The sequence below is a fragment of the Sarcophilus harrisii genome, chromosome 1 (assembly GCF_902635505.1).
Source record: "Sarcophilus harrisii chromosome 1, mSarHar1.11, whole genome shotgun sequence".
Taxonomy (NCBI): Eukaryota; Metazoa; Chordata; class Mammalia; order Dasyuromorphia; family Dasyuridae; genus Sarcophilus; species Sarcophilus harrisii.
In genome coordinates, this window is record NC_045426.1 from 33501985 (window position 1) to 34078700 (window position 576716).

General features: G+C 35.6%; 3 protein-coding genes and 1 pseudogene across 6 annotated transcripts in view; 1 reads left to right on the top strand and 3 right to left on the bottom strand.

The window, feature by feature from the left end:
- FOXP1 (forkhead box P1) overlaps positions 1-51674 on the bottom strand; it is a 375727-nt gene extending 324053 nt beyond the window's left edge. Inside the window, exons 1-2 of one of the 4 annotated variants that reach the window (XM_031945560.1) lie at positions 50363-51674; positions 44132-44192 (exon numbers count right to left, since the gene is read on the bottom strand). The gene's annotated coding sequence lies outside the window, so the exon portion shown is untranslated. The remainder of the gene's footprint in view (positions 1-44131; positions 44193-50362) is intronic. The other 3 variants (XM_031945495.1, XM_031945376.1, XM_031945618.1) reach the window with 3 other exon arrangements.
- Positions 51675-83139: 31465 nt separating this feature from the next.
- Positions 83140-340862, bottom strand: LOC105749583 (annotated as a pseudogene).
- A 125989-nt stretch (positions 340863-466851) lies between these two features.
- EIF4E3 (eukaryotic translation initiation factor 4E family member 3) lies at positions 466852-513936 on the bottom strand. Its single transcript, XM_031953933.1, has 7 exons — positions 513611-513936; positions 491807-491879; positions 482622-482716; positions 480773-480833; positions 475986-476052; positions 471557-471712; positions 466852-466966 (listed from the first exon to the last, which is right to left on the bottom strand). Exons 1-7 carry the CDS (start codon positions 513769-513771, stop codon positions 466920-466922), a joined length of 660 nt encoding a protein of 219 aa, XP_031809793.1. The 5' UTR covers positions 513772-513936; the 3' UTR covers positions 466852-466919.
- Positions 513937-564639: 50703 nt separating this feature from the next.
- GPR27 (G protein-coupled receptor 27) lies at positions 564640-569551 on the top strand. The gene has a single exon (XM_003762369.2). It carries the CDS (start codon positions 564749-564751, stop codon positions 565946-565948), a length of 1200 nt encoding a protein of 399 aa, XP_003762417.2. The 5' UTR covers positions 564640-564748; the 3' UTR covers positions 565949-569551.
- Positions 569552-576716: the final 7165 nt, after the last annotated feature.

A 576716-nucleotide genomic window follows, 5' to 3' on the forward strand; every position in this document is an offset into this window, starting at 1 on the left:
TGAGATTACATATGTATAACATTTTGAAAACAGAAATTCCTTCTATGTTTAGATTTCTTGGATTCTTTTATTTTTTTTTACCCATCATCCCATATGACTTCTTGACTTCTTTACTCAAGCAGCACCTTCTGCAAAAAACCTTTCCTCAGCTGTTAATACTATCTCCTCTAAGGTAACTTTTGTCTACTCTGGAGATATCTATTTATCAATATGTTATGTCTCCCAATGAAGGCTTCTTGAAGTCAAGAGTTTCCTTAAAAGTTTATCAAAGAAATGACTGATTGGTTTCTACTGTATGTATAAGGTACACAGTAAACAGGTAATAAATGGTTATTCTGCTTAATTTCCACTGTATGGTACTATATTTCTCATTCCCTCTCCCCCTTTTCCTGAAGTATCCAGAAGAAAAACTTCATATAGATAGCTGATTATAACTGATCAGGATACGTCCTAGCTCCAATATATTGCATGCACCACAGAGAGTTAATAATGTTTGTAGAGTTAAACTAATTAATATACAAGATTGGAAAAAGGTAGGCCATAGTTCCCCTGCAGATCCCATCAATTCTCCCTTTTCCTTCTCTCCAAGCTATTATCTGTTTGGAAAAGAGATCTAAAAACAAGAGTCATCACAAGATAACAGCTAAGAAGCCTGAGGTTGTTCACAAACCCCACCCTCAATATGGTTGTCCAGTGATATACATTCTTTTATCACTTTATTAGGATAGTAAAGATAAGCACTGGGGAAAAAAAAAAAAAAACCAGGCCTCCTAACTCAGTTCCAAGATGCCACAGCGCCTGCTAAAGTTCACAAATTGAGAGTAAATTTTGCTTTGGCTGCTGAACAATGATGACAGTCAAAAACTTAGCAATGCAATGGAAGACATCATCTAAAGCCATGTCACAGACTGAATTCAGAATGGATTTGGTGGGCAGTGGGGAGTCAGGGAAGACTTTGGAAAAGAAGAACGGAATAAGGAAGATTATGTTATCAATAATGAAGAAAATGGATGAAAAGAGGATGGGCCAATTAAGAGCCCATTAAGCTAGTTTAGTTAAGAAGTTATGGATACAGAACTAGTGTTTCCAAAAAAATAAAGAGGAGGGGTCATGAGTTTAAAAAAAGTAATAAAAGTAGAAAGAGCAGGACTTGGGAGGAGTTTGTGACTGTACATAATTTAGCTGACTAGTTAAACAGAGCTCTTATGTAGTATCTGGCATATATATCAGCTGCTTTGAACTGAGTTCAAATCCAACTTCAAACGCTCATTATGTGACTCTGGTCAAGTCAGTTTATAAAATCTATAAAATGGGAGCAGTAGTAGCACCTACTGCTGAATTGATGTGAAGAGCAAATAATATTTGTAAAAATACTTATCAAAGTGACTTAGGAATAAGCACTGTATAAATGTTAGCTATTATAATCCACATTACAAAGAGTTTTATATAATCTATAGTGAGATTATATATGATATTATAATGTTATAATTATTATAATAATATTACTGTTGACTGACAGGATTGTCCAATTTAGTTAGAGCTTAGAACACTGAAGCAGAGTAACAGAAGGCTGGAGAGATAGACTGGATTCACTTTCCTGAATGCCAGGAACAGGTTTTTAAATGTTACTTAGTGAGCAAGAGGGAGCTATTGAAGGTTTGTTTTTGATTTTTTTTTAACTGCAATGTAACAGAATGCAAGGAAGAAGGGAGATATCTGAGGTAAGAAGCCCATTTAGGAAGTTACTGAAATGTAGGAGGAGAAGATCTGAATCAGTGTAATTGCAATGAAGAATACAGATTGGATAGGAGACAGGCCTGTGAAGCATCAGAAAAGACTTGGCAATTGTCATGATCTGCAAGGAAGGGAAAAGTCAAAACTGATTCCAAGGTAATGGTTCTGGGGGCCTGGGGAGATGCTACAGCCACTAAAAGAACTGAGAAGTTAAGAAGATGCTCAGGGAACTCAAGAGTCCTTTTTGCTGGTAGACTGTAAGAGGCCCGGGTTATAGAAAGGTGAATAATTATTGTGGCTTGAGTGGGTGATGAGGAAGTAAAGGCAAAAAGCATGTATTACCTTTTATAGGAGTTCATCAGAGAAGAAGGGGAAGCGTGACAGCTGGAGTGGGTGGCAGGGTGGGTCAAGGGAGGGTTTTCTTTCCGAATGGTTTGAGACCTTTGTGGGTTTGTAAAACAGAGGAGGAAAGCTCAGAGGAGAATGACACCTTGAAAATCATCCAAAAGAGAGAGTGACTGATAGCGATGACAAGATCAGGTCAGAGGGAGAGAGACTGGCCTGGGCAAGGCTTAAGGAAGTCTCGATAGCTGCATTTCCACATCTCTTATGTGACTTTTTCTCAGAGAAGCGGGGCCAGGTGGAAAAATGAAAGCAGCTTATATCTCACCATTCTCATCAGTAAGAAGAATGCCTTATAATTATATAGAGCTTTAGGAGTTTCCATTTTTTCTCCCCACTTATAATCTAATTGATCAACAAAACTCAGTGGCTAAGGCAGGGCAAATCTCATTTTACAAGTGAGGAAACTGAGGCTCAGAGGTAGTAGGGTAGAAGTTAGAATGCCAGACTCGAGGTTTGTATCTTTTTTTTTGAGAAGAGTTGGGGTTAAATGACTTTTTCAGGGTCACATAGCTAGTAAGTGTTAAATGTCTAAGGCCACATTGGAACTCAGGTCCTCCTGACTCCAGGGCTGGTACTCTATCCATTGAGCCATCTAGCTGCACTGCCCCCCTCTCCAACTGGCGTCATTTACTTACTAGTTTTGTGACCCTGAAAAAAAAAATCACTTAACTTGTCGAAGCCTTGATTCCTTATACTGGTCTCCTGACTCCCGGTCAAATCCTCCTCCCATTATATGGTGACCAAAAAGTCTCAGAGAAGTTCTACTCTACTTTGGAGGGGCACCTTATATTTGATGTGACCTATTAAGGAGGCTAAAAGAAATCAGAAACATAAATATTTCAAATTTAAATACACACACACACACACACACACACACACACACACACACATACACACACACATAATACAATCAAGAACCCCCAGATACGGAGTCAGAGAAATTCAGGCTGGACAGCATTTGGCGGGTTACATCCTTCTCTGCATTTCTGTTTTCTCATCTATAAAATGATGGACTGGGAGTTACTAATTACAGCAGAGCAAAGGAAGATAATAGTGTCAGTTCTGAAGCGGAGTTGGGAAGACCTAAGTTCAGATATTATTCTGATACTTTCTAACTGTGGGAAATTTCACCTCTCTGCAACTCAGTTTCCTCATCTGTCAAATAGGAATATCAATAACTGCAGGGCAGGGGTTCCAAACTTGTTTAGTGTCATGAACGCCTTTGGCAGTCTAGTGAAGTTAATGGACCTTTCTTCATGATAATGTCTATTAATGTAAGGGGTTACAAAAGAAACTAATTATATTAAAAATATTTTTTCTCCTCTAGATTGACAGACTGCTGGAAATCTAACCATAGACCCCTTAGTGTCTACATAACAACTGCTACTGTCATATGTACCTAACGGGGTTGGTGCAGAACTCAAGTGAGATTAAGAGCTCTGGATATTTAAAAAACCTGACATCGATGTTCATGACTATTATCTAAGATTCCTGGTAGCCTTAGATTCTGTTTCTAGGGAACTGAATCTTATTTGAATACTATTTTCAGAGGTCTGACTATCATATTAGGGTGAAAGAAAACAGAGCAAAATGAAGAAAAAGTCAACTGTGGATCACAATGTGCTGGGTTCAAGTCTGACATATCTTGATTCTCTGGCCTGGGCAATTTGTATAGTCTTCCAGTCCTCTCCAGGCAACTAACACAAAAGCTCTTGATTTGTGTGTATGTCAAGGATGCCCTGAGCAATCAGTATGGGAGAATCTATGAATCACTTCTTAATATCATTCCCCCCCCCCTTTAATCATTCCTTTTTTGTTGTTTTTAACTTTTATTTTATTTTGTTTTAAATTCTACTGCTCTTTCCCCCATTCATTAGGAAATGCAATATTCATTATACCATGAAGTCATGAAAAACATATTTTAATGCATAAAAAGTATATGCAAGATTACAAAGAATTTTTTTTCCCCTGATGCAATTGGGGTTACGTGACTTGGCCAGGATCACACAGCTGGAAAGTGTTAAGTGTCAATCCAGATTTGAATTCGGATCTTCCTGACTTCAGGGCTGGTGCTCTATCCACTGTGCCACCTAGCTGCCCTGAAAACATTCTTTGGATATACATTGATCAATAAATTTTTAAAAAGTTCTTAGATTCTGTATCAAGAACACTTAGTTCAAATGGGATAAGCTATAAAACAGTAAACAATTTGAAATACAAGAGAGAATTTTACTGGAATTCTGAATCACAAGTAAATCACAAGTACTAAGGCTCTCTTTCCCACTACCCCAAAAAACAACAATAAAGAGTAGTGCCCTTTGAACCTCTTCTTGAGTCACTATCATGTTGCAATAGCATTGTCACTAAGTAGAGTTGTTGTTTTCCTTTGCTCCAGCAAAACTTGGATTATGATATGAGGATCTGAAAACCAGTCCATGATAGGAGCTGAATTCTTTTATCATTTCAAGAAGAAAATTGGTATTTGTCCCAATAGAGACATAGCACGGAAAACACAAAATCTTTCCAAATTTAACTGGCTTTCATATAATCTTAATATAATGAATTTCTAGTTCCTACTCTCTCCTAAACTGAATAACTATGTCTGGAGTACTCATAATAACAGTTGGTAATATTTGTTATTTATATAGCATATTATGTTCTTCAAAGTGCTTTACATATTCTCGCATTTGATCCTTGTAATACTGCTATTGCTAAATAGCTATTATTATTACATTAACATGAGGAAACTGAGGCAGGCAGAGGTTAAGTGACTTGCCCAAATTTCTACAAGGCCTATTTTTTCAAAAACCCAATGAATAATCTGCCATTTGCAGAGGAGAGGGGAAATTACCTTCCCTCTCCTCCTCCAGATCTACTTCATACATCAGAGGAATTTCACCAACCTTACCACAGTGCTATTCAATAAGACATGATTTGGTTAGAGAATCAAGAGCAGAAGCAGAGGGGTTAGGGAGCATGTGGAAGGAAGGTCTGACCAAGAAGGGAAGAAATGATGTTGAAGCCCAACATTTTCTTTGATATGTTCATAAAGAATAATCTTTCTTCTTAAAGGAAAAAAAAATTAAGACAAATGTTTATGATAATGTAATCTTTCATTTGGCTAGTTAGAAAGTTCTTTAAGTCAAATGTAGAGCCAGACCTACATTAAATCCTTGATTTTGTTGCAATTTTCTTTCTTTCTTCTTCTTCTTCTTCTTCTTCTTCCTCCTCCTCTTTCTTTCTTTCTTTCTTTCTTTCTTTCTTTCTTTCTTTCTTTCTTTCTTTCTTTCTTTCTTTCTTTCTTTCTTTCTTTCTTCTTCTTCTTCTTCTTCTTTTCCTTCTTCTTCTTCTTCTCTGAAGCAATTGGGGATAAGTGACTTGCCCAGGGTGACACAGCCAGGACGTGTTAAGTTTCTGAGGTCACATTTGAACTCCTGACTTCAGGGCTGAGGCTCTATCCATTACACCACCTACCTGCCCCTTTGTTGCAATCTTCAATCAAAACTGAAGAAGATAAACATTTAGCTACCAACTAACTTGACTAACCAAAGCCACAATATTGGTAGTCTGGCTTTCATTCTCTATTTCATTCTAACAGAATGCCAAAGGTTTCTCTTTTCTGGATCTTCCTTAGCACATCTTATCTCTGGAGTAAAAGGGGCATTAAAGCGAATATTCATCTTGCAAAGGGCAGATTTCTTTCTTTCTTGAACAGTAAAGAAAGCTTTTCTCAGTTATTAAGTACATAAATACACTATACACTACCAGACCAACCCAAAAGAAGTGTCAATAGAAAGGAAGTGGAGGTCACACCAAGTAGAAATAAGTTTAGAAGCAGATTTTGTAGGCAAATAAACACAGAAGCCCAATATTATCACTTTTTTAAAAAATGTGGAGTTTCATATTTTTCTCCATTGAAGGGATTTAAACAAAAGAAGTAGTGGACTTCCTAGCAATGAGTCAGTGCTCACATAACACCAGTTTCCCTTTCTTCTTTCCCCCCAAACTCCCCATGCAGCCAAAAGAAAAATGACATCCTTGTTTATATTTATATAAACATTTGTCATGGCTTCACAGACAAAGTGTTGGAGTGGATAATAGACATAGCTTAGGGTCAAGACCAAGTTAAGGTATTGATAAAAACAGACTTGCTTTAAGTGGCCCAGTGATTTCATTGAATAGTAAAATACATGATGGTTTTGAGAAATGAAAGTGTGGGAGAGAGATAGAGACATAGCCATTCTTGTAGTCTGGGAAGTCCAAGACTTGCTTTTAATATCTATTTCTTACATTATCTTGGGCTGAGGGCAAAAGTCACTTCATCTCTCAGAAATCCCAGAAAATTTTTTTCTACCTTTATAGTAAATTTATTTATTTTTAATACATATTGTTTTATGTATCATGCTGGGAGAGAAAAATCAAAATAAAAAGGGAAACCATGGGATAGATTAAAAAAAAACAGAAAAAAAGAAGTGAACATAGCATGTGTTGATTTACATTCAGTGTCCTTAGTTCTTTTTCTGGATGCAGATGGTATTTTCTGTGCAAAGTCTTTGGATATGGATCACTGAACCACTGAGAAGAATGATATCTTTCACAGATGATCATCAAACATTCTTGCTGATACTGTCTATAATGTATTCCTGGTTCTGCTTGTTTCACTCAGCATCAGTTCATATAAATCTTTCCAAGACTTTCTATAATCAGTTTGCTCATCATTTTTTATAAAACAATAATATTTCATCACCTTCATGTACTACAACTTGTTCAGCCATTCCTTAAATGCTCATTTTCCAATTCTTTGCTACCATAAAAAGAGCTTCTAAAACATTTTTGTATATGTGGGTGCTTTTCCCGCCTTTATAATTTCCCTGGGAAACAGACCCAGTAACGGCACTAGTGGTCAAAGCTATGCACAGTTTTATAGTCCTTTGGATATAGTTCCAGATTACTCTCCAGAATAGGTGGATCATTTCACCATCCCACCAACAATACATTAGTGTCCCAGTTTTTTCACATTCCCTCCAATATTTATCATTATTTCTTCCAATCTGAGAGGTGTGAGGTGGCCAGAGAATTCTTTAAGATTAAATTACAAAATAATAATGAAGGGAGGAGGGTCAGTTTCTCCACTAAATGGCTGCACAAACTCTCAATGCAATCTTAGGCTATAGCAGCAGATGTGCAGCATTCCCCATTTCATGTCTAAACACTCATGTGAAAAATGGGGAGGGGGGACAACAACTAAAACAAAAATTTCCAAGCAGAGAGCAAGTAATTCCTAACTGACAGATCAAACAGCTTTTCTAAGTCTGAATCCTCTTGGATCACCAGCAGAATTGGATACTGGCAAGCAGTGTGTGTGTGTGTGTATGTGTGTTTTCTTTAATGTCCTAACTCCTCTTCCTAACCCCTAAAATGTATGTGTGTGTGTGTGTGGGGGGGGGGGATTCTGCATCACTCAGATACTTTTGCTCTCTTCACTTTCTCCCTTGGAGATCTCATTTGCTACACAGATGGCTTGTTTCTAAAACTCTTATCTCAAGCAAAGACATCTTCAGTGAAGGCAGCATTGGCTTTGTAGTCAAGAGGACCTGTGTTCAAAAAGCCAGTTCAATGTGACATTGGGCAGGTGACTTAATCTTTCTGGACCTGTCTCTTCATCTGTAAAATGAGAATTTTGGACCAAAAACTTTAAAGGTTCTTTCCACTAAATCTATGATCCTTATTATTAAATGTAATAATTCTTGATATCAATTCTTTATATATTTAATATATCTTTATATATAAAGCACTAGAGATAGAAACAGTGTGAAGAGAAAGCATGTGGTTTATTATTTTTCTTTTGCTCTTTACAAAATTTTTAATAATAGCTTTCAATTTTCAAAATACATGCAAACACAGTTTTCAGTTGGAATACAAAATCTTGTATTCCAAATTGTTATCCCTTCCTTTCCCCCATTCCCCTAGACAGCAAACAGTCCACTGTAGGTTAAACATGTGCAATTCTTCCAAAAATATTTTGTGGTTTATTATTTACCTGCTATATTATATTAGATGATGGATTCAAACTTTGAAATAAAGGGATGGTCAAAAAGAACATATGACAAGTACCATTTTTAAATGGGCATATGATAAGGGAATTCTGCTGTTGATGGCCCCCAAAGGGCAGACTTAGGAGCAATATATGGAAGGCACAAAGGGGCAAATGTTGCCTCAGCTGCCTCTGGATATAGTGAGTTTCTCTTGATTAAAGACCTTTGGGTAAATATTGGATAACCAAGTCATCCATATTATCTTGGGAATTTCTGCTTAAGTATGGATTGGACTAACTGGCTTTTGACATTATATGATGATGTCAAGAGGCTTTAAAATATAGAAGAATAATGAACTTTTTCTTTCAGTAAAGTGTGAAGGGAGGTCTTCTGAGAAGAAGATGGGGGGATGATGTAGGAATATTGAGAAGAGGAGAGAAAAGACATCTGAGATGAGTAGCTCAGGGGAATAAAAGTCAATGAGAAAAGAGCAAAGGAATTTTCTCATGGGCTTTGGTTCCCAGTTGAGATTTAGAGAACATCAATGTAAAGCTGACCAGTCACTATGAGTTCTTCTAGTACCATTAATTTCACTTTAGTAAGAGCAGAGGAGGCACATGGTAGGCCTAATAAGGAATGAGGGCAAGGGATTCAAGAATAGAAAGAACTTCCACAGGTATTGTCATTTAGCAAAGAAAAAAAAATGAAAGCAAATGAAAACTATCTGAAATGCTCCTGCTGGAAAGATAAAGAAAGATTGCTTTTGAACCCATAAATCTGAAACTGAATTATTTGGTTTAGGGATCAATTAATCAATCAGTCAGTCATCTTTATGAGGATATGAATCTTCCTCTTAGAGTGCTACATTGTGCCTAAACCAGGGAAAGGGGAAACATGGCAAAAAAAATAAATAAATAAAGCTAAGAAGATACTAGGATCTCGCCCCAATTCCACAGCCATTCAGTTAAACACAGAGGGGGCTCACAGCTCTTTACCATAAGGCCACTGGCTAATCCTCCTAAATAAATCTCAGAATGTGTTAAACCATTAACTTCTAAAAGTTTCTTCTTTGGGGCATCATTTTAAACTAAGAACAAATTCTGTGAGCTCACTTCAGTGAAACAGAAAGAGCCCAGAATAATAATTTAAAATAAAATTGTATGAGACTACGCAACCTATCATTTAGACCTTTTAAAGTCATAGAGGCAACCACCTAAAGCTACCATATATTCAAAGTAATTATTTTAAAGCACATTAAGTTTTAGGCATTAATTTTAAATGTAATAAATCTGTATAAATAATGAAATTTGGTAAATTATTCCTAAGTTTTCAATACAATGTAACATCTATTATGAAGAATCATGGAATTTTTATTTAGCTGCTGATTAAAAATCAGAATTGGGATAAATGATATTAGCTTGTGTTTTTCCAGTAGCTTAGCAAGAAAATGTGGCTTTAGAGACCGCTGGCATAAAGGATAGATAAAAGCTAATCTTGGATTTGAAAAATCTGGGGTTCCAGTCATACCTTTGAAGTTGTATGAAAAAAGAGAAGTCACAAACTCTCATCACTTCCATACAACTTTCTACAATTATTAATTATTAAATAAGTTATCATTTTATGAAAAATTGAGGTACTATCAAACCAGTGAACCCACCAAAGAAGGAATAACAAAATTCTCACATACTACTTAATATGGATCAAAGAGCTTTAGTTGCTTTGTTAATACAATGGAGAGGACCCTGGATTTGAAGTCAGGGGCCCAGAATTAAAATTGCAATTCTGCTACTTAACATCTGTATAATCTTGGACAGGACTCTACTTCCCTAGGCCTCAAGTTTCAGTACTTGTAAAAAGAAATTGAACTAGTTAGCCTCAAAGATTCCTTTTAGCTCTAGATCAGGGAGCTTATAGCCTTGTGTAGGAACTAATATATTCTCCGTTTGCCAAAGTCAAAGTAGATGCAAAGGTTAAATCAATATTCTCTTTTTAGACACCTATGCCTGTATTAACTAAAAGAATGATAGAAATGGTTAGGATGATTTCACATGACAAATACTTCAATCTGCTTTGGAGGTTTATAATCTCAGGGATTCTGAATTACTTGTGAATCCACTCTGTTTTATTTGTCTGACCAACACTGACAAGGTATGAGCTTACTTTAATAATAAAAGGTGAGTCTGAAAATGACTTAAAGTTGTGAACAGCTCAATTGCTTGGCTGGGTTCAGCTCCAAAAGAGAAGCTAGGATTTCTTAATCTAAGGATTTGTTAATCATTTTTGTGAAAGGCTTGTTCCATCCTTAAATCATTTTGAAATGCCCCTGCAAAGTTCTCTTACCTTTACTTAAAGGAAGGCTATAAAGTTAACAGATGAGTCAAGATTTGTAAATATTAAGGAATGTGCTATTTAGTACAGATTTAGCTTTAATTACAGGTCCTAATACAATACCACAATATTATTTACATCACATATTAATAACACAAAAGTATTATATATAGAGATATTAAGAGATAATTACTTAAATGTTGAATAATACTAAAATTGTTATTTGGGAAAGTATAAAAGAAGAAAAAAAGAAAGATAAAAAGGGGAGAAAAAAAGAGAAGGAAAGGAACAAAATAGAAAAAAGTATATAATTTTGTCCTTGTCATCAAGAAGATTACAAAATTTCACTGTGTATTGTGCCTTTGAACAGTGCAGTTACTTCAAGCATAAAATTTACCTATGATTTTTTAAAGGTTTCTTTTTGTTTGTCTTTAGGCAAAAATCAGTGGCTCCAAAGCATCATTAATCACTGTCCCTTTTAAATTAAATGTTTTTTTTTTCTTTCCAGAAAGCAGACACAGAACTAAAGTCAGAGAAACAAAGTCACTGAATGTAGTGAGCAGAGTCTGAAGGGGATAGTCATCAGTAATTTGGAAAAGTGATTTGTTATTAAATTTACATATATGGTGAAAATCTATGTAAGCCGGAAGGATCATAAGTAGCCAATTAGCTCAACACGTTTGTTTTCTAGAAAAAGAAACTGAGTGACTGATTGCTCAAGATAGATAATAAAAAAAAATATAACAACTGAGGCAGAATTCAAACCCAAGTGCACACTGTGGGTGTTTAATGAATGTTTATTAACCAACTTTTAAATACCAATTTTTCTGTTGTAGCACAATGTAGGCAGGGCCTATTAATAATTTAAGGTTTGCAAATAGTTGCTTTTATAAATATTATTTCATTTTATCCTCACAAAAATCCTAGGAAGTAAGTGCTATAATTATTCCTATTTTTAAGATGAGGAAACTGAGGAAAACAGAAATTATCTGCCCAAAGTCAGTTACACCACTGTAAGGGTCTGAAATTAAATTTAAACTTACATCTTCCTGATCTGAAGTTCAGTATTTTATCTACTATGTCAATTGTTAACTTAGAGTTTAGGCTCCTTTTGCTGTCTATTTCATCTGTTGTTCTGACCAAAATTGCCTAATAATGGTCAACCTTCCCATGATGTAATTTACATTTCTCATGCTTTGATATTTTAATTTTTTTTCTACTAAAATAAAAGGTGGTTAAATTGATGTTAAGACTGCCAAAATAAACAAAAAACTCTTTCATGATTCAAGTCAACAGTCCATAAGTCACTATAAGTACTATTTTAGAAAACAAAACATGAGATGAATGAAAAAGGAAAGGGTCCTATAGTTATGAAAATATGAATAGTAGTGAGGTTTTTTAAATAGCAGCAAAAAAAAAAAAAAAAACTAGAAATCAATTGGAAGACATTTATTTAGCATGTGCTATGTACCAGGTAATGTGCTAAGCAGTGGAGATTCAAACAAAGGCAAAAGAGAGAACCAGCCCCAGAGAGCTCATAATATAATTGGATTGAGGAAAGAAAGACAACATGCAAAAAAACTACATAATAACAAGACATCTGCCAAATAAATTGGAGATAACCTCAGAGTGGAGATACCAATATTAAGGAGGATCAGGAAAGTGGGATTCTAGCTGGGAGCTGAAGGGAAGTCATGAGTCAGAGATAAAGGAGGGGGAGCATTCCAGGCAGGGAGGAGCTAGCCAGTGAAAATACACAGTTAGGAGATAATTTGTGTTTCTTGAGGAACAGTAAAGATTCCAAAGTCACCAGATATAAGAGTATGAGTACTGGATTAAAGTAGAAGAGGTCTGGAAAGGCAGAAAGAAGCCATGTTCTGAAGGACATGAAAAAAGTCAAGCAAAAGATCTTATTTTTGATTCTGGAAGCAATAGGGAGTTTACTGAATAAGGAGGTGACAAGTCAGTCACTTTAATTTATTGTTAATTTCATTTTTAAACTTTTATTAATAATTTAATAGTAAAAACTAAACTTTTATTTTTATTGCTTTCATTTCATTTGCACTGATGACTGATGGACTAGAGTGGAGCACAACAGTCCAGAATGAGATGATGAGGGCCTATGCTAGTATAGTATACTAGCAGTGACAAGGGCATAAACTAGAGATGTTACAAAGGTGAAAATGGCAGGACTTAGTGACAGACTGGGTCTGAAGGAGAAGAAGGAGCCGTAAGAAAGAATGAGGAGTCCAGGATAATACCCAAGTTGTGAGGCTGTGTGACTAAGAGGATGGTAGTGTCTTCAATAGGAAGAGAAAAGTTGGACAGTAGATGATTTTATGGAAAGATTGTAGTCCAGTTGTAGAAATGTTTAGTGTAAGATATCTACAGGACATCTTCTTTGAAGAACTGTCTAGTAAGCAGCTGAAGATGAGAGACTGAAGATCAGGACAGTGGTTAGGGCTGGGTAACTACATCCCAGAAACATCAGCACAGTGATGATCATTGAATTGATAACAGCTGATGAAATAATCATGGGATATAATATACAGGGAAAATTGGAGAGAACCCTGGACAGGGGACTTCTCGGTTACTAGGTTGGTGGTATTGCCAGGGGAGAACAGGAAGCATTACAAGATGCTGCAAATAAAAGGAGTGCTCCTCAATTGGGGAAGGAGTGAAAAAAAAAATTGGCCCATAAACTGAAGGAATACTATTATACTAAAAGAAATGATGAAAGAGATGTTGTCATAGTAAGCCGGGAAGGCTTATATGAACTGATTCAGAGTAAAGTGAGCAGAGCTGGAGGGGGGGAAAGATTAATTTAAAAGACTTAAGAATTCTAACCAATTCAATGATCAACCAGGATTCTAGAGAAACGAGGAAGAATACTACAGAAAGCCCATGGACTAAATATACAGATTGGATGTAGTGATGCAGTCAGTATGGGAATCTATTTAGCTTGATTATATAAGTGTGTTGCAAGGATTTTATTTTCCTTTTTTTTTTTCCTCCAGTGTATTTGTGGGATAGGGATGGGATTGAAAAAAATATATACATTTTAAAAACAAACTACATGCTTCCTTATCTTTGCCTAAATTATCATGGTTTTAAATAAAGACACTCAGGAAATCTTTTAGGCATCTAATTACCCCCAATTTAATTAGATGTGGGACTTAAAGCTTTATTTCATCTACTAAATATAAAAATAGGAACTTGGGGGGGGGGCAGGGATAGTAGAGCACATTTGTCAGACTCAATAGCCTGAAAGAGTTAATGTAGCATCCAGAGGTGACTAATTTACAGCTCAGGAGTAGTTTAGACAAGGAGAAAATAATCAAGAGGCCTGAGGTTATTTCCCCAAAAAACCTCTCCCATTCTAAGAGCAGTACTACATCTCCACACCCCACTGAGTAAAATAAAAGGGGAATGAGGTCAGGGTGCAGGAAGATAAATCCAGAAATCAACTTTGTTTCTATGGGAGCTCATGGGAGTAGAGAGCAGTCTTGAAGAGAATCAAACTTCCCTTGCAGTAAAGTGTTTACCCAGTGGGAATACTTCTCAAAACCAAACCAAAACAGACCAAAACAAAAACAGAACTAAGGCTCTAGGCAGAGTACTTTCAACCAACAACTTCAATAGAAGCTGGGAGGGTGTAACCTTTGTTGGGGGTTTTAGCTGGGAGGTTGGAGTTCAGTCCCCATTGTTCTATTCTTCTGGTTTATCTAGACTGGGACTCTCTAATCAGCCTGTGGCATTTCCCTGAAAGGTTACCTCACTCTCTGGTTATGCCTTGGGGTACCCCCCAAGCCCCAAGGCCCCAAAGTAAAACTCCCATCCCCCTTTCTCTCACTACTCCTTAGTCTCTTTCTCCCCTCATCTAAATGTAACTGAGCTCAAAGGGGAGGAGGGAAAATGACACATTAATGTATGAACATCCCAGATGTAAACATATGTATTCCACATTCATTATAATCTATGATAAAACCTGAAGAGTATACACCATCAAAAAGGAACTTTCTAAAACAGATTAATGACAATGGAAAAATCTCACTGTGAGACCCATGGACAGTCACTTTCATTCCAAGTCTAACCCATATACTGGGTGCCCCCACAGTTATCCAGTGTTAAGCTTTAAGAATTGGAGGTGGGGGGGGGGAATCTGCATGTTTATGCTACATATATAATACATAATATGTATATGTATGCGGATATATATATATATATATATGTACAGGTAACCCATTTGCAAACATAGGGGTTATTTATTCTAAGTTTCTATTCCTCAGAACAAAGTTAAGTAATAGCAACTATAACCAACACTCAGAAATGTTCTTCTAGCAATTACCATATGTTTGGGAATCTTAGAATATCATTGCTCAGAGGAGGCCAAGTAATCAGGGCCCTAAAGGACAAGGTGAAGATATACTGAGAATACAAAAAAAGGCTCCAGCATATGTCCAGTTGTGACAAAGACACAATAAAGGGTAGAAAAGATATCATCAAGAAAAGTTATGCTTGGGGGAAAACATGTGGGGAAATAGTGAGAATAAAGGGATAGCCTCAGAGCTCTTCAGATATCCAGAAAACATGAAATGAGAAGTCTGTTCATTTGTTGGTTGAATCTCCCTCTAAGGTATTCTAAGGGAGATTTTATGAACAAACTGACCTAGCAGAAGGTATGGGTTAGTGTGATCTGCACAGATAACGAGACCACAAATCCATGGAAGAATTATAATTTACAAAAACAACACCAGCACCACAGCAAATCATAATCTCTCAATGAATCAGTTACTTCCTGATAGAGAATAAGAAACTTATGAAACCATTATTAGGATGTTACCTATTGCTTCAGAACACAAAAAGAGATTCCCTGCAACCCAAAAGAATGTCTGCAAGGATAAATCAGGCTCCCTGTGTGATCTCAACTTGCTGAACAGAGCAACAAGTACAGCAAGGACTGAGGACAGAATATGGCCTATCCATCCTTATCCCACTGTAACTCTTAGTGCTTAATTTAATTTCATCTTTGGCCCTTACGGTTCATCTGTACTGATCAATGGTACCCATGTCTCTGAATATTATCCGAAAATGTCTTCTGGAAAAAATCACTCTTGTGCTCAATCCGAAAAGCTAAACAAACCAAATGCCTTTCAGACAAATCAATCCAAGAGACACATGCAGTATTTATTGTGAATTGCCAACAAACATAAAATCCATAATTTCAGAATGCAGTCAAATGAAAATAAGAATGCAAGACCTATAAAATCTTGACATCTGGAAGAGAGATCAACAAACCAGCTTTTAAAGAAATTAGTTCAATTTTGAAAGTCTTAACAACTTTAAAAACATTAATGCTTTACCCTGATCTGATTGGATTCTATAATTGCTTTGGCTCCTGTCCCTCATTCCTCTTCAGTAGGTTTGCTTAAATACTGTATTAGAGTAAACTAGTTTCAGTGTATCTTTTTGGTATTAACTATTTCCTCTGTATTCTCAAATATAAAACTGTTAATTAAGAGCTCTCACATGAAATTAGGTCAAGTTATGGAATTCTTACTTGGTATCCTCAAGTTGTCAATGATATACACTTACAGGGATGCTCACTAGAGATATTGACTCTCTAGGATGGTCTCTTTCTCCAAGTAAAGCAGGACAATGTTTTGTAAAGAATACTGCATCTAAAGTCAGAAGACCCAGCTTCAAAGACTGTTTCTATTCATATGATCTTTAGGAAGTCTTCTCCAGGCCTCTAATTTCTTCATCTGTAAAATGTACTGATTAGACGACTTCTAGGCACTTTAAATCTGAAATCCTAAAGTCAAATTTATTATGCAAATACCATCAAGCTTCAAATTCAAGAACTTGTTAAGAAAAAGGAAGATGGAAATGTTTGTCCCTTAGCCCTGGAGGCAGACTCAAAAATACATATTTATGATCTCCAGATGGCATGCAGTCCATAAGAAAGAGAGGATATAATAATATCTTGTTTTTCTGATAGAAGGAGGAAAAGGAGGAAGAAGAGGAGGAGGAGGAGGAGGAGAAAGACAGAAGAAGCTGCCCACTCCCTTTACTGACTAGTGACATAAAGCATCAAACATCAAACATGATGCCTAAAACACATTAGAATTTGACTTGAAGAAAGTTAAAAATGTATACGGGAAATATTAAACAAAATGAATTAAAAATACATAGATATATTAACATGACAAGAGAACATAGGTGATGTTAATATGTGGTTGTCTCTGTCAAAATGCAGCTCAAAGGGATCTTTATGTATACTTTAGTGACCTATTTCTATCTCAATTTGACACCACTATTAGGTAGTACCTGAATTCTTAAAAAACCTCTCAGTAGAAAGTAAAAAGAATATAAAAATCTACTGCCATCAATAAAGAGCCACAATTTGAAATAATGATAATGTTGATGAAGAAGATGATCATGTGAGCTACAAAAACAAAAAGAAATGAAGGACAGATAGATGAAAATAAACCTCACCAACATAAACCAAAAAGGAGGTGTGGAAGAACAGAGATTCAAATAGCAACAGATACAAAACATAATCCAAGGTTCACATCAAAAGTGATTTCAGAAATTTCTCATCTTCCAAAAGAATGAGAATTATGGATATTCTGGAGTAAATTTCTTGCAATACCTTTGAGCTAGAATTCCAGACTTCGTGTTCAGAAACTAGCAAAACAGACTATACTTTGTTAAATTCCCAAATTATACACAGGACAGTTTTTGGTTCAGAAGTTAAAGTCCCCTCTTGATTCTGTTTTTACAAACAGCAGTTAGTTATATATTTAAATCAGAAGGAGAGTTTGGGAAAGAAAATGAAGGAAAATAGATTGTTAATAAACTTGTGCCACTGCTTGAAAAGACCAAATAGAGAAAAAATTTAATTGGCTAAAGTTTGTGGCAGTTCTGATATTGTCTAAAAAAACATAGTTCTGTGAGGTTTTTGATATTGGTTCATGTGATATTCTCATCAAATGGCTATAAAATCGGGATCATCCTCTAAAGTCCAGAAATGGTTCATTCAAGTACCATACATACCCAAAACATGATTATCAATGAATGTTACCCTTGGACACTATGAAATAAGTATTCTTATAATACTTAATAAGTATACTTATATAATACTTGATAAGTATATTTATTCCATAAGTATCAGAGCAAAGGTCACTTTTAATGTGTTTAGTCAAAACCAGTTGTTAGCAACTCTCTGCAATAATGTCTCTGTTTCTCTAAACTGATAACCAATATTATCAATTTCTAACCCATTACTCAACTGGGTAAATAGTGAGAATCACTATGGAAAGATCAGACTGAATGCAGAGAAGGAAATCAATGAGTTGCGATTTTTTTTTTTTTTTACAGATATTCTATTTTCTTACCTGTTTAAAGGATAGTAATTGTTGCATTTAATAGAATATAACAATAAGGAAAACACTCCAGAGTTATGATACCTAAAATGCCCAAAGAATTTTTAAAATAGAATTTGCAGAATAGCTAAAAAGTTCAAACCAAAATCAGAATACAGAATTTCAAGTGCAAAGAGCATCATCCAAGTGCTGTCTTCTACAGGTCAAGTCATGAATAGTCTTGTAGGCTTTAATTACCAAGGAAGAAACTGAGCCAGTATTCAAAATTCCCAAGAAACAAATAAACTATCCCCCCTTGACTCTTGGCAAAGCAATGATAAGTCTACTTAATTAGGTAGGGGAAAAAAGATACTGTTAAAAACAAAAATTGAAAGTGCAATAATCTACATCTAAAGGAAAAATCAAATGCTACTAAAAAGTATTTTTTTTTAAAATAAATGTTAGGACTATGAATGCTATAATATCATTTCATTTCCAGTAATCTAGTCTATTTGGTTTTATTATTAGCTCTCTTTCTTCTACAATCGCCAACCCTTCAGAAGCACCTTACTCTATCACATTTACAAATCTCATCTGGGCATCAGTACTAAACAATATTCATTAAGAATATCACCAAAGTACAACATGTAAGTAAATCAAACTGTGGATGCTCTATTTTGCAAATTTCATGGGCCACTAGGGATAATTAAAAGGGCAATTATATAAAGTTGGTGCAGTTTTGAGAAACAAATGACATTTTCTGCTTTAAAGCACTTGATAATTTGATATTTTTCTATTAGGGCCATCATTGGTACTTTTATGGACAGGCTGCACAAATAAACAATAAATGCTCTTTAACGGGGCTCTAATGATTGTTTTTGCCCATTGATATCCTTCAACACTCAGTCTATAAATCACAGGCTAAGAGAGGAAGGTAAGCACAATGAAAAATTATTAAATGTCATTAAGCAATAGATACCCACACAGCCCGTGAACTGCCTTCTCCGGTGCTTATATGAGGCCCACAGACCCATGCAATGCCTCGATGCTTCCAGCACTGTGGAGCTGTCCAGTTTGTCACTGTTTAACCACTGTTGGGAAGCTAGCAAAGTACATTGCAGCAGCTAGAACAGCTCATGAAAAATACAGCGAAGAAACTGCTAGTGGCAGAAGCATTTAACTTTCTTGTTAGCAGCCTCCCCCATGTGGCACTTTAGCACCAGCAAGTTGTTTATTATGTTCTGTGCCAGGCAAAACTGATTAAATGGGGCTCTTAAGAATCAGAGCGTTATAAATTCATGGAAATACAGCAAGCAATAAATTCCACGGAATTAAAAGCTTACTACTGCTATTAGCATTTCAGGGAGTTTGAATTGTTAATACTGATGTACAAAAATGATGTTCCTAGAAGACAAGTGAACCAATATAATACTCACATTAGACAAATTTCAGAGCTCAAGTATCGATGCTACCTGATGATCGTTATTTGGTGTATTGGGGCAAATCAGGAAGAAGGGTTTGAAAAAAAGAATAGGAAAGGATTGACTTCAAAGTAACTATTTGATTGGGAAAATGAATTTTATAACAAGAGAAATAAAGGCACAAAATAAAGTTAGATGTATAATAACATCTAAAATGCTATGGAGGATTCAGAGTCCAAGGATGTGGGTTCAAATCGTTGCTATATCACTTTTAGTCCCTATGGGATCTTAGGCAAGTCACCTCTCAGGACTTCAGATTTCTAGACTATAAAATAAAGAGCTGGGAGCAGGTGATTTCCAAGGTCCAAGGTCTCTATATCTCTGACCCTTGCCTAAGTTAAGTAAGGCATTGAATTGAACTAAAGTTCAAAAGAAGGCCAATAGTTTGGATCATATACTTATCTTTGCAGAGACTGGCAGAAGACTTTGTTGTGGCTAGGTCTCTCCTTTGTTTAACAACCCAACTGATAATCTTTTCCCCAAGCACAATACAACAATTCTACTAATCTGATACCCAAGAAGTGGGTAGGGAGCAGAACAGATTTCTTGAAGTAGCCAGATTTCAAATATTTGAATCTGGTATACATACTCTAGGTGACCTGAGTGGAAGAAAACTAATTTCTATTTTATTATGAAAGTGAGGACTTAGTTTTTAGACTGTACCTATCTCTTTGCAGTTTAATCATCATTTTAAAAGTTTCCCTTAAGTATAAATACAACCAGGAATTTTCACTAGGCTTTAGTCAGATGAAAGAAAGAAGAAAATAAAATAGTCTTCCAATACTTAGGTTCTCAGCAGTCTGATCTAGTGACAAATAGGAAAAAGGTAGAGGATGTTTTCTACTTTTAAAAACAGAAAAGAACCTATCTCAAGATGCAGGATCATTTAAGAAAACATGCAATTGGGAGAGAAAAAAAATAGCCAGAATGAGGAATTGTCCTATATAGTGTATTTTTAAAAGAATTAAGTTTTTTTAATAGCCTAAAGAGGAACTCTATTTGTTCAAAAATCATAGGAATAGTAAATCATTATTTTTTTAAAAAAGGCAATTCCTTTGATCTCTCTAAACATAACTTATCCATCAATAAAAAAAAAGCCTTTCTTAATTATATGCTATGTGCCAGCACTTTACAAGATGATGGGGAATAAAAACACAAAAATGAGACTATTCCAGGCTGCCAATAGCTTATATTCTACCTGGAGGGAATGGAAAATTAATATATTCACCAAAAGTATATATTCGATACAGTACAAAATGAATAATGTAATGAAGAGTCATTGATAACTGAGTGAATCAGGAAAGGCATATGAATCTAGTCTTGAAGAGAGGAGACATTTCCAGAAGAGATGCTAATGAGAAAGAGCCTTCCAGACATGGGGGACAGTCAAAGAAAAGGAAGTGAGGGGGCAACCTTAATATCATGCATTGGGTACAGTTGGTATACCAGCTTCTCTGAGCACAGTATGTATGAGCAGGAGTAATATATAATTAACCAGGAAAGGCAGAACTCGTCTGGATTGTGAAAGGCTCTAAATAATCAACAGGACTTTTTCCCCCTAAACGTAAAAGCAAGCTATTGAGGCTTATTGAGCAGGCCATGCTTTAGGAATCTCAATTTGGCAGTTTTATTCAATGGAATAGGGCAGGAAGAGAAAAGGGAAATCAATTATTGTAATAGTCAGGTCAAGAGATGATAAAGACCTGCATTATATTGGATGAAACATGAGTAAAGTGAAGAGAACAAATTCATGAGAAATTGAAGAGAGAAGGAACTGACAGGATAGCAAATGACTGGATTTCAAAATGGTGACAATGGAGAGTAAAGATTGTTCTACATGTCAACCTAGGGCACTGGAAGAATGGTGAAGCTCCAGAGACAAAGAGGTACATCAGTGGCAGGTTGTGAAGAGGTGGTAAAGGAGAAAAACAATGAGATTTGTTTTAGAATGAGTTCTGTTTGAAATGCCAGTAGAACATCCTGGTGGAGATTACCAATGACATATGGGATGTAGACCCAGGAGAGAAATGTGGCTACATATAGGGATTTGTGAAGAGATGATGGTTCTAGTCCTGGGAGTTGTTCAATAACTAAGACCAAGAGTACAGGGAGAAGAACTGAGGGCACTGATGGAGAAACAGGACCCCCAGTACCTGGGAGAGTGGGGGAGAGGGAAAAGGAGAGAGAAGGATGTTAGACAGAAAGTAAGAGAATCCCTCAGGACAGGATTGTGAAAAGTCAGGGAGGATTGAAAATTCAGGAGGAGATGATCAACTGTGTAAAGTGAAAGGCAGAGATAAGAGCATTGGATTGAACAATAACAGTATTATTAGTGGCCTATAAAAGAATCCATATGATTATCTCTGGGGTGGTGGGGTACTTAAGTTCTTACTGCTTTCTTATAGACAAACCAAATTAACAGGCACATTTCGGTATGTGTAGACACATACACACAAACACATACACATACACACACACACATATACACACACACACACAGAAATAAATGCAACTAAGGGGAGGGGTAATTTGTGAAGACAAAATAATAAGTGCACTCATATTTTAAGTCCAAAATTGTGCTTTTTAATGTGATCATCATATTCAGCATGACAAAGGGCTGGGAAATTAGAGTTAATGGGGACGTTAGAAATCTTCTAATCTAAACCCTTTATTCTGCAGATCATTTACCAATCTCTACACAAGTTCTAATACATTCAAAGCACTACTCTGGGCAATATGAGGATAGGATAAAACTTAAGTTCTCTGCTTTGTGAGCATCTACTTTTATCAATTAACCTATAGATTATCAAATATAGTCTTTATTAAATATATCTGTCTTGCATTGTTTCACATCTAGCACTGTGGGTTATATGAAGTCTGAGAGCTTTTTTTTTTATACAAGGAAGCTACAATATGTTTGAGGAAATGAACAGATTTCAATTACATGCTGTTTAAAAGTTTTCTTTTATAAACATATCATATATATATGTGTATATATATAATATAAAATATGTCTATATATAATTTCATATGAATGAATGGATTTTAAAGAATTTATTAAGCTGTTAGCCTATGGTTATTACAATAGCAAAGCTACACTCTGCACTTATAGAGCTTGCATTCTCATAAGGAAAGCAACACAGGCAGGCAGAAGTAGATAAGAGCCAGATCAAATTAATTCACAAATTAGGGACATTTATTATTTTGTTGATTGCCTAGAGAAGTAAAAGTGATATGGAAAATGTTAATAAAAGTATATTCAACTTTAAAGTGTGTTATAAATGCTGGAGGAGATATCAAAAAATAAGGACTAATGAACTTCTGGTGGAGTTGTGAACTGATCCAACCATTCTGGAGAACAATTTGAACTATAGTTGAAAGGTTATAAAACTATGCATATCCTTTGATCCAGCAATATTATTCCAAGGTCTGTATCCTATAGAGACTGAAGAAAAAGGAAACAGACCTATCTGTACAAAATAATATTTATTAACACCTCTTTTTATGGTGACACAGAATTGGGCATTGAGAAAATGCTCATCAATTGGGAAATGGCAGGGCAAGTTCTGGTATATGATTGTACTGGAATACCACTGTGCTATAGGAAATGATAAGAAGGATGGTTTATAAAAAAAAAAAAAAAACCAGGAAGAGTTATATGAACCGATGCAAAATGACATGAATAGACCCAAAAGAACATTTTACATAGCAACAGAAATATTACAATGGTGATAAATTGTGAAAGATTTAGCAACTCTGATCAAAACAACAATCTAAGACTATCCCAAAGGACCCATGAGGAAAAATACTATTGATCTCCAGAGAGAGAGGACTGATGAATTTGAATACAGACTGAATCACATTTTTTTCATGTTCCTTATTTGGGGGAAAGGGAGTGGTGGTTTGTTTTATTTTTCAACATGGTTAATATGGAAATATATTTTGCATGATATATTTTGTATGACTTCACATATATAACTAATATCATATTGCTTGGGTGGGAGAGGAACAGTAGAGAGGAAGAAAACTTGGAACTTAATTTCTGAAATGAATTTTTAAAAAATTAATTCAATTGGGAAATATTTAATGAAATAAATGCTATATATGCATATATATTTTATATATGCATGTATATATATTTCACACATATTTTTGAAGAGCCAGTTATTAAACATTTACAAGCATATCCCTATACATATATATATATATATAGATAGATATATATATATATATAAAAGTGGTGGTCAGGGTTATTTTGATGTCGAAAGAAACTCCCCAAAATCCTAGGGGAGTAGATTATATGTGACATATTTAAAGTTGATTTAAATTGAAAAGCTAGAAGAAGATCTAGGATATTTAATTAGTAGCTGCGAGTGAGGAATTATAGCCAGGAAGGGCAATATGGCTGGAACTTGGCCTTGATATAGTGAAAGATGGAAACAATCACCAACATGGGGTGGGGAGCAGGAGAAGGAAGAAAGAGGACACACCCTCTCCAGAGCAGGAGCACAAGGGGTTAATTCTTCTGGACTATTGATTTCTACTCATAATCATCTGAAACTTTCCAAAACCCAGTTACTAAGATTATTTCTTTTTCACAAAGGTCATAACAAAGCCTAGATAGGTTAAATAACCTATCCACAATCATCCAACTATCAAGCAAGTGAATCTGGTCTGTACCTGGGGGCTTTCTGCCTCCAAGTCTGCTACTATTCACTTTCCCAGTTGTGGATGGGCAGCTGTCCATGGAATTAGTGGATCAGAAATGAAGAATTGGAGCCCTGTCCCAGTCCAACTGCTACCTGGGTTCCATGTGGAACACACTACTTAACTCTTCTTGATCTTACTTTCTAAGTCCATAGAATGAGAAGTTTGGACTAAATTATCACCCTCTTCTTAAAAATTAAAAAAAAAAAAACATTATAAGTCATATGGACTAAAACTTCACTCAGATATTTTAGGGGAAGAGGGAAGGATAAGGGATAACCCAGGCCTCTGACTTCACTGAGATGCAGAACCTCAATGAGGAAACTAGTCCCTGCTCTTCAATTACTCTTAAGTATTATCTACAGATATGGCCACGCTCTAAATTACATACTAGAAAATATAGTGACATATAAATCAATGACTCTTTAGGGAAGAAGCTCTTTTTAAAATATATCCTGGGGGACAAGGCTGTTTTGATTTTTTTCTTTAAATCTATAATGCCTAGTCTAGGACAGGTACTGGAATACAGTATGTATGTGATAAGTGATTGTTAAATGCAAGAGCTGGCTGGGTTTAAAAAAATGTTGAAATGATGCAAACATGTAAAGGAAAAAAAAAGTCTTATTTGCAATTTTATGTATAAAGAGGGGCCATGCTCAGAAGAACCTTTCTGTTTTTGAATGGCCACATGTGCTGGCTCAGTATTTAGGAGCTTGGGAATAATCCAACCTACATGTGAGTCAGCAATGACAGGTATAGGCATTTGGAAATCACAAAGTGATCCCTTTATTGGCTGCTGAGCTGGCAGAATGGATGACCCTGGGAACTGAGAGAGAGAGATACAGTCAGACAGACAGACGGAGAGACAAAGAAACAGAGACAGAGAGAGAGAGGGAAGGAGGGAGAGAGACAGGGACAGAGACATAGAAAGACAGACACAGAGAGAGAAAGAAAGAAAGAGAGAGAGAGGACTTTTGACTTTGTCTCTTCTTTTAACTGTCCTGGCATAGTTGGGGGACAGAGTGGGAGGATAAGCAGTACTCTTTCCTCTCCTGCTCTACATTCCCTAATATCGCATGATGTGTTCATTAGGTAAGCTTGCACATGGCAACACCAATCTCCAGCACACATTTTGAAATGCGCAGGCCTGAAGCTAACTTTATGAGTTTAAGAGGCCCAAAAATCCTGGGTTCTTTTGGTTGGAGTTCACTTATCAAGATGGCCAATAAAAAGAGAAATCATTTTTTCAAGACAAAGACCAGCAGTTTATCTTAAGACCATTTTATACAAAAAAAATTATTGGTGACCTCCCATATAGGTTAAATTTATTGAGGGTTTTTATATTGTAAATTTCTAATTTACAATATGGTATTTGGTATTAATGAAAATTGCCTTGAAGTTGTGGATCCTCTGAAAGTGAATCAGGTAACACTCCCTCAGTAGTAGCCAGATCCCACTTTGAAAACTGCTAATTTGGAGAGATTAGAACCAAGGTTAAACATGGGCTGCCTCTAGAAATACCACATATTGCTTGTTTTTTTGAGGAGATTTAAGTATCAGCCTCCTGAGAGAGTATAAAAGGTCATGTTAATTATTGAACCTATTATACGTTGTTCTTTTGATGTCTGTTTTGTAGATCTTTAACATTTCTTCTGAGTTTAGAAAATAAATAACAATCCATTACCTGCTTTACACTGCACACTGGGATGTCTTTTTTACTCTACCCTTAGTCAGAAAACCTTAGATATAAGGTGAAACGTAAACTATAGATAAACAGTTACCAGTATCCTGGGTTTTCGTGAACCAAAGAGTATGAAAAAAAAAAAAAAAAAAAAAAAAAAAAGAAGTACAGACATCCTCTTATTAGAAGGCAGGCTACCTCAGGACTCAATTTAGCCTCTTCCATGTGATTAGAATCACAGGAGACAGATTCATGCTTTATTGGATGGTCCTCATATAGACATACAAAAATATTTTCCCTTATATCTCATTGTGCATTTCAGTACATGTGATTAATGCTGGCTTTTTTAGCTAGCGGGTATTTAATAAATGCTTCCTAATTAAGATTTTTAACAAAAAACAAGGTTAAAAAAATATTGCTATCCAGTTTCATCAGCCAAGTTCCTGCTTAATTTCTTACATGTACAGGACAAATTGTCCTCCCCTTGCAACTTCTGTTTATCTGAGCATGGCTGAAAGTAAATTGAGTAGACTCTGAGCACTGTCCCTGAACTTTATCATTCCCAGTTCCCTTCCCACCTGCCCCATACACAACCTTCCTGTTTCTCTATTACCACCACTGATCTTTTTTCTATTCCATGAGGTGTCTTCTAAACTAACATCCTCAAGACAGGAAATCAGTGGACAGCACCTATTTATACTTCATGATGACTGAGGTCCTTAAGTGACAAAGTAAATAGAAGGCTGGGCCCAGACTCAGGAAGAACTGAATTCAAATCCAGTTTCAGACTGTAACTGAGGTACCTGCTACTTGAACAAATCCTTTAGCCTCTGGTTAACCAGTTTCCTCTATGTAAAATAGGAATGATTACAACACTTATTTCATAGGATGGTATGAGGATCAAATGAGATATTTGTATTTACACAGTGCCTAGTAGTACACAGTAGACCCTACATAAATGCTTATTCCTTTCCTTTCCTCCCATTGTGTACCCCTACACATTACTGAATAAACTTTAAACATCTGACATCTCAGCCATGCATTTTCATTTTAAAACATCTTTAAAACAGAATAAAAGGTTGATCTCAAAGGAATTTCAGGAATTAATTGGGATCTATGGGAGTTATTCTGAGAAAATCAGGGGCCTCCAAAATCATACCATATCTATGTAAAGAAAAAATGAAGCCCCCCCCCAAAGTATTTTATTTTGTTGTTGCCATTGTTGGTGTGTGTGTATGTGTGAAAGAGAGAGATTTCAGATGGGAGACTTCTATAGACAGAGATGATCTAATAGTCAAAAGTCTCTGTCTATCTCAAAGGGTTGCTTAACTTCTACTAATTCACTGGAACAGCTGCAGTACAAGGTCAGGTTTTGTCTTATCTAATTCAATTCAGTTTAACAACCACTTATATAATGCTTGTACAAAACACTATGCTAGGAGAGATGATGATAGAGAGAAAAAAACAAAACAAAAACAAATGAAAACAACTCTCATTCCCAAGGACCTTCCATTCTGTCAGGTAGATAAAACATATACACATTTAGCTACTGAAGGATCTACTGAGTCACTGCTTCTCTTTTCACCATCAGTGACAGCGATCCTCTGGACTTAGATCTGGACCTCTGGACATCATGTTCATCCTTCCCACCTACAAGCTAATCAAGTTTAAGATTAAGCTATCCTAATTAGTGAGCAGTACCATCATTTCACATTTCTATGATACAAAGTCTTTTCCCAAAATAAGTCCTTATGAATAAAAACTAGCATTTATGAAGAGCTTTAAGTTTTGCAAAATGCTTTATCTATGTTATCTCATTGATCCCTAGGAGGTAGATATTATTATCCCCATTTTGCAGATAAGAAAATTCAGACTCAGATGTTCAGTGACTTTTCCATCCCAATAATGAGTGTACAAGGCTAAATTGTAACTCAGGTTTTCCTGACCAAAGAACAATTCTCTAGCCACAGCACTATTTATCTGCCCAATAGGAAAACTGAGGCTAGGCCAGATTAGGTTTATTTTATTTTGATCACATGCTCTCTAAGCATCTAAACCTGGATTCAACCTCAGTTTGCTGGATCCAAATTCTGTATTCTTCCGCATAAGCCAACCTTCCTGTAAAATCACCCATCAGCTTATATTTTATTTTGCTTAAGTGGCAAATGAGTCCCATAAAATATAAAAGCTACTATACATAAAGATCTCCAAATATAAATATCACTATGTGCCTGAGAGAATCCAAAAGTGATTTTGGGTAAATTCAGAACGGGGCAGGTCCTTGAATTTTGATTAAGCAGGATAATGATTAATACCTTCCAAGTTTTGTCTCAGTGTTTGAAGTGAAGAGAAATAGGAAATGAAAATGGAATGCTGAGTTGAGCCCAGTCCACAGAAGGTTCCATGCAGTGTTTATAATTTCTCTGGCAGACAATAAGGGAGCCCTAAAAGACTCTCAATGTGATCAAGGTGATCGTTAGAACAATGAGAACAGAAACACGCAGAATGTATTGAGGAAAGAAATGGCAAGAAGATAGGTGAGTTTAAGGACTATCAAAATGGCCCAGCAAGAGATTAGCACTTTGCAAACATCAGTACTTCAGATCTATAGCAAGGACAGTGTCTTAAATCTTAGAGAAGGAAGTAACCAAAGGAGGGAAGAAATAAGATCTATTTTATTCCCATGAATAATAAAAATTTCTACCATCCTATCAATCCTTTCTAGATGATGGTCAAAAAGTTAACTGATGATTGAACCACACATTAGAGTCTAACAACATTTATTAAAAACAAGGATTAACACAAGCAGATAATGTTATAAGCAAAAATGTAATAATTTTTACTTAAATAATTTTAATAGTGAGCTAAAATCAATGTTGAATTAATGAACCTATAATGTCTTCTTGTCACTACTGCATATAACCTTATTGTATAACCTATAGTTCTTGCTTGAATCTGATTTTTCTCTTCCTTACAGTTATTTGCTTTTTCACTTATTATAGTAAGGTAAATTATTGTTGCTTGTACTTTGTTTTTGAAGAGAACAACAAAATCATGGGTGATGTCCTGACTTGTGGAAGAATTGGCTTAAAGTGAGGCAGGGCTGCACAAAGTCAGCAAACCTGTGTGTGATGGGTGGGATGAAAGGTGGATCCAGCCTGTTGATCACATCTGCTGTTTTAGGGGGGAAAAAAAAACCATAGCTTTAAAGTGACTACTGAAGGGGGAACTGGAGATTTTTTTTTTAGCCAGTTGCTATTTGCAGATTGGGACAATAAAGATTTCTGAAATAATGATGACAAAGGTAACGAACATTTATATGACACTTACTATGTGCCAGGAACTGTGCTAAGTATATTATAATTATCTCACTTGATTTTTACAACAATTTTATAAATGAAGAAAATGTCTTGCCCAGGGTCATACAGCTAGTAATCACCTGATTCTGGGTTCTTTGCCCAAAATTCTCATTATTTTCAAATAAGATCAAAACCTTTTATTTTAAAGTAGACAATGCTACCCAAATTATGGAAGTGTTTCTTAATATGGAATTATGTATGACAAAGTAAGGAACAAGGAAATTAATTTTTAAGAATGTATTCGGTAATAAGAATCATTCGCATCTTGATCCATATAGCCAGACATGGAGATCTGGCAAACTTCCTGGTGATGGCATGGGGATAGAGAATTTATGGAGCCATTTCAAATAGATGTATGATGAAAATCCCTTACCACTCCATTTCACAGAATCGTTTTATACTAAAAATCACCCTAGGTCTAAACTAAGTCACTCCCTTCCTGTGTATCATCCTGATGCTTTGTCCCAATAATTTTAAAAATGTTAGGTGTCTTTTTTGGGAGGGGATATTTTGGGTATATGTGTTAGAGGGAGATAAACTGAGAAAAAAGGATCATGTTCTTTTACACAATTCCTTTCTTTAGTCTAATATGTCCAGTAGTGTTATGGGCACTTGTTTATGAGAACAAAGCTACCGTTTTCTAAGATAGATAGGCAATTTGTTTTTTGCTTTACTTATTGACCCCAGGTGTCAATCTTCAATCTTTTATTTCCTAGCAACCTGGTAACTAGTTAAAAGGTGATTTGTATCATAAAACAGTAGGGAAATGAATATTTCCTATTTCAATAATTCCTGAATTATGGGTAGATTATTTTTTCCTTCCATTTCACCTGTCCTTTCCATCTTGGGCAGCCCCTCAAGTATCACTGCAGATGAGTTTCTTTTCATCTAATTATTCATTAATTTTAAATAATTTAATAACTTTTGACATTTTCCGTTTACAATTAAAACTACTTAATTTGTAGAGAGGATGAGCAGACGGATTGCAAATGAACAAATCTGAAAATTACCAAGTGTAAGAAACTAAAGGACAAACTGGGAATGTATTTCAGGTTATTAAACATACTTTGGTCAACTAAGACCAAAGCAGCTCAGCAGAGCAAAAGATGCTATGTGCATAGGTAATGACTCAGTTTACCAGTTTCCTATAGAGAGTGCTTTCTTAGGTTTGGGATTACAGAGAGATTATATCTGAAGAACTCATAGAAGCCATGAAGTCTAAACTCATCATTTTAAATAAGGAAATAGGCCCTGAGAGTTTTATTTGCCAATAAGAGTGTCATGTTGTAGGTCCATCAGAGAACTCTCTGCTTGATACAATCTCTTTCACTGTGCCATCCACTCACATTTTTCCTCTTCTATAATGTTCTCCTGTGTTTCAAGGCACAGAGGTTTGCAGTTACATAGCCTAACAATGAAGTATAATAATTTCACCCAAAATGCAATTCTTGAAAGTAAAGGAGGTTTCTTTAATAAGCCCCAAGTTCGGTCTAACTCAGAATTCTACTTTGGGATTCTGGTCCTCAGTTGCTTCATCTGTAAAGTTACAGAATGAACCAAAAGGCAAACCCTAAAGCCATTAGTGTAGCAATATAGAAGAGGCCTGGCCTGAAGGAAAATTTTGAGCCTGATTTTCATATGTGAAAGAATTTCTTAGGAACATTAGGAACATCAAATAATCTTTGACCTAATTGTGAAGGAATCTCAGAGGCCCTTTAGACTAATATCACCATTCAACAGAAGGAGAAACTGAGGCTTAAGGAAATAAAATGATTTTTCCATGGTTACACTGGTAGTAAATTCAGTCATGTGATTTTACTGGTACAAAGCAGAGGTGTGCTAGTTCTGCACAGCCCATAACTCTCTCAAATGCAGCCAAACCAAATGAAAATGAAGTTGCTATTTGATTTGAATGTATTGATGTATTAATAAAAAGTGAACACAAAAACACGTGCTTTTCTAAGTCACTTATGAGGTCCATCAGGATGCCTACTTCATGGTGTTGTGATCACCATTTCTACCGGAGTTTGACAACACTTCTATAGAGAACTCAAGACGAGAAGATCCCCATTACCCATGCAGTTGAGTAACTATTATGCACCTTAAATTTGGAGCAAAGGAGCTTAAGCAGATATCTCAAGAACTTCTTGGAAAAAATATTTTGATAGATGTATTTACCATAATTAGCTTCCTTAATAATCCTATATATTTTTATTGTAGCTTTTTCAAGCATTATAAGAAAAGGTGCAGAGGCTTCCTTCACTAAACTGACAAAGGGGTCTATGATGAGACTAAAAGAAGGGGAAAAAAGACCACTAAGGTTTCAGAAACTTAGGTTAGGTTTTAGGTTAGAAACTTAGAAACTAAAGGTTTCTTGGGGAAGGGGGGATTGAGAGGTTACGTGATCCTCTGAGAGTGACACAACCAGTATTCCCAGAAGTCAGACCTGACTGTTCAGTTTTTCTGACTCCAAGTCTTTCTTAGTATGATGTTAAACTACTTTGGGGACTCAAGGGGACTCTGGAATTAAATCATTCCTTCAAGGAATACCACAGTGCTGGCTAGTCTCTTTCTGCCTTCAAATTAGATCTGTGTTATGGGAAATGATATTTCTCTCTGCATCTCCTATTTTTCATATATATATATATATATGTGTGTGTGTGTATACATACATATATATGCACATACATTTAATATATGCATGCACATATATACAAATGCACATATATGCATATGGATGGTATATGCAGATATGTTTGTGTATGCATATGTGTACAATGTGGGGCATATGTGTACATATATCCTAAGTATATATGCATTGTGCATGCGTGTGTGTGTGTGTATACGCATGTAACTTATGGAAGAAGGGAAGACCTTGCCCCATTCATTCACTGAGTATAGGGAATCTATGGCTGTATTTGTCACCACTCGAAGAGGAAAAAAAAGAAAAAGAAAACCATCTTTTCTCTTGACTTGATGGCTTGGGTCACAATCCTAATGCTCTGTTAATGTGGTTTCTATGTATGAGTTCTATAATAAGATAACAATAAAGCCAATGAATCTCATGAACAGCCTAGAAAAGCCTTCCTGACACTATTTCTGTCACATGCTTTAGATTCTAAAAAGCTTATGAGCTCCCAGACCTTTCAATCTCAACTCACAAGTGCCTGAATTCTTCCTGCATGGCCTTTAATAATTGGAGCACTAAAATCTATGTTGGAGTATAGTTAAGGATCTGATTTTAACCTTCAACCACACTAAAAAAAATCCATCCCAGAGGTCAAGAGTTTGAGGAGATACCACTCCTTATCTATAGGCTTCTTTTGTAAGGTGGCTGGGGAGAAGAAGATAATTTAAAGATTAAGTTTCTATCCTCCTCCAGTTTCAGCATCCATGTAGTCACTCCAGAGGGCTCAGTTCAGAATCTTATAACTAAGGAATATCTTAAGACCTAGGAACAGGTGTCCAGATTTGTTCTCAGTTCCATAAGGATTTCACTGTTAGACCTTGGAAAAGTCACTATGTTATTTTTTCTTTTCCTCATTAATAACGTTCAATTAGTAATATTATGTCACAGATCGATACAAGATATTTTAGATTTAAAATTTCATGTTTTGAAATCCATCGAGATAGAAATTTTGTGATGAAATGCGAGATTATCTCATTTTCCAAGAGAATTTTGAGTGTGGGCAGAAGTCAAGTAGACAATACAATCAGTTGGGAGGGCTAAGTAAGGCTGTCCTCCATTCTGGTGAACTCACACTTTTCCAATAGAGCAAACAGTTGGAATTCAATAATTGAAAGAGTTTTAAAAAAAGAGAGAGAGAGCAAATATAGTTTCATTTTTTCAAACTCCTCCTTTCTGTGATTGATTAGAAGAAACTAAGCAAGCTTACAACAGAGCAAACCTCTCCAGTATTCACATAGATCCAGAGATGTTCAATATGTCATTTTCCTTTCTTTCCTCTAACCTATGCATGTGCATGAGCAAAAGTAGTTCCTGACATATTACTTGTCTGATCCCCAAGGATCCAGAGGTGTGAACCCTCCTTCAGCCTTCTGTTCTAGTTCATCAGATAGACAAGAAAGGAGGGGGCAAAGGAAAGCTGGTCATTCTTGCTCACATCCAGATGCCAAACCCATCTCTCTAAAGTCCAAGTCTAACCCTGTCACTTCTAACTCATGAAAATTCAGTACTTCCTTCTAAATACAAATATCTCCATATGACTTCTAAAGCCTTTCCAAAATACATCTTCAGCTTAGCTTTCTAGGCAAATTACTCATTATTCTCCCTTGTCCCATCTTATGTTCCAGCCAAACCAAACTGCTTACTCTTGCCGGTATACAATATCTTCCATCTTTATGACTTATATACTCTCTGTCCTTCACTCCTAGGTCATCTTTCCTTAGTTCTGCTACTTGGAACCAATAAATTGCCTCAAGGCTCAACTTAAGTGATACTTCCTACAAAAAGTCTTTCCTGATCCCACCTAGCCCCCCCCTACACCCACAACCAAATTATTTTGTATTGATGCAGTACATATCTGAGAGTTTCTCATTTTGTTGTTGTTTGTTTTATCATGTTGATTCACCAGTAGAACCTAATTTCCATAAGTTTACAGGAACTTGAAGTGTCTTACACAATGTCAGGCAGAGAGAAGGGGCTTAATAAATGGTAACTGGATTAAATTAGATTGAACTGAGTAAGATCAAACCACTGATGGTTTTTTGTTGTTCAGTCATGTCCAACTCTTCATGACCAGAAAAGGACATAAAGAGTACCCTATTCCCTTTTGATGAAAGGGATCAACAGGTGGTAAACCTATACGTAAGGGCTTCCTCATCTTTTCCCTTCCTAAACACATTTGTAAATTTTAGAGTTTTGCACAATTAACATTCGTGAAGCAGAATCATCTGGTCCCACTGAGGAAACGCTACCTGAACAGGAGTTTAATGTATGTATAATTTAGTCTGATTTAATTTTCAACTTTTTTTATATCTAATTTTTAACAATAGCAATATCATTAGTTTTCATGTTGCACTTTAATTTTGCTAACTGACCATAAAATTAGAAGACAAATAGGAAGAAAAGAAAGGAAGTGAATAATCTGATTCTTTTTCAAGTGGGTCTTAATGTAGCTGGGATAAGTTCTATATCAGCCCTAAAGAAAATAGCTGCATTTCCAACTAAATAACTAAACTGCATGGTCTTTATGGGCAAGGGCCATATTTTAAGTTTTGATTGTTTGGTTGTTTTCCAATCTTCCAAAGAGCACATAGGAATGTGATAAACAGATATTGATTGTGATTCCAAGTTCTAGAACACAATCTCTTAAAATATCCATCATTGAAAATCCCTGAAATAGGAAACTACTTGCAGAATATCATTATTATCATTTTTATAACCTCGAAGTGCTAAATATATCCAAATTAAAACACATACACATACATCTGTGCAAATACACCCCTGATCAAAACCCAATCAAAGTAAATTCTGATGACTAAATTGTGTATAAATGAAATCAATAGCTTGCAATGGGAATAATGATGGATTTATGTTTGTGTATTAAAATAAAAAGATGCAAATATAAAATCAGAAATAACCCTCCATTAAAAGGGCACAGAATTCTTATCACAGATATTGAAAACTAAGTCGGAGAAGTGGGGAAATCCCAAGTGAAAATTCAGATGAGAAAGGAGCAATACTTTGCAATTTAATGCCTTTTAGATGGCACATCTGAAATTTTGTTATTAATGTTAATGTAATATGTTATATCATGTTGCAGTGGGAAATGCGGGCCCTAAGTGTCAAAGGATTATTTTAAAAGTATCAACTTAATTTTAATACTACTGAATGAGTGGAAATGGTGGCATGTATGTGATATGCTAAAATCACAAAATAGTCTTAAAAGAAATCTGAGAGACTGCTTCCTTATCTAAAGCCACCTTATCTGTGCTCCATAGGTAGGTAAAGATGTATTCTCTTGGTTTAGCTACAATTCTCTAAGCACTGATATATTTGGGACAAGCCTAGTAATCTTGAAAAGGATCAATTGTCTTTCAGAATTTTTGATAAAGTGAAGAGTCTTTGATCTTTTTAGTTAACCTGGGAAGATAGAGAACCCTTCAAAGACTACATATATTAGTGTAGTCTAAGAGCTGAAAAGAGCAATGTGGCAAAGGATCAAACTAATACTTTTTTCAGTCTAGAGTCATAGACTAACCACCAAGCCACATTCTTATTGCATGATTAAGAACAAAATACCATAGTTATATAGGAACATCTATAAATCACTTTTTGACATTCATTAAAGATGTTTTACAAAGCCACCTGAGCAGAGCATGATGCTAATGGTTCCAAAGTCACAAGTATATTTCCTATATGATCCAGTTAGCCTTGCTCAGTTCTAGCACACTTAAGCCTAACCAAAAGGTTCAATATTTTACCACTAATATAACTTTGCAATTGGTCAAGGTATGTAGACACGGCAGCAAGACAGTGTAAATGTAACCAAGTATATCCAACTCCATCCTTGGAAAAGAAAACAACTACTACTAATATTAATACGTCCTAATGTATAATATTGTGAAGGTATATAGATATGTAAAGATCTATACATATGTATGCATTGTGTGTATACACACACACACACACACACACACACACACATATATATGGAAAAGAGATTTTAAAAATTAATATCAACTAGAACCTAAATAGGGTTCAAAATTATAAAAAAGGCAATCCCCAAAAAACTGTCTTGGGTAATATTTGCTAATAATTAGAATAAGAAAAATAAGAGTAGACATTCTAATGCCATTGTACTCTGGGCCCAAGTGAGACCACATTTGGATTATTTCCAGCACTATATGCCACATTATAGGAAGGAAGGTCAAGAGTCACATAAAAACAAGGTGTTAATGATAGTAGTGATAGTGAGAGGATGTGAACCCAGGGTTTCTGAACATAGAAAAGGCTTAGAAGACATGATCATTTGTCTTCAAATATATGAGAAGTCATTAAGGAAACAAGGGCTGTCAAGTATTTGAAATTATTACGGACACTCTTTCTGCTTGGTCTCTTAGGACAAAATTCAGAGCAATGGGAGGAAATTATAGAAAAGTTAAGGAAGAACTTCCTAATAACCAGAACTGACAAAAATGGAGTGGGCTTAGTTCACATGAGAGCAAGTTACCCATCTTCAGAAGTAAGACCAACTGGAGATTCCATAGGAATTTTTAAGTAAGGGTTGTTTAATGAAAGATGTAGTCTATAACATCTTCCAATCTTACACATAAGAAAGGGATTCAACTCTTTTGGAGTAGTCAGAACCCAACCATGTCTATAAAATTGCTGACAAATGGTTTTTTAGGATCTGCTTAACTAGAGTACAATATGAGCTCTGTCTAGAGCAGAATACAAAAAGATCACGATACTACCTTTTTCTCTATTTTAGGAAATATGTTAAAATAGGCTAAAATTAGATAGATAGATATAAATATAGATGATTTGACTTCCATGTTATATTGATGACAGTAATCCATGAAAAGCCACTGAGTTCTTTTGTATGCATTATTCCAGCCCCATATCTCTACTGTCTTGTACTTGTTTGAACCTTGTACTTGAATTTTTGAACCTAAATATGGGGTTTTACATTTATTTCTATTAAATACCATCTTATTTTACTCAGTTCTTCATTTCCATCTGTCAGGGAGCTGAAATCCTAATTCTATTATCCAGAATATATCAGATATTCTTCCTAGATCTGTGTAATTCTGAATTGATAGATACCCACCTGTTTTTTTTTTTTTATCTAAGTCATTGCTAAAAACAGCAGACAGAATGGGACCATATGCTTTTACCTGTTTTCAATGACCATAAGTATTTTGACAAGTTGAAGAATAAACATTGAACCTCTAAGTCAGTGGTTCTCAAACTTTTGTTCTCAGTATCTTCATGTTAAAAAAAAAAAAAAAAACTATCGAGGATCTGTTCAAAGAGTTTTTGTTCACATGGATTATATTTATACTATTTACTATATTAGAAATAAAAAATAATTTTGAATTTGCAGACCCTCTGAAAGAGTTTCAGAGACCCCAACAATTCTTTGGACTACACTTTGAGGACCACTGCAGTCTAAGTCATTATACTTCATGAGAAATTAGTACCATTATCAATTGTGCCCCTGATCTTTTGTACAATAATGGAAATTAAAAAAAATACCCATTCTGTTTTTTCTCAATGATATGTTTTTCCATCACTGGATGGAAGCTTTGCACATGTCCAGTTTTCCACTGCCAGTTAAGTGATGGTTCACTGCTAAGTGACATGTATGCAGAAAGAACCCAGGTTCTGGTCACTGGAGTTCCTTTGGAACTATGCCAAGCTTAGTTTCCCAGCACTACTGCCCAGGTGAGCTTTCTGTGTTTGTTCTGCGAAGCTCAGCATGAGTGAAAGAGGGCCTGGCCCTAGTTCACAGTCCCATTAACTAAGCTCAGAGGGTGGCCAGGGAAGGGAGGGCAGATGTAGGGAGCAAAGGGCTTCGAAGACTGAATGTTTTGGATCATAGGTGCTCTCTGAACAGTCAGCTTAGTGAGTTAGGGCATGGCACTAATGAAAGCATGAATGAGTCTGTGTGTCCTATCCCCAGATGGCCACAGACTGAGCTTTCACCCTCCAGTTGTCTCACCACTGCAAGAAGTTGATCACAGGGAAGAGACCCAAGTAAGAAAAATCTAAGTGGACTGATACAAACCCAACCCTACTATTCAGAGAAACTACTTAGTATGCACTACTAAAGAAGGATGAGAAGTATGGTGGTTCAGTTGGGAAACATGGCAGGAAAAGCTAAGTTGATAGGGAAAAGAACTTCAGGTGTTAGGATATTATATGGAATTCTTCCAAACATCTGCAAATTATTTGAAATTAACAGAAAACAATTTTTAAAAATAATTTTACATGTAGATAAAATATTGGAACTACACCAAATGAAATGAGATCATATTCTATGATATATTCATATGAAATGAGATAGGTAGCATCATTGATAAAAGCCAGATTTAAATTGATCCTCCTATAGTATAGTTCCCTGTTCCAAAGCCTTCAGTTTAGTCATTTCCACCACAGAATATGCTTCCTCATATTCTGCTCAGACTAGGCAAAAAATCTTGTGCAATCATCTAATCTTTCTCATTGAGTACTGAGCACTGAAAATTTCATGTAATAAGCCTAGGTTGTGGGCAATAGGACAGGATAACCTAACAATCACTCCCAAGCAATGACAATGGATGCTGAAAATGAAGACTGGGTCAGCAAGCAAACAAAGGTCCTTCCTTTGACTCCACTAATATAGAGGAATATAGACTGCACTAAATATAGAATCAAGACAGTATTAATACAAAAAGCATCAAAGGACAGAAATAAAAACACTATTGCTAACACCAAGTTAAAATTGATTTAAGATTTTTCTTAGAAAAAAATTCTTTGATAATTTTAGCTCAACGTTCACTGTTAATATAACTACAAGTTCTAAATTGAGAAATCAGAAATCCTTCCTTATTCTTATTTTAACATTTTTCCTATATATCTTTCTATATCCAATGCCTCAAATGCAAAAGGAAAACAGATTTTCTTTTAAATTTCATTTGAACAAAGAGGGGAAATTAATTAAAACTATTTCTTATTATTCAGTAGACTAAAATAAGTTAAAAGGCTATTCTTATCCACAGTGCAGGAAGAACAGTTAGCAAATTCAAATAATCCTTCTGTTTGCATATCAGTTCTAAAAGCTAAATGAATTCTTGTTTACCTATGAGTTTCTTCCTTGATTACATATTCAATTCTATTCAATATATATGGAAGTTAGATTTTACAAGTAGCAAGTCAAACTTAGGCAATACTTTTAATATGTGAAAATGTTTTTTGCTAAAAACCTAAGATTACTTTTAGAACTGAAGTGTAAAAAGATGAATAATTTGCAATTACATTAATTATTCTTCCTCCTAGGAGAAATCATCCCTTAAACTTATTTTTTGGGGGCAAAAATAAGTATTGTACAAGCATACTATGTTTGCTTTAGCACAAATAGATTCATTTTCAATTTGCCTGTGAGGATAAGCATATCCAATTGTTCACAGAGGAAAATACTGACTTTTTGGTAAAAGAAAATGCATTTCCCATATATTTTTTGTTATCAGGGATCCCATAAGTGCCAGATCTCAGATCTAGTATCTTTCCCTAGTGCATACAGAAAGGGCAATCTTACAGATGGGACTTTGACTGATGGGAGGAGAGTAAAGATATCCAGCATTTTTCCTTTTACCATGAAAACCCTTTTTGTCATATGGTTTGGTATTGCTGATTGTTCACTGTGTAAAATATGGCTACTTTATAATTGCTGCAAATATTTATCTTTACTACCAAATATGCCTTCATGTACATTTCAACAAATGACTTCTGCTTGAAAACACTATTGAGCATATTTCTCTGAAAACCAATATTTTAATTCATTTTTTTTTTTGCAACTAACATTCAAGAGAGACAGCTCTTGTTTACAGAGTAACTGAGTTTAGCATTATGGTTAACAATGTTTAACAACAGCTAACTTAAAATGCAAACATTTAAATACTGAAGTTTAACTGTTAGGGTGCCAAGCACAGACACATCTAAAGCACATACACACACAAAATGCTACAACTATCTTTCTTATGGCTTGCCTTGCCTATACCTTCAACCACCACTGAAATACTGGCGTCCTTCCATGGGGCCCAAGAATCAGTCCCCCTGAGGTTATGAAAACCAAAATTTAATAAAATGTCTTATGTGATTACACACACACCTGATGGAAAAACAAAAAAACAAATAACCAAATGAGTTCTGTGTAAGGAAGTACGCTATGACAAAATAACAAACTGATTAGGTTGATTCAGTCAAGTAACCAATCATTTCAGCAGGAAAAAACAAATCACTCAAATAAGCTGTTTCACTGAATTGATTGACCCATTAATCATTTCTCAAAATGGAAAACAGTAGTAACACATTTTAGACATCATCAAAAATGAACAACCTCTGTGTCTTGACTCCTTATAAGAAACTCTACATTCAAAGATAAATCAGTTTATTATTATTATTATTGTAGGATAAGAATGATTCCAACTGTTGCATTGTTAACAGTCCGAATAGATTGGATTTGGGCTTGTTCTTTTAAAGTGTTTAATTTCCATAAATACTTTTGTTTCAAAAGAACTACATATTTTTAATGGCCAAAAAGCTTTTTCTTTTTTTTTTTTTTAACACAAAGCCAAATATTTACCTTGCCCAAAAATGTAGGCACAGAGTGGACGGGTAAACTAATAAAGTTCCTCTAAGTTTATTGACAAAAACGCTAAAGGAGAAGGAGAGAGAATGAGAGATACAGAGACAGAGAAAGAAAAGGCATCATTTAGCAGAATCAGCATAGGCTGATTTCATTTTTTAAAATTGAACTAACAAGTAAGTACAAATCAAAAAAAATTATCAAAAACAAAACATGACTTTTGAGAAGAACACAAATAATTTTTGTTACTCTAATTATATTCTTTCAAGGTCTTTACAGAATATCATTAACTTCTACCATTATTATGAATACGCTAAAAATTGATGAATTTTGTCAGGTGGTGATAATAATGCAAGTTGCTAAGGAAAAAAAGAACCACAAAAAAAAGTAAAGAAAAGAAAAGACAAAACCTAATAAAATTTTATTGACATGTTGCCTTAAATCACAAAACAAAGGTTTCTGTTACACAATGGCAGAGATATATTTGTAGACAGAGCCAGGGAGACTCCTCCTGATACTCTGATTGACCTTCGGAAGTTACTTAATGTCTGTCTGTATGCTTACTTTCCCATTCTGTAAAGTGGGGATAATGATACATGCCAACCACCTCACAGAAATGCTGTCAAGGAGACACATTTTATAAAGTGCTCTGATCTCCTTGGACGAAAATTGTTATATCACTAGCAAGTATGATCACTGTTATTTATGACTATTCAAGTCTTTAAGTCTAAATTTGAAAAATGGCCTCATCTGGTTTTCTGAATTTGCCTGGCAACTTTTGTGAACACAACTGGTGGTTCCCATACCTTTCATAAGCACATTTAGTTGCATCTATACTTAGTGCTAATGATTCCCAGATTTCAAATCTAGATCAATGTATTTTCTGAGAAGTTTCTTCAATCTGAAATCTACTTCTTCTTAAGGTCTGACAGTTCCAGTTGCTTAACCTCTGAGGGATGGCAAAAGCCCTTTTTTTTCTCAGGGCTTATTCAATCCTAGAGTAAGTTTTCATGTTTTCTTTTCCTATTTATACATTTTTTTTTAAAAATGCCTCCCATTCGAGTTCTATTATGAAAATATACAGGAATATCAAGTATGAATAAAGGAATATTTAGTAATAAAGGACTCTGGGATTGTCCTGCATACAGAAGGCATGAGATCCCAGGGAACATGGATTGACTGGGCTGAATATTACATATCCTTTTGGACTATATTACACAATCAGGTTCTAAACTTAAATAACAAACACTAATGCAATTAGTCAATATGTGCTTTATGAAGTGATTAGAGAACTGTATGCATTTCCTGACTCCATAATTCTTAAAGCCTACTCAAATTTTATTTACAAATGTGTGTGAACATGCTATTATGCCATAAGGAAAACAAGTTCCCTGCATACAAGGCTGGTTTTCCCAGGATCTTGGCCTTCCTGGGTTAACATGAGTGTCTCGTGCAGAGGAAAAACCTAATAAATGCTTGTTGAATCAAAATGCCAAAGTTCTTTTCCTCACCCAAGAATATGCCTGGAATATTGGCATTATAGCCTCAACAGTTCTCAGTTTTGCCCGATTATAACTGGTTCACTTTCTCACAAAAATATGTGAAGAATCATCACTTGTTACACATATTTAATTTTTCTGGAATATTTCCATAAGCTATGTAGGAACAGCACTCAATAATTTCTTGTTGTTGTTATCTATTATTTATGTATGAAGAAAATCCCTCCCCTCCAATAAAGATTAGTAACTCTTGGGCAACTTGCAGCCTTAATATGGGAGTTCTTAAACCTGGGGTCAGTGGACCTGTTTTTTCTTTTTAATTTTTGATTTTTGTGTTTCAATATAATTAGCATTCTTTTCAAATCCTATATATTCGGTTCTGTTTTTTTTTTTTAAATCTAAGTCTATAATCTCCACTTAACTACCAAAGAGTTCCATGAGACAAAATAATGATAACAACAAAGTTAAAAATTCCCAGGATATTGGGAGGCTGTGATTTGCCCAGGGTTCCATGGGCAGTATGGGTCAGGGGTGTGTCCTAATTCTTTATCCACTGTGGCAAACTAACTTTCTACTTTCATTTGATAGAATCAAAGTAGGATTAATGAACTGAAGGGTGATAGATGAAGGTAATGTATGAATACATCAAGTCCTATACACAAAAGTCTGTGGCTGTGATTGTGTCTATTTAACATGATAAAAGGCCAGCTAGTCAAGTTCTTAAAAAGAGAAAAAAAATCACTCAAAACAATTATTTGGTGGTATATTGATATGACAGTGGGCTGACCTATGTTTTTCATTTGTGATCCACTATATTATCTGCATATTTATCCCAACTTTTATCTGAAATACAGACTAACAACACTGAGTGAATTTAAAAATCCAATAAACATTCAATGTGATCAACAAAGCCACTGAAATTAAAAGCAGGAAATCCATGTCTTTAGGTCCAAATCAAATATGCTGGAATGAAAATACACATTAAGTTACACTGCTAGTGCTGATACATAATTTTGTGAACTAGAGAGAGACAGACAGACATACACACACACACAGAGAGACATATTGAAAACAAGAATAGCAGCAAAAACAGAAACAGCACCCCCTCTGAGGCCTAGAAACAGGTCACAAGACAATTAAAATTTAAAAAAAAAAAAGCCCAGACAAGAACCTTCTCATTAGATTAGCAACATTCTTTCTGCTTATTTCATAAGCACACAAACACTATGAAGCCTACCTTATATTATGTGGGCTTTAATTTAACATTTACACAAAAAACATTATTAAATGACAATATGGACTGATAGACTAGAAAACAAACTCTTCCAGTCATTAAGCAAAAATCTATTTATTACTCTCAAAAGAGAATATTAAAAGGGTAGCCCCCAATCCAAGTGAGTACAACAATAATGCTGGAGTGATAAAGTGTAGACATTGAAGTGGACTAGAGAATTAATCAGAATAAGAAGAATCCTGCCTTTCCTAGACAGATATTTTTGGCACCAACTAGCTAAAAACACATTGTCCATAGTTGTATTTTAATGAGAATGCATTTTTCCACTAAAAGTAGATTCAAGAAAATTAAATTTAGCTCTAATTCATCAAGCTATATTAGTCGCTCTGAAAATTTCTAAATTTAAAATCAAATAATCATTTTACTTTCCAGCAAGGTCAAAAGAACAACACTAATGAGCACTGACATCACAGTGATCTATCTGGCAGTCTCTGTTCAGCGGTTACATCAGTGTTGCTTGTTGCTATGGTGCTTAACTGACTATTAATTTCTGAAAGAAGGTGATTATAAAGCAGCCAGATGAACATCAATTGGATGACACCACTTCAGTACAGACATTGACATGTGTTACTCTGGTTTGCAGCAAGTTAGTTTTATGAATCACCACCTTTTGTGATGTTAATATTCCCTTCTAACTTTAAACCTACCAGAGTCAACAACAACAACAAAAAGTTGGCATTTAACTCAGATGATAAAAGTGTTCTACTGCTTAAAGAGGAAAAATGATTCTGTGAGCCATCACTTATGACCTATTCTCCCTCTTGAGGGCTCCAAAATATATGCTATGATTTAAAAAAGATTATGTGAAAAAAATCCAATTAAAATGCTTCCAATATATATTCTTGCAAGGTGCAGTCTTATACACTCACACATATGTATATTTGTGTATTTACAGATTTAAATATATTTTGACTAAATGTATTTACCTTTTTAGGTTACTGTAAAGCAATCTTCAGTTACAGCCACCCCAGAAGGTCACTTCTTACCCTGAAGTCAAAAGAGAACATCACAATGTGAATGTCAGTAATATTAGCAACAAATTCTGATGCTTTTTTTTTTTTGCTGGACAGGGCTTGGGAAGAATAAGCCTAGGCAAATCAACAAAGAATTCTAATATACTTAATGGTGAATGACATAGAGGCTCAACCGAAAAAAACTAATGAAGCTACAAGAAAGTAACTGATCAGTCTCTGTCACTGTTGGGTTCTTCAAGTTCACAAGAAAAACTTTGTTGGAAAAAGCAAAGATGAAACATTCTTATTCTCTCTTAAATGTCCTTAGTCTTGACATGTATTAATTTATTTTCATGTCAAATTACATATGACTCATAACCCTTTGTTTTTGGAAACCAGACTGCTCCTTGAATGTGTCTAGTTAATGTTTTACAGTCACCCTAATTTCATTAAAGGCCTCTCTCTCTTTTTTCTCCTAAAGGGAATCAGTTATTATAGACAAGTTGCTTTATGCTATTCTAGCCCTTTCGGAATGAATCAAAATACCAGTTTTCAATTTGGGGGTGGGGGTGGATAGAGGAAGGGATTTCCTTTTGAAGTTATTCAGAGACCATTTTTTAAACTTCACCTAGCTAGTAAGATAAATAAAAATGGTTAGCAGCAAATGAAATAAATCCTTGGGAAACACAAAGAATAGAACATGTTTTCTTCCCACATATATGACTGCATCTTGTGTACTCTCTTATGCAAAACAGTATGTAATCCTTTAAGAAACATGACAATCTGCCACTTTCTGTCCATGTAATTGGGATCAACATATGGTACAAGGGAAAAGAAAAACATTTGTTTATTAATTTAGATCAAGTTACTAACTCAGATAACTAGCAGGGTTCAAGATTAATACCACACCAATTGACCAAATGCTCAAGTATTTTATTATAAAATGGTGAAATTATAACATCATTTTCCTAAAATGTTAATATCCTGTTACACACAGTTCAGATCAATATTAATAAAGTATCTTTAATTTTATGAAGAATACTCCAGATTTAGTTTGTCTCTGCTATCTTTTCTGAATGTAGAAAGGAAATCCAAATGAGAAACACTTTTCTTTATGAGGATCAAAAAGGAAAAAAAAAGAGGTTCTTTGGTGTGTACTATTTTTGAGAAATTGATCTAAGGCCAATTTTTGACATTTTCACAAGCAAGTACAGATTCTTGCCATTAAAACTGGAAGGGAAAAAAATACCCTCTGAGTGAAATCATAATTTTCATGTTTACTGTAGGAGGAAACTAGAGGGTTTTGCCCCAACAGTTCATCATTTAGGTGGGGGAAAACCCCAGCTTTGTGTCATATATTATTATTTTGCAACTTGTGAAAAAGGCTTTTTGCTTTTATACACAAAAGATTCAAAGCAAAAATGAAAATTGTGGTTCTTTTTTGCTGAACTATGTCACTATGATTGCTTCATCCAGTGGTAAAAACTCCCTCATACGGGACTAATGATGATTAGGAATGAAAACATTAAGGAATGACTACATTCTGCAGTTTTTCTTTTCTTTTCTTTTCTTTTCTTTCCTTTCTTTTTTTTTTTTTTTTCATAGTACAGAATGGAACCACAAAATCGTTATTGCCAATAACTAAGAGCTCAGTGGTGATATTCACAAACAACTTATAATAAATATCATATAAACACAAGCAATTTCACTTATACCTTTCATCGACTCTTAAAATAATTGAACTTTTAGCATGTTCTATTAAATACAAAGCAATAAAGGCTTCCCCCTTGCTACTTGAGATTCTATCCTATATATGTACGTTAAACTAATTTTCCTGTTTATCTCTTGAGCTCTATTTTTTTGCATGTTTGGCAGTCAAACCTGTGGTATTGTGTTTTGCAATGCAGATAAGGTTTGCTATCACATAGAACTGGGAAACAAGTGGACAATATTAAAATTTAATTTTTTAAAAACTGCTGAAAATGCCTCCTTCGAATAAGGTTATCTCTAGTATTGCTTGCAAACCTGCAGCACCAATTTCTGTCAGCTACTAGGCCCATTTCCCTTTTTGCCTTTACAGCAAGTAAGTAAAAGCAATATGGGCAAGAAAATGACTTAAACAAAAATACATTAGTCCACCCTTAATTATTTTCATAGTATGATAGTCATTTGAACAATAATCATAAAAGAGAGATTATATGATAAGTAAACACCCTTTATTTTAAACTGATCCTCAAACAAGATAAGCTATATTATTCTCTAAATTCCCCTCGTGAAATCTGACTATCCTGTGTAAATCATGGTGATTTTTTTAGTTTATGGTTTCATTATTTTTACAAGCACATGCATTTGCTGAGTATGTGTCCAAATGAAGCCTGCATGCTAAAATATATCACAAAACTATCCCCACAGTCCCTCTCTCTATCGTGCATTCTCAAGGAATTAAGTTGTGTGGGCATACTGGCAAATTAACTTGAAGGATATTTTGTTAGCATCACATAGACGAGATTAATAGTTCATTTTGTTTGCTATCACGCTAAACTAATCAGTGTGTCAGGAAAGACAAGAAAATAAAAAATCGGAGATGGCCCCAAAAGCTTGCCACTGACAACAAGATACTTGCCAACAGAATCTGAAATCTCAAACTGGGAAGAAATAATTCCATTCCATCAATTTTGAAGCATAAAACATTAGTTTCAGAATCTTAGTTACAATTTTATTTTTATAAACTTTCTTTTCTCTCAATAAAGCACACTAAACATTTCCTATTTCAAATACTGACTAGGTTGCTTTACTGACAGCTCTAAAATATCAGACCTGAATTAAAATGATCATTAAGAGCTTTAAGTAAAAGAGAAACAATAAAAGAAATAATAAAGATTTTTTTTTTCCAAATCACCTGTCTTGTCAGTGATCTCGGAAAAAGCAGCTGTGTGAAACTAAAGTTATTTTCATATGGAAAGAGAAGAAGTTTTACTCTGTTTTTATTATTATTTTAAAACAAGGGGAAGAGACATGATGACATCAACTTTTAAGATTTTATTTTATCCTAGGCAATAGTCCAGAGGTCTTTTCAGCATCTTGCAATATTCTTCACCTAAGGTAATACTATGGACAATGATGCTGACAGACAATACTTCTTTCTTCAAACACTAGACTATCAGCTGGAGGCAAGAGGGCACCAGCCTGGACATGTATGTCAATGAATGCATGGGAACGGAGCTCCCATCACCTCAAGGAAATTCACAACACAGATAGCCACTTTACCACAACTACCATGTGAATAATTATTTTTTTTCCCCCAAATCATCCTTTTGAAATCATTTTAATCTGTGTGCTACTCAAAAGGCTTTGCCAGCTATCTGGAATGAGGCCCAGGTAAATATGGAAGGCAATGATCTCCATTATACAAGGAGAAATGGACATCCTCTACACTCTCACTCTAATTAAAATAACACCCATTTTCACCTGTATCGTGTGGACAAATCTAACAATAGAACCAGGGTTGCTCGACTGGGTTTATACAGTTGTAAGTCTACATCTCAACAAGTGATCTGAATGAAGATAAATAGATTTCGGTCTTTTGCCAACTTCATGTTTAATTCAGGATTAAAACCCTGGTTATGAATCTTAAAATTTTCAGGGATGAGCTGCTTATTCCTTGAAAAGACCTATGTGACTCCTCCAGATGGCCTATAGCATGGAATGATATCCCCTTAAGAAGGCCCAAAAGGGAGAGCCAGAATCAGCTATCTTTCTAGGCCTGGGGTCTCTTTAAATAGCACCAGTGCTTTGGTTAACATCAATCTTAAACTGTTTTGTGGATTTCACTTTTCTTGTTTTTCAAAGATTTTTTAAAAAGATAAGCCCTTCTAACAATTTACTCTGCTTACTGAGAGGTCCTAACCCAAGGTTAGAACACAGCTCCCCAGCACTCAGACAAGAAACTCTCCTTCATCCACCCCCCTCCCCAAGAAAAAATGCAGACAAGCCTCAAGGGGTCCTAAGCATAATGCCTCCATGCCCCCCCAGTAATTCACTAAGAGGAGCTTTCCATTTAAAGGCGTCTAGGTCCTCTCAGCCAGTTCCAGGGCTCACATTTGTGCAAGGTGGCAAGCTGACAGGCTTTAGACCAGACGCAGGCTTGGTGGGTGACAAATTCCCCATTTTGCCCCAAATGTTTATCTCAGTCATCAGAGAGGCACCTTCTTTTATGGATCCCTCTGCTCCCATTTCTTCTCACTTCACTCAGGTCAGCTTCCATTCAGATTCCCTTTCCTGGCCCTTGGGACCTCCCCCAAATCAGACGCTGCCCCAGGAGGCAAGCAAGAAGAGCACCAAATCCTGGCTCCCCTAAATAAAATCAGTTTCGTGTGATGCAGCCGCCCGCAACAGCCTAACCATTTTCACATGAAAAGCCTCCAATCTGGCATGGAACCAGCCACTCGGAGTGTGCCCATCTTGTTTGGAAAACCGACTTTCTCTTACCTTACAAAGAAGTAAACCCCCTGGTCATGGTCATGTGGAAATATTTTATAGGTATCCTTTAACAGTCTTTAAATGTTGAAACCTAAAAACAATATTTGCTGTTTTACCTTTGAAGCTTTAACAAAAGCTTTGTTTTAGCTTTTACCTCAGTGTGCAATAAGAGTTAATAATCAAATCCGTCCCAACCCCCACAGATGTTAAACAAAAAGATAAAAGAAATGCAAATAGCTATTGTCATGGAAAGTTAAAGTACCTGTCTGTATTTTTAAGTGAAAACTATTATCTCTATCAATCAAAATTTAAGAATACAATAGCGCTAATCACAGAAGGTGCTTTGACTGAGTTACTTTTCCCCATAAAAAGTATTTTTCCCCCTTAAAAAATCAGGAATAAAAGCAATATACTTACAATTAGCTATGGTATTTGTAATTTTGTTATTAAGAACCTTCAGCAAGCTCATTGTTAATCAGTGCTTCTAAGTCTGGAGGCTGATTCGCACCCAAGAAGACCCAAAGTCCCTACATATTTTCAGAAGGTTGATGAAATTTTATTTAAATTCTCACACTTTCCAACATGTGGTGGAACAGCACACTCTTCTGTTGAGATGAGTTAGTCAAAAGGAGGAAAGAGTTAATTGGGAACTAAAACTCTTTCTGGTGTGCCCTGGGTCCCCTAGCCAAAGCACTAATCATAATCTGTTCATTACACATTTTGCTGGGAAGTTGTGCCCTTTCTATTTGGGGGTGTTCAAAAATATTTTGATCCTACTTCCCTAGAAAAGGGAAGAGTCTTTTACAACTCTCTCAATTTTAACAGTGCACAGGCTAAAGGTACACTGCAAGGATTTCCAAGAAACTGGAAGTGGGGGGGGGGCAGGAGAAAGGTTAGGAGATCCTCGATTTTTAAAGCTCATTAGTAACTAAAGATCGAGGTTTCTGGGCATTGCAAAAGAACAAGACTGAGCAATAACCTACATCATAATGCAAATAAGTCCAGATTAAAATTCCTACAGTACATACTTAACCTAGGATGCCATTATGCACACACACACACACACACACACACACACAAAACTCTTCTCCTGGATGGATGTCTCCCACACAGAGGCAGTAGGACTATCTTTTTTTTTTTTTTTTTTTTTTTTTCCCCTGAAAGATCAGGTTTCCCACTCTATAGTCCTGGTACTCTGTGCATCATGGCTAACATCTCTAGTGTGCTATTAATATCAATGAAGAGACGATTCAATTTCCACATCAGAAAAACCTTCCTATTACAGCACAGCCGTTCTGGTGAGGACCCTGGCGAGGGAGACAATAAAGACCAGAGTTTCTTGCTGCTGCTTTTACAATTCTGTCTTGCATACTGTTTGAAAGCTTTTAGCAAACAATGGAAGCATTATCTGCAGGATAGTTACAAAACAGGATTTGTTAGTACGAAGAATAATAAAGCTGCTCTCCTATTTTTAAAGAGGCTACCGTCTGCGATCCCGAATTTCGCTTTCTCTTCTAAGGCAGCACCCTGCAGAAGCACCTGTACTGGAATCGGCGCTCTAAAGTCCGCACGAGCACCCCTTCCCCTCCCCCCCCCCAAATTGACCAGGAGGGCCGGAGGGAGGGAGGGAGGGAGCTAAGCCAGGCAGGAAGATCTTTTGTCTTAAAACTGGTGCACTGATAAAACGAAATGAAAGTAGCCGACTCTGCTCTAGCACCAACTTACCCATTAATGGTGAGAGGCGAAGCGAGTTGTAGGCTAATTTGCACCCAACTGTAGAAAGTTAAGAGTTGGAAAGCCACTGAGGCTCTCCCCGCTCGCAGGACTCCCACCACTGGCGGCGGGGTGAGGAAGGACTGAAGGTATGTGGTCTAAACACAACAAAAGCCACTGCCTTACTCGAGATTAAATATGCAGGAAGAGGCCCCCTTTGCATAAACACAAACACTCAGCAAATGAGTAACTGGCTGTGCTGGGACGCCCGCTGAGCACTCTACCTGTCCGAGGCTCCCCCAAGTCAGGGAGCCTCCTCCGAAGGACAGGAACTAAAGGGTGAGACGCTGAAATGTTGCCTTGCTACAATAACAATGAACAAATGAACTGGCTTCATCAGCAATTAAGACTTCCACTAAGAGAAATGGAGGGACTTCTCCAGTTACTCTCAGATCCAAGAAGAAGAAGAAATTAAGACACTAAGCATTATTGGGGTTTACTGGAGATAAGAGTTAGGTCTCGGGGAAGCTTTCCTTAAAAACAACCACCATCAAACCCCCCACTATCCGAAGCCAACGGTCTCGGTTCAGTTACCAAGCCCGGCCAGGGAAACCTCTTCGTTTTCTCAAAAGTATCCATTATAAACCACTACCAGTTTTTCTCATCTCTCTATTTTTCACTTAACATGGGAAAGCATAAACAAAAAGCTACTTTAAAAAAAAAATCCTCAAATTCGCTAATCATTTAGAGAAATGGCCTTAGAAGTTTTTCTAAAACATATCCCAAAAGGTTTCTTCCCAAATGTCAGGAAATATCAACCAACCGGAACCATCCATTTCAACAGGCTTTTGGAGATGATATTTTCCCCCCTCAATAGTCTTAACGACTTATCATTTCTATTTCATAATGTAACTATAATCAACAACTATGCCTGGTTCTGGATAGGATCTGTCGGTGGGATTTAAAGAAACAAAAACAAAAATAAAATAAAAATAAAAATAAAAAAAGAAGCAAAAACAACCTGAGGGTAACTGGAATCCGGATGTCTTCTTGGTTTCAGCTCATGGGACATTAAAACACATTATTGCCTTTCTGCACCTACAAGTTAAATCTTTCTAGCAATTATTATTTTGCAACTAAACCGAATAAAGTAATTGCTACTGAAATATAAATAATACTCAACTTCTTTATGGTTTTGTAAAGCACGGGATATTAACCTTTTTCTATGTCACGGTCCCCACTGGCAGTGACTGAGGAAGATTATGTACCCCTTCTTAGAATATTTCTAAGAATGAAATCAAATATGTAGAATTACAAAGAAAACCAATTATATTGAAATATAATTATCAAAATATTTTAAAAAACAAGTTCACAGATGGCTGAGGGAGAACTCTTGCTGGACAGTATATAGTTGGTAAAAAGTGATAGTGCTGCCTTAGAGGGTCTACTTTAATCTTTGGGCTTAAAAGCTCAATCATAGATTCAATATACTTAGAAACAATTCTTTGCAGGTGGCCCGGTCCAGGTGTTTCAAACACTGTGTCACTATTTCAACATATTATTAATATTATTAGGCTAACCCATTTAATTACCCTGCTTTGAATTCCTGCAGAGTAGAGTAGATTACATTTTTTTTTCTTCACTAAAAAGAAAAAAAAAATCATAGAAAATGATAAACTGGGAGTGGGGAAGGCAAGGGAAGGGAAGCAAACTGAGTCTGAAAGGCCCAGATGGATACAAATAAATTATCTGCAAGAATTTAGAATTTTAGAGTGCTCGCTATTTTTGCCTTGAAATGACCTTCTAAATAAGGTGTTAGATAAGACAAGTTCCTAGATTATGGTGATCTAACCTTGATGCAAATAAACCATAGAACAAAATTTAATCAGTATATCACTGTGAAAAAAGCCTTTGTCCATCCCAATGGAGCTTCTAATGACTGTTTTGGCAGTTCTGGCTGGTAGTTATGCCTCCCAGCTCATATATATCTCATACTGGTTGAGCAAGCTAATGGAACTGCTGTTAGTGGAATCCAATATTAATGCCCTGTATCGTGCAAAACTGGATGCAACAGAATATATTATACAATTATAGGTAGTATCTAATTCCATAGGTATTAGATACTGTACTCTAAATTAATATTTTAATAAGGAAAGTGAAAGAAATACTACATTACAGGTAAGATATCTATGCGTTTGCATTGTGTATCTGCCAGGCTTCTTGCTGAAAGAGCACGGGGGATGGAGCTCACCGAACAGACACAGGACTCTTGACAAAAATCTGTAGGCAAGATTTAGATGCTGAATGACACATACGGATGCACAGAGTCAAAGATGTCATCTTCACGAGAGCTCCACTTGCTGTGAGTTTGAGAGCAAAATGAGGCAAGAAAAAAAAAAAAAGAAAGAAAGGAGGGGGAGAGTGGAATGAGACCTCCAGAAAATAAACAGGGTGTACAGTTTCAAAGGCTACAGACACAGACATTTCATTGTTCAAGCCAATTATCAGTGGAAAATAATAACAACAGATGGATTCAGAGTCACTGACTTTTCATATGCACTGCATCGCTACAGAACAGATGATGAAATACGAGAGCTAGCTCCAAAAGGCAAAACATCTTTCAGTAAAAGAACTCTCTACTCCAGATGGGGACCTTCGAAGGCAGCTGATTATCTTCTTATAATGTTGTAAGATAGACTTACTCAAACATTGCAAGAACTGATCAGATAGGATGAGCACAATGGGAGCATTATTGGGAAGACTTGCTTTAGACCGGTGGCAAAACCAGCCAGGGATTTCAATAAGGTTAGGACTGTGAGTTTCCTGTTTTCTCATTAAGTACTGCTGGTTCCAAATAAAACTTGAAACTCATGCCCAAAAAGAGCACAAATGCCTCCCAAGGAAGATGCATGTGTGCCCATCACTGGTCTGTGTGGATTAAAAAGAAGAAGAAGAAGTCTGGACTGTAAAAAGGACATTTGCAATTATTCTGACGCATTCCAGTATAATTGAAAAAAAAAATACATAGAGCTTTAAAGCAACTTCCTATAAAAAGCTCTCATGAATATACAGCTCTTTCAGCTAAGTCAGAGAAACCTTTTTAAAAATACCTCTCCCCTTTGATGAAAAACAAAGAATAATTTACTGGCAGTGGGAAATAAGTGTAAATTTTAGTGGCATGGGTGATAAGCACTTCCAACAAATGTCAAAGAAACATCCAGTTAAAAACCATCTACCTATCATGGCTGTCTACCACTCAGCCGAAATACCACAAAGTATGTATTTTTGATAACATGCAACAGGTAAACCACAATAATAAGTAATGGAAAAAGTTAGCTCATTATTAACTGGATAAGATTTTTTTTATCCTGGAATAATAATGCCAACCGCCTCCTAACTCCACAGACCATTTCTGAAAGTTCAAAGTGTTACTTCAAAATATGGTTTTAATCTCTGTATTAAAAAAAGATCTGATCCTGCTACTATTTACTAACATATTTAACATTTAAAAACATTTTTATGAACACACTGTTGACTTCACAAGTTTACAAAAACGTAAGGAATTTTTTTTTTTTTTTTTTTAAAGCAAGGCTTTTCTTTTAATGTCCTTTGTCAAAAGTAAATCCATAGCAGAACACCCAAGCACAGAGAAAAATGTTGCCAAGGGCAAAATTCTGCAACTGCTTTAAGAAGCAAACAATAACACCAAAGATGTGTAATGCAACCATCTGGCTCTACTCATGCTATCTCAATCCCCAAACTTTATCCCCCACCCCCTTAACCAACCCACACCAATGCCACAAAACCAAATGGCACCACTTATGTTTCCTGCCCAATACATTTACACCATGTATTTAGAATGCAAACGTATAAGAAGATTTTTACATATTCATTTTTTAAATTTTCCTTTTAGTTGGTATTTTTGATTTTTTTTGGGGGGGGGGAGTTGTTATTTTTTTGGTGGGAGGACAATGTTGATTCACAACTAGGAATTCCTTGGAAAATCAATCCGATGCTTACTGTGATGAAACTATTTTAATACTATTATCTTGTGACAGGCTAATCCCCCCCTCCCCAAATTCTTCTTTTGTTTGGGGCTGCCCCGTGACCAGTGCCAGTCACTCAGTCAGTAAGTGTTTGTTTAGCAGTGGCTTCCTGTGGTGCCAGTCACTGTACTAAACTTGAGGTATATAAAGAAAGGTGAAAACATGGAGCCCTGCCCTCAGGGAGCTCCCATTCTGATGGCAGAGATAACAGGCAAACAGCTCTGCACATCTAAGACAGAATTTCAGGGGAGATCTGGGGTGGAGGAAGATCATAAAATTATCCCCATGAAACGAATATATTTTGTTATTCAGTTTTTGTCATTTCATTTGAAATTTTACAACTCTGATTTTTCAAGGACCATAATTTGGCTAGATGGCTGCAATATTTACACAATGTTCTCCTGCATGGGTAGCAAAGGCTGAAAAAAGTTTATCCAGGAACTCCCCACTAAAATTCCTTCATAGTTCATTGTTTCAAATAGAAGTTCATTCTTTTTCTCTTATTGCTAGCAAACAGGGTGCCTGTCTGAACGTAACACTGAACAAGGGCATATATGGATTTAAGTCGGGGAAAAGCCTCCTCAGTAGACCTATACTTTCACCGCGTGGCTCCCCCCTGGATCAAAGTTCTAAGCTAGAGCATTAACCAGCATGTCCTTCCAAAGATACAACTGTACTAAAAACGAGTAGGAAAAGTGGACCTTCAAGGGGAAGCTCTCCTTGGTTTTAGGCCTTTTTGGAATAGTTGAAAACCAGTTTTCAGTGGACCCCCAGGCAAAAAGAGATTTGCACCATGAGCATCATCTAATGGGCTTCTCTGTTATCTCGGTAGCATTACTTCTCCATTTCCTATCGAGCACTTTCCATGTTCTGGGATGAAGTCGGCCTTGCCAGCTTCACTGGGATCAGCCAGAGGGAGGCTGCCTTTTGGCTCCCTTACTGGATGTACTGCCCAGGGACCACAGAAGTCCCTGGTTTGAGACTGCAGTGGTAATCTGTAGGACACACACAGTGAATCCAGCCACCGGATGGGGGACTCCGCTAATTGCTTAAGTCTGCTCGAGTGTCTGGCCACCAGTTGGCAGACACAACACATGGCCGCTTACCAGGCATAGGTTAGCACAGCTGGAGCCAGATGACAAGCTATTAAAGATATTCTTCCAGTGGCCACATCTGGCTCCTTGGCATGCTGCAAATTGCAGCTGAACTGGAGTTCTTTCAGTGCTGTCTCTCTGAGTGGGGTGAAGCAGCAGACAGGACATTCAAGTTAACTCCGGCTCTTCAATTTGGGACAATTCGCTCTGTGGTCACATACACCACACCATCTGAGCTGGACTGCACCACACAAGAACCCTTTGTTGCTGCACATCTCTGTCACTGAGTGGCTTCCCTTCCCGGAGTCCCATCTGGCTCCTCACAGGGATCTCCCTGAGCTGCGACCGTAGGGCCAACTCTGACCGGAGGCAAATTGGCTCGGGGACCATTAAATGGAAGGATGAGTGAACTCAGTTTAACACTGTCAGTGTACCTGAAAAGAATTCAGATGATGCCATACCTGGAAATTAATGTCACCTAGTACCTACTCGCTGTGTCTCCAGTTTAAAAGGAATTAGACTTTGAAAACTTGGCAATGCCCAGAATTTGTGAGTACCCTTACCCCCACCTCTCAGACAGAAAATTGCTATCTAGGCACTAGGAAAAATGCTGAGGCTTCTTCCCTTCCATCCTTTCCTAACTATTTCCGTTCTCTTATTTTATTTTTTCAAATTTAGCCTCTGTCTTGAAAACAGTTCCATTATATACCATTCGGCAAGCACTCTGCTTTATATCATTTTTTTGCTGTTGTCAAGACTCTGAAATTTGTTTTTAGCTGGAAACACCCTTGTGTCCAACCATTTAGAATTGGAAGGTATCTTATACACTATCTAGAACATGATGAGGAAGCCAAGCCTTTCTTCTTTAATCCCAGTGCCTTCCTTCTGAGATGACCACTTCAGCCCCTCACTAGCTTTTTGGCATCTAATTGTTAGTGCCTGCTGTCTCCCCCAACAGAGAGAGCTCTTTGAGACCAGGGGCTACTTCTGGTTTTCTTTGGAACTCTGAGCTTAGCACCCAGCTTGGCGCATCAGAGGAATTTCATAATTATTTGTTGACTCTAAGGTAATTTTGGGAAAGTAGATAAAATAACTTGAGGGGGAAAGGCACAATAACTTGCAGGTGCCTTTGACCTGCTTAATATATGTATTTAAGCAAAGGAACAACACTCCAAAGTAGACTAAAGGAAGTTGAGGTTGTAGCAGGAACTGGCCCTTTTCTTTTTTTTTCTTTGGCAAAAATCAAGTTTATTTAGGGGAAGAGGTTACAGAAAAATGAAGGGATACAATAGACAGCAAGAATAGTAAATATGAAATTGAGTCGAAAGAGCACATAGTAAGACTACCAGTTAACCAGAATGAGGAGAAAGACACCATTAGAAGGAAGGCACTATGAGGAAGGAGAGAGTAACCTCATAGTGGACTTAGCCCTGAAAAGAACTTAGCCAAACTAGTCCTTTTCTCTGTTATTTATAACAGGAAGAGTGTATTGTACCTCAAAAATAAGGAATGTTCTAGAAAGAACTGGAGGCCTTCATTAACACTTCTATCTCCAAAATGTGTTTCCCTCTGTTCCCGCTACCCAAGATTCTTTAACAGAAAATGAAGGCAAAGGACTTCTCATTACTGAGTATCTCCAATACATCCAATATATATCTTTTTTTTTCCTTAAATAATTCTTTTTTTGACATTCCTAAATACTTTATTTTTTATTTTTTTTATTATAACAACTTTTTATTGACAGAATCCAATATATATCTTGCTTGCACGTGGTGGTGTCTTTCCCATTGGGGCTGGGAGATCCTTGAGAGCAGGAATGCGTTTTTGCTTATTTTCCTTTCTTTGTATCTCTGGCACTTAACACAGTGCCTGGAATTAAATAGGTGCTTAATAAATGCTCCTTGGCTTTTTATGATCAATCAGACATGAGATCTAAGATATTCCTAAAGGTCATTACAGTGGCTCACATTCAGAACAAGGAGTAAAGGACTAATAACAAATCATCCAGGTAACAGTAGATAGGGCATTATGATTTGAATACATTGAATACATGAACATCAGGTTCAAATTCCAGGTATGACACTTCCTAGATCCTGAGCAAATCATTTTTACTTCTCATGTTCTCATCTGTACATTAAGGAGGATAAGAACAAAAAAAGTATTTGCTTATTTCATTATCAAATGAGATAAGATATTTATTGCACTTAGTAAATCTCAAAGTACTTTTTAAAATGTTAGTTATAAAATAACTGTATGGACACGTATACATATGTTGTATTTAACTTATACTTTAACATATTTAACATGTATTGGTCAACCTGCCATCTAGGGGAAGGAGTGGGGGGAAGGAGGAGGAAAGTTGGAACAAAAGGTTTTGCAATCGTCAATGCTGAAAAATTACCCATGCATATATCTTATGAATAAAAAGCTATAATAAAAAATTAAAAAATTAAATGTTAGCTATTATTATTAGTGAATAAATATCATTATTTTATTATTAATAATAAATATTTTATAATAAATTAATATTATTATTGTGGCTTGCATTAAGTCATGAAAACTGATTATAATACTCCAATGCAGTCACAGAAGAATAAGTAAATAACATGTATTGTATTTTAAGCTTTTTTTGGGGGGGGGTAAATCTAAGCTTCTTGGAGAGAATGCTTCAAAAATATACATTTCTTTTCCATTTTGTTTTGTTTTTTTTTAAGCTACAGAAACCTAGAATCAGGGTTTTGGTTTCTCCTACCATAGCTGGTGGCAAATCCCTATATCCACAGGAGCTGCTGGTGTTACTGTTCACTGGAAGGGCCCTTGAAAACATCTTTGAAGAAGATGGAGGAAGATGGAGGATCTAACCCATTGGTATGGAAATGTTCTTGTGATGTTCAAGTCTGTGCATATATGCTGTTACTGATTTGGGATCTTATACACTTTGTTTACCTTTTAAATGCCTCTCAATTCACCTCTAATACCACATTTCTTTGCCTTGGCTGAACTATGGCCTCAGAAGAATTACAAAGAGGAATAGGACTGGGTGAAAGGTTCAGGGAACTAATCCATACCTGGTCCATATAACAACAACAAAATAAAAAGAAGAAAAAAAGAAAGAAAGAGAGGGGAGGGGGGAAGAGAGATAGGGGAGGAGAGAGGCAGAGAGACAGAGAGACAGAGAGAGAGAAAGAGAAAGAGAAAGAAGGAGAGAAAAGAGAGAAAGAAATAAAGAAAAAGAGAGAAAGAAAAAAGAAAGAGAGAGACAGAGAAAGGAGAAAAAGAGGGAGAAAGAAAGAAAGAGAAAGGAAGAAAGGAAAAAAGAAAAGAAAGAAAGAAGCCTCATATTTTCCATACAGAAATAAGCCCCTTTATAAGAATCATCTTTGGTTTTAATTGTTAACTACTTCTCATGGTTGCAATCTTTCCCAAGCTTCCTCTAACTTTGAGGCTTGGGATGGGATTGATAGGGTGAGTCAGATAATGGAGGGACTTTCTTAGAGAGAGAAAATACAAAACAAAAGAAAGGAGCTTATACTTCGGTTTCTTTCTTGAGGACAATTAACATTCTCACAATTAAAAGGGCTGGGTCATTTCTAAGATTATAGATTGAGAAGAGGAAGGAAATAGACATTTATCAAATTCCTATTATGTGTGACTTTATAAATATTATGTCACTTGGTCCTTGCAAGGGTCCTGGGAGGAAAGTGTTATTAACTCCAATTTATAGTTGAGGAAGCTGAAGCAGACAAGGAAAGGGGCACACAGCTAGTGAGGCAGACTGAATTAGACCTTCAAGCCCCTTGTTACGTACACCATACACAGATGCACACATTTTCAGATTCTATGTACTGCTCACTTGTGCTGATGTTTTCCTCTTTTTTTTTTCATATATTTTTTGTCTTCAAAAATACTTTGGGTTATATGGAATTTTTTTTGGAGGGGAAAGAAAAGAGATATTGGTAAAAATCATGGTGATATAATTTTTTTTAAATCAATATTTTTTTTAAGAGTAAAAATTAAAAAGTGTGATTTGACAGTCAATGGTTTCAATACCACCTCTGTTATTTGTTCTCTGTGTGACTTTGCAGAAGTCATCCTACCTCTTGGGGTTTCAGATTCCTCATTTGTAATATGAGGATGGGCTCAAAGTCCCTCCTCACTGAAATCCATGAACTTCACTTACAGTAAGATGAGTTAAGTTTAGGTCATCAAACTGTATTTATGAAATATATTTTCCCTATGCTTTCATTATGCATTTATAATCTGTTTTGTTTTCTCTGCTTGGAAGAATTTGTTTTTCAAGGTTTAGCTTTGCTAAGTGGGAAAAAATGATTTTTTAAACTTAACTTGGTTGTTAACACTCTGAGGATGGATAGGTGTGAACAGGTGCAGTGGTAGTAACAGAATCAAGGAACTAAGGCAGATAACTTAATGATCAGAGTATTCATAGATCCCAGATCTAGAGTTGAGGGAACCCTTAGAAATCATTCAGCCCAACCCTCTCACTGTACAGATGAAGAAACTTAGAAACTGAGAAGTTAAGTAGCAGATTGCCAGAAGGAAGGTGGGACAGTTCTGGGGCCAAATTTAGATCCAGGGTCCTCCTGGACCATTCCTTTACAGGTGTGGGCAACAATGGGTACTGGTCAAGTCAAGGTATTGCTTTCTAAATCTTCCAAAAGCTAAAACCAAATACTTTTTTGGAAAAATAATTTTATAAGGTAAGTTAGTAGGTTTGGGGGAAATTACCAAAATATATAATCAAATAACTTTAAGGATTCAATTTGGAGTAACAGCTGATATCTCCTTCAAGTTGTTTTGACCACCTTCAAGGAAAAGTACTTTTCTGCATTCCATTCTAAATTTTCACATGCTAAAAAATTTATTTAGGGGGCATATAAATTCTAAAAAAATTATTCATTAAAAGTGCACAAAAGAAGCTACTTCTTACTGTTATATTCTTCAGGCCCTGTATGACATGAATTCAAGAATCCCTCCCACTACCAAAAAACCCTCTTTCTAACATATTCATGTAAATTTACCAGACCAAATATGAGGAATTACAAGGTAGAGAGAAATATTTATTCATCACAGCATTTTAAGTAAATGGGAATTCTCAGGCTGGCATCCAGGCATAAAGTTTCTATGTAGAAATACCAAAAATTTAAGTAAATAGTCCCTCTTGAAAAATCCTAAAGTAACAAAATACTGTATTACCAACAGTAACAAGAATTATATTTCTTTTGGAAAGGAGTCACTGCCTTTTATATTACTCAGAAAAATATGCTTGATTATTTCATCTCATAAGTCAGTTTCCATGTACAATAATTCCACATCGTGTGTTAAAACATATCCTGTATATGTTCAATACTCAAATACATAAAGTATTCAAATACAATACTCCAGCTACTACTTTGGTATTCTCCCTACAATTAGTTATTTTCTAAAATGCTTGAGTGTAACACGTACCAAAGAACATATGTTCTAAAGAAAGAAAAAAGGGCTCTAGAATTAATACACAATGAAAAATAAATTTAAAGCAGCCTTCTGGTCTGACATAAGAATATAAAAAAAATAATATGAGCAAGAACAGCTTAGTTTACATACTTTTCAATCACAGCTGCTACTCAGAAACCACAATACCTTTAAAATGACATTTAAAGGAAACATATCCAGTGTGGCTTTGGCCATTGCTAAGCAGAGTTAACATGGAATTATAAGGATGATATTATTATTATTGTTATGCTTCCTACAATGCTATATCCTGGTACAATTAAAAGAAAAAGAATTATAAAAATTTTGTTTAAAAATAATCTACCAGTACACAAAATATACTGCAAATTATTCTGCATGGTAGTTTTTAATCACCAGGATTAGATGTCAAAACAGAATTTCAGGGACAGAAAAAACAAGTCCCACCTTCTTAGTTAATGTTTAATTGGGTGCTAAAGATTCCTTATAGAGGACCTGCGAGCCATCACTGACAACCACACAAGAGGCTCCTATCTCTCCCAGGGACACAAGTCCTTTTTTGAATAAACTAAAATAACATAAAATTAAATCAGGCCATTCAATTAATAAATTACTTTAGTAGACCTTCAGCCCAAGTCCTATTTAATTACATAATTTAAAAAATATTTGCACACTGCAACCACTGAGATTGGCTTTGGGGTTTCATAACACACACCTAACACTTGAGTTGGAGAACAAATTTATTTAATAAATGCAGAGTTAAGTGCAATAAGACCATTCCACTCAAACTGCAAAATCACTTAGCACATCTTCAGAAAAAAAAATAGCAAACAAACTTTTTTCATCATTTAAATGTATGTTACTATGGCAGGTGAGAAGTGCTGCATAACTTTTTGCTTTCTCTCTCCCTCTGAGATATTCCTAATAAACCTGAGTATTTTGATAGCAAATTGGCCTAAAGCTAATTGATATGATTCCAGATGAAGATGTATTATGGATATACCAAGAGGAAGACATCAAAGATTCAACTGTCTTCAAGTTGGCAATAAAACAAAGAGAAAATCTACTTCTCACCAATATTGATGAAATCACAGGTACAGTTCTTATCAGTCTTCCTCTCTATTTCTTAGAAATCTTCCCTATATGTGTATCATATGAATGTAGTTATTATGTCAAATAAAACTCCATTTTTAAGCACGTACAAATTAGGAGAGTAATGGGAAGATAGGCAGGAAAATGAAAAGTGGAAAAAGAGAGTACTAGGGGAAACTGAGATTTATATGATATTCAAAAGTAGTGAGAGGTCATATCTAGAAAACTTCTCTAGTTTCAAAGTTTCTAGACATCCCCCTTACTCAAGCCTTAACACCTTCCTCACATTGGTAGAACCTTCCATGGTAGAACATCTGAGTCTAAAAATTTCCATACTGGGTCCTTCTATGCTGGGGACCATATACTCCAAGTCTTTGCTTGTGATATCAAAAGTGATAAACTAAACAGGTAGTATTGAAGCAAATGCAGGGTTAGTCACTTACTCTGGATCATATAGGTTAGTAAGTCTATGAAGATTGATTGGAACTAGTCTTCCCAACTCCAGGCTCAGCCCTCTATATACTGCACCACCTAGCTGTGACTTGGGAGATAGCAAGCCCCAAGGCACAGTTAGGTGATGGTACCAAGCACTGTGCAAAACAATGAGTATGGAAAACAAGGCTGAAGAGCAGGCCCATCCTTTGGGAAGCTCATATTGTAATGAGGAGACAATACATAAATAACTTGGAGTAGGATAAGTTCCAATTAGTACAAAAACAAATCCCCCCAAAAGGTCATATGCACTTTGATTTTGAATAACTGAAGTTACAATTCTACCAAATGTGATACCTGTTCCTGTTTCGCAGAAATATGCAGGTCCAATTTAAATAATGGATTCATTATTTGAATATATGAACAGAGGAATGACATGGTCAAAGTCATGGCTTAGGAAAACTCCCTTTCAATTATATTATCAACCAAGATCGGTGGAAGAGACCCACAATACAGTCAGGTAAGTAATGGCTACAGCTTTAAAATGACATAAAAACCTAGAAGTGGAAAATAAAAACTTTGTCATTAATAATAATATTTTATAAAGCATATGTTGGATTAGTGGATAGAAAAATAAATAGATAAGATAGATGAATAGATGGATGTATGGATGGATAGAAGAACTTTTATTAAGTACCTAGAATGTGCCAGGCTTTGTGCCAAGCTTTGAGGTTATGAACAAAAACATGCTGCTAGTTCATCCCTGCTTTGAAGGAGCTGACATTCTCATGGAGAAAGGTAATGATTAAAGGAAAATTGGGGGGGGGGGTTGATATGGATATACATATGGTAATATGGCTAGAAGTATTCAGTAAGTCATCAACCATACTGGTGTTTTAGTATGCTGATACGCTGCAAAGAATGCAGGGAAGGACAGCTGAAATAGGGAAGAGCATCAAGTTCATACCAAATGAAGATGAGTTGAAGAAAATAGGGAATTTTAGCTTGCAAAAGAAAAAGGTATGGAAGAAGAAGATGATAGTATCCCAAAGAGAAAGAATTAGCCTTCTTCTGCATGGCCCCAGAACATACAGATTTAGGAGCAATGGGAGAGAGACAGAGACAGAGAGAAATCCAGAGAGAGACAAAGACAGAAAGAAATAGAAAGACACACACAGAGAAACAGAGAAATAGACACAGAAAGAGACAGCAATACAGAAAGAGAGAGAATGAGAAAAGTAGACAGACAGAGAGAGCCTGAGAAAGCTTTTAAGATTTTAGCAATTGGAGCTGTTCAAAAGTGGTAAAGGCTATCTCAGGAGCTTCTACACTCCCTAGAACCCTTCAAACAAAAGCATGATGGTTATTCAGAAAGTTGTTGAAGATTTTCTTCTTTAGATATGGGGAGGGATTAGGTGGCCTTGAGATCTGTCCAGTTCTCAGTTCTCTAATGATTCTCATTCTTTTTGACCTTTCTGTAACATCTGACACTGCTGACCAGCTCTTCCTTTTCAATCCCTTCTTTATTCTTTTTGCTTACATAGGTCACTACTCTCTTATCATTTCCTTTCTACAACTGTCTCCATTACTTCTCATTCACCATTACTTTCTCTTCTACCTCCAATCTCCTAATGGGAAATGCTTTCCATATCACTTTTCTCATTTCTCTCTTTCTTCTCTCCCTTCACAGTTACATCAATTTATACAACCTAAATGTTTATATCTATGCAGGTGATTCCCAGATTGGTGTCTTATTCATGATCCCCTGTCCTGACAGAGTTTCCAATTTCCAACTCTATTATAGACATCCCCATCTCTGGAGAGCTTGCCAAAAGTCATGTACAACATTCAGCATGTCCCGATTCATCCCATCTTCACTCCCAAATCTCTCCCCTTCTTAAATCATCCATTCCTTTTCATTTACACTGCTCCCTTCTAATCTCATCAATGCTTTTTTTTTTTTTGTAACTTAGCTAGGCTGCTTAATGCCATCATCCCTATTGTGTACTTTTCTCCCCTTAGATGTGTTTTAGATATCTTCAGAGGTAGCTCAGGAAGATGTCAGTCGCTTATAAGTTGAATGACCATAGGCAAGTCATCTGCCCCAACTTATCTGTGAAATGAAGATAATAATATTCCCTAGAATAATTGTGAAGATAAAATAAGTTCCATAAAATTTCACAAACTTTAAAGAGCTATCTATATAAATGCTATTATTGTTGTGCTTATTATTATTATTAATGATATTACTTTAATGTTCAAAAATGGTCAGTGGATTCCTCTTGCTCACTGAGTAGAATCTAAGATCCTTATCCTAGTATCCAAAGGCTTTCTCAATCTAGTCTCTGTGATCTATCTTTTTTGTAGTGGCTAGAAACTGGAAAATGAATGGATGCCCATCAATTGGAGAATGGCTAAGTAAATTATGGTATACGAATGTTATGGAATATTATTGTTCTGTAAAAAATGACCAGCAAGATGAATACAGGGAGGCTTGGAGAGACTTACATGAACTGATGCTAAGTGAAATGAGTAGAGCCAAGAGATCATTATACACTTCAACAACAATACTAATGGAAGTGGCTCTCTTCGTCAATGAGAGGATCCAAATCAGTTCCAATTGACCAGTGAGGAACACAACCGGCTACACCCAGTGAAAGAACATTGGGAAATGAGTATGAGCTGCTTATATTTTTATTTTCTTCCCAGGTTATTTTTACTTTTCTAAATCCGATTTTTCTTGTGCAACAAGAGAACTATATAAATATGTACATATTTTGTATTTAAGATATACTTTCACATGTTTAACATGTATGAGACTGCCATCTAGGGAAGGGGGTGGAGGGAGGGAAGGGAAAAGTTGGAACAGAAGTATTTGCAAGGGTCAATGTTGAAAAATTACCCATGTATATGTTCTGTCAATAAAAAGCTATTAAAAAAGAAAAAACAAATAGTACTTCCTCAGAGTTACTTCTCATTAGAAATGTTTACTTTTCCTTAAAAAAGGAAACTGATATCTTTTATATATTTGATTATATTCTAATTCTAACTTGAATTACAGTCAGTCATTTCTAGAATGGAAACCATTGGGGGACAGAAGTTATACAATCATTCATGTGTGTGTGTAACTCTGGGAAAGTCACCATATTTCTGATAATTAGTTTATTCATGAAAATGAAGGAAGTAAGGAAGCATTCTATGATATTCTCTAGTAAGTAAATAGAGGATTTGTTGCTGGTTTTTTTGGCTTTAATTATAGTTCAGATTATCCTTTCAACTAGTTTAATCCAGATTATCAAATTAGTCAGATTTGGTTTTAAGCGGGTACCTCCTAGAATATGCCATCTAATGGTCAAGTTAAAACATTAAATTATGACAGGCAAAATTCAAGGATTTCCTTTGAAGTTCCTAAATCACCTTAATTTTTGATCCCAGCTTTGACTTAAGCAGAGTTGACCAGGAGCACTAACACTCAACTGGTAACTACCTTTAAACTAAGCGCATATAAAGAATCTACTAAAAAGAACATTAATTTTTATGGAACATCTGCAGTGCGGGGATGAAGGAAAGAACACCAGATAAATGGAGTCTTTGTATACCAAATATCAGTCAGACTTTAACACTTACCTAAGAAAATGTGGTGATTTATATTCTGTTGATAGGAAGCCATATTTTTTCCCCATAGATTTCAAAATGAAAAAAAAAAAAACCACCTCTTCATAGCCAGCATTATGCCTTTCCTTATTTTAAAAAATAAACCCCCTTTTCATTTTGCTCCCCCTCCCCATTTGAACTGCCAAACAATCTGGCAAACATTAGCAGAAGAGGCAAAGGCTACACAGAATATGCCATTACCTTACCCCTTCAAAGAAAAAGTGAAATGTGATCCTTTGCCACCTGATCAACTGGAGCTCCATATTAGAGTACAAAAGAGATTTACTGCTAATAAAAAAGCATTTCTATTTAGGGGACTTATCCTTTAGTCACCCTCTGAATTCAAATTCAAATAGTGTTGCGCCAATGTCATGAACATAATACTGAGTTTTAATTCAGAAACGTAATATAAATTTCATAGCATAATGCCAAGGTCATATTTTGGACTTTTGTTACACTTCCTAGGTTGACTGCAAACCACAGGTGTGTGGGCAAAGTGTGTAATGTGCACTTAGACATATCCAAATGTCTCAAAAGAATAGGCACTTTGTATCTCATTTTTAAAATGTATATTTTTAAGTAGATCCTATTGTCCAACTTAAGAGAAAAAGTATCATTGAACTTTTCCTTCTTTAGTTTGTTGAATGAATAAGATAATGTTCTTTAGGATATATAATATCCTTTTATAATAGACAGAGGCCTGAAGATAGGAACATTTGAGTTCAAATTTGACCTGAAACTTTTCTTAGCTGTGTGACCCTAAAAAAGTCACTTGCTTCAGCTTCCTCAAATGAAAAATGGGGATTATTAATAATAGCACCGATGTTCCAGGGTTATTGTGAGGACCAAATAAAATAATAAGTATAAAGGGCTTAGCACAGTCTGAACACATGATATAGATGCTTAGCCCTTCCCATTCACCTTCTTTTATAGCTGAATATTCAATAATTATCCAGCCTCAAATGAATAAAAAGATGAGAGTGTAACCCTAATAAAATATTCTTTACATGTCAATGCTACATGCTAATAGATAATTAGCTTCCACTAAAAAAATGGAACAAAATTCTTTTTATAGGCCTAGTTATATCTCTTTAAAGAACAGAGAGATAGAAGAAGGAAGTGAGACCTAAAATTCTGGAATATAATTTTAGTCAAAACACTTATATGGCAGTTTTTTAAATGGACAAGGGCTGAAAAGGGGGCATTTGATTCAAGTAAATTTTCCAGTTCCCATATAGAGATAGCCCACTTTTCTCTATAGATCAATTCCAATATTGCATAACTATGTCCATCATGAACTTTTGCATGTTATGATTTAATCAATCACTGCAATCGAAGATCAACTATGCTACAGAGTCTACCATGATGTAGGAAAAGGTTCAATTGTCTAAGAAGAAATCAACTTGGTTCAGATTCTCAGAGCACTATTTGCATGACCTTGAAAGTAATTTGTTCTACCAGATATCTCTGGAAGCTTTAAAGAAAAAGTAGCATTTATATTTTAAAAATAAAGCAACAGAAACCATATCTATAGGATACCATCAAATCAACTAAATGGCGTTTGCCCATCTTCAAACTGTTTATTCATATGTATAAACTATAATAGTGAATAGACAAAACTTCTTTTCTTCATATCTTAACATTGATCATAGGTTTTAAGGATTATTAATATTCTACCAAACAGAAAATTAAAGGCTTGGTTCATTCATTTAATAACAATTGATTAAGCACGCACTAACAACAAAGCACTTACTGAACTAGATATTGGGCTCTGGGAAAGATAGAAAGATGATTAGGATATTGTCCCCACCCTCATGGAACTCCCAATCTAGCACAGATGATATAGCACATATAAAAACTTCCATTCAAGGAAGGGCCTCTATCCCCCAGTTTCTTCATTTCCTGCCCCCACTGCACTCTTTTGTAGTTCTCTTTCATGCTCCCTTCTCTCAATCAATTTCCTAACTTTTCAGCTTATTTTAGTGTATTTTCTTCCTCTGGAAGACTGTAAGCTGCTTGAAGGCAGGAGTTGTCTCTATTTTCTCATATTTGTATCTTTAGAACTTATTATTGATATCTTTTATTGATTTATTAATTTATCAATAATCAGTAATCTTTTAAAATTCAATAAATGTGTAGTGACTGACTGGCAAACCTGAAAAGGTGTTTAAAAATAACAAAACTATCAGTTGAGTTTTTTCACCAAACGTGTAACTACATTGGTTAAAAAGTAATAGAATATAAATTTAAAAAAAATAAAAGAATTTGGGGGCCATGACAGCCCAAAGCAAATTATAAAAGAGCCCTTAGTGGTATCTGATCTTATTCTGCTTCAAGAATGACAGAGTGAAAGAAAACAAGGAAGAAAGTACAAAAACTCCCATAGTTTTTAAACAATCTGTAAACATTCATTTAATTATTGATATTCTAAAAATAAGATTCTTGTCTAATAACTAACGGAGCAACATATTTGTGTAGCAACTGAATCAACACTGACACCTTTGAAATAATGAAATAATAATAATGATTGTTAGTGTTAATATTATAAGAGTTAATACTAATAGTATTAGTTGATTTGAATATACAGCATTAAAGTTTCAAAATGTCCTATACACATTATCTCAGTTAATATAAATCTCAGAAGGTATAAGATGCAGCAAAATGAAAGGACAAAACTGAGTCTTCTTGGAGAAGAAAAGTAAGACGTGGGTGGAAGCTCATCTGGTACCAACAGATAATAAGGAATATGATTTCATGGGACACTTGATCACTTCATATTTAGCAATCCTTGCAAATATAAACAAAAGGCCACCAAGAAGACTAGAGAACCTATGATTTGGTGTTAGAAGGAAATTTGAAGCCCACAAAGCTGCCGTCTCTGTTGCAAAGAAAGGAGATTTAAAAGGCAAAAAAGAGAGAATACCTGCTCTCCAGAAACTTACAGTTTAATTCCTATGATTCTGCTTTACCTCCTAGAAAAGTAGCTCCAAAATTGTGGAATAGCTCAAAGGACCAAAATGTATCAAATAACACAATATATTTATATACAATAAAGATAGTAGGATGAAAAATTTTAAAGTAAATTAAAAAATTAAAGTAATTTTAAAGTAAATCATTTCTGCTCAAAATGATTTGTATTTAAAATACACTTGTACATATATTAGAACTTGTGGTAAAATTTTAGAAAAAACTATTATAACAATTAATATACTTCATCCTTTATTAAAGTAGTTTTTCAGACAATCCTACTTGCAAATTATTAAATTTTCCCTATCCCTGTAATAGGCAGCTGTATGCTCAATGAAGTGTAAAATCCCCCAAGTAAAATGATTCCATTAATACTTGAACTCAATTGATATTAACTTTGAAATAATAAGAACAGAAATTTGTTTATATCATAGGGTCATAATCTGAGATAATGGTATTCAAATCACCTTCCAAAGGATCTAAACTTTTGCCAAGCACTTTGCTCAAAACAATTCTTTGAGACAAGTAGCACAGATATGATTATTCCCATTTTACAGACCAAGGAGGTAAAGTTGGGAGAGTAAATTGCTCTAGTCCTAGACATGGTAGGCTTGAACTATAGTTCTTCAGTGCTGTAAACCTTAGCCCCAGCAAGCTATCTTTCCACTAGGCTACACTGTCTCCCAATAGGAAAAAAACCACATACAGGAGAGGTATAAATTGTCATATAAGGCTAGAGGAAGAAAAAACATTTTCAAATTTGGTGGGGGCAAGGGGCAGTGAATATCTGCAGTACAAAATCAAAAGGCAAAGATGAGGCAAGGGTGACTAAGTAGAATAAAATATAGTCTAGGTACTGAAAACTGCATTTCCATCATTAGTCCTCAGAGCTCTTTCTGGTTTCTATTTTAATATGTTACCCCCACAATCATTCAAAGAGCCAATCTCAATTGATATGTGTTTTGTTTTCCTTGGGGGTATGTAATAATGTTTCTTTTGATGTGTAAGAGAAAAAAAATAAACTGATCACAGCTAAAAGTGACAGTATAAGTTTCTTAAAAGCTTGAATGAACAAATGGGCTTCATCATTCCTCCCTCCCCATAATACAAAGTTAACTATATTTTAAGTGTTCAGAAAGTGAATATGTTTACCAGAGAAAATGATAAATAAATATAAAAACTGATGAATAAAAACTATTGATTTTACATACGAACAACCCGAATGCCAGAGGAGTTGGTAATGCGGGGACGGAGACTTACATAGTAGTTTCACATTTGAAAAGTTCCAGCAGTTTCTCACTGGGGATTGATTACTCATCATTCCAACTATTATTAGACATTTATCTAACCTTTAAAAGACACCAGGCTCTTTTTATTCAGATAACTTCATGCTGTTCAATACTTGGAAAATGTACAATCGGAGTGTCTATACAGGTCCCAGTTTCCCCCATTGATAAGTGGTTTCTATGAAAAATGAATGTACTCCTTCTTTTCTAAAGAGATGGGAGACTATGGCAATAAAGCATTACTCTCAAATTTGGTTGACATATTAGTTAGTTTTGCTAAATTGCTTCTTCCTCCCTTTTATTTATTCTTTGTTATATGGGATGACTATTATTGTAAGAGAGAAAGGATGACTGGATTGAGAAGAAATGTTAAAAGCAATATTAAAGAAAAGATACAAACAAATGAAAATATGAAAAATTTAAGCCCAAAATGTGATGTTATTTTCTAATGTCTATGTGTATATTTGTGGACACACACACACACACAAACAGTATTCCAAAAGTCTTAGTGAAGTTCTAAACTAATAACTTTTGTAGTATTGCTATTGTTCATTCTTCATTCTCAAAAAAAAAAAATGACATCAAGAGGACAAAGTTTTGACTTGCAAGTGGACTAGATTTAAATGAGGTAAGGATATATGTGGGTACTATGTATGTGTTTTTCTTTCAAAGACATTGAATTTGGAGTATGGCCTATGGTATTTTTATATAATCTATACTTTGCTATAAATATGTAAAATAAAAACAAGAAAGAGTTTTTTCCCTCTTGAACCTGGCCATTCTAACAGCATACAAGTTGATGTCTTACTATGATATGGTCTGAAAATTAGTGACAATGCATGGGCTTCCAGGAGGCAAATTTAGAACAGGGTGATGAAAGTACCTCCATTAAAAAAAATAAAAAAAAAAACAAAACAATTCTGCCCTCTCATGTTGACACAGAGGTGACTAAGTTTGTGAAGAATATTACTGGGAAGTGAGTAGAAACTAGAAAGACTTCAAATATTAACTGGCAATAGATTTTATGAGTGTTTTCTTAGTTCCAAGTTTGGGTAAATGTAGAGATACAATAACTCATGTAATTCAGCTTTGGCAATCATCTTCAAAGTGGGGTCTGTGGTGCTCTGGGGGACTTAAGGAATGAAAAGGACAAGTGGGATCCCATCACAGAGTGGGAGTATGAACCCCTTTTCCAGGGAGTTTCTCTCCAACACTATCTTCATTCAATTTAGAACAACATCCCCTTCTACTCCTGGCAATGATTCTTTGAGATAGCTGTAAACTTACTGAGATCCAGGCACCCACAAACACTATATCCCAGCTCCCTGATCTGGCAATGTATTAATGGATATGTGCTTTAAAAATATATAATTTCTCTCTTTTTTTTCTTTTTTAAATGGAAACAAGAGCAGACAAAGCAAGATAGCAACAACCTATAAGGATAATATTCCTTAATAAAAGAAAAAGTTGTTAAAGTATAAGCCCCCACAGACAAACCTAAATTTGCTGGGGTAACTAAAACAACTCTGGTGGGTTAGTATCACAGGAAAAGACAATTGTAAAAGATGATAGACTCATGAATTTGAAGCTAGAAAGGACCTTAAAAGAGTTCATCTAGTCCCAAACCTTCATTTTATGTGTAAGGAAATTGAGGTCCCAAGATGATAAATGGCTTGCCTAAGGTCACTCGGGATTAATTTTTAGCAGAATTAAGGAGCATGAAAGGAAATTAAAATTTTTCCTAACTGTTAAATTCCCTTTAAGTAACTTTTTAATTATCCATGTATAATATTAACATAGTCTATTATTTTTAAAAGTGCTTAAAACATGAGAGGAAGCTCTAAACTTTATGGTGTAAAGACATGCTTACAGTTAAAGGGGGCCAAAAGGCATTAAGTTCAATAACATGCTATCACACAAAATGAGGGTCTAGCCTGAAGTCACAATAAAATATTCTCAAGGGAACAAAAACTTTAATAATTAACAGAAGGAAGAACAGCATTCAAATTAATTAAGCATTCTTTAATTTTTTTTTTAACCTATGAGGTCTCTTGTAGTTCTGACTATGATACTACAAAATTTAATAAGACCACCATCAAAGCTCAGCCAAACAACACTCCCAGGACTCAATCTGTCTCTGCTCCCCATACTCCCCTGAAGTCCAGGGATTAATTTCCACATGAGCCTCTGAAATTCTGTTCTGTGTTTACTTATGTTTGGATCTGATCCAAATATTCCATGCAGCTCTCTTTGACATTTCATTCTATCGAGAAAGCTTTGGCAACTGAAATCTATTATGATGTCAAAAGGTAGCTGAGAACATAAAGTGTATCCCGCTGAGTTGATGCCGCACACTGCTAAATTTACAACAACATAAGTATCATAAAAATTATAAGAACTGCAAATTAACCACTGATTTTTAGTTCACTGACATAAATAATAGTAAGGCTCTGGATAACTTCCAAACATCTTTACCAATGTTTAATTTGTCAAAATCCATCCAGTGGATTTCAACCACAAACCTGTCCTCTCTAGCACATTATCTTTCCCACACTTACATTAGTGTAAATTAGAACTAAAATAAGGTGGCTCATTTCACTTGGCCTTGCCTCTGCTAGAGAGGCTTTTATTCTGCTATTCTTCCTGCCATTTTTGAGAGGAACTTGCCTTTTAAAGACATCTTTGAACATTTAAATTAAAATTGGCCCCAACTTCCCAATCAATCCCTTATTATACTGTAATATTCCCAAAGCAAGACTTTTCCTTCACTTGTTTATTTGAGTACAGTTTTACCAGTATCAGCCAGCACCAGACTGGCCAATAGCCGTTTTGGACAAAGCAGGTACAGAGACTGCACATCACAACAATGCAAAGTCGAGAATTTTTGCCTCCCACGGCATAAAGATGCTGGATCACATTAGATTCTGATCATTACCTGACCTGTTCCCACACAGACCTGAAGGAGAAAAGATAGAAAACCTTAAGTTGTATCATTCTGTCTTCACTTTGGATAAGGCGTACTATATAGAGGACACTTACATTCCAGATTTTTTCCAACAGAATTTTTTTTTTCAAATTTTCTAATTCTTAGAGATTATTAAACTATAGATAAAGAGAATCAAGTGGCCAGAAGAACATTAGAAGTCAAGCACAAGCATTAATCTTTCAATAAGTATGTCATCACCTTGACCATCTTCCCCCTCTTCATTGATTTATAAGTGGAGACTGAATTTACAATCCTATGGACCACATCAGCACAACTTAGTTAACCTACTGTTAACACAAATAGCCAGTTGGGATCGATCGTAAGAATCTAAGTACAGTCCCCACAAGCATTTGTGCAGAAACTATGCATGGCTAACTCTCTGATTAGTTTTAATACAATAAGCATGACTGAAAATCAGTCCTGAGTAGGGAAATATTTCAAAGGCACTAACTAATTCTAGCATATACTATACTTCTGCCCAAATTAGTTTATTTCACAGTTCTATATTTTGGGGGAAAAGCAATTTCTCTATGACAGATGCACCTGGAGTACACCCATGTGGGCTACACACAGTAAAGACTAAAGCTTTCAGATCAAAAAAAAAAAGAAATTGCATTTTATTCTGATTTACAAAAATAAAAAAGTATATTTCCCCCATGGAATTGGTTTTTGTTGACTTGGGCTATGTCTACACAGGCCAAGGGAATAGAAGAGGTGAACCAATTATCTTGATAATTCAGGCTCCTTAGACAGTGCTCCTGCTAGAAAAGCAGGCCTGGCCTAAATTGTTGCAGATTGGCTGTCTTCAGTAATCAAATCCACTAGAAAAGTAAGTTGCCAATTCATCATTTCCCTTGGCCTCAATAATACAACCTGTGTGCTCAAAACTCTATAGAGGACCCCCCTTTTAAAATAACTGTACTTTTTCATTAAGATGTCATTTTATCAAGTACCCCTAAAGGAACTAAATTATCAGTGTCTGACCATCCCATGACATGAAGTCTGGTAAGCTGCCCTTTCCCACCTCCTCAGGTAGACTCTAACTGATCAGCCCAATAAAACAAAAAGTTGTCTCTGAGCCTGTGTCCTATATAACACCAAAACAAGGGTAAATTCAGTTTGCAAACCAGCCGAACACATCTATCTCCAAAGCTAATAATTTGTTTCTGCCTTCATTACACTCAGTAAATTAAAGTATGTTTGCATTTCCACAAGTATATTTGGATTTCACAGGTCCTACATTTCCCACCTGAGCCAAGTTCAGAAAAATGCTTTCTTGTATTCAGATCACCCTTAACCAGGCTAAGTGGGGGGGGGGGACTTTCATATGTTCAAAGCTCTAATCAAGGCAGAAAACCTTACTTACAGAAATAACTAAACTTGATAATATAAGCAAAGGTATATTTGCTCTTCTGCTGCTTTGGACATTGGTTACAGACTGGCCTTCAACTACAATATACAACTTACTCTCCGATAACCTTTACTGTTTTTATTCCACTATTTGCAAGTTTGGGTGAATTTATCTACATTCATGGTATCTTTATGGGATTATAAACTTGAGATCAAGTTGTTGTTTTTTAGAGCTGGTTTCTTTGGATCTATTATTAAGCTCTTATCATCATGCCATGGAAATTATAGATCTTTAGAGTTGCAACTACATACATCACGAAATTTAATTCTTGATATAAATAAAGAAAGAAACATTGGGAGAATTGAAATGCTTTCCCCAAGATCACACAGTTACCTAATAGCAGAAAGGGAAGTAGTGCATGCATTTCCTGAATGTACTGCAATGAGCAACCTTTCCGTTGTGTCTTAGGACAGAGACAAGTACATACACTTAAAATCCATGTATTCCTATTTGCTATTTAACAGATGAGAAGATTCATCCATCACCACTTAATCAGTTATAATTGATTATTACAAACATTAGAGTCACTATCACCATAAAAATAAGAAGTGTAAGAAATGGAGTGTGACATGGAGGGGTATACAAATTTCCTGGGAGACTTGGAAACAAACTGTTGATCATTTGTAGCTGATTCTTCTTGATCCCACTTGGGGTTGGATTGTTTTGCCATTTCCTTCTTTAGATCACTTTACAGATGGGGACACTGAGGCACAGGTTAAGGCACTTGTGCAGGATCACACAGCTAGTCTGAGACCAGATTTGAACTCATGAAGATGTTTTCTTGGCTTCAGACACAACACGTCATTCACTAAGCAAACTCCTTACTCTTAGGAATAAAGAAGAAATTTTTAAAAATATTGTCATAAAAACTGCAGGAACTCAATTCAAAGGAATGTTGGTTTCCCACTTTTGCTTTGACCTTTTCTATTTCCCTCATAGATGGTTCCTATCTGCTGTCAGCTAACACTTGCTTGGTGCCAAAGGGCAAACATATTTTATCTGTAGAATACTCAAACAATGGAGTTCAGCTTTGCCTCAGTACTAAAAGAAGGAAACCTGAGTCAGGATTCTGAATTGATCACATTTTCTAAGGTTGTACTGAGATGAATAAGTGTGTTGTGTTGTATTTTTTTTATCTCTAGCTTCAATTGTCTCCACTGAGGAACAGCATAACTTTTTTTTTTTTTTTTTGGTTTTGTTTTAGCTAATGCTGGTGATGCATGAACAAGCATTGGAAATAAAAAGCACAGCATTAAGGGGGTCACTGAAACTGAAAAAAAACCCAAATAGAATAGAATTGTTAATTCTTTAAAGTTAATGTTTTTAGAATTAAAAGTAAACTAATTAAGATAACTGAAATACAAGAGTTACAAAGAATAATCTTATACTTTAAAGGGCTTGACTTCCTGGATACATGTAGTACATGTGTGTTTTTCACTGAGTTTTAAAATCTTAATTGAATTTGTTTGAATCAAATAGATTGAATTCAGGCCTGAATACATTCTGTCACCCTTTCCAAACATACATGTGTCAACACTCAAGAAAAGCAAAGTTCTTTGTGACCTTAGCTGTTAATAAGTGTCTAATGGACTCACTTTGATATATCTTTTATAAATGCAAAAAAGAACGATATGTGCAAATATCAATCAACTTTTAGAAATATTTAAGTTCAGAAACTCTCCTAAGATTGCTCACTCATTTTGACCTTTCAACTGTGTTTGTGTGAACATCAAATTAGAGAGGTTCAGGAAAACTCAAGATCTTTTTGGTTTTGTCATTTCACAGACATGTTGGTACACAGAATGATTCTCAAGCCATAGCTTATCAGAACTTATTAAATCGGAAAAATAATATGGGTTTTTTCCTACTTATAAAATATAAAGCTCAGAAATCCTTAATGTTATTTTTAGTTATTACTTGAACTTAGACTAAAAAACAAAAAGATTTTCTATATGAGGTGAGGAGCAATATGGTCCAGTGAAAAGAATGCTACTCTTTTGTAGGTTGAAATCTGATGCTGCCACTCATTACCCAGGTAAATCATCTTACCTCTCTAGGTCTCAGTTTCTTTATCTGTAAAATAAAGGGGTTAAATTTTATGCCTTGTAAGGTCCCTACAGGTCCTGAAGTTATGATTCTACATCCTTGATGAAGGAGAAAAATTGATCTAGTATGACAACCCCATAGGCTCGATGCACTGGGTTGAAGTCGCCAAATGGCAGATTTAAGCTTGACATAGGAAAGAAGTTCTTAATAATGGCTTGGAGGTAGAAATGATTTCCAAGGATAGTAGACATCTTTAATAAGCAAAGATTGAATGACCATTTGTTGATGTTGCAGAGGGGCTTCCACATCACAAATAGATCTCTCCTCCAAAGCCTTTTCCACTCTGAAATTGAGATTCTTTAACAGTATCAGCCCTTTTTCTCTAACAACAGACCTAAACTTATTGAAATTTAAAACTAAGAATCAACTAATATAACCACTAGTTTAATAACAAATAAAATTGCTATTCTATGAAAAATTGCAATCTTTGCTTTAAAAACACTTCTGATTTTCTAAATTCAAAAAGTAAAAACTTTTAATTTGAAAGGTTTTTGAGTTTCATTTTTTTAAGAAGGTAGAAAGAAATTCAATCTGTTTTAAACAGGCAATAGTACAGTAGCCCATAGTACAGTAACCCCTGAGTAAAGAAGGGGGTTTGACAAAGACACACATTGATAATGCATTCAATATTATATCCAAAACAATTAACTAATCTATAATATTTCATTACCTAATGGCATTTTTTAATTGGAAGACATATTTGGGCAAATAAAATTGTATATTAATGACCTATGATTTCTTATGATCTATCACAGGTCATGATATGAAAACACATGTTTTCCTACCTTTATTAAAAGTGAGTATCTTTGACTTGCACTCTCACCTTTGCTGTTCTGCTTCCAGTTTTCTTCACATGAACTAGTAAAATGTTTTCCTTAACATTACTTCTTTTTTTTTTTTTTCATGCTCTAATGTTATGCAAGGCCATTGCTTATTTTGGAGATAAAAACAAAATGTAGGAGCCACCCAAACCTCTCCATTCCAAAGGGAGGAGGTTCCCAAGAAAAGTCAAGTTCACTGTTCTATTTCCCTTCAATATTGCTAAAATGCAAACAGTATGCTTTAATCCAAAAGTACAGTAGCAAAGGGAATTAATGCCTTCAATACCTACTGAAACCAGGGACTGGAGGCATGGCAAGAGACTACCTATAGGTCTAAGGTAATGAAATGTAAAAATGTGTAACTGGAAAACAGAATGATAAGGGGGAGGAGTGGTAACCAAGGGTACATATTCAGTAATCCTAAAGTACTTTGCAGTCAGCTCTGAGTCATATCTTCCTACCAGACAATAAGTTTCATGAAAGTAATAACCCAGTTCCATATAAACTCAATATTTCCCACAATCATTAAAAAAGCATCTTGTATATAGTAGACACTTACTAGATATTGCTTGAATTGAAATAAATCTTCACATTTTAAATAAAAAAAAACCAAGTCTATTCCATGAGAAGGGTAAAAAGAACCAATCTTGAGTCCAATAATGTAATATGAGAGTTCAACTCCGAGAAGTTCTTTTGAAACATGTCTTTTTAAAATGGACAAGTCTCTTAACCTCAATTTTTCTTAATTTCCTCAAATGTAAACTGAGAAAAATAATAACATTTACTTCCTAGGGTTATTGTGAAAATCAAATGATATAATATTAATAAACTGCTTATCACCATAGTGGCTGGTACACTGTAGAAATGGCATTTTTCCGTTCCTCTTTGTGTCCCTTATAATATGTGCAGTGCTAGGTACATAAGTGTTTATTAAATAGCTTCTAACTGAAAAAAAAAATGTATGTAGCCTTAGACACTTACCACCTGTGTTACTTAATCTCTCTGCCTTACTTTTCTCATCTGAAAAATGAGGATGATCATACTATCTATCAGGATTGTTGGAAGGATAAAACAAGATCATAAGGGAAACATTTTAAAAACCTCAAAGTGCTATGTAAATGCTAGATATTATTACTGTTAGCTTATGGGAGAGCATGAGCAGGAGTTGCGGTAATGGATTCTGAGTGTATCATGACAGGGAATATTCAAATCCATGAAATTATAGATCTATTTTAGCAATTTGGGTGTGATATTTGAATTAATAATGTCTAAACTCCATCCCATTTTAAAAATAGAAATTGATGTTGTCGATTGAAAGTTTATCTCAGCATCTACAAACAGAAAGTTATAAATGACAAAAGGTAAATGCAATACTTGTCTTTCCAAAAGTATTTCTAGGAATTAGGATGATGGTTTTAAGTGCCGATGTTGCTTATCTGGATGTTCCTTTTCCTCTGAGGGAAAGGTCTGAGGAAAGCTGTTATCAAGCACTTTTAAAAACTAAATTGCTGAAATTAGGTAAATACAAAGATTTGTATTTTTTTTTTTGTATTTTGTATTTGTATTTTTCAATACTTCCTCTACTAACTCTAAGAAGAAGTAGCCATAAGCATCTCTAAAATGGAACATATACATAATAATAAGAAGGAGAATAACAATAATTCCTACTTTTATAGTACTTGGACCAGCAAAGCCCTTTATGTACACATGTATATATTTAGATATAGAGATATGTATGTATGTCTCTTTAGAATAAAATGGCTGAAGCTAAAATTTTCATTCCAAATAGGACATACCATTTTTAAAAGTTTCAAAGAGTCCTAATGGATTTAGAATCCTTTGTATGAGTGTGGTTATCTAGAATTAAGTAGCAGATAACAGAACCAGACTTCTAGAGTCTAAAGTAAAGTTTTCAAAAGATGAAAAAATTAGATCAGCCTTTCCTTAAAAATGGATATTTGATTCTTTTCCCTCCTTGCTTTTTCTCCAGCATCTATCAAGGAATATTCCTACCAGAAAGCATATGACATTGTGGATTAGACAAATCAACATCCCAATAACTAATTGAATTTTACACATCTCACTCAGCTATTTTGAACTTGGATAGAGTCCACAATACTTCTAAAACTCAATGAATTTTGAAATTTAACCGTTGGATGCCTTCCTCAGCATGAGTTGTTAGCACATCAAAAATGTTTTCTGAGTCTGACCAAATGATAAATCAGGCTTATTAAGTTTTGTATTTTTTCTCCTTAAGCCTAAATGTGGTTTTTAAAAACTCTCTTTTGGTAGTCTAAGTGCACTTATACCGGAGTTCCTAACCTGCCTTGTGTCATGGGCCCCTTTGGCAATCTGGCAAAGTCTACTAACCCTTTCTCGGGATAATGTTTTTAAATTCATAAAACACAATGTATAAGATTACAAAGGAAGACAATTATATTGAGACAATTTCAAAATATTTTTTTAAACAAGCTGATAGGCCTCAGGCAAAGAACCCATGACTTAGATATAAATGAACTATGATATCTGAAAAATGAGTAAGTGAACAGGCATACAATCTATGGATTTTCAGATTTTTAATACCTAGCAGTTGAGGCACAAACACAACAAAACCAATTGAATTTTACTCAAGAAACATTTACTAAGAGTCCATTATAAAAAGACAAAAAGAAAAGGAAAGGAAATTCTCCTTACCCTCAAGGAGCTTACAACCAAGTCATTAATTCTTAGACAATGAGTTCCAATGCATTCTTTCAAATATAGGAAAGAAAGGACAGTACTGTTCTGCTTACAGGACAGGATATGACTACAATCACCCACTTCTGCATACTATATTCTGCTAAACTAAAAATGGAAGCATCCTATTTATATGATAAAAGGTTTAAGATAACTATAAAAAAACAGGCTTTTAAATAAACTCAGAATAAAAAAATAAAGTAATAAGTGATACAATAAAATTAATCTAAAGGAAATAATTATTTATCCATTTAAAAAATTTTACTTGTGAAATAGATCATTTTTAGCCAGGCACATTTAAATGCACTTAACCATAAATGTACATTTGTTTTGATAAAGTGAAGGGCTTTTGAATCCAAATTGCACATCGATGCTTCCACACTGATCTGTTATAACTTAGTAATCAGAGTTAACAGACTGCCTAATTAACCAAGTCTTTATTTGCCAAGATCCAAATATGGGATGAATTGTGGGCCAAGGAGAAAATGTGATGGACATGAAATTTATTAATTCAGGAAAGCATTAAAAGCATGTGGAGTTAACTTCTTTTGCTAAACCATACTGTCTTTAATGTCTTTAATTTTAAAAATATAAATAATACATGAAAATGGGAAATATTCAACCAAGTTTTCTGAGTAAAAGGTAGAAAAATGAACAAAGTCTAATCAAGGTCAGCTGTGCTCTCAAATGGCTATTTTTAGCTTTATCAAAAATACTGTTGTTGTTGTTTTTAAAAACAGGCTTAAAGTGGCATACAAATTTTTTTTCATGATCACAAGGACAGGTTTTTGCTTTTGTTTGATTTTGGTTTTTTGGGAAGTTGAGGATGGGATGAATTAAATAGATAGGAAATGATGTCTTTTTAAATTGTTAGTTCAGTGTGGGGGGGGGGATTGTGTTTGAAATCAAAACAGTTCTTTAAAATAGTGTGAGTCTCGGGTTATAGAAAGCAATGGGGATCATTCTTGAAACATTACTACCCCCAATTTTCTCTATCTTTCCAAATCCTACCAAATCTATTTTTTTAAAAAAAATTGATTCTTTTTCTTCTAACATAAGAGTTGCTTCACAACAAATGCACAAATAAATCCTCTTACAAAGTATATCTCTGAAAAACAGTTTATCAATTGTTAACAGAAAAGAGGGATTTTCCTTTGCCTCTGACACTATGGTAATACCATCAACCACTGAATTTGATCAGAATTTTTTTCCATCTCCATGTTTACATTATTTACCTTACTATAACTACTAGGCATGTAATCTTAGAAAATCTGGAGGGTCTATCTCAAGTTCTAACAGGAAACCATCCCTAAAGAATGTGGAAGGATTTAGAAAAGGAAAGAAGAGAAGGTTATGAATCGCATAAGCACAGTCTGGATTATTTGCAATAGCAGAAAGGACCCACATTATTTTAAAGACATGTGTTTACTCGTGCCCCTCCAACCAACAGTTTTAAAGGAATAAACATCATTATCACTGTCTCTGTGATGCAACCTCTCAATCTATCCCCACTGCCAATTCCTAATTGTCCCAGCCAACAACAGTCACTCTTTTTCCTGACCACATATAGGAAAGGCAGAGCTGGTTTAAACCAAACTTAAATTACTTGATTATATTCCAATTAACACTGTATCATAGCCTGTCTTACACATTTTCTAATTAATTCAGGCTTTTTGTTTACTGTGTCGAATTCATGTGTCTCCTCCAAAAGCACGAGCTGAGGAAAGACAAACTACATCTGTAGTCGTGTGTTCAGTTGTGGAATTATTTTTTATGAAAGATGTCCATGAATTGGAAAGTGCCCAGACGAGGACAATCAGGATGGCCACAAAGCCTCAAGTTCATGTCACAAGAAGATCTGTTATGAGAAGGGACCTAGAACCTAAGGAGCTTGGTGAGGAGAGGAGGTACTTAATAATTGGCTTTAAATATTTGAGGGACTCTACATGGAAGAGGAATTAGATTTCTACTGGAATCAAAGGCAGAACTAGATGCAGTAGGTACTGTGATAGTCAGGTGGTACCACAGAGTGCTAGACCCAGCTTGTGTTCAAATCCAGTCCCTGAAATGTTGTAGCTATGTGACCATGGAAAAGTCACTAAGCCCCTGCTTTCTCTTTCCTCAAATGCAAAATGGAGGTGATAATAATAGCAAGTAACTCACAAGGTGTTGTGAAGATCAAACGAGATACTATTTATAAAAGTACTTAGCACAGTTCTTGGTACATACTGCTTATTCCTTCTCTCCCTCCCAATATGTGGAAGTTACAATGAGACAAATTTAACCTCCACGTAAGGAAAAACTCAGAAGTAACCCAAAGCATTGCCTTTGGAGGGAGTGCCTTTGCCCATACTGGAAGAATTCAAGCAAGAGCTAGCTACACATTTGGCAGGTGTGCTATGGAATATCCTCTGTTTTCAGCGATGTTGGATTTTGTTACCGGTGTTCTCTTGTATTCTCCATATATCACAAAGCTAGGCACATAGTAGGCAAATAAAAAAAATAGTTCTTAAATTAATTTTTTTTCAGGCATTTTCATTTAGTCTGTTAGGTATTGAGTCTTCTAAGTTAACAGCGATACAAATATAATAAATAAAACATATGTACTCAACAGGACTTTATATTCAAACAATTTTTAAACATAATAACAACAACAATTAATATAAGCATTTATATAGTACTTTTTACATTATCTCATCTGATTAAATGCTAGATTCTCTTATTTTTATTTAATATGTTATTTCAATCTCAAAGCAGAATTCCCACATGGGACTTGTAAACATAAAGGCTTTGTGAATTAAATACTTTTTTTAAAAAAATTTAAAAATTAAGAAGGAAGAGATCTTTCTCTTTACATGTACTTTCGGGGGGGGGCATTGTACAAAATCTCTAGCCCAACAGGTTTCCTACTTGGCAAATCATCTTAGTGAAGAACCCTGCCACTGAAAGGCAAAGGCATGCCCACTCACTATGAAAACACTTCATTTAGCTCCTTGGGAAAGGGGAAGGAAGCTCTTGTGTTTGCAGCACTTTTCGCACAGGTGATTGAGCAGAATGAATCAATTGTTAACTGGTCAGAGGCTAATACGAAGGACCATGAGAGTTACAGAGTTGAGGTTAATTAGAATAATGTACCAGAAAAAAAAAATGAATCAGAAATACAGAGAGAAAGTATCTTAACAGGCACATCTTCCTCCAGACAGAAGTAAGCCAATTAAGAGGATGTCCCAATTATCTGGGCCTCCCTGTAGAAAGTCATGGCAGAGTTTTATTTCACAGAGCACTTGTTCTACAGGAGCAAAGTACTAGAATATTTGAAAAACTCTAGGAAAATCAAATCAGCCCATTTAGATCGCATCCAAGTATAAAGACACAGCATGAAGCATACAAATGATCCTAAACTGAAAACATTTCTGCCAAGAGAAAACAATACACTTAAGTCAGTTTGTGCAGATATGTTTGCAATACAGTTCAATGGACTTTTCCAAAACAGTAGACTGTGTCTTTTTCAAAGCACTCCTAAATGCACTGAGTGAGGACCACCCACCGGTAATCCACAGAACAGGAGACAAGTTGTCTCCATTTACCTAAAGCAGAGGAAGATTTCCTTAAATTTCTCATGATGCTTGGAAATGATTTTTTCAGCCTGCCTTTATTATTTTCACTTCAATTCAATAATCATGTGTTTGAAGGTTTCCTGCAGAGAAAGCATTGAGCAAGAAGAGGGGAGAAGAATTATAGTTTCAAAAACTAACAAAGCTGAATACCCTCAAGGAGGATCTACTCTCTCTTTTTATGTTGGTCTCTTTTTGCATGGAAAATGCACTTGTGAGTGTAAAGTAGTGTCAGTGACTGGAGAAATAGTTCTATTGGTCTGATGGTTATGATACACCTTAGAAGGCTTAAACGTGATCATATCATATATGGGGAATTCTAAAGAGATTGACTGTCACATATGAATGAGAACTGATCCACAGATCAGCCTATACTACTTTTCCTGACTCAGGAGAAAAAAAAAAACCCAGTTATGCTTCCTCTATATTGGACTCATTATGAATTGTAGGGACATTACTACATCAAAAAATGTGACAGCAAATACCTCAATGAAGAGAAAATTGGTTGCAGTTGGATATGGTGATGGGGGAGCTCTCCTGTGACTTGGAGTTGGCCCCTAAATGCAAAGATAACTCACAAATGTGTGTAACCTTTAAAGACAAAAGCACTTAGCACACATTTTCCAATAAATAGATAAGACCTTCAGATAACCATCTCTACCTATCCCAGGAACTCAAAGAATGTATGAACATCTAGCACAAGAAGACAGTTTAGGGGAAGCTTGTCAACTTAATTTCCTGGGTTTGAAGATTTCAGCTGGACCCTACACATTCTGGAGTTACGGGCTTTTCAGGTTTATCATTGGTATCATCATCCATGGTGCACAAACCCTGAACAGTAGGCTTGTCATAACAAAAGAAAACATCATCCTGATGATAGTTCTTTCATTGTTACCTAACTCAAAACACTCAATTTGTAGAACATGAAAACATTTAATAAAATACCAAGTGTTATGATGATTTCCACATTTAAAAGAAGGCTCACTATGACAATAAATGCAATATTTTGTTGATGACCCATCATCTGCTCATGGTACAAAAACCAAGTCTCCTAATCTGCCTCAATATTGTCGCCAATCCAGACTCAACCAAAGTCATTTACTTTAAGCGTAGAGCTGTTCTATTTCATTTCTCCACTCAATAACCTCTAATAGTTCACTATTGCATTTACAATAAAATATATAATGATCCTAGATTCTACTTTCCACGTCTTTCCTAATGGACCACAGCCTATCTTTGCAATCTCACTGGACATTATTTCTTATCTCCCTATCCTGTGATCCAGAGAGTCACCTCTCTGTTTCTCATAGATTATAAACCATCTCCCATCTCATTGACTCTGCATTGGCTCTCCCACTGGTTAGGAATGTATTCTCTTCTCATCTTCAGATCCCTCTTTGCCTTCAAGACCAGCTCAAGTATGATCTTCTAAAACCTTTCCAAATCTCTTCCCAAATGCTAGTGTTCTCCTTTTCTAACAAATTTGCAATTTAACTACTTTCCATTTATTTGGTTTTTTTTCTCTGTATTATCCCCATGAAGCAATAAGGAACTGGCCACAAAACCTGATATTTTGGGTTCAAATCTAATCTCTGATTCATACTGAGTGCTTCCCTCATTTTTTTAAACTGTCATTTACTTTTGTTTTTAATAAATATGATTAAAGCTATTACTGTAACACACTGAATATATAAATTATGAGGTGACTTGGGGAAAGTAGGGTATATCACAAGTTATAAATCCACAATGAGAACACTTTTTGGTTATAGGGAAATATATCAAGACTACTTACTCCAATGCATTTGTGACCTCAGGAAATCACAGGGCAAACCCAATATGACCAGCCTCTTATAGCAACAAGAAAGTTTGGCATCCTGTGTTCCTAAGGCTGTTATTCTAGGAAGCTAAAGTTAAGCAAGCCAAAACAAATGGGATTTTATCAAACCTCATCCTTCTCTCCAGGTATAGAATCAATCTTATTTATTCCATTTTACATAATATTGCTTAAAAATTCAGGAAGGAATGGGGAATTTAACATTATATTTTCCTATCTCTAAAAATACTTTCAATTCGATTTGTATAAGCATTTAATTTAATTGAACTCATGAAGCATTTACTTCCTCACCATGTATAAGAATATACTGAATCCTAAGGATACATACATATATACCTTCAAGCATCTTATAATCAGGTAAGGAGATAGGCTACACACATACACTTTGTTTCAAGCCAAAATATAGAAAAAGCAAAGGAGAAAGTCAGACAAGAGTTGGGAAGAATTTAAGATGAGAGAGATCACTCTCTCAGCCTGGGAGATCAGGAAAAGTTCCATCAAAGAGGAGATCCTAAGCTGGACCTTGAGGCAAAGGAAGGTGTCATCAGAATCTGAAAGGAACAGCAAACTTTTTTTTTTTAAAGGCTATAATTCTAGAGAGTCTGAAAGCCAGAATAAGTATTTTACATTTTATTTGATAGGCAATGGGGAGCTATCTAAGATTTTGGAACAAAGGAGCAACATGATCAATGCAATCAATGTCTTAGTAAAATTACTTGGGCACTCACATAAAGGATGGATTGACAATGAAGAGAGAAGAGGAAGATCTTTTAAGAGGTAATAATACAAATCAAAGTGAAGTTGATGAAGATCTGTACTACAACATTACCAAAAGTCTTTGGCATAATACTTCAGGAACTGTCCCATTCTGATGACAGTGTTCTTGAGGGCATTATTAAGATGACAGGCAGGAGATTAAGGAAAGCTTTGTGGAATCAGCAGTTAAGAACTAGTGATAAGCACACAGAAGGACAGAGATCACATATCAGCCTGCTTCCTCTTCTCTCTTCATTGTCAATCCATCCTTTTTTTTACAAACGGTCTCAGATTATCACCAGGAATATAAATATGAAATCAATCAGTGAATAATGCTAGGCAAGTAGGCATTTTTTATTTTTATTTTTTTGGAATAAGCTTATCATAGGAATCAGGCAAGTCCCATACTTCAGATAAAAATAACAAAAGGTCACAGAAACAAAAAACAGACTTGTTCAACTGTCTAATGAGACCAAAATGGGCAGTCAGATGCTATGGTAGAAAGCATTAGATTTGAAGCCAGGAAGACCTAAGTTCCATTTCAGCCTTAGATACCTATTAGCTATGTGATCCTTATCATGTCACTTGATTTCTATCTCTATCTGCCTCAATTTCCTCATTGGTAAAATGGTAATAATAATAGGTAATGATAATTTAACAAAATAGGATAAATAATAAGACCTACTTCATGGCATGGATGAAAATCAAATATAGTATATATAAAATATTCTGCTAAATGTAAAGTTCTATAGAAATCTTAGTTATTGTTATATCATATTATTACTATTATACTATAATGTGATTTATATCTGCCACAGAAATTTCTTGATACTCTTGATTATTTCACAGTAACCCCTATGAGGACAGTGTTAGTTACATGACCAAAAGGACTTTGCATTTACTTGGTATCTATTTTGTATTGTCTTACTTTTAAACATATTATTCATCCTCCACATACTAACTTCTAAATCGAGAATGTAAAATTCTTGAAGGTAAAGGACATTTAAAAAAAATCTTTGGATCCAGGTTCAAGTCTACTTTCAGATACTTTTCAGCTCTGGGTTATTTATTTATTTGTTCAGTCCTGGAGTAACTAACACTGCCCTCACAGGGGGTACTGTGAAGATCACATAAATCAAGACTGTGAATCAGTTTGATTTCAGTTATTACATAGTTAACAATGCTTAGTTGAGGATCAGACAATATATTATGAAAATCTGCAAAGGAAGACATTGTATTCAGCTGGATGGGGCAGAGACGGTCTCATGGACAAGATCATATGGGGAAGAAAATGAAGGTGGATAGGTCACTATATTTAATAAAGGGTGAAGTTGGAATTTTAAGTCAAATCTCATAGACATCTACCCAGAATGCAAGCTAGGAAGCCTTGTGAATAGTTATACTTGGAGTTAGCAAGACTTGAATTCAAATTCTACTTGAGACTTGGAGTAGCTGTGTGACACAAAGCAAATCATTTAATCTCTCTCAGACTCAATTTACTTATCTGTAAAAAGGGGGATAATAATGGCACCTATTGCATAGGCTTGTTAAAATCACATAAGATAATATCAGTTAAGTATTTTGCAAAATTTAAAGCTTGTATAAATGCTAGCTATTATTATTGCTACCGTGCTATGTTATTACTAAAGACTAAAGAGATTGTTCTTTGCACAGCAGGGAAGAACCTTTGCCAGATTTATGAAATTGGGGGTGATTTATAGTACTACTGTATATGATAATCATTGGTTTGGTTAGATTTCAGATAATACCTTACATATGTCTTATATTTTGCTTAATTAAAATTGTTATTACTGTGCTAAAATGTTGACTACATTTGGAGCCCTACTAGGGAAAAGAAATATGAAATTCAAACAAATTATCATTTATTGATAGGCACTAATGATTTTAATGAAATTAGGGAAATTGGGTTCAAAGAAACAAATGAACATAGCTGATGATATTAATGCAAGTAAAATCTTAATTACTCTGTTAAATGGTTACCATTCAGTCCTTAGCCCTGACCTCCAACCCTATTCTACTACCACAACACATATGTAAATGTCTATTGACCATAAAAAAGCTAATGTTTTTCAACGAAGAAGAACAATTGGAAAATTCATTTATTGTGGTTTTATCTAATTTTACCTCAGAGTTAATTATTGCTTCTTAAATTATAGGTTTCTGATTTAATCAGTGTTGCAACCCACCCCCTGCAAAACCATATTTGCTAAAACTCAATCCCTGTTGTGAAATTTATAAATGTTTGTATCAGTCCAATTTAATGATACTGATTTAATGACTTTAACCAAGTAGAAGAAACAGAAGAAAAGAACATTCAATAGAAAAGTAATTTATAATCTGAGTTGTTCTTCCTTTATTGGTCTTTGATCTTTAGTCTATAATATATCACACATTCTCATCCACCTACACATGATATGTAAATTGTATCATTTCTAATGTCTCTCCATAATCCAGGACTATAAAACCTGACAGACCAATCACATCTCTTGGAGGGTAGGTTAGCCTTTCTCAACATTCATTCAGCTAATGATAGTCATTGTAACTGAAAGTGAATGAAGTGGAGATTACCTGATGAGCTCAACTGGTTGCATAAAACTCTCATAGAGTGATTTAAGTTTTCAAAGCACACTTACAGATATTCTTTTAACTGGATGTTCACAATAACTTTGCAAAATAAGCTGAACATTTCATTTAATGAAGAAATATATTAAGGCAGATTCAATGATATGCTCATTCAATTCAACAATCACTTTTTAGAGGCCTGCTATGTGGAAAACCCCATATTTGGTATTAGGAGAGAAACAAAGTTTAGATAAGGCTAGGGCCTAGTAGACTGTTATGGTGTAATAAAAGAAGAGGTCACATACACAGATCACTATAATACAGCACAACAAAATACAATATAGGAAATCATTATAAAATGCAAAATATAAATTATAAGTTAAGAGGTACAAATTGTCAAATCAGAGGATCAAAGAGGGCTTCATGAAGGAAATAACATTGGAATTGCTCTTTGAAGATGGGTAGTATTTCAATAGAAAGAGAGAGTATTTGAGGTAAATCTAACAGAACTAATGATGGCTAAAAGATTGGAAAGTTAAGGGGACATGGAAAAGATATCTAATAACTAATCTGGCTAGTGAAATTGGTGGAAAGGAATAAGACTATATATAAGTTTAAAAAGGTAAGTAGATTGATACTACACAAAAGATTCTATTTAAAGTCAGGCAAAGAAACCAGGGCATCATTTGGTAGGAAACATGGTCACTGAATTTTGTGGAATGGAAGGGAATTTAGTAATCATTTATTATGCCTAGCTGCTCCATTTTGTAGGTAGACATCATTACAATGGTTGTCCGTTGGGGCAAACAGGGGCACACAACTAGTAAGTGTCTGAGGTCAGATTTGAAGTCAGAAAGATGAGTTTTACTGATTCTAAGCCCAGTTTTCTATCCGTTGCACCACCTAACTCATTCACTTGGGAGATACTGACATTTATTTAGATAGGAAAGTGACTCAGATGGTCAGAATTGTGCTTAAGGAAAATTATTTTGATAGCTGTGTGAAAGACAAATTTAAGTGAGGAGGGACCAACCAGAAGACTATTGCAATAGTCTAGTGATGAGAATCTCAATGAACTATTGAAGTGGCTGTGGGAGCAGTGAGGAAGGAAAGAAGGAAAGACCAAAGCAGGAGATTTTAGGGAGGTGAAACTAGCAAAACTCAGTGGATAATTAGGTATGTTAAGTGAGGGAGAGCAATGAGGAAAATATAAGAGCCACGCTGTGGATGTAGGAGGTTAGAAGGATGTTGGCGATGACCTCAGTGGAAATTGGAAAGTCTGAAAGATGAATAGGCCAAAGGAGACAATCAATGAATTATTTGAATCATGAGGAGATCCCTATAAGACAGCCCATTTGAAGTATCAAAGAGGTAGTTGTTGATACAGAAATGGAGTTCAGGAGGAGAGAACAAGATTAAAGTGGACAGTGAAAAAGGTGAGTTCTTAGACATCTTTTTCCCGAGACCTTTTTGTGTAGCACTGGGCTAAGAAGCCTACTTCCTGAGGCTCGTTACAAAAGGAGACTGCAGTGAATGGTTATCAAGGACAGGGGAAGAGGGATTTGCTTCAGAAAGGTAAAGGACATTTCTTTCCCTGAAACAGAAGGAAATGAGGAAAGGATAAAAAGTTTTTAAGAGTATAGAATCCTAGGCCATTTATGGTGTTTTGGGGAAGAAGAACTACAGATTATAGCAGAGAGAAAAAAGGTTTGGAACAATCACCATGGGGGATAAGATAAGCAATCAATCAATGCAGAATAATAACAAGACTGCCAAGTGGCAGTCTGGTGCTAGCTGAGGTTTTGTGGTCTACTTGTGTACTGGGTAAAATCAGTATGATTTTGTGACTTCCTTCATCAATGTTCAGCAACTCAGAAGCAAAGAAATAAGATGTATAGGGGCAGTCAGAATTCAGAATCAGCAATTAGGGGACTAAAATGTTTAAAAGACAGGAATCTACATATTGGCGAGTGAATTCATGTACTCTTTCTGGGCCACAGTTTCTGACCTGTAAAATCAAAGGTCCATTCTAGCTTGAAATCCATGGTTGTATGAATCTATAAAGTAGTTGAGAATAGAGCCAACACTGGGCTTGGTGGCAAGCTAAATCAGAATAAGAACAAGAAAGTAAACTGGATTGGTTGGTTGGATAAGATCATGAACACCAGGATTTGATAAAAACAAAGAAATGACGAGCTAGAAGGATAGAAAAGTATGGTCAAATTTCAAATTTTCAAGTTCAATATCTTGGATAAAGGAGGTATAGCTCCATGAAATGTTGAGATTTGAGGTTTAAGTAGGTTGAAGACAGAGATGAAGTCAGTTGAAGTTGACAAAGTTGAGGAACTGTGTAGTGAACAATTCATAAATACTGAAGAACTGAAGAATAGAGGCATGTAGACTCAAACTCTCCTTAAGTTACAGAGGAAGTTGGGAGCTGTCAGGACAGCAGCAAAGGAAGAAAGGTGTAATGTTGAAATTGTGGTACTCTGATGGAAGAAATATAAATGAGGGAGGGTAACAGTAAGGAAAAATAAGGAATATATCAATCCCTCTTCCTCAATGAAACTGAGCCAATAGAGTAATATGGCAACTCAGGAGACGGCTCAGTTTCATTGAGAAAGAGGGATTGATATATTTCTTATTTTTCCTTACTGTTACCCTCCCTTCTCAATTTCAGTGAAAATGGGGACATGAAAGAAATGTTTGAGAAATTTTTTGAGGACATAGGATAGGTAAGAATGGGGAAGAGCTTAGTAAAATTAGAAAAGACCTAGAGTAGATCCATAGAGTAAAATGGAAACTCAGTAGAGGTTAAAAAAAAAAACAGAAGGTATGGTATAGTTTTATTGTTTGTGTCTGGGAAAAGGGGAATGCTAGATAACAGGGATCAGAAAAACTGGAGGGAGGGCCAAATGTCAGACTACAGTGGTGTGGTGACAATAACAGGCATGTGAGCAGTAGAGATTTGTCAAGACAGGAATTTGTAAAATTAACAAGACTCTAAGTTCCATGACATGGAAAGGTCACAATCCAATTCAGTCTCCTATTTACTAATTTAATGTTCTTTCTATCCTTTCCTCCACAGGCACGGGATTGGCATAAAATTATGGACTTTTAACCATAAAAACATGAGACTGTTTCAAGGCAGGAGACAAGAAACTCATCTGTACCACTGCCACCTTGTAATTAGCAAAAAGAGGTTAACTCCTTGTATAGAACCATTCCAACACGTTCTTTTCTCATTTGGCCCATTTGTTATCTGGAAGCAGAACCTATATTATAGTACTTAGAACATGTCAAATGGGAATGAGACTCACCACTTACCCTGAACTTTTAAAGTGGCTCACAGCCATAAAAAGGTCGGGGATCACTGTTGTGTGGCATGCATAGTATGGAAGGACAGCAACACACAGCTAGACACTGCAAATGAGAAAGAAAGAAGCAAAATCAATAAGGCTTTTGATGAGTAACTTCTTACATTCAAGCAACATTAACTTATGTCTTTTAATGTTTCCTCATCATCTATCATCTCCCATCTATCATCTATCATTAGACCTATCATTAGGTCTAGAATATGTTTACTTTCTATTTAAACTTGGTAATTTGGTGTAAAAGAAGCCTTTGAAGACAAAGAATTTATCTTGGAAGTATTGGTAGTATAAAATGGAATGAAATTTCCCACAATCAAAATAGGTATACCCACCTATCACCAGAAAAATAGATTTGTCCAAATTGCATTTTTTCTTATTAAGTATTTTCACCAGTAGAATAAAGGCTGATGTTATTTTGCTAATTCAGCATAAGTATAAGCTTACATTATTTTTCTCTTTTTAATTTCCTTTTATTAAATAAAAAAACATTTATTTTTCCCCTGTGTCTCCTCTATCCCACTCATTTAAAAGAAAAAGAAAAAAATCAGATCCTTGTAACAAATTGTATAACCAAAGGTAAATTCCCACAATATTCATGTCCAAAAATGTCTATTTATCTGCATTTTGAATTCATCAGCTCTTCATTAGGAATGAATAGCAGACTCCCTTGTCAGTCTCTGGGAATCCTAGTGGATTACTGCATGGATCAGAGTTCTTTAATCTTTTGTAGTTGCCTTGTTATTTTTCCTTAGCCAGTTAGTTCTGAGAATGTCTAGTAGGACATATTCATGCAGGAATATTCAAAACAAAGAACACCCCCACCCCAGCATTTCTTCCACTTGTTAGACTCTTACTTGCTCCAGTAAGTAACTATCACCCAAGTGTCCCAAACAAAAAGGCAAGAAGACATCACGGTGCTTTCCCTTTGAGTTACTGGCAAGTACACACGTGCATATGTGCTGAGGTGCTGTGGCTAACCTAGTTTAGTTACATTATTAGTAGAGTATTTACCAAATCCATTTCCAAGTAAGTTAAAGTTGCTGACGGGTCCACTAATTCTCAAGCACTTTCTGAAAGTTTTTGTGAATCAGTTTCTATCACATGCTTTTCTGCATGCTAGGCTATTCTACATTGATGCTGTAGTTGATAATACTACTTAACCCTCAAGATTACCCAAGAGACTCTCTAGTATATGGGAAAATATGATGATAAAATGAATAGAAAGCATTGACTATAGGGTTCTTATTGTATATGTGGTTGAGGAAGAGGAGGTGCAGTTCTAGTCTTTCAGCAGGAAAAACAGAAGCAAACCCCTGAATGCAAATGTGAATTTTCAAACCTAATTAGACAAAAAAGTTAACACCAAAAGGAGATGTGTGTGAAGAATTGAGTTTTATGATTTGAAGAGCCAGTAATATCCAGAAACCAAGTACTGCGGTAGCTACCATGGCTACTCAGAATCCAGAATCTCAGCAATAGTTAGGACTATATTTTAGCATCCTTTACTGATGAGACATGCGTTTGGACAAAAGATTGCTTTAGACATTTTTTAGCTTTGGGTTTTGTCTGGGTATAAACAATTTGCATGTTTTGCTATGGTTTAAGAATCTTTATACTTTAATAGGATTTAACATTCATAAGAGGAGTCTCATTCCTCTTTTACAAAGAGGCTTATAGCCTGGTATGTATAGTAAAAAATAAAATAAAATAAATGCTTTTTATAGATAAGTCCCATTGGCAAAGGCTGTAATCTTTCCAACTTAATTGGTGAACTCATTAATGAACAACTGCTACTACAGAAGAAGGACTATTGTCAAGGACTTATCAGAGCAATGAGATAACAATGTTAATTATTTTGTTTTCAATGGATTTACATTTGCTTCCTTTGTGGTTCTACATTTTCTAAACACTTGTTCTGACATTTTATGCACTTTTACTCTAAAACAAAAAAAAAAAATCAATTGTACACTGCTAAGGAAAGACACAATAATCACAGGGATGAAATAAGTATAATGTAATGGGGAAACTTTCTTCTTTATTATCTACTTGTAAAACGTTATAAGCCTGTACACTAGTTAATTTATGAGCCATGTTAATAATTTGCTCACACTTGATCAGAGGTTTAAGCAAACATGGTTTCTAAGGATGTAGGAGGATAATTTGTAGGTCCAACTTCCCTCCTAAGGGGACACTAACTAATTTGATACAATAACATGACATTGATTGTAGGCACACTAATGACCACACTCCAAGATGCTTCTGTCAACCTGTCGTTTCAGTGAAAAGCAAGTTTTCTTTGTTGCTGAGAGTATATGGGGGAATCTACTAATTATTTCAACAAAGACATTAATAAGAACCCTAGTGCTTATTTTCAAAATACTAACCATCATTTGTCTGATATGGTAAATGATTAAAATGTGTTTCTTAAATAGTAAATTTGCAGCTTTAATATAACAAGCCACTGTAAAAAAAAAAAGTAAAGAACTTGAAAAAATCAACTTGGTCAAATCAAAGTTACCTAAAACCATCAAATATAGTCAATAAATGCAACTCTGGTGTCTTCAGAATGAAGGATACTAAGATTCAGGTAGGATGCTATTTTAGAATATCATGAAGACATAAATTATTTTATTTGTAGTCTATTCAATTCAGCAACTTAGTTGCAGAACTAAAAGGTATCTAGGATCTATTCTTTGAATGACCAGGCTCACCGAAAGGATCACTGAACTTTTCCATGTTACATTTTGGTTGAATCTTGGAAGATGAAAAAATTGCTCTACGGTAATGTTCCTGTAGAAGAGGCTAATAAAAACTGGTTTGTTTCCCAAAATCTTTGACAAAATAATACTAAGGTTTAAAAAAAATAAAATATAAAGTAGCATCACATTCTTGCCTAGATCTTATTTCTAGTTTACTAAATGCTATAACCAATTCTACTTTAAATTAAATCTCTATTCTAGTAAGATAAATTTTATCCTTCTTTTTATGGTGATTATAATCCTAAAATACTCATAAAATCATAATTCCAAATGAATAACTTCAAAAAGGCAAGCTCTATTAGAGATGTCGAAGAATGAAATGTACTGTAGTGGTACAGAGTGATGTATATCCTTTCAATTATATAAGATTGAAGACATTCAACATATAAGTCTGCTGCCATTGGAGAAAAAGCTTTCTACTATTTACCATCCAAATCACACCTGATCTATTAAAACATTAGGATACACACACACACACACACACACTCACATACACAACACACACACAAACACACACACACACACAGAGAGATACATATAGACAGACAGACAGAGAGACGGAGACACAGAGACACAAAGAGATGAGGGGGAGGAAGGGAGAGAAGGAGGGAATGAAGGAGAGAAAGCTTGCCTTCATCTCTCTCCTGAGTTTTAGAAACATTACCAACTGCCTGCTGTGGACATCTCTATCTAGATGGTCCCAAATAGAATCTATTATCTCCTAACATCTTCTCAACTACTTCCCCCTACTTTCCCTACCGAAATCCATCTCTCTTATTAATTTCCCTATTTCAGCAATTTTGTATGATAGTAAGATCACTGAATTTGGAGTCACAGGATAGTCAAGACTGTCACTGACTCTGAATGACAACTTAAGAAAGTTTAGAGACATTCTAGATTTTTCAGTTTATATGTGAAATGATAGGACTGGCTTCCCTATGGTTACTTCCACTTCTAAATCTAAATCTAAATATTAGGATGCTTCCAGTCATTTGTGTTCACAATCCCAGAAATATCTTTGGCTTATTCACTTGACCACATCCCTCATATCCATTCAGTTGAGTCTATCTCCATGGCATTACTCAAAAGTCACCTCCCTAATTCAGGATCTCATCACCTCTCACTTGAACTCCATCAACATTATTTTCATTAACCTCCCTGCATCCACTATTCCTCTTTTTTCAACCTGTATTTTACATAAATGCAATTTGATATTCCTAGAGTGTAAGTATGATATATCTCTCCCTTACTCAGGAAGGTACATGGTTCCCTAATGACTCCATGATAAAATATGAATGTGTGAGATTCAAAGTCCTTTGTACTCTGAATCCAACCAAACTTTTCACACATATTTTATTTTACTGTCATATGGTCATACACCCATATTCTACCCAAGAACTAACTTACTATTCCTTGTGCACAACATTTTCTCTTCTGTTTTATGCCTTTGTACAAGTTGTTCCCACTACAGAATATATCATCTATATCATCTTCACCTGCTTGAATTCTTAGAATCCTTCTGAGCTCACTTCAAAACTTATCTCCCTCCATCATTCCCTCCCTCCCTCTCTCCCTCCTTCCCCCTTCTCTGTGTGTGTGTGTCTCTCTTTCCCTCTCCCTCTCCTACATACAAACACACATATAAATATTGAACTTAATTCTTCCTTTTGTGATCTTATTCATATGATTTAGTACTCTCCCCTTTCCCCCAAACTAAAATGCATATAATTTATTTTACCCATCTCTGTACATCTTCCTATATGTTGTCCTTCCCCCCTACACTGAATATAATCCTTGGAGGCTAGCACAGTTTCTTTTTTGGTTTTGTATGCCAAGAATTTACCATAGGCACATACTAACCTCTTAATTAATAATATATGAATTAAATAAATAAAAACTTGGGACAGACAAAGAATTTCATTTCAGGAATACACATTTTAATTTCATTATATGTAAAATTAGCTTAGGATATATTTCTACATTTATTCATTCTGAGATACATTTTTAATTTTAGAATGATAAAATGTCTAAATGACATGCAAAATATGTTAAAGTAGATTTATATGCCAAAACAATTTTTATTTACTTAACCAAGTTCCTTTAAAAATTATTTCGTTAGAAATTGTTACAAATTTTCATTATGCTGAAATATTCACTGAAGTCTGGGAGTAAGGTTATCAGGTCCTCTTTCTAATGACTCCACCTAGCCAAAAGTACCATGTCTCTTCCAACAGCAATTCATAAATGTAGAAAAAAGTGACCTTTCTAGTGTCTTTATAACCCAAAAGCAAGTGCTTTTGGAACTTGTGGAACTTGTGTACAAAAATTAAATTTAAAAAAATAACAGAAGTGTAAATTTTCCAAAAACCTCTTACATCTGAATTCCATCAAATTGATGAAATGAATCAATAATAAGGAAGAAAAGGATAATCACATTTATGTATAATGTTTTATGGCTTACAAAACTCTTTTTAAGGACACTTTTAAAATTCAGCTTATAACATTTAAATATAAACAATTTAATCTAGTTACTTCTTTCACGAAGGGCAAGGAGCCTATGAAAATATCATAGAGGCAGTGAATATCATTGAAATATCATAGCTGTTTTGAACAAATAAGCTTACTACCATTTTAACAAGAATATATTTGAAGGTTTTATTTTTTAATATATAATATTTTATTTTCCCCCAATTACATATTAAAAGAAGACTTTCTTACGTAGAAGAAATGTACCCACTATCAAAGCTATGGAGAGGAGAAGTATTTTGTACCCTTGAAATTGTGGTGATCACCAAAAGGAATTTTGAAAAGCATTATAAATGAACTTTGGGCTAAAAATATCCCTTTGCTGAGAGGCTGGGAAAAATCATGAGGGAAATTCTTTTTAAATTCATAACCCAATGATAGTGAATTCTTTAATTTTTCTCCAAATACCTTTAAAACTACTGTCTATAAGAATTCCATTAGGGCAGACACTAAGGCAGCTTCCTGTTTATGAGCTTTTTTTGAGTATACCAAAAAAAAAACTCACTTAAGGATTTTTCCCCACAAGAATGATTATTTTAACGAAAGGCAGTATGGCATAAAACTTCTACCTGTCTCCATGATCCTATGCTCCTTTATTTTCCAGTTCTAGGATGAAGGTTTTTTTAAAATTCATTTTGCTTTTGAGGGGTTGTGTTGAAATTTAAACTTTTGACAAGACAAATGCCCTTAATCACTACTACCACCAGTTTCCACCACCTGCCACATTAAAATAAAGGGTTTTCAAACACATTCTTTCATCTAAGCCAAGTCCTTTATCAATTGTAGTACAATAATTCAATGAACCCACAAGATAATCTAAGACATAAGTGAATGAAGCTGGGAATTTTTTTGAATTTTTATAATACTTTTAACAGGACTTTTACTGTTACTTAAAAGGCCATTTAACTTAATTGAATAAGTATTTTTTAATGACGTTCCCCCCCATAAATTGGATTTTAAAAGTTCAAGTCTTCAAAGAAATAACACAATTTTGTGTAGGAGTCTGATCACTTTTGGATTACAACTGTGGTGTAGTTTTCAATGGACTAGAGAAATATCTTTTCACAATGATACTTTATCACTTCATCTTCTCTCTTTCAATCTTCAGCGTCTCATTGTCCCTCTCCTTTAATTACTATAAAAGTAACAGAGACATTCACTCTTTGAAAATAAAATAAACTCATGCTGCCTGGTATCTTACAAACAAAACACACTATCCCACGGGATATTAGGTAAATATTTGGCTACTCACCTGGTGTCCAGGGGGAGGGGAGTGCTCTCACCTCCAGGGCCAAGGAGTAAGGGCATGGAAGTTTCCTCTCACTAACTCCCACTGCCGGCAACTGAGACTATTTACCTCAACTAGGTCATCCTTATAGAGCAAGACTATAAAGCAATCAAGTTATCAACAAAAATTAATTAAATGTTTGCTATAGTTTTTGTTTGATGCTCAAGATATAAAAAGAGTGAGACAGTTTCTTCCCTGAAGGAGCTTATATTCTATTGCAAAGACAACACATTTCCAGATAAATAAATACAGGATATAAATAAATACCAAGGGATGGGCCGGGAGTGGGTAGATGGAGCGTGTTAACAATGGAAGTAATCAGTAAAAGCTTTTCAAAAAAGAAAACCCTTATTCAGAGCCTAGAAAGAAACTAGCAGTGAAGAGGCCTAGCATTCCAGGAATGGGACATACCTTGTGAAAAGTAAGGAGATGAGAGATGGAATGTTTTATAGGGGGAACAGATTATTTAATATGTCAGTTTGATTGGAAGGTAGATATATGTGGGTGGGTTGGCAGATTAGCTTTAAGTTGAAACTGATTTAGAAACATAGGTTGGATCCAGATTGTGATGTGTTTCAAATATCAGTGAAATTTTATTTGATCCTAGAGGGAAAGGGGAGCCATTCGAGATTCTTGAGAAAGAGTTTAACATGGAGAGAACTAATCTTTAGAATTTCTGATTTGGCAGCTTTGTGAAAGGAAGTAAGAAAACCTGAATCCACTTCAGACTTGGTAAAACAGTGCCCCCAGAATTAGAAAATCTCATCACAATAGGTTTTTTTTAGATTAATGGACTTTTGGAGCCTATCTAGTCATCCTTCTGGCTTCTCAAGTTCCCATTTGCACAAGTCCCTAAAGTCGAGATTTATCAGAGACAGGGGTCTCTCTAAGTATCCATAAAGAGAAAAAGAATACAGAGAGTAAGAGAGAATAGATAGGTTAAGAAAAAATGCTGGTTTAAAGGAAATTTGTTTTTTTTTTTCAAAAATGAAAGTAGATCTCAAGATTCCTTTTAGTCAGGAGCAACAATTTTGTCATTCCCCTCTCCCTAACTCTCAGGAACTGTGGTAGGTATTATAATGCTTGATTCCTTCTTTTCCAGCTACTAATATTGACCATAAGTTTTATATTGTACTCTTTCCCCAAATTAACTTTCCTCTCCAGCAAAGCTACTTTCCTCACTATCTTTCAGACATACTGCATTCAATCCCACCTTTGTACTTTTGTTTATGCTGTATCCCTGAGTCTGCCAAGCTCTCTCCTCAAAAATCCTAAAGCACATTTCAAGTTCCAACTCTTCCATGAAATCTTGTGAAACAATTCTAGTCCATACTGAAAGCTCTTTTTTTCTACGAACTTCAAGAGCTATTTCCTATTGTTTCTACATGTCTCACTTAATATAACTCTATTATTGAAAACATTCAGAAAAACTGGTGGTGTTTCATTTCCAAATAGAATATATACTCCTTGAGGATAGGCATTCATAATCATACTCTTTTTTGTGTAATGCAATGCCTGATCAAGAGGCTTAATCAATACTTGTGGAGTGAAAATAAATCAAGATGTTAAAAGGCTAATGCCATGATAGCCAAAATGAGGATTATGAATTGTTCTCCTAGATGATGTTACACATACTAGGAACTTAAGATAATGACTATCTGAAAGAGATCGTGAACATTGTGAAAGAGTTGGACTTAGGAATGGATGCTCTAGTCCTAAACCATAACCTGAATACTGACCGAAAAATCCAAATTTTATTCTCTAGATGAAGGATTTGTAATATATTTTTGTCATCATAGGCGCCCCTTAGGATGTCTAATGAAGCCTTTGGATATCTTCTCAGAAAAATGTTTTCAAATCTAGACTATAAAATTCATAGAATTATAAGGAAAAACAATTAAGTTGGTATAGTTATTAAACATGCTTTAAAAACAATGTCCGTGACTCCAGGACATTGGACTGCCCTAGACAAAACTGAATAGGTCTATATGACTTAGAGAAAAGACATATCAATTCATTTCTAAGTAAAAAAATAAGATTTTAAAGTGTGCTAATTTGTATCAAATTAAAATAAAATTTTATTTTATGTGTATAATTCTATGAGGGGAAATATATAACTTTCATCTTCTTAAATCTAGAATCTTTTGTCTTTCCTCAAACAGAACTCACCATCTTTTGACATAGGCATCTTTCATCAATGCAAGCAACATAATGAAAAAAAAATCTCATCAGCACTGAAGGACATAATCTCCCTGCACAGTTGGAACTATGACCTACCACCTGTCATCATCTCGAGGTGAAAGAGAGCTGCCAAAAGAACACAAAGAATCCGCCACCTTCCCACTCCAACCACTGCCATCCAAACGGCCAAAGAATGATCATTCACACAACCAGCATTTTGGGGCTGCTCTTTGGCCTACAGTCAAACTATAGAAAAGGAATGCCAGAAATTACAATGGCACTCAAAAAGCTGTACTGTGCTCTTACAACAAAGCTATTGGTTTGGGTTCAAATGCAAGAAACTGGTTTTTAAAAATGTTTTTAAATGCATTTGAGGCAAATCACTCCATTTCTTCAACTTGAAGAGTAAATTGCCATGCTTTTAGGTTAAAAAATTTCCTTTCCTTATTTCAATAACCGTGACTCAAGCCAAAATGAAATAATGTTCAATAAATATCACATGACTACTATGATAAGTTCATATCAACTCCTCCTTGAAGTCTTCCCAGATTCCACAAACCAAATTGAAAGAAAACCCTCTTGTTTCAATAGAGAAAGAAGCAGTTTCTTCTCATTAAAGATGTTTGCCCAAATTCACAGAGAAAAGAGCATGAATAAAAAAGGAGGCAGCATCGTCTCCAAGACCAGAGAAAGTTATTGTTTTTATTATCTTTCATCTCCTTGGCAATAAAGGACATGATTGTTGTAAAGACAGTCAAGTTACTTTAAATATCAGCAAACAGCAGAGAAGATGGAAAATATGTTACAAAACATTTGTATCCCATCCCCTGTAGTTAGAATTGTGGATGTCTTTAAACCAATGCCTATCTTAAGCAAAACTGTGGATCAATCAATCAATAAACCTTTATTAGGTGCTTACTGTATTCAGCACTATGTGAAACATCACTTTGTTAGTAAGAGCTAACATTTATATTGGGCAGCTATGTGGCACTGTGGACAGAGTGATGGGCCTGAAATCAGGAAGAGTCACCTTCCTGAGTTCAAAACCAGCCTTAGATACTGCCTAGCTGCATGATTCTGAGCAAGTCATTTAACCTTCCTCATCTGTAAAATGAACTCAAAAAAGGAAATGGTAAACTGCTCCAGTATCTTTGCCAAAACTCCAAATGATATTTTAAAAAGTCTGATATAATTGACCAATAACAAAACATTTATATGGCACTTTAAGATTGGCAAAGCATTTGCCTATTATATCATTTGATCATATCGACAACCTTATGAAATAGTGTCCCCATTTTACAGATGAGAAAATTGAAGTTGAAAAATATTAAATGACTAAAGGGGCTAGAAAGTGTCTGAATTATGATGACAAAAATTCCCATCTTTCTGACTCCAAGTCAAACACTATCCAAAGGATTTCTTAAGTCCTTTCCACTTGTGATCTCTTTTCAATCAAGAAATTTTTACATGACTTTTCACATGGTTACAATGGAAACATTCCCTTGGAACTGTGACATAACTATCACATGGGTTGACATTGGCTTACACAAGAAAAAGGTAAATAACCTAATGAGAGTATGGGATTCTTTATCTCCACCAAAAATTTGAAACAAATGTAGCATCCCAGGGAGCTGGAGAAATGAGTTGTTTGGGATGAGTCAGAGTGTGATTAACAATAATAATACTGAGTTACGTTACTGTATCATTTCATGGTTTGCAAATCACTTTATATACATTATTGTTGGATCTCACATATAGTATATATGGTATATAGATATATAAAACAAATATACAAATCAAACATTTCTTATTAATAAATTACAATTCTATGACCCCTACATTTGGTTATGTGACCCCAGATGGGTTTACAACCACAGTTTAGAAGCTGGGTATTCTCTCACCTAGCTATCACTTAGACAAAATTCATGTTCAGCCATTTTATTTCTCATCCTTGCCCCGCTTCCCTATATCACTAAGATCTTCACTCCCATAGGTTTTTTTGTTTTGTTTTGTTTTACATTTAGCTAAATGCTTTACTGATGATCTTTAAATGTTTTCTTGGGGAGGCAGTGGATTGTTATTTCTCACTGATTCTTTCCTCCCAAATAATTCTCCCTCTTAACATAATCAAACACAAGAAATCAACACATTGATTATATCTTAAAATTATATGCCTCATTCTGTACCTCTAACCTATCAAGTCTCCAAAAATATGGAATGCTTCACAGAGTGCACAGAATTCTGTGAATTTGATTGGGCACTGGTTTGCCAATCTATACAGACCCATCATGCCATGTGGCCCTATAGATCAGTTACCTGGAGAGGGAAGGAAATTCAGAGACTACTAAATCATCCTTGTTCAGAAGATTAACCTAATTTTGTATCATTCCAATTTCCATCCAGTTGTTACCCAAATATGTGCTGCCCAGAACCTTTATACTTATCCTTTCCCAAAATCTGGAATTCACTCCCTAAAAAGGACAAAAGTTTGACACTGAGAAGAAATCAAAGTTATGTCTCCTGGAAGGGCTTTCAACTGAATAAATACTGACTCCTTAGACTAATAGAAGGAAATCCTTCTGGTGGAACTGTAGATATCAGGTGGATTGTGGGGAGCTCTAATTGAAGTGGGTGCTGTTCTAATCCCCCTGAAATAACATTAATTCACAGTGACACACATATTCATAGTGATTTATTCAACCTCCCCAAAGGGCTCACCCTGATGGTTAGCATGCAGTGAAGTGTCTGTCAGTTTTTACTCTCAAACTTTTTATACCACTTCATTCATGCCATTGGGTGAAAAGAACAAAGTTGACACTAAAGCGTTTTTTAAAGTCAAGATCTCCTAAGTGGACTCATCTGATCACCACCTGTAAGGACATCCCACTAACTACATTGTATCACAGGTGTTTCACTAAAAAGGGGACAGGTCTTTTTGAGATCATACACCCGCATTATGTCATTGTGTATATTCTGCACCACACCTTAAAGATCACATATCCTTTATTTCTATGCCATAGCAACGAAAAAGGAGAAATATTTGCCTTATCCTGCCATAGAAATTCTAGACTCTCAAAGCACTCACATGGTTACAATGGAAACATTCCCTTGGAATTGTAACATAATTATCACATGGGTTGACATTGGCTTACACAAGAAAAAGGTAAATAACCTAATGAGAGCATGGGATTCTGTATCCCCACCAAAAATTTGAGACTAACATAGCATCCCAGGGAGCTGGAGAAATGAATTGATTGGGATGAGTGAGAGTGTGATTGACAATAATAATTCTGAGTTACATTTCTATATCATTTCATGGTTTGCAAATCACTTTACATACATTATTGCTGGATCTCACAATAACCACAGGAGATAGGTATTAAATAGAGAATCAACAAAGCTAAGAGCAAATAATTAATAACAGGATTCAAATCCTGGTCTTATCGGTTTTGAGTCCAACATTCTAAGATGACTCCGATGAATATGGGCAAAGAATTTCCCTACACAAAATTACATAGCCCATGAGCAAAAAATATTAAATAACTTTTACATACATGTGATATGTAATATGCATATATCTTGCAAATTTTACTGAAAGTTCCCTCTCCAAAGGATGAGGTAATTTCCCTGGCTTTCTGCCTGATGTTGAGACAGGCAGGGGAAAGGTGAGCTCAGGGTTGGCTGCCTAGCTCCCCATGGAGCAAATGGAATGAGGATAATCTCTGCTAGAAAGACAAATATGTGGTAGGATTGTACTTTGGTTTACAGTATCCTTTAAAAATAAGTTATGTTTCCATGTAGCATATGAGGGTGATTTGATGTGGTAATTACCTGTTACTCTTGACAAGTAAGGTAATTAATGTAGCAAAATACCACTGTAATGTGTGTAAATTTAGACCACCATAATTAAAACACCCGTCTGTTCAACAAACTGTTCAATTTTTTCCCCCAAATATCAGTGGTGTACATTTTTCACATCAGAAAACTTATGGAATGAGTCTGCCTTCATTGAAGACCATTTCTAGGTACGGCAACTTTCTGAGCAGACTTTTTCACTAAGGTAGCATAGTCAATGAAAACACAAAGGAGTTTGGGACATATGTAAAGGAAAGATTCTCTTGTAACTGTGTGATGTTGTTTCCTAATTTTCTAAAGCCTCAAAGCAGCTTGGAATTGATAAATTAAGGTTATCTCTGAGAGATAGACAAAGGAGTGACAGCAGCTCCAGGGAGTCTGGAAAGCAGTATTATGTTTGTTCCACACTTTTAAGGGGATGAGTTCTTTACTTATTATGACAATGACAACATCATTTGTTAGCATTTTTAAATTCAGGGGAGTTGAGGGTCAAGTGAGACACACAGATCTAAGGAATTGTAGAATTTTCATGTTCCAGAAAAGCATGTTAATAAGAACTGCTTTTATTTTTCATCAGAGATTTAAAAGTGAGAGAGACCTCAGCAGTCACTTAGTGGAAGCTCTTCATTTTTATAGCTGAGAAAACAGGATTAGGGGAGGTTGAATGTTCTGCCCCAGGGTACCAGTTCTGAGATTCTGCCTAAATATACCCAAGTATTATATCCATAATATTTGCAAACATTCTGGCCACTTTCTTGTAGACTCTGTAACTTAGCATCCTTGCTCCCCACCCTTTAAAAAGATACTTATGTGATTCAGACAAGAAAAAAACTTCAGCATGTAAAGAAATAAAGCTAAACATACGACAGGATTGAGAACAAAGGATTTTACAACTGAAGAGGTCAGGGAAAATATCATCTCTTATGGGATCTCCTAAAAAGAGTTTATAGATATCCATGGGATACAATATGGAATACAATGGACAGAATAACCTTATCTTATGCTCATTTATCATGCAATTACACATGGGGAATAGAATCTCTTTTCCAGGTCTCTTAAGTACAAAATATCTATAGCAATTCTTAACTGAGATGTCACAGAGCTAGAAACCAAGTGGCTGCTCATCAACAGGAAAGGAATAAATAAATTATGTTATATGAACAAAAAGGAATATTATTGTGCTATTTTAAATAACTGAAGGGATAGTTTCAGAGAAACATGGGAAGACTCACTTGAACTGAATGAAAATCAAATAAGCAGAACCAGAAGAACAATTAATTATAATTAATGATTTTGTAAAGACAGATTATTTGGAAAGACTTAAGAATTCCAACCAACACAGTGACCAAACATAATTATGAAGGATGTTTGATGTTGTATGCTACTATCCACCTCCTGATAGATTCACAATGAACTAAGACTGCATATTGAGACTTTGGGGGGGAAGGAGGCGTGGGATAGGGACAGATATGGCCAATATGGGCATTTGTTTTCTTTGACTATACATGTTTGTAACAGAAGTTTTTGCTTTTCTTATTTTCTCACCTGGGGATGGGGGTGAGAAAGAGAAATGAGGATCTGAAAATAAAATAATATATTTTTTTAAATGCTACCCACATCCTGACAGAGAGGTAATGGACTTGAGGTGCATATTTTTTGATATGCCCAAAGAGTAAGTTGGTTTTTTTTTTTTGGCTTGATTATGCCCATTTATTACATTTTTTTTCTTATTATTGTTCTTCCAACAAGTGAATGTTTAAGGAAGAGAAAATGGAATTTTGTTAATTGAAAAAATTAAATTAAATTTTAAAAATTAAAGAACTTTTCCTTGAATAAAAAAAGAAAAGAAGACAAAAAAGCAGCTGTCAGATCAGAAAAATAATAAGACAAGTATGATAGATCTACATGTTTTTTAAATAAATAAAATACTTTAAAAATTTGTCTACACACATTTGACTTAGCTCAGGACAAATCAGAATTTAGAGTGAGAAATAAATAGGAACATCCTTCCAATAAATTCTAGGTTCACTCTACGAAAAATGAGTTTTTAAGGTTATTATACCTGAGAACTTGGAAGGTTCCCCAAATAAAGAATGAAAAGTACAAAGAGGAACATTTGAGATAGGTGCATCTTGAAGAAATAAAATAATTTTCCCAAGTAAAATACTCCAGTTTCACACTTGGAGATAATATTAATGTCAAAAAAGGAGAAAGATCAAGCAAGAACTTATTCTATATACAACTGATGATGTAGAATAAGATGAAGAAATAGTTTTAAGTGTTGTTGATTTTCTCCCCAATATTGCTTAAAGACATTAAGTTAACCTAAATATCCAAAACTGTAGGGCATAACTATTAAATTAAACAAATTAGCAAATAAACAGGTAAGGCAGAGAAGATCGTTCTGGGATCTTTTAAAATCTGCTCTATACAAATGAAAATTCCCGATTCTCAATAATCCCTTACCCAAGAAAACATAACTGTTGACAAGTATCCCAGATAAACCACTTAATTCTTGTAATTTCTATTAATATATTAGTTTTGGCAAGTTGAAAGCAAGAAAAAAAAAACATAATGGATTCATTTGCCTTGGTCCTTTTGAAAATTTACCAGACCTGAAGAATCTATTCAGAGGGTGTGTAACAAGAGTTCAAAGTATAAAGGACCAGAACAGACAAGTCTAGGTTTTCCTGGTTCAGTGCCTCTGCATTCTTGAGCTTCTACACTGCCACTTTGATAGACCTTATGGCAGCTAATCAGGGTCTACCATTACTTAAACTACATGTATATAATAATTTGAAATAAGTGGCAAATGCAGGTAATGCAAGGATGAGGAGGAAGGGGAATTAAATTAAACCTTTTTGAACACTTTTGATGACACATGGAGTTATCTATTGAAAATATTTATCTTCCACTTTACTATTTAAAAATGTGAGAGTTATTTCAAGAAGCTAAGAATACATTTTTTTTTTGATCTAAAAGTACAAAGAATACTTATTTTGTTGAATTTTTGAATAATCTTTTTTAAAATACCATATAATATTAAGAAACACATTTTTCTAACATTTGCTTTTTTCCCTCATAATGCTTATTGAATGATATTTATATGTGAAATGCAGAGGTTGTTCTATATAATTATTTCTTAAATTTTATACCCTTTATCTCTGTCCAGAATTCTTTAATGATGATGTCACAAAGTTCACTTATAGTATAGTTAAAAAAGAACACTGGACTTGGAATGAGGGAACTGAGGTCTGAATCTCAATTTTGCTAATGAATTAAAAATTTTACCATCTTTGTTACATGTCTTCACTTTGGCTTTCTAATATGAACAAAATGGGGTTAGGAAAAAATGACGCTTTCTACCTTTTCCTTAATCACAGCATCCTCCCTCTGTAGATTTTTTCCAATTTATTTTGTCTGGAGTTTGTACACAGTTTTTTCAATATCCTCTTCCCCATTAAATTGGGAGCTCTTCAAGGGCATGGGCAATTTGGCCTTTTTCTGTACTCCAGTGCTTACAGTGTCTGGTATATAACAGGTGGTTAATAAATGTTTACTGATTGAGAGGATCTCCAAAGTCCTTTCCAGCTCTAAATCCCAAGCTCTTATCAACATGGATTTCATGAGCCAAAACCCAATTAATTCCAATTTACAACACTTTAAAATTATATCCTCCAAAGGAAACTGAGTTTAGTATGATGTACAATATGTAAAGAATTTTTCCCTTCACACTTTCAGGCTCGATGTTTAAAAAATACATTTCTTTAGGTTTTTTCCAGCATGATAGAAATTATATACATATATATGTACAAATATATTTTTGTATTTATGTAAGAATAAATATGCATATATATAGGTGTGCATGCACACACTCATGCTGTTATATGCATACATGAATAGAGAAAGATATTTGTTTATTTGTTTTGCACACTGAATCTTCATTTATATCCCAGGCTGGAATTGCAACAGCCATTCCTGGGCCCAGTGTTACAAATAACTGGCATAGAGCTTTGATCCATTTCTTTTCTAATATCATTTTATTCCTTTTCAGGCAGCCCAGTAGTCCCTATTCCTCTATTGGTATAGGTATATAGTAAGTGTATTGGTACACTTTTTTGGCTTCATCTCAAATACAGTTCAGAACTCCCAAGCTCAAGCCATCCAATTGACTTCAGCTCCCAAGTGTTAGTGAATCATAGGTACATAGTATCATGAAGAGGTATGTGTATATGTGTGTTTATATGTGTGTGAATAAAATATTATATATTGATATACACACAGATTATATATATACACACAAACATATTTTTATATTTGAATAATGTGTTCATATTACACATTTGAGTATACAAATGTATATATTAACATTTCAACTTTTCAGAAATTAATAGAAATTACAAATGTGTGTGTGTGTGTGTACAGAAAAAGAGAGAGAAAGACCCTGCTAAACAAAACATCCCTTGACGTCATGTTTACACATTTATGATGTTGAGGGATGTTCTTTGCTTTAGTAGGCATAATCTTTCTACTAGACAAATTCTTTTCCTCTATTAATATATATAAAATATTAATGTATGATAACAGTAACTTTATTTTATTTATTTTTTCAAATGTACTTCAAACTACAGTTCAATTATTTTCTTGACAGCAATTCCTCTTTTAAGACAATTTCATGATGAATTCATCAGTAAGCATTTATTAGACACCTATATTATGGTAGGTACTATGCTGTCAGTGGGGATATGATGACAAACATTAAATGGTCCTGGACTTCAGGAAATTTACATTCAGTGTGGAAGAGAAAAGAGGGGAACCACCAAAGTCATGTTGCTCTGTGTTTTTCATTTACAGGAAAAGGTTTTGTTTTCCAGAATTTTATTGAGGGATGTATTATTAATCATCTGCTTTCTGAAAAAGCATAAAATGGGCAAACAACTTCCTTTTAAATTTAATCTGTATTAATATTTTCTCTATCACTTAAGTCTAGAAAAAAGGAAAAAAAAAAAAACCCTCACAATTAGTCAAACCCTGATACATAATGCTTGCTGATTGCCAGATCTCCAAGGCACAAATGCTCACACTGAAAATCTGATAATTTTCCCCAGGTGAAGTTGGCTCCAGCACAGCAGTCCCTTCATCTCAACCTACTTCTCCAACCATCCCCAAATCGAGTTAGTTTTGACTGGTTCCAGTAACAATAATTACTGTTGTTGAGTCATATAGACATGATCACAATGGTGTTAAAATTCATCATTTTTTCTTTCCATATGATTAATAGTCAAAAAATTCTAGTAGAATTTAAAATTTACCATATTTCTAAATAAGCACTTGAAAATGCTGAATGATAACTTTTAGATATATGGTAAGAAAACTAAGTATTTTTTCCCTCTCATTACTGTATTTTATCTGAGCAAGTAATCATTTCTTGGGGTTTGTGCAACTAGTATCGCCTACAGTTGCCTCAGGGGATTCTGGTGATAAATAGAATTCATTGCACAATTGAATCTGAAAGTGAAAAAAGTACTACTCATGTGAATTTTAAGTTTTCCAGAATTTGTTCAAGGTTTATTTGACCTTATATCAGATCCATCAAACCTAGACACCTTTTGTCATCATATAATAGCCATACTGGTGAAAACCATTCTTATAAAGAGGCAAGAGCAGGCAGCAAAAATCAGCATGGCATAGTAACACAATTGCTTCTAGCTAAGTGAGTGTTGGTATGATGCAGTGAATAGAAGGTTGATTTTGGAGTGAAGAACACTTAGGTTTAAATGCTCTCCTATATTTAACTGTATTTACTGTAGGCAAGTGATTAAACTCTTTGGGCCTCAGTTTCTTCATCTGTAAAACGGAAATTATACCAATATCTCTTTCTTCTCAGAGTTGTCATAAAGCTCAAAGAAGATGAAGCAGGATAAGTACTTTACAAACTTGAAAACACCACATCACTAAGTATTAACGCTACATTCCCAAACCCTTCTATTTTTACTATTTGAGTCCTACTTTTAAGAATAATAACATTTTTAAAACAAATGAGCTATGCAAAAACCTAACTGGACTAGAGTTATCATGGTATAAACAATAGACTTTTTGTTAGGAATCCCCATTAAGTTCAGCTTAATAGTGGGGACTTGGAGGGACATCATATTAAAAAAAAAGGGATGAGTCACTAAAATATTGTCCATATGGCTTTCTCAAGAAAGCCATATGATCAAGAAGGACTCTAGATTGTCTTTCATTGAGAACTTCTTTGGTTGATTTTTAGATCAGTTGAAAAACATTTATTAAGTGACTATTGTATGTCGGATACTGTGCTAAGTGCAATGGATATAAAGAAAGGTAAAAAACAAAAACAACTAACAAAAAAAAATCATCTCTGCCCTCAAAGAGTATACATCCTAACAAAGGTGATACCATGTAAATAATTAAGTTCAAACAAGATAAATACAGGTCTGATGAAAGGCAATCTCAGAGAGAAAAGCACTAGCAAATAAGGGCATTTAGAAAGGTCTTTTGTAGAATTAGGGATTTATGCTGAGACTTCAAGGAAGCCCAGAAAACTAAGGAGAGTGGAAGTGAAAAGCAATAATATTCTAGGGTTAGGAAAATATAATCAGAATAAAGAAATGAAGAGGAAAGACTAGGGAAACAAATATCAAACCTACTTAGGGGGTATTTGAAAAAGTTATTTCCAAGTGACTTTTTAAAATTATGAATGCCAATGATGGACAGGAACAGGATATATACTCTTTTATGGAAGTGTGTCAAAGACCTATTTGCCACTAGTGGGAAGAAATGAATAATGTCACTCTATTATTTTTATTTGACACTCAGCTCTCTTCAAGGGCATTTATTTCACATTGGTGGAAGCCTGAGCAATAGGTGGCACTGAAGGGTCACAAATGCATTTCAGGGCCCTTCATATAAAAAAAGATGTGGAAGGTGGTCTCCTGAAATGATGAGGACCCCCACATATAGACTTCTTAATAGGAGAATTGGGCAGAGGTCCCTTTGTGAAGGGTGAGGTTACGTACTATTCATGGAGGAAGTCACTTGACAATAGCTTGAAAAATAGTCCTGATCACAGTGGCTCAATAAGGAGACTTTAGAGTTAGAACAGAAACACCGTTTTATTCTGCCTAAGTTAAAACAAAGCAAATATTTGTTTCTTAACATTAGATCCCTCTCAACTAGCATTTGGGAAAATTAGGAAAGGAAGAATTTTTACACCAAACTCAAATTTTTAAATCCCAAACCCCCCAAACTGAAACCTTCCTATAAAAATAACAAAGGAAATATATCATCTTCCAGAAACATTATGCCATTAAGAACTTGTTAACAAGAGAAGAAACAGCATTTTATTCAAAATAATTTTTGCTGTTTATTGATCATACTTGTTTTGCATCTTTAGGAAGTGTGTGTGTGTATATATATATTTTGCTGAGGCAATTGGGGTTAAGTGACTTGCCCAGGATCACACAGCTAGGAAGTGTTAAGTGTCTGAGACCAGATTTGAACTCAGATCCTCCTGACTTCAAGGCTGGGGCTTGCTCTCTCTCTCAATTTTTTTTAAAACAAGATAATGCTTGCTATTGCTTAGTTGTTTTGGTAATGTTCAACTCTTGGAGATCTCATTTGGAGTTTTCTTAGCAAAGATACTAGAGTGGTTTATTATTTCCTTTTCCAAATCATTTTAAAGATGAGGAAACTGAGACAAATAGGGTTAAGTGACCTGCCTAGAATCACAGTTAGGAAGTGTCTGAAGACAAATTGGAACTCAGGTGACTTTAGCTCTGTAAACCAGTGGAAATCCCAAATTTGGACCCCAAAACCTCAATATGTGTCATCATAGAGATACTTCATTTAGAGCCGAAACAGCTGGAATAAAATTGGATGTGGCTACTTACCTGCCTGTGTAATCATGGCAGGTGATTTCACCACTTTGCAACTGTAAAAAAATGAAGGCTCCAAAAGACCCTCTCTAGCTTATTTGTCAGGTACAACAGTTGCTACTATGGTCTCCCAAGCCCTCCTCCCACATAACAATGTAATATCCCTTGCATCCCTCATTGTGATAAAGTTGATAATTCAGGCATTAATTTTATGATTACCACAATGATAATATGAATTGACTATAGTACTAGTTAAACATTTTGTTTTTGTTTAGTACCAGATGTGATTCCATCACTACAGTAAATACTTTGTATGAATTCTCCACACTAAGGCTTTTTATTTCAAACTGCTAGAAACCTAAGCAAAAGGGAACATATAGATCTATGAGGAAGCTAAGTATGGAGTCAGGAAAACTTATCTACATGAGTTTAAATTCTTTAAAGTTTAAAGTCTTGTACACTTAGTAGTTGCGTGACCCCTGAGCAAGTCACTTAATGCTGACTGCCTTAATTTCCTCATCTGTAAAGTGAGATAAAAGGAATGGCAAACACTCCAGGATCCTTACCACAAAAACTCCAAATGATGTCACAGAGAGTTGGACACAACTGAAAAATGGTTAAACAACAACAGGTCTATCTGACTCTGGTAAGTCAGAGCTCCAGACAAGCCTCTAAAATAGTTTGCTGAATTAAATGGATTGTTTTCAATATAACGAAGAATTAATAGTTTCAATCCTAAAACCACTAGTCAGTACTCATGATTTTTTAAAATCAAAACTTAAGAGATACTAGCATAAGAAATAGTGATCAGAGATTAGCAGTAAGCCAACTTCAACCCTAAGTGTTTCAAAATCGCTTGTAAAATAGTCAGTTTCATTCAATTGATGGAATTTGTTTAACAAAAGCATTTAACCTTTTATAATTGAAATCCAAACTGTATATCAGATCTTTAAATGATATATGTGTCAGGATTATTACATATGATACCATTTATTTTATATTTTATATTACCTATGTGCATACTGCATGATTTTTAAAAATATTTAATTTGGTTCCAATTTATTTTGGTACGATTAATGTTCTCTAGAAAAATGTGCTGAGAAATTGGTAACATAAATAGATCGATAGAATGAATTTGGTTAGATTCAGTACTCAAATCCTAATCAATGACATGGTAATAATAATAATAACAATGGCAATGATGGTGATGATAATGATAACTCAATTTATGTAAGATTTTAGGGTTTACATAGGATAATTTTATCCTTACAACTCTGTGGGAAGAATACTGGGTACTAATATCCCCATTTTGCAGATGAAGAAACTGAGGCTGGGTAAGAATAAGTGGCTTGCCCATGTTTCCAAAGTTAATAAATACCTGAGGCAGGATTTGAATTTTGATTTCCCTGGAGTCTAAGTGTAATTTTTTTTTCATATTGTATCCCCAAAGGAGATTTAGATATCTTTGATATACCACTGATGAATAAACCTATACAAAGGAATGTCAAAATGGCTATCTGATAACATGGGCAGAATCAAGCATTCAACCAGTTGATCCCTTCTTTATGTAACTGCTTTTATGTCAAGTGGATCAGTCCTGAATCCTCTGTGCTCTACATGATTTCTCCAACTTCCTGATTTTAAATGCCCACTCTGGTTAAAGAACCAGTTTTAAATTGAGTGAATATCATAATGAAAACACTTCTCTCTACCATATTTAAGGGGAAGTTCTCATGTAAAATAGCATGAATTCACTAACAATTTAAACTATGAAAATGCGGAGAGACTCCAAGGCAAATTCATTATCATTATCTCACCACTGTCTTAGTATTGAGTATAAACTATCATAGTTTTTGGATAGATGTTGGGCAGGAAAAAATGTACAGTTATATTCTTACATACATGTACAGAAATAGATTAGATTTATATGCTAAAGCCTAATTGTATTCATTGGAGCCAAAGCTAAGAGCTAACACTTGCTTTCAAGGGTCCTTATGACAACAAAAAATGGGATGGCAGTTAAGACAAATTAACAACATATAATAAAAATGCCATAAACATGCAGCATACTTAATAAATCCAATCAAGTCTACAAGTCCAGGAGATAAAAGTGATTAATGGCTACTGTCTTTGAAAAGAAAAGAAATATTTTGGACTCAGCTGTTCATCATCACTAATTCCCCTCTTTTACTCAATTCGCTAAATCTAACATATAGATTGAGTGTTCATTATATCAACACGGAGTAACAACTAGAATGACACTTTCATGTCCTAGTTTGTTTTCCAATGACATTGGGAACTGGGGAAATTATTGTAGTGAAATCCATTTCAGGAAGATGTACTTTTTTCTATACCTTGATAACTGTTTTCTCAGAATTTGAACAATAGTCATTTTAGCAGAGCTTAATGAAACAAGTCATGAAGACCTATACAGTTAAGGACAAAAAAATAATCTAAAACTTAATGGTGAATTGAACTAATCTAAAACTTAATGGTGAATTTAACTGACTGCATAACTGTATAATAGAGTTCCTTATTCTAGAAGGTTCTAATTCTAACAGAATGAGATCTAAGGTTTCTGGCTAATTGTGATCCATGCTAAAAATTCATTGAGAAATAGAAATTTCACTAAAAAGAAAAAGGAAAGAAAAGCTATACCAAAGAGGGAAAGAAAAGCTATATCAAAGAGGAATATATGGATCGACTAACTGCCTGGATATCTTCACTGGGAAATCTACAAACTTCTGTTGATAAAAAATATCATCTTGACAGTCTTCAGGTCTGAAACAACTTAGCTCATGCCTAGTTAAGACTTTCCACAAGGAATTGCTATAGGCAAGAAGGGAAACCTAAAGTGTGGTTTTAACAAGTTAAAATACAGGGGGGGGGGAGATTTTTCTTGCATAAACCCCTCCAAAAATCAACAGTCATTTAAGTGCATAAATTCTTCCATGTTATTCCCAGGGAAAAAAAAAATAAGAAGAGAAAAGAAAAGAAAAAAAAAACAAAGAGCTTTCAGAAACATCTCCTATGATAGACGGAATAGAATATGAGTAAATTATAACAATTAAAAACCATTAAAGATAGAATAATTGAGAATAACTGTTTAGGTAACAATGACTTTCTTGAATCTCTCATAACAGAAGATCTATTTTTAATCACTCTTTTTTGCAATAACCTGCATAATTTAAAAATAATTGCAGATTTTTAATTTTTATACATCCGAAAGAGCATAAAGTAAGAACCATAAATTATATACTAACTCCAGCTGTTAAATGTTGGCATTTTGTCTTTAAAAAAAAGTTCAAAAATCTGTTTCCTTAAACCAAGGAAATGTGGAAAAAGGCCATCCTGCCAGTGGAAACATTCAACAGCAGAAAGCTCATGCTGTGGTTTCTTGCCGAGGCAGCAAACTCCTCTGAAAGGGAAGTTCCTGCCAACTCAAATACTGTTTGCTTTCACACCCAAGAACAAACTGTGTGCATGGGGACGGTTTCCTGAGGGCTCAATGCAGCTGGAGCACACTGAATAAAGGTAACTGTAATGTCAGAGCTACTGTAAACTGGGTCTCATTTTTCTATCAGCAACTTAGCATCAATGAAAACAATATGATTTTTTTCACCTCCCACCCAAAGCCATCCTTATCGACTGTAATTTCCACCTCATTTTTCCAAGTCAATAAACCAAGGGACTTTTCAGGAGAAGGAAAAAATGCAATAAGCTCATTGCGTCCGGGCCAGTCAAGCTCAAGTTCACAACTGTGCTAACGAAGAATTTCCATATCTCCAAACAACACTCAACGCAATTTCTCCATAAGCAGGAAATGCAAAGGGAGGGTTCATTGCAACCTTGTAAACCCCAGCCAGAAAGCACTGCCAAAGCAAACAGCATCACTGGTAAGGATTTGCTTTAAAAGAACCTGGTATTTAGCTTTGTGTCTCATTTCCACTATTGGGCGGACAAAAGTAAGAGTATGCAGCAAAAGAATTATATAGGAAAAGGAAAAAAAAAAACAATTTTCTAACTAGTTTACAGGAAAGTTTATTCAGCGCTAGCTATTAGTTCATCTTTCATTAAAAAAAAAATTAAAATAAAGAGTAGCATTCTTTTCCATTTAGCACATAGCTCTTGCCTCAAGTTAAAACAGCAAAAATATGAAGGATTTGTAGTTTCATTTCCCCATCCTGCTTTGAAATCAAGAGTTAAATTATTGTGCAATACCATGCAGGCAGGAATTCAAGATCCCTCCATCTGAGAAAAACTACATGTTATCAAACCCTGCCTTGCCTTTCCTAGCCAGCTGGCACACCCAGAATCAAACACAGTTAATCATTTTAGGGGAAGGATCCTTTTCAAAGTAGAAAATCGTATTGCTTATTCAAAAACTCCTACTCAATATAATTTTTTTTTCTGCGCACTAGTGCCTAATACAACACACTAAAATGGCATGAGCACAAAAAAATGTATATGAAAGAAATTGTGAATCTGCAAGTGACATCTCTAAATATTATCCAAGTATTATAATGTAGTTTACCTAAAGCGAGAATTCACATATTTACAATTCCAGAATGAACCCAGTTGGGTTGAAATAGTAAGAGCCAAGTAACTGACTTCCTGTAACTTAAAATTAGAAACCTCCTTTCCCCCCTCCTGCCCTTCCCCCCCCTCCGCACCAAAAAGTTTTATGGTTTACACCCAAGTTTAAAACCTGTCAAACTAAACAAAGATCACCTTTCTTCCTAAATAAAAGAGAGCGCAAATTTGGCCAACTACTCCCCAAAGACAAAATCCTCGAGTCAAGCAAAGGGACTTTCTCCATGGCTCCGTGATGATTGATGGTGTGTCCTTTCCTTTCTTTCATCACTCCCTACCTTGTCTGGTCGCTGGTGAAAACCAGGAAGCCACAGACACACACACTCCAGTCTTTCACTTTTTTCAGGGCACAATTCTCTAATGCCAGGTTGTTGCCAATGTCCTTGCAACCAATGGTAAACAGGCCACAAGGTTCAAGTTAACTGCAGAGTGTTACTCCACTGAACATCTGGTCATGAATGAACGGATTGCCCACTAACTCTCCGCATTGGGCAGCTGATGAAAAATTCAACATTTTCCTTGTTGGCACAGTTGTTTAGGAGAATTCTCTAGAGCTTTCTGAATTATATTAAGAAAATTTCACTGCAGCAATCTATATCTGTGAGAACAGCTGGTGTTGAAAGGGATCTGCTGCTCTCTCTGTGCTGGGGGACCTCATGTTGGATCACGCTACTTTTACTACATTTGTCCTTGAAAACTTAGCCCTCCGCTCTAAGGTACCGGGGAAAATGAACGGTAGTAATGTCGGCTCACAAATTCTAGATTCCACAAAGCAAAGACAAAAAAAAAAATGTGTTATCTAGTTATTGCTTAATTAACTAACACTAGTTCACTATTAAGACCCTCTCTCCCCACAAAAAAAAAAAAAAATGAGACGAATGTTTGAATGCTAATCAAAAACATTCTTGGGCTCTAAAACAGATTGGTCCTATCACCACTGCACATTTTGCTAAGATTTTCTTTACAAAATAATAGTACTTTTCACGTAATTAAGATGCAAAGTGTCCAAACATCATTTTACACCACATAATTGACTTAAACTTAGCGAAGTCTTTTGTGAAACCTAAGAGAAGCACAATCAGAACAAAGCAAATGTAATATGTTGTATTATTCTAAACACAATGAAAGGTCATATTGACAAAACTGCTCATTGAGACTAAAAAAGAAATTCTCTAGATGTGTATCATTAGAATTTTAAAAAATTAACTTCTTAATAGGTATATGTTACATATATACACACACATTTTTTTTTTAAAGGAAGTGGTAAACTTAAGTCAAGCTAAATTTAGGCTATTATCTATGCAGCATAAATTTCACTTCTGTGTATAAATGCTAACTTGCATATTTCTCCATGGTAACTAAACTATGATTAAAACAACAGCGAAACCAGCCTTTAAAGCCACCTGTTTAACTAGGAGCAACCTAATTTACAAAAATACTTAAACTTTGAAAATTTCATGAGAATCCATATCACGCTTTTCCCAGTAGAAACCTCACTTTTCCATGAACATATAATTGTAACACACTTGGCCTTGGTTGGTAATCATTCTTTTTTAACTAGTGTAATTTTTTCATGTATTGTTCGGGCTAACACAAGTGGTATTTAAGATTATAAAGAATAAGGCTCTAATAACCCTTTCTATAAAGGAAGTTATTTTGCTTCTTTGAAGGGATTAATTTACGTAGAAAGCATCTTCGTGTTTTACAAAAGGAACAAATGGAAGAAATGAGAAAATCCCTAACTAAAATTCCAATTAGAGATGGGAAGCTACTCTCAAACTATTTTTTTGGTTGAGATATTCTTATAATTTACTAATGAAGAAATAGAAATAGAAAAAAGAAATTTTATGGGGGAAATTAAGGAAGTAATTATAATATGCCCAAGAATAGTAAAAATGTAGGTATAAGCAATATTTTCTTATTTAATTATAAAACATAAAAGGAGATCTGAGTATGAATCATTTCAAACCAAAGAACTGCTTTAGGACTTCTATATGAAAACCTCTTGATACAGAACCATAGTCATAATAGGTCAGGTTTGGTATGAAATACATGACTCATATTCATGACACATTTACAGAAATGCCTCATATTAAAACTTCATTATAATCAAAAATTGATCCTCATTTCTGTCTCCTGGTTTTTACATGATGTAATGTCTGAGTCCACATTTCAAGTTGTTAAGTAATGGTGACTGCCTAAGACTCATGATAAAAAACTCATAAAATGTCACAATTTGTAATTTCATGTACTCTTGCCCCATCTAATCTCACATACATTTATACAATGGATGCTAATTAGATAACAATGGTATTACTTTGATGTCTATAAAAACTGGTGTTAAAACCAAATTGTGCTTTAAAAAAATCTTTCCAAGATGACAAAGTCAATCTCCAAGGTCAGAGTTAAAATAATGATGGCCATTGGAAACAAGTTTTCTAGTAAAATTCAACAACTATTTCTAAGCAGCATGCTAAATTTCCCCAAAGTTGGCAGTAAAGTCTTAGTTACCCAAGAAAATGCTACTAAGGTATCTTTACATATTGGCAAGTTAGAACCATACCTCTACTTCAAAGAGTCATAAGTTTGATTGATCATCCACCTGTAGCCTTCTGTGTCCATCTCAGCCAACTTCAGGGGACTAAAACAATTTACTTTAATGTCAAGAGGGAATATGATCCATCTGAATAAACCTGGCTTAGAAAGTGTTGAAAAATTTACCTCTTTCTTGATTACCTCTCTTTTGGAGTAAAACTCTTTGACCTTAAAAAGTGACTTGCCTTATATTGGTCAAATATTATCAATTGTTGCTTACATATTTGTTCCTGTGACTAATTTTTTCTTTACCTTCATTATAGATTTGTTCTTTAAAGGCTCAAGATAATTTTCAAAGAACATCTTTAAAATAATAAAAATAATTCACATTTCTAAGGGAATTAAAAGGTTTACAAATCACTTTTCTACCAAAACACATTAGGCTGGCACATTTTTCTCATGTCTGGCACACTTACTGGATAACTACTTTTTCTTTCTTTCTTTCTTTCTTTCTTTCTTTCTTTCTTTCTTTCTTTCTCTTTCTTTTACCCCCACCTCCATTGCCCCCATTGAAGATCAGTACCTATTCCATAATTTAGAATCTTAGACATTGTCAAGCCATTGGGAGGAAAAACTGATTGCCCCAACAACCCAGAGTCAATACAGTCCAGACAGGAGTTTTGAATTCAGATCCTCCTAATTATAAAATGGACTCTTTCCAATCTACCTTGCTGCTCTTGACCCCCTTTTACACACCTTCTGCCTCTTACCATTATACTGCAGCTACCAGTTCTTTAAAAAAAATTCCTTACTTTTTGTTCCTAAATGGACCACCACATTGTTCATACTTATGACTCTCTCTAAAATGCAAGATACTAATAATAAAATACCACACATGGAACACTAGGCAGTGACTGCATATCCTAGTCAATATACAATGATTTTCTTAAAAAATGATCGTCTTTAATCCATCTAGCTCTCCTGAATAGTTTCTTTCCTCATACCAGCTGACCACCATGTCTAGGATCTCTCTCCCACCAAGGTTAGAATTATTCTAAACCTTTATTTTAAATGACTTCCTCAAATTTTGGAAGACTAATCAGAAAAGTAAATAAAATGCTCAATTTAAAAAACAAGTTTTGATAGTATAAATGATTTAAATATGAAAAAACAATTAAACAAGGATCAACTTTTTCTTTTAATCTGATAAACAAGAAAAACTATTTTAAGGTCATTGTTGTTTCTGAGGATAAAAGATGATCGATTCTTTATGGTAAAAGTGTTCCAATCTAGTATGATATTTACCTAAAACAGTGTTGGATCTACTTTTTTCTGTTATAAAAAGAGTTTCTGAGTAGCTCACTAAGGTAAATGCAATGGGCTACTGGCCTGGATCTTATTCTTGTCTGTGCTTGCCTCAGAAATAGCAAAATCAAAGACAAGTCTTGACTGAGAGTCAGCAGCCCAGCAAAGGGGCAAAGGTCTTGCTGAGGAAGCAAAATATGGCATCATTTTCATACACCAACCGACACTCTGATGCAAAGAAGTCTCAAATACTAATAGCAGCTATTGATTCAATGATAAGAGTTCAAAAAATAAAAGCAGCAAGTATGATTCAATTAAAGAATATATGTTATATCTGTATAAGAGAGACATTTTTAAAACCTAAACAATTACTTTGGAAGGCCTTCTCTAAAAACTATTCTGAGAGGAGGTAGGAGACCAGAGATTTCTTTGACTAGTATTTGTTCTAATATCCCAAATGTGACAGAAGTGTTATTGGTTCAGGTATAACAATCAACCATCAGAGATTCTTTGGAGTAATAAGATAAACACAATCTCTGTTTTTTTTTCTTTTGTTCAAGTAATAACTTATAACATTTGATAAAGTAAAATTAAGACCTGTAGAATATCATAATTTGCTTTTAAACATACTAATTAACTTGCTATTTTAATTTAATTCATATATAAGATTCATCAAATTGAAAAATCTAAGCAGTTAGGTGAATGATGTTGTGGATTTCATTGCTTGTCTCCCTAAAGATGTTCTATGCAGGTATGAATTAATTTATAAGTCTTTTATATTTCCCTCTCTTTTGATTTAGAGGATTAATATAAAATACACTCCAAAATTCCCTAAGATTTAAAGCTAACTAATGTACAGCACTGTAGATAAAAGGTCTCTATTACATGACTTTCTTTATTCAAAGCAACTAACTCTTTTTTCTTACCTCAAGAGAGGACTGTTCTCCTATTTCCTGCTTAGCTATTGACCAAGTTTGCTGAGAGTTCCCACAAATGACTACCTATATATTTGTTGTTGTGTCATTACAATCATATGCAATTCTTTGTAATTCCATTTGGGGATTTCATGACAAAGGTACTGGAATGGTTTGCCATTTCCTTCTCCAGCTTATTTTCCAAATGAGAAACTGAGACAAAAGGGTGACACAACTAATAAGTATCTGAGACTGGATTTGGGTTTAATAAGAATCTTTCTAACTTCAAGCCCAGTGTTTTATACACTCTGCCATCCAGCATCTCATTGTGTCTGTCTCTGTGTCTGTCTCTCCTTCTATGTATCTCTTCTCTTTTTCTTTCTCTCTTTCTTCTCTCTGTCTCTGTCTCTCTGTCTCTCTGTGTCTCTGTGTCTCTGTCTCTCTCTCTCTATACAACACATACATCATTTGGCTTTGCTTTGTATTATAATTGATCTGCTCCTCCTTTCTCTCAGAACCCACCATAGCTGTCCTTAGTTTCAAATCGGGTAACTGTTTAACCTCCCACCCAATGCTGCTTATACAAAATATAGCTATAGGCCTATTTATCAGTAATACTCTGTGCCATCAGCATCTTCCTCCATCTACTCAGGTGTCTAAGACTAGTCAGTCTTTGACTTGGGTGACAGATATTCATAACCAATAGATCCTAGAAAATCCAACTCATTCTAGAAAAATTGCAGCAAAAATACATTTTAATATAATACTAGAAAATTTGGGCAAACACATTTCTAATTTGTACCATGCAGATCATTGTCTAATATCATTAATTCACTTAGTATAGATCTAGTTATACTTTTACAGGGAAAAAAAACTTTCAAGATCTTCCCCTCAAATCATATTAGTTACCAATAGTTATGCCTCTTTCAATATTGATTGTAAGGAGATAAAAATATCATGAATAATTCTCAAGGAATATTTTCTGTTAAGAACTTGTTCTAATCTATTTGATATTTTTCTTGAATGTGAATTAGGAAAAATGTTTTAACTTTTTAGAAAACACCCACAAGAAGTACCTAAAAACTGCTGAGCAAAGATTATGACATGCAAAGTTTACATAAATTCTTTCAATTTTAAGTAACTATTGATCAAAAGAAGTACAAATGAAGAAGGATATCTCAAAGCTGCAGTACTGTCGCTATCAAATGAACAAAGAATTCCAGTTTAGCTTTAGCCCAATAGCTAAAATTCCTGGTTGCTTTTAATTGACTGAAACACAAGTTATTTATTTATTTATTTATTTATTTTTTTTTTTTTTTAATGAAAATAGAGGGCCAAAATTCAAAGCTATGCCTATCGTGGGCACTGAAAAGTAGCCCAACACTTTAATGGAACAAGAAAAAACAGGATATATACATGAGGCAACAATGCATAATACTTATGCACACCAAATTCTAATTAAAATAGTTTGTAGCAAGTCAGCTATGGACAGGCCAAAATCAAAATAATTGGAAATTTGTTTAAATAAGGTAAACCAATATTAATTATTGATGAATTAAAAATGATTACAGAGATAAAAATAAAACACTATATTTAGTCTTTAATTTTCTTGAAATATTGCACCTTGTGTTATTTCCCTGCTGTTAATAGATTAGATATCTCTATCTGATCCATAGTTTTATAGAGTTTAATTTTATAAAAAGGATATTCCATTAGGAAGGCACATCTTTTTAAGCTTTGATTCTCATTGTGAATACACCTGATGTAACTTTTTCAATCTATGTTATCTAGTTATAGCTAATGGAATTATGAGAATAACTAGGAAACAACTCATTTAAAAGAAATGCTATCATTGCTCACATTCTAACTTTAGACTACATTTTGAGCTCCAGAAAATTTGTGAATAAACACAATGTGGGAAGATTTATACAATTGAATCAGTTAAAGTTATTCAGAGGCAATATCTTAAACACAAATATCCTGGCTTTGAAAAAGTAGTTTCACCACACGAATACTGAAATGTTAAGTATCAACTATCAACCCAGAGAAGTCAATATCCAACAAAACTTAAGAGTAAAAATGAAAAATCTATGTCTTCTAATTCTTTTTTAAGCATGCTTAAGATATGATACAAGTCAATTTGCCACCTCATCAGCCTTTTCTCTCAAACCCTCCTATGTGTAGATAGATAGATAGAGTGATAGAGTGATAGAGAGATAGAGGCAAACAGACAGTAATCTCACCTTTTAGAAAGTAAGCTCTTTTGAGAGCAGGAATAGTTCCTATTTTCTATTTTTATCTTAGTATGTCCTCTACCCATAGCAAGAACTTAAAATGTTTTCTTATTCATAACACATTTGTTCATTCACTCATTCATTCATTTGCCTAGGTTTCCCCTTGCAGTAAAATTCTGTTTAAAAGTGCAGACTTAAATGTAGCTCTCCTCAGTCAAAACCCAACATTTTCTAGTCAGAGAAAGTCACCCAAAAAGATAAATATTATTTTTTTTCTTTCCCCTCCAAGAACTTGATAACCAAACTCTTAGCTTCTATCACTTCAGGGTCTTAATATTATTTTAACAGAGCTTTGTGTGTGCAAATAATACTAAAACCAGAAATTGTGCTCCTTTCCTCGGAAGCAGCTATCTAATCTAATTGTATATATGTCAAGTCTATGTGTGCAATATGTATGTCAACAGTGCTTAAGTAATATCTTGTCTCCACTTGCTTTTGATTTCTTTGAATTCTCATATTAACCTCTCTTTTTATAGCACTGGGATTTTCCCTCCTCAAAACTCGAAATGCTCATGAGTTATTTTAGTTTTCTGCTAAAATGCAGTGAGTGAATTGAATATATCCATCATGCTCCCTCCTATCATTTTTCTTTAAACATTTATTTTATGGTATAGGCTAACGATCTTCCCCTGCTTAAATTCAAAGGGAAAAAGTGTACACAATAAAACATGTAGATGATTTGTCATGCCCCTATGAGCAACTATGTCACTCAACCCAAGAACCACTGACTGTGGTGTACAGAACTCCTCATTCCTATTTCACATCGCTCAATTGAGCCTTCTGGAGAAAAGCTTTTAACCACCACATCTGGTCTTTAATAAATCACGGCACTTTGTCTTCCTGCCAAAACTCCTCCTTTATCTAACTTACATCTTCATGATGAGATAGGAAATCACGCATTATGGTGGTGACAAACAATTGTAATTATGTCATTAGTAGCCATTTAGTCTACAAAGGTTCTCTAAAAGGAAATATAATGCACAATGAGAAATATAGGATAATACATTGATCACAGCTCTAATCCGCTTTTACTTCATGAGTGTAAAAAGCTGGCATAATTCGTGGGCACAGCAGGCAGTAATAGTACACCACTTTGTGAGCTGTGCAGCTATTTTATTCCCCTATCTACTTAAAAAATAAAAAAGCATTTAATAGCTTGATTTAGACATAAAAGTTATTTATGATGCTTCACTGATTATAATATTTATTTTTCAACTTTTTTGTAGAAGTGACTCTTTTTTGTGCTCAAAAAGAAAATGCCAGATGTGTGAATTTGGTTATTATATGAATGATGCCTGTAGAGCAAAAAAGACTGCAGTGCGCTATATTCTTTCTCTAGTTCTCCCATCATGAAGAAGAAACTATGGAATAGGTAGGGAATTTAAGAAAATGTGTCATTTATCATGAGCCCTCTGCCCCCTGCAGTTTGAAAATAAGGAAACACAGTATGATTCACATCAAAGTGAATAGTTGTGTGTTTATGAACTCCCTAAAAACCATGGATTTTTCTAAGATGAATAAAAATCAAATGACCTAAACCAGAATTTAGGAAGTCTATATCAACACAGGCTTGCAACACCACTGGATAACCAATCTCAAAACTAGAGGAGGAAAAGACACCCCCTCCCCCCCAAAATAATAATGTTATGGACAAGTAGACTAAGGATATAGGACACAATATAAATTTCCTCTCTCACCATATTTGACATGTTTTAGACTAAAAAGTGTAAATGAAATTATTCAGAAGGAAATATGGGTTTTTTTGATATGAAATTATTTTACAGGTAAATTCAGTCAACCACTTTACCTCATATAGAATTCAAAATTTTGAATTCTATTCTAAAATCTCAACATGGGAAGCTTTCAAAGGTAGCAATTGTGTTTTACCACCACCACAATTCATTAGTAACAATTCAATTATAGCAGTGAATAGATAGGTCAGAGATATCAAATGTATTACCAGTAACACAACAATTTCAAGTTATAGTACTTAGAAAAAAGGAATTTTGCTAATAGCATGTTCTTACCCTAAATAATTTGGGAAGAATTATCTAGCGACTGATTATTTTGTCATTCTGGTAATTTTGTTATTTGGAAAAAAATGAAAAGAGAATGAAGACACAAATGAAAGGAAACATTAGGCTAAGAACATTTTGAATTATGTATTCATTATATCAATCTTACTATGTAGCTATAAAACATCTGATTTGTATGAATATAGTGTCATAGTATATTTAAACATGTTAATGAAATACAACAAAAATTAAACAATCAACATATTTTGACTATGAATTGGACAAGGCAATTATAAAATTCTATGTACTGTTAAGTTAATTTATGCATTTACCTACTTTCAAATTTGATCTTAACTAAACTTAGTAACCAAGATTTCTTTATAATAAAGAATAAGATAAATTACTGTATGAAATAATTGGTTAAAAAATTCTCTACGATCCTAACACACCTGAAATTATTAGTCTGAAATTTTAACATTTAAAATAGGAATATTCAGCAAATTTGGAAACACCCCCATTTCTAACGTTTTCATGGGGGAAAAAAACCTTATTATTATAAAAGGATTGTTGCAAATAGAAAAAAAAATCAGAACTCAGTGGAACACATACAGAAATAAAAAAAGTACAAAGTCATTGGGGAGAAAATGCAATATCAGGAGAAAATAGGTTTCATCTTCTGATAATATGTCATTTGCAGACCAATTACTCCCAGTGTCAACATCTGCAATGAAAACTTGAGAAAATCAACCAGAACTTAGGCTCTAGCTGTCTAACTGTTTAACTAAGAAAATCTGACTTACCATAAACATTGTCCATGTTTATAAACTTCCTGGTTTTTAAAAATAGACTGTTGAAATACACAACTACCAATGCTCTTTGCAATACATATTCTCCTCCCATCTAACATTCTCCAGATGACAGATCAAGAAGAATGATACAATGAAGAGGGCTAGATAGCTGCCAGGGAATGGCTATCAGTGGAGTTTACCTTCTTCATTTCAATTAAGAAATGTTTATTCTCCAAAAAGCTATCAGGTCAAGCATCAAAAATATCTTCAAATCATAAAACACAATGAAAAGCATTAAAAATCACAAAATTTTATTATGAAAAGTGGCTTTAGAAATCTAGACCAAGCTTCTCTTCAAAGAAGAATCTCAGGGCATGTGGCTTGCCCAAGTAACTGCTATTAATTACCCTAAGCAGGAGAGGAACAAATAACATCAGCATAAATAACTAGTAACATAATTCAGAAATTGTTCAATGATTTCCCCTACTTCAGACACTAATTATGTTTAGAAGGTTTTTTTTAATTGTTCTCCCCCAGAATTCATGTTATGATTAGAGATGCCTTTTAAATGTCTAATTGACTAATCATATAGATAATATTGCATGTCAAACAATATTTGTAATGGTTTTCTATCACTGATTCTACTTTTCTTGCTTACATATTATGGTGTCTTCCATTTTCACCAATTGTTAAAATTTCATTAGAAAACATGTTATTATTAAGATACACTTCTTTTTTCTCACCTTCTGATGTCTAGAAAAACCTTTGCTCTGGGGCTCTCCTCTGAGATTGAGATCACCAATGATGATTGGTGATGTCTTTTAGAACGGGCCCCAGCCATGTTTTGCCTTAAGTGGATTATCTCCACAATTCTATTCCTTCTCTTCACCTACCATAATCACACAGATACTCTTCCTTTTCCTGCATTTTATTTCTTTTTAAAAATAATTTTACTATTCCTTTTGAACCCCAACATTTAGATCTGTAATTGGTAAATAGTAAGTATTTAATAAATCCTCTTTCCCTCTATCATCTATCAATTAATTGATTGATCATCTATCTTTCTCTATATATATAAAAGAGTAGAACCCTGGTTGTGATGCCAACGTAACTGAGTTATTTAAAAATTGAAAAGGTTGGAGAGTGGAGTCAAAATGTTGGTAGACAGGCAGTAACCCAGCTGAACTCTCTAAACATTTTCCTCCAAACAACTTTAAAATAACTCCTCAAATCAAATTTTGGAGAGGCAGAGTCAGCATAAGGTCAGACTGAGACATTTTCCCAGACTAAGATAACTTAAAAAGTTGGCAGGCGAGGTCTGAGACACTAGGGTTGGAGCCAGTCCGGAGTCCAGAAACAGCACCAGCAGTGGGTCTTGGAGATTGCTACAAAAGCAACAGCAGCAGCTTCAGGAGGTCTTAAACCAAAAATGGTAAGGAGGTCAAAAATGGTAAAATGGTCAGAAAGAAATTATAGGGGGTCTCTTCGTGAGCCATAGGTATAGCTGGTACTAATTGGAAACTCAGTTGCCCATAAGCAAAATAAAGGGCCCCTGGTAAAATTAAAGGAGCACTAATTGTAACTGCAGGAGAGCAATGGTCTTTCCTTGGTAAAAAAAAATAGATATAAGACATCACACCTTTCCCCGGATCACACTATTTGAAGCCTGTCTGAACTAGCTCTGAAAACAGCAGCAAAACAAGCCAGGTGGTTGAAATGGTATGCAAATAAACAAAGGAACAAAACAAAACAAAACTTAACCATAAAAAGCTAACATAGTATCAGAGAAAACCTTGGTCATAAACTCAGAAGAAGACAACAATATGAAAAAGCCACAAACAAAGTCTCAAACACAAATGCTAATTTAACTGAAGCCTGACAAGAATTCTGAGAAACTTTGTGTTTATTTTTTAAAGTTAAGAATAATGGAGGAAAAATTAGGAAAACAAACAAAAATAATGAAAGAAAATTATGAAAACAGAATTAACAGCTTAATAAATGAGGGATAAAAATACTGAAGACTTTCACACCTTAAAAACAATTGGCCAAGAATAAAAGACTCTCCCCCCCCCCCAAAATTATGAAAGGCAAGAATTCCTTAAAAACCATACTAGGTCAAATGGAAAAGGAGGTACAAAAATTTAGGGAGGAAAAGAACTCCTTAAAAAGCAGAATTGGCCAAAAGGGGAAAATGGGTGAGGAATTAAAGCTTAATGAAAAAAAATTCCTTAAAAATTAAAAGAAACTATGAAATATTTCATCTGAAGAACTAAACCAAAAACAGGTTGAGGGGAGATAATTTAAGAATTATTAAACTCCTTGAAAGCCATAATCAAAAGAGTCTTGACATCATATTTCAAGAAATTATCAAGGAAATCTGCTGCAATGTCTTAGATAAATTAAAGAGGACAAGATAGAAATTGAAAGAATCTAACAATCTTGTTAAAGAAATCCCCAGATTAAAACATCTAAGAATACTTCAGACAGATGTTAGAGCTCCCAAATCAATATAAAAATACTTCAAGCAGACAGAAACAAATTTCAATATCATCAAGCCAAAGCTAGAATCACACAAGACTTAGAAGCTTCCACATTAAAGGAGTGGAGGGTTTGGGCTACAAATATGATATGCCATAAAGCAAAGGAGGTAGAATTATAACCAGGAAATGCCAATCTGCAAAATTGAGTATATATGCTTTAGGTAAAAATAATAGACATTTAATGAAAAAAAAAGAATGTTAAGCATTCCTGATGAAAAAAAAATATCAGAACTGAATAGAAAATCTGACATCCAACACTACATTCAAAAGGTAAATATGGAAGAAAAATCATAAGGGACCCAATAAAACTAAACTATTATTTACATTCTTATATGGAAGATGATACATGTAAATCCTAAGAACTTTATCATCACTAGGAAAGTTGAGTCTATATAGATAAAGGACATCAAAATAAGTTAATTGTGTTGGGGTGATTTCTCCTAAAAATTAAGGAGTGAGAAAGAGAAACGCACTGGGAGAAGGGGTAAGGAAGAGGTAGAATAGTGTTCTGAATGGGTTCCTATGGTACTGAAGAAAAAAATCATTTTTAATGAAAAAATAGGGGTATGACAGACAATAATTTTATTTCATTCTCATTGCAGTTGGTTCAAAAAAAGGAAGAAAACACACACACACACTTAGTTGGGTATATAAATCTTTTTTACTCAATAGGGAAATAGAAGAGGAAGAAAATAAAAGATCTGACAGGGGAGGAGTATGACAAAAGGATGGACAGATTTGGGAGGCAGTGGTCAGGAGCAAAACAGGCTGGTGAGGAGAGAGAATAAAAAGAGAGAGAGATAAACAAAAGAAAATAGGAAGGAGAGAAATGCATAGTTAGTAATCATAACTTATGAATGTGAATGGAATGAGCTCATCCATAAAATGGAAATGAATAGCAGAATGTATTAGAAACCAAAAGTCAACAATATTTTGTTTACAAGAGACACACCTGAAACAGAAAGATACAAAGAGAGCTAAGATAAAGAGCTGGAGCAGAACCTATTATGCTTCAACCGAAGTTAAAAGAAAAAATACACAGGGGTAGCAATCATGAGCAAAAATAGACTTAATTGAAAGACATAACCATTGAAACTACATCTTGCTAAAAAGGTACCATGAAAAATGAAGCAATATAAAGAAAAAGTTGAGGGCAAATTTCTTTGACAAAGGTTTATTTCTCAAGTATACAGGGAGCTGAGTCAAATTTAGAAACAATAAGGGTCATTCCTTAATTGATAAATGGCTAAATGATAGTTTTCAGAAGAAATCAAACATTTCTAATCATATGAAAAATGATCTAAATTACTCTCCATTAGAGAAAGGCACATGAAAATAATTCTGAGGTATCACCTTACACCCCAAAGAATGGACAAATGCTAGAGGGGATGAGAGAAAATAAATACACTTGCTGTTGGTGAAGCTGTGAACTGCTCCAATCATTTCAAAGAACATTCTGGGACTATATTCAAAGTGCTATAAAACTGCAAATTCTCTGATCCAGGAACAGTGCTACAAAGTCTATTTCCCAAAGAGATCAAAGAAAAGTAAAAGGACCCATACATAAAAAAGTATTTATAAAGTTGTTTTTGTTGTGGAAAAATATTAGAAATTAATTAAATATTAACCATCAATAGGGAAAGGGCTAATCAATTATGGTGTGTGATTGTGATTGTTGTTGTTTTATAAGAAATGAGGAAGGAATGGTTTCAGAGGGGAAAAAAATGACAATACAAAATACAATGATCCAAGACAATGCCAAAGGAGTCAAGATGAAAAAAATGCTATCCACCTCAAGAGAGAGAGAGAACTGATGAAGTCTGTGTGTAACAATAGGAGTTCAAAGGGCTGCAGACATTTGCTAGTTATATGACCCTGGGTAAGTTGAGAGGGAGAGAGAAAATTAGTTGAGTATGAATCTTGCATATACCCTTATTCACACCTTCCTAGAATGCTTTTCTTCATTACCTCTGCCTCTAAGAATGCCCATTTTCCTTCAAAACTTAGCTCAAATCAACTCCTGCTGGAAGCTTTACCCCAATTTTTCTACCTGCTCGAAAGTTACCTTCCATTTTCTCTGTATGAATCTTGCATAGATCCATTTGCAATGATTGGTTTTGATCTTTATGAATGCCAGTGTTTAGCACAACATCTGGTACGTGATGGAATCTAATGCATTCTTGTTGATTCATTAATTGCAGTTCTGATCGGAAAAGCTTGCTTGTTTAGTAACCCCAAAGTAGTTTTCCTGTTTCAGATCATCTGCATGGTAAGAGCAGCATAATATCAACTGTGATAGACTTGGCTCTTCTCAGCAATAAGGTGATTCAAGATAAATTCCAATAGACTTGAGATGGAAAGTGCCATTCACATTTAGAGAGAGAACTATGGAGACTGAATGTGGATCAAAGCATTGTATCTACTCCTTTCTCTGCTTGCTTTTTCTTTCTTGTGTTTTTTTTTTCCTTTTGGCATGATTTTTCTTATACAACATGACAAATATGGAAATATGTTTAAAAGAACTGTACATGTTTGACCCAAATCAGATTGCTTGCTGTCTTGGGGAGGGAGGGAGTTAAAGGAGGGAGCAAGAAAAATTTGGAAAAGAGAATCTTACAAAAATGAATTATGAAAACTATTTTTACATATATTTGGAAAAATAAAACACTATTGAGTATAAGAAAGGAGTAATATCATAAAAGGAAGGAAGAGATTATTTAGTGTAATTTTCTTTTATAGATCAGGAAACTGAGGCCCCGGAGAGGTAAGGTAAGATGTGTAAGGTCACATGAGCAATAAAAAAAAAAACAGAATTAGAATTTGGTCTTAGGCCCTTTGACTCAAAATTAAATGTTTTTTTTTCACTATGGTACACTGTTACTGTAAACAGACTCCTGTCTATCCCATTTTTCTTCTCCATTCAGGGTTCAGAATAAATTAACTAATTGATTTGGTTCCAATTTTAGCAAATACAGTTCATTCAATTTGGGTTTTTATTTTCATTTTGTAAACTCTACTCAAGTGTTTCTGCAGTAAGCCAATTGGTCTGTTTCAAGTCAGATTATATCTGATAATCCAATCATGAAGAGTGGATGAACAGCAGTAGTGATGTTGTGACTCAATTCTCTTACATTTATTCTGCCTTTCATATGGAAGCTTCCTTGGGGTAAGTCCTCATTTTTTTCTGGTAGGCAACTTTCTAAAGGTATATGTTTGGAAGAAAAAAAAAACTTTCATAAAACATGGTGGAAGAACTTAGAATTTAAAAATTTGTAAATTAGGGTTAAAAATGAAATAGAAAATCTTAAACTGTTGAATATGAAACTGGAAAATGATGATCCATAAGGAAACAAGTGGACTTATTCTACAACTTAACAGGCGGTACTATGAAAGATGATTGATAGTTGATTATTTTTTTCAACCACAATAAGTCAAGTCGTACTATTATTTTTAAGCCAACTTTAATTCCTGAAGGTGACCTAAAGACAACTACTTGAACAAAAAAAGTACACATAAGGTACTCAAGTGCCTGAGGGCTACTAGGAAGACCTGAAAAAAATTACATCATTTGGTTGACCCTGAGATAACTTTTCTTCAGTTTCATAGGGACATATGTACATTATGACTTTAGAAAGACTAGACCAGATTTCTAAAAAACATTTACAAAAGCCATTAAGTGCAAAAAAAAAAAAAAACCCACCATACCCTGAAACATAATTGTTGACTTAAAATATGCAGGCAAAAGTCATGGTAAATAACAATAATTTGCGTGTGATATTGTTCCATGCAGCATTTCACAGAAATCCAGCATACAATTTTCAAGAAAGTGCAGGCAAATTAATTGTATACTTTCACCTTTTATTCTCAAGTCACACATGAGAAGAAGAATAACACTTTACCCCACACAGAGTAGCTCTTTTGCAGCCAGTAATTTTGAAAGAACCCTAATCAATAATATCACCTGAACCCAAGATTAGATTAAATGGGAGACAGAGGAGGGATAAAAGAAGCCTATGGTTTTAAGAGTCATCATCCCAGGTACTATTGTTTTCTCTTCTTGAGGGCTGTCAATAAGGTTGTTCGGGGAGGGCAACCCAGAATCCCTCAATCAGGTGGATGTGTCAAGAGCACCCTTTATGAATATAGCATTTGTTTCCCCCCTCATCAGGAAATCCTTTATTTTTCAGATGCCACTTTTGTAGCCCAAACCTGGAACACACAAAAAAATCACTTATCACCCCTTAAGTCTAGGAGGTCAAGAGCTTCTCTTTGAAGTCTCAGAAATCCCAAGCATATTTCATCTCCCTCCATCATCTTCTGGAAGCAGGATTTCTGAAGGGAGTCCAACCCCTGATGGATCCCATGTTGATATCAGTGTCAAGTCTTGTTTTCTCATCCTATTCTTGATTCTTCAAAAACCAGAACATGATTCTCCCCAACCCTGGTCCCCATTTTTCCCTACTATGGATGTTTATATCCAAATTGTTCTTAGGACGAATATAGGAAAAGAAAAAATAGGAGGGGAGGAAAGAAGAATGAGCATTTATTAAGTGCTTACCAAATGCCAAGCTTTACAAATCAAATATAATATGTACTGCAATACCCTAGTATATAAAGGGTTTTAAGTTAAATCTAAAAGCGTAGTCTCCTCATTTTGCATTTTAGTTCATGAAATTACATACCTCCCCTACTGCATGACACACATCAACATGGATCTAATTTTAAAGGGCTAAAAAGTAATGTCCTTTAACTTGCTGCTTCTTTCCTAGTGGTCACCAAAATGACAACTTGTTTTCTGTAGGATGCCTGGGGTTTAGTGTTGTTTTTTATGGGGGGGGGAATTTATATAAAAATCATGTTTCTAATACTTAAAAAGACTAAAATAGTTTCATCCTTTCATAACCTGTCATCATGTATGTTACTCTAAAATTAAACACATATGGTCCAAACCAGAGCTCCGTTATGTACCATATTATGCAATTATCTTTTCAATTTATTACTCCTCAAAATAGAAAAAGATTAGCCTGTGTTTCTTAAGACTGGGTAAACATATGGCCCAAGGATCCAGAGATGACATACTATCTTTAAAAGGAGTTCCAAGACTAAACAACATACAATACTCTTTTTTGTATGGCCATATGTGGTATCAGGGCTCTGATATACAGTCAATCCGTATATATCTTTTTTGCTTCCTGGCCATATCTTTGATACAGTGAAATGCTCCTGCTGTCAGACCATAAACGGCCCAGAAATTGCTACAAAAATCTACATTTCGGCATTTCCCATTAGCTTTACTGCTCTCCAGCACTGTTTAATCCATAAGGAAAAGGTTCACAGTTATCTGGATGCTCCAACAAAAATTATCTGTGTCACTACAATTCAAGTGCTTTGTTCCAGGCTTCCCACAGTAGCCTGGGCACATCCCATTCTTCATATTACCCAGCGATTTCGGGGCCTCCTTTGAGAACCTCAGCTTGATCACCGTCCTCTTCTTCCTTGTCAGGAAGCAGAAGCAGGGAAGCACCGAGTTCCTTCCCTACAACTACATTAAACATTATTATAGTGGCTCCCAGCAGCGCACAGGGTAGTGAAGGGTCTGACAACAATCCCATTATAAAACCTTTCTTCAGGGGGGTGAGCAACTTGGTTATTTTAATTTGTAACTGACAAATGTTTTAGATTACTTTATTTTGCTAGCCCTAAAGGAAATGTTTCAGAAACAATGGAATTTGTTGAATTGTTTGTTTCTCATTAAAGATCATCATCAATAAAATTCTTTAAGTCCTGATGTTTTTATTCTTATACTAGACAGAAAAACATATTCTAAGAAAGGATGGTATAAGTTAAAACCTAGTAACCTGGTACATACAAGAGAGTTAGCATTCACAAGTATCATTAAAACATTCTCACTGAAATAAATGTCTAAGGTCAGATCTGTATGGAGGTTTGGGGAAGCCCAATAACAATATATAACTGTTAATACTGTGGTTGCTTATATTCATAATGGCAGAAAATGCTCAATTTCAATTGTAGGTTAATGAAAATAAAGATGTAATTTCCACCCCACACCCCATCCAAGTTCATGGATCTCCTGACACTGATCTGAGATTAAAAACAAATATCATATATTGAACCATGGATTTCAAAGGACTATGTTTTGGAGAATTTACTTCCTAATGGATATTCTACCACTAATGACCTGTCACCATTTTCTAGAATTTTGCCAGATAAAAATATTCCTTTCAATGCTATTACAGGACTAAGGAGGAACAAGACAAGGTACCAAGATAACTTTAACAGGTTTTAAATTGTCATGTTACAATTCTTACTCATTTCTCTTCATAAAGACAATTAATTCCACTTGGTTTACTACAAATAGAATAACCAGTTATAAAAAGAGAAGAGAGGGGACTACACCAAATAATTGGAATATACAATTCCATAGAAGAACTGAGAATGGTTATATAGGTCCTAATCTAATCTCCAATGGAGTTATATAGGAGGAGAGTTTGGTCCTTGAAAAACAAATCACTTGACTGTCTAAAAAAGGATGCTTTGTAGAGACAGAGTCAATGAGTCAATGAGTCAACAGTTATGGCTGCATTCCATCCCGCACTAAATCTTTAAATATAATGATTATCAAGGGCATGGATTGGTTACTTAATTTTTCATCATCAGATAAATATCAACATATAGCAAAGAATAGAAAAGATGACACAAGTATTAAAGACCTCCTAGCAATAACTGAAAATTATTCACTTGTCTCATATTATCATATTATCTAGTGGCAAAACAATTTAGAGGCAGTTTGATGAGAAAGTGGATAGAATCCTGGAACTAGAGTCAAGAAAACTTGAATTCAAGTAATGCCTTAGAACTGAGATGTGTGACCTTAGACAAATCATGACCTCTGCCTCAATTTCCACATCTGTAAAGTGGGAATAGTAATAGCACCCAGAGTTGTAAAGATAAAATAAAATGAGATAATATTTGTAAAGTTCTTTGGAAACCATAAAGCCCTATGCAAATGCTAGTTATCAATTAACATATTGAACAATGAATTAATATAATTCAACTAGAGGTTTATACATTTGTAATTTGTTACTTGTTGATGTTATTTCTAATTGAACTGACAAGGAATTTATTATTTATGACTAAAGAGATCTAGAAAGAGTTCTCAAAGATTACAGCAGGGTAGTTGGCTAGAATACAGAATTCTGGATAGTTAGTAGCTGTGTTCTCCAGAAAAAAATGGCTTTACTTGTATTGGTTCAGGTATTTTCATGGGTCAATCTGTGCTAAAAATTCCTTTAGTATTTCCCTAAATGAATTACTATGATCTTGAAATGAGGTACTCTTTACAATATGCTTTTCAAACACTAAAGTGTTGTGCAAATGTAAGTTTTTGTTGATGCTATTATTATGCTAAAGCAATGTGAAAGTCCATCAATTCACAAGAATAAATAAAAAAAGATTTAATAAATACTTCTTATATAAAAGGAACACATAAATACTAAGGATACTAAAGTTAGAAAAGGACAACAGTTCTTGCCCTCTATGAGCATACATTCTAATAAGGAAAACAATCCATTGAGAAGGTTTCATCTGCAAGTTAGATGTTTTCCCTAATAAGGCTGTCCTTTTGAAAACTAATTTGTAAGCAAAAGAGCAGGAAGAGGTACAATTACCCGATCATTTCACTCATTTCTTCTCTTAAATAGATTTTCTTTTTTTATTGTTGCTTTCACGCATCTAATATATCCCATTGCATCCTTCCCTTATAGCCACATGACAAATTTAAAAAAGAGAAAAACAAAAACAGTTCAAGAAAACTGAACACCACAATAAAATAAGTCTAGTATCATGTTTGCATCCTCATAGCTTACCACTTCTTCAACGAAAGGATGGAGATGCCTTCTCATATCATTTCGTCTAAAGAATAAACTAATTTCTGGACAGTTTAAGTCTCGAAAAGGCTTGACAATAAGAAAATGCTAAAGGAAAACAATTTTTTTTACACTCTGGGGTAACTAAGGTCACAGAAAGTCAGACATGACTGAAACAATTAAACAACAAAGTTTTATTTATTTGCTCTATGTTGCTGCTGTTGTTTTACTTTCGATTTTATTAATCTCTCTTTAAATTTTGAAAATTTGTACTTTAGTGTTTACTTGGAGATTTTAAATTCTTTATGTTTTAGTTACATGCATAATCCATTGTTCTATTATTTTCCTCTTTTATATATGCATTTAGAGATAGAAATTATTCTCTAAATATTGTTTTGGCTGCACCCCACAAATTTTTACATGTTGTCTCATCGTTGTCATTCTCTTTAATGAAATAATTGACTATTTCTAAGATTTGTTCCTTGATCCAGTCATTCTTTGGTATTAAATTTACTTTTTAAGCTTTTAATCTGTTTCTAAGGTCATTTATTAAATGCATTTTTATGGCATTATTGTCTGAAAAGGGTGAGTTTAATATCTCTATTTTTCTGCATTTGTTTGTGAGATGTTACTGCCTTAATGACTGATCAATTTTGTGTGCCATATACAGCTGAGAAAAAAAAATCATAGTTCTTTCCATTCTCATTAGATTTTTTCCAAAGGTCTAGAATAGCTAAATTTTCTGAGATTCTATTCATCTTCTTGACTTCTTTCTTAGTTGCTCAATGGTTAGATAGCATTGAAAGGAATATTTTTATCTGGCAAAATTATAGAAAATGGTGACAGGGTATTAGTGGTAGAATATCTATTAGGAATAGATTGAAGTCACCAACTAATATAGTTTTACTATTTATTTCCTTTTGTATTTCATTCAAATTTTCCTTTATTATTTGGATGCTATGCCATTTGATGCATATATGGTTAGCATTCATATTACTTCATTGTATAGGATTCCTTTTAGCAAGATAGTTTTCTGCTTATCCCTTTTAATTTGATTGATTTTTGCTTTTGCTTTCTCTGAGATCATAATTGCTATCCCAGCTTTTTTCATTTCATCTGAATCAAAATAGTGTTCCAGTCTTTTATTTTAACTCTATATATGTTTCTGTTTCAAGTGCATTTCTTGTAAACAATATATTGTAAGATTCTAATTTCTAATTCATTTTTGTTTAATCTGTTTTCATTTTATAGGTAAATTTATCCCATTCACATTCATAGTTATGACTACAAACTGTGCATTTCACTTCAACCTATTTTCTTCTGTTTATCCATTTCTCATTCTTTTTAACTTGTTCCTTTTCTAAAATGTGTTTTGCTCTGATCATTGCCTTCTTTTATCTGCTCTGTTTTATTCCCTTCTTTTCCCCTTATCCCTTCCCTTCCTAATTCCCTATTAAGTAGGATAGATTTCGGTTACCACTTGATTATGTTTTTGTTTCCCCCTTTTAAACCAATATAGATGTAAGTGAGGTTCAAGTATTGTCCACCCACCCACCAGTTCATTCTCATGAAGAGTGATATTTCTTCAATTTTTTTTCATTCTTTTAACCTTGTTATATTGTTTCTTTTTGTTGTTGTTAGAGCTTTTTATTTTTCAAATCATATAAATGGACAGTTCTTTAACACTAACCTTTGCAAAACCTTGTGTTCCAATTTTCCCTCCCTTCCTCCATGCTCTCCCCTAGATGGCAAGTAGTCCAATATATGTTAAACATGGTAAAATATATGTGAAATGCAATGTATGTATACATATTTATACAATTATTGTGCTGCACAAGAAAAATCAAATCAAACCAGTTAAAAATGTCATATTGTTTGTTGATATCTTATTGAGTCACTAGTTTCCACTTGCCCTGTTTTAATTTTAAGGAATTATTTTTTTCAGTGAGCTTTTCTATCTCTTTTTCTATTTGGTTTGATTTTTGTTGTGAAAAGTAATTTTCATCAGTAAATTTTTGCACCTCTTTTATCCTTTTGACCAATTCTGTTATTTTCTCTTTTTTGTACCTCTTTTTGTTGCTGTTGGGTCTGACTCTTTGTGACCCCATGGTCCACTGGTTTTTCTTGGCAAAAATCTTAAAGTGGTTTGCCATTTTCTTCTCCAGCAAGTTAAAGCAAAAAGAGGTTGTGATTTGCCCTGGATCACACAGCTAATAAGTGTCTGAGGTCAAATTTGAATTCAGGTCTTCCTGACTGCAGGTACAGTCCTCTGAGCACTGATCCACTAGCTAGCTGGCACTTTTACCAAGCTGTTGTCTATTCCTATTTTTTTCCCTTTGCTTTCATTTTTTATCTAATTTTTATACTTACTTAATTTTTCTTCTACCACTCTGATTTTGAAAATCATTTTTTTTTATTTTCTAGGAATTATTGTTGGACTTTACCCAATTCATATTTTTATTTGAGGTTCTAACTTCACTGGCTTCTTTTGAATTCATGTCTTGCTCTTCCTTGTCACCAAAGGAGATTTTAACAGTGAGGTTTTTTTTTATTGTTGTTTGCTCATCTTTCTACCCTATTTTTCAGTTTGGTAGTTTATGTTAATATTGAGCTCTGTTTCCAACATGGGAGGGGAAACTCTGTCTCAAGCTTTAGTATTTTTTGCACTCTTGTTTCCAGTGCCACTTCTGAAGAATTGGAAATTTTCAGGGCTTCCAAAGCAGTGTGAACTGGGAAATAATGTGGTCACTGCTCTCTTGGTCTGCACTCTTGTTTCTTAAGAAGGAAGGGCCCCAATCCATTAAAAATGAAATCAGTATTTCTTCTCAGGGTTCCTCTTCCCTGTTTCTCTGAGCCTCTGATCCCTTAAGAGTTAGAAGTGATATTGCGCCTCAGGGCCCCTACTCCCGATTAACTAAAAATGTTCCTCTTATCCTTGAACCATCACCCATGAGTGAATGCAGGTTATGGACCTGCATTTGGTCTTGTACACAGTTATAAAACAGGACTCTTTTTGACTATTTGCCAGATGACCTTATTGACTCTGATTTGAGACCTCCCAAAGCTGCTGCTGCTTTTTCCACCACTGCTTAATCCTACCAATGGTGTTTCATCCATGTGGGCACCAGACCAGCCTGTTCCTCTATGTCACAGATCTCTTTCCAACCTTCCATGTTTTCTTGAGCTGGAAGAATGTCTCACTCTGATTTTTGGTTGGCTCTGCCACTTCAGAATCTGATTTAAGGCATTATTTTAAAATTGTTTGAAGGGGAATGTTAGGGGGGTTCAGCTTTCTCTACTCTGCCATCTTGACTCTTTCTCCAGAACTCTCGTCCCTCCTATTTCAAAAACTCAGACTTATCCATGAATATCTGTGAAGTATAATCTACTATTAAAAGGCATACTCTAAAAAGATTTAAGAAATTTTTTTTACTATGAAATTATGGCAAACCTAAAATTAGAGTCTAGATTAAAGTTTTTTTATAAATTACTTACATTGCATTCCCATTCATCAAAAATCTATTCCTTATGCCTCTTTAATAAAAAAGTATAACATATGTATCTGATCAGCATTTGCATGTACCGATGAACTAATGACAAAACAAATGTCAAGTGCTGTTGAAGCATATTTCTAAATAAAATATCTAAATGAGCATTTGATGTTATTACATGTCACTTTCTATGTTTTGCAGGAATGTACCATGGAAGAATCATAGCTTCAACTGGAATATTCTTTTGTGTCATGACAGCTTACCTTTTCAAAGTTCTACTACTCATCATTTCTTTTTACCCCTTGCATAAAAAAAACAAAAAATGTCTTTTCTCCTGAAAGGGTATTATGTATGCAGCTCTTTTTAAGAATCACTGATATTTGTCTGTTTCCTCAACAACTTCTCAGGTAGCACCACTACAAGAAATACCCTGATCCTTATCACTTTTCACATGTGACTTCACATGGAGTAGAGAAGAAAAACAGATGAGCTGCTGGCTCTGACACATAGCACTTTTGACATTTGCTTTGGAATCAACAGTACTGAAGGAATTTAAGAAGCTATAAGCCTTGGTTGGTATTGACAAGACGTACTTCATAAGGTATTACAAGATTTCTGATTCATTGCCCAATTTATTTGTTTATTTGTTTACTTATTTTAAATCTAACAGCCTCCTATGAAAAGTCTGAAATATTCTTTATGGGAACTTTTCCTGGATTTATTTACAATTTAATTTATTACCAATAGAGAAGATTATCATATGGAATCATATTTTAAATGGCCCTCACAAAAGCAGGGATGCTTTTCCAGGCACTACTTTATGTTCTCTGCATACTTGACTCTGTTAATAATAAAAATATCTGTTATTTCTGAGGTGTTTTAAGATTTGTTGAGTATTATATGAATATGATCTGATTTAATCCATGTGACATCCCAGGGAGCCAGGTGCTGTTATTAACACCACTTTACAAATGAGGTAGCTGAAGTAAAGGGAGATTAAATGACTAACTTGGAGTCAAATACCTAATAGGTGTTTAAGGCTGGATTCAAAGTTAGTCTTCCTGATTGTAAGTCCAATGCTTTGTGTACTACATAGAACGCTTCCAACTAGGAGCACCTACCTACTCACCTTTCTTATAATCTTATTGGCCTCAGGACAAATAATACCCTTCCTCATTTGGTGTCCTAGTTTAACTCTTCAGCAGCAAAAGAGAACATACCCATTAAAGTAAAGCTCTACAATAATTCTCCATTATATTCATGTACTGTTATTGGTTCAGTTATTGCCTAAATCAGTGGTTCTCAAAGTATGGTCTAGAGAATCCTGGGGAGCTCTGAAATCCTTTTAGAGGGTCTACAAATTCAAAAATAGTTTTTATTTCCAATATGGTAAATGTCTATAAATATAATCCAGATAAACAAAAACGCTTTGGAGAGATCCTCAATAATTTTTAATGGGATAAAGATACTGAAAAAAAAAAAGTTTGAGAAACACTGGCCTAAACGTCAGTCATTCCTTACAGTTTTATCCTTACAAAAACTGGTGCTATAAAAAGTCTTCTACATAAGGTTTATTGTTTTTTCTCACTTCACTCTCTTTGGTATAGCCTAGCATGAGTAGGTCAAAGAGTATTTATAGTTACTGACTTGTTGCGGAGGTAGGGCATACTTCCAATACTGCTTTCTGGAATGGCCTAGACCACTTGAGAGATCCACCAACAGTGACAGCAATATTGTTGTGTATTTTTTTAAAACATCAAAACAAGTGTTTTGTTTTTAATAAATTTCTATGCATAAGCACTGTTGGTTGAGCTAAATATTCTAAAATACAATCAGGAGCTCAACTAGAAATGTCAACTGAAAATTTCTTTGAAACGGCAATCAGGCTAAAGAGAATCTTACCTGACAAAGGAGGCTAAAGACAATGTCACAGGTCACGTGTATGTATACAAACACATACACTTATTTATAGTTGCACTTATCATAGAAAAAAAAACTAGATGCAAAATAGTGTCCATCAAATGGGAAATTTTTAATTTTTATTTTTAATTATGTTTAATGCTTTAAGTTTTGCAAAATGCTTTAAAATATGTTTTGTCATTTGGTCTTCCCAACAACCCTGTGAGATGGGTGCTATTACTGTTCCCATTTCAAAGATGAAGTAACTGACAACCAGAAAGTTTAAGTGATTTATCTAGTATTTAAAGTATGGTTTGAACTCAAATCTTCTCAACTCCAATTAATAATGTATTCTATATAATAAACAACAGATATGAAAAATTCAAAAAATACAGGAAGAGTTGTATGAACTTACACAGAACAAAGGAAAACCAGGAAGGCATTAGATTGTGAGGTCCTCAGAAATAGGAATTGTCTCTTCCCTTTCTTTGTATCTTTGGTTCTTAGCACAATGCCTAGCATAGTAGGAGTCTAATACATAGCACTGAAGGACATCAGATCCTTAATACAATGACCAATAATATTAGCCTTAAAATAATGATGGCCATGGCCTACTCTTTTTTCTTATCAGAAGCCCGTTAAAGAACTGTTGAGAAATGAAGCAGATAATTGTTGGACATAGCTAACCTGTTGGCTGGTTTTATTAAGCTGTACTTCCTTGTTACAAGGGAAAGATCAATTTGAAAGGGATGGGGGAGTGACAGTGGGGAGGGTGTTGGGAAGTTAATGTTAAATGACATGATATAAAAAAGGAAAAAAAAATTCAATAAAGCATTGGCTATTTTTCCAAGTAAGACTCCCAGAAATATGCAGTCCCATTTGATTCTTGTATTCTCTTTACTGTAGCAATAAGCAAATGAAGCATCCATTCCATAGCAATGTATGCTAAGGGATATGGGCACAATTACATTCAACCCATCAAATGGATAAGGGGAAAGGACCGGGTAGGGTGATGGGAGGAGATGGGAGGGAAATAAACATATTTTGGACTAAATATGCCTATCTCATTTAAAAATGTCATCCTGCTTAATATAGGGAAAGCCTGTTACAGAATTAATGTACCACCTGTCCACAGGTTTAGTAATAGAAGAGGAAAAAATAGAAATAGAAAGTATTAGAACAATAGTCTACAGAAATGACTGTCCATGATTATACCTAGAACATTTATTAAAGTGACAACATTTGTTCACTTCCAAGTATAAGTAGGAAGAATGAGAGCAAATTCCAGCCAAGGATCCATCCCACTTTAAAAAAAGGAATCCAGGATTCAAAACCCACAATGCATCAGAATGCTGGTAAAAACAGGACCACTATGTCTAATTGTGGAAAAGGAAGAAAATAAAGAAGTAGAACAGTGTGGTGTTTTTCACCCCTAAATTGGAAAACCAGCTCTAAATTCTTAATGCTGTAGTCTTAGGAAGAGCTCTTATTGAACGGATCATAGAGTAAATGATGCCCAGTTTCATAAGTAAGAGGTGTGCCACTCATGAGGAATTCCTGTAACCGGGCCAAGTATTTTCCCAACATAAGCAAAAACTGAGATGTTGTGTAGTTCATCACTTGTACCTCCAGTTCACTCATTTATCTCCTCATTATCAAAAAGCAATACCTTCATACCTATGTAGTACATCTTTTTTAGTAGCCCAGGAATGCCAGACAACAAATTAATAACCCACTATACCTTAGTATAGAGGTATATACAGTTTAGAGAGCCTCACAAACTTAACCTATGAATTAACTGATTCAAGGAACCACAGGGAAAGGAAGAGATTTTATTCTCAATTAATGAGAAAAGAGATGGATGGGGGAATTCCCCTTTGTAATGAAGAAATCTGCACCCTCCCTAAAGACCTCCAGACCTGTTTTAACTTGCTTCTAAGTAGTGCCTGTGGAAACAGGTATACTCTGATTAAACATATGTGCATATGTTTGTGAATTGGGGGAGATCAATGGGAAAAGGGGTCTCCATCCTGGATCTCTACCAAATTCATATGGATTTGGCTTCCTCTGATAAATAAGATGGAAAGAATAATAAGCTGGAAAGGTAGGAAACTGCATTTTTCAAATGATTGGTTTATAGGATTTTGAGCTGTAAGGAATTACTGAAATCCTGTAGACCAGTACATTTTATTTTGCAAATAAAGAAACACCATCACAAGAGATCACACAGATATGAACACCGTGTAGGTCTGAACCCTGAATCTCTGAATTCAGGAGTTTGTTCATTCCTCCATACCACCTCACATTTTCTAGAAAAGATGTGAGTTGTAGTTGTTATATGTTGGTTTCTGTATGGTTAGTGACTGATCAGCAGAATCCAACAGCTTTAATGTCTTATTTTTATATCTGGAGCTGATTTCGCCTTGCTAATTGATGTTCCACTTCTACTGTCTCATGGAGAATAGACAGTATCTTTTCTCTTACTTTCACCTTTTTTTTCTTCTCTGATAGCATATGAAGAATCTAAAGAGTTCTGGGATAGTAACTGAGAATCATAACCAAGATATTTTTAAGTATTCTAGTTTTTGTTTTAATTCATACATTTAAGCATCTTTTATAAAATTACATAAACACTAAAAAATTGTCAACATCTACAGATGCGAAAAACAATTAGTAAGTCTCTAAATGTGTCTACTATCTATGTATGTGTCATCTATCTTTTATGATCTTTTTCACATTGCTCTTCTAGTTTAAATAAATATTTATACTTGGTTTAGCAGTGCCATTACTAAGACTGGCTTTTGGGGTGACAAAATTTGTGAAATTCAAATACACCCCATGAAAATTCCAACACATTCTCACAAAAGCATATAATGTTAAAGGCCTGCCCTGGAGGTTATATATAACAGCTCTTCATTTTAAAAAAGCTTTTATGTAACAGCCATTTTATAAACATAGTTACCCTTATAACATAGAATATCACAACAGCAATTGATCTAGGGATTACCTATTGACAGTAAAGGTAACTTTCTATCCTAGCTGTCCCCTACTTCTCAGATGGGGGAAGTATATTTCAATATGTTTTAATCTCTACCAATTTTTTAAATTTAATTTTTTTCTTCAAATCCATTTCCAGATTAAACTCTGCCCTACCCCTAGAATCAATCCCGTGTTTTTCTAGATGAAATAGCTGAGGCTCCAAAGGTTGTATTTTGCCTTTTCTTAATCACAGAGAAGAGGGATTAGTCTTGGCCCCCGAAGACAGAACCAGAAGCTATGGAGAGAAGTTGCAGAGTGGACTATTGAGATTTCATGTCAACATAAAACTTCCTAAGCATTAGAACTCTTTAAAAGTGGTTTGGACTATCCTGGGTTGTCACTGGAGAGTTTCAGGCAAAGCCTTGATGGGCAAGTTGAAGAAGTGGGTCTTATTGAGGTACACATTGGACTTGATAGCCTCTGGGAACATTGATGACTGAAATTCTATGACGCCTTGACTTCACTGCAGCATTTGACACTAGTGACTTCCCCTGCTCTTGAATATCTTTTCTTCCTTTGGCTTCCAGCCCAGGCCTTCTTTTTCTGCTTCTGTACCCTTTCCCTTGATTTCATTTACACACCCATGGGCCCAATTATCACTTCCACATTGATAACATATATGAGTGTATTCAGAGAGAGATACAGAGAAAGAGAGTGGAGAAAGAGAGGCAGAGGAGAGTAGAGGAACAAGCTATTGGAAATAGATGATCCCCAAACTCCAATTCTGCATCTCCAATTGCCTTCTATATATCTCTACCTAAGTGTTATATTGAAATTTTTGAAATTTACTAAGTCAAAAAGCAAACATATTACCTATCTCCAAAATATGATCCTCATCCTAACTAATCTCTTCTTATTGATGTGATAACAAAAATCCAATTTTACTGTTTTCATTATATTTGCTAAAGGATCATGAAATCATAGATCTGGAGTCATAAGATCTAGTTCTAGATTAGGAAAATTGGACCCAGTGAATCACTCAAAGCCACAAGGTAATTGGTGGCAGAACCATAATTCAAACACAGTACCTCTTACTCTAAACCCAAGATAATATTGATTATTCCATTTTTCAAAAATTGTTTTTTAAAGAAATATTATGGAAAGAAAAGGCTAAAGTGAATAATAACTAATACTTACACCACATTTTAAAGAGAACTGTGAATATATAACACAAGCCTCTCTCAAAACTAATATTGGATAGGGATTAAACTTTCTATCTCCCTTAGTCAGGAGCACAAAGCTGTGCAGACAGAAAGAGCTTCCAAAATGAAATACTAAGGGAACTGAATGGAATGGAAGTGAATTAAATGGTGTGCTGGTGCTATAGCTGGTAAAAGCAATGAGGAGAAGGAAGAAGAGGAGGAGGAGGAAGAGAAGGAGCATTAGAAGGAGGAAGAGGAAGAGGAAGAAAAAAAGAGGATAATACATTATGATTCTCACTACTCGATATACCCCCAACAGTTTCCTAGAACTTCCAGTATCAAATTTATAGTCCTATGTTTAATGCTGAAGCACAACCTTCCTAGTGTCCTTAAACTCCAATACCCTCCACACATTCCAAGCTTCAGTCATTGAGGTCTATTTGCTATTCCCTTCAGAATACTCTCCATTTCTTGTCTGTACTTTTGTACTGGTTGCTATCCCTAGAATGTTCTCATTCCTTCAAGACTTAACTTAAACACCATCTTCTTCAGGAGGCATTTCATGGTCCCATACTATTACTTTCCTTTTTAAGGTTATTTTACATATACTCTGAAGGTATCTTGTATACACTTATTTATGCCCATGTTATCTGCCATATTAGAACTCCTTGAGGAGTTCTGCTCCTTGAGGGCAGATACTGTTTCTGTTATTTTTTTATGTGCCTCCCAATCCCCTAGTGCCTGGTACTAGTGCCCTAGTAAATAATAAATGCTCAGATAACAGATTTATTGATGCTCCTGGAGTTCATAGTCTAGAAAACTATTTTAAAAACCAGCTCATTATTTCAATTGCCTGACATTTAAGATTCTAACTAAGTGAAAGGCTACATACAGTTCAATATCCAAAGCATGAACAATTTCAAATCATCTCACTAAAAATGAACATGATGTTTCTGAAGTTGGGGGGGTGGTATTTTTTTTTCTTCTTTTACTTGGATTTTTAGGATAGGGTCTGGGGAAGGAGATTAGAAAATAGCCACCAATGACAGAGAGACTCATAGCTTCATTCTTTCTATTTCTAAAGACCTTGGGATCACTTTAAATGTTTTCTATCTGATATAAACTCCCAAGTATCAAATGTGTAGCTTTTCAAATAAAATTTAACATTTAAATTTGTTCCCATCCAAGTGATTCATACATCATTTCAACTTTTCTTTTCAAACATACAAATAAGTACACAGCTCTCAGCAGGACCCTTGATGGTAATAACAGTATAATCCTTGGAGTACAATGAGATTGTTGGGTTTTTTGTGGCCAAATAAAGGACTCTAAATGGAATGAGCATTTGGTATGATTAGCCGATTCACTCTCATATTACAGATGAAGGACACTGGCGATACTGTTTAGAAAAACTGGCAATGCTGTTTAGACAAACACCCCAAAGAAGACAGACTGTGGATAGGAAATGTGGTCTGTTGCACTGTTCGCTGAGGGTTTTTTTCTTTCCTCTCTTCCCTCCATAAGTGCTTTTCATGTAATTTTACTTATAAAGTTGCCAGTGCTAATTTCTACCGGCCAAATTTGGCTCACAGTTATTTGCTGCCAATTCTCTAGTCAAAATCTGCATTTGGATGTAGTCACACTGAACTGTACCTAAAGCCAAAGGGATTTCTATGTCCAGGGTGAAAAACGTAGGAAGCAACGCACTTGGCGATCTCTAATGACAAAAATCTGTCTCTATTAGCAAAAACAATCAAATCTTCAATGCTGGCACAATACAAAACCCAGCAAGATGCATGGATCCCCACAGAATCTTTACAATAATGTTACACGGCATCCGCGTAAAAGTGATTTGCATATTCACATGTCCCATAAAATGAAAAACAGCAAAGCAAAGGTTAAGTGGTGCTTTCTTGAATTTTGCCTCCTGGGATCTATAACTTAAATACACCATTCATCAGTGGGAACTGGGTTCAAATGGCATGAACAGAAAACCGACAGATTGTTTCCTTCTTCTGTTTTATATAATATACTAATATGAAGCTGGTTTTTTGAAATGATAAAAGGGATCTTTCCCCTAAAAACATCAAAACTGATGCTAGCCCGTAATAGGATCACAGTATTTGGCCATGCCTTCCTCTACCCCAAATGCTACTTGGTCAATTATGAAAAAAAAAAAAAAAAACTGGTGTAAAGTCCAACCTTAAAAAATTAAATTTAAGGGAGCCATAAGCCTAACATTTTATTCTAGTTATTCATCAGAGGTCAATATTATTGTTAAGAAAACAAGCACATGCTCAGTTAATTATCAGGAAAAATGGGCTTTCCCCCCCAATTAAGGTGGGGAACTTGAGAATATGTTGTATTACAGGAAAGGATATATAACAGAAGAAGCAAAGAACAATTCTCCACAGCCCATCCTCTGCACAACAGAATTTTTAATAAACATGTTAAAGTCAGGTATTCTCAGAGGTTTCAGGCCCTACGTTAATCTAGGCTGATACATTATGTCTAGATTGCATCTAAAACTAGTCTTCTATGGTTTGGAAGAAACAGGATAGACTTGAATATATTCTGCCTTTGACCAATATGTGATGTGCAATTGCAATAACACTTGGGACCAATGAACTTTGGGAAGGTCTCTGTTTGCCATATCACTTGCAAAAAGATTTATCATCTTGCTAAAAATGGTACTTGATATATTCTAGGATAACCCCTGAGATGTATTGGGAATCTTTATACCATAAAGAATTATTTGAGCAAATGAGAATGAAGACAAGTAACATTTACATATTTCCCAAAGAATTCAAAGAAATCTATACATCTTAATGGATTATATGAATATTAGCTTGAATAAGGTTCTCTGCAAAAATATTAAATTTTTTAAAAAGATACTGAAAAATTAAATAGGATATAACACAAGATGAAAGAATAGATTTATTTCCAGTATTGACATCAGGTAACAAATTACAGGGAAGTGAATTTAACAAAAAAACATCAATCTTCACCCTGTACTACATTTATTTCCTATTCCTCCTTTGGAAGGAAAGGTCAAAGTTATACATATCCAACTTTCCTCTGCTTATCTAGGTTATCATCCCATTCAATATTTTGCCAAAATTGTTGACATTCCCTAAAAATTGTTGAATTTAAATTATGCAGCATTTTCATCTAAAATGTTAGTTTTCTTATCTCAATACTAAAGGACTACTTTAGTACTCCTACCTCCTAAAGGACCTAACTTTAAGATACTATTATGTACTGAAGAGACACAGAAATGGATATTGAATGGAGAACTATCTTTGGAGCCAGGAAGAACTGAGCTCAAGTCCTAAATCAGAGACATATATTGATTGTGGGCAAACAACAACTTCCTAGTGCTATAGGCAACTTTCTAAAACTATAAACTGCAGAGATGATACTGACTTTCACTGATAGAAAGCATATCCTCACATAGAAGTTCCTACTATAAATGAAATCACAGGTTCAATATCTATCTATTATATATGTGTATGCCACTATAAACACTTGAATTCTAAAGAATTTAATAAAAATAGAAAGAATCTCATGTGACAATATCATCCAAAGGATTCTTGTCTCAGAACCCAAGACAGGCTCAAGATATCAAATAAAAGTTGACTTGGCTCTCCAAGCAGTATGATCTCACCAATTCAATTCAACATTTAGTAAATGCCATCTGTGGGCAAGACATTTGTGCCAGGTGCAAAAAATGACACAATCCCTGCTCATTCAGAGCTCACAAACTAATAATGAAGTTTATAATTCACAAAATGACTTTTGAAAATTATGATTTATTTAATTTTCCTGTCCTATGTGGATATTTGTTTCCCCCATTGATATAGATAACACCAGAAAATATAGCCTCCTCAATGGCAGGGACCGGTTTCATTCTTATCTATAGAGTTCACACACCTAACATAGTTTCCTTCATATAGTAAACATTTAATTAATTTTTACTGAATTGAAATGAATAGAATTCAGTTCATTTGAATTGAACTCAATAGATGGTCGAGCTGGCCCAGCCTCCATATAACCTCTCTAAACTTAGCTCTTCTCAAACAAAAGACATACTTGCTATTCATCATCAAGCCCGTAGGCAGATATGTTCCTAAAACTATCATCATTTGCTATATTTGCCTTAAACTAGGGCAGGACTAAATTAAGTATAGAACTTCCCAATGATTAAGTCTCCTGACTGTCTCATAAATACTGATGGAGCACATCAGTCAGAACTTCCCAGGGCCACATGTTGTAATTGGGTCATTCAATGGCATGCTCATACCTAGATTTCCTATTTGAGGGTTTCATATTCATTATTGTACTGACTGGTTTCTTTTGATCTTTTAAGTAACCTGGACCAAATTTTCAAACCAGTCTTCAGTCAAGGAATAATTTAAGCATTGAATAGTTTCTATCTTTAGACACTGAGCCATTTTAATGGTTTGATGTGGTACAGGAAATATTAACTCACTCTCTAGTTTCAGTCACACTTCACAGCTTTCTAACATAAGGACAACACATAAAGGAAGTCGGAAATCATTGGGACTGATAATACAGACTGCTTCATAAGAAAAGTAGAAAGTAGCATCAGCTTAGAGGAGCAGTTCTCAGCATCTCTGCCCACCTCCAGTTAGGGATGGTATCGGCCATTTGGAACTCTTCCTGCTCATGTGATTTCACTTTTCTCATGGCTTAAGCAATGTCATGAGTGCTAAAAAATGAAGAGATTTCAAGCTCAAAAAGACTGAGAATGCATATTTCAGATGTAGCTAAAGTTGTCAAAAATAAATGAAAAGAAAGCCAAATAAATTTCTGGGTTCTAACAAATTGCTCCAAGGCAAGTTGGAAAGACTAATTGATTTAACAGTTGAACTGTCTTAGATTCTACAAAAGGTCTGGATGGACAGTGATAAAGACATAAAGGTCTTTTTCAGGCCCAAGAGATTTAGTAATTTTCTAATCCATCTTCAAAAAACTTTAGCTATAAATTAAGAGTTGATTTAATTGAACATATACATACTGCTTCCTCCAATAAGAAGTCTGCATTCAATAATAAAGGAGAAGACTCACAACTTCCTCAGAGGAAATTAAACTTTGTTTGGCCAGTAGAAAGCCACATGAAGCTCTCCTTGCCGCCCACTTCATAACACAAAATCTGTGTGCTCACCAAAGCTTCTGATTGCCACTGGCAAGCTGGAGAATGTCTTAAGATGTTAGGAACACCCGACTGAGCTTGTCCCAGGCAACATATACCATTTATGTAGAGCTTTACATCTTCAAAGAATTTTACAAACATTAATTTATTAATCCACATAACACACTGGGAGGTGGTGTTATAGCCCCAGGTATTATTAGACCCATTTTATGGATGAGGAAATAAACACAGTTTAAGTCAGCTTAACCAACATAGTTGAACAAGTCGATCCGAGAATCAGATGTAGAACTGAGAATGAATGTTCCTGGCTCTTATTCCCATGATTAGACTACTAGGCAACATTCTATTGAGGGAATCCCTGAAGTGGGATTACTTTTAGCAAATGCAGAAGACTATTTTTTGATGTCAGCCTCAACTTGTGCTCTTTGTCTACTTTCACACATTCTCCACCGCTTGGATTTTTACAAGAAATACTGGACTATGCCCTATCTCTCTCCGCTGTCACAAGCTACATGCTTATTAGGATTATACCATATCAATTATTGTAAAAGAAGAACAAAGAAAAAATGCAGAGCCATCACAAAAAACATACAATCAATTCAGGTATATGAATGCAATGTTGGGTGTAGGGTATTTTTGTATATCTATATTTGTCACATATACATGTATGCTCATGTATATGTGGCAGTATGTCATTTGAATAATAAAATTGTAAGCTCCATCCAGTGGCAGAACACCTTTCCGAGCATCTCAAACATGATTGTGATGGATCCTGATGAGATAAGGCGAATAAACAAGACCCAAGACAAGTAGAAATGGCTTTCACTTACCTTTTCTATCTTTCAAAAACATGAAAGCCAAATTCTCCAAATATCTTTTTAAAATAACTTGTAACTACCTCCTAAGAACCTTTGGAAAATTGTCACTATTTATTTAATTCACTTATCACTAGTCCCAGATAACCTGACATTTCCATTACTAACAGTTCACTATTAAAGTTGACACGTTCATCAGGTTTAAATGATTTCAAGTGTTGTCATCATAAAGCCACATCTAACCACTTGCAGATAGGCACACTCATCTATAAAGAGGAATAGTAAATAATATGCACAAGCACATAGAGAAAATACACAGATATATGAAAAAAAGCAGAATCAGCTTTTACACACAGAGATTATCTGGTTACTTTATGACCATAATCTTTGAAGATCATATATTTCCTTTTAGAAACCAAGATGATGGAAGCTTTTCCTCTTCCATACCAAAGCAGAGATGATAATGGACTCCCACTTTGAAGTGTCAGATTGATTCCAAATTATTGCAATGGAAGCCCTTTGCTATAGGGGGATACCTACTGGAACTCATAGTTGCTGCTGATTCCCATTCCTGATGTAGTGAGAATCTAAAATAGGAAGCACACAAATAATCTATAAACCAATGTTCAATCTTTTGAATTCTTGAAAGAGAAGTCAACTCTTCTACTCCAATGCATCTTCACCAACTATGTACTTCTCAACTCCTTGCAGTGTGGTTTAAATTAATCTCCCAATTCACAAATGACCTCTAAATGATCAGTTCAATGTCTTTTCACTCTTCCCATCCTTTTTAATTTCTGAAATGACATTTGCCTCTTCTCAAAATCCTTTCTTCCTCTTACTTCAATGACCACACCGCTCACATTGTTCTGCTCTTATTTTGCATGAATATTCTGCGGTATTCTTTGATGGACCACCAATCATGCCCTCCCTTCTCTATCTGAGTGGTCCCCAAAGCTCTGCCTTCTACTCTCTATTAAGAATAACCCCTGCTGATTCCTCTGCTCTAGTGGTATGTGTGCATGTATCTATACATGGATCTACACGTGTTCTCTAGGACTACAACTTATTGATTTGTGTTAATATTTTGATACTGGGAGTTCTCTATACTAGTGGTTTTCAAAATGTGACTCCAAGGGATATTCATTCAATTAAACAATTAAAGGGTAAGAAAATAAATTTTATCCCCCTTCCTCATGGTAATCATGGGGCACATTTCCAAAAGTGCCATATACATCCTTATCCCTCAACACTGCTCTCCTCCACTATCTCTACCCTTCACTATGAAGATCCCAAGCCCTGGTACTCTGGGCCCACATTCAGCCCTTTTTATTATTCAGCCAATAATACCAGAATCACTTCCTTAACATCATCAGTAAGTAGGTTGCCAGGGGCAAATTCTTCATCCCCATTCCCTTTCCCTGCCTCTGAGATCATACGGTGACTCCAGCAGGTGCCCCTCAGAGAGCACTATATTCTAGAGAGAGTGACTATTGAGCAAGAGATCACCTCACAGCAGAATCCACACACTTTGCATTTGGGGGGTCCATATTGTCCAACTCTGAGACTGAATAGGATATGGGATAAGTAGGCTCGGAAGAAGTGTGATCAACATCTCAAATCTCATTATATCATCTTTCCCCCAAACCACCGTTCTTCCAAACTTCCCTAATCTTAACAAAAGTATCACTATTGTTCCAGTCACCAAAATTCATAATCACAATGTTATTTTCAACTCATTTTCTCTGATTCCACATATCCAGTTAGTTTTTTTTTTCATTTCTATGAAATTACCTCATTCAAATATCTCCTTTTCTTTACTTATATATAACTACTACCCCATTTCAGATCCTCATCATACCTTGCATGGCCCTCCTAAGTGGTCTCTTTGCTTCATTTCACCTTTCTCAAATGCATATATCATATGTCTGTAAAAGTGATTTTACTTATGTTCAGGTCTATGTTATTGCCCTAATTGATAGACTCACTCTAGTGATTCACTATTGACTCCAGGATTAAGTATTATTTCATCTTTATCTAATCGTTTTAAAGTTATTACTTTTGTAAACATTTTATAATGAAAATAATTATTCATGCTGTAGTACCTACATGTAACTTACGGGTCAATATCAACATATTGGAGTACATGCTCAAAATGTCTTACTGAGAGGTATGAGTAGTTTGAAAAGAATGGTGATCTATTTCCAATCCAAATAAAATCAGATACATACATGTACATACACATGTACATATGTGTGTATGTATCCATATATAAAATCTACTTTCTGGGAGAGGTAAGGTGTTCCATGGAAAAGGCTTATTGCTTTATGCATTACTAGACTTTCTGATTTGGGAGGCAGGAGGGGAGAACAGCTTCTAAGTCCAAAACTGTCTAAATGGGCTAGGAAAATGCCAGGTCACCCCAATAGAACATAAGTTTATCAAGGGCAGTTCTTTGTCTTCTTCCCCAGAATCTAGCACAGTGTCTTGCTTATGGCAGGTGCTTCACAAATGTTTTAAATCCAATTAAACTGGATGACTCTGTGTTAGAGACTGTGGGTGATATCAAATAAGAAAACATTATTTGAACTAAAAAAGATCCCAGATTTCAGAATCTCAGTGTTGAAGAGAGCTTAAGAGTTCATTCATTGCATCCTATAGCTGAAAAAGAATCCCTTCTACATCATGTCCAACAAGTGGTTATCTAGACTTTGCCTGAAACCTCTAAAGAGGGCAGGAGAAGGAGGGGGAGGAACCTACTACCTTTTCCTAGAGTAACTCGTGTATTCTGACATATCTCTAAATGTTAGCACATTCTTTTCTTAAATCATAAATCTGATTTAATTTGATGCATCTCTAACTTTCACCGGGTGATTAATTGGAATCCTTCCACAATGGTAGTCTTTCACATGCTTGAAGACGGGAACTATAACCATTGTTACCATCAACTCTATATCCTCTTCTTCTCCAGGTCAAATATACCATGTTCCTTGAATTTATTCTGATATGGCATGGATTCAAAGTCCTTCACCATCTTTTAGACACCCTCCAACTTGCTGGTGAACTTCCTAAACATGCTTTCCAAATTAAACACAAAATGTGATCTGTAAATGTAGTCTCATCTGGAAAAGGTACAGCAGGTATACTGATTCCCATCCTAGACAGCCTCAGATTATATAGCTTATGGTGACTACTATAAACTACAGTTGATTTGGACTGATCCTGAAAACCAAAAACCCAATACTCTGGGACTAGCCAAGCCTTTGCACTTTGTACTTTAGTAGCTGTTTGTCTGTTTGTTTGTTGCTATTGTTTTTAAGCCGGGTATAAGATTTTACATTTAACTTCCATCTTCTGAAGTTTATTTTATTAGATTAAAGGGAAGAATGGTCATAGCATTTTTATGATTTTTATAGCTACTAAAACATTTAGTGGATTTCTTCTAGGGTCCATCAAGTTTCCTTCATTACCAGAATCTGTTCCTTTATCACTATAGACGCAGGGGTCCTCAAATTTTTTAAATAGGGAGCCAGTTCACTGTCCCTCAGACTGTTGGAGGGCCGGACTATAGTAAAAATAAAACTTTGTTTTGTGGGTCTTTAAATAAAGAAACTTCATAGCCCTAGGTGAGGGGGACAAACGTCCTCAGCTGCTGCATCTGGCCGCGGGCCGTAGTTTAAGGACCCCTGCTATAGAGTCATAGCTTTGACATCTGGAGGGGAATTAATATAAACACAAAGTAGTTGGAGTTACCAGGACATCAATAAGAACAGATCCTTCCAAATGGATATCAACTAAACTTAGTAAGGGGAATAGTTAATTAAGGTTGATCTTATCAAAAATTTTGATAAAGTATCATATATTCTTTTGCAGAAAATAGATATGAAAGCCGCCACAATTTTAGATGGATTCTGATCAGGTTCAGTGGTTGTCAAGGGTTCATTGTTTTCATGGGCAGTTTTGCTGGCGGTGCCTGTGGGATCTGGGCACAGGCCTGTGTTGCTGAGTATTTGCTACAAGCATAGATAGCATACTCATCAGGTTTGCACACAATATAAAGCTTAAAGGGAGGTCAACACAGGTAATGATAGTCAGGTGCCCAAAGCATCTTACTACACTGTAGCTAAATAGCATGGCTCTGTGAAGATGAAAATCAGTAGGGGTAAATGTAAGGTCTTAAATCTGTGTGGAAAAAAAAAGTCAACTTCACAAGTACTATATGAGGGACATATGGTTAGACAGCAATTGTTCTGAAAAAGATCTTGGGGTGGGGAAGGAGCAGTTAGTGGTCTGTAAATTCAATATGTGTAAGTGGAATGTGGCATCTAAAATATAACTATGCCATCTTGGGCTGCATTAAAAGGAGGCTGGGTTTCCAAGAACAGGGAGGTGAGAGTCCCTCTGTCTTCTGCCTCTGGATTTTTATCAAAAAGATGGTGTTCAGTTCTAGACAGTCCGATTTTGAATTGAGTGTCCAGATGAGGGGTTTCATGAAGAGGCTTCAAACGTTAACAAATGAAAAAGAGCTGAAGGAACTTGGAATGTTCAATCTATGTCAGAGAAAACTTGGGGTGGAGGGCTGTGCAGAGGTGGGGTTAGGTCTTCTAGTGTTTGAAGGACTCAAATCAAGTGGTGGCTAGGCTTGTCCTCCGTGGTCACAGAAACAGGAAAAATGAGAGAAACTACAATGGATGAAATGTATTCTTCATGCCAGAAAAAAAAAGCTTCCTAATAAGCTGTCTCAGCTTTTTGAATTTTTTGAAATCTTTTGAAAAAGCTGTCTAGCTTTTTGAATTTTTTGGAAAAGGGTCTGGTCACAAGTTTCACCAAACTGCAAAAGGGGTATATTTCTCTCTCTGTGTCTCTCTCTGTTTCTGTGTCGGTCTGTCTTTCTCTCTGTCTCCGTCTCTCTCTCTCTCTCTCTCTCTCTCTCTCTCTCTCTCTCTCTCTCTCTCTCTCGCTTTCCCTCCCTCATACACACACAGCTATTTAAGAGGAAGAGACTAAAAATTGCTATTATACTTTATACACATTGAAATTAATTTAAATATAGTTTAGTTCTTTGTTTAAAGGCTGAAGAAATAGGTCCCAATATAGATGAATGGGTAAATTGGAGGGAGGAAAGGTAATTATTACTGGAAATCTGGGTTTTCCTAGATTTGGGAAAGATATCAATAGACATACTGTCTATATCAAAATGGAAAGCATCAGGCTTTTGCACCCAGAAACATCCCTGGGTCACCTTAGTTCCATCTTTATCTCATCATTACTATCTCTTTTTATATTCATATAAGATAAAAGTGGAATATGCTATCTAGAAGATGGTGAATTCCCACTCCATGGAGAGTTTCAAGCAGAGACTGGAGAACCTCTAGGGATTCCTTTGGGTTATGGGTTGGAGTAGGTGGCAGCTAAGGCCTCTTTCAAATTTTCAAACTCTGTGACAATTATTTAGAGCTGGGAAGGACTTTATAGGTTAACTGCTCATATTCATTTGTTTTAAAGATGAGTAAACTGAGGTCCAGAAAGGTAAATGATTTGCCCACTGTTCCATGGGTAATCATGAAATAATAACTCACACTTCTGTGGCAATTTAAAGTTTACAAAAGTCCATTTCTCTCCAAATCCTTGTGACATGGGCTCCATTATTTACGGAGAAGGTAGCAGATGCTCCACCCACTCTAGGGTGGCCTACACTAGCCTTATTCATAGATCCTGAAAGTTATCCCATATCTGTGCTTTGGCCCATTCCTGGAATCTTCTGCCCCCAACCTGTGCCTCTACACTTTCCTGTTTATTGTCCCACTCCACATTTAAATAGTTGCTAGAAAGTAGTGGAAGGGGAGAAGGAGAAAGAGCACAATTGGTAGAGAGCATGATATCTGACCACAAGTCTCTTCTAATATAATTGGAGAGACAGAACACTCCCATGGTTAACTGAGGACACAGAATAGATAGATTATTACCATCACTCAGAGTGAGTAACTGCAAACTCTCAAAAGGATGTGAGTTTGGGACTACGTTTAAGAGGTAAGAGAATAATAAAAAAGAACAAGACAGGGCTCTCTAAGCAGAAGGAGGTAACTTCTATCTTCCAAAGAGTTTTCTATGAGATATAATAATGTTATTTTGAATTTTAATCCTAACATTATTATCAAAAATTATGCTATATGTCCAGTTATTAACTGTAGCTTAGTCTCATTTTACTGATGTTACTGAAAACTTAAGAATCAAGTCACTTGATAGCAAGTCACAAGAATAATGCTGAAAGTTATGGAGTATTTCTACATGGTGCTCCTTGCCCCATCAGAACCTTCACTCATAATGAAGAGCTTTTAAATTGGGTGTTTGCTAATTCTGCACCAATTTACCACCACCTAAGTCATACTCCCCCAGTCACATGTGGCTTAGCCACTGCCAATGATTAGAGTCCATTCCTATCTGCTGCTGGCACTTCTCTGGGACACTGGGAGATGAGGAACAAGTAGAAGGGGTCACACTCTCCTAGCTCCTATCTGAGGAGCCTGCAGTCTTACTCCATACCTCCCTGCCTTCTGCGATAAGTATATGGGTAGAACAGGGAAATAAGATATATAACCCAAGTTCTTTCAAGAGCTTTAGAAGTCTTAGGTGGTGGCTATAAGCTGATGCCATAAGACCTTGAACAGAGTAGATATTAAGCAAAATCATTCAAATGAAAAAGGTTAAACCAGAAGAAAAGAATATACATGAATTACAATTATTTAAAAAGAAAGGTGAATGAGTGATCAAATAAGGAATCTTGATAAGGACCTAGAATATAGGGGGTCTTAATTTGGAGACCAGAGAAACTTAAAGAATATATGATTTTGATTTTAAAATATTTTGACAACTGTATCTCAGTATGATTGGCTTTATTTTGTGTGTGTGTTGTTTTATGAATTGAAAAAGAATTTTTTGAAAAAGAATCTGGTAACAGGTTTCACCAAACTGCAAAAGGAGTCTCTAAAATCTCTCTCTCTCTCTCTCTCTCTCTCTCTCTCTCTCTCATACACACACAGATATTTAAGGAGAAGAGATTAAAAATTTGCTATTATACTTTATACATACTGAAATTAATTTAAATATAGATACTAAGCAAAGATAGTTAGTCATTGATGTCCAGAGTTAAATTTTAAATAAAATCCTTCAAAAATAATATTAGCTGAAATTAGTTCTCTGTTTAAAAGCTAAAGAAATAAGTCCCAGCATAGATGAATGGGTAAATCAGAGAGAAGAAAGGTAATTGTTACTGGAAGACTGAGTTTTCCTAGATGTAGGAAGATATCAGTAGACATACTTATGTCAAAAATGGAAAGTGTCAGGCTTTCTCATCCAGAAACAACCCTGTGTCACCTTAGTTGCATTCTTATTTCATCATTACTATCTCTTCTTACTACTCATATAAGATAAATACTTCTATATAATTTGCCAACCACATTTTTTAGCGTCCAAGAAGACAATAACAGTGTCTGACAAAAGAACAAGTTCTTTCTTTTTTCTTTTTTTTTTATTACTGCTTTTTATTTACAAGATATATGCATGGGTAATTTTTCAGCAATGACATTTGCAAAACCTTTTGTTCCAATTTTTCCCCACCTTCCCCTCCCCCCAGATGGCAGGTAGATCAATACATGTTAAATATGTTAAAGTATATGTTAAATACAATATATGTATACATGAAGGATAAGTTCTTTCTTCCTGGACACAAGTGAATTAATCCTTTATCTGAATTCTAAATATGCACTCTAAAATCTGGTAGACTCAAAAAGATAGAAACAGCCAAAAAAACAAAAACAAAATCCAAAACCCAAACCTAAAATCCCAAGTTCCCTCTTAGTAGGATGATCTGGTGAAGCAATTCTGGAAAATGGTGTGTTTCTGCAGACAATATTGACCTTTCACTGAAAAGTCAGACACTTTCTGTCCAGGCCAACCAGTTTCTTTTACAATTTTTAAGCGCCCCTTCTAATTGTTCTGTTCTCCAACCAAATTAAAGGAGCGGAATCCAGAAAGAATGCCAATGAAAAACATGGCACAGTAAGTTTACAAATATGATTTTCAATTGTTTTGGAACAACAGTTTTGTCCACTCCTTCAGTATTGGAAAGAAATCAGCTTATTAGCAAAGAGTGGGCTTCTGTATCCCGATGGCTGCATTGTTTTACAGGCACTGTTATTTTCATTAGAAGTTCCAGTTCTTGTTACAAGAGATGTTTCAATGAAAAGAAAAGTTGTTCCAAAAGAGGTCACATGAAAACTAAGAAACATCCTTCCAAAGGAAAGAAATATAAAGAATAAGAAGTCCCATCAGGAGATCACAACCAAATTAACTAGTATTTAAATTCTACTTTATGGGATATAGCTAGAATCCCTCTCGGTGAAACCTTAAAGAAAGGGTTAAGGAAATAGTTCCTTGTTCAGGTTTAAACTGCAGGGTGAGTACTCCCCCCTACCCAAATTATAGCCGAGTGTACATCCACCAGATGCCATTTAGACAGGGGTTTTCCTAGCCCTGAGGTACAGTTCAGCTTGTCCATTCTACTGTGCAATTACAGAATCAATAAAACATCCCTTTGAAACTCCCTGGACTAGTGCCGACATGCAGACAGTAGTCAAGCTGACATTTCTTGCTGTTTCCGTTATTACTGCCGTCAAACCTTCTGAGAAGCAAGACATCAAAACTAAGGTGCGGGCTGAAAGCAGAAGGCAGAATTGAAGTATTGTTTATAATATGCCAAATTGTTCTCTGTGCAATTCACATACCATACAACCAACCTGCAAACAACCTAGAACACAAAGCTAGTCAAAAACATTTTGATGAAGGCATTGGAAAAGGCTGTTAGGGACTTTTGAGTTAGTTTTCCTTCCTTAAAAAAGAAAGGGGGAAAAAACATTTTCTAGTAGATTCACCTGAGAGCCCAATTTTTCTGATGCAGTCTGAGCATTTCAGGAATCAGGGGGTGATGCCAAGAAAGAAGTAGCATAGCAAAACTCCCAGCACTTGTGTATGTGTGTGTGTGTGTGTGTGTGTGTGTGTGTGTGCGCGCACTCGCTACTCGTGAGAACTTGTGTGGGGGGAAGAGGGGTACTGAAATGTATCCGTCCATCTGTTTGTGTCTGAGTTGCATAAAATATTGAAATAGAAATGGAAAGTTAGAAAATGCTAGGAGTGAGTGAAACCTGAAAGAACATTGTATTTGAAAAGAAAATGTTAGACTGATTGTATAAAAAGGAAAAACAGAATTAACATGTTCCATAATGATTCTTCTGTGTTAACTAAATATTGAGATGAAATTTTGCTGAAACCCTCAAAATAAAACTTTCCAAGGAAAGTACTTGTCTTCATGGAACAATTTTGATCAAAAGATAAATCACCCTACATGCCCTTTTTGAGAGATCTTGGCTTCATGTGGAGCTTTCCATTCAGTCTCCCAACCTTATTTAATGCTTAATTTCAGAAGCTCAAGCCCATGCATATTATCTTCTTTCCTCAATATAAATGTGTGTGTGTAACATATCCAATTTTTTAATCTAACAACCATATAATATCAAATAACTTCTGCTCTCCTTGGGAACACTAAAAAACTGGCAAATCTGGAAAACGATGTCCCCTATTTATTTGGCTTCCAGGTCCTGCGGAGGAAGTGACACTGTAGACTTTCTCAAACTGTTGAGCCACAGTAACCACAATCTTGACCTGGAAGGCACACTCTGGGAATAAGAGGCAATTCACATTTCTGACAGGCTCATTCCCAACCCTCTCTTAAATAGCTATTATGGACCCAGAAAACCTGACTTGATGATCCTGAAGTGGGAGCTGTTCCTGAATCACTAACTCATTCCCGGCAGTCTTTACTTAGAAAATAAAGACTACAACCATTCGTATGTAGTAAAATGAGCAGGCTGAAATCTTCTTCAATATTTCAACCCGAGTGAATAATAGTAAAAACCAGAAAGGTTATGAAATTTTATAACAGATGACTGAAATTGGTAGCATTTCCCCGCTTTTCTGGAAGAGATTCAGGAACAGATTTGAATCCTGGGCTTTGATGCCAGTCTGTGATACACAGGGATCCCAAGTTCAAAAAAAAAAAAAAAAAAAAAAAAAAAGGCAGCTTGTAAATGAAGTGGTAGCTAGTTTCCTGCGGAGCAGTTAAGCATCAAACTACCTCATTTGATAGTTTATCTATATGTTATTTTGCTCCCTATTTGATCATATAAATGTTTATTAAAAAGGAAATGAATATTTTAATTTTCTAATTGCATGTTTTTTCTGTACTCCAAGTTTTCCCTTTCCACCAAGAATCTATCTGTTCTGTCATTTATAAAAGGGATTAAGTCAAGAATAGGTTACTTAATGATCTTCAGTCATAAAACACAGAAGCCTTGGGAACCTGCCCTATGGTTTTCCTCCTCGATGCATTGTCATCCCAGTCAGCAAAAAAGGGAAGATCCAGAGGTCTACCATACGTCAATCACCTTTGAGGAAATACTAAGAGATGATGACTTAAGAACTCACTGTTAGTTATCAACTCCTTTTAGCTACTCAACGTGGATGCATAGATCAAGCTAGTTGAAAGAGCTCCAATCTAATGCTCACATCTTACAAATGAATTAAGAGGCATGAAAGGACTAGCATATGTTCACAGAACTAATAAATGGTAGAGCTGAAACTCTGGAGGTCTACCAGAGAGGGAAGATCGACTGTCCCCATTCCACACTGTGCCACCATCTTACACAGCCATATAGCCCCTTCCTTGACTTTTGCCATCTTTGCCTTTGATTTGCACTTCTAATTCACTCTGTAAACTGATATATTTCTTTGCTGGCTTACACTTATATGTTTCCAATAGCCTCTTGGACATCTCAAACAATGCCATGAATACCTCAAACTCAACATGTCAAAACAGAATGATCATTTTCCCCAAACCTTCTCTTCCTTTCCAAATTTTTCCAGGCCAGATCACTACCTAGACCTGCAACCTCATAATCATCACCGGCTGCTCATTCTCATCGCCCGTTCCAAACCTGTCCCCAATCTTATAATTTCTACCTTCATGGTATATATATATATATATATATATATATATATATATATATATATATATCTCCTTCTGTCTGCTGATACAGTCACAACCCTAAGTTTGGGGCCCCGGAACTACTTACATTGCTGCAATAGTTTTGAAATTATTCTCCTGGCCCTCAAGTCTCTCTCCCCACTCTAATTCTTCCTCTCCTCAGCTGACAAGGCAATTTTCCTAAAGTGTAGATCTGAGAAGTCACTTACTTAAGATTCAGTGCCTCTCCACTGCCTCCAGGAACAAACAAAATCCTATGTTTGGCATTTAGAGCTCTTCATAACCTGCCTCCTTCCCACCTCTCCACTTTTCTTATCTCCTTTTCCATAAGTCTATGATCCTAATATACTGGTCCTCTGGCAGTCCCTCAAATGGGGGCTATCTCTTATCTCTGGGGTTTTCACTCAGTCCATTTCCACTCCTAGTTTGCTATGATTGGGCAGGCTTTGTACTCACTTCCACCTCTGATTTTCCCTAATTACTTCAGGGCTTGGCTCAAAGCACATCTTCTATAGAAGTCCCTGCATGATTCCCATGCTACAGTCCAAAATGCTAATTTCTACTCCTTCTAGTGTCTGTCTTCTCTGTCTCTTTCTCTGATAGAGAGATAGATAGATAGACAGACAGACATATAGGTAGATAGATAGATAGATACACATGTATAGATATATTAAATATAGACATTTATAAAATGCCTGTTCCCTACTAATCATAGCCTGATATTCTAGCATGCAGTCCATGCTCAATTCAAATATGATGAAAAAGATATTCAAAGTAGTTAAATGTTATGGATATTTTTCTGGGGCTCCTGGAAACATGGTTCTCACTTAGCTTTATTGAGTATAAGAAGGAATGAACAGGTACTTTTGGAAAACTCATCATGTGCTTGCCTATATGCTCATTGTTCAGCATATATCATTAAGGCACAGCCATGGTTGAGTCTTAAAGAACGTACAACTCACTTGCCAATCTGCACTTTGGGGGAGTTATCTTGGTTTTCACAGATTTCTCTCCTACATTCCTAAAAGGCACATTTAAGAGGAGCACCCAGAACAGCAGGCTGAAGTCTTTTTTTCATCCTTTTCCTTTGTCCCAGCATTCCCTACTACTATACCCACACCCTCTATTTTTTCTATCTTCTCACCAAAGATTTGTTTTTTTCCCCTTCATTCCCTTTCCCTGTCTCACAAACCATGAACCAGGTTTTGACCTTGTTCCCCTCCCTTCATTCAAGTACAATCAAATGACTGTTCCCTCTGGCCTTGGCCCAATGACCCCCATTCTTTTCTCCTCTAGGAAGCTTCCTTTTCCTGCCCCTCCCAGTCTAATAATCTGGTATAACTCCACTGGGCCCTCATTTGCTGACACTCAACCAAAAATAAGCAAGGCTTTTACTTGGTCAGTCAGTCTCAAACTGTGGCCCTGAATGGGATATTCAAGTCTTCTCCTGGGATTCAAGCGACAGAAACTCAGGGTGGGTGATAAATAAAGAACTGGTGATCCAAATGGCACCAAAACATCAGTAGCCAACAAAGAGCACATTAGCCTAGCTATATTTGTAAGTTCAAATTTAGAGTTGTATGATCTGTCCACATTTGCTACTGCTTTCCAAAAGGCAATTTCAGAGGATGATGAGAATACAGGGAAGTAGCAGCACTAGTAGGCTGAGAGCAGGTCTCCAAGGCAAGAAGGCTTGAGTTCAATTCCCATTCCTGAAATATATTGGCTCTTTGTGATCTTAAGAAAGTCACCTTAGACAAACTCTTCAAGAATTAGTTGCCTAGAAAATGCTAATATACATCGGCAGAGGGGTTTCATCATCCCTGAGGTCTTCATGCCAGTGACAGTATATTGGCTGTACCATCCTGGCCAACTCATTTGTTCTTTCAGGTGTTCTAGGCAACAACACATTGGTAGGGGGGATTTTCTCCCTCAAGATTTCAAAAACCAATGAAATCCACACTCGTTCTCTCTTCCTAGGGACAAATATCTACAAATAACTTTAAGCAAAAGCAAAGCTAGCATCCCAGATTCAAGTCAGAGAAGCCAGCACAATGAAAACGATGTCCTACCAACATGTAAGCAGAGTCCTTTGCATGCACTGGATAAGTGTTTAATTGAATGCCCCCCATGACGTGACTCATCTCCCACCTTCACTAGCATCTCTTTATCAAAAGATGGCCAGTATTTTTCTAAAATCTAAATCAGCATAAGCTCTGTTTTATTGAAAGACAATAATGAAAAGTTCCACCCTTGTCTTCAAGACAAATTAATGACAGAAGTAAGATCAGACATACTCTACTCCAGAGCTCCACGGCCCAACAGTGCTCCCTCAAGTGTTGTCATAAACTTGTGAAATACAAGGATCTGAAAGGAAGCAGCAAATCAGATTTAACTACCTAAGCCACCTTGGGCATTATTTTGATAACTGTAAAAACAAATAGTAGGTGCCAAGCTCTTGATATATCTCTTTTTCTCTGAACATGCAATATTCTATATATGTCAATCAAAACCAAACTACTTCTTATGTTTCTTTCAGTAATGCACACATGGCCAATCAGAGAAACAACTTTTATGGGTTCAACCACTAGAAATAAAAATGTTCAAAGGCTTCTCGATGTGCTCTGTATCTGACATCAACATCAGATAGAGGGCAGACAGGGGAGGCTTTGAAAAATCACCATTGGTACAGAGGAGAAAGACCTGTAAACTAAAATAAAAATACACATTAAAAAGTACATGCCCCACAAATAGAATATAAAACAGGTTAACATGTGCTCACTCACTGGCGAGATAAGCTTTCTAGATCTCATTAGTACATCCTGGAACACTGGTATGCTACTGTTTTACTGTAGGGAGGTAGAGTGAATATCCTGCATAGCCAAAACTTCATTTTTGTCTTTTACAATCTTCTGTCAGTGTATTGAATTCTTCTGGTCAATATGTATTTATTTTTCACATAAATGTCTTTAGCCTCTCAAGGAGACCAAAACACTGATTTTGGCCTCATCAGGGCACTGAAAACACCTGAGAGAAGTCATTAATGAATGTCTGGAGGAATTCAACCCTCTTCTGGAAACAAAATCACTGGAAGCTACCCCCTTACTCCAGTCAAACTACTGGAAATCACTTGGATCTTTATGATTAATTTATGCCGGTTTATAAAAGCATTTATTGAGCATCACTCATGTATCACAGGGTTAAAAGGTAAGGATAAAGAAAAAATTAACAAGATGATTATGCTATTGAGAGTTTGGCAGAGTAACATAAATATAGATACATAAATCTAAAAATTATCTGCCTTTTTTACCCTGTTGCCACCCTTACAGTTAAGGAGTCTCTAGCTTTTTTAATCCCTGCCACATGTAAAACAATCATTACTAAAGCACACCTCTTTTTTTCTCCTATCTCTCTCCATATTTTCATCTTGATCTGTACCGACACTGCCCAGTCCCTATCCTGCTCTGTATTTGGAATCTCCATTCTATTGTTGATAAACTCCGCTAATCTTCAATCTCTTCCTCTGCTAGCAACCAGTCTCTTTCCTTGATTAGAACACGTTTTAAATTCTTTCAATTTCTTCATTACCCTGCTATCATTTTCTTTAGTCTCTTCAGTAAAATTTTTAACACCAGTGCCTCTCTATTCTGTGCCCTCTTCAATGTTTTTGACCTCCATCTCCACTTTCTTTCAGCCACCCACCAAGGGTAGACATACCTTATATCTCATTATCATTCAAAACTCTTCAGTTTCCAAGATTTTAAAGACAGATAAAACACTTATTATGTGCCAGACTTTACTCTAAATACTGGAAATGCAAATACAAGAAGAAATAAAGACAGTTCCTGTCCCCTCTCTTGATGAATTTATATTCTAATGGGAGGAGGAGAACACATAAAAGGAAATTAATAAGCAGTGGAGGTGAGGGTGGAGATGGGAGTGGGAAGAAGGTGCCTAGGGAAAGGCATGCAGAAATCTGCAGAGTCAGGAGTACAATGAGGACAAGAGTGAAAGAGTGAGTATTTCTGGACAATCAAAATGATTGTCCCAAGAGAGGGCAGAAGGAACCTTCTCTTTCTAGAAGATGGCTCTATATCTTTGGCCTTCTCACCCTGAAAGACCTTGAACTTTTCAATTTCTTTTTCTGATCACAACCTCTGGTCCTTCTTCCTCTCCTAGACTCTATTCTTTTGATCCATGCCTTCTATTCTGAAAATTTTCATTCTACCCCCCCCAAATTTGAGCCTACAGTCATTTCACCTATGCACCCTCTTCTTGCAGTCCCTTGTAAGTGCCACCTTCTGTTGTTTCTAACATAATTTTTTCCCCATGGGGGGAAAGCATCACTGAATTTTTTTAATAGTTTGCCAAATATGCAGTTATTAGGATTATCTAAATATCACTTAAATTATAAAATTTATATAGATGATTCTATAAAATAATGAACACAAGTTACTTATCATCAACCCTGTAATACAGTTATGGCTAAAGTACAGTTTTGCCCAAAAGCATGAATTACAGTCCAATACGTTTTTAAGGAGTCATAATTTAGTCATTTAAATCAAAGAAACCAAGACAGGGCTAAATACATTCATTTCAGTAAGATAATAAATTTACCTTTTCAGTTTTATAATCATCAGTTAGTAGCAAAACTTTAGTTGTAATTTCACATGTTCTCATATACTTTCCAGTCCAATTAGCATAGTAATAAAGTGTCTGACATTATTCCTACTCTTAGTAACACCCACTACATAGTATTCTAAGAGAGAAGGCATAGAATGGACATTTGCATGTCTCCAACCTCTCTATGTCTTAGTTTCTTCCTCTTTCAAATGAGGCAATTAGCTGAGATGACCTTTGTGGTCACTAAATGGCTAAATCTTTTCATCTCTCTACTTCTAGGTACTGAAAAACTGCTGGAAAAGTCACCAAACCACATAGACTGGTTACACTGAAAACCTATGAAGTCTAAATTGGCCCTGCCCAGTTACAAAGTAATTGTTTTTATTCACTTCTTGAATTCTTATATTTCCCACAGTAGATATTCTAAACCTTCTTTCTCTTTATGTCTCTTCATGTCAATAAATTAACATAACGTTCCCAATCCCTTCTCAACAAATGATCTTGTCAGGCTTTACTAAAGAATACTGAAGACACTGCAATATAGTAGGGAGAGGACTATACCCAGAATCAGAGAAATCGACCTTGAACCCTAACTTTGACTTTGGGCAACTTAACAAACTTAATATATATGGATTAAGAGTCTACTGCACACCAAGTCATTGTTATGGGTGCCTGAGAATGTAAAAGTGAAAACTAAAAAAACGATGGTATATTAACATGATTGTCCCTTTGAGACCTATTTTTAAAGTTTTAAATTTCCAGATTACCCCCATCCCCTGGCTCCATAAGAGGTCTCTGGTAACAAAGTAAAGTAATAAAGCAAAACTAAGGATGCTATGATCCCATATGAAAGGGCATACAACATTCCCCATCTGCCGTATCTTTTGCTGACTTTTTTAAAATTGATTTTTAAAACACAAATCATTTTTCCTTTTTCTTCCCATCTCTCATCCCTTTGAAGAAAAGAAAACCAATTCTTTGTAAAAGAAATATACATGGACAAACAAAATCTTGTTGACTGTACATATACATACATACACACGAGTGTCACTATGCACCTTATCATTCTGTCAGGAGAAAAGTATGGGTCATCATCATGGGTCCTCTGGAATCATCAATGGTCACTGTAATAATCATAGCATTTACCTCTTTCAAAGTTGTTTTTCTTTACACAATGTCATTGTTTTACTTGTTCCTCAGTCTTCAAAATTAATTTTTTATGTTATTGATGCTAAGACATACATTGTTTTTCTTATTCTGCTCACTTTACTCTGCAACCATGTATGTCTTTCCATATCTTATTGCAATCAATTACTTCCTCACTACTCACAGCAACACAATATTCTATCATGCTCAGAGAACACAATTCACTCAGACGGTCCTCCATTGATAAGCATCCCTTCAGTTTCCTTTTCTCCCCATGATCTAATTTGTTCTTCTTCACCTCCTGTCTTCCTATCTGTGTCACACAATCATGCCATGCTCCCTTCTCACTTAATAAAAAAAAAATCCATTTATTAAGCCTCTATCATCAGACACTGTGATAAACACTGGGAACACATATATGAAAGAATGATTCATGCCATCAAGAAGCTTATGTTCTACTCTTCTCCTTCTTAGGTACAAAGTATATACTGGATATTCTCTTTTTCTGGATCACTCCCTTTTCTTCCCCTTGTGCCCATTCATCTTTTCCTCATCTGTCCCAGGATTGCTCTGACATTCTCTCACTTATCACTCCTTCTTTACAAATGCCTTACTTTCCACCTATAAATATGCTCAGTTTTCTCTAACTTTAAAAGAAAACCTTCCTTTTATTCTCTCCTCCCTCAAGTCACAACCTATCCCCCTATTTGCCCATTTGTAGCCAAACTTCCAGAAAAAGGAGACTACACTGACAATATCTACTCCCTCAGCAATCTAAAATCTAGCTTCCGCACCTTCAGCTCTACTGAAAGTGAGGTCATCACTTGCAGTGTTCAATGGTTTCTTCTATTCTTTATCCTTTTTGATCTTTCCACAATATTTGATGCTGTTAACCACCCCCAGCCCTCCCTCGCCCCCTTCCCCACACACCTTCTTCTTGACTCTATCTTGGAACTGTGGAAAGAAAGCCAGCTTGAATTAGAAGAAATGGGTTCAAATCCTTCTACTTTGAGGAAGTCACTGGGTGCCCCCACAATCTCAGGATCCTCACAAGTAGTAAAAGCTTAATAAATGCCTTTTGGTTTGACTGGTAAAATGAGGGGGTGGGATCAAATGCCCTCTACTACCTGTGATCCAGTGATCCTCCACTGGCTTGTATGACGATGTTCTTTCCACCTCCTTTCTCACTGGCTATACTTCATTGTTTCCTCTTCCTCCTCCCACACCCTCATTGTGGGTTTCCCCAAGGCTTCTATGCTCTCCCCATATTCTTTCCCATATCAATCTTCTCTATTTCTGTGCCTTCAAAACAGCATCCCTAGTCAGATGATCTCCAAGTCGATTTTGGTAGACCTAAAATGGCCTCTGTCAGACTCTGTAAGTAAAATTATATCCCTTCAAGTCCCAGCTCAGGTGCTCATGAGATAGTGGTGAGGATCATTGCTAAAATGACTCTTCAAATAAGGCATTATTACTTGTTCTATCCTTTAAAATTCAACAGTTGTTTCTGGAAGATAACAAGGACAATAACAGAAGATGAATTCTGGTATGTCGGTTTAAGAAAGATTTCCGTTTTCTTCATGATCTCAAAGTTAGGCAGGACCTCCCCAGATACTCTTACCTTTATTTCACAAAATCAGTTTCTCATGTATATTATAATAATATAATATATTATATAACATTTATATTATATTATGTTGTATAATATATACTATATTGTTATAATATAATATATGTGTAATTAATTTTTATTCGGTATGTTATATCATTGTTATATTATATTATATCACAATATAATCGATTATTATAATAGAAATGTTATTTCATTCCTCTACTTGACTGAAAACTTCTTGAGAGCCAGAATGCTGTCACATCCTGATTTCATACAATCAGTATGATAGGGACACATATAAATATTGACTGAACTCAATTGGATACATATGGGCTGGAGGATAAAATATCAAAATCCTCCATTGGCTTTTAAAACCCTTCATAACCCAAACTCTTTCTAGGTTCCATGTCAGTCTCTTTTCCCTTTGTTTTTCCCTACCATACACTCTGCCCTAGAGTCACTGGCCTTTCTGCCCTACCTCATGAAAGACACTCTACCTCCAGACTGTAGACATTTTCTCTGGCTATCCCTCACACCTGCCTGGCTCTTTTCCCTTGTCTATACCTCCCGGTCTTCCTACAAGTCACTAGTGCCTTTCTTCTGTTGCCTACCTCCAATTTCTAGAACTCATATCCTCTTTGCATGTTGTCCCCCTCACTAAACTGCATTTCTTAAGAGCAGGGACTGGTTTTTGCTTCATTGTGGCCACAGTCCTTAAATGTCTGACATAGAAAAAGCATTTAATAAATGCTTAATTACTATCTGACTGAGGATGGATGACAGACATCCCTTTGGGGTGATTTATCTTTAAAGTCAAACCATAGCTCGAAAGGGAATGAATAAAGCTTCATGTATAAGGTACGTGGCTGCCTCAGCCAGAAATACATACCCAAGTCTAGAATTATCTTTTATCTTTTCAACATTTATAGTAACTCTCAGATAATATATTTGGTAATGATTGTTATAACACCGTCTGATATCTCTTCTGTAGTTGTTTCAAATGTCACACTACATTTAGTATATTAATTATAATGATGATAACAATAACAATAATCATATTGTAAGATTATATTCAAATGTCAGCTCCTTGAAGGCAGGGATTGTCTCAATTTTCCCCAGTGCTGAGCACAATGTTTGGCATAAAATAACCAGTTTTGCATAAAGCTTTTTCATTCATTGCAAATTAATTTTCCAGTAGATTCTTAGCTCTTTGTGGACAGGAACTGTGTCTACTTACTCCATATCATACTCTGGAGCATCTGACAAAAATATTCAAATTGTTGAATTGATTTAATATATTTCAGACAGAGACAGCTTTAAAGACACTCTAAGGTGGATGAATTGGACAGTTTTTCCCTGGAATGATGTCTTTTAAATAGTAAATAATAAGTTATATATCAAAGGGAGTGTTTTTATTCCACATAATATTTTTAGTCATGAGTTTTTTTCCTCTTCAGTGCTCAAAATAAATGTCTCTTTAAAAAACCATAAAATCAATATTTCTTTATTAGGCAACTCAGAGTGAGTTTCACCCACCTTGTGGGGTGAGGGAAGAATTGTTTAGTAAACTTCTTGTCATATAGTAATGAAAACTTCTCATTCCTTACAGGTAAATGCCAGGTTCTCATAATCCCTTTTTTTCACCTGATGGGCTTTGCTTTAGTTCTGCTAGTGACAAAGAGGGGATGACATATCAAGGAGTTCCTTTTTGTCTTTCTAATAAAAAATGGGGTTTGATCCAGGTGATCTCCAAGGACCCTTATGATTCTAACACTCAATTCAGCAAAGTAGGCAGCATACTAAGTACTGGCCAAACCTAGGAAGCAAAGGGCGGCTTTAACATTTCCTCCTAGATTGAAGAAAAACTCCACTTCAAAAGAAAAATGCTAAAAGGGCTCAAAACCAAAACTCTTTCTTGGAGGTTCACCCCTGGCCAAAATAATGATCCAGTCATAGTGATGGTGGAATTGAAACAGAGACCAATCACAGACACGCCTCTTCAGCTCACATTTCTAAGTATTCAGAAAAAACCTCAAACTTTATGTATATTAAGGTTATAATATGTCCAGAGCACAAGTACGTAACAACTAACAGTAAGAGACATGTGAACAGGTGCTTGGGCCTCTTAGGATTGGAGCACCCTAGATGTTAGAATAAGAACTCTTCATTTTAAAGAATAAATTTAAGTATTTTGACTTAATTTAAGAATTTAATTAAAGAAAGAACTTAAATTTTTAAATTTAATTTAAGAATTTTAAATTTGATTTCAGAATTTGTCTAAGATTTTACAATTCATACATTTCAGAACTAGGATCAATTCCTATAATTCCAATACCAAAGATCTATTAGTGACTTTGTGTGTTTGCAATGTTTGACATGATCTTGTTAGTAGGAAGGAACTAATTGAAGGGATTCTGCTTCTGCCTATCACCTGTCATTAGTCTAGGGTTCCAAAGGGTCCCATAGACGGTGTCAGAAACAGTCAGTTCTTTACTGCACCACATTTACAGAGCCAGAGAAATGATGCAGTGGATAGAATCCTAGACTTCAGGATCAAGAAAAGATGAATTTGAAACTTTACTACCTTTGTAAGCTGAGCCAAATCATTTTACCTTCCCGCATCTTCAGTTTCCACATCTGTAAAATGGGGATAAAAAGAGACTACCTCATGGAATTGTGAAGATCAACTAAAATAATATATATAAGTGTACTACAAACCTTAAAGTCCAGTAATTTTGGAAGACTCCAGTCTCAGTCAATCAGGGAGTGTGAGCCAGGTATGCACAAGCCCTAGATTTCTAGAATGAAGCAATCCATCAAAGGCATAAGCTTACACAATCGCTCAAAGGAAGGTGAAGTGCTTTTGAGCAATTGGGTGAAAACAAGGGGCCAAAGAAGAAATAAATTATTCTGGCTGATCACACAGTGTAGAGCTTGGGTAAAACAAGTCAGTTCAGAATCAGGTATTACAGTAAGAGACCATTCTCCCAGGGAAGATGTCTAGCAAAAACCCTGGAGAGGGAATCCCTGGGGCAGTTGGGAGGATGGGGTAAAAAGTCTATCCCCTCCCTCCCAATCTTTGACCAGAAAATAACATTATGAGCTTTAGAACTGTATGCGTGGCCCAGCAGATAACTATACCTAAGGGAAACTTCAGGGAAAGCTGTCAGAATGAGAAAAGGACTTCTAGTAGTCAAGAGTTCTGAGTCTTCCCCTAGCCATTTGTGCTTTCAAATGGAACCCACTTATCCCCAGTTTCTGTACCTCCTTGAATGGAGCCTATCTCAGGTATGTTCTAAAACAACATTATTCCATTTTAGTGAATATCTATTTCTCATATGGTTCTCATGAGGACCAAATGAAATGATTTATTTGTAAAATTAAAGAAAAAACAGCATGGTCAGTGTCTGGCACATGGTAGGTACTATTTATTCCCTTCCCTTGGCTTTTCTTCCCCCCTTTTTAAAATCTGTCAAGCTTGATCGGCTGGCTGGTAATCAATAGGATGTGCAGCAGTGAGGGCTTGTGAACAATAGTATTAGAGCACACCCACCACCACCCCAATCCTTCATGAGTATTGTTAGAAGCCTTATGAAATGCAGCATATTGGTCTGAGGAAGAGTTGGGGAAAGCACTCCAAGCTGAATTGGTTGCTGTTGTTGCTGCTATTATTATTATTGGTGGCGGTGGTGGTGGCAATTATTTTACATGGATACAAGACAGAGATGAAGATACGAACTGAACCTCTGATTTCCTTGGCATAGAGAATTCCCAGGTGAGGAAACTCTCTTTACTAGAGTTGATAAATCCTCTTCTGAAACTTAAAAGTCCTACCTGCCCAAAGTACAGTGGCAAAGTGGTCTGATTCAGGATATCTCTGAGTCTGAGGCTGTGTGCTTATGGAGAGACCAGAGAGAGAGAATTTGCTTGTCTCTCTTCTTGGAATTGAAGGATCTGGAGAATTTATATTTTATTGTTGTCTCTCAAACCCTTCCTCCGGTGGATAATTTAACTTTCAATGTCTAACCTAGATTTCTAGTTCTCGTTGTTATTAATGGGTATGACACAGTGTGGTAGCAAACTGATTGAATTTGCAAAGCACAGAGTAACTCATGTAATGTTTTGGTTTTATAGGATTTTTTTTAAAGAAAGTTTGCTATCAATTTTCTAGGAAAAAATCTTCTAGTGATCAAAAGTTAAAAGTAGTTCCACAAAGAGGGGAAAGAGTCACTATTCTGTGCTACATCTATGACTTTGTGTTGTCTATCTCTGTTTCTGCCTCCATTTCTCTGTTTCTGTCTCTCTGTTTCTCTTTGTGTGTGCCTCTGTTTTTCTCTCTGTCTCTCCTTCTTCCTCTTCCCCTTTCCCCTTCTCCCAACCCCTCCTTCCTTTTCTCTTCCTTCCCTCTCTTTTCTTCTCCCTCTTCCTCTCCCCCTCCCCCTCCCTTTCTTTCTCCTTCCCCTCTCTCTGCCTCTCTCTGTGTGTCTCTTTCTGTCTTTCTGTTTCTGTCTATCTCTGTCTCTATATGTCAGTCCCTGTCTCTCTCTGTGTGTCTCTTTTTGTTGCTGTCTCTCCCCCTCTCTCTGCCCCTCTAGCTCTCTGTGTCTCTGGCTCTCTATGTGTGTCCCTCTCCGTCTCCCTGTCTCATTCTGACTCTCTCTGTCTCTGTCCCTCTCTGTCTCTCCCTCTCTCTGTTTATCTCTCTGTCTCTGTTTCTCTCTGTCTCCTCCCTCCCTCTCTCTCTTTTCTTTCTTCTTCCCTCCCTTTTTCCCTCCCCCCCCCCTTTGCCCACAGCACCAATGGCAGCTGAATCTTTTTTTTAGCTGTGGCCTGCACCCCCTTTCTTGTACTTTGTCCCCCCCTCTCCCTCCCCACTACCCCCGTGAGCTCTTCTGCCTTGCCCTCTTTCCATGGAGAATTCTCCCAATTTCGAGGCCATGGAATAGTGTGAGACTGAATTCAGGAGCAGAGAAGCACAGCCCCTGCCCAGTCAGCCTCTGAGAGCGGCCAGCCGACTGAAGAGGACTCGCGTCAGGTGGGCAGGGGGGAGGCGGCTGGGGAAAGGAAGTGGAACGTCCCCGTGCAGCACCGCTCTGAAATTAAGCTCCACAATCCATTCGGAACATTTTACAGCTGAGGAAAGTGAGGCACAGATACATTCAATAACTTACCCAAGGTCACACAGACAGCAGGTAGCAAAGCTGGGAATCTCCCCCAGACCCTCTGGCTCCAAACCCAGTATTCTTTTCCTTACCCCCAAAACATATTTCAAATCTTGAAGGGGCAACCAAGGAAAACTGAGGCACGGGCATCTCTGTTTCTGCCTCTCTCTCGGTTCCTCCTTGCATCCTCTCCAGCAGTGGACACACTCCGAAATGGAGGAGTAGAATTAGAAGGGGGTGGGGGAGGAAGGAGGCAGGGGAGAAGGGAAGGCTCGAGTTTCCAGGGGGCCGAGGCGGCCGCCCGCTCCCGCTCCGCAGGGCTGAGCCCACGCGGAGGCGACCACGGGGAGGAGGGGGTTAAAGTTCCCCCCGAGAGAGAAGGGGTCCCGGCCGCACGGAAGGAAGCCCGGGAGAGGAAGGATATCCTACAGCGGGCAAAGCCTGGTCATGGGAGATGCAGCGCAGGGGCCGCCAGAAGTTCCGAGAGCCTCAGCTAAGAGGGGGGAAGAAAAGGCAGCCCGCGTAAACGGCCAAACCAACGCCGGTTTCAGAGACGTACAGTGAGTGCCTCAGTGCGGCTAGCGAGCTCCGGCGGCCGCCAGCATCTCCAGCAAAGTCATTACCGAAATTCTGACAGTGACAAAAAAAAAAAAAAAAAGGGGGGGGGTCGTATTTGCCACAAGGAAAATTTCCCCATAGTTTATTTACCTTCTCTGGGATATGTTTTAGGAAAGAAGGTGGTGCGATAATATTTCCTGCCTTCTTTTTTCAAAGGCACCTACTTTAAGCTCATTTTTAAAATTAGCTTCATTGACTTGAAAGAGCCTGTGTTTGGGGTTACTTTTTAAAATGTGAAACAGCAAGGCTGTTCCTATTTTCTATTATTTATCTGCCTTTAAAAGCATCCTGCCGCGGCATCAGTACCTGTGAGCTCCATTATCTCTGTTAACTCCATATCTTAGCCGACATCAGCAAAGGTGCCTTTCACTAACAAAGGGATTTAACATTTTGACACAGTAAGGATTGCGACTCCCAGCCACCTTTTCGCAGGCTCCCCACTCTACTTAACACAATTTCTTTCTTCAAATGAGGAGTGCACCGTCAGGTGAGTTTGCAGACCTCATACTATAGCCAGACACTCATATTTCTATCCATGCATATCCACACGCATATACATGTATGTATACATGTGTGTGCACATATGTACAGGTCTGTGGTACCCATGGGATGCATGTGTATAGATATATACTTTGATGTATATGTATACAAGTATGGGAATGCACATATATACATATATATGTGTGTGTGTAAATAGATCTTCTCCGAATACTTAAGGCAGGTCCATCTCTCTCAAACACAACACTTGGTAAGACCATACCACAAACAGAATTACATAATTTTGGGGAAGCTTCAGTCTAATTAGGAAAAAAAAAAGCCAGTCTCCATAGATACAAGCATTTTAACATATTGCTTTTTTGCTCTCCTGTTTTCTTACGCAGAGAATGTCAATTCAGGCCCAGATTATTTTTATGTCGACTATAGTTAAAGAGAAAGATAGAAGGCTTTACTTGAATTGAATAAAATTATTGAATATATTTGTCCTCCTTCCCCCACCCCCGGCCCTTTACCACTTCTAATCCCCTTGAAAGTTCTGAAGGTCAAGGTATACCTAGGAAGGTGGAAAAATTGATGAAGTCTGGGGAAGTCTCAGGAACACGTAATGGAGAGTGTGCGGGCTGGAGTTTGGATGCACTCTCAGAATATACAATTTGGAAGGCAGAAAAGGAGCTCCCAGTGCTCAACGCATCTTCCCGTTCATTACTTTATTAAATTGCACATGTACTAGACAGCGCATGAGGGAGGCACCCGGTGATGGAGCTAGCCCTGGCCCCATTTTTCTGAGGCTGCTGAGAGCTGGCATGCTCCACCAGACAGCATACAGAATAGGTCCAGGCTATAAAGTTATCGAGGCAGTTGTTTCGGTTGCCTGAATGCTGACTACAACCATGGCCTCTGGATGCAAATTACTGGCTTTTATAGGTTCCTAAAAAACATTTCACTGTGTCTACTGCACAATGTGGGAGCTGTAGAAAATGCCCAGTGACAGCAATGATGTAATTAAAAGCTGCAAATAGTGGAGACTCAGACTTCATCGATTCCTTTATCTCCAGCCTGAAAAAAAATGGCAGAAAAAAAATTGGGGGGGGGGGAGTGGAACAGTGAAGCACAAAAATGCCTTGCAAACTGAAGTTTAAAATGACAGGAGCATCTAATAAAATATATCATTAATGAATCTATCCCAAATATTTATTAAGTATCTACTAACTAATCAAGATGTTGGAGACAGAAAGACTGAAATTCAATAGAACCTGTCCTCAACCAGCTTATATTCTTTTAAAGGAGAATTACCCTCTTCAAAAGGCACCCAATAGACCCTACTTTTTTTTATTACTATACAACTAAAATCCCTATTAAGTGTTCTTGCCATACATCAACAATTGGAGGGGATTTTAAATATCACCTTATATGTGATCTTGAGGTCCATGAACTAAAACAAAACAAAACAAAACAACAACAACAACAACAACAACAACAACAAAACTCCAATCTCTTTATTTCAACATAGTTGCCTTAAATTGTAATCCTATATTTTTTGAATTGAAAAATAAGCACTATTATGAGGTCAATAGGCTTCACCACACTGTCAAAGGAATCCATGGCATTAAAAATTAGAAATCCCTGATCTAGTTAAAACCTTTATTTTTATAAACTAGGAAATGTATTATCCAAGATCATTTGCTTTCCAAATTTTAAATACACCGTTTGAAATCCAGCTTGGTAATGCCTCCAAGGATTAACAACTCATAGACAACTACAGAAAAATAACCTAAAAGATGCTGGGGAGTGCGTGAGAGGGAGGTCCTGCTCCTAATCATGGAATTCTAGTATCAGCTCTGCTGGCAGGTAGCAACAAGTCAAAAAAACTTGCTAGAACTCAGTTTCCTCCTATGTCAAATGTCAAATTCTAGATTTGATGACCTCCGTGGTCTTTTCCAGTCTAACTCTCTATGATTCCAAATAGGACTACAGTCAAGCAGGGATGAGCGAATCATCCCTCATCATTAATATATCTTTTTTGAAGACAAATACGCATGTGCACACATATCCTGGGGTTCTGTTGCCATTATCTGATGATTATCAAAAGCTTAATTCAGCATTTTTTAAAGTTCACCCTTCATAACTATTCAGTACAAATGTAGGTAAAAACCTTTATATATAAATTTATAGTGATAATATTTTCAATTCACCTCGTGCTGCAAGGTTTACAAAGCACTTTACATCACTACCCATATGAAAAAAGAAAGCCCAAAAAGTATTCAAAGTTTCCATCTGGCATTGGATTAACTTTTACAGACTTATCTTTCAATTTATATGCCCAGCTCTCTCCAATCTTTTGTGCCATAGTTCTTGTCATATTGCTCAAGCCTCAACTTTTCCTTTTCCTTCTTTCACAAATAATTAGGGGTTATATTCTCATCAAGAATCCAGATGGTACAGTGAATAGAATTCTGAGATTGGAGTCAGGAATACTTGAGTTTGAATCTCAGACATTTACCAGTTAGATGATCTTAGGCTAGTCATTTAACTTGCTTGCCATAGTTTTTAAATCTAACAAATGGGAATAACAATAATATCCACCTTCAATGACTGTCATGAGGACTTAATGAGATAATCAGTCAAAGTGCCTGACATATAGCATAAACTATTTTTATTACCGTTACCATTGTTATTTTTGTTACCCAATCACAAATGCTGTTTCTTCTTTCTGTGCAATAATTCCCAACTTCTAAATTTATCATTGAAGCCTTAGTCCCTCTTTGGCTAAGCCATGATCTTCTCCAGCAACTATTTATCTCCACTCCAAAAACTACCTATGTGTTCAGATATGTGTGTGTGTCTGTGCACACACACACACACACACACACACACTTCAATGCATTCTTCTCTATACATATTGTTTTCCCCCAAATACTTTGAAGATTAATACCCATTTCATTTTGATCACTGGATCCCTAGAATCTAATACAGTCTGTCATATAATAGAAGCTTAATATTTGTTAATTGAATGATCTGGGAGACTTTTCTTTCTGATCACTGATCAGATGACATTTATATAGCACCTACTATGTGCCAAGCACTGTGTTGAGTGCTTTACAATTATTATCTCATTGATGCTCATAACAATCCCAGGAGGTAGATGGGATCACTATCACTGAGGCAAAAAGGGATTGAATGATTTGTCCAGAGTCTCACAGCTAGTAATCTGAGGCCACATTTGAATTTGGATCTTCCTGTCTTCAGACCCAGCATTCTTCCACTGCACCACCAAGATGCTAACCTTTGATTGTGACCTTCAAAGCTCACTACCACTTGGTTGTCCAATACTTATTTCATCTCCTGGGCAATGACCCAAATCCCTTCAATTCTAGGTGATCCCACCTCCTTTCTGAACTCCTTACATCTTGCCCTCACTTTCCCTCAGGGGTAAAACAGCTTTCCCCATCCCCCCATCTTCTACATTCCTCTTAGAAATTAAGTGACTTCATACTGAAAGCTCTCCATTATTATCCTCATCTAACAATATTTAGTTTCTACAAATCCCGACATAAAGGCAACAAATTCCTCTTCCCTAATGAAAACAAAACAAAACCAAAAATCTTGACTTTTAGATAAGAATGCTAAGACTCAGAGTCAGGAAGACCTCAATTTGAATCCTGCTTCTGATACTGTGTGAACATAGGCAAGTCAATTAACCTATCTCACCCTCAGTTTCCTCAATTGTAACTTGGGAATAGTAATAGCGACAACTCTACAGTGTTGTTTGTGAAGATAAAGTAAGACGTGTCAAGTGCAGTGTAAACCTTAAGTCAGTCAGTAAACACTTATGAAATGTCGACTCTGTGCCAGGAATTGTGCTAAGTGCTGGAGATGCAAAGAAAGGGAAGAGAAAGACAGTTCCTTTCTCAGGAGGAATTAACAATCAAAGGAGAGATCTTTTCACCAAATATAACATAAGCAAATACTTCTTAAAGCTTTTCCCCCTTTTCAGTGTCTCACTCTACATAAGGCACAGAGGTGTTTCTTAGATTTCCGTGATGTATGGGAAAGCTATTCCCCACTTTTAAGAAGAAATTAAAGGAATTGGCCAATTATACATACAGGCCCCCACAAAAATAACCAGGAAAATATAAGCAGTGTTTGGGCAAACACTTATATTTTCTTTCATTTTTGTTTGTCTTCCCAGCTCCTGGTCCAGTGTTTTGTGTTGCTTCATTAATTAATTTAAGCTAGAGCTTAATAAATATCTGTTGAGTTGTCAAGATGAATTGCCAAAGTACTTTTCCATAAATCTAGATATAATCCCATGATTCCCTCTATTCAATCAAATCCAGATTTCCTATTGCCTCTGGGATAAATATCAATTCTTTTATTTGAAGTTTCTATCCTAGCAGATGCTTTGACCTATCTTCCCCCAATACTCTGTAACCCAGGCAAACCGACCTCCTCCGTCTCTCATCTCTACATCTTTGTATTGGCCACCCCAAATTCCTAGAATACACTCTCTCCTTACCTCTGCCTTGAGACAGTTTAAGAGGCAGCTTCCTCTCCACAAAGTCCTTTGTGATTCTCCAAAACGCTGGTGTCCATCCCAACTACCTTATATTTAACCACGACAAAATGTAGTAGTGGCCAAGAATTATTAGAAAGCTTCACTGTATGGATTTGCTTTTATCCACTTTATGCTCTATAGATTTGTATGTAGTGCTTGTCCCCTCCCTCCTTAGAATGGGAACTCTTTGCAAATAGTCTCATTTTTTTTGTACTATATCAGCATCTAACACAGGGGCTGGTACTTGGTAGGAGCTTAATAAATTCTTGTTGGTTGATTAGGCGGTGTACCTCTTCCCCAATATGTCATCTTCATGATTAGATGGAGATAAACAAAAAATCATTTAGTAGATGCTTACTGAATGCAGCGCCCAGTGCTTAAGTGCTGATGATATGGATAGGAAAGTCAGAAAGCTCCTTCTCTCCAGGCTCTCAGACTCTCTTAAGAGGAGAGAAGCCGGCATTCTCAAAAATGGAACCTCCTAACATGCTTTCTTTCAGCAGCAGCTGAGCAACGACATGTGACCACCATTTATGCTTGGGGGAGTTCCAACTTTAAGAGAATTTTTTCTCTTCCACCCAATACTTGGAATCAATATAAGGAAATTCTTAAGACTCATTTTGTTGAAGTGATTTTTTAAAAAATACCAGTGACACTGACGTTCCCCCATCATTCATTTTCTGGGAATAGGGTCCATGGCCTTTCTGAACCATAGCTTACTGGATAAATTGTCAGACTACTTCCCTATTTTAAATGCCTAACGATTATTGTTGGTTTGCACACATCTGGATCTAAGCTAGTCCTGGTATTTGCCTCTATACCCAATACAGGAACTTCCTAGGATGGTGCATTAGCAGAGGATCCCAAGTCTGGGCATGTTGCACGGCATTTATTCCAGTGTAAGCTGTGGCCTCAAACAATCAGGGTTTTTTTTCTCCTTTTTTTTTTTGGGAGAAATGATCAAACCGGGGGTGGGGACAGAACATCCTGCGTGAAACCGCATCCTGAACAAGCATCACCGCGATTCACTGTAAATAAATACTCTCTCCTTGCAGCACTTCCGTCAACTGTCACTGCCTTGGCTCCAGTCACCTTTCAAGTCCAAACAGGAAAGAGGAGAAAAGAGAGTGAGATGGCAGATAGGAGGTTTAATTTGCTTCTCGCTGCAGTTTTCATTGGTGGTGTGCTTCCAATTCACCGGGACTGCCAGCTGCCTGGAATCACTCCTGGACCCTGCTTTTTCCTGTTAACCTTCATAATTGTATTATTATGGGCCAGCCCACAAACATACTCCCAAGCTGCAAAAAGTGCAGCCCTTCCCTAGATCAGCTAAGTGGCCAGATTCAAAGGGGGCTGTTACAGAAAGAAGAATAACTCAGACTGACTTGACATCCCATACCATTCACTGATGCTCTATTTAACTGATGGTTGTTTAAAATACAGGATGGAAGGGGGGTGGTGGTGGAAGAGAATTAAAAAGTGAAAGTTGGTGACTTTTATTTTCTTTTAATCTAAAGGAAACAACTCCTTCACCCTGTGACCCTTTGCAAAGGTCAACGTTTCTGGGGATACAGCCCAGCAGCAGGTAGGGTATGGAGGACTAGAACTGGATGCTAATGTAAAATGAAACAAAAGCCTACCAATGAACTGCTCCCGTTGGATGCTGATATAGCTGCTAATGGTCACCTTCCTTGTTAATATTAATCTACAAACTGTATCTGGAGCAGCTAGACTATAGAAGTGAATCTTCCAGATAGTTTGGACATGATTCTTCCCCTCCTTAGGTCCTAGAAATCAAGGCTCTCTCAGCTTCTAGGATTATTCCGCTCAGGAGCATCCCCTGGCTTTTTTGTTTGAAATAGGTAATATGGGCTCATGTGAGAAGATGCAGCTCCCTGGCCGAAGAGTTAGGTAATATAATGCATTGTTGGCAAGGGCAGGGGAAGAGGGTAATGAGCAGGGAAAATCATGTTCCAGGATGAAGGAGTGGGTGAAACGCTCATAAACTGTATTCAGACAGGACATGATCTTGGAGTCCCTGCCTTGAGGAGGTGAGAGTCTACTTGGCACACACTTCCCCGAGGCGGGGTAGGGTGGGGCAGGAGACAGACCTCGGGGTGCCTGGGGCCCCCACTGCCATACATACAAAAAAAAAGCTGAATTAATAAAAGCAAAAATGAAGCATTACATGTAGCAGCAAAGTATTATTAAAAAGCTGTAATGTCTCAGAGGTTCCTATGAAGTCATGTTCTTACAATTCACTTGTAAGAATTTAAAGACAAAATTATAAGCCTTGTAATTCACTAGTGAATACACTTCTCAGAGTGTTGCATTGTTTGCGTGTAATACATAGTTTCAAGAAAGTTTTATCATTAAAAGGGATTATAAATTATGAGTTAAATTTTACTTTTTGGAAATCTTATATATATTTTAGTTGGCTCCATTTCTCAAATAAATAAACACACACACACACATATATACATAGATGCGCATGTATATATATAGATGTGCATATATATATATACACACCTACAAACACACACACATATATATATATATATACATACATACAAACACACACACACACATATATATATATACACACAGACATAATATATATATGGTTCTACATACAGTAATATGTGTCTACATTAAACTGTTAATGCTTAACACTTATTATTAGTAGCCATAATATTACAGGGTTCTTTTCCACTCCAAAGGAGAATACAAACATTAATGAGCTGCCTCACAGAGCTCTTCTGAGTTTACAAATACTATTACTGCCCTTTTAACAGATGAGTAAAGTAAGGCAAGATGGGCACCAAACTGACCCACAGTGACTCGCTACCAGAAGCTTGTCATAACATAGAACATTGGCCAGATAATCTATTGCTACCAAATCAAATTTAGGAGGTGAAAGCAACATTGCCAGCAGTATCTCTGATCAGGAAAGTTCCCAAAGAACCTCAAAGCTAACTTTTAGGAAGGCAATCCATTAGCTATGCCCACCAAACTGCGCCATTTCTAGAGTAACTTGACAAGTAACTCTATCTGCTTGGCTTTTAAGCAAACTGTTTACCAGTGTTGGGGGAAGGGGAGCTGTGGGAGCTACAGATTTTTTAATCACTACAATAAGGCCAAATTGTTCTATACATGCACTTATAGGATTCCTGAGAAATCAACATGCATTACTTTACAATATAGGCTTATTTTTAGGAGAATTATGATAATCCATTTATATAACACCTTTTCATATATTACTGCATTTGCTTTTTATGCTAACCACACAGGCAACACAAGTATTACAATTTACATTTTACAATTAAATAAACTGAGCCAGGGAAAGTTTAAGCCAAGGCTAAGTGCACTGAGGGTAGGGGCTTTTTCAAGTCATCAAGCAATAAGCATTGAGTAAGCATGTGCCCTGACACTATTCCCCTGGGCATAGCCCAGTGCTCTTGATAACTGCTTGTTGAATCCATGAATGCCCATGGCCATATTGGCAATCAGTGACAGAATTCAGAGTTTTACAATTCCAGGTTCAGTTCTTAAATTCCTGTGGGCATCAAAGTTTGCGCTCAGTGATGCCCTTTCTGCTAGTTCTTCTAAATGAAGCAATAGCCTTCCTTCAAGTTAATGTGATCAACAAACTGGTGTTTGAGAGTCAAAATGCAACACACAAAGAATTGCCATCATTCACATGACAATCTGAATTTGGTAAAGGACTCTGATTATCTTATTTGCACTTCACATCAATTCTGAAAAGGTAGGTACCCAAAATATCATTACCTCATTAAAAAAAAAAAATTAAAGCCGAGGTATTCAGAAGAGCAGGATTCAAACCCAGGCCTTCCTTCTCCAAGTATAACTCTCCACTGGCCAATGCAGCCTCTCCTGCAGGAGCTGAACTGCTGAAAGTCTAGTGACTTCTAAGTATCTTTTATTCAGATGACACTGGAAGACAGGATATACCAAACCAAGGACTGTTTGCATTTTTCTAACAGATTCTACTACATTAAATGGGGACAGATCAAAGTTAGTTGTTAACACTTTTACAACTCCATTAGTATTGCAAAAAACTCAGCATATAACACTTGGACTTTTTTCCACTGCTATGAATGAGGGTCACATCTCTGTTAAGTATAAATCCTGTGGTCTTAAAACAGATAAGCATGGTACTTTGCCCCGCAAAGAAACTTTTTAATGGCTTCCGCTTAAAGATCTCCTCAGCAACAATTGCTGCCATATCATCTTGGGCTCAGTGGCCCAGAAAGGGACCATTCTTGCCCCCCCAAATCTTCCCAGCAAAAGCTCTTGTCTGGACCCCCAATTCAAATGGCTATTTCCACTATTTCAGAGAATAATTGCTGAGTATTAATCCTTAGAAAACCTGCTTAGCAATCTTTAACATGGTATTGCCGGTACATGTTTTTGCACATCAGACTCACAACTGTACAACTTAATAAAGGCAGGCGGCATGCAGAGTTTGTTAGTTAATGTCAAACTTTGACTACAGAGAGATCAAAGAAAAAAAAAATACATGTTGTGACCAGACCTAAATCAAAATTGCTTTTTAGGTCAGAACTGAGCTCCTGCCAATTTATGATAGCTCCATGGAAATGTTAATGAAACAATATCCTACAATGCCACTCAGTCATTTACTGATTTCTGGGAGGAATAACAGGCTGGGTAAACACAAAGCCCTGAAATGCAGATAGACTTTGGTCAAGAGAATCACAATCATGGTTTTCTTTTCAAAATTTAATGCAAACTTCAGTATTCTGAAGGGTTAAAAAGAGTCGGAAGTAGAACGCGCTTTTTATAAATTTCTTTAAAATTTTTTTGTGAAGTGCTCTGACCAAAGCACCAACATCTGGACAGATGGATGATGATATCATATCACATCTCTAGTTAAAAGCTTCTCTGAAGAGAGTGCTGATGGAGAGAAAGGGAAAAGAGAGTTCCAGTTGCATAATGGCCAAGATGCTCCCAAGTCAGGGTTTGCCTCTTTCTAGCATCTCTGGACCTTTCTTCCCCCCTATTCTACTGAATATCTTCCTTTTTTTTTCTCCCATCCCAATTTAGGGATCATTCCCATAAATGACAGCTCTCCAATTCTCAGATTCTAATTTCATCTGACATCCCAGAGGGGGAAAAAAAAAACAAAGAAATAAAAGTGACTTCTTATTGATTATACAATGTGACCATACTTAATTTGAGGATTCTTCCTTTCTTTTTAATCTCCAAGAATTCCCTTATAAATGAGTCGCTATTTGATTAGATAAATATTCATAGAGTTTATTTTTGGAAGAACTAAACAATAATAAAGTTTAACTAAATAAATTGAAACATACTGCTACATGGAACATGGGGAAATTAAGCTTTTCTAAATCCCAGAGGGTGACTACAATGACAGGACACAGTATTTCTTTTCCAGTGTGGTTACAGATTCAGAACTAAAAGGAAAGGAAAGGTTTAAAAACAATTATAAAATCCTAGATATTTAAGAAAAAACCTTTCTAGTTTTCTCTTTATTCCATAAAAACTCTCTGTAAATAACCACATTTGAAACATTTTTTTTTTTAAAAAAGGAAAGTAGGGAAAAAAAGAAAAATCTTTAAATATATGTGTATATATAAATACATATATATGCAATAGATTATTATATTAAAATGCAATTACTTAATCCATTTTAAGATGACAAAACACTGTTGTGTTTGGAATAATATTATTTTAAATTTTTCAAGATATTACAAATAAAAATCGGGGCAGCGGGTTCTTTGCAGCTGCGCCACTCATTTAAAATGTGCCCCAATGGATAGTTGAGGCAGAGCATTGTAAATGGAAGAGAATGCAGACAACAAAATGACAGAGACACTTCTGCTTTCCCCAGCCAATCTTCAGCAACCTCTCCCACTGTTCCTCCCTCTTCTCATGTCCAATGAATGAAGTTGTCTCCAATAAGCATAGAAATGTTGCTATCAGCTGTCCTATGCAAATGTGACTACTATTATGTATGCGTTACTGAGCTATGAAATAAGTCTGTGTGTTGGGATTTGTGACTACATGTCCCTCTCTTGTTTTTGAGCATAATAGTTTTCAGTCTCTTCTGAACAGTCACAGACTATATTGCTGTCTTTAGGAGAAAAATAAAGAAGGGGGGAAAGCACATTTCCCTGTGCTAATTTGATTCAATTCAACAAATTGATTCTTGATTAAGATTTAGACACAGCAGCAGAGAAGCTCTAGGCTGATTTCAAGAGAAGTTCAGATGCTCTTGAAGAAGCCAAATGAGGAAAATGAATTCCTCTATTGTTACCATTTGTTAATTTTTCAAAGATTATGTAACAAACAATCCTATGGAATATTCTTTTTTTGACCTAATTACATACTAAGCAAGAAGTAATTTTACCCTTCTGCCCACATTTTATGTATTGGGCACTTCCACCTCATGTCCCTTGACACCTTTTCCAATAATCCATCTACTTTATATTGGAAAGCCTCACATGAATAAAACTTTATGGCACTACAGGCATTTAGCCTTCCGCTGACATTCCCGGCCTGTTCAATTCTGCAATTCAATCAAAATCAAATCTCAAAATCCTCTTGTCAGCCAGCACTGCCTTCATATGCCCGAGCCTTGTGTAAGGATAACTGCATCCAATCTTTCCCCCAAGCAGTGCTTATATTGTTTTATTACAGTTCAATGAGTGAAGTTCAAAATTACATGCAGCTGCCTACTACTGTGGTCTGTCTGGGTTACGCATGGACACAAGTATTGCCCACCAGGCTTGAAATCATTCACTTACTGGTCTGGCAAGAAAGACTGTGAGCACTTCTTTGTATGGACGAACCTCCTGTCTGCCAGATCTAAAGAGGGTGATGTTAACAGATCAGTCCCTTTATAAAAGGATTGTGAAAGTCCCAAGCCTTGCAACTCAAATGGGCTCAATGTTAAGCATGTGTCTCCTACACATGAAAGCAAAGATAAACCTCAACATGCAAGAAAGCTCCTGAAGGAAGATAAAGGACTCGGAAAGAAAAGACATCTTCAAGAGTTGTTCTATGTATTTTCAATAATGAAGCTTCAGTTTTAAAAGTTGTTTTTTTAATCTCTCGCCTCTACCACTGGTAATTCTTTCCCTGAAACAAAAAGCAAAACACAAAACCAATTAAATCCAATTTAACCTGATGAACAATACAGTAATTCAAAAACCAGTAGTTTGAAAATGCTCAGGATGAGATATTGTAAGGCACAGCTGTGATGAGATACCATCAATATTGCATAGGATTTTCAAAAAGGGGAGGAGGAGAGCATCAAGTGGCTCTCCCCTTTAAAAAAAAAAAAAGAGAATGCAGGACACTGAGCATGCACATGAAAAGAAGCCGTGTCTCGTTTGAAGGGAATATTAAAATGCACAGTAGCTCACAAATGGAGAGAACATGTCTTAAGAAGGAATGAACCAATTCCAAAATAAAAATGCATGGGCTAACTCCAACCCATTTTGAGGTTCATCATTCTATAAGTATAACAATAACTTTCCTAGAGTATATCTTTGCAAAGGGAAAAAAAAATACACCTCTGCCTTTATGGAGATTCGCATCTACTATGCAGGGGGCCAGATGCATGTCTGTAGTGAAAGATAGTAGCAATAACTGAAAAGATGTGGATTCAGTTTCAAATATTTTACCTTTGATATGTCTAAAATGATGAGCCCTTAACAATCCCCCATCCCTTAAAATGGATTTAGTTCTGCTTTTCCTACATACCACTCTAAAAATGAACACACACACACACACACATGCACGCACGCACACACACACATTTTCATCAAGCTGTCCATATTTCCCTGTCTCAAGGCCAAAGAGAATATAAACTCCTGGAGGTCAAGGATAAGCAGGATTTTAATTTTATTCCTCAACGACTAAAACAATGACTTACCAATAATAAACATTTAATAAATAGTCACTAAAATGAATTGTTTATGGAATGGAATTAAAAAGAACCATAAGTAAATGTGGAGATGTCTTGCAGATGAAATTCTATGTAAGCCACAGGGGAGATAAGGAACAAGAGAATAAAATTTACAATCCCAGGATAGTCAAAAAAAAAAAAAAAAAAACAAAACAGATATTTTGTCCAGCACTCACGTTGGACCAATGAGGAGAAGAAGGATCAGAGAGGTCACAGCACAACAAAAGCAAGAGAACCAGGAGTCTGGCATGGGGGCGGGGGGGGGGGAGGTGTTTTCTTCCAAAGTTCCTCCTAGTCCACACACAGAAGTCCAAAAATCTGGGTTCCTGCACTACTCTTGGTATCTGCTGACTACACAATCATGGCCAAATCACTTCATCGATCTGATATGGGACCTCATTTTGTCACTTATAAAATGAGAGAGTAGAAATTAGTTCATATATAGAAAGCTAGAAGGGTCCTTGGAGAGCTAGAAGGATCCTTGGAGGCTTAACTATCCAAATATTCTCTCAAACCAAGATCTTTACAATCCAAAACTGGGTTGAATTTAAAGCCTATAGTATAAAATCTTTAATTCATTGAATCAGAAATGTGTATAACATCCACTAATTCTACTTCTAAACACAAGTGATCAGATGATCCATGATGATATCTTCCTGTTTATATAATTATTCAACTTTGGTTCCCAGCTAGGTCAATTTTAAAGAAGTGTTTGCATCCTTTGATAGGCTGTCGATGATGTATTAAACTCAGCATGTCCCAAACTGAAATCATTGTTTTTCTCTCCTAATTTATTCTACTTGGGAACTTTCTATTAGTGTTGAGGGTAGCCCCATCCTTCCAGTCACCCTCACCTATCAGTTCTCTCACTTTCACTTACTCCACTCATCCAATCTGTTACCAAGTCTTCCCATTTCTCCCCTCATAACATTTGCCATCTATGCCCCCTCATCTCCATTCATACAGGCAGAGCCTTCACTCAATCCCTTTATCCTTGATTATTATAATAGTCTTCAAACTGATCTTCCTGCCTCAAGACTGCCCCCAGTCCATTCCATCTTCTACTTAGTTGTCAATGTGATTTTTCCCCCCTAAAATGTAGGTGTTACCATGTCACCTCCCTGTCCAATAGTTGCAGTAGTTCACTACTTCAACTAGGATTGAATACAGTCTCCTTGGCTTTGCATTTCAAGCTCTTTATAACCTGGCCTGCCCTTTCCTAAATTATACTCTTTCTTATACTTTAGTCACGTGGATTGCCACGGGAATATATTTAGAGACTATTAGGTTCTCAAGTACCAAGTAAACTACTCAACTTGACATTTGGACTCTTTCCTCTCACCTTCTCTTCCTTCTAAAGAATGGGGGAATCAATGAAGTAGATAGATATTCTTTCGGGTTTGCCCTCATTTGATTATGATCTAGGAAGCCCTGATCTAAATATATTTAATTTGCTTGCTGAGTCTTTCTTAAAGATCCTGTAAGACAGTAGGCTGATGTTTGTGAATATGGTATCATTCCTCCTTCCTGCTTTGTCTTTTGTTTTTCTTTTGTTTAGCAGCCCAAAACCTTTTATGCCTTCTCAATCTTGGACTGGCCCCTAGGTCCAAAGCAAATGTGGCAAACTTACCCAAAAAACGATCTAATAGGCTTAATCCCTCATTTCCAAATGAAGAGACAGAAACTTGAGAAACAGTGATTTACCCAAATTCACAAAAATGATCACTTGCATCTTAGCAGCATGTTCAAAATTGAAGAATCACAACCCCTTCCCCAGCAAATGAGATTACAGTTAAACCTGGCATTCACACCTCTCCTCCTCAAAAGATCCATTCTATAAATAAGGGGCTGTACAGATAAGCAAATGAAAGACAGACCTGATTCCAGGAACCTGTGTCTCAGATGAGCCCTAATATCTTTCTTTTTTAAAGTAAACACCCCCCCTTTTTTGAAGGAAAAAGAGTCCTACATTTCTTTCTGAATTACCACATATGTGTTTAAGACAATGAACAGATCAAACTAAAAGAGGCCCTGTTTCTGAAGCAGACCTGGAATGATTTATAGCATTTTAGTCAAATCATCTATTCTGCTGTCCATTCCTTTGCAAAGCAAATATTTACATTTTAGCAGTAAAAATCCTGAGTTAGACTGTTATTCCTCTGCAGTTCCAAACAGTATTTCCCTCTCCGGTGACCTTGGAGAACACAGCAGTTTAGGATCATATTCATTCAGCCTTGTTCCCCACTAGTAGAGGCAGAGGGGAAGGCAGGAGTCTTCATTTTCCAGCTGAAATCACAAGTATTCTTGAAGGAAAATAAAAGGCCAATTTACAATGTTTGTAACTTAATACATTTGGAACTCTATGATCCTCTCCCATTTAGATGGAGATGATGGGAAATGTTCAAGGGATTGGTTGCAGATTGGTGCTGGGGCCGGAGGGAACTAAGCTCTTTGGAAGATTTAGATCTAGAATGGGGTTCAGAGATCATCTAGCCCTCACCCATCATTTTCCAGAAGATAAGTTCTGAGAGTTTAGTGATCTACTCACAGACAGAAGTAGCAGATGCAGCCCCTCATTTTACAGATGAAGAAAAAAACTAAATGTGTAAGGCAAGATTTGAACCGAGGATTCCCTTGGTTCTCAATAAAGAATTTCCATTCACTACATCAGGTTGCTTTCCTAACTTTCCACTCTAAATTTAGATCTCTTCACTGTGTACTACAAAGCAGGAGGAACACTGTATTGAAAAGACACAATTCAAAATGAATTTATTTGTTTGTATATTTTTTTGGGGGGGTAGGAGCTGGGTCTTCCTATCTCACTCCAGGATGAAAGTACAGTGACCACTTGAAGGATTCACCCCAAGATATTGATTTGCTCCATTTCTAACCTAGGCCTTTTAACTCCTCCTTGGGAAGCCTAGCATCTATCTATATCACCAAAGTACTTGTCATATTGGTACTAAACTAAGTATGAATAGGACATCAGACTTGGGGTCAGGGAAGACATGAATTAAAATATGATCTCAGACATTTCCTGCTTAAGTTTGGACAAATTACTTAAACTCAATTTGCTTCAATGTGCTTATTTCTCAAATGGAGATAATATTATATTGCCTATTTCACAAAGCTGTCACAAGGATAGAATTTATTATATACAATATATACATATTACATATGTATATAGATATAATTTTAGAAATAATATTTCTAAAATGATTTGCAAACTTTAAAGTGCTATATGAAGACTAGCTCTTAAGACACTTTGAGCTCAGAAGTCTTGAGCTCAAGAGAGCCACCAGAGAACCTCCCCTAGAGCAGGGGATTAGACACGAGTGCTACCATACCTGGCTAAAGGGTTTATTTTAAAAAAAATTAATTTTCATTCTTTTCATTAACTACAAAGTAGAAAAATGCTAAATGAGCTGCAAAGCCACAACCATCTCTGCCTCCATACGACTGCCATATGACTGAGGTCTCCAGCTTCTACAAAAGTAAGTTGTCTCAAAAGATCTGAAGGCATAGGCAGACAAAAGCAAGACCAAAAGCCTCCCCTAATATCTGGAAACTCCGACCTTCCTTTCCATGCTATAGATATGATCGATGCAGAATATCTCTGCTAAATTTGCCAATATTACAACTTACATAATTTTCAAAAACTTGAAGTATCCAAAAGCTTCTATAAGGAAAGAATTTTCAAAAGTGAATTTGGGACATATTGAAAATACCTGCACTGAATCTACCATAATTTCTGGAGTCTTTGTAAATAAGACTCATCCTTTGCCAACAGAGACATTCTCAAAAAGGAAGCATGTATTCTCAGAAATTCATAAAATCATGCTTTGAGTGTTAAACTTTCTTCAAACCAAATTGGAGACTTGCAAATGAGTGCTTTTTTGAAGCACATATCCCCCTTTTGGGGCTGAAATGAGTAAACCTGTAAGTAAGCCACTAGCTGCTTTCCTCTTTAAATAAATCCTACTATGGTACAGAAATTTAGAATATCATGTTTAGACTCCAAATATGATTTGTCCAATAGCAAATTAATTTATTTAAAAATTGGTAGTATGGCAGTCACAACTAAGTTTTTCAGTCATTAAATTAGTTTTTAATTTTTTAAATTACAACCCACTTGAAGGGCAGCTCTCAAAGCACTCAGAAATAATAGTACCCCTGTTTTAAAAAATATTGCTTCTGATAACGTTTTGATAAATTAGGTGATTAACCTGAATTAATCTTAGATTGATAAGATTAAAAGTCTTCTAGCATTAAAGAAACATCAAGATGTTTTCTTTGACTGTGTTCTTTTCATTGGATACATTAAAGAGCCATATTTTATTTTCTATATATAAACACAATAGCTTTTTTATTATGGAAAAGATGCAATTTTGAAAGAGTCTCCTTTATGGATTAGATTTCTTTTTGCTATACACTATCGGAGGGGAAAAGGAATAAGTACAATTATCAAGCCACCAGCTAAACAGGCTCTCCAGTAAGAGCTGTTTTCTTTTTCAAAATCTCACTTCAGATGGTTTAACCTGCTACTTCAGGGCTGCAGGCATATACAGGTATAATTTAATAAACACCACTATTTTTCTTTTCAGTTCAAAGTGTTCTTTTTATCCAATTAAGTCATTAAAACATGAATATAATTTGACTACATTAATAAAACAATGAAGAAAGCCTTCAGGTGGGAGAACTTGGAGAGACAAAGGATTTGCAAAAAGTCCAGCCACATAATGGCAAGCCTAGGGGAAGGAGGCAATGCCAGGGGAAACAGCTTCAAAGAGTGGGGGCTGCTTTCCTTACGCAGGTACTGCCTTATCGCAGCAGATGTCAGGAAAGGTGTCCTTAGCATCTCCTCCCAAACCTCCAAAGGAGTCATCTTGACTCTGTGAAAGGCAAGGCAATAAGCAGCAATCAAAACATAGGCATGCATGCAAAAAATCTGGCAAAACAGGAAACTTGAGAAAATGATTTCTAAAGCGTAAAGAAGCGGGCTTGTGACTTTCATTTCTACAGAAGCAAAGCAGCTACAGCCCAGGCTGAGTTGACGTTTCCATTATAAAGTCTGACTTTCGAGATATTATATCACTGCCATTTCATACTGGATCAGGCTGATATTTCATATACAAGTTGTTAACTTGGATTGTTCACCACATCTTATTTTAAATCATTAATCCTTCCCTTCTTCCTCTCTATTTTTTTCCTAACAAGAAGACCAAATCCTCTTCTCAGACACCACAGCACTGAACATGAAAAGTAAAGTTTAATTTGTATAAAGTTGAGGGAATTGTTTAATACCATTTTAAGGAAGAAAATATTTTCAGGACCCCATGAAGGCAAGAGGTCAGCAATACCGACTATTTCTAAACCTGAATTTTATTTATTCTTACTGACCTCAATAAACCCTGCCTAAACAAACAGTAAGATTGACTTCTTCAATCTTTTTGAAGGTAAAGAGTTGGAAATGTCCATTGAATGCCAAGTCACTAAACAATAGTGTACTTATTCTCATCTCCCTTCTACCATATTCTAAAAGAGATTTATTTCATCATCATCACCATCAAATTCTCACAGAAATCTGTGAATACAAGTATGAAAAATAACAGTGATACTGTAAAATATTACCATAAGTAGTATAAAATAAACTATCTGAAGATTTTTTTAATTGCCTATATATTTTTCAGCTTCAGATAAGTCCATACTGTCTCTGTACCCAAATTTCAGAAAATATCCATGGACAACTTAATATGGTAGTTTTTCTTCTATTCTTCAGTTATGTACAATTTTTTTTTAATCCCATTTGGAGTTTTCTTGCCAAAGATACTAGAATGGCTTGCCATTTCCTTCTCTATCTCATTTTACATCTGAGGAAACTGAGGCAAATAGGGGGAAGGGACATTCTCAGTGTCACACAGCAAGTAAATAATGGAGGTTGGACTTGATTCAGAACTTCCTGATTCCAGGCACTGAACCAAAATAGATATGATCAACTTGGTACTAGCTGAGAAAGAATTCGGATGAAGTCCCTATGTGGGGAAGAGCCAATGTACTGTATATTAAAAACCATTTGAAACCTCTCACACATAATCCTAACAGACAAATTCAAAAAGTCAGTTAGCATTTATTAAGCACTTATTTGTATGTTTACATTTGTGCTACCTCATAAATGGCACATTTTGGTGTTTTATATCACCTATTTCTACCATGAAGAATTTCCATATGCAAAAATGGTAGGAGAAATGGAGAAACTATAGGGTACCATGAAACATGTCCCAATTCTTTGAAAAGCCAATCAATAGGTGTATTTATGCAAATACATTTTCATTGATTTCTTTTTTTTTTTTTTGCGGGGGGAGGTCATTTTTCATATGCCTCATATCTCCCTTAATTCCCCACCTCTTTATTCTTTTTTAACATAAAACACATTATTATACAAAAACTGACATGGTTATATAGGAAGATAACTATTGTACTGCCTGTTTTCTCACAGCAGATCCCAACTAGCATTGGCTACGAATCCAGCACCATGAGCCAATTTCAGGAAAATGAGAGTTCAACCCTTTCTTTTCTCTCCATTTTTTGTAATCTCTCCCAGGCACAACGGTTCCAGAAAGCAGCTCCCCTACCAGTCCAATATTTACACTAAACCTTCACTAAAGGACTTTCTATTACAATGCTATCTCATTGATACAAGATTACTTCACTTCTGAACCACATCAATCCACACAATGCTACAACAATAAAGAAAACACAGTCCCTGAGAAATGGGTAACACGGATTACTTTAGTATGCTTATTTAAGCAGAACGCCAACATTTTTTTGTTTAATGTGATGCAAATTTGAAATAAGAGCCACTATCCTCTCTGGTTTATCCAGCAAAGCACCATAGAGGCAAACACGTGAACATACATATATACATGTTCACAATACTGTAACTACCTATCCACATAAACACATTTTTTAATTAATAATCATCTAATCATCTCCTGTGTGCAAAATATATCTTCTTTGCAAAAGCCCAAATGCCACCAGATCTGAGGAAATCTTTGTAAAAAAGCTTTGGATAAATGTGAGCCTCCAATATGACAAGGAAGAAATAGCTTGTGTCTTTCTGGCTCTGATTTTTAAAATGGGTATATATAAAAAGTAACATAACACAGCAGTCACCTACTCCACCCTACCCCCACTTTTTCTTTTCTTTTTTTTTTTTTTTTTCCTTTCAGGAAATCATATGAAAGACTGACTATGGTCGACATCTTTATTCAAATGAAAATACTTTTCTGATCATTTCTTTCTTGAGCTGGTGGAAACCCCGCCCTGGAAGGAACACGAGCTTACAGCAATTTATTGCGACGGACCATTTTACTTATTCTACAATTTCCTACCCAAATTACACAGGTATAATTATTTTGACACTATAATGAAAAGAAAATGGAATTTGGGCACCGTCGGTTTATCTAATAACACTATTTCTCGCCAGGCTTCATAGCACTGACTGTCACAAAGAGCCTTGTCCATTCCAATAGGAAATATTTGATTTTTACTGTAGGAACATTATTTATTTTCACCAAGTTGCTATTATCAGAAAGGATATGATAGCTGAATAATAAAAATGAAATCAAGAAATTCTGGTGTTTCAAGGCTTGATTTTTTTTTCTGCTCTCACTTTTGACATTTTCTTCCCCTGGAGAGACAAGATAAAGTGCTGTCATAAATGGGTGACTTTTCTTGTCAAATGACAGATTTGATTCTCCATGGCAACCACAAATCAAGGTGCTAGTCTGAATTAAAGCTGCTCTTAAAAGGCGTCTTTATGTTTATAAAATGAATTTAAATTAAATGGGTATTAGGTACAGTCTTTACCTCCATTTATTTGTTGACTAAGGGGCTCTGGATTGCATGTGGCACATTTGCATTTTTAAGGAAAGACAACATATTGTACCGGCAGATGCACAAACAAAGCATGTTACAAGGTCATGAGACATATACTAGTTTACAGAACTAGCAATGGTATACAGATGGACAGCAAGCAGTTAAGAGGTGCTTAAATACTAAGGAAAAAAAGAATCACCAAAATTACCTACAGGGTAATAGATGAAGGAAATCTCTCCTCATCTCCTAATACAGCTTTCCTCCATTCTCAGTTAATAAAAATTTTGGTAATTGTCACAAACAGATTGCCAAGTGGAAAAAGAAATCATATTCTTCATTCTGGATCCTCGTGCAATAATATAAATATAGATAGATGGAAAACATTACCTTGATTTCAAAGGCAAATTCTAGTCCCAATGAAATCATTTTAGGACAAGTACTATGAAAATTGCATATTTGCTTTCCTGTTTTCTAAAGACAGAACACAGAAGATGCACACATGCTTTCTAGAGGTTGAGATAATCTGTGCTTTAAAGGAGATTTCAATTTCCATAAGAAGTGAAGCTTGATTTACTTAATGTTTGATAGTCCTTGGGTCCATTAGAACATAACAAGTAAGATAGCATGCTATTGGATCCTAAAATAATAAATCAGTCTCAACTCTCCTGAAATCCTGACGCCATCGAGTCCAATTTGTGTATGATACAGAGAAGTAAGGGTTTTCAGGTCATAAATAGCTTTGCTAAAATGGGAATGTTTCTCATTGTGGATGACACATCAACAGAACAGGACATTACTGCCTTTTATTTGACAACGATATATAATGTAAACACTAGAACCAGCCTGACAGACATGTTTAACTTAAAACAAACACAAGGAAAAATAAAAGTTTTGCACTGTATGCTGGTAGTTAGGAGAGACAAATGACTCCAAGTGACATCCTTGTAAGCATAGCCAAATATGACTTGATGTTCTCTGGAGCTTAATGGGGTATACAGGACATGAATACAAGGTTCTCCTCTGAGGTTTCTCAGATCCCTTTTGGGAAGGACAGGTTTTGTGAGTAGCACAGGAGCAACAAGATTCGGTTTGCTTACAAAATCCACAATGGGCAACCGGGCAAGCGGTTCGCCTAATTTCAAATCCACATGCTTTAAAAAATTAACAAAATAAAGTACTTACTTTGTTCAGTTTCACCTGCACCAGCTATAATGAAATGATGCCTAAAAGTTAGAAATCTCTTTGGAAGTCTAGGTACAAAGCCCATTTTATGATGCTGTGAGTCATAAGGAACTCACTATTTAGAGCACAGTGACTTTTGTTTCATATAGCAATAAAATGGATGAAGATCTTTTTTTTTTTTTGGCTCACATAAAAAAGTCAAACTAACATCAACAGACAAAAACATAATAGACTCTATGAATTATAGATAAACAAACATCCATAAATGTAGGATGTAGCCCAATAAAACTCTGACACAGTCATCACCGTTGCTGGTGCTACGGGCTATGACATGAGTCTTTGAAGTCATGATAGCTGCATGTCTCACAATACTGCCTAAACTGATTCTATAAATCTGGTGGAATTTGGCAGATCTTGTGTATTCTGCCGCAAGAGAGTTAAGACCAAGTTATTCTCTCATTTTATAATAACTAGCTCTTCTTGTAGGAAAGCATATTAAGGCTGCCTGAATTCTAACAAGGCCTCTTCATAAACTAGGAATATCAGGATCTCATGTTGACAATCAGAGCTCCACATATTTCACTACAAGGGGTTCTGGGGAAAGAATTAAGAAAGAGACCCCACAGAATTGGTGTGTAAACACTTGGTATATAAAAATCAGGAAACACTTTGCTAATGTACTACTGGATAAAGTAAATTGCTCATTTAAAAAAGAGAGGCAAATCTGGGTAAGAGATGCTAATGCTATTTGCCAGGAAACTAAATTACTTACAATTTTTCTTTCCCGCTCCCCTCCCCATCCTTAAACACTCTGTATACCTATTTGAGCCAGGCAGCTGGAAATCTGATGACTCTGTTTAGATGTTCATGTCACAAGACATTATAAAGTCAGGCCAAGAATTACTTGAGAAAAATAAAATATGGTTAACTTCAAACAACACCTTTCACCTAAATTCAGGAGAGTCCTTGGCATTTCAGAACTGTACAAGTCTTGATGTAGCCATGGAGACGGGACAGTCTAGTCTAGTAGGTAGAGATCCCCTTTTGGCAACTCCAGCTACCTCTCACACTTCCAAAACCAAATAACGAATTGAACAAAAATGAACCCTGACCGTAAAAACTGCACTGACTATAACACAGTGAAACTCTCAATAGGATTAATAATTGAGATGTGAGAGTGTGAAAGAAAGTCCATTTTGCTATATATTTTTAACTTGGCTCAGAATAAATTCCCATTTAGATGCTTTGTCTCCCACATTTATTCAATGAAATCAAATTCAAACCAGCTCACCACCTACAACATGTTTTTTATTTGTATGTGGTATGGCTTCATCTGGTCCCCATTAAGGACCCCCAAAAATCTATCACTGGTTTTAGAGTTCACTGCCAAAGGTAGCAAAGCTAGTCTAACATACCGACAAGAGTTGCTCTCGACATTTTTTGGCGTTCCCCAGCACCATCTTTAAACAAGCGTCCTAATCTTCAAATGAAATAAATTAATTGTACCTTCCCCTCCGCCTCAAAATGTGCCGTGCATTTGGATTGCTTAACTTAACACCACACAGCCTCCGTCTTTCCTCTACGATTCCCCATCACTTAAAGTACCTTCCTCAGTAACCTGACTACTCTCAGAACTCAGAACTCAGGAAAATTGCAGCAGGCAGGTCACTGTACAAAAGAGAAAGTGCATCCCTGCCAATGTTATGCTCAAAGTGCCACTTGAGGATATTTTAAGATAGTTAAGAGGAAGCCTTCTACCTTGAAGCCCACGGTTGACATAGAGGCATCCTTCATTAGAAGAAGGACTTGCTTCAGCAGTGGAAAAGAGACACCCCAAAAATTCCTTAGCGTCTCTGGATTCTGGTTTCTCAAGATGGGAAATGATGAGAATACTGGCTGTCTCATTTAGAATGTTGTAATTTTAATTAATGTTTGTAAAACACTTTGTGATCATTGGATTAAAGGCACTGGCGGATGAAAGGTGATGAAGGAATACTAAGCAGTATTGTTTCTACACCCCCCTCATCGCACCCCCACCCCTACCCAACCCTCACTCCCGCCCCACTCCCAGACATAATACTGTTCCATTAGGAATTTCCTGGAGTCTCTTCTTTGTCCCGGCTGATGTCCATGGGAAAGGTAGAGCTTTGAATAGATAGACACCAGGACAAGTGAGTGACTTTGCAGTATTAAATGGGGCAAGAAAGACCAGACAGAACACAACTGCTCCTTGTGTTAGTTAGAAGAAGCAGATGTATTTGTTGAGAGAAAATGCTGAGTTAGTATTATTACCTGAAAATGGGCATATTTTTGTTTCTTATTAACACATATTAAAATGATTTTATAAAATTATAAAAATCATATATTACATATGAATATATTATAAAAATAAAAATCCAATTGCTGACAAGGCTGGGTGCCTCAGACCCAAAGGCAAATATTCTGATGGAGGTCAGGAGGGTGGGGTGAGGAAGAATTAGAGGTCAAGTTCCTTTAGTATGAGTGAAAGTTCAGTGAAAAGAATACTAGTCTTGGGTACAAAAAGTCTTAGTTGTAGTCCTGCTCTGCCACTTCCCAATGGTGTCACCCCAAGCAAGTCACTTAGGCTCATTTCCTTCCTTATCCATAAAATGAATTTATGGAAGTTGCCATAGTGACCTCATTGGTAGATCATAGTACAAAAAGTCTTAGTTGTAGTCCTGCTCTGCCACTTCACCCCAAGCAAGTCACTTAGGCTCATTTCCTTCCTTATCCATAAAATGAATTTATGGAAGTTGCCATAGTGACCTCATTGGTAGATCAGATGAGATCTAAGAGGTTAAAGTGTTTGCCTGTGTTTAAACATTCTCTAAATATTAGTGAATTACACTACGGCCCCTAATCTTTGTGCTTGGGAAATGGGGAGAGCCTGTTTGGTCAAGAGGCCAAATGTTGTACCCCCCCGAGTCTCTGTCACTAGCCTGCCTGACTGGCTCTTCCTTCCATCCGGGGTTGCACAAAATCACATATCTTTCTAGTCTTGTTCCCTTTGACTTACAGAAACTGAATTACCCTGGTAAATAAATATAAGATCATTATATCTGTAGCTGATTAATAACCCTAGCTGCACTCATCTCTGGGAAACAGATGTCTGATAATTCTGACAGCCTCAAAACATTTCACAAATCCCTCAGGCCACCTTTGGTGGTCTTCTCAGGATATTCTGGCCTTATACCCTACTTCCCCCAACTCTCTTTACTGATCTAACTCCTCCACCCCCATATTCTTTTCCACTGGGGATAGCAAAAGAGTATAAGCTGAGAGTATAAGCTGCTACTAACTCTTTCCAGTTAGGCACTTTTGAAAGCTATTTGTCAGCTTCTGTCATTCGAAGGGATACGCCACCAACAAATGTATGTCTGTAATGAAATGCACAGTCAAGAAAAGTCATCAGCTGGTTATATCTGTTATGACATAAATTTCATTTTGTTCAATACAGAACAGCAGAGCTTGTTAACCAAACAGAAGATTCTTGTTAGAATGACAGTCTACGCAATGGCTACAAAATAAGCATTAATAATGCTATGAATATCTGGGACCATCCACAACACAAGTTTTGGAGTCTACTGAAATGATTTACTGTTTCCTTATCCACCTCATTTTATAAATGAAAAAAAAAAACTGAGGCAAACAGGGTGAGTGACTTGCCCAGGGTCACTCAGCTAATAAGAGTCTGAGGCCAGATTTGAATTCAAAAAGATGAGTTTTTCTGACATCAGGTTCAGCTCACAGTAGAATCTGAATATTAATTTCTTTCCTATCTGTAAAATGGGAGTCAATGGGTACTCTGTAATTCAGCTGCATTTTTACACATCACTTGGAAGGACCAAGGGAAAGTAACAGGGAGAAAAAACAACCACAATCAGGAAACAGAAGGATCAGCCAAGAGAACAACAAAAGTGTATTGTTAGGACAAGCATTTTCTTCCCCCCCCCCCCAAACATATAATTCTACCTCACATCCAGTACAAATTCAAACATAATACAAGCTAGAAGGAATGATGACATCTGTGTTCCTCAAGTGATACCTATCTTTGGACATGTATTTTGGTTTTTACAGTTTAATGAATACTTAACACCTGTGAGAAGTACTGTGATTCCATAGGGGCATTTAGTGGTTTTTAAAAGCTAGGCTGCTAAAAGGCATTGCCTTTTTTAAGGCATTTTTAAAAAAGGGAAATGAAGGAGTCCAGGGCCTGTGATTAAAAAATGTCAATCTAATTGAATGGATATTTGTTAAACAGTGCTATGAAAAAGATAATGCAATACTTTAAGGCAAAGAGTTGTGAGTTGTAGATGCCCGAGGATTGGGGATGAGGTATGTATAATACAAATTACTATAACATAAGTTTAAAAAAATCAGAGTGGCCAACAAGCATCAGGGAAGAAGAGATTCCTCCCAGTAGAGAAGAATGAGGAAAACTAAAATGGAGGATGTAGCACCTAAAATAGACCTTGAAAAGATTAATAGAGGGACAGAGAATGAAAGGAAAGAGAATGATCATTCCAAACAACAGGGAAAGTATGTCTAAATGGAAGGGGAGAGGGCATAGCAAGTTGAGCTTGGGGGAACAACAATCAGTTCAATTTGTCTGAAGTTTAAACGAAGTGAAGAGAAGTCAGTTTAGAAAACTAGAATGAGACAGAATATCAGGCTAAGGTGCCAGAATTTTATTAGGTAGGAAAGAAGGACATATTGAAGGTTCTTGAGGAGAAAAATGATAAGTTCATTGTTGCCTATTATAAAGATTACTCTGGGCAGTGGTAGAAAGATGCTTGTTGAAGAAAGAGCTTAGAGAGAGAAACAAGTTAGAAAGCTATTGCAATAGCCTAGGTAGTTAGAAAGAACATGATGGATATAAGATATATTTAGGGAAAAGAATTTACAGTACTCAGCAACTGATTTTATTTGGGAGGGAAAGGGAGGAGAGATTAAAGGAGACAGGAGAGAGTAGGGTCAAGTATGATTTCAAGTTTCCAAGCCTTTCTCCCTTTCTCTGTCTCTGTCTCTCTGTCTGTCTCTGTGTATCTCTCTCTCTCTCTCTTCTCTCTCTCTCTCTCTCTCTCTCTCTCTCTCTCTCTCTGTGTCTATTATGTCTCTGAAAATTATTTATATATTTCTTTTTATATTCATTTAAAAAATTCCGGCTTCCAAATTCTCCCCATTTGTCCCTATTCTTCTGATCAAAAAGGCAAGTAATTTTATGCAAGTTATATATGTGTGGTTACTTTCATTTTAAAAGACCTATAAAATCATACTCAGAATTTTGAGCTGGAAGGAAGTTTAGAAATTATCTTATCTATCTGATATACTTTGAGAAAACAGGTCTAGAGAAGTAAACAACTTGCTCAAGACCAAACACAAAGTAAGAATGTGTTGTGGTGCATTAAAAATACATTATCGGAGACTTACTAAATGTGTGATCCTGGGCAAAAAGTCACATTACCTCCGTTTGCCTCAGTTTCTTCATTTGTCAAAGGGGGATAATATGGGAACAACATGACAAAATAAATAAAAGGCAAGAAAAAATAAAATAAGAAAATGGGGGTTAAAAAACCCTGCTACTAGGGTTGTTGTGAGGATCAATTAAATAATAATTATAAGATGTTTAGCACGATGCCTGGCACATACTAAGTGCTATAAAAATGTTGTCTATTAATAATGCAGGACAGTGAGAATTTGAATCTTGCGCATCTAGAACAACTCCTTTCTGATAATAGTAAAAGGAAAAACTAAAAATGAAATATGTTATTCTGGTAAATGATGAGCTATTATAAGAAGGATGATGTGCCCTTTAGAGAATTTTTCTTTCATTGACAAGTTCAGCATCCCAGAATCTCAGGTCTGTCAGGGATCTAAAAAGTCATTGTGTATATGCCATACATGACCGAGGATCTCCCCTACACTAAGTCCCAAAGCAGTCATGTAGTTCGTGCATGATGTTTCCCCTGTAGAGAGAGAAGAGTACTCATCTCCTAGGGTAGCTCATTCCATTCTGGAATAGCACAAATTGTTCAGAAGAATTTTTTTTCTTACAGAGTCAAAAAATGTCCCTTAACAACTTCTATCCCACTGCTCCCAGTTCTGAAGCAGAACAAATTTAATCCTCCTTCTATGTGATCTGAAGATAGTTACTGTATCCTCCAATAACTCCAACTCCACCCCCCTCCAAGTCATCTCCTCTTTAGGCTAAACATCTTCATGTCTTTCACCTAATCATCATGTGGTCAGGACTTAAGGACTTTTGTTAACCTGTTTGCAGTGATTGGTTAGGCTGAATTGTCCAGATTCTGACATATCAGGGTCCTTGTGATCAACATTACCTAGTTGATGTCAGCTGATAGGAGTCTGAGACTACAGAGCAGTTTTTTCTTTGTAAGGATAACTGATTTGTTAGAATGTTTAAACTTGCCGTTTTAACTTATTGGCTGAATCTGCTAACTGTCCAAAAACATTTTGTCATGCATTGTTTCCCCCCCTCCCCACCCCTGTTTACATAAATATCCAGATGTCTGTGATCAAATAAGGGAGTTGTATTAAGTTATCTCTTAAGACCTGGACAGCAAAAATCTGGGAGCCTGTATTTATTCATAAGTGACAAACATTGTACTAGGATAAATGAACCCTGAAGAGTAGATAGGATGCTAGTACTTGAATTACCAGAAATGTTTACAGTACAGTTGTAAGATTATAGAATTTATTTTTTTCTGAAATGATAATAATGAGTCTCTCTATGGAATTTGATAAGAATGAGGTTTTTTTTCCCTGTGTCCATTTATTTGGATTTTTTAAAAGTTCCAGTATATCTTAAAATGACTAAGAAATGATGTTTTAAATTAAAGACAAGACAGAAACATACTTATTTACAATAAAACATTTATATACATAGAAATAAAATGGATGCTTAACACATTTCTACAGAAGCTGAGATATGACCCTACTTGGAAAACATTTAATTATTTTCTTCATTCATCCCCAGAAGCATCCCAAATACATGATATTTGTCTTTCTCTTTAGCTAAAATCAGACCTATTAATACCCAGTACAGCAAGATGGCAGTTCTTGAACATTATATGATATTCCCCCATCAATACAGCCCTGTATCAAATTAGTTTATTGCATAGTTAATACAAGTACACACATGGAAATGGCTGATACTGGGCATCTTTAGGTTAAAGAATAAAATATCTGTCCCAACCCCATACTTTGTTGGCAAAGGAAATAATGGGGAACAGTTCAGATGAGGTGACTGAATCACTGTGAGATGATTGAAACCCACAGAATATTTTCACTTAAGTGAAAATCCAATAGCTCCATATACAACCATGGACATTGGCTTGTAAATTATACCATCCAGATTGAAAAGGAAATGACAATGCATTGCAAGAAAAATGCATACATTTAAATAGCCTAGGAAAATCATCATACAAGTGAAAATCTATTCTCTTGATAATCATCCCACAAAGTTCTCTACATACCCAGCCAGAACAAATATTAACCCATTTTACAAAGTACTTTATAGAGCATTTATGGATCCAGCTCCACCCAAACCCAAAACAACACTGTTTCCATAGTAACTGGCATACTTCAAAGAAGAAAAAAGGAGAGGAAGATTTTAGAGAGGATAGAAATCAAACAAAAAGGCACCATAAACAAAACATGGCACTATTACATGAAAAATATATAAAAACTATTAGAGATTTTAATCCTTTCTCCAGAAGAATAAGTCTAGTATTACCTTTTTATTAAGAATAAACATCAGAATTCCTTCCATTATAATTGAAGAGGCAAATTTTTCAAGTCCTACCTGTAAGCCATATGGAATTCAGTAGGGAGCAAAATAAAATCTTGTATTATTTAAAGCAAGTTGTATAAAATTCAAAAATTTTACCAATAAGCAATTATGAATCCTTAATTAGACTTTGATTATCATATTACAGTATTGATTCCCTAGTAAACATTATGAAAGAAAAGAAATGCTACCAAATCAGAAATGAAAAACTGGAGATTTAGTCTAACAAAAAAATAAGGGGATAGTCTATTAAAATCATTTACCATTGTTAACAGAACCCACTGCCAAACTTTACCTGTAATTTATCAAATGCCCATTTCTCAAGATACTTGATGTTTACTCAATACCAATGCTATACACACAAGCATTGGTGTTACACACAGTGTTGCGAGTTTTGCTAGAAACACAAATCATATCATAAAATAGGGTCTGAATGCATGTAGTTGAAAGTCAATACACTCAGCATAGACTGCTCTGTTGCTACAGAAATGAATTATTCTGATAGAAAACAACTGTCTTAGACATCTTGGAAAAGATGCCTCTAGCTATTCCTCTTTTCCATAAGATCTGGATTTCAAAATATCTAAATGAATTCAAATACTAAGCTTTAGTGACTTCTATCTATTTTGAGAATTTGCTTCCATTCTTTCAACAGCATATGATGAGCTACTATAACTTTCTTAAATACTAGGAGGATCTTTTTCACAGTCAATCAGAAGGCTTGACTGTGAAATGCTCCCCACAGAGCAAAAGGAATGAGAATGTTCTTTCTTCTTTTTTTAAGATCCTATGCTGAAATCTTTCACAAGAAGATTATCCACCTTCATTTGTATCAATTAATTTGTTCCTGTATGATAATTTAGTATCACATTGCCATAGCCTAAGGAAGGTGTGTCTATATTTGCAATACTACAACCTTAGAAAGACTTGTAGTGGAGATGATAATTGAACATAAAGAAGCTAAGCTCTCCAAAGGAAGCAGTAGAGGAAAAAAGAAAAAAAGGAAACCTAGGACAGTCCAATGGAGATGAAAAGTAATTAGTACCTGTGACATGGATTAAGAACTGGCAAAAGAAACTGATAAAAGCAATTATTATGGAGTCGGTGAGTCAGTATATATAGTGCATTAAACATTAATCTCTGGAGATACAAAAAAAAGGCAAAAGGGGTCCCTGTCCTCAAGGAGTTTTCCTTCTAATGCTAGATGACACTCAAATAAATTGCATACAAATGAGTAAATGTAAACTAATCTCAGAGATCATTTCTAGGACTTTACAAAAACCCTAAAATGGGGGCTTTGAGAGAGGAAAGGATGTTAAAATCGAAAATTTCTAAGATCACTTCCAGCTTTAAAATCTCAAGAACATGTTTACTTGTCCAAGGCCTCAATTATTTAAGCACACAAATCAGAAAGACTGAACATGTTAACAGAAAAACAGAATGGCTCATCAGTTGACAGTAGCATAAATTTGGGGAGGCAGAGACAGAACCTCCAGGTTGAAGGAGATGAAAGAAAGCTCAAAGAAGGGAAAGAATCACTCTTCAAAGTGAAAACAGTGGATAATGGTGAGCAGTATGAATGACTCAACTTTACTTATGCTTCTTTTTTGTTCCAAAGTCTTTGGATTGGGTAGGATAGAATATAAATGGTTAAATAAGTATATGTAAACTTAAATAAGGAGAGGAAACAGTTAGGGAACAAATTTCCTTCCAAAGCTTGCTTTCAGATCACCAGACCTATATAATAAAAGAATTGTCAAATTCAATTGCTCAGGAATTTTTAATCAGGAAAACTTTCAAAGATTCAAGGAAAGAAAAAATGAAGTGGAAGTGTAACAGGACAAATTTGGTCCAATTTTCCAAAAGGAACGAGAATATTGTTTGCAGATTATAAGTCAATGAAGCTGTCATCTCCTCCTGTCAAAGTTCTGATAATGTACACATTATTAAAAAGATGACTTATGAGATTTTAGAAAGGGAAATGGCAATCATGAAAAGATTGAACAATTTACTGCATCAAAAACAGATGATTATGGCTTCCCATGTATAATCAATATGATATTGCTTGCTTTCTCAAGGCGTGGAGCAGGAGCAAAAAGGAGGGAGTGAATTTGAAATTAAAAACTTATTTAATTAATTTTAATTGTTGATATTAATTAATTAAATCTTTAATGTTAAATTAAATGTTAATTTTAAAAATGATTTTTTTACAAATATTACTGAAAATATTTAATGAAATAAAAATTAAATTTTTTATAAAGAACAGTTTATGCTAGGCTGACCTAACTTCCTGTTTTGATAGTAGTAACTAAATTAGCAAACCAGAAGAATTCTATAGCCATAGTATAGTAACTTTTTCAGCAAAATGGTCAGCAAAATCTATCATAGTATCCTTGGAGACAAGATGGAAAGCTATATGTGGGGCTGATGAGAGTACAAGTAGGCAGTTTCAGGACTGGCCGAACTTCCTCAACTAGTTGAAATTAATGAATCATTACCAATTTGGAAAGACATGTCTAGGAGAAGGCATCAAGGATAGCTCATATGCTGTTCAAAGTTATTCTCAGTTTCTTGGATAAAGATATAGGTGGTACACATATCAAATGCAAAAATGACATAAAACTGGGATGGTCCAGCTAACAAATGGGGTAAAAAAATTCAGATCCAAAATGAAAGAAACTGGATAGAATAATGAGCTAATTCCAATAAAATAAAGTTTAATGTAGATAAAATTAAACTTTTACACTTTGCATTTTAATCACAAAAGTATACAATATGGAAACATGACTAGACCATGGTTCATCCTAATGCCAGATAACAGATTTATTGTTGGAAAGCAATTTAGAAGTCATATAGGAATCTCTTCATTTTTCAAATGAGGAAACTGAAGATCATGGAGGTAAAGTGAATTTCTCAGTTTCCTAGGTAGAAAGTCAGAAACTAGGATTCAAATTCAGGCTCCAAATACAGCACTTTTTTTTAACTAGATAATATTCTTATTTGCCCCTCAAAATGAATAGGTAGATTTTAGTTTATGACAAATTCATAAACCAATATAATATAGACAATTAACTCCACCAATCATTTTTTTTAAAAAAAAATCTACTATGCTATGGAAATGCTTATTTTTTTTCACTTCAGAATAACATTTTTAAGAGAAAGAAAACTAGTGCCATCTTATGCTGCACTGAGAAGAATGGCATGTATACCAAAGAGGTAATACCTCTTTTATACCTTGCCTCATTCAGGCTCAATCTATTTTACCCCACAATTTAGGAAATATACAAACAAGTTGGATGACCTTCAGAAGACAACCAAGATGGTGAGAGACCTAGAGAATATGGCATAAAAATAACAATTAAAGTAAATATGGAACATTAACCTGAAAAAAAAGAATTTATGGAGGAAACAGCAAATAAGTATTTGAAGGAACATCATTAGGAAGAGGGATAAAACATGGATTTGGTTCCAAATGACAAAATTAGGAACAATAAATAGAAAAGGTAAAGACAGAGTTAGGCACCCAAAAAGGCAAACCTTAAAAGTTCAATTCACTGAGCATTTATTGTCTCAGCAAGGCACTGAGGACATATATATATATATATAAAACCAAAAAGATGGGATGAAGAGAAGACACAAAGGAGAATAAGCTGCCCTGAGAAGCACTGCATTGCCCCTCTCCTCCGCCCCCCCTTCTCTTTCTCTCTCTCTTTCTCTCTCTCTCTCTCTCTCTCTCTCTCTCTCTCTCTCTCTTTCACAAGAAAAATGGATGGGCACTCAATGAGGAAGTGGTAGAAGGATCCCTGGGTGGATTAGATGGCACCTGAGGTTGGTCCCTTCCAATTCAAGATCATGTGTTACTGTGAAACAAGTACAGCTGTTCTTACAATCCAGTATCATAATGCAACATCTTCAATCAATTGATAACTAGTTATTAAGTTATTATTATACATCATATATTGTGCTACATGCTGAGGATACAAATTTAATACATAAAATTATCCATACTCTCAAGAAATTTAAATTGTATTTAACTTAAATAACTTCCAACAATAAACAGCTTCATATTTTCAATGATATCAAGAAAATACTATATGAATCAAAGTTTTGACAAACAAGTTTTTGTGACCCCATTTACCTCAGACAAATAAGGTACTACTGCATGGTAATTTTATGAATTTATAAATTAAAATCTGAATTTGATGCACAACTCAATGGGTAAAGTTTTCTTTACTTCTTTCTAGTTTGTCTAATGGCAGAAGTCCTACAAATGTAATTACATTTAAATTTTATTATAAAGTCAGTGAGTCACTGAAAGTACATGCTAGAAGGTACGTTTTATTGTTTTTCATTATGTAATTGTGTGCTTCATTGCTTTTAGGGTGATATTTTTGTCGAGGGAGGAGGTATAACTGTGGAATCATACTTTTTTGTAGGACATATTTTTATCAGAATATTTTCACAGAATTACTTTTGCTCTACCTTCATTTGAATTCCATATGTAAGTGTAATATATTATCCTTGGTAGAAAATAAAAGATTAGCGACTTTGAGATTTTAAAAAACAACTCTCAAACCCTAACAGCACATAAGAAATTAACATGAGTGACTGATGATTAAAGAAAGAAAATCATTAGAACCAAAAGGATTCAGAAGGATTTTTATAAATCCATAAAGAGAAAATATGACCAATATTTTTCCAGATTTTGCAGAATACTGCAAGCATATTTGGATTTATCTTTTACCTTCTTTAATAGATATCCATGCTAGAACTAACTTCTTAATTTAAGCTTATCTCTGGATCAATGTCACATTCTTGTCCAGTGACTTCAATGAAAATCCACACTTACAAGAAATACAAAAGGACAGTGTTACATACTATATCAAAATGATTTTAATAGTCCTCTCCTTGATCCATGATGTCATCAAGAATAGGTTCTCCCTTAACTGTTATCTTCCTAACTGACTTGGCCTAGTCCATGACTTTCTAAAAATCCATAACTGAATACTTAATTGTGAGAAAGTCATGGTGCAAAGGGAGGTGGATGAATGTTATAACAGTCAAAAAATCTGCGGAGTGTAATTATTTAGACATTTTTTCAGTCATGTCTGACTTTTTGTGATCTTATTTGGAATTTTCTTGGCAAAGATACTAAAATGATTTTCCATTTTTTTTCTCCAGTTCATTTTACAGATGAGGAAATCGAGGCAAACAGGATTACATGTCTTGCTCAGGAGCAGGCAGTTTGTAAGTGCCTGAGGCCCCATTTAAACTAAATTCTTCCTGACTTGAGACTTAGTCCTCTATATAATGTTCTACCTAGCTGCACTACCACTCTTGAAATATGTTGAGGGCTTTTTATTTTTCAAATTAATTTGCTAACTTGGAATTATCAGTGTTTCTTCACATCTAAAATTACCCATTCTTACATTTAAATCATCACTGGCAACATACCAGCTTGCATACATTCATATCTACCTCCCCAATGTTTCAGAGAATAATGGGAAAACATATGAACTGACATAAAGTAAAATAAGCAGAATCAGGAGAATAATATGCACACTAACCTCAAAAATGTAATGGAAAGAACAATAACAATTCAACTGGGGGGGGGGCAGCTAGATGGTCCAGTGGATAGAGCAGGAGGACTTCAAATCGGGCTTCAGATATTTAACACTTAGTAGCTGTGTGACCCTGGGCAAGCTGCTTAATCCCAATTGCCTCACAATCCCCCCTCCCAAAAAATACAATGGAAACAATTCTAAAAAAAACTTTAATAACAAGCTTCACTTTAATGAAAAAGATATTTGTCTTCTATGCAGACGGTATAGAACATTCCACGTAATATCAGACTTTGGGGTATTTTTTTTTTTTTTGGTTTTGCAGAATATTTTTTTTTCTTCTTTATTATAAGGGGTAACTATGGGAAAGGTATGGAAAGAGTGCAACTAGAAATGTAGATGATGAAAAAAACCAAAATTATCAATAAAAACTAATTTTAAAAATAAAATGGAAAAAATCAGTCTCTGAGTGCCTTTAAACATGAGTATCTTCCATAATGGATATTGACCATGCTGGTTATTCCTTTCCTTTTTATAAAAATTTTACCTTCTGAGGTGTCACTTTATAACGTACTGGCTACTGATGTGGAAGAGTTCAAACGTGGCGGTCTCAGTTATCACTCATGTGAACAGCTCAATGCAGAAACACAAGCAGATCACTCCCATTCCAATTCTACTCAACACAGGCCTTCCAATTTTAGCGATGGGCTTCAGCTTTATCTCAGTCAGATCTCCTGCCAAGTTCCCTGCATAACCCTATTCTCAACTGCTTTTGGTGGTTGGATGAGGTGATAAGTCTCACAGGCTTGCTTCCACCATCCACCTCCATAATGCCTGAAAATGAATTCCCAATCGAAATCTGGGATGTTCCTGGCTGCTAGCTCTCTCCTTTTAGCCAGAATATTAAATGTGTAAGAGCAGAGGCTCTTTTGTTTTCTACAATGTGGTCATTTTTATTAGTTAAGTTTCTCTTTAAAAACTAGTGAAAAATAGTAACTATGTTTAGTTAATTTCACTTTTTTAAAATATCTATGCTTTTAAAGGGAAATCAGGTCAGATTAGAGCTACTGTAAATGCATGTACTGTTCTCATTTCATCTTTATTCATTTTTTAATATGTAATGTTGACTTTTACCTTTGCTCTAAATAATTAAATTAACACAGAAAGCATTCTAAAACAATGATTATGTCTACAATCAAGTAATAAGAATAATTAAATTTATATAATATTTACAATTATTATTTCATTTGGTCCTCACCAGTCTGAGAGATAGATGCTATTATTTGTTATCCTCCTTTTACAGATGAGGAAACTGAGGCAAAAATAGTGTTAGGTAACTTGTCCAGAATCAAATCTAGTAGGTATATGAAGTCAGATTTGAAGCCCTCCTGACTCCAGAACCAGTGCTCTATCCACCTCACCACCTAGCTTTTTTTTTTTTTTTTAAACCATAGCCTTTGCATAATCAGTTTCCACTAAGTCAGTATGAAGTAGGATTCCATGGCATTATTTTTAAAATAATCTTCACATTTCAGTTTATCTGAAATCTCATCAATGTGAATATTACTCTAATGATGTGAATCATAATCCATCAATGCTTTCTTACCCTATGTGACTTATTTACATCTTCCTATAAATACTCCATAAGGACTTCACCCAAAGTGCTGGTGCCTTCCATACATCTTCTAACACATCCTGAGTACTAGCATTCATAGTATAGAAGGTATTCATTCATCTGTTAACTCTCACTTTTACTCCCTGACTGGCCCATTCCTTTTCCAATCACACATTTCTTTGATGATGTTTTTTATGCTATTTCTCACATGCAAATCATCTTCTATACTCTGCTACAGTCTACTTATAACTAGCACACAGATCTCTCTTATTTTCTTTGACTCATCTACAATTTTGATTCTCTAGAAAATTTGGTATGCCATGATCCCTAAGTCATAGGGTATTACCAATAGATTGCTACTATTTTTAAAAAATGGATTTTTGTTTTAGGGAAAGCTGGGAGTTGTTAAAGGCACTGTAATTGGCCAAATGCAAGATGACCACTCTTTTCTTCTGAGCTCAGTTACCTGTTCATTTGCAAGGGCCATTCCAAATATGTGTACTGATGGACTCCTGGCTTCCTTGGTTTCCTTGCATTTGCTGCCAAAATTTCACCTTTTACAAGACATCTGCCCCTGTCTCTCTTAAGTCTCAGGTCTTCCCTTTTTGATGATTCCCAATTTATATTGTATGGAGTTTGAACATAGTTCTATACATTTGATCTTCCCCATTAGATGGTGAGCTCCATGAGAGTAGGATCATTTTTTGCTTTTCTTGTTATCTTCAGCACTACATGCAGTATATGACACATACTAGGCACTTAATAAAAGTTTACCACTCCATTAAATGACTGATAGAGCTATTCAATGGGCCATATATACAACTACATATTATACTCTGAACACTAGGCATTCCCCTTTGATTCCTCTTATGTGGATTATAAGAAACATGCAAGTGGTGAAGAATCTCACTTTGGACCCACTCTATAATTTTTGAGTACGGATTAAATGAATGAATGACTAAATGTTAAGTGCTTGTTATATTCCAAGCACGATGCTTAGAAATAAGGATAAAAACATAAAAGTGAGAGACAGTACCTACCCTCAAGTTTCTTTTTTTTTTCCTTAATATTTTCCTCTTTTTTAAACAGGCCCATTATTTAATATGGTATATGGAGCTCCCCTTCAGAAACTTCCTTTGCCCATGACAGTTGTCACCTCATCTGTCACTTATAATTTTAGTTATTTAAGAAACTGAAAGGTTCAATGACTTTTCCAGTATTACACAATCAATATATGTCAAAGAAAAGAGCATGAATCTAGTCCTTCCTGACTCAGAGGCCAGTATCCTATTCAGTAAATCATGCTGATTCTCAGTAATAATTAGTAACAATCCATGTATGGGAGGATAAACCAGGGATGAGAGTTTTAGTATGCAGTTTATAGGTATTGTGACTATACATATGTATATAGCATACAGTGATCATCTCAAATGTTTACATGTGAATGCAAGATAGCATCACATCATTGTGCTTAATTTCAAGAAGAGATTAATAATGATCAAGAGATACTGATAGACAGATAAAGAGATACAGAAAGATGACATATAGATAGATAAAGAGATAAACAGACAGAAAACCAGTATATCAATTCTATTGAATACCACCTACATATAGGAATAAAAGGAGGAGGACCTCATACTCTTTTGGGGATCCTTTTGCCATTTATTAAACATCAGCTATGTTCAGGCACTATGCTAGATACTGGGGAAATAAAGATAGGGGAAAATTGCCCTCAAGGAGCTTTTATTCTAGATAAAAGTTCACAATATAAAAAAAATTAATATGCAGAAAATATCTTCAAAAGAAGCAAGCCAGTATCTAGCAAGGGGCAGGGCAGGGATCAAGAAAGATCTTAGGTATAAGGGGGCATTTGTACTAAACCTGGAAGCAAACTAAAGTGCTCCATGTCAAATTCCACAGGAATCAGATTCAATATTTGGGTCACTGTCATATGCCTTCTTTCATGATTTCTGCCTCATCCATTCTTCTCTTTCCATTTCTATCAAATTAATTCAAGCTCTTATAAAATTAACCCTTAAATAGCTACATGGAGTTCCAAAATGATCCACTGGTTTCCAGGCTCCTGCCATCACATTTCATTACACTCTTGCTAAAATACTTTTATTCTGATGACTGTCCTGCTCAGAAAGCTTCAGTAACTCATCACTGAAAACCAAATTCCTTGGCCTAGTATTTAATGCCTTCCATAATCTCTCCGTATCAAATTCTATCTTTCCAGCTTATCTGCCAAAAATCTGCCAATCTACAAACATCTTTGATTCTATCCAAACTGATCTACTTACTACCCACCCTTCCCTAAATATGTCAAATATTTGCTTGCCTCTATTTCTTGTCTTAAACTAGTTCAACTGTCTGAAAAATTGTCTCTCCAGCTCCCTATTTATCCGTAAATACCCAGCTCAAATTCAACCTGACCCATGATGCTCCCCTGGGCCAAATGAACTGATGTTATCATTTCATTCTCTGAACTTTTGTAATATTTATTTGTCCATGAATTTCACTTTGTTGTGAATTTATCATGCTGTACTGCTGGCTATCTCACATGTGCTTATTCTGTGATTCATGTATATCAATTACATCGCACTTACATGCCAATTATACCCATGGTAGTTTTTTTAAGAATCAAAATCAGCACCACAGAAACTATATAATTTAGTGAGGCTCTCTCCTCATATATTTCAGGCTATAAGATTCTCTTCTCTTTCAATGTAGTCTCAGTCAGCCAACTCCAACTCTGCATAGCTCCTTTCTTAATGTCTTTGGGTAAAGCTCCTCAACCACCTATTCATGTACTTGCTGATGCTCTCCCCATTACTAGTCCCTACATACATCATGCAGAGTCCCAAGAGGTACAGGGGAGGGCAGTGGACCTATGAGCTGAATTTACAGGTAAAGAAATTCCTTTTCCAATGAACTTCTTTGTAACTTATAGTCTTAGAGCATTTCCTAAGGTACTGAGAGATAAAGTGATTTATCCAGGATACATACTATCAGTATGTATCACAGGAAAGTCTTAAGTTCAGGTCTTTTTGGTTTCAAGGTTACTTTTCATTGCACTACTTCAGGCTTCTTCCCACATCTTTGAAAGGGACTACAATTGATGAAAGTGAATCTTGAAACTAGATTCAGGGTCTCAGACTCCAAAAAATCGGGGGAAAAGCATACTTTCCCAGACAAGCCTTTTCCAAATTAAGTGGCTTCATTCAATTGGAGATCTTGGTCAAATCACCCTTCTTTTGGGGATAGCCCAGGTCCTCTTCAGGAAATTCCAGGCTCTGGGAAAAAGCCTTCAAAAGGATTTTATTCAGGTGGAGATCTGGGCCTGATATTCCTACTGAGTGGTTGGTACTCTAAGATAAGTACTTTCTTTTCAACTGGAAATCTAGGAGCATTGTCAACATTGAAGGAATCACATTCAATCAAAGTTCTAGCCCCAGAATGTCAATAAAAGACATTTTTGAACTCCAAATCTCTGCAGAAGTCCAAAGTACGATTGTGCTTTGCCAAAGGACCTCTCTTCTTAGCATAGCTGATTGCCAGAACTCTTGCCCACTGTGAAGAAATTTTCTTCTCAGCGATAACCTTTGTTATTTCTCTGACAGGACCTTGCCACTAAGAGTCTGTATTCCTGGCAAAGCTGGCTGCTCGGTGCCAATAAAAATCCCTTTTGCCATTTAGACTTTTCAGGTTCACGTTGGACCTGTGTGTTGACCAGAAGGGATTACCCACTTCAATTCTCACACCTCTCTACTAGCACTAGACCCATATCACAATGATCTGACATGTATGTGATTGATTATTGTAAGTCCTTTTGAATAGAAATCATTTCTAATTAATTAAAGATGACATTGGTAGTCATTTCTATAAAAATTGGGCATCAATGGCTTGGTAAGAAATATAATTTTTACTTGTTCCTACATACTCAAGAGAGTTACTTACCTTTCTGAGTGACATCTTGAGGGCATGGAAGGATTATGTGACATTTGTATTTGCATTCCCAATAACTGGACACATAGTAGACATTAATAAATGTATAATGACTAACTGCTAATTTGTAAAATGAAGGAACTGGAGAAGATAAACTCCAAGATCCACTCCATCTCTAAATTCTATGGTCTGGTAACTCTATAACTTATATTGATATTTTGATGAATCCCTAGTCCCATCAATCTAACTAGCTCCTTTAACTGGTCCAAATTGTATTGCCCATTTCCCCCCATGTTTTCTGACAAATGCTCCTTAGGGGTTCTATTCAATCAATTAATTAGAAGGCTTCTTCTGATTCTTTTAATATTGTATGGCTTCCAGCGCAGTCGATCAGACATTGACATATTATTTCCTTGCTGAACCATAACTGGCTCACCTCTTTTCCTGGTTGTGTATGTTTTTAAGGCAATGGGTTTTATTCTGCTTTTTTTCATGAAGTGGACATCAGAAAAAAAATTTTGCCACATTACTCAAGAATTTTTCTATTTCCTTCTGGACCGACTATAATTCTGATTTTTCAAAGACTATCATATTCCATGAATTATAATTCTATGCATTGACAGAGAGCATTTCTATATTAAAAGAAGGACCTTTGTGACAGAAAACAACTTAGAGTCATTAAAAATGCTATGTAACTTCCCAAATATGATCCACCTAGATTTCTTCTTCATAATCAGATGAAATAATATTTGTAAAAGCATTTAGCACAGTGACTAGAATGTGGTAAATGCTTAATAAATGTGTATTCCCTTCCCTCCTCCCTTTCTTCAATTCCAGGTCCAGTGCTTTCTCATCTTCACTACCTGTCGAAGATATATTTAATGATAGAATAATGCAATGGATTGCTTGCCCATCCATTTGGTGCTTCATAATCTGGACAACATAAATTATTGTCCCTATATAGATATGAGGGAAGGGAGGGGCATATATCATGTGTAGAAAACTATGAATTTCACTAGGATGACTCTGCAGTTTTCCAGACTCTAATGAAATCCGTATTATATCAGTTACAAACAAGAGTTTCTGGAAACTATTAAAATCCACAGAAAATCCTGAATTGCTCTTTCATTTGGATTTTGTTTAGGACATCCTCCATGACACTGGTAAATGTCTCCTTGTTTATCCTTTGCTTCCTGATGATAAGAAGACCACTGGACAAAGCTGTCTCCATAGAGTACACACTGGATATGTTGTTGGAAGATCTTTTTAGGCTGTTCTTGTTTTATTTAAAACAAATTAATAAATATAGAAGCATATCTTCCTTAGGATTCTCAGTATAGTTTTTATTATAGTATTATATAGTATATATACTATATATATAGTATTATACTATATTATACTATAATATATAGTATTCTTTTCCCATGAGACTGTAAGCTCCTTGAGGGCAGGGACTGTTTGTGTTTTTCTGTTATATTCCCACTTAGTACTTAGCATGATGCCTGGCATGTGATGAGTACAAAATCAATTTTTATTGATAGTTTGATTGACTGATTATGTGACTGTAAAGATGTGAACCAATGCAGAAAAATCACTGCCAAAGAAACCTATTTTCTTCTCATGTTTTCATCAGCGTGACCACCCAATGATATTAATTACCATGATACTAAGTACATGGACTAATTTCATGAAGATTTTATAGAGATTAAAAAATGGACATACTGATTAGAATTTGCTTATTTTTAATCACTCATATTTAGTAATACTGCCATCTATAATCTTTTCCATTATATTATCATTTCTCCCACTGAGCAATATTTAAAAATCAATCCATACATGCACTTAAAATGTGCTATCCCAGTTCCAACGTTCTTGTGATGAAGAGAGTCATCTACACCCAGAGAGAGAACTGTGGGAACTGAGTATAGATCACAACATAGTATTTTCACTTCTTTGTTGTTGTTTGAATGCATTTTGTTTTCTTTCTCATTTTTTTTCCTTTTTGATCTAATTTTTCTTGTGCAGCAAGATAATTGTAAAAACATGTTTACACATATTGGATTTAACATATATATTTTACCATGTGTAACAAATATTGGATTGCTTGCTATCTATGGGAGGGAATGCGGGAAAGGAGGGGAAAGTCTGAAACACAAGGCTATGCGAGGGTCAATGTTGAAAAATCCATGCATATATTTTGAAAATAAAAACTTTTAAGAAAATAAAAACCTTTTTAAAAAATAAAAGAAAAGGGGAAAAAGAAAATGAAAGGGTTTAATTTAAAAATGAAATGAAAATAAAATGGTGCCATCTATCACATTTAATTTCTTCTTTATTTCTTGCATCTGGTGATACAGATGATAAAACTGAGGCTGATTAGCGTGCCTATATGGTCATAAAACTAAGTGTTGGAGATAACATTAAAGCCTGACTCTCCGTCCAGCATTCTATCCACTGAATCATGAAAAAAAAAAGTCTGCATTTTTTAACACTATGGAGTTGGTGCCATGTGCATCTTGAAAAGACTTTAGGAAACAACAATCATTTCACTCAATCAAGTTCAAAAAGGCCAAGTAATAATAATTGCATTTGATTCACACCGAGAGACCAGGGTGAATCACCTAGGTAGTGATTACATTAGAAAAGTAATGGGAAAAAAAACATTATAAGCTCTGTCTTGTCTCTCTCAGTCTTTTCAATAATATAACTTACAGAGATGTCCTTTTGAAAAGAGACTTAATTGTAAATATCTAATTTTGTGTTGTTTTATTTTAGGAAAGAATAAAAATTCCCAGGTTCTGCTGAACATTTCTGAAACCTAGTTTACACAGATCTTAACATAGGATGTAGAGATTTTGAAGTGGATTTATTTTAAATCATTTCTGTGAATTTTACCTGGGATTTACCCAGTTTCTCTGAATAGCTCTTTAAATGCTCTTCATTTACTTACTCCTTATCAGCAATTTGACGGCAAGAACTAGAATTTCACTTCCTTTTTAATAGGTCCCAATCCTAGCCTTGCAAATGGTACAAAGTAGATACTTCATAAATGGATATTGGTTAATTGATTGATTAACTAGATTTAACTCCCTACAAAATGAAGATCTGGGAGGTTTTTTTGGTTTTGTACTCTGTTCAACAATGAAATTCTCAGGGTTGTGACCTTTGGTTTTCCACTTACAAAACACTACTGGACAGTTAGTCGACAAGGTGGATAGAGCATTGGGCCTAGAGTCTAAAAGACTCATCTTCCCAAGTTCAAATCTGGCCTTAAATACACTGGCTTCAGTGTGATCCTGAACAAGTCACTTAACTATGTTTGCCTAAGTTTCTTCACCTGTGAAATGAGCTGAAAAAGGAATTGGCAAACCGCTCTAGTATCTTTGCCAAGAAAAACCCAAATGGAGTCCCAAAGTGAGACATAAATGAAGAAATAATGGCATAACAACAGAACATCACTGCTTTAAGAGTCCATTTTACACTGAATTAACCCATCAAAAATAAATTCACAGAAATTTCAAAGTCTCATTTTTCATAAGACACCTGGTAAAATCAGCATGTAAGTTGTGTCAGCATAAAAGAATGGCAGCTCCATGAGGGGAGGATTAATTCAGTTTTGGCATGTCATTGGTATTCATTCACAGCTTGCTTCATTAAACTGGAGGGGGGGGAAACCCACAGCAGACTCCATAAAAGCAGAAATATACCCAAAGTTGAAGAGGTGATTAGCATTCCTACTTTGGTCAGCCTTTTAAGATAATGTCTGAATTGCAGTATCCGGTTAGGTGTTATATGACTTTGAACAATGTTTTTTAAAAACCACATAAAGTTAAAGACAAGATAAAAATTAGTATTTTGTTTCTCATTATCTAGCCATCATCACAGCCTTGATTAAGCATTGTGGGTAACACCTCCCTCCTAACAGCTTCAACTTTCTATGTCCCTTTATACAAAGTCCAGCACAGTCATGTCTCTCCTGATTCACAGCATTTGCTACAAGGCCTAAGCGTTAAAATACACAATATCTAAACCCGTCAGGGGCATCTGCCCACATCTCTATAGCCAAGAGATTGCCAACTTTGCCCATTTCTCACCACCAAACCTTTCTGTTCTTTGGTGCACTGTGGAAGAATCCCTTCAAGATGACTTCAACTCAGAGAATCAAACACAATTCAAGTGTTATCAGATGAAAAGCTAGGAAATTATTGTGGGTTCTAATGATTTGCCTTGTTATTTTCAATTCCTTAATACATATTTGTTTTTAATATAACTCAGAATTTACATAATTGAAAAATGTTATGAAACATTTTTGTTCAAATCATTAAATATATAATTAAATAAAACAATTCTCGACTGCCCAGTCTTCACTCACTTAAAACTATGTATGTATTTTTTAAAATTCAATATGACTTGCTTTTCTTCTATTATCTTTGTGTTTATAAGAATAGTACATTCAGCAATGCAATAATACTATTAATGTCATCCCCAAAGCAGTTTAGCATACATTATCTCTTATGATTATTATCATCACCACCATCATTGTAAATATCCTTGAGAATTAAGCAAATAAAATGGACTAGACAGAACTAACGTATCATTACAGACAGAACTGCTGTTTACAACTGCTTAAAAACTGTATTGATCCACCAAAATTTAAGAACAATGTTTTTTTAATAAATATGGCCAAACCAAATCCATCTAATCTCCAAAACACAGAGTGAAAAGCTTTCAATATATAGAGACCTAGCAAAAAAAAAAAATTTAAACCATATGGGAATAGGATAAGGTGAATGTGTTCCCTGTCCTCCTTGCAACTGTGAGTCTACAGAAGATGAGTTTTCATCCTAATGCTCTTACTCAATTACAAAAAGCAATCATTCCATCCACTGTGCAAGAGTGTGCAGAATATTAAAGATGAAAAAATAATATTAGGGAAAGGATAGAAAAAATAATAGGGAAGTATAAGGAGAAAGAATAATAAGGATAAAGACTTGTCCTCAGAATGTTTCTATCTGCACCCTATCCAAATAAAAGGATGAGTGCTAGATAATAATAATAATAATGACAAAAAATCTCAAAGCACTTTCACATAATATTATCTCTTAAGATTCATTACAATAACAATAATACAGTCCACTTTTAGAAAATAATTTACATTTTGCAAAGTACCTTCACCACAATTCTATAGGTTAGAGAGTCAAATTATTACTATTATTCTCATTTTATAGATTCAAACCAAATCAAAGTGTAGAGACTTGCTTTTGCTGAGAATCAAGACCCAAATTCAGCCACTTCTGATTCCTAAACTGATCCCCTTTCCACTTCATAATGTCCTTGTCTGTCTCTGTCTTTGTCTCTCTCTATTGCTTTCACTCTCTCCCTCCTTTTCTTCTTCCCTTTCTCTCTCCCTCCTTCTCCTCTGTCTCTGTCTCTGCATGTCTCTGTCTCTCTCCTCCCCTCCTCTCTCCCTCCCTATCTCTCCCTTTCTTTTTCTCTGTCTCTATCTCCCTCTCTTCCTCCCTCTCTCAATTTTTGCATGCATTATCTTTCTCAATCAGAATAATTTTTGAGGTAAGAAGAGTTTGATTATCTCTTAAAAAATGAAGACATTTTGGCACAGAGACCCTACATGACTTGCCCAAGATCACACAGCTCTTGCGCAGTAAAAAACCAAGAGTAAAACTCAAGGCTATGAATTCACATCCAACACTTGGTGCATCTTAAGAACAGCCTCTGCACAAAGTCACTGAAGTCCTGTAAATAAAGCCCTTTGGGTCATGCACTTCTCTCTGTCAATAAAAACATGACAATATTGTTCACACTGCACATGGGGAGTTATATAGCTATAAATCAATAAGGCAGCATAGCACAGAGAGAAGGTAACTGGGTTCAAAATCAAGAGGACACTGGCCTGTACTGTAAGACCCCAGGTAACTGGCCCAGGTAACTCTCAAAGACAATGCCATTCATTGGTAGAGGAAGTGAACTCCTCCACAGTGAGTTTCTCATGAACAATTTCTACATATTTATAAATCACAGGCCCTGTCCATATACTGATGATCATATACATTATCAAACACAAAAAAATAGATATTTTGAAAGAATGAAATAATATTTAATTTTCCCATCAATAAAGAGCTACTGAAATTTACTGAATAGGAGAGAGTGACATGGCCAGCCCTGAGCTTTAAGAACATCACTATAAGACTGTAGGAAAGATGAAGTGGGAAAGAAAGACCCTCATGGTGAGAAGACAAATTAGGACAGGTGGGAAGTAAGAATGACTTGAAGTAGAGGCGGCCATTTAAGTAGAAAGGGGAGCAAAGTGAGGGGTAGAATATGGAAGCAGAAAGGACAAGGTCTGGCAACTGATAAGGCAGGTGAGAGGCTGGGTGAGGACTGAAAAGTAACATGAATGCTGCGAACCCAAATGGTGATTTTGAAGTTCAATTGAGCAGTAGGTCTAGAGGGGAAAATAATATAATGAAGTCTGTGACCTATTGGAATTCCATTAATCCTGGGTCATCTGGGATGACACAACTTTGTTCCAACCTTACCCAAAAATGTATGTTTTCAGAGAGGAAGGGGATAGAAAGAACTCATGTTCTGCCACCCAAGGGCATTCCAATTTCTGCAGGGCTTCTGCTGAGGGGAAAGAGGGAAGATTTTCTCAATGCCACTCTGCAGTTACAGTTGTAGATGCCTGGGTAGCCATTAGGGAATAAGTACCCAGAGGGATGAAAGCCTGGCACAGAAAGGAGATGGTTGACAGACTGAACACTAGGAGAAGGGAGAAGAACAGAGGAATTATTGGAATCATAAGTAAATAATTGGGTTGGAGATAAGTCTCTTGATAAGTATAGAATGGAAGATGAATGTGATCCATCATCCAAATCTCTGATTGGCTGATTACAAGCCATGGAGGGATATACCATAAGGGAACCTACTGGAATAAGGTTCCTCGTGATTTGCCAAGAATATGCCATTCACAACCTATTGATAGATCAATATTAGTAGATAAGCCTCAGAAACATAACCTTAAGTTAGATGACATGACAACTGTCACAGAGCTAGTAAATAGAAGAGTCAGGATTGGAATGTAGGTCTTGTTTATTCCAATTCTAGGACTCTATCCAGTTCAGAACAGGGCCTGTAATAATCACTATAATTTTAATTCTTGATTCCCTAGAAACTAATTTTACATTAGTATTATTAGTAATTCAGTAAGACTTTAAAAATAAAAACAATAAGGAAAGTGCCTAGGTAATTGCTAATATTCACTCTTTTTACATATCTGGGCAATAGCAAACTGTAATACCTTTAGAAAATAAAATTCACTGAAATGATTAAAGTAAAATGTGAAACCTCACAGTTTACATGAGGGAAGAAACATTTGGCTTCAAATGGCATTATGATCCCACTAATTAAAAATTATTCAATTTTCACTTTGGATTTATCATGAAACAGAAACAAGGATAACCTTACCATGCCAGAAATACAACCGAATGAATAAAATTCTAACCGTATAAAATTTAACAAAATTGGCAAAATATTTCATTAGGTTAAAAATCAAAATCTATCCCTGTCATTTCTTCAATGCCTTCCAGATTCCACAGTTTATTCCTCACTCATGTCATTACTAAGAAATTAAAAGATTTTCCACTGCCACCTATTCAGGACTTCTATGAAAATACTACTGTGTGTTCTACCCTCCAGTTCTCTCCACAGGAGCACAGGAATAAAATATCATTCCCTTTTATTTACACCAAAAAATTCAATAAAATTCATAATTGAAAATAAAATAAAATACTATTCCCAGGATCATGCTGATTTCGTCAATAAATCTGCAGTATAAACAACTAAGTAAACAGAAAAAAAATGTGATAATCAGAAGAAGGAGGGCTTCAAAGCTTGCCAAGTGCAAAAGGGCACACTGGGTAAAGAAAGGGGTTTCTTTGTCAAGCTTCTAAGAGGTTTTTACAAAGATTGCTTTTAAAATGAATGCAAGAAGCAAAGAGGTTCTTAGTCAAACAGGTATTTCTCTAAAAAAGCCAAGAAAAGCAGTTTCCCTTGCCTATTTAGTTACTAATGTTTCCTTTTCCTCTTTTCTCTGAGAACTAGGGTAGCAAGCTTCACTGGCACTGCCACCCACTTGAAGCATCCCACTGCAAGGAATTACACTCACTTGTCAGTGGAAACAAGAACTCACAGACATTCAACCTGGTTCAATGTACATGTGTCACCCATATCATGTGACATGGCTGTTGCCATGGTAAATATTCACGTTAATGAAATGTGTTAAGTCTTGTTGAAGCAATGGAGCCATCTCCCAAGCAAGAGTGTTTTCATGGGCAAGCTGAGCTTGAAATATATACATATATCCATACATATAACACATATACACACATACATACATACATATACACACACGTGTATATATATATATATATATATATATATATATATATAATTTTTTTTCCCTTTCTGTAGTTAATATTGTCTTTGGCTTACTTTGGGGGAATAGGAAAGAATAAATGTGTCTTAGGAAGAACTCTTTAGAAAATAGAAATTATGATTTTCTAAATCTTTCACAATTTCTGAGTGCAAATTCCTCACCAATTTCAGAATTTCAGACACAGGGATTTAAGAAATTAATGAAATTGATTCCATTGGAATCATATTCCAAGCACCTGGGACTACAGAATATTTCTAAAACTCTGTGTATTCAGATTGAATTTTAAAATAAATAAATAAGCAAACAAACAAAAATGCTAATCTTATTTTTCTGGGGACAAAATAGGTTTGTAGATAATGCAGAATGAGAGTCACAAATTAGTAGTGTTATGATTGCAAGGACAACACATAGGGGTCATTTTAACTAAGACCACTTTTTCCCAAGTGAACTATGCAAATAATATCATGCTGATATTTATAGGATTTTTATAATCCCAAAGAAAGGAATTCATAGCACAAATAGCATTTGGTTTCAGAAGAAAATTAAAGTATCTTTGGAGTGGTAGTTAATCCTAGTTAGGAAGATAGGAAAGAGACCAAGATAAATTGCTCTCTTTCTCTTCTCCTCTTTCTCTGATTTTCTACACCCCAAATAAAAAAATATGTATTTATATGAATGTAGGTATTCAAATAATTTACAGAAGGATCGACACAACTTATTATTGATGTGCATAACAACTATATATACATATATATATATATATATATATATATATATATAATTATAGAAAAACAGCAGAAAAGATAAAGTTTATATTAAATAAAAATACTATGTAATGGCTTAGTCCTGGAACAGTTTTATTTCTAATTCAAATAAAAATTCTACCCATTCAAAAATTGTATGGAAACCCTTATAAAGTGTTCTGGTGGGATACAATTCCTCTTCCTTGCATGTTTTTTTTTTTTTCATTTGCAACCACTTTGTGTTGCAATAAACATTTTTTATGAAAACCAGGTACTCTTTTTTTTTTAATAGTTTGTCTTTTGGGGAATGTTTATTTCCTACACTGAAAAATAAAAAGCTTAGCCAAAAGTCACCTCCCTTCCCCAGCTGCCAGTCAAGGATGTTCAATTACAGGTCAAGTTCAAAGTGATATTGAAAACAAGAAATACTTCTGGGCTATTTTTAACCCCGTTCTCAAAGATTATCTTCTTTCCTTTTTTTTTTTTTCTGTTATAGGCTGACATCATTCCTCACAATAAGGAATACCTTAAGATCTGTCTTAACCCTTCCCCATATATCTTTTCCCTCTTAGATGTCTCAGTATAGCTCTCTACCTTGGCTTTCACTTTTATGGAGATGACTCATTCTTGGAATCCACTATTTCCTATCTATCTCCCTGTCTGGACTATGTATTTCTGCTTACAGATCTTCTAACCACCCCATACTTCAAAGACAAAAAAACCTTCAGACCTCCATGATATCACAGATTAGGGAAGGTGGTGAGCAGAGGATCTTTGATTAGTGGCACCATTTTATCCAAAATTGTCTTCTTTATTTTGTCCCTCCAATCCATTTAGTTATTACCACTTCAAATTTCCCCTTAAAATCCCATGTCCTTAACCATTAAAAGATACTAAACTATGCTACAGCATTGCTTGCTGTTTTTGTTTCATGTTTAAAACTAACAGGCACGAGTTCATATCTTATACTGCTATAAACTCTTTCATCTCTCTCCTTATTTTTATTTTACCTTCTTTTTGGTTGGGTTTCTTTGCCCAAATGAACATCACTCTATCTAATACTTTTGCATCTCCTTCTAATAGATATGTAATTATTTTTATAAAAATGAAAGAATTTTAATAAAATTTAGTGAAAGAAAAATATAAACTGTACTTAGTCTAGGGCAAATAATAATAGGAAATTCCCAAAGAATGGGAAGGAGATGGAAATTCATATAAGTTAAAAAAATAAAGCATTTTTTTGTTTTCTTAAGCTCCATTGTAAATTTTAGTACAACATAAATTAGAAATAATAACTGGGCTTTACCATTGCATTGCAGTACCTACACAGTTATTCCTTGAAAATTCAAAAAAATATTTTTGAAATTGGGAAAAAATTTGCACAATTTCAATGAAATGATTGACAAAATAGATATTCTATTTCCTTCCTAACTCCTTTCCCTACCTCCTAGCTATTAGAAAAAAGGTTAGCTGAAAAACCCAGTCCAAAATCCAGATACACACCTCTCCCCCCCCCAAAAAAAAAGAAAAGAAAATGTGAATGGAGAACTTTATACAAAGAATGGAGATTGAGAATTTAGGATCACTCAGACCTTTTTTCTCCAGAGGTCCCAGTTTTAATTCCCATTTATTTCTCCCAGAATTTCCCATCCATTTAAAATAATAATTAAATTTATCCAATGTATTTTTAAAGCAAGAATATTATTGGCAATTAGAAAGCAGCCACAGCATAGGCACAATAACTTGTTTTCATATTTTCATATGGATATCTATATTATGATCAAAATAGTTTTCTAGAGATTGGCATGATATGACTGAATATAATGGCTCCTTTGGAGCCATTACAGTTGATCAGTAAATAATATACATTTTGAAATTGTCTAAGTACATATTTACACTTGTCAATTTATACACTTCAGCAATAGAATTCTTTTTAAACTACTTTGTAAAAAATCTAATAATGATAAAACTACAAAGAAAACTACAGCAGAGCGATGTTGTGGCTTAAGTACAACCCACCCAAAATTATAGATGAACTACATCTATGTATCAAGCTCTCATTTTTTTTTCCATTTTTAATTAGCAATCAATTATATCTATGTATTTACAGAGATCTTCAAATTAGAAAAGAAAAAGGAAGTAGTGAAATGAAATAACAAAAAAAATACATGGCTGTACACATTCTGTCCAGTGATGGGTAGTATAAATACCCTATGTTTTCTTTCCAATTAATACAACTAAATTGTGACTTCTATTCGAGAATGAAGCTGTCATGGCTAATTCAAGTCTCAGAACACTGAAATGTCTTATATAAGATCTATGGTAACTAAAAGAAGTTTATCATAATTATCTATGAAATAAAAACTAAGTGTGCAGTGTATACTTTTGTACAGATGAAAATATGTTCATAAATGCATAACTACATATATGTATATATATTCACATGCACACATCTATATTTATATATTCATATACATGTATTAATAACTAGATACATATATGTAATGTATAGTGGTGAACAATACTCATGACAATGAATGAGAGGGTCCCATAGTTGAACAAGAGGAAGAGTTGAGCTATATTCCTTAAGGAAACTACATAGTGTTATGAGTAATTTCAAGCTTCACCCAGAAACAGACTCATTATTTTTAATAACAACACTCTTTTGGTGATGCTAAATGGCTGTGAATTATGCAATAACATAGTCTCTAAAGAGTTCAAGTTGAGGGTCACCCAAAAGGCAATGAGTTGATTTGCAGTAAACTAAAGTGTCCTGCATGCAACATGCTGCTGGTGAAGAACTACACAGCTATGGCATCAAAATTTTAAATAAAAAGACATGTGATTATCACAAAAAGATGGGGTATCCACATAGTGAGAGAATGTTGATGAGTATCTCATGTGCTCTACCATCATTAGCCATCATATGTCAAGAGATTTAGAGGAAGATCCAGCATAATGGGACACAGTGCTCCAGATTAGAAGGCAGAGGACCCAGGTTCAAATCTTATATCTACCTCTTACTACCTTTTTGACTTTGGACAATTCACTTATCCTTCTTATCATTTCTGGCATCAGTAAAATAAGATGACTGGACTAAGACTCTCCCTCAACTTTGAAACTGCAATTCTATAAATCCCATCATGTTGAGTGGACATCCTCTGGATGGTTTACAGGGGAAAATATACAAGATTACAGATCAGAAAACTTGGATGGGCTCTAAAATGTGTAGTAGGAAGTAATAACCAAAGGGAGATCACAGATTCAATAAAGTATAAAAAAACAAAACTATGAAATAAACATGTAAAAGTAACTCTGAGCTTGGTAGATACATTTACTAATCCATGAATGTATAAAGAAGTCTTTGGCTTTTTTTTCAAAATATCTATTGAATTTGCATTGATTCATCCATAATTTATGTTATTTCATCCCCTTTGTTTCCAAAACAGAAAGGGGTGCTGCTATTAATGATCACAAAAAGAGTAAAACTCAATTAAAGAAATATTAAAGACTATAATCCAAAAGATACTATATTAGGTTTTAAAGTACAAAGAATAAATAAAAGACTATACCTATAATCAAGGAATTTTTAGAAAGAGAGGGAAATTAAAGACAGATTATAAGTAATTCAGACATAAGGTAAATCATAAAAAAGAAAAATGCAGACAACATGCTACGAACCATCTGAGGAAGGAGAAATGAAATTTCCATGAAATTCCTTCATGAAAAAGGTGACAAAAGAATTGGACCTTTAGGAAAAAGATGGCGAGGTATCAAGAAGTTTAAGTGGGAAAGAAGGAAAAAGCATTGCAGGAATTGTAGATGCAAAGAGAAGGCACTGGGAGGGCAGAATAAAAGACGGTGCTAAGTGCTTCCCATTTAGCTGAAATGTTAAGTATACTACAACAATTAAGAGTATAAGATGTAGATTGGAAGGTAGTGGGAAACGACCTAGGAAAGGAGTTTATATTTCATTTTGGAGGCAATGGAGAACCATTATGGAGTTTTGAATATATGAATGATGTAACATTAAATTAATTAGGAGATGATTAAAGAGGAGTAATAGACTCATACTAGAGTGCAAATAACCAGCTTCTTAAGTACAACAAAGGGGAAGTGTGGCTGGAGTTCAGTTGGTCTGAAAAAAAAAAAAGGAGGCGAGATCAGAGAAGACAAGTTGAAGATGATTCAACAAAGTGATATGATAGCCAAAGCAATGTGATCTCAGGCTACACCAAGAGGCGTCATGTCCAGGACTTCATCACACTATATTTGTTGTGTGTTTCTGTTGGTTGCATCTCAACTCTATACATGTGAAGAAGGCACATTAGTAAGCTGGAAAGAATTTGAAGAAGAGCAATGAACATGTCAGAAAGCCACGAGAATGTGTCATGTGAACGCCAATTAAAGCAGTTGGGAATTTGTAGCAAAAAAATTAGGAAAAAATTAGAGAGGACAAGACATAATTTTGTTGCTGTTCAGTCATTTTAGTCATGTCAGATTCTTTATGACCTTGAGTTTTTCTTGCCAAAGATAATGGAGTGGTCTCTAGTTTATTTATTTATTTTTTTTACAAATGAGGAAACTGAGACAAAAAGGGTTGAGTGGTTTGCCCAGAGTCACACAGTAACAGTAAATGCCTGGGGCCACATTTGAACTCAGGTTTTCTTGACTCTATCTACTTTATCACCTAGCGACCTGAATAACATACATAACTTCAAGTATTCATAGAGCTGTTACACAGAAGCTAGACCCATCTCAGTGCTAGAGATCAGTCAGTTGGTAAATAAATATTTATAATGAGCCTACTATATGCTAAGCACATACCAGCCCTAGACAAAATGGCCAAGCAGTTTGTTTCAGTACTTTCCCAATTGCTATTTCCTATACAATATCCTACTTTTAGCACCCATTCCCCTCACTATATGCCTAATGTACTAGCACTGCCCTTCCCCTTTTATCAAGGAGGAAAAGAATCTAACAAAAATGAATTTATCAATTGATAAGCTATTACTAGTTTATTGTATTTTACAGAATACCTTACATTTTATTTTATTTTATTTTTCACTTGGTTCTAAGTTTTATTTTATTTTTTAATTTTTTTAATTATAGCTTTTTATTTATAAGATATATGCATAGATAATTTGTCAGCATTGACAGTTGCAAATCCTTTTGTTCCAACTTTTTCCCTCCTTCCCGCACCCCTTCGGAAGGCAATGGTTTACTCAATGGAAATGATTCAACCAACAAGTAGAGGAGCTCTTTTGCAAGTGAGATTTCCTAACATACATGTAGATCTTCCAGTTCCCCTAAATGAAGAATGTCAGCTTAGAGGGACATACTTCTGCATCCTTTATGAATACTAGAGGCAGTATGGGATATTGAGAGAGCTACATTGTCAATTCCATCCCTCTGTTCCTTTTCTAGATGCCAGCTTCTTAATCTATGGATCATGACCCCATATGAGATTGTATAATTGAATGGGGGGAGTGTGTGACAAAAAAACTGACAACAGTAAAAGTTATAAAAAAATTCCACCAAGATTTAATTCTTTAGGTAAAAATAATTTAATTTTTGATGTAAAAATAAACAAGCACATCCATCTCATTAGTATGCAAATTTGCTTTCATCTTTAATAAATGATAAAAATTAGATATATAACAAAGAATTGTTTTAAAACAATATTATTTTAAAAAATAAAAACAAAAATAACCTTATTTGTGATTTAATATCAGTAAATGTTTGATTTATATACTTTTTTTTCCATACTTTTATATCCAGGGTCATGTAAAAATTTCTTAGATGAAAAGGGGTCACAAGTGTAAGAAGTTAGAGCAGCCTGGGACTAGAAGACCATGAATAAATTACTTAACTTCTACTTTGGACCTCAGTTTCTTAACTGAGGCAGCTGGACTGCATCACCTTCAGGAACCATTCTACCTTCAAGTTCTATCATCCTTGGGTAGGGTGAACAATGGTATTTAAAAACCACATGGAAACATTTTGTAAGACTCTTTAAAGAAATTTTTCTCTATTCGGATCTAACTCCAAGACCAGCATGATAGACTTACACTCAGTAAATTTTAATTTTTTAAGGCATAAAATACTAACTCAATTGAATACTAACTCATGAATAACACTGATAATATCTTCATTTTATTTATAGTCACCAAACTGAAGACAGTAAAATCCAGATTCATTGTCTTATGTTAAAAACTCAACTTGGTCCATAGAAAAAGACAAATTATAAATAAGATACAAAATGCTAAATTTGAATGAAGTTTTAGGGTATACCTGGGCAAACTTGACACACTCTGTATGTACAACTGTGCCCAGCACAGTAACAAGCAGGACAAGATGCCACTATATAAATTTCAAATTGGGATCAAAATTTCATATCATTACATAGATAAACTATACATCTAATACTTAAATGATTTCTTGATATGGCATCCATTGGTAACCTAAACCCCATAAAAATTCAGTTATTTTTAAGAAGTCCTTTACTACATGGTTCCATACACAAATCATGTCCTCCTTTCTCTGTTCTTACAAAAACACATCTTTACAAGTGAAAGGAAATAATCAACATTAACTGTTTTACAAACTTTCTAGTACTATGTATATGCCGGCTGTTTGTTTGTTGGTGCTTTGTCTTATACAGTGAAGGAGCCCATCTATCCCACAGCCTTTCACTACATGCATAACGTCAGAACATCTGGGTGAAAACTGCAGAAAAATCAACCAATCATACTAATGTTTTGCCTACCTAATGCCAAAAATCCAGATAGCTGGAAACCTACAGATGGTTGTCAGATTTTTTTTTAAATCTTGCCCTCTAGGCAGATGCCATGTGTGCAAGTGCCAAATGGTTTAGTCTGACCCTCCTCACCTGACTGGGGAATTTTTAAACTCTCCACAGAAGAGTTAAGGCAAAGAGTTTGATTTAAAATGAACTGAGTGAGTTTCACAATTTGCGTTCTAATGAGTGATATGCCCAGAGAACTATGTATGTATAATTCTATATGAGACAGAGAGGAATGGAAAATATCTCCCCAAAAATGTGGATTCTCTTCATCATTTTCCTAGACTAATTTCCTCTATATTCAATTCAACTTTGTAAATAATATATACTCAGAATCTTGAATTCTCTTAATAAAAAACATCTTTTTTTCTAACTAAAGTGAGAAAAGACTGTTTTGCAGCAAATATATCTGAAAGGATGGAAAATTGCTCTAACTTTAAAGATATAGGTTCTCCCCCTCCTCCTCGCCCTGCCAATTCCACCTCTTTCATGACCAAACTAGAGTGGAAATAAATTTCACTGCCAATATAGATGGAGCAACATGCTTAACATTATCCAATGAATTTATACCCCCTCCACTATATAAATTTATCTATATAAACTGTCATTCTCAGCAGAGTTCATTAAAACAATGTTATAGCTTCTGCATTAAATGTAATTTTTAATTGAAATTTAATCTTACTATAATATTTGGGAGATTTCTAAATTCACATTTGAAGTCATTAATTCTAAGTCATACAATTGGATCTGAAGAACTGAAAACTAAATTTGCCATAGAGATCTGCTCTCCTCTGCTGTGAGGTGCCTGCTGGGAGCATTTCATCACCTTCGAGCCCCTCCTGCTGATCATGGGTGGGGGAGGGGGATGATGGACTCTTTCTCACAGTCATGAATTACATTACTAATATATCCCATTACCGCCACGCAAATGTCATGTTAATTTCTGATCATCACCAAGCTAGACAATGGTTTCCACCCTGGCACCTAGCCAATTAGCTATGTGGAAAAATATTCAGCCAATTATATAACGTGAATTAGGTTAAGGACTCAAGAGAAAGCAAAATAAACTCCTTGAAAAGACTTCGGAGATAAAATGTAAGTTGACACTGTCTTCATGTGCTCTAGCCAATGTTATACAATCTGATAGGCAGCTGCCAACATTCATAACTGTTTATTAAATCTAGCCTCTCTTTATGGTGCTAGCTAAGATCTGTATTTTTACCAATATTAGGTTCATTGTGTTATGAAAGAAACCAAAATACTTAAGATCATTCACTCCAGCTTATAAAACATATTATGTAGTTTATTAAATTGTTAAAATTACTTTTCAAAGTCAAAATTTCATGGACTAAAAGTTGGAACCAAACAGTGCAGCTTGGCCCTCTAAGTTTGCAGCAGAGAGAGCAGTCACTAAACTGGACAGTTTGACCTGGAACACCTGGGAGAGTCCAATGTTGGGAACTAGGAAGTGGATTTCTAAGCTGCTTTGCTCAAAGGCAGAGAAATAATTCCCAAAGCTGTGCTCTTGATTCCTGGAACAGAAAGGATAGGAGATGGGAAATCTCCATGGACCACTAAGAAAAGCTAAATTGCCATGCTTGCCATAGGAAAAGGAACAACTGGGAAATATGGTCTTTATCAAATAATCCAATAGGTATCCAAAGGCTTCAAGTGCTGAAATAACACCTTTGTTTATTGATTAGCCGTGCCTGGCTAGAGAAGGAGGCCAGGATAGACAGGGAGATGGGGGAGGAAGGAATCTCTTTTCCAAATAATGCTACAAAAAGGCTGGCAGATATAAATCTAGAAATGAACTCCTATATTCCAACATCTACACTGAGTTCTTCCAAAGAAAGCACTATGCAAATCCATGCTGATGTTATTACAACAATTATGATAAAGGTGGGGCAAACTGCCTATCATCTACACCATATACTTCTCCATTCTTTATACTCCACTTCCAGAGATATGCATTACCTACAAAACTGAATAAAACGGGGGAAAAAATTAAATTACTAAAGCTTCATGTCACAGAAATGGAAACCCGTGTCAATCACCACTGGTGCATGGATCTATTAAAGAACTGCATCACAAATCCAGATTTTAAGTGCTAAGCCATCCTTTCTCTGCATTTTGTCCCTAAGTTAATTTATTATGCAAGCATGGCTATCTTCCACATAAATCGTGTACAGCACCCATTTTCCGACTTTAAAAATTTGCCATAATGAGCTATTTGTGCAAACCTTTTATCTTTCTGTTTCATTTCCTCACCTCTTTCAATGAAGCAATTTGCTGTTCTGGCTGCCTGCCCCCAGTGACCCTGGTCTACCATGAAGTGGCTCACCATGAAATTCTTTATTCAAAAATGTAGTTTATTTCTAGCCTAAAGACTCCAAATTATCAGCTGAAACAATTAATTGGAACTACTTTTGGTTACTCAATAAACTGTAAAGTTCTAAAAGGCAAAAGACTCTGAATGAATTTCTGACACTGAAATCCCGAATGTGTGAGCAGACACACACTGCCAGAAAGAGGAACTTATTGCCTCAGGGAAAGGAATTATTCCTTAGAGCTAACCTTGGAGATGGCCCCCAGGGAAAAATAAGTGAGAGCACAGAAATTCAGAACACTTGGTATCAGCTCAGTGACTCTGGGCCTCTGGAATTTGCTTCTTCCTTCTAGAATCAGAGCATACATTCCCCCATCAGTGTCTCACCCGTGAGGCACGCCATTTTCAGTCTGTCTTTACAAAAGCTGTCCACCAATACCAGGAAAACACTCCCTTCTTCTCTCCACACTCAGATTCTTAGAGAGCTTCCATGGAAGTGTCCGGTTGCTAAGAAGGCTGTTCATTTCTGGCTATTAATGCCCCCCCCCCCCATCATGCCCTCCTCCCTGAGAAACTGCCTAGTGAATACAACATATATCATACCGCTCATCTCTGATCTTTGCTGCTATTATTTTTTCTGACCCTCAAATCACTCTCCCTTCCTTCTCAATTCTTTCACCACCGCAGTGACTCAGTGTCCTTGGCCATGCCCATTCCTACCATTATCTTCCATGATTCTGACAGCCATTCAACACTTGAACCTCACAGCTGATCACCTGAACTCCAGTGTATCATCTCAAGTAGATTTCAAGCCACACCTCAGATTCCTTGCTACTCTTCCCCCAAGACAGTAAAAATCAGAAATCCCCATCCCTGACCAGAATTCTCTTCACTCCCTGGCCAATGGCTCAGGCTCTACCTTATGATTCATTTGCATAACCCTAATGTCTGCCCGGTCTTTTTGTCCATCAACTCCCTTCTGACATAATTTGCCTTTCTACCTGATCCAAATGTCATGATCTGCCACTTCAATAATGTATTTAATATGACCTAAGTAGCTTTCATTCCTTTGGCTGTATACTTTTTCAAATCATCAGTGCAGCAAAACCACCATCTGCTTTTGCTACCCTTGTTCTTGGGCCACAGGGCATTCATAAAGAAGGTCACACAGCTATTAATGAGGCAAATGAAAATTCATGATGCTTAACTTTATCGGGGTCAATAAATCAACCGCATTTATGAAGCACTTGCTATGTGCCAAACATTGTGCCAAGTACTGGGCAGCTGAGAAAAAAGCATCAGCAATCTCTGTTCTCTAGGAAAAGACAGTCTAATAGGGGAGACAATACAGGTAAGTCAGAATGTGCAAACTGTCCAGAGTAGATGGGAGGAAGCCGGAGATGTCTTCTGCAAGGGGGGTACATGTGAGTCTTAAAGGATTCAGGGAATTCTCAGGGTCTAAAGCAGAGAGGGAGAGCATGACAAACACACAGCTGATTAAGAATCTTCTTATTCATCTCTTATTGACTCCTTCAAGTAATTTTTCTAAGGCTTTTCCATTCTTTTCAAGGCCTCAGTCCTAGCTTCACCCATTAATATTCAACAAATAACCTTGCCTTTTACTTTATTGACAACTCAACTTGAACCCCAAAGTGATATTCTTCATCTCTCCATATCTCTTCTCCCCTGTTAGAAGGAAGGAAGGAAGAGAAGAAGGGAGGGAGTGAGGGAGGAAATAAAAGGAAGGAAGGAAGGAAAGAAGGAAGGAAAGAAGGAAGGAAAGAAGGAAGGAAGGAAGGAAGGAAGGAAGGAAGGAAGGAAGGAAGGAAGGAAGGAAGGAAAACAGGGAGGGAAGGAAGTAGGGAGGGAGGGAGGGAGAGAGGGAAGAAGGAAGGAAGGAAGGAAAGGAGGAAGGAAAGAAGGAAAGGAGAGTGGGAGGAAGGAAAGAAAGAAGGCAGGGAGGGAGGGAGGAAGGAAGGGAGGGATGGAGGGAGGAAGGAAGGGAAGGATGAAGGAAGGAAGGAAGGGAGGGAGGGATGGAGGAAGGGAAGGAAAAAGGGAGGGAAGAAGGGAGGGTGGGAGGGAGGGAGGAAGGAAGGAAGGAAGGAAGGAAGGAAGGAAGGAAGGAAGGAAGGAAGAAAGAAATAGAAGAAGGGAGAAAGGGAGGAATAGAAGAAGGGAGGGAAGGAAGGAAGGAAGGAGGAATAGAAGAAGGGAGGGAGAGAAGGTGGAAGGGAGGGAGGGAGGGAGGAAAGAAGGAAGGGAAGGAGGGAAGGAGAGAGGGAGGGAGGAAAAAAGAAAGAGAGAAGGAAGAAAGTAAGGGAAGGAAAGAGGGAAGGAGAGAGGGAAGAAAGATCATATTGCTTGAGATCCTTTCCCCATATAATTTAACTTAATTTTCTGGCTTCACCTCTTTCCTCTAAGCAGATACCTAGAGGTCCCTACCTTTTGCTTTTTAAAGACTCAAGATGAGTTTTTCCAAATACCTATAGAATCAAACAGCCTTGATATCACACCAGCAACCACAGTTAGTAAGAATGCCCTGAAGTCATTCTCTTCCTTTTTCTCTATTAATGGTGTGAACAATCTATTAGTTACACAGACCAAAAGTTCACAGTTTTCTTTGACTTCTCCTTAACGTCTGTCAATCTCATATCCTTGATATTTCAATGTTATGTACCCCCCTCCCAATTTCCTTTCTTTTTTTATTTAAACAAGGATCTACTCATATCCTCCTCTAATGCCTCTTTATGGTACCAAAAGGACCCTGCATTCTTGAAAGCTATAGGAAGGAGTCATAAACTAGAGAAGGGCCTAAAACATGCTGGCTATTTTTCAAGTCTGAACCTGGCTATGTACTCTCTGTCTGTTCTTTTTCAGTCAGTTGTTTTCCAATTGTAACTGATGATACTTCATGACCTCATTTGGAGTTTTCTTGGAAAAGATATTAAAGTAGTTTTCCCATTTCATTCTCCAGCTCATTTTACAGATGAGGAAACTGAGACTAAGGCTAAGCAACCTGCCCAGAGTCATATAGGTGAAAAGTGTTTGAGATCATATTTCAACTAAGGAAGATGAGTCCTCCTGATTCCAAGTCCAGTGCTCTCTTAACTGTACCAACTAGCTACCCTGACTACGCACATTATTAGGTTGGCTTAGGATGAAGAAGTATGGCTTGAGAACTAGAAGATATCATAAAAGTCATCTAAGCCAACCTATTTCTTTTACAGATGCTAAACTGAGTCATAGGGAACATAGACAGTCAGCTGGTAGATCATGATCAATGGTCTTTGTACAAGTTTGTCGAGGCTGTTAAATAATTTTCCTAGAGTCATAGTGCCAGAAGTAAGATTTTAACCCAGATCCTCTTCTCTTTCTAATTCCACTATACCTTGAGAAAGATTAATTTTTCAGGCCATAGCAAATCATGAAGACCACCTACCAAATTAAAGGAGGAATTTCAATCCATATCATAGGAAGGAAAGGCCCAGAGAAATGACAAGATTTGGCAAATCACTGAATTTATGTGATATGAAGAAAGAGAACTCTATGATTACATCAAGATCACAATCCTGGAAGTAATATTCTTTATAGTAATAGGTAATTCAGAAGAGGAATGAGTTTGAAGGGAAATAATGAGTTCTATTTTAGACATGGGGAGTTTGAGATATCTACAGAATATCTAATTCAAGAGGTCCAGTAGGCAATTTGTGATGCAAGACTAGAACTGGATATAGAGATCTGGAAATCATCTAAATAGGGATGATAATTGAGCCCAAGAGAGCTGATGAAATCAACAAGCTCAAAACCCACCTACAATCTGAAGCCTTTTGGGAGGCCCTAAGGTTCTCCCTCTTCAGAACTGGCAGAATGTTTGTTCTCTCCCATTCCTTTTATCACAAAATACTTTATAATGAATCCATTGTTGTACATGTCTCACCTCCCCTACTGAGCTATATGTTCCTCAAGGGAAAGATTATGTCATCATTTTTTGTTATATTTCTTTATGACCTGGCCCAGTACTTTTAAAATAGGAGTCTCTCACTAGGTATCAGTTGACTGAATAAGTGAGGGAGGGAATGGATGGTTATTATGATTAATATCACCCATCAACTAGAAAGAAACACGATGGCATATAATGGAAAGAGTGAACTTTGAACCAAGAATATGAAGGTTTGCATCCCACCTCTGCCATTCTCTGTGTGACCCTGAAGAATTCAAATAACTTTCCTGGGTCTTTTTCCCCATATGTAAAAGTGAACACCTCACAGGGTGTGCTAGAAATGAAATTATATATGGAAAGTGATTTATCAATTTTGAAGTGCTATGGAAAGTGTCAGCAAATATTTACTACAAACTGTTAACATCATCCTTCAGATGGTATATTTTATTCACTAGAAACATTGGAAATATAGGCATATTTGCAAAATATTTAAGCTATTCTTCTACACTCAACTGAAATGAATAAAATTAGTCCAGTAGACAGTCAATCCATTCATGTGGTTTTGAAGACTTCATAAATCCATTTTGTAATAGTGAAATTGAGTCACTATCTCAGTACCACAGACACAGAGATGAGAAGGAACCAAGATACTTACTTTGATCAAAATGTTCTTTCTACACTTTCAGAATCTTAACCACTTCTATGTGTATGGGAACGACAGACAAACAGAAACAGAGAGAAACTATCAAGTCTCTAACTTGCTGTTTCTCACATAAGACACTCCATTTCCCCAGTCTGCGTTTGTCCTGTCTATTCCTCATGCCTGGAACCTCCTCTACGCAACTTTACTTCAACCTGGTACATTTCAACACTCAATTCAAGGCTGGGAATCATGATCTCAGATAAAGCAAAAGCAAAATTAGATTAAATGCAAAAGATAACCAGGGAAACTATATTTTGCTAAAATGTACTGTAGACAATGAAACAATATCAAAAAACCTTACAGCAGGTTTCTCGGAATAAGGCCTCATTTCTTCAAGTATATGGAAAACTGAGTCTATTTTTTTTAAAAAAATCATTCTCTAAGTGATAAAAGTATGAGTTTTTAGAAAAAGAAATCAAAGCTTTCTATAGTTATATGGAAAAATGCTATAAAGACAGATCTTTACCAGTCTATAAATAATGAGATTAAAGAAAAATGAAATAGACTTAAATGTGCAAAAATATGTATAGTAGCTCTTTTTTGTGGTAGTAAAGAAATGGACACCAAGGAGATGACCATCATTTGGGAAATGAAACTAAGCAAGCTGTAGCATATGATTGTACTAGAGTACTATTGTGGAGTACTATAAGAAATGACAATGGGAGGGGGTTTCAGAAAAATATGGCAAGACCTATATGAACTGATACATAGACTTATGAAAAGTACCCACAATCATTGTGCACAATAACTGTAATGTTAAAATGATGATCAACTGTGAAAGACTTGGCTACTCTGATCAACATAGTGATCCAAGACAGTTCCAAAGATCTCATGATGAAAAAAGTAGTAACCATCTTCAGAGAAAGAAGTGATGAACTCTAAGAGCAAACTGAATGCTTTATTTTTGCTAATATGGAACTATATTTTGCATTATTTCACATTGCTAACTGATTTTTATTGTTTGCTTTCTCAGTGAGTACTAAAAGTATGTGAGGGTGGTAGAACTCAAAAATTTTAAAAAGAATTTTAAAAATAAATATATATTTTTAAAAAGACTCAATTCAAGCATCACCTTAGACATTCTTGTTTGATACCCCCATCTTCTGGCACCCTTTCTCTCATATCTGCTTTACATTTATTTTGAATATATATGGTATATGTTTATTTAATGAGAGAAAGTGAAGAAAGAATTGGCTATCAAGTCCAGAAAAGTTGGGTATAAGGCTTGCCTTTGACATCTACTATTAATCAATGATCTACATAATTCTTGAAACCCTTAAGAGGCAAAGACAAAGTAAATAGATTGAGTGAATCTTCTTCTTTTGGAGGTTCCCCATATCAGTGAAATCATAGACTTAGTCTCAATCTATTATTATTTGTGTTCCTACTATCTCCCCTGTGAGAATTTGTGCTCCTTGAGCTTGAGGCCTATTTCACTTTTGTCTTTGAATTTCCAATGCTTAGCTTAAGTTCTTTCAAAATGCTGGTTGGCTAATTGACTGATGAAGTTCAGTGGTTAGAAAGTGTTTCCTTAAAGACCATAGGGTCCAACACTTATTTTAAAATGAAGAAAGGCTTCAATGACAAAGTCACACCATTTGAAGTGGGAAAGCCAAGACTGAAATCAAAGACTTTGGATTCAAGTCTAGCTTTCCTCCCATTTCATCCTATTCTCTATTAACAGATATTCAAGAAATGCTCATTAACTGATTGATTTAAATAATTATCACCAACTGCTTCAAGAACCACTTTTCTTTTTAAACAAATAGTATGAAAAAACTATCCATTAAGTTACTCCACATCAAGCAAGCACTTTGCTAAGCTCTGGAAACATAAGTACAAAAGGAAGACAGTTACTGCTCTCCCAGAGCTACCTCTCTAAGAGGAGAGTTCAAAAGGGAAGGTGAGATGGCAAAAAAGCCCAAGGATCTTTAAAATGCACTATCACGAAGAAAAGATGCTATACTTAAGACACTATCAATCAGTTCAGTCTGCTCACTTATATCTGTAGAATGTTTCCAGAGGAAAGGGAGAAAACTTTTTCATATGCAAGCAGTGCTATCTTAGTTTATTCAACTACTCACTCTACCAGTCAGTAAAACAATGAGCAATTACTATAATTATTGCTAAATGACACGTTACTCATGTTACCTAGGCAAAACAACAACTTGTTAAAACCTTGTATTGGCTAATGGGGAAATTCAGTGTTTTTCTAGTGCTTACGTGGCCTTTTGTTCCTAGTACAGAAGGAAGGCATACAGATAAATACAGATGTACTAAGACCCAAATTTGGTCAATGTTCTTCTTCATGCCAACTCAATAAAGTTTCCATTCCTTCTTATTAAAGGCACAGGTGATAGGGGTTTTACTCTTGACCTTGCTATTAGCTAACTATGGGATTTTTAAAGCCTTTGAGTTTTCAGAGCTTCTTTTCATCATCTTTAAAATGAGCAGACTGGGTTAAATTATTTCAAAGGCTTTTTAAAATTGATTGAAAGACCCATCCAAAAATAAATCTGTTTCCTTTCATTAAAGATATCTAAATTTTTCTTTAAAAGAAAAATTTACTATTTGTCCTCTTTCCTTTGAAATAAAGATAAACTGCTATCAAGAACACTAATATCTTTTCTAGCATACTGAAGTTTGAATTTCAGACAGGTAGATTACCAAATTGCCCCCATTACAGTCATAGGAATTCATAACCAAAAGAGCTTTTCAGAATACATCGTCTATCCTGGCTGGATATATGACACTGAGCAATGCACACGACTTCTCTGGGTCTCTGTATCTGTGAGATGTGTTCAATGAATGATTTCTGACTTCATTTCAAATCTAAACTTCCATAAAATTCATTTTTAAAATGAGTTGTAAAGAGGGTACGAGACTGAATAAAACTCATAGTTAGAATCTGAATCCAAGTCCAACATACCACATTGCCTAAAATTAAATAAAACGTACTTCTTCTGGGCACCTATGATTAAAAATAACAAATTACTAATACTGGTTTCCAACATTAGCAATTCAAAGATTAGAGTTCACAAAATGAGTCTATGAAGATGACCTCACAACATGACAAAACCACATGATCAGAAATTTTATCAAAAGATACAAGAACTTTCTAAAAAACAGTAGCCACTTAAACTTTAACCAATCATCAGGACTTTTATAAAAGGATGTTTTTAAAGTCTATTATTCAGTACCTTATGAAGATAATATATCAATAGGTTAAGGATTTATGATTTCATCAGTATCAAATTCTCTCCATCATCACATACTACTATCTATCCATAAGCTCTGTCAGAATTGTATGAGGCCCAGAAATATTACCCAGAATCACACAGGTAGGAAATAGGAAAAAAAATAGATGTTTCCAGCACTGTATACACTTTGTTTTGCTGTCTCTCAAGCTAGCATTAGAAACAGTATCCAAAAGTTTAAAATATACATGGGAGGGGAGAGAAAGAAGATTTATTCTCATTAATTTATTTCTCATCTTTTAACGTTTTATACAACAGTCAATAATATGTACAATATGCTAGAAGAGAGAAAAGAATATTCTCTTCCCTTAAGACAGTTCTCAGAGGCTAAAGCTTCTAAGGATTTGGCCACTAATGTCTTTTTCTAAGTCCTAGAAAATTAAAAGATTTGGAGAGAATTTTCCGGAAGAGGAAATATTAGCCTTGAATTTCACACTCTCTCACCTCCCGAAAAAGTTCCCTTTTCATTGCTTAGGAGGGCCATAGGAAAATTTTGAAGCCTTGGAGCACATCATGATCTCCATCCATCACTGAGTTATAATAGAAGCCAAGGAACACATGCTTCTTCTACTTTGCACATGGTACATTTAAAAAGTCAAACCAGGAGTCTTGACATAAGGGGAAAAAAATCTTTCAGTTGTCATCTTTAACTGTCAGCTATAAGAACTGGTTGAGTCTGCCATGATACCTCTGATATAGATGAACTCTAAGCACAGGATCACAATGTGCTTAGCATCCACTTCCTAGAAAATGCTGATTATACTCCTGAGAACCAGAAACTAAGATAATGTCAGGCCTTCTGTGTCCTTTCTGCAGTGAATTTTTTTTTAGTCTTTCGTTACCCAATTTTTTTCTTTTTAATATTAACACCAATAGACATATCAGATTTCAAAAGAAAGCTTCTTAACTCACCCTTTTTGCTAGTGGGCATCACACCTCTGCACGCCTGGTCTACCACAGTTCAGAGCACAGCCATGGAAGCTTCACCATTGCCAAATGCTTTTTTTCGGGAACTGGAATTGATCAGAAAAGACTCTTGGGACACTGAAACACAAAAAATAATATTTTTTAAACCTAAGTTAGATGTGACTTCTCAAACCACCACTTCCTTAAACATAAAAACAGTAAGACAGACATAGAGTCTAGAAGCAAGAGGAAAACACCTTTGTAACTAGAATATTTCAATACACCAAGTGTGATTATATAAAAAATAGGCCGGAAATACTGCTCTGAAACATGTTTACCAACTACTTCAGCACAAAGATTAAAAGGCTGCTATTCTCTAATGAAGAAAGGTCTTCCACAAAAAAAAAGCATTTAAGCATATATTTTAGCATTATTGAATGTACAATATAGCACTTCTGATTTTTTATAGTGAAAAATTGCTTTAAATTCACATCTTAGCAGGAGAGGGGGAAAAGGGCATTATTTCCACCCTGTAATGATATTTTTCAATGGTTGAGGAAAATATGGAAATATTCAGTATCACTCTTTTTCAAAGTGAAATCCAGCAGCTACAGTCTTATATCTCAAACAAAAAGAGGAGAATGAGAACCATAGCTACTTCAACATTTAACCTGTAATTGTTTTTCTCTACAAAGGTTGTTTTCATTTTTAAAATATTCAAGGATTAATGAATTATATAACCTTGATTGGATTACTTTTGCTTTTAGAGTATTTCTCCAACTAATTTGGGCAGGAAAATTGAGGCTTGAAATAGTTCACTGACCATAAGTACTGAAATTTTCTAATAGGAGATAAGTACTCTTTTCATATTAAAAAGTTGCCACATATGGTAAATATATTTGTGTATATATCATTGTGTATACATCATTGTGTATATATCATTTTATACTATAGAAAAAAAGGCAATTATCCTTGCCCATTTAAGGTTTCTTTACTGCACAAGGAATTCTAAAGGTCCACAAAAGAGCTTCTCAACAGATAGTTTCAAACTATCTCAAAAGTCCACTAAATCAAAAACTCCTGGAAAGTAGATATTGTTTTACTCTGGATCTGCATCCCCCGATGCCTAACATAAGACCTCCTGGCACATAATTAAAGCTTAATAAATGCTTGTTGGTTATCTAGTTTTTGTATATTTAAAGCTTAAAGGTCAAATGACAAGATCCCAGAAGTAATGATGAGCCAATCTGTAATCTGAACCCAGGACTACTGACTTCGAATCTGTTCCAGTTTTCACCAAAGCAAACCAGCTCCCTTTGGCTAAGGACACAGTTTCTAAAAATATAAACTGTTGGTTTCTAGTATTCATCATCTTAACTAAAAAGCAATATTACTTGTAACATGTTTCACTACTCATGAAAATAAGTAGTCACTATTAGATAAGTGTTATTGTTACCATTTTCTATAGGGCTTTTTGTATCTATAAAAATATGTAGCAATAACTCAGCTTGATTTCCAATTTCAAGCTAATGATACAGCTTCATGGATATTTCCCATAAATTGACAGCAAAATATCTGGTTACTTGCACAACAAAATATCTGTAGAGAACATGTCCCAGTATAGAACAAAGTCATTCCACTCAAAAAACAAAAATAAAAAACCCAAAACCCATATCATAAGTTGTTACCCCAAAGTGCCCAAAGACCATCCTTATTTCAGTAGTGTTCCACCTAGGGAAAGTGTGGTGCAGTGCATCCATCAGACAACAAAAGGCCCAACCACTGATTTTCCTGGGCTTCCCTGTAGCTTTATGACTAGTCATCATGTACAGAAGAGACAAGAAGAGTTCATTCATCATTCTTGACTATTAGAACATACTGCCAAACTATTTTTCAGCTATTGTAAGTCAACAACATTTGTTCATTGTCTAACACAGGTCAGAAGATTGTATTTGGCATGATAGGAAATTAAGAAGAAATAGATCATGTGATGGTCTCTTGCTGTCAAAGGAGTCAGATCACACATCACAGAATACAAGCACTAAGAATTATCTTCCAGTGCTGGAGTTCTTAATCTTTTTTTCTTAATGTTATGGACTCCCTTGACAATCTGGTGAAGCCTCATTTCTAAATGTACTACATAAAATGTAGAGGATTACAAAGGAGATCAATTATTTTGAAACAGTCATCAAAATATTTTAACAACAAGTTCATGGTCCTGAGTTAAGAACCCTGGATCTAATCCAATCTTCTCATTTTACACATGACAAAACTGAATTTAAGTGATTTGATGATGGCAATTTTTGAGTGTGATAAATCAAATCTATCAAGCAATTTGTGAAGTACCAATTCTCTGCCAATAACTGTGATAGGTACTGGAGGTACAAATACAAAAATGAACTCCTTCTCCTTAAGGAATTTATATTCTACCAGAGAGGAAGTACAAATATAAACAAACACAAAAATAATGGATATAATATTATTTTGAGAGGGATAACACCAGCAGTTTTGGGGGATCAGGAAGAGTCCTCTGTAGGAGGAGACATGAACTGAGCTTTGAAGAAAACTAGGAATATAAGTAGCAAAGGATAGACAGGAACATCCATTCAGCATGGGGGAACAACTGAGCAAAGGTACAGACATGGAAGATGGACTGGCATATGTGAGGAACAGAAATTAGGTGAGCTTGACTGAACATTTAGAGTTCCTGAGTCTAGTCCTGAAATGAGTGCTACTTATACCATGGTACTTATGACCTAAATTGGAAGAGAGGATCAATGTACATGAAAAAAGACAAAAAACAATAACAACCAAAAAAAAAAAAAAAAAAAACCTAACCAAAACCCTAGGCCCCACATCCAAATAAAGCATGTGAAGATTAATTCTGCATATATAGGCATAAGTATAAAAAAAACTACAGGAATTCAAGTGATGTTTACTAGTGGTTAGTCAGAGAAGGTTTCATAGAGGAATAAGGATTGAGCTGGCTTCCTGTGGAGGGAGAAAGAGAAAAGGAGGAAAGGAAAAAGCATTTCCCCAAGAGGGAATGGGATGTTCAAAGGCCCAGGGGTGGGAGCCAGCAAGCCATATATGAAAGTCATCAGGCAGGCTTCCCTCTTTGGAGTGGCCATTCATTCAAAGTGGAGGCATAATGGGAGTGGAGGGGTAGGAGGGCCAATTGGTGGAAGAAAGACCTGGATGAGATGTTTAATTTTGGTTCAGGAAGCAATTTGCAGTCACGGCAGGTTTCATAGCAGAGATGTGATATAATCAGACAACACTTGAAGAAAATGATCCTTGTTGCTGTCTTGACTGATGCTTTGCTACCTATTCACTTCCAACTAAATCGAGTGGGCATGTCTAAAGATAAAGGGGAAACATCAGTAAATATGCCCTCTCCAAAGAAATAAATACCTCTCGGGTCAATCACAATATGCCGGCACTTTGCTCAACTACTACTCATTACAAAGTGGAAATGTGGCAGGGGCACTTTAGAATAGAGCCCATCCAACAGGGGTGAGTGCTGGCAGAGACCTGGCTATTGCCACATGCCCTGAGGCACGGGCTGGAAGGCCAGCATGGCAGTGAGATTCTAATGCACTAATCAAGAATTATAATAAATTAAAATATCATTCAAATATTTCAGGGAAAAGGCCAGAGGAGCTGAAACATTAATTGTGCCATATTCAATCTGTTTTCATAGAGATTTAAAAAGCCAAATTATTATCCTGGGTATCATTAAAGAGCACGAGGCTCTCTCTCATTCCTATTTACATACTAAAATACATATACTCTCTTGGTAGATAATACCCAGCTTGTTCACTTGTGTGGCTACTTAAAATAATACAGTCTGCACAAAATGGGAAGTCTAAGATTCCATTCTCTCAGAATCAGATTTTTGTTTGTTTTTTCCAGAGTTATTTTTTTGGGGGGGGGTAAAGGGGTTAGGGATTATTTCTTGGTTTTTAGGTAAAGGACCAACTGTTTAGGGAATATCCTTACTAAACAACTCAGAGACATAAACAGGTAGAGGCTGTAATAAAATATGTGGTATTTTCTCGTTTTTGTTCTCTTCTGTTTATTTTTCCCTGCAGCAATCCTCACTTTGTACATTTGTCTACAGGGAACTGGGAAGGAGCAGCTGCAGACTCCCTAAGGCCACTACCTAGCAATCAAGTTGTTTACAAAACACCACCATAGAGCAAAAACAAAAACAAAAACAATCGCAGACTCATAATACAAAAACCTTCCACCACAAAGAGGTCATTTCCTAAATAAGAAAAAATTAATAGTCAAATCTACCCAAAGTTTGAAAACATTTATCAAACCTCATCGAAGTAGAACAGAGTAACTGAAATTGAAAGAACATATTTTGTTTGATGCCACTTTTGGAATTGTTTGCATTGGCAACAGAACTGCGATAAATCACAAGCACTTGATTCCTTCAATGGCTGATGGGTACCTGCCTTAGAACAAACAGAGTCTGGTGGTGGCAACCAAAGGAACATAGGCCAGGCCTCCATCAAGTCTCCCTCAAGCCTAAAGTGGCCAATCACAAGCACTGGGACAAGAAGGAAAGTAAAATCAAGACTAAACTTAAAAAAAAAACAAAAAACAAAAAAACTCTCCACCTTTTTTGGGGGGGATTACCTGGATCATAAAAAGAGTCCATCTCTAGTATGAGAACTAAAAGAAAGAGGTAAAATTCAAATGATCAGCCAAAATACCTAACCAGATCTCATTAAACAGAAAGACAGACAAGCAGGCAGGTAGGCAGGCAGATAAAGATAAGGATATCTGGGTGATAGATCCACTTAGCATATCAGATTTGTAAGTAAAACTACAAAACCATCCAGTTGAAGTATACTATGGAACTAATCCAGATGTTTCATTGATCCCTCATGCGACAAGGTAAAGTGGTCATATTTTCCATATTATGTTGTAGACTGTAACAGGAAGGAACATGATTGTGGGAGTTTAATCATTAATCATCAGTTAACTGGTTTTCCTTTGATTCAAGAGCTTGAAAAAGAAGTAGAATGAAGAAGATAGGAGCTTACATCAACCCCTATTCACAAATAACTTTTCAAGGATACTGAATATCATTCTGGTATTCCAAAAGCTTCCAAAATAAACTTTATTTAAGGGTATAATTTGGGAAGTTTTCAGTTCATGACAAAAATGTGGGTGAATTCTCAATTAATATAGTGTTATATCAAAAAACTAGAAACAAATGAATACCCATTGACTAGAGAGTGATTGAACAAACTGAGGTACATGATAAGAAAATACTGTCTCAGCCTAAAAAATAATAAATATAAGGAATTCAGAGAAACATGGTCAAGATTATCAAAGACTAAAGAAAGCAGAATCCAGAGAATAACATTACTGTTTCGAACAACTACGATACTAAAAATCAGTCAAATTGGAACTAATTAAACAATCTTGGTCCTAGAGAGCTTATAAGGAAACCTATGTGCCATCCTCCTTTCAATAGGGAAGTCAGGATTCTGCATGTTGAATTCACATAGAGATTGTATAAGTTGTCCAAGGTGTACAAGGCAAAGGGATAGTGATAGGAAGCCGAAGTGGCATGTTAAGAACAGAATAAAGGCCAGTCTGGCTGGATTGCAGAATGTCTTAAGGGGAGTAAATAAGCATTTCCAAAGCAACTACTAAATTGTTAGGCACCCTAATAAGAATTTTATAAATATTAGCTCAGCTGATCCATGCAACAACTCTCAAGGGGATACTGTCACTATCCTCATTTTACAATAGAGGAAACTGAAGTTGATAGACATGAGCGACTTGCCCAGAATCACATAACTAATAAATGTTTAAGTTGGATTGGAATTAAGATTTCCTGACTTCAGGTCTAGCACTCTATCTACTCTGCTATTTAACTTCTTAAGAATAAGTCCAATGAGGCTTTAATAACAATAAAAATAATTTATATTGTGCTTATCACATGCTAGGTACTCTGCTAAATTATCTCATGTGATTTTCACAACATCCTTAGGAGACAGGTGTTATTATTCTCATTTAATATATGAAGAAACCAAGGCACACAGAAATTGAGTGATTTGCCCAGGGTCACATGACTAGTTAGTGTTTGAGATTAGCTTTGAACTCAGATCTTTCTGACTTCAGATCCAGCACTCAAAGCACTCTAGCCTAGATACCTGAGTATCAATACGATGAGGCTAGAAAATCATATCATTTGAAATCAGCGTCAAGGTTCTTGAATGTTAAATTGAAAATCATTCTGTTTCAACCATTATTGTTAGCTAAAATCTTTCTAAAGAGTAGTTAGTGTATAAATATGTACGTATATATATTATTTAACATATACTTTAACATGTTCAACATGTATGGGACTGCCTGCCATCTAGAGGAGGGGATGGAGGGAAGGAGAAGAAAAGTTGGAACAGAAGTTTTTGCAAGGGTCATTGTTGAAAAATTACCCATGCATATGTTTTGGCAATAAAAAGCTATAATAATAATAATAATAATAAAAGAATAGTTAGACACTGCCCAATTTTGGCTAATAAAATTCAATGAAATTCTTCACACGAATTGAAAAATAGGGGAAAGGGACCTATATATAGAAAAATAACTGTAGCAGCCCTTTTTTGTGGGAGCAAAGAATTGGGAAGTAAGGGAATGCTCATCAAATTAGGAACTGGGTAAACTGATCATGGTATATGAATGTAAAGGAACATTATTGTAGTGTAAGAAATTATGAAGATGGTTTAAGAGAAACCTGAGAAAACATGTATGAACCAATGAAAAATTTATACAATAACAACATTGAAAAGACCAGCATTTAAGAATTCTGATCACATCAATGAATAATAAAGGATTCCAGCAAATCCATGATGAAAAAAAGGCCAACCATCTTCTGATGTGAGGTCATGGATTCAAGGGGCAATGTAAGACACACATGTGTGCACGTGCTCATGCACACATATATGTATGCATGTGTGCGCACCTTTTTCTCAGTGGTATTTTATTTTTCCAGTGCAAAGATAGTTTTCAACATTCATTTTTGTAAGACTTTGTTCTCCAAAATCTTCTCCCTCCCTCCCTTTCCTCTCTCCTTCCCAAGACCAGAAGCAATCTGATACAAGCAAAACACGTGCAATCTTTTTGAACACACTCCCACTTATTTATCATGTGTGCAAAAAATCCAACCAAAAGGAAAAACACAAGAAAAAACAAACAAACAAACAAAGGTGAAAATACTAAATGCTTTGATTCACATTGAGCCTCCATAGTTCTCTCTCTGGATGCAAACGGCATTTTCCATCCCAATTCTACTGGAATTGAAATATATATTTTAATATAATCAACAAGCAAACTAATTTGGCTTGATAATATTTCTTATAAGGATTTTGTTTTGTTTTATTTTTTTCTTTTTTCCAAGAAGTAGGGAGGGATATAGTAAGGAGAAAAAATAGTTTTTGGTCAATTTAAAAATTTAATTTTAATTTTTAAAATGTTTGTTTTCTCTGATGTTTGGGAATCCAGCAGTACCTTAGAGAATCAGGAAATATTCTATAGCACTGAATTTTTTAATTACTGAAAAGATAAGAAATAGGGCTGATACAGTGTTTGATCTCCAAGTTGTTGTCATATGATTAAAATGAAGCAATATGTACAAAGTGGTTTGTTAATTTTAAAGTGATACAAATTCAAAATACAAATTTATGCATTAAAATATAAAATTAAGATGTAAAATATCATATATTTATATATATTTTATATCATATGCATATATAAAAATTTAGGTTGTATTAGTTATTTTTTAAAATTCCTCATATGACCTTTTTTTTTCTTTTTCTCATTTGACTTGGTTTCTTAAACCCTAAATGCAGCCAAAAATATATATATTTAAAAAAAACAAAATAGATTAAGGGTTCTAATGAATTGAGTTTCCAGCTAATCTAGGTTTTACTGTACAATGATAAATATCTTCATCAACAAAGCACTGAAGAAAAAAGATTACATATATTGAAAGATTGTGGTGGGCTCAGAAGTCATTATTATACATGGAAGCTTGTGATACTCATTGTTGCTTTCAGAATGATAGTTGGTGTTCCACTATGGTGTTCCATGTGTGTTGTGAATAGAGTAAAAGATATAGAAAAAAAAATCATAGAAGATGGAAGGAACCTTAGAAGTCAATAGATCAATTATTACCACAATCACAAAAAATGCGTATATCACTATCAACAATGGTTATTCAAAGGGTTGCTTTGTTTAAAAAGATCTCAAGTAAAAGGGAACCCAATCATCTAACAAAAGGAAACAATATTCCATTTTTGAGTTGCTCAAATGATTAAACTATTTTTCCTCATGGCTAGCCAGTCTGCTTTTCAACAGCTTTTACTTAATGGTTCTATGTCTCTTCTTCTTCAAGATAAACAAAATGAATCTACTATCCCTTGTTCCACATGATAATTCTTCATCTATCCAAATTATTTTCACTAACTTCGCTTCTTAAAACTGAATATCCACAGTTTCTTCAACTGACCCTCGTGAATACTGGTTTCTCTGACCATCCTTGCTGTGCCCTCTACTGGATGAATTCCAGTTTATCAATCCCCCTTCTAAATACTCCTAATGTGGCCCAATCAGAATGTCTCTTTCCATGCCCTACTAGATTTCAAGGAATCTATCATTGTAGCCAGTATTCAGACAAAAGAGTTCCCCACACCAATAAGATCACTGTTCCAACCCAAAACAAAGAATAAAAGCAAACAAAACCAATAATCCTCATAAATAAAGGAAGTTTGTGGTTTTGGGGTTATCAGATTTTGTTTTTACATTCATTTGATGCTTTATTATTGATGAACATCATGAATGTGGTAGAAAGGTTCTTTTTTAAATTAAAAATTGAATTCTGATAGAAATGTTTTACATGACCCCACATGTATAATAATCTATACCAAATTGCTTGCCTTCTTGGAGTGGGGAGGGAGAAAGGAGAAGATTTGGAACTCAAAGTTTTAAAAACAAATGTTAAAAAGTGTTTTTATATGTAACTGGGGGAAAATAAAGTGCTTAATTTTTTTTTTTTAGAAATTGGGATGCAAAACCCCCCTGAATTTGTCATATTACAGAGTCCTGGCTGGTGCTTCCCGCTTCAAGCCACACTGGCTGTCCATTTCCTCCAAAGATCACTTTTGAAGTTCTGGAGAAATCACTCTTTGTGCCACATATTAATTTGCACATCAATTTTCATTTAACTGTTTTGCCTTGATTTTTGAATATCTGCTTAACTCTTTGACTAGAGAATTTCCACTTCCTCTCTGTTCCCCCCAACTCTGTTCCCTTTATACAGAATGCTTAAACTCAGTGCTTGGCACAAGCAGAAAGTGAAGAAATGTTTGTTGATTTGATTTGACAAACACACCACCATTATATATACAACATCACCCCAGGAATATTTGTTGAAGGAATGAGTGAGCATAAAGTCACTAATACTAGCTGCATATTAATATTCAATACTCAAATTAATATTAATTACTGTATTAATACACTAATATTCAAAACCATAATATTTTGATAACTAAACATAATTCTTAGAAACTGATAATTGGCACAGTAGGTAGAATGCTGGAACTTGAGAAAGGAAAATGTGGTTTCAAATCTGGTCTCAGATACTTATTAGCTATATGACCTTATGCAACTCACTTAACCCCTCAGAATCAGTTCCCTCATCTATAAAATGGGGAGGAGGACAGCATCTAGCTCTCAGGGTTGTTGTGAGGAATAAGTGAAATAATATTTGTCAGTAGTTAAGCAAGCCTTAGACTGCTACAGAAATGTCATTATAAGTCACTGAGTAACTTACTAGAAGATTATGGCAAATTATCACAAATGGAATTTCAATTCATTATTGTCTAAAAAATGAAAGCCATCAGATATTCTCAAAGCCTGGTAGATCAGGACAGTCTTCTGAGTTTTCTTACGTTCAGATCATAGAAAAAGACAGAAACACAGAAAGAAAGAGACAAAGACAGATAGAGACAAAGATAAAAAGAGAGACATAATGACACTGAGAGAAAGGGAGAGGATTCCATTTATATCAAAATAGCTCATGTATGTATCCCTTATAGCGGTATCCCTCACCTCTCCCAGCCCTTTTTATCACAATGTTCTACACAGACACACACACACACACACACACACACACACACACACACACACACCTTTAGTTCTCAGGGTTCAAAGATATTTTCTAGAATATGACTTTTTAAATAAAACTCAAATATTTCAAAAATATAAGGTTCTTTGGGCTTCCCAAACCAATGTTTTATTTTCAACCATGGAAACAAACCAAGTTGTCTGGTTCTTGCCTATTCTAAGCTCAGAAAATTGTTCTAAAAAGCTCCGTAACAAAATTCACTTTGCACTATAAAATATAACTGTAATAACTGAGTCTTTCTATCAAGTTACTGGAGAAATCAGAAGGTGATGGGTCACGACTACCAAGGACTTAAAAGGTACTGACAACATGAGAACAAAAGGTATAATCTAAATCTACCATCCTTTTAAAAGAACTGGATCCTGGTGAGTCCTCGGCTGAGCTCACCAAACATCAGGTTTGGTACTCTTCTGTTAAAAATGGTAAGTAATCGCTAACTGCAATACAACCCCTTCTTTCTCGTCCTCGCTTTGGAACCTAAATGAGCTGCTGTCCAATGGTCAAGTTTTATTCAAAAAAATTCTCTGTGCTTTTAATATGTGGGATATAGAAAACCTCCCCTAAGGTGTGATTTGGATTAGCCAGCTGGCTATGTGCCAGTGGAACCCCAAAACTCAAAGGTTCCTTCCATGCAGACAAGTTTCTGAAGCTGGGCTCTGCCATTATCCAAAAATCAGGGAGGTAGTTTGAAGATGTTCATCCAGGCAGATTAGTGGTGACAGATCTGAGGAACGAGAGATGACCGCCAATCAGGAAAGGGTTTTGAGTCATATTACGGGGAGCAGTGCCCGTGTTGGCAAAAACATAGGACAGTGGAGAAATACTGAAATGTTAGAGAAGATGCAGAATAAACTTTCTGCCGGCAGCCTGCTTCTCAATAACACCACCACACTCATCACCCTTCAGAGCCTCTTTAAAGTCAGTGAGAAAGTCAAAGCCTACAACCTCCTAAACAACAACTGCTCCTCTCCTACCAAAGAGGCCTTCAAGCAAGCACAGATGCCAGAGTTTCTCTCCTCCCACAGGGAAGTGATCCAAATAGAACCCACACCTTTCAAGCAATTTCTCTTTTCCATAAATGATCCACAGAAAAGCTAAGTTTTTCCCCTACATTAGGATCTTCAGTAAATGCTGGTATGTAAGCTCCCAGGCCCAGCTACTTACCATTTGTATTTGTAATAGAATAAAGGGGAAAGTGTTTCAGGCACTTTTTACTCAAGAAAAAATTCCTGAAATAAATATTTCTAAAAGAAAGCTAAAAGTCATTTTTAAGGAATTTAACAAATATTTCATAAAAAGGATTTTTCAAAAGTGAGTTTGTTTTACCCTATGGCATAAACTCCGCAGTAAAATTACCCTTAACACTTTTCAAGAACCAACAATTCTTAACACCCTATCATGTAAGACAGTAAGATGTATGTGCACATTGCACGTCCATTAACAATATTTCAACCAAGCTTTACGGTGTTTGGCATTTCTTTTCTGAGTGATACTAAAAGGCTTTTCTATCCATTCGAAATCTAAATTAAATCAAACAGTGTATCTTAAATGAGCCCATAAGTCCTTGGATATGATGCAAGAAAGTCTTGAAATTTTTATCTATTGCACGCTTTAATTCAATGGCTGATGTTTTTTGTTCCCCTGCAGCGCATGGGGATCCTGCTGGTTTGGCCAGACTATGAAAATAAACTTCAATGACCAAATGCAACTGCAAGTTTCAAAGTAGGAACCAAGGCAGACACAACAAACCACAGCACAGGCAGCCGGACTTGTCATAATTCATGTGTGTGGAATTCAACTGGAACAACATTTACTGAGTGCTAAATTTCTGCCACTGGCACATTCCATGCGGAATGTCAAATTTTGAAAAGCTGCTGATAAGACATTCCTGATTACAAGCCCACAAGTTGTACTATTAATCAGAAAAGATTTATCCCAACATGCAAACAGCTTTTTCTGTGTCATGCAAGCCAGAGAGTATTGGGCTTGATACTAAAAAGGTGCCAAGGGCATAAAAAAGGTATTCTTCTGATTATCTAAAGGCAGACTTCTTAATTATTGTGTGACATCGACCCCTTCTCAGAATGTTTTAAGTGCATTAAATAAAATATGTAATATCGCAAAGGAAATCAATTATTTCAAAATACAGTTATCTAAATATTTCAAAGAAAAAAAGTTCTAAAGAAAGGAAAGGGACCTGTATGTGCACGAATGTTTGTGGCAGCCCTTTTTGTAGTGGCTAGAAACTGGAAACTGAATGGATGTCCATCAGTTGGAGAATGGCTGAATAAATTGTGGTATATGAAAATTATGGAATATTACTGTTATGTAAGAAATGACCAACAGGATGATTTCAGAAAGGCCTGGAGAGACTTACACGAACTGATGCTGAGTGAAATGAGCAGGACCAGGAGATCATTATATACTTCAACAACAATACTATATGATGACCAGTTCTGATGGATCAGGCCATCCTCAGCAACAAGATCAACCAAATCATTTCTAATGGAGCAGTAATGAACTGAACCAGCTATACCCAGAAAAAGAACTCTGGGAGATGACTAAAAACCATTACATTGAATTCCCAATCCCTATATTTATGCACACCTGCATTTTTGATTTCCTTCACAAGCTAATTGTACAATAATTCAGAGTCTGATTCTTTTTGTACAGCAAAATAATGTTTTGGTCATGTATACTTATTATGTATCTAAGTTATATTTTAATATATTTAACATCTACTGGTCATCCTGCCATTTAGGGAGGGTGGGGTAAGAGGTGAAAAATTGGAACAAGAGGTTTGGCAATTGTTAATGCTGTAAAGTTACCCATGTATATATCCTGTAAATAAAAGGCTATTAAATTAAAAAAAAAAAAAAAAAGAAAGAAAAAAAGTTCATGGGGTAACAGGTTAAAAGCCTCTTCCCTAGAGTAATGGAATACATATCTTTTGCTAATTTTAGATTCTAAACAGTAGTTTCTATTACAGCATGTATCAGGCAAAAATATTACTGTCATTTATAATTTCTAGATATATCAAATATTCAAAAACAAAATTTTTGACTTTTCAATGTAGAATTTGAATTGTACAACCAGAGAGGGAGGGAAGCAGCTGTGGTCCTACTGTTCCAGAATGGGAAACAACCTTAGAGGCATTCCTCCAGTTTAAGCCCTTCAAAAAAGAAACTGAGGGCCCAAAGTTAAGAGACTTGCCTATAATCAGGTTGGTATTAAGTGTCTGTGGCAAGATTTGAACTCAGATCCTTTGATTCCAATTCTTTCTTCTATAGTATGCGGCTTTACTGGGAAATGGAGATGACCTTGGATTTGTAAAAGCTATGGCAGGGGTCTGCCACCCTCTAGAAAGCTGGAAACAAAGCTAGCAGAGACTGTAACCACATTAGCCAAGGACCAGTCTTACTAAGACCATAAATAGGAAACAAAGAGGTGATTTAGGGTGGTAGGGGGAAAAGGGGTGGCAACTTGTGAAGACTATCTACTGAGTCTCAGAGGAATCAGGATCTACACTGGCAGAGGGTATACCCAAACTGATTACATTCAAGATCGTTTAAGTACCAAAATATATAAAAATAAATGCATGTGTACAAAGTGATAACTTAACTCAGAACCTCCTCCAGGAGCACAGAGTCAACTTGAGCATGAAGCCAGCTCAGGGGAAGTTCTAGGTTCCTCAGCCTTAAGTATGTGGTAGCACTGAAACAGAATTGTTGCTGTCTTTTGGTACTAAGATCCCAGGAACAAGCCAGGGAAGGCAAACACCAGGGGAACTCTCATAGTCCTGGCTATGGGACTATTGGGGGGGGGGGTTCTACTGCCTGCCTAGGAGACAATCCTAATAGTGAATTCAAACATTATCTTTCATGAGGAAGGAGAGAAGCAAAGCAACGACGAATTCGCATCTTAGGTCTCATCCTGTATTAGTCCTATCTCTTGGAACTTTCTGGCAATGCAACATACCTCTAAATCACATTTTCTTCAATAGAATAGTCACACCTATGTATACATGAATATTCTGGCACAATTTTAACATGGAATAAAATAAAAAAAAAACTTAAAATATTTTAGAAATTAAATGCATTTCAAATCTCCCCTTTTCAGAACAAAATCCAAATTTTCCAAGAGATATAGAAATAAAAGAAGGAAAGAAACAAAATCAAATTAATTTGTAGTCCTCCACATGCCCTTCTTACTCCTTTACAAAGGAGAAGGTCTATGGGCATGGTACATAGCATAGATTTTCAGGCTTTTAAAATATTTTGATCAATTTTTCTGACTTCCTTGGTATGTTTTCTCTTTTCTTTTTTGGGAGAGGGTTAGGTGGAGGAGAAAAAGAAGAATACTGGAATAAATCTTGCTGATATAAAAAACAAAGCTATCAATAAAATTATTTTGAAAAACAAAAATGATAGTTTTCCAGAATCCTAATTTGTTTTCAAGGCAGTAGATCCAAATTTCTCTTTTTGGAGGGGGTTTTCACAATTTTAGAAGGATCATGTCAATGTTAACTATAAAAAAGGGGCATCCAAGTAGGTTGAAAAGAATCCTGAACCAAAAATGAGAAGATGTGTCAGTTTCAGCACTGTAATTCTGGGCAAACTGCTCTGAGCTTCAGTTTCTTCATCTGTAAAACGAGGAGTCTCTCACTTCTCTTTAGAGAAGTCTTTAGACTTCCTTTACACAACTGCCACCACCATCATCTTACCATTTAGATAATTAATACTTTAAGGTTTACAAAATGCTTTACATATTATCATTTGACCTTTAAAACAATTGTAAGAGATTGATGTTATTATTATCCCCATTTTACAGATGAGGAAACTGAGGCTAAGGGAGGTGAAATCATTTTTTCAGGGTCCCACAGCTCATAAATGGGACTAATTTCTAGTCAGATTTTCCTGTTTCTAGGATGATACAAACTTCTTAGTCTAACAATAAAGATGTTTTAAAATGACATCTCTCCAACCCACCTTGCTTTTTTCTCATTCTATTTCCCCTTCATGCATTCTACATTCCATTTCAAGCCAAAATATAGCTGCTTCTCAATTTTGACCTAATAGCTCCCATGTATGACAAGGCCCCTCTTCCCATCCTTCAAAGAATTTTCTTCTACTCTTTGTGTATGGAAATCCTTCTCTTCATTGCCTCACTTGAACAATCCCTCCAAAAGTTCATTATTGGCCCAAAACTGGAAGCTGAATGGATGTCCATCAATTGGAGAATGGGTGAATAAATTGTGGTATATGAATGTTATGGAATATTGTTGTTTGATTTCAGAAAGGCCTGGAGAGACTTACATGAACTGATGCCGAGTGAAATGAGCAAAACTAGGAGAACATTATATACTTCAACAACAATACCGTATGATGATCAATTCTGATGGACGTGGCCATCTCCAGCAATGAGATGAACCAAATTAGTTCCATTTGTTCAATAATGAATTGAACCAGCTATGCCCAGCGAAAGAACTCTGGGAAATGAGTGTGAACCACTACATGGCATTTTCAATCTCTCTGTTTTTGTCAACTTGCATTTTTTATTTCCATCACAGGTTAATTATACATTATTTCAAAGTCTGATTCTTCTTGTACAGCAAAATAACTGTATGTACATGTATACATATATTGTACTTAACATAGACTTTAACATATTTAACATGTATTACTCTATGTGCCATCTAGGAGAGGAGGTGGGGGTAAGGGCAGGAAAAATTGGAACAAAAGGTTTTACAATTGTCAATGCTGAAAATTACCCATGCATATATCTTGTAAATAAAAAGCTGTAATAATTTAATTTAAAAAAAAAGTTCATTACTATTCCCTGGATAAAGTCCTTCCCATTCCAATGATATGACAGCATTTATTGTGGATCTCACCTTTGTCCTTATCACTTCTTTACAAATAATATTTTATTATGTATATCTTAATCTCATTGCTAGTCTCCAAGTTCTTTGAGGGTATCAGTTTTTTTTTTTCCTTGTCTCCCAAGTACCCAAGACAGTGTCTTGTATCTAGTAAATAAATGCTCAACAAATTGCTCTTATTGAAGGAGATAATAAAAATAACTGTCACTTATGTAGAACTGCAAAACATTGTTATATATTTTATCTCATTTGATGAACTCTAAGTTACCAACTTTCAGCTCTAAAATTCTGTGATTCAATATCCAACCAACAAAGTTAAGGTAAAAGGCTTCCCAGAGCAGAAAGGAATATGGTTCAGGGCATTGTAGGATAAGCACCACATGTGATATCATTTAAAATGTCACACTCTTTTTAATCTTGACTTAGGTGAAATAGCCAACTTGTACTGCCACAATTTAGATCCAAGGATAAACCTATCATTAATGGAACAACTAGGAGAAAGGCTTTCTCTCTTCCATACGGTGAAAGAAATACTGCCTAGTTCTCTTGGGGAAGCCACGGGGACCTATTATTCTTGAGTTCTTCCAAAGTGTTGGTACCTTAGGCTGTAATTACAGAAACATCCACCTTTGTATAATTGTGCAAAGTGAGAAAAAAAGAACTCCAGACAATAAATTGGAGTAAGCTCTGAATTCAATATCATGACAAAATCCCCAATCTTATTTGGAAATATGAGCATTTTGGCTGAGTTCCTCCAACCCCCATGCTGTCCTGGCAAGCAATATTAAACACATTTACTATAATCTGGCTAGCTAGGTTGGGGGCCAAATTTTTAGAGGGCTTCTATTAATCTACCCCATAGATCATTAAGGAATAGCACTCTGCACATACTTAAGTACTCAGAAAGCATGTGGCATTATGAATTCCCTATACACACATCTCTGACAACTTGATAAGACTAAAAAGACTAGTGATTTTTGGCTCATTGAGCTGAGAAGTGACAAAAATCTCAGACAGCACCTGGTCTAACCCTTTAAATTCATAGATTAAGAAACTGAGGCCCAAGGAGGTAAAAAGATGTGTTCAAAATCATAGAACTAGAAAAAAAAATAAATGTGAACCTAGAACTTAGTGACCATGAGTCCCAAAGTACTGCTCTTCCCACTAAACTCTATCTCTAAAAAGCAGAGAACAGAGTACAAATGAAATCCCCAAATCTGTTTTAATATGAAGCAAAACATTGTTTTTCCTTGAATTATCTTGATCAATTATTCCTAGCCTTGTATCAATCCATACATTTGTAATTGTTTAAATATCAGTTTTGCCAGTTTAGAATTAGATGTAACCTTACAGGTCATGCAGTCCAAAGCCTCATTTGAAGAAATGGAAGCCAAAGAGGTTACCTAACTTGTCTAAAATCATACATGTAATTAAGAAGCAGAATTGGGCCTTGAATTCAGGGCCTTTGTTTTGTACCAGGTAATTAAAGATTAAAGGATTCCTATGATCCCTAATATCTGACGTGATAGGTGTTAGAAAAGAAAAGACCTAAAAATGGTTTTGTAAAAATCAAATTTTGTTAAGGGAAAAAATGTGGATGAAATCTGCCACAGAGACCTTAAATCAGATGTCAGCAATTGATTATATTCAACATAAAGTCCCACTGGATCTCCTAAAGAAGAGAATAGAAGAAGGGATCTCTCTCTCTTTCTCTCTCTCTCTCTCTCTCTCTCTCTCTCTCTCTCTCTCTCTCTCTCTCACACACACACACACATGCACGCACATGTACCCACACACACAGATACACACACATTAGAAAAATAAAAAGATCAAGGTGTGAAGGACAGAAGGAAAAAATTTATATACCTACATGTTTGTATATTCAGAATCAAAAACACTATATAGAAATATGTGCCCTGATGAAAATATAACTATTGAATTATAAACCACCATTAGTCCAGTTTTACTAAGCCCGACACAGAAAAACGTCCCTGACTACTAGGATGGTGAGACTTAAGAAGAAATTTTTAAATCTACTCTAGGGTCACAGCACATGGCACTTTGGCAGTCTGGTAAAGGCTGTAGAACCATTTTCATAATTATATTTTTTAATCTATAAAATAAAATGCATTGGATTACAAAGGAAAACAAAGGAATTATATAGTTACCCATTTTAAGCCAAATTCATGAAATGCGCACTTAGACACACATACAAACACACACACACACATCTTAATGACTTCAGAAAATTTCCCTGTTTTTTGTTTAATGAAGTAGATCAGAAATGACTTTATCTGGGAAGCAGGCAGCTAGTGGACAGCCTAAATATCATCCTTTCTATAAAATATTAATACCTAAAGGTTCTAAATGCTACATTTTTGTGGATACTCTCCTCATTGGCACAGATCATAATCTTTTTTTATGTTCTAACAATTGAAAGTAGCTAAAACTGAACCTAATTCTACCATTTTTACAACTGAAGATACTGAGGCAGATGGTCTCCAAAAGATGGCAAAAATATTCATATTCCTTCAGGTACTTGCTAATGAACCTCTCCTATTTTGGGTAGGCTAGTTCTCAAGTGATGGAGATAAAGAGTCTATCACAGAACTCTACTCAAAGGTCTTTCCAATTTGCCAGAGCCTACCAAGGTATATACTTTCCTGACAGACCCTTGGAGAAACTAAGGTAACTTGGGGACTAAAGAGCAGCATCACAGTACCGTATTAGTAGTGACAATTTTACAATAAAAATGTTTAAATGGGGACACAGAATTCTAGTCGTACTCCCCAAATCATGGCCTTGGTTATTTTATGTAAAGTGAAACAACTGAATCAGAATATGGTACTGGCCACTTGTTAACTTACCCCACCTGCCCATCCCCAATGAATTAAAACAACTGTTTTAATCTCACCCATGAAAAATTCAGTTTGCCAATCGAGAAAAGAAGTCAGCTTGGAATATAGAATCAAACAAAAATACTCTGCTGCATGTTAGTATGCTTCCAGTAGACTGAAACTAGGATCAACTTTCTTACACTGACAATGTCTGTGCATACACACGCATTGCATACACACAAACACACCTGCACACTCAGGCGTGACTTTTAAGATACACATTACAAAACAACATGTCTTCAAGCTAACTTTTTCATCTAAAACCATGGCATCCAAGAGAGCGCAACACCAGAACGCCTCCAAACGATAGAAACGTTGTCTAGTCATTTGTGACAAGAGCAAAATTAGGAACAATGCGTGAATGAAGTTGTCTACAAATGCCCAGGAGTTTTTTTAAGTTCAGCAACCAACTTGGCACCAGGTATTCCATAATCAAGTAGGGTTCTATATCACTTTATTAACTGTCCGCAAAATGTCGATTATAGTAACTGTCAAGGAAATAATGTTTATTTGACTACCAATGGAGCAAGCTGGCCCATCAGTTGTAAATGTTAGTACTAGAAGTTCCAAAAGAAGAAGAATGGGGCAAGTTTTCCATGAACAAGGGAACAATCATGTCTCTTCTCTTTACTGTGAGGTTTTTGTTTGTTCGTTTGTTTTGCTGAGGCAGTTGGGGTTAAGTGACTTGCCCTGGGTCACCCAGCTATGAAGGGTTCAGTGGCCGAGACCATATTTAAACTCAGGTCCTCCTGCCTCAACTGCCCCTTATACTGTGAGTTTTAATTCTGATCACACAATAGGGGAGGATAAAATCCATCATTTTATATTATCTGGGTGTACAAGCTGCTTCTTCGTAGAGTGGTAGGTATTGTGGACATGACTTAAATTAGGGGGCCACACTGTTAATGGAGGCATTTTGGAAAGTGATCATACAATTTTTGTGCAGCAAATGATAGTACAGTCTTAATAATACATTCTAAGTTTCTTGACATAATCTTCACTAATAAATGCATCAGAAAGGTGCAAAGAATCTTACAGGATGTTTTGCAGACAGTTTCATGTTCCATCAAAGTACTTATCTAGCAACCTTAATTATTTTTCTCTTTTCTTTCTGCATTGATACATTTTGTTTTGACACAGCAGACACTTCCTAACAAACACCCTCAACAAACACCAGTACCAAATATATTCCCTCAAGAGTTAAGCAAAACCACCGAACAGTGTTTGTAACTGATGGATAGTATGCGTCACTTGCCATTTTTATAGTGTATCCCTTTTTAGCAGAAAGGAAGACATGTCCTTTAATTTTAGTAGTTTGTTGCTAACACTATCTGTTGTATTTGACCTGATTTTTGAAGCTTTCATGTGTACTGTTGTCATCACTGTCTAACAACTTTAATTAATGAAGGCAGGAGACTGGCCCAGATGATCTTGCCAGATACCTTCAATTCCTACATAAGTTTCTTCACTATACAGACACGAAAGAGAAACAAACTTAAACAACAAATACTTATTGTGTAATTATTAAGTAATCCACACTGTACTGTACAGTATAGAAAACAAATATTCATTCAACACAATCGCTACACTAAGAAATTTACAATCTGGGCACTAAAGGGAAGAAGTTAATATTTTATCGGTGACACACTTGAAACATAATCTTGTAGTCTAACTCCTTTCTTTTAATCAGTTAATTAATTTCTAGTCAGTGATGTACTGTAGATGGAGAACCTACTGTCACAGTTAGGAAAGAAGGCCTAGTTCAAGCCTTGCTTCTGCTACATACTATGCTTCCCTGAAAAATCACTTAACTACTCAGGGACCTGGGCTGATTATGTAGAGAAAATGCTGACCTGTATTAATAGAGGGAATTCCTTCATCTGGAAATCCTCTATGCTGATTAAATCCATACTCGTTATCCTTACTTCATCCCTTTTCCTTTTTCTTTTTCTCTTTTAAAAATATATACACACTTTGTATCACTCCTATTTTCCAATATTTTTTTTTCTGATTTCTCCAACCAGAAAGTTACCTCTTACAACATCAAAATAAATAAATAAACAAAGCAAATAAAATATCTTTTAGCCAAACTAACCAAGACAGTATTTGAAAATGACAGTCTCCATCCACAACCAGGTTCGTTCATCTCTGCCAAGAAGGGAAGGGGTCAGCTAATCTTTTGGCACAAGGTCATTATAATTTGGATCTGGTTTGGATATTTTTTGTTCTTTCCATGCAAATTGTAGCCGTCATCTTCCCTGACTTTGCTTTGTACACGTTCATATAAGTCTTCTTGGGCTTCTCTATATTCCTTACATTCATCATTACTTACAACAGTAACATTCCATTATATATGTATATCACAACTTGTTAAGTAGAATTGATTTTCAGCTATATTGAGGAGTATTTTTAGACCATGTTCTCTCCACTACATCTCCACACTTTATTCATTATTTCTTGCCATAATACTTTTCTTCATTTCTTCAAGAAAGAAAGGTTTTACTACATATATATATATATATATAGAGAGAGAGAGAGAGAGAGAGAGAGTTAATAAAAGGAATGTATTTTTGCTAAACATCTAAAGCCTTTCTATTATAATTAATTACTTTGCCTTAATTTCAAAAAAATCCAGATGTTACTCCTATTATGTCAACTCTGAGTAATTATGCATGAAAAATAAACTTGACATCACTTTTATTTATTTTAAGTAAAATATTTATGATCACATCAGAAACAGGAAAATCCATCATGTTATATATTGGTGTCCTAAAAGTGAAATTTTCATGGCATGTTAATTGCCTTCACTGGTACTCAGTTTCTCCATCTGTAAAATTAAGCTGATAGAGCATAAAGATGGTCTCAGAAAGTTCTTTCCAACTCTGAGTTATATGGTTACTGACATCAGATTTCTAGCATAACGTAAGATATTTTGGATCATGTCCCCAGTAATCAGATCGGTATTGTTCAGTCATTTGTAATTCCTCCTAAAACTACAAAACAACAAAGCTATTCAATTTTTTAAATAAAATTATATTGTCTCAAGTAGAACTTGCTAGTCCTAAGTTCCTTTTATTGTTAGAACACTGTCATGCTATCTCACTATCGATTTTCTTCGACTTTCTCAAGGATGGTTTCAATTCCTGCCACCCTTTTGCAAAACATCTTGCCCAGACATATCCAAGGCCTTATTCTCTGCCATAACTGGTCAACATATCTTTTTTTCCCATTAAATGCATTTTCCGTAGTCTTTAGAAAGTAAAATAGCAAGGCTTTAAACAAATGTAATGTTCCTTTGGGAAGCTCACCACCTTTTAAGAATCTTTACATCTATCTACCTGTCTGTTCCTGCCTTTTTCCTTACTGATCTCACTGTATTTCTTAGATCCAATCAAAGAAACCTTATATTTTCCCAAATGAGGAGTTTCTCTAATTCAAGGACCTGGTTTTTTAAAGCTATTACAATCAGGAATAGCTTTTTTGAAAATATCATGGTAGACAAATTGACAAATGACCTGAGTCTACTGTCATGCTTTCCCATATCAGAAAGTTATAAATACATTTTTAAAAATTCTAGTGGAAAAAAGGAAAATTATGAAAGGCTCTCATTTTTCCTGCAAAGTACATTTCCCCTAATCTCAAAAAGAGTGCCAGCCTGCTTTGCTCTACTGGGACATAAACAAATGCTTTGTCCTCCTCTTATTTTTAAAATGACTTTCCATGGACATGTTTGGCCAAATTTGAACAGGAGCTATTCAATGTGATGTCATTTTAAGAGGGGTCATTGTAAAATGAACCATGCATATGCCAAAACATTCTCAGAATATATAATTTCACATTTGAGAACCAAGTTATATGAGTAGACAATCTTCTGCTTTGACAGAGAGCACAGGATAAATTTATCATTAGGTATAGTAAGGAGGAAAACTCAAGTCAAACCTAGTATAATTCCCTATTATCTTCAAACATATCCCCAGCTGCCCTGGGACTGCTATAAGCCCTTTCTCCATCCTATTATGTACATCTAAAACTAGAACACAAATGAACCACTCATATACTTCTGTTTGCCTCATCAATTCTACACCTTTAGAAAAATAGATCATTTTACATTCCTTTCCAGCACTGGAGAATGGTTCACATTTTTTGAAAAATATATGTCTACTTCTTAGCATATGTGCATAGTGAATTCCCAGCAGGAGACTGGCTGACCCTCTGCATTTTCCCTTTCCAAGTATAGGGAAAATATTCCATCCTGTCTAACTCCACAGGAATTCTCAGGGAATTGCATCAAATGAGACTCTCAGTCCGTGTAATTAAAAATTATAATAATCCATCCATAATGAGTAGGTTTGAAGATATCTTCACAGATTCATGATTTTACAACTGTGGGACATAAACTATTCCCTTTCCCATGTACTTTCTTCAATAGAATTATACTAACTGACCCCTGGAAATTTCATCTTCAAATTTACCAGAAAAGTGACTCAAATCTGAACTTTTCTAGCAGAGGAATAAATAGCAAAGAGGTAGTCCCAAAATATGGAAAAGTGTCTCCCAGGACTCTCTCTGTAGACTGAAATAACCCAGTGAGTTGGCACTGACAAGCCAAGTGAATTTTTCTCCTAAATGCTCTCAGGTAAATCACAAACACAAAATGAACACTGCTACTTGTTATCTGAAAGCACAAAAATTACCCAACTGTAACACCATATGCACCACCCAGTATGTACGCAAATGAGAATGGGTGAATAAAGACAACTGTACTAAGCAGAGACTCTAAATTATAAAAAAAAAGTATTCCCATTGGATCTCAGAACATTATGATACAACTTATTGGCCAATGAAAGCTAATTAAGCCTTGGCTCTGATATGTACTCAATCTTCTAAAAACTCTTCAGACTTGGTACATTTTCAAACTTCTTGGCCTGCAAGAAGTAGAATATGTGAACAGAGATAAAGAATGCCAAAATTTCTACAAAGGGCAGATAAAAATTAAAATTAAAAACAACAAACCAAAAAGCAACCACCCACTATTGAAAGAAAAACTCTTTGATCTGGAACCTCAAATACCAACAGTATTTAGATTGGGGGGCATGACACCCGAAGTATTAAAAATAAAATGGCACCCCATTGGGCTAGCTGCCTGAGTGACACAGACAGGTAAAAAGCTCATCTGTCCATATTGGCAGGTCTGATCAACTAGGATTTTTTTTTAACATTTATTGTTTTTTGAGATAAAATTTGTTCTTTTAAAGAAGAGAATATAGGTACTGTTCTGTAAGAAATGACCAACAGGATGATTTCAGAAAGGCCTGGAGAGACTTACACGAACTGATGCTGAGTGAAATGAGCAGGACCAGGAGATCATTATATACTTCAACAACAATACTATATGATGACCAGTTCTGATGGAGCAGGCCATCCTCAGCAACGAGATCAACCAAATCATTTCCAATGGAGCAGTAATGAACTGAACCAACTATGCCCAGAGAAAGAACTTTGGGAGACAACTAAAAACCATTACATTGAATTCCCAATCCCTATATTTATGCCCACCTGCATTTTTGATTTCCTTCACAAGCTAATTGTACAATATTTCAGAGTCTGATTCTTTTTATACAGCAAAATAATGTTTTGGTCATGTATACTTATTGTGTATCTAATTTATATTTTAATGTATTTAACATCTACTGGTCATCCTGCCATCTGGGGGAGGGGGTGGGGGATAAGAGGTGAAAAATTGGAACAAGAGGTTTGGCATTTGTTAATGCTGTAAAGTTACCCATGCATATAACCTGTAAATAAAAGGCTATTAAATAAAAAAAAAAAGAAAAAGAAAAAAAAAAGAAGAGAATATAGGATATCAAAAGAGGATATATGGTCAAACTGTTTTTTTTTGGGGGGGGGGGTTTCCAATGATTAGCATTCCCCTATAGAAGCCACATGGAGTATTTAGTAATTGACTTGAAGAAAACAGTGCAAAAGAAGGATTTAAGATGGTATATTGCATTGGAATGAGAGGTTCTGAGTTCAAATCCTACTTCTGTACTTAATGATCTTGGAAGGATCATTTTCTCTAGTTCTCAATTTCCCTCATATATAAAATGAAAGCACATGACTGCTTCGGTCCACTCAAGCAATATATCCTATACCTTCTTATCCCATATTCCCTGATAGTAACAGCTCCCAAATTTAAAATATTGAAGACCTACCCATAAAGAACATGCTTCTACCTTTCCCCATGGGCAACAGTGAAATTCATTCCAAAGATCATCTCTTCAATACAATGTCATCATCACCTTCATCATCAGCATCAGCAACAGGAATATCAACAACAGAATACATGTTTGTGTGGGTTTTAGGATTTATGGAGCATTTTCTTCATAACCACCTTGTGAGTGGCTATTATCCCTATCTGAGAGATGAGCAAATTGAGGTTCTCAGAGGTAAAGTTATTTACCTTTTTTCAACAGGCAGTAAGCAGCAGAGTCAGAACTCAAAATCAAAACCTCTGGCTCCAGGTCTGGTCACTGATTCCCCATCTATAACCTTTCTTCTTATAGAAAATGCTAAAAACATATGAATATATATGAAATTGGGAATGATGATGATGATGAATACCTCTAACAATTTTTTTTAACCTATAGTTTTCAAAACTGGCCCTTCAGCAAGAATGAGACTAGCACAAATCCCAAATCCATACTTACCACTATTTCTAACACAACATTCTTCACAAATGTCTCCCAGATCTCTCATCAACAGCCCTGACCTCTATCTCGGGTTTCAAACTCACTTTCCCAGCTGTTAGCAGGACATAGGATTACGACCATTACATGTTATTTTGCACTTCTACTTGAACCACAACCATCATCTTTCCCCAAAACTTCCTTCTAGTTATCGAGATCCTAATCAATCTCAACTTCCTTTAAATTAGTCTGAGTTCAAATTTGGGGTTTCCTTTGTCTCCTTCTCCTTGCTCACCTCATTCGGGCAGCCTTGATTATTACTTCAAAAATGCCCATTGTATCCATCATCCTTTTCCAGGCTTACTTCTCCCATCCCAATTCAAATTCTCAAGGAAAAATCTTTAGATCTAGAGCCATTCGACCTGGGTTCAAACATCAGCTCCTCTATTTACTAAGGATACTGTGTATCCTTATGTGTCTCACTTCATTTATAAAATGAGAGAATGAGACTAAATGATTTCCAAAGTCAAATCCATCTCTAACCTCATAATTTTGTGACCTTTGATGCTTTATTCCTGACCTATCTCACTAAGCTCCTAATTTGTCTTCTTGCTATCATTTCCTGTCCCTCTCTCCCTCCTCTCCCCCCACCAAAATCCCTTCAGACCACTGCCACACACTAATTAAAGGAAGTGATTGGTCAGCATTAGTAGTGGGCTATGTACATTCCTATGGAAGCCTTGGGGTACAATGATGAACCCCATTCCTGCATCAAGGAAATCAGCACAAAGCCCACTGTTCAGGAGGACAATCACTTCATGTCTCTGCGTCTCATTTTCCTTATCTGCAAAATGGGAGGGTTGGACTAGCAAGGGGATTGGGGAAGAAGAGAAAGAAAGGCTTTGTGTGGGAGGGAGCACTGAGCATTGGAGCAGGGCTAGGAAGAAGGAATCTCCTGGAGCAGAGGGGAGAAGGAAGCCCTTCTCAGGCATGGAAGATCCCAGAGGCAGGAGAAAGGGTTGTAAAAGAAAAGCAGAGCAGACCAGTCTGACTGGAATTCATAATGTATGAAGGGAAATGATACAGGCAACCTTCCTTCATCCATCATACCCTCTTATCTGGACTGCACTGACCTTTCAAGCAAGCATTAAGCATTTAATCAGTGCTTCCCAAATGCCCAAAAGAGTTCTAAGCATTGAAGATACAAAGACAAAAAGGAGAGACCACTACCTTCAAGGAGCTTACATTTTACAAGGAAAGACTCAACCTGAATCTTTCCTTTTCAGGCAGAACTTCCCTTATCATCTCAGCCCCAGTCTGAACTTATCTTTCTCATGCCTGAACTCTTGTAATAGATCAGGTATGTGGAGGGTAGGTAGGTGGAGGAAAGAAAGGAGGAAGAAAAGTAAGGAGGGAAGGAAAGAGAGAGGGAGGGAGAAAGAAAGAGAGAGAGACAGAGAGAGACAGAGAGATAGAGACAGAAAGAGACAGAGAGAGAGAGGAGAGCATCTGACAGCTCATACAAGACTCTTTTCACAACAACCCAAGAGACCTGGGAATTGGACAGCCCTGATAATCAAGCACATCCTCTGGCCATTATTTACTGGAGCAGCCAAGTCTTGTTTGTTACCTTTTTGTGTTCATACACAGCTCATCTCCCCTGAGGGTCAGCTCTTTGGGGAGAGTGGCTCCAGTACCTAGCACAGTGTCTGTGTACAGCAGGTGTTCGATAAACCTCTGGCCATTGACTGATTGCCCTGGGTGCTCTGGGAAATACCTTGGTGATGGAAAACATCAGCTTATCCTCACATACAGCACAGAGAGTATGAAATCCTAGGATGTGGCATAAATCAATACACAAAGAGCTCAGACACAGAAGGCTTGATATCAAACACCTGGATGACTCCAGATTTACCTCTTCAGTGCCTCAGTTTCCTCTTATATAACATCAAGAAATTAGACTACCTGAGCTCCAAAGTTCTTTCTAGTTCTAATCCCTCTAATCCTGGGCTCCCCAAGCCCCAAGCTGCTTAGACACAAGATGAGCAGGGAGACGGAGGCTCCTTTTGGGGACATGACTTTTTCATTCTGTCCAAGGCAGCTATTTGATCACAATCTATTTCTGTTCCTCTATCTCTGAAGTAGGGTTATAACTAAGATTTATGTAGTACCTACTATGTGCCAAGACATTGTGCAAAGCACATTTCAAATATTATTTTGGTGGATTCTCATGGCCCCATAGGAGGTACTGTTGTTGTTCAATCATTATCAATTACATCCAACTCTCCATAACTCCCTTTGGGGTTTTCTTGGCAGAGATAATAAAATGGCTTGGCATTTCCTTCTCCAGCTCATTTCACAGAGAAGGAAACTGAGGCAAGAAAGATTAAGTGACCCATCTGATAAGTGTCTCAGGCTAGATTTGAATCCAAGAAGATGAGGCTTCCTGACCCCAGACTTGACATGCTATACATTTGTGTCACCTAGCTGGGAGATAGGGAATTATTATTATCCCCATTTTACAGAAAAAGAAACTAAGCAAAACTGAGATTAAATGACTTGTCTAGAGTCACATCTGTAGTAAGTGTCTGAGGTCAGACATTTAACTAATATCTTCTTAACTCCAGGTCCAATACTCTAGTGATTGAATGGTATAGAGAAAAATGCAGTTTAATTTTTTAAATCTTTCATTTTTTATTTTAATCTTTTAAAAACTTTTAAATTTATTAATTAAAGGTAGTCTTTTTAAAATGTATTCTTACATTTAATAATATCAATCAAAAATATTCTTAAACTATTGGAATCTAATTTACTATTATTGAGGCAGAAGAGGAGAAAAGAGAATATCATAAATTTCAATAACCTGGAAGGATTATTATTCACTTTCTATTATGTGTGGCAAATACTTTTTTTCACACTGGCTTCTCCTGGTGCCCACTTTTGGGGGTTCTTGGTAATCTCTCACTTCCGTCAGAAGATGTGGGCATGGGGAGCACATACTCATTTTAATATCATACAGAACACAAAACATAATTGGGAACCAATCTGCAGCAGGCAATGTGCTCAAATGCTGTGGTCCCTGATTTCTGGATCATGAGCCACACCACCATGCCCTTGCATTAGCAGAGCACTGGCCATAGCTCCATTGTTTTCACGTTCCTTCTCCCTGCACATACATGTGAATCCATACATGTGATAAAGGAAGAGATGTAACAGTCTTACAAAGGAAGAGATGTAACCCTCTTACAAACAAAGAAGGGGAGGTCTGATGGTCTAGCCAGGCCATTGTGATTTACTAACAACAGCAAATAGGCTCATGTTAAGGGATAAGTGAGCATTGCCTGCCACATACCAGATCCAAAGACCTGAGTTTGAAACCTTTTCAGTACTTGGTAGGACCTCGGTTAATAACATTGATGCTTTTGAAGACTCAATTTCTTCATCTATAAAATTAGAGGGTTGGACTTCACTAAGTCCAAGATCTCTTCCAGGTTTTACTTTCTATTAATTGTGTCATTCAAGATATAAAACAAGGATCTATACCAATTAAAGGAATATAATCAATAATATGATTTTGTTGTACATAGTCTAGGTTCCATGTGATCCACATAATTACATTTACGTCTATCTTGGAAGGTACTGTGGTGTTGTGCACAGAGATGCAGTAGGAGTCAAGAAGACCTGAGGTTAAGTCCTGACCCTGATACATACTAGCTATATAACCAAGTTATTTAAGAGTTGGAGGCTCCTAGGTGACTATTGGTGGAGAGGATTTCCATACTGGGAGTTCTCCATGCCAATAAACTAAATATAACACAAATACATTTATGAAGGATAGGTTATTTTACCAATATTACTTCTCTACTGGCAAAGTGAAACACTGTATAAGGAAGCCATTCCACATAATCTTTCTTAAATGAAAGCGATATGCTACAGTAAAGATATATAATTTTTTAAAAATTTGAGTCGAGACCCAAGTTTGAATCTTGTTTCTAAAATTAGCTGGATGACATAGTCACTTCATATTAATGAGCCTCTGTTTTCTCATGTGTAAGATATGGATAATATCACTTCTAACAGCTTCTTCACAGGATTATTGAAAGCAATCTGGAAAATGTCAATATTATTATTAAAGCTCGAAAGGTGTATATTCAAAACATAGACATCTATAGACAGATAACTCCATTGAGATCAACCTGTATATTTCACACGCATATACACACATGTATAAACATTAATACAAGTCTGTCAAATTTTGTTCATGGAAAGGAAGTCATCAACAGGAAGTCTAAATACAAAGGAACAGAGGAAAATATCAAACTACTTTTGAGAACAAAAATAACCCTTCATTTAAATCATTAAAATTATTTATTTAATAGTCAAACGTGATGTATCTATAACATATTTCTGAGGTCATGAAAAGCCAATGACCCAAAAATGCATCTGGAATGTGGAAAAAAGCCACCTCTCCCCCTTCTGTGATTTGTATTTTTCATCTAGAAGTATCATCTGTTTATTCATCTAAACTCAAGACTTTATTAGCTTTGTTAAATTATACTACACATTTAGTTGTTTTCTAGATCAGCATTACTAACCTATCAAGTCGCTAAAATGAAACTATTTCCATCATCGCTTGCATAGTTAAGTAGCAATAGCAAGGCTCTTGGGACACAATGAATTTTGCATGTGTTCACTTTCATGGAAGTAATTCAACGTTATAACAAACATGGCCACATAAAATAGTACAGACACATAAAATCACAAAGGGTGCAAATAATCTCCAAATACGAACTATTCCATTCAGCAACTCCAAGGAAACAGTTGCTGAAGGTTATCAAAACAATGGAACAACTGTCCAGCCTGAGTCATGTTTTCTAAAGAATGAAGGAAGCTTCTTCTCCAGTCTCTGAGAAGAAACCCTGACTGGTGTTATGTCCCAAAGCTAGGAAGAAACGGTTGCTCCCAGGGCCCAAAAGGATGGCGATGGCTCCACATCATTGACCTTGCCATTTCTCCGTGCAAGTGAAAATGAACTTCCTGGCAAAATGCAATACGTTTAAAAAAAAATACCCGTGTCAATTAAGACACAAGTGTTTAAAGACATGAGGGGTAATTACAAATGTATTATTCATACCTAATTTACAAGATGTACTTCTTTCAGTAAAATATTAAACTGTTTACATGCAGTCAGGAAGACAATTTCCAAACTGTCCATGTTCTCCTATGAAGCAAGACCTATTAGCCAGCCAGCGGCTTCTGGGAGCCTTACAGTGAACACACACTATGCAGTAATCAGAAAATGTTTGACCTCCCATATCTACTTGACCCCACAGAAATGCAGACTCGCTTGCTATAAAATCCTAAACAATGGGGCAGACAAGGTCACAGGGTCAAAACAAGTATTAACAGGTCATTGTGCAGCCCACTTGGGAGCAATTACTTCTGGTCATGGCTAAGTGGACACTTGATTGAATACCAGTAAGACAGCTCACATCCCACAGATAACAATCCTCACAGCGATTAAGAATTAAAGCCCCCATGATTCAGCCTTTATTACTCAAATGAACCTAACCATTCCATAAAAAACTCTGGGTATATGCATGATGCAAGGTCTAAATTGAAATGCCACCTCATTAAACAATAATATCTAATTTTATCTAAATGAATTTTCATGAAAGTACGCCACACAGCTCAGGAATTTTTAAAATGAATTATCACAAGTGATACATAATTTCACCAAAACTGCTGCACAAAAAAATTAGCTTTGGAGATGAAAGGAAACATCAATGTTGAATGAAACTCCTAGGCCTCTGGGGCTTTAGATAGGGTTAAAAAGAAACGAAGTATTTTCAGAAAAGCAGTGTTGATAGATTTCTATCAAATCAACAATTTCTGGTTAAGTCAGGCACTCTTAGCTTAGACAGAACAGAGGAGGAGGAGGAAGGAAAAACAGGAAGAAAATGAAGAGGAGGAGGAGGAGGAAGAGGAGGAGGAGAAAGAAGGAAGGAAGGAAGAAAGGAAGAAAGGAAGAAAGGAAGGGAAGGAGGAAAAAAGAAGAAAAGGAGAGAAAGAGGCAGTAGCAGTGGGAGAAAGCAAGGAGAAGATGGGGTAAAGAGGAAAGCAGGGAGAATATTCAGCAACATGGGATCTAGGCCAGACATAAAGAGAAAGATCCCATTATTTTGCATGGGGCTTTCACTGGATAATTCTACAAGATAGGACTCTTCCTTATATAGTCACACAACTAATAAGTGCTCAGAAGCAGGATTCAAACACGGATCTCTTGATTCCATCCAAGCCTAATGGTGGATTAAGTAAACACAAAGCATTCAAAATATGGACAAAAAACTCTTAGCTTTAACAGCTACTGTAGTAGAGTTTTCACTGAGAGGAAAGCATTAAAAATGTGATTATGAATCCAACCCCTCCTTTTAAGCTCTTACAATGGATTGAAATTTGGGGTCTCGGAAGAAATAATCATGCTGAATATAGACTATACCCCCCTTACTATCATCTCAAAAAGCAATCGACATTTTTTGTAAATTTCAGGTCCATTCTTCATTTCATCAAAAGATGGAATGATGCTGTGAAGAGCAAGGAAATAAATAGTGTCATTGTAAGGTTACCACATATGTTTGTAGGGGGTGAAGCATAGAACAAGAGCTCACTGAATTAAAATTCGAGTCAGAGTTAAAAGAAAAAAAATGTGTAACAGAGTTTTTTTTTTGTTTTTTTTTTTTAAACCACCTTCATATGCACATAGGTCCGTCCATACTGTGACCACAGATTCAGAAGTAGCTCTCCTACTGGGAACATGGCTTTTTAAAACTCAAAAGACTTTGGTCGGCCATTTGCTGTTTCATCCTGTAGCATGATCCTTCATTCACATTGTCTGCTTTAAAATGAAATTGGTTTCATCTGGCAATAGAGACTGCTATACATATGTGCTGATTTTTTTTCTGCCTCTAAACATTCTTTTCTAAGGGTTTTTTATAGTAATATTCTAACAATGATACAATCAAAAATGGGGTCATTAAAAGAAGATTTTGAGGGTGCTTTAAAGATATACAAATATTAAATAATATTGAAGAAAAGATCCCAAAAGATGTTTTGTGAGTGTATGTTTTTAAAACAAAGGCGCATACCCAAAATGCAGCTGCCCAACAATATAGGCACTGTTGTGGTTTCTTTTTCTTTCTTTTTAAAAAAACATGTTTGTGCTTTCACCTCCCAGCCCTTGCCCAGTGTTAAATAAAAACAACTTTAGTATAATTGCTGACAAACAGGTAATACAAGTAAGAAAAATTCCCACACATCTGAGCCCTCTGCTCAGAGGGAAAAAAATCCAAGTAAAAAAATTTGCCCAAAGTCAAGTAAATAGCTCCCTTCCCAAAGAGATGAACAAAGCATAGCCAAAGAAACACAATTCATTTTAAACATCCTTAAAAAAAAAAAGTCCAATTATGTACTTGCCTAAATTGGACTATCCAGCATTTTGAGTGACTTTTTCAGAACTATAATCATCACATAAATAGACATGGCTACAACAAATAATATTTGATCTCCTGTAGACCTAAAATATAAGTCTGAATACCCAAAGATCCAGAGCTAAGTGTCCCTTAAAAACAATAACATCAGTTATAAAAGTCAGTGTGGAACTAAAAGTCAGAGATACTATGACATATTTACATGAATTTATGCTATTTATTTTATTACTTAAATACTTAAATTTAAATGTTAAATATTTAAGTAAATGTTTATTTTATTATTTTAAATTACATTTAATTTTTGAGCTCATAATTATGAAGAAAGAAAATATATATTGAAATAAATATATAAAAAAGAGAAGAGGAAAGTGACCTGGAAAATGACAGAAATCTAAAGAAGTATCTCTCCCTCTCCCCAAAGAAAAAGACCTAAGCATTTAAAAAAAAATTTGATAACTGAAGTTTCTACAGAAAGGAATCCAAAGAAGCAAGTAATAATTATTTCTACAGCTTGGGTGATAGAAATCTATTGGATCTAGAAAAACCTTATGTGCTCTGGTTTTCAAGAAGTTTCTAAAACCTTGATTACCTTCACTAAAGGTGTTTTGCGTAGGCATTTTCAAGTGCATATGGTGCTATTAATCCATTTCTGACTTTGAAAGAAAATGTCAGGAAACTGAATTAAAATTAAGGCTATATCAATGTTTTTGCTTTTAAACAGTCATTTCCAGCTACTATATATCAAGGTCTGAGCACACACACAATGAGTTTGTCTTCCCTTGTAACAAAGAAAAACAGTTGCTGTGTAACTTACAAAGGAAAAGACTTGTGGTCTTAAGAAAAGTAAACCAAAGGTTCCAAACGCATTCATTAAACTTAGCAGTTCAACTGGAGTTTCAAAATCCTTAGTTAACAATTAATATTTCTCACAAACTAACTTGTAACTTCCTGATGTTATAAGCTATGCAATCATATTGTTTTTCCCCAAAAGTTTACCATTCAAAGTTGAATATTAAAATAAAGTAAAATATTATATATTCTGTTAATGTTTATTATTCAATAGCATTATGAGATTAAAATAAATAATATTAAAATATCATTAACAGTTTCCCACCCCCAGAAAAAAATGCAAAGCATAAAAAACTTTTTAAAAGTATTTGAAATCATTAAATGTAAAGTAAAATAACCTCAAAGTATAATTTCACAACTATCAACAAGAAGATATGGGGAAAGAGGTGTGGGAGGAAATTTATTGTTATCAGGCTATGAGAAAAGAGGCATAAAATTCACTGCTGGTGTTTCCAGGAATTGGTTTAACTGTTCTTGAAAAAAGTTTGGAGTCATGCAAAGAAAGTTATTCAATTGTTCACGAAGTATGACCCAGAAATCAGTGTTGACTATTTCCAAAAAGGTTACTAAAGAGTAAGCAAAGATACAAATGTAGAAAAACTTTTGTTACAATATTATTTGTGATATAAGAAAAATCTAGAAAAAAATATATGCCTGATATTTGAGGGAAAATGGAAAGGCTTTCACACAGTGATGCAGGACAAAGAAAACAGAACCTAAAAAATAAAAAAGGACCACAATTAGGTAAGTGGAGGAAACAGAGAGGGACAACAAAATACTGGTTCAAGTGGGAACAGCTTAGAAGCCTATTACCAAACTGAAAGAATATGTTCCTTTGGGTTAATAATCAGCAAACTGATGGAAAAAAGACATCAGATCATTCTATATGGTAACTTTCCTTAATTGTTTTGGGGAAAATATACTTTGTAGGGGTTCACATGGGTATTAATTGAGATATGATTGTTTAGTAAAAACCAAATTTACTAATAATTTTAAAAATCTGTGATACTTTTCTACATATTTATTTTAAAGAAATATTTCAGTAAGGGCCTAAATTCTAGATTTTTGATTTAAGTAATTAGATGCAATAATTCTAGATTTTGGTATTAAGTATATACCAATAACATCTATTGGTGTACGTCACCTCTTTCATAAGATCATTAATAGGAACATTATTTTCTCACTCTTAGAAAAGGTTAATTCAAAAATTGTGATGGATTACTCATGACGGGATGTTCTTCACTTAGAAGTCATCTGCTCAGCCCCCTCATTTATAGGTGAGGAGGCTGTGTCCCAGAGAAAGGAAGTGACAGTTTTGTCTGATCATTTCAGAAACAAACTCCAGGTATGAAAGAAAAAGTAGATACTATAAGGATAAAAAGACCAATGTTTGGGAGAAAAAATTAAAAAAAAAATGTTTCAATCCCACAAATCAAATTCCACTTTGGTCAAGGTGCAGGTTACTCCAGAAGATGGTCTATCACCCACATGGCATCAATCACTGTACTATTGGAAAGCATTTGTCTTGGGAGCCAAGAGATTTGGAATTGAGTCCTGGCTGTCACCACCAGGAAACTCTCTCAGTTTCCTCACCTGAAATTGTAATGTAATTATTAATGTTTATTGTAATTATTAATGATTACACAATCTATGTCACAAGATACTGTCAGAAGGAAAGAGGTTGTCTGCATGCTACAGAGGAAAAGGGGCTGCCCTGAGTCCCTCAGAGCTACACTGGAATCCTGGTCCTGTGGCTGCTGTTCACCTGTGTGATATGAAGCTTCTGAACTTCTTTGGGTATTAGTTTGCTAATCTGGAAAAGGAGAGGGGCTGGACCTAAAGAGCTCTTCGAGTCCAGATTCTTGATCTACGAGCACAGAGAAATGAAAGTTAATAGCATCTGAGGGGTTTCTTTTCATAAATGGAGAGGAGACGTCTGCCAAAGATGGACTTTCCCAAATGGTCTGTGTTTAATTTCATCTTGCTTCCCCCACAGTTTGGCTGAAAATTTTCCCAGATCTTTCCGTTTTTCTCAAAGACTAATTCAGTGAGTGCATTGTATGACTTTTAACAGTACAGAAGAATGTTGTCTGTACCCAGTTTTCCCAAATTGGAACTTCAGAGTTTCCATCTGAATATGGTCTTTGTTTTATTTTTTTTTAACCATCTATACCTCAAAAGAGGTATCACACAGATGAAGTGCGCTACATATTATGGCATGTAATGTCTTCCTGACTGGTGGCTTGACAGCAGTGTATTACCCAAGAAAGGTAGGAGATACAAGTTCAAATTTAGGCTTAGTCTTCGAGAGCTGAGTATTTCAAGGTTTCTGGCAGATGGCCTGGGAGAGGCCTTCTACTTCAGCACCCTCCTCTCCTATCAGGTGATCTGTGCAGAAGCATGAAAAGCCCCTCACTGATCTGTGTGGTTCCAGTCATGCCTGAAACTGGCTACCGTAACCAGGAGAGGAAACAGGAACAATTAAAAAATAAAATAAAACAAAAAGGTCAAGGAGCAGCAAAATTGCTACCATCCCCCTCCATTTCTACAGAAAATCTCTGAGGGAGGAAGGTCAGCCCATTACAGCTCTGAGACAGATAGGTACATCCCAGTTGCTCTCTGAACAATCTTGGTTTCTCAATCACACTGGCAGCCTTACCTCAGTTGGATCATTTATGAGAATAAGGATTTATCACGGCCATCTTATTTTTGAAATAAAAAACAGTTTGAGCCAGAGAGCTTTCTATATGTCAAAAACATTTTTATATGAGTATTTTTACAAATAAGTATGTTTAACTATAAAGTATAAATTTATATAAATATAAACAATACCTGAGCCTGGGGTATGGGTTGGGATCGGGGGACAGTTGTGGGAAAAGGGTGACTGAAAAGTTGGAAGGAGAGAAGTTTCTGTAGAATACTCCAAAGCTACAAGAACAGTGAGAGGATAATATTGTGTGGAGTTTTAGTTCAACGGGAATTTTGGGGGGGGGGGTAGATGAGGTGGGCTGCAAGGTAAGGAAAGAAAGGAAAAAGGAAGGAGCCTCTCTCTCACTGGTCTAGACACTCACAGTGTGGAAATTCCCTTCACTCCTGCACATCCGCCTTCGGGAGCCTACCTGCTCCTGAGAGACTAAGCAATCTGTCACCTCACAGACCAGCTTTTCTATGACAAAAATCAAAACTGGGAAAGTTTTGGATTCCTTACACTGCCGCTGCAGCAGTGCCAAGGAAGACACACAAGGCAAGCCTACTTCCTTTTTCTTCTTCCAGTGAAATTTTGCATTCCCCTGAATACAAGTGAAGGAAAGTTGTTTAGATTTTTCCCCTTCTTCAAAAACTTTGACTCAGCAATGTACTATGAAAGCAGCCAGCCACCAAAAACGACAAACCCAATGGCCACACAAATAGAAAGCCGCACCCTGGAGAGCTGGCATTGGAAAGCCCAAAGTCTCAAGCACCCACTGAGGTGTTCTAACAACAGGCCTCTCCCTCCTGGCTCCTAGAAAGAACACACATCATCTGATACAAGAGAAAATCCAGATGTGTGTGTGTGTATGTATGTGAGTTTAAAATACAGTATCAGCCTGGGTTCCCTTAAGAAGCTAGGAAGTCTCAAAATCTGCCTACAAAAAGAGCTCACTCAGGAAAGCCGTCCAGGGCAGACCGCTCCTCCTGAAACATGCCCCGCTGTTCAGAGCTGAGATCCAGAAAAGGTGGAGCATCTTTTTTACTTAATTTGGCAGCATAAGGATAGATTGAAGCTCCTCATCAGGTCCTTATAACGCCCCTCCTTTTTCTATTACATAGGAAGAGTACACTTCTGGCCTGAAGCAATATCACTGACCCTATAATAGATATCAAGTAACTATTGAATTATTTTTTAATTGTAAACTTTCAGAGTTAGGAAAGCAAAAGATTAGGAAACAAGTTGCTTCTGAAAAGAAATGGAAATAAGACCTACTGAAGCAATGCTAGTCATGATATGAAAGGCAATATTCAATTACACAATAATGTTGAGCAAATTTTTTTATTGCTTTATCTCCATTTTGGAAATAAGGAATTTCATTTTCAATCTACTGCAGAAAATTTCAAGATTCAAAACTTACATGAACTTTGTCAAATAAAATCTAAACACCTTCAATGAAATTATTTGAAAAATCATTTCATAGATGCATGGAACTAAGATCTGGAGAAGGCTCTTGGAAGTCATAAGATCCAACACCCTCACTTTACAAAGGGCAGCTATATGGAGGTTCTCTGAGTTCAAATCCAGCCTCAGATATTTCCTCACTGTGTGACCCTGGGCAATTCACTTAACTCTGCCTCAATTTCCTTGTCTGTTGAATAAGCTGGAGAAGTATCTCTTCTATAAAAGCTCTAAATGGGGTTTTATAAGTCAGACAAGTCTAAAAGCAATTGAATAATAAAAACAAATCATCACCTAGTCAATAAATTTGAATTTAGGCCTTAACTCCAGGCCCAGAACTCTGCCTAAATTCAGAGCTGCTTCTGCTATGTCACATTGCCTCACTCTAGGTCAGTAAGTACCAGATGAGGGCCAAATAAGGCAGAAAATAATTTCTAATTTAGAAACACACTCAGATCAAAACATTTTCTATTCTTTAAAAGATGTCTTTGGCGGTAGCTAGTTGGTACAATGGATAGAGCACCAGCCCTTTAAGTCAGGAGGATCTGAGTTCAAATTTGACCTCAGACACTTAACACTTCCTAGCTGTGTGATCCTGGGCAAGTCACTTAACCCCAATTGCCTCAAGGGAAAAAGGTGTCTTTAACAATATGGACACAGAACTTAGTGGACATCACTGGACAAGCCTGAACCCAGATCTCTCTGTCACTCATGACAGAGCTCACTATTATCTTGGCTATACTTTTTAATGAGCAAACAGTAGATGCTTAATAAATGTTGATTGTTTCCTATTTATCTTATAAATAATTTACTTGTACACCACTATCTACATGTTGTCTCCTTTATTAGAATGAGCTCTTTTGAGTTCCTTGTGTGACTGATTTGAAGTACAATATCTAGCATTTAAAAAATGATTAGTGATGGACTCCTTATGCCATTTATCTCCCAAGGAGGAACCAGTGGTTCTCTTAGGAACCACTGGAGAAACAAGTTTGGAAACTGGAAACAACTAGAGAAAATGCAAATAATTATTGTATTCATTCTATCTTCTTTTCCTTTTCTTTTACTATTCTAGCATGCTAAAATTAAGTAATAATAATGGCAACCCATTATCGCATCTCATCTTTTTCCTATCCATCCCTGCTAGTCTTAAGAACTGTGAAGTTAGCAAGATTTGTCAGTCTCTCCCTTCACAGAAAGTCTTGAAAAGGGAATCTGGCCCTGATTTGGTAATTAACTAAGGTATGACACTTAAAACTGGGAAAACTCTCTGAGATTCAAATTTGTCATCTAAAAAATGAGTGGATTGTTTCTATCGTTAAGATTCTTTCTGCGACTACAGTTGAACACTGGACTGAAGATTAGGAAAATATGGGTTCATATCTCATACTTCCTACTTCAGATACTTCCAATAGAATGTCAGCTCCTCAAAAAAAGGTATGATTTCCTTTTTTATTTTTTTTTTAGCCTTGGCATTGCATATGGCTCATGCTTAATAAATATTTCCTGACTGGCTGACTGACCCTAGCTGGTGACCCTGGGTGAGTCATTTAAACTTCCTAAGCCTCAATTTTCCCACCTATATAATGGGGATAATAATAGAACCTGATTTATCTACTTCTTGTGAGGATCAAAAGAAATAATATCCACAAAGAGTTTTGTAAAAGCTTAAAGCACAAATAAATTCAGTGATTATGACTACGGTGCTTGTTTGATCTTTTAAACAGCTTTGAGTCTTGAGAAATGTAATACTTTACCACCCACCTAGGATAGAAAAATTAATAAATAAAACAAAAAAGTGTAATGATTGGCATCAAAGGGGAAAAAAAACACAAAAGTCCAAAAACCTGAGTTAAATGCCAAAGGCACCTACATGTAAGGTCATTCATGATTTCACCTTCTGCATTTCCACTTGTTCTAATCCTATCCATTCTTCAAGGCCTAGCTCAAATGTCACCTCGCTTTGAAGCCCTCTGTGACCACTGTGGTCAAAAACAATTGCTGCTTCCCCCAAACCCCTAAGGCAATTTGGCTTACCCCACTCTAAGGGCGCAGATGACATATTTCTTCATATTATAGTTATTTATGTAATCACCATTTCTACCTCTAGAATGCCAACTCCTTAAGGGCACAGGCTATTTCTAGTGTGTGTGTGTGTGTGTGTGTGTGTGCACACATGTGTGTGTCCCCAAGGCCTAACATAGTGCCTGGCACATAATAAATGCTAGTTGAATTTAACTGAGTTAATCTTTATACCCCTAAAATGCTTATAGCACAGTAGATGAAAAAATATTTAATTATTCAATTAATTATTATCAACACTATTGCATTTTTAATGAATATTGTCACAATGCATACTCTTTTGGGGGGGAGCTGTTATCCCTAAAAGAGTCCCAGAAATGTGCCCTCCACAGTAATCTTAAAATACAATTATTCTTCTGAAATATTTTATGGGAGAATCATGCTTCAGGTAGGAGTTGAATCAGATAAACTCTTTATGTCTTTTCAGAACTTACAATGGATAGCACACTCTCCATGAAGTTTGAGCCCCTCAATTCAAATCTCAGGCTTAGTTTGTGATGATAACAAAGTCAATTAACCTCCAGAGTTACCATTTCCTTTTCTGTAAAATGGGAGTGTTGGATTAAGTGCTCTCTGGGGTACTTTTCCTTTTTTATATAACTTTTTTTTTCTTAATTTTCAAAACACATACAGTTTTCATCATTCACCTTGCAATATCTTTTGTTCCATTTTTTTTTCTCCCTTCCTTCCCCCATACCTCCTTGCTTAGATGGCAAGTAATCCAATATATGTTAAACATGTGCAATTCTTTTATACATATTTCCACAATTATAATGCTGCACAAGAAAAATGAGATCATAAAGGAAAATAAATCTCAAAGAAAATAAAATGAAGGCAAACAACAACAAAAAAGTAAAAATGCTATTTTGTGATCCACATTCAGTCCCCACAGCCTCTCTCTGGATGCAGATGGCTCTCTTCATCACAAAACCATTGGAACCAGCCTGAATCACCTCATTGTTGAAAAAAGCCATGTCCATCAGAATTGGTTATCATACAATCTTGCTGTTGCCATGTGCAATGTTCTCTTGATTCTGCTTATTTCACTTAGCATCAGTTCATGTAAGCCACTCCAAGCCTCTCTGTATTCATCCTGCTGATCATTTCTTATAGAACAATAATATTCCACAACATTTATATACCATAACTTATTCAGCCATACTCCAATGATGGGCATCCACTTTTCAACTCTGATCTATGAGCTTATCATTCAATTGAATATCTTTTAGTTGGAGATCCACCAAGAACCAGAGAAATTAGTCTGTGAACAACATAATCTGAATTTGTCTGAATACTGAAGAGCCATGAAACTGGACTATGGTTTGAGAATGCAACGCTGAAGAGCATTGGCCAGGAATAGCGAGAGAGAGAAGAGGGAAAAGAGAAGGAGAAAGAGAAAGAGGGAAGAGACAGAGTCACAGAGAGAGAGAGAGAGAGAGAGAGAGAGAGAGAGAGATTTATTAAGCACTTCCTATGTACCCAGCACTGTGCTTAACACTAGGAGCAGACAGACAGACAGAGACAGAGAGAGAGAGAGAGAGAGAGAGAGAGAGAGAGAGACACAGAGAGACAGAGAAACAGAGAGACAGAGAGAGAGAGACAGAGACAGAGACAGAAAGATTTATTAAGCACTTCCTTTGTGCCCAGCACTGTGCAAAACATTAGGAATAAAAATTCAAGGAAAAAGAAATCTTGTCCCTACTTCCAAGATGCTGACAATTTTAACAATAAAAAGCAATACATCAAAGAAAGTTGAAAAAGTGACAGTGAAAATCTTGGACTTAGCATGGTTAGTGTGGGCACTACCTTAAATGGAGGTTCTGAAGGTGGAACTCACCAATCAGAGCAAAAGGCCTTAGGGATACTTGGCTAGCAGCAGACAATGGGGCAGAGCCAAAGTAATTTAGGTTGTCTAGAACTGGGTGAAATGCACTCTTTTCACCTGGGTACAGAGGAGAAAAATTCTCAAGAACTGGATTCAGGATTCCCTTCTTCCCCAATTTGCCACTATGAATTATCTTAATCCTTAGAACCAACCACAAAGAGATTACAGACTCCTGGGATGGAAGCATTATGACTTTATGACATGAGCATTTAGAGCAGAGGAAATAAGGGCCATACATTTTGTCCTACATTTTGCCCTGATGCTAAGGTTATTTAGTTATCTCCTCTACAGCTTAGCATTCTGGTTATCTCCACATCAAATCATCTTCTGATAAAATTCTAAATCACAGGATTTGATAGAGTCATTAAGCCCCTTGGAATTGAAAGGGTTAAAGTCACAGACACTTTTCTCAACCACATCATGAGTCATAAATAAGCATTTCAAAACCAAATTTTTGTTTTTCCTCCCACTTGGAAAAACACAAAATGGAAAGTTTCGAGAGGATACTCCTTCAATCTGAATATCAGAAAATGTACAGATATTTGAGACCACTGAGTCCTATTCTTCCAGATCAGAATTCAGTTCTCTACCAGACATCTAAAGACAGAGGGAATCTTTCCCATTTCCTTGATATTATATGATAGAACGCACTATGATGAAACAGGCGATGCCCTTGGAACAAAGACATAGGAAAGGGAAACTACAACTTCTCTTTTTTCCTCACAGAGAATTAATGAACACAATTGATGAACAATCATGAGACCATGCAAAGAATTCATTTTAAAATACTCACCGTGCCACCTCCTCTGCCATTTGTCTACCTGAACCATCATTGGAGGGGTGGGCATGTATCCAAACTGACGCACAGAAGAAGTGGTATTCAGCTCGAGCAAAAAGGTGGCCACTACAAGAAAAGCTGGATCACGATTTAATATTCTTGAATATCCTAACCAAGTTCTGGGTGCTGTACAAAAGAGAGTCAAGAAAAGTCCTTTCATAAAAGGCTTAAATGTCGAGTATCCAATAAACTTGAAGAAAGAAGGGGGAAAGACAGATGATGACAGGAGTGATGTAGCATTTAGTAGAGCTGAATTTATTCCAGTTGTATTTGGGGTCATAAGATTGCTGAAGCAATGGCTTCCCAGAAGAAGTGAGTCATAAGGAAAATCTTCAAGGAAGGGAAGGTAGTTTTTTTTCCCCCCAGATGAGATGTGGGAGGTTGTTCTAGCAATATGGAATAAAATGTGAGAAGAAAGTGGGTGTGCCAAGTGAAAGGAGAAAGCAAGTTAGTAGAAGGAAACAAGAGGACTGAAGCTGGGGTGTAAAGTTGGAGAACCTTAAAGTAATAATATTTTGAATTTCGACAAGATCTTCATCTCTAATTTCTCAGTTAGCTAGAACACCAACATTGACATTATCATCCATCTCTATTTTCCAAGTAAGAAAACTGAGCTATATTAAAAGGAAATGGGTCTCAAATCTCCATCTCCAAAATTTGTCTTTGGTGCTCTTCTCATTAAAGTTGAATCTGGAAATTCAGAAAATCTGTGAGCTGGTTTAAGGAGAAAGGCCACAAAAGTATAGCAGCTGGCAAAGAGGATCACTGTAAGCTACAAAAGTTTGGGATTGTACCAGTCAAATGTTTGGTTTAGTCTCAAATTATTTAACATGATCAGATAATATTTTTATTGTCTGTCTTATCTATTTTTGACAATAAATATTTTTTGATTTCTTATTTTAAGGAACACTAAATTGCCAATCTATGTAACAGAAAGGGACTTGATATACACACAGAAATGGTTAACCACCACTCACTTCTCATAGTCATTCCTACTTCCTACCATCTAACCTTACAACAAAATTTCTTTAGAACAAGAAATTAGATGTGTTGTGAATACATGATCTCCTAAGGAGAAAAGGGAACACCTGACTCTTTGGAAAATTCTAGCAGTCCATTTCAATAGTTATGTAAATGATGTACATTAAAATCTAGCAATTTTAAACAGGGAATGCAGATAGAAGGTGGTAGAGAGATAAAAGAAAGAAAAAAAAAAAACAAAAGCTTAAATAAAATTATTTTGTTTCATTTCAAAGCAGAGAAGAAACTTGAAACCAGTTGCTTAAGTAGGAATTCTACTTGCTCTCTTCACCAGAGTTATTGATATATTCCCTTTATTATAAAATATTTTCCCTTTATTATAAAATAATACAGAGTCAATAAAACATTGAGGGTAGGAGAAGGGATAGGAGATGCAATGTGGTTTGTACCTTGAGGATACCCAGGCAGGACCTATGTTTGACAGGCTAGTTTTTAAACCAAAAGAAAGTGCGGAATGTGAGTAGGAAAGCAAGAAGGGAGTTGGTCTAAATTCCAGCCTTCCTATTTTATAATGTCATCATATGGACCATTGCAACAGTGGCGTATTCAATTTTTAGACATCTATTCAAAAGACAATATAAAGAGAACATGATGTAATCTTCAAAGAAACAGGAAAGTACCCCAGACCCCAGAACTCTCTAATGAGCTAAAAACATACTCAAAAAATGGAAGCAAGGACATGTAGCTGAGGACAAATATAAAAGGACACGAGGCTGGCAGAATGGTTTGGAGAAACTAAACTTCGTAAGCTCAGGCTTGTAGAAGTTGCTAAAGTGAGCAAAAGTGGGCATGGGAAGGAGGGATTAAGCCCTTTAAAAGCTATAGTGGGGAGGAAAAACAATAGAGAGATCCAATGCAGGGTTTAGCATTTGGAGATTAGAAATGTGCAAAGCACAGGACAATGCAAAAGTATGGCATGGCAACCTAGAAAACCTAATGCAATTCTGAGACATTTTAACAGGCATGTTGCAGTTTCTGATAGAATGAAGGGTCTCACCATTCTTTGCCCTGGTCAGACTATACCTGTGGTCTGTCCAGGTTACCAAATTTTTAAAAGATAACTGAAAAGCTGAAGAGGAAATAAAGGAACTCATGAACAATGAAGGGTCTCAAGAACATTCTTCATGGGGATCAGTTTAAAGAAGTGAAAATGTTTAATGTAGAGAAGAGAATATAGCAAAAGATATGATAGCCATCCATTAAGATCTTCTATAGAGAGGTAGGTTAGCTAGTTTGTGCTTACTATCAGAGGACAGGACTAGGAATGATAGATGGAAGATGCAGGGAGGTAGATTTGGGCTTGAGATAAGAGAAAACATTATGAAAATTAGAACTATCCAAAAGTGTAATGGGAATATCCTAAAAGACAGTGGATTTCCCTTCACACAAAGTTTTCAAGTGGAGGTGACTTCTTGTGGAGGACAGTTATAAGTGATCCTTGATCAGGGATGAACTTAAGGAAATGGCTCCAAGGTTTACTCCAACCAAGATTCTGGGATGTTGTTAACAATAGACTGAACAATGGTAAATTAACAGAGGAAATGTGGAATTATTCAACTCTTACTTTGTTTCTGTATCAAGAAGAGGCAAAACTTCAAACTAGAAAGAACAGACAAAAAGTTAAGAGGTAACTGAAATCCCAAATGAAAAAAGAGAAATAGTAAGAAACCCTGATGGTCTTCAAAGAGTTGAAGGCTCTTGTAACAAATTACTGAAAATACTGAAACCAAAATACTGAAATATGTGATTACTTGAAATATTTTTTAGTAGTAATCGGTAATAAGCCACAGATTTGGTCAGCAAGAGGGAAGAATGAGAAAGAGAATCAAAACAGTAGATCCTACAAAATATGAGATAGTGACTTTAACACTGAAGCCTAAAAAAAATCTGTAATTGATTACTAAAAATAAATAAATAATAGGAAGCAGTGATTATCATGAACCTGCATAACTCCATTGGATGTTTATTACACCAGATTACCCTCATATTCTCATTCTGTCTCTCTTGTCTCTTTTTCCCTCTCCCTCCCTCCCTCCTTCTCTCTCTCTCTCTCTCTCTCTCTCTCTCTCTCTCTGTCTTTATGCAGTTATAAAACTGGTAGGTTGAGGGAATAACACAGACAAAGTATATCTGTATTTTAACAAAGTATCCAAGAAAGTTTCTCATGATATTTCAGGAGGGAGATGTGAACTGCATAATAGCATAATGGAATGGAACAGAAACTGATTTAAGGACTGGATTAAAAGAATGTTTAATAATAGATGGTTGGAAAAAATCTACAGAAACAGTAGATTCTGTTCTTGATAAACCTGTCTTTAACATTTTATTGACAACTTAAATGAAGATACAAATATAATGAATTTATTTGCAGATATCCCAGAGCTCAGAGGGGAAGTCAATCAAAGGATAACAAGAACAGAATTCAAACACTTTTTACCGGTTTAAGAGAAGGACCAAATCTATGATGAAATTTAATATGGATAAATGCAAAGTTCCATATTTTGGTTCAAACAGTCAATTGAACAAAGATAGGAAAGGGGTGATACACAACAGTTCTAATTAATAAGAAATGGGAATATTGGTCAAATATAATATGTAAAGGCAAAATGAGTCAAGAGTGTGACACAGGTTCCCTCCAAAACTTGATGTAAATAGGTTGCATTAACAAAAAGATACTGGCCAGTATTCTTTATAAGATATCCAAAAATATCATATTCTATTCTGAACACCAAATTTTAGGGAAAATCTTGGCAAGGCTGGATAAGACCAAAGGAGGGTAGCAAGGATGACAAGGAGAACAGAAGCTATGTTATATATCTTCAAGGAAGTCAAATTATAACTCTGAAAAAGAGAAAATCTAAAAGAACATGCTCTCTGAAAAAGTATACTTTAAAATATTTTTAAAAGTATTCATGAGGAACAGGTATTAGACTTATGTTGCTTGGTCAGAGAAAGCAAAGCTAGATGTGACAGATGAAATCCATAGAGAAGTAGACTTGGGTTTAGCATGATGAAGACCATTTTAACAACTGGAAGTATCCAAAAATGAAAAGTAATGAGTCCCCAACACTAGTAAGTAGAGCCTGGATGACAATTTGGAATGTTGTAGAGGAAACCGATGCTCTGATTAAAGAATTGGGACTAAATAATTTTAAGTCCCTTCCAGCTCTGGGATTCCATTGATTTTATGAGTTTTTTTTTCCTTTTACCACTGTTGCTCCACTGTCTAAACCCTTTGCTTTCTTTCACATTGTAAATTTTCTGCTAGATGTCTAACTATGTTAGAGATCAGGTTACAGTATGAAGGACAAAAGATAAAAACGATCTGCATTGTTCCATCTGGTCCTTCAGAACAAAGTCTAGTGACTTGAAATGTGAGTAGTGAAGCATGCTACTTTGTCTGTATAACAGATACAGCAAAATGTTACAGAAATAAATAAATCTCCAGAATCAGAGATGTGGAATACTTAATTAACCAAAAATGCATTTTCAGAGCAAACAGTAAAATCCAAATACCGAAAATAATGAAAATTCTATTATTAACATTCTAAAAGTATAGAATACTCCTGTACATAAAAGACAGTTATACCAAATAACTTCCTCTTGAAAACATTTTATAATAATGTAGCTTTGCTTAGGTTTTAAGAATCAAGGGTACAATAACAAAAACACAATAACTGTTACTAACCATTCCTTCACCAAATATTTTGCTCCTCAATAGATGCATTCTTATTTGGAAAAAAAAAAAAAAAGTCCAAAGGATCCAATACAAATAAAGGTTTTCAACATATAAAATTCAGGAAAATCCATGTCTATGGAAAAAATCCACTCCCCTGGTTTATAGCTCAAAATCATAAGACTGAAGCAGAAATACAACCTTAAAAATTTACAAAATTGTTAAAATATGTACTTTTTATTCTGTTAAAAAAACAACCCAGTTAATGTATTTCATATGGCACATAAAGTTTACAATACCTATAGGAATATTTTCACTGGTTAAACCAGCACCATAGGTCTTTTTTTTAAAAGCATTTAAACATAACAATTCTGTTTTTTTATTCGCATTTTTTTGGTTGTTGTTTTCACCCATTATAATAAGGTTTTGAAAACAAGAATTAATCAACTATAAAAAGGAAGTATGATTTTAAAGTGCAACTTTTAAAATGGGAAAGAAGGTGAGAAGGAAATATTTGAAATCTGCTTTTTATAGTTTCTATCTTGATACCATTAATGTAAAATAATTGTCTGGACAGGCCAAAGTGAAGACAAAGTGAAAGCGCTCAAGTGCCTTCCCAAACATTATTTCCATGCTGTTTCCATCAGGCTGCTGCAGCAGATGTTGGCTGTTAAACAGCACAGACGACACAGTTCATGACTTTTCGGAGACGGCTGTGTGCCACATCTGCAGTTGATGAAATAGAGTGCCGAAGTGTGGCAGACAGAGAAAGAAAGTGTGAGGGAAACAGACACAGAGTAGGCCAAATGAATTGTCTTCGAAGCTGGACTAAAAATAGATGAACGCTCACACTTAGACAATCTCTGCGTCCAACCTTAGAAAACCCTGCCTGGCTCTCCTATTAGGGAGCCAGCCTATCACAGGCACTTCCTGAACACAGCTTCAGCTGGGGAGAACAGGAGAGCATCCCGGAAGCGCATGCCATGGCAGCATTCTCAGACTGCAGTATTCTCTCCTAGATCCTCGCTAACTGGGCTGAAATCCAAGTTCATCTGGGCCCCAGAGAAAGGGAATGCTTGTGTTTAGACCGCACAATACTGACATAACATTAACAGATTTACATATGCAAAACTGTGAAGCAACAGGCATTCCCCCTCCATTGACCCACAGCTTGTAGTGGCTGCCGAGTTATTCCCTGCTTCGGTTCTGTAACCAAGTAGGCGTCATGTGAATACCATCTGGGTACCACTTATTGAAAACTGGCACTCTTTCTGTAATAGGCAAGCTGGCAATAAGAGGGAAGGGAATAAATTGCATCATTTAGTTAACATCCACTTGCTTTTGCGGCTGTTAAAAACCCATGACTGAATAATAATTTGGTTATTTCTTTTGCCAGATACTGCTGTCGGCCAAATTGTGCTACGTATGCTACAAAAGTCAACTTGCAAACTTTCCACTTTAAAATAAATTAAGAAATATCAGGGAAGAATGTGTAGTAGCCTAAGGAATTCGGCATTGGTGATTCAAGTGGCGTGATATTAGAATAAGCTTCAGAGAGGTCAAATCAAGTTTGTTGGATGAACCACTGAGCCCCAGAAAATCCAGTGTCATGTGGCAGCTAGAGCCGTTGTGCGGGAGAAACTTATTTGGAAAGGCTTGTTACAAACACGCATCTCTCTGTCTCCTAGCTGCTAACCAAAATGTAGGTAACATGAATAATGATGTTTAAATGGATAAATAAAACCAAAGCAGAAATATAAAGCCTTTCACCCAGCAATACTACCAGTGACCATATAGTCCCGAGAGGTCCAAGATAGTAAGCAAAGTCCAATACATGACAAAATATTCATAGTAACATTTTTTGTGATTAAAAAAAGTGTCCATCAGAGAATGGTTGGAAGAATTATGATCTATATGAATATGAATGAATGTAATAGATTATCAGAAATGCTGATGAATGTGGAGAAATCATAAAAACAAAAAAAACTTGTAAGAAGTAATTAATGCACGCTGAAGTTAGCAGAAGAGAAAAACATACATAATGACTAACAAAGCAAATGAAAACAATACTCTAAAATATATATATTAAAATCTAATAACCAATTTTGATGACAGCAAACAAACAAAATATGCTTTCCTCCCTTCAGTAAAGAGGTCTAGGAGAATGCAGAAGCAGAATACTGAATACACTATCAGGTAGGTCATTTGAGGGCTCATTTTACTGGAACTGTTTTTCTTTGTTACAAAGGACAGAGGGAGTTTATCAGAAATGACTGATAACACAAAAAAGCATCAATAAAAAAAAATGAACAAGTAAAAAAACAGTTCCATGGCCATAAAGTCAACACTAAGTAAACAAACAGGCCCTAAAGACTCCTAATTACCTACTGACTAACAGAATGTAAACTCCTTGAGGAGTAGGTCTAGAACATTTTTATCTTTGTACTATACAGTACCTGGAAAAGAGGGGGAGATGTTTAATAAATGCTTGTTGAATGAATAAATACTCTTCTGATTCTGGGAACAAATTGTGAGATTGCAATATTTCTACAAAATTTGATATTTTATTTTCAAACAACTTTATATTAAAAAAAAAAAAGGGGGGGGGAGATACCCTAGCTGGAGGTCCATTACAACAAAAGCAAGCTGTGTTCACTGAAAAAAAAAAAAAAAAGAAATAGTTCTTACATGTTCGTAAGAAATCAAGTTATGTTTTTTTTTTAATTTAGTTTTAAAGGGAATATAAGCATTACTAGTCATTGACATCTGATGCAATTGAGTTCAACACATGTGTTGAATCATCAAAGCATGTGAAAGAGTCTATAGCAGAAATTTCAGGGGATAGAGGCTTGTCCAAAAAGGTCCCTGCTTTCAAGAAATTTAAAGCAATCTTCCTAAATGATGAGGAAACATTTACTTTGATATTAGACCTATTTAATATTATGAAGTGACCAGCTTCTTTAAAGAAGACTACCTTAACATTTTCAATTAACCAGTCTAAAGCACACAAACTCCAGTTTACAGAACAACATTCAGCCTGGTCCTTACCTTTCAGGCCTTGAAAAGATCCTTGAAAGGAATACTGCTTTAAACAATTAATATTACATGATATTCTACACATATGTAACAGGGTACTTGTTCCCCATATGAACATGACATGACAGAACCATATGATATGAAAGAATTGAACTTTTAATATGTAAGAATAAGGTACGAACATGTGATTCCATTGTTATAAGGAACTCCTGGTGAGGAAAAATAGTTCCACAGCCAGTGGCAAGCCTGAGTCCAAGGCCTTCTAGCTCTGGTCAGCTCTCCATCCACCATCCCCTGCTATCTCTAACTTCAGAGATGGGAGACAGAAAGAGGTAATGCAATTGCTCTGGGGTTTACAATTCCTAGCATCTGCATACCTGTGCTATATTTAGGTAAAACTGATAAAAATACCTACTTGCAGGGGAGCATTGTGATTAAGAAATATAAAAGATTCAATTTTCTCTAGTGTCCATTTCTTGACATTTGTATTTTTACAGTACACTAACTAGTTTGTTATTAGGACCTGAAAAAAAAAAAAAAAAAGAAGAAACTCAATTTGCCCTCTTCAGATAGAAATGGGAATGATTTAAATCTGGCCCACCAAAAGGAAAAAATGGAAAAAAAAAAAAAAAGGGGGGGGAGGGAGAAATCATTTTTAAAATTCATCACCACCAGGGGGCAACTAGGGGAAGAATTGAGAGGAAATTAGCTCTAGAATCTTGAAGACCTGAATTCAAATTCAACCTCAGACACTTATGTGTCTCTGGGCAAGCCATTTAAGTATGATTGCCTCTCCCCCCAAAAAATAATAATCACCAGTGTTATGTAACTTAAAGAGAAAAAAATAAGAATACTTATTCTTTTTAATTATTTTTTGTCCACTATTTATAATAAATCCTAGATAGTATAGCAGGAAGAATCAGATGCAAGATTCAGAAAGGTCAAGTCCCAAATCTGTCACTTCATTTAAATGAACCTGAAGCTTTAGTTTTCTTAATTGTGAAATAAGTGAGTTCAACTTGATAATCTCTATAATCACTCTCAAATCTTAAGCTTATTTAGCAAATACCTATTGAATTAATTAACAAAATTCTATTAATCCTGTAAAAACAGGCCAAAATTATATCAGAAAAACTTTTAAAATAAAAATTGAACTCCTTCCCAGAGATATAAATCTAGATCGCAAATCGTTTTGGAGATATACATAAAATCTGAAAATACAAATTATTTGAAAATGTGTCTTAATTTATTTTGATAATTACAACTATTGTGAAATATCAATGCTTTGAGAAAATAGCATATTTGGGTTAAATTTGTCTTGAGAAAACATCTTTCTCCCATGATATTATATATTACTTTGAAATTGAATTTTAAAATCCCAAAAGGTCCTAAACTATTTCAAGATTTCTGATTTCTGTGTGTTACTTGCTAAATTAATTAAAGTCGAATAGTATAAAAGTAACTCAAATAATCCATATAGCCATTTCCATGAAAAGTGGAACTGCAAGCAACAGAGTACCAAAAAATTCAGTCTTGAAACTAAAAATCAGTCTAAGAGGATATGCTAACTACTCTGTTCTAAGAGATATTTTAGAAAATATGTCATTACTAGAATATGTAAATTGTAAGGACTTTCCAGCAAAATGGAAAGAATCTGATAGAGCCACTAGGCTAATGTGGTCTCTTTATTAAATACCTCTACCTATTGTCTTGCAAATCTCACTGGCAGCTGCCATGCTGGCTAAGAGTCTGGTAACCCTTTGGAGGGAAACCCTAACTCAGATTTCTTGGCCTAAATCCCTCACCTGGGTGGGGTAAGACAAACATGTTCTTTTGGTGAATGTTTATCTTCTTTCATCATGGGCCACACCCTAGGTTGTTTACCATTCAAGTTTGTTTACATCCGGTTGATCTGGGTCTACCAGTTTGGGCACATGCAATAAAGCTGTGAACTTCTGAAGGAAGAACACCATCCTGCTCTGAGATAGTTCCCTTTTAGTGAAGTTTTTTACCCATCTCTGGATAGAAACCAATGCCCCATTTTTATATACCTCTTAAAGGTCTCAACATTTCTATTTTCACTTCTAAAAATCAAGCATTCCTAGAATTAAAGAGCCTGAAATGACCAAAGATATCTAGTACAGCCCACACTTTCTCCTCCAGGCCTCCAACACCTCTCCCCAGAACAACTACAAAAGCCTGGACTTCCTGTTACAGATCTCTCCCTACTGGAAACTACCTCCCACATGGCTGTCAAAGTCATTTTCCTAAAGTGCAGATGTGATCATATCAATCGCTGATTCAATAAACTCCAATGGCTCCCTTTCACTTCTTGGGTCAAATATCAATATATATTTTTCATGTAAAGTTCTTCATAATCTGACCCCTTTTTACCTTTCCAAACTTCTCATCCTTTCCTCTCCCATACACATTCTATGACCCAGCTGCCGTCTTCATGGTCTTGTTCCCACCTGACACCCCATCTTCCTTCCCCATGCCTTTTCACTGGCCATCCATCTTCTGATGCTCTTCCTCCTCCCTTCTACTTCTTGGATTGTCTGATTTTTAAGTCTCAGCTTAAGCCCCATTTCCACTGGAAACTTTTCTGGGTGCTCCCAGGCTCACCCTCTAAGGTCACCTCACATCCATTTTCTAGGCACATGTGGCTTCCTTCCTTAGAATGTGAGTTCCTTGAGAACAGTTACTGTCTTTGCCCTTCTTTGTAACCCTAGCCTAGCATACAGTAAGCATTTAATTAATGTTTGTCAACTGACTGATTCTACTTTACATGTCAAAATTTTTCATTTGTCTGTCAATGAACACAGTATAAATTTTTATTTCAGTAAATATGGCCTATGTTCATACTGAAGTAAAAAGTCTAACATCAGCCTAAGACATTACTTAAGCTTGAAATTAGAATTTTTTTTAAAAAAATATATGGATAGCTCACCATTTATCTATAACCAATAGAAAATTATTTTCCCTATCATAGATATATTTGTGTTGATTCTACTTTCAGTTTCTCATTGGGAATCTTTTGTAATCAACAACAAATCTAACTGACTTGAGTACTGTAAGAAACCCATGGAATAAGACAGAAATTGCTGGTTCACATGAGAATTCAACACATAACTTTGGCCTCATGCAAGTAAATTACTTAACCAAAATTTTGATAATGTTAGTCAGCAACATCTGGCCAATCCCGGAAAGAATCAACAATTTGCTCACCAATTGGTATCAGCAAAGTAAAATTCACACACTAAAAGCTCTAATAATTTCAGGTCCTTAACTGTTGCACATTTATGTTTGTTCTTGGTAAAAACATTCAGATTTAAGCCAAGTTTGGGATTTAACTATAACATATACATTTTCTTCATGGCAGACTTGACTAAAAATGTCACATTTCTCAATTGCCTTCCTTTACTCTAGTTTCATTAGAATGAAATATAGAATTAAAGAATTTCAGAAATGGGGACACTAGAAATCAACCACTAACTTTTTTTAGCTTACAAACAAAGATGGGAGATGAAAGGCGGGGAGGGGGAAAGGAGAGGGGGAAAGGAAAGGGAGAAAGACAAACACAGAGACACAGACAGTCAGTCAGTCAGAGAATATATAGGGAACATAGCAGCAAGATACTAACCTTTAATATTAAGGGCAAATGACTCATTCAGGAAAAGCTGATGACTAGCCACCGACATGTGATGAGTAGGTATTCACAGGACCCCTTTTGCAAAGAAACAAGTCAACAAGTGGAGCCTCGACCACTTTATGTGGTGAGGTAACAACTTGAGGTTTTCCCCAAGTAAATCATGACACCCTGCTTTCCCATTTTAAAACCTGCTCACTCACCAGGGGCTGAAGGAGCTAAAGTCCCAAGGCCCATCTTTAATAGGCTTCCTGGATAGCAATATTCTCTGCTGCCTGCCAAGTCATTGCCGCCTACTCACTATATGGGTAATGTTTAATGATGGTAATTTATACTACAAGGAGCTACACAGAGTCACTAATGGTTCCAAGCACTGGCTTGTTCCTTTAGCTTTCATCTGAAAAAAAAAAAATTAAGAGATCCATTTTCAGCAATAACTCCAGATTAAAAGGGGAAAAAAAATAAAGAATTCCTTGGTCTGAAGACAAAAATAATTACAAAACCTAGATAGAACATTTGCCGCTAAATTCTAACACAACTGTCTTTGCTGGCAGTTTTCAGGATCATATCTCCTATTGGAAACCAAGACATCTGGACTTTACATAAAGTAAAAATTATAGGTTTCCAGGACAATTAAGCAAGACTAGACTCTCAGGCTGTTAGGCTATACCCATTATTCTCAGTCTGACACTGCAAAGGATCTTTACTCCTTCCATTCATCCTAAAGCTAGAGAAATCAAAATTATTAGAAATGTCAGACACTTTAAAAATCTATGGCTATGGAGTCATAGGATCTGAGTTCAAATTCTGATAACTGTATAACCTTGAGCAGGTCATTAAATTTCTGTGGTGGGGTGGAGCTGGGGGGAGGAAATTGAGGTTAAGTGACTTGCCCAGAGTCACAGAAGAAGTAAGTATTAGGTGTCGGGGGCTGAATTTGAACTCAAGTCCTCCTGACTTCAGGGCCAGTGCTCTATCTACTACATCATCCAGTTGCCCCTTAAATTCCTAGTTGAGTTATGCTTCCTTATCAATGAAATGGAAATTTAAATTAGTTAATATCTAAGGGCTTTTCCAGTTCAAAATTTTTGAGTCTATAATCCTGTGATCATAAGATTCCCCACACCTAGTCTTGTATACAATGGGTGCTTAATAAATGATTGCTGATTTTAATTCAGTTGAAACATAAGCATAAAAAGATACTTTCAACATATGTTCTTTCAAATGTAGCATAAATGGTGTGTTTTGTAATTTAGTCCCAGCATTGTGTAGTCAAGAGAATACCCAACTTGGAGTCCAGAAGACCAATGTTCAAATGCTGGTTCCTTCTTTTTTTTCTGAGGCAATTGGGGTTAAGTAACTTGTCCAGGATCACAAAGCTAGGATATATTGTGTCTGAGGCCAGATTTGGATTCAGATCCTCCTGACTTCAGGAGGAAGAACTTTATCCATTGCACCATTTAGCTGCCCCCACAAATACTGCTTCTAATAATTATCTATGACTTTTTGTGCCTAAGGCATCTAACTGCTTATGCCTTATCTACTAAGTCAGAGATAGATTGGCTCTGCATGGGTAGGGCAAGTTCCCACATCAAGAGTTCCCTACATTAATCAGACCACAAATATTTCCTACATTTGAATATCTGAACATGAGCTGCAATGGGGAAGAAGCATCCATACCGAAGAGAACTGGAAATGTGTATCCTAAAGAAAATGGAGGAAAACATGAGAGCTGCTTCAGATAGCTGAAGTATATTCATACGAAAGAAGGAATTAGACTTCTACTGCTTGACCCTGAAAGGTTAGAAACTGAAGGCAGAAATGAAACCAGTGGGTGAAAGTTGCAGAAGGGCAAATATATATGGGGTTAAATCAATTAAAAATCATTAAACTCCTACTGTGTGCCAGATGTTGTTAGCTGATAGAAACAGTGTTAACGGGAAAGAAAATGGTGGGAAAAGAAGGGAATGGAGAGGAAAGGGATATAGGAGAGAGAAAAAGGGAGGCAGGAGGAAAGCTGAGGGAAGGGGAGAAGAGGAAAATAAGAAGAAAAGAAGAGAAGAAGGGGAGGGAAACAAGGAGGAAAGGAAAGGAAAAGGGAAAAGGAAGGAAAGGAAAGGAAGGAAAAAGGAAAGGAAAGGAGAGGAGAAGAAAGGAAAGGAGAGAAGAGGAGAAGAGAGGAGAGGAGAGGAAAGGAGAGGAGAGGAGAGGAGAGGAGAGGAGAGGAGAGGAGAGGAAAGGGGAAAGGAAAAGGGAAAAGGAGAGGAAAGGAAAGGAAAGAAAAAAGGGGAAAGGAAAAGAAAGGGAAAAGGGGAGAAAATGAGTTTCTATCATATCAAAGGAGAGAGAGAAGGAGAATAGAGAATATTAGCATAGAAAGCTTTGTCTTAAAAGATAAGAGGGATTCTATGAGGTTGTGTTGAGGAGGGAGTGAATTCCAGACTTGGCACACAACTCCAAGAAGGAATGTAATAAACACAAACAGAAATACAAAGCCCCAGAGTAGGTTAGAGGCGGAGGTGGGGCAAGGGTAGGGCCAGCAGTGTGCACATTCAAGTATTCTCCAAGAAATACCAGTCCAAAATCTTGTTAGGTGGTTCTTATGTTAACCAGTGATTATGACCACACATCTGGTCATTTATATCAGGGAATCAAGGAAAAGGTATACAGGGAGTGTTTCCTTCCCTCTGCAATTCAAAGATCATACTGATACTCTTGAATCTGGAGTCAGGGGAAGGATAAATGGTGCCTAATAAAACAAAAACTTAACTTACAAAATTACTTTTGACACAATTACATAATAATCTATTTAATACATGGTTTGTGGTTTATCTATAGCAAATCTTTAAGCTCTAGCTCTCTCTGGTGGGGTCAGGAGAGATGGTACATCTATTCTATTTTCAATTCCTTTTTAATACCATTATTACCCCAAGAATTTTTTAGTCAATAATACAGAGTGAATTTCTAGGGTCTAATGCTACAATATGAAGCAAGGAGAAATGAAAGTTAGAGGCTTTCTCACAAATTTGATATTTCTCAAAAATTTAGAATATTTTATTATCTCCAGGGCAATAATGAATCAGAAAAAGGCTGGGACAGGGGGAAGGGAGACCAAAAATAGAGAAACAACATGGGACAAAAAATCTTTGAGTAAAAGGGGACCTTTAAAGTCATCTTGTATAAATCCTATGCAATGCAGGACTTTCTGCTACCATATCCCTGATGTATGTTCCATTTAGCTGCTGCCTGAATATTTCTACTGAAGTCAAATAGCTCTGAAAGCCCATTTCACTGCTGGACAGTTCTAATTGTTTAAAAATTCTTTCTTATATCAAAATTGAAATCTGCCTCCTTGTAATTTCAACCAAAACCTCATTCCACAAGACAATTCCACAGAAATTTTAAGCTAATGATTATGTCTCCCTTTCCTCCAATCTCATTTTTTTTTTTAATCCAGGCAAAATATTCTAAAAAATAAAATGAAACAAAACAAAAGACCTATCACTTTTAAAATAGAATCTTCATTATTTGATTTCATCATTCAGTTTGAAGTTTTTGAAGTTTGGTTTGGAGAATAATAATGTCCCAGGATTCACATCACACGCTGGGGTACAAGAAATATAGGGTAAATTTTCACAATCAGAAATACATCTGGCATTTTAAATTTAAAAACAATTTCTCCAATTGTTTAGATCTAACTTTATTTGTGTAGAAAGTGTTTTGTAGTTCTTGACTTTTCTTTGGCAGATAGATTCCCAAATATTTTATGCTATCGACAGTTATTTTATATGGAATTTCTCTTTGTATCTGTTGCTGTTGGATTTTGTTAGTGAAGTATAAGAATGCTGATGATTTATGTGTATTTATTTTGTATCCTGCAACTTTGCTAAAGTTATGAATTACTTCCAATAATTTTTAGTTGATATGCTAGGGTTCTCTAAGGGGTAATTACTTATTGAAGAACACACTTCTGCATCCCAGATAATGGGTCTCATTTTACCAGACCAATCAGAAAAATCTCACAACTGCTCCCATCTCATTAATGTGGGGAAGAAAAAATGATTCTATTTGAGCAGACTTACTAAAACACAGCATGATGGAACAGAGTCGTGAACTTAGTTCCAGAAGATCTAGGTTGAGATGCACTGTGTGACTTACTTCCTGGTGCCACAAACCTCTTCAACCTTTCCAAGTCTGAGTTTTCTCATCAGCAAATTAGCAAAAGGAAAATCATAGTTGTGGTACTTACCTCCTAGGACTGTGGTGAGGTACAGATAAGATAAATCATCTCTGTAAAGTTTTTTTTTTTTTTTTGTAACTAGAGAGGATTATAAAGGAGGGTCATCATTATTATTTGGAATAAATTAAGATCAATGAAAGGGAGTCTGGTATGACAGCTAGAGAGCACACTCAGAGTCAGGGAGATCTGATTTCCAGTCTGGCTTCTGGGACATATAGGCAGTGCTTTCCAAGCATCTCTCTAAAACAACAGAAGTTACAGAGGAGTGACTGGGTTGGAGAGTAAAAAGGACTCCTCACCTACATTGATGAAATCACAGCTCTGGTTTAAAAAAAAAAAAAAGGTTAAAAAATCATTCTTAAAAAACTTTTTTGTAACATATTCAACCTGTAGAGAGAATCCCTCCCAATATCATTGTGTCAACATGAAAAATATGCAACAAATAAATTACTAAGCATATTAAATGATATTACTGGGGGGTGGCCATTAAATCTGGAAGCAGGAAACTTAAATTTATATCCTGTCTCTAAATGTCAGGCTGCATTTTAGGACTTAAGGCCATCAAGGTCATTCCTGCTTTATATACTTCTAAAATCATCTCTACCTTCATTTGGCCTCTCCTTGAGCCTGGCTGATGAGGAAGAAGTGGTCATAATCCTTGCCAAACTATTCCTTACACTATTCTCCTCATCTAATTCCTTGTGTGAAGCCTCTCCTATTCCGTCCCGATGCTGTTACTTTTCCCCTCAGAATTATGACTTCTATGGTATATGCTGTGTTTATACCTGAAATAGAAAAGCAGAGCACTGGAGAACTGGCCTTGAAATCTGAAATATCTAGATTCAAATCTTGTCTCTGACACATAAAAGAAACCTGGTAGTTCTGGATCATGTAAGCAACAGAACGGTGGCCTATTGTGCCTGATATTGTCTCTGATTCCCATGATTCTTAAACTTCCCCAAACCAGAAATAATTCACCAAAAGTAAAGCAACTCCGACTGTTTCCACCATCTAAAGAATCCAAACCAAGTACTGGAAACATTAGCAACAGCAATAAGACAAGGGAAAAGAATCAAAGAAATAAAGATAGGTAAAGAAGAGATAAAATCACCCTTGATAGCTGAAGATATACATATACATGTATGTATGAATGGATGTTATGGATTACTTGGAAAACTCCAAGGAATCAGCAAAAATTTTACTTGAAACAATGAATAGTTGCTCATTACAAAATACATCTTCAAAAGTCAATAGTACTTCTATATAATAATAAAAACACATGAAATAACATGTTTATAACATGTTATATATTAACAGAAAGAAAAATTTTATACCAAAAAAAAACTATAAATTTCCTAAAATATCTGGGAATTAACCTCCCAAAACACACAAAAAACTTGTGTAGATTTAATTATAAAGCACTTAAACAAATAAAGAACAATCTATATAGCTTGAGAAATATCCAGTATTCATGGCTAAATCATGCCAATCTAATTAAAAAATACAATACTACCAAAATTAATTTAAACTTAATGCTACATAATCATATCACCAAGAAGATGCATTATAGAGCTTGATAAAATAATAAAAAGCTCATTTGGAAAATATCTAAAATATCAAGAAAAATGATGAAAAGGGCAAAATGAGACATAACACATTCAGATCTCAAACTATATTAAAAAAGCAGTAATTATCATTCATATTAAAAACAGAGAGATCAAAACAACAGAACTAAATAATTCAGTGCTTGATAATGTAGAAAATACAAATTATGTAGGGGAAATCTTCCTATCTAATAAAAAAAATGCTGGGGAAACTGGTAATTAATTTGGCAGAAATCAGGCTTAAAATGACATCTTACACCACATTTTGCAATACATTCTAAAGATCTTTTTTTTTATTATTTAGAGAAGAAACATCATCTATCTCGCACAGCTATGCATAAGAGATGCATTTTTAACCAAACAAGAGAGAAGTGATTTACAAAAACATGAATAGACTCTTTGGCTTATTTGACACTGAAAAGCTTCACAGACAAGATAAGAATAAGAAAGATAAAAAGACAACTGGTCCAAGAGGGAAAAAAGTTTGTAACAAATTTCCTTGATAAAAGTTTGATATATAAAATAAATATGTGTATATAAGTATATATATAAATATATCTACATTACACATTTATATGTGTGTATATAAACATATATAATGTACAAATATGCCTTCATGAATATATATACTAACCATTCCCTACTGGATAAATGTTCAAAGTATATGAATAAATAGTTCTCAAAAAAAGGCTAAGTATTATAAACTCCATGAAAAAATATTCCAAAATGTTAATAATGAGAAATGCAAATCAAAACAATTCTACAGTTTTACTTCATACCCTGAAGATTAGAAAAAAATAACAACAACAACAACAACAAAAAATGGCAACAGTCAATGTTGGAGGGGTTGTGGGAAAGTAGGAACACTAATGCATTTTTGGTGGAGCTGTAAAATGTTACAATCATTTTGTAAAGAAATTTGGAATTAAGCAAATAAAGTAACCAAAATAGGTATAGTCTTTAAACCAGAGCCCCTATTATTAGGTTTATACCCCAAGGAAGTCATTAATAAAAAAAAAAATCTCTATATGCTTCAAAATACTTACAGTGGCAATTTTTGTAAAGCTTAGAATTGGAATCAAAGTAGATGTTCATCCGCTGGGGAATAGTTAAACAAACTGGTTCAAAAATGTAACATAATACTGCTGTACTGTAAGAAATGATATGTGTGATAAAAACACAGAACTATGAAAAATCTATATGAACTGAGGCAGAAGGAAATAAGAAGAGTCAAGAAAGCAATATACATATTAACTCGAACAATGTAAATGGAAAGAACAGTGACACACCAGAAAAATCAAAAATAAATACTACAAAATTATAAAGATAAAGCAGGATTTGGATAAAGAAATAGAATAAGACTCTCCCAACCTATCCCTTCATGGAAGTGGGAGGTCCATAGGTGTTACATATTGCAACTTTTTCAGTATATTGTACAAATGTGCTGGTTTTTCATTATTTATATATAAATCAAAGCAACTCTAAGGTATCCTCTCACACCTATCAGATTACCTAACATGACAGAAATAGAAAATGAGAAATGCTATAGGGATTGTAGAAAATTTTGGATTCTCATGCACTGTTGCTAGAGTTGTGAACTAGTACTTTATTCTGGAGAAAAATGCAGAAGTACATCTGAAGTGTTATAAAATTGCATAGTCTTTGACCAAGCAAAGCCATTACTAACTAGATCAGTAGTCCAAAAAAGATAAATAAAAATGAAAAGAAATTATATGTACATAAAAATTTTTCTGCAGTAGTAAAGAATTGGAAATTGAGGAGCGATCTATCATTTAGAGAATGGCTAAATAATCTGTGGGACATGATTGTGACAGAAAAGCATTGTCCTATAAGAAATGATGAGCAGGATGGTTTCAAAAAATCCTGAGAAGATTAAAAAAATTAATAATGTTAAAAATAAATATCTTTAAAGTTCTTTTATGTTTTCCTTCTTTAAAAATATTTTTTATCATATAGGATGGCTCTCGGAGTGGGGGAAGGAAGAAATACATGGAATACTATGATAATATAAAAAAAATCAATAAAAAATTTTTTTTAATTAAGAAAGAAGCTTGGTTGTGCAGTGAACAGCATGCTGAACCTGGAGTCAGAAGAATCTGAGTACAAATTTAGCCTCAGAAACTTACTTATGTGACACTGGGCATCTTATCTTCCATGAATTGGTTCCCTATCTAAATGGTGAGGATAAAAATAGCACCTAATTCTAAAGCTTGTTATAAGGATTAAATGAGATATTTATAAAGTGTTTTGTGAACATTAAAGTGACATAGTAACACTGGCATTATGTTATTGTTATTTCATTAAAATAACATATATATGCTATTATTATTAGTATTATTACATATTCAGAGGGACTGGAAAAAGTGACTAAACTCCTCAGTGCTCTGAGACTATAATTTACAGAGAAGTTGTTGACTACATTGGTAGAAGGATTTTACTTGCAAATTCCCATTAAACGATGTCCATTCTCTATTCTTATCCCTAGTATATAACAGTCTATGTATCTGATGTTTCTGAAAATGGAATATAAGCCTCTTGAGGCCAGGAACTGGTTCCTTTGTGTTTTTTTTTTTAACTCCAGCTCCTAACATGGTTGGTCATGTATAAGAGATTAATAAATTCTTCCTCACTGGTTAATCCCTTCCTGCCACTTCTAAGAGTTTCTTTCAATCATCCTCCCTCCTCACTGCTTCCTGACACTGGTTAGTCAACAAGCCTTCACTAAGCTTTGGCTAAGCACCAGCACATACACACACACACACACACACACACACACACACAAAGCCAAAAACAGGGACTTCGCCTTCAAGAGCTCTCATGCTAATAGTGAATAATAGCATGTATTTCTATAGAACTTTAAAGTTTTCAAAGCCCTTTACATAGGAAATGTGCTGAAATACTGGGAGGACTAAGGTATCTAGATGGCATGATATCCAGAGCACTGGGGCTAAAGTTGGGGGAAAAAAAGACTGAAGTTAAATTTTGCCTCTATTTGGACATTTAGCAAGTCACTTAACCCCTCTGCCTCTCTCATTTCTAAAACAGAATAATTACAGCCTTTAACCTCCAAGGTTATCAGAATAAAATGAGGGAACTTTTTTCAAGGTGCTTTGTAAATTTTAAAATCTACATTAGTCCTTTTTATTATTAATACATGTTATCCCAGCCTCAAAACCCTATGATATAAATCTCATGATTGCCCCATTTTACAAATGAGAAACTAAGGCTGAAAGAGTAAGTGAAAATAGTAAATGATTTATCCAGTTCACAAAGTAGAAAATGGCTGGACTAGAAAAAAATCCCATGGTAGGATAGAGACATTACATCTCTACAAATACATACATATAGAATGTCACACATAGAACATGGAATGTACTCTTTTAACTGCTTTTTCTCAAGTTTTCCTAATATCTTCCCAATTGTTAGGACTCTTTTCTTTCTCAAATTACCTCATATTTATTTATTTGTGTAAAATTGTATTCCCAAATGAAAGTAAGCTCCTGGGGGGTAAAGATTATTTTGTATTTGTCTTTGTATCTTAAAGGTTTAGCATAATTCTCTGAAAGAGCTGCTTAAAAAATGGTTGTTGACATGAACTACTACTGTTATTGATCCTGAGTTTCCACAATTGCAAAAATGGAAATTATTTGTTGACCGAAAAGACACAGGAGAAGATGAGAAAGGTACTCATATAAAGTAGTCAAATACAAGGAAGAAGTCCTGGAAAATGTTAGGAAAAATTTCAAGGGAGATAGCTTTTGCATGTGGTGAGAGAAGTAAAGGAGAGAAAATTGGAGATGCCTTCACAGAGGAGATAGACCCCAAGTTGGGCTCCAAAAAATGTCAAAGAGTTCAGCTTATGGAAGTTGGGAACCAGAGGACTCCACTGTAGTCATGAGGGAAAGCTCCTGCTCTCAAGGATGTCTATGTTGAATGGGGAAGAATATAACATGGAAAAAAACTATGTACATATAAAAAAGACATATAGATCAGAGATAAGCAACAGAGAAATAGCACTAGCATTATAAAAGGCTCTGAAAAGGCTTCTTCTAGAAGGTGGGATGTTAAGACTGAAGGAAGTCAGGGAGATTAGAAAACAGAGATTGGAGGAGAGAATTCCAGGATAGGCAAGAGCCAGGGAAATGGCCAGAATACAGAGAGGGTGTCCTTGAAGGTGGGTAGTGTCACTGGATTGCACAATATGGGGGACAAGATATAAGCAGACTGGAAACGGAGAAAAGGGACAGATTACAAAAGGCTTTAAGTGTCAAAAAGAGGATTTTATATTTGATTCTAAAGATACTAGGGAGTCATTGGAGTTTAATGAATTGAGACTGTTTTGAGGTCCACTTTGCTTTGCAAATGTCTTTGTATATTCTGATTTAAAATAAAAATTTCCATGGTCTATACCAGGCTTTTCAGTGGTTTGTTTTTAATGAACAAATTAATAATAGCCTCAGGCATGAACAACAAAGCTTAATGTGATAATGCTGCCCAAAATGTTATAAAATCTGAATTTCTCATATCAATTCTGCTTCGATGCAGATTCTGGTCAGTGTATCTGAAAGAGAACTGGGCTGCTGGGTCCGTTTTTGAAAACCTTTGCTTTCAAGCTTTTCCATAATCTCAAAAAGGAGTAAATACAATCATTTTTTAAAAGGAAGCAATGTCAACAGAACTGTAACCATCAAGGCATCATCCACAAAAACATTCTATAAAATTTCAAGACATTTATAAGAGAAAAGTGTGCTATAAAACAAAATGATGCAAATTATATGGTATTCCTCTTCACAGATTCCAAGTAGAAATCTATGTAACCAGCAAGCTTCAATAATCCTCATGGGGTTCCTAAATACAAGGCTAAAGGAGAGGAGCCAGTCAGAGGAGGAATTTCCTCTGTGCTAAGTGCCACTGGTCTATTCAAATGAAAGTCTTTGGACATCTGTCCAAACCAAAATAGCCAAAATGGCAGCGACCTGGGTACATCTAAAGTAAGAGACAACATTGGTCTTCACACTTTTGTGTCGTAACTTTTCCAGCTCTTGATTCAATTCAAAAACAAGTGATGAACTGCCTACTAAAATGGCAGGGGTTGAGGCCACAAGTATTTTAAAGAAGAGGAAAAAAAAAAAGGAAAGAAGGAACAGGAATGACCTCAAAAAGATTATGTTCTACTTAGAGACAGATAACGTGCACACGTAGATTGTCAATACAAAAAATTCACAAAGTATTTTCTGCTTATTAGAATACAGTTCAGGAATTTATTCAAAAGATTTAGTTCAATCTTTTTATGGAGTTTTACTACGAATAAAGGGTTGTTGTAGAGATTTTGAAATTCTGAAACCAAGGAAGCACCATCATTAAAACTGTCTGTTCCCAGAAACTTGATAAAGTGAAGTTGTCTTAGGTATCAACTGTAAATTCTTCCATTTCAACATCACATGCTTGCCAATGCATCCTGGATTGGACCACAAAGCAGAGCCCACCACGTATGTGTTGCATTGATTCCAGTACTGCCTTTGCCAAAGGAATGTATCTTGTGTGGGTATAATATGAATGCTTTGATTGCAGGTAGGTGGAACCAAATCAATTGAGACAAGCACATCCAATATACTGGCAAAGCAAGAAACTTTGTGGAGAAAAATGAGATGAGATGAGAAAAGAAAGAAAGAAAGAAAAAAGAGAAAGAAAGAAGGAAGGAAGGAAAGAAAGAAAGAAAGAAGAGAAAGGAAAAATCAATTGTGGCAAGAACCAATAAAAGCTTTTCATCTTTTCCTTGAATAGTTCATAGCAGAGCAAAGTCATGATACCAGATTGTTACAAACTACTTCCATGTGGCTCCATCAGATTCAAAAGTTAAAAAAGCCAAATGTTCCAGAATGTTGAAAGAAGTTTGGGTCAGCCAACCTGTGCTCAGTCTTAATTCTTTTGCCCTCAAAGCTGTCAAGACACAAAATTATTTCAAACATACTGACCCTTAGCACTCTCAATGGCAGTTCTCACCTGGCTTATATAGGGTGATAGATATGATTTTTAAAAAATAAAAATAAAAACAGTTTCAGAAAGAAGAGCAAGCATTTACAAATTCTGATTTAGATCAACATAATATACAACAACATTGCAATTATTTTCTCTGTTCTGTCCTATTTCTGGAGACCAAGTGTATAATGTGAAAGTAAAGTGGAGAACTAAGCAATATCAAATAATTTTAATTCATGCAAACATCTAATCTAAATCATTCAGGGCCCAAATTAAAATTGTTATTCTTTCTCTTTTACTAAGACAACAGCAATAGCAACAACTACCATCTATATAGCACTTCAAAATTTTCCAATTGCTTTATACAGTTTTATTTCATTTAATTCTTATAACAACTCTGTGAAGTACAATCTATTATTATCCCTATTTTACAAATAAAGAAACTGAAACTGAGAAAGGTTAAATGATCTATTCTAGGTCACACAATTAATAAATTCAAGATCTCAATCCAGGTTTTTCTCCTAATCCCAACCTAGCACTCTATCTACAGTCACACTTAACTGTGCATAAGCATCAGGAAATAACTGTACAAGGTACCATGGATAGAAAAAGCTATAGCTGACCTCCAGGAGCTTACAATCTCCTGGTGTTAGCATTCTAAAATTGTGATTTATAACACTCTGTTCTCTTCATATATCTTTCTTCTTAACCAAAAATGAATATTCCTCTCTCTTGGGATTGCCAGATTTCTATATTATAATATAGGAAACTGGAGGTTTCAGGTCCTTTAGGAGCACTGAAAAAATAAGGTAGTTATCTCACAGAAAAGGATGCTAAAAGAATGGTATCTTGATGCCCAATGAATTATGACATAAAACGAGAGTTCAACTATACTGAGTGAAAGGGTACCCGGGAACTCCAGGGATCAGGTGACATCTGACATGCTTTATTTGCCAGAATCTGGATATATGAGTGTCGAGGTTTCCCAGACATCACAAATGAGACGTGTGCAGCTGACTTTCTGGATCAGATCTAAAATACAAGGCAGTCAGGTGCCCAGATTGGCCTTTTTAGTGTAATAAGATGAGTTGCATAAATGTATCAGTCTATCACATCTATAAGGGACAGATGGCAAAATCCAAGTCCTTATTAAAAAGCAACTAACAAAAGATATGAACAAACAGTTCTCAAAAGAATGGCAAACTTAAAAATTCTATGAAAAATTACTCCAAATCACTAATGATATTGAAAGTGTAACTCAAAACAACTCTGAGGGTAAAGAGAATACATAAGCATTTATTAAGTGCATATCATGCTTTAAAAATATTATCCCATTTTATATTCACTGCAAACTGTAAGACTGCTACTTTGATCCCCATTTTGCAGATGAGAAAATTGTTAAGAGATAGATGTTAAATGGCTCTCCCAAGATCACATGCTAAAAAAAAAAAAAAAAAGAAATGAGAATAAAAGAATTATAAAAGGAATTAAAAACTTGGCACAAGCAACCAAGCAGAAACCAATAACTTCATAAGACAGAAAATATCATAACGAAATCAAAAGTATGAGAAAAAGATTAACAAAAATGTAAGTATCTCATAATAAAAACAACTGACCTAGAAAACAGATTGAAGAGAAACAATTTCAAGAGTCATTGGATTATCTGAATGTCATGATCAAATAAAACATAGTCAAAATTCAGAGATTTTAGGTTCAAGAAAAAATATTCCAAGCAACAAAAAAGAATTCAAGTATTGAGGAGGCATAGTCAAGATCACATACAAATTCACAGCCACCACTATGAAGTAAAGAACTTGGAATATGATATTATATAAAGCAAGGGATACATGCTTATAGCTAAGAATAACTTAACCAGAAAAAAATGAATATAATACTACAGGGGAAAAATGGAACTTTAATGAAATAGAAGACCTCCACACATTCCTGATGAAAAGACCAGAGCTGCATAGAAACTTTGAAGTTCAAACACAGGAGTTAAGAGAAACAAAAAATAGTAAACATGAATGAACAATGAAAAATGACTGACAAACTGCTTACATTCTAATATAGGGAGATGATAGATACATGTATTTCTTCTGAACCCTCTCATCATCAAAGGTCATTGAGGGAATGTAATTAGATAAGGCTTAGTAAAGGTTTTGTTATGTGTTAATGATCTTAAGAGAAGAATGTAAAAAGTAGGGGGAAGAAATACATTTCAGAGAAGGGAAAGAAAGGTTGTGGAGAATTACTTAACATAATTAAACTGCACAAAAAAATCTATACAAAAAAGGAATGGGGGGGTGGGGTGGGAGAAGCAACTGACAATTCAACCCCACTGTCACCTGAACTAGTTAGAATAAAGGAGCCTAATACAGAGAGAAACAGACCGAAAGAAGGGAGAAGAGGGAGAGAAAGAGAGAGAAATGTATTTCATTTTATAGGTAAATAGAAAGGAAAGAAGAGGAAGGGATAGGAAAAGCTAGAAAGAAAGTAGATTAAGAAAGGAATTAGTCCAAAGAAAAACAAATTCTAAGAACATGCAAAAATATTTGTAGCAAGAATGAGAATCTGAGATGGTGCCCACAAATTGGGAACAGATGAACAAGTTATGGTATATAAATGTGATGGATATCACTTAGTCATGAGAAATGATAAAGAAAAGAGAGTTTGAGAGAAATCTTGGAAGATTTCTATGATCTTATGTCAACTGAAGTGAACAGAATCAAGATGACAATTTCTACAGAGATAGCAATACAGTGAAAGCAAATTCAGAACTGTTTTCAATGTAATAATAAACTGATTCCAGAACTCTCATGATAAAACACACTACCTACCTCCTGACAGGAAATGAAAGACTCCATACAGAATGAGACAAATACTTTTCTTGAACATAGCCAATGTGGATGTTTATTTTGATGAACTATACATGTTAGGAACAGGATTTGTTTTGTTCTGTTTTGTTTTAGTTCTCAATTGGTGGGATTAGGGTAGGAGGACAAGAAGGCAGGTTTCTGTTGATTAAAAAAAATAAAAGAAAATAATTTAGAATTATGCTAAGAAAATGACTAAAATGCATTTGACCCTAGAAAGCCTACTGTTAGGAACATACCATAAAGATATCAGAGACAGAGAAAGAAGTCCCCAAATAAATAAAAATATTAATTGCAGCGCTTTTGTTATAGCAAAGACCTTGAAATAAAGCACATGCCAATCAATCAATAAATAAATAAATAAAATATGTTGGCCACTAATGTGGTGGAACATCACAATACAGGGAAGTGTGAGATGACCTATAAGAACTGATAGAGGGAAATAAATATAACCAGAAAGACAATATGCACTGGATGTTCTAAAATTATAATGGCCATGCTTGTCTCCAAAGAAGAAATGAAAAAAAAAAAAAAAAAAAGGATTTTCTTCTCCCAAAAATGGGGGATTATTTTATTTCATTTATATACTATCAGACTTAGTTGATGTGTTACTTTACTATCTTCCTTTTTATTCTTTACTAAAAGAACTAGCTGGCTAGATAGAAGATAAAATGCAACATATTCAGACAGAATATTAAAATCAATGATAGTAATTAAAATATTTTAAAAGGACAAGTAAAAATTCAATATCTGCATTATTTTAACATATGATTATTTGGAGAGAAAATATTTTTTTCAAAATTTTACATTAAAGAATATGAAATGAACTTGGCAACTAGGATTCCAACTAGTCTGTGCTTGCACTAGACAAAATTTGGCTGGTATTAGGCTATATCAAGAACCTGTTGGAATACTACATTCCCCAGTCCTACTTAGGATTCCAACACTAGATGTCCAATTTTCAAATTATTCTACATTATATAGTACTTTCAGAATATGGACATTTGTTTACCCCAGGCTAAATTAGAACTGTTTCCTGAAGCAGGGTTCCATAGCTAATAAGCATTAAGCACCGCCAGCAGGGTTTTTAACTCTAGAAACATGGTACTTACACCCTTATCAAGGAAACCTTCACAGTATACAATTGACAACATGGCAAAGTCAAAGTGAAACATAAACAGACAAAAGTAATTTTGCTTTCCCTGATGTGGCAGGAACAGTACTTTTTCTGCCATCTCTCAGAACGAGAAGCAATTCTTCTCTCCATCTCTGTCTTCCATGTCTCCCTTCCTGTGAACAGCTGAGTTTGGTGCCAAACTGCTGTATGACTTCACCCTCCATAATCCACATGGCACGTGTGAATCTCCACAGGATGCCAGATTAGCAGTAAGGTGATAACCCTTGTCTACTATACCTGTTTGGCACCATCTGAGTGAGGATCCCTCAGGGTTCCTAGAGTTTCACTTCCTGATATTTGCACCTGCACCCTCTTCAGAAGCAATAAAAAACACACAACAAACCATATTTAAAACACTAGAGTCAAAACCAAACCATCACAAACCCCAGAAGAAAATCAGCTAGGAAATGGCACCGTGGGAGACCTTGAATCTTCAAACTATGCAATCCCCTTACTGATTCTCATGGCACTATGATACACCATGGGGCACTATGGGGCATTATGAGACACGATTTCATTCTCTAGATTATTTGATAGGGTAGATTATTTTTTAGCCTATGAAAACAGAAGAAAACTCACATTCTTCAGATACAAGCACAAGACAGAACTTCATTTTATTTGGCCATATAATTTTTAATAGGCTTCTCTGGCACAAATGCCAGTTTTATCTTGAAAAAAGCCTCCCCATATTCATAAATAAATGCCCTGAAATTCAATTTCAGTAAACTTAAAAACAGAGTACTCTGTGGAGTTAAGGTTGAGGGATGGAAAGCGAAAGGGAGAAGAAAGGGAAGGCATTTTCTGGGTTCCTGAGGCAGGAAGCCCCACTGCCTTTTTTGAGCTGGCCTTATCCAAGATATGCCACAGAAAAAGTTTGAGTCAGGTTAATATTACAGATTTAGTTTTGTTAAGTGGTAGAAGATGGAGTTAGCACACTGCCTAGCAAAAAGGAGACCCTTAATAAATCTTGCTTAATTGATTATTGCTAAGTGACCAGAAGTCTGATTGAGAGATGAAAACAAAAGCAATGAAGCATCTGCATCTTTACAACTTTATCAGAGGAATTTATTTTGCTTTTGCCAATTTGCCATTTAAATGTAAATCTCAGTCATGTATTCTTCCTATATCAAGAAATTAAATAAAATAAAAACGAAGTCTAATACCTGTTTTCTGAACTAAATCAAAAAAAGCTAAGAGTTGGTTCCTCCTTTAGATAGAGAACTTAGATACTTAAGTGTTAGCAAGAAAATTTACCTATACTTTGTAACATTTTTAGTGCTCATAAAATTCCATCCATAAAAAACAAATTATATAGAGATGATAGCTAGATGTAGACAGACAGATGGATAGACAGACAAACAGACATAGGTAAATGACTCTAGAGTCATGATTCATCACTTTCATTGATGTTTGGAAATCCATGTGTGGAAATTCCCTCTACTACCATGGGCCAGTAAGTTATTACCTTTGAAAGTGATGGATTTGCTTTAAGTCACACAACTAGTACATAACAGAGACAAGACTTGCACTCAGCTCTTCTTGACTCCCAAGTTGACGCTCTCTCCATTAGGCCATGTGGCTCTCAAATCACAGGGTGATTATTACAGAAATAGAAATAAACATAAGTAATTAGTGAATTCCATACCACTCTATACCACACACTGAATTCCACCCCATTTTATGGCACACTATTCCACACCACTTATCAGAAGAGGAAGTGTGGCAACTAGGAGAGTTCAATCTCTCTCTCTCAACCCTACCAATTCCATTTGACAAAGCCACAAGTGTAAAATGATACTGGATTAACATACTGAATTGTGCTAAACATAGACAATCTCTTTCCAGGTGGTCTCTTCACCATGATTCAGTGATTTCATTAATTAATTAACAAGACCCATTGGACCCTCAATTCAGCTTAATTTAATTCAAATGCAGGCACATGCCAGGCATTATGTTTGCACTGCTATACAGATAAAAACAAAAACTAAGCAGTCCTGACCTCAAGGAGCTTACATTCTCTAGAAGTGCAAAACTCTGTACAAACATATACAATTACCACATGTATTTGTGAAATTTGTATCAGGACAGTTAAATATTTTGGCAAAACCACTCTCTAAATGCAAGAAACACAGATGTGCTAACCAGAAGGGAAAACTCTTTTTCCAACGTGTTGTGATCTTCTCAGTAAGTTCCAAAATGTGCAGTTCCTTTTCAGAATTCACTATCCAACAATATCCCTTCAATTGATACCTGCCTTGGCAGAAAATAGTGCTGGGAGATCTCAAGTAGCAAGTGCTATGAGCAGAAGGTCATAGATGACTTCTTTTTACAGGTGACTTGTCCTAAGTTTTCTAACTTTCCAATTCTCTAGACCCTAAACACCATGATAAATAAAAAAACAAATACAAAATAAATTATGTAAAGAAATAGATCCAAAATGGAGTCTAAGTACAAAACATTTGTGTAGCCTAATGGATGATCCAATTAAGTTATTGTTCAGAGGCTTAAGGGCTAAGGTTGTGATTAAACAAAATAGCCCCAAGTTTATTTGGTTAATAGTCCGTTCCAAAGCTCATGTCTTATATGGAATGAAGAAGATACACATGAGATACAAAGAGAGAATTAATCAATTAATTATTAAGAAATGGAAAGAAAGAAAGAAAGAGAGAGAGAAAGAGAGAAAAAGAAAGAGAGAGAGAGAGTAAAGAAAGAGAGAGCTGAAAAGAAAAAAAGAAAATTAAATAGCCCCCTCCCTCAAGGAACTTTCATTCTATCAAAGGAGATAATTTGAACAAAAGCATAAAGTGAAATAAATATAAAGTGAAAAAATGAGGAAGATATCATTAGAAGCTAGGACTAAGATTTCATCTAGAAGACACTTCAGCTGAGTTTGGAAGAAAACACAAGATTTGAAGAGGGTAAGATAAGTTGGGAGTGAATTTTAGGCTCGGAGGACAAGCAGGGCAAAGACAGGAAGATGACAGAAGGAACAGTAAGAGCCTAATTTGATTAGACTGTGAGTGCTGGACAGGATTGGGAGATATCGGGATTATAAAGGTAGGTTGGGAGCAAGCTCCCTTTCAAATCGGTTCAACTACTTTCCAGGTGTGCGTCACCCCTGTGGACCCGGCTGGAATGCCGATGTTGAGTGGTGGCCCTAACTCTGACCCATGAGGCAGCTTTCAATTTCCTCAGCTTGCTTACCACTGAGACATAAAATGTCTGGGTCCCAAGGTCAACTTATATGGTGTGTATAATAAACACATCATTCCCCCGTGCCTCATTCCCCAGCTTTCAATGGGGAACAGGGACCTAAGTCAAGACTGATTACCGGCAGCTTCTCAGGAAGAGCCTTCTTGTCACAGGGAAAAGTGAACCCGCTCAGCTCTTGAAGACTTCCAGCCAACACCAGCAGTTACACAGGAAAGGCTCTTGAGAAGAAGGGAGAAACAGCAAGGCAATGAGCAGGCCTAAAAAGTATGAAAGAGAGGATTCGGCTCCCCCTCCTCCCACTGATCCATGTAGTCTAGAGATGAAAGGGGGAATGTGCTGCCAGGTGGCCTGCCCACTTGCAAAGCCAATTCAGGTGTCAGGAATTAGTAGGCATTACACAAGAGAAGAAAATCATCTGACCCATAGCAAGACATCCTGCAACATATTCCAGTTACAAATTCCTGGTTCTGTTTAGAGATATGGCTCCATGCTATTTAACTTTTGCCTTTTAATTAAAAACAAACTATCCACATCAATATGTACCAATGCATGTCTTTTGGAGCAGAACTCTATGTTGACAACATATCCATCCAAAGACGCACATTTACGTGCTCTTGAAGGAGCTGACCCTCAGTTTTCTAGGCCACATGTAGATTTTATAGTTGTAAAGTGGCGCTCCTTGAGGACAATGAATTAGACACTGTTCTAGAGTCTGCCTTTGATCCCTGATCTGAGTGGAAAGCAAGGTACCAGATTCACAACCAACATGTTTACATAAAAGAAGGGAAGAACCAAGTCCCTTTCAGAAGCTGCCGTAAGGCTCCTGCTCTAACAGTTTCAATCCTGGGCTTCTCCGTGCCTTTCTACTTCCCAAAGAGCTCTAGGCTAAAGACCATTATAGCAGTAACACCCCTCAGCAGCAGTCTCACTGCTGACTAGTAAGTAAAAAGGAATGAAAGATGGCTATAGTAATAACCATGATACTTCAAAGGCCCAATAGAATGTAGGCTCCATGAGAACAGGCACTTTTTAATCTTTAATCTTTAGATTCCCAGGCTTAGCACAGTGTGTTACACATGGTAGGAACTTTTAAAAAGTTACTAACTGATCAATTATGTTACTGGATCTGTGATCTCAACAACAGGGTACTTACTCCAGGGAACTGCACACATTTTTTAATTTTTTATTTTATTATCTTAATTATTTTGATGTTTTTATTATTAATATTAATTATATCATATATAAATAATTAATAAATATAAGTAAATAATAAATTATTGCTTATTAATAATAATAGTAAATAATATTATTGATAATTGTTTAATTAATTTAATTTTTTAATCCTTTAAGATTTAAAGGATGTGCTTCTATAACAGACATTCGACGCTATTATTCTTGGAGGGGGGGGATTGAGCGGTAAGTAACTTACCTAGGCTCACACAGCTCACACAGCTAGTGTGCAAGCATCTTGTGAAACTCAGGTACTTCTGATTAGAGAGTCAGTGGTTTATTCACTGCACTATCTAATTGATCCTATCCTATTATTCTTTTTTTTTTTTTCCTGAAGCCATTGGGGTTAAATGACTTGCCCAGGAGTCACACAGCTAGGAAGTGTTTTGTGTGAGCTTAGATTTGAACTCAGGTCCTCCTGATATCACAGCTGTTGCTCTATCCACTGCACCACCTAGCTGCCCTCTATCCTCTTATTCTTAAAAGGGAATAATAACAGTAACAATAACTTGCATTAAAATGATGTTTCCTAAAGGTTTACATGTTGGTACTTGACAAGAATCTATCTCACTTGTTCCTCAAGAGAAATCCTCAAGAAAAGGGAGTTTGCAAGCATTATTATCCACATTTTATATACAAGGAAACTGATTTTTAGCTAAGAGCTCTCAGGTAACTAAGTGACAGCTGGGATCTGAATCTCTCTATCTTTTACTTCTAAATCTGGTGCAGAATTCTGCTGAACTGTGGGATATCAGAGTAGAGCATGAGAAACAAGGGGATGAAATGTTTAAGAAATTGGGAAAGAAAAAATGGTAGAAATGACCTCACAATTCAGCTCAAAGAACTGAAGATTAAGGGGAAGTGGAAGGAACATAGTCCCATATCTTAATTTTACAAATGAGAAAAGTGAATCCCAGAAAGATGATAGGGTTAAGTATGGGAAGGAACTGAAATGTGTTGGAATCAGTGTCTGGACTTGGAGCTAGAAGACCTGGCAGTGAGTCAAACTGCCTCTGGCCAGGTAGGTGACAGATGACAAAACATGAAACTATTCTGAATCTCTGCCTCTTTCTCACCAAAGAAAAGCTGATGTGAGCTATGTTTACCAATAGAGTTTCTGTAAGCGTCAACCAAAATAATATATTTAAAGCATCTTGTAAATATTGAAGCACCACAGAAAGATAAACAAATGAAGCAAGGTCTCATGGGAGAAGGGACGGTGGTAGTAACAGAAGTCCCCAGTGTCCAGCATCTCAGTCCCAGTTCCTTTTTACTTCCAACTTCCTTGCCTTCCAACTCTCACTTTGTTTGTAGATTCAACTTTCAAAATGTTCACCGCTCAAAAGATCTGCACCTGCAAGTTAGATTAAGCTGACACCAGGTGGTAACTGAATAAATTTTTCCTTTCAATTTTTTACATTAGAAAAAGTTTAAGTATCTTTTGTACAAAAAAATGATATACCCAGTCAGTATCCCCCAAACTCAAATTATGAGGAAGCAAAATCTTCTGAGTCTCAATCAAAACCTATTCCTTTATCTTGACAAGGAAGAGACTTGGGGTAGTGGGGTAAGGAGGGAGAGGGAGTTAACTCTGTATGTGTACACATCATTGACTTCTATGACAATCTGCAAAAGCTTATGAACCTTTCTTAAAAATATTTGTTGCCTATATTCATAATTGAAGGAAATTATAAATTTCAGTTGGAAGCTAGTAAAAATATTTTTTTTTGGCATAGGCCCAATCTATTACAAACCCCCCATTTAGAACCCCTGCTCTGGACCAAAATGTGTCACACCTTATAGGAAGGTATATCTTGGGAGCCCTAGATGAATTCAACCGATAGAAGAAGTCCCTAAAATAAACAGGGATGGAGATGAGGAGCGGGAAATAAAAGGTGGATAAGGTAAGGAATTTGGCCAAGAAAAAGCAACTATTGGCCATACTGGATCTTTGAAAATGTAACCTTAATGTGTTCTCAGACCCAGAAGATAAAATGACACTTGAAGTAATGATAGACTTCATGACACATGAAGTCAAGATCTATAATTTTGAGCTGCCATAGTCCTAGATAGGAAAATAAATAATCAGCAGGAGATCAGTCCCTCAGGCCACACCACAGACTTGCCACTTTCACAGAGAACTTGCCATCTTTGTCCCTCACCCTGTAGCTCGGTCTTACCTATTTTGATCAAAGGCAGCATCATTTTCCCACCTTCTCCTGGCCTCAAAACCTCAGAATCATACAATTGTTTCATTTTTTAACTCTTGCTCTCACCCCCAACTAAACAGTTATTAAATCTTTTTCAATTCTAAGTACTATTCTTTGTCTTCTTCCCATTTAAACATCCACAACCTTTATCATGGGCCACTTACCATCGCACTCACCATCTCTTGCCTAAATCTCTATGCCAGTTAAATTCCCTGCTTCCTGCCACTCTTTTTTCTAATCCAACGTTCACAAAACTGCCCGGGGTACTTGTTCAATTATTTCGATCGTCCATTACACGTTTGGGATTTTCTTGGCAAGGATATAAGAGTGGTTTACTATTCCTCTTCCAGCTCATTTTACAGATGAGGAAATTGAGGCAAGCAGGGTTAAGTGACTTACCTAATGTTAATAGGCTAGTAAAATATCTAAGGTCAGATCTGGATTCAGAAAGATGAGTCTTCTCAACTCTCAGCCTGGCACTCTATCTACTGTATTACTTTCTAATGGAATAGACAATGTGCAAATAACTATGAAAATTATCACAGAATCACAGTATTTTAGGTGACTCACTCAGAGACACACAGGATTACCAAGTGTCTAAGGTGATGTTTTAGGCCATGTGTGGGATCAATTACAAGATATGGAGAGACTGAGGCAGTGAGTTCCATGATTAAAATAAATTTGATTAAGTAATTGGGGAGATGCACTGTTAGACACAACTCTCTCAAGCCCCTCCCAGGGTATTGGACCAGGTAAATAAAAGGTCACCAAAAAAATAAATAAATAATGTATGCATAGAATCTATATTCCCTTCTTGATGCTAGTCTATGCAGAAGTCCCTCAAATCCCTCTCCTTGCTAGTCTCTCCATCTCAGGGCCATGAAGATACCTGAAATCCCTGCCACGATATGGCTGAAGCAGTCCCTCAGGCCTGGAAGCCAGGCCAGGACTAGGAAGCTGGGAAAATAGGCAAGCAGCATTGGAATTGAAAGCCTTTCTGTCCCCAAGGCAAGCACAAAGTCCATCGTGCCAAGTTGCCCCTTCAACTGCAAGGGATCTCAGAGATCATAGGGACCAGACTCTCATTTCATACATATGGAAACAACACAGAGATAATGTTTATGCCAAAGACAGAGACAACGAGCAGATTTGGGCTAAAGGATCAAAAATGGAACACAGAGAAGCGAGTGGAAAGCAGAGACCAAGCTGCTGAGGAGTGTGAACTTTTGGTGCCCTCTTCAGTAGTTCTGGAGTATATTTTTGTTCCCCTGTTTCAGCCTTGATACACCATTATTAGCTCAGGAAGCACCATGAGAATGTGATGGGAGCACAGAAGCAGAAAGCATAGGCAGGGGGCTCCAGAGCTGCTCCCTCTTCACCTGTGAGAAGATGATCGAGACACTATGGCTCCCTGGTCCACAGTGCCTCTTCTCTATAAAGAAGGTCTTGGGGCAACTGGGCTGGATAGAGCACCAGTAGAACCTAAGTTCAAATCAGACCTCAGACACTTACTAGCAATATGACCCTGAGCAAGTCACTTAACCCTGACTGCCCCTCCAATCTCCCCTTCCCCCCCCAAGAAAAGGTGAAAACTTCACAAAGACTAGGGACAGATAGGTAACATAGGAGATAGGGCACTGGCTCTAGTCAGAAGAACCTGAGTTCAAATCCAGACCCATTAACTTACTAGCTATGTGACCTGGAGTAAATCATTTAATCCTGATTTTCTCCCCCCCCCAAAAAAAAAAAAAGAAAAAAGAAAGTTCTTAGCATAGAAAGATCTTTGTGGTCCCCACAAGCTACTTCTGTTCAATTCTGGTGTTCCTAAGTATAGCTGGGGATTTTTCTCCCAAGGAGTATTTATTAAGTACCTACTATCTGCTGGGCATACCAAGACAAAATGAAAAATAGTCTTTACACTCCCAGGGCTTATACTCTTCTGAAATAACACAATATGTAGACAAATGAGATGATACTTTGAGGAGGAAGCAATGAAAGGAAAGACAACTAACATGTTGGGACATCAGAAAATGTTTCCCACAAGAGATGAGAGATCAGCTGATCCTTGAAAGAAGGTAATTTGGGCAGATTTTCATTTTATTTTTTTTAAAGATACAAACTTTGAAGCAGAACAGAAGTTCTTGGTGTGTGAAAGACAAGGGGAATTTTATAAATTTTTAAAATTTATAAATTTTGTAATTTTAGTTATAAATTATATAAATTTATAATTATATATTTAATTACATTAAAATATATAAATGATAAATAAAATAATTATAAATGAATTTTTAAATTTTATAAATGTATGCATATAGCTCCAGGAAATCTTATAAACAGGAATGTGGCATTCCTGTAAACAGATTGTCCTGACGAGTCCATTTCCATTTCATCTTTTGCTCCTTAAAACCTTCCCATTTGAACCTGAGGAAAGGGGCTTCTGAAGGATTCTTTATGAGTATATTAAAAATCACCAACTCCAGCTCCTTGTTCCCCTCAATCCTGGCCATGAACCTCTTCACAGGCCCCAATTTTGATTTTTCACCACCTAGAGAAATGCAACTCATTTAATAAGACTCTTCTAATTTGTCCAGGCACATTGAAACAGGAAGGAATTGGACATAAAATGTTCATTATACTATCATCTCAGCATAAAGAGTTCACTAGAGAAAAGAACATTCTGTAAGCAACACTATAAGGAAATAACTTTAACAGCCTTTCATCAAGTCCAAATCTTGGATTTAGAAAGAAACAGAAAGAAAATGAGAGAGAGACAGAGACAGAGAGACAGAGAGCCACAGACAGAGAGAAAGAAACAGACACACAGAGAAACAGATAGAGACAGAAAGAAACAGAGACAGAGACAGACAGAGACAGAGATTAGTTTCATCTTAGTTCTCAGGGGACTTCTGTTAGATCACTGTTTGATCCAATTGGCCAGGTCCAATACTGACACAACAAGATTGGTTACAGTTAATAACTGGCATAAAAGGATAGCTGACATTTTCCTAGCATTCTGAAGTTTGCAAATGTCTTCTACATACAGTCTCATATGAACTCATGGCAATCCTATAATGGAGCAGGAAAAAAGTCTGGGAAGGATCAAATGAAAATGAAATGAGCTAATCAAATGTTTTGCAAACATTAAAGTTTTATATAAATGCTCCCTATTGAATGATCTGTCCATGGTAATCAAGCTGGTGAGTAGCATAGTAGATTTGGAACCCAGACCTTCCCAACTCCAGAGCCAGCCCTCTGGCCCCAGGCTTCACAAATATGACAACAAAAGGAAAAAGAGAGATGGCAAACTGAAGACATCAGGTTGTTTCACTTTTCCATTTTCCTGAAAATTGATTTCTAAAAGGCTTTCTTTATCACTATCTGGAAGTCTCCATTCTGGCTTCAGTCACACCTTTCCCTTGGTCATTTAAAACTGAACAAAACAGCTTTTGATTTTCCTTTTCTGTCCTTCAGTGCAGGGGCAGAGGCTTTCTGGTCTACTCTGAGATGGTCATCTTGGGGAAAGCGCAAAGGGATCCTCTATCACTGTCTTTATGTTTTCATGCTGTTTTCAAAAGGATAGAGACAAAAGTATTAAAGGCTAAATATTTCAGCTGAATAAACCAGCATCTTCTGCCAGTTTACAAAGGTTTATATTCACAAAATATTATAGCCAGAAGGATCCCTAGAAACAACCTCCTTCCCTAACACTATTTTTACAGATCTCGTTATTCAAACCCAATGAGTTTTGAACACATTTACTAAGTTAGTGGCTGAACTGGGAGAAGAATCAACATTAAGAAGAAAATAAGCAAGTAATTACTTGGCTGATATTGTGATTTTTAATTTTTTTAATATTGTATACAATTTAAGACTCCTGATTGAGATGATATACTCTTCTAGAACATAGCACAGTTTCTGGCATACAGCAGGTACTTAATAAATGCTCGTTAACTGATTAACACTGAATTTTTTAAAATTCCAACAATTGGTGTTAAACTATATTGTTTCTACATGTTTCAGAGAAGGACATTCTATTTTGGTTTTGGTCCTTTCAAAGAACCACAATGATGCATTCTATTTGTTAGTTGATCCTTTTAATAAAATAACAATACAAATAACCAAGTTATTTAGTTTGAGGGGAAAAACTTTTTCCACTAATCGGGAACTAGTCAAGAGCAACATTCCTAGATGGCCAGAGCAAGTAACACATACTGACACAAATACATTTTCATCTTTTCTTAAATTATAGAAGATTATCATTTTATTCAGCAATGAACCTTACTAAATTGAAACTCTGTACATCAGAATTAAATATGTTCTATCTGCTAAAAATGAACAGTGTATTATTTATCACTAATGTTTAATGACAAAAAAACTGATAACTTTCTCTGATTATACCACTGATTTCCTGCAGTCATGCATCATTGATTCCCTTAGTCATTAGCATTATCACAGTGCATAAACTCGGGCTTATGCAGCAAGTTTGATAACAGAGCTTGAATTTGACATATACAATTTTTAAAATACTTTCCCATTTATACCTATGTATATCTTTACGTATGTGATATATATATGCATATACATATATATGCCAATGCTTAAAATGTCCATAAGCATACCCTTCTATCAAAGTATTATAGCATAGTATGAATTAATGTGTAAATATAAAGTACTTGCAGAAGTTACTCAACAAGCATTTAATCACCTACTATGTGTCAGGCACTGGGCTAACTGCTGATGATTAAAAAAAAAAAAAAAAAAAGGCAGTACCTGTTCTTCAGGAGCTCACAGTCTAATGAGAGACACACTATGAAAACAACTATGCACAAACAAGGCAGATAAAGGATAAATTGGAGCTAATCCACAGAGGGAAGATACTAACTCTCAGTGGAATCAGGAAAAGCTTCCTATATAAGGTGACATTTGAGCTGGCACTAGAATGAAATGAGAGAGGCAAGGAGAGAGAAATGAGGAGGAAGAGAAGTCCAAGAAAGCTTGGAGGAGCAGCCAATGAAAATGTCCAGAATAGAGAAGTAGAGCACCTTGCATTGTCTTACTCAAACTACAGCTGCCCAGTGCTCTAGCAAATACTTGCATTGCTTTAATCATTGGTAAATCCTAGGCTACAATTTAAAAGATGTTAAGAAAATGGTGAATGTCCTTCAATAAATTATTTATTTTGTATGTGTGTGTTTTTTCAATTTTCCATTTTTTCCATTTTTAACAAAAATATCATAATTCAGACAAATATATCATTTAACAGAAATACCTTTCTCCAGCAATTACTATGTAAAATTAAAGTATAAATGCATTTTAAACCCACACCCTAAATTCATAATATACTGCTGTTTATTCCTAAAGAAAGCAAAACACCTTTGAAATATATGTGTATTTATTATAGATACATGTATGTATATATCTCTCTATATAAAATTTTTAGCTTCAACACAATTGAAGCTATGGATTTTATAATCCATGCACATAATTCTAAAAGAAAAGAAATTATCTGAAGAATTTTTTCAGAAGTTCATTGATTATCAAATCTAGAAGGGATGTTAGAGATCCCATATAGTCTTACCTCTTTGCCTTACTGATTACAACATCTAGACTTTAAGGATTTCTCCAAGATCATTAGTCTAAACCCCTTTCCTAATTTGACACATGCAGAAAGGAAGGCTCAAAGAAATGATTTCCTAAGGTTACAGAGCTAGAAACTAGCAGAGTCAGAATCTGAACCTAGGACCTTTTATACTAATCCAGTTCTTTTCGTTATACCATACTGCCTTTCTCCAGAAAGACTGCGCTAAACTTGAAGGTTAAGATGTATAAATATAATACCCTGCGTATTAGCTGAGAAAAAGTCACTGTTGCAACAAATAATAGCAGAAAATTTTTCCTGGTTTGTTAATAAATCAGTGTCTCAAGAGATGATCAACCTTTTAATGTAAAATTCATTTTTAATGCAGAAATGACTGTTTTTATTATTTGTAAGGGCAAAGTACACTAGTCTTGGATTCAGAAGACTTGGAGCTCTCTCAGGCTCTGTTTCCTTAAATGTAAAACCAGATGCCTAAACTAAAGTAGTCTACAGATCTCCTAATTATTTTGCTATTTGATAATTTTCCTCTTTAAAACTATGTCCCTTTTGCAGGAGAGGAGAATTTCATGTAATCCTTTCCTTTTTTTTAAGGGGAGGGGAGAAATCAGTTCATATCAACAGCTTAATAACTTTATGTGATTAAGTGAGATGGAGTGGATATGCCCACAGTGTGAATTTTCTGCCTCACTCTTCAGGTAGGAGTATTGGAAGCACTGTACTATACCTTCATATGGAAGGAAACAAAAGGGCTGGCTGATTTGACAATCTATTGAGCAAAGGAAGATAACTTGCTTCTACAAGTAAAAGAATTTGTTGTAAGCTTACCCAAGTTAATGCTCCTGGTTTACTGTCAACAAGCATCACACTGCAACAAAAGCCATTATTTAGAAAACAAGAAGAACCCTTCCTAAAGCCACAGAAATCATTCATAACAGGAGGGCTGCAACAACATGCCTGGTGGAGGAGGCTCCAGGAGAAAATTCAGGCAGCCACGGGTGCCTGCCTGCTGCAAAGCCCAATTTTCACTAAAAAGCATTTAGTGCGGTGTGAGCTAAACCTTGGGAGAGCAGAGAGTTCAGTGTGAATGGCCTATCTTTGCTCTCCCAAGGTTTAACTGGCTAGGAACCCTTGTAAAGTTAAAAATGGAGTAAACTTTCTATTTTAGCGTTTCACTAATAAATCACTAAAAGATGTCTGTCACTACTTCCCTAAAGACATATAGTTAATTACTTAACCCTTCTTAATGAAATGATTAACATCCTTTCAACAAACAAGAGTAATGATTTAACATTATACTGTGTGTTTCATTAACCAGTGACATTAATAGTACTTTTCCTCTCCCATTGCATCTTCTGTTTTTCCAATCATTTCCATTTTTTCCTTTTTATAGAAAAGCCTTTATTCGCTGTTGGAGTAGCAAAGTGCTCAGCCATCTTCCCAAAGATCCTTTGGTTTATTTTGCTTTCCTCGGTTTTGTTTGAGACTAACTATGTTATGGAACACCAAAGTGCTAGAATAACTGAACAGAAACAAGAAGGTTGACATGTAGAATCTGCAGAGGCAAATGAATTGTACACAGCAATAACAGTACCTGTCACATAGTAGGTGATTAATAAATGCTTGCTGAATTTTTAACTGAAAAATACATGTCTGGGTGCCACATGAAAATGACACCAAGCTAACTGAAAAGTTATTAAAATGGAAATGTTTTATTACTTCAAGTCAAAAAGTACTCCAAGTCAAAGTAGCGATTCAAGATGAAAAATAGGGCATTTTGGACAAACACATTTCTGCTGGATAACTTCAAAAGGCATGTTACTAATGCAGAAGAAAACTATGTCTGTACAATTTTTATTTAAATAACTCTTTTGATCTTAGTGGTTAGATCTTTAGCTGAAGCCCTGAATATTTAAACAAACCTCCTTAGCATTTTATCTTCCTTTATCACATAATCTTTTTAGATGCATTCTTCTTGCTACTCTGCTTTCTCTATTTATATCTCTTAAAAACACTTTGGCACCATTGGCTAAGCTTTCTAAATCAATAATACTGCATGTCCAGTCACATAAAACTACAGAGAATTTCCCAAGATGCCCTGGGAAATCTGACTACTTTAGTTTACTGATGTGCTAACACGGTTAATCTACTAATTAATGAATAAACAGTTCTGATTAAGAAAGTGAGATGGAATACTCAGAAGAAAAAGTGCCAGAGAGCCCAAGGAAAGCCATTTGACTCTAATTGCTAGCTACAACCTGACAACACTCATTGGGAAACATGGATGAAACCACAATACAATATGAAAGGAAATGTCTGGATGCTAAGGGAAAACTAACAATGCTTTTACTTGTGCCAACCATCTTGTTGAACTGTGACACCTTTTTGTTCTGCCTTGCTTCTCTAGTCAAAAACACCAAGTATCTCAATTTCCTCCCTTCTCTGACCCTGAAAAGAGGCAAATTTCACCTTTTCCCAAGCAATGTTTCAGACTACCACTCCATCAAAATGGAGATTTAGACAGGTGGTTCAACCCCTCTGATTTTTTAGAATAGGCTCTGCAAATCCATGCTTCTTTTCCCCATAACCTCAGCCTGGATCCACATACTTACTGTCTCTAGAAAGGAAAGATGCTCCTGTGACAGAGCATCACTAAATCAGTGAATAAACGTGAGAAGCTGCAGCTCACTCACACCCATCTCAAAGAGATGCCAGTAATGTCCTGCTTTTCCCCTGAAAACCTGTAAAATACTACTTCGGGGCTTTTAAAATCAACAATCTTAAAAAATGATTCTAAAAATATGACTTCTAGTTTACAGAATGGTGCATGGGAAGTTAATGATTTGCCAAGAATCACACAATGAATCAATAGCAGAACGAAGAGGAGGGTAAAAACATCTTAGGAATCTTTTTTTTTTTTTTTTTTTTTTTTTTTTTTTTTTTTTTACTAATGTGATACTTTAAATATCACTTAATATCTTGACATTAAATTTAACTGGGTGGGAGGTATAATGCTATCCCCAGATCCACTTTATGATAGAAAAGTTGTCCTGTATGGCATTAGTATCCAGTACTTCTTTAAGTGGAAAAGTAGAACAGATTAAAATATGTCCCACTGCAAGAGCTATCTCTTCGGAGCCGCTTCTTTGATTTGGGAGCATTGTGGGACCAATGACAAAGGAAGTAAGCACTTGAAGCAAAACCAGCTCTGATTTATGTTGTATGGTGAAAATGGATGATGTTAAACAAATCACTTTAGTTTTTACAAATATAATACTAGTTTGAGATTGTTCCTATTAAAAATACTATTTAGAAAGGCCATACCTTTAGCTTTTATAAGAAATTATAGATACATTATTATACACCAGACATATGCAAATATCTCATGACATGGGCTCCATTTTGGCAAGTCCATCCAGATGTCCTAGTATTTCTCTCTTGAAGTTTTGTACAGATCCCCTAAGTGTAATTTAAATAGATTGTTACTTATCAGAATATAATATAAATTTTGTTTACGATTTAGTCACTTTAAGTACTCACACTAAAGAAACTCCTTTAACCCCATGACTGAGTTGAATTAAATGTGGGGACGAGACTTCCAAAGAGCTTCTACTGCCCTTTGCACTCTCCCAATAATCTTAAATTACTACAACTTAATTGCCATTTCAAGGCACTAAATGGAGACTTCTTTTCAAAAGCAGAACACAGAAGGCCATAAGACAAAAATGATTTATACCTGAACAGGTACCATTAGGTCTACTCAATCTGAGCTTCTTTCACCCCCGCCCTATCCCACCTCCTTCTTGTGTGATTATGTAAAAAATATTTTCTCACTTAAGGTTTCATAAAAATAACTGTCCACATTGTTTAAGAGGGCCATGCACACACCTGTTGTGAGCAAGGCTGTGCATATGTTAAAAATTGGTATCTAGGGAATCAGAACTGAAAAACAAGCTGTGCAGAGAGAGACTCTCTTCCCCAAGCCGCTTAGTGCAGCTTCTGATCGGGTGAAATAACAGAAGAAAATAATAGGTTCGAGCCAAACCTTGTCAATAGGAATTTGATTTCTAAAAAGCAATCACTAAAAATGCCCTTGCCACATCTGACCGTGTTGCTAATCAAAAATAACTTACTGCCAGAACAAATAAGACTGTAAAATTGTTTCTCCCTGATTACTGTACAATTAACCCCCTTCCACCGCACCCTCCTAGAGGAGCACCAGTGGCCACCTCCCAGTCCATCCCAACCCACTTTAAGCAAAAAGGATATTAGCAATAGACCTCCAAACTGCAACATTTCTTGAAATCAAAGAGGCCATACCATTCTTTAAAATACTCTTCTTTTCTGTTGGCTCCCCATTACCACACCATTGCAACATATCCTCAGAGATACTGTAACAAACTCCAGAGTCATCCAGCTCATGTGAAAACAACGGACTATTGCAGTCAAAAGCTTGGTATCCATGAATTTGGCAGTCTCTTTCTCCTCTGACTCAATCCATGCCATTGAGTATTTCTCTTCTTATAACTTTAACCAACCCAGGTCCTATTCATTTGGAATATAAGGGGCGCTTCTGCCCTAAATGATTCCTTGCAGAGAAAAGGCCTGGAAGTCACTGCATTGATAACTCACAAGCAGGATGGATGCTTAACAGACTCTTTCCCTGGACCAACGTTATCCTGGGCTTTTCCCCTTTCCTACTCAGTCTGAAGGTTACTTCACCTTGTCTAACTACCTACAACAATTTTTAAAGCCTTTCCCCAACAAAAGTCAAAAGAAATTAGGTAACATGCAATGATAAAGTTTATATCTCAATCTCTTCTCCCAGATGGTATTAATATATTATGCAAACTTTGACTTACGGGTCTTCTAAAAATGCAAAGTATTTGCATCAGATATTAAGAAACAGCACCTCGTGTTTAAAATGGTATTTATTAACATTAAAAATGTTATTTATTCTGAATGACTTTTTAAAATGAAGCTACCTGACAAGATGTGAAGGTAAGAAAAAGCCCTAAGTAAAAGCTATTAAAAAAAAAAAAAAAACCCTACCACCTGTGCAAATCTAGCTCTGCTTTTTACACCCTTTCTCAGCCATATAAAAACATGTTGAGCTGGGTGCCTTGAAGTTGCAATTAAGTTGTAGTAATTTAAGATTATCGAGAGAGCAAAGGGCAAGAGGGGCTCCTTAGAAGCCCCCTCTACCACTTAATGCGAGTCGGGCCCAGGGTTAAATGAGTTGCTTTAATGTAAGTGCCTTAAAGTAACTGAATCATAAACAAAATTTATACTATTTTCTGACATTCTATAATCTATTTAAATTTTACGAGCATATGTCTAAAATTGTTTTTAAAAGACAGAACTATTATCATGTCCTGTAAATATTCGGAGGTACTCACTAAAATATAATCCACATCTTAACACACATTTTCTGTACACATACACACTTCCTTATGGTGAGTAACCTTTCAAAAATCACTTCGGTGTTTCCTGAGTAAAAGTAGAAACAAAATAACTGCAACAATTAGACTCTTCATAAAAAAAGGTAACTGAGTTCAATAAAAGTTAGCTTCTTTGTTCTCTCCCCCCTTCACTATCCATTCAATATCATAGAATACACTACTGCACAAATGTTTATTTATTCTTGAAAATCAAAGTCGTGCTTCTAACTCTAATGTCTATTGAAAGCGGGCCTATGTTCCAACCCAGGACAAGAATACATAATTTACAAGCTATAGGTAAAGATTTTTGACAGAAGGGGTGAAGGAAAAGGTACCCAGGAAAAGCAGGCCTGACAGGCCCAACATTAAACTAAGGTGACTTTTTGCTATTGTAGGTACAAATGATTTAACTAGAACAAGTTTATAGCTTTTAAAAAACATTACATATTACACCAAATGGCTTAATAGCATACATGCTATGTTTAACACACATTCTTAATTATACAATAAAAGGTGTATGCAATAAAAAGCTACAGACTTTGCAATAGGTTGTTCCTGATAGTTGTGAGACTGGCTTATAAAAAAAAACCAACAACAACATAAAGTATTCATTGTGTGCTCTGTGCTGCTAATTAAAAGTATAACACTTAAAGGACAAGGTTTTTTTTTTTTTTAATTCTTCTGTGTTTACTTATCTTATTTTCTACTTAACACAATAGTGGTTGAGTTAACCAAAAATGACATTTCATTTCATTTTAGAATGATTTGTTGCAAGAAGAGATAAATAAAGCAGTTTATGTTGCAGTACTGAAGAAATGCAAACTCTTTTATTTTAAATGCCCAGCAAAATAAACAATGTAAATCTTATGTTGTCAGTTTAAATTGCTGGAGTTTTTTGTATTATGTTTTGCTAAACCTGTGAAAACAAAATGCTACAGTAATTCCTGTTACTACTTCCTTTAAAAATGTAAGGCAATTACATTTCCTTGCTACAAGCAAAGACAAGTTTCAAAGAATTTGAATAAAAGTTGCAAAGTGCCATGCTTAATGACATGCTGAGAAGTCAATATGGTATATTTTGAAATTTTTGCTTTGCTTTAAATTTTTTTTTTCAAAAACTGACCAACCCCAAACTGTTTCAGCATGAAATGTTTCTGTTGAGTATCAGTTTTACACAGCCACATCAAATACCCACCCATTCCTAACAATACGGATTTTTTTTCCCAGACTAGAAATTTGAGAATTTTAGTAAACTCTAATTGGGGAGTGTAATTTTGGTGAAAGATAAAAATTCCACTATGTGGTTCTGAGTAGCTCAACTCATGTCAGAGTGCAAAGACCCAACTGTTATTTCTGGGTGGAGTTCTGATCACCAGAGTCCTAGGCCATTTTAAAAATTAACTTGTTTAGCCACTCAGAAAGCTAAAGAAATAAAAATAACGACTGAAGAGACTATAGATCTTTCTCTCCAAGTTAACCTTCGGTTGCCCAACAAAGATCAGCATTTGCAATGGTCCATTTCTGCATAAGTGAACATAGAGGCTAGCTGCCTAACAGCACATACAGAGCTTTCCCTGAGGCCGCCCCTGACAACGGCCCAGCAGCAGCTTTGTTTGATCTCCACTGCCTTCCTTAATCTGGGTTGTCAAGGTTCACTTGTTGAAGGCTGTTTACTTTACTTTCTCTGCCCCCCCCCCAAAAAAAAGTGATTTTTTTTCTCTCTTTCATACAATGACTAATCCAAAGACAAGAAGAAAGAATGCTGCTAAGGCAAGATGTTAAAGCTACAATACATTTTTTTTTTCAATGAGAGTTTAGCCAGACACCTTGTGAATGGTAACTAGTTGAGTGGGGTTGTGTGTGTATGTATTTAATGCTGCTGCGTAAATGTGAGATAGTTCAAATAAAAGGACTGGGTATGGGGAGAGGAAGATAATATAAATTCTAATTTTTATGACCTGGAATCCATTCTTCTATTCCTAAACTTTAAAACAAAAAAATGATTAGATTTACTCTGAGAGACAACTCCAATGGAAGAAAAAAAAAAGGTCATGTAACATTTCTCTCACTAACAATGAAAAAACCAGGTAGTCTTTTTTCTCAGTTGAATATCCTACCACCGGAGAGTGAAGGTCTGAAGTTTTCCCTCTCCTTTTAAAACCTAGGTTAAAATGTTCAACAAAAACTGACTACCAGATTTCTAGAAGGCCACTGGAAGAGGTTACCCCTACTCCCAGAATTAGCACAATGTCCTAAATGTCATTGATGCTTTATTTATTGAACTTCTTTACTGAACAATTATCAAGAATAGGAATCGCTAAATGTAAAGTGTATATGTCTGCATGTTTTTGGATCCCTCTGCAATGAATACAGTATGTACTGTGTGAATGTTTTTTTTGGTTGTTTTTTTTTTAAGATAAACAGACTTATTTCAATGGTAGTCATAGTCGTTAGAACTGAAATCCTAACAGGATTCATGGGAGGTTATGTCTGCTCACCTCTAATCCTTCAAAGTGGATTTCAGAATATTTCAGAAATAGAATAGTTAATATTAATTTTATCCTTCAGCATAGTGAAGGTATTTGTTTGGGGAGGGATAGCTTCATTTCAGTCTTTCTGAGTGAGTAAAAGAAAAAATAATTTTAGTAAGATGAGCATAAACTAAATCAATATATTTTATAATCAGCAAATCAATGGCATTTGAACACAATGACTTGAAATAATTAATAGTTATAAGGGGAGTGAGGGGTAAGAAGAGGGGAGAGGAATGTCACCATATTTTATAGCAGTACTTACACTATAAGGGCTAAACTTTGATCTCGGACCTGCTTCTTTTTTAAAAAAAAGGAAAATTCCATTTTTTAAAAACACCTATCTTCTCAAGGATGCATCCTTTGCTGTTTTCCTTCTCCCTATCACTAAATGAACCCAGAGGAGTAAAGTCTGGGGCTTTGGCAAGAAAGCACTCGCTCTTCCCCAAGCTAGCTCTCAGCTCTTCTAACTGCACACACACACACACACACACACACACACACACACAATCCTTCCCCTCCTCCTTCTGGGGTCCCACAGACCTGCGATCCGAGACGCCTCAGTCTCTGCCGAGTGTCCTCCACTTACCCGGAACAGAGAGACAGGTCAGCCGAGCTCTTAGCGTGCCCACTCTGAAGCTAGCAGAGCCCGCACGACCATCTCCTCCCTAGCACCATCTGCTGCTGCTGCTGGGACTGCTGCTTCGGCGGTGGCGGTGGCGGATGCTGCTGCTGCCGCCGTCGCCGCCGCCGCCGCCGCCGCCGCCGCTGCTGCTACCGCCGCCGCCGCCGCCGCCGCCGCCGCCGCTCGGGCGCTCGCCCGGTTGCTTTCCTCCAGCAGACAAACTTTCGGCTCAAAGCTCGGCCAGAGAACGGGGCTGCTTGCAACAAGTCTCCAGAATACAGGTTTGAGTATAGGGGTGGGGGGTGGGGGTGATCAGGACGGAGAGGAAGGGGAGATATAGTGGGAGAATGTCCGAGATTGTGTGTATGTGTGTGTGCGTGCGTGCGTGTGTGTGTGTCTGTGTGTCTGTGTGTATGTGTGGAGGAGTGAGCCCGAGAAAGAGTGGGAGCCAAACGCCTCGGAACTCCCTGGTAAGAGGAATTAGGATCTGGAAACAGACCCAGGCGAGGGGCTCTCAGAAAAGTCTCCCTCCCGTCGGCCTGGCTCTTGCAAAGTTGCGACCACAACAACAACAACAAGGGGGGAGGAATAGAAAAATGAGGGGGAGGGGGGGCGAAGCAGTACCAGGCTCAAGGTCTGAAGTTTCCACCGTTTATTTAGTCCTGATTCTCTGAAGGGGCTGGGGGCGGAGGAATGAGGAGGGTGGCGGATGAGGGGAGGAGGGTTTAGACAGCAATGGGGGGGGGGGGAAACTAGGGGGAGACTGTGATTTGGCTTCCCTCTATAATCCAAGTCCCTGCTCCCCTAAAGCCTCCTGGTAGGTGATGGAGGCGGAGACCACAACAGGTGGGCCGGGGGGGGGGGGGGTCTGCTAGGCTAGATAAATGCCCCCAAATTTATAAGTGGGTGTATATCAAAGTTTCCGCTGTTTGTTGGCGTTGAGTGTGTGTGTGTGTGTGTGTGTGTGTGTGCGCGCGCGCGCGAGTGTGTAGGGACTGGGGGAAGTCTGCAGGGGGAGAAAGGAAGGGGGGAAGGTGGAAGAGGAGGAGGAGGAAGAGGAGGGGGGAGGCAGGCTCCGCGTCTGGGAGTTTAAGCAGACTAATGACCCCGGGCCGCCGGGGCAGCCGCGGCGGCGGCGGCGGCGGCGGCGGCGGCGGCGGCGGCAGCAGCAGCAGCAACTTCTGCAGCCACTTCAGCAGCCGAAGCAGGCAGGCAGGCAGGCTGGCAGGCTGGCAGCGGGGGCGGGCGGGCAGGCCAGCCCGGAGAGAGGCAGGCAGTCAAGGCAACGCGGCGAGAGCCCGCCTGCTGCTGGTACTGCTAGACAAGTGGCGGCCCAGAGGGACCTACCGACATTGGGAGAAAGACAGACCTAGAGAGAGAGAGAGAGAGAGAGAGAGAGAGAGAGAGAGAGAGAGAGAGAGAGAGAGAGAGAGAGAGAGAGAAGGCGGGGGCAATCAGCTAGGGGCGGACGAACGGACCGACAGACAGAGCCAGAGAAAGGAGGGAAGAAGGCGAGACTCTTTCTTCCGCACAATTCTAAATAACCACCCAAGATTGATGGCGGCGCGCGTGTATCTGATAAGGGGGAGCAATTAGAACTTGAGAAATTCCCCAGATAGAACACACACACACACACATACACACACACACACACAATCACGGCGGCCGGGACTGTACACGAAAGAGGCGACTCTAGTGCCCAGGGTTACTGCAAAGTCTTGCGAGAAGGGATAGAGACTGGTCAGTCTCCCAGCTGTTGGAGAAAGCTTATGTGTGCTTGTGTGTGTGTGTCAGCATGGTTGTGTCTCAGGATTCAGTACAGAAGTAGCTGGGATGAGGGTGAGTGTACGTGCGCACACTTAGGAGTGTGAGATACTGGGCAATGTTTTCGCTGAAAGACGTGAGCGTGAAAGTGAACGAATCTCCCAGTGGGTGCCCCTTGTGGGTATCCGCGGCCTGTCTGCTGGAGCCCACGAGGTAGGTGGGACTAAGAGAGGGTAGACCCAGGAAGGGGGGGAAAAAAGTTTCTTAAACTCTTTAAGTGAAGGTGCTGGAGTGGTCGCTTCCCAGCCCCCCTCCCGGTCACTGTCAGCAGCGCGAGTCCGCCCCACACAGACAGCCACCCCCCCCACGAGGCCCGAGGCCCGGCCGACCCTCCCGGGGTCTGGAGCGGCCCCCTCAGCCCCTCCAAACCTTCGCTCCTCCCTCCCTTCCTCCCGTTTCCCTCCCTCCCCGCTCAGCTCAGCGCCCACAACCACTTTCCATTCAACTGGCAACAGTATCGACTCCAACTCCGGGAATCTAAAGTTACACTACGCTTTTATTTGTTTATTTCATCGAAGCTACTGTGTCCACCGAGCAGACCCCGAGACGTGAGAGAGAAAAGGATCGGAGGGGGGTAGGGAGAAGCTGGAGGTGGAGGTGGAGAGAGAGCCGGGAGGGCCGGGAGATGCGGGGCTGGGGGGAACGAGGGAACAAACCCCGAGAGCGGGATGACCGCCGCCGGCGAGCCGAGAGCCTCGCCTCGCCTAGCTTTCCCTCGCCGCACCGGGCCCGCCACTGAGAAGCTTTGGATCACACTTATGCAAATATACAAATAGATGCAAGAGCATCACAAACAGAGGAACCCCCCCCACCTTCATCCAGCGCCCCCCCCCGAACCCCCTAAGAGACAGAGACTGGGGGACAGGAGGGAGAAGAGAGAGGGAGACACACGTGGAGGCTGAACGTGAAAAGTAGTTGGGTGGGGGATTGCTCTTTTTTTTCTTTCTTTCTTTTTTTTTTTTTTTTTTTTTTTTTGCTGTTTTGATTCTTTTTGGGTTTTTGTTGTTGTTGTTGTTGTTGCTTTAAGTGGAGAAAACAAGCAGGAGACGGCTGGAAAAGTGGAGCAGAAATGGAAAAATACAAACTCACCCGCTGCAAACGGTCTCTCGGTGCAAACTAAGGTGTTTTCTGTCCTTTACACACGTACGCTCGCCCTCGCGCGCACACCCGCGTGCACACCCGCGCGCACACACGCACACACTCATAGGCGAGGGCTTGTGTCGCTGCTGCATGCAACAGCCACACAATAAATAACAATAGATTCCTCCGCTCCGGACTAGCTTCCAGGAGAGGCTGAGGCTCCGGCTCCGGCTCGGGCTCCGGCTCTGGCTCCAGCTCTCCCGCGGCAGCGGCGGTGGCGGCGGCGGCGGCTACAGCAGCGGCAGCCCCAGTCCCGGCAGCCCCGACAGAGGCGGCGGCGGCGGCGGCGGTGACGGTGGCGGTGGCGGCGGTGGCGGCGGCGGTGGCGGCGGGGAGGAGATGGGAAGCGCCAGGCCAGGTTGCACCCCCCCTCCCCCACCCGCAAACATGCACTCACACACACGCACACACACTGCACACACACAGACACACACGCACGCACCCCGCTCCCTGGCCCACGGCCCCGGTTCCTGCCCCGGCTCAGCTCGGAGGGCTTCCCGGCCACTTTCGAATTTGCAACCACCCCCAAAATAAATAAATAAATGGGAAGCGAGCCGAGAGGAAAACAAATCGCGGATGGAGATGTTGTTATTTTTTGCTGTTGTGAGTCTCTGACGTCACATCCACCTGCTGGGTAAACAAGGCTCTGTGCAAAATATCGCTATTGCAAAACGAAGAGAAGAGGGGGAAGGAGAGAGAAGGGGAGGGGGGGGGAGCCTCGGGGCAGCGGGCCTAGCTCCTGGGACCAAGGAGAAGGGGCAAAAGGGGTAGCCACAAGGGAGGGATGCTGGGAGCGGGTCAGGGGAGCCCTGGAAAACAAACAGCCTGCCGGAGGAGGGGGAAAGAGAGACTGAGATTGCTCAGAAGAAAAAGAAATCGGACCAATTTAGGGACTGGAGAGGAGAGGGGGAGAGCTACTAATGCAGAGAGAGGGCCGAAGCGGATGAGAAATAGTTTGTTTATTTTTGACCTCCCTAAAATGAAAACAAAAGATTCGAGGGGGTGGGAGGGAAATAACCCGAAGAAAGGAGCTGTTAAAAGTGAAAGTGCTTTCCAACCAGTGGTAGTTGAAGGAAAGGGTTTTTCTTTCCTCCACCACCACCCCCCTTCCTCCCTGCTCTGCCTCTTCTCTTTCTGCACTTTGTCCAATGAAAGGAGGCGAGTTCCAGAGGTGAAAGTTCAGCAGAAGGACAATTCCATGTTTGCAAGGAAACAGAAATCTCTCCGACCAGGGCTTTCCCTGTCTCCATCCTTGAGTCAAGAAGGATGAAAATGGGATGGGGCTTAACCTTATCTTTCTCTACCTCAGCTAAGAGTTGCTGAAATAATTTGTAGTTCTGTCCAGTTTGTAGAAAGTGTCCACATCCATGTTCGTGAGCGGCTGTTTGTTTTTGCTCCATTTTCCTCTTAGGAAAACGCCCAGGAGCTAGAATGCCAATTAGTTATTTAACACAAATTGCCTGCTCTTGCAGATATCAGTCATACCCAGAAAGCTCTGTTGCAGATAGTCCAATTCCCAGACAAGGTGACATGTGTTTGTAATGCTGAAGTTCTAATAGGTTTGAGAATTTGGCTGGATGGCTGGATAGCGAGGAGAATGGAGAAAGCTGAATAAAATGATGTCAAACTTGTTTGGAAGTAAGGACTATGCAGAGGGATATGTATGTATGTATATATAAGATATGCATATACACACAATTATGCACACATTTAAATACACACGGAGAGTCATATGTAGATATGTACATACACATTGGTAAATGAAAATGAGGAAGGTCAATAAAATGTACGTAGTATGTATATACAAAAACAGAAAGAAGGAATAATGAATGTTCTATTTTCATGTTATAAATTAGAAAACTTCTGCTTTAATTCTATAAAAAGTAGTTGTAGGGATAGTTTGGTTTTTTTTTAAGAAAATTTATAAATATTACCTCCTGTGCCCAGCTCCAAAACCAGTTTTTGATAAAAAATATTTTCATTTATGGAATATAAGGTAAACTAGGCCAGTGGGGGAATAAGAATGTAAAACTATAATATTAAAAGCAGTTGTTTGCAACCTACAAAGTAGTTTAAATCTCCAGAGAACATCATTCTTTTAACTCCAATACATTAATACTAGTGTAAATAATAAACATCTTCAAAATAATTTGAATGTAGGGGAGGTCCTTTTAAAAAAAAAAGTGACAGTATTTTTGCCTGTGAGGTTTGCTTGCCCTTTTTTTTTTCTAAAATGTTCTGGTTGTATTTTTATGTTTTTGATACGTAGTTCTGAAGAGACTCACATACTACCTGTTGCCCGTTGGATACTATTTGAAATTAAAATTCCAAATGATCTTAGTCAGATAATTTGTCTCTTTTCGATATGGTTTCACATAATGAATGCTTACAGATGGGAGAATTTAAGCAGCCATTCAGTGATGATGTAAAGAGTGTCATTTTAAAGCCGTATCTTTATTTTTTTTAATGGGTGCAATACATTAAAAAGCAAAAGAATCCAAAAGATTAAGACTACAAATGAACTCTGTGTCAAGGTAATTTATGTTTGATGTATGTTAGATAAGGTTCCATGGTATTTTCTGATGCAAAATAATTAGAGCATTTTAGCACAATTCCAGAGGTGAAGATGTGGCTTTGGCCTTATAGACATTCTTCACCCTGAAAGATGAAGAATGGGTTTCCAAACACACTACCACCAACACCTCCATTACCTACAAGTCATTTTCTTTATGTTTAGCCAAGCTGCCTGGCAAACCAAGCCACAGTAAAGTTCCCTGGGTTGGTGAAGTCAATGTTCAGAGCCTATGGAAGGATGGACTCTTTCCAAAGTATAGTGATGGAGCTTCCCGTGGGTTAAATAGCTAAGGGCAGATGTTTCAGAGGTTCTGTTATCTAAAGTATGCATCTTCATTACCTGTTCTGGACATGTTCCTCATATGAAAGTCTCCTTGACATCAGTGGGTATTCCAAATGCAGGGAGAGACTATGCAATATAAATCACAGGGCATGTTGGAGAAGAGAAAACTACCCTTTTGTTCTTAAACATTTGAACCAGATCACTGAAAACAGCTGGTAAATGAAGGGCTGTAGCATCACAGGGGAAACATCCATTTATTTTAATTTAACTAATCTAGTTCCATAAGAACAAACTCATACCTGCATCTTATTTTTCATAGATCTTATTTTTCAAATAAAGAAGTCAGTTATTATATTTCAAGGATTTAAAAGATCATAAATAGGCCACCAATCTATTTCTGTATTTTTAGATTTTACATTTATATGCATATATGCACATATATACATACATACATAAATTCACTTCAGATTTGGGACTGAAGTCAGGTTTGCAACAAGTTTCACAGATAAAAGGGAAACCCTCATTCCAAATCCTGTGGTACACTAGAGTCAGTTTTGTATACGAAGCTGTCTAGTGTTGCATTATTAAAGAACTACATATCCATTTGGTTTATATTAGCAGGAAACTTAACTGCAGCTTAACATATTGTTCATTTTCAACACTCTCATGTTGCATTCATATGGAGTACATTTTGATTTCTTGATCAGTAATCAAGTGGAAGTTTCTTTTTGGCAAATTAGAGCAAGAAGGGGTTGAAAAGAAAGGGCATGGGAGTAGAACGCCACCTTTTGGTAGAAAATTAAATAGATATTCACTTAAAAAACAGATGCTTCTGACATTATATTAATGCAAAAGAACTCATCCCCTTCCCACTGTCCATTTCCTCACAGTAACAATCAAAAGAATGGCAAACAAATAATTACTAAGACGGTCGTATGTGTAAAGAAATTCTAAAATATATTAGAACACATTATGCTGTTATTATGTAACTAAACAAATTCTCTTCCTCCTGAAAAGATTACATTTCCCCTCCAGACTAGTAGGATGACTGTATATATATCTTTGTGTGCATATATGTATATCTGAATATTCTGGGGAGAAGTTCAAAGACAAACATTTTAAAATAGACATTTGAATCATGATCTATGATTTGACCAGAGTTTTACCCAACCCCTTTGTGGGTTAAGTTAGTGTCAGGGAATCTGCCGTACACCCATATTCCTTGCTAGCACACAATGGATGCTGCTTGTGCTAAGAGAACTGAGGTTAGAGTGTGAATGGGTAACTCACCACTATTAGGGTAAATAACCAGTTAAAGAATACCAAGCTTCTGTTAAACAGGAGCATATCATATTGTCATGCAGAAGTCCTTCACATATAATGAGCGACATATTTTGTAGTGTTTAAAACATGAAGTTAACTTGATTCACCAAGATATAATCCCCACACCTTTCAAAACTAGTCTTAGTCAAACTTAGTTCGTTTCTTGTTTTTTAAACCACTTACAAATTCAAGCCACTAAATCATCTCTGTAAACCATGATTAATTCCTTTGACATTAATCGCAGGGTGACTTCTCCCTCCTGCTACTCCAATGAGACTGCTAATTGTACTCCAATTGTTTACCTTTGTATTGTTTTATGAGTTCTGGGAGTGAGAGATGGCAGATATTCCCCACTAGGCCAGAAACAAATGCCAGACAGGTTTGGGGAAGGGCGTACATATGCTATGACTACATCTGGTTAGTAAAAGCGTTATTTTTTTTGTTGTTTTCTTTTTTATGGAGGTGATGACGCCTCCATAATTATAGGTGTTGCTGTCTTAAACCCCAGAATATTTCCAAACCACTGTGGTGCCACACCCCCCAGCCTCCCCTGAGTACTTCTTCTTGGATTCTTTTCCAATTTTTTAAACAGGTTATAAGGGTATGGATAAGATATCTGTAGAATTATATTAAATATAATGAGGGTAAAAGAGATAGTTTCATCCAGACTTTCTTTCTAAAGTCAGCATGCAGCAAGTTTAAGAAAAAGCTTTATAATCACATTGCATTTCCATATAGACAACAGGTAACTTTTGTAATCTGAAAAAAAATAATTAAAACTATTGTTTTAATACTATCCCAAGGCATTGTAATTAAATCTCTGACTTTGTGAGTAATTGTATATCTGAATTCAAAATGAGATTTCAGATGTAAAGCAAATTTCTGATCTCAATCTCTTATAAGTGCTTTGGCTTATATTTAGAATTCAAGAATGGCAGATTGGAGTTACAATAGACATTGTTCAGGAAGGCTGGAGAGAAGCTTGTTTATATGAGAAGGTAAATAAAGCAAACCTCTCTTACTTAATCAGGAACACAGAGTATTTGGTATTCCAAGACTGGGAACAGATTCTAAAGGAAACCAAAGAATCCCCAAAGTAGTGTTGACATTTTTGTCAGTGAAAACATAATCACTTAAGTTTGGGATGTTTAAAGATCAATAACAATGAAAATAGCAATCTGAGATGGCTTCTTTCAGGCAGGTGTTCTGTAAAGTGAATATTGAATTCACAGATCTATATTACACATTCTGAGATTTAGAATCTGAAATTTTCCTGTGCCCACATGTCCTGATGACTATATCTAAAGGAAAGAGTAGAAGTCAGTGGAATTAACAAAAATGACACTAACCCAAGGGTCAGTTTGTTGGGAGAGCTACCACTAAAGAAGAAAAGTACCGTACTACAAAAATCAAATCAAAGAAAGAGAATAAAATAACCAAAATACAGAAGTGTTTTTTACACTGATCAGTTGTTTTTAAAAGTATAAATAAATGGCAAATGCTCATGAATAATATTTTACTTTCCTGTCAGAAAATTGTGAGTCTGTGAAAATATCAAAATACCAAAAAGGTGTTAAAGGATTGTAAAAAGATTGAAACTTCTCTCTAAGAAGCAGCAGGATGCTTTATCAAGGGTGTCACTTTTCAACCTTTATTGCTGCTATTAAGAAGTCCTAAGTTAAATTATGGCAGGTAAAATTTGTCCTTGGTAGCTCACCCACTTTTCCTACTGGATTTGCCATTCTTTACCTTATGTTCTCACCCCAAACACTCAGTGCACTCATACTATCTGAGGCCTTTGCACAGAGAGAATACCTGATAAACATATTCTCAATAAATAAATAAAAGCCCACTCCTTGGATAATTTGCATTTTAAAGGGAGATAATAGGGAATGGCAATGCCTACATAATGGAATGAATTGTTAAATATTAGAACTGGAAAAGACCTTAAAGTGCTTCTTCATTTAATATTTGAGGAAATTGAGATTCAGAAAAGATTAAATAAGTTGCCTTGGAGGCCACTCAGAGACTGATACCCAGATATCACTTCTCTTACTGGGTTCTCTTCCTGCTTTTACTGATATCATGTAGACATATGAACAAATGGTTGAAAAAACATTTATTAAACTCTTAATGTACACCAAGCACTACAAGGAATACAAATATAAAAGTGAGACTATTTCTGCCCATAAGGAGCTTCCATTTTAATAGAGTTGGGGTGGGGGTGGGAGAGAAGGGAGAACCACATAGGTAAGGAATAACTGCAGAAAGAAGTTTTCATTTGGGGTTAAAAGATTATGAGTTGAACTACAAAGAGTCAAATGTCACACTTTTAGGGAGCAAAATCTACAAAGAAGGCAAGATGTATCTCCAGAAAGGAAGAAAGAACACCTGGAGATGTCTAGGGTAGATATGTATATATATGAATTGATGCTCATTCACCAATCAAGATAAGTCAAACTCCAGAGCAGATTTCCAAAACTGACCGGATTAACTCCTTCAGGAAGTTGGAGCTTAGAGTTTCTGGAAAAGTCCTGAAGATACTTTTCAAAATGAGGCAAAGTAGGAGAGACTATGTTGTCCAACCCCTCTCATTTACAGTTAGGGAAGCTGAAACTCAAAAAGTTTAAATGACTTGCTATGGTCAGTGTCAGGCAGGATTTGAACCCGAATATTCAAGAGTCAGTGCTCTTTCTTTTGAGTTGTCCAAAACCTTTCCATGATCCCTCAAGTCATATTTTCTAAGCCACCTCATAATAATAAATAACATTTATGTGATAGTTTTCAAAACACTTTTAGAAAATCAGTTTTTTTTTTTTTAAAAAAAAAAAGCCTTTTTAAATAAATTATCTCATTTGGTCTTCACAACAACATGTAGTACATATATAATTTTATGTATATATCACAAAGAGGCAGTCTCTCCCTTATATATTTTATAATCCAGGTTTTCTGATTCCAAGCCCTTTGTACTGTTTCTTACTTCATGTATGCCATCTGCTCAGATGGCAACCCTACCTCCATTTCTATGAACAGGGTGAAAAGTAGAATCTAGTGGAAAGATCCAGAAAACGTATTTTTCCTATAATGAGCTCCCATTTTATAGAAAAGGCACCTCCAGAGATGAAATGCTGGGAATGTCTTCTCTTGACTCGGATGTTCCGACTATGCTCTGAGAGAGGGTAGTATTGATTATAAGATTTCTTATAACCGTAATAGGGCTGACCAATGAAAACCCATTTCCTATCAATATGCACAGTATGCTTGACCTGATGAAATCCCTGCCCTCTTGGAGAGAAGGAGTGAGGAGGGGGAAATTTGGGATATGGAAAATGACTGGAAAACTACCTGTTTCCAGTCCACTTAAGACAAGAAAAGTTTTTTGATTTTTTTTGAGCTTGTTTACATGAGACTTCAGTGATATGACCTTATTCTCTTTCCTGCCTGATTATATAAACATGAAGATGCAAGGACTGCTCTCAGCCTTCTGGTGGAAAAAGAGCTACTCTTTCCACCTTGGGTGACATGAATCCATGATCACAAGCCCCTGTTTTGTTTCAGTCCTTGGAATTTTTATTCTTTCCAGGCTTAGGTGAAGGAGTATTGGACCCAAAATGGATCAGGCTACTACCTTGTGAGTTTCAGAAGGTTAGGAAAGCACCAGGCAAGTAGGACCTGGAATTTGTCAGAATTTGGAGGCAACCAAGCCAAACAAGAGATGAGGTTTCTAGCAGATCCTCTACCTGTAGATCAACATCAAGATTGGTTTCCACAAGCAAGAAACTGATTGGTTGTGCTACATTTTAAAATACCTTTAATGGGATAAATGCTTTGTCATCTGGGGCAAAGGTGGTTAGGGGAGAACATAGCCCCTACTGATGGGGAGATGCTCTGTCTTTGCTTTATCTTTTCAGCAAATATACTCCTGTAAAAGCTACTTGATGTTAATTGAGTAATAATACTAGAGGCACTAATTAGAAAAATGCTATAACTCTTCAGGGGGTATACAGAGCCTTAAAGGGAAAATGTAATGTTTCTCTGGACCTTCTGCGGGAAGAATGGGAGTTAGAATAAAGAGATCCTATAATCTATAGTTAATTGCTTATTGATCTTTAATTTGGCATTCTCATTTTTAATCTGACCAAAAGTGCTAATAAAGTATCATAAAGAATATACATCTAAAAAAGAATAAATCAGGATAAAGACCCCAGAATTTACATGAGCTAAATACATAAGGGCAATTATATTGTGGTGAATAGTGGACTCAATCTTGGTGTCAGGAAGACGTGACTTTACATTTTGTAATTATGTGACTCTTAATAACAACCTCTTAATCCTGAAGACAACTCTCTTAGACTCAAAGTTAAGTTACAAAACCTCTTCATCAGAAGGAATGTCCAACTATTGGCAATGAAATCATAGGTCCATACTATCCACCTTCATTCCCCAATAAAAGAAAAATCTGTTATTTTGATATGTCCAGGCAAATGAATAATCAAATAATCTCAACAGTGTTCAAATGACTTGAGACGAGAATTTCTTATTGTTATTTTTAACCTGGACAGTATTCTTTAAAAAACAAAACAAAAACACTCCAAAGGATAGACCAGCACATTTTGAAATCTTAAAAAAAGTTTTTGCCAAAGTAATTTGTTCTGCTTTAAATAGAAATAAAATAAATTTGAAAAAGAAAGAAAAATCAGTAAGACTGTCGTATACCTCTCCATTGCCTTTCAAGGTAACCATGCTCTTAATTAATAGTAGACTATGGTTTTCATTATGATTACTATTAACAGTCATACAGCACTTTATGGTTTATTAAATCTTTATATGCTACAGGCAAAAAGTAAACAAATAATGGCAGACATGTCATCCGATTTTCATACTTCTAGGACAAAAATGAAAGATTTTCAATGTAAAACAACAAAATAAAGGGAATTGAAATTGTTGAAGTTAAAAGCATGAGCCATACCAAGGAGGTATTTGTTTTGGCCACAGTCATCTCAATTTTTCCATCAAAATCCTGAGTTTTCTAGAAGATATTCACAGAGGGCTCTGAATCACTTTCTGAGCCTAGCCCAAATTAATTTTTTAGTGTTGTTTATGAAAAAATTATGAATGATAAGATCATTAAATATGTTCAACCAATTTAGGCCAGTCAAGAAAGAGGGTACAGTTTATTCCCTTTTTAGTGACTTTCATTAACATTAATATTATTTCTGTGGTTATATAGATCTAGCTTTAATGAGGTTCTGGGACATGGCTACCATCCTGTAAGAGTCTGACACTGGAACAGAAGCAGTCTGTTTTAGATAGGAGTGAACAAAGCCTACTAATTAATTTACCTAAGAGATTTGTGTAATATACTGATTGGCTATCTTCCTCAAGGAAACCAAAAATATTCTCAACTAACTTCAGTTTCAAAGAAGAATTCAAAAAAGGGTAAGAAGTGGATAAAGCTACAATTAGAAACTTGGACAAAATTGGGCAATGCCAAAAGCATATCTGTTTTCCCGGCTCAGCCAGAGGAAAGGAGTGTGAGTCAGAAAGATTTAAAAAATAAATAAAATGTTGCCAAAACATTTAGTTTAAAAAAAGAAAGAAAGAACCTGTCTCATTAGCAAAGAGCTATAGAAGTACCTTGAAAAGAGTGGGAGGTCCAGAGAGAAATGGTAGGATAAAGATTAAGATTCTGGCAACTATGTAAGAGTCAGATTGGCACCATCCAACTGGGCATTTCCTCCAGGTAACAGAAAATAACCTGCTTCTGGATGCTGGTATTAGGACATAGAACAGCAAAAGGCAAAAGAGTTTGGGGACACTAATTCAGAAGTTAGAATCCTGGAGAAGGGGTGATAATGGCCTGAGTCATTTACATTGCCATCCCCAAGGAAGCTACAAGCTTACGTGATCCAAAAGAATTAAGTGTGGCTGGCATAGTATTTCCCTTGTGGAACTCCATGCAGGCCAAATGATCACATGCTTCTTAATGTGTAAGAGTAATTACACATTACTGTGTAATGTTTGTTTGTTAGTTGTCAATTGTGTGAACCATTTGGTCTTTTCTGGTGGAAGAAATGTCACATGAGCAGAGAAAACACAGCACAAACACATAGTCAAATATTCTGCTCTGGGACAAAGACCAGTTTTTTCTTATACCAGTAGATTCTTTGAAGAGAATGGCCTAGATCTTATCATCAGTCGTTACCTCTTGAATACTAAATAGGAAGTAAAAGCTTTAAGAGAGGTAGGCTCTTTGGTTATGTTGCAATTCTCAAATTGTATTCCCATGCTTATTATTAAATAAGCCAAAATATATCTTAAAATGCCCTCTCTTCTAGAGTTCTTTAATTCTTCTCTCTGAAATTAACCTTGTGTCTGAGATGTTTCATTTATCTGTAATATAATTATTTCCATGCAATTTGTGGTTCTTGTAATATTCAGGGAAACAGGATGGTCTAGAGGAAGGATCCCTGTTCTAAGAATCAAGAGAATTGGGTTCAAGTCTTGCCTCCACTGGGAGCTTCCCCAATCATGTGGCCTTAGGCAAGTAGTCTAAGTGACCAAGGTTCCTGGCTTGTTTATCTGTAAAATGGAGGGAATGATTCCCATTTCATCTCCCTTCCAAGGCTGGCGAGATTGAGGAGGATATGAAAGCATAATAATTTATTGTTAACATTAATTTGGTGATGAGACAAAGCTGGAAAGGAAAGTTCTTCAATCACTAATATGAGATATGTATGACAAAGTGTGACTAAATGCCCAGGACTAGAAGCAATGTCTTATCAGGCAGCTGGGAAGTACAGTAGAGAGAGGGATAATCTGGGAGCCAGCATTAAGCACAAGTTCGCTGTGTAGCCTTCAAATCATTTAACTTCTTTCACCCTCAGTTTCCTCATCTGTAAAAAGTAAATAATCATAGATTTCTGATTCTCGGAGGGATCAAATGAGATAGTGTATAAAACACCAATAAATGCTACTTACTAGGATTAGGCAATCAACCAGCAAATTATTAAGTAATTACTTCAGACCAGGCCTTATGTTAAGCTCTGGGGCATTAAAAAGACACAAGGAGGCATGAGGGGACAGACATTTGCATCTGGGTAATGGGCTCTTTAAGCTCTACTCAAACTTTCTGTCCATATCTGACTGAGAAGCAACATGGCAAAGTAAACAAGTGTTAGGAGTCAGAGAGATCTGGATTCAAATTCTGCCTCCAGTATTTACAAACAATGATCAGATCACATCACCTCTCATTGATGCAGCTTCCTCAACCATAAAATGAGAGTAATAATGTCTGTGGCACCTCCCTCCTGAACTTAATTAAGACTCCAATGAAATCATGGACACAAGACATTTTGTAAAACTTCAAAGCACTTTTTGAATATTAGCTTTTCACATTCAAACACTCAAATAGATCAATTCTTGATAGTTTCTGACATATAGTAGTACTTAATAAATATTTATTGATTGTTTGATCTGTTTTCTCACTGATTTACAAGTTTCCTCCCATCGTACAGATTGCAATCCACCTAAGCCTGCCCATTCTTTGTGGATAAGAGCTTTGGTACGTGTCTTCTCCCAAAATTTTCCCCTGGAGGGCACCCCCAACATGTTGGCATTCTTGACAGGCATGGTTAGGATACCATTAGAACAATTTGGTTGTCTACCTATCATCCCCACGTGATCAATCCATCTCATTTATATAGCATTTTGCTTTGCAATTGCTTCCATCATGTCCAACTCTTCATCACTCCTTTTGAGGTTTTCTTGGCAAAGATACTGGAGTGGTTTGCCATTTCCTTCTTCAGCTCATTTTACAGATGAGGAAACTGAGGTAAATAGGGTGAAATGATTTGCTCAGAGTTACACAGCATCTCTAAGACTGCATTTGAACTCAGGTCTTCCTCTCTCCAGGTAGGACCTCTATCCACTGTGACACCTAGATGCTCATTCTCTAGTATATAGTTCCTTAATGATGTCCTTTTCTCCTGTTTTGCATCAAAGTTCCTCATTGGTTGTATGTTACAGCCTGTTCCTACCTGCTGTGCTTGTCTCCATTGCCCTATATTTGTATTGATTTTTCATGTTCAAAAACTGTTTTATAGCTATGAAATATCTCCAAAGTATTAAAAATTAATACCAGCCAGAGGGCATTGAAAAGGTGCCTGGGTATGAACCAGCTACAACCCAGAACTAGATAGTCACTACTTTCTGTCAAAATTGAAGTTGGGAGATGACAATAAATGAAAAATAAATGGAAAGAGGAAGAAATATGAGGTCCTGGTGATCCTCTATATTAGCTTAACATGTGGTTTTCTCATTTAAAAACCCTGTCCCTACCCTTGGAAATTATTTCTCGAGCCTTGCTACCATAGGGATCATAGTAGTCACTGATTTAGAGGTCACTTAATTTAACCACCTCATTACAAGATGAAGAAACTGAAGGCTATAGATAATCAATAACTTGCCCAAAGTCATACAGGCCTTTGACTCTGATTCCAACATACTTTCAGCTTGCCGTGTTGTTCTTCTCCCCACTCAAAGTATTTCTTTATCAGACACTCCCAAAACACACACATCCCAATCAGTCCTCTGGATTTCAAAAGAGATTCTTTCAGAAACTATGCAAGTGTCCTGATGAGGCAGTCACAAATCCAAGTATGTTGGCAACTTTGGCAATGGCATTCGAAACCCAGGCACATACTTTTGAGATCCTTAATATGTGGTAAATTGCTATCCTTTGAGGGTGAATTGACTTTTGGAAAACAGTCTAAAGTCAATCAAAGGCAATTCAGATGAAAATATAGTTAGTTTTTTTTTAAGGGTCTGACTATAAAGTAGGGAGACATTATTGTATCTTCTCCAAAAAGAGATTCCCAAACAGGAGCATCAAAGAAATGTTGAGCAATAGCAAAATCAGTGGAATAAGTATATCGCCCTCTAAGGTGACTGACTGCTTTATAGAACATTCATCTGAATGTGTAATTTCTAATGTAGTAGATGTAACAATGGATGGGAAGTCAGGATACCTGAGCTCATATCATGCTTCAAACATTTGCTAGCTCTGTGGTTATCCTTCCTTGATCCTCAGTTTCCTTATCTATAAAACAAGGCACTAATAACTCTGATACCTTTGGGATCTCAGCACTTTTCAGATCTGAATTATTATTTTTCTAGTCATACCTTATGTAACCAAATGTCTAAAAATACAACCTCAATAACAGAGAAGCTTCCTACAAGTACCCGGTAATTTTTTTGTACTTAGGAAAAGGTGAGCAGCATGAAATGTGCCCTCAACAATGCTACTATGGGGAAGAGAGCGGTTAAGGCTACTGAGCCAGAGAGCATCTCATCTGAGGTATAGCCATTATAAGGAAATAAAAAATTGCATTGGGAGAGGGGGATTCCTATTTTAAATAATTCATCTCGCTAATGAGGTGTGGGGCCTAATTTTACCACACAGCTGAAGGACTTGAAGTCATATCAGCCTCTTCTAAATTTCAGGATTCTGAGTCAAAGCTTCTTCCCCTCCACTCTAGTGATACAGGATACTTTGATTGCAGTAAGTGGCTGTGGCTCCTACCCCAAATCAAAGCTGATGTAATAGTAAAGACATTTCCTCCTGGCTTTCCAACAGGTAAATGAGGGGACACAGACAAAATTGAATACATACTGAAGATCATAGTAAGCAGAGGGCAAAGATGGACTAAAGTACATTTATTGGAGAATTGCTTTTGTAAAAGCCATCAGCACTTTGTGGGTTTTGACACTATTAAAACTTCCTTCCCAAATGGCAGACTTTAGAACTGGAACTGTCAATCTGTAGTTCACTGCCAGTATGTATGGGCAGCTTCACTTCTGGCCAAGGGCCATTGGCCTAGTGCAGTCTTCCCATTGGAGATTATAAAAGCTAAATCATCTAGTATTAGCTTCTCGTAGCTTTCCCTGGCCAACTGGGGAACATTCGTAAGGCTTAGCCCATGCAAGGCAAAAATGTAACAAAGTACATGAAAATTGTGATCTCTCTTCCTTGAGTCAGATTTTGAGATGTGATATAATGAATCTGGAGTCAGGAAGCCTTGAGCTAAAATCTGTCTGCAGTTACTAGTGAGTAATCTTGGGCAAGTCACATAATTCTCAGCCTTAGTTTCCTCAATTTTATAATAAAGATTATAATAGCACCTACCTCATAGGGTTGTGGTAAGATAATATTTGTTAAGTGTTTGGCACCTAAGAAACACTATATAAGTTCTCTTCCCTTCCGCCTTGATTTACTTCTTAAAACTTACTAGTCTGAAATAGAGAAGTAACTAAAATGTTTTGAGTAGATAAAAAGAAACCCACCCAGTTTTTTTTTTAATGTAGTATCCTCCTGGGCTACATTTATTCACATTTTGTGATTGGCTCCTCGAAAGGCAGCTTCTCTTTTTCCTTTTCAAGATGTCCTATGAGTTGCTACTCTTACTTTTGACTCTCTCCCTCCACAAGTGTGATTTTCATTAACAATCAGCCAGTAAAAGCAATTAGCTCCTGGAAAAGGAGACATAGCAACAGCAGTTGTAAAAATAAAACATCCTTCTCCGTGAACCTACTTTCCCATAAATACAGATAGAATCCATAGGAAGAGTAAGCTCAAGCTTAGAGTACAGTGGTGGAGAGGCACATGGAGGATGCCCACGTGGCAAAGAGTAATCGCCAATCCTGTACTACAGGATGTGGACCATTGTCTTCCTGTAAGATACTCATGTGGTTTTCTCAGGTGCTATCAGGCTTCCAGAATCTGGTCCTCTCTGTATTCCATTGCTCTTATAAGTTGGCAGGGGTCATGGTCCTTGAAATCACATTCTCACCTGAATTACTCTTTATATCCATGTTTTGTCTAGAACATGCATCTCAGTTCCTCATCAGATCCAGTATCTGGATTACATTGTGTAATTTGCTTCCTTTCAAAACTTCTTGGCCAATTTGAGGAGAGGATAAGAAGGAAATTTGCTTCTCCCCCTTCACCTTCTCCACAGGCAGTTTCCTCCCAGTTTCAAATTTGTCAGATTTGTCTCAAGGGTAGAAATTAACTTATTTGCTGTCTTTTCTTAACTCAGAATGTGGGGGATCACAGGGTGTAACACCTTTAAAAAAACACAGTAAAACATCCTCTTGTGTGACATCAATTGAGTTGAAGAAGTAGAATCACATGTCCTTTCCTCTACATAATACAATATATAATGTTTGAACTGGGAGTATTAAAAAACACACTCCTCTATTAGGCGATATGTACATATAGTGTGTGCATGTATAAACTCCAGTTAGCCTTTGCTTTAAAGTGAGATAGCATTCATAGGAAGTACAGCATCCTTAGTTGCAAAAATACAGTAGTATAATAGATGAGCAATGATTCAAAGGAAAAATGTTAACAGGGCAATCTGAGCTATTTTCCAACATGTAATTCTTGAAAAAACTTGATCTCTGGCAAACAGGCTAGAGAATCTGTGCTGTATATAGAAAAGCCAATCTCTTATGATTGCTGTCCAAATAAAGCCTCTTTGCATGTAGTCAACCCAAAGTGAAAGCCCATTGTCATAACATTATGTCTGTAGGGCACCACTTCAGATAATGTGCAAAAAAAAGGGGGGGGGGGAATTCTGTAATTAACCTGAATGAGGAAAAGGAAAGAAAATTGTCAACAGAAAGTACAAATAGCATCCAGTAAGGAGCTAAATGACAACTGAGCTCCAAATTAATTGTCTTCATTGCCTCAATTTTCTCCTTTCCAATCAAATTTTCTCTTTTTAAAAATAATTCTTTCAGTCAATAAAAATTTACCTACTTTCCCTCCTGTCTTCCCTTCCCTAACTGAGACAGGAAAAAAAGCATAACTCCTGTATATATATATATATATATATATATATATATATATATATATATATTTAGTCAAACAAAACAAATTAGCACATTGACTATCTTCTCCATACCCCATCAAAATTTCATTTTACACTTCCAGTATTTCACCTCTATTAGGAAGTGGGTAGCTTGTTTCATCATCAATCGTCTGGAATTGTGATTGTTGATTACACTAATTGGAGTTCCCAAGTCTTTCAAAATTGTTTGACTTCATGATATTGTTGTCATTGTATAAATTGTTCTTCTAGTTCTGCCTACTTCACTCTGCATCAGATTATAGAGGTTCCACATGAGCAAAAATGCTTGTGGCAGCCCTTTTTGTAGCGAAAAGAAACTGGAAACTGAGTGAATAACTATCATTTGGAGAATGACTGAATAAGTTATGACATATGAATATTATTGTTCTATAAGAAATGATCAGCAGGATGATTTTAGAGAGGCCTGGAGAGACTTACAGGAACTGATGCTAAAAAGTGAGCAGAACCAGGAGATCATTATACATGGCAAAAGCAAAAATATACAATGATCAGTTCTGATGGATGTGACTCTTCAACAATCAGATGATTCAGGCCAGTTCCAGTGGTCTTATGATGAAGAGAGCCATTTTCACCCAGAGAGAAGACTGTGGGAATTGTGTGTGGATCACAAACTAGTATTTTCACTCTTTTTGTTGTTGTTTACTTGCATTTTGTTTTCTTTCTCATTTTTTCCCTTTTGATCTGCATGTGTAGCATGATAATTGTGGAAATATGTATAGAAAAATCACACATGTTTAATATATATTAGATTACTTGCTGCATAAAAGAAGGGATGAGGGGAAGGAAGAGAAAATTTGGAACACAAGATTTTGCAAAGGTGAATGTTGAAAATGATCTATGTATCTATTTTGAAAATAAAAAATTTAATAAAAATAAAAATTTTAAAAGATTATAGAAGTTTTCTCAGTTTCTCCTAAAATTGTTCATTTCATCATTTCTTATGGATTCAATTATATTCATGTGCCATAATTTATTTATCCCTTCCCCTATAATTGGGAACCTCCTTAGTTTCCAGTTTGGGGTTACTACAAAAAGAGCTGCTATAAAATATTTATGTGCATATGGATCATCCTTTTCCTTCTTCTTTGATCTCTTTGGGATATAGACCTAATACATCAAAAATTAAAGGGTAGGTACAATTTGCTAACTTTGGGGTTATGCTTCCAAATTGCTTTCCAGAGCCATTTGGATGAATTCCACCAACACCAACTTCACCAATAATACATCAGTGTGCCTGTTTTCCCACAATCTACATATATCATTATCATTTTACTTTTCTTTTTCATTTTTGACAATTCTCTGAGAGGGATGAGAGGTATAAAATAATCTAAGAGTTGTTTTAATTTGTATTTCTCTAATTATTAGGGAGTTGGAACTTTTAAAAAAATATACTATTCAAAACCTTGAATTTCTTCATTTGAAACTGCCTGATCCTATCTTTTGACTAGTTATATAGTTGTCAAGTTGACATTATTAAAACAGATCTGACCATGTTTATTCCAACTCCCATGCATTGAAATCTTTATTGATTTCTGATTATCTTGAAGATAAAATCCCAACTCCCCTTGACACTTAAAGCCCTCAGGAATTTTACCCCCACTTAACTTTCCAGTCTTATTTCTTGCTATTCTTCTTCATGCACTCTCCATTTTAATCAAACTGGACTGCTAGCTACTCCCTATACATAAAACTCCATCTCTGACTATTGTCCAAGCATTTTCTTATATCTGGAATGCTCTCTCCCCATTGCTACCTCATAAAAACCTTAAGTTACAGCTGCTACCCACTCCGTGAAACCTTTCTCCTACTTGTAATCATCCGTTGTACTTAGTTATATTGTTAATACTCTTTGAATTATTTGTGAACATGTATATCTCCAGTATCATGTCAAGCCCTTGTAAATAAAAACTGTTTCTTTTTTAAAAATCTTTATATTGTGCTGATAGTCCACATAGTAGGTCTTTAATAAGTATTTATTGAATTGAATTATTGAATTCTTATGCAATATCATTTTAAAGATTTCATTTTTATACCAAATAAAAAACAAGGAGACACATAATGGATTCCTAGGAAAATACAAATATAAATGTTTAAATTTCCTTAGCAGATTAGAAAGTGATTTCTTTCTAAATTTTCTGTAAACTTTGATGGAAGAAATAATACTAGTCTTATTGCTATAATGGAAAAAAAAAAAAAGGATTTCCATGGATCAAATTTCTACTTGCTTAAGATTCTGCTCTGGCATATGGAAGTAGAAACTATTTTTTCTAAATAAATAAGATTGCTTACATTGTGTAAACATCAAGCAATTATTGTCTCTAAAAGACACAAGCTACATAGCTATTCTATTAGAGAATTTCATTACAATTATCTTTATTAATCACAACTTAATTGAAGCATTAAAATAAATTGTAACATGGAAACTTACAAATAACTTTGCATTTATTATATATTAATAGGGTACATTGAAAACAGCAAAACACTGGGATTAATAATTTTTAAAAAGCTAAACATCTAGATATTTTGTCTACACAAGAGCAAATATCCAGCTGTTCATAAACATCTAGCCATTTGCTGACTCTCACAAGTTGACTTTGGAGTCAACCATTGAGGATTTTCATCAACTTCCATATTTTTTCAACACTGCTCACTGCCCTGGGCTGTGTTTAGAAAAGTTCTCTATGCAATACTAAGAATAAGTATGTACAAAATAAAAATTTATTTCTAGAAATAAATTTACTTGTCTTATATTTTGTTCATGTTAGATTTAGATGTGACCAAATATTTTATTTAACTTAAACTTACTAAGAAAAGAAAAAGAGGCAGCATGGCATAGTAGAGAGTATTGGACTTGGAGTCTGAAAGATCTGAGTTCAAATCTTGCCTCTGAAACTTAATTAGCTGTGTGACCACAGGCAAGTAACTTAACTTTGCTGAATCTCAGATTATTTACTTATAAGATAATGTGGACCATATTTACTTCATAGGGTTGCTATGAGGCTCAAATGAGAGAAAATATATAAAATTCCCCGCAAACTTTAAGGCACTAAATACATTTCAATTATTATTATTATTAAGAATAGTTTTTATTTTTAATGGTTCATCATATGCATATGCATACTGGATAAAATGAAAAAAACCTATACTTTTATACTTTAATGTGCTCAGAGATCACAGTATTTGCAGTCAGGTGGATGAAACGTATGTGCTTATCTTTTCATCCAAGTAGTTTGCCATCTTTTAGAGATGCTTGAGTTATATATGTATTCTGTACCATCCATGTCAAACAATTGTTTATACTCTTTCAATAAATCCATGAAATTAATTGTTCCACTAAGGTTGACCATATCTTATCTTGATTAGTTAACCAGCATGAATTTAGTGCCAGCTGTATAAAGGATACTTCTACAAATAGTAAGGGGATGAATTGGAACATGGAAAAGGAGTTATTAAATAGATTGCAAAAGAATCTTATGTGTTTCAATCAACTGAATGCTCTTCTAGATGTGTATTTCTTGTAAGATTTACAAAAGATACAAAAATTTTCTCCTTCACAACACGTCAGCAAAACAACATAGAGTTGTAGAGAGCTGACCTTGGCAATAGGAAAAGATTGGAATCAGATGCTGCCTTTAACAAGGTGTCTTGTGATCTTAGCAAGTCATTCAAGTTTTGAATAACTCCCTGCCCTCACTCTCAGATGATTCTCTAAGACTAACATACAAAAGCTGATTTTCATTTGTTAAAGGAGCTTCCAAGGAAATTCTCTACAAAATGAATTTATAATTCCTATCTTTTAAAAATAAAAACGATTTTAGAGTTCAATTTCGAATTTAATTGAAAACTTCAATTTGCTAACTAAAAATGAGGCATCATAGCAGAATACAGAGTAATGGACTTGAAGCCTGGAATACATGAGTTCAAATCCTGCCCCTGAAATTTAGCCATCTGTGTTACCATAGAGAAATATTTGGATTATGGCTCTTAATTATGTGCTGTTTTACCAGTAACATTTCTCTATCTTTGCTTTTATCCCTTATTATTTTTATATTTATTGATTCTTCTTTTTGACCTCAATTTTCCCTTAGCTATGGCATTAATTCCAATTTCTTTTAGAATATTTTTTCTATTTCCAATAAACGATGTGATACATTTAATTTGGAAAGGCTTTCTTTTTAATGGCATCATTTAAACTTATGGAAAGATCATAAAGTAAATTATGCTAAGGTTTATAAAAGTTATCCCTGAAAAGGAGAGAAAGAAATCATTGACCTGCACTTTTCTCACCCACTGTTAGTGCTTTTCTCAGTGTAATAGAATGAGGGTTAGCAGCCAGTGACACGCCGCACAGTTCCATCACACATACTTGTCTTGACCCTCTTTCTGCTCTCCATACTGGTGCAACCATGCTAGTGGCCCTGCCTTGTTGGCCCATCACAGACTTCCCAGTGCTGAGCCCAGCTCTCAGATATCAGGAGCACAGTTGGGTGAATGTCTCAATGCCCAATTGTAGTTGGTTGTGCTGGCACACAAAGGTAGGAGGGAGAAATCACACAAGAAGTGGCAGAATCCAGAAAGATACTGACAGTCTGGGACAGTAGGCTGAATCTAATGGAATGGACCAGCTGGCCAATAAGGGCACAATACTTAAAGAATGCCTGATGTGCTCTGTCAAGCAGCTAGGTAGCACAGTGGATAGACTGACAGACTTCCAGTCAAGAAGACTTGCTTTCAAAACCAGCCTCTGACACTTACTAGAGCTGAGTGATGCTGGGCAAGTGACTTAACCTCTGTTTATCTCAGTCTCTTCAATTAAAAAATGAGGATAAAAAAGCAACTCCCTCCTAGAATTAAATAAATCAATATCTGTAAAGCACAGTGCCTGGCCCATAGTTGTTAATGATTAAACTTTTTTTTCTTTCCTTCCTTCTTTTCTTCCTCCTTTATGCCTTTCTCCCCATCCTTCCTTCTCTTCCTTTCATCCTTTCTTCCTTCTTTCCATACCCTTTCCTTCTTCCTGTTACCAACTCATTTAGAGATTTGATGGCTTACTCCTGGTTGTCCAAAATGGATGCTCTCTTCTCCTTATATCAGATCTTGTGCAGTTATTCTTTGACTTGTTTCCTATATGGTGACTGAAAGTTTGCTGACCTGGAAATAAATTTGCCTTGCCAAAAGCAACCTTCCTTTTTCCCCTTCTCTCTCTCTCTCTCTCTCTCTCTGTCTCAGTGTCTCTTCTCTGTCTCTCTCTATCTCTGTTTCTGTCTCATCTCTGTCTTTGTCTCTGTCTCTCTGTCTCTGTCTCAATTTTTCTCTGCCTCTGTCTCTGTCTCATCTCTGTCTCTGTTTCTCTGTCTCTGTCTCTGTTTCTCTGTCTCTGTCTCAATCTCTCTCTCTCTCTCTCTCTCTCTCTCTCTCTCTCTCTCTCTCCCCAAAGGCTAGGGACCTCCAGGTAGGGAAACAGGTAGCAGCAGCAGCTTATTGTATTGTATTTTCTCTATCCAAGTACCACACAGTAGCAGTGACTGTATACTGCTTCTATCTCTTTTATCTTTTTATATTCATTCTTTCCTGATCTCAGGAGAATGAATATTGGACGATTTGGAAGGTTATAGCTTTGGGATTCAAAGATTTGAAGAGAACAAAATTATTCCAGCTGGTGAGGCTGGAGGAATACTTATCCCATCCCAAAATCAAAACCTAAATCAGGATAAACCCCATCCATCTAATATGCCACATCTAAAAGTGAACTTGGTGGGGACTCTTTGGAAGGATAAAAAGACATCCTGGGACAAGAAGCGCCACACTTCCTCCTCTAACCCAGATTTGTAAGGGAGGAATGTTTTAAACTACAATGATCCCTTCCACATCACAACTTTCCCCATTCAGGGCTATGTGGGTTTCAAAAGTTTGGGAATTTGGGGAGTTTTGTGGCCTCAGGTGACACATGAAAGCCAAGATGATGTGGTTTGAAATCAGAATGTAAAATAATATATAGATTTTAATAAGTATTAAAATACTTACTCAACTTTTGGTGACATATTGTAAATACCGTATGAAAGAAAAAGAAAAAAAATCAGACTTCTCTAGTACAAAGAAAGGATGAAAAAAATTATGCCGATTTCCTATAGCCCTTTCAATGTGGGAGGGATAACTTTATTTTAAGTTTTAATATATTCTCCAAGGAAATTAGTTGAATATATAGAAGAGACAGTGCACCTCCTGGTCTGATAGGAAATTTTATTTTATTTTAGTGCTTGCTATGACTTTTTGGTAAATACTCCTTTGTAAACACTAATGGGTATAATTGGCTATTAAACAATGAAGTAAGATTAAGTTGTTAAATGATATTGGGCAGATAGAACACAATAAATGGGAGCTGGTGAGTGATAGCATTGGAAATCTTTGGGTCAAATAGATAGTGCACCAGTCTTGAAGTCAAGAGGAGTCCTCAGACACTTTCTAGCTGTGTGATACTGGACAAGTAATTGAACCCCAATTACTCCAAAAAAAGTTGGGAAGAAATCTTATCACCCTCAGGGTTATTCTTGGAATCTTGAGAAAAGTAATAGTTAAGTCCTGTTCATTTAAATAGAAGAATGAGTCCAAACTCTGTATTATTCTCTCTAATCAGATGATCACAGAATTTCTTCCCTTGTCTGCAGCTAGAAAAGAAAGATTTTTCATATCTGCACATGCTCTGAAGAGAAAGAAGGATCTCTTCATCATACATTCCAGAAGCAGGCTCACCAGCCCTTCTCATGGGCAGGAGTAAGCTACAGCCCAGACTCTACTGATTGACCCTTAATACATGAAAAAGGTAAAATAATGAGAAATGTAAATTTTTATATTTGGGCTCAAAAATCAAATTCAGAAGCATAAAAATTGGGCAAGGAGCTTCTATATAGCAACTGTAAAAAGGCCTGTGAATTTGTAGTAGACTATATTCTCTTTTTTTTAACTTCAAATTTACTTGACCAGTAGTTTCTTTTTTTATTATTATTTATTTAATAGCCTTTTATTTACACGTTACATGTATGGGTAACTTTACAGCATTAACAATTGCCAAACCTCTTGTTCCAACTTTTCACCTCTTACCCCCCACCCCTCCCCCAGATGGCAGGATGACCAGTAATGTTAAATGTATTAAAATAAAATTAGATACACAATTAATAACATAACAAACCCGTTTTTTTGGCAAAAGAATCAGACTTAAATATTGTACAATTACGGAAGGAAATCAAAAAATGCAGGTAAAAAATATAGGGATTGGGAATCAATTAATGGGTTTTATCATCACCGAGTTCTTTTCGCGTGTGGTTAATTATTCTGCCCATTGAAATATTTGATCTCATTGCTGAGGATGGCCATGTCCATCAGAACTGGTCATCCTATAGTATTGTTGTTGAAGTATATAATGATCTCCTGGTCCTGCTCATTTCACTCAGCATCAGTTCATGTAAGTCTCTCCAGGCCTTTCTGAAATCATCCTGTTGATCATTTCTTACAGAACAATAATATTCCATAATATTCATATACCACAATTTATTCAGCCATTCTCCAACTGTTGGGCATCCACTCAATTACAGTTTCTCGCCACTACAAAGAGGGCTGCCACAAACATTCGTGCACATGCAGGTCCCTTTCCCTTTAGACTATATTCTCAATATGAGGTAATAAAGTGATCTAGATAGCTTATCCAATTGCTATTAATCTATACACCATTCTACACTCCCCCAATTATCCTATTCCCTAACAGAGTGATATGGTAGCCAAAGAAAGATAATTGGCTTTGTAATGTCAAAGAAGGGGAGTTTGTTCTTTACTCTTCCCAGTTCAAACCACAGATGGGGTATTGTGTTGAGTTCTCAGAAGACAGTAATATTTTTTTTTGCGTTGTTAAAATATTTTCAATTTATGTAATGAAATAAGCATTTCCATAACTCATAGTACAATAACAAAGATGATTGAATGTAAAAATATATATCTATAATATATAGAGATGGCCACCATTAGGCAGAAATATGTGTGTGTACACATATATACACACAGACATGCACATATATATAAAGTCATTCTATAAATATTTCTGTATATTAGTTTTTTTCCTCTGGTTGCAGATAGCATCTTCCTTTCTATGTCTTTTGTAATTAATTTGGGTATTTATAATAGCCAAAACAACTTTTTTGCTCAAAATTTTTCTTAAAAGTATATCACTATTAGTATATACAATGTTCTCTTGGTTCTGCTCATTTCACTTTTTATTATTTCTTGCAGGTGTATCTGTATTTTTCTAAGATTATTGAGCTCAATTTTTTTAAAGCACAGTAGTATCCCATCTCATTGATAATAGTAATTTATTATTAAACTTATTTTTAATTTATTATTAAAGTATTCCCTTACATCTTAAAATAAAGTATTTCCCTTGCCCCTCATTCATAACATTATAAACAGAGAAGGCCAAACAAGATGGTGAAGTGCTCAAGATCCTATTATATAAAAAGCATTTGAAAAAAACTGGGGTTGTGTAGCTTGGAGAAGAGAAAATTCATGGGGGACATGATGGTTTCTTTAAAGAGCTGTTATGTGAAAGAGGAGAGGGGCTTATAATTTGTTTGGTTCTGGAGGACAGCACCATGTGCAGTGGGTGAGAATGCAAAATAAAGCAAATTTAGGATAATGGTAGGAGAAATTCTTTACGAATTAAAAATCTAAGATGAATAGACCACTTTAAGAAGTCACAGGCTCCTTCTCTTTGATAGTCTTTAAGCAAAGGCTGGACACTCCCTTGTCAGATAATCAGAAATGGGATTCAGGTATGGGGTGAATAAGATGAAATGGCCACTGAGATCTCCTTTATCTCTGAGTTTCTGGATTCATTTGTATATGCTTAAACTGAGTCTGCCCCCAAAAATATTCAATTCTGTTCATTTGGATTATTTTTTGGTAGACTTTAAAAAACAACAGTCAAATATTGTTAGGTGATAGTTGAATCTTCCCCTTCCAACAAATCATCTATTGTGTTCTCAGGTAGATCCTGCCTTAAAGGGGCCCCCAACTCTGGGCTGTCACTCAGTCTGAGAGAAGCTGTCAGCAGTGGTTAAAACATTCATCATTTCTTTTGGTAAAGATCCTGGCTGGAGAAGAAAAAGGCCTGAGAGGGAGTCTCTTTTCTTGTATCCAGATCGTGGTACTACTATTGACTTTCTATGTTCCAAAAAAGCATCAAGTCCTTCATATACTTAAACAGAAAAACATGACCTACCAAGCAGTAAAAGCCATTCCTAATTCTTACAATCCAAGCTTGTAAGACATGATCATAATAAAAAAAATCTATACTATTCAAATGTGGCACAAAGCCCTAGAGGTCAAAGTCCGCATTAGACAATGAGCCAACTGTGGGAAGAGGGAGCATAATATCCTAGATACTGAGGGAGAAGGAATCTTAGAAGTCATCTAGACAAGGGACTGAGACCCAGGGAGGTGACTTGTCCAGAGTCACACAGCAAGTAAGTGTGTAAGGTCAGATTTGCCCTTTCCAAATTTTCCCAACTTTCTGTCTATTCCTCTAGACTGGTTGCTTCTTTGAATCCAAGCTCCCATTTTGATAATGCTTAGCTATGGGTGGTACTAATTTTGTTAAGGGCACTTTCCCCTCTTGTTTGGCCTGTTGATTACTTCTAATTACTAATCTATTTTCTCCTCCTTGACATAGTAATTGTCAATTACATATGCCTATAGACAACTTCATATGATCCCAAAAGATAATACATCAAGAAATATAAATCATTTACACCATAGTATGAAGTTGTCATCCCCTATCCCCAAAACAATCTTTAATAGAGGACCGCAAACAGAAAGCATGGGAATATCAAGTGACAAAGAGTCAAAGCAGAGAGCTATCAAATAGGGGGAAAGATGGAAAAGGTAGGTAAAGTTTTATTTTTTTTCAGAGCACAAATTTCACAGTTTTATTAAAAACAAGTTCTATTAATATACTTTGCTTGTCAAATGTCAAGATAATCTGAATAACTCAGAGAATGGCCAAAGATGACTTAGGAGGAAGGGAGTATGGGTAACTGACAAATTTTTGTGTATATATTAAGTGAAATGTGATTAAATCGCAGACTACACTCTTTTACTTGCACATTCCTGGCCATTTATGATGGCAATCTTTTGCTATAAACTAAATTATTTTCTTAATTTCTTATCCTTAGTATCTTAAATTCCACAGAATATCACAAGATCAAAGGCCTTTTCCTCCCTTTAGGTCAACCATAAAAAGCTGAATGATTAGTGGTGGTAACAACAATAATAATAATAACAATAACATTTGTCCATTTATGTAGCATTTGGTAGCTTTTTGGTATCATATGCCAGTTTTTCCCCCTATGTCATAGTATATACTACAAGGATTGATATCTCCATTTTATAAATGAGATAATTGAAAGTCTGAGAAATTAACTTTCTCTCCTTGATCATCATATGATCAGTAAATGACAGAAATGGGGATTCAAGTATTTTAACTTCAAATTCAGTGATTGCAAATTTCTTTTTTAATATGAATTTGGTCATTTCCGCAAGTAAAGTTTAATAAATGACATGCATTGAATCAATATGTAACCAAAACTATCAGTTGGAAATTTAAAAAACAAACAAACCCATCTCATTATTTTGTCTTTAAATGGCCAAACAATGAGTTTGATACCATCATCGTCATCATCATAATTATGGGACATTGATATTATTTGTAATAATAAGATGTGGGGAAATAGTTTTTTTGTTTTTGTTTTGTAATCATTAAACAAAAATATTGTTGCCCAATAAAGTTTCTAATTCTAGGCTATATTCTGTAATTTTCGTACTTCTATGAAAGATCTATCTTCTTTCTAGGTTGTATTGCTGAAAAGTAATAGGAAAAGAATTTTGCCCCCCTCTTTATTCTCCATATGGTCTCATCAAAATTCACTGAATGAGTGAACAAAATGATGAATGAATTTCATTCATTCATTCCATTTCTCATACATCATAAGCAGTAAATAAATATTTGTTGATTTGATTTGATGAAGGAATAAATCAATAGAAATGCAGCATTAGCAGAAATTCACAGAGTGGTTTCCTGATATTCCCTCTGTGCACATCTAAACAAGAAATGTCTCTAAAGTGGGTATTGAGTCTTTATAGCTACCATAATATGATCAATATATTTAAAAATTGCTTCTAATGTTAAACATCTTTTCCCTCCACTGAAATAATAAATGCTTCCTTTTTCTCTCTGAATTAAAGAGACTTCACTCATAGATGAGCAAAATTTCACAAAAGTAAGAAGGTAGCTCTTGGGATTTTTCTTTGGTCTTGAACCAACTCTGCACTTCTATGACTTAATGTTTCATTCTTGTTCCTTACAAAAAATCAGGGCAGCACAGAGTGTGCTCGATAATGACTGATTCAATTTTAAATTATTCATCTGGTCCGAATTTCTCACTTTCAAAATCTATTTTATGTATTGGAGACAACATGTGACAATTCACTGTGATTTTCCCCTCAAAGAGTTCAAATAAATAGTTTTCATTCCAACATAAGTCATTATATTGTGCAAGCTGAGCAGGAAGGACAGAGGGTTACCAATTCTGCATGAAAATACTGTGGTTGGTTCAGGCAAATACATTCTGAACTGGTGACTGTGGTTTGCCTGACAAGAAAAAGTGGTTCAAGAGTTTATGGAAATAAATCTGTTATTTGGAAACTAGCACCTCAAGGAATAGAGTGACTTTGATTTGTTCCACTTCTTAGTTTCACAGAATTTCAGTCGAAAGACAACTTAGCAATCATCAAGACCAAATGATACTCAAAAGAAATCTTACATTGTATATCACACTTTCATTTTTAATTTGGATTCCCAAAACCTTGCATGGTACTTGGCGCAGAGCAGGTACTTTATAAATGTTTTCTTGGTTGAATAATCAATTAGTATCTGTTGAGGGTACATCCAACTTTTGCTGCAACACTTTATTTAAGTTGGTATAGTTTGTATAAAATATCCCTTTTAATGGTCTTGCACACCCTCTGACACCAGAACAGACAAAATTCAGGAGAAAATGGACTGAAGTTTTGAGAGTGCATGTGGCAAAGGTACACAGTTGCTGGAAGTCATTTTTATGAAAGCCCTCAATGTACTTCCCTTAAATATGTTGTAGTTTTCCAGCTAGATTCTTTGTAGAGTCTTGAAGGATGCATCTAATATGTTCTTCACTCTAGATACAGACATTGTCATCAGCTATTCTAGAGATATTGCTAGATTCCAGGGATGATGGGAAATTTAAAATTCTATAGACATTTTGAATCTTTCAATATCATCCTCTACTATTCGAGGGGATGGACAAGAAGCTCAAGGTATTCTCTTCTCATAAGCAATCCCTTCTCAAGAGCTTAGCTTGAACTTTCTCTCTTCTCCCTTGTCTGATACTGAAAATTTCTCATTTCAGTTATCCCAGTGGTTTCAGGAGTGCTCCAGAGAATACATCTACATCTCAGCCTTTCCAAACAGATGTCCTCTCATACCTCTGGAAATATCTAGGTCTTGTTTACATCTAGTAAATAGTCAAAGTTTGTTCTCACCAGATAGGGCATGGCATCTTCTCATTTATTTTAAGTGGGGATGGAGTAATTATCTTATATTCTTTTTGGACCAAGGGTTAATATTTGTAGGTTTCCCGGAATTTCCTCAAAAAAATTCTATAGCATCAAATCCAGGATAGTTCTTTAATCATTTAGAATGTCTTTGTGGCTCTAGAATGTGAAATTCCAAGACACTGCTTGATAAATTACTAGCAATAATGAGAGGCAGCATAGTAGAGTGGATAGAAAGCTGGTTTCTAAGTTAAGATGATTTGGGCTCAGTGGCTGCCTCTGATACATGCTAATCATGTGACCTTGGATAAAACACAGCCACTTAACCTCTCAATGATAGTCTAGAAAACTCTCCAAATTCACACCACCACCACCAAAACTCTTCAAGTTCACAAGAACAAGAAGAACCCAAAACTCTCCAAGTTCAGAAGAAGAAAGAGGAGGAGGAGGAGTTAGAGAGAGAAATTAGAAAGGAGAAAGAGAAGAACAAGAAAAAGAAAACTCTCAAAGTTATAGAGAACTTGTAAATTTGCATTGGTAGAAGAAGTTTCCTCATCTAGGGAGTTCCCTATGTTAATAAAAACATAAGTTCATTCCCCATCTCTTTGTCAATCAATCAGTAAGCACTTTTCAAGCACTCTCTATGGGCTGGGACGTTAAGATATAAAGACAAAAACAAATAGTCCTGGACTGAAGGAAATTGAATCATTATTGAGAGAAACAACATAAACCTATAAAAACAAATTTGAAAAAAAATATAAAATATATTCAAAGTAATTTCAGGTTAGCTGACTTCCTCTTCCTTCAAAAACTCACTTCACCCCAAATCACAGTAAGACAAGCAACTTTTAAATGGAAGCAATTGCCTCAAGTCATATGTCTGAGCATGAATCGTTACAGCTTTACCCCTTTGTAGCGCTACATGCTACATGCCTAGATTTCTCCTTCCTTCCTCCGCCATCAACATCTACACCCTGTCAAGCCACATCTGAGAGATGTAATGCATGAACATTTTATTATCTTGGACAAAAAGTGGAAAACTTCAACTGTACAAAATGTTTGGTAATTTAAGTGCCATAATTCCAAGTATATATTGTGTGCATCTCATAAATTACACACCCCTTCAGTTGACCAAATATTTTATGATACTGGGCATCCTAAAATTGGCTTTTAAAGGATGCATAAATCTCAAGGCCCCTGAATGCTGTTAAACTTCTCATAATTTAATTTTTCCTTTATGAAATGGGAACAGTATAAATATGAAATTATAGTACAAAACACTTTATTTTTATGTACATGCCATCTTTCCCGAGCTGTTCGGAGTGCCCTGGGCTGTCACACATAGGCAGCTATTTGATCTCTAACTCAGCTTCCCCCCCCCCGAATCATATTTAGCACCACCTCCATAGACTGGGGCCCCAAACAGATGTCCGTTTCGCCCCCACTTCAAAATGGTACTGTGCCTTTCAGGCAACCAAGATTACAAAACTTTGGAGAAGAGAAGAAAAAAAGGAAAAAAAAGATGCTTTTGATAATCATTTGTCCTAACACAGAATACATTTCATACACTATGGGAAAAGAACAATTAAAAATGAAGATAGTTGATTGACACCACAGAGAGTAATTTCTACTTGGCTTCCTATTATGGCAGCTGTACCTAAGTTGATATGATCTATGAATGCACTGAGCTACCTACTTCTAGTAATTTTAAGAGACAAAAGTGATATTGGCAAGACACTGGAAGAATAAGAAAATCAATGCAGTTAAAAGGTTGTTCAGTAAGTTGGATAGAGAGAGGAAAACATTCCCATTTTGTTGACTGGATAACTGACTTATCTCCCCTTTTCATTTAATTGTTTTTAGTAATTGGTGTAAGCTGAGCCTAATAATAAATATTTTCTATTACTGGGTTACAGAGTTTGCAAAACCCTTTATCTTCTTCATTTAATTTTATTTACAATCTTGTAAGATAAGGGACTATTAGTACCTCTCTTTTACAGAGGAAGCTCAGAGAGGTCAAATAATTTCTCCAGAGTCACATAATTAGTAAGTGTCATAAGCAAGATTTTGAATCTGCTTCCTGATTTTAAGTCTCTGTCTACTAAGAATGAGAGAAAAGGGAAATAGTGAAATTCAGTTCAATGAAACTCAACAAGCATTTATTTTATACTTACCTTGTACAAGGTACTATACTTGATGCTTTGGATTTCAAAATATGTAACCCAGGTCTCAAGACTAGAATATTTGAATGAAATTTTCCTTATTAGTAGAAGGAGTGATGACTCTGCCATGCTTGGTGAGAATGCTTTGAAGGATTCATCTTCCCTGTACTTCTAGGAGAAGGAATATATGGTTCGAGGCTTTCTTCAGGTAGCAACATGTAGAGAGACAAGGGACTTGGGAAGGTAGACAAGTAGGAAAATTTGACTCTTTGACATGCCCCTGATTTCTAGGGGGGATTTCTAGGATTGTCTAGGAATTTCTAGGATTGCCTCCTAAGATAGTTCAGGAATTTCTCTTTGAAGGACATGGAGATTTTGTCTCTCTTGGTTAAGCTAAGATTTTCTTCATCAAAAGCATATAATATGCTTAACCAGGAAAGAAAGATTTATGCAAATACTCAGTTATGAACAAAAATAGTTCTTTTCTTGAAGAAGCATGAATTTTATGACAAGGATACAACACAATATAGTTATGTATAAAGTATATTGAAAGTAAATACAAAGTAATGAGTCAGTTATATGTGTATTGGGGGGGAAACAGAGAGAGCAAGTAATTAGGGAAGGAATAAACTGAATCCATTAAAAGACAGAGTGGAGGGGCAAATGGTTTAAGAATCTGAGTTGTGAAAAGGAATCCAAAGATCATCTAGCCTGTAAAATGAAAGGATCTGCGCTAAAACAGCAACACTCAGAGGCATCATCCAGTTTTGGGATGCTTCACCACTCCCAGGTGGGACAGCCCCCTTCCCTTAGGGAAGTCTGTCATCAAGCTAAAGTTGGCTCTCTATAACTTCCACTCATTGTCCCAATTCTGCTGTCTAGAGATGAGCAAAACAAGTCAGATCTTTCTCTTGCTTGATAGTTTATATACTTGGAGATGGGTCTTTGTTAAATCTTTGTATCTTTGCAAAATATTCTCTTTCCCAGGATAAACATCCACAGTTCTTTCCATTGAATCTCATGATGGCAGTGTGAATGGTGAGAGTAATAGGAATGGGACAAGAATTCAACTCTGTCTTCTATCCTTCTGCACATTTGACTACATATATAGCTTCAGAGAAGTTACTTCACCCTTCTGGCTTCTTCATCCATAAAATCAAAGAGTTTTGATGATCTCCATGGCAGCTTCCAGTTTATATCCTATAATCTGAGGATCTGTTGGTGCTTTAAGAGTGTACTTTACTATTTTTGGCTTATCTTTAAGAAGATATCCAGCTTTAATATATCTAAGGAATAGGCTTTTTATTTTCCTCAGAGGAAAAAGAGAACAAATAGCTTTATGAAAGAAGTTCCTGGTGTTTCAAGGCATCATGGGATTAAACAAATAAATTCTAAATTGAAATCTAAATTTGAGAACTGGGTACATAACAATCCCAGACCAGTGGAATCAATGTAGAAATACTAGATTTACTAATTAGCTGGGTCAATAGATGTACATTTAGCCAAATCTATTTGCATAAGGAAAAAAAATGATTCTGTATGCAAATTTCCACATGCAAATTTTAAGCCTGATCCGGCAGCTACAATCCTAACTCTACAGGAAAAAAAAAAAAACTGCGTCAATTCTCAAATGGCTTTCACTTTCTATATTCTGATAGAAACCAGAGCTCTGACTTCCTGTAACCCTCATACTGCAGTCCCTGTACACTAAGCAACTTGAAATTTAAAGGCATGCTCTATTTCTGAGGAAATTCTCATAGCAACTGGCCCATTCACTGTCCATGCATGCAAATAACATACTTCAAATTTTGTATAGAAATGAACAAGCCACGTTAAATCAAACAGCAATTTGTGTTCATCATCATGCATCTATGTGTTCCTTTTATCCTCTTTTCCTAAAGAGACTTTACAGTTTTTGTTTTATTAAATATTTTATTTTCCACCAAAGACCAATGTTATTTTAATCTTTCTTATGTATGCATATGTATGTATACATATGTATATAAATGCATGCACACACACACACACACACACTTACATTGAGGCAAACAGAAATTATTTTCCCTACTAACAGATAGAATTTGGATGATCATGTATCTGCTCAGTGACTTACTTTGCCTTTATATCCTAGGCTGTATTAATATAAGAATTGGGAAGAAGAGAAGAGAATCCATTATCAAGTCCAATTCCTTCATTTAAACATTAGGAAACTAAGTCTCAATAGAAGGATGGGCCTTAGCTAAGCACTGTATTCAAATTTTTTGATTCTGAATCCCATGCCCTTCCCACAATATACCACAAGGACTCTTAAAGAGTTGGTGGAAAATGTATTATTCTTTAGCCTTTGATGAGCCTTTCTGAACTAAGTATGTCTGGTCTTCAGATGACAGACTTACACGTTACCACCAGACTTACATTCAAAATCTTTTCACGTTGGCTGTCATAATTTAGGCACCCTGGCACAGTCCTCAAGAATCCAAGGTCACCTCTATTGATGAGGCATCAGAGAACTTAGTGAAGGACTGAGGTAAGAATAGATTTATAGTATTTAAAATCATCTTGAAATGATTATGATATAAGAATGAAAAAATCAATAAAATATTTTTATAAAGGAACTTCAGAGAAGGGAAGGGAAGAAATTATGATCAAGCAAAAGATAGTGAGCATTACAAATGTAAAATGGAAAATTTTGTTTATATTAAGTTAAAAAGGGTTTGCATAAACAAAACCAATACAACTGGGATTAGAGGAAAAGCAGAAAGCTAGGAAACATTTTTTCCTAGCAAGTGTATCTGATAAAGGCTTCATTTCCCAAATGTATAGAGAATCAAGTCAAATTTCTAAGAATACATGCCATCTCCCAATTAATAAATGGTCAAGGGATATGAACAGGCAACTTTAAGATTAAAAAAAAAACAATCTTTAATTTTATGAAAAAATGCTCTAAGTTACAATTGATCAGAGAAATATACATTAAAACAACTCTGAGGTACTTCCTCATATTTATCAGATTGGCTAATCTGACTGAAAAGGAAAAAAGACAGATGTTGCAAAAGGTGTAGGAGAATTGGGACAGTGATGTACTGTTGGAGTTGTGAACTGATCCATCCGTTCTGGAGAGTGATTTGGAACTATATCCAAAGAATATATAAAATCATAACATTTCACCCAGCAATACTATTACTAGTCTATATCCCTATATTTAAAAATAGAAAAAAGACCTGTTTGTACAAAATGTGTGTAATGGCAAATAATTGGAAGTTGAGGAGATACTCATCAATTGGAAAAGAGCCAAACATGTCATGGTATATGATTGTGATTTATAGGAGTATTGTATTATAAGTAATGATGAGCAGTCAAATTTCAGAAAAATCTAGAAAGATGTATATGGACTGATATGAAATGAAGGGAACAGAACAGGAGAACATTGTACACAGTAACAACAATATTGTTCGATAAAGAATTGTAAACGACTGAGCTATTCTCAGCAATATAGTAATCCAAAACAATTCCAAAGGACTCATGATGAAAAATTATATCCATCTCCAGAGAAAGAACTGACAGAGTCTAAATGTGGATGAAATCATACTATTTTTCACTTTCTGTATTTTTTCATTTTTTCTTTTTTTGTGTCTGTGTCTTCTTTCACCACACGACTAATATGGTAATATGTTTTGCATGATTGAACATGTATAACCTATATCAAATTGCTTACTGTCTCATGGAGAGGAAAGGTGAAGGAGTGAGAGAAAAAATTTGAAAATGAGTTTTTAAAAAAACTGAATGTTAAAATTATCTTTTTTCTGTATCTGGGGAAAAAAATAAAATATGTTTTAAAAAAGGAACTTTAAAGACTATTTAGCCTGGGGGGGTGGGTTTTGTTTATTTTGCTGCTTTAGAATATATTTTTTTTACTTTTTTCAAATAATAAACATTTAAAACATTAATCTGTCCTTCCTGCTCCTTAATGAGCAAATGAAAAACAAAGTCATCATTACCTAGCTTCATGGTCCAGCAAAATAAATTCCCACATTAGTCACACCCACAAATGTATGTTTCCTTAAGTTCATTATTTCAGTCCAGAGTTCAATAGCAAGTCTCATCGTGGCTCTTTTGGGATTATCATTGCTATATCAGAGGACTAAAGTCTTCCAAAATTGTTTTTTCATGATGATGTTATTTTTCTTTAAATTGTTCTCCTATTTCTATTCATTTCCTTCTGCATAAGTTCATATAGATCTGTCCCAGTTCCATGCTTTTTATCAACCATTCCCAGTAGGAAAACACCTCCTTAATTCCCAATTTTGGACTGTTATGAAAAGAGCAACTATAGGTATTTTTCTTCATATAAATATTTTTTCCTATTTCTTTGATTTCTCTGGGTTATAGATCTATTGGAGTTATATTTAGGTGTACTAATGTACTTATTTTTTTGACAGTTCCTTTAAGATTTATTGTTTTTCTCTTTTGCCATGTTTTCCAGTGTGATAGATACCAGGTAAAACCTCAAAGGTGCTTTATTTAGAATTTCTCTAATTATTTGTAATTTAGAACATTGTTTCATATAATCATCTCTCCTTTTTCATGCTTTACTTTTTCCTTGAAAACTCCCTGTTTATATCCTTTCACCACTTATCTGTTTGGGAATGGCTCTGTCTTTTAAATTTGAGTCAATTCCTTATGAATCTTGGATATGAGACATATCTCAGAGAAACTTGCTGCAAAGATTTCTTTTTTTTTCTCAATAATATTTTGTTTTTCCAAATATGTGTAAATATACTTTTCAACATTTATTTTGTAAGATTTTGTGTTTCAATTTTTTTTTCTTTTCCTCTCTTAGCTTCTCCCTCTCCAAGACAGAAAGTGATCTTATGTAGGTTATACATGAACAATCATTTCAAAGATAATTCCATATTTGTTATGTTGTACAAGAAAAATGCCCCAGAAGGGACATTACCATGAGAAAGAAAAAGCAAACAAATAAAAAGGTGAAAATTCTGTTTTGATCCATATTCATTGTCCATAGTTAACTCTGTGGATGCAGATGACATTTTCCATCCCAAGTTTATGGGAACTGTCTTGCATCACTGCATTGTTGAGAAGAGCTAAGTCTATCATAGTCGATCATCACATAATCTTGCTGTTACTGTGTACGATGGTCCCCTGCTCTGTTCACTTCATTCAGCATCAGTTTGTGTAAGTCTGAAACTAGCCTGTTCATCATTTTGTATAAAGCAATAATATCCCATTACTTTCATATACCATAACTTATTCAGTCATTTCCCAATAGATGGACATTCACTCAATTTCCAATTCCTCTGCAAAGTTTTCTTTCTAAGTTATATGTGTTTTACTTCTAATTTTTTACTACATTTGATTTCTTTGTGCAGAACTTTTAAAATTTTATATGATCAAAATTATCTATTTTATCTTATATGATTCTTTATATCATTTTGATTAGGCATGAACTCGTTTCCTATCCATTGATCTGATAGGCAATTTCTTAAGCAATTTCTTCCTTACTTCTCTAATAAACTTTGTTTATCAAATAACTCTTTATATTAATCTCATATGTCTAAATAGAGCTTACCTTAGTGTATGGTAAGAATTGGTAATCTAAATCTAAGTGCTTCCAAACTTATCTACTAATTGATCTTTGATTGACCAGCAACAAATTATTTTTATGATTCCTGTTTTGTAAACTTTCTTTTTGTAACACTTTCTTTTTTTTTAATTTAATAGCCTTTTATTTACAGGTTATATGTATGGGTAACTTTACAGCATTAACAATTGCCAAACCTCTTGTTCCAATTTTTCACCTCTTACCCCCCACCCCCTCCCCCAGATGGCAGGATGACCAGTAGATGTTAAATATATTAAAATATAAATTAGATACACAATAAGTATACATGACCAAACCATTATTTTGCTGTACAAAAAGAATCAGACTCTGAAATATTGTACAATTAGCTTGTGAAGGAAATAAAAAATGCAGGTGGGCAAAAATATAGCAATTGGGAATTCAATGTAATGGTTTTTAGTCATCTCCCAGAGTTCTTTTGCTGGGAGTAGCTGGTTCAATTCATTACTGCTCCATTGGAAATGATTTGGTTCATCTCATTGCTGAGGATGGCCAGGTCCATCAGAACTGGTCATCATATAGTATTGTTGTTGAAGTATATAATGATCTCCTGGTCCTGCTCATTTCACTCAGCATCAGTTCGTGTAAGTCTCTCCAGGCCTTTCTGAAATCATCCTGTTGGTCATTTCTTACAGAACAATAATATTCCATAATATTCATATACCACAATTTATTCAGCCATTCTCCAACTGATGGGCATCCACTCAGTTTCCAGTTTCTAGCCACTACAAAGAGGGCTGCCACAAACATTCGTGCACATACAGGTCCCTTTCCCTTCTTTAAGATCTCTTTGGGATAAGCACAGTAAATACACTGCTGGATCAAAGGGTATGCACAGTTTGATAACTTTTTGAGCATAGTTCCAAACTACTCTCCAGAATGGTTGGATTTGTTCACAACTCCACCAACAATGCATCAATGTCCCAGTTTTCCCGTATCTCCTCCAACAATCATCATTATTTTTTCCTGTCATCTTAGCCAATCTGAGAGGTGTGTAGTGGTATCTTAAAGTTGTCTTAATTTGCATTTCTCTGATTAATTTGTAACACTTTCAAACTATAAATCTTGAGGGCTGTTATCACAACTTCTCTTTCTTTCTCACTTTTTGAAGTTATTATCCTTGTAAGTCTGACTTTTTGTTTTTCCACATAGATTTCACTCTTTTTTCTAGATCCATGCAATACACTTTTGAAAGTGTTACAGTACTGAATAAGGTTATTTAAGTACTATTGTTATTTTTATTGCTTGACTATACCTAATCATAAGCAATTTGTGTTCCTCTAATTTTTAGATTTCTTTTCATTTCTGTAAAGAGTATTTTGTAGTTAAATTCATGTAATCCCTGAGTGAATTTTGGTAGACAGTCTCCTAAATATTTTATGTCTGAGAGTTATTTTGAATGGAATCTATCTTTCAGTCTCTTCCTAATGGATTTTGTTAGTTATACATAGGAATACTGATTTCTTGTGGGAATTTATCTTACATATGATTATATTGTTTAGGCTATTAATTATTTCCATTTTTTGGTTGTTTTCGTTGTTGAAAATCTAAAGTTCTCTAAGAACACTACCACATCACTGACAAAAATAATAATTTTGAGTTTGCTTTGTCTATACTTATTTTTTCAATCTCTTATTATTGTCTTATTGGTACTGCTAGCATTTTTTGCACTATGTTAAATGGAACTAAGAAATCTCCTTGACTTCTAATATTTTTTGGAAAGCCCTTTAACTTTTATACTTAGTATTTGTACTTGGACTCAGATAAATAAAATTAACTATTTTAAGGGAAAGTCCATTTATTTCTATGAGAGAATTATTAGAGTTGTTATTGAATTTTATCAAAAAACCTTTTCAATATTTCTTAGTTTATATTATTTGTATTATTAACATGATTTATTATTTACATATACATATACATGAATGTATGTGTAAAGTTCTATATCTTGAAACAACTCTGCATTCCTGATATAAACCAAACCTGCTCATAGACTATAATTTGTCTAATATATTTTAGACTAATTGCCAATATTTTATTATATGATTTTTGAATCAATGTTCATTAAGAATATTCATCTATAATTTTCTTTTACTGATTTGTCTCTTTTTGGTCTAGATAAACCAGGTGTTTTTAACCTGGAGTATAAGAACTAGAAAAAAAATTTATAAATAAATTTGAATTAAATTAGTTTTTTGTATAATGTTATGTTGTTATTGCGGTTGTTGGTGGTGATGTGTTTAAAACACAATTCTGGGAAAAGTTCCATAGGCTTCATCGGATTGCCAAGGGGGTATACAAAAAAGAAACAACTCTTTGTCTATTCCAACACCCTTAGTAAGTAACATCCTTTGAAATTTGAGATTGTTTGTTCATGGAAGAGGCTCATCAATTTTCCTTTTAAGGAGAATTAGCTCATCAGAGCCCATTTTCTTTTCAGTTCTTGTTTTTCCTGAAAATGTTTTACTTTTCCATGTTGGTCATCTTATCTTATTCATTTAGGTATAAATGTGCCTTTTACTTCCTTTCTCTTGAAATTTGAACACTTTGAATGCTTCCATTTTACTTCTATCACTTCATTTCCCTTTACATCAATCAACCCCATTATTTTTTGCTTGTTTTTTTTTTTTCTTTTGATTCCATGTTTGCCTGTCTTTTTCATTTCTCTGGCATATTCAACTCTGTCCAAGTTTTCCTTTCTTTCTCTCTAGGGAGTTCGCTTGAATAAGTACAACCCCCACCACTACCACTACTATAATGCTTGTTCTTCCCCTGGCTCCAATCCTTTCCTCATCCCTTCAAAAAAATTAAATTACAACAAAATATTGCTCCACAGGAAAGTTCATAAACATGTTACTATTCTGGTTGCCTTTTCATTCTATCGACTTTATGTTTGCAGGGGAAACATTTAAGTCTCAAAAGAAATAGTATAAATATACATATATATTTGTGATAGCAAAAATCTAGAAAGAAACCATATGTCCAAGGATAGAAAGATGGCAGAATTATATATAAGGGAAACAAAGTATTATGGTATCATAAAAGTGATAATTATCAATATAATGACATATGAAGCACCTATATGAAGTGATACAATGGGAAAATGGAATCATCATCCTGCTACATATGATTTTTTAAAAGAGGCAGCATATAGTAGTAGAGAGCCAGTGGTCATCAAAAAGACATGGTTTCAAGTCCTGTTTCTGATAATTAATGACTGGATGACCATGGGCAAGTCACTTAATTTCTCAATGCCTTAGTCAACTCTTTAAGACTATACATTTCTGGGTAGCTATTAATCTGCATTGGTAAAGTGAATTTTCTCACTGTCAGGTTCATACAATTATAATTATACGTCTGGACAGAAAATTATGCATATTAATAGTCTATAATGTAAACACACATATGCATACACTACACATCAACAAACTGTACAAATAAACATGCATGAATGTATACAAAATAAGTAGAAAGTAATTTTTGAGTGTGAGATCATTATTAACTGGGGAATGGGGATGAGGAAAGCTTCTTTATACCAAGTGTTACTTGAGCTAGTTCTCCCAGCCCAGCCTCCCTAGTTTCTCCTGTTCTAAGATTGCTTTGCGTATTCTTTGTATTTGTATATACATAGTGTATGTACCTATTATATACTATTTCTCCCCACTAGAATATAACTCTTTTGGGACTGGCATCATCTTCTGACTTTCTTTGTGTCTCTACTACTTGGCATAATGCCTGACATACAGAAGGTGCTTAATAAATGATTATTGAGAGAAGAATTAAGGTCTGAAGGAAACTGAATATTACAGAAGTTGAAGAGAGAAGGATAATGTTTGTTTGGTTCAGCTTTGTTAAATAATAAGGGTTAAATATGAAATTTTATTCCTTATTTTGAATGTTTATTTGCTTGTCTTTTTAATGATTCAGTTTATAAAAGATCTTTAGATTGTTGAAAATAGAACATATAATTGGTTTAAGTCCTACATAACTTATTATATTAAAAACAATTAGAAATTGTTTGTTGAAGCAGATTCTGCTACAGATGGCCAGCCTCCATACATTGTATGACTTGGGTTTCTTCTCACCTTCCCCCAGTCTCTTACCAATTCTGTTTTGCATCATCAGTTCTCTCAAAATTCAAGCATAAAGTGTTAAAGAACACTTCTTCCACCTTCATTCCTTTTTTGTTTATCTTCTTTATAGCTTCTTCAATCAATTTTCATCTACATTTAAAGGATTTCTGTGTAAGCTTATGCAAGTACATCATCTCTCTGGGTCTCAGATTCTCATTTGGAAAATATAGGACTTGAATTCATAGGATTCCAAAACTCTTTAGGTGTAATATTTTGTGATTCCATTATTGGCTTCTTAGGGCTTCTTCTTGTTTGTTCATGATCATATTGTTCATACATGGTGCATTGAAAATTAGTTATTTCTTTATACTTCTATTTGAAATGTCTATTAGCAACAAAGAAACTACTAATAGTCTAAGAGAACTGAAGTTTGCATTTTTGGTTAATATACCCTTGGTTTATTCAGTAATTCAACTTAGATTAATGTCTTGTGTGAACTCCATTGTATCAGGGCCCCTCTCTATTTACTCTTTAAGAAAGATCATGGGATGCTGAATAGGAGAGGATGCTGAAACATTTTCCTTCAATTGTCTGGATTTTTACTTATCATGATAATTCTTGATTTTTAGTAATTGACATGTGAGTCCTTCTATACTTGTTTTTTTTTTTCTTTGTTTTACTTAAAGTCCACAAAAGTCTTTCTCTGATACTTTATTATGGATCTGATTTTGAATCACATGCTAGATTAGCAAGTTGCAAACTGGAGCAATTTGCATCAAGCTTAACTCCTTGGAATATCACAGATTCTGGAAATTGGAAGACTTTGTAAGTCATAAAACCCTATCCACCTAAAATCTCTTCTACAATATTCCTACAAATGGTGGGAGATCTGAAGTTGGACCTTTTCTGATCATGTGGCCTTAGGCAAGTCACATAACCACAGCATGCTTGCAATTCCTTTTCTCACAGAATGAGAGGGTTAGGTCACATGACATCTCAGATTCTTTCCAGCTCAAAATCTCTGATTCTATGAACTGAAGTGATCATTTAGTTTTTGCTTGGAACAATATCTGACACAAAGTAAGTGGTTAATAAATGCTTATTAACTACTTGTAAACTTCTAATAAATGAGAATTCACAGCTTCCAAGGCAAGCCATTTCACTTTGGAATAATCTTAGGAATTTCTATTCTTTATCTCCAACCTAAATCTGCCTCTGTAACTCCTATTCATTGCCCCAAACTCTGCCTTCTGAATACTGTCCAACTTATCAACAAGACCCACTGAGGGAGAAACAGGAGGCAGTATGTGCCAGGAAAGTCAATCTACCATCAGCAGCTTAACCACCGTCTCCTCTCAGATTTCAGAGAAGGCAACCCAGGTATTTGAACCCCAGACGAGTTTTAAGAATAGCAATGCTTACTTGGAACTATGTCCAAAGGGCTATCAAACTCTGCGTACTCTTTGATCCAGCAGTGTCTCTACTGAACCTATATCCTAAGGAGATCATAAAAAAGGGGAAAGGAATCATATGTGTGAAAATGTTTGTTACAGCCTTTTTTTTATAGTGGCAAGGACCTGGAAACTGAATGGATGCCCATCAGTTGAAGAATGGCTGAATAAGTTATGGTATATGAATATTATGGAATATCATTGTTCTATAAGAAACTATCAGCAGGATGATTTCAGAAAGGCCTGGAGAGACTTGCATGAACCGATGCTAAGTGAAGTGAATAGAACTAAGAGAACATTGTATAACGAAATTTTGTGATGATCAATTTGGATGATATGGTGCTTTTCAACATTGAGGTTTTTCAGGCCAATCTAATAAACTTGTGATGTAGAGAGTCATCTGTACCAAGAGGACTATGGGGACTGAATATAAAACACAACATAGTACTTTCTTTTTTTGTTGTTTGCTTGCTTTTTTCTTTCTCATTCCCCCCCACTTTTTGATCTGATTTTTCTTGTGTACCATGGTAAATATGGAAATATGTTTAGAAGAACTGCATGTTTAACATATATTGGATTACTTGCTATTTAGAGGAAGGGGTGAAGGGAAGGGAGGGAGAAAAATTTGGAAAACAAAATTTTGCAAAGATGAATGATGAAAACTATCTTTGCCTGTATTTTGAAAATAAAAAGCTATTAAAAAATCTTTTAACTATCATTTACAAAAAGTGATCAGTTCAGGAATCATCAGTTCTTTACATTGTTTGGAATGTGGTTCATATAAACTTATATTTACCTTGGGTTTTTAATTCTTCTTAGCTATTTTTGTCCTCACATTTTCAGTTCAAAAATCATTCTCGTTGGCAAAGAAAAACAGAAATAAAATAATAGTTGAATATATATATATATATATATATATATATATATATATATATACATATGTGCTTCATTGTTCTCATTTACTTACCATCCTACCCATTATGCATAGTAATTACCTATCTATTGCAGGAGGAAGAAAATTGCTATGGATAGCAAAGCTCACCACCAAAATATGAGCCACTATGGGATGGACAATGTTTTTGGTCAGGGAATACTTTATCTAAATTGAAAAGGACAAAAATCATATGATAACTTTCAGTCCTACATGGACCCTTTATATTTCTATAATAATTATATGAAAATGACAAAAAAAAGGTAGAAGTTCGAAGAATCACACATTTCAATGATCATATATACACATCAATTCAACCATTAGCATTCTTAATGTAGAACCTTTATCCAAGAACCAATTGGTTAGGATAGCACGGAAGATATATATACATCAATGTAGGGCAATTTAATATACATTTTAAATACCAGCATCACCTATTTTAATAAGAGTTTAAAAGTGGAAAATTCCCTAAAGTAATAACAAGGACAACTCTTCAGTTTTTCTGGAAAGTTAACTGATGCACAAAAATTACAACAAGGAGAACAAGGAAAACAAGAAACTACCTCAGCAAACCAAGGAGAGAAACATGGCCTCCAAGGGAAACAGCAGGTTATATAATTCAAGGGATTAGAAACCATCTAGAAACTACCAGGTCCTAGCTTGAAAAATGAGGACATTTATTTATAAAATGAGACTTGGACATTCAGGTTAGAAGGAATTTTAGAGGTCATTGAATCAAGCTTCTCATTTACAGATGAGATAACTGACACCGGAGAGGTAAAGTGGCTTCCCCAAATGTTATGAGCCAGAACTTGAAACAAGGTGTTAGCTCACTAGAACTGATAGAAACAATGCTTAGGTAATTGATTTACACATTAGAGCTCACACATTAGAGTTCACAAGTCTGGGAGATTCACTAGTTATACCTCCCATAATCCCACTCTCAGAGGAGGAGTCAACCTTTGAGTTTACACCTCTAAAAGAGCATAAAAGGAACTGAGTCAGTGGAGGAGTCAGTTGAGGGGATTGAGAAGCCAGCAATCGGAGTTGATCTAGAGACAGAAGGTGGCAGAGGCAAAAGACTAGCAATGAGAGCTCTCAGAACCACAGAAAGCTAACTGGGCTATTTTGGAAGAGACAATAAAAGACTGAATTTTTATCAGCTGGCTGCGTTTGAGGTGATTATTACTTGGAACTGAAACTAAGGCTGCCTCCAGAAGCTCCCCAAGAAACCTGCACCCAGAGAACCATGATATATTAGAAAAGAAGAGAACACTACACTCAAATCCATAAAGTTTCAGAGTAGCAGAGGCAGGTTTTAAAACTAGTTTGAAATCCTGACTTCTGAATCCCTTCTATTGCGCCTTCTTCTTTCCCATCCTACCTACTGGAAGAACTACACTAAGAGACCCTAAAATGTACAGTTTAGTCACCATTTTAATCATAAACAATTCCTGCCATTGGAGAGAGTAGAACCTTCATTTCTGGAGTCTACCACTTTAGAACATGATGTAGTATTCAAGGAACAAGAGTTTAAAAAAAATAAAGTCAAGGAAAATAGCTGATTCTGACCAAAAATATACACATGAAATCTGGGCTTGAGGTGACACAGTTTTAAAGTTTCAAGGACTACATTTCAAATGGAAGAAGAGTCCAAAAGCTTGGGGGAAATTCAAAGGGATGAGATAAAGAAAATCTGTAATATAATTAAACATTAGTGACCCTTATACTTGCTTCCTCACTCTATAAAAATACTAATGAGAATAGCCTACACATGCATTGAAGTTTCAATCAATGAAAATAGCTCCCTTGGAAAAAGTTCAGGGGTCATTTATGCACAGAATACTCAATGTAATATGTCAACAATATGACAAATATTTTTATATGTGATGTTATGTGTGTGCATCCAGTCTTTTCTAACTACTCTTATGACATGGTCTTGAGGCCCTTCATCATCCTTATTCCACTTCTTTGGACTCTCTCAATTTGCCAATATTCTTTGATCAGAAATGAATACCCCACTTCAGATGTAGATGGACCAGCATTGAGTATAGAAGAATGATCACTTCCTACCTTGTGAATATTATTCTTCTCTTAATATATTCTAAGATTACATTAGCTTGCAGAATGCCATGCTATATTGTTGAATCATAATGAGTTGAACAATTGGCCCCAGCCATATCTTTTTTCTTTTTTTAATGGTATATCTATTTTATTGTTTTTAAATAGTATTATATTTTACAAATTCAAAGAGAGTTTTCAACATTTACCTTTGCAAAACCTTGTGTTCCAATTTTTTTACCCTCTTTCCCCTTCTCAAGAAAGCAAGTAATCCAATATAGAATATATATGTGCAATTCTTCTAAATATATTTCCAGGTTCATTTTGCTGCACAAGTGATCTTTTTTCAAGTGATATATATACATACATACACACACACACACACACACACACACACTATATGCATTTATATGTATATACCTCCAGACATGTAGATATATAGATGTGTGTCTCTGTGTAACTCTTGAAAAGATTAAATTAATGGGAGACTGATAGTTGTCTTCAAGAATCTGAAGGATTATCATGTGGAAAGGGGATAACCTTTATTCTGGTGGCCCTACAGGGAAGAACTAAGAGCAAGAATTTGATGTTGCCAAGAATCCAGTTTGGATTTAATGAAAGGAAGAGTTTCCCCACAATTAAAGCACTCCTCAAAGGAGTGAGTTCCTTTGGTATTTAGTGGTTCCCTTCTCACTGGAGGTATTCTAGGAAAAACTTGATAAGCATTTTTCTCATATATTGCAGAGAGAATTTCTGTCCTGATACGATTTGATTCATACCACCAAAATTCTGTGGCTCTGTATATAACAGGAATAAAACAAGGGTGAGGTTGGACTTCATTAGTAATAGTAAAAAGAAAAACAAAGATGGCTCTGAGGTGAACCCTCAAGAGTTGCTTGAATTTCCATGTCCCTACTTATTAATGGTTTGGAATAGCTTCAAATATTATTTTTCTTTTTGTTCTAAATTCTCTCCATTTCTTCACTTCCTCTTCCACCCATTAAGAAGGCAAGAAATATGATATCCTTGATACATATGAAGTCATGTAAACTACATTTCCACCTTAGCAATGGGGGGGAAGCAAGAAAAATTTTTAAAAAGAAAAAATGTTTCACTCTATCCTCAGAATTCATTAGTTCTCTCTGGAGGTGGATAGCATTTTCATCTTGAATCCCTAGAGATTGCCATGTATCGGTGTATTGATCAGAGTATTTAATTATTTTAAGGTGGTTACTATAACAATATTTCTGTTATTGTGTAGTGTTCTCATAATTCTGCTTACTTTATCTTGCATCAGCTCATGTAAGTGTTTTCAGATTCTTTCTCAAACAATCTCCTTCATTATTTCTTATTATGCAATAATAGGACATCTAAATCATCTCCCATATTTTGTTCAACCATTTGCCAATTGATGGGCATCTCCTCAGTTTCCAATTCCTTGCTACCACAAAAAGAGCTGCTATAAATATTTTTGTAAATATGCATCCACACTTAAAATGAAAGCAGATAAAAAATTGCATTTGCCTAAACTGTTAAAAATAACTGAATGAAAAGTGAAAGAACCTACATAACTAAAAATTACATATCTATCAAAATATTAAATAAGCTACTTGTATATTATCTTGGTCTCTCCAATTTTCTAAAAGATGAATTGATTGAAATATTGTTAATCATTTTGCATAATTTGAAAAGGCTTTGGAGATGATAATGGACTGGGTATAAAATATGAAACTAGGTTCAATATCATTTGGACAATTGAGCAGTGCATTCAATGTTGCCCACTGCTTACTTTTTGCAACAGAAGCTCACCTCTTTCACATCAATATAATCCATCATAATGTTAAATGTTCATGGATCATGGACCACCACAATCTTAGATGAATAAAAATGGTAATCTAAAAGGCAACAGTAAGATTCAAGGTGAGAATGAGTACTCAGTAGTATATTACCATAAAGATGTTAGTATGAGATGTTCTATTAAAGAGATTCTGGAGTATTCTGGGTGATGGATAATGAAAGTTAGCTAGTTACTTACCAAAAGAAACAACAGATGTACAACCCAAATGTAAAAAGATATTGGAAAATAAGAGGGAAGTATCTAGTTAACTAGATTACAATGTCTGGGCTAGCTATCTGAAGGGCTTCAGGATCAGTCAGAGTCAGGATCAATCAAAGTCTTTGGTCTTTAGGAGAAAAAGTGAAAGAGGCAGGCAAGCTGCCACATGGTTCATTAAAGATGAATCTGGACTCTCGAGTTTGGAGCCTGTAGTTTTCTCTCGTCAGCATGCTGCAGCAGAGAAACTCTGACTCTCTCCCTCAGCCCTCCAATCCTTCCCTATGATAACCTCACCACAACACATTCAGCAGAGGCTGATCATGAGGAAAGCCATCGCATCACCATATCATCTAAGTATATGCTTATAGAACCATTATCTCACATTGAGTAGGCACTTAGCCTTAAGTGTTCTGTTGTCTTAGACTCAAGTACACCTTTTCAGAGTTCCAGCCCTCTATACTAGATGACATCTATGAAGAATATATAAGAAAACATAAACAAAAAGAGCCTGGTTGAGATGATAATGGATCATTATCTGCTTTGGTGTAAAGAGTACCTATCCAGCCAAAAATCACACATCTATTATCCAATTAAATTACTTCTTTTTATATATTGGGCCTCCAAGTTTCCTAGGTGGTGAGATACTGCAAAAGTGAATACACTTCCCTTCTTCTGTTTCTAAATTATTCCTAAAATTCAGAACATGGCATTTTGATCCTTTCCTCTGGCAGACTGAAATTACTAAAATATATGTCTTTTGAAATTCCATTACCTTAGCCTTCTTTATCCAGATCTGTTTGTTGGTTTTATTTTTATAATTCTTGTTTATGGGATTTTTTCTTTATCTTATCAGTAATTTCCTAGAGGCATTTCCTCAGTTAAGATCACTGAAGCAATAATGCCTCAAAACTTTAGAGTTAGAAGAAGCCTATTTCTGATTCCTCATTTTACAAATGAGGAAACTGAGACTTGGAGACATTAAGTGACATGGCCAATTGATCCAGACTCTCTGATTTCAAATTAAATCTATTGATTCTTGCCTTCATGCTGTTTCACATCTCTACTTTTTAATTGCTTGCTTTATGTCCTTCTCTACTTCACTTCTAATTTTTAATAGGTCCTGAGGACTTTTACAAAATAGCATTTCTTGATTCAATTCTCAATTTGTCTTATCAGCATGTTTTTCTTGCCATTTTATATAAAACATACTCTAGCATGATTTCTTTTTAAACAAGTTTTAAAAAGTTTAACAAGGCCCTTTGTTTTTCATACCTGTCATTTCCTAGTATCTCATCACTTTCTCTTACCAGAATAATAACCATAGTGGGAGCTAGATAGCACAGTGGATAGAGCCCTGGTCTTGGAGTCAGGAAGTCCTGAGTTAAAATCTGACCTCAGACACTTAACACTTACTAGCTGTGTGACCCTGGGCAAGTTATTTAACCCCAATTATCTTATAAAAAATAACAATCAATTAAACAAAACTGTGACACCTGAGAGCAAATGCAACATTCCATATGCTCTTCTGGGAAATATATTTTGTCATTTGCTTTCCATATATATTATGATAAATCTGACATTGAAGTCTCTCCATGGAGCTTTCTTACACATTGTTATGATGACTATTGATATTGTTCTCTTAGTCAATCAGTCAATCAGCATTTATTAAGTGCTTACTATGTGCCAGGCGCTGTATTTAAACATTGTGGATTCAATAAGAGGCAAAAGACCATCTCTCCTCTCAGAGAAACACAATCTAATAGGGGAGACAACAAACAAGTATAAATGAATTATATTTAGGACAAATAGAAAATAATTAACAGAAAGAAGACCTTAAAATTAAGAAAGTTTGGGTAAGACTTTTATTAAGGATAGAATTTTAGTTGGGACTTGAGGTAAGCCAGGGAAACCAGTAGGTAGAGATGAGGAGGGAATCTACTCTAAGTATGTAAGACAGCCAGAGAAAATGCTCTTAACTGACAAGTGAAATCTTCATCATAGAATCCATAATAATGGATTGAAGAGAACACAGTGGGGAATAAGATTTATGAAGACTGGAAAAGTATTAGGTTATAAAGGATTTTGAATATCAAACTAAGGATCTTGTATTTGATCTTAGTAGCAATGGTTTTGCTTATCTTGAGTGGGGGGATGAATAATGGGGATGATATAGTTGGACTTGTGCTTTAGGAAAATCATTTTGAAAGGTGAATGGAGGATGGATTGGAATGGGGAGATACTTGATAAGGCAGAACCACCAGTAGACTGTTGCAGTGGATCGGGTATGAGGCTATAAGGGCTTCTACCAGAGTGATGGAAGTATCAGAAGAGAGAAGGTCAAATTCACCAACAGGTTGGATATTGTAAAGTGATATAATGAGAAGTTGAGGGAACTGGGAGAAAGATGATATCCTTCAACAGAAATAGGGAAGTTTAGAGGGCCATTTCTTTTTTTTGCAACTGGAGTTAAATGACTTGCCCAGGGTCACACAGCTAGGAAGTGTTAACTTTCTGAGGTCAGCTTTGAACTCAGGTCCTCCCGATTTCAGGGCCAATGTTCTATCTGCTGTGCCATCTAGCTGCCCCGAGGGGCAATTTTTTTAGGGGAATGATGACAAGTTTAATTTTGTATTAAGTTGAGTTTAAGATGGACATATAGTTCAAGATGCTTGAAAGATGGTTGAAAATGTAAGAATGGAGGTCAGCAAAGAAGTTAGTAGATTTGAGAATCAACAAAATAGAGAAGATAATTAAATCCATGGGAGATGCTAAATTATCAAGAGAATAAAATATAGAGAAAGAAGAAAAGGAGGCTTGGATAGAACCTAAAGGGGATATCAATGGTAAGAAAGTGTGACCTGAATGAGGATCCAGCAATGAATGGACATTAAAGAAGGAGCAATCTAATATATAGTAGAGCCAGGAAAGACTGTGGGTCTGAAACCTAGAGGGGAAAAAGTATCAAGGAGAAGAGGATGATCAACAGGGCTAAGGATTGCAGAGAGGACAAGAAGAATGAGGATTGAGAAAAGATTGCCGAATTTGGCAGTTGAGAGATGAAGGGTAACTTTGGAGAGAACAGTTTTGGCAGAATGATGAGGTCAGAAACTGGATCATAAGGGCTTAAGAAGGGTGAGAGAAAAGAAAATAGTATAATTTATCATAGATGGCTTTCTCAAAGAGTTAAATCACATTATAAAGAAGGGAAAGGGACCTGTATGTGCACGAATGTTTGTGGCAGCCCTTTTTGTAGTGGCTAGAAACTGGAAACTGAATGGATGTCCATCAGTTGGAGAATGGCTGAATAAATTGTGGTATATGAAAATTATGGAATATTACTGTTCTGTAAGAAATGACCAACAGGATGATTTCAGAAAGGCCTGGAGAGACTTACACGAACTGATGCTGAGTGAAATGAGCAGGACCAGGAGATCATTATATACTTCAACAACAATACTAGATGATGACCAGTTCTGATGGATCAGGCCATCCTCAGCAACAAGATCAACCAAATCATTTCTAATGGAGCAGTAATGAACTGAACTAGCTATACCCAGAAAAAGAACTCTGGGAGATGACTAAAAACCATTACATTGAATTCCCAATCCCTATATTTATGCACACCTGCATTTTTTATTTCCTTCACAAGCTAATTGTACAATAATTCAGAGTCTGATTCTTTTTGTACAGCAAAATAATGTTTTGGTCATGTATACTTATTGTGTATCTAAGTTATATTTTAATATATTTAACATCTACTGGTCATCCTGCCATTTAGGGGAGGGGGTGGGGGGGGTAAGAGGTGAAAAAATTGGAACAAGAGGTTTGGCAATTGTTAATGCTGTAAAGTTACCCATGTATATATCCTGTAAATAAAAGGCTATTAAATAAAAAAAAAAAAAAGAGTTAAATCACAAGGGTAAAAGAGATATGGGGTAATAATGTGGGTAGGAAGAAAAGTGAGAATTTTTTTTATATGGAGGAGATGTGGGCATGTTTGTAGGCAGCAGGGAAAAAATCAGTAGACAGAGAGAGATTGAAGATAAGTACTTAAGTAGGAATGGCAGGGGACAATCTGTTAAAGGAGAAAGTATGAAATGGAATTACTTGTCCAGGTAGAGGAATTTGTCTTTATAAACTTCCTCTCATGTGAGAAACAGGTGAAGAAAAAAGAGAGTGGCAGAAAACCGCTGAGATGAAGAAGTGGGGAGAATGGGGATTTTTTGGCATATTTTCTGTAAAATATGAAGACAGGTTCCCAGCCAAGAGGGCTGAGGGAAGAAGACCCATAAAAAGTTTGAAGAGATGAAAAGGTTTGGAAAATATCCTGGGGAGAATGGAATAGTGAGTTGATTAGAGAGATATAGAAAGACTGTCTAGGAGCAGGGATGACCCAGCTGAATTTATGTAACATAAATTTGTAGCAGACCCAATCAGAACACGTACCTGATTCTCTCCACCTTCATGAAACAGCATGTGCATAGATGTTAATGTGGTAAATGATAAGAGTCATTCAAAGCTGAGGCTTGACTGGACATAATCAGTGATATGATAAGAAGGCTAAGTATTAAAGAGAAGAAGACAATAAAAAGTTGAATGGGTTTACCAAGGGGTCAAGATAATGAAAAGAAGAGGGAGTAAGTAGGGCAGGAATGATGAACCAAGAGAGAACTGAGGGCTCAAAGGATTGAAAGTCATCCTATGGACAGAGTAAGGTTTTGCTGTTATTTGTCCTTCACTCTAGAAGAAACCAATGATATCAGGGAAGTGTTACTGTGACATGCAAGTCAATCAGGTTTAAGGGAGGGAAGACTGTGCAAGGTCACCTGCCTCATTTTCCCCTACAGAGCCATCTGGATCCAGTGGCAAGAAATAGACCATAGACCAAGACAATTGATTTGGTATAAGAAGGCACAGGGAGAAATGGAAAGACATTAGATTATGGTCAGATAAGGGAGTTCTTGAATATGGAGGTACTGTGTTTGTAAGCAATGGCAAGATCAAAAGTGTGACTACCTGTGACTACTGAGATGTGATAGAGGAATAGGTCATGGAAAATGAACATGTTGAGGATCTGACTGGCAAGGGCATTTGAGGGAGAGTCAAAATATATGTTGAAGTTGAAGTTTCTTAAGAGGAAGGCAGAAGTTGAACAGGAGAGAAAAATTCTGAGTACTGAACTTATTGAGGGAGGGAGAAACATGTCCTGGAAATCTGTAGACAGTAGCTGCCAGAATTTTGATTGGTGGTAGATATGAATCTTAGATTGGCTTACTTTGACCTGCATCAGATTTTAAAAATATTTTCAAATTTCTCTGTTTTTTTTTTTTTTGAAGAGAAGGGAGTTGTTTTGTTTTATTTTATTCTTAGAATGCAATAATCTTCCATTACATCTATATGCCACAATTTTCCCCCAATGGATGGGCACCTATTTTGTGTTTATTTTTTTACTACCCCAAAAGGCAACGCCTCAGGTCTTTCCAAACATCCCTATTTTTCCAAAGTTAAATATCCTTATTATTCCTGAAGGAACTTTTAAATTGCGATTTATTTCTGAATATCACCATCACCTCCAAAGTAGATCACGTCCTTGTGGCTAGTTCTGTCTTCTCCTTACTTATGAATAAGTTCATCAGAAACTATATGTGTTCTGAGATAGGGAATCCCTGTTTATTTATTTTTAATAGAGCATGAAAAATGTATGCAACACTGAACTTAAAACTTTTTTGGTCTACAGCATAGAAGAGAAAATAAAGACTTTCAAAGCAAGAAGGCTTACCATTCTCTTGGATATCATTCCCACTCAGCTCATTTCCTCAAAGTGTTTGCTTGATCTTCTCCTTCCTCAGATTCCTAACCTCTGGGAAGTCAGAGGCAGGCTGAGGTCCTGGAAAATTAAAAAAAAAAAAGAAATAGCACCAGCACAGTGGCAAAAGTGTTGCTGGAGGCCAAGGAAACATGTCATACTATAGCAAATAGAATGAGAGAGCCCGGCACAGACACATAGACACACATTTACTTTTTCTTTAACCTTCTCATGAATCTCATTCAATAGCCCATCTCCCACCCCCTTCCTCTGTTGAGCTGGGATTCAGAATGTGAACAGCTGCACAGTACTCTCATCTTGCTGCATATTCAGACACAACATTCTTAATGATACATCACAATGAATAACTTGGTGCTATTTCACTCTCGTTAAACTATGTCGTGGACTGCATCAATCCCAACGTGAATGGCAAATTTATTCCTAAAATGTCCATTCATAAATAAGAAGAGCATCTTGTTTTCTATGAATCAATTCACCAAGATAAATATTTAAAGAAGATGTGTTTTCAATTGTGCTCTCTGATGATAATTGCTGGCTCACACTACATAACTATATCAATGTGTTCTATGCACTGTTCCTTTTTTTTTTTCATGCTGACAAATGAATATAGCAGCTAGAAGCACAATGTGATCTAGCGACTAATGCATTAGTGATTTTGCATAAATATGTACATTATATTCTAGGTGATGAGGGAAATACATACACCCAAAACTTTGAAATATGATACTGCTGACAGGATAGAATGTCTGTCTACTAAAGATAGTTTGGAAAGGTAAGTCACATTTTGAAGGAATGAGAGGAGACTGGGTCTCCCACTTGGCTCAGGCTGGAAGTACAATGGCCCTTCAGGGCCTAATCCCACTGTAACCTTGACCTGCTCTATCTCTGACTTGTTCTGGTTTGCTCCTCCTTAGTCAGCTCAGTGGTGGCAGATTTATTATGGTTTCTTGATTCACTATAGTCCGACTGCAGCTCAGATCTCCCGAGCTCAAGCAATCCACAAGTCTCACTCAGCCTCCCCCCAGTAACAGAGATTACAAGTAAATACCAACAGACCTGACTAAAGAGGATTACCAAATGCACTCTGTGTTACATCTACTTTGTAGAATCCCCAGTTTCCTTCAAAATTTAAATAAAGCATCACTTTTTATAAGAAGCCTTTCCTAATAGTCAGAAAAAATAATAATAAAAATGTACTTCTTAGGCAATTAATAATAATGAGAACATTTAATTTTGGTAAAGCAGGGATGTTCTGCTTTTACTTCCCTCCCCAAATGACATTTTTAAACACATATATGCACTTGTTTATATTCTATTCAATAGAATATAAATTCCTTGAAGGGAAAAAATTTCATTTTGTCTTTATATTTGGAGCTGAAGGTACCAAGAAGGTACTTAAATACTTATTGATTGATTGCATTAGCAGATATAATTCTGCTAAAGCAGGAAGCTGTTGTGTATTTCCCCATGGTTTAGAAAAAACAAACATACAAATAAATAAAAAAGGTAGATAAACAAACAAAAATAAATACATAAATGTGACGAGATTAGGTTTGGCACCCTGTTCTGAGAAACTGGGTGAGACAGGATTGCCTGAGGCCACAAAGAGATTAAATGACTTAGCCAGAAGTGTCAGAGGCAAGTTCAGAAGCAACTAACTACAAATCTCACATTCTAGCCATTAGATCATGTTTTGCCTTTCAAAAAAAAATAAGCAAAATACGAGACCTATTATTTATAGGACTAATTCTTCTCTCTTAAAAGGTTCACAAAGCATGATACATGGATCTGTAGCAAATTTACACTCATCATGGAAGAGTGTGATCATCTGTGGCTATCTACAATGTTTTTTGGCCTATCTTGTTCCAACATTTACATAACTTTTAAAAACAGGAAAAAACCTATTTGTTCTATCCATACAACTCAAGTTCTTCTTGAATTTCACCCATCCATATCCTTGAAATCTCTATGGATTTAGTAAATAATACAAATTTCCCTATTGCTATTTTATAGATGAGAAAATTGAGTCAGAGCAAGCTTAACTTGCTCATCTCAGGCTATGTATGTCATTAGAAGAACCAGAAATGAGGAGTTCATGCTTCCTAAACCACCACTTTAACTTGAAGCACTACAAATTATAAAACCTCAATTCACCAAGATAAATATTTAAATAAAATGTGTTTTCAATTGTGCTCTCTGATGATAATTGCTGGCTCACACTCTGTAATCATATCAATATGTTTCTTCCCTCTTTTCTCATGCTGACTAATGAACACAGCATCCAGGAGACTTGAACTGTAAAGTTGGGTGATAAAAGCAGAGATAAAACTTCCCAATGTGACAGACTTTCCTTTATTCCTATCCTTTAAATATGCCCTCTATCTTTGTGGCATCTTACTTGAGGGGATTAAGCCCTTTGGAGACATCTGCTAGTCAGCCAAACAGTGGGATAACAGTCAGATTGAAATTTAATGTCAACATCATCTCACTCCCTCAGATGCTGTGCTAAGAAAGATCAGTGCCCAAAACAGCCCTTCTCATAGGATGGAGTCATCCAATAATTCCCACAGACCACCATCTGGGCCCATCTGAAAAGGAAGCAACCCAGCCACCATTACTCAGTTCAGTCTACTCTGACCAGTGACGTCAAGCATGTCAACAAAACCTTAACTATGGCTTAGTAATGTTTGGAAAATTATATGGTACACAATTTTATAATGCTTCGTGATTTGGGGAACAAATATCCCCAAAGAAAAAAGATATCTTCTATCTTTAGTCCCTAACACTAACCTCTCCTTTCAGATACTTGGATCAGAAGATTAATGTGAAACTGAACAATGGGTAGGCTATCAGTTTTCTAATTATAGATATTATAGGGTTTTTAAGGTCTGGAAAGTACTTTGCTAGTCAGTCACAGAGGGGAGAAGACAGAAGCAAACCAAAAATTGTAAAGATTATTCTCAGTCTCAGAAGGACATGATCCTCCCAAGTTGAGTCCAGCCTCTATTTTTTTTTTAATTTTAAATTAAAAAAAAAAAAGAAATAGATTTTTAGGTATGGAGGTGGGGTTGCAGTATGGGGTGTGCAAAATACAGTTTCCACCCAGAGAGATCCTATGCATATACCCCAAGGAGGTCAAAGAGGGAAAGGAAAATCCATCTATACTGAAATACTCATTAGAATACTCTGTGCTGGCAAAGGACTGGACACAAAGTCAATACCCATCAATCAGCAAATGGCTAAACAAAATGTGGTACATAAATTTAATGGAATATTACTGTTTCATAAGAAATAACAAGTATAAAGAATTTGAAGAAACATAGGAGAATTTAATTGAATCAATGCAGAGTAAAATAAACAGAAGCAGAAAAGCAATGTGCCAGTTACAATATTAATAGAAAGAACAAGAACAACAAAAATAAAATAAAACCATATAATGATAATGCTTTATGTTGATCTTACAAAAACATAACTAAAAAGCATTGTTCTTGTTTCATTGCAGAAAATGAGAATAACAAATGTAAAATGTTGAATATCTTGCAAACTCCATCAATAAAGTTTTGCTGTACATTTTTTGGCAGGGAAGAGCTTTGTTATAATTTATTGAAAATGGAAAAGTATGTATTTGGGAAGAAATATGATATAGAAACAGACACCAAAAAATCTTTAAAAAACAAATTAAAATAAAAATTATAAATTATAAAAAATAAATATGATTGTGTCATTTAGCTAAATGTTTTATAATTACAATTAACTTAGTACATAGAAGGTCTTGGATAATAGCATCAAAATAAAATCTTGAATAATTGGGGTATTCCCTTGCAAGGCTGAATGCTCCAGACTCTCAAATTTGGAATTTCTATTGTTATGTTGGTTCTTTAGGTGCATTGATGAGTAGTTAGTACATGCAGTTCATGCTTTAAGTGAACTTGTAAGAACAATGTCAATTAGGCCCAGGGAGAGAGAGATGAGATGCTTTGCCACATGAATCAAGAAGGAATTTAAATTCCTTCCTATGATGCAATTCTTGTGGGGTCATATTCCCTGCCAATTCTTCTTGATATAGGCTACTTTTTCTCTCTCTTATGCTTTTCAGAATCACAGAATTTGGAGTAATAAGCAACCTAGTTCAACTCAAAGTTGAAAGGAATACTCCACTACAATCTAAGCAACAAATAGTCATCCAGCCGCTGGATGTGTGTGTGTGTGTGTGTGTACATGTAGTATATGTGTATGTATCATATACATATATGATATGAATATGTATGTGTATGTATCATATACATATATGATTGGGCAATGGAAATTCCATATATTGCTTTCCTAAGTAATATGATAGTCAAAAAGAGAACTAAATTTGGATTCAGAAGATCTATTGACTCTGTCACTATCTCTGGAACCAAAAAGCATTTATTAAATACCTTTTGTATATCAGATGCTTAACCAGGATTTGTGGGATACAAAGACAAAAATGACACAATATTTGACCTCAAGAAACTTGTATTGTCTGGGGACGAATAGAAGGGAACCAAGGTATGGATGGACGAATGGATAGATAGATAGATAAATAGATTGATAGATAGATGGATGGGTAGGTGGGTAGGTAGGTACATAAGATAGGCAGACAGACATAGATAGACAGATAGGTAGATAGATGGATAGATAGATAGATAGATAGATATAGATGATATATGATTAAGAGATGTATAGATCAATAATAAATAAGTGAGAGTTTTAATTACTCACTATGTTCTAGGCACTGTGCAAAGTGCTCCGAGTATAAATGTCATAGAGGTCTTACTCTAGAAAGATAAAGTCAAAACTAAATTTCCAAACTAGATGACACAGGGAAAATGTAGATGGAGAGATAGAGAGATATCAGAGAGATACAGAGATAGAGAAACAGATAGACAGCCAGCCAGACAGACATAATGTAATTATATAGTAATTTCCAGAGTTTCTCCTTGGAGAGGAATTAGGAACAACAGGATAAACTCATATAAGAGATAGTACTTGAACTGAACCTTGGGGGGAACTAGGGATTCTATGGAGGAAGTGATGAGGAAATACTTTTTAAATATATAAACAGTATTTTATTGTTACTTATTACATGTAAAGATAGTTTTCAACATGCTTTTTAAAATAAGATATTTCAATTTCTCTGTCCCTCTCTCCCTCTCATCTCCCCTCCCCAAGATAGCAAGCAATCTGATATAGGTAATATATGTGTAATCATGAAACCTATTTCTACATTAGACAAGTTATAAAAAAGAGAAAATCACAAAAAACAGAAAACGCAAAAATAGTATGCTTCTATCTTTATTCAGACTCCACAGTTCTTTCTTTGGATATGTATAGAGTATTTTGAACTCATGCATTATAATGCTGAGAAGAGGTAAGCTGATCATTGCATAATGCTACTGTTACTGTGTACAACATCTTCTTCGGTCTACTCACTTCACTCAATATCAATCCATATAAGTTTTTCCAAGTTTTTCTTAAATCTTCCTGCTAATCATTTCTTATAGCACAATAATACATTCAGATATTATAATTTATTTAGCCATTTCCTCAGTTTTCAATACTTTGCTATCACAAAGAGTTGCTATAAATATTTTTTATATGTGAGTCCCTTTAACTTTTTTATGATCTCTTTGGAATAAAGACCTAGTAGTTGTATTGTTGGATCAAAGGGTATGCACAATTTCCTAGCCCTTTTGGCATAGCTCCAAATTGTTCTCCAGAATGATTGGATCAGTTCACAACTCCACCTACAATGTGTTAATGTCCCAACTTTTCCACATTTTCTTCAACATTTATCATTTTCCTTTTCTGTCATATTAGCCCATCAGAGAGGTAAGGCACCTTCAGAGTTGTTTTATTTGCATTTCTCTTATCAATGAGAATTTAGGGCATTTTTTACATGACTGTTGTTAGCTTTAATTTCTTTATCTGAAAACTTATGTGTTCATATTCTTTGATGATTTATAAATTGAGAACTGGCAAATATTCTTATAAATCTGACTCAGTTTTCTATATATTGGACAAATGAGGCCTTTATCAGAATCACTTGATATAAAAATTGTTTCCCATCTTTCTGCTTCTTTTTAATCCTGGTTGCATTGGTTTATTTGTAGAACCCATTTTAAATTTAATGTAATCAAAATTATCTATTTTGCATTATATAATGTTTTCTATCTCTTGTTTGGTCATATATGCTTCCCTTCTCCATAGATCTGATAGGTAAACTATTGCTTGCTCTCCTAATTTGCTTATGGTATCACCCTGTATGTCTGAATCATGAATCCATTTTGACTTTATCTTGGTAAATGGTGTGAAATGTTGGCCCATGCCTATTTTTTTCCATACTATTTTCTAGTTTTACCTGGTGTTTTTTGTCAAATGTCAAGTTCTCATCCTAGAAACTGGAGTCTTTGGATTTATCAAACATAGATTACTGTAATAGTGTTATGGGCCAGAATTTTAAACAAGGTACTAAGTGGAATTGAGGAGACAATGGTTAAATCTAGTTTAGCATTGATTTAATCCTATAACAAGTAATGGTTTCCTAGTGATATAATGATTGGTGTGTACTCAGTGTGGAGCATATAAACTAGAATCTCTCAGGGCCAAAAAAGACAAGCACACTAGACGCTCTCTGAGACAGATTCATTTCCATCATCCACTTTTGTGGTGGCTGGAAGCTGAAGCACAAACCTTTGGATATTTGGAGAGAGTTAGAGGCAGAAGCTGGCAGAAGCAAAGGACTGGTGGCAGGAGCTCAAGCTCTCGGAACCAAGGAGAGAGACAGGACTCTAAGAAAGCTAACTGGATCCCAGGAAAGGAGATAAGACTTTTAAAGAGACAATAAGGGATTTGGACTTTAACACCTGGCTGTACTTGTGGTGATTATTGAACTGAAAGGAAGGCTGCCTCCAGAGACCTCAAGAAAACCTCACCAGAGAACATTACATTTTAGAGAGAACATTACATAATAGTTTACTATTGTCTTGTGTACCTAAACTATTCCACTGATGCATCTATCTTTCTTAGTACCAAACAGTTTCAATGATTGCTGTTTTCTAATATAGTTTTTGATTTGGTATGTTTAGGCACCTTCCTTTGCATTTTTTTCATTAATTCTCTTGATATTCTTGACCTTTTGGTTTTCCAGATGAATTTCATTATTATTTTTTCTAGCTCTATAAAATAATTTTTGGTAATTTTATTGGTATGGCACTGAATAAGTAAATTAATTTATGTAGAATTTTCATTTTTATTATATTAGCTTGGCCTACTCATGAGCACTTGGTATTTTGTCAGGTCTCTATATCTGACTTTATTTTTGTGAAATGTTTTATTTTACAATTGTATTCATATAGTTCTTTGGTTTGTCTTGGCAGGTAGACTCCCAAATTTTTTACATTGTCTACAATAATTTTCAATGGAATTTCTCTTTCTGTCTCTTCTTGATGAGTTTTTTTTTGGTAATAATTTAAATGAAGATGGTGTATGTGGGGTTATTGTTTTGCAACTTTGCTAAAATTGTAAAATTTTTTGAGTAGGTTTTTTAGTTGATTCTCTAGGATTCTCTAAGTATGCCATCTCATCATCTGCAAAGATTCATGGTTTTGTTTTTTCATTAGCTAATCCAGTTTCTTCATTTTTTTTCTTCTCATATTTCTAAAGCTAACATTTATAATACAATACTGAATAATACTGGTGATAATGGGCATCTTTGTTTCACTCTTGATCTGACTGGGAAGGCTTCCAGCTTATCCCCATTACAGATAATGTTTGCTGATGGTTTTAGATAGATACTACCTATCATTTTAAGAAAATCTTCATTTATTCTTACACTCCTTAAGGTTTTTTTTTTTTAATAGAAATAGATGTTATACTTTGTGAAAAACTTTTTCTGCATCTATTGAAATATATTTCTTTTGGGTTTTCTTGCTGATATAGTCAGATATCTGATAATTTTCCTAATATTGAAGAAGACCAGTCATCCTGGTATAAATACCACCTGGTCATACTACATTATCCTTGTGATAAATTGTTGTAATATCTTGCTAATATTTTTATTTAAATGTTTGCATCCATATACATTGGGTAAATTGGTCTGTAATTTTCCTTTTCTGTTTTGATTCTTTCTGGTTTTCAAATCAATACCATAATTATGTCATAATAGGAATTAGGCAGAATTTCTTCTTTGTCTATTTTTTCAAATAATTTATGTAATATTGTAATTAAGTATCCTTTAAATGTTTGGTACAATTTTTTTGTAAATCCATATGGTCCTGGAGATTTTTTCTTAGGGAGCTTATTGATGTCTTATTCAAAATCTTTTTCCAAAATGGGGTTATTTAAGTATTTTATTTCCTCTTATATTAATTTGGGTAATTTATATTTTTTGTAAACATTCATCCATTTCACTTAGATTGTCAGATTTATTGACATACAGTTGAGTAAAATACCTCATATTTATAATTTTAATGTCTTCATCATTGATGGTAAATTCACCTATTTCATTTTTGATACTGGTAATTTGTTTTTTTTCCTAATAAAATTAACCAAATGCTTATCTATTTCAGTTTTTTTTAATAAAACTAGTTGTTAATTTTATTTATTAGTTTAACATTTTCTTACTCTCAATTTTATTTCTCTCTCCTTTGATTTTCAGAATTTCCAATTTGGTTTTTAATTGTGTGGTGGATCAGTGGAATAGATTAGCTACACATGACACAATAATGAAGGCCTATAGTAATCTAATATTTGATAACTCCCCAAACTCCAGTTTCTAGAATAAGAACTCACTATTCAACAAAAAAAATTGCTGGGAAAACTAGAAAATGATATGTCAGAAACTCGGCATAACCCATACCAAAATAAGGTCAAAATGGCCTTCACATGATTCAGGCATAAAGGACGATATCCAAATTAGGAGAGCAAGGGATAATTTGCCTATCAGATCTTTGGATAAGGGAGGAATTTATAACCAAAGAAGAACTGGAGAGTATTATGAAAGGCAAAATGAACAACTTTGATTACATCAAATTAAAAAAAAGTTTTGCAAAACAAAAACCAACAGAATCAAGATTAAAAGGGAAGTAAAAGGCTGGGGAAAATCTTTATAGTCAGTGTTTCTGATAAAGGTCTCATTTCAAAAATATATAAACAACTGTGTCAAATTTATATGAGTACATTCCCCGATTGATAAATGGTTAAAGGATGTTAGAATCCTTATAAAGTGTTAAGTCACTAGAGTTGATAGAACAATGCTTATGTAATTGGTTCACACCTTTAAGAGAGTTTACACATTAGAGCTCACACATTAGAGTTCACAAGTTCGGGAGATTCACAAGTCAGAAACCCACAATCCCACTCTCTCCGAGGAGGAGTCAACCTTTGCATTCACACCTTTAAGAGATCATATATAAGAAGCTCTCAGTCTCAAGCGAGGGTCAGTTGGAGATATTGAGAGTCACAAGTCAGTGAAGAGTTCAGTTGAAGAGACTGAGACACAGAATTCAGTCGGGAGATTCAGAGCTAGAAGTCAGAGTTGAGCTAGAGGCAGAAGCTGGAAGAGCTAAAAGACAAGCTGCAAGAACTCTTGGAGCCACAGAAGGAGATAGGCTTCTAAGAAAATTAACTGGGCTATTTTTGAAGAGACAATAAAGGATTGTACTTTAATCCCTCGCTGCATTTCAGGTAATTATTACACGGAACCAAAACTAAGGCTGCTTCCAGAAAACCTCCCCAATAAACCTGCTTCCCAGAGAACCATCATATATTATACAGAAGAAAAGAACACCACAAAAGGCTATGAACAATTTTTAAATGATGAGATTAAAGCTATCTACATTCATATGAAAAAAATGTTCTAAATCACTATTGATTAGAGAAATGAAAATTAAAACAATGCCAAGGTACCACCTTACATCTCTCAAACTGGCTAAGATAACAGGGAAATGTAATAAGTGTTGGAGGGAGTGTGGGAAAACTGGGACACATGAATTGCTGGTGGAGTTGTAAAATGATCCAATCATTTTGGAGAGCAGTCTTGAACTATGCTCAAAGGGCTCAAAGCAGTCCACTACTGGATCTATATCCTAAGGGAATCATAAAGAAGGGGCAAGGATCCACATGCACAGAAATGTTTATAGCAACTCTTTTTGTGGTAGCAAAGAATTGGAAAATTAGTATACGGCTATCAATTGGAGATGACTGAATAAGTTGTGATATATGAAGATAATGGAATATCATTGTAATATAAAAATGATGAACAAGCTGAGTTTTAGAAAGGCCAGGAGAGATTTACGTGAACTGAACTGAGTGAAGCAAGCAGAACCACTGTACATAATAACAGCAAGAATGTGCTATGATCAACTGTGAAAGACTTGATTCTTCTCAGTAGTTCAGTGATCCAAAGCAATTCCAATAGATTTGGGACAGAAAATGCCATTTGTATCCAGAAAAAGAACTATGAAGATTGAGTATAAATCAACACATGCTATGTTCACTTCTTTTTTCTGTTTTTTTTTTCCTCCCATGGTTTTTCTATTTTGCTCTGATTTTGCTCTCCCAACATGATTCATAAAACAATGTGTGTTAAAAAATAAACTAAGTGGAGGAAAAAATTAAAAAGATGTAATTTTCTTTATTGTTTTTTAAAATTATATCTATTTTTACTTTTGTTATGTCTGAGCTCAGGATTCCAACCCCCCGACTTTTTTTTTTTTACTTCAGCTGAAGCATAATTTATTCAGCTCCCTTTTATCTTTACTCTGTGTGTGTCTCTCTGCTTCAAATGTGTTTCTGATAAACAACATAATGTAGAATTTTGTTTTTTAATCCACTGTGATATTCATTTTCATTTTATGGGAGAGTTCATCATATTACATTCACAGTTATGATAATGAAGGAATATTTTCTAGGGTTGGGGATAGCCTGTGAAAAATGTGTAGGTAAGAAATGGGAATCAATATACAGAAAATAGAAAATTTCATTAGAAGATAGACAATGGGAAGGAGAATAATGTTCAATAAGCCTGAAAAGACAGGCAAGAGTCTGAATGTGAAGTTTTAAATGACACATAGAAGTTTGTATTTCATCCTTGAAGCAATTGAGAATCACTGGAACTTTTTGTTTTTGGTAAGACAGTGGGTTAAGTAACTTGTCCAGGGTCACATAACTAGTAAATATGAAGAGTCTGAGGCCAGATTTAAACTCTGGTACTCTTGACTTCAGGGCTGGAGGTCTTTTCACTGTGCCATGTAGTTGCCCCACCACTGGGACTTCTTGATCAAGGGAATGACCTAATCAGACTGGTACCCTGAGGATATACATTTGACAACTACATACAGATTGATTTAGAGATAGAAAAGACTAGAAGTGGAAGACAAGTTGTGAAGCTATTTTTAACATCCCGGGCAAGAGGTGCTCAAAGTTAGGACTAAAATGACAGCAACATGGTTGAATACAAGATGATAGATGCAAGAGATGTTGTATAAGGTAGAACTGACAAAGCTAAACATATGTTTGGATCTGCAAAGATGAGACAGAATTAAGAGTAAAAAAAAAAAATGACTGTGAAGCTACTAATGTTGATGATACCCACAATAGAAATGAGTGTTAGGAAGAGCAGAGGGTTGGAGGGGGTGGGGCAAGAAAACAAATTTTGTTTTGAATTTGTCGAGTTTAAATTTTTTCTTTAAAATTTTACAAAAAAAATTAAAAACTTTGGGACATTCAGTAAGAAATATCCAATAAGTAGTTGATCACATGGGACCAGTAGTCAGGAGAAAGTCTAAAGTTAGGGATGTGGTATTGGAAGTCCTTAAGATAGAAATGATGGACAAATCTAGAATAGTTGCTAAGAGAATTTTAGGAAAGAAGTCCCTGGAGTACATGCACACATGAGGGAAAGAATATGGATGATGATCTAGCAAAGAAAAGTGAGGAAAAGCTAGACAGATAGACAGAAAATGAAGAAAGAAGAGTGTCATAAAATCCAGTGAAGAGCTAGGACTACAGTGGGGGCTCTGGCCAATATGTCAAATGCTGCAGAGAAGAGTAAAATGATGAAGTCTGAGGAGATATTATGGGCTTGAATGACTTAATCATTGCATTAAGAGATCATTGTTGGTTATAATAATCTAGTATTTGATAAACCCAAGGACTCTAGCTTCTGGGATAAGAACTCACTATTTGAAAAAAAAAATTGCTGGGAAAACTGGAAAATAGTATGGCAGAAAGTAAGCATTGGCCAATATTTAACACCCTATGTCAAGATAAGGGCAAAATGGGTTATGATTTATAAATAAAGGGTGAAAATTAAGAGAACATGGGACAGTCTACCTCTCAGATCTGTGGAGAATAAAGGAATTGTAGGCCAAAGAAGAACTAGAGAATATTGTGAAATGCAAAACTTGAAACACAAGGTTATACAAAGATGAATGTTGAAAACTATCTTTATTTGGAAAAATAAAAAGCCATTATAAAAAATAAAATAAAAACAAAACCAACAACAAACAACAACAAAACAGATCATTGTCAATATTAGAGCAAACAGTTTTAGGTGAGTGGAAAGCTGGAACAATATTGTGTAAAGAGGTCTCATGAGAAGCAAGTCAAATCACTTCTTTGAGGTTAACTTTTTTTATCTGTAAAAAGAGAGCATTGGATTAGAGGGCCTGCTGGGTCTGCTTCTATGATCCCACTGTTTTGAGGAAAGTATATTAGGACAACAGATTGATTTATTAATGTTTATAATGTGCCATGCACCATGTTAGACACAAAGGATCAAATACAAACACAAACCAGTGTCTGTCCTGAAGAAGTTTGTATTCATCAGAGAAAAAAAATGTATGCATACAATGTATTTCAAGTGAAACCATTTAAGCTGGAAATGGCTTAAGACTTTTGGAAAATTATGTATAAATAGATTTTTAAAAATTTGCAAAGTAATTTTCAGGGGAAGAGGAAACATTTGGGAAATGGGGAAGGATTTCATGTAAGAGGTGATACTTGAGCAGAGCTTTGAAAGAGGTCAGGGATTCCAAGAGCCAGAGAAGAAAACAGAGTTCATTACAGGAATGCAAAGAAATGTTGTCATGTGTAAGGACCAGTGAGAACACTAGTTTTGAAAAGGGAGTAACGAGATCTTTAGAAACTCTTCGTTCTAAACCTTATATCCCAATTATTACTCTGAAATATGTAGTGTTTTTGCTTTGAATGTATTACATCTGATTTAAGCCTGCAAATCTATTTTTTTTAAAGCAGAATTCTCTTCTAAACCTGTCAGAATGTTTGGGGCCTGATTAAGAACTAAATACAGAACATCAACTTCCTTAAATTCACATACTTCCTTAAAAGCTTTCTGTTCTACTTGAGAAGGTAAGTCATTTTGATTATTCAATTTCTATATTTATTAGAAATGATAAACCAAAGTACTTAAAGATAATTTTAGTGCCTATGAAGTGTGGTGCTGAATCGATCGAGAACATGACAGTCAATTACCCTTCCACTTTATTTTGGTCCTCTGCAATCAGTTTGGATCAATACTCTCAATCTCAATTGATAGTATATAACAAATCTAAAATAATTTTTAAAGTGGTCTGTCACTATGTCTATAGGCAACTTCCACAGATCCTTAGTCATTCACTTTGTTTTCCTCTGGCCCAAACAGGAGGAAATACGTGATGTCCACTTTGAAAGCATGCATTGTTTCAGCATGAATGGGTGTCAACAATCAGTTCAGCATGAGTGGAAAATAGAAACACAACTCACTGCATCTCATTATGCCTTGTGCCATATGTAAGTAAAGTAGATGTACTTAAAAAATTAAGCACCTGAAAGAATCTGATGGCAGAAATTGGGTGGGCAAAAACAGGAAAATGGCAAGACAATCAAGTGATCTTTGAAAAGCATTGTATCATTCTGAGACATTCAGAGTCAAAGTAAATATTCAGTGGTTTTGAATGGATATTTTAATTTAAGCATGATATTTCTCTAGGGTCACATCCAGGTATGTGAAAAGTTAAGAGAAGCACAAGTAGACCCAGTCATGAACTCCTACTTTCAAAAGCCTTCAATAGTTCCCTATTACCTAAAGTTCAAATTCCTTAGGTTCACATTTAAAGCCTTTCAAATCTGTCATCACCATGTAACTAGGGGCAAAGCATTTTAGAACTTTGCTTGCCTTTTCATGTATCACTCTCCGCCATGGTCCCTATGGTCTAGTTTGAATGCTAGTCATAATCTAAACTCTCCTTGAGTTTTCACATTGCTTACTTGGTTCCCTCTGATTGGAGTAGCTTTTCCTAGCCCCTCATCTTTGCCAGCTGAAACCCCTTCAAAACTCAATTCAAAAGCTACCTTTTCCATGAAGCTTTCCTTGATCTTCCCAATTGTGAATAAATATCCTTTTCCCACAAAAGAAAATTGTCTGTACCATCCACATGTACTCGTATCTTCTTTTATGTTATAAAATAGCATGTTACAATATAATATGTAATAAAATATTAAACAATTATGCTAATTGTCTATGTGTCATGTTCCCAAATTAGACTATAAACTCCATGAAGAGTAAGGACCATGTATTATTTAATATTCATATTTTTCCCTGTACTATGGCGTCTCCTGCACATGTTTGCTATGTATATACTGAACTTCTTATTTCTGATGGGCTTATGGAAATGGAAAGAGGTCTAGCCTAGGAATGGACCCAGTTCTGACACAAGAGCCAAGTGAGCAGCAGCAAAGAATTTCTCTGAAGTTTCATCATCTATAAAATGGGGATAATGATACTCACTCTTTGTACCTCCCAGGGGGTTCTAGAAGGAAAATGCTTTGTAAGATTTAAAGTACTATGGAGGTGTCATTATTATTTATGTCTATATGCCATCTGGATTAAAAGGGGAAACTGGTAATATTTCTTTTACCTGACACTATATGATTAGAAACATCTGACTATCTGCCTGCATTTTTCACTTTTCATCCAGACTTGATGCTGTATAGACATCTGTTCCATTCCATTAGCACTGCCAAACCCTCAGCCAGCCTCTTGTCAGCTCACATCTGGATTATTCCGAGTCTCCTAAACATAAGGCAGCAGGGGACAGTGGAAAGGACAGTTTGGAAGTTCAAAGTAGGTGGTTCCAAACTTGCCTCTGACTCTTGCAACCGGGTGGCCAGTCCATTTGTAAAAAGATGAGGTCAGATGTTAAGGTCATTTCCAACTCAAAATCCATACTGCTTTCCTGTATCAGCCCCCTCTAGTCCATCCTACACAGCATTTGTCATATTCATCTTTTAACTCTGATCATTTCACTCCCTTGCTCAGAAAACTACAAACACCAGCTATCAGATTGGTTCAAATTCCTCAGTCTGACATTTTGTGACCTTTGCAATATCATTCATGTCTGCTTTTACAACTTTGCTTTCCCATTTCTTTCTCAAACTTCAATAAAACCAGATTTCTATAAACACTCATTGCATATCATCACCTCGGGGCTTTGGCTCACCAAGCTGTCTCTTCCCAGAGTGCCCTCCCTTATCCATCTCCACCTGTTGAAATACAATCCATTCTTTAAGGCCGACTTCAGTGATACTATTTTGTGACAAATTTCTCCAATAAAGTTCTTATTGATAGCTAGCATTTTAAGGTTAGCAAAGTGTTTTATAAATGTAATCTCGTTTTATTGACACAAAAACCTGGCCCGATAGGTGCCATTGCTATCCCCGTTTTACAGATGAGGAAATTGAGGCAGGCTAATTGATTTGCCCACAGGCACATAGCTAGGGTGTTTTTGAAGTATTTGTGTAAAGAGATCAAATTACTAGAAGAGAGATTCTAACATATATCACTTTCTTGCTTTTGGGATATGGGAAGAAAATGTAATAATCCTGCCTAATTTCCAGCCTCTCTTGTGAAGAGAAGAAAAAGTCAAAAGTATATTTTACACTACTTTCCTGCCTTTATGTAACCAGAAAAAATACCATTACATTGCATTAGGTCTCCTGTCTTTCCTACAAGAGAAGAAACTTTTTTACATCAAACACCAAATTTCTTTGTTCCAGGAAATAGGAGAAAAGGTATCCTATCAAATTTCCAGGCTAGTATCTCGTTTTGGGAATGGGGAAATAATATCATCCCTACAGTTCTAAAAACGTTTTTCTTCATCTTAACAGCTTCACATTTCTCCCACCATCCTCTGCTTTCCTTCACTCCATTACATGATGCTGAATAAAGATGGAGAAAATAATAAAACCATGCTGACTAAAGTCACTATGAATTTATGCCATATAGCTTCATCTGGACCCTCTCTGCTGCAGGGCAATCTTTTTATATCTCTGCACTTAATTAGTGCACTTAATTAATGCACTATCCCACTCACCACAACAATTCTGCCAAATATTTACTTCCTTCCTGAAGCCTACCATGGCTCCCCCTCATCCCATCCTCTCATCTGAGAATTTATTATGATTATTACTAATTATTATTTATTATTATTATACTAAAAATTACTGAGGATTTAGCTAAGCGTGCCCTCACTCTCTTAGCTTCTTTCTGCCACTATCTTTGCCTTCACTCACATCTCACCAAATGAAGGTAGCAAAGGTTGCAAAGGTAAACTACTCAACCTTGCAAAAGTAAACTACTCTACACACAAATGATCCCATTCCATTCCATACTTTCCAGTGGATTACTCCCTCTATCATTTTCCTCTCTTACTTATCTTCAATCTCTATCTACTGGTTACATGCCTAAAAACATATCCACAAATCTTTAATCCTTGAAATAACTTTCTGTTGGTCTCTTTATCCCTACTAGCTATCATTCCATATCTCACCTCCCCAAACTCTTTGGAAAGGTCATCACAATAGATGTTTCCATTTCCTTTTCTCTTACATCTCTTATATAGGCCCTCTTCTGTCCTTTGACATTGGTTATAGGTCCTTATCACTTCACATATGGATTATTATTATTACAATAGCCAGCTGATTGGTCTCCCTGACACAAATCTTTCAGTAATCTATCTTGCCAGTTGTCAAATTGCACAGACACACACACACACACACACACACACAATCACACACACACAAAAGTGTGTATGCATCTCTCTTTCTAAATATAAATATATATATATATATATATATATATATGTATGTATGTATATATGAATGTGTATTCCAGAGATATAAGGAACAGATTCAGATTTATAAGATTAAGAGCCATCTCCCAATAGATAGTCAAAAAGTATGAATGGACAGTTTACAAAGAAAGAAATCCAAGCTACTAATCACCTGAAACATGCTAAAAATTGTTAATAATGAAAGAAATGCCAATTAAACTTTGAGGTTCTACTTCACACCTGATAGACTGAAAAATGATGACAAAAGAGGGAAATAAGTGTTAGAGGGGCTGTGGGAAAATAGGTTCACTAGTGTATTAGTGGTGGAATTGTGAATTGGTTCAGACATTCTGGAAAAACAGGTTAGAAGGTAAACAAATGAGATTACTCTAGATCCGTTTCAGCCTCAGCTGTATCACTTCTAGTACTGTGAGCCAAATAAATAAATAGCAAAACAAGTCTATACTTTAAAAATATTTATAATTGCTAGCTGTTCTTTTCATAGTAGCCCAAAATTAGAAGCAGTGGGGTTCTCCTATTAGCTAAACAACTTGTAGTATATTCATTTAATGGAATATTATTATGCTATAAGATGTGATGAAATGACAGTTTCAGAAAAAACTGGGAAAACTTATATGAATTGATACACAGTAAAATGAATAGAACTAGAACAATTTATAACATGATAACATTATAGAGAAAAACATCTTTGAAAGATTTTAAAACTCTGATCATTTGTGTGATTGTTATTTATATACCCTCCTTCTAGGACTTATGGAAATATTTTATAATCTCATGCTGATTCATATTTTCATCAGGTTTTTTCTGGGCTAAAAGATCTTATACCTTATCCAGAGTTCCCCTACTATCTATGGCCCTATACAATTTCAGTGAAAAATCCTAAATCCTAAAGAATGACCATGAGACATATTACTTCTGACAGAGGTGATCAACTTAAAATAACAAAAGAGACATACATTTTTCAGACATGACTGATATGTTTGCTTATCTATGTTGAGGGATTTGTTTTTTAGACTTGTTTATTCATTTGTTTTTAATTCACTTGAAGCCTGGCTGGGATTTGAATGAATAGGCAGTTTACAAAGAAAGAAATCCAAGCTGTCAATCGCCTGAAAAATGCTGTAAATCATTCATATTAGAGAAATGCCAATTAAAATTTGACCTCACACCTAACAGACTGAAAATGATGACAAAAGAGGGAAATCACAAATTTTGGAGAGGTTGTGGAACAGATTATATTTATTTTAAAAGTTACTTGAAAATGTTTTCTAAAATTACTTCCTTTATGAAGCATTTTCTGATTTTTCCAATGAAATGTGATGTCTTCTTCATGTGAATTTCTAGATCATAAGAGAGAAATGTCTCCTATGGCACATCAGATAACATCTGCCTTTCATTACAGTTGTGTGTGTATATAAGTTATGTCTCTTTTATTAAACAGTAAGTTACTTGAAGGTGAAGATTGTGTTTTACTAATCCTGATATTCTTACATTGCCTTATATATATATATACTATTTTTTAATTAAAAAAAGTTTAATTTAAATTTTTTTAATTGTTAAAAAAAAACTGCTCTGTGATTTTTTTGTAGAGATAAGTACCCAGTGAGTAAACACTATTTATAGTTCATATACAATTTAGCACCTGTTGGTAGCTTCTAGTCCAAGAAGTTAACTAATTGCTTAAGGCCTCCCAGAAGTATGACAAAGATGGTACTTGAACCCGTGCTGTCCCAAGGCTAGTCTTCTATCTGCTACAACAAGGTGCTCTTCAATAAATAAATACTTGCTGAATTTTAAATTGAACCTCCTGGAGAGCTGGATTAGATATTTCAAAATAATGACTATGATTAACTGTAGAAAAGATACGCTTCCTAAAACAACAAAAATGACTTTTAAAATCCACTTTCATACTACTTTTGAACTTTCTTCTCTAAATTCTTAGGTTCCATTTTATTCATCAAATATCATTTTGCCTTTTTTTTAAATTTAAGGGTAATAAACCTGGTTTCGGATATTAGCAGATGGGAAGTAAATAAAGACAGAAGACCTAGCATTTTCTCCCTACCCACATAGCTATGGAAGGATAATTGTGTACCCTGTGAACAACAAGCTAACTAATCAATATGTATTTATTGAGCAAGTACCTGAAAGAAGAGTGTCATAGTGAATCTGTATTCAGAAGATGTGTTCAGAACTGGCCTCTGATACTTCTTGTCTTTGCGAAGTTTTGAGAACTTTGAGAACTGGCTTTCTCTGTTGGTTTTCTCATTTGCAAAGTGGAGATGAGAATATCTGAATTACCATCCTGACATGTCATAGGACAAAAATAAAATGCTTTGCAAACTTTAAAGTACTATGTAAATATCACTTATTATGACAAAGGACACTTTTTTAGAACCAGAGAGCTATTGTTAGAAACCACTTTGGACCTTATCAGAGGGAGGCTAAATAAGGAATGTACTTTCAGTAGCTGTTCTCTACCTAAGTGGTCTTGGAAAATGATCTTGAATTCTATAATAATGTTAATGCCTTTAAAAATGTAGGCTTTTTGAGAGTAAGGGTCTTCTCATTCTTCATATTTTTATCCTTAGTACCTACTGTAGTGCTTGTCACATACAAGGCAATTGAAAACTTTCTGATTGATTTATATAGTTTGGAACTGGCCTACACACTGGAGAGAGGGGCCTATAGAAACTGGCAATTGTCCTTGCCCTAAATCTAAAGGAGTTTATAATCCAGTTAAGGAGTCAAAACTAATAGACATGATTTTTACCTTTTTTGTTATTGTTTGCTTTTTCTTTCTTGTATTTTTTTTTTCTTCTGGTCTGATTTTTCTTGTACAACATGACAAAAATGGAAACATGTTTAAAGTAATTGTATACATATAACCTATATCAGATTGCTTGCCATCTTGGGAAGAGGGGAAATAAGAAAGGGAGGGAGAAAAAATTTGGAACACAAAATCTTACAAATATGAATGTTGAACACTATCCTTACATGTAACTGGAAAAATAAAATACTATTGAGAAAAAAATCAACTAATAGATATGGTGTATTTTCCCAACAGAATGGAAGTTTCTTGAGGTCAGGAACTGTATAAGTTTTGTCTTTGTATTTCTAACCAGTACCTTGCATATCATAGGTGCTTACTAAATGTGTGTTAGTTGTTTATTCATTTTTCTATCTGTAATTCTCTGGTTGGCCCTGTGTTCTAATAAAGAGAACACTGGACTTTGAATCATGAAGACTTGAAATCTTATTATTATATATTTTAGTTTCCATAACTGTAAAATGACAATTGTAGGGGGATGGAATGATTCTTATTATAATAACTGATGTGTATGTGTGTCTATTGCACAGCATTGTTATGAGTATCAAATGAGATAATACACATTAAAGGCTTTGAAAAATCTTATAACACTATATAAAGACCAGCTATCACTGTTAATCAATTGATACTGTTATTGCTATTGTTACTTGCCCAGAGGACTGGGTTTGAAATGGGGTTCTACCACTTCATGATGAGTTTGATTTTGGAGAGATCCTCTGTTTCTAAAATGTTTCTAAAACTATAAAATGCAGGGTTTAAACTCATTGATTTCAAAGATCCCATGTGGCTCCAAATTAATGCTCAATAGTTTCAGGAATCTAAGAGTTAATAGAATACTCTCATTGTAGATCTCCCTATTTATTTATATCACCCATTAGCTTTCACTATTCAGATCAGACAGGGAAAGAGAGAACACAGGAAAGGTATATACTTCTCCTTTTTTAAATACCATGAAAGTTATAAATGTATCTTATCCAAACTGCCAAAATAATTACGTCTTTAACATAACAAAAATTCTCCCAGGAGTATCCCAGTGATGTTCTAAAGTACTAACATCAGATATTCAGGAAACAAACATAGCACATTCCGTATGTTACTGGTCCCCAAAGCAGCATAGAAAAAAGCCCAAGAGAATTGACACTTCCTTCTCTTCTAAGCCTATCCTTAGGTGGGAGCAGGAATAATGCTGAGACTCCTGCATTGACCAATCTTTCACAGCATACTATACTACAATAAAATTTGAAGTTCCTCACTAATTAATATTTGGATAATTTCATTTAAAAGATCACCCAGAAATTGGTTTTTAAATTATGGTTTGCCCCTATTGGGAAAGCTGTCCCCAATTCTTTCTTTTTTAATATAGATGCAAAGGCCAGGTTATCAAAAGGATTATCTGTTTGACCTTGATTAAATAAATGTCAGCCAAGAGACTATTATAGGTGCTTTCTCCTTTGATAAATAGGGAAGAAAACTTAGTAAGGCAAATGCTATGTTGAAAGTTCTTTGAGTTTGAGCCCACTCTCCCAAGGGACCAAAGTAATATAAAGAACAGTATTGTCTAAGATATCAGGGATAGTGATTTGTAAGTTTTATTCTATCTTTGTGGTAAATATCTCTTTATACATGTTAACTAATAGATGTGAGACAATACAGTGATTATCCATGATCCCTGAAGCCTGATGATGAAGAATGTAGCCTATTTTATGACAGTAAAATGATGGATTAAATACAAAATGAGAAATGTGTTTTCTGGACATGGTCAATATGACAATTTGTTTTGTTTGAAAAATTGTATTGGAATATGTTATATGATACAAGGAATTTTGTATTTCTTTTCCTTTTTTCCCCTCAGTGGGTAGTGATAGATGGAAGGGATAAAAATAAATGTAAGGTAATGGGGGGAGTTAATTGACAGTTTTAATTGAATAATTGAAACTAAGGTGCTAATCACTAGCTGTTAATATTGGAGGAGGTAATAATTACAGCTTGATCTGTTAGCATTAAAATAGGAATTCCCCAACCTCTCAGCACTACCCCTAGAACCCTAGGGTGAGATATAGCCTGGTGCTGGGAACTTGACTCATCAGTGAGAATGGGAGTTGGAATAAGGATCAACAGGGCTTTAAGTGGTTATACAGAGATTAACTTCCACTTGATTTGAGCAGCCTGTTCAGGATCATTTTATCAGAATACTGATACATTGCTACTATTTCACCAACAGGACTGACTTTTTTTCTGTTTGTGATTTTTATCTACACAATATCAAAACAATTGTTTGAAAAGTCACACATCATTTTTTTTTTGTCTTCATGAAACTAAATAAGCAAACTATTGTTATAATGGCCTATAGTTACCATCATAAAGATGTAGCCTTAATTGACCCTAGTTATAAATGGTCTTTAAAATGATACATTTGATATATCCAGATGCTATTTTTTTTCTATTTGATATGCCTAAAATATTTCTCCTTAAATTTCCTAGACTTAAAAGTTAAATGATTTAAATTAATTGAAAGGAAAAGACTTCATTTTCAATTCTATCTTTTTTCTTTTTTGGCAAGGCAATCAGGGTTAAATGACTTGCCCTGGGTCACACAGCGAGTAAATTCAAGATCCCGAGGTCAGATTTGAACTCATGTCCCCCAAATCTCTTTTTCTTTATCATATGAGATTCTACTAATGTAGTAAGCAATTAGAATTTGAAGAAAAATTAAGGGGGAGGGAAGTATGAATATATTTATATTATATATATATATATATGTGTATATATTTACACATATATACATGTATGTATGTATGTGTTTCTGCAGAATCCAAATGGCAATGAAAATTAATTCTAGGTACTTGGTCTAATGTTGATGAAAAGGTCATTTAATTTCATAAACTACAAGCTTTTAAAATAAATAAGTCTTTCTTTTGGAATATGTCTGAATAAATTTTAAAATACACTCGTATTTCCATTACAGCTTTCAGAAATAATATTCTTGATTTTAGATCCTGTTGGCTGATGACTTTGCCAAATTCAGTACCGTTTGACACTGCTATGTTGCATAAATGGAATGAGAGTGACGTGACCAGATGTGGCATGTCACAGCAATGATCAATCAGCATAGAAAATAGAAAATGCTCGTTTCTATGAACAGGCATTCAAGGGATTGCCACCCTTTATTCACACTATTTTGATGATGGTTGGTAGTGTTTTGGGACAAAAACGTGGACACGTAAAAATGGGAAATCACAGCAGTATAGAGGAAAGAGGGTGCCTGATTTTAACTTAGTAAATGTTTCCTAAAGCATTTCTGACATCTAGATTTTGATCATCTTGATTATAAGTAAATATTTAGGGGCTGAGAGATCCCAAGTGTACAACTACCCTCTGGCGTGTCAAAGTGTGAAATATATTTTCTGTGAACTAGAGATACTGACATTTGTCACTGTGTGATAAGGTTAGCTCTAGCTTTCAAATGATGCAGTCACAAGTGCAAAAATTGGGAGACACCTACTTGGAGCCTTAGAGAAGGGAAAGAAAGCATTCTGTTAACATCTGTCTTCCCAGAATCTTGACAATTAACAGAGATTTTAAGCCAATTATCATGATGGTTAAAGACAAGAATTCAAGTCTAGGGCTTAACTAGCTAAATGACACTGGGCAGGCCTCTTAAGTTGTTTGTGCTTCAAGCAACCCCCTAGAACTGTTTTCCTAAGTAATAAATGGCTAATGGAGGGAACTGGAATCCCCAAGTGTTATGGAAGTCTCTGTGTATTGATGACCACTCTAGGATGGGTATAAGGTTCTTTCCGGGTCCCATTGGTAGTGATCATCAGAAGTGACATTTGAACTCCACCTGAGCCAACAACACTCTTTCCACTGAGGGACAGAGGACTTGGTTGAAAGTTGTCAAGACCCAGCTTCAGGTGCTAAATATTTTTAATTTTTGATTCTGGATAAGTGACCTAATCTCTGCCTGCTTCAGGCAACTCCTAAGGCTGTAGGACCTTAGTGAGTTCCAATTCATGTATGTGAAAGGAAATGTTATAATGAGAGTTAATATTTTGTGCTAATGATATCACAGATCAGTTAAAACTACACATATAAGGATATGCATATAATTATAATAAAATATGTATATACTAAAGAGAAAGTTGTATTATAAATATATGTGTATTATTTTATATATTATATACATATGTAATATTTGTCATATTGTAATATTTGTAGTATATCGGGTAAATGTCTACATAATTTTCTTCATTACACATAAATATAGGTGTGTATTTATATGTGTGCATATATGTACACAAACACATATGTGGGAGGCAGTTTGCTATAGTGAACAGAGTTCTGAATGTGGAGCCAGGAAAACGGGGTTCAAGGATTCTAAATAAGTCACTTAATTTCTCTTAGTCTCAGTTTCCTGTTCTGTGAAATAAAGATAAATAATAGAATCGACCTCACAGAGTTAAGCTTTGTGAGGCTTAAATGTGATAATAACTATAAAGTGTTTTGCAGACCTTTAAGTTCTTATATATTTAAATTAGCTCATTTTTTATATATAGACCTTGAGACAGTGTTATCCAGTGTGTGTGTGTGTGTGTGTGTGTGTGTGTGTGTATCAATGCAGGTTCACATGTAGTATGTGTGTATATAATCCTTAAGACATTGCTTTTTCTATTAAGAAAAAAAATGTATAATCTTTGGGGAATTAAAAAAAAAAAAGAATCAGACCATATCCTCAAAATAACACTTATGAAGACAATAAGCATGTAATTGCAAGAGGAACACTTGTGCTATTTTACAGCAGAAATTTGGCACCAGAGAAAAAGGGAGGATATAAGTTTAACCAAAACTAGGTCAGTCTTCTCGTTGCTTTGTCCCTAGACAAACCTATGTTAAGTGTTAGTAACACATTAAGAAACAAGACATCTTAATACTCCAGCATTTCTTCTTAGAGGGAGAGACTCAAATCATATTAAACTCAACTTGTTAAATACATTTGGCCATTACTGACTTTAGGCTTCAGGAAAATGGGAGAACATGGACCACGCCAGAAAAACCAGCTGGCTCTGTCCCACAGAACTGAGAGGTAATTCACCCAAGAGAATTTACTACTTTTCTGCCAAGTGATGGGTATGATGCTTATAAGATGAGGCACTCAGCAATCCCTCTGTTTCCTCAGCATGTAAGTATGTCGGGGGCTATGTAATGGAAAGATTCAGATCCCAGTCTCGTTACTTGCTACCTATGGACAAGCAGCTTACCTCTTGGGGACAAGCCATAGGCTACCTGTGGTCATCTCTGTGACCTTGTGGCTCATTTCAGCTGCCCTGGGCTTTAGCTTTCTCCTCTGCCAAATGACTAGATGACTTCCAAGTTCCCTTCAAGGCTGAGATCTATGTTCCTCTGTTCTGGGACAAATATTATGATCCTAATAATAGTCTTGTGGTATATTGTTTATAATTGAGGATTCTTAAGTAGGTGTCCATGGACAAATATATCCAGCTCTTTGTAATAAGGTGCTCGTCTATTGTTTAAACTGTCAGATGAAATAATGTATGTAAAATACTTTGCAAATTCCAAAGCCCTATAAAAATAAATGTCTTTTTAATGTTTATTGTCCTAAAATAACAGTGAATTAAGCGAAACAGGACTTGAAGTTGACCTGGAGGAAGCCCCTCAAAGGGTCTACATTCCTCCTTCCTATGCCTTTAAAATTTTTAATCTTATATCCCTGAAAACATCCCATGAACACGGTCTCCTTGATATACCAAATGGCGTGTTAAATCCTGCATTTCCCTGATGAGAACTGAAGAGCTTCAATATACTTGACTAGCCCCTGCCTCGACAACGCTTGCTAAGCAGAGAAAAGCATTTATCTGGTATTTAGCCAAGCCCCAGATAGCACTCACTGGCTACCACAGTAGCTCAAGATCTCCAAGAAACTGTGTTGCTTAAAAATAAAATAAACTAAAAAGGCTTTTTCTTGAAGCTAACGAACACTCTGAGGTACAATCCTGTTTGGACCACACCTGATGTTGTAGACCCCCTACAGAGGATTTCCGATGCTCTTTTTATCTCCCCTTCTAAAAGGCTTTCTTGATCTTAAAGGGATTGCCACTAATAAGGCCAAGGTTGGCAGGCAAGGAGATGACTGAGCCTTTCTCAATGGAGCACAGAAAAAGAGGATGCCTGCAGTTTCAGTATCCCAGGATATTTTCCATTTGAGGAGAGATGTCAAGAGCTATTCTTGCTTCGTGAAAACAAAACTGGATAAAGGCCTCTCTACGGCCTCAGTGGGCCTGGTGATGTTATTGAGATGGTCCGACTTTTGTCTTTACAGGCTGAACATAAAGACACCAGGAATAATGCTAAAGCATTATTTTCATTTCCCTTCAGTCCTTATTTATTGGACACAAAGCTAAAAGTGGAAAGCATCCTTACTTACATTCTGTACTTGGGATCTGGATCTTGAGGTTTCGGTTTTCCCCCTTTGGATTTTATTTGAATTTATTTGAATCTACATGTCTACTGAAAGTATAAAAAAGCTTTTCCACACCCCAATTTCTCAATAACTTCTCACTGATTAGATGGAATTGGGCTCACATTCTGAACACATTTCCTATTTAATTTAACTGTCAGGCTCATTCCTTTATGCTCGTTCACATGTAAATCTGATAGAGTTTTAATTCTTTCAGTCCTTATAACATATAGTGACTTTTCCCCCATAATTTATGTTATAGTGCCATCTTATGGTAGTCTTATTACTATCATTTTTAATTTTAAAAAGATCTAGGCTGCTTCTTTAGTTTTTTTTTTTTTTTTTGAGGGATATATGTGACTTAATTTGGTTTTAAATGCATGAAATCAAACAAATACTTCAAATTTTGTAGTCAAAAATCAGTAAAGTCAGCTTCGAAGCATTCACAAAAGACCAGGAACTTTGGGGAATATCCTAATAGTTGCATATGCCTAAAACACAATGGATTATATATTTTAAAAAATTATTTCAAAATCGGTTTTCCATCAGGATGACAAGGAACAATGGCAGAAGTTCACATTAACATCAGTGACAATGGCAGAAGTTTATATTAAGAAGGCAGCATTTTTAATACCATTCTATATCTGGGAAGAAGAATCCAAAAAGGAAGAACTTCTTTAGGTGACTTTGGTCCTAACATCATCAAAGGAAGCTCAAAACCTGAATTTTGCTTTGATATAACTCTGAGTCAATTTCATAACCTCTTTGTTTCCTTACCAGCCATACATAAGAAAACAAAAATCCATTTTCAGGCCTGATCCTTTGCAATGTTTCAACCCCTAATTTAATTCTAGTAGAAAATTCCTTGGGGGGGAGGGGGTTTCCTTACAGACAGATGCTTGCCAATTTTCAGATTTCAGATTTCCTGTCTTTCTTCTCTTGCGTTTTTATTCCTATACAAACTTGACATCTATCCTGGGACTGGCTTGACCCTAGGCCCTTAGAATAAACTCCCTGGTGTCATGACCTAACTTGTCAATCATACTCCTCAATGGAGGTAGCAGAAGCAGTAAACTGGTCTTGATTGCAACCTTTCTTGGACTGAAGAAAGTGGGAGTACAGAATTGTCTTCAGGTTGTGCTCACAAGTATATTAATTGATGTTTTCAACACAACCAGGGTGTGCGTTAATTGGTGCTTTTCTTGAACCAGCGCTAGATTCAACTTCAAGTTGCTACACATCATTATATCAGGTCCTTCTCTATCAGTGGGGCTTAATAAATGGTTATTGATTGATTGATTGATCAATCCCCCTGTTATCTCTATAGTCTTTCAACTGTGAAGTGATTGAATAGCTCATAAGAAAAATCTACTTTTTCACATCTACAATCAAACATAGGGTTATTATTCTCTCAGTCTTCTAGCCCAAAGTTCCCCATTTGCTTATTATTTATTATTCTTTTTTATCAGTCCTGCAAAATTATAAAACCCATGGAGATGGGTCAGGGGCGTAACCTTTTTCATTTGTCATGTAACACAAACCAAAAAAATTTTTAAAAAATACTGAGCTTTCAGCAATTCAATAAGGAGTTGAAATTAATATGAATATAACCAGCCCCAAACCAAGAATTTTGGAACAAAGGCAATTTTAAAAGGACATTTGAATATCAAACATCTCCCAGCTCCTTCCTTCCCTGACACAATCGAAAAGCTTTTCTTTTTAACTGCCCCAATTTCAACAGTTGTAGAAATCACAGTTTCTAATTAAGCAGTCCTAAAACATGGTAGTGAATTCCAGGCTGATTTGTTTGTTTTTTCCTTCTAATTTCTCTCTCTCTTTTTAAAAGGTCCCTTTTGTTAATCCCTTTCTTCTCATACACTTACCTTTGCTGACCCCTGTTCCTCTCTCCTTGGGGGTAAGTCTTGCTTCAGTCACTGTACTTTAAATATTCCTCTTCTCTCTTCAACTGACATTCCCAAAACAGCAAGGACTCGTCTGGTACCAACATTCTTCCCATCTTTTTTAATCAAAGGAACATTATCAGGGAATCCAACACATTCGGCTGACTGTCTGAACCAATTGTACCCATTAAGAATTCTTAAAGTGCAGATCTACATTGTAAAGTGACTCTTTACAGATGCAGAAATGACATCAGGAGAGGGGTTTGGGGCCCCCAAACTTATGCCTTTTCATTGACTTTCCAAATTAAAATTTCTCAGTTTACCAGTCAAAAAAAAGATGATTTTCCTAATAGCCATCCTGCAAATTCCATCTGGGATCTCCAAACCAAGCTGTGTTCTTGCTGCTTCTTACACATAATGGGTTATAAAAATTCAACAATTAGAGCAAGGAAGGGGCTAGTTATTTCTGAGCTTAACCTTTCCTATCAAGCAAACTAGATTAGGGCTTATCGGTTCACTAGCTGAAAGACTAGGAATGACTCAGTGGGGCACAACACCTGGATGCGAAGAAGAGATGCCTTCCTCTAAGCCCTGTTCTTGCTTTTTCCACAGAAGGAAATCACCTTGGGGAGGCCTGGGTCACACAGTCCTTAGCAAATTGGGTGCAAGAAGCACATGTTGAATTCACAATGATTACATACGTGATTTTCGAGCATCTCAGTATTACTAACCTTCCAGGCTTTCAGCCTAGTCTCTTGTGGGAAAGAAGAACCAGATGGGAGTCTTTCGGGCTAAAATGGATACACCAATTATTTATAGATTTGGACTAAAAATCACGTGGACAGCCTTCTGTGGAGTTCCATCTTCTGAGAGCAAGCTTGAAATAGCTATAGTTATGGAAAATCTCAGAATTACTTGGAAAAAATTGTAACATAGTGATTGCAAATCAGGGACAACAAATCAAATTTTTTAAAAAATTTGAATACATCTTTAGACAATAATAAGAGAAGGTGTTGTGCATATAGCAATCTGGGTTTTGCAAAACATTTTAGGACTATTACTTTATTTGAGCTTCATCACAATCTTTTGTGATAAAGAATGTGGCACTCTATTTAGAGTCATATCCTCAGCTCCTATTCTCATTGGATCACAGATAAAAGAGAACTACTCTTTTTAGGTGTTTAGAAATAATCTTGAATGTTTAAGTGTCTAATACTCTCTCTCATGAGCCCCCACCAGTGAATTTCTCATTTATTATCAACCAGTAGCATCAACTAGCTTGTAATAATATTTACTAAAATCGTATAGTTGGTACAAAATGTACCCTCAAAATCTAGTGTGTATACGAATTTAAGCCTAGTGGTGAGGCACACGATTTCAGATTACCTAAATCCCTTCTTGAGTCAATATCTGAGTTTCCTGATGAAAGGGACTTTATTCTTTGAAATTATTTCTCCCCTCTGGTGGCTATCTTTTTTTATCCATATCCATATTAAATCTTGGTGTTTGCTCTGAATTTTTTTTTTCTGCTACAGGTCATGATTAGTACTGGGAGAGAGTATGACATTCCCTCTAGGTTCACTTCCCCCAAATCTCCTTTGTTTTGCTGTTAAAGTAGTACTATGCTAAAATTTTTCTAGTCATTTAACACCCCCCCCCCCGGAAGCATGTCTCATTTGGTTAGCCAATTTTGATTTGCCCTATTGAAAGTCAAACAAAGAAGCTCTGGCCTCATAAAAGAATCAATTTTATTTATACATTAAAAAAAAAACCCTGACAATGTTTTTTTTTAATTGATTAATTGAGCTGGGAGGAATATATCCCACTAATCTACTCCCCAAGCCCTTCCATAGATTATAATTAGAAAAGGAAAACTGAGAAAATCTAAGCTTCATGGAACTAAAGAATATCTGAGGCATGTTTTAAATCAATGCATCAAAAGGTGTCAATAACACCAATAATAAAAAATTAAAATACAAATGTAAATGGATTTTTTTTTTGCTTAAATATTATAATTTGTCTAGAATAGAACCAAGTGATTACACAGATTGAGAGGTGGAAGATTTTTTAAGGTCATATTCCTTTTGAGATGAAAAACTCATCTTTCTTCCTGATTGGTGAAAGGACTTATCCAGGCAATAAGAGGCATGTTTCAGTGTTTAAGTCTTTGACTCCAAGTTCTGCTCTTTTTTCACTGTATTAAAACCTCCCTTAGAGAAGAAAAAAAATTCTGAAATAAATTAAAAATAAACAGAGATTCACATTTTTTAAATGAGTGCTTTGACTCATTATTCATGACTATAATAACAGCAAAACCTTTAATTGGGGGAGGTTAAATTAAAGATAAGCTCTTAATTTTTTTTCAAATAAAAGTCAGTGAAAGACATTAAAAGGGAATATATTTTCAAACATGAAGTGCAGTTTTATTGGGTCACTTTTCTATCTGAAGCCATCAGTTTTTCAATTGCCTGCCAAGAAAAATTTTCAATGATATGAAAGTTGAAAGATGAAAGTCTTACTTTTGGCCTAATCAATACCTAGGTTCTAATATTAATTTTAAAAGTTATATGAGAATCTAAGTCCCTTGAAATGGCTTATACTCAAATTCATTTGAAAATCTCAAATGTCATCAGAAAAACTGGACAACTTAGCTATGAAGCAAACTTTGTGAAGAACCGATTATCTCCCATTACTGACATTTTAAGCCCCCCAAAAGTTATTCATTAATTTGAAAATGACTGTTTCTGTACCGCATCAACTTGAATCAAAATTAAAACCAAACCTAAACTTTTTCCCCCCTGGTTGGCTATGTTTTCTGAACAAGACAATTAACTCAAGTTTCTCAGGTACCAGAGAACACTGGCATTATAGAAATTAAGCTACTTGTTTTTTTGGTGGAAAAATGAAAAGAGGAATAGTGGCTATGATTTTATTGGTGTGGACAACTCTGTAAATGTGTAACTAAAAGTCTAAAAGATTTAAGCTATTTCAGTGTGTCACTCAAAGATCTAAAAGCCTTAAGCTACTTGGAGATGCTGAGGTTGTGGCTTTTCTATGGTCCCAAAGCCAGTATAAATCAGAGATAAGATATACCAGATCTTCTGGCCTTTAATGGTGACCCTCCCTCAACTTTCAGTCTACCTCTCAAACTATCCACTTAGTCAGGAACATGTATATAGAAAGACCAATAAATAATACAACAATAGAAGCAAGTAAAATGTATTTAGTTATCAAAATTCACTTTTTTCCAGGATAGTTTTCCAGTCAATCATCTAAGACTACACAAGAAACTAGCCTGCCATGTAGGCTATTTATCATGCATCAAAACGGTTCAAATACAGAAACATCTTTTCTCTTCATTTAAAATCCCATTGTTCATCTACTTCTATTCCACTGTCAAGGCCAAGAGCCTGGTTGGGTGATTCTCCCCTCCCCCAGTTCTCCTTTGTTCTTCAATAGAGCACTACCTTAGATCATCCTTGACAAGAGAGTAAAGGTTATCATTAGCATGTTGAATAATGGATAGAGTCCATTGTATTTTCTTGTTTAGGAAAAATAAATCATCCTGAAAACTTTTATTATGTTCTATGTAAAGCAGGGGCACATCAGCACTTGTTATGTTTTCTCTCCTTGAGTCAGTCTGGCAGGGATCCTTGGGTTGGAAAGAACAGCCCCATGCTGCCAAGGAAAGACTGTCTTGATTCTGTGCCCATTCCTCTCCAGGACATAAACATCCTGCACTTCATTGCTTCCCCAACCTGTAGCTGGAAAACTCCCCTATTCAACTTTTCAGTTGGGAGACTTAAAAGCTCTCACTGAATAAAGGCCTAACTTGGCTCTGTGGGATTCATAATTCACAGTGTCCTGGCTCTCGATTCACAAGAATTGGGGTCAATCTTGGGTTCTGCTTCCAAAAGGTCTTATCCTCTTTAGTTTATCACCTCACCCAGAGGGAGAAATCTAAAATCATGATCCATTTTTGCTCTGGGTTTCCTAAATCCTCTGGTTTTTAAAGCTCTTTGTTGCCTGGCTCCTTTCTACCTACAGACCTCCAGTCTGCCTACACTTTATTCCTGTCCATGATCTCTACGATGGAACAATAGTAGTTTTCTTGCTGTTTCCCTACATTTTCTAATTTGTCCCTTTTTACCATCTGCCATGTTAAGAATGTTCTCTCTCCTCACCTCTGTTTACTGGTCCCTGGCTTCCTTCCAGATTCAGCTCAAATCTCAGGTTCTACAAAAAGACCTTTTCAGGTTCCCTGCTCCCGCTGCTTATATCTTCCCTCTGGGATTACTTCCCATTTATATTGTATAGATCATGTATGTACATAGTTTACTTGTTATTTCTCCTTTTAAAATAACATCTCCTCAAGGACAGAGAATATTTTTTGTCTCTCTGTGTAATGCCAGAGCTAAGCACAGTGCCTGGCACCTGTAAGTGTTTAATAAATGCTTGTGGATTGATTGATCAATTGCTTGAAGTGTGCAGAGAATAAAAGCAATAGAACCTTTAGGCCATTAATCGAGGAAGGAAAAATATAGCAGTTGAGACAATCTAAGAAACATCAGGCCCCTTTTTGAAAATAATAATGATTCTTGTCAATAGCTCTTTGCATCAAATAGAGATGAGATGTCCACATTTATCTGGAAATGTCAAATTTATGGGCTCATTAAGAGACAAGTCTGGTCATAGTCACTGGTGGGGAATTTTTCCATAATGTAATCAGAATTATTACATGGAAATCACTTTTCTCAAGCTGAATGGAGTAGAAAGATTGACTTACACTTGAGGAATCAGATTTGACAGGGACACATATAATCTCTTCTGATCACAAATTAGCACAATGTTTTTCTTGTCTTGACTAGCAAAGAACAGTATCTATGTCTTTTACTATATTTTCTGAGAAAATGAAAAGGACATAGAACATTTAATAATTAAAATCTTCTTAGTGTACAGGTATATGTCTCAGCAGAATGATTTTTTCCCCTAACTTCTCAAGGCAATGCATATATGTAAAATAACAAAGATAGAAATAATATCCTTTTGATATTTAATTTTCAGGTAATAGTCACAATAATGAAGTGACTTAGCAAGCTTCTTGAAAACAAAATTCAACTGAGGTCAACAATTAATTAAAAGCAGCAACAGGAAAAAGATTTTTTTTGTTATACATAAGTTGTCCACCTCCTTGTATTTTGTAGCTGCATGACAGAAATTCATGAGATACGGTGTGGTAAAATGCATAGGGAAGTCAGCAACTGGGTTCAAATCCTACCCCTAAAACCATGTTTGCTGACATGGACTTAATCTTCCAACTTCCCCATGGGACTTTCTAAGATTAAAGTTTTCATAGCAGGTGCCAATCTACTTTAGCTCAAGTTGTTCCTTACCTGAAGCTCCAAGAGTTAATGACATGAGAGATCTAGTTAAAAAAAAAAACCAGAAATATGAGCAAAACAAATAACAAAACATAATGCATGCTTCCTATGTGAAAGTAATGGAAAAAAGCCCATATAGAATTATGATGCTTCCCATCCCCTTACTTCTCTTTTTTTTTCTCACCTTGCAATGCCATACTCTCCTTTCCTGCTGTTCATGTACCAAGGTCTCTTCTGCTCTCATACCAAGATGTCCATTACAGCATATGGAAGGATCTGTTGAGACTAATTTATACTTCCTGAGTGATTGTTTTATACTAAAGTGTTATTGTGGTCAGATCTATTTTTAAATGGTTGGATTAAGGTTCTTTTGACCCTAATAGAATTCTAGACATCAGCTGAGAATGAAGAAGAAATTCTAATCCGGTTATTGTGAAGTCTTTTGAAAAGATGTACAGGAAAGGGGCATCTGATAAGGTATTCGGTCTACACAGTTCTTCCCGAAAGTCTTTTTAAAAGCTATGGTAGGAGTAAAGGAGTAAAGGAGTAAGCCCATGGTCTCTACAGAGACAGCCTAAGGCAATCTGAGAAGGCTAAAGATAGCAGGAGGAACCTATCCTTTCTTCATTTGTTTCTATCAGTATTTGGAGCCTAGAACCTATCCTCTCCCCAGTCCCCAAACACTGGTTCTCTCCTTCCAGACCTTCATAAGATAATAGATTAGGAGCCATAATATTATCAGGATCACCTTGCTTAAGGAAACTGAGGCACAGAGAGAAGTTGAGTGATTTGACCAAAGTCACTTTGGTAGCATATAGTAATGTTGGGATTTGAATCCAGTGTCAGATTCTGATGTCAGATTCAGTGTTCTTTCCACTGTGGTATAGTTCTCACTATTCCTCTCTCCTTCTCTCTCTTTCTTGTTTGACAATTAAGTTATTAAGTATCTACTATGTGCTAGGCAGTTTAGAGGCTTTGGGGTTACATAGTTAAAACTGAAAAACTCATAACATAGCCAAGTAGACAACATGTATACACACACACACACAAATATAAATACATATAGGACTGTTAAAATAGATAGAAGGGAATTGGGATAGTGGGGTTGGGGAAAGGGGGAAAAGCAGTTAGGGGGGGACACTAGAATTGAGATTTGAAGGGAAGTAGGGAAGGAGGACTCATCAGAAAAGATCTTGATGTTGGGAAAACCTGAAGGCAGTAGGAGAAGGAGGTGGTAGAGGATGAGAAGGATAGAAAATGTCATGGAAACGCAATGAACATGAGCTTGGATAGACTTTGGAAGATAGTGAAGCACAAAAGGGCAAACGTGTTATGGTCCATGGGATCCCCAAAAGCCACATACTACTGAATAACAACAAAGAGCAGGAGGAAGTACATAGCTGGTACAAAGGAGAAAGAATGCAAAGATAAGATGATGGGAAATGGAATCCCAAGTACCCATTCCTTTCTTGTATAACCAAGAATGGTATGTCCAGCAGAGGATGTTCCAAAGATTATACAAGAGACAGTGCAAAGTATAGAGTGGAATATTTAGAGACTAAAGGAGCTGGAGAGATGAGGAGGGCATTGTGCTCCCCATCATTGTGAATTTGAAGGCTAACATCACATCTGACATTTTTCTTACTGTTCTATTATTAAGTACTAGAATTGGACTCAGGAAAACCTAAGTTTGAATCTTGTCTCAGACAATTACTAGCTGTGTGAACCCAAACATCACATAGCCTCACTCTAGATCTCAGTTTCTGCCATCTATAAAATGAAAAGGATAAAATCATCTGCTTCCCAGGGTTATAAGGATTAAGTGAGAAAGTCTTTAAAGAATACACAAATGCAGTTATTTATTTGTTTATCTATCCATGTATCATCCATCCACCTGTCTCTCTCTCTTTCTCTCTCTATCCATCTATCTTATCCAATATATGATTGCCTTTCTCCAAACAATGCAAACCATAATACTGCACCCCTAGACTATTAAATGTGACCATACTTAATGACCAACTTTCTGAGGATAAAAACTCTCTATGTTTTGTTATCTTATAGGATATTAGAAAAAAGAAAAGGTATTACTGTTTAGAAATGGTTGAAATAGTTTCATGGTAAGACTAATAATTATAGCAACAAAATATGTCTGGATAGGGTGGGTGATGAGAGGTGTGAAAAAGTCTTGTTTTCTTTCCAAATCACTTTGCATCTATTTTTTAATATACCTGTATATGTATGGGGTGTCTTCCCTGAGTGAACATAAGCTCTGAGAACACAGGTTTTTTTTTTTTTACTTTTGGCTTAGATACCCAGCACTTAGCAGGATATCTGATACAAAGTGAGAACCCAATATCCAATCCATTGCAAAATCTAATCCATTCTACCTTTATTAATATCACTCATATACCTTTTTCTGTTATTGAAAACTGCTCGTCCTCAAGTTCTGCAGTTCTTCTTCAGTCCTTCTGCAGGACTTCTTCTTTAGATTAGTCTGCTGGTGGCACTGCTAGTCTCTGGTCTTCCCCAACTTCAACCTATCCTTCACTCAGCTGTCAAATTGATCTTCCCAACATGTTACTCCTTGATTTGATAGATAACAGTGGTTTCATGTTGCCTCAAGTTCGAATGTAAAAGTCTGTGTTTAGCTTGTAAAGTCACTCCTAGCCTGGGTCATTTCTAGAGTTCCATTTATTCTGAGATTCCAGTGAATATAATCTCCTTGCTTTTCCATCCACACAGCACTCTCTTCCTGATCCTGAGCATTTATTTATGTTTTATTCTCTCCTCATATATTGAATGCTATCTTCTCATCTCTATCTCCTTGCTTCCTGGGCTTCTGTCAAGTCTCAGCTGACATTTTACTTTCATGTAAAAGCTTTTCTCAGGCTGTTTTAATATTAGTGCCTTCCCTCTGAGAGTATTACCAATTTAACTTTTTGTATGTCACTTCCATGTTGTGTTCCTTATTAGACTGAGTTTTTCAAGAATGGATTTTTTTTGCTTTTCTTTGTAACTTGAGTACTTAGCACTGTGCCTTGCACATAGTATGCTTAATAAAATGCTAGTTGACAGTGATGAATGATTAATTGATTCTAGCCTCTGAATGATACTTGAAATTCTACCATAAGAAGCTGTCTTTTGGATTAAGTTTCTACTTTTGCTAAAACTTAGATAACCATATAATAAATAATCAATAAATATTTCTTAAGGGCCTATTAGGTGCCAGGCACTGTGCTAAGGGCTGGGGCCATAAAAAAAAGAGGTAAAAGAGAACCCTTAAAGACAAATCTTATGCTCAGGGGTGTAATCTAATGGAGGAGAAAACATGCAAACAAAAAATTTTACAAAGCAAACTATATACAGGATAAAAAAAGAATAATTAAAAGAGGGAAAGAATTGGAAGTATCAGGGATTAGAGAAGACTTCAGGTAGAAGGTAGAATTTTATTTAGAGCTTAAAGGAGTTCAGGAAGGTCAGTAGTTGGAGTGGAGGGGGAAGTGTGTTCTCGGCACTGGGGTTTAGCAGAGCGAATTCCCAGAACCAAAAGTTGGAGCATCTTGTTCTGTGGAATAGCCACAAGGACAGTATCACTAGATCAAAGTGTATACGTAGATGCATAACAAGATGGAAAAGGTAGGAGGGGACTTAAATATAGCATTTTCTATTTGTTCCTGGAGAAATTGGGAAGGCATTGGAGTTTAGATAATATTAGAAAGAATCTCCCTTTAAGTCATGGTCATTTATGTGAATTGGAATAACTTCTCAGATAGTTGATCTTTTTCTATGAGAATAAGATATACAACAATTTTTTTGTGTGTTGAAGTAAGTTTATTGTATGTAGCAAAAAATCAACTGAGAGAAATATTGTGAAATTATGCAAAAAATGATTACCATTTACAACTACCAATACTCAATAAAAAATGATAGATTTCTGCCATTTTTATAATTTGACATCTCTAAACCTTGCCATATTCACATCTAAATGTGTCAGGATTGCAGATACATTAGTTGAAATGTCTGTATTATTAGTGATATGACTTTGTTGTTTAGTCATTTTTTTTTTCATGAAGGAGAGAATAAAGCCCATTCAGAGATGAAGCCTACTTGAAGGGAGTTGGAGACAGGTGGATTTAGGCCATGAAGGAAAGGACAAGGACAATGAACACTTGGGCTCCTCTCCGCAGAAAGGACTAGATCCAAATACTGAAAACAAGGGTCACATAGGAAGGACGAGATCTTTGGCCCCACTCTCACTTGTTTCTATAGATCACTATAGAAATCTCAATCAGCTGAAAACAATCTGTTCTCCAGTGATAGCAGGATGTGAGTTCAGTTGCAAACAGTATGCTAGCCATCTGCATATGAAAAGTTTGGTGTTTTTTCTTTTTTTTTTTTCAGAAAGGCAAAACAGTTCAGGTCTGTAGAATAGCTATGGAAGTTGAGCATTAGGCCAGGTGTTTAACCAATAAAGCTCTCTTGAAGATCAAAGACAGTTCAATTGTTTTTTTTTTAAAAGAACATTTTGCCCACCAAGCCCTGTGAAGATAGGAAAGCAACATCTGACTAGACCAGATGTGAATAGGAGAGGATTTTTTTCTAGAGCTAAGTAATGTCACTCAATGGGTCAGTAGTATCAAAATCCCATTCTAAGGGTGCTGGACACAGCACTCCATCGCTGCAAACAGACTCTCTGGAAGCAGATGTAAGAAACTTCTCCAGGCATCTTGCTGAGGCAGTAAGAATCCTTTTCCAGTGGTAAATGGACAGTAATTAATTACAGGACAGACCTCAAAACCCAAAATGTAAGTTCCCATGTGCAGATTGCAAGTAAATCCAATTTTAGCAAATAGCAATGTGAGTGCTTCATGTTAACCAATGTAACCTAGACAGGTGCTGTCTCTGCAGTCTTGAGACAGGATGAAAAGGTTATTTCTGTTCAGAGGACTGTTTAGGGCTGTCTGTGAAGTTTCCACTGCCTCTCCCCCCATAATTTAGTTCTGATGCCACAATATCCTCAGTCAACAAGTTACTCAGCGCTTTGGGATAAATGGGGAGATATGGAAATTTCATCAGCTTGGGATTTTTTCACAAGTAGGAGCTAGTTTCCTCATAATTGCATTACACAGATTGACATAAATACATCTAAATGGAATAATTATTATTGTTATTTTACTTTGTTCTTATAGGGCACTCTTCTTTCAAGGAGCTCAAAGAGGTATACCCAAATTATCCAATTAATCTTCATAGCATTCCTGTGAAGAAGGTGGGTGGCAGTTATTCTCTAATTTCCCAGAAGTGAGAGAAGGAGGATAGTGAGATCTGTTCAGTAACAGGACAACAACAGAATTGGACACGAAATAAGCTCTCAGAGCCTCCATTCCTGGGCTCAATCTTTCCGCTTCTAGAATATGGTTCCTAATGTTCCTATCATCCACTCCCAGAGGACAAGAACTAAACTTCTGAATTATCTTTTAATCTTTCCCAGGATCTTTAATAATCAGGGAAAGGAAAAAAACAAACATTTAAGTGCCTACTAGGTGCCAGGCTAAGTGCATCATAAATATCTCATTTGATCCTTGTATCTTGTAACTTTGATCTCTGAGATTGACCAAAGCCAATTCCTAATAGTTTCTGTTTGAAATGGTACAAAAGGAGATCTGCTTAGCCATAGCAAAATATTTGAAAAAGATAAATATTGAAAACAACCCAAATTGCTTTTGAGCAAAAAATTAGAACCAAGCATCAGAGGATTCCTGGAACTCTTCATGGCTATTTGGTACTTGGGAGATTAAGTGCTATCAACAGTCTATGTCTTTAGTCCTCTGAAAAGACTGAGCTAGGGGAATGTTGTCAATACTTTTGCCAAGAAAAATAAACTTAATCAATCATGATAGATTTAGGTCTTCCTAGCAATATAATGATCCAAGACAATTTTAATAGATTTGGGATGGAAAATGCCATCTGTATTCAGAGAGAGAAAACCATGGAGACTGAATGCACATCGAAGCATAGCATTTTCACCATTTTTATGTGTTTGTTTTTTCTTTCTCATGGTTTTTCCCTTTTGTTCTGATTTTTCTTCCACAACATGACTAATATGATGGAAATGTGTTTAAAATGATTGTACATGTGTAATCTTTATCTTATTGCTTGCCATCTTGGGGAGGAGGGAAGGAAGGGAAGGAGGAGAAAAATTCAGACCTCAAAATCTTATAAAGATGAATGTTGAAACCTATCTTTTAAAAGAGGGGAAAGGACCTACATGTGCAAAACTGTAGCTGCCCTTTTTCTAGTGGCAAAGGATTGGAAATTGAATGGATGAATGGCTGTTGGAGAATGGCTGAATATGTTATGGTATATGAGTATAATGGAATGTTACTGTTCTATAAGAAATGATGAGCAGGATAATTTCAGAAATGCCTTGAAATACTTACTTAAACTGATGCTCAGTGAAGTGAGCAGAACCAAGAGAATATTGTACACAGTAATAATAAGATTATATGATGATCAACTCTGATCAACTTGGTTCTTTTCACCAATGAAGTGATTCAAGTTAATTCCAGTAGACTTGTGATGGAAAGAGTCATTTGCATCTAGAGAATTATGTAATGTGGATCACAACATAGTATTTTTACTTTTTATTGTTATTTGTTTATTTTTTCTCATATTTTCCCCCTTTTGATCTGATTTTTCTTGTGCAGCATGACAAATGTGGAAATATATTTAGAAGAATTGCACTTTTTTTTTTGCTGAGTCAATTGAGGTTAAGTGACTTAAGTGTCTGATCTCAAATTTGAACTCAGGTCCTCCTGACTTCAGGGCTGGTGCTCTATCCACTGCATTACCTAGCTGCACCAAGAACTGCACATGTTTAATCTGTAATTGGATTGCTTGCTGTCTTGGAGAGGGGGAAGGGAGGAGGAAGGGAGAAAGTTTTTGAACACAGGGTTGTGCAAAAGTGAGTGTTGAAAACTATCTTTGCATGTATTTGGAAAAAGTAAAATACTATTGACTAAAAATAAAATAACTGTAGACAAAAAAAAATTAGCTTAAGTTGAATAAGGGCAAGGGTTAATCTATTACCATGTCTGTGCACAATAGATGATTAATAAATGTTGATAAATATGTGAATTTTTATTAAAAACTTTATATTAAAATCCTTTTTCAAATTGGTTTCCAAAATATTCCCAAGTCAGCTGAACTCAACCACTGAAGATGCCTTAAAATTGTGTGGGAGTACTTATGTTTTCTAAATCCAACTCATTAAATCCCACCCCACCCCAAATTCATAGATTCTTATTCCATTCCCCTCTCTCTACCCCAAAGGTATTCCACTGCATACTTTACAACCTACTGGAGTAATCCCAATAAATACACAGCTTTTTTGGTCAAAAGTCTTTAATAGTTTCTTAAATCCTTCTGGATAAATTCCAGCCTAATCCTTAGATGGACTTTCAAGTTGGGATCAGAATCCAAACTTTCCTACTCTCTTTCTGTTATCTAATGTTCCAGCCAAAGTAGACTACACACCTTTTTCTGAACACAAACCAATCATTCATCCGATGGGCTCTTCCTCATGTCTGACCTTCTGCTTGAATTGGCTTTTCACTACCCTCCCCTCATTTCTCACCTTCCCCACTCTTCAAGTCCAAATGCCACTGCCTCAAAAGCCTTCATTGATCCTCCTAACCAGAAGGGATTTCTCCTTTGTCTAAACTGTTTCACACTTTGTCTTTTAAATCTCTTTTACGATATTTACCACAAAAATGCTTTATTTGTGATAATTAGAAGCATTTATGTCTAATGCATTTTCCAAAGTACCAGGGAAGCATTATGGAAAGAAGACTCAGTAAGAGCTGGCTTTGAATTGAATTTAGGTACACGTCCCATAACTTCAAGGAGCTTCATTTTCCTTTTCTGTTAAATATAATTGTAACGAATAGTTGATTTATTCTTATTTATTTAGTTGCTCTATCACAGGGTTATTGCAAGAATCTAATAAAGAGAGCCAAATTAACAGGGATAAATTATATGGGGGAAAACCGTCATAAAAGATATCAAAGAGGGATATAAATGGAAAAGATTGAACTGCTCATGTATTAGAAATGAGAGATAATGAATGTAATATAGGGAGAAAGCAACATTTTAAAAAAAAGTACCTCTCATTTAGTTTAATTCATTCTCTCCTTCCCCATGAGTCAATTGGGCTATTGACACATCTAAGGAACAGCTCCCTCTTAGCTATACCATGATGTAGATTTACCCTGTGATCTAACTTTCTCCCCTTGCCCAGAAAAAAATTAAGATTTTAATAGAAAAGAAGAGGTTCCTTTATTTACTGCTATAGAATATTTAAGAAGAGAGATTGAGGAAGGAACTGAATAGCAACAATTCTGGGGTGTTAATTTCAAACTTTATTATCATATGATTTTCCAAGTTCAAGAATCTTAGAAATGGTATCAAGGGTTAGATTGGAGTAGAGAAACATGATGGACAACATGGGGACCTATGCTATTTTGACATCTCTTTTTCTCTTCCTCTAAGAAAGAAATTGCATGGGTATTAAAGTTAAGTTTCTGGCAATACAGGATTTTCCCCAATGGCTATTGTAATCTTTCTAAAATTGTAGATCATTGTATGTGGCAACGGCAAGATTATATGACGATCAATTCTGATGGATGTGACTCTTCTCAACAATGAGATGTTTCAGGCCAGTTCTAATGATCCTGTGATGATGAGAGCCATGTATACCCAGAGAGAACTGAGTATGGATCACAACATAGCATTTTCACTTCTTTTGTTGTTGTTCGCTTGAATTTTATTTTCTTCCTCATTTTTTCCTTTTTGATTTGATTTTTCTTGAGCAATAAGATAAATGTATAAATGTGTATGCCTATATTGGATTTACATATATATTTACCATGTTTAATATATATTGGATTACTTGCCATCTAGGGGAAGGGATGGGAGGAAGAAGGGGAGTTGGAACACAAGGTTTTGCAAGGGTCAAAAAAAATAAAATTGTAAAAATTTATTCTGATTTGTTTGACCCGGTTTGTGACATATTTGATATAAAATATGCCCAGTAGGCAAATGTCCTCTTCCCATGGAGATCAGCAGTTAGTTTGCAATTTAGAATCTGACAGTTTCCAGGGGCAATAATGGGACTAGGTCTCCCAGCCAGTATATATGCATCAATATCTTTCTAGAAGTCAAGAAATCCAGAAATGGCAGCAATAGCATACAACAGATATTTTACAGAGATGCAGCAAGAAGCACCCTCAGAGATAGACTGGAACAACAGTGAAACCCAGAGGTTGCTGGGAGATTGAGGTGACATCTTGAGAGGTGTTCTAGCTGAGAAACAACTCTGGGAGCATGTGCTATTGTGGAGAATATTCCAATCCTCTTCTTACTGACAATGATGGGAAAATGGATGGGAGTTTATTTCATAGGTGAAATAATTCTTCATTATTTAGATAGTCATTCAGGTGTAATGGAATGTTTTTTTTTTTCCTTTGAATCCATGACTTTCTTGGTCTGATATTTGGAGTCATATTAGTTAGGGACTCAAAACTAAAGATTTGAAGAATCTGGGCAAACTAAGGAGAAGACCACATCTTAATGAATGAATGAATGGATGGCAGGAATCTGATCAACTGTGGGATTCAGGTGAGATTCTAAAATCTAACACTTAATAATAATAGCTACCATTTAAATAGTACCTACTGTATGCACTGTGCTAAGCATTTTGCAATTATTGTTTTATTTCATCATTAGAACAACTCTGAGAGGTGGATGCTATTATTAGACCTACTTTACAAATGAAGAAACTGAGGCAAACAGAGGTCAAGTGACTTAGATCACACAGCTAGTAAGTGTCAGAGACCATATCTTTCTGACATGATCCAAGTCAGGAGCTCTAGCCACTGAACCACCTCATTAAATAGACTAATTTCATAGAACTTTCATCTCATCATGAGGAATATTGGCACTCCACAGGAGTAGTGGGAGTGACCCCAGAAAGTTCCACTTAAATTCAGCATGAGGTCAGATGACAAAGGGGCAAATCATCCTTCCCACACCCAGCTTGAATTTATCTGCATATGGTCACACCATGTACACCATGTTGGACTATTGCCAGAACTGTTATAGAGGCAAAAGCAGGTTTGGATCAAAATGCGTTCTTTTGAAAGAAGTATTGCTTCCCATATATGTGGATTTTGGGGGTGGAGGTAGGGGGAGGGGTTTTTCCAGGGGTCTCATACTTAACAAAGTGATTGATTACTACAACTCTGGGTTGGTTTTGATAAGCCCATTACCTTGAAGAATTTGGGAGTGTGCCAAATAGAAGATGTGTTTTTTTCTCCATCCCTAGCACACAAAGCAGAAAACTAATCTCCCTTTTGCTGGTCTCTAAGCAGTAGAATGAAAATGAGAAACACTATTAGCTTTAAATAAATAAGTTGAATCTCTCTTATGATTATGTAAAATTCAATGATGATTATATTACAAATGTTCAGGTAAAAAATATAACTGAACTTTTCAAATATATGATCAATGGGATTTAGATTCCTTTTATTTGAATGGGAAAAAATGGCTTTTCTTTTGAGATGAGAAAAATTAAGATGTATCCATTTCTGATGAATTCAGTACTTTTGGGTTTTGTTTCACCACCAGCTGCTTTAATATTTAAGGAAAAAAGTTTAAAAGTCCCATAGGTGGATTTTGTCTGTAACTGCTGATTTCCTTTTTGCTGAATTTCCTGTGGACACTTCAAAGACTGGAGATGTTGCAGATGTCTCCATGCCTCCCTCTATTTCACTCCATATGGAAAATGTACTTAAAAAAAAAAGTAAGTCAATATCATAGAAGGGAGGTGTGGCAAAAAAGAATGAAAAACTATAATCACATGAATTTTGGGGCCTGTTTAATAATATTAGTACGACTTTTGCAAAACCAAAATAAGTCTGAACATCCAAAGGATGTCAGCAGAGCAATTTCCTTCCAGAATAAAATCCTGCTAGGACTTAGCAACTGAGATCTGGGGAAATGCCCAAGGCATAGAGAGGTCAAACTATTTGTGAGGGTTGACAAAATTAGAAAAAGTTCGAAGTAGTTTTTGAATACAAATCTTAATGATTCCAAGTCTAGTGTTTTATTCACTGTATAAAATCAATTAAAGTTGATCTACAATATTAGAACTTTGATGCTCAGGAAGTATAGGGCAGAGAGCTTGTTCTGACAGATAAGCCATTCTAATGGTCTTATTCTACTATGTGTCACCATATGCTTTTTTTTCCTAAGTAAACTTTTTTTTTGTTAAATAAACAATTGACTGAATAAATATGACATTTAATAATTGAAATTTTTTATACATATTTTGAGTTACTTAAAATAATTTGCAAATTTGGGTTCTCATTCTTTTCAAAGAATCATAGTTATATATAGCATGAGGGAAATTTTACTTTTGATATTTTGATATATAGTCACAAAATAAAATGAAACAAATTTTTGTATTGCTTTTTCCTATTTTAAAATCTATTCTATTTTTCTATTTTAAATAGGAAGTAGGAAAAGGGGGAAAAAACATTGCCATGTGCACAGCAGAACATGAAAGGATTCAAAATATAAAGCAATAAATTTCCATTTCAAGAAAGCCTATGTAATAAATACTGCACATTATGTTCAGAGCTATCCATCTTTGTTTCCTGGTAGATTTTCTTTTGTTCTGTTGTACACATTTTACTTCATTTTTTTTCCTTCTTCCCTCTACCTGAAGGTTACAATTAAACATGGAGATACATACACATGCGCATGTGTATACATATACATATGTATACATAAACATATACACAAACATATATATACATATACATAAATATCTATAATCACATACATATATAAATTCATATTCATCTATACAAAACCATACTATGATTTTTTGTCCTCTGTTTCTCTGAAGGTACATAAAACTTCCTTCATAAGCCTGTGTTTCCATGTTTCTCTAACTCCATCAATTCATCATTCCCTATACCACAACAATATTTCAACTGTATACTGTCTTTCTATTGGTTTTCGAAAAATTAGTTTTCTCTTTAAAAAGGGTATTCTTGGGGTAAACTTTCTAAGATAGGTTCATTTTCTGAGAATCTGAAAATTGTTGTTGTTTGTTCTTTGTTCTTGGAGAGGAAAATGCAACAGGGAGGTGATGCCATGACATGTAAGTGAATTGAATTTAGAAGAGGAAGGGCTGCGCAAGATTACCTGCCTTACTTTTTCCTTGGTAGCCATCTGAGGAAGGAAATGAAGGAAGGGAGGAAGGAAGGAAGGAGGAAGGGAGGAAGGGAGAAAGAAGGGAAAGAGTTAGGGAAAAAGGGGAAGGAGGGAAGAAGTGAGGAAAGGGGGGAAGGAAGGAAGGAAGGAAGAAGGAAGGGGAGAAATATGTATGTCAATCTGAGAGGGAAAATTCTCCAAGTTTCTGGCCAAAATATAAACAATTTCTATTTATATTCACTCTGGGTCAATCAGGACACAAACAATGACTAAGTGGAGCTTGGCCTGGGACTTATTATTGGTTAAAGGCAAGGCTTATAAACCCCAAGACATCTAGTGAAGTTTCAGCAATCCAAATTTACATTCCTATGGCTACAGCACCTGTAGGCAAGAGTATGATATCCTATGTGGACAAATGGAAGACAAAGAAAAAGAAAAGAAAAGAAAGAAAAAAAGAAAAGAAAAAGACAAAGGATCTGCGTTGTCTAACTGGCCAGTTCCATTTGATTCCCCACTGAGGCAGTTTCTACTCTTATCTACAGAGATTATTGTATCTGAAAATATAGACAGATTAAAAGACAATAATATAATTTTTGTTGTGAATTAATAATAATGTTGTCCATCTCATGTGAAGGCTGACTCTTTATCAAGAGTTCCAGTTTTTTTCCATTCCTTCCCCCCCACAGATAATGGGATTTATGAAGATGCAACCATGCTTTTTTACTTTTTTTCCCTTAAGAGCAACAGTTTTCTTTTGCAACCAAATTTTTCTTTCCAACATGATATTAGTAAGGTATGTGAAATGGAACAAAACTTTTCAATTAACAAAGGGATAAAATTTTTAAATGTGACTTCATTAATATTATTATTAATCAGCCACAGACAAAATTGCCCAGCATTCACAGAATCACTGATTTTCAGTGGAAAGGCCTCTATAGGCATATTAGACCAAGATATATTCCTAAAAATATCCTGCCCACAATGTGTCCAACAACTGCTCATGTAATTTTAGCCTGGATTTCCAGGCTCCAGGATTGCCTGAGCTAGCCCTTTCAATTTTTGTATATTCCAATTTCTAAGAAGTTTTTTCCTTATATCAAATCTAGATTTAACTTTTTTTACCTTCTGATCATTTCATTCATTCCCAATAGTTGCATTCCTTTGGGAGAACTCCCTCCTCCCCTCAGGAAACCTGATCATCAAGAAACTCATTATCCTGGGATAAAGCATGAGTTTGATATTCACATGTCATCGGTACTTTCAATTTCCTCTATTCTTTTGATGGGATGCTTAGAGGGTGGAACAAAGAACTCCTCCCAAACTTTCATCTAAAGAGGTTTCCCAGACCACCATCTTTTCATCTCCCACCAGTGGTACTCCTTTGAATTGAACTCTATCATATTCCTGCTTCCAAAAATCCTCCTCCCTTTCTTTTCAATTTGTGTCTTATCTTCACCACCAGATAATAAGCTCCTTGAGGTCACAGACTATCTTTCTTTTTCATATTTATGTCTTCAACACTTAGCACGGTGCTTGGAACATAGTAGACATGTAGTAAATGTTTATCGACACTGACTTCTCCCAGTTTTGTCTTCTCATACAAAATGAAACGAATCAAATCCTTTTTCCATGTGTCAGCCTTTTAATACTTAGGTGCTATTCATGTTCCTAAACCGTGAGTGCTCTATAAGTATTAATTCTATTAATATTAATTTCAGCAACAATTAAATTATGTGAGTTGTCTTGAAGTAGTTTGCATTTAGTTCTTTTAGCTACTCTTCATATGACATAGACTTAATGTCCTTTACTAGCTTAGTTATTTTTCCAGGTTATCAAAGTCCTTCCTAAAATTTAGTGCCTGAACTAAATTTAGTACTACAGTTATAGGCTGTCCAAGGCAGAATGCATGGGTCTTGCAATCTTATTCCTGAAAGACATGCATCTATTAATTCAATCTAAGATTCAACTAACTTTCTTGGCTGCTATGTGATAAATTGTTGATGCCCAAACATCAAAATATTTTTCAACGAACACTTGCCTGTTCCTGCCTTCTTTATCTTCACATATAAAAATTATTTTTTGAGCCTAAGTGTAAGATTTTATATTTATTTCTGTTCAATTCCATCTTCCTTTATCTGTAACATTGTTTTGAATATTGTAGCCTCTCAAGTTCTCTTTGGGTCCTGGCTTTATCATTCATTAGGTTAATTGTTTTTCCCAGCTTTGTGTCATCTGCAAATGTGATGGTAAACAGTACAGAGTCAAGCAGAGTTTTGTTCACTACAGACTTCAACCAAGTTGACATCAAACTATTAATGACTATTCTTTGGGTCTAGCCATACCAAGTCGTTTTCTATAGAATCATTTCCCAGACTGTCCTGAGCAGAAGGCCAGGATGTTGATCTATTTCAAAATGTTCTTCCTAAATATAATTATATTTTATAGTGACATCAGTTTATTTTGTATGGATAATGGTAAGCTATTGGCACTGATTTACTATTTTTTAATTCTTAAATTTCATGTTAATGATTTAAGTGATGATTTAAAATATATGACAAATAAATTCTATTCTGTAAAAAAAAAGGATGAGTTCAGGGAATACATTTTTTAAATAATCCTGAAATGATAGGAATGTAGTGAAAAATTATTGAACTTGTAGTTTGGAGACCTAGATTCTTGTTCTTATTTTGTTACTTATTAGTTGAGAGATGATTGATCTCTGTATAGTCTCATAGAATAAGGGTAGTGGATTAGATGAAGTCTAAATTCCCTTGTAGCTCAAAAATTCTGATTTACAGTCCACTTCCTTTGCTTTGGTTTACTGGGTAGAGGTATGTTGAGAAGGGCATCTCTGAGGAATTTAAACTCTAATCTTAAAAAAAATGTTCATTTGTTCTCTATGCAAGTTATCAATCTCTTATAATTATCCACATTGATGGAAGAAACAGTACAGAATTTAAAAGATCAAATAATACACAAATCTTTTATATTTTGAGAACTCCAAGACAGTTAGTTACACACATATACAAACAGACACAGAGACACTCAGAGATAGACATAAAGAGAGAGACAAGAGACAGAGAGAGAGAGAAGAGGAGAGGAGAGGAAAGGAGAGAAGAGGAGAGGAGAGGAAAAAAGAGGAGAGGAGAGGAGAGGAGAGGAGATGAAGGGGAGAGAGCAAGGGGAGAGAGCGAGAGCGAGAGCGAGAGCGAGAGAGAGAGAGAGAGAGAGAGAAACACAGAGACAGAGAGAGACAGAGAAACCTAGAGACAGAGACAGAGACAGAGACAGAGCAAGGAAGGGAAGAAGAGCGGGAGGGAGGCAGGGAAGGAGGAAGGAGAGGGAAAGGGAGAAAAAATTAACACCTTTTTTCATCTAAGCATCTTACCTTCTATATGTTCATATCATTGATACCATGAAATTTACATGGATAGAGAATATAATTTTGAGAGAAATTAAGAGCTGACTGTATAACATACATTGATCGAAAAGACCTAACCCTAATGCTAAATTCCCTCTTCCAAGGAGGCAAACAATCAACATTTTTAAATGGGTTATCTTTATTCCAAGGAAATCTACTCTTACTTATTATCTTCCTAGATCTCATTACAGGTACTACCTCAGTTTCTTCAACTGTAAAATGAGGATAATAATAGTATCTACATCACAGAGTTTTTATGAAGATCAAATGAGACAATGTGAGACAAAAGTGTTGATATATAATAGGTATATAATAAATGTCTGTGCCCTATCCTTCTCCAGTAAGGGTAGGGGTTGTTTCAATTTTTATGATAGTTTTGCCAGTGCTCAGCATAGTATTTAAAACATAAGTCCTTAACAAATGTTTGAACAAATTCAGATGACTGTTCTATGGAATATTGACAGATTCATAGGTACTCACCCTTCAAATGATTTCAGTAGGACCTCTACTCATGTGGAGAAAGACTATATTAGAGGACATGAGTATTGCATTGAATTGAGAACCTTGCCTCTGACATATCCTGGGCCAGTGACTGTCAATTCAAGGGTCCTCAAACTACCGCCCACGGGCCAGATGCAGCAGCTGAGGATGATTATCCCCCTCACCCAGGGCTATGAAGTTTCTTTATTTAAAGGCCCACAACACAAAGTTTTTGTTTTTACTATAGTCCAGCCCCCCAACAGTCTGAGGGGACAGTTAACTGGCCCCCTATTTAAAAAGTTTAAGGGCCTCTGTGACATCTAGGCAATTCACTAACACTCTAAAGAAGCAGAGAAAGCTACATTGGTAGAGGATATTTTTTTTCCACTGGAAATCCCACCTACATAAGAAACTCTCCTTTCTCTACTAGGGCATAATTTCTAAATTTAAAAAAAGAAAAAAAAAACTTAATCATGATTTTTTCATAGGTAGGAAATTAGCTTGTTTTCTTCTCACCTCCTAGCATGCAAACACTGTTAATAAAAAATAGTTTGGACTTCTAAAATTCCTGATGAGCATCTAGTAGGAATTTCTTCTTTGGTATTTTTCAAGTGAGCTCCACGGACAAGAGAAATACCTCAATGTTTAGCTAAACAAAGGAGGGCAAAGTGCTGATAATTAACTGCCATTTTAAAAACCCACTGAATATGATAAATATTCAAGCTCTAATAAAACTTCTCTTGTGGAAAATTGTTCACTGTGCACCATTATTCTCCAATGACTATAATCTGATAATAAAATTTTGTTTAAGCTCCCTCCTGACAAACATACAGGACATAAACTATCCTTGAGAACAAGAAACAAAAAAGGACAAGAAAAATTTAGGATCTGAAATTACTAACTTTAACTTCATTTTTTTGTTGTTGTTGTTTTTCAAAGGTAGGAACTTTATTCTTATTCACTGTGAAGATTTAATGAATATTATTTGGAAGTTATTTGAGGATATCTTCTGAATGAATTGTTTATAAAGGCTTTTCAAGCTTTGCGATGAGAATGAAGATCTATCATTTGTATATGTCATTTTAAGGTTTGCAAAGCAGCTTAATGTATATTTTCTCATTTGATCCTCATTATATCCAATGGTACAGGTGCTGTTATCATTCCTATTTATAGTTTAGGCAATTGAGGCACACTAAGGTTAAGTGACTTGCATAGTGTGTGTGTATGTGTGTATATATATATTATATATGTGTAATATATATATGTGTGTATGTGTGTTCTACATAACTAGTGTCTGAGGTGGGATTTGAACTCAGGGCTTCCTGATTTCAAGATCAACATTTCATCCATTGCATTTATTCTATGTTTCAGGCATTGTGCTGAATGTTAGGAATAAAATTATAAAAGTAAGACAGTCTTTGATCTCAAAGATCTTATCTTCTAAAAGTGGGAGTCAACATTTATAGGCAGGTTCAAATACAGGGTGGTTCAAAAAGTTCAAAAATATAGCCACAGAGCAGAGGGTAAGGTAATCCAAGGTAAGTAATCCAATTTGGTTAAAGTATAGAGAAGAGATAAAGCTTGTGTCCATGTGAAGTTAGTTGCTGGATCAAAATTCCCTTGGGATGGTAGTTAAGGTAGGGTTGATGGGTTGGTGAGCACTGATGCTCTTGAATTCTTGGGCATGGGATTCTGACCAGTCACTTCTGCCAGGACTTAAAGACCTTTAGGGAGAAGGTTTCCTGATCATTGATAACTCCAAGAAGTTATTCAGTTCTCATCTTTTCTACCACTCCTTGGGAAAGGGCAGAATCTTAAGAAACTTGAGCTTTCTTTCTTCAAGCATTGGGATCAAATTCTCTATAATCATCTCCCTTTTTTGCCCTTCTTTTACTGATCTCAATTCTTTCATTTCAAGAATTTCTGTCTGACCAATGAGAATGATCAGATCATTGCACCATTAGCAGTGCCAGGATCTGCTCCTCACCATCATGTACTTAGCATTGTCTCTGACACATATTCGGTGCTTAATAAATGCTTCTTCTCTAACTGGTCTTATCTGTAGGTATCCTTCTGGGCTGTAGGAGACTAGAATCTCAGAGATGGAAGAGAACTCGAAGAGTTCAGTGAAAAGAGAATCAGAGAGTTAGAGCCTGGGGATCTGGGTTCAAGACTTTTTTCTAGTATTTAATGTTTGTATGACCTTAGCTTAGTTACTTAATCTGTATAAAATGAAAATGTTGCACTAGATGGTCTCCAATGTTGCTTAATCCAGCTCTAAGTCTATGACCATATGATCCATCTAGTTCAAGTCACCTACTACTTGGAATTCCCTCTATGACATCCCCAAGTAATCTTTGCTCGAATAATACTGGTAGAGCGAAACCTAATACTTTTCACGACAGCCTACTTATTACATTTTCATAAAGTTCTCACTATTAGGAAGTTTTTTCTTCCAAGGAAGCTAAAATGGCTTTTAGGCACATTACACCCATGTCTCCTAGTTTTGTCTTGTGGGCAAAAACCTAATTGGAAGTCTAATTTCTCTTCCAGATACTGGAAGATAGTTATTATTTATTTTCAGATAAACCTTCTATTCTCCAGTTTCTGCATTACCTATTACTTCACTTAGTTCCCTAATGATCCTGATCACCTGCTCCTGGACATGATCCAGCTTGCCGCTTTCAATTCCAAGATGTAGTGCCCACAGCTGAACAAGAAGCTCTTTATATGATCTGATCAGGATGTACTGAAGAAGGATTATTGTCTCTTTTGTTCCATTCTTCCTGGCATGGGGTAGGAATAGAGAGTACATGTGTCACAGCAGACACATTTAATCCTATATAAAAATTGCTTTGTATATAGTTGTTTGCATATCATTTCCTCCATTAGATTGCAAAATCTTTAAGGACACCAAACTGTATTTTTCCTGTTGTTGTTTTTTTGGTTTTTGGTATTCCCAGCCTGACACATAGTAGATATCATTTGTTCTTTTAATTGGTTGGAATGCAGTGACTATATATTTTAAGTAATATCTAGAATAATAAAATATTGTAGGTGCCATGCAGCAGTTTCTTAGTACTCATTGATGATTCAGACAGAAATGGTGGCAATCCCTTCTATTATAAGGATCTTTTCCCCAACCTCTTCTTTTTCTTGTTTTCCTTCTTTTCTTTTTGTTTCTTGCTCTGTGCCATGGGCATTGTTTAGCCCATTAGGAAACATTTACAAAGAGAAAAAACGTTGCAGATTCAATTTGAAATCTAAATTGAAACTACTTAACAAATAATTTGAGAGCAGGTATATGAAGTCAGAATGGACTGGACCAGAGCTTCAAAATGAAGCAAGCATAAACTCAGAAGGGAACATACCTGATCTACAAGAACAATCTAGCCTTAACACCAAGGAAAATCACTAATCAAATCAAGAAATACAGTGATGACAACTTTCAAATGTCCAAATCCCTGTCCATTCAACACAAAGAGACACAGTTATCCTGTAGCACTTGATAAATAAATTCAATTCAAATTTCCAATGTTTGCTACTAATCATTGCAATAGGAAATAAATGAAGACACTATAATGATCTTGAACAATGGGCAAAATTTGCCTTCTCTCCTTCAATGTAGAAAACGTCCATTTTTGGAATCTTGAGTATTTGATTTGGTAAATAATTTCTATATTGACAATCATTTAAAAATATATATTTCTTAGTTGCCTATTGCACGCCAGGCCTGTGTCCAGTTTTGACACTGTCTCTGGTAAAGGAATTTATGATTTAGTAGACAATATAGAGGACCACAGGATTTTAGATTTGGATATCTAGTCCAACCATTACATGAAGAAATCCCTACTACACCACACCTCACATGTGACTGGACAGTATCTATTTGAGGATCTTCAATGAGAAGCAACATCCACCTCTTTTAGCACAATCCTTTGCACTTTTAGACAGTCCTGATTGTTAGGAAATCTTACCTCAGAGTGAACCTAAATTTGTTCTTAGTAAGGTCCACCTATTGCTCCTGGCTTTAACCACTATGACCAAATGGAACAAGTTTTTGCGTTATTCCTTCTAATACCTAGATAGCCAATATATGCCTCCTCGAGTTTTCTTTTGTCCAGGACAAATAAACCTGCCCATTTCTTAATTCTCATGTGCCTTGAAATCAAGGCCCTCCACTATCCTGGTTTCCTTTTTCTGGATATCCACCAGCTTATTGGTGATCCTCATAAACACTGGTTCCCAAACTAAACAAAATTCTCCAGATGGGTTCTGATGAGGAAAGAATATTGCCTCCCTTTCCCCCAAAACTATGCTCCTTTAATGCAATGAAGGCTAGGTTAGCTTTTTTATCTTTCAATGACATAACACTGATGATTCATATTGAGCTTGTAGTACACTAGAAGTTCCATATCTTTTTCACAACAACTGCTATCTATCTATGCCCCAATTACATTATTGTATTTGTGAAGTTAATTATTTTGTACAAAAGTGCAAGATTTTACATTTATTCCTTTGAATTTCTTCTTTATTAGATTAAACCCCCAAGTTGTAGCCTTTCAAGATTAATTTAGATCCTGACTATCATCTGGCATATTAGCTATTTCTTCTAGCTTTGTGTTATCTGTAATTTTGATGAGTTTTTAATCTATATTTTGTTTATCATCGAAAATTATATTAAATTACACAGGGGCCAGGCAGAGATCTCTGAGGACTTCCAGTCATGTTGGTATGAAATCATTAACAATTATTCTTGATGTCCAACCACCCAAACAGCTTTGAATCTATTTGACTTTATTATCTACTCAAAATCTCTCCACAAAAATAATATGAGGCATTATGAAAAGTTTCACTAAAATTTAGGCAAACTATGCAAATTTTATTTCTATACCTACCTCTCTCTCTCTCTCTCTCTCTCTCTCTCTCACCCATCTTTTATATATATATGTATGTATATATGTATATATGTATGTATGTATGTATGTATGTATGTATCTATCAATCTAGATATACCATTCTCTTCATCTTTTGGTTTAGCAAGTGAGTCTACTTGCTCATAATTCCTCATGGTGAAGCCATTCATGTTATTATAATTAATAATTTCCTTTTCTAGATTGTCAAACTAATATATTCTATTATTTTCCCAGAAATTGAAGTCAAGTCATTGAGCCATGGTTGCAGGGCAGTGGGAAAAGCACTTAAGTGCTCTTGGGTAAGTGGGTTCATTTCACCACATCTGACTTCTGGTCCCAGAGTATGGCACTGGTTCAGTAGAGGATAGCCATAAGGAGATTTCTGTGGTGTTCATTCTTATGCATGATATGCCATATGCTGCTAAGTGTAGCCTATGCATTCCTCTTGGCAGTGGTTCTTACGTAGGAGGTGGCAGGCTTTTGTTTCATCACTACCATAATGCTCTTGCTAGCAGCTCATGTGATACCCACAGAATTCCAACAGATCAGCCCATTGTAATGAAATGTGTTTGGGGACTTTAAGCTGCCAGTGTCAGTACTTACTATACCTGATAAAGACATTGGAGAAGTTGTTCACAAATATCAAATGCAGGTGAGCCAACCTGGTAGCAGTGACACTGCTCATCAAGGTTCCTAGAGATGAAAAAGGGATGTATATTGCCTTTAAATATCTAAGTTGGTCAGTTTTCCTTATATTCACATTCAGATGAATTCCACTTTTTTCCTCCTCCATGGCATTACTAAGCACTGAGTAGCTCTCATTCTTCCTGAACTTATCCTGTGGGATTTTGTTCCTTGGAGTCCTTTAACTCACCCTGCATGCTTAAAACTGATTTATCATTACATATGCAGATAATTAAAGACTTATACTTCATCAATGCACAGAATTATTTTTAAAGTTATTTTATTTCATTAAATATTTTCCAATTACATGTAAACTTAATATTTTTGAAATTTTGACTTTTGAATTCTCTTCCTCTCACCCCATCCCCTCCCTACTCTCATCCCTCCATGAGAAGTTAAGCAATTTGATATTGATTATACACATGAAATCATACAAAATATATTTGTATATATCATTTGCAAAATAAAACAATAAAAATAAAAAGAGTTTATATAAGTATTTCCATCTGTATTCAGAGATCATCAGCTTTCTTTCTGTAAGTGGATAACATTTTTCATCATTCTTTCTTTGGATCAGAGTAGCGAAGCCTTTTAAAATCGATCATTCTTACAGTATATAAATATATTGTAAATATAATATAAATAAATTAATATAAAATACCTATAAATGAAAATAAATAAACAAATACATAAATATAAATACTGTATAAAATGTTCACCTGTCTCTGCTCACTTCACTTTGCATGAATTTATGTTTTCCCAAGTTTGTCTGAAACTATCCTGTTCATCATTTCTTAGAACACAATAGTATTCCATCACAATTATATACCAAAGTTTATTCATCCACTCCCCAGTTAATAGGGATTTCCAGTTCTTTGACACTATAAAAAGAGCCACTTTAAATATTTTTGTATAGATAGATCCTTTTCTTTTTTTCTCTTTGAGATACAGACCCAGTAGTGACTTTATTGGGTCAAAGGTATATATTGTTTCTTAATCTTTTAATCATAGTTCCAATTGTTCTCCAGAATGGTTAGACTAGTTCACAACTCCACTAATCCTGTATTAATATTCCTGTTTTTCTATATCCCTTCAGCATTTGTCATTTTCCTTTTATGTTACATTAGCCCATCTGACAGGTGAGAGGTGGAATTATAGAGTTGTTTCAATTTCATGTAATCATTCTTTAGCTAATCATCATTTAAATGATGCTTATCATTTCAATAAATAATACTCATATCTAGGACATCAATTTGTCTAAGAATAAACCTTCAGCCCATTTCCCAGAGCATCCTGGTAAGTATATTTACTATCTGTATTTTAAACAAGATTCTCTTTGCTTAATGAACACATCATTTCCTCTAAGAATGAACCAAAACCTGTTTTCTAAGGATTCCTGGTAAGCATGTTCTAATGCCAGTACTTGTTACAATGTCCAGCTAAAGACTCCCCAAGGTGGCAATTTGGCAAGTCTCTGTCAACCAGCTCAATGGTCAAAACAGTATGGAGTGTTTGAATTTCGCTTATTGAGTATGGGGAATAGGAGGCGGCTGTTCAAGTGGACATCCAGTGGCAAGTTAATGATTGTTGCCTCTGATGGACCTTTTGTGGCACTAGCTAAGGGTATTAATGAATCATACCTAATTTCTGATTGATGGTTCATTATCTAAGTTTATGATGAAAGAAAATCACCAATTGAAAGTTGTTTCCAAGCATTTCCAGTTGGTGGTTTGTCCTTACCAATAGGGACTTATCTTGGGGGTACATATATGTCTCTAAAAAAAGATAAATAACTTGTTTACCAAGACTTAGGATACACATCTGGTTAACTATAAACAGAAAAGCAACTAAGCAAAAACATGTTTATTACTAAGTAGCAGAACAACTAATATCATACATGTTTATCAAAAAAGGTATGTTTCTTCTAAGTTGCTTAACCCTAAAATGGACTCCAGTTACAAAATGGAGTTATTTATGTCAGGGTTATGTCAAATATTTATCATTACTACAGATTCTATTAATCTTTCTTCTGAATATCTTCAAATTTGCTTTTCTCCAAAGAGGATATAAAAGACATATATACAGATGTTTCTAATACAAAAAGATGAAGAGAGCAGGAAAAATCATTTAAGAAATGTACAAAATGGTATGGCAAAAAGTAGGGAGAGATTACTCACTAGTCTCATTGAGGATATCGAGACAAGCCTTCTAAAAGGAGATGGCATTTAAACTGTTTCTTAAAGAATGGATAAGCTTTACAGAAGACATAGCATGACTGCTCAGTCATCTGTTTGGGAAAGGGCTGAAAATTATTATGATATAATGGAATGAACTGGGTTCAAAATCCGATTCTGACCTGAAGTAACCATTAATAAATCACTTAATCTTTCTGAACCCATTTTCTCCTCTATAAAATGTGATAATCTCATACCTCTGGTATCTACTTTTCAAAGTTATTACAAGAATGGAATGAGATTCAAATGTGTAAAGCACTTTGTAAGCCATAAAGTGCTATACAAAAGTTAGCTTTCGTTTCATTGAATGAATATTTAAGCACGGAGGTAGGAAAGTGTTTCATTGTATTGGAAATAGCAAAATGTCTGTTTTGACTTTTCAGTCAGAAACTGAGGTATTGTTTACTGGAGAAGGTCACAAAAATGAGCATCATATTTCTCCACTACCTTCTCTACTACTGCCACCCTTTCCCCCAAATTGCTCATTTCTTCACTGTGCTCTGGTCTTGGGGCTCAGGGTCTATGACTAATGTGGTGGTAAAAAAATGTCTTGTGCCATCAAGACCACGCCAAGTGGACAGGGCTGCCTGGATATTTGGGCGAAAGCAAATCCAGGATGAAACTGGATTTGAATCTAGGTCTCCTAATTCCCAAGTCCAGTACTTTATCCACGCATTACACTGCAATGGTTCTTTTGTATTTTAAAGTTTCCTCAAGCAGAAGTGAGGACGTCATTCAAAAGTTGACTATTCAAAGTACTAGCATTTTAATTTTTATTGCTGGTGAAAAGAGGATATAAACTCGAATGCCATATCTGTATCTATGTATTTGTTGTATTTGTTAATTTCCCATTCATGAGAAGAATGTAAACTCCTTGACGACAGGTGCTATTTCATTTTTATCTTTGATCCTCAGTACTTACTGATTCTTATTAGTACCAATAAATTTCAAGTAGATTTTCCTAAAACATGACATTGTTCTGACTAGAACAATGTCACTACACTGATACTCATAAACAAACTCCAGCATAACCTTAATCTCCCTTTTTTCCTCTCCCCCCAGCACTTAAAGCACAGTTCTAATGGAACTTCATGGAATATTTGATGGTGGGAGATAAAGGCTGGAAACCTAGGTTTTTGCCAGATGGAGAGAGATGCAAAGCTTAGTTTTTCTTATTCATTGTGAGACCCACAGCTTTAAATTGTTAAGGGGCCAGGCATGCCACAAATACTTTGAAACCTGCTTGACTGGTTGAGAAAGGTAATTGGAGGAAAGATCTTCCAAACCAAGTGTCCATAAGAGACACTTGTATTTGTATTTGTTTTTATGTATTTGTATTATCAAATTGCTTACCTGGATGGTAATATCTCTAATTCTTGTAATTACCTAGATGGTAATAACTAATAATTCTAAAATATTTATCAGGATTCTGTTATTAAATTTAATCTGTGCTCTTTGAAATCTGTGGGGTTTTTTAAGCATTCACTGGTGGCATGGAAGTAAAATTAGAAATAAATTCTCCAGGCTTATAAAAATATGAACCCAGAAAGTTTAGCCTTGGCATTCAGCATTAATTAAATATTTGTAGGGAAATAATGTCAGTTACACCTTCATAAAATATTACCATATAAAAGGAGGAGTATTTTGCTGTTTAAAAAAACTTTCAGTGAAATATGTAGCCTTGTTCCAATGGAATCACGACACACTTCATCTGGGCCACAGAAAGTATTCTAAATAAAGAGCCATATAGGGATGACGAGAATAGAGCAAAATATACCTTGGGATGTTCTTGTGCAGAAAAAGAAAAACACATATACAAAACTGTGCTAAGGGTCTTGCACTGTAATACTTCACACCCCCATAGAGTATTGCACATAACTTATTATACAGAACTTATTTGTTAGAGGAGACAGACAGCAATTTTACTCTATTACATATTGCTTCACCTTGCACTGGCTTGCCTTAACAGGAATGTAAATTTTCTAGTCCAAAGGACTTTCTATTCCTCTATTTTTTTTAAACAGTTGCAATAAAGCAGGCCTGTTTACCCAAATGTGGGATAGCCCTAACTTTTTCCAGATATCCCAAGTCTACTTAGTTTTAAAACCATCCTCACAGAAGTAACATAAAAGGGAAGATCAATAAACAGTTCAGTTTCATAATAAACTACTTCCTCAACATCTCCTCAGAGGAAATTTTACACTTGAGAAAAGGTGAGCATTTACAGAAAAGTAATTGACTTTGTCAGGATATCTTCCCATTCACTTGGTTACAGCTGAAATGCGTTTTAATAAGCCCTTTCTCCTTTCTAACCCCAGCCCTCTTTCAGCTTGATCCCCCTGCAGAAAAAAGGAGGAAGATGGCTCTCAGATATTCCTTTGTTACACTAATCAGAGCCAGAAGAGCAGTATTGACTTTCAGTCCTTAGGGAGTTGTAGCTTTTTTGTATCTATCTCATCCAAGAAATCAAGTTTGATTAATTTGTCATCGAGGAAAATGTGTGATCTCCTCTGGGCCACTCTTTGAAGAATATGTATGAACTTGAACTGAAAGAAGAGGTCAAGGTCAACAGGTGAAACAAGAGGGTTTGGGAATTTAACAAACTCTCTTTTTAAAAAGCTGCCTCCTTTCATTTAAAACAAATTTGCCCTCTTCAGCCCAGTGATCTAGGACTGGATTTTGTTTTTTTTTTTTTTGTTCTGTCCAATGATTTTCTTACAAAGTTATCAGAAGTCTGAGGAATTAGGTAACACCCAGAAAATAGTCACTAAAAGAAGTCCGGGGGCAGAATTATTTGACCTTATTCTAGTCTTAAAAGACCACAAAGTGAGTGGAAGAGCAGAAAGGGCTAAGCCTAATGTCATCATGTGTTTCTGGAATGAATAATCTGGGAAAGGGTCTCCAGATGGGTCACATCACAGATGCACATTTGTGGTACATTGGGCATGATAACACACCCTTAGTTTGCTTCTTAAATTGCTTAAAATGCATAGTATTGCCTCAAGATACTTTATATCCTATAATTAGTGTCATATCCCCCTCTATGTTATATAAACTTTATAAAGAATTTAAAAATACATAAACTTTTATAAACTTGACAGTGTAAGAATACAACTATCCATGCATTTAACATGTCAGGATGATTTATGACAGTTATTCCTTGGAGGATTTCCCTAAAATTATATTATATATGTGTGTGTATTTATATATGTATATATGCATGAATGTAAATATATGTATATATGTTGCAGACACACACATATACATAGATCCACACAATAGCTGCATGTATGTGTGAATATTCTATTTGTGTGTTATTGTTTGCTCCACTGGAATGTAAATTACTTGAGGGCAATTCCTGCATAGGATCTGCCTACTCCAGTAGTAAATCTGGCAGGTAAAGGTGTTTAATAAATGTTGATGAATAAAGGGTGGGGAAGGAAAGGAAACAAGCATTTATATAGCACTCATGTGCTAGGTGCTGGGCTAAGTGCTCTCCAAATATTCTCTCATTAAATGAATGAATGGATGGATGGATGGGTAGATGGCTGGCTGGCTGGATAGATGGCTGGATGGTCGAATGAAGAGCATCTTTACTAAAGTCCCATTTCCAATGCCTCTGTTAGTGTAGAGATAACTCGGTTAAGCCAAAGAACAGGGGTACCAACTGAGAAGGCTTTCCACTACTGTCTGATGATGGGAGTGAATCTCAATTGAGCAGAGGGTTTCAACATGAGAAGACAGACCACCACATGATGTTTAGTATGTTTCCTCTGAAATTCCCTAAAATGCAGGGACTGTTCCTTTTTTTTTTTGTCTTTATATATACACTGCTTAAGTAGAACAGTGCTTGGCACACAATAAGCATTTAATAAGTGTTTTCTGATTGATTTCTCTTTTTAGCCAGATCAATTCATATTTATAATTCAGTAAAGCATCTATGTTTTAGAGGGACCATAATCTGAATAAGGGTGAATAACCAATGCAATTAAAAATCTTGAGGTATAGAAGTCATCAGCTCACGTTAACATAAAAAACATAAAGAACTCCCAGGGAAAATAAAGAGGCTTGGTTTATGAAGATATTTGAAAATCTACATCAAATTAACAAACACTTTTGTTCAATAATCTTATCTATTTTGAGAAGGAAAAAAGATGTGCACATAGTATTTCATAGTCATTTTTCTTTTTACTTATGCATGGATTGGAGGTTGTTTCATTCTTTTTTGTTATATTCACAGTGCTACTTTATATTTGTTGAATTGAAATAAATAAGTTTGAGTTTTCAAGATGCTGAGTTACATAGTTTTTAATAGATAGATTAAAGCTTCAGAATGATAATAGCCACTATATACACATACATATTCATACATAAATGTGTATACATATATATATATACACACATAATGCCTATAGAATATTTGAACTTTATAAAATCGACAATATTGATTTATCCATAGTAATGGGAAAGAAACATGACTTGTGGCCCTTTGGTAGCCATTCATTACTTATGCAGTGAAGTCCAGATTCTTATGGACGATATTCAAAGATTTCTATAATCTGGATCTAATCTTCATTTCCATTTTTTTTCTCAAACTCTGCTTCAGCCAAACCTAACTTCCCCTTTACACCTCTTCCTAAACAGGCCTCTGCTTATGCTGTTGTTTCTATCAGAAATGCCCTTTTTATCCATTTCTACCTGGCAATGTCCAACTTTATTCTTTAAGGTTCAGATCATATCACTTCCTCTATGAAGGATTCAGCTAATGCATCACTTTCTGCATGAAGACCTTTCTGATTTCTACCCTCCCCCCTATCCAACTAATAGTGTTCTTTTGCTTAAAATAACTTTGGAATTGTATTGTATATATTCTTTACATTCTTGTATATATACATATTATCTCCATTGATTGTAAACAAATTCCTTGTGGGAAAGTCTTGTTTTAAACTCTGTATTCTGAGCAGTTTGAACAGAACCTGACACACTGTCGATACTTAATGTCTACAGTATTGACAATGTTGACTTCCTGATCTTTCTCCTTGCCAGAAGCAATTATCTCCTTCCTTTGGACACCTAGAGCAGATATCCTATTGTTTTAGTACCATAGAAATTTATTTGTCTCATCTTTATCAGAATGTAAGCACTTTGAAAAGCAACAGCAATTAGATTTCATTCACCTTTCCTCTACACATAGACATAGTGTCTTCCTCTTAGAAAGCACTCAATAAATAGTTTTTGAGCAAATGAAGAGAGTCATGAATGAATGAATGGTGTGTCTCTCACACTTCTGGGAGCTGGAAGTTACAAAGAAAAGGAGCATTTTTGTAGGTCAATGACAGGTGAAAAGGGGCTTTTTGATTGTATAGAATTTATCCAATATATAAGGTTATACATGAAAGATACTCAAAGGAATCTGCAATCTTATTAATGTGAATATTCTTTTTAATAATGCAGAGTATATCCCCTCCATGGCAACCTGCTCTGTGTGTTTTTTGTCCTTATTATTTGTGACCAACTCTTGATTATTCTGGCATTGATGGATTGCCTCTAGAATAAGAATTTCATCTTGGAACATATTGGAAAGAATACTGAAGAGCCCAGTTCCAGATCTGAATTTTGCCAATAATTATTTATATGATTTTAGACAAATCATTTGACTTCATGTGTTTCCAGGTTTCCTCATGAATATAATAATGGGATTTTAAAAAATGATCTCTAATGTCCCAACTTTAGTGTCTTTGATCAATTCATTTTGAAAATATGATATACCCATCCTTTGTAGTCTTACAATTTCTCAAGATTTTAACTTTTTATGGAATAGAAAATATCATTTAATTTTTGTAAGTTTTAAAGTAATAAGTCATTTGATCATTTCCATTGTTCAAAATCCTCAGATCTCAGGTATGGAACTGGAAAAGATCTCACAGGTCATTTTAAATTTTACAGATAAAGAAACAGAAGGCAGAAGTTAAGCAATGATTTGCCGGCTCACACAGGGCTAGAAACTCCAAGTATAAATGTAGCATCTTTTCCACAACATAACCTTGTTGGCAAAAGTGGAACATGTTATTTTATGTTTTACTTCCCAAAGAATAAAACTTTTCTCTAGCGTCTTATTTTCTCAACAGTCTATTTATGTTTGGGGAGAGGGAAGGAGGAAACAATTGGTTTTTGAGATGCAAACAAAACTTTATGTGAGGAACTGTCCACATCTTTATGGGTGAGAGCAACATGCCTTTGGCTGAACCATCTGTATAAATGTTGCCAGATTCGAATATACTTATTATTCTAAAAGCTCATGATTTATGATTACTATTTTAATATGCTCATGATTTAACCTTATTTTTACTGGCATAAAATCAGCAAGTCAGCACAAAACAAAGTCTGGACAGTTTATAGAAAGTTCACACACACATATGTATATAAGTGTATGTGTATATGTGCATACCTCAGTGTGTATGTAATTAACTTGCTGTATTGTAAATGCTACTTTTTTCTTTAAACAAAATATTCATCTTTATAAAATACTAAAAATCAATCAACAAACATTTATTAACCATCTACTATGTGTCGGGTGCTATACTAGTCACTAGGGATAAAAATACTACAAATGAAACAATCCCTACTGGCAAAGAGCTAACATTTGAATGGAGGATACAAGGACATTTACAAGTATATGGAGAATAATATAAAGGAGAATAAACACAAATAAATACAAAATAGTTAAATAGAAAATGGCATAGGAGAGAGGCAGGAAAGCTTCATGTAAGTGTTGTTTGAACTATGTCTGGAAGAAAGAGTGATTCTAGAAGTTGCAGATGGCTTAGAGTGCACTGCAGATATGGGATGTGGCCAGTGCAAATAAGTGAGAGATGGAGGGTCAGATGTGAGAAATAAAGAGGCCAGTTTCCCTGGATAGCAGAGTGGGAAAAAAGAATAATATTCAATGAAGCTAGAGATAGTTTGAGGACCAGGCTTGCAAGGACTTTCAAAGTTAAACAGAGGAGTTTTATTTTATCTTAGAATTGACTGAGCAGGGGAAAAACATGGCCAGGTCTGGACTTATGGAAAATCACTTTGGCAGCAGTGTTTAGGATGGTCTGGAGTGGGGAGAAAATCAAGGCAGGGATTTAAAGACTGTTGCAATAATCTACTTGGTAAAGAACGAGGGCCTGAGGGCTTTAATTGCCAATATGTTAAAAAAAATTGAAAGCAGTTCTAAGGTTTAGTAAATGGCACTTATTGAGCTGACTATTACATGAGGAATGGTATGCTGATGAAGGGAACAGAACAATTGGAATCCATAAGCCCTGGATTTGAATCTTGATCCTAACTCTTGAGCATTTTTTTTCTACTGATCTGTAAGATGAGGATTGTAATATTTGTACTTGTCTCATAAATTTGTTCGAAGGCTTGGATGAGAGGTTATGAGTAGAATGTTTTATCCAGAAGTGTTGTCCAGTGGGTGGAGCACTGACTTTGGAATCAGAGGGCCTGTATTCAGAGTTTACCTTTGATACTACCTCTATGACTTTGGGCAAATAATTTAACCTCTACAGGCTTCAGTTTCTTTATCTGTTATGTGAAGAAGTTAAATTAGATGACTTCTGAAGTCCCTTTTGTCAGTAGATGTATGCAGCTACATGGGAGCTCTGGTACATGTGCCTGTTCCAATTGGCTAATTTAGCACCATCCACACAAATTATGCCATCTTGCCAAATTGATGGAGTCTGCATATGTGCTAGATCCTTATCATACTACCCTGAGTTTAAAGTGCTAAATATCTATGTTAATTGTGAGAAAAATATATGTAAAAAGAGACAAAATTCCAGTCTGCAAGAAACTTACAACCTTTTTGGAGGGAAAACTATTGGACTACTTTCAAAGGTGCGTTCCAAAACAGTAAAACAGAGTACCTAACTGCCAAAGGTGCAATATTATTTGAACATAGAAAAGAAAACTTTAAACTTAAGCGAATGATGCTGTCTTCTTGTGTTTTATGTTTTATTCTATGTTTTGAAGATTTTTTAAAAATCGTATAAATTGATTAGGCCTTTCAAACAAATTATATTTCATTTCTAACAAAAGGCATTGATAAGCACCTAATGGAGAGTGAAAATGAAATGTGGTCATATTAAAAAAAACAATAAAAATATGACATAAATAGCCAAAAGGTACTCATTTCATCTATAAGAGCAAAGAGAATGGGAAGTTGTATTAGAGGTGAGAGAAGATGACAGTTTAAATGGACACATCTTGACTATCAGGTGAAAAGAAGAAAATTAAAATCAACAGCAAACAATACAGAGAAGTACAGGGCACTGACATACTTAAAAAGAGAGTTGGCTATTCTAAGAATGAATACCTAGATACCTGCACTGGTACTGAGGAACAAACAACTTAATAAAGCTATTTATGCTTAAATACTAGGGAAGAAAAGTATTGTTAAGCCAAGAGATACGCATGGAAGATCTGACATGGGTCAAGAACTTCCATTTTCTAAGTTCACTCATGTCTACCTCCCAGGGTTGCTGAGATGATCAAATGAGCTAATGGATGTAAAGCACTTTGTAAACTTTAAGGCACTATATAAATGCCACTTTTGATTATTTTTCTTTACTGAATAACAAAGGCCATTAAATATGCATTCAAATGGAAAAGTTGTAGAATGAGGGAGAACAAGTTCAGTGCCATGTATATAGTTGTGAACTATTAAATAGGTTGACTTTGTAAGAGTTAGCTCAGTGGAATGTTGTGCCCAAGAATGGAACAAAATCTCCATCTTTTGTGATAAGAACCCAAAAGTCTGTAGTAAGCACACACATTGATATTAGATTGCTTATATTAGGAAAACAAAGTATAGTCTTACCTTTTTGTTGTAAAAATGCTGAAGCAAAAATTACAAACATAATCCCACCCCCCCTTCACATCTATCGGAACATCAAACAAAACATACAATATAAAATCAAAAATAACTAGAACAGAAAAGTTTTAAGTCTGACCTTAAAAATATTGAGCAAATCACTAGTTGAAGCAAGATCAAAAGAAAGGGCATTACCCCAGCTTGTTGCCAGATGTGAAAGAACCCCTACTGCATGGGGCACAGATGGTATAAAAGGGGGGTGGGGGAGAAAGCAGATTCAAAACATAAGGCAAATAAACCTGGTTCAACTTATACAAGTAAGACAGACAGTTCTAAAGAATGAATAATTTTAAATACAACTGATAAGATTTTAAATTTGGGACAAATGGTCCAAGATGTTTCCATCAAATGTCGGCATGCCCATTTAAGTCCTGAAATTCTTTCAATATTTTAATTGTTATGATGAAATGCCAAAAAATTAATATGGTAATAATAATTAATATGGTAAAATTTTGAATGATAAAATTGGGAAAACAATATTTTTCTTACTTAACCTTGAAGTTATTTCTTAGTGTTACCCAAAATATCAGGGGACAGACAATTTCTGCTTGTTTAGTTTAGTTTTTTTTTTTTTTTTAAGATGCTTTATTTTTTTTGGAATAGGAATTTTATGACATACTATCCAAGGTCCATTCAATTAATTTTGAATGTTGAAAATTTTTATTTGTTTCAAGGTTTGGAATAGTTAAAATTTAAGTTGGTTCCTGTTTATTCCTTCATAAAATACTTTCCCATACAGAACAGTCAAATCAAATAATAAAAATTTATATCCACATATTAATCATTCAATATAGAAAACGCTTTCCCAGAATCATATTTGCCTTTATCCCTATCTCTGTATATAGAGTTCTAATTAAATAATCCAAAATATACATGTGTACAAAGTAAAATTACAAGAAAAATCATTAGCTTTAATTGTTGAGTTTGACAGTTGCGATATGTATACATACATATATATTATATATGTAACTATATCACATTAAAAATAGAGGCCTTTTAAAAATTAGGCATCATCTAAAAACACATTTTCCATAATAAAATTTCCAATCATTAGAATGCAAACGTAGAAAATATATCAAACAGTATTTTATAGAATAACCTAATGGCAAATTTAAGAAATATATGAAATGTACCTCTAAGCTTCTGTGCCAATAATGAACAAAAATCTTATTAAAATTTGATTTCATGACATTTGCTGATCGTTCATGCAATCTTGTTCATTCTTAAATTATTTGACAAGTTTCTCTATTAATAATACTTTGATTTAGTAATGACTTTACTGTGCCACTATTAGAAATGACAATTAATTTTAGTAAAAAATCATCCATAGGCAACTCTGATAGTCATTTCAATAGTTCTGTTATTTTACATGCACTTTTATAGCTCTATAACATTCATTTAATCTTGTTCAATGATGCTGAACCCCAGATGCCATAAGACATTATAGAAAAGTAGTTACTGTACATATGGAGTAACCACTTTTTCTGAACATTAATTTTCTCCTCTAAAAATACTGAAATAATATATAGAAAATAGGATCTACTACTCCATATTGAAGATATAAATGACTTTATATCGTGTGCTTGTAGAAATTTCCTAGATTATTTTATTGTGACCCCAGATATAAAGTTATTATTAATGAGTATTGTCTGTACACACCTAAGTAATGGCAGGTTCCTCAACACTCAGAGAAGCATTGGCAATATAGATTTGAACAAAGTAATTTGATAGGGATTGAAGAGTTTCTTTGAAATAACTCATAACTATAGACAAAATGGAAATAATAGAAAGTTGTAAAATAAAAGATTATGGTTTTTTCTTTATCATTTTATCGTCTGAACAGTCTCATTCATTCAACAAAAATGTTAATGTATTTATGCAAATATTGAGGAAGAAAGTATTTAGATGCTTTAGGACCCTCAATATAATAATCACATGCACACTCATAGTAACACATATGTATGTGTTATATGCACAGTATATATAGTAACATAGTCTCTACCCACATGGAGCTTAAGGTCCAGTAGACAAAACAGAGAACTTTAAGACACAACACTGAGGTATGAATGCATGATGGAGTTGCAAGGAAATTGAGAAAGCTTTATGGGAAAGCTGGCCTTTGGGTTAGGTTTTAAAAGATGATTAAGAATTCAAAAGGCTTTGTTAAAGGCAAAGGAGGTCATTCTAAGCATAGAGAACAGTGTAAGAATAACAAAATATACTTTAATGTAAAAAATAACTTGGTTTAGACTTTAGGTGAATAAACATTTTAATTCTGGCTGTGTCTCCAAGGTATTTTTTGTCCCAGTTCTATTAGGTTGACCTGAGCAGCAGGAGCAAGGGAAACCAACCAGACCAAATCTCTTATTTTACAGCTGAAGAAAATGAGTCCCAGAGATATTAAACTTCACTCTTGAAAATTTTAATGGTCAGAACTACTCTATATTGACCTCATATTATCAAAAATGTTGGTAAAATTATGTCTCCATCCAATTCCTTTCTGAGTATTCCTTAGGAAAGAATTCTAAGAACTAATTTTTTCCCATAGAATTAACCTTTAGTTCTATATTACATGAAAATAACTTTTTTTTTTCTTAGAAGAGTTCAATCTAAAAATCTTCTCCCAAATCAGGCCAGAGACTAGATTCCTGTAAGAACAAAGAGGAGGGAGATAGTGTGGCGTAATGGGTAGAGTTGGTCTTAGTTACAAAGACTTGGGAACAATCCCTCTCCTGCTCTGAGACCTAAATTGCTTAATTTATTTAGGTGCTCCAGTTCACTTTTTCAGAACGTGTGTTGCAAGGAAGTTGCTGATTTATCTGCATTTTTAACTGCATCCCTAAAAGTTTCCTCTTTTACTGAAATGCAAAGAATGGGGGGACTTGGAATTAGGACGATTTGGGGGGTTGAATCTCACTTCTGACACTGACCAGTTGTATGATTCTGGGCAAATGCTTTCTCTTGTCTGTTCTAGCTCTTAAGGAATGATCCTATGATCGATTAAGCAAGAGGAAGTCCTCTGGAATGGTGTGATTCCAGGAGTAATTCTTGTTGGTAACAGAGTTGTAGCTAATGACCAGAGGCTACTTGGTTTGGGAGTCATGGGACAGGTTCAAATTTAGCCTTAAACATTTCCTGGCTGTGTCTTCAAGGTCAAGTAAAAACCTCTCAGAACCTTAGTTTCTGTAGTCTGTAAAATGGGGCTGATAATAATTAAACTGCATGGCTCATCTTACCAGATAGCCTGCTAATGTATGCAAAGTACTTTATATCATAATATTCTGTGTAATTTTTTACATACCTAGTTAATTCTCAGGATAAATTGTAACTGTTTTTTTTTTCCATGTCCCTAATCCCAATTTTATTTTCTTTGTAATGTTCAATTGCTTAATAGATTTGTAATGCAATATAATATTCCATTTTTAAAATCACACAGGAAAAAAGAATATGCCCAATGACCAAATAATTTGGCTATCACCTAGGCATTTGAAACGATTAGAGTAAAAACAGAATGTGTGGTTATTTTGGTCAAATAATACCTGAAATCGGATCAATCATTTCATTTCAGTTCATGATATAGACATTGACTCTTAAGATAGCTCTTCTCTATATATCATCAAACCAATGGCTTTCCCCTGCATCCCAGAAGGCATCTGGTTCACCTAGTCCACCTAATTAAGTTTATGAATAAGGAAACTAAGGGCCAGAAAGTCAGTCCTGAGCAAGCTTGAGCAATTTTGGATATTTTTCTTTGCATCCCCAGCTCCAAGCATAGAACCAGACACTCAATAAGTCCTTAATAAGTGACTGTTTAATTGAACTGAATAAAGTAACAGAGCCAGGATTTAAATCCAGATCCTGATTCTAACAGCCTGCTGTAGAAGTGTCAAACGTGCAAAATTCCCTAGATTAAAATGTAATTAGGAAATTTATAACAAAATAAATAAAAATGCAATATAAAGTGAATTTGTGGTTTTCTAAGTCAATATGTATCCTTCAAGAATCAATTTCTATTCAAGTCTGACACAACTAGTCTACTAGGCTCCTGATACATTTTAGGTTTATTCAGCCTACTATATTCACAAGAAGCAAAACTGAAGGGGAAAATTTGCTTAATCCAATTTATAGTCTGACTTCAAAAGTTGTCCCAATCCTAATTATAGGAGAAACATTTCAAAATAGCAACAGTAGCTGACATCTCCATAGCATTTAAAGGTTTAAAAAAGTTTCCCCCCAATAATTGTGTGAGATTGCATATGTTTCACAGGCGAATAACCCTAGTGGAACAGCAGTAAATAGAAAATTGGGTCTGGAAGATATGAATGCAAATCTGGCCTCTGACGTTTACTAGTTGTGTGACCCTAGGCGAGTCCCTTAACCCTATTTTCCTCAATTTCTCTCTCTGTAAAATGAGTGGGAGAAGGAAATGGCAAACCACTGCAGTAGCTTTGGCAAGAAAACCCCAAATAGGATTACAAAGTCAAACCTGAACAATAACAAAACCAAATGACCTACCCATAGTTATAAAGTAAATTAGTGAAATAGGATCCAAACCCATGTTTGTGGACTCCAAATTCATGGCTATTTTGATGATGTTACATTGGTGTCTTGCTATTGTCTTATTGTTACACTGTATATTGTGTTTAGATCAATAAAGGATGCAGTGGGCCCAGGACTTAAAATATTTCTGCTGCAGGAGTACTTATGGGAAATTGTGAGGAATAAACAAATCTTTGGTTCTGCCACAATGCCTTGTTCTGTGGGGGGAAGTGGGGAGAAATGTAGCTTTTTGAATTCAAAGAAAGTCCAAGGTAACATATGCTTACTTGAAAAGCCATTCACTTCCATGGGCTTTTGGAGAAAGTGAATCTTAGAGCCTGGGTAGTTATGGATTTGGCACCTTCAATGACTTGGCTACAAATATTAGAATTCTAATGAAAGTCACCACTTCAACTTGGCTGAAGATTAGCAAAAGAGGCTGAAAAGAAAGGCACAAACCACACAAAATGCTTCCTTGCATCTCTACATATCATTCTCTCCTTTAATCTAGGAAGTTAATGAGAGGTTTTAAAACTGATTAAATCAGCTTAGCTCATTCAAAGGATATTATGAACCAAATATTCAATTAAAACAATTTCCAAAGTAAAATTTAACAAAATCCTCTTCTAAGGTAATTAAGATGATAGGTTCTTAACATTATGTAAATTAAAGTCTTTTTAACAACCACTAATTTTGAGAGGTGCTAAAACAATTGCTAAAGTTCATTTGGCCAAAAAGCCATTTAATGTGCCAAAGTCATGTTTTTTAACTGAAATGATAGAAACTAGCAAAAATTAAACTAAGGCTAATATTACTACTTTTTACTTAGAAAACCTACATGCAGCCTTTAACACAGATGCATATATTTAAAAGTAGAAATACTTCAGGTTCAGTTTACTAATGAAAGATACATTTCTTATTCTATTGGAAATAAGAGTCACATAATTGCTTGATGAAAAATTAAGAAACAAGTTGAATGACAGTAAATTTATTAAATAAGCAGTTCCTTGTTTTCAGAAAAAACAGGTCTATTGATACTTTATATTTCAATTTGAAATCAATGAAACAACTCAATTTTAGAAAGATTTTTATTGATAATGTAAGTGAACTGGACAATTTATTATTTATAAATACAGCTGGAATTCTAAAAATGTTAAATGGAAAATTTTATTTATTTATAAACATATATTTCTGTTGACTATTTTAAGTCATGTCTTTGCTGTTCAACTTTGCAAAGAGAAGTTAGAAATATTGGGCAAAACAGTGGTGCTGAATCGTTTGCCCTGTTACAAGATTTATAACCTTGTGTTACTTGCCAACAATCCTGAAATAGAGCAAAAACAAAAGAAACAGTTTAAAAAAAAAGCACACCAAAAATTCTTGTGCTTTTTCCAGGTAGGTATAGACAAAGACTTTCTAGAAAAAAGATATGGATATCAGTGCAATATGAACAATTCCCAAGTGAAAACACTAATGTCATTCAGTGGGGGGAAAGAAGAGCCTGTACATTTGCTTCTATTCTGCAGTTTCTTATTTAAAAAAAATAAAAACAAAAACAAAAACCCAAAACAGCTAAAATTAATAGTTCTTTGGTAATATAATAAAATATATCAACAATTCCAATAATTAATATGGATAAAATGCAGTCAGAGTTCAACTTTGTAAATATTCACATTTACACTGCAAATGAGAATTAACTTCCTGCTCCTAAATGAAAAAGGGAGGGAAAAAAAAAATCTACCTCCCTTAGAGCACTGTCAATAATGTGAAACTACACAGAACACAAATTAAAAATGAGAATCCAATTAGCAAAATGCGTTAGGATTGATTTGAAAAACCTTAAGTAGGTACCTACGCCCCAAATTCAGAAGGCAACAAACTTAATTCAGCGCAATTACGTTATCACCTCCCTTTTTCAAAAGAAGCATCAGGTTTCCTATGAAGTGAAAGCCCCATCTTCTACTCTTAAGTAATTCTTTCAAAAAACCAAATGAGGTCCTGGTTAAAAATATTCCCAGAGTGGATCATTGTGAAAAGGTACTCATGGTATTCACCATAAATCATTTTTGATCTTATATTTTGTATAAAAACCAACAAAATTCCCCTTACTCCAAACCTTTAACCCACCAATTCATGTACTCTTGTCAGTGCAAAATCAGACCACTTTGTACGTTAGAACATGTATTACAATTTCCCTTTCTCCTGAAACAAAAATAATGAGCAAAAAAAATTTTGATAGGAATGTTTCACAACAAAAAAATTAAAATGCCTGGTTTCCCAAGCCAGTCTCCTTTATGGATAACATGATCGGGAAGAGCAGCATTGTCAGGGCTGTGCTTATTTGCCCTTTTAAGAGAAACCAGAACCTTGTACCTCAAGGAGACAGGTCTATGTAAAACAATAATTAGATTGAAGAGAAACTAAGAAGATGGGAGAAAAAACAACCAGAATGAAAAGAACAGAGAAAGAATCTAAAAGGCCCAAAGCAAGTAAGATCACGTTAGAAGTCAACACAAATCCTTTGCCACCTGCAAGTTGGAGAGCTAATTGCCCAATCTGAGAGGATGAAAAACAAATCTAAAATGGCAGCATATTGCTCCAGTAAGTCTTTTCTCCACTCTCCCTCCTGCTTAAATCATGTCCAAAACCAACCAGCAAGGACAAAGAATTCTGTACAGAGTGCAATTAATGTTTTCCACGTCCACCTTCAAAAGCATGATGTTCTTCATGGGCTAAAAGGGCGGGAAAAAAGGAGAAAGAAAATAAAAAATTTTATATGAATGATGGAGCAACCTCTTCTAAGCATTTTTTTTTTATTTTTAAAATGTCAGTGAAAATTCAAATACCATTTCCCCAGTAACTGTTCACTAATGCATTTGTTTCCTGGGATATGTAATTAAAATAAAAAACAAAGCATAAGGAAACAATAGTAATGCTGATTCTTTTTGCTGTGTCCAAGAAACTAAGACTGGACAAGATGATGAAGAAAATATGTTGCTCCAAGTGAGATGCACAAATTAAAAAGTGTTACGTGGAATATATCAGAAAAAAAATCCCAGCTAAGTCAACATACTGTACAGTCTTGTTTTAAAACACAAACAAAAAACAATCTAAAAAACAATATGAGGTAGTAAAAATAACTATATTGCTCAATTAGAATTCAATCATATGGTACTTTGTAAAGTTAATACATATTTTGCACTGAAGTTTTCTTCTACTTCATTCTCTACAGCAACAACAACAAAAAAAATCTATGATGCTGATCATCTTTAGACTTTCTTCTATTTACTAATTCCAGTGCCTAATATAAGGGAGGAGTTGACAACTGTGCTCTATAACTTGATAAGATGACAGGTTTTACATTTTTAAGTGAAAAAACTTAGAACTAAGGTTTACAACATTTCCTCCTGAGTCAAGTGCCTAGTTAGAAAAATTATGACCTGAAGGGCACCTTCTAAATCCAAAGACAAATGACCACGGTCAGACAACTTTATTTTTTGGTTATCTTTTACTCAGATTAGTAGCAACATTTTAGAGCTATGCCAAGGTAGGGGGAAGAATCAGGGTAAATAATTTGGTTTCATGCTTTGGGATTTCCACACTTTAAAGTGCCCTGGTCAATAGACATGAATGAAATCAACAGGAATTTACTAAGTGCTTACAATGTGCCAGGCACTGTGCAAAACGCTGGGAATACAAAGAAATGCAGAAGCAGTATTTGCCATCTAAAGAGAGAGACAACATACAAATAACAATGAACATAAAAGACATGCAAACTGGAGGTAATCTCAGAGGGAAAATACTACCAGTGATGAAGATAGGGAAAAGTCTCCTAAAGAAAGATAGGCTTTGAGTTGAGAATTGAAAGGAAGGTAGGATTGGTGACCTGCCAACGGGTCATTTAAAAGTGAAAACTAAGATGGCTAATCAGCCCATACCCTTTACACTACTGCAAAGGCAAAATGGTGAGTCTGTCCTTCCTTCCTTTCCCAATCTAAATATGATATTCCTTGCAACTTTTCATGTCTATTACTTTTTGACTTCTTTGAACCTTGAAAATTATTTTAATCTTAACCTTAGTTTACTCCTTAAAAAATTAGTGTAGAAAAGTATGAGTTACCTCAAGATCTGTATGCTTCTGAGGGTAACTTTAAGTCTCACAGACTCCAGAGACAGACCTCCAACTTTAAACATTTCAATTGTGAAATAAATCTATGCACATTCAGTTAAATAACCTACTTTTTTTTTGGCCATTTTGCTGAAACACTATTTATACTCAGAAACTACTTTCCAGCAAACAAAATCCTACTTTGTAAAGTACACTCCCCTAAATCAGTTTTTCAATTAACTACAGAAGTGAGGTGCATACTATTTAATTTTGATTATATGCCCAAACAGTGACATTTGTAGTTGACTAGAATGTTGTAGTTTCTTCACATTGATTTTAGTGTGTCTTCAGTGTTTGTATTGTTTCTTTGGTTCTGCATCATTCTTGTAAATTTTCCTAGATTACTCAACTATTCAAACATCATTCTTTATGAATACTATACTTTAAAACTAAGTATTTTTCATAGCTTTGTCTATTTAGCCATTTTCTTCCTTTCCTCTTTCTTTCCCTTCCTCCCTCATTCTTTTGTTACTTCCTTTGTTCTCTCTCTTTTTTTCTTCCTTTTTAGACCTGTTAGGGCTTCTAATAAAATTGTTTTAACTCAGATCTGTACTTCAGTAAAAATATTTTGGCTGAAAACTATACATGGATAATATAGATAATATGCCTAGTATATAACCTATCATATAATAAGTGCTTGATAACTGATTGACTGATGTATAAATTGCATAGAAAGATAGTATAGAAATGTTCATCCTACTTTCCATTCAGATTTCCCATTTCATTCTTCAGTACAAGCTCAGTACAAACTGATTTCAGTCTAACATGAATTCTATGACTAAAAAACAGATTTAGACCTGCAAACAAAAGTTGTTTACAGTGAAATCTTGCCAGATTTTATATCTATCTACTCATCCATCCATCCATCCATCCATTCATCCATCCATCTATCTATCTATCTATCATCTATCTAAAATTTCCTTTCAGACTGACTGGCTGACTCAAGTATTTTAGATCACTTTTGTGTGTTAACACACAGAATATGTCAATTCTTGAGTTCTTGAACCCAGAACAAAAAGTATTATCATTACACACTACATTCACAAAGTTGGTCACCTGTACTTAGTTCACCCTAAAGCTATTTGTCGATGTTAAATCACTCAGTGAACAACATTTCTGGCAATTCCTTATATTTCCCAAACAATTATGCAGATAATCCTACTAGGCAAAGACTACCTATCTTGCAGAGAGTCAAAAACATTGTTAGTGTTTTAATCAACATTAACATGATAATAATTTTATTTAAATTAAAATCTGGATAATGTGAAATATTTTAATTTTAATCTATGCCATTAAAATATGATTTTTTCTACTCAGAAATTACACTTGTCTTTAGCCATGATTTTCAGTGGCATCTCTACTCAGTTTGGCCATTCAGCTTGACTAAATTAGCTAAAAATAAACTGAATTCTGGTTTTTTTGTTTTTTTTTTTCCCTAGCAAGCACAACAATTAGTTGCTAAGCAGCAAATCATACTGCCACATGGTCAATCTTATTAGATCACTAATGTGGACTCAAAAAGTAGTCTGACTAATTATTTAATGAATGTGAACAATTTACATTTCGCTGATTCTAGATCAACTCAGATTGACTAGAATACTCCAAACCACAGAATCACAGAATTTTAATATCCTAGGATTCATTTAATACAACACTCCCTTCTATAAGAACTAAATTCCAAGGAATGTAAATGCCTTGTCCACAGTTACACAGCAGAACCTGGATTAAGACTCGAGTTTCCTGATTCCCAGGCCAGGACTCTTTACCACTTTACCTCTCAATATAATACTACCAATCATATCCAAATGGATGGAGAAGAATAGTCTATCCTATTCCATCAAGAAAAACAAAACAACTCTGATATCAAAAGTGTTGTTGTAGTAATTTGTCATGATTTTTTTTTAATCCATGTTGGTGCAGCAGCTAGATGTCAAAGTGGATAGAGCACTGGCCCTAAAGTCAAGAGAATTTGAATTCAAATCCAGCTTCAAATACTTAACAAGGTCAAGTCACTTAACCTCAACTGCTTTGCCAAAGAAAAATCCATGTTGGACAAAACATGTAAAAAATAAACTTTCAATTATTTCTTTTCTTTTCTTTTTCTTTTTTTGGAGAACGTAGGTTTATAGTATCCATAGTACAAAACAGGCATGTAGCATTACCATTTCCCCCTGCTCCAAGTCTAAGGAATACTATTTCTCTAGCAACTCCTCCCAACACTCCCTTTTTGTTTTTCATCTTGATTTAAAATGAAGAAATTCAGCACATTGTATTTTAACTATAGCTATGAGTTCTTTAGAACCTAAATGGTTTAACTTTTGTGCCTCTTATTTTCACAGAAGATTTGATCAGTCAGTCAATCTTGAAACATAAATGATATTTTAAGCTCCTTCCATCTTTTGGCAGTGGAATTTTGAGAAAAATAGGGGAAATTTGTTCTGAAAGTTTGTATGTTATAAACACTTCAAATATTTCAGAAAAAAACTTAAAATGGTTTGTGCATATACATACTAGAAACTTAGAATGCTCACTGGATAAATAAGGGGCAGTTCTAGTCTCCAATTTATCATTAAATTATAACTCAGCATTTGTGGACATTTTAACAGAATGTACAAAGCTGTTTCCTTTATAAGAATGGAAATTCTAGGTCAATATATACACATAGTTATATTTTAACCACGGTAAGTGAATACATTTTCAGTTTCTGCATTTATAATTATGGGTAATAAGGAATTATATTTCAATATAACATACAACCATTTTTATATCTAGAAGTAGCCTCACCTTATAATACAAATGTTATATATTTTAAAATTTTGTTTATGGGAGGAATGACTAAAGATTTATCCCCATCTGCTCATATAGCAGCCTTTTAAAATTTTGGTTTTGCATCTAATGCAATCATTTCTGAGTATGGCATATATGATTAGATTTAATTTTTAAAAATAACAAATATTTTATGTATCTTTATTTCTGACTCACACAGGAAGGAATAAAATCTGGTCTGAATTAGGGAGACTTTTTTAAACACATAAGAATTTCAAGTGATTCTTTTTTTTTTTTTTTTTTTTTACTGATTAACAATATATTTTCTATTTTTAAAAGTAAAGTTTAGAATGACCTAGAAGGGAATAATTGGAACCAAAGTACTTACGTTTATAAAATACTGCTTTGAAAGATATGTGTGGCAAGAGTTCATAGATCTTTTCTAAGACTGTTGCTTCACTTGCTAAAGAAGCATTCACATTCCAGACTTGAACAACGTCTTCTCGATCACGGACACTCACACTAACCCCTATTACATCATCATCTGCATGGAGAACAGACAGGATCAAGGGAGAAATGAGTTAATCTTTTGATTCAGAATATATAATTTTGCCCATAAATTATGGATGAAACAAAAAAGGAATATGCTCTAAGGATTAATTATATTTTAAATTGGAAACATAATCAGTTAAAAGCTAGCAAACAAGTGATTTTATAGCAGCACTTTTTTCAGCAGCAATGTCATGGACTGGGGCTCCACATAACTGAAAAATATTGTTCTAAACATCAAAGCATTTAAAAACTATTATTATTAAATTCGGTTTTTTGAGGAAACCATTCTAATATTTATCACACATTTCCCTGACATCTTAAACAAAACATAATGAAGTTAACCACTTCTTTATGACTGCAGATTAGGGACAGCAGTTGTTATAATGAAACTCTCATGAGCTATAGAGATGTGGATATATCTGTTTCATTGTGGACTATCTTTCCCCAAGTTCTGAGTCCTGATGCTAACTTTTAAGTTGATAAGCTGATATCTCTGTGCTTACTTGTAACACCTTCTACTCACATAGCCAGGCTTAAATTGAGATTTCTTTTCTATTGTGGGTTGGGAAAAGAGGTAATCAAACTTGTTAGAACAATGTCTAAAAGTAGGGTAAATATATTGGCAGTGTAAATACAAAGGGATTTGTGTTCAAATTCAAATGTCTTATGCTTACTGCCTTATCTCATCAGTCACTTAAGTTCCCTGAAAAATGGGAGAACAGAAATTAAATAGATGACCTTTCAAGTCCCCTCCTCATCTAGATTTATTATCCCACAATCTATTGGGACATAGTGTTATAGATAGTTGAAGGGGCTAATGATCACTGGATGAGGTTTTATTATAATTATTATAATGCTCACTTGTTCCATATTTATAGATTCAAACAGAAAAAACTAAAACTCAAAGAAACTTTTGAGGATATCTATTCCCATGTAATGGTGGTGTTCTTAAGTATTATCTCTGGTTTCATAGTTTGATTACATTAAGACAAATGGGTTGTGCTGCAAACAGCACCACAAAACTTGACATTCCAGTTAATAAACTGAAATACACAAATATCAACAAATTTAGAACATGATAAATTTATACATTATTGTGCCTGATTTGTTTAGCACATGTCAAATTTTAGTAACTTTTTCATAAGTTTTTCCTAAATTCATTTGTGTAATCAGATACAATTTGAATAATTATGAGTTTTATTCTAAAATTTCCTTTTAAAAATTCACTATATTCTTTATTTAAAAAATAATTTGAACCTAATAAATGGTACTTATCTTTCAGCTACAAGCAGAATTGATATATCAGGAAGAAAGCTGAGCTGATGGCTAGAAAACCTAGGTTCTAGTTTTGCCCCCGACTATGAGCTATATGACCTTGGGAAGGAGGGAAAAAAATCTTTATTAAACACTTATTATATGCCAGGAAATGTGTTAAGTGGCAAAAGCACTTCACTTCTCTAACCTCAGTGTCTTCATCACTGGAGAAAAAAATAAAAAGAGGAGGAATTGTATATAAACACACACACACACACACACCCTTTTTAGAAAAAAAAATATGTTAATATAGTTGGCTTACTTTGAAATCCTATATATTTTTATTTTATGTGTTTGAAAACAAGACTCTGAGAAGGAGTCTATAGACTTCAGAAGAACACCAAAAAAGGTAAAGAAACCTTAGCCCTCTGTGGATGAGTGTGAAAGTACTTGTATGTGTGTGTGTATGTGTGTATATATTTATAATATGTGTATGAATATATATCTATTAAATATATCTATGCTTAACTGTAGCCTGCTTGGGGGAAGTGAGCAGAAGTGAAAGGGGAAAAAAGAATGCAATAAAAAAAAGTATGCAATAGAGAACAAAAGAACAACCTAAATGGAAGCAAAGAAAAGATGGACACTCATGAATATAATTTCTTCTACTGTTATATATCCTTTTTTGAACTGGAAATTTATTGTTATAGATTTTGAATCCTCCCTGTTGTTCTGCTGGGCATATGACAATATTCTGTTTTGTTTTTCTCTTCTGTCTTTCTTTTTTCTATTGTTTTTTTTTTTTAAATAAGCAGAAAAAAAAACCCTTAGACTAGATTAGATGGATGGAGATATTCTAGTTCTGATATTCTGCTATTCTAACAATTTCTATTTAGAGATAGCATTTTTATCTTATGGTACTAATAAAACAACTATCACCTTAGGGGGGAATAAACCTCTTTTCAAGTAATTTTAATAATATATTTCTTCACAATAGAAGGCATTATTTATGCAAACTGTTCTGATTTTGTTAAAAATAGAAACAATGGGCTGACAGGTTTTCAGTTTTCAGTTAAATTTAATCTAGAGATTATATATAATGTGTATATCTATATATACATACATATATGTATATGTATATGCATAAATATATATGCATGTATGTAAATATGTATATATATATATATATATAGAGAGAGAGAGAGAGAGAGAGAAAGACACACAGAAACTGAGATTCTTACTTGTCCAGTGTATCACATCCATGAATATGGGCACCAAACATTATACATGAAGTATAATGCAAATTATATGAAAGGGCATTTCTGGCTATCCGGGAAACATACATTTTATTTATACATGGAGTTAGCTACTCGAACATGACCTTAATAAAATGTGTGTTATTTCCAGAGACAGTTGTGTAACCATAGATATTATTTATTTAAGCTGGTCAGCTATTTTTTACTTAGTTCATCTTTCCTAGTATCTGAAACAAAAATAATTCATACAGAATACTGCCTCTCAAAGGGACTCACATGTTTGTAATTACACATGAGTCATATTTTTAAACATTTCACCAAGTTACTATTCTCTGTTAATGCATAAAGATTCTTTTCTGTTAAGCCAATTATTTCATTTTAACCTAACTGATCTTTAAAGTAGCTAAGTTGATATCTAAGAGGTAAATGTACCAATAAAATTAAAAGTCTTTAATCATTTAATTGGTTGTAGCTACAAACTGCTTGAACATGGATGGTTTCTATCTTCTTTTTGAGAGAATGATCTGAAAATCCATAAGCTCTTTATTCTATCAAAATAATTTTTCAAGAGAGTTGAGCTTGAGTTAAAGGCCAAAGAGAGAGAAACAACTGATATACACCACAATCTGTCTGAATGAAACATCTAAGGAGGACTCAAAATGAACTTAAATACTCTCCTTTTTTGTGTGCTTAGTTGACTAATATTTAGTCATTCTTCAAGACTTTGGGAAGTCAATTCAGCATTTAAAAAATAGGCTAGCAAGGTTCTGAAAGCCCTGAGCTTATCATCACTGATAGACCATAGAAGATGGACCAGATGAAAAATGCACAGAGCATTGCATAGAGAGAAGTTGAGGGTGAGTCCTACTCCCTCTGAAGCCTCAGTTGTGGCTTGAAAATGAAAGCTTTGTACTGGTTCTCCAGGAAAATGCAAGGGGGAAAGGAAAAAGAGAATGTGAGAGATCAACAGAATGGGCCTACTTTCCCACATATTTAAGGAGATACCACTGGCTCTTATTTTTCATTTTCCATTAAAAAAATGAGACAAAGAAAATGAAAACAATTTTGTAGAGTTGAGTAGCTCAGTAGATTTTAATTTTTCTTTCTGTTTCCTATTGATTGTATACAAATAACTATGGCTGATTTTTTCTAAAACTAGGAAATAAATAATTGAAATGAAGCAAATAATCAGTTGCTATATTTTGTATTCTAAGACATATTGATTGTCTATGTGTATGTAGATTTTACTTGTCAGGTTTTTTAATAGCTTGATATTTAAGAGAGCTTCTTCATTTATGTCTACTGCTTATGTTTCTAGTTATTTCCTAATTGTGAATATGAATAATATTCATTATATTTTATGGAAAAACTTGGATGGCTACCACTAATTTGAATAAAATCTTACTTAACTTTTCAACTTCTGAGATAGTGAGATATCCCATGGAAAGTGATAAAATGTCTATAGGGAGCTCCAGAATTTGGACACACAAGAGTTAAAAGACTAAGAAAATTTTTCTCTTTCACTTCTGAACTTTCAGTAGACTACCAAAAACAGATAATATAAAAAACATTGGTTACATGCAAAAAAAAATCTAAGCCAACTACATAGTAACAAAATAAACAGGCTTCTAAACAACATCATATTAAAAAAACCCACAAAAAAACCCCAACAAAAATTTCTGCCAAGGAACAAACACAAAAGCCAAGCACTAGGTACACACACATGCAGTTTGAGCCATGATTTTTTGTTTTTACCTGCTGTAGAACAATCTGTAAACTGTTCCCCGATTGTTGCTAACAACAACTCTTTCCAAACTGTGGGCTAATATGGAAGAGAAATACATACACACATTTTCAGATGATGAATTTCAGAATCCCAGTCAGTTGCTCTTCTATAAGGAAACAGTTTTTCAAGCTCACTTGGAAAATTCAATCATTTTGAAGTCAGATGGGTAAACACCTTTAATACTTAAACAACTCAGCTTTTATTAAATCCCTTCAATGCTGAGCAAGAACACTAGTACTGCAAAGATGAAGTAAGACACTCTTCCTATCCTAGGAATCAACAAGGGGGATGGAAGAGGGACACATAAACAGAGGAACACACATAACTACAATGTAAGTTTGGATTTGAGTGTGAAGGAGTCAAACAGAATGGTGTGAGAGATTCAAAAAAGAATTATGTCTAGAAGGCAGTACCAAGGAATGCCTCAAGGAGCTGTATGGTATCTGAACTGACCCTTGAACGATATTTCAATAGGCAGAGATGTAGGGAAAGGTTGATTCCAGGAATTAGGAATGATGTGCAAAGACATAAAGGTAGGAGAGAGCAAGAAAAGGCCAGGGAACAATAATAAATAAGTTCAGCTATTTGAGGCAGAGGCTATTTGATTTTTATCTTTATAAACCCATAGACAAGGACAATGCCTGGCACAAAATGGGTCTTTTCTATATGCTTGGTGATTGATTAATTTGAGTTCAAGAAGGAGTAGTGGAAGGTAAATGTTGTGGAAGCTTTGAATGACAAACTAAGGAGTTTTTTATTTTGTTCAGTAGGCAGTAGGAAAAACAACACTAAATGTTTCTTAAAGGGGAATCATATGATTTGATCTGTTCACAAGAGAGATTACTTTGGCAGCTGTGTGGGAAATTATAGAGGAAAGAGCCTGGAGAAGCTTATTACATAAACAGGGCAATTTTATAACAGGGAAAATCATAATGAGCTGTGGTAAACTGAGGCAAAGAGAAATTTCTAGTAAAGGCATTGGTCATGTTCAGAATAACTGGGAAAAAAAACTTCTAAAGTCAGTGACACTCATAAGAGATTAGGAGAAATTTAATTTCCCCTTTCATAAGCCAGAATGTGTATATGTGTGTGTGTATACACATATGTAAATGTGTATTAGAAGGTTTTCTACTCTTAAATAAAATAATCCCCAAACATATATCTTTTAGGTATATGAACAATTTCATTATTGGGTTAATTTCAAAAGTATCAAATCATTGCCATGTTTAGGTCTGTGAAACTGCAAGGATTTTCTTGCATTGGACAACTTTTTTAAATGTTAAAAACTTAAACTCCACAAAAGGCCTCAAAAAAAAAGGAAACCAGAGGGGATTATTTTAACTGTTTTGTGTCTATTGACAAAGCTGTCAGTCTTGAAATATCACAGTAGTTAATAAGTTACCATTAGGAATAAGCTAAACTTTTTCTGTGAGCTGGTAAAACTTTTTGTGTGGATTTGCAAAACCATTTAGTCAGTTAAAAACATTTGTTAAGCACTTACTATGTTCCAGGCACTGTGTTAAGTACTGAGGTTATAAAGAAAAGAAAAACAAAAACAAAAACAAAAAGGTGTGTATGTGTGGGGGGGAGGTGATCAATATGCAAATAACAATAACATGTATATAAAGTAAATGGTAAGCAATTTTGATGGAAAGAAATCAGGGAAAGGGAAGCAGAAGAAATAAAAAAAGACGTTTAGAAAAGATGAGGCATGAGATGAGTCTTGAAAACAACTAGAGAAGCTAGGAAATGGAGATGAGGAGAGAGCATTCTAGGCAAGGGAGATAGCCAATGCAAATGCATGGAGTCAGGAAATGAAGTATCTTGTGTGTGAAGAATAGCAATAGACCAAAATATTGGATCAGTTTACATAGAAGGGAATACAATTTAAGAAGACTGGGAAAGTACAATTGGGCCAGGTTGTAAAGGGCTTTAATTATCAAACAAGGTACCTTTGTGATTTTATCTGAAAAAGATTTCATTAAGTTTCTTGACACATGGATGTTGTGGTGTCATAATTGTGTGCCTTGTGACAGAAGAGACTGAGACCTTGGCATCTGTCTAATAAGTCTAGTTGAATCAGAATCCCTAGTAAAGATGGTATTGCCAAATCTATTTCCTTTAGCTGAGTTCCTTCTATGTACTTTTTTCACCTTGTTCTCTCCCACTCTCATTCCCCTTTATTTACTAGCAAGAATTTTTTTAAGACTTTTGCTTTTTTTCTGATTTGTTTCTTGGTAGTATCTCTGCATAACACTATTAATTAGGAAGCAAGAAGTTAAGATTAGTGAAAATTAATTATCCTTTTCATTTTATATTTTCTGCTGCACTTGGCTTCAAGGAAAATTGAGTTCAATGTTACTATTTGTTAATTAAGAATTGTGAAAGGTGTTGGCTACTTAGAGAAACGGCACTGGTATAATTACGAAACAAAAATCATTATTATTGATACTTGTTGCCAACGGGGTCCACTAAAATGAAGGAACTTGATGGTTCTGCTATTAAGACTATATACATGAATCAACAGAAAAAAAAGGTGATCTAATGTCAGAGGACCAGGTTCAAATATGGGCTCAGTTACCTTTAACTGGGTGAGAAAAAATGAACTTGAGGACTGAAGTGAATTCTAACTTAAAACTTAATATGTAAAAGTCATTATGTATACTCTAAGAATATTACTGAATGGGGGGGGGTTGGGAAGGGAAAGAAGGAAAGCCCATCCAGACCACATACCCCAAAATCATAGAGGTTTTGTATATAACAGCAAAAAAAAAATGCAAAATTATATAATGTATGATGATTAGGTAATGCCAGAAAACATAGACTGTGACAATAATAGAATATTAAATTCCACAGGTAATTGCAAATATAAAGCCTATCAGGAAATATGAGAAGATATACAAAGAGATGCAGGGTGAAGAAAGCTATACCATAACAACTAATATAGTAGCAACAACAATATAAACAATATTAACACGATCCAAAGAATCCACAGAAATAAAAAAGCCAAAAGGTGAAGCAGCAGCAAAAAAAAAATTGTTAATACTCTTCAAGTCAATGCACATTAAAAAAAAAACAAATAATAAACAATGGACTTAAGATTTTGCATTTTTTAACTTTTTTGGCTATTTCAGGATAAAGATAAGAAAAGAAGAGGAAATTCCTTTCAAATGAGGTAGACATTTTCTTTTAAAACTCAATTACTAATAAGTTTGAGCAAATACAATTTGAAACATGAAAAATAAATCTCCCTCCTTCCATTTTCTTTCTTTCTCCCTCCTTCCCTCCTCCCCCTTCTTTCTCTCTCTGCTTATGAAGCCTTATGTAGTTTGCTATTTGCTTCCCTTACATTTTTTTTTCTTTTTAATACTTATGCCAAGTAACAGTCAAAACTTGGAAGAATGTATCTTGACTAATAGTTTGCACCTTTAACAAATAAATCTGGTTCTATACAGCTCAGACATATGGGTCCCTGGAGGGTTTTCAGTTCTTTTGAGCATACATACATGAAAGAAACAATGAAAAGGTGAGATTGTGTAGTATTATTTCTTTTATCCCTTATCAAGGACTGTTTTTGGTTTGATAAGTCTTAAGGTAACATTTTAATGTTCATTTTTATTCAATATAATGAATAAGGGCCCATGTGGAGATGCTTCTCTTTACTCTCAACAACTCTATTATAGGCATCTATGGTTCTGCTTTTGAATGTCCCCCACCAAAGCAAACAACTCCACATCTTAAGTGCCACCTTTACTGGATAGTGGGAGAATTCTGGCCATCAGAAACAAGGCCCAGCATCACTCTGGAGCTCCTAAATAGCAATATTTCCTGCCTAATGTCCAATCACCATCCTGAGGTGAGCCATTTTGCCCTTCTGTAGAAACCTAGTGGCTGTTCAGTCTTGGAGGCTCACCATTAATGCCAGATTTAGTGTAGAAACCCAGTCAGTTTAGCCTACTGTAGCTGAGAATTCTTAAACTCAAGCAATTTATTATCTGAGACTTCCTCATTAGGAAAGGATTACTGGTGTGCAATACCACATCAGTTAGAAAATAATTAAAATAAAATACTGCTATCACATTATTGAGGGGGAAAAAAAAGATCTCTGGTCCCAGGTTAAGAATCCCTTAAGAATGACCTAAGAAAGTCATAGACTGAGTGATGGAGCCAAGACCTGAACATTGACTTTTTGATGTTAAACTGAATCAAAACACAATTCTGCTATAAAAGGGCATGTGAAAATGTAATCAATGTAAAAGAAATATTCTGTGAAATTATTTGAAAGTGTTATTTGGAGTTATTATAAGTCTTCTCCCTTTCATAAAAAAAGCCACTGGTTAGGATCTTTAGGTTCCCATGATACTAAGGATGGAATTTAGTATAAGTTTGACCAACCCAAGAGTAAAAACCTTCTTAATATTGCCAATTGAAAAAATATGGGAACTTGAGAAAAGTGAGAGAAATAATTTTCTTAGCAGTAATTCCCTTTTATGCCAGCCTGCCCAGCCTTGAGTTTTGCAAGCTGTTTCATAAGTCAGTGATACTATTGCTACTTTATAGAGGAAGAGAAATGATTTCCCAAGATGGGAGAGTAGGGCAGAGAAAGAGCTAAGAGAGAAATTCGGGGTTTTTCATCATTATGTTCTACTCAAAGTCAACCAAGCTACCCTTCTCTGAACGGCACAAATCTGTCTGCCAACACAATAAACAAAGGACCAGCTGAGTCATTTCCAGAAAGGCTCTGGTACAGACATACCGTGCTTTCCTTGGGAACTTTCATTTTCCATACACCACCCTTTGCATTGCTTTCTTCTTCCCTAAATTGAAGACCAAAAAAAAAAAGGCTGAAAAAGTGTATGCATGGATTAAGTGACCGCATGTTTAAATGTCTAAGGTATGTGTGCATGTACACATATATGTGTACAATTATGTGTTTTGCATGTGTGTATATGTGTACATTTTGCACACACTTCATTACATCAAACTATCTGTGATTTCTTCAGCAGAGACACTCTTCTATTCTTTTTATTCTCTCCATTGGTACACAGCCCCTCCTACCAAAAGGAAACATTCAAAGACTTCCTGAAAGTTTCTTTTTTTTTTTTATTATGAACTTAACAGTCATCAAACAACATTCCAATATTCAATGAACTACAAAAAAATGCATATGAAACCACAAATTTGTCATTTGTGTTTTTTTAAAGACTACTAGATTTATTTTAAGTTTGTATTTTAAAGAATTACGTTCAATTTAACAAGGTAGTTATTGAGTATGACTTTAGTGGAGAGGACAGGACAAAGGCCAAAATAAACATAACAATAGACTTTAAAGGCCTTGGAAAAGAAAACAAAATAAAAGAATCTTCCCTTAAAAAACCCTGATTTCACTTTCTCCATGGGCAAAAGAAATTGATGAGAACAGGTCAAGGATTCTCAGTCTGAGATCTATGAAATTTTTTCTTTAATAGTTTGATAATTGAATTTAAATATAATTGTTTTCTTTTATAATCCTATGCATTTTTATACACTTAAGAATATTATTCTGCAAAAGTATTCATAGGCATAAAAAGAGACCAATGACCTCTGGAATAGATGGAACAAGAGAAAAGAGGAAGGATCACAGAATCTCTAATTTTCGGCCTTTGGATTCCCCGTTTTTATACAGTGTCTGAAACCAGAGTAGGTGTTTGATAAATAGTTTCTGAATTGAGAGTAAGAAAAATTCTGCTACCATTCAGGACAATGAGGCTGATAGGAGGTTTGGTTTATGATTCTAAAGGGGACAAACACTGGATTGTGTGGAAGTCTGATAGAAGAGTAAAAAGAAGGGAGTTATATTGAAAATTGTCAGATTTGTAGTCTAAGGATTTGTGTTTGAGATTTGCCTTTGACACTTATTATTTGTGTGATCTTGAGTAACTTTTTCAGGTCTGTTTTCTTATCTCTAAAATGGCAGGGGATAGGAAAGAACACTTAATGATTTTTGAGGCCTCTCCCATATGTAATTGCTTCTTCTCTCAGATAACATTAGTAATCTTATATGATATTATATAATTCTATATTTTAAATTCATATGAGGTCTATTTTTTTATTTAAAACATATATCCTACCTTGTCTCGCCATGAGACTGTGGAACTATGTCTAACTCAAACTCTCAAAAACATGACTTCTTGACATTTCCTCTATTACAGACCACAGGCAATCCTAGTGAAGCCTATGGAATCAGAATATTTTAAATGCACAAAATAAAATAAGATTAATAAGGGAAACTATATTGAAATGTTATCAATATTTAAAAAAAAACAAGTTCACAGACTCCTGCTTAAGAACTCTAAGTCTCTAAAATATAAGGCTTAATAACAATATTTGTTTTTGATGACAATGATGCAAAGCATTGAGGAGAAAATGCTGAAAACAGCCATATTTTCTGAAGGCCTTAGATGACCTAGGTGGGCATGTTTTTCTTTCACTACAAACTCGAAAAAATTTATTTTCAGACTTAAGTGGTAGAGAGTCATGGTTTTATTCCAAGTCAGTACAAATCTATTTGCTTCACTGTGGTTTCCCTCCCACTTTTAGCCTGAAATTACATAAGAGTTGCTTACCAGAGTGGTCTTCTCTCTCCCCTCATTAAATGATAACTACATCTTAAAGGCAGGTTAGTCACAGGAGGAATATTATTGTACACACTCCAGAATATCTTGGAAAGAAAACAACATATTTTAGTTTAATTCAAATCTTTTTCATTTAACTTATATGCTACTAAATCATCAAAATTAACACATGCAGGAAAATATGATTCTCATTAAGTTATAGCTATTAAAAATAGATTTTTTCTCATTATCACTTTCAACTTTCCACTAGGAACATTAACATTTATAATGATAGAGAATTTTACTTGCTAAAACTATGCCAAGTCCTATGCTTCAGAGTTCTATGGTTACTGAGCAAATATTCTTATGCAACATGAAATCATACACTACTAAGAATTGATTTGTAAATAATGATTTTTCTGACATCATAGATGATTTCCAATTATTTTCTTAAAAATAATGTTTCAATTTTCTACCCTAGCACAAGGGAGTCTGAGAGAATAATTAGGGTGGGGGAGAGAAGAGAGAAGGAATGAAGGAGAGAAAAGGGGAGAGAAAGAAAAGGGGGAGAGAAAGAAAAGGGGAGAGGGAATGAGGGAGGGAAGGAGGGAAGTAGGGAGGGAAGGAGAGAGGGAGGGAGAGAGAGAGAGAAAAGAAGAAAATATGACCTTAATCTCTTCTTTCTACTTTATAGGGGCATGTGAAAACAACCATTTTTTTAATGTTCCTACTTTTCTTTATACCCTATTGAACAGATGATATTTCAGGAGGTAATATAGCCAAAGAACCACAGCATTTCACCAAGTCATACTTCCTAAAGCCAGAAAAATCCCTTACATGCCTTTTTAACTCAGTTCTTCCCAACTCCTAGGATTATTTTCATGCTACCTAATAATAATACATGAACAAAAACAATTATAATAAAAATAAAGAGAAGAGACTATACTAAAAAGGATAAAATATCATTTTGTTTCTCTATCACCTTATCTCCAAACTGGGCCATATACTGATACTTGGTTAAATCTCTTTGCTCAATAATACAACATATTTTAGGAGCAAAATAGTTATAGATGAAAAATATTACCTTTATACATACAACAAATGAGACAGAAAAAATTTAAACCTAGCCAAAATAAATTATACTGACTCTCATGGCATAAGTGCTTTAGAATTTCAGTCTTCATACATCTAGAAAAAAAATAAAATGAATTTTAGGTTCCAAAGGAAAAAGAACCATCTCTAGACTAATTTCTCTCATCAGTCACATATTTTCTTGCATATAAAAAAGATCCAATTCTTTTTTCTTGGCAAAAGTGACAGGTGAAGATTATAGTCCAAGAAGACATAACTGAAGACAACTTTTATTTAACATATTTTAAATATGTTGTTGGATATGAGCACAAAAGTGTTGGAAAAATATCTAATGTACTTAAAATACCTCCATTTAAAATAATAGTTGCAATCAATCAATCAATTAATTAACAAGCATTTATTAAGTGGTCTATGTAGGCACTACAAATGTAAAAGCTAAAGAGAAAAGATTATTCCTGCCTTTAAAGAGTTTGAAATATTCTGAAGGGGAATAAAATATGGTCACAGATGAGTAAATACACAATATGTACAAAATAGATGCAAAGTAATGGGAGAAGTGGGGATATTTAAAACTGGAGAAAATTATGGAAAGTCTATTGAAAGTATATTTTGAACTGACCCTTGAAGGAGACTAAAGATTATCAAGCAGCTTACTTAAATGGAGTTTCTTCTACATATATTATAGGCTTCTTCTAATCTTTAGAATTATTTGATAAGCCTAAAAGATGGTAAAATGCTGAAGGAAGCAATATTACATAATTCTTTGGGAATCTATTTTACTGCCATACTCAAGACATTGTAAGGTTGGAAACTTAATGAGACATATTCACATTTTCTACAACATTAAAGTTTCTATTCGGATTCGGGAAACAAAAAGCTATAAATATATCCTTGCAAATGATTTTCAAATAGTGTTTACATCCAAAATAATTCTATTTGGCTTATAAAATGAAAAGAATTAATTCAGCGCCTTTGTTTTCACATGTGGCTTATTATCTTTCCTACATCATTACACATTGAAGGATTTTCTTGTTATTACTAATGTTAAACAATAATAATCATAGTTGACATTGGATAACCACTTCACAATTTACAAGGTAGTTTATATTCACTATCTGATTTTCTTTTTTCCCCACATTTTCTTTTTAATATTTTCCAAGTGAATTAGATGAAGTTAGAGATGGAATAATTATAAAATTTACAGAGGGTAGGTTGTTGAGAGAAATAGTCAATACCTTGGTTTATTTTATATCCTACAACTTTGACAAATTGTTAATCATTTCAAGTAGGTTTTTGGATGATTCTCTAAGTGTGTCATATTAATTGCACAAAGTCATAGTTTTATCTTCTCGTTGCCTATTCTAATTCATTTAATTTTTTTTTCTTTTCTTATTGCTAAAACCAACATTTCTAGTACAATATTAAATAATAATGGTTATAATGGGCATCCTTGTTTCACCCCTTATCTTTATTGGGAATGTGTCTAGTTTCTCTCCATTACAAATAATCCTTGCTGATGGTTTAGATAGATGATGCTCATCATTTTAAGAAAAATTCCCTTTATTCCTTTGCTCTCTAGTGTTTTTAATAGGAATGGGTGCTGCATTTTGTCAAAAGCTTTTTCTGCATCTATTGAGATTATCATATGACTTCTGTTACTTTTATTATTGATATGGTCAATTAGGTTAATAGTTTTCCTGATACTGAACCAGTCCTGTATTCCTGATATAAATCCCAGTGCTCATAAGTTGTTGTAATCGCTTTGCTAGTATTTTATTTAAAATATTTGCATCCATATTCCTTAAAGATATTAAAGGGATAATCCTTAAGGATTATTCCATAATTTTCTTTTTCTGCTTTGCCTCTTCTTGGTTTAGGTATCAATCCAATGTTTATATCATAGAAGAAATTTGGCAGGGTTCTTCTTTACCTATTTTTCCAAATAGTTTACCTAGTATTGGAATTAATTGTTCTTTAAATATTTGGTAGAATTCACTTGTGAATTCATCTGGCACTGGAGATTTTTTTCTTAGGAAATTCGCTGAATAGCTAATGCCTTGAACAGCAGTCCATAACTCTAAAAAAACCTTTATAGGCTAACACCTAATAAAGATGAATCTAGTTAATCAAATGTAATAAAATAAATGTAAAAGCCTCTACTTGGGTTCAAAAAAAATCAATTTTACCCCTAAATGGGGGATGTAAGGCTAGAAAGCCTTTCCAATTTAAACATCTGAGAGTTTTATGAATAATTTCAATATGAATAAAAAAGTATCTTCATTCAATAAAAGTATACAAAGTGCTATGACATTCCTATGAGTGTGCACACACATCCCTCTTCCCCACACACACACCAAAAAGAAAACTATTATCTTAGGCTGCACCAAGAAGAATGATATCTAGAAGTACTTGTACCCTTATACTCTGCCTTAGTCATTGTTTTGTATTGTTTTTTATGTCTGGTATACAGTACAACATTGGCATAATAATATAAGTATAATAAATGTTTATTAATTGAGTGTAAGTTCTGGGACCCCATTTTAGAAAGTTCAGTGGAAAGCAGGAATACAACCAGGAGTAAATAACCATGATAGTAAGAGGAATACAGTTTATGCTATATGAAAATGCACTGGAATAATGGGAGATGGTTAGCACAAAGAGAAACATGATAACTCTCCAAGTAATTAAAGGACTGTCCTATAGAAAGAAAAATGAGATTCATCCTATTGTCCCCAGAAATCAGAACTAAGAGCAGTGGTTAGAGATTGCTGAGAGATTGAGAAGTTTTATATAAGGAAAACCTTCACCAAAAAATGGCCAGAAAAATAGAAAGAATGGTCTCGGGAGTCAGTGGATTCCCTTTCACTGGAAAGCTTCAGGAATATTATAGATGAGATTCTTGGCAAATTATGGGTTGGGCTATAAGGCTTTTGAATTCTCTCAAAATTGATTCTGCAATTTTTTACAACCACAGTAATATTGTAGGACTGACAGAGTTTGATGAAACAAACGGAGGCTCAGAGAGATGAAATATTTTTTAATGTTTCTCATCAAATGAATGGGTCAGCTGGGACTTGAAACTGATCTGATTAGAAATCTACTGGTCCCCACCACACACCATGACTCCATACTTCCTAGAGGCTCAAAGAGAAACTTAACAAGAAGGGAAGAAAAGGTCAATGCAGTCAGAATCTAAGCAACTTTTTCCTAAAATGGAAAAGGTCCACATCTGATTTAGATTCTATATTCAATTCTACATGAACCATATCTTCTCAAAGATTTCATATCTTTCATATCACTGAAATGATGTTCACTATATGTCAGTGTTTAAAGCAAAATGAAATGTCCAAATTGTTTGGAATTCTCCTTAATCAGATGCTTTACCAATCATGTCAACCTGTTGGCTACAAAGTTGCTCATGTTCCTTCTATTCTAAAAACCAAAAACAAACAAATATCTTAATAGCAGTAGTCCATCCTTAATAGCAGTAATCCAATATCTCCTCCTTTCTTTTATGCTAAACTCTCTGAAAAAACATTTTCAAATGTTGATTCCTTTCTTTTTACCCTCCTCTTAATTATGTAGCCTGCAAATGTAGCCTCCAAATTCATCCTTCAATTGAAACTGAACTCTCTGCAGGACCTAACAATATTGATTAACTTTTCCTCCTAGGCTTTTTTCCTTTCTGGATCTTCATGATGCTACTCTGTCTTGGTTCTCATCCTTCCTATATGACCATTTCTAAGCCTCTTTCCATGGATATTTCTTTCTTTCTCTCTCTCTCTCTCTCTGTCTCTCTCTCTCTCTCTCTCTCTCTCTCTCCCCTCTATAAAGTTTTGGTTCTTCTTTGACATGATATATACATTCCCTCAGATGGCTATATTATGCAAAATCACACAATAAAAACAATAAAGCTTATAGAGAAAATAATTTATACATGTTAAATAATTTTAAAAATTCATAAATACTACAATACATAGTAGTCATATCCTCAGTCTCGGAATACTGCTTATCTTGTTTCTAGGCAAGTTAAGCAGTTGGCCAAGGCAAAACACCAGGTCTCAAGAATAAATAGCACAATTTTGAAACATGTTATAGCAGAGCTGACTACATGTTACCTTCCCTTATGATCAATCAATCTGAACAGTAAATTTTGCTATCTTCTGGAATGTAATGAAAATGGATATTTCCCAGGCTTTCCCCCCATTGCCTTATTACTTTACAATCAATCAATCAAAATAAATTTAATAAGCTTTACTAGGTGCTAGGCATTGTGGATTCACATCAGTCTTAATGGATTCACAAATATCATATTTATATAGATGATTCAAAAATCCATATATCCAGTTCTACTCTCTTAATACTACATTTCCAAATGCCATTTGAACATCTGAAACTAGATGTCTCATAGGAACCTTTAACTCTACATGTTTAAAACAGAATTATGTTTGCTCCAAAACCTTCCCCTCTTTTGAACTTCCCCATTACAGCTTAGGGCATCAATAATTTTCAAGTTATCCAAGTTTACAAACTCAGCATGTTCCTTGACTCTGTACTCTTACTTTAGATAGTCAATCAAATGCAAAATTTTGTGGTTTCTATATTCTCAACATACTTTGTACCCTTCTTCATACCCTTGCTCTTTCTTATCTTTCCAGTCTTCTTATACTTTACTGGCCTCCATGTTTCTACATATAGCAAAAGCGGCATATACCTCTCGTTACCATACTTTTGTACTTGATGCCCCTCAGAGCTGGAATGCTTTGCCCCACCTCAAAGTTTCCTGGGATTCTTTCAAGACTTAGCTCAAAAAACACCTTTTGGAGGAGACCTTCACAATCCCTGTTGCCCACCTCTTGATGCTACTACTCTGAACTTACCTTTCTTCTATTTGAAATATATATCATATGTATATAGTAATAGTTGCTTTAAGTGCTAGGACTTTTTTGTGTTTTTTCACCTACATTTTAATCTTTAATGTCTGGCATCTAGTAAATGTTGATTTTTTTTGATTGATTGATTGTAAAATAATAAGGCAATGGGGGGAAAGCCTGGGGAATACCCATTTTCATCATTCCAGAAGATAGCAGAATTTACTATTCAAATACTATTCAGAAAAAGAATAGGTTTTTTTTAAAATTGTAATGGTAGAATGAAATGATCCCAGATTTCACAATAAATAAGTATGCCTGAATGACAAAACAGCTTAGCATAAATTGTCAATTTAAAAGCAGAAAAAAAAATCACTGAGTAAATGTGGAGAAAAACTATTCACATGACCTAATAGCTTTCAATTCACACAAAATTTATAGCAATAACTGTAGAAGAATACTTAAATATAACTCAAGAATTAACAGTTTCCATGAAACTGAACATAAGACCATTACAACATCTACTTAGTTTGTATAAATCTTTTCCATTTGCTCAAACTGCCTAACTCTAAAGTGTGTAATTCATATATTCCAGGTTCTCTCCATGACAAAAGACAAACACAGAACTGGAAAGACCTGACTTTGCTTATGTTACATCCTTTTTTGGCATGCCCTCCCATTAGATTGAATGTTTCAGCTCAAGTTTTACTTTTTCTAACACTTATTGCTCATATCATTCATTTGACTATAAATACCCTCTGACAATACTTCACATTGCTGTCTAGCTATGTTGTTCATCTGTTGTATAAGCAATCTCTCACACATGCCATTAAAGGTGCCATTTCTTTCTCCTCCCCTCCCATTTCTCATTTGGTAGATAGATATCTGAGACCACTCTTCCTTTTTTAAATCAGTCTCTAGATCCTGTCTCTCAACTTTTCTTGGGGGAGGGTGTGGTAGCATAATATTGGTAAAATCTACAAGTAAGAGGAAAAGAAAAAGGCATTAATACCTCCAAATCCACCACCTTACGCCTTTATTAGTTTAAATACTGGTCTCATATGTAGCAGCATCCTCAGTCTCTCACTTGGAAGTCCATCATATTCTCTACCTATTGGGCAGTCATAATCCTAAATAATTCATACAAATTACAGATATTTTGTTACCATAACATTTAGTCCAGAAGCACCATGCAGAAGAGATAGAGAGTATCAACCTAAGAGTCAGAAAGGATTGTCTCTGATACATTTTGGCTAAATGATGTTGGGTATCACTGAACTCCAGAAAACTCTACAGTTTACAATAGTGGCCAATGTGCCCTGGTAATTTCCTCACTAGAAATATTCTACTGTGATGAAAGCAGAGATTCTGAGCCCCTCCCCATCTTCCTTACCCCTTACAAAGCATTAAAATAGGAGAAAAGGCAAATAGGCTTAAGCAAAGGAGTGTGGGAGTGTGGCAAGGGCTGGATTTGGAATCTGAGGATTTGGCTTTGAATTATAGTTCTGTCACCTGCCAGAGAAGTCAGAACATCTGTCTGGTCTCAGACTCTTTTTTTTTTTTTTTTTTTTTGGCAAAATGGGAGGCATGAACCAAACTACTAAGGTCCTTTCCAACTATAAATCCCAGGATCTTATGCTAAAACCAGATGATCTGGGACTGATTTTTTGCAAAATAGCATAAGAAACAGCTAGATAGAGCACCAAGCCAGGAATCAGGGAGACCTGAGTTCAAATCCAATCTCAGATACTCAAGCTATGTATGAACCTGGGCAAGTTACTTAAGAACTTCTTGTCTCAGCTTCCTCAATTGTACAAAATAATAATAATAATAATAATAATAATAATGGCATCCATAAAATGTTTGTTAAAACTCTTAGAACACTGTCTTGCACATAATAGGTTCTATAGAAATACTTATTCCCTTCCCATTTACCTCTATATATTCTGGTTGTTCCTAATACCAGCTTCAGGTTTATATACCATCCAGTCATCCCCCTAGGTCATATCCCTTCCTCTGCTGTTCTCTGCACAGCCTTGAACCCTGAACCTCTAATTTCCTGAATTCCCCTTGCCTCCCAAATGCTGGGGGGGAGGTAATTCATTCACATTTGGAGCTTTTGTCCCAGGGCTTCCACCAATTGATTGCTGACTCAGTATGTAGAAACTAACCCAATTAATCAACTGTATCTACTGGATGGTCCTAGACATCAGACCATGGTTTAGTTTTACCAACCATCCATTCATCCATTCAAATAATTGAGCAGTGAGTATCTCATCCTCTGCCTGCCAAACAAGCATGCACATCTCTCCCCAGGAAAAAAAACAAACTCCCTCTTCTCTCTCCTTCCTCTCCCCAGATGTTGTCTTCTCCTTGACTCTGGGAATACAACCACAAAAAAATAAAATTGTCTCTGTTCTCAATGAGTTTCTGCCTGTATAATATGTCCATAATTAAATAGGTGCAAAATATTTACTTTAAAATATATTTACTCCCTAGTATATAACACAGTGCTTGATACATAGTAAGTATTTAATATTTTTTTCTATCTCAATTCCTTTAGTCACAAATAATTTAGGATTATAAATTCATGGATGAAATCAATAATATGAAGTTAGCTAAGTGTGTGGTTCATTCTTCTGAGATCCTAGAAGGCAGCCATTCCTTTTCATAAAATGTATGTTAATGACAGTACAAGATAAAGAATCCTAGATTAAACAATCAACCACCAGAACTAGTGAAAGAAATTGAGTATATCCTAGCTTTGAAAATTGGTCTATTATATGTAACTTCCACTAGAAGGTTTTAGTCTCTATTCTAACATATGTGGCACGGAGTACCAAACAGCTACAACACCATGAGGCTAACCAGGATTTCTCTGGCTACTGGTGTCTACCTGTTAAAATTAAAATTGTATTGATTTTGTATATGGTTTTGCACCTATTTAGTTATGGACATATTATACAGACAGAAGCTCATTGAGAACAGAGACAATTTCACTTTTTGTGGATGTATTCCCAGAGTCAAGGAGAAGACCTGGCAAAGGAAAGGCACTTAATACATTAAAATGTTCTAAAGGTATTTCTCATTACCTCTAGTTCTATATTTGCACTAGTCTGACTTAATATGGCATTTCTTAATTTCACATTGTTAAGACGTTAGAGAAAAAGCTACTAATAGTAAACATATATTTAGTTAACATGGAAATATTATTTGACTTTTCCTTCCTCTTACCTGCACTGTTTGCACTGTGTAGATTTTCTTCAAGTTTGAAGCACATTCAGCTGCTGTGGTACCAGGGAGGGACCTAAGTAAAATACCAACATCAACAAAAATAATGAAAGTTAATTAAAATGCCAATTATAATTAATTATAATTTAAAAGTGTAACATTTTAAAGTATAAAAGATCCACAAATCATAAATAAAATAAAGCTTAAAACTTTTTTAAAAGCCTTAAAAGGTAAGAGCTTGAATGAAAGAATTGGAATTGCTGGGATGCTGTTTATTTTAAAAGGTAGGTGCTGAAATATTATTCTTGCTTTTTAAAGTAACATGTTTATTTCTTTAAAGTATAAGCACAGCCAAACTCCTTGGAAGTTTAACAATAACTAAAAATGAGCTAGGAAAGTTTTACAGTCTAAAGGAGATGAATACAGTAAAATAAATAAGCTATAAATAGCCTTTTGCCATTGGACCTTACACTTCATAAATTAGTTAAGCTAGTTTATGGACAAAGATGGGGAACATGAAGGGTTATGCTCTCATGAGTATTATATGGCAGAACTAGAGACAGAAGTCATGGAGTAGAAGAAAAGCTGGAGATGGAGGATGGAAATGGACTTTGTCTGAATTTCAATTCTGCTGTGTCTGAAGCAATCAAGTGGCATCATGGCAAGAATCCTAGATGTAGAGGCAGGGAGACATGTTCAAACTGTCTCAGATATTTACTAGCTCTGTTTCTCTGGGCAAATCACTTAACTGGTCTTTCTGACTCAATTTCTACATCCATAAAATTAAGACAATATCCACCTCACAGGGTTTTATAAAGAAAAAATGAAGTAATATTTATGAAGTATTTTGCAAACCTCAAAACACTATTCAAATGCTGCTCCTGAGTATCTGTAAAATTAAGGTAAATTAGTAAAGAACAAAAGAAGTCTAAATAGTCTCTTGACTCTCTTTAAACTCTATTATTCTGAACTTCTACCTACTGTTTCTTTTCTAAGGTAAACATATACTTCCATCTGCCCACCTTTTATCTATGACCATAGATTTAGGGATGGGAGAGTCATCTAGATTTTATACTTTGCAGATAGGGAAAGTAAGGAATAAAGATTAAATAACTTGCCTAAAGCTACACAGGTAATAAATGATAGCAGGACTGGGATTTGAACCCAAGTTCTCTGACTCCAATGCCAGCACTCCTTAACACAATATCCCCTGTTTCTTTACTTGAATATAGTTTTAAAATAAAATTAAATCTTAATTAAATTTACAAAAGACTTCTAAAATAATTTCATATTTTAATGCTCCTGGTGAAGAGAAACTAAACATACTGTATTAAAAAAGAAGAAGAAGAAGAGAAAAAACAAAAATCAGCTCAGGCAGAATGTTCATCATTAATTCTCTTTGTATTCCACTAGATGGCAACCTAACACAACATCTCATTTATAGCAAGCTACACAGTTACGGTTAGAAAACTGTATTAAATCATTAATTCTTGCTTGGGGATGGGTAGAAGACCAGGTAGAGGAAAGTGGCATTTGGGAAATAGGCCGCAGAAATATTGGTGGATTAAGGTTCTTAAGTTGTGCCAGTTTTTTCTAGTACCATATTATGGCAGATCTTGCTTTAAGAACAGTAAACACTTAGTGGTGTGCTTTAAGGCTTAGTCTGAAGATTCTGCCTCCTCATCCTGGTCATTTAACAAAAATTCAATGTATGAGGATTACATGTAGTGGAAAGAAGGTTTTTGGAAACAGACAACTAGCAAACAACTTCTCTAAGAAAACTAAAGAGTTCAAGGAGACATATTACCTGGATTTTACTTTACTCACAAGAAGCTTTGTTCTGGATTACCTGTAAAATACTTTACAAATCGAACCTAATAACTAACTCTTCCTTTTCCTTTACAACCTGTAACTAGACAGTTGCCAAACTGCCAATACTTATTGATAAAAACTGCCAAGTCTTTTTTTTTTTTTATTTAATAGCCTTTTATTTACAGGATATATGCATGGGTAACTTTACAGCATTAACAATTGCCAAACCTCTTGTTCCAATTTTTCACCTCTTACCCCCCCCACCCCCTCCCCTAGATGGCAGGATGACCAGTAGATGTTAAATATATTAAAATATAAATTAGATACACAATAAGTATATATGACCAAAACGTTATTTTGCTGTACAAAAAGAATCAGACTCTGAAATATTGTACAATTAGCTTATGAAGGAAATCAAAAATGCAAGTGTGCATAAATATAGAGATTGGGAATTCAATGTAATGGTTTTTAGTCATCTCCCAGAGTTCTTTTTCTGGGTATAGCTAGTTCAGTTCATTACTGCTCCATTAGAAATGATTTGGTTGATCTCGTTGCTGAGGATGGCCTGATCCATCAGAACTGGTCATCATCTAGTATTGTTGTTGAAGTATATAATGATCTCCTGGTCCTGCTCATTTCACTCAGCATCAGTTCGTGTAAGTCTCTCCAGGCCTTTCTGAAATCATCCTGTTGGTCATTTCTTACAGAGCAGTAATATTCCATAATATTCATATACCACAATTTATTCAGCCATTCTCCAACTGATGGACATCCATTCAGTTTCCAGTTTCTAGCCACTACAAAGAGGGCTGCCACAAACATTCGTGCACATACAGGTCCCTTTCCCTTCTTTATAATCTCTTTGGGATATAATCCCAGTAGTAACACTGCTGGATCAAAGGGTATGCACAGTTTGATAACTTTTTGAGCATAAAAACTGCCAAGTCTTATTGATTTTTACTTTCACAACACCTTCAAACCCCCCACATTTATTAAGTGCCTACTATGTGCTAAACATGAATATAAAAATAAGATATATTCCCTAGCTTTAAGGAACTTGAAATCATTCTACTGAAGAGAACACTGCCTCTGGATAATTATTACCTCTTTGGATCTGGATAAATGATTTAGCCTCCTTGGGCTTCCAGTTTCTTTACCTGTAAAATGAAAGAGTTATAAACTGATCCCTGAGGACTCTTTTAACTCTAGATCTATAAGCCTAAAGTGCTCCTGACAGATAATCCTGTTAATCAGAGAATAGATGAATAATATATAACAAGTACACATTTACATTTAATATTTTTTTAAAATATACTTAATATATTATTATATATAAAAATCACTAAAAAGTTGTTGAGGGGAGATACAAATAACACTGCAGAAATCAGAAGGCAGTGGCATTGTGTGAGAGACTTGAATAGAGAAAGAGGTTACAAGAAACCAATATAAGAAGGAAGAACATTCTATACATGGGGAACAGTGTAATTCTCACCCTAGTTACGATCCTTCTCACCTCTTGCTTAGAATACCACAATAGTATGTTCCTGTATGTAGTTTAAAAGAGCTTTTTCATACAAAAAGTAGAACATAAAGAGGATCATACAAAAAACCCTATTTATTGCATAGCACTTTTAAAAAATATATCCTTTTGAACTTCTGTTAATTTTGAAATATTTCAGTGGCCAACATTTTTTTCTTTTATAACATTACTATTTATACTTCATCTCCTTCAATCCAGCTCTCTCTTTAATTCAAGACAGGAAAAAAAAACCCTTTTAAACAAATAAACATAGTCGAGTAAAACAAGTTGTAACAATGGAAATGTCCAAAAATGTATGTCTTTTTGTGTGTCACCTCTGCAAGAAGATGTCTAACAGGCGTCCTATGGAGACATGATTAGTCATTGTTCTATAATCTTTCAATCTTATTTTTCTTTAAAATATTATAGCCATTGTATAAATTCTTCTGGTTTTGATCACTTTTCTCTTTTTAGTTTATACTTCACAATATTCTCTGAAATGATTTCTTGTTATTTTTAATGGTACAAAAAATAATCCATTAATTCATATGCCTAAATTTGTTCAGCCACTCCCCAACTGATGCCCAATTAGTTTCTAGTCTTTGTTTTTACTTCTTTTAATCTATTACTTTTCAATATCAGTAAGGTTGTTTTATGTTTGGCTATTTTCTCCCTGTCCTTATTTATTCCTTTGTTCAATTTGTGTGTATGCTCAACCATCCATTGTTCATTTCAGATAAGGTTCATATGATGCTCACTCTCTCCGCCCCTTCCTCTATGTTTATATACTTTTCTTTATTTCAATGTACCCTCTTCTACCTTTTTAGAAGAATATTTCTTTTCTTCTCCTACTTCTATTTATTTTCTTCAAACTCTCAGAACAGATTCATGTTTTATTACTAGGCCACTCAGTTTTTTTCTAATTAACTATCTCAAAATCCTTTAAAGACGTTAAGATTCTAAAGGATCAATTGTCATCCAAGTAAATTTGTCTTTCTAGGTCTCTACTAAGCTCTGGTTGTTTCACACAGAATTCCTGAAAGTTTTCTATTACATTTTTTGTAGGTTAAATTATTCTTGGTTCTTAGTCTGTATATTTTGCCTTTTAGAAGGTCATATTCCAAGAGCATCTCATTTAGAATAGAAGTGTCCAGATTTTTTATGATCCTCTCTGTGATTCATTAGTACTTGCTGTTTGCATTATTTTTGTTTTCGGTGATGTAAAAATTTTAGATTTGGGAGTTATTGCTACAACTTTATTTTTTAAAGTTTCTTTCAGGAAGTTACTGGTAAATTGTATTTTCACTTTTATGGTTCTAATAAAATCAGTTTTAATTTATGATTTCTTGAGATGTAGTCTCTGACCTATTTTTTAAAAACAGTTGTCAGGGATTGTAACAATGGTTTAATTATTGTTCCCTGACCTGTGTTCCAGGAGTGCTGTTTTTACTTGAAGATACCTTATATTTTTTTCTTTTTTTTTTTCTTTCTTTAGATTTCATTCTAATAATCCTTAAAATTGTTTCAGGGAACCACTGACATGTTTAATCTGTTCTATTTTTAGAGAAACCATTATTTGCATAAGGGTTGCTGCTTTGTTCTAAGCTCTTTATTCTCCTTCCAACTCTTTCCTCCAGAAATTTTATTTCATTTTTCATCTCGATTTATTTTTTCTAAGAATTCAAACTCACTTTTTTGAGTCTCTACCCAGAGTAGTTATGGAATTTTATGTTGGAATTTGGGGTATTTCTCAATCAATAATGATTCTTCAGAGTGGTCATTATATGTTTCTGTTTTCTCAATTCTCTAGCCTTAGTTCTTAAAATATTAAAATAAGGCAAGCACTATCTGCCACCCACCCAATTACAACTGTACTACTGAATGGGATGGTTGGCTCCATCTCCAAATCTCCACCCGGTCATCACTGAACTCAACTGCCATCTATCTTCTGGGGTGTGTCTATGCAAAAATAGCTTTAAGCTATGTTTCTCCACCAATCCCTGGATCTATTGGGTTCAGAACATTGGATCTTCTGGGCTTTCTATGGTATTTTAGGAGAAAGTGACAAGGAACTTGGAGCCCTAGGGTCTGGGGTGCCCCAAAGCCTGTCCTGCTGTGTCCTGACTGGTTACTGTTGCTCTTTATATCATTTGTGCTTAAATTTCTGTCACCATGGAGCCTTCTCATGGGAGCCTTTCTAACTTGCTATAAGTGAATGGTCCATTTCTGGGTCACTCTGGGAGCCCTACTTTGTATTTAACTGGGCTGGTGGTGGCTTTGGAGGGTCCCCTATGTTACTGCCTCATCTTCTGGCTGATTACTTCTACAGTTCTAGTATGCATAAAGTCACTTACAATAGATTCTCCTGGGGTTTCTTGATCATCATTCAATCTTTGTTTAGGTTTTTCCTGAGATAGGTATGTGGAAGATGTGCTGCCTGCCTCTGGTCAGATACCTGTTTTAGTTAGAGGTCCTTCCAAGAGTTTTAAACTGATATTGCTATTTCCAACCTCTTTTTTGCAATCCATACATACTCCAAATCAATATTCCTAACTCATAAATTTTACAAGTCACTGCACTGCTTAAAAAAAAAGAAATATCCATGGGATCCCAATTGCCTCCAAAAGAAAGCACAAAATATATTGACTGGCATTTAAAGTCTTTCAAAACCTAATTCTAGCCCATCTTTCGAGACTCACTTCATGCTCTTTCCCTTTAATTTACACTAAGTTCAGTCAAATTGGCTATTAGCCACACCCCAGTCTCAGCAGAATGCTTTTCACCTCTCTCTCTTTGCCAGCGTCTCCCCTCCTCATATCTAAAATGTACTCCATCCACATCTGTGCAGAAGGCAGTATCAGGCACATTATAAAGCACTGAATCTGAACCAAAGGACCTGGCTCTGAATTTCAGTCCTGACTTTTCTTAGTTGTATAGCCTTTGGGGAAATCACCTCTCCTGTTGGGGACTCATCCATTCAATGAGGAGGTTCATTTCTGTTCTCATGTTCTAGAACATTATACAAAATAAAGGGTTAATATTTTTTAGATTGAAATGGTCTACAGTATGTGCAAATACTTAACAAAGAACATACTTAATAACAATGGTGAGCATTTTCATTTGATATTTATTTGCCACTCTCTGGAACTTATTTACAGAATGTATGATAGCACTTGGTACATTTGATGAACTAAATTATGTCTGTACCTAGATCAACAGGTAGAAAAGAGTTGATTTCAGAGTCAGAAAGAACTAGGATCAAATTTCTCTGATACCTAATGATGACCTTGTTAGCTTTCTCAAAATGGAAATTACAGTCTATTACTATCTATATTGGTTTCGGGATTTCCTCACTGGGATCTCCCTATAGTAATGAAATCAGACATCTTGTACAAAACAATTGTGTGTATATATGTGTGTATACATTAAAATTATGTGGGTGTACTCACACACATAAAAAATTAAGTATATATGCAAAAATTCCATGTATACACACATGTACAAATGAACATATCTTCTATAAAATAGAATTTATAATTTTATCATTTTAAATTGTTGTTTATTTTAAATGTTTAAAATGTTCTTCATTAGGTATTTATGCATGACACAGATTATTTTAAAATTCATTTATTAAGTTTCCACTCTGGGAAAATCATTATGCTAGAGATTAGGGATGTAAGAAGATAAAAATTTGGGGACAGGATAAGAAAGAAGACATTTCATTGCTCTGAATACTTGAATTACAATGATCATTATAACTTTACACAACTCCTTTTGTATACTATTAAAAAGTCAAAAAAGTGGGAGACTTCTATGGCAAACATCCAGTGCCAATAGAGATAAATGAAAACCAATCAATAACGCTGAACTGTTGAAATTCTGGGCCTCTTTTCTAGGTATTTAAAATTTGTCCACACCAAAAAATATATAATTACTATTGTGATTACATTTTCTTGTCAATGTTATGCCTACAATAATAACCACTTTTAACAGTGGGATGGAAATGATACCATATTCAATCAATGTGCTGCTAATAAAAGTGCCCTGCACAATGATTAAATGCACTAATCAAAATGGATTAAGTGGACTTATGGTTACTAAATTATCCCAAGCTTCAATGAAACATTATTTTATTTTAGTAGGAGTTCCTCTCCATCACTTAAATTATTTAAGAGTTGAGAAACATTATTTTTTAAAGAATAGGTTTCTTTCTGCCTCCTTTGTATTTCCAATCAAAACGAATTTTTCTCCCTATTGGGATTGTTCATTCTTTTATTTGCTAGGTTATGTAGAACCCTTCCCACCCAGATGCATTCAGGAAACATACTTGGGTTCTCAGCAAATCAAAACTAAATCACCAATGAAAGCAATGCCCAAATGGCTAAATCTATGGCTGCTTCAATTTTGGCTTACCTTAAAGACATGACAGAATTAGTGACCTCATGCACATTTTCTCATTTCTCTCATCCATATTATTCCTCTTCCTCTCTCTCCCTCTCTCCATCCCTCCTTCCCTCTTTCTCCCCCTCCCTCTCCCCCCAGTCCCCTGCTCCCTCCCCTCTCTCTCTCCCCTCCTCCTCCTCCTCTTCCTCCTCCTCTTCTTCCTTCTTCTTCTTCTCTCTCTTCTCCTCTCTTTCCCTCTTCTCTTCTCTCTCTTCTTCTCTCTCTCTCTCCTTTTCCTTTTGTCTCTCTTTCTCTCCCTGTGCCCCTCCCTCCCTCTTTTGCTTCCTCCCTCCCTTCAATAGACTATTAATTTCTAACCTCAATTAATAAAATAAATTGTGATATTCTGTTGACTTCAAATCATATTATGCTCCTTTAACCAGATGCCAGAGTAAGATTATGCTAACAAACCCGCCTTGGTCATAGTAGGTACTTAACAAATACTTGTAGAACTTTAAAACAGATATTTAGATATCCTGGAAGGGATCCCAGGAATCATCTAGTCCAATCTTTTCATTTTACAGAATAGAAAATTGAAGTCAAGAGAGATTAAATGATTTGCCTATGGTTACATAGTGGTGGCTCAGAATTTGAGATCTCCAATTCAAGATCCATTGTCCTTTCCCTGTTATCTCATTGTAAGACACACATGGAGTGTTTTATGTAAACAAATCTGTCCTTTGACCATTTATTCAAATTCCAGTTCTGAAAGAATTATAAAAATCTAATAATGATGTTTCTGCTTTTATCTGTGTTCCTTATGTATTACTAGTATTCCATATTTTCTAAGGTGCCTTGATTTTCAACTTGAAAAGAAGAAGTTATAGTAAAGAGAGGTGGTGGTCCTATTCTGACATGGGATTGTACAATAAGTAGGTAAGAAATGAGACATTTGGGAAATGTACTTGAAGAGCATTTCCGATAATCTGAGGTCCCTGAACAACACCAGGTATAGGTAAGAATGGCTCTATGACAGACTTTTCAAATGTTGACAGTGATCTGATATCTACATTTATACATGGCCATTGATCTTTTAAATGATACCAGATCAATGGCTATGCATTATACATTGCAGCATTTGGACCAGATATAATCAGCTCATATCAAATTTTAACATGTCTTTGTCTAAAGCAATTTAATCTACAGAGTAGGGGTATCTTCAAAGAGGACTCCTTTCTTTTTCTCTAAGCAATATGATTTATCGGTGTGGTCCTACATAGTATAAAATTAACATTTACCAAAAATATAATATTTCAAAATGTCAAAAATTATGGTTAGTATGACTATCATAATCGAAAGCAGAGCTTAAAATCTGTTTTGACTAAGAAAAATTTAATGACAGCTAGCATTTTGTGATGTACAATGAGGTCTGCAAACTGGTCCTTACAACAACACTGGTGCTATCTATTACCTCTCAATTTACAGATGAGAAAATTTAAACACAAAGAAATTAAGTGACTTGCCCAGTATCACACAGCAAGGAAGTGCCTGAGACATAATATGAATTCAGATGATGTTAGAATCCTTACAAGGTGTTAACTCACTAGAGTTGATAGAAACAATGCTTATGTAATTGGTTCACACATTGGAGCTCACACCTTTTAGATAATTTTCACATTAGAGCTCACACATTTGGGAGATTTCAGGATTCAATATGAGATATCCAAGTTTACACCTCCTACAATCCCACTTCTCAGAGGAGGAGTCAACTTTTGGGTTCACATCTTTAAGAGATCATATATAAGAAGCTCTCAGTCTCAGCGAGGGTCAGTTGGAGATATAGAGAGCCACAAGTCAGTCAGGAGTCAGTTGAAAAGATTGAAAGCCGGAAGTCAGTCAGTTGAGAGCATTGAGAAGCCAGGAGGTGGAGTTGAGCTAGAGGCCGAAGCTGGCAGAGACAAAAGGCTAGCAACAAGAGCTCTCGGAAGCAAAGAAAGCTAACTGGACTATTTTGGAAGAGACAATAAAGAACTACTTTAACAGCTGATTAAAGTGATTATTGCCTGGAACTGAAACTAAGACTGCCTCCAGAAACCTCCTCAAGAAACCTGCTCCCAGAGATAACCATCATATTTGAGAAAAGAAAAGAACATTACAAGATATTGTTAACTTTACTATACTGCCAGCAAGTGAAAATAGTAAAAGTTTTGTCTTAAATAATTATTAAAGAAAATATGATTTGAATAGATGAATGAAAGCATGAATTAGGTGCATATTGTGTAGAAAAACATAAAAAACATAAATAAGAGAATTACATAGTTAATATAACAGGAGTAGGATTGGAATTTGACTCTAGGGCCAGCTCTCCATGGACTATACTATGTTGCCTCTCATCCAATTAACATAAAGCCTTCTTCTAACTAACATAGCTGAGGCAATTATTATTCATTTCACAGGCTTTAAAATCTGACTAATACTAAAGTGTCTCAAGGGGGAAAGGTGGGAATGAGAGAGGATTTGGAACTTAATTTTTAAAAAATTGTCAAAAATTCTTTTACATGCAATGGGGAAATATTTAATGGAATTTTAAAATGGGGGGGGGAATTAATGAATCTCAATAAAGCTAAAGGAAAAGGAGATTCTTATAGTATTTAAGACTAATCATTAAGTTCTGTGAACTTTTTTCTAGCTGTGTGAGCACAGGAAAATTCCTGAACCTCTCAGTGCCTCCAGGCACTTTCAGGCCTAAATTACAAGGGCTAATCTTGATAGCCCTTTTATTCGAAGAGTTCTTTACACTGACCAAGTCAAAGTCAACTTCATAAAAGAGTCAAAAGCAACTAAAAAGATAAACAGTTTCAATTGCTATAAGAAACAATTGAAACTGTTTTATCTTTTTAATTGTATCTATTTATTCACTCTGGAATTAGGCTACTCACTAAGAAACTTGCTGATACAAAGTTAAATAAATACTATCATCCTCCAATGTTCTTTTCTTAAAGGAATTATACAGTTTTTGGATCAGATCATTTTTCATTCTGGAAAACAGTGGCCTCTTCATTATATTTATGTCTACATCTATATGTCTATTATGTTTAGCAGAGAGAAGTGATTGGGAGCAGAATCCTCATATGAAGTTATAGAAAAGGATTTATTCTTTTAATCTAAACACAAAGCATATTTAGTAAAGTCATTGCTTTCTTGATGGTTTTTTCTGAGTTATTAAGATTCTAGGAGATTTCTAGTTCTGAAAGTAATCAGTTAACCAGCAATTTATTAAATACCTACTCTGGACCTGATAATGTGCTACCTGATACTCAGTAACTCCTTTACTTACTTGTTCATCTACAACTACAAAAAATATTAAAACTACATGCATGATAGAAAAAGAAAGACTTGGGTATCTGCTACTTCTTAAATGACCACTCATAAGCACATCCATCTGGTGACATTAATGATTGAATATTGTTTAATGCTGCCTCCCCTGAGAAGTTTTACCAAGAAGTTATTATTCTCCTGCTTCAGCTATCCTATATAACATCCTGCCTTGCTTATAGATTTATCATATTTTAATTTCCATGTTATTTCTGATGATGTTGATTCGATTAGCAAAAATAATAATAACAATAACTTTTCATAATATTTACTCTGTGCCAGGCACTGTGCTAAGTGTTTTACAATTGTATTACAATTACAACTCTGGAGGGCAGGTTATTATTATCTCCATCTTAGAGATGAGAATCTGAAACAAAGAGGCTAAATAGTTTGCCCAAGATTATAAAGTATAAAGTATCAGAGGGCAGACCTGAACTCAGATTTTTCTGATTTCAGGCCCAGCATTTTATCCATTGTGCCACCTATCTGGCCTTATCACATACAATAGATTGTAATTCCCTGCAGAGTAAAGACTTTACATTTATCTTTGTATCATCCCTTGTATGCAATGAATTGCACAGAATGTTAATGAACAAAATGAAAGATGGTAAATGAAACAGGACTTCTAAACTTTTTTCACTCGACCCTTTTTTGACAGAAGAGTTTTTATGTGATCCCCAATATATAGGTACATAAAATAGGTATACAAATCAACATTTATTAGTAAATCATAATTTTGTATCTCCCATGTTCAGTTCTGAGATCGAGAACTACAGTTTAAGAAGCTGGGAAATAAAATATACTTTTTACCCATAAAATAGAAAAGAAAGAGGAGCAAGTCAGTTTCAAATGAAAAGCAAACAAAAAACTAACCAACAATACATAGAATAGCAATGAAAAAGGGAAAGGTTATGTATACTGTATTCTTTTTAACTCATTATGCTTTCACTCCCACCACAATGCCTATGATAATAAAAATTTATGCCAAGTTTTACATACATTTTCATTTCATATTCCCAGTATATAGTATAGCTTCTAACATAAAGGAGATACTTAATTGAGGTTTATTGATTGACATACATTATCACATCTTATATTCACAATAAACATTAAGTAATACAAATAGTATCAACAAATGGAAAAACTGAAAGAAGAGAAAAGCTAATTGACCTGTTCAAGTTCATACAGTACAAGACAGAGTCATTACTTGAATTCAGGTCTTCTGAAATCTTGCTGACTGCCTGAATCCCATCATAGTCCAGCTGTCTGTGCTAGGCACCTGCTCAATCAGTATCTGATGAATGTACCAAGTTAGGTGACTTCCATTGTGCTTGCCCACGTTTCTCCCTTGATACTACGATAGGATACTCTATCAAAGCAGGCAGTTACAGAATTAAGCTCCTAGAAACCACAAAGACATAACCTCTTCCTCCTCTACTTTCCTTATTTCTGTCCTTCCCTTCCCTTTCTACATCTCCCTCTCATATCATTTTGTCCATTTTTCTCATCATTTCTACTTGCTGCTTTTTGTTTCCTTCTCTTTGTTCTCTTTATTCATATGAACAAGTGGAAAAAATTAAATCATCTCATGGCTAGAAGATATAATGAGGATGTGGGAGACAGAAATTTGCTCCTTTTTCTTTTTCTCACCAACTCTGCAAACCACATGCAGGATATTTGACTTCTATGAGCCCAAGCTCTTTTATATGGAAAATGAAGGTATTGAACTAAATAAACGATCACTAGTAGACTTACACTTATTAAGTAACTGCTTCATGGCAGTTGTTATTCCAAGTGTTGGGGATAAAAAGAAAAACAAAATAAAACAAAATGGTCCTTTCTTGTATTTGGATTCTCCTTCTACCTAGAAGATTTCTGTGATTTTTTTGGTGGAAGGTATTCCCAGTGAGGAAACACTCTTTACCAATACATGTCTGCAACTGCTCAGTGATTTTACACTTAGGGCATTGCTTGGAACAGGAAGAACCTAAATGACTTACCCAGTATTTATCAGCAATAGGATTTGTACCCATATTTCTTGTATCCTAAACTCTCTCTCTAGCTACTATACCAGTGTCTCTCATAAATATAGCATTTAAAGAGATAAATAAATAATACATAATTTGAGGAGGGAGAAAATAATATCAATTAGGAGATTTGGAAAAGTTTTGTATAAAGGACAGAACCTGAATTGAATCTTGAAGGTAGCTAAGGATTTTAAGTTGCAGAAGTGAAAAGGGAAGGCAGTCCAAGTATAAGGAACAATTCTGCAAAGGTACAGAAGTGACAAACTGAACTGGAGGAACTGCAAGAAGGACCATTTGAATAAAACAGAATGAATGAATGTGAAATAAATCAGTAAAGACAAATTGGATCCCGATCGTAAAGGCTTTAAATGCTAAGCACAGGAGAGTTTGTATTTTTTTCCCTAAAAGCAAAAGGAAACCTCTGAAACTTACTAAGTATGGCAGTAATATAGTCAATAAGATTATTTTAGGATATATATGCTAGAGAAGGGAGATTTGGAAGAGGTGAATAGAAAGATTATTGCAGTTATTCAGAAAAGAGAAAGAAATGAATACATGAGATGTGGTGGAGGTTGAACTATCAAGACTGCAGCTGAATAGATATGAGAGGTAAGAAAGGAGGATAATGCTGAAATTATAACCCTAAGTGATGATAAAGATGGCACTAGTCTTAGCAAAAACAAAGACAGAGCACTATGCTCAGTAAGAAAGGTCTAGGTTCTAATCCTGCCTCAGACACTAATCATGGGATCTCAGGAAAATCCCTCAACTGTTTTGTGACTCAGTTTCTCTTCTGTAAAATGAGGTGAAATACCTCTAAAGAAGCTTCCAGCTCTAAATCATGATGCTAGGTTTGGATAACCTTTCAGTCCCCTCCACTTTTTTTGTTGCTGCTACGACATAAGGAGGAAAGGTTACAGGTAGGACAGTTTTATAGTAAAAGATAAGGAATTTGGGACATGGGAGTTTCAGTGTTTAAAGATCATCCAAATGGAAAAGTTCAGTACCCAAAGAATGATGTTATATTATATTTTACAAGAGAGAATAAAGCTAGATAAGTAGATTTGAATTATTCTACAAAATGATTACAATTGAACCCATGGAATCTTAAGAAATCACCAAGATAGTGAGTCTGGAGAATGAAGAAATCCTAGAATAAAGCCTGTGAATATGGTGGGACAGCAGCCATGAAAGTAGGGAACAAAAATGTCTGAGCCAGCCAAGGAAAATGAGAAGAAGCAGAGAGCAGTGTTATAAAAACCAAGGGAAGAAAGAAGAGTATAGAAGCTGTAGGAAGATCAAGAAGGATAAAGAAAGAAAATACATCTTGTTCTCAATCTGTCACTAGTCCCGATTAACTCTTCATGAGTCCATGGACTATACTGTCCATAGGATAGATATTGAAATGGTTTTCCATTTCCTTCTCCACTATATAGGGAAAACAGAAGTGACTTGTCCAGGATCACACAGCTAGTATATGACTGAGGCTGGATTTGAACTCAGGTCTTCCTAGGCCCAATATTCTATCCATTGAGCCACCTGGCTGTCTCCTAAGAAAAAGACCATAGGATTTAACAATAGAGAAATTGTTAATAACTTCAGTTGGCAATTTCATTAGAATAGTAGGGTATGATACTGAAAAAAAAACCCACAAGATTTTAAATAGTTATAGTAAGAAGGATCTTTAACTCTTACCTGAAAAATGAAAAAAAAATCAGGTGGCAGCTAAACTCCTACTTACCAAGGCATTGCCTTTCCTGAGGTCTCCCTGGATACTAGCATTTTCCCTCAGCTAATTATCTCCAATTTCTCCTGCACATAGATTTTGGTTATGGGTGTTTGCTGGCAGCCTCATCCAACAGAGTGAGATGAAAGTAGGGACTTACTTGAAGTATTGCTATTGCTTAGCACAGTATCTGGCACCTAGTAGGCACTCAATAAATGCTTATTGTTTAACTACCTAATATCCCATTCAACTTCCTTTTCAAAAACACACTAAATGAAACAATGATGGCTGCTGGGCACAGTACCAGATTCAAGTGAAGACATTTTTTAATGATGGGCATATCTGTAGGCAGCAGGAAAGGAGCCAGTATATAAGAAAAGACTAAAAGTTCCAGAAGGAATCATTGTCAAGACTATCTGCTATTGGATATAGGGAAACAATGTAAATGAAATAATAGCCATAACCATACTTTAGTTGGATTTCTTTATACTTATTTGTTTCTTGTCATTAAAATGTAATCAACTATATAGTTTTCAAAATATAGTTTTCGTTCTATGGTTTTACCTGGAAATTGCTTTCAAATCATGATTTATTTGTACAGTTTGAACTTCCACTTTTCACAGAATATTCACTTTGACAGGACCTACCTGTCAACACAGAACTGCCTGGTGGTATGGACAGCCAATCTAATTTAATTCAATGAGGTTCACTATTAGCTGGCATGCATGGTGATACATGCTTGTTCACAACAATTTTATCTACAAAAATTCAAGAAAAGCTTGGAGCTTCATTGGTAGAAAGTACCCACAGCAGCAGAAATCATAGATTCATGAAGCACTAAGGTGCTTCTCAAGAAGTACTTATAGAGTATGTTGTTTATAATTTAAAAAATTAAACAGCAAATCATTTAGTAATTTTTTTCTCTTTCATAGAATAATTGATCTAGACTTTAAAGTCCTTGTAGTCCAACCCCCTCAATTTATAGTTGAGAAAATGAGACCTAGAAAGGTTAAGTAATTTGTCAAGGATTACATAGATAAAAGTGTGAGAGAAAGAATATGAACACAGGTCTCTTGGTCCCAAAGTTGGTTCTCAAGTGGTCAGTAAGTGGGTAGAATGTAAGATTTAGGAAGACATGAATCTGAATCCTGCCTTGGTTGCTTACTAGCTATCTGATCTTGAACCAGTCTGTTTACCTCAGTTTCTTCAACTGTAAAATGGGAATGATAACAGCATCTATCTCCCAAGCATGTTGTGAGAATCAAATGAGATAATATTTGTAAAGTACTTAGTATATGGCACAAAGAAGTCTCAGTAGAATTTAATAAATGTAAACTGAGGTACAGAATCCCGAGCTGTTTCAATTAGCAGGGTGCAAATCAATTAAAGTGGGTCCAATGGCTACTTCATTTGGCCAATGACCCAGAGAAGGAAGCACAGCTCTTTTTATAACCGTGGAACAAAGAATAGAATTGGGTAAACTGAAAAAAATAATGTAGTTGAATATAGGGTTGGCAGCACTATGGGGGGTGAGGATGACAAGAATGACTGGAAATTGGAAAAGAAGTACTAGCAATAACTCTCTCCTTGCCTCTGGTGACTAAGAAATGTTCAATATTTGAGTCTACTTGCAAAGTCTGACATAGTAGATCACTCTTTTTTGGGTAACAAATCAGACATCTTTGAAGGATAGCTTGGTGGTATAAAGATACCAGAGCAGACTCTCTGCTGTCTACCTACATCTCTCAAGGATAGCAGATTTCCTTGAGGCAAGAATAGAACAGTGATTAGCATGAGAACTGGACTTCTAAACTTAGCTCATAGGCAAAGAGACAGAGAAATGTGGCTTGAGCAATCATACAAAATGGTGCAATAATGCCAAATAGGATCAATTGCAAAATGATACAGAACCAATTTAATTTCTTTGTAATAAATGGTTGTTTCCTGCCTGCTTCTCTCAATTTCAGTTTCCTTTCATATAAAATGGGTAAAGTTAACATGTAAAATTATTAATAGCACCTACTTCACAGGGCTTTTGTGAAGATCAAATAACATGTAAAGTGCTATGTAAATGCTAGATAGCACAGTAATGGAATGGTGGACCTGGAATGAAGAGTGTGTTTAAATCCAGTCTCAGACACTTAGTTGTATGACCCTAAGCAAGTCACTTAACCCATATCTGCTTCAATTTTCTCATCTGTAAAATGAGGATAATAATTGCACCCATTTTGCAAGATCATTGTGAGGATCTTTTGTAAAGTGCTTAGAAAGTGTTCTATCACTATTAGCTATGAGGATGATAATGATGATGATGTTTCAATAACCCTAAATTATAACATTAAAAATTATATATTTTTAGAAAGAAATACTCAAATACAAATTTAGAAATACTGTATCTATAGAGAATAAAGTATTATCATTTTTTAAGTTCAAAATAGCTACATAGTCTATTAACCCTTCATTTTATTTTTTATAGTTTGAATTTATCTTGACTTGCAAACTACCGTCACAAATAGATATACATAGAGCTGTCACTGTCCACTCTTATCTCCACTTCAGATTCCTGTTTCATTTACAAATATTTGTTACTTTCAGCAAATCTAGGGGGTTCAAAAATATCAAAGGAAAGAAACAGGGATAAGTAAAAATAAATTAAAACTGGTCTGCTTCCAGCTCCAACAAATGCTTCCTTCACTCTTAGGCTTGTTTTTCCTCTAATTGTCGAAGATCAATTCAGGTGAGAGTCAAAAATCAGTTGTGAGACTGATTAGCACAATGCCTAACACAGAGTAGGCACTTTTGTTCTTTTCCCTCCCTCCTTTCCTGAAATCATATCATATTGAAAGTTATTTAGGCTAACAAACATCTGCTCTTTTGAAAAAATGAACTATTTTCTAAGGGATGAGGCACTTTCAACCATATTTACTTTGCTCCTAAAATCCATGTTGAAGGACTGAGAATTTGGATTGCAAGGAAGGAGAGAGAGGAGAATTTTACCAGGATGTGTACCTCAGTAGGAAACTTAGGGAAGCATGTAGGTTTGGAGAAAGAAAAAGTGTTGAAGATACCAAAGACAACTGTGACCACTGGAAAAGGGAGACACTTTCACATATATGGTACTGAATTTGACCCTCAAAGTCATCCAGTCCAAGACTCTCATTTCAGAGATGAGAGAACTTTGTAGCTAACATTTAGGCTGAGGTGTTTTTGAGTACAAGCACAGCATTCTTTCCACCATATCTGAACACTAATTCAGGACCACAGAACTCAAATGAGCATCGTCTCTTTGAGAAGATATGTTCTGAAGTCCAAACAAACTCTTGAAACACAATTTCTTCATAAATTGAGAACTATATATATAATTATTAGTGATACTGAGTTGGTAAGGTGGGAGGAACTGTTCAATAAAAACCATTTTAAAAATTGATCTGAACAAAATATATTGTTATTATTTGGCATGTATGCACTAATTATGTTTAATAAATGAATGTATCCATCAATATTAATGATTTTTTCTACTGAGAAGAAAATATATTCAAATTAATTATTGAGTTACTAAAACGAAGAAAAACCCTAAACTCTTAAGTGGAAGAATATTATTTATTGAGTTGTTCCTTTTCTGCTTATTGTAAAATATGTCCTGTATACTGTTTCAAGAAAATATTAGAAAACACTGAAACAACATAATTTTTGTCTGTCTTCTACTTACCTGGAGAAATAAATGAAAATTGCTATAGTTTCTTGGGGTCCTATGGTACGGTTTAAGGCATAATCAAGTAGTTCTCTTTGAGTCTCAATGAGCTTTATCAAAGCCTGGTTCTCCAAAGTTCAATTTTAAGAAATAATAAATGAAAATATATGGGACAAAAGGCTTAATTGTTCAACTTTTTAAAATGATAGAATAAATAAGTAGGAAAGAGAAAAACAATCCAGCCCTTAAATACTAAGACATCTTGTGAGGTTTCAGCAATCAAAATGTATATTCCTTTGAGCAGAACATCCACATGTAAGGGTATAATTCCCCAGGTGTTCAGGAGGAGAGAAGGGAGGGAAGGATAGAGGAAAAGAAGGAGAGAGGATAAGAGAGGGAGGAAGATCTTCCAACTGAAACTGGCCAGTGGCTGGGGCAAGGGGGGGGAGTAGTTATTACTAAGCAAAGACTGTTGATTGCCCTTCATTCTTGAAGAGAACCAATAACATCAGAAGGGTGATGTCTTGACTTGAAAGTGAATTGAGCTGAACAAAGTAATCAGCTTCACTATGTCTTCCAGGATCATCTGAGTCCAGAGGCAAGGCATATGTCAGAACCATCAGATATCACTCCAGATGTAGTGATAGATGTTGGCCATTTAGAACTAAAGTTTTTTCCAGATCTCATTTTGTCTGATTGGTCAATAATAGATTCTAGTTCAAGCCTCACTTAGCCATTGTTTGGGTTTTGATGACTTAGATTAAGTATAAGTAGCAATTGTTTCTGTTCTGGCCAGAAACTCCAAAAAGTTTGGAGTCTTCCTCTGTCTGGTTGATTTTTTTTTTTTTTTTTTTTTTTTTTTTTTTTTGTAGTAAGTAAACTAGGTTATCTTTTGCCTCATTTCTAACCTAGGCTTAAATAACTGAAAGGGTGTTTCCTCAGACAAACTGAGACCTGGGAAAGCCAAATTTAAAAGGCCAAGGTCCACCACTGCATTTGGGATGATCTTCAATCATCCCGATCTATATTTTGCCACTCTGGAGGATAGTGAGGTTAATGACTTTGTACTGGCCTTACCTCAGTTAAATCCAATTCATGTGCAAATCAAGACATCACCCTTCTGATGTCACTATTCCTCTTTGAGAAGGGCACAATGCAAAAAAAAAACCAAAAACCAAAAACCAAAACAAACAAACAAACAAAAAAAAAAAAAACCACTGGCTTTATGTCTCTGGGACTCAGTTTGCTCATTTATAAAAGGAAGGGGTTATCCTAGATAAGGTACCTTCCAGCTTAAATCTATTATTCCAAAATAAGTTTTTTTTTTTTAATAATTAAACTTTGGGGTGTGCTTATGTGTGTGTGAAAACTTTCTCATACATATAACCATATATCAATATGAATATTCTTTTAGACTACAAAATTAAAAAAAAATTCATTGTTGACTATAATACCTGCCTTCCTTGAATACCAGATTATATTGCTAAAAAGAGTAAATATCTAATAAAGAATTGTTATTATTTTTGTTTAAGTTCTCTTTGTATCTACACCTTTGAAAGCAATGAGATAGAGGCAACTACCTCTTGGGAAAATTAATTTAAGCAAGGGTGGTAATGACAGTTAAATGTCTTATTAGAATGTTGTGTCTTATACAAAAGTAATCAAATTGAAATGCTTTGGAAAACAGGAGAATGGGATCATTCCCTCTTCCCCAATTAACCTGTGAATCTGGAAAACTGACTATGGGTCTAAGTATCCATTCTGAAGAAACAAACAGAATATTAATTCAGTGAGAACAGCTTATCCCCTCCAATTTGGAAGATAATAACCTTTGTTGATCCTCAGGAAACTATTTTAGATAATGCCTTTGAAATTAAACACTTGCCTACCCAAAGAGATTTTTATAGAAGCACTTTCGCATAATATTTTTTCCTAGTCATTAGTCATAATAGATCCTCTACAATAAATTTCCACAAATGTGTTTTGGATAGCCCTTAGGGAGGACATCATTTTCTTCTTCTATAATATCTATGAGTATCCAATTACTGAAGGGTCTTGGGATGAAACGTCTGCCTCACACACTCAAGACCTAACACACCAACCCTGTTACAAAGATAATAAAATATCTTCTGTTTGCACTGTACTTTTAACTTTTCCAAAAGCTTTTGCATCTATTTCACTTTTTTTCTCACAGTCACCCCAGATAGCCGGTAAGATTGATTATTATGCCCATTTTCCGTATTTGAAAGTTGAAGCAGTCAGAATTTAATAAGAAGGGTCTATTTTATTAGCTGGACCTATTACCTCAATTTTGGTCTGGTGCTCTTTGCATTTGTTGATATTTAAAGTGACCTGAAGCTGCAGAAACTTTTACAGATTTGAATTCTCTAAATCCTTTCCCCCACCCCACCCCGACAAGGGCTAAGTGAAAATTGAGCAGACCAACTTGAGCCCGAGTAAGTTTCCAAAGGTTTCAAGTTACTAGCCTGGACTGGGACTGGGACAGGATCGGGCACAGGAGGCCAGAGGGATGGGGTTGGAGAGTCGAGGCAAGACATTCAAGGCTCTGGGACATTTGCCAGGCCAGGAGGCTACTCCCTGGTAGTGTCCCGTTGCGTGAGTTCGGCTGCCTTACCTTTTTAAAACGGCAAAGGGAGGACGGGAAAAATGAAGACGGGCTGGGGGGAGAGGAGGGGTTCTGGGTGTAGAATTAGCTTTAGAGAGAGAAGAGGACCGGGTAGGAGTGGAAGGAGTCTGGTCAATCAGGGGGCCCAGAGAGTCAGGGACTTGGGGCAGGGGAGGGGATGGCTCCGGCCCTAGAGTAGGAAAGGAAAGAAAGGCAGAGGCGGGCAGCAGGAGAAGGGCGGGACTGGGGGTAGGACCTGGTCCCGCGGACTACGGAGGGGTGCAGGAGGAGGGAAAGTGCAGCGACTCGGAGGAGACCAGGAGTTCCGAGAAGAGAACTTGGGGGTGGGGAAAGAGACTCTGGACTCAAAGGAGAAATCAGAGAGCAAGCTCTGGAGAGAAAGGGGCGGGTCAGCCAGCCGGGGAGACAAAGCGGGCCCCGGCAGCGCCGCTCCCGGCGGGGTGGGCCGGGCGGGCCGGCGAGGGCTGTGATGGGCTGGGCTGGGCTGGGCCGCCCCGTTGGAGGCGGGGCCGGCGGCGCAAGCTCCCTCTACCCCCACCCCGTTAGGGCCGCTGGGGGCCAGCGGGGACTGAGCCCGGAGCCCGGAACCCGCGGTCGTGCAGCCTCCTGCCCCGTGCCTGGCCTCACCTGTCGAGCCAGAAGGTCCAGGGGGAGTGCAGGGGGACCCCGCCGGGCTCCGGCCTCAACTCCGCCAGGCGCTTCATGGCCAGCGGCTCCTCGGCGTCGGGCTGCCCGGGCGGCTCCGGGGTGCTCAGGGCCGCCGCCTCGGCGGCCGGGGGCAGCGCCATGTTCTCCCCTCGCCCGGCCAGCGGAGCGAGCAGAGGCACGCACCAAGAAAGCCGGAGGCGGCGGAGGCGCCGGCGGTGGCGGAGGCAGCAGCAGCAGCGGAGGCCGCGGCTGCCGAGGCTGAGTCACCTCCCCCCCGCCCGCGCCCGCGCCCGCCCTCTGTCTCCTCCCCGCCCCCCGCCCTCGGCTGCCTGTGGGTGCCCTCGGCTCCGCCCCACGTAGGGGGCCCGGGGCCCGGCCTGCAATAGGGTCAGCCCCGCCCCCGGCTGTCCGCCCGCCCTGAGGTCAAGACCAGCCCAATCCAGGCTGCGGCCAGTGGCGCTAGCTCGCCCGGGGCCGGGACGGACACAAAGAGCAGCGCGGTGGGGGAGCAGGGAGTGGGTTCGGGGAGTAGGGGCGAGGGGGGATTGGCGCGTGCACGGTCACCGCGAGCCAGACCGAGCGCAGGGCGTGCTGACCGGCAGGCGCGAGCGCGAGTGATGCGGGAAGAGTTCCCGCAGCCCCAGGGAACACAGGTGCGCAGATCGGCCGCTGGACAGAGGCAGCCGGACTGCAAATGTGCAGAAGCGGGCGTCTGTGCGCGCACACACAGCTGACCAAAGAGTTCTTCCAAGAGGGAGGGCAGCTGTCTGCGGAGTCCCCGTTTTAGCGGGAGGGTATGCCCTCTCCATTGCAGACTACATTACATCTGACCATTGGTCTCTACATCCATGACCCACTTCCATCCCGCAGAGAGCATGCTGAAGCAGGAGAATGACTAGTTGCCTCTGCCATCTGCCTTTCCAAACCCCTCTGTTCTCTCCTTTTTGCAACCCACTGTTAAATCGGGTAACTTTGTAGATGCAGAAACATTAACAATATTAGTACAAAGATCAAACTGCCCAAAACTTAACACAGCTGACATTGAGCAGTGGCAAGATTAGAACTCAGTAATGTTCTAATTTCATATCAGCATCAGTGCATCCCAGCTTCTTCAAGAGAAAAAGATTTTTTTGCAGCCATCCACTCAATATTTGTTAAATTCAGTATCCACAGATATATGAGAAAATATATGTTGATAAAATAACAATGCTTGGTGCTAATGTGGTTTCAAGAACTCATACAATAATCTCTTTCATCAGGGTTATGAGTTTAGAACCATAGATTTGAGCAGGAGGAAATATGAGGGGGCACCTAGTCCAAACAAAATTTATGGGTAAGGAATTCAGGCCTGGAGATGGGCCCTCCAACTCCTAACCCAATGCTGTTTCCATTTCATCACGTGGCTTCCCCATTAACCTTTATTTTTAAAAAGCCCTTTGGCTTTGCTTAGAAGCAGCAATGTCAAAGTGATGATCCTTGTAAGTCTCTCTAGCCCAAGAGAACAGGGGTCCAATCTACAGTAGTTTAGGTCTTGACCTTTAGAAAATGGTCTTAACATTTCACTACTACTGTAATCTTTAGCCTCCCATATGCTTTTGATAGCTCAAGTTGAGTTTAGTGCCAGAAATGGTTGTGAATCCCAGCAAGCATTAGGAAGTCTTTCCAACAGTGTCACAAGCTGACTTTTGCTCCTGCTCCTGATGCTTCCAAGAAGGAAATGTCTTCATTGTCTTCAGTTTAATCATTTGATACTTATGTTACAAGGAGATAGCTTATACTCTGAGTCCTTTTGGAAAACTGTCAGACTGGACAGATGTTTACATTTTTGAGGTCTAAAGACTCAAAATCCTCTGAATCTTTATACAACGGGAAAGGAAGCATGATAGTGATGGTTTCTCCATCATTTTTTCTCATTTTTTCTAAGGAAAAACCCAGGCCATGGGAGGAGGGAGTGGAGAGAATAAGAAGTAAAAGAAGATACATGAATGATCAGAAGTCAATGATTTAGATTAAATAAATAAATGTGCTAGTTTGGTATATAGACCAATTCTTAATTTCTTCTAGTACAAGGACACTTTTAACCTCAAAATATCCTGAAGATAGCCACATAATAACAGTTATATCCATTGACTGAGAAAATACATAATGGCAAAATGCCTGTGCTTGGTGTTCATTTGGATTTAAAGATCCTCATAACAGCCCTTCTTTCAAGAGTCTGAAAGCTTCAAATTAGAATCATGGGTTATCTAATGTTGGAAAGACTCTTAGAAACTATCTAGTCTAACCTCCTAGTATATAGTTAAAAAAACAAAGATGGAAGGATTGAATAATGTGCCCAACACGTTACATAGTAATTGGCAGTGTTAGGATTTGAAACCAGATTCTCTGATTATACATTCAGCATACACTCTACTTAACCATAGTTCTCTGTATTGATTTACATGTTACATCTAAGTAGCTAATCAGCTTTAGTATTCAGGATTTATGTAGGTGGCTATAATTTGCAAGCTGTGAAAAAATGGCCCCTTTATGTCTCATCATTACTTCTATTAATGGAACTGAATATTTATCAGAAAATTTCTCAGATCAACTTGATTAGTTTACAAATAGATGAACCTTTAAGTATTTGAGGGCATCTTCATTTTAAAGAATGTAGGCATAACCATTTCACCTATGTGGACTCAATGGAATTGAGAGGGAATTTTTTGGAGGGCTCTGGCTGCCATAGGATATATCACTTCATTTTGCTAGCTTATAAGAGGTAAACTTTTTCCTTAATTGGACCCTTCCCCCTGCTCCATTTTGCTTTTCCCCTCTTTCTGAGCATAGATAGAAGACCAGAGACTCTTTTTTCAATTAATCTGGAATCTGAGGTTTTCCTTTTTTGTCCAGGAACTTGGTAGTGCCAAAGTACTCTCGAGTGCATGTGAGCATGTGTGGATACTTGCGCACACACACTGTAGAAGGCTAGGTCCTGGAAAGCTCAATTTTGAGGATACTAGAGACGAAAACCCTAAGGATGGCGCTGCTAAGGAATTCTCTCGGTAGAAGACCCACCACTCGGTTATATTATGTGTTTTGGAGCATGTGCTTCTCATGGATTGAGTGATAAGATTGGAACTAGACTGTAGAGAGTTATAAATGAGGGAAAAGGAAATGGAGGCACTAGTTGTAGATCCAATATCAAGGAATTTAGCTACGAAAGGGGGGAGAGATAGAAGATAATAGCTAGCAGTCATGGATGATGGATCAAGTGAGGGATTTTTTGAGGATGGGCAAGATATGCTTTAGAAAGCAGTTGTAGACAGAGAGAGACACTGGTAATGAGTGAGATGGGAGAGATAGGGAGCAATATACTGGAGAAGATGAGATGGAATGGGAACATTTTATCCATGTAGAGAAGTGTAGCTTGTAAGGATAAGGGTCATCTCTTCATGTGAGAAAGGGGTGGAGAAGGAGATAGAAGTTATTGAGTGATATGAAAGGAGGGAAGAAATGGTTCTGGATAAATGGCCTCAATTATGTCTGTCAAATATGAATCAAAATTGTCAACTGAGAAGATGGAAAAGAATGAGAGCTATGGGATGTTTGAGAAGGGATGAAGTTGTTGATCATTTCTTCCTTATGCATACTTTTCTTTCTTTTGGCTTCTGAGCAACCACCCCCTTAACTAATTTCCCATTTTCCAACCACCACCTAAACTGATTTCCCATAGTCTTCCTGATTTCTGATTATTGCAACATCTTAACTTTCTGTCCCACCCACTCTATCTCTTCTCCAATTCATTACTTAGTCCATTGCCAGGTATCTTCCTTAAGAATAATAACATCATGCCATGGCTTTGCTCAAAATCTTTCAACAGCTCCTTAATAAAATGCATACTCCTTAGTCTTGTTTTTGTAATATGGCGCCCAGAGTGTTTATCTTACATTATAACTTTCCACATACAACTTTCTACATACTCATTATTCCTATGAACCCAATATGATTTCTCACTTCTATCATATTGTCCAGTTCACCTGCCATTCCTGGAAGGTACCCAGAATCACAGTTAAGGAATATGAAAGCTGGAGGGGACCTTAGCACCTATCTAGTCCAATTCAGATCCAGAATTGATTTCTACTGTGACATATCTAATAAGTGAGCATGTAGCCATAATCTTTTAAAGCAGTCAATTTCACTTTTGAATTGCTCTAATTTTTTTATTATAGCTTTTTATTTACAAGATATATGTATCGGTAATTTTTCAGCATTGACAATTGCAAACCTTTTGTTCCAATTTTTCCCCTTCTTCCCCCACCCCTTCCCCCAGATGGCAGGTAGACCAATACATATTAAATATGTTAAATTATATGTTAAATACAATATATGTATACATATCCATACAGTTATTTTGCTGGAATTGCTCTAATTTTTAGGAAGTTTTCCCCTCCTCATTTACTTTGTCCCTAGGAATTCTTAACTTCCTTCAAAGTTTGGCTCATTTGGCATCATCTAGAAATTCTTTTTGATTCCCTCTAGCTATTAGAGCTTTCTCCCTTCTCAATTTAACTTACATTACATTTCTATTTAAATGTTATATTTCCTCAATAAAATATGTGCTCCCTGGGGACAGGCAATTTGTTTTTTGCTTTTGTCTTTATATCATTAGCACTTAAGACATTATAGATGTTTAATTCAGAGTTATCAAATTGAATTGGATTGTCCAAGGTGACAGTGTATAGAAGTATATTTTGGCTTTCCCATTTAGTCATTTCTCTGCTAAAAAAAAAAAAAAAAGTTCACATACTGATGAGCTTTTTGAAAACAGGGACAATTTTTTGCCTTTTTTTGTACCATCAATGCTTAGCCCAGTGCCAGATACCTAGTAGGTACTTATTTAGTTCTTGTTGACTTGATTTGCATTGACTTGACTAACCTCAATTAATGTTTGTCACAAACTTACCTTTGGGAGAACTAGACTGAACCCAGCATAATGAAACAAATATTTGAACTACATCATGTTTATAGCTGGTGGGAAAAGAAGGTAACAAACCTATTACATTCTTTTCCCTCTTTCTACCTTCCCATATATACTGTAGCTACAGTGACTTGGTTTTATATTCTCAAATTCTAGCATAATACTGTGGACATAGTAGGTATAAGTTGTTTTAAAATGTAGGGAGTATTATCTGGTTTTAGTCTCCCAAACCAATGCCTGCCATATCTCCTCCTCAGTGGGCCATGGATTCCCTGAAGGATTTGTGGGTGTCTTTTCTTGTTACTACTTGCTCAAATTTCCATTGTTAACTCCATGTGACTAGCACTATAGTTTTATGTAACCACTTAACATCAATTAGATTTTGCAAAGAGATAAGCAAGAACAGCCTACAAATATTTTCCCTAACTTAGAAACACATATTCCCATATGCTATCTTGTTTTTTGGGAAGAGTGGATTCAAACTTAGCTCAATTCCTATATAGCAGTAATTTAAATAAGTTCATGTTTTGATGATATTACTTTTAGATGAGTTCTCACTCCAAGTATTGCTGAGTTGGATGCAGAAGACCACTCCCAAAGGATATTCCTTTGGTGCTCATATGAGCATCAATGCTGAACTAATGGTAAAATCCTGTGTGCTAGGACACTGGGATTCTTTCTTCATTTAAAAGGAAATATCAAACTCCAAAATAAGAGAAGTCCTGGATTCATAGAATCATGTGGTAGATTTGACAGAATGGCCGAAACCTTTGCCCTTAATTGCATTGGCTCTCACCAGTGGAATATGAAATATCTACCAAGTATTCTGTTAAAGAGAAAATGACCAAATAGACAAGACTGACTCAGACCTTTTTTCAAGATGATTCCAGTTATAACAATGCAGCTGACTGAAAGATGCTTCTCCTAATCATGTAGTTAGCAGACTGGAACAAGTTACAGACTGTTTATGCATGCTCAAGTTTTTCCAAGGCCCTTCCATCACATGCTATTACAATTCTCCTGGAAACAGGTTTCCCAATTTCTTCCACATGGCAATTCTGCATCAGCCAAGCATGCTGATGCACTATGAACATGTGCTAGTTTCTATTACACACATTTAATTAGAATAAAAATTTAAGTACCTAATACTTTCCCCCATATTTCTACAGGACAACACCAAGGGCACATAGGCAGAACATGTCATTTGACAACAAGGATGCCCTCCTTTCCCCCTCTTCCATCCATTTCTACACAAATATCTCTTTAAAGTTACTACTCATTCTATTTGTCCAGTTCTCAAGAGTCTCCTTTTTCGATTTCTTTTCTTTCTTTATTTTTTTGCTGAGGCAATTGGGGTTAAGTAATTTGCGCAGAATCACATAACCAGGAAATTTTAAGTGTCTGAGGCCAGATTTGAACTCAGATTTTTCTGACTTCAGGGATGATGTATCTATCCACTGTACCAGCTAATTGCCCCTTCTTTCTCTATTTCTGTTGAAATTCGCCTTGACAAGTGTTGGGAAAAGGCTGATTCTTTTCTCCAACTGAAAATAAATTTGAAATGTTGAATGGAAGGTGTAATAGTGTAATCTGTGATGACAAATAGTAAAAAAAAAAAAAAGCCATACTTCAATGCATTTTATATTATTAGGTTCTATATATTTTGTAAAACTAAATGTTTTTGGTTACATCATACATAATATAGAGGGCTATTTTTAATCTCTTGAGATTTCTAGTTTTGCTTACTAATTTTAGAAGTTCAAATTAGTAAATCAGTGACCACTAGATGGCAGACCTAAAGCCTTTATGGAATTTTTTTCATGGAGACGATACTATGATGAAGATGCCCAAACCTAAATTTCCCAGCTTCTTTATCTCCAAAAGTCAGTACTTGTGATCCTATATTTAAAGCTTGAAGGGACTTAACATGACATTGAATTCAATCCCAAAATTTTTAAGATTAGGAACTAAGGGTTAGGTTATTTGATCTGTTCCAAATTACACAAATATAAGTAGCAGAGCCCTGATTGAACCTAATCCTCACTCTCTGCTACATCAAGTTGCTTGTGGCCCGTTTCCAAATTTATGAATGAAAAGAAGCAAGGCTTTGATGGTTTTGTGTAGTGGGCAAAGATATCAAGGAGATCTAGAAGGAGAAAGGGAGCTGGCTAAACACATATTGAGAGATAGCTTGTATATTGTACTGGTACTTATGCAAAATAAGGGATCTGAAGAAATACAACTGGTTTGTTGGAACCCTGTAGAGGATTTACAGGAAGATTTGGAGGAAAGTTACAAAGCATAGGAAGGAAAGGTGACTTTTAATCTACACTGTCGGAGTGTGCTATTACGTTTGTCTCTTAATTTACCTTCAATCTACCTTGTATTATGTATATATCTGCTACTTCCCCTATTAGAATGTAAGCTCCTTGAGATACAATTATGTACTATTTCACTTACGCAAAGTAGCTAGTATATACTGCTAAAGAACAGAGAAGAGAAGAAGGAAGGAAGGAAGGAAAGAAAAAAGAAAGAAAGAAGGAGAAAAGGCCAGTAAAATCAGTTAGTACCAATAGAAAATATTCCTTGCATACAGTTGTCTGTCTTTACTGTTATAAGTTATGGGCCAGAACTCTGTAATTGAAACAAGGAATCTTACAAGGTTTTATTTAAGTCAATGGAATTGATAAGAAAATTCTTATCTAGTTTAACATGATGGTTAATAGTTCTCTAGTTCAGTATGATTGATTTAATCTTACAACAAATAATGGTTCCTTAGTGATATAATGATTGATTTATACTCAGTATACTGCATATAAACTGGGACAAACTCAGCCAGAGACAGACTCGGAGAAGACAAGAGGAGACACTTTCACTTCATCTCCCAACACTGTGGTGGCTGGCTTGTCCTCCTGCTTCCCTCACTGGGACCAAGGCCAACCTGAAGGGCCTCCAGAAAACTAGCCAAGCCCCAGGCAAGAGAGGCAATAAAGATTTTTGGACTTTATCCCTGGCTATTCTCGTGGTGATTAAACTACTGAAACGAAGGCTGCTCCAAGACCTTCAGAAAACCAACCAGAACACTACAGTTATACATGTGAATGTCTGAATTTTTTAGTATGTTTATTTGCTGTTATGTTCATGTGATTGTTTTGTGTTATGTTCATGCTATAGCAATCTCCTAAGTAATTTTTTATACATAGTTAAGTTGTATTTTATAGGCCTATTGATAGTGTTATTATTATAGCTAGTTAGCTTTGCTTTGTTAGCTAAGCTTGTTTATTACTTTTGAATTTTTGCTATATATTATAGATATGCATGTACTTTTAAACCCATATATGTTGTCATTGTAGTACCTTCCCAAGTGATGTTCTGTCCCTATCTACTGCATATACTGAGTATGTGCATCTTTTATTTAAGTTTCAGCAGTCCTGCAGATTGGTTACCTGGGACACCAGGAAAATCATCCTTGTTATTTTAAAGTATTGATGCTTACATTTAGACATCTAGCTATGGTTTGCCTTACTTGGACTATCTTCAAATATTCTTCTTCTTCTTCCCTATGTCTCCTGCTGTGTGCATTGTCTTCTGCTATTGGAATTAGCACTTTGAGGATAGAGGTTCTCCAGCTCTGCTTGATATGAATCCCTAGCACAAGTTCTGGTACTGAGTCAAGTCAAGTATCTGTTATGTAAAGCAGAGTAGCACAAGGCACATAATAAATGCTTTATTAATATTACAAAATGACACTTGCCAAGGATAATAATTCACTGAACAACATGTTTACCATGCTCAAATAGAGACAAGAATGGAGAAGAATATAAAATTAAATATCAATCAGAAATTCAGATGTGTCCTTTTACAATAACCTAAGTGAATTGGAAAATTAGGTTTGATTTACAAAAAAAAAAATCTTTATACAAAACTTTTCAGGAACATTTGGGAAAAGTATAGTTATTTTTTCATTAAGAAGTATCTTATTTTTAGCAAAGAAACCCTCTTCAGTTACTTAATTTCTTTCTTTTCCCTGTTGGGAATTTTATTCTCCTAAATATAATGATATATAATTAATATTCCTTTCTTTTCCTATTTTTGTCTATTAAAAATATACATATGTATATGTGTGTGTTAAAATGATATTAATTCAACATGTTACACCCCTAGAAGGAATTTTTCCAATGTATTAAAATGTAAACTCTGGTCTTTTTTCTTCTTCTCCCCCCTCCCCATTTTGGAAGTACATTTGTGGTTAAAGCTTATTAGTGACATTTGCTCAATAATGATGATTATGGATATAATTTAACATTGTAAATAACTTCATATTAAAGCATTTTAAGCTATAAGTATTTATTAATGCTAATAACAATACTGAGGATAATCCTTTCCAATAAATACAATTTGGTGCATCAACCTGTAAGTATTTGAATGAAAAAGCATTTATTAAGTACTTCCTATATGTCTAATATTATCCTCGGAAGGGTGTACAAATTCAAAAAGGTAGACAGTTCCTGTCTTCAAAGAATTCACATTTTTTTTAAATTTAAATTTTATTATTTTTCAATTCAACATTATTTTTCTTCCATTGCAATTGAGCAACCACAAAAGAAAAGAAAAACTTTAAAATAAATGTATCTAGCCAATGAAGCAAATTACCCTCATTGGCCATGTTCAGAAATGTTAAATTTATTCTGTATTTTGAGTCTCTTACCTTTCTGTCAGGAACTGACTAATATGCTTCATGATTACTGTGTTCTTCCCTCCAACCTATTTTCCTCTATTTATGTTTTTTATTTTTCTTTTACCTTGTTCCACTTCAAAAGTGTTTTGTTTCTTACTACTATCTCCCCCCCAACCCTACCTCCCTTTTTTCAACCTTACCCCCTTTCTTATCTTCTCCTCCTTGTACTTCTTTGTACTTTCTATACTTAACTGAGTATACATGTTTCCTTCTTTGAGCCAATTTTGATGAGAGTAAGGTTTAAACATTGCTCACCATGGACCCCCCAACATCTTGCCCTCTGCCTTAAAAGCCCTTTTACATCTTTTTTGTGAGATAATTTATGCCATTCTACCTTTCCCTTACTTCTTCTTCCAATGCATCCCTCTTTCATACCCTATAATTTTGTTTTTTTAGATACTGTTCCATTAAAGTCATCACACTTTCTTTTATCTTGATTGTATATATTTTAGGTATTACCCCCATCATAGATAACTCATACTAAGGCCTTCTATGAATACTCCTAATTGCCCCAATAATCATAAAGTTTTTAGAAGATACATTTATCATCTTCACATATAGCAAGGTAACTAAGTTAATCTTATTGAATTGTTTACTTTTTTATGCTTTTCTTGAATCTTATTTGAAAGTCAAATTTTCCATTCACCTCTGGTCTTTTCATCACAAACACTTGAAAGTTTTCAATTTCCTTAAATATCCATTTTCCTGAAGCATTATACTCAGCTTTGCTGGGTAGGTGATTTTTGGTTATAATCTTGGCTCTTTCACCTTCTGGAATATCTTATTCCAAGCCTCCCAGTCCTTTAATGTAGAAGCTGCTAAAATCTTGTGTTAGCCTGACTGTTTCTTTCTGGTTGCTTGAAATATTTTCCTCTTGTCTTGGAAGCTCTGGAATTTGCCTATAGTTTGTCAGGGAGTTTTCATTTTGAAATTTATTTCAGCAGGTGATCAGTGATTCAATTTCTATTTTATCCTCTGGTTCTAGGAAATCAGGGAATTTTTTCTTGATAATTTCTTGAAATATTATGTCCAGAAAAAAAGTTTAGAACCAATGTTTCTAATAAAGGCCTCATTTCTAAAATATATAAAAGTATAATATATATATATATATATATATATATTATATATATAAAGAAATGTGTAAAATTTATAAGAATATGTCATTCCACAATGGATAAATTGTCTAAGGATAAGAATAGACAATTTTTGGATAATGAAATTAAAGCCATTTATAATCGTATGAAAAAGAGCTCTAAATCATTATTGATTAGAGAAATGCAAATCAAAACAACTCAGAGGTACCACTTCATATCTCTCAGATTGGTTAAAAAGACAGGAAATGACAATGATAAATGTTGGAGGAGATGTGGGAAAACTAGGACACTAATACATTGCTAGTATGTTGTATTTTTAGTCCAACCATTCTGGAGAGCAATTTGGAACTATGCCCAAAGGGCTATAAAACTGTGCATACTCTTTGATCCAGCAGTATTACTACTGGGTCTGTATCCCAAGGAAATCATAAAGGAGGGAAAGGACCCACATGTGCAAAAAATGTTTGTAGCAGCTCTTTTCATGGTGGCAAAGAATTAGAAAATTAGTAAGTGTCCATCAATTGGGGAATGGCTGAATAAGTTATGGTATATGAAAGCAATGGATGACTATTGATAGTGTTATTATTATAGCTAGTAAGCTTTGCTTTGTTTTATATTGTTATATATATATATATATATATATATATATATATATTTTTTATATATATATATATATATATATATATATATATATATTGTTTTATTAAAAAAAATGATGAACAGCTTGATTTTAGAAAGACCTGGAAGGGTTTACATGAACTGATATTGACCAAAACTTGCAGAACCAGGAATACATTGTACATAGTATCAGCAAGATTATGCAATGACTAACTATTAAAGACTTGATTCTTCTCAACAGTTTAGTGATCCAATAAACTTTGGATAAAGAAATATCATTTGCAATTAGAGAGAATTATGGAGATTGAATGTAAATCAACACATGCTATGCTCATTTTTTCCCTTTTTTTTCTGTTTTTTTTTCTCTTGTGGTTTTTCCCTTTTATATTGGATTCACAAAGAAATGCGTATTAAAAATCAATGCACATGTGTAATCAGAAAGAAATAAAACAATATTTCCTAATTAAAAACAAAACAAAACAAAACAAAATGTGATTTCCAGGCTCTTTTTTTTTTCATGGCATTCAGGTAGTTCAATAATTCTTTTATTATCTCTTTTGGATCTATTTTCCTAGTCAGTTGTATGTATCCTGAGATATTCCACATTTTTGCCTATGCTTTCATTCTTTTAGTTTAATTTTATTGTTTCTTGATGTCACATGGAGTCACTGGCTTCTACTTGCACAATTATAATTTTGAAGGAGTTTTCTTCCTTGAGTTTTCTTACTTCCTTTTCCATGTGGTCAATTGGGCTTTTTAAGGAATTCTAATCTTCAGTCAGTTTTTGTGCCTTTTTTTTAAACTATTAAGCCTATTCTGTTCCTTAAGGTATTATTTTCTTCAGTGCTTTGTTCATCCTTTACCAAGTGGTTGGCTTTTTTTTTTCATTATTTTATTGCCTCATTCTCATTTCTTTTCCCATTTTTTCCCCTCTTTGACTTAACTTTTCAAATATTTTTAAGCTATTCCAAGAATTTTTTAGGGGTGGAGGGGGGCTGACCAATTCACATTTTTCTTCAGTGCTTTGCTTATAGCTGTTTTGACATTCTTTTCTTCAAAGTTTGTGTTTTCAGTTTTTCAGTCATCATAACAATTTTCTTTGGTCAGGTTCTTTTTTTGTTGTTTGCTCATTTTCTAAGCTTTTTGATGGTTTTATGTTAAAGTTGGCTTCTTGTTCCTAGTAGAGAGGAAGCATTGTTTCAAGCTTTAGATTTTTTAGTAGTGCTAGTTTCAAATCTAATTCTAGGGGTCTATAAGTTTTCAGTTCTTCCAGGGTGGTGTGATCTAAGGAGAGATGTGGGTCATTGTTCTCTTGCTCTGTGCTTTAGTCTGTGAGTGACTACAGCCACTTTTTTGTCCTGGAACTAGTATTTGGGTTCCCACTTTCCTTCATTTTCATGGTGTAGTAAGTTAATTATCCTTCTTGCCCTCTGACTAGGACCTAAAATTGAGTATGGCCAATGTAAGAGACTCCTGCATGCATGCCAGCAAAGGGTTATTTGTAATCTCCTTGTGACCAATTGTGTAGTCACCTTACTATCTGGATGCTGTGAGCTTCAAATGCCACTATTATCAATTCAGTCCCATCTACACACCCCCACCAAGATCTGCTGCTGGATTTCTAAGATGAGGCCTGTATTGGACTGTGCTCCTCTCTCATCCCAGCGAGACACACCTTTCCTGCCAAACTTCTATGTTGTCTTATTATGGAAATTTGTTTCATCCTATCTTTTTATTGGTTCTGTCACTCTAGAATTAATTTTGAGGCATTATTTTAAAGTTGGTTGAAGGGAAGTTTAGCAGAGCTCATGCAAGTTTTTGCTTTTACTTTACTTTTACCATCTTAACTCTGCCCCAGAACCTTTCTTAAAATTAGTAGTATCTAATACCAAGAGCAAACATTATCTGTAATGGGATTACACTTTAAGCCTTTCCAATATCAGAAGTGAAACAAGGATGACTCTTATCACCACTCATTTTTCAATATTTTACTAAAAATGCTATCTATAGCAATAACAGAAGAAAAAGAAATTGAGAGGAAAAAATAGGCAATAAGGAAATGAAACTACATTTTTTTGCAGATGATTTGATGGTATACTTAGAGAACCCTAGACAATTAACTAAAAACTAGTTGAAAAATGAACAACTTTCACAAAGTTGTGAGAAATGAAATAAACCTCCATATATTATCGGCATTTCTGTATACTATCAACAAAAGCCAGCAGTAAAAGACAGAAAGAAAACTTTAACATAATTGCAGACAATATAAACCACTTGTGAGTCTACCTGCCAATACAAATCCAGGAAATAAAGGGACAGAGTTACAATACTCTCTCATACAATCAGCTCTAAATAGCTAGAGAAAAATTAATTGCTCTTGGGCAGGCTAAGCCAATATTTAAAAAAAAATGACAGTTCTACCTAAGTTAATTTACTTATTCAGTACCATGCCAATCAGACCACCAAAGGATTATTTTAGAGAGCTAGAAAAATAATTTAAAAAATCATTTGCAAGAAGAAATCATCAAAAATATCAAGAGAATCAATTTTAAAAAATGAAAGAAGATGATCTGGCAGCACCAGATTTCAAATTATATTACAAAACAATAGTCATTGAAACATTCTAGTACTGGCTAAAACAGAGTGGCCACTGACCTTGTAGTCAGGAGGACTTAAGTTCAAATTTGGTTTCAGCTATTTACTGGCCATGTGATTCTGGGTAAGTTGCTTAACCCCAATTGTCGAGAGAGAGAGAGAGAGAGAGAGAGAGAGAGAGAGAGAGAGAGAGAGAGAGAAGAAATGAAGGAGGGAAGGAAGAAATAAAAAAGGAAAGAAGGAAGGAAGAAAGGAGGGAAGGAGGGAAGGAAGGAAGGAAGGAAGGAAGGAAGGAAGGAAGGAAGGAAGGAAGGAAGGAAGGAAGGAGGGAGGGAGGGAGGGAGGGAGGAAGGAAGGAAGGAAGGAAGGAAGGAAGGAAGAAAGAAAGAAAGAAAAGAAAGAAAGAAAGAAAGAAAGAAAGAAAGGAAGAAAGGAAGGAAGGAAGGAAGGAAGGAAGAAAGGAAGGAAGGAAGGAAGGAAGGAAGGAAGGAAGGAAGAAAGAAAGAAAAAGAAAGAAAGAAAGAAAGGAAGAAAGGAAGGAAGGAAGGAAGAAAGGAAGGAAGGAAGGAAGGAAGGAAGGAAGGAAGGAAGGAAGGAAGGAAGGAAGGAAGGAAGGAAGGAAGGAAGGAAGGAAGGAAAAAGGAAGGAGAATGATGTATCAGTGCAATAAACTGGCTATACAAAAGACAGTAATAAATGCCCATAGATAAACTCAAAGATACAAGATAGGGAGTTAAGAATGCAACTTTTGACAAAAATTGCTAGGAAAATAGGAAATCAGTTTGGCAGAAACTAGGCATAGACCAATATCTCATGCTGTATACCAAGATAAGGTCAAAATGGATATAAGATTTAGACATAAAAGATGATGTCATAAATAAATAGGGGAGAATGGAAATACCTCTTAGATGTATGGCAAGGAACGAATTTATATCAAAGAAGAGCTGGAAGAGATTATGTGAAATAATATAATTTTGTTATATAAAATTCAAAAGCTTTTGTATTTCAAAAGAATGCAGTTAAGATTAGAAGAAAAACAGAACACTGGGGAAAAACTGCAACAATTTCTTTCGATAAAGGTTTCATTTCTCAAATATATAGGGACCTGAGCCAAATTTATAAAACTAAGAGCCATTCTCAAGATGATTATAATCAAAAGATATGAAGAGATAGATTTCAGAAGAAGAAATCAAAGTAATCAATAGTCACATGAGAAAAGTTCTAAATCACTATTGATTGGAGAAATTTAAATTAAAATAGTTTGAGGTAACACGTCACAACTGTCAGATTGGCTAACATAAGAGAAAAGGAAATTGACAGATGCTGCAGTGGTTGTACAAAAATATAATCCAAAGAGCTATATAACTCAGCATACTCAATGACTCCACAATACTACTGTTGTATTGTTCATCCTTTATTTTTGAAGAGGATCAAGGTCATCATGGGAGATGTCTTGACTTGCCAGTGAATTGGATTTAAGTGAGGTAGAAGCACATAGAGTTGTCATCCTCTCTCTCTCTTCCTGAGTCATCAAAGTCCAGTGTTAGGGTCAAAGTCAAGATGACAGGCAATGATCCAGAATGCAACGAACAACTTAGTGTTTTCAATGTCTAACCAAGCTCCTAGTGCTTCACAATTTTTGTTTCAGTTGCTTTCATGGCTACTGGAATAAATTGTTGAGAAATTTTTATCAGAGTATGTCCACTGAACGCATGTTCAGCATGTACAGCTTCTTGGAGTCAGTTACCTACAGAGCTGGATAACAGGTGGACTACATCTGTATCCTAAAAAGATCAAGAAAGAGAGAAAATTACTGATTTGTGCAATAATATTTATATAGCAAAGAATTGGAAAGTGAGGGAATGCTTATCAAGTTATGATATAAGATTATGTTGGAATACAGTTGTGCTGTATTATGATAAGAAGGATAGTTTCAGAAAAAATGAGGAAGACTCCTAGGAAATTATGTGATATGAAATGAGCAGAACAAGAGACATTGTGCATTGTAACACCAATGTTGTAACAACAACTGTGATAGATTTAATTATTCTTTAAGATATTATTATCTTAAATTATCTATAAATTATCTATTTATAGATCTAAATAGATCTATAAATCTATTAAATAAATAGATCTAAAAATCTATTATCTATAAATTATCCAAGATAATTTCACAGGATCCATGATATCACATCTAGAGAGAGCTGATGAACTCTGAATGCAAATTGAAGCATACATTTTTAATTTATATTTTCTTTTACAATGAAGCTTATATAGAAATGTGTTTTGTATGAACTCAATTGTATAATCAAAAATCAAAGTGCTTCTCTTCTCAAGGAGCTGGGAGGGGTGAGAGTAAGAGAAAGAATTTGGAACTTAAAAGTTTTAAAAATAATTTTTGTACTTGTAATTCAGAAATATTTAATGAAATAAAGATAATTTTAAAAAAAAGAACTGAAGGTGATTTAATTTCTTATGCTTGGTTATTTACTTTTGAAGCCAAAGAGCCCAAACTTTATGATAGTTTTTGGGAATAGAGATGTATTGGACTGTGGTTATTATGTGGTATAGGAATTAAAGGTTCCTTTAACAAAATGGATGATACCTATAATACCTATAATATATATGCCTATATATAAGTATATAACATATATACCTATAATTAGAAGAGAGGGGATTCAATCTTCCTTAAGATTTTTATTTATTACCATTTTGGAAATTCCTTGATTCATGTTTTCATACCTTACTGAAATAAAATATTTCACAAAATTGAAATATAAGTTTATCAATAAAGATACAGTGCTATCCCCATTGTATTCCAAAGAAAACATTGTTAATGATCCAAAAAATTTCACAGCTCTCATTCCAAAAGAAAATCCATAATAAAACTATATTCCTTGCCAGAAATTGAACATAGCATTAAGAAGGAGCACTAGTCACTTCTAAATTAACAATGAAGGAACATGAGCTCAGTGATTATAATGTCCAGATGGAAATAAATAACTGGATCATTCTATGTCAAATCAAATAATAGCTTGATAAGTAGTTGCATCATCTTCAGTGATTTAATTGAACTGGAAGACATCAGAAAATGATTGCTTCCAACAAAATATTTTTATTTCCCATGCTCATTTGCATTCTGTCTGTGATTTCCAATCATTTTATTTCAATGGTAAATTTATCTTAAATAACCTCTTTAGCTGCTAGCTTTTAAAAAAGAAGCCCATAATTAAAGAAGAAATTAAGATCCCCAAATTGGAATGTTGGGAGTATGATTTTTGAGCAAATCTTATATTAAAAAAATTTCCAACACTTTTTATACTAGGCAAGCTGGGCATGAGTTGTCATGGTAACAGGATGCATTCCAATGATAGGAGTAATGGTGTTCTTTATCTAACTAGGTGTTCATCTTCTAAATGGGGGAGCAATTGTCATAGCTGAAATCCATTACACTTATTTTAAATTTGCATTAGAAACAATTGTTTCCTTTATTTTCACTTAGGATTTTAATGCCCTCAGGGGGAAAACAGAATTAAAATTACTTGAGATAGAACTGATGTGTAAATGAAAAGTCAGTAAAATGAAAATGAATAGTATGAAATCCATTGGCACATACTACCAAGATAAAAGAAAATCAGATAATATAATATAGAACTTTTCAAACTATAAAAGTGACTATTTATATTCATCAATGTGAAGAAATATCTTATAGCAAGATCCAATCCTTGGACTATTTGATAACTTTCTAGTTGTACCACTTAGTAGTAACTAATGCTACCACTGTTGACTATATGTTAATCCACAAAACTGCAATGAAAGGTCAGATTAAATGAATTTCCCTCCTGAAAAGTAAAGCCCTGGATTACTCTTCTGAGTTTCACAGTGGCATAAAATATTATCCTCAACACCTTCCTAACTAATGCATTAAAACATTTTCTCCCTCATCTTCACTGATTAGTTACCATTCAAAACTTAAATTGAGCTAGTTCAATTTAATACTTTAAATCATTACCCACACATATCTTTCTGAAGAAATGTATAAGCTCCACAAAGGCAAGATCAGTTTTATAATTGTATCTTCAGTGCCTAATAGGTGTTTAGTAAATATTTATTCAAATTAATAGATGATAAATATAGATGAAAGACCTATTAAATCTATTTATAAATGAATGGTTCATTATTTCTTGGATTTTACTTGTAAGACTAGTTTAATTTGTAGACTGGAATTGCTGGCAATTTTGCTTATATTATCAAGATAATATAAAATGTAAAAAAAAAAGTTCCAGTAAGTTTCATTTAATAATATTACTAAAGTAAATCATGATTAACTTTCCCATTCTCTCTTTTTCTTGATTGATAAAAACCTGGTTATCTACCACTTTGACTGAAATTGCCTAGTCAAATGAGATGAACACTTCAGCTGGCTAAATTGATCAATTGCTTTAATGCAAAATGTTTATTCCAACTTTAAAATAATTCAATCCAATAAGCATATGGCATGTAAATAAGAACATTAATCACTTGTGTGTCAGAGATGAGAAGATTTAGTTGACTTAATCTTTTCAGAGGGATCGTTTACTATGCTATAAAATATTAACATTGGACTAGATGCTTTCTAAGATTTCATTCTACTCTGAACCAATAAAATTGAGTATTTTATGGCTTCAAAAGTATAGGGATCTCACAATTGTTTTCTGGCATTTTGAGGCAAGAGTAACTTTTTTTTTTCAGATGGCACAGATTGTAAGAAATTGGAATTTTGGGTTTACCACAGAAATTGAATATATAAAATGTTCCATGTCTTAAAATACAGCAGTGATGAATTTTAATTATTATTGCTAATGTTGTTTCCAATCTCTTTTGGCCTCCTTTTGAGATCATAGAATAAATTGGAAAAAAACAACTGTTTATCCACATGTTTAATGTGAATAGGTCCAACTAACACACAAGGAAGAAGCATACTGGTTATGCATAGCACTAGTCTCCTTTAGCAACTCAACATGGTACATTCTTTTTCATTAAGTCACATTCCAAAATTTTCTGATGCCTATGATACTTCCAGGTATCGTTCCTTTTTCCTATGCTACCCAAATGTCATTCCATCATCCCTCCTAGACTTTCCACCCCAATTGTAGTTGACTGTCATTTGCATCACCTTGCACATGCTCTTCTGAGACCCAGCTTTGTTGTCTTGGTAACCATGTTCCTGTTCTTGAATATCAATTACCTCTACTCTTATTTCATTTTGGGTTCATTCTCTGGCTATTATAATATGGGTTTTGCTTTTGCTTGGTTTGCCTGGTCTTTCTTGCCATTTTCTCTCCATTAGCTTTTTCCTTCCTTGTGTCTGGTGTAATGTATGAGCTAATTTCTCAGATTTTCAAAGATCCTTTTTCTTTCTTAATTCAACATGCCCTTATCTATCTTTAAGACATCATGCTTTGAAATAACCAGATAAGATAAATGTTAAATGAGGAGGCTGATCTACATGACCTACGCTGGATGTGTCTTCCAGCTCTATATCTATGATCTTATGTAGGTCTAATGACTGGGAATCTATGTAAAGTCCTCCATTTCAGAAAAGAACAAAATCCCAAAGCCTTGTCCCATCAGGTCTGTTGTTGTTCTTTCCATGAAAGATATTGAAACCATCCTCCAGATCTCATTGTCTCAAGGGATTAAAGTCTTGGGTCATTCACAGAGTTTCCTGTTGTTTTTAGTATAAAAATGAGAGAATACAGACCCTCAGACTTCCAGCCAGCAGACCAAAAGCATGATCATCATGAGTGCAGGGAAGCTGCACTCCACTGAATTAATATTGTATTTTTCCCATTGTGCAATTAACTTGCCTTTTAAAATGATCCTGGGATTATATGTTCATAAATGTGGAGTTGAAAGTAATCTTGAAGGTCATCTAGCCTAACACCATTATTTTACAGATGAGAACTTGAGGCCTAGAGAATATAAGGGAATCTCTTGCCCAGGGTCATGCTGGAATTATGGGTCCCTTCTATGATAGCCATGTTGTTCCATGGGTTAAGAGAATATTCTATCTCCCTCTTCTCTTCTCCTTATTTTCCCCTCCTGTCTGTCTGGAGAGATGCTGAAAACTTCTGCTGAAGAGGAAAAATCCCTGCCACTCGGTTCCGTTTTCCCAATAGCATCGTGTATTCCAAGACTGGGAGGAAACATAAATCCAAGGTGTTTGCAGCCAACACAAGCTTTGTCAGAGGCCCTTTACATACATACTGATCATGACTTCTTTTGGTAGGGAAAAAAAGTTGTATAGGTTATTTAGAAAATATAACAATATGATATTCTAGACTCTAGATAATAGGTATTCTTCATCCACTTGTTTTTTCAGTGTGTATAGTTAAGCCAAACTCTTTTGATTTATGGGTCTCATTTAATAGACTGCAATATTTCAGTTTGAAACTCAGCATAATGCTTTGACTTGAATCCTGTTCAAGATATCCTCCAAAAGAGTAACAAACTCTGTTGGTACTTTGTGATCTCTGAGAGTTTCAAAGGAATCTGAAGTCAGGAGAGAGAAAAAGAGAGAAAGAAGGAGGGAGAGAGGGACAGAGAGAGTTATACAGAGAGAGAGAGAGAGAGACAGAGAGAGACAGAGAGAGAGAGAGAGAGAGAGAGAGAGACAGAGAGACAGAGAGACAGAGAGAGACAGAGACAGACAGAGACAGAGACACAAATACAGAGGCATAGAGACAGAGACAGAGATAGAAAAAGAGACAGAAAATTTATCTTCATTATAGCTATTAAAAATGATAACTTATAAAGAAACTTTATGAAGATAATTGTGTAAAAAGTTTTTGAGAAACTTGTAAATACAATGTATTTCCTGTGACTACTGAAGAAACTTCAAAATAAAACTAATCTAGTTTATTTTCCAAGAGACTCAAGCTAGCTCTATGTGAAAGAGAAATACAAGGAAGATTTTTAGTCAGTATCTGGAGGGAACTTAATGCAGTGACACTGTGTTTCTAGATAAGCAAAGTAGATAGTCATCTATTGTCACATCAAGGAATTGAGATGATTCAGGATCAGATATTAGGCATAGTCATAATGTTTAAAATAGATATGTCTTTATTATTGGTTTCATGCCTGTTTAGTGATTTAAGTATTTATTTAATTACAGAGAAATAATAGTAATTACTATTGGGAAAGGAGGTTTCTCTAGTTATTAAATAAGTAATACTTAATGAACTAGAATTGGGCATTGACCTAATTAATTAACTGACAAGAAAGAGATTGAAAGTTTATTAATTATAAAAAATTATTTCATTAAAGCTGGGGTTGCTGTAGAGCTCAGGATGATCAAATTCAATATATAGCAATGAATGAATAGTAGGTTAAGAGGAGACCTACAAGTGAATTGTGGTCAGATTACCCTTCCCCATTCATTTCTGGCTAGACATAGGAATGCATCTCTATAAACTTCATTATACTTATATTAAGCCTAAATGTGCTTTCTTCTAACAAATATAGTGAAATATAACTATTCCACTATAATTACATAGTGATAGTTGATTGTTTTGAGGTTTTTTTATTGCTCACTTTATATTTTATACTTGCATATTTTATGTTTCTGTTTATTTCATATCTCTCTGTGCATCTCTCTCTCTGTCTCTATATCCATATCTATCCATCTATCCATCATCTATCTATCTATCTATCTATCTATCTATCTGTTTCTCTTAATTCTGCATGTCCGTAATTTCTCATGGCATAGTAATATCTGGTATATATCGAATGTAACTAGATTTTGAGATCTATTCCTACAAGCAGCACTAAGTTTCTGGAATCTGTATATGTGATTTTCTAAGATCTAAGACTTTTAAAGAGCTGGCTTTCCCCCAAAATAGGAAAATCTCATGGTCTAGTGGTAGAAAAGGATGTGGGTCAATAGCAAAAACATGATAGTTTAGACAGAGTGCCAAAATGAAACAATGGCTGAAGAAGGAGACAGAGACTGGGGAAAAGGAGCCCAGAGATACCATGGGAAGAGCTTGTGTAGCGCAATTGCCTGAGCTATGGATGCTGCTACAGCTAGGTACTAGGTGCTACAGTTTTAGCAGCCAGGATGGATGATAAGCCACTAAGAGCTAACTTTCCATTTGGAAAAATTGGTTCCAGATGGGGAAATGGCTTTTCTCATTCCCCCCCCCACTTTTTTTGCTGCTTGAGACTATTTACTCCAAAGTTGTTTTTTCCCCATCCTTTAAAGCTATGTTTATGTCTTCTGTGTTAATTAGTACTAAAATGAGCTCTTTTTTCTAGATAAAAAGACGTTTGATCTTCACTATTTTTGAATTTGTATATATTCCTAATAATGACAATGGGACCAAAAGGAAAATGATGATGTTACCATTTATATAAAGTTTACAAAGTATTCTACATATGTTGTTTCACTTGATCCTCACAACAACTGGAAAGTAAGTACTATTATTATTCCTCTTTTAAAAATAAGGTAAACTGAGACTGGAAGAGATTAAGTAATTTGCTGCACAGTTAGTGAGTGTCTTAATCAGGATTTAAACTCAGGTTTTCCCAAATGTAAATCCAACAAAAAAGAATCAATGCTGGTATTGGTACATACATACATATATACATATACATACACACACACACACACACACAGGTATACATGATATGTATGTGGGGAAAGAGAGAGACAGAGAGACAGACACAGACAGAGAGGAAGAGACAGAGACAGAGAGACAGACAGAGACAGAGAGAGAAAAGAGAGACCAAGACAGAGACACACAGAGAAAGAGATAGAGCCAATTAATTTCTCTTTCTAAAATGATAGGGGTTTTTTGTTATCCTAGCTAGCAACTTAAATCTACAGGTGGGATTAAATCTTACCATTTTCTGCATGGAACAAGGCTGGGCAATGTTTCCTCGTTTCCTCCTTTCCTTCTTTTTCACACATGAGCAAAAGAATCTCTGCAGGAATGGAGTTAAGAGCAGTGATGAGAGAACAGGAAACATCTGGTGGGAGGAAAAAAGGGAATAGCTGAGAAAATTCTGACCTGCTCACATTCCAATGGGGGGAAGCAGAAATGGAAGTGAATGCCCCTCCTTTTCGTTATCACCTTTAGCCTCAAGTCTATGCCCAGACAACATTATACAAAGAAATGACACTGGGCCCCCAAAATTTGAGCATTGTACCTACCTTCTCTCCTAGAAATGTTCCTCTCAGTTCTTACTCCATGGATATAGGCTAGATCCATGTTCAATCCTGGGGAAATCCATTTTCTAATGGGGGATATTATTCTCTCTTTTCTCATATTCTTTGGATCATTAAGTCCATTCCCTAGTACTCTGGGAAGTTTTGTTGATAAGAATCTGATTCATGAGTAGGTCCTACCATATTGTTTCCCTATTGAAGAGATTCTAGTAGTAATCTGTCACCTCCAGTATCTATAATACAAAATGATGTTTGGCATTGTAAGTCCTCCATAACCTTTTCCCTCCTACCTTTCCAGTCTTCTTACAAATTACTCATATCATGTACCCTTTAATCCATTGATGTTGGCCTCCTGGCTATTCCACAAACAAAATACATAATCCCTCAGTTCTCAGCATTTTTCTGGCTCTCTCTTCTACCTGGAATGTTCTCCATCCTTAACACTGCCTACTGACATCTCTTACTTCCTTTAAAGTCTCAATTAAAATCTCAATTTTTGCAGGAGGCCTTTCCTAACTATCCTCCCTTAATACTTGCCTTCCCGCTTAATTCTATATGTATACGCATATATAATTGTATATATTTCTGTATGTGTTGTCTTCCCTATTAGACTGTAAGTTCCTGAAAGAAAGGGACTATCTTTTGCCCCTTTTTGTATCTCTAGTGCTCAGCATAGTACTTGGCACATAGTAGTCACTTAATATATGTCTAATGATTGGTTGATCATGTCTGATATCTCCCAAAAGATTAAGAGCAAAAAGTCTTCAGTGTACAATGCAAATCAAATAGGAGACAACTATTTATTTCCTTATACTAAAATCACAAAAGACACTCAAAATAATACAAACACTTAAACCAAATTAGTGGTAGTATTAACAACTGTTAAAAACCTCTTCTATCTAAACATGAAGAATTTTATGGAATTGCTCATTAGGCGTTTTAGGGATTGCATGGCCCCCTCATGGTACCCATCTTCTCGAAGGCAGAGCAAAGTTTTGGATTCATCATTTTGTTTGTGGCTATTTGTTCCAAGAAGCACTGGAGTAGTCACAAGAGATTTTTTTCTGTCAATGGTATAATTTCTGACATGGGTACTATTTCCATTACCCATTTATGAACCATCCAGTACTCATGGATGGTCTGTCCTAGATGCTTCTTTCTTTTTTTATAATAGCTTTTAATTTTTCAAAATACATGTAAAGATAGTCTTTAACATTCACCCTTGTAATACCTTGCGTTCCTAATTTTTCTCCCTCCCTTATCCCTTCCCCATAGACAGCAAGCAATCCAACTTAGGTTAAACATGTGTAATTCTTCTAAACATATTTCCACATTTATCATGCTACAGAAAATAATCAAACAAAAATGAGAAAGAAAAATAAGCAAGCAAACAACAACAAAAAATATATGAAAATACTATGTTGTGATCCCCATTTAGGCCCTATAGTCCTCTCTAGATGCAGATGGCTTTCTCCATAACAAGCCTATTTGAATTGGCCTGAATCACCTCATTGTTGAAAAGAGATGCTTCTTTCTTATTATTCTTTCTTGCTCACACTTTGGAGCCTACAGCTAATGGAGGATGGCAACAACAGCTTCTTCCTGGATAGCCCAAGGGAAGTGTAATTTTACCATGGGAGAAATCATATCACAGTTAAGCTATTTTGTTATTTTTTTTTTGGAGAAAGGAGCTGTGCTAATTTTTAGTAGTCCTAGAACCCACATTTAGGAGATTCATTGTAAGTATGGGACTTCACAAATACTATCTCATCTGATCCTCATAGTAACATTGTGAATAAAGTGCTAGTATTATTTCCATTTTGCAGATGAGAAAATAGAAGCTGAAAGAGGTTAACCAGCCTCAGGAAGTGTCTGAGGTGATAAGTGAAGAAAAGATTATCTTGACTCATGTCTAGAAACTTAGTCTGATGTAATATGTTGCCTTACTCTGTGAATCTGGTTTCAGCTATCCCTGTGACATGAAGGTTCTTATTTGTGGAAAAACACAGGTGCATAGGAAAGAGAATATGACAAAGAACCCAGAGATTTGGTTTTTGTCCTTTTACTCACTAACTGGCTTTATACTATATTAAAGAATACTTTCCCTTTTCTGAGGCTCATTTCTCTCATTTATAAAATAAAAGGGTAAGTTAGATCATCTCTAAAAGCTCTTCAAGAATCACTCTATTATGAGCCGAATAAATAGAACCCAGAAGTCTATAGCAATAAAAAGACTTGGATAACACAGCAGGCTGAAAGCAGCTCTCCCATTTGCCAGGTTTCTTGTCAATTTGGTGCAGTTGATAAAAAATTCTGGACTTCCAATTAGGAATTCCTGAGTATAACCCTTCAGCCATGAGACACTGGACAAGTCATCTTCTTCCAATCTCAGTTTCCTTATCTGCAAAATGAAGTTAATAACAGCTTATTCCCAAGGTGTTGTGAGGATCAAACAAAATAATAAATATATCTTTGCAGAACTTAAAGTTCTATATAAATGCTGGCTATTATTATAATCTGAAAGACTTTTTTTTTAGTAAATCCTAAACTTCTTATTTAAATAAGAAACTGATCCAATCTCAAATTAGACCTTTTCAAGCAAGGAACAGTCCTCAATATCACTTCCACTTTCTGAAGGAGTTTTGAGTACTCTCAGTAATTGAGTGCTTTTTTCTCTGGGGTTGAATCTTTTTAAGTAGGATGGCTTCAAGTTGTCTGAAACACTGCCACCTGCTGGCTAAAGCTCTTGGTTTTGCTTTGTATCTGTTCAGGGATTGCAGCTCAGTCTTCTTTTGCTATAGTTACTTGTTTGGAGTCTAAGAGCTCTTTTTTCCTTTTTTTTTTTTTTTTTTTTTTGCCTTTGGCAATTTTTAATAGTATTTGATTTTTCCAAATACATGTAAAATAATTTTCAACATTCACCTTTGTAAAACCTTGTGTTTCAAATTTTTATCCTTCTCCCCCTCCTCTCTCCTCAAGATAGAAAAATACAGGTAAAACATATATGATTCTTCTAAACATATTTCCATATTTGTTATGCTGCATAAGAAAAATCAGATCAAAAAGAAAAATGAGAAGAAGAAAAATAAAACAAGTAAACAAACAACAAAAAAGTTGAAAATACTATGCTTTGATCTACATTCAGTCTCCATATTTCTCTCTCAGGATGCTAATGGCATGTTCCATCTCAAGTCTATTAGAATTGCTTTGAATCATCTCATTGTCCAAAAGATACAAGTCCATCACTTAGCATAAATTTACATAAGTCCCTAAGAGTTCATCTTCCAGATGTGGACATGTTTCAGAAGGATGGACAAGATGGTTTGTCCTGTCAATGCCTTTTGGCATTTTGGGGAAGATTTGAAAACTCCCATCCTGTTAACATGCCCAATTTAATTAAATTATAGAATGGGCAGGTTATAGAATTTGAATTTGAAGAGACTTTAGACACCATTTAATCCAACCACTTCATTTTACAAATGAGGAAACTGAGTCTAGAGAAGTTAAGTAGCTTGCCCAATGACATACAATTCCTAATCTGAAAATTATAAAGTCAATATTTGAGTCTAAGCCCTCTGACTCAAAATATTGGGCTCTTTCCATAACATTCTGTTGCTCAACAAATATTTAGTAAGCACTTACTACATGCTAGGAGTTGGGATTAAGAGCCAAAGGTTTTTTTTTTTAAGTCATTAACTTCAAAGAGTTCATTTTCTACTACTTCTAATCAAGTGCATACTATATACAAGTAAAAAGAAAGCAGGGGAGAAGAGAGGTGAGAATTGTAGGGAATCAGGAAAGACTGGAGGTAAGTGATGGTACCGTATTTAAGTTGAGTTTTTCTAGGAGTTAGCAATTCTAGGAGAGATAGACATAAAAAAAAACATTTTGGTCATGGTGACAAGCTATGAAAAAGTATAGAGGCAAGAGATATGAAGTAATATACAGGGAAAAACAATAAAACATTTTGTCTGGTTTGGAAAGAACACAAGAGAGAGGGGCGTCTCTTTGTAGTGGCCAGAAACTGGAAACTGAGTGGATGCCCATTAGTTGGAGAATGGCTAAATAAATTGTGGTATATGAATATTATGGAATATTATTGTTCTGTAAGAAATGACCAGCAGTAGGATTTCAGAAAGGCCTGGAGAGACTTACATGAACTAATACTGAATGAAATGAGCAGGACCGGGAGATCATTATATACTTCAACAACAATACTATATGATGATCAATTCTGATGGATGTGACTCTTTTCAACAACGAAATGATTCAGGCCAGTTCCAATGATATTGTGATGAAAAGGGCCATGTGCATTCAGAGAAAGGACTGTGGGAACTGAATGTGGATCACGATATAGTATTTTCACTCTTTTTGTTGTTGTTTGCTTGCATTTTGTTTTCTTTCTCATTTTTTTTTCCTTTTTGACCTAATTTTTTTTTTTGTGCAGCATGATAATTGTGTAAATATGTATAGAAGAATTGCATATATTTAACATATACTGAATTACTTGCTGTCTAGGGGAGGAGGTCTCGATGGTAAGGGAGGTAAAAGTTTGGAACACAAGGTTTTGCAAGGGTGAATGTTGAAAATTATCTATGTGTATGTTTTGAAAATAAAAAAAAAAAACTTTAATAAAAAAAAAGGAAGAAGAGAGGCAAGGCAGCTGATCTGTGGGGACGACAGGACGGAAGCAACTGCTGCCAATAGCCCTAATGAGACCGTATAGAGGTATCATAAAATCAGAAAAACTCAGAAACTTAGGGTTATCATTTTGATATTTTAAGTGGCTTAACACTTGCAAAATTATATGTGTTATGAAGAGGAAAGTCAAAAGAGCCAAATAAAGCTATTTCTTTTGACAGAGAAGTGTGGCTCCAGAATTCAAGTCATAAAATTACAGAATCTAAGATTTGGAAGAGACCAGAAAAGTTTTTTGGTTCAACCATCAAACCCACTCCTAAATAAGAATCCTTTGTATAACTCCTCCTGATGGGTAATCTTCCAGATTTTACTTGCAGAACTTTTTTCTCATATTGAAAGCTACCATAATCACTAATCTTTCTTTTCCTTCATAAGTACATTGTAAAGAAGAGAAAATGGATAAAGAATTCATGGTAGAAGTCATTTTGATCATCAATATACAGAACAGTTCAGATTTTTTAAAAGTATGTATGCATATTACATATATATATTTATTTATGTATACTTATATAGTATGTATATTATTTATATATAAACATATATTATGTATAATGTATGTGTTTATAGTTTGTATATACTATCATATATATTATATGTGTGTATATGTAACATGGTGTGTTTATATAAACATATACAAATATAGTGTGTATATGTATGTGAATATATAGTGTGTGTGTATTTAAGGACATTTAATTCCATAATCTTCTGTAGTCACAATCATATCTTTATCCTTAGGGCTACTAGAACCAAAAAAAAAAATAAAATTAACTGAGAATATCAACATGAACCAACCACCAGAGGGAGTAGAAACATCTGCTGAATAAAACTGAAAATAGAGATCCAAAGGCTTCAAAAAGTCTTTTAAAACCACTCTGTTTATTCCTCTGATTAAAATCAGGGCCATAAAATAACAAATTATGAAACTCATTTTAGAAAGTATCAAACTTAAAGAATGCTCGACAAAAGATTATAGAATATGAAAATGGGACCCCTCTTTGTTTTGTTTCATAGTAATAAGTGTGATGGTGAAAGAATAGGGAATAGGGAGCTAGCCTCAGATTCAGGAAGACCTAGATTCAAGTCTTAACACTAAACTCAGTCTGCTCAGACTGGGCAGATCACTGTCTCTCAGAACCTTGAACACTATAAGTTGTCAAACAATTGAAGAGCTGCCTTGACAGAGGAAATATCCAACACCACTAAAATCACAAATCTAGCCAAGAAACATAATACAGAAACCCATATTCATTCATTGTCTAATAAATTAAATACTGCTGGTGACTGAAAGCTGTCAGGAAAACACACTATTGTTGTTTCTATCTATGCATCCCTGGAGTGAATATCACTCTTGAACTTTTACACTAAATAACTTCGACAGATGAAAATAGGAGATGCTGAAACATTCACATGAGTATATAAATAATGATGGTTTCAATATTGTTGAAAAGGAGACAATTTCTCTACTTAAGAGAGTGGCACAAAAGGGCATTATCATTGGTCTTAATGTTTCAAGTTCAATTCAGGATTCAAAATTTTCAATTGCTTCATTGACAAGTACCCCATTATCAACATCTGGAGAACTCTTTATTTGCCAATGTTGCCAATATTAAAAAGGGTTTTTTATTTCCCTTCTTTTTCTTTTCTTTTCTCTTCTTTCTTCCCTCTTCCCTCTTTCTCTCTCCTTTCTTCCCTCCCTCCCTTCCTTTCTTCCTTCATTCCTCCTTTCTTCCTTAATTCCCCCTTTCTTCCTTCATTCCTCCTTTCTTTCTTCTTTCTTTCTTTCTTTTTCTTTCCCTCTGTCTTTTTAAAGAGGTATGTTCTCTATTCTTTAGGATTGCTATTGTCACTTTAATAATATAGTGTCTCTTTATTCTCTTTGACTTATTTTTCTTTTTTTGCCATTGGTGCAGATTGCAATCCACTCACTCCTTTTTATCTGGAATGATACTTGTATTCCAAAAACTCTCCTTTTAGGTCTTTTAACATCTTGTAGGCATTTGGGCTATCTATCTATTATCTTTTACACTCCCTTTAAGTCAATTCTACTTGGACTGCTTTTCTGATCATGTATTTCCTTGGTGTCTTGATCATTCTTGATGATAGTACTTCATCCTTAATGATGCTATTTCATCCTTCATAATGTCTGGATCATTCTTGATGATTCTATTTCATCCTTGATGATGCTACTTCTTTCCAAACCAGCACTGGTAATATTCTTATCTACTTATAAATGCCATACATCTCCTCATTGCTTTTGGGTCACCTAGATTCTGAGTCTTCTAAGATGGCACTATTAAAACCTTCATAACAATATATACTCTGTAGAGAAGGTATAACAAGTAATGTGCCTGCTCTTAAAAAAATAAAAACTATCAAAAAATCTAGTATCATGGTGTCATTATTGCATATGTATATCCATTAGAAAAAAAATATATAATATATATACATATATATATTTAAAGACTCATCTCCTAAATTCAAATCTGACCTCAGATACTTGATATGTGACCCTGGACAAGTCATTTAATCCTTTTTGCCTCAGATCTCTCATCTATAAAAGGAATTGGAGAAGGAAATGGCAAACCAGTTTCTCTGTGATATCTTTGCCAAGAAAACCCAAAATGAAGTCACAAAGAGTCAGACATGACTGAAAAACATCTGAATAACAACTATATATGAATTATCATGGCCATTTCTAGTCTTTATAGATCACCCACTATCCGACAGATACATATTTTGAGTATATTATGTGTGTGTGTTTGTGTTGAGCTAGAATTTTCTACACTGTACAATTTTGGGATGAGGGCAGTGTTGAGAGATCCTTTGGAGTAGGTACAATGGTAAAACAATGGCCACAATTCTTGAAATTTTTTAAGTATTCCTATCTACATAAAAAAACATCTTTCTTCAAGGAAAGCAAAGTTCTAATCAATCAGTAAGAGGCTACACAAATTTCAATTTAATCAGCTAGTTGTTTTTTTTTTTAAGAAAGTGAAATAACATCTCTTAGTAGTAGAGAAATATATTTTCCCTTCCACCTCCTTCTCCTCTGCAGTCCTTGTGACCTGAAGGTCTTTGCTGCCCCAGTTCCTGAATAGGTTGCCTTATTTTTTCCATATTCATTCATTTTCTAATTTCTGTTTATGAATTATCTTCTCTCATTATGATGTAATCTCCTTAAGAGCAAACTCTATCCTGCTTTTTGTTTGTATTTCTAACTCCAGCACTTATTACAGTTCTTGACTTACAGTAAGCATTTAATAAATGACTATTACTTTCCCTACCTTCCTACCCACCTCTCAATATACTGGAGGCCTTCTTTCCTTTCTCCCTACATTGGAAGGCACCTTTGGTACATCTTGGTCATTCATTTTTCATCCTTTCTTCTTACCACATGACCAGTTGAGATTTTATTTCTCATACATATTTTTCTTGACATCCTTTACCCAGTCCTCATTTAGAGATCCTTGTATATACCTTTCAACCTACTCACCCCTGCTATTATCTTTTCCATTGCTCTTTTGTAATATTCATCTTTTGTTCTTTTCAATACAAACTTGAAAAAAATCAGTGTTAAAATCTGACAGTATGATATAGAATACTATTGCTTCTAAAGAATTCTAGATGGGGTAATTTTCATTTTAGAAATTATAAATATGAAAATTGCAAAGGGTTTCTAACCTATATATAGATTATATGAATTTTGATGATTATTTCAGATTTCTTTATTATAAAAACTGAATAAATTATTGATTTTATTTGAATAAAATACTAAAAATAATTTGTTTTTTTATTTATAAAAATATTGGGGCTAGGCAACAACAATAATAACAATAACAAATCTAAGAAATTTCTCAACAAACATATCTTGCTTAATTGTGCATTATTTCTCTGTCATATTTTGTTAATTTTTGCAATATTTCAAACTTATTTATTATTATTCTATCTGTTAGATCAGTGATCTTTGATGATATTATTATAACATCATACTAGCACACTACAGATCATACCCATATAAGATAATGAATTTAATATATACATTTTCTGTGCGTTTTGACCAATTGACCATTCCTGTCTCTCTCTCCCCCGAGTTTCCCTATACCCTGAGACAACAATATTGAAATTAAGTCAATTGATAACCTTACACAGCTAAATGTTTAAATGAAAGGAGGAGTCAATTCATGCAGCAAACTTTATGCTCTCTTATTTTAAGAAATTGCCAGTCATCCCATCCTTCAGCAATCACTACCCTTATCAATAAGTAGTCATCAAGGTGAGACTTGCCTAGCAGCAAAAATATTATAATTCACTGAAGGCTCATATGATAACTTATTTTTATCAATAAAGTATTTTAAAATTGAGGCCTGTATGATTTTTAGACATAATTTTATTGCACACTTAATAGAGTACAGTTTAGTGTAAAGATATATGCACTGGGAAACCAAAAAACCCATGTGACTTCCTTTATTGCTATATTCGTTTTATTGTGATAGTCTGGAACGAAACCTACTATATCTTCAAATTATGCTTTTATATAATGTAGAAATCACTCAGTTAATCCATTTATTCTTTCATTTGGTCTCCTTTATTATTGAGGGTCTACATTTGCAGGAGACCTGAGCTTATTAAGGAGTGCCATGTAAGTAAAGTAAGTTGGTCTTCATGGTCATTTGGTATAATGCTAGAACTAATCAAGCTAATGAGTCATAGAAAGCCCCAAAGTATTTTTATTGAAAGTTTGCCCATACTCAGGCTTTATGTTTGCACAGCAGAATCAGGTTATAAACCATTCGGACAACTTTTTTATCCAGTCTCTATGGGATGAATTTGACTCTAAGGAAAATAGAAAAAAAAAGAAGTTATTACTGGAAAAACCTACCATAATATAATGAGTCTTTGAGACTTGAAGTCTATTGACTGAGAGCCTAAGACAACTTTAAAAAACTCTTGCCTTCAACTTCACAGAGTAAAAGGGAAGTAAGTTTATTCAGGCCAGAGAAAACTATAATGATTTTTCCTTGAATATTTTCATTTTTATCCTCTCCACAAAGATAAAACTTGAAGAAAACAGGAATATAAACTTAGGGACAGGATATAAACTTTCCTCTCTTGTTCCTGTTTTTTAACTCAAGACTTAGGAATCACTAGCCAAAATGCCAAATATGAAGAACTGCATATTCCTATGGGCATGAAAGTAAAAATGATGAAGAGACTGAATTCAACTGGAACATTTTTTCCCTTTTTTAAAAAAAATGAAGAATTTTAACTGTGGTATGCTTAAAAGTTTAGGATGGAATTACAGGTAACCACAATAAGCTTTTTCATAATCAAGGAAATGGATAACAAAGTGATACTCCATATAAATTGATATATGGAAGAATGGTGCTTCAAACTTAAAATTTTATTCTATATTGTAAGTGTGATAATAACAAATCCATTCTTCCTGAATTTGCCTGATTCTACTAAGAAAAGAGTTCTGATGACTTGCAAGTCACAGAACAAAAACAAAAACAAAAAATCACCTAACAAATTAATTAAGAAAACCAGGCTCAAAATTCAGTTTCTGGCTGGATAACATTAGTGTTTTATGATTATTTGGCATTTGATATGTGTAATTATGTAAGTAGACTTTGAGGATTCAGACCTTAGAGAATGCTTAATATCTGCCTACTGCTAATCCACATAGAGACTCAACATATCAGCTTCCAGAAATGCAAGATGGAAGGGCTCTTTTCCTTCCTATTTCAGAACATGCTGTTGTTGTTATTGTTCTTCCTTCATTTTCAAAGAGGATCATTCATATCACAGGATGATGATTTGACTTCATTGCTCAACCTACAAAAAAAGAAACTGATGTAGACTCTGAGCTGATGGCACTTTATTAAAGGGTGCAAGGTCCCCTCTAATGAAACAGACCTCAGATCTTTTTCATGATCTGAAACGTCCTCTTCTTCCAGGACCTTGTATTTATAGAGTTTAATACCCCATTATATGAAAGAGGCATGGTAAAATAGAGAATATTATTGGTTGATAGATCTTGCATTTGAGGACCAAAAATGATACATTATGGGGGAGGGAGGTTGGGAGGTCACAGATTGAGTGAATCATTGGATGTCTTCACTAATTAAGTGGTCATGAGATAGCCATAGAATGATCTCTTGATCATGTTGGACAAGAGAAAATGGTCTGGAAGCACAAAAATAAATTGAAGGACTTTGCCAAGCAATCCAGGCACTTCCACACTCTAGGTGTGGTCATACTGACAAAGAAAAACCAAGGTAAAATCCCTCTAGTTAACTTCCTATGATTAAATAAGTGAATATACAATCTGTAGCTCATCGTTCTAGAGTCTAATACAGAACTTATAATCATTACTCCCATGGAATCATCAAACTGATTAATATTAATTGGAATAGAGTAGGGATTCAAATGAATTATTTCTCACACATGCGAAGGTATATAGAATGTTATAATTAACTGTTGAGGTAGAAGTTAGTGTATGTTTAAGTTCTCCTTACTCTTAGTGCTTTCCCTTGGAGACTACCCACAATTTATCTTGTATGTATTATATACACATTCATAGTACATGTTGTCTTTTCCAAAAAAAACCCAAACAAATGGTAAATTCCTTGAAAACAGAGACTGGGGTTTTTGTTGTTATTGTTGTTTATAAATTTCTTTGTATTCACAAAGAATACACGGTATTTTTACTTGCATAAGTACTTATGCACATTACTTGAACTCATCCCCCAAGGAATTGAGTGGATATGTAGAAGAGAATATATCCTGATTAGTGTATTGTTTTTATGCTTCTAATCTCACTATACTTTTGCAGCAAATGTCCCTTTATAAAAGCTCATTGATGTTAATTAGCTAATTGATATTGAGATCAATGAATCAAACTGATATTGGAGAGAGATTAATTAGTTATTGATGTTGAGGGAAACACACTAGATAAGGGCTCAAGAGCAATAGAAGTAGAAAAACCCTAGCCCCCAATTCCTTTCCACAAAATCTAGAACACTAAAGAGAGAGGTAACAGAATTCTGACAATCCAACTTGATAGTGAGAGAAGGCTGAGAGAATGAAGCTCAAGACTAATGTCCTATACATACATTACAGGATAGGTATTATTTTCATGTATGTTCATTTTAACATGAATATACCAAGTAAATTAAGATAAAAAGTACTTTTAAAGCATTATTATGTGCCAAACATTGTGCTAAGCACTAGAAATAGTGGTTAAAAATAAGCACCCCCCAAAAAAGCATTTCCTACCTTCATGGAGTTTTTTTTTAAATAAAGAAAGATACAAACCCCCCAAAAAGTGTCAGGATTAGTAGGTAGATAGTACAGGTGGGAGGATAATATTGAAATCTGGAAAGCCAACAGAGCCAGGAGAGGAATAAAGGTTGTCTATTCTAGGCTTTTTGATGCATTATAGTGGAAGGATATTCTGGGGTGAAATAACCATAAAGGACAAATGCATGTTCCAGGATGAGGAAGCCCAGAGAGTTCTAGAATGAGATAGCAGCTAAGGTATAGTGACAAAGTCTAGGAAGTTAGAAGCAGAGCCAGAAGGAGAATGAAGCATGACGGGCTTGGGGCCCTTTCCCAAATGGAAGCCCTAGTAGGAATGGGACAGCAAGATAGAGGGTAAAAGAAATGGGAAATTTCCAGATTGGAACATAGAGCAATGGAAAGAGCCTTGGATTTAAGATCACAGGTAATAGTTTCGACACGACACAGATGTAACCTGAAGCAAGACATGGAACTTTCTGGACTATAAAGCAAAATGAAAAATTTGGCTTGGAGGATCTTTATGATTTTAAATCAGATAAGTCCTATAATCAATTCAGAGAGACATCTCTTAATAAGATTTAAAGATGTTGATTAAAATATATTAAAAAGTCACAAATGTCATATTTAAAGTGCCTGTAATTTTCAAAGATCTTTGATTATGATTCTTATAACTATATTATTATCATTAACAATAATAACCGTAACAGTTACATAGTGCTTTTAATGTTGGCACAATTCTTTACATATATATTATGTTATGAGATCTTCACAATCGCTCAGGAAGATAGGTACTATTATTATCCCACGGAATGTGAAGAAACTGAGGCAAAAAGGATTAAGTGACCTGCCCGCGGTCACCACCAGTTTGTAAGTATCTGAAGTAGGTTTAGGTAGATGGGGTGTATATCCTTATATATAACATGCACTCAATAAATGTTCTTTAAATTAATCAATCAATCAATTTTCTGTTTTCAATCAATAAAAATATTTAAGCATTTTCTATGTATCAGATACTATGTTAGGTGTTAGTGATACAATCATATATCATTGTAGTCATGTCATTTCCAATTGGCAGACAAAGAAATTTGGATTTAGAAACTGTATCTTAACTAAAGTGAGAAATACAGATCTCCTGACTCACAGTCTACTGTTCTTCCAATTATGACACTGCCCTGCCCTTGACACAGGTTTTTAGAAATTGGAGGGATGTTAGTCTAGATAACTTATTTTTCAGATAGAGAAACAAAAGTCCAGAAAAGGAAGCAATGGAGAAATGGGCTTTGGCTTTGTAGTAAGCAAGCCAGGGTTCAAATTTCTTTTGAGAAGATGCTCTCTCCCAGAGTACAGAATCTATGTTTTTTGCCTTTGTATCTGTAGTACTTAATACAATGCTTGGCATATAGTAAGTTTATCTTTCTAATTGAAGTGGGACTGTGAAATTTATATAGATTGATATCCTAAAAGATGGAATGCCATGGAGGCAAAAAAAGATCTCTCTTTTTCCCCTTTTCCAAGGGATCCATCCCTTATAACAAAGAGACCAAATACATCAAGTAAAGTCCACCATTATAAATAGTGTTCTATGCCTACCTCTACAAAGAAAATGGGAAGATGCCTTCTCATATCTTTTCTCTGGGACCTGATTTTGTAGTTATAATTTCTCACATTCACTTTTGATTATTTTGAAAAAAATATTTTTAGCTATCTACCATGTGCCACACATGCTGGTAGTGGTTGAAAAAGACAAAAATTAAGCAATTCCTGCCCTCTACTAAGTTTGCTATCTATTGGACAAAAACAATGCATATATATTACATACAAAGACATTTCTTGAGAGAAGCAACTAGCAATAGAAGGGATCAAGAGAGGCTTTCCATATGTTATTATCTTTTGAAAGAACTGAGTCTTCACTGTCACATGGCACCTAGCTTATTACAAAACAAATGCTTCTATATAATAGATAGCAAATTTCTTTTTAATATAAAAATGTAGGGGATACAGGAAAGGTGGTGGAGTAGAGGAAGCAATCAGCTGAGCTCTCTTACAACATCTCCCTCCAATTTTAAAATAATATCTTAAATCAAATTCTGGAGTGGTAGAGGTGACAAAAGTTCAAAACGAGACATTCTTCCACTCTGATATATCTTAGGAAATTGGAAATAGACATTTGTGACATGGTAGTAAAAGCTAACCTGGAGCTCATGTGAATAAATTATAAGTAGTGAGATGAGGTGGTAGCAACAGAAGTAGAAGCAGGTTTGGGAGCTCTCAAATCAGAGATGGTAAGGAGACCTGATAACTAACTGGTCAGGAGTTACAGAGGATTTCCCTCTGTTAGGTCTGCATGCAGGACTAGGTATAAGCAAAAATTTAAAGATAAAAACGTGATGGGCACAAGCCCAAAAAGAATTCTTAAAAGAACTTTTAAAATTTATTTTCAAAAGCCAATAATGTAGTAGAGAAAAATTGAGTAAAAATGAAAACAAAAGAATAAAATTATGAAAAAGATAACAACTTGGTAAAAGAAACACAAAAATACTGAAGAACATAACATCTTAAAAACATCTGTCATTGACTAAATGGGAAAAGAGGCACAAAAATACACTGATGAAAATAATTCCTTAAAAATTATAATTGATCATTTGGAAGTCAATGACTCCAGGAAACATCAAGAAACAATAAAATAAAGTCAAAATAAAAAAAATGTGAACTATCAACAAGTGACATGAAAAATATATTGAGAAGATATTATTTAACAATTATTGGAGGACCTGAAAGCTATAATTGAAGAAAGAACCTAGACATCACATTTCAAGAAATTGTCAAGGAAAACCATCCCAATATCATAGAATCAGAGGATAAATAGAAATGGAAACAATCTACCTGAAAGAAATCCCAAAACAAAAATGCCTGGAAACATTGGAGCAAAATCCCTGAGTTCCCAGGACAAAGAAAAAAAAAAAACTTCAATTTGCCAGAAAGAAACCTTTCAAATAGTGTGGTGCAACAATCACACAAGATTTCACAGCTACCATATTACAGAAGTGGAGGGTTTGGGATATGATATTCTAGAAGGCAAAAAAAGCCCAAGATTTCAACTAAGAATAACATAACCAGCAAAACTGAACTTAAAGGGGAAAAAATAAATACTTAATGAAATAAATGACTTTCAAATATTCCTATGAAAAGACCAGAACTGAATAGAAAAGTTTACATTCAAATATAAGAATCAGTAGAATTATAAGAAGGTAAATATTAAAGGGGAATCACAAATTACTGTGATAAGGTTAAATGATTTGCATTTCTATATTTAAAAAATCAAATCTTGATTTGGTGTTTTTATATTTAATCCATTCTGTAACTGATTCCATTTTGTAACTACCTGATCCATGTTTCTTTCTCTTTTCAGTTCACAATTCCAGAAGTTCAATTTTCCTATCTGAGTTAAACTTAAAAGTTGTTTCCCTGCAAGTTATTTTAATGGAAAGAAAACTATTATCTCTGTACAACTACTGCCATTGTATAATTAGAAGAAATATGTTATCTTTGAAGGATGCATGTAGATGCTAGGGAGTCTGGTTTGTTATCTATGCAACACTGTCCAGGAAAGTCTGGTATGATATTATTGTGACACTAACTAGTTAGCAGATAGATCCCACTAATGAGTGGTATCCCTAGCAACAAGATGAAAGGAGTTGTTGCTATTCCTGGATTTCACACTTCCATCCAATCATATTGTTTTCCCTTATATGATACTTCTGCATTTGTAACCAATCATATTGTTTTTAGTCTGTGATATTTCCTGTTCTTTATTCTCTTGTACTTCCCCAAAATACAGGAAAATTAGTAAGCTGTACCTTGTAATCTTTTGGCTGACTGAGGAGATTAGAGACTCATTTTATTGACAATTTTTGGTCTTACCAATAAATTGAACATGCTCAGAATTTTGTATCTCTGTTTATCTTAATTTTAATCATGACAACATTGGAAGAAGGTATGTGTAACTTCTAAGAACTTTATGATTACTAAGGCAATTAGAAGGACTTCACATAGAGATCATGGGAGTGAGTCAATTATGTTGGGATGATGTAAAAACTGATATGCATAGAAGAGGAAAAGGGGAGAGAGAGAGAGGAAGAATGGAGAAAATTATCCTATATAAAAGAGGCACACAGGGAATACCTTTCACAATGAAGAGGGAAATGATAGGTGTGTGTGGAGCAAACAATATTTAACCATCATTTATAGCTAAATTGGCTCAAAGAAGGAATATATACATATATTTGTGTATATGATACATATATGAATTCATATGTTAGCATGTGTGAGAGACGGACAGAAAGCGAGAGTGAGACAAAAAGAGAAAGAGAGAGAAAGAGAAATAAGAAGGGAGAGAGAAAGAGAGAATTAAACTTCAACTGAGTATAGAAATCTATCATATCCAACAGGGAAATAGGAGGGAAAGGGATAAAAGGAAGAGAGCAGAAAAAAGAAAACAATGATCAGAAGCAAAACCAACTTTAGAAGAGAGACAGGATAAAACAAGACAAAGAACTATAAACAGAAAGGGATAGGATGGAGAGAAATACACAATTGGTAATCATAACTGTGAATGTGGATGGGGTGAATTCACTCATAAAACAGAAGTAGATAGCAGAATGGATTAGAAACCAGAGTCCAACAATATGTTGTTTTCAAGAAACACACTTGAAACAAAAAAACACACACAGAGTTAAAATAAGGAGCTAAAGCAGAATCTATTATGCTTCTGTTGAAGTGAAAAAGGCAGAGGTAGCAATTATGATCTCAGACAAAGCAAAAGCAAAAATAGATCTTACTGAAAGGGATAAACAGGGAAACAACATTTTATAAAAGGCACCATAGACAATGAATACCAAAACTAAACATATAAGCACCAAATGTCACAGCATCCAAATTCTTAAAGAAAAAGTTAAATGAAGTACAAGAGAAAATAGACAGTAAAACTACACTAAAGGGAGATCTCAACTTTGCCATCTAGATATTCTAATCATTAAATAAAGAAAAAAAGAAATCAAGGATATGAATAGAATCTTAGAAATGTTAGATAGGATAGATCTCTGGAGAAAAGTAAATGGGTATAGAAAGGAGTATACCCTTTTTGGGGTATATATATTGGGTATATATAAGGTACCTTCATAAAAACTGACCATGTTTTAGGGCATACAAATCTCATAACCAAATGAGAAAAGAAGGAATATTAAATACACACTGTTCAGAAGATAATGCAATAAAAATGATATTCAATAAAGGATAATGGAAGCATATATTAAAAGCAAATTGGAAACAATAATCTAATCCAGAAAGAGAGGATCAAAGAACAAAGCATAGAAAAAAAAATTCATTAAATATCAGGACAATGAGAGAATATAAATTTTGAGATGCAGATAAATCAGTCTTAGGGGAAAATTTCTTTTTTTTCTTTAAATTTATAATAATATTTTATTTTTCAAAAAACATGCAAAAATAGTTTTCAATATTCACCCTCACAATCACTCACACTTTTCTCCCTTCCTCCCCACTTCTGTTCTCCCCTAGATAGCAAGCAATCCAATATAGGTTAAACATGTGCAATTCTTCTAAAAATATTTTCATATTTATCAGGCTGCACAAGAAAAGTCGTATCAAAAGGGGGGAATGAAAAAAAAGAAAAACAAACAAACAAATAACATTTAAAAAAGTGAAAATACCATGCTGTGATCCACAATCAGTCTCCATGGTCCTCTCTCTGGATGCAAATGGCTCTTTCCATCACAAGTCTATTGGAATTGCTTTGATCACCTCATTGTTGAAAAGAGCCAATTCCATTACAATTGATCATCACATAATTTGGTTATTGCTGTATATTCTCTTGGTTCTTTTCACTTTACGCAGCTTCAGTTTATGTAAATCTTCCCAGACTTTTCTGAAATCATTTTTTATAGAATAATAATATTATATTACACTCATACACCTTATTTAGCCATTTCCCAACTATAAGCATCCACTCAGTTTTCATTTCCTTCCCTCTACAAATATTTTTGCACATATGGATTCTTTTCTCTTTTTAATGATCTCTTTGGGATACAGGTCCAGTAGAGAGACTGCTGGATCAAATGGTATGCACAGTTTGAGATCCCTTTGGCCTTTGTTCCAAATTGCTCTCCAGAATGGTTACATCAGTTCATAACTTCACCAACAATGTATTAATGTCTCAGTTTTTCCACATCCCCTCCAACTTTCATCATTATTTTTTCATGTCCTCTTAGTCAATCTGAGAAGTGTGAAGTGGTACCTCAGAGACGTCTTAATTCACATTTCTCTCATCCATAGTGATTTAGAGAATTTTTTATATCATTAGAAATGGTTTTAATTTCTTCACCTGAAAATTGTCTGTTCATATCCTTTGACTATTTATCATTTGGGGAATGGCTTGTATTCTTTTAAATTTGAATTAATTTTCTCTATATTTTAGAAATGAGGCCTTTATCAGAAATATTGGATACAAAACTTTCTCCCAATTTTCTACTTCCCTTCTAATCTTGGCTGCGTAAAATTTAATGTAATCAAAATTATCCACTTTGCATTTCATAATGTTCTCTAGTTCTTCTTTGGCCATAAATTCCTTCCTTTCCCATAGATCCAAGAGAGAGAGTATCACTTGTTCTCCTAATTTGCTTATATTATCACCCTTTATGGCTAAATCATTTAACCATTCATATTTTATCTTGGGAGAGTATATTGGTCAATGTTTAGTTTCTGCCACACTATTTTCCAGTTTTCCCAGCAATTTTTGTCAAATAGTAAATTCTTATCCCAGAAAAAGGAGTCTTTGGGTTTATTGAATGCTATGTTACTATAATCATTGACTATTGTATGTAGGGAAGAACTTCTACTTCTAAATGTATACATCAGTTAGAAAGAGCAGATCAAGGAAGTGGGTATAAACTGGAAAAAAACACTAATTGGACATACTAAATTTAAAAACCAAAACACAAATCCTTAAAGTTAAAGGACAGATGGACAATATTGAAAGTTTTAAAAAATGCATTGAAGTAATAAAAGTAGGTGCTGATTTTATGGGAAGTTGGAATCAATAATAAAATAGACAAGCTAGTAGTTATTTTGATTTTACAGAAGAAAGAAGAAAACCAATTTGCCAGTATCAAAAATGAAAAGGGTGAATGCACCACCAATGAAGATGAAATTAAAGCTATTATTAGCAGTTATTTTGCCCAATTATATGCTAGTAAAATGGACAATCTAAGTGAAATGGATGAATATTTACAAAAATGTCAATTGTCTAGATTAACAGAAGAGGAAATAGACTATGCAGATAACCCTATCTTAGAAAAAGAAATTGAATAAGTTATCCATGAATTCTTAAGGAAAAAATTCCCAGGACCAGATGAATTCACAGATGAATTCTACTAAACATTTAAGAACAATTAATCCCAAATACTATATAAACTACTGGGGAAAATGTTTAAGGAGTTCTATCAAATTCCTTTTACAAATCAAATATGGTTCTGACACCTAAATCAGAAAGAGCAAAAGCAAGGAAAGAGAGCTATGCACCCATTTCCTTATGATTGCAAAAAAAATTAAATAAAATACAAGCAAGGAAATCACAGCAAAAAAATCACCCAGTGTGAACTGGTGGGACTTATACCAGGAATGCATAGCTGGTTCAATATTAGGAAAACTATCAGCATAATTGACCATATAAATAATAAAACCAACAAAAATTATCTGAAAAGATGCAGAAAAAACTCCTAAACCTTTAACAAAATATAATATACAGTATCCATATTAAAAATCCTAGAGGGCATAGAAATGAATGCAGCCTTCCTTAAAATGATAAATATATATAAAACCATTACCAAACATTATCTGTAATGGGGATAAGTTAGAGAAGCATTCCCTATAATATAAGAGGTGAAGCAATGATGCTCATCATTGCCACTATTATTCAATAATGTACTAGAAATGCTAACTATGACAATAAGGAAAGAAAAAGGAATTAAAGGTATTAGAATAGGTAATGAGGATACAAAAGTGTAAATATTTGCAGATGATATTATGGTATACTTAGAAAATCCTAAAGAATCAACTAAAAATAATTGAAATCATTTATAAATGTGGTAAAACTGCAGGATATAAAATGCCCTCATTTAAATCATTAGCATTTCTCCACATTATCAGCAAAGTCCAGCAGAAAGAGTTAGAAAGAGAAGTTTCTTTTAAAATAACTGTAGACAATATAAATATTGGAAAGTCCACCTATCAAAATAAATTCAGAGATTCTATAAATACAATTATAAAATACTTTGTATACAAATAAAGGCATATCTAATCAACTGGAAAATTATTAATTGCTCATGAGTTTTATTTATGATACAAAAGTAATAATTCAACTTTAAATAAATTGCATATTCAATGGCATAGTCATCAAACTACTAAAAATTATTTTGTAGAGCTAAAAAAAATAATAAAAATTTACCTGGAAGAACAAAAAGTAAAAAATATGAAGGGAATCAATGGGAAAATATGAAGGAAGGTAATCTAGCTATACCAGATCTCAAACTATATTATAGAGCAGTAATTATCAAAATAATTCTGTATTGGCTAAGAAATAGAGTGGTGGATCAATGGAATAGATTAAATACATTGTAGGAAATGACCATGGTAATCTCATGTTTGATAAACCTAAAGATCCAAGCTTTTGGGACAAAAATGTCTGGGAAGAGTGGGAAACAGTAGGACGGAAAATAAATATAGAACTTACACCACATCTAAAATAAGGTCAAAGTTGGTACATGATTTAAACACAAAGGATGATATCATAAGCAACTTAGGAATACCTGGAATAGTTTATCTATCGGATCTATGGATAAGAAAATAATTTAGCACCAAACAAGATAGAGCATTAAAAATGTAAAATAGATGGTTTTGATTATACAAAATTTAAAAAGTGCACAAACAAAACCAATGCAAGCCTAATTAGAAGGAAAGCAAAAAATCGGAGGGGCATATTTACAGTTAAGTTCTCTGACAAAGCCCTCATTCCTCAATAAATAGAGAACTTATTTTATAAATACTAAATTTATAAAATAGTCATTCCCCAACTGATAAATACTCAAAGGATATGAACAATCAGTTTTCAGACTAAGAAATCAAAATTATCAATACTCATTTGAAAAAAATGTTATAAATCATCATTCCAGAAGGCAATTTAGAACTATGACCAAAGGGCTATCAAATTGTTCATACTTTTTGATCCAGCAATGTCACTACAAAATATGCATCCCGAAACATATTTTAATAAAAAAAAGTTAAAAAATCTATTTGTACAAAAATATTTATAGCAACTCTTTTTGTGATAGCTAAGAATTTGACATTGAAGAAATACTCATCAACTGAAGAATATCTAAATAAGTTATGGTATATAATGTTAATGGAATATTGTTCTGTAATAAATGACAAGCAGGATGCATTAAGATAAACTTGGATAGATTTACATGAACTAATACAAAATGAATTGAGAAGAATCAGGAGAATATTGTACATTGTAATAGCAATATTGAACAAAGAACAACTTTGAATGGCTTAACTATTCTCAGCAATACATTGATCCAAGATAATCCCAAATGACTCATGATGAAAAATGTTATCCACCTCCAGAGAAAGAACTGATCTCATCTGAATTCAAAGCATACTATTTTTCTTTCTTTTGATTAAAGCTTTTATTTTCAAAACATATGCATAGATAATTTTCAACATTCACCTTTGCAAAACTTTGTGTTGTTTTCCTCCCCTTCCCTTCACTCCTTCCTCTAGAAGGCAAGTAATCCAATATGTTAAGCAAGTGCAATTCTTCTATACATTCCACAATTATGCTGCACAAGAAAAATCAAATCAAAAAAGGAAAAAATGAGAAAGAAAACAAAATGCAAGCAAACAATAATAAAAAGGTGAAAATACTATGTTGTGATCCACACTCAGTCCCCACAGTCCTCTCTCTGGGTGCAGATGGCTCCACAGATGGCAGATTGGAACTGGCCTAAATCACCCTGGCACTGAAAAGAACCATGTCCCTCAGAATTTATCATATAATCTTATTGTTGCTTTGTACAATGTCCTCCTGGTTCTACTCACTTTACTTAACATCAGGAACTTGAAATTAAAAAAAAAATTGAATGTTAAAATGGTATATATAATCAGGAAACATTTAATGAAATAAATAAAATATGTCATAATGAAAAAAATTAAAATGTGGGATAGGAAGAACAAGAGGAATTTACAAATTAATTTACAGAGTTGAAATTAAAAAAAAAAACCTTGAATTGTGATTGTGTAGCTGTACTGTTCTAAAGATGAACTAGTTCACTCAATGAACTCTTTAGAGGATGAATTTTTGGGTGGTCAATAAAAAGAAATTCTTTCTGACATCCCTTTCACTTTTGAGAGCTCAGCCCATTCCTTCCCAATAATTTCACATTACTACCTTAGGAATTGTTAATAGAGACAATGTTATGAGACAAGGATAAGACATTATGGTATGCTACAAAGGGAGTTCCTGGACACTAACATTCCAAAATTCCAACTTTCTAGTTGGGATTGAAGGAGGGAATTCAAGTGAGGGGATTTCATAGACAGCATGATACAGAATTTAGAGTTATCCAAGGATTTCAGGGTTTTCCTTGTAAGTAAATGCAAGTTAGGGTTTCAAAAATCTAGATTTTTATACAAAGAATGGGTATTTCTTGTTGGAGAACCTGCATTGTGAGAGCTACCAAACTCCAGAAGTGGTCAAGCCAATCCATGTCTTTCCCAGAATTCACCTGTTTCAGTAACATGGGGATTTTTTTTTTGTGGTAGAGCATTGTAGGAGGCAAAAAAAGAAACTGAAAGAATTCAATCTCTTTCTTCAGCATCACAGGGGAGTGAATGTCATTGTTAGGGCCATAGTATCTCATTTCTATGGTTCACCTTTCTTACTCCTCCAAGATACTGGCAGGATGTGGCTTACAGGACAATAGAGATAGAATTTATGAGTGCTTGCTGCCAGCTCCATTCTGTGTCATGCTCAGAAGAGGACGAGAAAGGAGAGAGGTCATTCACTCGGCAACTACAAACTTAGCTAATGCTCTTTTTATTATTTTCCTTCCAATCAGCCCTTTCACCATTATCATGTATGTCTTGTGTCAAATTAGGAAAAATAAATCAAAACTTTGCCCTGAAATGATTTACAAGGGAAGGAGGTAGAGATTCAGGAAGAAGTTTAGATCTTTTAAGAAACACATACTGCTTCAAAAGTCTCAGGAACAAAAGAAAATCCTAATGTTTTATCCCAGCTGGCTTTCTGTTTGTGGGTTCTCCTATTTCTTGGAAATGTGCACTCTCCCGAGAATATATCAGTGCATCTCCCTTGCTTGTGGGACTTGTGGGGCAGGGATGTGTGTCCTATACTTCAATATCTTATACCGTTCCTTAAATCTCAACCTACTGCTGGCATTAATCAAATCAGACAAAAAATTGGTGACAACCTGATACGTATTAATACATGTACATAGATATATACAATGTATGTATATATGTGCATATATACATGCATGCATGTATATACTCATATGTTTCTATTCTTCAGTTGTTTCAGTTTTGTCTAATCCTCTGTGACCCCACTTGTGTTTTGTTTTCTTTACAGAAACTGAAATAGTTTGTCATGTATTTTTCCAGCTCATTTTTGCCCTGAGGCAAACAGGGTTAAGTGACCTGCCTAAGGTGACATAGCTAGTATCTAAGATTTGAACTCAGAAAGTTGAATCTTCCTGATTCCAAGCTGGCATTCTATCCACTGTGCTACCTAACTGCCTAATGATGTCTCTAGATCTGTTCATATACCAACAAGGATGAATTTCTACTTCCTGCCTTTGCAAATCACATCAAAAAAGTTTTTTTTTTCCCATAATCACACATATATGTATGTTTGCATGCATGTATATATACACACACATATATTTATGTGTGTGCATATACCTCTAGACATAACAAGAATAATCCCTTAAGGCATATATGAGTCAACTCAAGGCCAAATCAACTTCCTATGGAATTTGTATTCCATAGAACTCACATGTTTTAGAGGTGCGATACCTTCTCCTTTGTTACACAGTCATGCAAAACTGACACTGTACCTTTTAGAAGAAATAGAAGTTCATTGTATGCATGTGGCTCTTGGTGATGACTGGCTAGAACATGGAGGGTCTGAAATCCATAATATGGGGCACAAGGGCTTTGGGCTTTGTATTACACTATTATTATAGTGAATTATCCAAACAGGATGGCTCTGATGAGAAGCAGCCTTCAGTATATTCCTTTGGGAGAAAATGTGAAAAGTCAGAGGGTCTTTGTGGGGTGGAAGAAGGATTCACTGGAATGTTATCTCTGCCTATGAAGCAGTAGCAGCTTCAAGTGTTTTTCCCTTCTGGTAGTGAGTAGGAGGATGGAGTACAAACCAAAGAATGGTATTATGGCATGAAATGAAGTATCTCTGTAGGAAGAACAACCAAAGGAGTGGTGGGGGGTTATATACCCTGAATCTAAGTTCAGTTCCCTTACAAAGCCAGCCCAAACCATGGGGTTGTACTGAGTCAGGAATTTGATCTGGTACAAAAGTCGGACCCACCCAAAGAAAACACAGTGGTATTGATTATTTTTTAACGATTGTCCTTTCTATTTTCTGTATTATCTGTGTGATAAAATAAACTCTCCTGTACTTGAGAAACTTGTTACCTTGATTGCTCATGTAGGAGCTGGGGGTCTTATTATTGACAACTCTGGAAATACAAAAAAGATCTATAGTCTGAGATTTCCAGAATAAACTCTGGGTGAGAGCAATAAGAGCCAAAAGAAAAGACAGCTTCTTGAGGTAGTTTCTAAGTTTGGACTCATCCAGTTTGAGCTCAAAACTTGGGGTACTAGATCACAGGTTACATTTGTATTTATTTAAAGTAATACTTTAAAATATATATCACTTTTATTTCATATTGTACTGTGCCTAGAGTCAGGGAGAACTGAATTCAAATTCAACCTCAGTCATTGTCTGTGTAACCTAGGGCAAGTAACGTAACTTCTGCTTGCCTAAATTCTTGAAGCAGTTAAAAAGGAATAATAGTGCTTATATCTCAGGGCAGCTGTTAGTATAAAATGAGATAATATTTGGAAGAAACAACTACAACATCAACAATAACAGCTCCTTATCAAAGTGCCTGACACATAGCAGGTGCTTTAAAAATGCTTATTCTTCTGCTTCCTCTCTCTATTGTGCTACAAAATAGTATGATTACTTATCTGGAGTGCCAGCTCCAGCTCTAGGCCTAAAATGAAAAAAGAAAGGAGAATTTGTGAAGATAGGGTGGGATGGGATAGGGAGAAGGGAGTGAATAAATCTATAAGTAGAGCACCTGAAGTATCATAAATTTGCAAGACTCTCAGCCTACATTTCAAGCATGATCTGAGATTCCTCGTAGTCTCCTAAAACTTGTCATTTTGTAACTTTTATTTTTTATAAAAATAAAAAATTTAATGTTTTTTTCCTAGTAGCTACAATGAAAACCTAAAGCAGAGCCCGGTATGTTGTTCAGAGACACCAGAGAGTGGAGAGTCTTTGAATGAACTTTTAGCCTTTCCACAGAGAACTTGTTAAATAAATGAGGGGTACATGGTTGGCACTGAGGTGCATCAAGGTTGATTTACATATTTTCTTTCTCAATTTCACTACTTATTTTGGTGCAAGTATGTGAATCTGTCCTATGCTCATAGGATCATAGAGTCTGAGATATCTGGTGGTTTCTACCAAAAGAGGGAAGATTCCAATATGGTCTCCTTGCTAATCTCTCTGTGTATCATCCAAAAACCATACTGGCTGGGTTCCAAGAAGCTTAACTTCAGTTAGAGTTCAAAGTAATGCATTTTCCAACCACAGTAATTCAGGAAGACCTTCTACTAGTAGGTTTGGGGGATTTGTGGTTTTCTTCAAGGGACAGAATATTCAAAACGAAGAAATTTCTGAATTCAGAAGTCCTGGGAAAGATGAATTTGTGTTGAAAGTACTAGAATGAGGAATGGATTTATATTGACAATCACCCTACTGTCTTTTCTTTCTCTTTGAAACTTCCCCTTTTCTCCCAGCTTTTATCTGTGATTGCAGGTGGGATAGGGGTTCAGGAGAGACAAAATTCATTTGACTTGAAACCATGTGATCCTTATCCCTGAGTTGGACCATATCAAAAAAAAAAAAAATTGGGGCAGATGGTTTGACCCATTCAAAGCAGGAGATGGTATAATGGGAAGAAGGAGCTGGAAACAGAAGCGTTTGGACAGAAACAAAATGGGAGTTTACAGGAATGGAGCAAAAGAGCTGAGCAGAGGGCCAAAAGGATTGGAAATGAAAACTCAGATCAGTAGTGAAAATGGGAAAAACAATAGGGATGGGGAGATTGGAAAAGACAATCTTCCTTGGAGGGATGAATTGCACCTGATATTTGGAGAGGGAACTTTTTCAATCAGCTAAGGAATATTTCTTGTGTACCTATTCCAGCATCTCTCCAGCAGCACTGGGATGCATTTTAAAAAAGTCAAAATAGGAACAGCTGGAGTTCCTACATAAGTAGATATATCCCAAGCAGGAAGTTAGCATCAGGTATCCACCTGTCCTAGTCTCAACTCAAGCTCCTTCCTGGGTCTAGTGAAAGTTCGCGGGAGGAGAGGATAGCCTCAATTTAGAAGGCCCTCAATCCAGAGCGCTGGTGACATGTAACTCCCGTCTTTCCCCCTCCCTTCCCCCATTTTGGATTCCCATAAAGTTCGGGCAGGGTTATGTATATTCCACAGCCAAGCACAGGCCTGAGCCCTTCGGGGAACAGGATTTTAAGCTGACGAGTACCGGGGTGAGTCTGGGACGGGGTCGTTTAGAGATGAGGTGGGCATCAGTGTCGGCGCCCGGGGAGCCGGCTTTAGCTGCGAGAGGAGGAGGAGGAGGAAGAATTAGGGAAGAGGAAGGCAGACGCACTATAGGGGCTGGCGCTGCGGGACTGCTGGGGCAGCGGGCGCGGCCCTGCCTCCCTCTCTGAAACTGGCGCTTGGATGCGGGCGCGCCGCAGCCGCAGCCGCAGCGGGAGGAGGAGGAGGAGGAGGAGGAGAAGAGTCAGAAAGGAGGAGGAGAGGAGAAGAGGAGGCGGCGGCAGCCGCGGTCCTCTGTACAATTCGCATCTTTGCACAAAACAGCCTGTGGGATGGCGGCGGAGGAGGTGGTGGCGCGGCTCCGGCTCGGGGAGGCGGGGAGGGGCAGGCCTTGAAACGGCTTAATCCTCAGCGGGCTGCATAAGGGATCGCACCATGGAGGACTGGCCTGGCCCCAGGTACCGGGAGGAGGCAGCCCCGGAGAGGGAGGAGGAGGTGCAGGAGAAGGAGCTCTAGGGGCCGCCCGCCCACCATCCCTCAGCATCTCTTGCTCTCCCTCTTTCGTGGGCGCGAGCCACCGAGGCCAGGGCCGGGCCCATGGCGGGGTAAGTGAAGCTTCCCCAGCCGCAGTCTTGCTAGCAGAGGGTGGGGAAGAAAAAGAAAGAAGAGGAAAAGGAGAAGGAGAAGGAAGAAGAAAAAGACAGAGAGGAGGGGGAGGAAGAGAGGAGGAGAAAAGAGAGGAGAGGGAGGAGGGGAAGGAGAAGAAGTGAGAAGAGGAGGAGGAGAGAGGAGGAGGAGGAAGACAAGGAATCGGAAGAAAAGAAGTGGGAGGAGGAGGAGGAGGAGGTAGAGGAAAGAAGGGGGGGAGGGAGGAGGAGGAGAACAACCGCCTACTCCTCCCGGAGCACCAGGCTCCTAGATGGCGAACGCCAGCGACTTGGCAGGAGCCAGCAGCCCGGCCCCGAGCAGCGCGGCGGGCGGCGGGGGCGGCGGCGGGGGCGGCGGGGGCGGCGGCCCGGCCGCCCTGGGCCTCAAGCTAGCCTCGCTCAGCCTCATCCTGTGCATCAGCCTGGCCGGCAACGTGCTCTTCGTGCTGCTCATCCTCCGGGATCGGCACCTGCACCGGGCGCCCTACTACCTGCTGCTCGACCTGTGCCTGGCCGACGGGCTGCGCTCGCTCGCCTGCTTCCCGGCGGTGCTGCTGTCCGTGCGCCGGGGCGCGGGCACCGCCGGGGGGGCGCCGCCTCCCGGAGCGCTCGGCTGCAAGCTGCTCGCCTTCCTAGCCGTGCTCTTCTGCTTCCACGCCGCCTTCCTGCTGCTGGGCGTGGGCGTCACCCGCTACCTGGCCATAGCCCACCACCGCTTCTACGCCAAGCGCCTGACGGGCTGGCCGTGCGCCGCGGTGGTGTGCGTGGCGTGGGTGCTGGCCCTGGCCATGGCCTTCCCGCCGGTGCTGGACGTGGGCACCTACCGCTTCGTGCGGGAGGAGGCGCAGTGCACCTTCGAACACCGCCACGTCGGGGCCAACGACACGCTGGGCTTCATGCTCATGCTGGCCGCCGTGGTGGGAGCCACCCACCTGGTTTATCTCCGCCTGCTCTTCTTCATCTACGACCGCCGGAAGATGAAGCCCGCGCAGCTGGTGCCCGCCGTCAGCCAGAACTGGACCTTCCACGGGCCCGGCGCCACGGGCCAGGCGGCCGCCAACTGGACCGCGGGCTTCGGCAGGGGTCCCACGCCGCCCACTCTGGTGGGCATCCGCCCGGCCGGCCCGGGTCCCGGGGGGCAGGCCCGGCGCCTCCTCGTGCTGGAGGAGTTCAAGACCGAGAAGAGGCTTTGCAAGATGTTTTACATGATCACCCTTCTCTTCCTCCTCCTCTGGGGCCCCTACATCGTGGCTTGCTACCTGAGGGTCTTCATCAAGGCCGGCGCCGTGCCCCAGGGCTACCTGACCACGTCAGTGTGGCTCACCTTTGCCCAGGCCGGAGTCAACCCCATCCTGTGTTTCATCTTTAACAAGGAGCTCCGAGTCTGCTTTCGAGCCCACTTCCCCTGCGGCCAGAGCCCCCAGACCACTCAGGGAACCCTGCTCTGCGATTTGAAAAGCATTGGCATATAACAGCGCCCATGCCCTCCTGCTCCTCCCCTTCCTCGCGGGCTGTTTTCCTGTTCTCCCTCCCGGGGAGGGGAGCGGGGAATCAAGTCTTTTCTGCCCCTTTTCTAGATCGTCTTCTACAAGGAGACCACAGACTGTAAATGGGGACAGAATCTACATTTAGACTGGTGAAAAGTCATTTTTGTGAATTGGTATTTGCTTTTGAATAGGGTACCTCTCCCCCACCTCCTTTCCTGACAGTCTTGGCTCACATTAATCTTCTAAACTAGATTTTGATCTGGACGATAAACCCTGCCTCATTTTGTACAGAATTGACATCTTTTTTTTTTTTTTTTAATAAAGCCTAAACTAATTTTATTTGTGCAAGGCCAAGACCAGTTTTCTACAGAAACTATTTTTGACAACCTCAAGTGGTATTATATTTTGAAATGAAGTAAAAGTAAAATGGAACTTTTGACGATTTCATGGGTTAAATTTCTTGAGGGTCTTCTGTTAGAATCAAGCTAACGGACCAAAACATTAAATTTGAAGTTGCCAGTTAAACAACTGCTGTTGATATTGTAGATACATTGGAGCAGTAATTGGGAGTGAGGATATTTATTGCACTATTCCTTCGGAAATAATTAAGAACTTTCTGAGAAACTGTATTTAAAATTGGAGAGTTTAATTCAGCAGCAGTAATGCAGTAATTTTTAAGCAGTGAAATTTACTAACTTCATCAACACAGTTATAACACTTCTGGAAAATACTTGTAAAACATGACTGTTTTCTATATTAAAATCACTGTTTTCTATAACAGATAACATTTCTGTACGATCATAACTTTCAAAATATAAAAATGTGTTCTGATTAATTGTGTGAAGAAAATATTGCATGTCTTTTTATGTATTGGATACAAGATACAAGCTGGTATAGCATTGTCAAGGACATTAATTAAAAGTGCTTTTAAATGTTTTTTGACAATAAAGATCAGTTGAAATAATTTTATGGAAAGAGTTTGCACTCTGACTAGCTTAGGGTTTTTTTTCCCTTGTGTTATGTAATCATTTCCATTTGGTAAATTGCTCTTCTGTTAATAATATGAATGGATGGATAATTATGGTACACTACTTTTGAAAGATAAAGTGGTGCTTTTTTTTTTTGGCCAGGTTTATGCTGTGCTGTTAAATTGATGGTTATTTTAAATTAATAAGCACTATAATTTTAAAGAATGCTTCTTTGTAAGACTTGTAATCTTAAAATGAAATGTAAAAATCTCTAAGTGCTGTCTACAATGCTCCATTTTTATTAATATAACTTCCATTTAAAAATTTGTTTTTTCTCATTTGCATTACACAAATTGAAATATAACAATATTTTTATCCTTGAGTGACTTCTTTTATTAATGTTAGTTTCTAGAGAAGATACTTACACTTGTTTCAAGACTAGCAATGTTAGATCAGGCCTCTAGTATATTTTGTCATGTTGCAGCTTTTCTTTAATATGATCTATGGCACTAAATAGCATTTGAAAGTAAATGATACTTGGTTAACTGCCCTTTAGGAGTTCACCAAATAATGAGAGTTAAATAAAGAAAATAAACTTTCATGTAAAATTTTAAACTCAACAAACTCAACAAATAAACGCCTACTACATACCAGATTTTGTGTGAAACCATTTACATAGTAAATACCAAATATTTTAAATATCTGTGTCTGTATTGCACTATTTTTATATGACACATCTATTGAAATTAGTTCATCTACAGATAGGTGAAAGTAGAGATGGATAGTGCCATTTAAGATAAGATATTTAGAGCCATTCAAAAATTTTAGATGTGCTAGCTCTGACAATCAATGAACAAGCATTTGTTGAATGTTGGCTATGTGCCCAGGATTGACTTAACCTTGTTGGGAGATGGACATAAAGGGAAGTATGAGAGATTATGCCTACAAGGAGTTTTAATCTAGTTGAAGAGAAAAGATAGTGCACAATCAATATTAAGTGGAATATTGTGCTGAGTCTTCATGTAATAGGAGGTTGGAGAAAGAAGAGCTTTCTGGGAGATCAGAATAGGAATACTTCATGGAGAACCTTGAACTAAAGCTGATGCTTGGAGGAGTAGTATATTTTGCCAAACTTTAGATAGGTAGGATACTATCCAAGTAGAAAGTAGTTGGGCTAATTCTTATAGCTTGCAAGTTCCAGAACTTCTTAAGTTTTTCTCCTTAAGGAATATTTTTCTTAATGAGTTTCTCCTGGGGGAAAACTAATGGGATGACATTTTCAGTAGCAAAAGATAGGAACATAGTGATCTTGTACCTTTGCTTAGCATCTATTTAGACAAGATTTTCTACCTTCTTGTTTAGTCTATTTAGCAAAATTCTAACAAGTTTTATTATTATACCCAGAACCTAATAAATTGTAAAGAACTTATAATTTTTACCTCCACAACATCTCCTATTCATCCCTTTATCTACACTAATATAGTTATAATCCTTGTTGAAACTCTTCTGATCATTAATCCAGACTACTGCAAAAACCTTCTGAATTGATACACTACTTCCAGATCCTTCCCTTTCCAATCCAGTCTCCATATAGCTGCCAAAATAAACTAACTAAATCAAGGGTCTGTGTCTTTTCACTGTTCCAAAATCTTTAGCGACTCCCTTGTGTCTCCATAATAAAGTACAGATTCCTCAAAATAGTATTCAAAAACTTTTCACAATCTGTTTCCATTCTTCATTTCCAGACCTACTTTATACTTTCCTCATTCTAGCCAACTAGTTTTCATTCTGCTTCTCAAATTTGTTACTTTTCCTGTCCTATCTCTAAAGGTTTGACTTTGTGAAGGTTAGCTCCTCATGAAATGTCTTTTCTCTACTCCTATGAATCTTAGCTTGTTCAAGCTCAATTCAGGCAGACGTTTGTTCTAGACCTTTTTCCTGGTCCTTCTAATTGTCCATGCCCCCATTCTTCTCGAATTATTTTGTCTTTATTTATTGGTTTACAAATTGTATCCCCCAATAGAAAGTAAGCTCTAGGAGGGAAGGGACTGTTTGCCATTTTTCTTCTCTTTATACTACTTGCACCTACCTTTGCCAATATCAGGCCCTTAAAAATATTGCTTGAATTCAACATACTATTCCCCAGCCAATAATAAATTAGCATAAATTTGCATAAGTTTACATATAAGTTGTTTGGTCACTTTGTGGTATCTGACTCTTCAAGACCCCATGGACCATAATACATTAGTCCCTTCTATTCTCCAACTTCCCCAATTCTGGTTAAGTTCATGTTCATTATTTCCACATTAGCTATCTATCTCAGCCTCTGCTATCCCCTTTTCCTTTGGCCTTAAATCTTTTCTAACAACAGGGACTTTTCCAGTGAGTTCTCTCTTCTCATTATGTGGCCCAAATATTTCAGCTTCAACATTTGACTTTCCAGTAAATAGTTTGATTTAATTTCTTTGTGTTGAATTAATGATTAATTATACTACCTTCAAGTTAAATAAATAGGGTGATATTATACAGCCTCATCATACTCCTTTTCCAATCTTAAACCAATGAAGATATAATATTCTCAATTTTATAGTCAGAATCTGTTATCTAAGTTTCCAATACATATAATGTTATTTAACATATATTCTTCTAAAAATAAATTATGTTGTTGTCATCTTTAAAAATAGAGAGACTGGGGCAGCTAGGTGGCACAATGGATAGAGCATCAGCCCTGAAGTCAGGAGGACCTGAGTTCAAATTTGATCTCAGACACTTAATATTTCCTAGCTGTGTGACTTTGGGCAAGTCACTTATCCCCAATTGCCTCAGGAAAAAAAAAAGCAAAATAGTGCAACTCCAAACTCACTATTTTTAATTTTCCCTCCCTGGATGTCCTTCAGTTGAGCAATAGCTGAACAGGTTGTGTTGTATGATTATGCTATTGTGCAGTAAGAAATAATAAGCAAGACACTTTCAAAAAACCTGGGATGATTCTTACTAACTTATTTGCATAAGTTGGAATGAGCAGAACCAGGAGACATACAGTGACATCACATATATACAGTGACAGCAATAGTCAGTACTGTGCAATGATCAATTTTGAATGACTTAGGTATTTTCAGCAACACAATGATTAAGACAATTCCAAAAGACTTATAAAAATAATATTGAGAAGATTGAGTCTGAATTCAGATTGAAGCATACTTAAAAAAAAAACTTTTTATTTTTGTATTGTTTGGTGTTTGTTTTTGTTTTTGTTTTGTTGTTTTTTTTTAATATGATTTGCATTACTGCATTTGTACAATCTATCAAATTGCTTGCCATTTCAAGGAAAGGAAGGGGTGAAGGAAAGAAGAAAATTTGTAACTCAAAAATTTTTAAAAACCAAATGATTTAAATTTTAGTTTACATGTAATTGAGAAAAAAATTAAATGTAAAAATATTCCCTTCCCCCCCTCAAAATAGGTCCCATTTGTGACCCAATCTTCTTTTTCCTTGAAAAAAAGCATCTTCTAATCAGATGAACTGCTCATCCAGTTATAGTTTACTCTCACCACGTGCCAGAGCACCTCCTTTCCCAGACACATTATCTCTCTGATGAGCCTTTATTGTTCCTTTCCTTGCAATTCTTCATTTACAAAATAAATTATACATTTTCTCTAAGATATACTTACATGAAATAGAATAAATATTCCACTAAGAAATATATATAAATGATCCTATGCACTCTAAGCAAGGCAATATTCCTAGAAGATTTGGAGAGACTGCTCTACTACCCAGGAGTCCACAGGGAGCTTCTAATTGCCATCCTTGAGGGACAACAAGCAAATAATAGCATTAGTTCTGGACTGGGCAGAGAACCAGGTCTATGAGTTGTTACAAAGTATAATTTATGTAATTTCCAGTCTCAATACTGATTTTTCAAATCTTCCTACAAGAGACTATATAGTATAAATTCAGAAAAGCCAAAAGTTTAAGCCCCAAACACACAGGTTCTTTGTGTATTTATATTGGCTTCTCCGTATATAATAAACAGCTATAGGGTTCTCTTCTTAAGCACATCATCATCCCAGAACTTAAATAAGCCATTGGGATTCAGAGAGATGTGACATGGGGAGAGATGGGGAAAGGAAGATGTTGAGTATTACCTTACTTCCATGCTCCCCTCCTTCCCTCCTTTTTTCCTTCCCTCTCTCCCTGTTTTCCTCTCTTTCTCCTTCCTTCCTTCCTTCCTTTCTTCCTTTCTTCTTTCCTTCCTTCCTTCTTTCCTCCCTCCCTCCCTCCTCCTTCTTTCCTTCCTTCCTCCTTCCTTCTTCCTTCCTTCCTTCCTTTCTTCCTTCCTTCCTTCCTTCCTTCTTTCCTTCCTTCCTTCCTTCCTTCCTTCCTTCCTTCCTTCCTTCCTTCCTTCCTTCTTTCCTTTTTTCCCCCCTGCATGCTCTGTCTGTCTTTCTCTCTTTCTCTTTTGTCTTTCCTTTTTTTGAATAAATGTACATTCTACAGTTGTAGAATGAAGTTTGAAGCAAGTTTCTCTGATAAGCCCTTATTTCTCAAATATAGAGGGAATTGAGTCAAATTTATAAAAAAAATAATAAGTATGTCCCAATTGATAAATAATCAAAAGATATCTTCCCAAAGGGCTATAAATTCATGCATATCCTTTGATCAAACAATACTGATACTTGGCATGAATATCAAAAGAGATTCAAAAAAAAAAGGAAAATGAGCCTATATATTAAAAAAATATTTCTAGCAAGTCTCTTCTCTGAACAAAAATATTGGAAAATGAAGGGATGCCCAACAATTGGGGAATAACTCAATAAACTACGGTGTGTGTTTATGATGGGATATTATTGTTCGATGGGAAATGATGAGCAGGATGCTCTCAGAAAAAAAAAAAAAGAAACTTCTGCAAAGTCCTCCATTAACTCAAGCAAATTGAAATGTACTGTTTACAGAGTAATAGCAATGTTCTGGGATGACCATCTATGAATTACTTTGCTATTCTTAGTAGCATAATCATCCACAACTACTCTGAAGAACTTATGATGAAAAATTCCATCCATATCCAAAAAAAAAAAGAACTGATTGTGTCTGAATACAGATTGAAGCATCTTGTCTCTCTCTGTCTCTGTCTGTCTGTCTGTCTGTCTGTCTGTCTCTGTCTCTTTCTAATTTAGTTTTTTCTTCAGGATTTTTATTTTATTTGGGTGGAAAATCTGTTTTTATTCAGAACTTGATTTTTATGGAAATGTTTTGTGTAACTCCACAAGTGGTTTCTTAATTGTGGATGGGGATAAAGGAGAGAAACTAGAACTCAAATAAATAAAAAAAATGCAATAAAAATTTGTTTTGAATGTAACTATTACAGTTATATTTTGTAAGATAATTTATTAAATATAATATAAAGGCAATTTATTAAATAAATTAAAAAACAAAGACCTCATTAGATCAATAATCATAAGGATGATTATACTTCAAAAGAGTTCAAAAGAGTCATAAATGGAGAATTTAATAATATGTAACTGTCTTAATACTTTTGTTAAAGCTCATCCAGTGCTGTCAAATGAATGTTCTCTAAGTCTACAAACATTTATTAAGTGCCTGCTATGTGTCAGGAGCTGAACACTCTAGGAAAAGTAAAAGACAGTCCCTGCTCTCAAGGAGCTCATTTTTCTAATGGAGGAGACAACTTTCATTATATGGAACAACATTCAATCCATTTAAGACATATTCCTCTGATCTCTTGGGTTCCAGAGTTGTTTTTTTTTTTTTTTTTTTTTTTTTTTTACATTTAATCTAATAGGTTCCAATTATTTGGTTTTGGGAGATGCAATTGTGAAAGCACCAGGAACTTTAACATCATATCTATGTCTATTCCTGTTTTTGTCAATCTATCCATCAATCTGGCTAGCTAACTATCTTTCTTTTTAAAATATACTGAAAAATTCTCCTTTTCTAAAAAAAATTATTTCATTAGTAATTTCCCAATTATATGTAAAGAAATTGTTAACAATTTTTATTAAAGCTTTTTTATTTTCAGAACATATGTATGGATAATTTTTCAGCATTAACCCTTACAAAACCTTGTGTTCCAATTTCCTCTCCTTCTTACACCCCCTCTCCTAGATGGCAAGTAATCGAATATATAACATTCCTTTCCTAAAATTCTTAGTTTTAAATTATCTTCCTCCTTCTAGGCCTGCATTAAGTAGGCAAGCAATTTCATATCAATTACACTTGTGAAGTCATGTAAAACCTATGTTACAAAAGAAAACTTGGATGAAAAAAGAAAAAAAGAAAGTTATGCTTCAATCTGCTTTCAGAATTTATCAGTTCTCTCTCTCTCTAGAGGTTGATAGCATTTTTCATCATGGGTCCTTTGGCATTGTCTTGGATCCTTGTCTTGATCAGAGTAACTAATACTTTCATAGTTGATCTTTACTATGCTGCTGTTACTGTGTGTAACACTTTCCTTGTTTTGTCCATTTCATTTTGAGTGAGTTCATATAGGTCTTTACAAGTTTCAGGAAAAAAAAATCTACCCTTCTCACTTATTATAGCACAATGATATTATATTACAATCATATACCACATCTTGTTCAACCATTCCCCAGTTGTATCACCTCAGTTTCCAATTCTTTGACACTACAAAAAGAGTTGCTGCAAATTTATTTTGTTATTGAGTTATTTTCAGTCTTGCTTTAATCCATGTTAGGTTTTCTTGGCAGAGATATTGAAGTGGTTTGCTATTTCCTTCTCTGGTTTATTTTATAGATGAAGAACTGATTAACAGGATTAAGGGACTTTTCCAGGGCTACAGAGATATTAAGAGTCTGAGGCCAAATTTGAATTCCTGTAGTCCTGATTTCAGAGTTAGTGCTCTATCCACTGTGCCACTTAGCTGCTTTGCATATATATATAAATTTGCAAATACTTCCTTTCCCTTTTTCATTGATCCCTTTGGTATACAGACCTAATGGTGGTTTTGCTGCCTCAGAAGGTATGCCAGTTTTCTAGCCCTTGAGTTTAATTCTCAATTGTACTCCAGAATGGGCAATCAGTTCACAACTCAATCAACAATGAATTGGTGTCCCAGTTTTTCCACATCTCCTTCAGCATTTTTCATTTTCTTTTCTATTATGTTAACCAATGTGATAGATGTAAAATGATATTCCAGAATTGTTTTACTTTGCATTCTCTTATCAGCTGTGACTTAGAACATTTTTTCATATGAGTATCAACAGCTTGCAGCATGCATCTAGTGATGCAGTAAATGTATAGAACACTAGGCTTAGAATCAGGAAGATTTATGTTTAGTGAGTTCAAATTTAGCCTCAGACTCTTACTAGTCATTAATCCTGGGCAAATCACTTAAGCCTCAATTCCTTATCTATAAAATGAAGTGGGGAAGAAAATAACAAACCAGCATCTTTGCCAAAAACATCCCAAATGAGTATATGAAGAGCCAACTACAGCCGAAAAGACTGAACAACAGGTAATTGTCTTAATTTCTTCTTTTGAAAACTGCCTGTTCACATCCGTTGACTATTTATCAATTAGATATTGCCTCTTAGCTTTATAAATTTGGCTCAGAGAAACTTCTATTTCCAATATAAATGTCCTACCTTTTTAATAATCTTTAACAGGGGTTTCTTTTTGAAAGCAATTAGCCTTTTGTGGCTAGTTGTAAAGTTCACTTTGATGAGATTAGGGTTAGAGGGGTCAGGGAGTTAAATGATGAGATTAGGGTTCTGGGTAATCAGGGAGTTAAATGATGAGGTTACTGGCAGGTTCAGTGTTCAGGGAACCAAATGAAGAAGTTTGGCTCCCCCAAATCCCCTTAGGATCGTGGTGCATGGCAGGGAGCTATGAGAATCCCCTTCTGGCTGCGCAGAGGTTCTTCGTAAAGGAATTTCCCAACCTAGACTGATAAAAAGAAGTTTATTATTGACATTGGGAAGTCAGCCTTTGCTATACATGAATAGAAAGACTGAATTCCTTAATGGCAAGATCCTGACAGAGAAGTAAAGTTTCTAGTAGAGAAATCCTGACAGAGAGGTATAAAGTCTTGTTAGAGAAATAGGTGAGAAAAAAAGATAAAAGAGGGGGTAATGCTGAAAAAGAATACCATTTCAGCAGGCAGAGGTTGCTGCTATGCCAGGGATGGAATATTAGGTCCTCTGCAAGGACTGAGCTTAAAATTGGCTCTTTTTATAATAGAAGCCTTGGTTATAAGATGGGGTTTGCTCTTGATGGGGGCTGGTGGGTGGAGTTTGAGCTGGAATCTGAATTCAATAGGGCTGGAATTCTCCAGTTCCAGACTTAACTAGCCCCACCTAGATAAACAGCTTTTATCTCGATTCTCTGGAGCAGGTCTCAAAGACCCAGGGTTCAAGGAGAATTTCTCCTTCAAAGAGCTTTAGAGTTTCCCGGTTCCCCTCATCAACTTTACATATAAAAAGCATATTGGCTATACTTACAATCTCTTTAATAAATAGTTTGTCTCAAAGATCACTTTCCCAAGGAAATAAGAAGCTGTGATGACTATTGAGACCCTCACACTTTAGCTTGCTTGGCAAGGTTAGCAAGATTGTTATCTTTAATTTGGGGAATCCCATACCATACAGCTCATACTATGAGCTGAGCATGCCCCCCATTGGAAGAATTAGATCTTTTCTGGCCTCTAATTTTTCCCAATTCATCATTGTTGTTATGTTGCAAGTTGCTTATGTTCATCATACATCTATCTATTGCCTTTTTGGGAATCTACAGCTCTTTGGGTAGTAGTATTTTATGACTCAGAGGATCACAGAAATACAGCTGGAAGAGACTTTAAAGGCTAACCCCCTTATATTATAGAAAAAGAAACTGCATTGAAATGACTTGTCCAAGATTACACACAAAATTTTAAAGGAAGGATCTGAGCTCTGGTCCTCTTGACTCCAAAGTGTTCTCTCATTGAGACCAAGTTGTTTCCTGTGGCTATGTCAAAGTCATAGGATATTGCCAGAGGAATGTTGATGTTAGATTGATAAACCATTGCTTTGCCAAAGAATTTAAGACCTTTAAAAGCACTGTACAATTTCAATGTGATTTCAGTGTGAAAGCTAATTATCTACGTGTAGGCGCTCAAACATTATTTGGCCTATTCAAGTGTTAACGTACAATAAAGTTTACGTAGTTTGAAATAATAGAACAACCTGAATTCAAGACAAATCAATCTTACAAAAATTAGCTAATTGCTTGTAAAATAAGGAATGAGAAGAACTTTTGATTCTGAAAGATTAGGCTTTTAATAACTATGATACTGAATTTACTTAATTTTCCTTTTTCTTTTTTGCATTCAATTTTTCCAAATTCATTTCCCTTCAATTTTTCTTCTCTTCTTTAATTCTGAGTCATGTTCATTTGTCTATCTAGTTTGTCAAAAAATATAAGAGCTAAAGAACTGGCTGTAATGAGTGTTCATCTTATAGTGCAAGACAGTCTGGACAGTTTATAGCCCGAATTTACTTAGTTCTTGCTGTGTGAAGATGCTGAATTCTTTTAAATAATTATGAATTTCAGGGGCAGCTAGTTGCTGCAGTGGATAGAGTAACAGCCTCAAAGTCAGGAGGACCTTAGTTCAATTCTGGCCTCAGACACTTGACACTTCCTAGCTGTGAGACCCTGGCCAAGTCATTTAACCCCATTTGCCTCAGGATTAACAAGAAAAATTAAAAAATTTTGAATCTCACTTAGAAATTTCAGCAATATTCAAGCACTTAATGCAACCAGCTCAATATTAT

Coding starts and splice junctions, on each gene's coding strand:
- EIF4E3 (XM_031953933.1), bottom strand. CDS start 513,771: ATGGCGCTGCCCCCGGCCGCCGAGGCGGCGGCCCTGAGCACCCCGGAG. Junction 491,880..513,610: donor TGGACCTTCTGGCTCGACAG/GTGAGGCCAGGC, acceptor TATTTTACTTAG/GTCCCTCCCTGGTACCACAG. Junction 480,834..482,621: donor GGAGAGAGAAGACCACTCTG/GTAAGCAACTCT, acceptor TCTTCAATTTAG/GGAAGAAGAAAGCAATGCAA.
- GPR27 (XM_003762369.2), top strand. CDS start 564,749: ATGGCGAACGCCAGCGACTTGGCAGGAGCCAGCAGCCCGGCCCCGAGC.